Here is a 469,981-nt window from a genome sequence, read left to right as displayed (position 1 = left end):
GCACAGGGACACACACGCACGCGCCTCCCCCGCCCTCGCGCGCGCCGCCGGCCGCCGGGCTGCGCGTGCCGGGCGGCGTCGGGCGCTCCCCGGCGGCCCGAGGGACCTCGGCGGCAGCACGCGCGCGCGCCCGCCGGCCCGCACGCCCCGCCACCCGCCTTCGGCCGCCCGCGCGCCCCAGCGGCGACTGCTGCGGGGAGGCCGCGGGCGTCCGGCGCGCGCAGCCCCGCCCTCCCCGCGCCTCCGCGGCCGCGGCTGTGCACCTGCAGCCAATCGCGGCCCGCGAGGGGCGGGGCCGGCCGCGCGGCTCCCTAAGTTCCCGTGCTCGAGCGCCGCCCCGGCGCGTGGGCCGCTGTCAGGACGCCGGGCTCGCGCTCGCGCTCGCGCTCGCGCTCGCGCTCGCAGCCCGCGTGCCGCAGGCGGCCGGCTCGCCGCGGAGCAGCGCTGCGGTTGGCACCGGGATTGTGGGGGGATTGTGGGGCGCGGGGCGCGGGGCGCCGGCGGGCCCCGGGGGGGACGCGGCTCGTAGCCGGGAGCCCAGCTTTAACCTGTTGGGATCTTTAGCTTTGGCGGCTGATCTTTTTCACGCCGGAAGCCGTATTCTCAGGTCCTCAGCCCCGAAAAATGCAGCCGCCCGGCGCGGCGCCCGCAGCAGACCCAGCACTGGGAGTCAACCCAGGAAAGGAGCAGGCTTCCTTCTGTCCTAACTCCCTCCGCTGGCCTGGAAAACAGCCGCAAAGAGCGGAGGGGGGTGGGGGGGAGGGCAAATGCCTGTAGACTATCCGTCTTGGGCGTCTGAAGGTGGGGTTTCTTGACCGTCCACGCCACGTCGCTCCTACCCCAGCCCCAAGCACGTCCTGCAGGCGGGACTGACAGCCCACGTGAGAACGAGCGCCGCGCTGATGTGCGCCCTTCTCCCAGCCTGGGCAGTGACCCCGGCATTGGGTGAGGAACAGGGGGTCTAGGGATAGTTTGAGCCTTGGCTCCCCTGGGCTGCTCCCGGAAAATAGTGCCGCCCTAGTAGCGCCCACTTTGCAAAGCTTCTGCACCCTCTGGCCTGACCAGCATGAACGTCGTAGCCTTTGTCGCATTCTCCCGCACTCACCGAAGTGGCCGTCCATCTCCCCTTGGGCCAATATGCTCAGATTTCGGAGTGAAATCCGTAACTACGGTCCCTGTCCCTAGCACGCCTAGCACGGTGCCCTGCTTACAACAGGTTCTTAATAATTGTTCGTCAACAGTGACTTGAGGTTACATCTGGCATTATCTTACTGAAATGTTACAATTTTGGTGGCTCCAAAATCCATATAAATTCCACCTCTGGTTTGGAAGTTTCTGCCAAAGATTGTTATAAAACGTATGGTTTAGTACAGATATCCCTGTACTTCATGTATATCATACAAAGGAGGGACTATTCCTCTATCTTGAACGCTTTAAAAACAGAGTTTTGTATGATAAAGCTGTAGATTACTAATATCTGAGTTTGGAAAATTTTTTTAAGTCTCTTAAGATTATTAAGGCAAAGAGCGCTTTCTGCGTCTAAGTCTAATCATAGTAGAGAAGAAGATCTGTGAAGGAAAGAAATACGTTAACTTACTGCGATAAACATTCACATATATTTAGAGAAAACAACAGACTTCAAACTTCGTGTTTCACAATAATAAAAGCAAGAGAGCTTTCTACTTCAGTGCACTTGTTCCCAAACGTTTCTTGTCTTCTCTATGGTAACATGGAAGCTTTTAAAGAGATTTGCCATTCTAGAAGCTCCAATTTAGCTTGTTTGCTCTTGCTACACCAACAGTTTCAATTCAGAAGTAGCCATCAGGAAACAGATGCACTAGCTATGCAGGCAGTGTCTGCGAAGTATTTGCATTGGCAATGACAAATTCTGCTCAAGTTGAAATTTTTTTGTGGTTTAAACACAGATGAAAACTGCATAAGGAAAGGAATGGAAAGCCATCGATTACCAAGAAAATTCCTATGCTGATTTGTCCCCTGTAAGGAAGAAGACACACACACATCCTTAACATTTATCAAGACGACAAAACCTAGTGCTCGTGTCAAATGAGCAGAGCACAGAAGAGTGAAGTGTCATTATTCTCAAGATTGGCTTTCTAGCCTCAAGTACATTTTCAGGTTGTTTGTAGTATAAATTTATATTTACAGCTGAAAACTTAGTAAAACCCCATCTTACACGATTAGGTAATAAAGTTTTTTCAAATGCTATTTTTCGGGGGGATTCAGTTGACATCGGTACTTGCCGAAAAAGATTTCTTGTCAGGAAAGACCTTTCTTTTTGGTATGTACAGCGAGTCATTAAACTGCCACATGGGGGCCATATTTGATAACACTTTTTCTTAATTATCCTGAGCAATATGTCCAAAGTCTACTTCTTTATCTAGATGACAAGTCTGGAAATAATCAATTATATCTACTACAAAGTATAATACTATTATAAAGCCACATGAGTTTTCACACAACTTTTTCGACTATTTTTAGGCACCAGTTGCAGTTCTTTATTTCAATTATCCGAGCATTCGAACAAAGATTATTTAGAGATGCAAAACGACTCCCAATAAAAATAATGGAAATAGTTGATGCCTAATTTAAAATATAAGAATGCTGTAGAACCGAATGGGCAGACCATACTTATTCACCATTTTCCCAACTTCCTCTTTCTCTTCACCAAGGAAAACGATATTACAACTGTAACATATCCGCAAATCTAAATACCCTCAGATCTAAATGCCATAAGCAACAAAGATTATAAAACCATTGTTTATTTTCATCTCAAAGAAGTGGACTTTCTAAGCATGCCCAAACACAGGAGCCATACAGAAAAGATGGGTACATTTGAAGACACAGAATTTTTAAAAACTCCACAAAGCGAGAGAAGGGGATGTGAAGACAGAAGCAGAAGTTAGAGAGGAGAGAAGACACCAGACTGCCGGCTTTGAAAATGAAGGAAGAGGGCCAGGAGCCAAGGACCACTAGGGGCCCGTGGAAGCTGCAAAAGCAGCCCTCACAAATGCACTGAGTATTAGTGGAGACCAGTGGGCCCAATCAGGCATGGAAGCAAGAACACAGAAAAAATCTACAGGGGCAGCCCGAGGACATGGACTCTATGCTGCTAGCTCACTCGTGGGGCCACCTCAGCTATGCAGGGAGGATCAACTACTTTTCATTGTCATAAAGCCTTGATATCGACGGGGGCACAGTTCAAGACCGGAGCATGTTGAGGGGATGAGAGGCCATCCCAGAGTAGAAGATAGGGAATCAAAAAACTTAAAGTCCTTTGGCAGAATGAGCCAAAGGCAGACCAGGTTTTCCTTCTCAGAAAACATCAGAGGAAAGGCCCGACAGGAAGATAATGACTACCACCATTGTCTCAGGGTTTCCACATCCTGTCTAGGACCTTCTGCAAGAAAGCGAAGACTACTTTCACACGTGGCTTGTGAGACTCAGTCTCCTCCTTCTGTGGTCTTTGTACTGTTTTCATTTGCCTCACACACCCGTCCTCAAAAAAATTTATTGAATGAACAAAATAAATGAGCAAACGACAAAGTGAATAAATAGACAAGTTAAAAAGAACCAAATGTTGTCATAAATATCAGCATTTTTCTTAGCGTGGAGGTGCAGAGCTGGCAGTGAGATGGAGATTGGAAAGCATCCCTTTTTCTTTTAATCTCCCTAGGAAGGTCCTGAATAAACATATATCCCTCCCTGCAGGCAGACATACTGGCAGGTGTCCTTGGGCCCAGAATAGAAAGGTGGGGCAGAGCTCTGTTGCTGCTGCTGTAATTGGCATGCAGGCAAGTGCTCCCAGCTCCTATCCCAGCACATTAGAGATCTGAGGGGGTGGGTGCTAATAACCGATAATCAGCATTGCGTTTGCCAACAGCCAAAAGAAAAATGAACCTTTAATTGAGCGAGATTTGGCATCAATCAGTGATGTGACTTTAGTCAGGCAAAACCGACAGATTACTGAGTCAGACGTCCAACTGTGAGAATTGTTCTCTACTGGGGTGAAGAATGCAAAAATGTGGATAAATGGCATTTCTTACCAACCCAGGACCATAACTCACTGTGAAAAAAAGTAGTCTGTATTTGCTTTCAAATTTTTTTGGGTTCCTTTTTAAAGTCATGTTTTAGCAGAGTTTAATTTCTTTTGTAATTCCAAGCCTCTACACAGAAGTGTTTTATTATATTCTGATGATAGGATGATGTAGGAGGGGTCTGCAGTCAGCTCTGAACTATGAACCTTCCAAACTGAGTAGCCAGGGCTCGCCTCCGGGACAAGACCCCACATCAAAGGAAACCACTGGGATTAGAATCAAAACTGCACATGACTGGTGCTTTGGACTGACAGCTGGTTCACAAAAACAGGTACTGCAGACAAGTGCCAATGACCCTGCCTCCTACCAGCTTCAGGCAACCAGGCTGGTTCTCTCTTGCTCTGGGATATTACTTTCTTGGCCTATCTGGACACAGTTCTGCAGCTCAACACTTGTCACTTTTTCACAGTTTTGTATTCACCGTCCGGGGTTCATCAAAATTTCAATCAACTAGTCCTAGGTCTGCCCTCTGGAGTTATAAAGAAGTCTCCTCCCTCCTTCATATGATGGGTTTCAAATATTTGGCAACAGCCACCACAGACTATCTAAAAGAATCTCTCAGGCCAAACATCTCTAGTTTCTTCAAAATCTCCTTCTGGAATATGGCTTCCAGAACCCTCAGTCCTGGCCCCCTGCCCCTGGGCTTATTACATTTCTATTCGTGGTATAGTAAGAAAAAGAAAAAAAAAAGTCAATCCTGGATTAAAAAAGCTTATATTCAAATTCTGGAAGCTCCACAGTTTTCTCATCTGTAGTATGGGGATAATGTTACATTACAGATTTATATTGAAGATAAGTGAGATAATAAATGTAGCCACTTTGAGAACTCTAGAGCATGGACAAAGTATACATCAATGTTTGGGCACAATTTCTCAAAGTTGTAGTATCACTGGTACCCCAACTTGCATTTCTAGAAAGAGATCATTTGAGATGTGATCTGTTGTAAAGAGGATGTGGTGGGGGCATCTTCTCACTTATTCTAGTCTCTAGGTTATTCTTAATACAGTTCAAGTTTCATGAACTGGGTGGACATATCACATTGTTGGTCCTCATTGAGCTGGCAGTAAGCTAACTAAGAGCCACTCCACTGACTCTAGGTTTCTTAATTGTCTCAGACAAGGTCATAACAATGTTACACAGCACTTTGATGAAGAGAGCTGCTCCCCAAATAGAGGATCTCTTGTGCTAAATTAGACCAGTCTGGCATTCTTTCCCCAACTTAACCCTAGGAAATTTTTTTCTCGGGAGGGGATGTACGGAAATTTCTGCACCTTTCTCATTTGAAAAGATTTTTAAAAGATTCACGAGGCAGGTTTCTCCATAAACAAAACAAAAGAAAAATGAAAGACTGAGAAAACATACTTGAAAACGAACATTTCCTTTATATACACAGTACTCCCACAGATCAGTAAGCACTGTTTCAGTGGCACGAGGAAGGTGGAAACCAAACAAAGCAAAGCGCGAGAGAATGGGGTGGGGGTGGGAGGGAGTGGCATAGGGGATATTAAATAGAGGGATGTTGGTATTTTAACCCTATTGTTGTGTTGTTGCTTTTCACTAAAGTGACTTGAGTACATTTTAAAGCTGACAGAATGAATCCACTAGGAAGGAAAGGTTAGTAAAACAAGAGAGCGAAAAAGTGATCAGAAAAGAGAATGCAAAAAAGCAATGGGATCCAAGGCACAGATGGATAGACTGAGCTTTGGTTAAAGGCACCAATTCCAGTTGTCACCACAAGAAAGAATGAGAATGTTGGTGCTGATGTAAATAGTTTTGAACTTTTCTTGTTAGAAAGTCCAGGAAGTTCCCACCTGACAACTTCTGTATTATCTGCAAAATGAAAGACATCACCAGTTGAAAAATTGCAAAAGTCCTTCTAATTGTGAGTAGTAGAATAAGTTGGCTAATGATATTTAGGACTCCTGGTCAGTGTTTGAGGACCCATTTGAGTGTGATGATGGTGAACTCACATTGGGTCATATGATTTTCTTTGGTATTGTTGTTGTCTTAGACATCTTAGGCTGCCATAATGAAATACCATAGTCTTGGTGGCTTTAAATGGTAGAGATTTATTTTCTCAGAGTTCCAGGCTGGGAAGTCCAAAATCACAGGGCCAGCCGATTTAGTTCCTGGTGAGAACTCTCTTTCTGGCTTGTAGATGGCTTCCTGTGTATTCACATGATCTCTTCTTTGTGTGCAAAGGATAGGGTTCAGGGGTGGAAGAGAGAGAGCAAACTCTCTTGTGTCTTTTCTGGGAAGGGCACTAATCCCATCATCTGTGCATGCCCTAATGAGCTCATCTAACCCTAATTACTCCCCATAGGCTCCACCCCCAAATATTATCTCATTGAGGGTGAGGGCTTCAACGTATGGATTGGGATTGGGGAGGAACACAAGCATTCAGTCCAGAACAGTTAGAATGCTGGCATGCAGTTAATAAGGAAGATGTAGATTTCCAGAAAGACTGAGATTTTATGGGAGGGTAAAAGGAAAAGACAGATACATGGAAGTTTGTATTAACAAGACTATGACTCTAATGCTCTTTAAGTTGGATAAAGAGGGAAAGAAAAAAAGGAGGGAAGTGATAAGTTGAGGTAGAGAAGGACCAAAGGACTGGATGGTTTGTTGAGTTCAAAGAGCAAACTGGCTATGATTAAGGGAGCAAACTGGGAGAAGAGATTGGACATTGTGGTCAGAGAGTAGTAGGTTTAAACTGATAATTTTGGAATTATAGCGCTTATGGGCGATGACAAAAATCTAAGGTTTGTAATCATGGTATTGTGTGGCAGTGAAGGAATGTATGGGTAGGTCTAATGATGAGAGTATGTAAAAAGATTCAGAAGTCAGAGTGTTGAATGGCTTTTTATGTTGTTATGAAGTCACCCAGGATTTAGAATACACCATTAGCAGTTGTGTTATCTTACCTCCAATAATTTAAGGGGAGTAAGTGGAAGATTAGTAGATGACAGTGTTGTCAAATAGCCCAAACCTCAAGGATTGAGAGCAAATTTTGTTGGTTTGCTTGCTTTTTACAAGAGTGGAGAAATAATAGTCTAGGAGTGGCAGTAGAAACCAGGGAGGACCCTATTCTTCTGGCTCTAAGGTATGAAAGGAATGGAAATATTTCAAAACAAAACTAAACAAACTAAACAAAAATCTGTTTGAGAGTACAAGGGAAGCTGAGTCCTCAGGGGAAATCCAGGCTTCCTTTGAGGAAAGAGGGTGGAGAGACCAAAGAGCAAAAATTGAGAAGTCATCATGGAAGGTGTGGCAGATAAAGTCAACATCAAAGAAGTGCAAAATATGTTGGTACAAGAAGGTGTGGGGGCAGCCCGGGTGGCTCAGCGGTTTGGTGCAGCCTTCAGCCCAGGGCCTGATCCTGGAGACCCTGGATCGAGTCCCACATCAGGCTCCCTGCATGGACCCTGCTTCTCCTTCTGCCTGTGTCTCTGCCTCTCTGTGTGTGTGTGTCTCAAATAAATAAATAAATAAAATCTTAAAAAAAAAAAAAGAAGAAGGTGTGGATAGTGAGACTGGAATCACAGGCTGTGTTGAAGAGTACTTTGACAGGTGTCACAAAATTTTTTTTAAAGACCTACTTTTTGGGGACACCTGGGTGGCTCAATGGTTGAGCAGCTGCCTTGGGCTCAGCTCGTGATCCTGAGATTGAGTCCCACATAGGGCTCTCTGGAGGGAGCCTGCTTCTCCCTCTGCCTACGTCTCTGCCTCTCTCTGTATATCAATCATGAATAAATAAAATAAAAATGTTATTTAAAAAAAACTTACTTTTTGGGTTAATGGATGATCAAAACAAGGTAAGTTTGTTTTTATAGTTTCCTTAAGGAGGGAAATGTGGACCCTTAATTCAGATGGCTTTTTCTTCCTTTCCTTTCCTTTCCTTTCCTTTCCTTTCCTTTCCTTTCCTTTCCTTTCCTTTCCTTTCCTCTCCTCTCCTCTCCTCTCCTCTCCTCTCCTCCCCTTTCTTTTCCTTCCTCCCTCCCTTCCCCTTCCGCTTTCTTTTCTTTTTTCTTTTCTTTTCTTTTTTCTTTCTTTCTTTCTTTCTTTCTTTCTTTCTTTCTTTCTTTCTTTCTAGATTTTATTTATTTATTCATGAGAGAAAGAGAGAGAGAGAGAGGCAGAGACACAGGCAGAGGGAGAAGCAGGCTCTATGGAGGGAGCCCAACGCAGGACTCGATCCCAGGTCTCCAGGATCATGCCCTGGGCTGAAGGCGATGCTAAACCACTGAGCTACCTGGACTGCCCTCTTTCTTTCTTCCTTCCTTTCTTCTTTTCTTTCTTCCTTCCTTCCTTCCTTTCTTTCTTTCTTTCTTTCTTCTTTCCTTCCTTCCTTCCTTCCTTCCTTCCTTCCTTCCTTCCTTCCTTCCTTTCCTTCTTTCTTTTAAATCTTGGAGAGGGTTGTTAACAAATGGAAAGTTACAGACTCCAGACATTGCTTGGATTATATCAATTAATCTTTAGAACCATTCTCTGGAGTAAGCATTGTTATAGTCTCCCATTTACAAACAAGGAAACAAAGACTTAGAGAGGTTAAGAAACTTGCAGAAAGTCACACAGTAAGTCACAGAGCCAAGATTAATATCTTGATCTATTAAATGCAAAATGGATCTGTTAGATCCATGTTTTTTCATTTCACCATCCTTTTTTTTTTTAATTGTAGTATAGTTCACACAGAAAGTTACATTAGTTTCAGGATGCAACACAGTGATTTGACAAGTTTATATATTATGCTATGCTCACCACAAGTGTAGCTGCTGCCTATCACCAGGCAACACTGTTGCAATATCTTTGACTTACTCCCTATGCTGTGCCTTTTATCCCTGTGACTTACCCATTCCATAACTGGACACCTGTATCTCCCACTCCCTTTCACCCATTTTTCCCATCTCCCCTTTTCTCCTCTGGCAACCATCAGTTTGTTTTTTATATTTATGCAGGTATTTCTGCTTTTGTTCACATATAAGTAAAATTTATGGTATTTGTCTTTCTCTGTCTGACTTGTTTCACTTAGCATAATACTTTCTAGGTCTTCCACAAATGCCAGGATCTCATTCTTTCTCATGGGTAATATTCCATAATATCTATATATATCTCACATCTTTTTTATCCATTCATCTATCAATGGACACTTGAGTTCCTTCCATATCTTAGCTACTAAAAATAATACTGCAGTAAACATGAGGGTGCATGTATCTTTTTGAATTACTGTTCTCATTTTCTTTCGGTAAATACCTGGTAGTGGATTCACTAAAGCATGTGGTATTTCAGTTTCTAATTTCTTGAGGAACCTCCATGCTGTTTTTATCAGATCCGTTCTTTTCCCTAGCATATTTCACTACCTTTTTAAGTAGCTCCAGGTGAGGCTTAAACACAAAACCTCTGCTTTGCACACATCATGCTTAAGATCAGGAGTTCTATACGGTGACCAATTGTACCACTCATGGAATGTGGAGTCTCCAAAGTTGAGAGCACCAGAGCTCAAGCTTCCATAATGCTTTATAAGAAAAGTGGGATTAATTTCTTCATTGGAGCTAGCAAGAAAGTCACCTGATCAATTTAGGGAGAGTAGCAGTCTTTTCATCTCTCTCCTCCATCTCACTCTTCTTTTTGCACTGGAGCCTTAGCCTCATGTAGAACCACATTGAATCATTTTTCCCCAGAAGGAACTGTTGTCAGCATTCTCCAGCACAGTATTTTCAGTTTTTACCCACTCCTCTCCTCTTTGTGTTTCTAATAAGTATCATCAGCATTTTTCTACGTCACCTTAATAACAATAAAACTCTCTACAGTACCATAATAACAAGATAATATTCCATGGTGTACTTGTATCATAATTTATTCAATCAATCCAACATTGTTGAACTTCCAGCATTTTTCCAATTATGTGATTATACATAGCATTACCTCCGTAATATCTGCATATCCATGATTACTGCTTTAAGGGAAATTGTTGCATACACTTTTTGACTCAGAAAGTATTGTTGAGTCAAACAATATGAAAAATTTTAATGAATACAAATTCATTATATTATATTATAGCTTTATATTATATTATATATTATATATATATTATATATTATATATATAATAGCATTATATTATAAAATAGCTTTATGAGATATTAAAATATGATACTTTTCTCTAGAGATGTCTTACCAATTTACATTCCTACTAACAGCAGCACATAAGAGTATTTTTTTACAGCCTTTTCACTCTGGGAGCTATCATTCTTCTTGCTGTCTTTTTTTTTTAATAAAATAAGAAAAGAGCATTATCGTATTTATATTTTAATTTTGTATTAGTAGTGAAATTGCACATTTATGTCATATGCTTATTGGCCAGCTATATTTTGTCTTTGGGTTTTGCCTATTTGAGCACTTTGCCTGTATTTTCTAAAAGAGTATTAGTCTTTTTTATAACAGCCTATTATTATATTGATCTTATGTACATATAACAACTACTTTTTCTTGTTTGTAGTTGCCTTTTTTATAGTGCCCATTCAGTTATTATATAGAGAGACGTTGGAATGTTATATAAATGAACTTCATCAATCTTTTCCTTTATTGGCTTTTCCTTTGGTCATTTTAGAAAGGCCTTTGCCACTCCCAAGACTATACAGAGATTTCATGGTTGCTTGTTTATATCAGAAATAGTTCATGTAGGGGTGCCTGGGTGGCTCAGTTGGTTAAGCATCTGCCTTTGGCTCAGGTCATGGCTCAGGGTCCAGGGATCCAGCCCCGAGGTAGGCTCCCTGCTCACATGGAAGCTGCTTCTCCCTCTCCTCCCTGTTCCTGCTTTCTCTCCCTATTTCTATCTCTCAAATAAATAAATAAAATCTTTTAAAAAAGAAAAAATAAATAGTTCATCTATTAATCTCATTTTTAAAAGCATATTTCTGTAAAATTTATATGCACTATAGCTCCAGGAGGACAGATATCATGTTCCTTATGTTTAGCACCTGGTATATCTTTCTTACTATTCAATGAATATTTTTTTCAATTAAGAAAAAAGATTATCTATATATATGGGCTACATGAAGATATGATTAGCCATTTGTTCAATTCTACTTATTAAATGATCCATCTTTTATGGATCTTTTACTACTACTTAAAATATCCATCTTTTCCCTACTGATTTGAGATATTAAATTTATCATGTAATAAGCTTTAAATAGTAATTTGGACTTGGAATAAAGTTTTATGTTCTTCATAATAAATCCACAGAGACAATTAACATAAATATTTCACAGTAATTTTTTTCAAGATATCTCTCCAGGCATACAATAGTGATATATGTACTTAATTTTACCCAGATGCGCTCATGCAACATACAGTTGATGTATATTTTCACCGTCTATCACTATTTGTGCTTGTTTATAATGTTTTCTTTCTTTCAAATATTGCGTATTTTTTGCAGCCAAATATACATATTTTCATTTTTATGGTTTTTGAGTTTTCATGCTTAGAGAAGCTTGTTATGCTTAGATTATAAAAATGTTTACATATCTTTCTGTGGTTTATTTATTTATTTATTTATTTTGCATTTGTATATTTGATACTTACAGAATTTATCTTGGTGTAGGAATCAATTGGTGTAAAAGTCTAACTTTTCCAAATGGCCAATAGTTATCCAATAGTGGTATTAAATAATGCATTATTTTCCATTGATATGAAATGCTACCTTCATTAGGTACTAAATATTTGTATATATTTGAGTCCATTACTGGGTGGGTTTTCTATTCTGATCCATTGATTTATCATTTGTGAGTTAGTAGTACCAAACTAAATAAGTACTGAAGCTTTATAATTCTTCTAAATATATAGTAGGGCTAGTATCTCATAATTATTTTGTTCAGAATATTCTTCAGTAATTCTGGAATGCCTCTTCTTTCATATAAACATTAGACTCATTGTGACACATTTTCTCCTGCAAAAAGCCTATAGAAATTCTGATTAGAACTGCATTACATTTCTAGATTAGGTAAACAAAAAATGAACAACTTTATGATACTTACATTGTTCTAAGACCTATGGTATGTCTTTATTTCCTTGAATATTCTTTTGTTTCAGTTTGTGTAGTTTTGTAGTTTTTGTCATAGAGCTCTGGATTGGTATTATGATTTTTTTTCTTCCATTATGTATCTGAATAGGTATAATTTTTACATAGGGAAACTATTCATTTTTGCACAATACCTTTCTAAGTGTGCTTGTTGCTTTTAATAAGCTTTTAGTTGATTCTTTTAGTTTTCCAGGTAAACAATTATATATTTGAGTTTATTCATGTAGCACTCATAATATTGACAGGCACTTATTAGGTGTACAATAAGCATTACATGGAATTATTATGATTCTTATTATTTATCTTAGTAAGTTATCAGAAAGACTAAATTGTCCATGATGAAGTAAGCAGGTTTACATTTTTGGATCTTGGAAAAGTAATTCTAAATTTTATCTGTAAGTATAAACATGCAAATATAGCCAAGAATATCTGGTAAAAGAAAAGTAACAGAAGACTTGCTTTATGAGATATTAAAATATGTTGTAATGTATATAAAAACATAAAATAGCAAGACACTAGCTCAAAACAATAAAGATTAATAGTGAGGTTAGTGCAGTAACACAGAAATCCCTTTAACATCAAGAATTTATTTTCGTAGCTAAGAATATGTGAATACCAATTTTACAAATTCTACAAAATAATATTCTATAAGTTATCTGAGGAAACATATTCAAATGTAAGCTCTTAAAAAAATTAACTTGGGGATATTTTGGCAAAGCTAAACATCAGTGAGAAATGGGTTACTCACAAAGTTCTAAATAGTATTTTGGCCACAATGTCAAGGGTATCAAAAAGAATATTGCTTTGGGGCATCTGGGTGGCTCCGTGGTTGAGCATCTGCCTTTGGCTCAGGTCATGATCCCAGTGTCCTGGGATGGAGTTCCACATCCAGGTCCCCATGGGGAGCCTCCTTCCTCCTCTGCCTGTGTCTCTCTGCCTCTCTCTCTGTGTCTCTCATGAATGGATAAATAAAATCTCTAAAAAAAAGAATATTGCTTTAATCCTTCCTGCAGAGATACTAAATGAGACTTTTTCCCCTTAAACAATTTTCAAGAAAATTCTCCCTGAGAGATCTATAAAGTCAAGAGAATTAAAACACACTTTAGTGCCAGTTTGCTATACCCACAACTCAATTTTGCTTATGCATACTTTAAAAATGTTAAAATAACAATGATAATAATGATTGCCCCCCTAAATTTTCAGGGTCAATTTAATCATATATATTTACATATTTAATATGTATACTAGTTTATGATGACTAAAGTCTTCATGTGGTGTTTAAAAAATGCATCTTTCAACTAGTAAAGCTAGTGAAGTAGATTTAACTATGCCATCCTATGAATATAAGTAAAGAAAAGAAGAATGCTATGGTCATTATTGGAGTTTTTACCAAACTTATGTTTAATTTATTGTGGTTCATATAATTGATAATGAGGTTAATATCCTCTCAGATATTGGTTGGCAGAGTTTGGAAGCCAAAGCTTAGTGGTTATATTAATTTTCTATTGTTATATAATTACCACAAATATAGGGACTTAAAAATACCCATTTACTAATTCACTGTTCTATAGGTGGCTGAGTTCTCTGCTCAGAGTCTCAAAAGGCTGAAATTAAGGTGTGAGCTAAGCTATGTTCTTATCTGGAGGCCTTGGGTGAAATTTACCTATGAATTCATTCAGGTTGTTGGTAGAATCCAGTTCCTTGTTGTTGTTCCTGTTGTAAGGTCCCTATTTTCTTGCTGGCTGTTGGTTGGGGGTATTCTCAACTATCAGAAATAACTTTCTAATCCTTTTCATACCCCTTCCTCCATCTTCAAATCAGCTTTGAAACTCTCATTTTCTCTTCTGTTACCAGCCCAAGAAAACTCTGCTTCTAAAGGGCTCATGTGGGGGCACATGGGTGGCTCAGTGGGATGAGTGGGTCTGGCTCTTGGTTTCAGCTCAGGTCATGATCTCAACAGTCATGATCTCATGGGTTATGGGATGGAGCCCCACTATGGAGCCCCACATGGAGCCCTGCATGGAACCCCGCATCCGGTTCCATGCTCAGCAGAAGGTGTGCTTAAAGATTCTCTCCCTCTGCTCCTCCCTCAACTCACATTCTCTCTCTCTCTCTCAAATAAATGTTTAAAAAAATAAAAAAATAGGGGGACCTGGGTGGCCCAGTCAGTTAAGCATCTGACTCTTGATTTTGCCTCAGGTCATGATTTCAGGGTCCTGAGATTGAGCCTTGTGTCCATGCTCAGCAGGGAGTCTGCTGGAGATTCTCATCCCTCTCTCTCTGCCTTTCTTTCCCCCTGCTCTTTCTGTGTCTCTCAAATAAATAAATACATCTTTTTAAAAAATAAAATAAATAAATGAATAAGGAGCTTGTGTGATTTGGTTTAGCCCACCTAGCTTATCTCCCTATCCATGGTCAAATGATTAGTGACTTTAATTATATCTGCAAAATCCCTTTGGCCATGGAAAATAATGTAATCATATGTGTAAAGGCAGGGAGCTGAGATCATAAGGACCATTTTAGGTCTTTGCCTACTGCAGTGGTGAAAGAAACAATGCATTCCTTAAAGTCATTTATTTTGCTAAATGTTTGTTAACTTGGTGGTGTTGTCCTCCCCACTCCAAATCATTTCTATTGATATTCTTATAGGAATTTCGATACAGCTAACTTCAAAGAGACCATCAACCCACTGGGGGTCTCCGAGGCCTTCCCAAGGCTTGAGAAAACAACATTTGTCATTTTTATTCATTCAATACATATATTTTCAGTTGCTGCATTATTCAAGATCTCCCGGAGAAACAGAACCAATACTATGTGTATGTATGTAAAAAGATAGATATGGAGTGCCTGGGTGGCTCAGTCAGTTTAGTATTGGACTCTTGGTTTCAGGTCAGTTCATGATCTCAGGGTCATGAGATGAGCCCTACGTAGGCTCTGCACTCAGAGTTGAGTTTGCTTGAGATTCTTTCACATTTTTTTCCCTCATCTTCTGCTCCTCCCCCCTCACCCCACCCCCACTCACTTTCTCTAAAATAAATTTAAAACCTTAAAAAAAGATAGATGTAAGATGAGATTCATTATAGCAAGGAGGTCATGCAATTTTGGAGGCCAAGAAATCCCAGGATCTGTCATAGGCATGCTAGAGAACCAGAAAAATTAGTGGTGTGATTCAGTTCAAGTCGGAAGCCCTTGTTAAGTCTGACTCCAAAGGCCCAAGAATATAAGGGTTGATGGTGTAAGTCCTGTTCTGAGTCCAAAAGCCTGAGAATAGGAGACTGTGGATGCTTTTCTAATAGGTAATTCCCTTTTTCTCCCTTTTTATTCTGGTCAAGCCCTTAGCAGATTGGATGATGCTCACCCAAATCAGTGAGGGTAATCTTCTTTATGCAGCCTACTGATCCAATGCTAATCTCTTCCACAGATATCCTTACAGACGACACATCCAGAAATAGCGTTTTCGAACCTATTAAGGCATCCCTGAGCCTATTAAAGCTGATGTGTGAAATTAATCATTAAAGTTGCCCTTTTTATGGCAGACACTGTGCTAGGCTGTGGAGGTGCAAGCGAAATTATTGGTTTCTTTGAGTTTAAAGTTTAGATGAAAGAGAAAAAGAGAGGTGTTAATACAAACCAATGAAATAAACACATATAAACTTATGCAAATTAATGGTAAATGTTCCAAAGGAGAGAAAAACCACATAAAAGCAAAAACAGGACTCCAAGAGGTACTATTCTCATAGAATGTAACATCAATAGTGCTCCCGGAATTGAATGCCTGCAGGCATATCAAGAAAAAAATTAATAATAGAGCTCAGGTGTGAAGGAAGAATTAGGAATTACCTAGGAAAAGGGGGTTATGCTGGGAGAAAGAATGCAGGCAAGACTAAGAGCATGTACTAATGACCTGTGGCTGGGGGAAATACTCTGTGCCTGAGGTTAATGTACCCAGAACTCCTAGTGAAAGGAAGTTTTGTTTTTTGTTTTTTTTTTTTTAGGAGTGGATAAAGTGCATTTATTTTCTTTTATATGTGTTTTTCTTTAAAAAAAAAAAAAAAAGAAAGAAAGAAAAAAAAAAGCCTCCTCCTTTCCAGCACCCAATGTCCACTAGGTTTGGAGGTGTGGAGCCAGGCCCTAGGAAAAGGTATGGAAGTAGAAGGCAACAGCATTGGCAGTGTAGGTCATGGGGAGGGGGTGCCCAATGTGCCTGGCCCCAAGGCTGACCCCACCCAGGGCAGACAAGTGTCTACAGCTTCATCAGAGTGAAGCTGGAGAAGGAGTTCTGGGCCTGGATCTCTCAGCCCTGGGTCAACGCCAGAAGGAAACTTTTCCTCAGCGACTCCCAGCTCTTCCACACAGAGCCCACACGCAGGATGGGGAGGCCCAGCTCCCCCTGGAGAGGGTATTGTTGGACATAAGACTAGAAAGGAAGATAAGATTTGCTTTACACAGAGCCTCATGTTATGCATTTTGATCTTTATCTTAAGAGCACCGAGAAGTCCTGGAACTGTAGCAAAAGTCTGACAAGACCATATTTGAGTTCTGAAATGCTCACTTGGGCTGCCATGTAGAGAATGGTTGAAAGCAGCAAGTAAAAAGTGCTACTGCATTATGATTTGACAGCACTCAGAATGCAAGTCTTCATTAGAGTTTCCCTAATAACTTAAGATCATATGTGATTGAAAATTCTATTTCTCCCTTTAAAGCCTTACTAGGAAAAAAAAAAAAAAAACAAAGCCTTAGTAGGTCCTAATAACAGGTACTCATGTCATGCAATCTCATATACTGGGCCAAGCTGTACTTTGTAGGAGAAAAAGATAATAATACCCAAACACAAAGATCTCCACTGCTTTTGCAGTAATATACCTGCAGTGTTGCCTTAGATGGAAGGCTACATGTTGTTATTCTTCAGAGTTTTCTAAGCATCAACACAATGTATGAGATTGTTGTTGGAAAACCCCTTCTTTATAACATATAGGAATTTCCACTTGACATATGCCTCATCAAGGTTTGGTTGTTTGGGTCATTATCATCTTCTATTCAAAGAAATATTAGAGAACAGACAAAAGCATGATAATTTCTTGAGCAAAATGAATAACTTTTTTCTTCTTTTTAAAAATTTTTATCTTTTATTTTTAAAGATTATTTACTTATTTATTTGACACACAGAGAGAGAATACAAGCAAGAAAAGTGGGAGAGGGAGAAGTAGACTCCCCACTTGAGCAGGGAGCCCCAGGTGAGGCTCCATGCAAGGCTTGATCCCAGGACACTGGGATCATGACCTGAGCCAAAGGCAGACACTTAACCAACTCACCCACCCAGGCACCCCCCTTTAAAAAAAAAAAAAACAATTTCCTTTAGACTCCATTGTTAGGTGGGCAACCCTTCCCTTGAAGGCTATATATATTAGACCATTTGTCACTTTACATTCTGTCAGGAAGTTCAGAACCAATCATCAGTCTGAGGTATAGTAACCATGTAGATCACAGATTAAATGTTTGTGTCCTTTTATTAACTCACAGGCTGTACTCCACTGCTTTCTGATTTTCTACTTGTAGTTTTATGACAGACATGCTATGCCCATCCTGCTCTGATTCATAGGGAAAATCCAAACTGGTTCTAACCTGTGCTTAGGTATGGAGTGAGACTTTCTCCTGCCCACAGCCCCACACAGATGTCTATGCCCTCACCCTCAACAATCATATGATAGAAGTTTGTTCAGGGGAAATGGGTCTGCTAGGGTGGGATGGAGGGAGGAGGAAGCCGACCAGGTCCTTTGTTTGGTGGATGATGTCTGGTAGGTGGAGGTCCTCCTGAGAGACCATCCATTTCAATTCAGTCCCTTGATCCTCAGGATGTCTAGGCTTTTCCCTAACCCATCCCTACCCAGCCTCAAGGATGCTGGCTCACTCATTCTTTCCTCTTTATTTTTTATTTTATTTTAACTAGTGAATATTTTTTAAAGGCAATGCCTGAGTGTAGAATTGTCCTGGTTATGCTTCACAACCCCCTACTTAACTGAAATTTAGCAATCAGACCAGTGTCTTAAACCATTTCACAAAACCCCAGGCCAGCAGATCTAGATAATCTTATTTTACTAATTTTGTGGTTTTCAGTTTGCAGGGTTGGACAGAACACTAATTGATAGTTAGGATGGACTAAATAGACCATATAACATAAATCAACCCATACCTCATTCCCATGAGTTTGCACCCTGCTCTGCCTTGCCACATATACACATTCTCTACCTATATTTGTGAGGATTACCCAGAGAAACAGAACCAATAGTGTGTGTGTGTGTGTGTGTGTGTGTATGCTCTTATATATACATATGTATTGTATTTTATGTATATATGTACTATTGTGTTATATGTATATATAACGCTACATGTAAATATTTATAATACTATATAATCTCTATGTTATATATAAAATATTAAGTATATATAGTATATATACTATGGGAGCCACTTTCCAACCCAAAAACAGGGGAATATGAGATGAGAAGTCCCAGTTCAGAAGTGAGGCAGGAAAAAGAAAAGAGATGAATTCTTTTCTCCACCTTTTGTTCTCCTCAAGCCCTCTGTGGCTTAGATGATGCCTACTGATGTTGGGGAGTGAAATCTACTTTACTGAATCCATCAATTCAAGGGCTAATCTCATCCAAACATTTTCACTAGCAAACTCAGAAGTAATGTTAATCTGGGCACCCTATAGTCAGTCAAATTGATACAAAATTAACCATCACTCTACCAATCCTCCTTAACAATGTATGCAAATTTTCTTGTTAACTCTCAAAGGATACAGTGACTATGGATTACTGAGCTGTTTTCAGACAAATTCTATCTTCGCTAACCATGAAGCTGTGCAATAGCTCTTGGCTCTGTCCTTCATGAGCTCTAAATCACCTTGGGGAAATTACATTTCTATGTCCTTCGGTTTTCTGATCTCTGAAGTTTGTATAACAATGGCAGTACCTATTACACAGGGTTTGAAGGAGATTAAATGAAATACAAATGAAGCTCTTAAAACTGGGTGTATAGAAAATGTTTAACAAGTGTTAGCTATTAGCTATTATTTTTAATCGTTCTTCCTGGAAGAAGCAGCAGAACTTTAAGTCTGAATTCAGCTAGTATCTTCCAAAATTGTATTATGTGGCTTGACAAGGGCGTTGTGAATTTGACCTTAGTGCTATTTTCTTTCTTATTTTTCCTTCAGACAAAAGAAATTGTGCCAGTTCCAGATTGGACAGAAAATCTATCCTTCCTTGTCAGACATTTCCTCCTCTTCGTAGTTTTATAAAGTAGATTCTCTAATTTTCCAGGTTTGCTAATCGGGTATTCTAAATCATCTTTGTCCTTCTCTTCTATACACTCATGCTGTACAAGACTTCCAAGAACTCACAACCCAGAAGTCACAATAGTTCAGTAACAGCTCAGGATATGCTGACAGTTAAGATACTCATTATTCCAAGTAATAGAAGATACCACTGTATGATGTAAATAGCAGTCAGGTACATAAGTTTATAGGGCAGATGCTTCTTATTACTTTATCCCATCACTACAACATCAAAGTTTATGTTAAAATCTACTCTCCTTACAACATGTTATACTTACTTGAAGCAATAGCTGTAGAGATATAAATCATGCCTTCCATTTATTTACTATGAACATACTTAATAATGAGGCCAAGCACAAGGTCAATTGTTAGGCTCTCTCTCCGTGATCTCTTTGGTATTCTGAGGATCCTTCATGCCCACCAGTCAAGGAGATTTTGTAGATCTCCTTGTGATTTCTTTCTGTGATTTGTATTGAAAAATCATTTTCCCCAACATAAAATTAGATTAAATGTACTTTCCCCAATTTATAAACCTTGGAAATTCTGATACAACCACTTGCCTTTCTTCTCCTTCCTCCTTTGATCACTTTTACAATCTCTTTGGCAGTACTTTCAACATATATCAGAATCTGAACATTTCTCATTACCTCCGTTGCTGCTCCTCTGGGATCACTTGGGTTACACATAGCTTCCCAGTCAGCTTCCTGTTTCTGCCCTGGGCCTCCAACATTCTTGTTTCGATTTAGCAACCAGTGATGATTACGTTAGTCCTCTGCTCCAAACTCTCTGATGATTCTCTCTCACTCCAAGGATCTAATTATAGGTCGCTGTTAATTCTATGACATGGTATCCTCCTGCTAATGCCCCTTGGTCACTCTGTTCTGGCCACACTGGCTTCCTGCTGCTCCTTGAGCATTCTGGGCATGCCCTGGGGCCTTGGGCCTTTATAAGGCTGTACCCCAGATGAGAACAGGGCCCATTGTCTTTCTTCCTTCAGTCACCTACTCAGCAAGGAGTTCTCTATACCTTATTTGAACTACAAATCCCTTTCTGCTGAATTCCCTATATTTTTCCCACTGCTTTGTTTGTCTCTGTAGGGCCTATCACCATCTTAATACTATATATTCTCCACTCATCTATTTGTTCCTTTTCTATCTCTTCTCACTATGCCATGAAATTTCATCAGTGCAAAAATTTTCATGTTCTGTTCACTGATGTAGAACAGAATTTGACATTTGATAGTTGTTCAATTGTGACTTTTTGAATCAATGAGAACAGCCTCAGCTTTCTTTTCCTACTTTATCTCCTTTTTTTTCATTCACTCATCATTTATTGAGCACTTGTATTCTAGGTCTTATGCTGGCCTTACAAACATTAATAAGACAGTTTCTTCCCTCAAAAGTGCTCACAGACTAGTAGATGACAGAAACACATGAACCAGTCATTACAACCTACCAATGAATACTCTTATAATGAAACCTCATACAATGCATATTGGAACATCAAAGGGGGCATGATTCATTTTACTTGGGTGCCAGAGGTAGGAAAGAAAGAATTGCTGAGTAGGTGACAGAAGGACTTAACTGATTGGACTTTAGGAGGAAGAACGTTCCAAGCAGAGGGCAGCATAGGCAAAGTCTGGGGCAGCGAAGAACATGCAAATATTGGGGCTACAGTTGGTAAGGTACTACCGGAGTAGAGGGTCAAGAGAGAAGCCAGAATTCGGAAGCTCTTGTTGTCAAAGGAGCTTGGACTGTGATAGGTAGGCAGTTGAGAGTCATTGAAATGTTTTAGTCAGAAAAGTGCTGGGTCAGATTTGTTTTTCTATTAATGTTAAAAAGGTCACTCTGGTGCATATGGAATTTGAATGGGAGAGAGTGAGACCAGGGGCTGGGAGCAGGTGGATTATTTTAGGGTAACTCCTCATTTTTGCCTTCTTCATTTCTAGGCTTCTCCTTAACTCCATGGAGTGAACACACAGCCCAACCTTATTCATTCATTAAATCAGATGAAGCCCCTATTCTTGGCACAGGCTTTGAGGGATAATAGCAGTGGACAAGATACATTAATGAATCCTTAATGAACTTACAGAGTAGCAGGAGAGACAGGAAACAAGTCAATAACAAAAATAAAAGGCGAGACCAATAGTATAATTGTTGTAAATACCTAAACTGACTGACTTTTAACAGATTTCAGTTTGCTTTACTTTAGATTGCAACATTCTTCTTACTTAATAAAATTCACCTTGAGAAATATCATTATTTCATTTGATGCTTTGCAATGCAAGGTCATGCGTGAACTTTGAAATGCTATAAACTAGAAATGTTGTAAGCTACAGTACATAAATATTAGTCAAGTTTTCTTCTTTCATCACATGATAAGTTTATTTTTTGGTTTGGAAGACTTTATAAAGTAAAAAAATATTTTTAAAATAGATTTTATTTATTTGAAAGAGAGAGAGAGAGCACAAGCAGAGGGAGCAGAAGAGGGAGAGGGTGAAGGAGAAGCAGGCTCCTGCTGAGCAGGGAGCCCTATGTGGGGTTTGATCTCAGGACCCTGGGATCATGACCAGAGCCAAAGGCAGACTCTTAACTGACTAGGCCACCCAGGCAACCCTATAAAGTAAAAGAATTATTAGAGTATTTAGAATAGTTTGGTTAAAATGAGGAACAAGCGAGTAGAGGACATTAAATATTATCATGAACCCAAAGGATAGGAACAGAAGTCAAGTTTTTACAGGTTAATAAATAGAAGTAAAGCTTTCAAAGTTGGCAATTTCCCTTTTTAGGGCTAATATCTGATTGAAAGAAATTCAAGTTTTATTTCTGAGAGGAGAATATTTAAAATAAAGTTACTATAATGTAACTCAGATGTTTCTGGGCAATAAAATACAAAATGACAACAAGAAAGAAGAGAAATAGAAAATTTACTTGGAATAATTATGTTTGAAGCATCTGCTCTGTTCTCAAGAACCGTAATGAAGTTTTCCTACCGAACCTGGATATCAGATTGTCCTCTGATGGTTAAATTTTAAAATCTACATAGAATGACTCAGAATAAAAATATACCAAAATACCTTAAAACATATGTAAAGCTAGATATATTCAATAAATGTGAGAGGGTTAATACATATAAGGAAAAAAAGAGAAACAAGTAGTACCTAGCTTAAACAGCCCTGAAAGTCTCTTGTTTTTTTGAGTGTTGACAGAGCCCAAGGAAGACCCATTCATGTGAGGAGTGCCCTCACTCAAGATGCCTCTTTGCCCTAGGGACAGATGTCTCCACTGTGTACCTAGACACAAGATATGTGTGTTTCAATTACACCTAAATGTAATAATTTTCATGTATCCTCATTTACTGTCTCTGTAAGGGTTGACATACCTACAGGGAGACAGCTCAAATATAATCTTATGTTTTAATAACTCAGAACAAGTTTTAAAGGGTATATTTCTCCTAAAATATTTGTTACCTATGTTTTCCATAATATATGTTGTACTAAATTTAACTACAGAAAATAAATCTTGTTATATGGCAACACCTTATTTATTCTACCAATTATGAGTTTCTTAAAGCCAATAGCAATTTGCATTACTTTTTATCTGCCACAAAACCTGTGCCACAGAGTATAATGCCTTAACACAGAATCAAACATTTAAACAGAAAAACTGACACTAAATGGACTTTTAAAAATATATAAACTCTTTGTTTTAAATAATAATCCCTTATATTCTGATAAAACTTTATAAAATTTAAAAACTAAAAGCATGAGTTATTCTTTTAGTAAAATTTTATTTTAAAAAGGTGTCATATTTATAGAAATATATCATGTTTCTCATAGAATAATAGTATGTGCTTGTTTTTGAATTTTGGAAAGAATAATTCACATTTTCTTTTTCCAAATATTCAGGGCTTTTTTCTGTGCAAGTATTATTATACAATTGTAATTATATGCTAAAAACAATTCTCTATCCTATATTTTTTATTTATTCATACGGCAAACTCTTGCTGTGTTATTTCAGAGTCCTTTTATGTATGAAAGTGGTCATAAGCCATAATTTACTTTTATATCCCTATTGTAGGATAATTAGTTAATTTCCAGTACATTACATGCACTTCAAATAATACTATGACAATCATCTTTGTCGTAAAGCATTTTTGTATTTAGAATTACTTTTCTAAAACCATTATCTAGGAGTCTAGTTATAAGAACAGATGTTAATACTTGTAAGGTTTTTTTTTGTTTGTTTGTTTTTTTACGATTTTTTGTTTATTTGGGGGGGAAGGGCAGATAGATAGGGAGAGAGAGTTTTAAGCACTCTCTGTTGAGCATGGAGCCCAAGGTGGGGCTAGATCTCACAACCCCAATAGATCATGACCTGAGCCAAAATCAAGAGTTGGACTTAACCTACTATACCACCCAGGCACCCCATTTATAAGGTTCTTTTTTTTTTTAAAGATTTTATTTATTTATTCATAGAGACACACACACACGGAGAGAGAGAGAGAGAGAGAGAGAGAGAGAGAGAGAGAGAGAGAGGCAGGCTCCATGCAGTGAGCCCGACGTGGGACTCGATCCCGGGTCTCCAGGATCACACCCCGGGCTGCAGGCTGCGCTAAACCGCTGCGCCACCGGGGCTGCCGTAAGGTTCTTTTTTTAAGTCCAAATTGTTTTCTAAGAGGTTTACATTAATTTACAAATACAATGCCAATGCTAGGGTGCTTGGGTGGCACAGTTGGTTAAGTGGATGACTCTTGATTTCAGCTCAAATCATGATCTTGGGGTTGTGAGATGAAGAGAAATGTTTTAATGTTTGTCTGTGTTTTCTACCTTGGGCTCTGTGTTCAACGCAGTCTGCTTATCCCTCTCCCTCCTCCTCTGCCCCTCCCTCTGCTCTCTCTGTAATAAATAAAATATTAGAAAAAAAAACCAAAACAAACACAATAAAACACAATAAAAACACACAAAAATGATGTTTCACCACAGCTTGCCAATTAGATATTACTTAAAAAAATCTTTCCTTAGAGGACAGGCAAACACAAAACAACAACAGAAAGGCCAAGTTATTATTACTAAGTGCCAATTATTATTTTGCATTTGGGTTGAATATTTCAATATTTTAAAATGTCTAGTTAGGTGACAGCTGGGTGGCTCAACAGTTGAGTGCTTGCCTTCAGCCCAGGGCGTGATCCTGGAATCCTGGGATTGAGTCCCACATTGGGCTCCTGGCAGGGAGCCTGCTTCACTCTCTACCTATGTCTCTGCCTCTCTCTCTGTCTCTGTGTCTCTCATGAATAAACAAATAAAATCTTAAAAAAAAGTCTAGTTATGTTTAGCTAAGAGCCACATGCCATTTATCTTGACACTGCTATCTCAGCACTTTAAAGTCATTAATTTTCTTTGTATTTTTATAATGGTAAATTAAAAATAAACTCATTATTTGCTTACTCTGTGCTAGGGCTTGTACATACATTGTTTCATTTAATTCAAATAAAAACCCTATAAGAGACTGTTTTATCTCCATTTTGCAAATGTGGAAATCGAGATCTAGTAGGAATTCTCTACAATAGTATGCTCAATGGTCAGTGAAGATACTAATTTTTTTGTCTTTCGTGTCCACTATAAACATTTTCTCTAGTCTGGTTTGCCTTTTAATTATTTTTACCCACAGGTGTTTTATGTCTTTATTTTGTCAAATGTGTCAATACTTTCTTTTGTGACTTTTTCCCTATTAATTTTAAATTTACAAAGTTCTCTCTTCAGAGGTTTGATACATATCTAATTATATCTTCCAATTTGTCTGTGTTTTCTCTTTTATTTACTTTAAGGCACATGTCTAAAATAACCTTGGTAGGTGGTATAAGGTAAAAATCTAAATGGGTCTATTTTTACATAAATAGCCAATTGCTCAAATGCAATTTATTGAAAGATCCCTTCTTTACCATTACTTGTAATGCTTCTTTTACTAATACTATTTCCTAATATACAATTTGGAAAAGTTTATTTCTGATCACCATGCTGTTCTCTTCTGACTATTCAGTTTGTGTCAGTATCATCTCTTGAGACTATAAAGAAAATAAAGCATTGATTCCTTTTAAATGTTTCTTTGAAATTCTTTGACCTATGCAGATTTGGTTTTTTGTTTTGTATACATGTTTGTTTCAAATAAAAGAATCAAGACACAAGTTTTCATGAAGAAATCATTTTTGATTTATGATTACATAAAAAATGTTGCAGAGGTATAAATTAACCATGTTTAGTCATGCATATAATGAATCACCTATATTGGTGGGAATTATATAATTTGGAAACTTTTTAGATACTCTGGTATGATCTAGATTTGTGACCAGTATTAGGAGGAATACCTTGCTCTTTGCCACCACATACAAGTCTTTTGATTCCAAAGGAAATATATTATTTTAAAATTTTTTATAGCATGTAGCAGATGTTCCCTGAGATCTATGAATTCCATAACAACATTTGACAAATATTTATTGAGCAATTGCACCAAGTACTCTAGATATAAAGAGAAATGAGTTAATCCTTTCCCTCAAAGGAGCTCCTAATGCACTTGAAGGAAGGAAATAAAAAATTGAACTATAAATCTGGTGTTTTTTCAAGTAATCCTGACACAAGCAGGGCTATGATTATATTCATTTAAAGAAGGGGAAGTTAAATGCTGTATAATACCACACAGTGAGTGGTAGAACAAAAATTTGCATCCAGGATCCCATACAGAAATTTGAGTTCTAGAATCCATGTATTTAACCACCTCTCCATGGTTCCTCAGGTCCAGAACAACATCACATGTTTAAGAAACAGAATTAAGATTTTTCAGACAGCTAGTGTACTACTTAAGGGCATCTTTTTTTTTTTTTTGAGAACCCATATTTCCATGTTTGATTTTTTTTCCCTCTAAGTAAACCACATGAGTTAATACTAAATGTAGCTATATCAGACCTTGAGAAGATAAATATTTGAAGTGCATTGTTTTGTTGTTGGAAGGAGAACTTAAAATGGTCTCCATCATGGTGCCAAGGACAGCAATTCAGGTTCATAAAGATTTCAAGCCTGAACTAGTGATTGTTAAGTATTTTCAAGTTTCTTAAAGGTACAGTTAGGCCTAATCAAACTAATAAGCTGGAGTATATTTGAATGATTTGATGAGTGATTTTCAGAGCTATATCTGGATGACATGGCACTCAGGGTAGATAGCCTTGGGACATGGGAAGATTAGTAATTAAATCCAGAAAGGTGTTGTCACAGTCTCTGTGAGTGGAGTGTGTGGGAAGAATTTTTTGGTAATTGTTGCAGCCTGGGAGTGATGGCATGGAACTTAGTCTAGATGTCTGTCTGATTTGTACAATTCTATGTATTCCTTCATGTCTTCTTGAGTGTAGACTAAAAGAGTATCATGTATCATGATTCTAGGATGGTGAAGAAACACCAAAATCCTACTTTAATGGTTTTATGGTTTTTAAGTATTTTTTTCTTCCTACAATTAAGAAAGGGTGGATAAGAAACAAAATCCTGGAGAGTTAATCCCTAGTGGATGCAGATGTCAGCTTGATCAGGGTATCCTTCCTGGAGTCCTTCATCCACAATGCTAGGGCCATGCAGTGTTTGCAAGAAAGCATAAAGGAATTCTTAATCTATGTGGCAGTGAGAAAATCCTATTCTAAGAACCTCAATCTTAAAATTAATCTTCATGAAAATTTGCCTTATCGGTTCTGATGAAGCAGTTCAGACCAGGATATAAATTAAAAGTTAAACTTTTAAAAATAAAAAACCCTCTTCTTTCTAAATAAGTCTTCTCCATCAATAAGTTTACAGGATTTATGCAGTTATTTCCTTTAAAGGAAGCAAAGGAAATGTCTGGGAAAATGGGAATAGTTGGGAGAATGAGGAAAAACAGAATAGGAAGGCATGAATGCATATGTATTAAGATCTTTTTTTCCCTCCACATTTTGACATTCCGTAATTTTCAATAATGAGTTAGTGGAAGACAATGGCTTTACATAAACAGTATTCAGTGAATATTATCATGGTTACCACTTTCCAAACATGGTGTGTAACAAGGAACACTTCAGCCAAAAGCATAGATCTTTTCTCAAGGTAGATTACAGTTTCTATGATTTCTTAAAAGGAAAGTTAACAACAAACTATTCTACATTCAATGAAATGAGAACTTGTCCAGTTCTTTCCAGCTGAATTTCTATAGTTAGCTGGTTAGTGAATATCTTATCTTTCAGATATCTTAGAGCTTATAGAAGTGCTAAAACAATCTGTTTTAGTCATTGATCTAAGAGATAATACTCAGACACCATACAATTGGTATTTGAAATGTATTGTTTATAGAACATCATTTAGTTACAAAAGGAGCATACATGTCACTTAGTTTCTATTCCCAAAATTTACATACTACTTCAAACCCTAAAAATGGAAGATGTCCAAATCTAATGACAAAATATTAAAGAAGTATTAACATTTCCAAGTATAATTAAAACAACATGTATGTAAACCCCAAAATCAAATCTCCAGAGATCCAAGAATTTCAGACTTGATCTAACCAATTAAAAAAAAAATACTAGTGTATTATTTTCTTCCAAGTCTCAAGAAATAAGAATCGTTCTTAGAATTACAAATGAACGTAGTCATGTTGTTTCCCAGCAAAGACCTTGTAATACTGTTCTACTAATGTGGAATGAGTATTGAAAAAGAAGAGTACCCAGTATGATATAAGGGCAAAATGAGTGGAAGGAGCAATGTTATTAATTTAGTTATTCCTTCACTCAGCAAATATTTACAAAATGCACATTGTGCTTTATTTGCTGGGAAACAGAAGAACAAAACAGAGATAAACTTGCTTATAGAGCTCACATCTGAAAGGGAAAGACACATTTTGTAATGAGCAAAAATTGTAATCAGGATGTGAGAGAAATATAAAATGCCTATGAACTACTATCAAGGCGAACAAATCTAATCAGGAAGTATAGGGAACATTTCCTTGAGGAAGTGATCTTTACACTAAGTCAGAAGAATTTACATGTTAGCTAGGTGATGAACGGTGTGTGTGTATGCATGTGTTCATGCAAACACATGTTGGGCAGCTGGGAGGAGGGATAGTGTACAGAAAGACTGTGTCAGGAATCCAGGGAGAAGGAACATAGGGCACAGCAAAGCTCTAAGGAGGTGCCAGAAGGCCAGCATGGCTGGATCCTGAGGGAGCAAAGAGAATTAGCCTGAGTCTAGAGAGATGAGCAAAAGCCAGATCATAGAGGGCCTTCATAATTGAACCTGAGGGCAAAGGGAAACCATTGCAAGTTTTATCTGTTGGTTTAACATGGTCATATATGCATTTTTATAAGTTACTTTGGCTCCTGTGTGGGGAGTGGATTTGAAGAGATCTAAAATAGAATTGGAGAATTTAATCAGGAAGCTCTGATAGCAACCCAAGTAAGAAAGAATAGTGGTTACAATGGTTCGGGAAGTTTTTTGTCACCATTGAGAAGAAGCTGGATTTGGGGATTGAACAGAGAAAGCAGGGAGAAGGCGTTCCAGGGATGACTCCTGTCCATCCCCAGGTTTGTGACACAAAGTAAATGCTGCATATTGAGATGTGCTCACTAAAAGAGAAACCATCTTGGAGATGAGATAAAAAATTTAGAGCTTGACATGAAATCTGTTGAGCCACCCAGGTGGCAACTTCTACAGAATGAGCTTTAGAATTTGCAGTCTTTAACAGTAACAAAGATGATGGGAGAGGGTGAGGAAAACTTGATTACCAAACAGTAAGAAGGTTTGCCTTCGTCATATGCTGAAATTATAATATAGGTAATATAGTTGACTATGCGTGAGCACTATTTGATTTTGATGCAGAAATGCATAGTAATCAGTAAAATTAAAGGCACAAGGCTAGAAATGATAGTAGAATATTAATTGCAAACTCAATTGTCAGTTCTCAGAAAAGAGCACTGTAGTATGACTGGTCATTTAGAAGGAACACGATAACTACAAGGTCATGGCATGCATATCACACAACAGAGACAGGACAGTCAAATATTTGGCAGAATTATAGAGTATTTCACTGGGAAGGACCAATGCAAGGGAAACTAAAAGATAAGAATCAGATGTCATCAGTGTCTTATGAAAAGGTCACACATAAATTAAAAGTTTTACAATTTTTTTAATATTACCTCTATATGCAGCATTTACTTTGTGTCACAAACCTGGGGATGGACAGGAGTCATCCCTGGAACGCCTTCTCTCAGCTTTCTCTGTTCAATCCCCAAATCCAGCTTCTTCTCAATGGTGACAAAAAACTTCCCGAACCATTGTAACCACTATTCTTTTTTACTTAGGTTGCTATCAGAGCTTCCTGATTAAATTCTCCAATTCTATTTTAGATCTCTTCTAATCCATTCCTCACACAGGAGCCAAAGTAACTCCCCTCAATTTGTTAATATTTATGGTACTTTAATAGATCCTGTTATTAATAGTTAAAACAACAAAAATGCAACTTGTAACGAACGTTATTTTTTTTCATCTTTTTCTAAGTATTGAACAATAAAATAAACCTCAGGCCCCAAATTTTAGATAATTGAACTGCAGACACTATTAAGACAAATAAATAGAATGCACTCTGGAACCAGTAGCCCTTCTCCTGGGTCCTGAAGAATGATAATTAAAACAAGGTAGTCTGACTGATCAAAGGCAAAAAACAAAATTAAAAATGAGAGAAACTTTACTCAAATGTGAAGTAAAACAGCTAGATGATATGAATTCACCTGTCCTCCTAACATGTATCCCATACTAGCCAATCTGAAATCCTCACCATTAGAAGTCCCTCTAAATATTCTAACAGCAGACTCAATATCAGAAAACCTATGTTGTTGGTTTGGCCTTCTTTCTAACTGATTGTGTGGCCTTGGTCAAGTTTCTTAGCGTTTTAGAGACTCAGTGTAATGAAGGAACTGCAATTGATGACCTCTACATTCTCTTATAAACTGAAATATCCATGAATCTAGAAACACTGGAGCACGAGAAAACTGCAGTAGAAACCATTTTACAGAAATAACTTCAGAAATCCTCAAGGATTTCCAAGAGGTCACCTACTCATTCAAACCTTTCCTTAGCTCTAGCCTGTCTTGGCTCAAATGAGGTCACCCTACTTAAAATCGTTAACTTTCCCTGACTAGCACACCTGGTCTCCTTCCTCTGCTCTGTTTTCCCCCATAGTACTGTCCACATTTTAACCTACTAAGTCACTTATTTTGTTTTATGCTTTTGCCAATCTGCCTACACCCATCCCCATCATCAAATAAAGGTTCTACATGGGCAGGGAGTTTTGTTTGTTTGGTTCATGGATGCATGCCAGTCTAGAATAGCACATGGCATATAGCAGGTGCTCAAATACTAGTGTTGAATGAATGAATGAATTCCTAAATATAAATTTAAAATGAAGCATTCCTTAACTTGGGTTATAATTGTAAAAGCATATCTAACCAACCATGAATTGGTCTATTAGCACAATGTTCCTTACATATGGAAGTATATTTAAAATAGATTCATCCCGTGAAATAATACACACCTTTAAAAAACAAAGTAAGTGCACATCAGCTCACTGAACTGATTTGACCTTGCTCCCAGGAGAGAGTTCATTTAAGATTAGACAAGTTCCAAGTCAGTGAATCATAAAACAATTAAAGAACTAAAAAGGAAATAACTTTTTTTTTGGTGAACTCTGCAAATTCAAAAACTATTTAAAGACATGTTATTATTTTTATGTTAGGAATTCCTCAGTGTTGATGTGTGAGGGCAAAAGGTTTGGCTGTTAAGTAAGACAATGATTAAATAGATACGATATGCCAAGATTGATCTAACCAAGTAAGTATTGAACTTCAAAGGAATTTCCCTTTAGGAATAATCTTTAGGACAAATTTACCAAGCACACAAGAAAATTAGGCTCATTACATGGTAGCAGCATTTCATTTTTCAACTGAAACTTCTCTCAAGTAAGTCCCTCACTAATCTATTAATAATAACAATAATGAAGAGAACAATAGAAGTAAACATGCAGAACTTTCACATCCAGGTACTAAGCGAACTGCTCTATGCTCACGATCTCATTTTACAATTGAAGAATTTCATTCACAGTGAGAATAAATAGATTGTTCAATGGCACATGACCAGAACTTAAAACTGTTTAATGGTAAAGCCCATGTTCTTCACTACAATGCCAGGTTGTCTCGTTTCTAAAATAAATTTATCAGTAAATGACAGAATTTGCTACTATTGAGGACATTCAAAACATGTTTCTGTAGACTCTGAAAACAAATTTTTAAAAAGCTCACACTACTTTATTTCTTGGTAGGCATTGAAATTGGTTCCTAGCTTCCCTGGGTGTTGACATTGAAAAGGATAGTCGTCATTTTAAATGTAAAAGTTCAGTTTTGTTTGTAAAACAAAACAAAACAAATACAAAACAATTGCCCCATATGCTAAAATTACACTAATAGTTTTTACCCCCCAAAATACACACACACACACACACACACACACACACACACACACACGCACACTCCTTGACGGACTTTGTGCTGGTTTATCCATATCATCAGCATCTGGCAGAGTATCTGCCACATAATTAGTATTTGCTGTTTGCTCCCTAATCAACAGCAAACTCCACTGAGGGATGGATAACAAGAACCAGGATCCTGGACCCACTTCCTTATCCTCATCTGTGTGCTATATACCGTATTTCATTTCATTATTTTTCCATTGTAAAAATAAAATACTTCTAGTTTTTAAAGTTTTCCTTTAAATTCCAGTTAGTGTATAGTGTAATACTAGTTTCAGGTGTACAGCATAATGTTTCAGAACTCCCACACATCACTCGGGGCTCACCATGATGAGGGTTCTCTTAATCCCCATCACCTATTTCACCCATCTCTGCTCTCTCTTCGGTGATCATCATCTGTTTCCTGGTTTGCTTCCCTTTCTCTCTCTCTCTCTCTCTCTCTCTCTCTCTCTCTCTTCCCTTTGCTCATTTGTTTTAATATAGAAAATTGGAAAAACAGAAAAGTATAAAAGAAAAAACTGATCTAACTTCCACCACTTAAACCCCCCGACCCCACAAAAAAGCATTCTTCACATTTTCATATATTTCTTTCTAGGATTATAGCAGTTGATTTGCTTTAATTTAATAGTTAATATCATGCTGTTGCAATTTTCCCCTATCCTTTTCCTTGAATATTAACATATGTATTTTTGAATGTTATTGCAATCACTTTGGGAGCATATTTAATATTATACTTTCTTTAAGTGAACATATAATAATTTATTCAACCACACATGTTGTTATGTACTCAGGTCACTTCTCATTTTACACTGTTATGAAATAAAGCAGTGATGAACCTCCTTCTGGTTGTTTTTTTTTTTCAGTACTTTGGACTACTTCCTTAGGACGAGTTTTCTAAAACTGAATTAAGTCAGACACATTTAAGGTCTATATTGTCATATTATTTCCTTATTAATTTTTATAGTTGTCATTCCCTACCTATTTTACTTCACTTCTGTGAACACTTGGTAGTCTTATTTTTTTCAAAAAGTCTTTGCTGTTTTAATTTGCATTTTTTACAGTTAGTGTGAACATTTCACTCCATCGCTTTTTTTTTTTAATTTTTATTTATTTATGATAGTTACACACACAGAGAGAGAGAGAGAGAGAGAGAGAGAGAGGCAGAGACAAAGGCAGAGGGAGAAGAAGCAGGCTCCATGCACCGGGAGCCCGACGTGGGATTCGATCCTGGGCCTCCAGGATCGCGCCCTGGGCCAAAGGCAGGCGCCAAACCGCTGCGCCACCCAGGGATCCCACTCCATTGCTTTTTTTTCACCAGTGTGCTGATACCTTTTGGGTGCAAATTGCCTTTTTTTTTTGTGTGTCTTTTGCCCGGTTCTGTTTCAGCCTTTGAATTGTCTTATCAATTTATATGAGCTCTTATTATATTAAGAATGTAAACTACTAGTAAGAAGCTTTTGGTTTACAAAGCCTCAAAAAAAGCAGTTCTTAATCCAGTTAGGAAATGAATTACACAGAAAAGCAGTCAGATAAATTACTTTATGCTTAAGTAAAGGAATTGCTTTACACTTAAGAACAGCAACATTAAGGAGGGCATGTGATGTGATGAGCACTGGGTGTTATATGCAACTGATGAATTACTGAACACTACATATGAAACTAATGATGTACTATATGCTGACTAATTGAATTTAAATTAAAAAGGTATTTAAAAATATTAACTCATTGTGATATTTACAATGAATAACTATTTGGTTAGTTGTTGCCTTTAATGTGAATTTCTTCAAGATAATTTTTATATTCTTTTTAGTTTTATTTAAAACAACTACTTAAAATTATTTCCACATTGTTATTTTTTTTTTTAATGCTCATCACTGGCCCCTCTCTTCTAGTCATGACACTTTTGCTTTCAAGTTTTTCATTTTTATTACTGTCTTGGTAGCTCATGGGTCATCTTTGTTAGCGTATCTGAGTAAAAATCCTATTTACTCAATACCAAACACTTTTTAAGTCTCACTGGATTTACTTCTTACGAACACCTGAGTGGATTCTCTTATTGTTTCCATTTTCAGGAAGGAGAAGTCAAGGTTTTGAGAGGCTGAGTATCAGTCCAAAGCCACTCAGCTGATAAATGATAAGGTTAAAATTCACACCTCCTGAGCCCCGCTTCATTCTTACCTTTTCCTTCATCATACTCTTTTGTCCTCTCTTCCATTGATTCTGTAATTCATTAAACAACAACAACAACTCTTCTTGTGCTTTTATGGTAAATTTATTTTAAGAGAGTACAATGACTTACTCAGAGAGATGGTTTTCTAATGCAGTTTTAAAGCTGGTAGAGACTATAGAACTTTCAAAGGACCTTAATGATAACTTGGGCTGTTAGCCTGCTGATCTAAATCCTCAAAAACTGTCTCTGACATCAGACTAGCAACACTTAATACTTACAACATTTGTTGAATCTTTATTTTGTGTAAGTTGCTATATTGTTAAAATATTTTAAAAGTTCTAATCATAAATGACATTAATAAATATCGAATAAGAGCTACAAATAATGAGCAGCAGGATTAGGGAGGGGTAGAAATCACTTCTGGCTGGTGTAGACAGAAGGTTTCATAGAGGAGTAAAATTCAGGCTTCTATTTGCCATCGACTGACACATGACTAAATTATTTAATTTTACATCGATTTATTATCACCTGATCTCCATTTTAATGTTGCAACTTTGGCTAAATGATATTACCAGAAATAACTACTTTGGGGGATAAACAGAATCTGTTAAGTGTCTAGTGTTTCACTTTTTGCTGTTGTTTTAAAAGGGGCGGGGAGGGACACATTTTTTTTTTAAAGATTTATTTATTTATTTATTCATGAAAGACAAGAGAGAGCGGCAGAGACATAGGCAGAGAGAGAAGCAGTCTCCTCGCAGGGAGCCTGTTATAAGGCTCCATCCGAGGATTCCAGGATCACGACCTGAGCCAAAGGCACTGAGCCACCTAGGCATGGGGGGGGGGGGCGAAAGGGGGGGATCGTAAACAGCTTAGTACAGAGCCTGACTCAGGCTCTATCTCAGGACCCTGAGATCATGACTTGAGCTGAAATCAAGAGTCAGATTCCTAACTGGCTGAACCACCTAGGCACCCTTGTTTTTGTTTTTTTAAGTGCACGCGTGCATAGAAGCTATCTGAGGTAATCCAACGTGAGTTGACATACAGGCATTTAATGTCCCTGCCATTAAGACAATCCCATATCCTTCATACATAAAAGGCAATTACACCTAAATGGGTGGAGAATACTGTCACGCTTTATTGTTATTGCCATAACTGAGTCATTTGTCTTGATCTTTGAACTAGAAATTTCAGATATATTCTTCCTCTGACTCAGATCAATTAAGTTCATTGACATGAACTTGTATTTCTTCTTTCACAATATTGAACCTTCAGTTCAGACTCAGATTGGTGACATAGAGGAGCCAGGGGAAATAGGAGACATGAATTGTAAGAGAGATCAAGGAAAGAAACATGATTTACAACAAAAGAGGGATGGGAAGAAACTTCTAAAGAATTAAGAATTCCTGTCTTAGGAGAAGAAGGGAAAGTAGGTGAAAACATAATAGATAAATTTTAAGAGGGGCCTGAGAAAATAATAAAGAGTTGAAGGAGCTGGAATATGAATATTTATCTGAAAATACAACCGAGGAGCCTGCACTTCCTTTAAAGTATATTTTTAGTGAATGCTTGTTGATTGATAGAAACACATATAATGGATTTTCTATTCATGGCAAAATTCAAAATGGATTTGAACATTCCACGTTTAAGAAATATAAACATTTATTTACAACACATTTTCAGAAATCTAAAAGGAAAGAATTATAATTAAGATTTATTTGTGCATTGTTTAACAGGCTGTGAGATAAAGAGAACTAAATGAGATAAAGAGTAGCTAAAATACTGGTAGGGCCTTCCACATCTAATATCAAATATTTCAATGCACTAGGAGAAACTCAGCATTTACGGAACTTACATGTCAAGTACTCTTCACTTGAGTTGTTTGGTAGATCCTCACATACTAGTTTTGCTTGAGGTAGGGTAGAAAGGTATGTTTCTGAAGAGATTCATGCTATTTTGGGTTCGTGTTATTTTGGATGGAAAAAAAAACTGTTTCCGGGGAAATAAGGCCACTAGCCTGATGATAGTTTTTACGGAATCCCCACTATTAGAAAAGCATTATACTGACTCCTATACAAACAAGTAAGACACACAATCCCAGCCCATCTGGGACAGCAGAATGTCTACAAATAAAATAATCTACAATTTCCCTGAAGGCAGAATATAATATTTACATCATCCAACACTACAGTTTAGCACAATGTTTGGCATAAGCCAGGCACCTGGTAGATGTTTGTGGAATAAATATTCATTGAACTGGAGTCCAGATCTATGAAGAAACATCCCAATAAGTGTAATTGTTTTCAAATAATTAGAAAATAATTATAAATTTTAAGAAGCATATGAATTAGGAGCAATGTTCTATCTTAGAATCAAAGGCTTTTATATAATTTTACACTTAGTCTACACATTCCCGAGTCAAGCTGCTCATTTTTTTTCATTCATTTAACACATTTTTCATGAGCATTTACCATGATGAGCCAGACACTGTTTCTAGGTGCTTTAAGCAAAATAGGGTGACATTTGAGTAAACCTGAAAAAATGAGGAAATGAGTCATGCTGTATAGCTGCCTTAAGGGAAGTGAGTTTCTGGCAGAGGCAATGGTAAGTGCAAATGCCCCAAGGTGAGAGCATGCCTGGATGTTCAAAGAACAGAGGCTGATAAGGGGCCCCTGTGTGGGCCAGTCGGTTAGCAACTGCCTTTAGCTCAGGTCCTGGTCCCAGTGTCCTGGGATTGAGCATCTTGAGTCTGGCTCCCTGCTCAGTGTGCAGTCTGCTTCTTCATCTCCCTCTGCCCCACCGCCTGCTTGCAGTCTTCCTCTCTGTCTTAAATAAATAAAATAAATAAATAAATAAATAAATACATACATACATACATACATACATAAAATCTTTGGGGGGAAAAATACAGGTTGATGAGAGACACCTGACTGACTCAATCAGCTAAGCCTCCCACTCTTGGTTTCAGCTCAGAGGTTGTGATCTTGGGGTTGTGGGATCAGTCCCCAAAATGAGGTGGGGGGAATCTGCACTCAGTGCTCAGTGTGGCTTCCCCTCTTCCTCTCTCTCTCTCTTTCTGCCCCTCCCTGCACTGATGCACTATCTCTAAAATAAATAAATAAATCTTAACAAACAAACAACCGAGGCTGGTAAGACTGGAACAGAATGAGGGAAGAATAATAGGAGATGAGATTAGACATGAGAGGGGGCCAGATCATGTAGGGACTTATAGGCCATGGGAAGGATTTTGGATTTTACTCTGAGTAAGAGGCGAAACCATGGGATAGTGACAGAATTTGACTTGACTTAGTCTTAACAACAGAGCGGGGAGGAGAGGGTGGAGAGAGACTTTTTGGAATAAAGGTAGAAAGACCAGTTTTGAAGTTACTTCAGTATTTAACATTCGTGGTGACAGATGCTGGGGGGAGTGGCAATGCAGGTATGCAATGGTATTCACACCTGTCTTTCCTTTCTCTATTACCCTACCAAAAGTAGTAGAGAACACATAAATGCAGCTATATATATGAGTGCTGAAGTGTGCCACCGAAGCGCGAAAATCGATTGAGAAGGGATCTAATTATTAATTCATAGCAATTGCTGAGTGTTGGAGGCTGTTTCAGGCACTATACAAGACTTTTAAATACACAAATCATCTAATCATTCAATTACACCATACAATACCATGATTATCTCCTCTTTACCAAGACATAGACAGAAAAGTTAAGGAACCCATTCAAACTTGTGCAGCAAAAACAGCAGAAATGGTATTGAATCTGTTTTTCTGACTCTAAATCCCAAATTATTTAGTGGAGTCAGATACCAAAGATAGAAATTGTTGTAAATCAATTTACAGATTTACATGTGGAAAGAGTCCTATTTAGAGTGAAGAAAAAGAGCCAATCATCTGAGGCTGAAATGGAAGAAACATGTATGTATGTATTGGGGGTAAGGGAGAGAATAGAAAGAGGTGAGGTAGGTGAAGATGGTCACAGAGAGGTGATGTGTTGCAGTCCTTCAAAGTTGGGTGGAAACCCTTAAGATATGATACAGTTGCTGATAGGGAACCATTGCAGGCTTTCTAAGACAGTGTCATAGACAAAAATGTTTCATTGGATGCAAAAAAAAAACAGTGCAGTAGAATGTACTATAGCAATGCACTGTGGTATAGACTAGTGGTTAAGAGTGTAATTAGGAGGGCTGAACTGCTTTAAGGTCCTGGGTCCGCTGCTTACCAATTAGGTGACTTTGGGCAAATGATATAAACCTATTTATTCCCTGTAAAATGGGAGCAATTAATAACAGTCCCTACTTTATAGGATTCTTGTGAGGATTACACGAGTGAATCTCTTTCAAGTGCTTGGGCAGTTCTTGGTACCTGGCCAGCACTTAGGAAATGTTAGTTAGTATTATGAATCCCACAGGTGTGTGCAGGAACACAAATGTTGAGGGATGGGAGAGCAGAGACAAGTTGGTTAAAGGACTGCACGCCGGTGGACAGGAAGCTACAGAATTATGGGGAAGCACACTTCTAAAAGGAAAAGTAGCTGCCTGTATGAAGGTGTGTAAGTGAAGACTTGGGTTTCACTGGAAATGAATGAAGCTCTGGGAGGAACTGCCAAGTTCACCTGTTAGACATTACCAGGAGTAGTGGGCAGTAATGCCTGACAGGTGTCAAAATCTTTAAAGAAGTCAAGACTGTGGGGGGACACCTGGGTGGCTCAGAGGTTGAGCGTCTGCCTTCAGCTCAGGTCGTGATCTCAGGGTTCTAGGATTGAGTCCCGCATCAGACTTCCCGCAGGGAGCCTTCTTCTCCCTCTGCCTGTGTCTCTCATGAATAAATAAATAAAATCTTAAAAGAAAGCAAGACTGTGGCTTAGAAGTAGCTAGAACAGGCTGTTGTTTTAAGTCCACCATATCTTATATCCAAATTTTTAGACAGATAGATGCAATGGAATATTATTCAGCCATCAAAAAGAATGAAATCTTGCCATTTGCAGTGATGTGGATGGAATATATTATGCTAAGCGAAATAAGTCAGAGAAAGACAAATATCATATGGTTTCACTCATGTGGGATTTAAGAAAGATGACAGAAAACACAGGGGAAGGGAAGGAAAAATAAAGATAAAAGCAGAGAGGGAGGCAAACCATAAGAGTCTCTTTGCTATAGGAAACAGGCTTGCTGGAGGGGTGATGGGTAGGGAATGGACTAAGTGGGTGATGGACATTAAGGAGGGCACACATTGGGATGAGCACGGTGTTATATGCAACTGTGAATCACTAAATTCTACTCTTGAAGCTGATAATGCACTATATGTTAACTAAATTTAATTTAAACAAAATTTTTTTAAAAATTAAAAATTACAAAAAATTAAAAAACTCCACCTGTTTGGGCTATTCTAGTTCTTAAACAACATATGCCCTTGATAGAGATTTTCACTCGAAGCTCAAGCCTGTAGACATAGTATTACCATAATATTATACTTGAAAAAAAAAACCTGCATTGTTTTAGGGAGGATTTAAGGCCATTTTCATGGATACATAAAATGTAACAAGATCACATAAACCAAAGGTGGGACAAAGTAAAACAACAGTGGAAACAGCAGAGTCATGAATCAGATTAAAAATGGATGTGGCAAAAAAAAAAAAAAAGGATGTGGCGGGATCCCTGGGTGGCGCAGCGGTTTGGCGCCTGCCTTTGGCCCAGGGCGTGATCCTGGAGACCCGGGATCGAATCCCACGTCGGCTCCCGGTACATGGAGCCTGCTTCTCCCTCTGCCTGTGTCTCTGCCTCTCTCTCTCTCTGTGTGACTATCATAAATAAATAAAAATAAAAAAAAATGGATGTGGCAAAAAAAAATGGATGTGGCAAAGATGAAAGCTGTATACATTTGCCCCAGGTGGACCACAGGATTGATTATAGGCTTTTAACCAGTGAACCAATGCTGTTCACATGCATATCCAATCACAACAGAGAAAAAATTAGTGCCCTGTTAGAAAATCTAATTTACAGTTTGTAAAGAAACTTGATGGTATGGCTATGAAAAAAAATCAAGGCAGAGGATTTTTGGCAAAAGGTGAAGGATTTATGCAGACTAAAAAGAAACCAGAGTATAGAATAGAATATTTGGAGTAAAAGATGGAAAGAAAATTAGGGTTTTGAAGAATGACTTTCTCAAAGAAAGTAGAGAAAGTGCACTATGCACTTTAAAAGGTTTTTCTCCTTTTAAACTTTTGCAGCTAGTTGAGGGGCACATGCATATGTGAATGAAGACTAAAGATGACAAAAACATTTATTTCCCCTAGATTTATAAGAAGAAAAGCTCTGATATGAGTTAACACTGTCTTATGAATTTTTATTGTGAAGATTGCACTTTTCATCAACGTGAAAAAAACAGTGGACAAGAAAAAAATAGTAAATGGTAGTAGTAAATATGAAATTAAATTACAACTAAAGTAATATGCTAAAATACATGATACTTTTTTTAATTATCAGAACTAAAACATAAGAGTTGAGAAAGGCCTTGGGGAAGACATGGGCATTGATCTGATGGCTAAACTGTAAAGGTCACATACTTCTAAGTATTATTTTTACTCTGAAATGTCTGTTTCGATTTACATACTTAAAAATACCTCTCTTTCATTAATTTTCAAAAAAAGATGAACAGCTACACCTCAGAAACTGCCAAACACACTGAAGACTTGCAGAACATTTTCACCTGGCTTTTTTTTTACAGGTGCTGCTAGAAAGGAAAGTTTAACTTGTGTTAACTACAGAATGGGTGAGGTCGGACGTTGTTTCAGCAACTGTATTAGATGCAATGGCAAAGAAAATTTCCCTTATCTACTCAAGACCCATGGAAACAATTGGATATATATATATATATATTCCAAACTCTAAAGAAATGTTTATTTATACCCAGGGCTATGGCCGTTTATAACAGATGACTGATCCCTTAGGATATATATTTAGGAACACCATGAGCAGAGGCCAGACTTTTGCATTAACTTCAGTAACACAAGCTTCTTTAAGCCAAATACATCACATGCCACTATAATTGCTGTTTGACTTACTTTGCATGAAATTCTATGTGTAGGGGTTTTATTAACACATTTGCACTGAAGTGGGAGGCAGGGAAGCAATAGATTTTCCTTAGATCGCTCATGAAATTGTTGTGGTGGTGACATAGTAGAAAGGATGCATCCACTAGAAAAGCAGGATAAGCCTCCAAAGTCACCAGACAAGCTGGCCCCGCTTAGATGTGTGTATATACATATATATATGCCTATATGTGTACATATATGTGTGTGTGTGTACATATATATACGCATCTGTATATTTCCGCGGATATGGAGCTTTATGTGGACATGCAGAGACATGACTCTGAAATGTTAAAAGTCCCCAGTGATTCAGCTGTTATGCGTTTCTCTCCTGGCTCTTCTAAGGAGCAACAGAAAGGACGACATTCCTCCTGGAACTCCAACCTGTTTCGTAACTCGCCTTGCAATCAGCGTTCAGGCGAGCGGGGCCGGACAGGCCGGAACCCCGAGGCCGATTGGCTGGCGCAGGAGCATCAGGGTGTGGACCGCGCGCCCCGCCTCACTCCCCGGGACGCAGGAAACCCGGGCGCCTCCGAGCAGCGGCTCCTCCTGGCTCCGAGGAGCCGAGGCCGAGGCCGTTGTTCGTGCCCTCCGGGTCTTTCCTTTAAAGTCTGACTCTCTCTCATCTTCCCAAATTCCCTTCTCGCTGGAGGTTGCGAAGGAAAGCCCGAGGTAGGGCGCGCGATGCTGAGGGTAGACGGGGACAAGTTCGCAGGAAGGGTCGGGCTCCCCAGTCTCCCGCGCTTGGTCCCCGGGGGAGAAGGGCTTCGGAGAGGAGGGAGGCGGCGAGTCTCCTGGGCAAGTCCTCCGGGGCAGTGGGGTGAGAACTAGAGTCCCTCGGGGGGCTCGCGGAGCGCCCAGCTCGGTTTTCAGCGCTCGCCGCGCGCACTGAGCTTTGCTGTCCGGAGCGCGGAGAGCCGCGCGGCAGGTGCCCGAGCAGGTGCCCGAGCAGGTGCCCGAGCAGGCGCCCGCGGCAAGCATCAGCGCCCGAGAGGAGCCGGGCCTGAAGCCGCAGAGGCTGCGGGCAAAGTCCGGGATGCCCAGCCGCCCTCCAGCTGACCGTGTGGACTGTGACTTCCGCCCCCCGCGGGTCACCCATCTCATCGACGGCCTCTGTTTTATCCTCAGGTGACGATGGATCCTGAAGGAGGCCGTAAGGGGCGTGCAGAGAAGAACTCCTGGAAAACGGGCAAAAAAAGGTAGCCAGTTTGTTTCACTTTCATACCTCACATGGCTTGCGAAATTGGGGAGATGGATTTCTAGTCTCCAGCTCTGAAATAAATGAAGACATGATATTTTTAACCTCGAATGCAAGTGGTTCTTCTGCAGAGGTTCACCGGCTGAGTCGAGGACAGCGTTTACATCTTCCCACGGCCTTCGTGAGCTGCTTCCTCAGCCTTCCTGCCCCCTGCGCGCCCCGTGCTCACATCCTTTTCTGTGGTTTATGAGCTTTCTGCTTTATAAGCGATGTTGATCGCCCACGTACCCGAACATGTGCTGCTTGTGCTCTGCTCCGTGGTCTGGTCTCTAGCTTCTGGTTAAACATAAGCATTCTGGCCACATAAACATTGCATGTCTGTGGCATTGGCAGATGGGACAGAAGGCCAAAACCACATTTAAGTGCTAATGTTGTTTTTTTTTAAAGGCCAATAAAAACTGACCCTTGTAGAAGAAATTCTCAAGGAGAAGACGGCAGTACCAAAGAAGCTACTAGCATTGTGTGAAATTATTGGTAATGGAACGACACAGGGAATTTTTAAGTACATTTTAATCATGGTACAGTGTCTATACGGGGCATTTTAAACTTTGCTCAATAGGTTCATTGTTAGTTGCACATTGTAATAAAAATTATAAGATGACATAAGCTAATAAATATATTAATATTAGAAACCACGCTTTTCATTATAAAAGAAAAATGCAGATATGGACATCACGTGGGTTCTTAAAAATGTTAAATTTGAACTGACTTCAATATGACCTCATGATTTTTAAAGTAGCTTACTTTCTCTCTACCGAAGGGGACAGTAGCAATGAGTACACTTATTGCCAGATCTTGGTTTATGAATACCATTCCTCACTAAATGGAATCTGTACTCCATGGAGAAATGGCTAATTACAACCATGGATATTGGGGATGGGGCGGGGGAGGTACAAAATGAGCCTGGACCATCCTGTTGTTCAAAGAGAATTGTCAAAAAGAACACAGGAGCTGACTTCACTATGCTTAATTGTGGAATACTGTATACAGTATAGTCCCTGAATCTTTAATAAAATTCTGAAACGAAGAAGAAAACTGAAGAGGTGGGAGAGGTAGTGAGAATAAAGGAATATTCTTCACAGAAAAATGCCAGTTATCATATTGGAATCTGCATTGTTATAATTGATTCAGGCAAGGATTATTATGGATCTCAAACCACTCAGGCAAAAGTTCTAAGAATTATCCCAAATTTTTACTAATTGGAAAAAAGAAAGTGGGAATTTTCAGTGGAGAGATTTTTGCAGTTAACAATCATAACCAAGTGATGAGACCTGGCACCACTCATGGTGGAGTCTTGTGTTTGTGATATGACACCACCTGGGAAGTATGTTTGCAAAAAACATTTAGTCGGAATCCCATCAAGCTTCTAGACTAATGCTATCCAATAGAGATATAATGTGAACCACATTTGTAATTGTTAACTTTCTAGTAGCAACCTTAAAAAAAAAAAGTGAGAAGAAACCAGTGAAATTAATTTTGAAAGTATATCGTAAAGAACCCAGTATATCTAAAATATTATTTCTATATGTGATCAGAATTTGTTAATGACACAGTTTATGTTCTCATTTTTATGCAAAGTCCTCAAATCTGCTGTGTATTTTATACTTCCTGCACATCTCAACTTGGACTTATTTTGAAACTGACATTGATCCAAGATGCGGAATTTTCTACAAGATATCTTGTTACTACAAAAAGTCAGCGTGGGTGGAGGGGGCAGAAAGACTTCTGGATTTAGAAGAGACTTAAGAGACAAAACCATCTGATATAATGTGTGAACCTTGATTACATCTGAGTTCAAAATCAAAAAAGGAAAAATCTGTAGAAAATGTTCTTGGGAAATTTGAATGTAGATTGGATATTAGTTGATATAAAAATTGCTTTTAATTTTCTGAAATGTGAAAATGGTAGGAAAATACTTGAACTGCCATGATGTTTGCAACTTACTTTCAAATGCCTCAGCAAAATATTAACAATGATAATGTATACTTACTTCTATAGATAAAGAGCATATGGTAAAAATGTTAACAGTTCTTGAATCTAGGTGAATTTTGTGTGGGTAGGCATTATAAGTATTTCAATTTTTCTATTTGAAAGTTTTCATAATGAAAATTTTCATATACACAAAAAGAAAAAAGACTTCATGGAGTGGAAGGAAGATGTTGCTCTTTATTTTTTTTTAATTTTTATTTATTTATGATAGAGAGAGAGAGAGAGAGAGAGAGAGAGAGAGGCAGAGACATAGGCAGAGGGAGAAGAGCCCGACGTGGGATTCAATCCCGGGTCTCCAGGATCATGCCCTGGGCCAAAGACAGGCGCTAAACCGCTGCGCCACCCAGGGATCCCTTGCTCTTTATTTTTACACTTTTTTGGGATACCTTAAGGAGCTACATCCTTAATACATGAACACTTAGCGATATTGGAGTAAAAAGTACTGAGGGTATGTGGAAATAAATAGTGAAGAAATATGTTGCAGTCCACACATACCTTCATTTTATTATTGGTTTTTATGCATACAGCCTTTTTTTTAAACAAAAATTGTTTTTTTGGCAAGTAATTTTTTTTTGGCAAGTAATTCTTATTAAACTGTGCTCATCATCACTGATTTTAATCTGTTCTTAGTACAACTATAGATTTCTTTCCTAGTCTTATTGAGAAATAATTGACAAACAACACTATATAAGTTTAAGGTACTCAGCATAATGGTGTGACCTACATATATTGTGAAATTATTATCATATTATGTTTAGTTAACATCTATCATCTTATACACATGCAATAAAAAAAGCAAATTTTTTTTCTGCTTGTGATGAGAACTCAGGATGTACTCTAAACACATTTCATATGTATCATACAGCACTGTTAACTGTATGCATCATGTATGTTACACCCCTGGCACTGACTCCCTTATCTTTGTACCTTTGGATCAAGTTCCTCCAGTCTCCACCTCCCTCTCAGCCTGTGATAAGCACAAACCTCATCTCTTTTTCTGAGTTTTTTTTTTTTACAACTATAAGTTCTAAACTGGAATTATAAAGAAGCATGTGGCTTTGCTAATATATATAATGCTTGGATGATAGTATCATGTGGGATATATGTATTTCTAAAGGTCTGATAAGTGATTTGACTTTTGTAAATCCTGTGTTTCAAGCCAATAGGGATAAATTAATGATCTAGTAGGGATGAAAGATCAGTATAGAAATGCATTTCTGTATAATGCAGTATCTCAGAAGTCTGAGGTTGCACTGAATAAATAGCTTAGTGTTCAGGGGATAGACTTTTCCGTTTAAACTTGGCTTTGTTCCAGCTGTGTGACCTTGGACAAGTTCGTGAACTCTCTTCACCTGCAGTTTTCTCAGCTCTGACAGAAGGACAAAAACGTGCCTGCCTTGCAGAGATTGAGATAAGATTAAATAAGGTTGTGTATGGGAAGTGTTTACGTAGGCACATTTGGAACGTTATAAGTTTTCCAGAGTAGGAGCAGTTTTAGAGAATGAAAAAATAAATAAAAGGCTTCGAGCTAAAATTCAATTATATGTGATTGTGTTTTCCCTCTAATCCTGGTTCCAGAAATACTGAAACCAGGCTTTACTGGGAATAGGGTGGGGCTATCTCTGAAGTTATGTTTGTGTATTTTGTGTGTTTTCATGTCCATCTAACATTATTTTAAAGCCAAAAATGGGATAAGCTGTGGATTTTTTTTTAGAAGTCTCTTCAATTCTTTGACCTTGCACGGCGTAAAAAAACAAAGATGAATTTACTTTTGAACTTGAAAATCTGTATAAAAATAATGTGATTCTTCCTTGGAATAGTCTTACATTTGTACATATGAAAATAAAGATGCCAAGTCTGCTTTTGGTCTGTTTGCTTTCATGCTGTAGATGGCAGTTACACAGAGTGGAAAACAGCTTATAGTTAGAGTCATTTGAATCTGGGCTCAAAATAATAATTAGCCTTCTTCTTCCTGAGGACAGCTTTATGACGGTTTACAGACCATCTTTTTTGATCATAGCTTTTCTAGATTGAATTTATTGCTGTAATGGTACATTTAGGGCTCCAGACATCCTTTCAGAATTAGATTGGATTATAGAGAATGATTTAATTACTTTTCTTCTGAGGTTAGTTTATGCTCAGCATCTGATTGCCGCTACTCTCCATTTGTAGAGAGAATGATTAAGGATAATATGTAGGTAATACATAGAATATCAACTGCTAGAATTGCTTAGATGATAATTAAGAGAATTAACTCTGGAGAACATGAATGATTTTCTAATTACAGGTCTTCCTTAGCTTACGATGGGGTTATTTCCCCATAACTCCATCGTGAATTAAAAGTATCATAAGTTGAAAATGCCTTTAATACACCTAGCCTACTGAACATCATAGTTTAACATAGACTACCTTAAACATGCTCAGAACATTTACATTAGCCTGTAGTTGGGCAAAATCATCTAACGCAAAGCCTATTTTATAATAAAGTATTGAATATCTCATGTAATTTATTGAATACCCTACTGAAAAATAGAATGGTTGTATGGGTACAGAATGATTTTAAGTGTATGGGTTGTTTACTCTTGTGATTGCATGGCTGACTGGGAGCTATAGATTACTGCTGCTGCCCAGCGTCACTAGAGAGTACTGTACTGCATATTGCTAGCCCAGGGAAGACATCCAAATTCCATACTGGAAGCACGGTTGCTATTGAATGAATAACACTTTATTACCATCCTGAAGACAGACCATTATAAATCGGGGACCGACTTTAGAATAAAAACAGGAAGCTCTTTTTTTAAGCATTATTGTTAATAATTACAAAAGTTGTATGTCTGTGTATTCATCATAGAAAATTAAGAAATACCAAAGGCACAAAAAAGAAAATATTTTGATAGAAATCTCAGTACTTAGTGATAACCATATATACAGATTTCTAAGATAAAAACATTTTTAAACTTATAAATGGAGTCACACTGTTAACGTATATTTTTGCAGAGTAATATAGAAATGTTTATTTGTCCCATTTGTTATTAAATATAGGATCTATGTTAATTTTGTCATTTATAAATTTACATTTTTTAAAAAGTTTCGTGTAATCCTGTTGCTGTCTTTCAGTAAAAAAAATGAGAAGAAAGAAAAGAAACCAACTGTCAGCACGTTTGCAATGGTGAGTCTGAATTTATTCAGTGTTCAAAATGCTTTGGAAATTTGACTTCTTCTTACCTAGAAAAGAGATATTTCATCTGGTATAATATTTTCACAGAAAGTATATTACTGAAGAGGTAAAACAAATAGGTTTAATTTAGCTTGTTTTCAGCAGAATGCTGATCATAATTTGCCATGTATATTGAGCCTCAACAGCCACTCTTCTTGGCCTAGATTTTCATAGTCTGCTAATTATTTATGTGGCCAGTGGTCTGTTATCTATTCACTTCTTCCAGTGATGGTCTCAGCCATCTGGATAGAGGAAACCAGATAGAGTGAGGTTCTTACAGGACACAAAGTTCCTTGTCATCAGTGGCTCTCAAATTCTGGCAGATTTGAGGTCAAAGTCTCAGGCACCCAAAAAGCAGAAGTTAGCAATGCATTATTTATTACTATGGAACTTAGTACATGTAATTATTCCTCTGTTTTGAGTAACTGATAATCTCAAATTTGAAAACCATTTTATAATTCTTTATCTCATTTGCTGGTTGCTTGGTAGTTGCTTAGAAGTTTTTCTTCAATCAGACTTGGAATAAGACAGGGATTTTATAGGTGTGACTGGTTGCTGGTCTCTCTCTACCTGGGTCCTCCTTTTTTTCTTTCCTAAGAATCTAGAACACTCTTGTACCAATTAAGTCTGGCAGTGAGTGCATACTTTATAATTCAGTCAAAACACATCAGATAGTTTTTAAATGTCGGTTGTGGGGGAGGGATAGGCTATCTTCTAAAATTGATATTAGCAAATTGAATATAAAGATAGTAACAGGAAGGAAAAAAAAATAGTCGCCTAACTGGGGACTCTGTGGTTATCTTCCATGATCATCTTGTTGCACTAAAGTTGCTCTGGTTATGGTTTCTTTCACTTTTTGTCCTGTCTCTCCTCTCTTTGGAATGATTTGGGGATGAGACTAAATACATTCTGAGAATAGGTCATTCTCAGAAAGACTACCCAGATGGGTGCACCTGAGTGGCTCAGTCATTTGAGTATCCGACTCTTGATTTCGGCTCAGGTCATAGTCTCAGGGTCCGTCATGTGATTGAGCTCCACGTCAGACTCCCTACTCAGTGTGGAGTCTGGGATTCTCTCTCTCCCTCTCCCTCTGCCCTTCCCCCCGTTCATGTGTGCTCGCTATTTCTCTCTATCTCTCTAAAATAAATATTTAATAAAAAAGACTACTCAGGTGATCAAGGGACAGTTTTTGTTTTATGTTTTTCTTATTTATTAAAAGAAGCTTTTATGTTAAAGTAGTGTTTATTTCCAAGATTTAATTTTAATTTCAGTTTTGTCATTTTGAGACCAAAATATTTCTGTCTTTTGCAGTTTGGTTTTTATTACTTGTAGCTTATTTTTTTTTAAGTCTTATTTAGAAAATTTAATTTATGGGATTGCCTGGGTGGCTCAGCGGTTGAACATCTGCCTTCAGTTCAGGGTGCGATCCTGGAGTTCTGGGATCGAGTCCTGGATCAGGTTCCTGGCATGGAGCCTGCTTTTCCCCACTGCTTATGTCTCTGTGCCTCTCTCTCTGTGTCTCTCATGAATAAATAAATAAAATCTTAAAAAAAAGAATAGACAGAAGTAATAATATCAATACAATTTAAGCCACAAAAGAATAAAAATCTGGAGTTTAAATGTGAGGGAGTAATAATACATACATAAAGCATGTGTTGTTCTGAGTACTCTATACCAAAGTCATTTAATTGTTACAACTCCCTTTGAGGTAGATACTATTATTATTCTAATTTTATGGATAAAGAAACTGAGGCCAGACATATTAGCTTGTCCACTTGATAGGCAACAGGGCCAGGAAACCTGTGAAGGTTTGAATCTAAATCACAGTGCTCAGGATGGCATAGAAGGAATATATTCTAAACCTTTTGATGAAGAGCTGTACTATTTATGTGGCTTTTCCTCATGTCTTTTTCCTGAGGAGTTGACATAGAAAGCTGAACTGAACTCATATGTGAAAACTATAGACATGAGGACACATTCAGGACAGTTAACACTATAGTGCGATGTTGTCAGGTAAGACAAAAACTCGTGTGTTAGGACTCCCCATGAACACCAGGTTTGATGAGTCACTAGGAGGACTCCCAGGACTCAGCATATTGTCATACTCTTGATATTCATGGCTAAGCTTTATTACAGCAAAAGGAAAATCAACAAAGCAAAACCAACAAGGGAAAAAGGAAAAAGGGAGGCAGAGGTCCAGGAGAAACCAGGCATAAGCTCCCAGAGTCTTTGCCCAGTGGAGTCACACTTAACTCTTCCCAGCAATAAATTGTGACAATTCTGAAATGCTATCAGATAAGCTCATTAGAAACTCAGTACCCGAAATTTGTACTGAGGGCTGATTATGTAGGCATGACATATACCAGAATTCCAGACTCCTAGAAGGAAGGCAGTATTCAGCAAAAGCACATTATACAAAGTATAATTTGTACTTTTATCAATTAAGTGTTGTTAACCCACCCCAAGTCCAAGTTCTAGGTGCCCACCAAGGGCCAATCTTGAACATAGGTCTTGTGAAATAGCAAGTCTCAAGCTTACAAACGTTAACTTATTTCTACTATGAGACTTCTTAGCAGTCTTGAAAAAGTGATGAAAAACATAAGTGATATTCAGGATTTCTATGAGCATTTTAAAAAATATCAGATCTTATTTTAACAGAACAAGAAACATAAAAGTAAAATAAACTCTACAGGAAATAAGGAAATGGGACAGATGGAAATAAGGACAGGAAAAATGCAAGTGAGGCTGCACTTCCTACACAAAGCACTCCTGAAGGATTACACGCTCTTACTAGGAACGTGCTGCAGATTCAACTCTGAGCATTTTACTTCACCTATCTCGTTGAAAAATTAATTTTTTCATCAGACTCCCTGCAAGGAGCCTGCTTCTCCCTCTATGTCTCTGCCTCTCTCTGTGTGTCTCTTATGAATAAATAAATAAAATGTTTAAAAATAAAAAAAAATTTAAAGGAAAATTAATTTCTTTCAAAATAGATAATAGCTATTTTCTATCTAGTACTTCCTCTGTGCCAGGTACTTGTTAAACACAGTGATCCAATGACATAGGAGCTTGTGTTGTTCTTACACTAAATGATGAAACAGGAGAAGTTAAGCAATGCATTCAAAGTCACAGATTTACGTAGCTAGTAAGGGGGCAGGCCCAGGATTTGCCACAGACTACTTCCTCCAGAAGAAGATTTTATTCATTTATTTGAGGCAGAGACAGAAAGGGGGAGAGAGAGTGAGAGAGAGAGAAAGAGAAGGAGCAGGAGGGAGGGGCAGAGGGAGAAGGAGAAGCAGACCCCCTGCTGAGCCGGGAGCCCTATACAGGGCTGGATCCCAGGACCTTGGGACCATGACCTGAGCAGACCTTTCACCGACTGAGCCACCCGGGCACCCCTCCAGAGCTAAAGCTTCTAACAACTTGAATCATTTATGGTAGTTTATGATGGATCAGTTAAGCTTTTATCTGCCTGGAATCAAAGTTCTTTTTTGATGCTATTATCTTCTGGCCACCTGGTCATTCTAGGATCATTAAAGATTTTACCACCAGGTTCAGTGTCTCCCTTTCCATGCCAGAATTCTTACTATCTTGGGTAGCTTCTATGATGTTTTGGATAATGGCTCCCTGACCTTCACAGGTACAGTAATCTGTTTCTTCTATTCACCCCAGCCATCTGCTTGTATACTCACATCCTGAATTTTATTGTTATTTGAAACTTATTAAAATTGTTATTTGAAAGTGACCAGTTAAGCAGCAGCTTCAAGTAGTCAGCCATCTCCTTTCTTTTCAATCTGCTCACTATTCTCTCTGGATATTTGGCCTACTGACCCATCCCTTGCCCACCAGCCACTTCTCTTGCCCAAACTATAAATACCCTTTCACCTGTCATCTGTTACATAAAGGCCAAGCAAAATCACTGTCTGCTTCCTGTCTGCTTCTTCACCTGATTTTTGCTGTAATATCGCCCCCCCCCAACAGGGTGTATTTCCAGCTGAAATCCTACTCCTCTTCTTCTCACTGTGTCAAACCTCTACTCCTTTCATATTTCCCATTTCTCTCCTTCTCTCTTTTGTGGATGAGCTCTCCTTTTATTTCACAAACAGAATGGAAGCCACCTGACAAAAGTTCATCCTGCCCATTCTACAAGCCTATCTCTACCTGGATCAGATCCCTCCTCCTTCCCTCTGAATGTAACAGAGGAAGAATCTGGTTCTTAAAAGTAATCATTCATTAGGGACACCTGGATGTCTCAGTTGGTTAGCATTCCATCTCCTGATTTCAGCTCAGGTCATGATCTCAGGGTCATAAGATCAAGTCCCATGTCAGCCTCTGCACTGAGTGTGGAGCCTGCTTAAAATTCTCTCTCTCCCTCTTCCTCTGCCCCTACCCAGCCCACACATGTGCTCTCTCACACTCTCTCTTAAAAAAAAAATGTAATTCACTCATTTACCTTGACTCTCACATCCTCTGCCTTCTCAAGGACCTTATGTTACTACTGTTATTATCCTTTCTCTTTTGTATCTATGGTCTCTCCCTCTCTACTGGGTCTTTCCCATTGACATCTACATGTGAAGTGTCTTCAGTTTCAGTAACACCATCCTTCAAACCACCCCTCTCTCTTGCTTGCTTCACACACAGGAGCTGCCTTTACTTGTCTCAATTTTACTTTCTATTCCAGTTCTTAACATATTATAACTTGGCTTGTTTCCACCACTCATCAAATTCAGCAGACATGTCTTGATTCCATCTTGACTTTTAAGTAGTGCTTGACACGGTCTATCATACTCTTTCTTCCCTTTGCTTCCATGATGCTATAGTATGCTGATGTGGGTCTTATCTTTTTTTAAAAAAAAATTTTTAAAGATTTTATTTTCATTAGAGCATGAGCAGGGGGAGGGGCAGACAGAGAGAGAGAAACAGACTCCCCATTGAGTGGGGAGCCCAACATGGGGCTCAGTCCCAGGATCTCCAGATGATGACCTGAGTAAAAGTCAGATACTTTTTTTTTTAAGATTTTATTTATTTATTCTTGAGAGACACACAGAGAGAGGCAGAGACACAGACAGAGAGAGAAGCAGGCTCCTTGCAGAAAGCCTGATGTGGGACTCGATCCCTGAAATGGGATCACACCCTGAGCCAAAGGCAGATGCTCAACCACCAAGCCACCCAAGAATCCCAAAAGTCAGATACTTAACTGACTGAGCCACCCAGGTGCCCCTCTCTTGTCTCTTTTGTTCTTTTTTTTTTTTGTATATTTTTTATTGGAGTTTGATTTGCCAACATATAGTATAACACCCAGTGCTCAGCCCGTCAAGTGCCCCCCAATCTCTTCCATTCTTTTGTCATCTTTGTGAAGTTAGAGTTCCTTAACCCCTTATCCCAGTACTCAGTGATGGTGTTGGCATTTTTATACTTTCACACAGAAATTTCCAAATTGTCTTCATGCAAAATTTCTTTCTCATTTGAGTACTCTGTGTCCAGATCATCATGTGACTGAGTCCTTCCTGTCATTGATGTCTCAGCTCAGATGTTGTCTTCTCAGAGAGACAGTCCCTAACCAGCCAGTCGAAGCCAGCTGACCCTGCTTGGTCATTGTGGTCTAAGCTCTATGAGGGAAGCATCTACATTTCCTTTGTAGAAGGATCTCTACGTACCCTCACTAGGAATGATCTTGGGGTACCATGGGATATCTTGTTTCACCCATTAGGTATATCATCCACCAATGATCCCTTTCCTCAGGTTCTTGAAGTATTTGTTTCCTTTATTCTGTAGGATGTTGCCCATTTCAATTTCCTTCCTGTATTTTCACCAATAATCTCTGTGAGTGATGTACCTATAGACATGTGTAAGACTTCATTAAGTAGTCTACCCTTGATGTTGCATCCTTGTCTGGTGTCATTTTCTTGTTTTATGTTTTGGCCCAAGATCATCAAAAGGACAGTCAACGTGCTGTCTCTCTTGCTTCATTTTCACATTATTCTTAATATCAGTCACTTTTTTTCTCCTCATAGATGATCTTATCCAGCTCCCGTGACTTCTGCTCTTTATGCTAGTATCACAAAACTGTATTATAACTCTGAATTCGCTCCACATACTTCTTGGATAGCACTTCTAGGATAAGCAGTCAAATGGCACAAAATGAGGTTTCTCTGTGTCCCTTCCCTTCAAACTCTTGCCTCTTGTGGTTTGCCTTAGCTCAGCAAATAGTACTTCTTTGTCAATCAGCTTTATATTACTGCTTCTATACCTCATACCCCAGTCTTCTCTGAGCATACTGCTCTGCCTGCTGGCTTTTTTTTTTTTCTTTTTTTGGTTGAAATGCCTTTCCTTCTTGCTTCTAAACACATGCCAAATATTCAAAGCTGGAAGAAAGCAAAACCTTCTCTATGAAACTTTTCCACAAAGAAGGAAATGACCACTTGCTCAGTTTTATGTCTACTTTGTACACCATGTTGTCTTAACATGCAGTATATAGATTGCATATATTTTTTTGCTTTGCCTTCCTCCTTCTCTTTAAGGACTTTGAGGACAGGATGTATACATTTGGTATTTATCTGGCTTTTATTAGTTATTGGGTAGGTATTGAATAAATACTTACATTCATGGCCTGCTAGGTTTTGTTATGGCCAGTGATTAGTTTAGGAAGTAAAATATCCTGTGGGACATCGGGCTCCCGGTGCATGGAGCCTGCTTCTCCCTCTGCCTATGTCTCTGCCTCTCTCTCTCTCTCTCTGTGACTATCATAAATAATAAAATAAAATAAATAAAAATAAAATAAAATATCCTGTGGGAGTAGTGATGAGAGAAATCCTTGTATATCAACTATTTTCTCTTCTTATAGTGAGGAATTTGATATTTTGTCCATTTTAAAGGAGTCTCTAAGAGAGAATAAATGGCTTCTGCTAGTCTCTTCCACCTTATTTGTGTTTTATTAAGGGGGTGGATGAATGCTTAGTTAAGACAAAGTAAATAATGGCAAAATTTAGTCTGTGTTTCAATGAAATATGAAAAAATGCCAAAAGAACATAGTTTCCCGGTTTTAATTTATAAAGAGGAGGATGCTATAGATTATATGTCATTAACTCAAACTTAAGCTTACTTGATTTCATTTTTAAGAGCTAGAAATATTTATTTTTTAAAGAATATTTATTAGAGCGAGAGAGAGGCCTTTTGCTCTGCCCCTGTTGGGGTAGAGAGAGAATCTTTAGGCTGACTCCCTGCTGAGGGGCAGAGCCAGATGCAGGGTTCAGTCTTAAAACCCATGACATCATGACTTGAGCTAGATGCTTAACCAATCGAGCAGCCCGGGTGCCCCTAGAAAAAAATTTAAATGCAAATACCTCAGTATATATTAGATGTTCTTCTTAAAGGACGCACATTTTATTTTATTTTTTTTATTTTTATTTTTTTTTTAAAACCCAGGTTTTTTTTTTTTAAATTTTTATTTCTTTATGATAGTCACAGAGAGAGAGAGAGAGAGGCAGAGACACAGGCAGAGGGAGAAGCAGGCTCTATGCACGGGAGCCCGACGTGGGATTCGATCCCGGGTCTCCAGGATCGCGCCCTGGGCCAAAGGCAGGCGCTAAACCGCTGCGCCACCCAGGGATCCCTAGATGTTCTTCTTAAACCAAACTTGAATTTTTGCCAATTTTAAAAAACTGTTTATTTATTTGAGAGAGAGAGCATGTACACATGTGTGTGGGGGAAGAGGCAGAGGGTAAGAATCTTCAAGCAGACTCCTCCCTGAGCACAGAGCCTGATTTGCTGCTTAATCTCACCACCCTGAGATCATGACCTGAGCCAAAACAAAGAGTTGGATGCTTAACCAACTAAGTCACCTAGGTGCCCTGAATTTTTGCTAATTTTACAACTCAGCTCTACTAATTTTTTTTCTACTTCATGGATTGCCAGTCACTACTGCCAAGAACTATTCTGCTCTTTTTTCTCCACTTGTCAATTTAATACTTATTCCTACTCATTACTATTTTAAGTTCCTTTTTAACTAACTTTAGGATTAGCTTCTGTCTCTTTGTCTCTAAACCCTTTCTATTGATGTGTCTTTTATGTTGCTTGATTTTGGTCTTTGTTTTGGTTTGTGTTCCCTGCTTAGGCCTATGATTTTTTACCCACTTTCCTCCCTAGATTACAAACCTGCTGATTATACCTCATGCATCCACAGTACAGCCACCTGCATTGGGGTTTATCCACAAACCTCAACAGGGGGCTTCATCTTGTCTCTGTTTTTGTTTCTATTTTCTTTCATTTGGTTTTCTTTTGATCCTTAACTAAGTTCCTTGAATTATACAGAAGTATTGATTGCTTCTCAAGTGGACTGTCACAGAGCCCTGAGCTCATTCCCCTTTCTGTGTCTTCTTCTCATCACTTTCTTGATCCAGAGAAGTCTTTCTTTACTTTTGACTTGCCTATAATTAAAGAGATTATGCAGATCTACACAGGTCAGTCACTGTGGTCATAGTCTTTTCAGGAAATCCTTTTTTAGGAAGCATGCAAATAACTGGTTCTTCCTTTCATCTTCCTTCTTACTATTGAGGCCTAATTGCATTCAAACCATTTTACATCAATGCTAATTTCATTATGCCACAGCTATTTTACTCAAGCAACTTTCATAAAGCAACAAAGCATTTCCTCGATTATGTTCTCAGAAGGGCCTTTGGCAATCATGATTTTTCTGGGTTAAAAAAATCTTGAGATGAAAAGTGGTTTCTATTCTTGGAAATCAGAGCAACACATACATATTTCTATTGTTGTATCATTAAAGACTTTTACAATTTCCCAGAATGTCCCATTCCTCTCATCAAAACTCATATATAATAAAGAAGACAAACTGAATCCAATATGAAGTAGATCAGAACTCAATAGAAGAGTCAAATATTTTTAATTAGGCTATTATAATAGTTTAGGTTGGACCAGGATGGTAATAGTATTAGTCTGAGAAATTCTAGGATTTTGAATATATTTGAAAAGTAGAGCAAACTATCCATGAAACTGTGCGAATTTCCTATTCTTTACATTTTCTTTTTCTTTTTTTTTTTTTTTTTCCAGTTTCGCTATTCAAATTGGCTTGATAGGTTGTATATGTTGGTGGGGACAATGGCTGCCATCATCCATGGAGCTGCACTTCCTCTCATGATGCTGGTTTTTGGAGACATGACAGATAGCTTTGCAAATGCAGGAATTTCAAGAAACATAACTTTTCCAGTTATAATTAATGAAAGTAAGTATTATTTGTGGCACTGATCTTATTGGAAGTTTGAAGAAAAATCTGTTACTTAGAAGGATGTTTAGCCCTCATTAAATACATTAGTGTGTTTACTTCTGGGGGAAAAGGGAGGGGCCTGAGCTACAGTTAATATTGGTAATAAGTTTGAGAAGATAATAATCATAAGTATTAGAATCCACACTGGAGGTCTTGGCAAAGATATGCAGAAAAAGACAGAGTTCTGTGAAGTCAGAAGGATCCCAGGAAGTTTCAGGAAGAGGTAAAGGAACCACCTAATCTAGACCTTGAATAATAGGTAGAAATCAGTTATGAGATTTTCTGACGTAATGAATATGAGTGTAAGAGAAAAGACCAGGATGATTCTAAAATGTTTACCCTAAGAAACAGGATAAACTGGATGTAGTTACTATCAATTGAGATAAGGAGGATGAAGAGAGAATATTTTTGGGCAGTAAATACTAGAAACTTAATTTTAAGTATTGTCACAGGTTTGGCTCTTTGGAAACATACTAAAATGGAGAAATATGGCCAAGAGAAGTTGTGTGTGTGTGTGTATGTGTGTGTATGTGTGTGTTTTAGGATGGAAGAAAAATAATAGCTTGTTTGCATGCTAGTGGAAATGATCCAAAAGAGAGAAGAAAGTGATGCTTTGAGAGAGAGGGAAGAGATTTGAGTGAAGTCCTTGACAAAGGATGGAATATAATGCCCAAAAAGAAATACTTGCTTTAGGTAGGAGCACAGTAACATGTGGAAATAGAGAGATTTACTCTCTATTATATAAATTATAAATTTTATATAATAATTTTATATAAAATAATAATTTTATATAAAAATTTATATAATAATTATATTATAATTTATTATATAAATTATAAATCTCTATAAATTACTGTGTAAATTTATACACAGTAACATGTGGAAATAGAGAGATTTGAGTACCAGTGTCCAAAGCGGAGTTGATAAGGAGGTGAGAATTTGTGGAAGTTTTCTTGGGATTACTTCAATTTTCTCAGTGAAGTAGGAAGCAAGACATTTGACTAATAAAGAAAAGAGATGCAAAATAGTCCTCCAGGAGAGTGGGAATGGATTATTGAAATGATTTGGGTGTCACACACACTCTCACACTTACACTTGATTGAGGAGGGACTAGTTGATAGCTCTGAGCCCCCAAGTCACCTTTGGTCAAGCCTAGATTGTTTTATTTTATTTATCTCTTCATGAGAGACACAGAGAGAGAGGCCTAGATATAGGTGGAGGCCCCTGTGGGGAGCCTGATGCAAGACTCGATCCCAGAACCCTGGGATCATTCCCTGAGCCAAAGGCAGATTCTCAACCACTGAACCACCCAGGTGCCCCAAGCCTAGATTGATTTATATATTTATTTATTTATTTATTTATTTATTTATTTATTTATTTATTTATTTATTTATTTATTTATTTATGATAGTCACAGAGAAAGAGAGAGAGAGGCAGAGACACAGGCAGAGGGAGAAGCAGGCTCCATGCACCGGGAGCCCGACGTGGGATTCGATCCCAGGTCTCCAGGATCGCGCCCTGGGCCAAACGCAGGCGCCAAACCGCTGCGCCACCCAGGGATCCCGCCTAGATTGATTTAAACTAAACTTCTCAAAGACTTACAACCTGGTGGGTGCTCAAGTGGTAGAAATTTTGAAAATGCCTGTTGGAGAATACACTTGAGAATACATTGATACTCACATAGCTTTTTCAACTTCAGGTCTCTGATGAATGTTGTAAGTCCTTTCCCCCAAAGTATGCATCCTTTATGGATCCTTTGATACCTATCCATGGGTCCTAGGAACTCCTATGTAATTCTGAAGAACACATTGTTTACCTTGAGGCAGGCTTACTTCAATTCTGTGAATGCAGTTAAGAGTTGGGCTAGAGAATTTATGGTATGTGTGAAATTTAAGCATTTTTATGTTCCTTTATGGCATTCAGAAGGACCTACCAGAAGATGTACCACCTTGGAATGGCACCTTTGTTTTATACCATTCACCCAAAGGAAGTTCTTGGTGCTCGCTAAATTTATTGGTTCCCACTTATGCTGTATTTGGCAATATTCTTTGACGTTACTTCTCTTACTACTTCACAGTGGAAGAATCAAATCTTATAGTATTCTCTGGTAGCCCATGTGTACATTATGTGTACATCTGTGCCCATTCTTTAAAAAAAAAGATGTTATTTATTTGAGAGAGGGAGCATGCATGCAGGAGTGGGGAGAGGGGCAGAGTGAGAAGCAGATTGCCCACTAAGCAGGGAGCCTGATGAGGGGCTCCATCACAGGACCCTGAGATCACGATCTGAGCGAAAGGCAGGTGCTTAACTGACTGAGCCACATAAGAGCCCCCATCTGTGCTCATTCTAATTCTCAACTACTCAACTACTGCAGTGTCCAGTGGCCTTTTTAAAAAAAACTGCATTAACATTTTTTATGCCGTATCTCTATCACCCAGATATTATCTGTTACTTTATGAACAAAACAATTGATTTCTTTAAGTGGAAATACTAATCATTCCTATGCCTACCTCCTGTAGATATGATGAGATGGACAGTAATCTGACTTAGTTACCCACTAGCATGCATGATTTCCCAGATGGTGGTCCAGCTATGGAGACTAGCTCCCTCATAGGTGCATGTATTTGCCTGCTGATCCATCTTCCAGCCTGAATAATGCCTACATCACCACACCTCATGGGCTGGTCACTGGGATTTCCTCTTCATAGATGCCTGCATCATATAGTTGGAGTTGGAGTTCACATTGTGTTCTTTGCCCATCCTTCCCACTTAGTTCATTCTTCTGATCTTGGGAAAACTTCAAAGTGTGTTTCTGTCAAGTTCTTAGGAGGTATGACATTTAATGGTTAGAAAGCAGGCTCTAGATTTGGACTGCAGGGCTGTAAACCATCCCCCACCTTTATCATTTTTTAGTTTTGAGGTTTGGGGGGATTTCTTCATACTCTAATTTCCTTGTCTGTAAAAAAATTGACTAACAGTAGAACAACTTCATGGGGTGGTTGTGAGAATTAAATAGATTCGTCATTTAAGGCTCACAGAGCAGGGCCTGGTTATAAAAAAAGCACTCAACAAATGTTCGTTACAATTGTCATATTGTCAGTAAATTCATGCTTCCATGCTTCTCACAAATGAACCTACATAACTTGCAATGATGACATGGTTCTTTGTGTCATTTCATCTTTACAGAACTCTGTGATACTTACTCAATTTTTATTATTGTTTAAAGTTTGGGACATACCCAGAGTTAGTCCCTGTTATAGATATGGATAATTATCCCTTTTAGCAGCATTTCCTTAGTAACTGTGGACCACTAGCTATGCCTTTCTGGGAAGGCATGGGTCCTCATATAATGGCTCAGGAGCTAAATCTGGATTGTTGCCTCATTTTATACTGCTTGTGAGCTAAAGGATGATTTTTATATTCTTAAATCATGGGGGGAAAATCAAAAGAAGAATAATATTTTGTGACACATGATAATTATATAAAATTGAAATTGCAGCATCTATAAATAAGGTTTTAATAGAATACAGCCATGCCCATTCATTTGCATATTTTCTGTGGCTGCTTTCACACCACACTGGTGCAGGAGAATGTTGACAGAGACCATATGGTCCACAAAGCCTAAAATATTTATCTTCTGACTCTTTCCAGTAAAAGGCCATTCTCTGAGGTAGGGTATTGAATAGGGGGTTATTATCCTTAATTGTTCCATCAGTAAATTTACTTTAAACTGTTTCATGTGCCAGACACAGTAAATGTCCCAAATATTCATTCTCAACCCCTAAGAAACTTAGTGTAGTGGGAGGAATGGACACATGAATCAACAAATGTAGTCAGATATTAGTGCTGTGAAACAGAGATATACAAAATCCTTGAGAAAGGAGAGGAAGGGCACTTGACTCCATATATACAAATCATGGGAGGCTTCCAAGAAGAGGTGATAACCAGGTTTCGTCAGCATCAAACCTCCCATGCACAAAATAAACATGTTCTGTGTTACAAGCGAAATTCTTTTAAAATAAATACTAAGTAAAAAATAAGTTAATATCCTTCTCTCAACACCACCCCTTACTGCCACTGCCGTGCTATATATCCTATGTCTTTTCAAAAGCAGCATGCTTTGAAATTTCCAGATATCAGATTATTTTTTGGGACAGCCTCAAAGGTTTTAAGGTCCTAGATATGAGAGCAAATGAGTTCTCTGATGTTTCTGGAGGGAGAGCCAGTTTACTGAACTCCTAGCACCCCGACACTCTCTGACCTTTCTTCTTTTGCCCTCCCCCTGTAGAACTTTATTACCTCTCCATGAGGGTAGACTGGACAAGAAGTATTTCTTGTGTAGAGGAGATTTGGATTTGCTAAGGCTCTTCAAAGCCTGAGAGTTTTACACTAAACATTGGATTTTACTAGATAGCTCCAAAAACTGAGTGAGAAGATATTTCTCTGCTGCTATAATAAACCCCTATGAGTGGTCTTTATTTTATCCTGATGCCTTATCCTCATTATCAGATACTGGCCGTGGTCCTGCTCTTTTTTTTGTGGACCTGATTTCTTGACACCCTACTTTCATCCATCTTTATCTTGTTTTTAAAATTTGCTTTTACCCAAAAATCTCTGATGACTCTGGCCTAGGGAACTCTCTGGTCCTGCCATACAACTTTGGTGAAAAAACTTAAACACTGCTGAATTTCTGTAATGTTCTATGAGTTTGCATCTTCTTCATGAGACTAACAACTCTCTGGAAATGAGCCCAGATAGAGATGATTGTAATTTTAGACATGTTGTGTTGAAGGTGACAGGTTGGGTACAAGTGTAAATGACAGCCAGACAGTTGAAGAAATAAGACTGAATCTTGGCATTGAGAAAAGGACTAGAGAATTGGCAGTATTTGAGTGGAAGGGATGTTAAACCTCTTGGGATAGGATACAGAGGAATGTAGAAGGAGTAGGAGCCTTAAGCTTTGAGAAGAGACCCATTCATCTGCAATAACTAAAGCTAACGTTTATTGAGCATTCAAGATGTGTTGGGCACTGTTCTTAGTACATTATATGTATTGACTCTTTCCCCTCCTTTAGTGCACTAAGGTGGATACTATTATTATCTATACTTGACAGATTAGGAAAGAGATCCAGAAGGTTGAGTAAATCTAAGTTGCCTCCAGTTATAGAGTTGGTAATGAGGATTCAAACTCCTGTAGACTGGCCCCTAGCCCACACACTGAAGAAAAGAGGGACACCCAGAAAGGGAGACACTGAAGATAACATACTGATCCAGAAAGTAAGGAACATGGGGGATATTTGCCATATCTTATGATGGTTATCTCCCAGAGATACTCTTTAAATAACCACTTGATCATTTATTGTCTCTAATGCTTCCATTTATGGTACATCCATATGGATGGCTTTTTTCTTTTTCCATAACTGTATTATGGTTGTTTCTATTTAGTCTCCTACATATTATTGTGGGCCGAGGAATGGAGAATATGTGGGTCATTTAAAATTTGGTACAATTTCATAATTCAAACAAAAAGGGGAAAAGTGGAGCTTATTTTCATATTTATCATAATATTTATCATTTCTATTCCCTTGCTCTAAAACTCATGAGGAGTAAGAAAACTATTTGTAAAATTATCCTCAAAATAGTATCTTTATTTTGCTGCTTACACTATGAGTGTGTAAATCATGTACAGATCTTGAATGTGTGTTTCAAGACTTTGATATACACAAATAAAACATTGCTTTATATGCTCTTAAGGCCAGCAGTGTGTATGCTCCAAACTAGAATGTTAGATAATATTTAAATTCGAAGTACTTTATAAAAATTCCCATAATGGATCTGTTTTCTTTCATTTGCTCAAGGCTTTCCTCTGCCCCCAACTATTTCATTGGAAAAATTCTTAGAGGTAAATTTCAGGAAAATTGAGTATCAAATATCAACAACATATTTGGAAGTATGCTGTTCAGTGTGGTAGTTTTTAAAGTTTGTATTAAAATTAAGATGTGGCTAATTTTTCTAGAAAGCAGTATAACATAGCCAGATTTTTTTTTGTTATTATTAGGAGAATGCTTTTGCAAACCAAAAAGTAGATTACCTACAATGTCTTTTCTACAATATATTATAAAGACAGCATACATAGATAGTATTTACCTATTTTAGATACTTAAGAACGGGGTTGAGCTCAATGAAAGATTGAATCATGGGATTGTATAGATGAAAAGAACCTAGAAATTGGCCCAAACCTATAATTTTATAGATGTAGAAGACAAGGCCAAGGAAGTTAAAGCAATGTGACCACAATGGGATTGCTTGTCAGTTGGCAGAGCTGCCTTTTAGTCTGATATTTTGTCCACTCTACTGGTAGTGATTTCAAACTCTGCCTAAAATTGTGGCAAACAATTTTTCACTTGATCTTTTCTCTGCCTAAGATGCCATCCTGTAGATTTGCTTACAGGTATGTCAGGCAGGGCAGCCATGAGGTGTAGCTCTTCAGGCCAGGAGTGTGAAAACGGCGTACCTGAGGAGAATGTGGGTCCTGGAGTCCACCTGTTGGCTGCAGTAAGCCCAGCCTCATGGAGTGACAGATTCTAGCCTGGGCAAATGCCACAGGCATTGATCATCTAGGTAAAAGGCCCAAATTTCTCTTGCATGTGTTTTTATGGAGCTTCCTATGCAAGAAAACTGGAAGAATTGGACTCAGTGTTCTTAAGCTAGAATGCACCTTGTCAATCTTTTAACTCTGTGGTTTACTAACTCTTCTTTAATCACACTATCCAACTCTTCTGCCCCCAGCACTGTGTATATAATGTCTCTCATGGAACTTCAGGTCACATCTCTCCCAGTGGTTTTCTGTTGCTTGGAATAAATACAGATTCCTTATGTTGGCTCACGTGACCTTGCCCCTTATGCCCATCAATCTCATTGCTTATTATCTACTCAGGACAGCCCCACCTGCAATCTTCTCTCTGTGAGCACTCCCACCTCCTTCCTGGTGTTACAGAAACTACCCATTTCTCTGTAATGGCTTCTTATCATTCACTTCTCCCTCAGAAGGGCCTTTTGGCCCTAACCCACCTGAAAGTCACTATAGCATTGCTGCTTGTCTCAACAAGATTTACTACTCTAAAACTATCTTGTTGATTTATTGGATTGCTTGCTTTTTACAGCTTGTCAAATGGGAAGAAAGGCATGGGGAGAAAAGAGGAAGTTTCTGGCAAACGCTGTTGTAGACATTTTAGCAGTGGTGCCCTTCACAGAAGGTTTGGGCCTGAAAGTAAAAGTATTTCCTGCATGCACAGAAATCCAAGATTAGGAAAAAAATGCTTTCTCATTCTAGGTTGTACCCCAGTGTCTGGATTAGTGCATAATGTGAAGGCTCTGTGGAAGATGGTCTGAAAATCACCCTTATAATACTATCTCCTTTTACCATTTAGGAAATCACAAATGTATTTATGTCTCATACTTTTTATTCATACTGTTCTTAAGTGTTCAGTAGGTAAAATTATTAAACACTGAGGTATTTGGGGCAGATAAAAATGCAATGTAATGCGATTCATTAATGGTATGGAGTCTCTTCAGTCATGGTGGTGGGCTCTGTTCATTTGAAGTTTCTTTGAAGTCTTGCTTGGGTAGTAAGGTACTGGTTTACTGTATCTCCTTTTTAATCTTAAAATATTTGAGACACTTATATACAAAATAGAATGATTGGATGGAATATTTTGAGCAATGGTCTGCATTGCTGTGGTGACTGTGAACCACTTGTAAACCTTTGGGACAGGCGAGGTTATAGCAATTAGGGCAGGCTGTGTACTGAGTAGGTAAAGATTACTAAGTCCAGTTCTTCCAGGGCTCATACAGTGGGAGGAGAAGGAGGAGATAGGTATAAACCATCATACTTCTAGCATTGACTTAGTAAATTGAACCATGTGTCAATTATTCTAGAGTTCTATGACAAGATGAGTCACTCTACTAAGGGGTTAAGCCATTTGAGAGGAGGTCATATTTGAGCTCATTCATGAGGAGGAACCTTTAGCAGAAGAAAAAAATGTAGTAAAAGGCTTTCCAGGTAGAGAGAATAAAAGCCTAGAGGAGGAAAACTGACATCACTTCTCTACTGAATCTCTTCTCAGTATATGGAAAATATTTAGTAAAAAAAAAAAAAAGAAAAGAAAAAAAAAGAAAATATTTAGTGTAAAAGGTTGGAGCTCAGCCTCATGACATCTAATCAAAATACTTTGTCATACTCTGTGTCCTCTCCAGTCTCCAAGGGCAAAGGCTTCAGGAACACAGAGAAAAAACTTAGGCACTATTTTTTTCTTTTTACTCTGCAGCAGACCTCCCTCTAGACAGTGACTGTACAGTGCCTTAGTACTGAAAGGAGAAAGATGTAAGGGTAAAGAAAATGTTTGAAAAATCATTTGTTGACATTTCAAAAACATTATCCTGTCAGGGATGTATTGTGGCGAGATTGAAAAGGTGCTAATGTGATCTGTTATGGGACCTTGAACTTTATCCTGATGTGGTGACTGTCATTGAGGGCTATTAATAGAAGCAATATGACACACACTCTCTCTCTCTATATGTGTGTGTGTGTGTGTGTGTATAAACATACACAATATATATACATATATACATATATATACATATATGTGTTATATAAATATATATATGAGAGGGAAGAGGGGCAGAGGGGGAGAGAAAATCTTAAGCAGACTCCACACCCAGTGTGGAGCCTGATGTGAGGCTCAGTCCCACAACCCTGAGATCATGATGTGAGCTGAAACCATATGCTTAACCATCTGAGAGTCAGACACTTAACTGAGCCACCCAAGAGCCCCAATATGATTACATTTTTGTTTGCAAAAATAAAATCTTATGACAATGTGAAGACCTGAATGAGTAGAAAAACCAGTTAGGAGGTCTTAATAGAGTAGAGATTAGGGATGATGGGGCCCTGAACCAAAGCACTGACCCTGAGGAAAGAGAATATTTGAATAGCTCGAGTCCAGATATGGGAGTCCCTAAAGCTGTGGAAGTGGCTGAGGTCACCCTAAGAGTGTGCATGGCGTTCTGGGGAACATCAACTTGTAGGGCATGGGGGAACATGAGGAACCAGTGAATGACACTAAGAAGGATCACAGTGGTGGAAGAACCCGGAGAATGAGGTTCTAGAAGCCAGAGGAAGAGAAAGTGGTCAAGAATCTAAGCAAGTATTTTATTCAAACAAATGCTGCATTTAAATGTCTGGCTTTCTTGTACTCCTTATTTGGTTGATATTGTTGTGTGTATGTACACACACACACACATCTGTATGTTATATAGAGAGTTTTTGGGTTTTCCCACTGAAAAATAGTATTAATTTTTCGATACTATTCAAACGTTCTTCTTTATAACTACTGATGTGGGCAGTAACTCATGAGATCTATACACATAAAAAGTCACTGGACTCTATGATCTCTAAGGTCATTTCAGCTTGGAAGTTTTGATTTTGTGGGGCACCTATCTAACTCAGTAGATTGAATATCCCACTCCTGGTTCTGGCTTGGGTCATGGGATCCACCCCCATGTCACGTCAGGCTCTGCACTCAGTGGGGAGTCTGCTTGAAGATTCTCTCTCTGCCCCTCCCCCTACTCACATGCATGCTTGCTCTCTCCAAGATAAATGAATAAATCTTAAAAAAAAAAGTTTTGATTTTGTGAAGGCATGCCTAAGGATGAGAATTTTGTGAGGTCTTAGAGACAGTAAGAATCTCTGGGCCAGAGAGCTTTTAATTAATAAAAATTGATGGGAAGAAAGGAGAAGTTGGTTGGAGGGAGTCCAAAGAATGTAACAGTTTTATTTTATTGGTCAGTAGAGATTATCTCTGTCAGATGATTTGAGTCCTCCATTGTTATTCTGACTGGTACACTTTGACACTACTGAAGCAGAGGTAAAAGGTACTTGGTGCTAAAGTTAGTTTCTGATGACTGAATCTATGTGTGTATATACATGTACATATATATATACATATATACACACACACACGCATATTTTATGGTATTGTACGTGTGTGTATATACACACTATATATATACTTATATATATTATAAGTTTATATAAGTTAAAAATTTGAATTCACTCAGCCATTAGAAACGACAAATACCCACCATTTCTTCGACGTGGATGGAACTGGAGGGTATTATGCTGAGTGAAGTAAGTCAATCGGAGAAGGACAAACATTATATGGTCTCCTTCATTTGGGGAATATAAAACATAGTGAAAGGGAATAAAGGGAAAAGGAGAAAAAATGAGTGGGAAATATCAGAAAGGGAGACAGAACATGAGAGACTCCTAACTCTGGGAAACAAACTAGGGGTGGTAGAAAGGGAGGTGGGCGGGGGGTGGTAGGGGACTGAGAGACGGGCGCTGAGGAGGGCACTTGATGGGATGAGCACTGGGTGTTATTCTATATATATATATTATAATATGTATATATATTATAATATATATATAGTGACAGTTAATACCATTTAAAAACATTTCCTGGCTAGATAGATAAGATCGAAAATCCCTAATGAGAGATATTCTAAGACTCATGTGAAGAAAAATCCTCACCCAGCTAGCTATTTAATATTTTATCCCTGAAAATACAGAGCAGAAGCAATCTCATAACATTTAAAAAATCAATCTGGACACATTTATTATTGCACTGCCAAAGGTAACATGAAGCAACCAAGGTTCTCTGCTACATGCTTTGCTACGTCTCTGCATCTTTTTATTACTTCATTACTCTCTGTATTAGCCCTAAATGTAAATTCCCTGAGGGTTCTGTACTTGCTCACCCTCTTCTCCTTACCTGCCACCCTGTCCTCACAGCTAAGGGGAAATGGCTTTTTTTCTTTCTTGAATTTAGCTAGGGCCTCTAGCACATGACTCCTACATCTTTAGACCTGAACTCTCTCCAGAACTGGAGCACTATAGTCTAAATAGTTATAGGACATCTTCTGTTGAATGTTCCAGATACCACAGAATAAAAATCTTCAAAATGGAGCCAATAATCTCACATCTGACCAGACCTTCTCTCTCTCTCTCTCTCTCTCTTGCTTAATTATTTCCCACCATGATACCACCACTGTCCAGATGCTTAGACTTGGGGTCTTGATTCTTCCAGCAGTTGCTAGAACCTGGAACTTCTCCTTCATTAAATCTTATGGGTACTTTCCTTCTTTTCTATTCTCATTCTGACCCTCTGTGATTACAGAACTGCACTTCGCTTAGTCTCTCTCTAGTCTAGTTCATTTTATACATTGCTAGCAGCTCTATCTTCCTACACCAGACCTCTAATTGTGTCCTCGTGTCACTCACCACCGAGTGACTTCTAGTTTTATATCCTGGACCTACGGGGCCCAGCTGATCTTTCCAACCACATATCCACCCTCTCCCATCCACACAACACACTCACACCCCAGCCAAACAGGCTTACTCCCTCTTCAAACATGCCGTGAACTTTTATCCACGTTTCTCCCTTTGCCAGAAAAACATCTCCTCCCCTTTCTCATGCCTGTCAAAATCAGACTCGTCTGAACTAGGCCCTCTCATATTATGACATAATGTTTGAAATGACTATAGGATTTAAAGTATGCTTCCCCACTGATCCAGCAATCCGGATTATGATAGTTCATCCTATAAAAATATATACCATACATTCCTATATAATATATGTGTGTGGGTATGTTTAATGCAGCATTGCTGGTAACAGTAAAATATTGGAAACAACTGAAATAGATGCAAATTTGAAAAAATGGAGACACGCACTTATACACACACATTGACAGGAAATTGGCCATTGAATGTGGGATGTGATTTTTTTTTAAAGCAAGCATGTATGTGTATTTATGTGTGAGTAGGCATGCATATAGAAAAGAAATGAAAAAATATGCACCAAAATATTGAACAGTACTATGTGTGTGTGTGGGGGGGGGGGTTTGCAGTGGGCAGTGTTGAAGTTTTAATGTACCTTGTCTAAAAATGTCAACTTTTGCTAATACTGCATGATGAACTCAGTGGTGCTTATTATATAAATTCTTGTGTTTTATTTAAATAAAAATAAAAGCTGGAAAAATATTGTGAGACTCTAAATGCCAAGTGCTTTAGTGTCAAATATGCATTGGTATTTAATTATCAAGAAGAAGCCGTAGGAAAGTTTGCTCTGTGTCATCTTAGAGTGATATTTCATAAAATATTTTAATTCATCGATACCAATATTCCAGCTTACACACTGCTGCTTAACAAATGTGGGTTTTGGGATCCCTGGGTGGCACAGCGGTTTGGCGCCTGCCTTTGGCCCAGGGCACGATCCTGGAGACCCGGGATCGAATCCCACGTCAGGCTCCCGCTGCATGGAGTCTGCTTCTCCCTCTGCCTGTGTCTCTGCATCTCTCTCTCTCTCTCTCTCTCTCTCTCTCTCTCTCTCTGTGACTATCATAAATCAATAATAAATAAATAAATAAATAAATAAATGAGCTTAAAAAATGTGGGTTTCTTCTTGCAAATAAGCTTCCCAGAATTGGGGATCCCTGGGTGGCTTAGTGGTTTGGCCCCTTCCTTCGGCCCAGGGCGTGATCCTGGAGACCCGGGATTGAGTCCCACATCGGGCTCCCTGCATGGAGCTTGCTTCTCCCTCTGCCTGTGTCTGTGCCTCTCTCTCTCTCTCTCTCTCTCTCTCTCATGAATAAATAAATAAAATCTTAAAAAAAAAGCTTCCCAGAATTAAGTATGTGTGTGGCTGCTGATGACCAATAGTGAAGCATTTGAATGGATGCCATAGTGCTTACACATAAAACATAATTTTATGTGTAAAATATTAAGTGACACAAGTTTGACTAATTTTTATATGCTTATTCTTACTGGAGAACAAAGAGACATGATGGTATATGTTTGTTTTGTGGTGATCTAGGTATTATGAACAATACACAACATTGCATCAGCCATCTGGAGGAGGAAATGACCACGTAATTAAACATTTTCTTTACTATTTTCTGTATCTAATTATAGCAGTGTTTAAAATTTTACATTATTATGATAAAGATTCAGACTTTTAAGAATAATACCGTTGTTAGTTTTCGAGCAGGATACAATGTAAAATTTTTTATTTCTTACAAAAAGAATTTACTGCATGAGATGTACTCAAAGTTAAGCCTAGATTAGATTTATATATGCATTATAAATATACAATATCATATACTGGGAAATTAGAGGAGTTCGAAGTGGCTTTTTTAAATGTAATTAAATTAAGAATCACATATTTACAATGACTTTGTAATTATTAACTTGCTTCCTGGACTTTTTTTAGTCATGATATAATGAAACCAATCAATACAATTTTTTCTTTAACACAGCATCAAATTGTAAACAATGAAACAAAACATTCCAGAATAAATATAATCCTTCTGACCTTTATTTGCCCTGAAAAGCTTTTGTTAATGATTTATGTATCTTGAAGTTTGCTTCCCAAAACAGCTTGTAAGAGATGTCCAAAGGTACAAGTTGGTTAATCAGAAGGTAATGATTCCACATTACCCTGTAAATGTTGGATTTGAAGAAAATAGAGACTCTTGATCATATTTTGAATGATGAGAAGCAAATATTCCTATAGAGAGGTATTTTTTTATATTGAGAAAAATGAAACTGTCTTGTAATCATCTTATGAATGCTTAAATATAAATAGATTTTTTTGAATTTATGTGGACTGAGGCTTAAAATACGTTAACTCCTCAAGCATTCTATTTGTTAAGTGGGTTTTCTTTTGAGCTATTTCTTGCTATATCATTAACGCTTGGATAATAATTAATTACTGAATTACTTATTAACTAAAATTTAGTATTCTCATTACATGTTCCCAAATAAATATATTGTAATCACAAGGAATAGCTTGGGGAAAACATGTTTACCAAAATGCCTGTGGGATTGAACACTATGTTGTAAGCAGTAACATCCATGACTCTGGTTATTACATCATCACTTTATAGTTTCTGCATGGTTCCTACCAACCTTTTTATGGGAAGGTGGCAAGTAGTGAACTTGTAAAAATGGGAATATTAGAATCTCAGCTTTCATTTTAGAATGTTTGTCTTTAACCTAAAAATGAATTTGATTAGTAAGATGTAAGACTTGTTTCCTTTTTTTAAAAAAAATACAAAGAAACATAAATTCAGAGCAAAGAAACATAAATTCACTATTTCTAGATGATCACAGGTCTTGTTTTACAAGATAGTCATGCTTTTTACTGTCAGGGTTTAAACTGAAAGGAGTGCTATTTGATTCTGTAAGCATTTTAGGGTAACTCATGAATGGTAGTTGGGCAGACAATGTAAAAATACTTTTTATTTGGCTTCTATGTGCTGCCAGATTAATAGCCCCAAAGGGCAGGGCACCACTTCCATCTTTTGGTTCCACATTCTGACAAGTTTTGTTACTTCTTTCTATTCTCCAATATGCAGAAAGCACCTCAAAGTGCTCATTAACTGATCACGAGGCAATATAAGTACACAGGAAGACAGTGGTAGGTCTTAACTTGATGCTGTGATGCTTCAGGGCACCACACAAGTGTTTCACAGTAACTGGCATATACTCTGGAGCTTATGGCCCTGGCCATAAGTGCATGTTGTGCACTGCCACGTTACTATTCTTATCTGGATTTCACTACAGATAAGAATTTAGAAAACTGAGCTTTGGAAAGGTTAAGCAGCTTGCTCAGGATTATACAGCCGTTAAATGAAGAGCTGAGATTTGAGCCAAAGCAGAAACCACACTCCTCACCATCTCACTGTGTTGGCATAGACGTAGTTGGATGCTGACCACCAGTTCTGCTTGTTACCACCTCTTCTAATTTGTTAAGGATGGCAAGGTATCCAGGTGACTGAAAGCAAAAGTATGAGTCATTGGTTGGGGAAGGCTGCAGTGATGAGAAAGCCTTGTCTGTATAGTGTTCTTGTTGCTTTGCAGGTATGCCTATTATTACAGTGCGATCGGTGCTGCCGTGCTGGTGGCTGCTTACATCCAGGTTTCATTCTGGTGCCTGGCAGCAGGAAGACAGATACTCAAAATAAGAAAACAATTTTTTCATGCTATCATGCGACAGGAGATTGGCTGGTTTGACGTGCATGATGTTGGGGAGCTTAACACCCGGCTCACAGAGTAAGTATCTGGTTTTTTAAAAATCAATTAATTAATTATTTATTTTTAAAAAGATTTTATTTATTTATTTATTCATGAGAGACAGAGAGAGGAGGAGACATAGGCAGAGGGAGAAGTAGGCTCCCCACAGGGAGCCTGATGCAGGACTCGATCCCAGGACCCCGGGATCATGCCCTGAGCCAAAGGCAGATGCTCAACCACTGTGCTACCTAGGTGCCCCAGTACCTGGTTTCATAGTGAACTCAGACACGTTTCTTACTCTTACTTAAATGAAAAAGGATGTTATCAGATCTGCTTAGAGATACCAGCAGAGGACTCAGAAGTGATTATGAGACTACATTCCTTCTGAGCAGCCATGTCTTCTACATCCCTTGATTCTCACTGCCCCAGCAGGGCATGAGGAGACTTGCATGGCATGCAATGAGTGAGGTATACCTGCCAGACTCAGAAAGTCCTTGGGGAGTGGTGTGATAGAGCAACAACACAGTACTTTCTAAGGAAATTCCCAAGGAAAATCCTAGGTGTAAACAAATTGCCCCATCCTCAAAACAAAATGAAACAACTAACTGGATTCAGGAGAAAAGTTCTATGTTCACAGTTCTGATTGTTTATCTCTAACACTGTCTTTTAGCGATGTCTCCAAAATCAATGAAGGAATTGGCGACAAAATTGGAATGTTCTTTCAATCAATAACAACATTTTTCACCGGTTTTATAGTGGGGTTTACACGTGGTTGGAAGCTAACCCTTGTGATTTTGGCCATCAGCCCTGTTCTTGGACTTTCAGCCGCCATCTGGGCAAAGGTGGGTAAAGCATATAATTCTAGGTTTTATTTTACTTAATTTTAAAAAATATTTATTTATTCATGAGAGAGAGGCAGAGACACAGGTAGGGGGAGAAGCAGGCTCCATGCAGGGAGCCCGACGTGGGACTTGATCCTGGGTCTCCAGGATCATGCCCTGGGCTGAAGGCGGCGCTAAACCACTGAGCCACCTGGGCTGCCCTATTCTAGGTTTTAAACTGTCCCCACCTCATCCCCCATGGTATAAGGCTGTTTTTATCATATGAGGACCCATATCTATACTTGATACTTGGTTTTATTTTATTATTTATTTATTTATTTATTTACTTATTTAAATTTAAAATTAAAACAAATTTAAATTCAAATTGGTTAACACATAATGTACTATTGGTTTTAGGAGTACAATTTAGCGATTCATCACTTACATATAACACCCCATGCTTATCCCAATAAGTACCCTCCTTAATGTCCATCACCCATTTAGCCCAGCCCTACCCACCTCCCCTCCAGCAATCCATAGTTTGTTCTCTACAGTTAAGTCTCTTATGGTTTGCCTCCATTTTTATCTTATTTTTCTTTCCCTTTCCCTATGTTTATTTATTTTGTTTCTTAAATTCCACAAATGAGTGAAACCATATGAGATTTGTCTCTGACTGACTCATTTTTCTTAGCATAATACCCTCTCGTTCTATCTACATCATTGCAAATGGCAATATTTCATTCTTTTTGATGGCCAAGTAATACCATCGTGTGTGTGTGTACACATACACCAGTTCTTCTTTATCCATTCATTAGTAGATGGACATTTGTGTTCTTTATAATTTGGCTATTGTTGATAATGCTGCTATAAATATTGAGGTGCATGTGCCCCTTCAAATCAGAATTTTTGTATTCTTTGGATACATACCTAGTAATGCAGTTGGTAGATCATAGGGTAGTTCTATTTTTAACCTTTTGAGGAACGTCCAAACCATTTTCCAGAGTGGCTACACCAGTTTGCTTTCCTACCAATAGTACAAAAGTTTCCCCTTTCTTCATATCCTTGCCAACATCTATTGTTTCCCGAGTTGTTAATTTTAGCCATTCTGACTGGTGGGAGGTGGTATCCCACTGAGGTTTTGATTTGTATTTCCCTGATAATAAATGATGCTGAGTATTTTTTCGTGTGTCTGTTGGCCATGTGAAGGTCTTCTTTGGAGAGATGTCTGTTCGTATCTTCTCATTCTTAACTGGATTGTGTATTTTTGGGGTGTTGATTTTGATGAGTTCTTTATAGCCTCTGGATACTAGCCCATTTTCTGATAGATAATTTGTAACTGTTTTCTCCCATTCCTTTGGTTGCTTTTCAGTTTTGTTGATTTTTTTCCTTTCCTCCGCAGAAGTTTTATCTTGATATCTAGTAAGAAGTCACTGTGGCCGAGGTCAAAGAGGTTGCTGCCTGTTTTCTCCTCTAGGATTTTGATGGTTTTCTGTCTTACATTTAGATCTTTCATCCATTTTGAGTTTATTTTTATGTATGGTTTAAGAGAGTGGTCCTGTATCATTCTTCTTTATATGGCTGTCCAATTTTCCCAACACCATTTGTTGAGGAGACTATTTTTCCATTGAATATTCTTTCCTGCTTTGTCAAAGATTACTTGACCATGTAGTTGTGGGTCTGTTTCTGGGTTTCCTGTTCTGTTCCATTCATTGATCTATATGTCTGTTTTTGTGCCAATACCATACTGTCTTGATGACTACTGCTCTGTAATATAGATTGAAGTCTAGAATTTGATGCTTCCCACTTTGCTTTTTCCAACATTGCTTTGGCTATTCAGGGTCTTTTGTGGTTCCATACAAATTTTAGGATTGTTTGTTCTAGTTCTATGAAAAATGCTAGTGGTATTTTGACAGGGATTACATTAAGTATGTAGAATATCTAGGGTAGTATAGACATTTTAACAATATTTATTCTTCCAATCCATGAGCATAGAATTTTTTCCCATTTCTTTGTGTCTTCAATTTCTTTCATAAGTGTACTATCGCTTTCAGTATACAAGTGTTTTACCTCTTTGGCTAGGTTTATTCTTATATATCTTACAGTTTTTGGTGTGATTGTAAACAGGATAGATTCCTTGATTTCCCTTTCTACTGCTTCACTATTGGTATTTAGAAATGGAACAGATTTCTATATGTTGACTTTATATCCTACAACTTTGCTGAATTTGTGTATCAGTTCTACCAATTTTTTGGCGGAATCTTTTGAGTTTTCTACACAGAGTTCATGTCATCTACAAATATTGAAACTTTTACTTCTTCCTTGATGATTTGGATGCCTTTTATTTTGTTGTTGTTGTTGTGTACTTGCTGAGGCTAGGACTTCCAGTACTATGTTGAACAATCATGGCAAGAGTAGGTATCCCTTTCATGTTCCTGACCTTAGGAGGAAATCTCTTAGTTTTTACCCTTTGAGGATGATGTTAGCTGTGGGTCTTTCATATATGGCCTTTATGATGTTGAGGTATGTTCTTCTATCCCTACTATTCCAATACTCCTTCCACCCTACTCTCTCCTCTTCCTTTGAGATTTCAATGGTGACAAATGTTGGAATTTCTCCCATTGTTCCGCAGGTCCCTGAAGCTCTTCATTTGCTCTCTGTTTCAGAGCAAGTGAATTCCATTGTTCTATCCTAGGGACACCTATTCTGTTCTGTCACCACCACTCAGTGAGACTGAGACCTTCCTCCATGACCTCTAATTTTGCTGTTGGATCTTTCAGTTTTCTCATTTCATTTCATCCTGTTTTTATAACTTCCACTTCAATGTTAATAGTATAGTACCTATTTTTTTCTTTTATTTCAAGAGAATTTGTAATTGATTAGTGAAGCGTTTTATGGTGGCTGTTTCAAAATCCATGTTAAGTAATTCTAACATTTGATTTGTCTTAGTGTCAATTCATTGTTATTGTTGTTTTTCTCATTCAAGTTGTGATTTTCTTGGTTTTTTGGTTTCAAGTGACTTTTTATTGTATCCTGGACATTTTGTCCTTTATGTGAGGAGGATGGGTCCTATTTAAAGTCTTTAATTTTAGCAAGTCATTACCATGTGTGGGCTTAGCCTGAAATTCCTGGCCTTCTTTTGTGAGCTGGGGTTCCAGTGGCAGTGTCATATTCAGACCCTTTGCACATTATTTTGGTCAGTCAGCATGGTTTATATGGAGCTGCTAGTACTTTTCATGTATCTGTCACCTGGGAGAGTGCAAGTAGATTCTATGCCCTCTAGCTGCCTCAGTGTCTCTGGGTGGAAGGTGACAGGTGCCAGCACATTGGTCTGAAGATGCTTATTTGGAGCTTGCCATGACTGGGTCCCTTCTGTTCTTCCTTCTTGTCTCTGTTAGAGAGAAGAGCCTCAGGCTCACAGGGACAAAGAAGCTTCCCAGCTTGGGCCACATTTCTTTTTTAACTGGCCTGACAACCAGAGAACTTACAAAATTTGTTTGAAATCATACCAAAACTTAATGCAAGAGTGAGGATTAAAACCTAGGTCTCCAGCAATAAGCCTACTGCTCCATTTATTAAACAAATAGTATCTGAAGCAATGCATCATTATTAAAAGATGAACTGTTTCTAACTTATCTAGGACAGACATCCATACATATTAAACAGTTTTTCAATAAATACATGAAGAATTTGCCACCTGACTTGTTCTGGTAAACAGAAAAATCAATTAACACACAAGCTTTTGCCAAGTATTTCACCTAATAGAGAAATGCATTATCACCACCAAGAATATAATTTACACACTGTTACTCTCAGTAACAAATTAACAGAGTTCTCAGAACTTCAGTTTCTTCCTGTGCTAAATAAGATAATACCTATACTTCAGAAGGATAGTATGTACTTGTCTGATATAGTAGATGCTCCACAAATGGTAGTTATTATTTGTAATATAAAAATAATATCCACCCTCTAGGGTAAAATTTCTAAAACTTCTTAATATTTACCATCCGATTTGTTCTGTGTTTGGCTCAACTTTTGAATTTTTTTAAATTTATTTATGATAGTCACACAGAAAGAGAGAGAGGCAGAGACACAGGCAGAGGGAGAAGCAGGCTCCATGCACCGGGAGCCCGACGTGGGATTCGATCCCGGGTCTCCAGGATCGCGCCCTGGGCCAAAGGCAGGCGCCAAACCACTGCACCACCCAGGGATCCCTTGGCTCAACTTTTGTTGGCCTACCAACACCTATATGCTTTTGCCAAATGAATTTGTAGTGCTTTCTCTAAGTTGTGGTGAACTCAACAGAAATTACAAACTGGACCAACCTCTACCTGCTACCCACTCTTACATCAAATTGGTTTTAAATGAACACCACACGCAGCCTTGGAAGGGAAAATAAGTTTTACAAGATCATCAGAGTCCTGTGTGCAGAGTGGGGAGGGCCATTGATACAGCTTTGCCTTCATTAAAGTATATTAAATGATCTGAAATTGCATTTTTAAACAGATACTATCTTCATTTACTGATAAAGAACTCTTGGCCTATGCAAAAGCTGGAGCAGTAGCTGAAGAAGTCTTAGCAGCAATCAGAACTGTGATTGCCTTTGGAGGACAAAAGAAAGAACTTGAAAGGTTTGAGTCTTTTGTTTTAAGTTGCTAGTAATTTTAAATTCTATGTCATCTTAGATGCCCTTCAAGTTTATAGAGTTGAATATAATGGTATGTGTGTGGGGGTGTACTTTTAAATAGCTTTCTAGATATTCTACAGCATAGCTAATATTCTGGAAGAGTTGTAATTTTAGTTATAGTTTTCTTATATCTGTTAATTTAAAACATGTTCTAGAATGTCCTAGGTGGGTAGGGCGATAAAATATTTCTTAAGGCTGAAACATATTTTATATCTGACAATAATTTTTCCCCATCAAGTTAATTCTTGGTTCTCTAAGACTAAATGAGTATTTTGTATAAGATCTAGGGATACATTTTAAACTGTAGTTAGTGTCCCCCTCTTGCCCAGGCTCCTCATCAGTTGGGCTAGGCTCCATGATTTGGAAGATAAAAATATGACTAAAAAGCACATTTGTACAAAAGTTCAGAATCTTTATTATGTGTTGTTTAGTATTTTCTTGCAACTGTCCCATTTTATTAGATTTCTGAGAGTATAGATGGTAAATTTATTGCAATGTATTTATCAGATCCATTGATTGTTAAACAGTGGCAGACTTTATTGAATATATGTTATAATCTGATATTATAGTATTTTAATGTTATGACTATATGTATACTTGGAAGTTAGGAAATACTAAATTATATTGTTTGGAACATTATACATTGTTGGTAGAGCCATAAGGAAAACAGGGAATTTTTTTAAGTCAGCATGATAGTTACCCCTGGGAGAAATGAGGCATGAGTTATAAGAGTGAGACACATAGCAGAGGGCTTCTGTGGTTTTGGCAGTATTCTACGTCTTGACCTCAATTGTGCTGAGATGGGTGTTCACGGCATAATTATAATACTGGTACATAATTTTTATACTGTGCCTGTGTGTTTTGGGTATACTTTTGTTCATCTGATATATTTCATACCCACAAAGATGTCCTCTGAGAAAAATTTATGATGGCTAAGTTTAAAGGAGAGTAACACCTATGTTCTCTCTTAATTTTGGTAAGGTTTTTGCTTACCAAATAAGCAAAATGAGAAGTCTTAGTGATCCGGCAAGCATCCAATCAAATACAGTCCTTCCTCTTTGGCAATTAAATTCTTTCAGAGGGAGGGGAAGGGGAAGAATGTAGACAACTCTAAGTAACAAAATATCTAATATACCAGTTAGGTAAACAGTATTTGGAATATAAAGAGTCATAAGGGGTTACTATGACCCTAGAGTCATAGGGGTTACTATTTAGATGATTCAGAAGCTTTTTTTAAATAGTTAATTTTGAGCAAACAGAGAATGAAGTTTTGAAATCAGATTCTTTTCTAGTTTTTCTCAGTAGAAGGGTGGACCAGAGAAAGAATACGTCCACCAACATAGGGAGACAAATAAAGCTTTTCTGCTTCTGCCTAGTTTCTGAGCTGGAAAACATCTCCTTACAGAAATCAGAAATCTCAGGTCTCACCCTCAGGTGCACTTAGGGCTTGAATTTATAAAATTCTGTGAACGAAAGAGGGCTCTCTCCCCAAGACTGAGGATTTCATGTCCAGTGAAACCACTAGGGTGTCCAGTAGAAGAAATGAAAAATTGCTGAAAATTAATTAAATAAGCATCCAAATTAAGAAATTTTTTTAAAGATTTATTTATTTATTTATGATAGACATAGAGAGAGAGAGAGAGAGAGGCAGAGACACAGGAGAGAGAAGCAGGCTCCATGCCAGGAGCCCGACATGGGACTCGATCCCGGGACTCCAGGATCGCGCCCTGGGCCAAAGGAAGGCGCTAAACCGCTGCGCCACCCAGGGATCCCCAAATTAAGAAATTAAAAAAAGAACAATAAATGAAGTATAAGGAGGGAGTAAAAAATAGCAAAAATTAACTGAATAGAAAATAGATGTAAGAAAGCAGAGACTTGACAAATGCATAAAATTAATTCTTTGAAAAGACTAATAATCAAGTATTTTTGCAAATTTAATCAGGAATTTTAAAAAATAATAAATAAGGAAAAATTGCTACAGATAAAAAAAAACCTTCATTTTAAAAAAGTACAGCTTTATACCAATAAAATTTTAAAAACTAATGAACTAGACAATACCCTAGAAAAATATAAACCAGGGACACCTGGGTGACTCAGTGTTTGAGTGTCTGCATTTGGCTCAGGTAGTGATCCTGGGGTCCTGGGATCAAGTCTCACTCAGGCTCCTTATAGGGAACCTGCTTGTCTTCTGCCCATGTCTCTGCCTCTCTCTGTGTGTCTCTCATGAATAAATCTTTAAAAAATATATAGGCTAAAACTCTTACTTAGGAGGAAGAAAACTTGAGTGGACCTACAATCATTAAAGGGATTGAATCCAAAATTAAAAACTGCCACCTTCTGCCTTTATATACACAGTAAAACCCAGAGTTCAGATAATTTTACAGACAAGTTCTAACAAAACTTCAAGAGAAAGATAACCTTATCTTATAGAGATTGTTTCAGAGAGTGAAAAAAATATATATAGAAAGTCGAGAATTCACCATATAAGGCCAGTGTAACTTTGATGCCACAATTAGGCAGATATATGAGAAAGGAAAATTATAAAGCAGTTTCACCTAAAACCTAGATGTAGAAGGTCTATGTAAGTTATTAGCTAAACAAATCCATGTGAAAAATATCATCAGATTTAAAAAAAAAACAAACTGGAACTTACTAGCTTTATCTCATGAATACAAAGATGATCTAACATTAGGAAATCTATTAATATAATTAACCATATTAACAGATTGAAAGGAAGAAATGTTTTGTATTGGTTAATGAGGAAAATGGATTAATTATGTATAATTCATGACAAAAATTCAAAACTAAGAGTAAGAATTAATTTTCTTAATATAAAGTATATACCAGAGGTATATAGGAAACTTTAGATCAAGAGGATATTCAGGACCACAACATGCTGGCCTGATTTTCTTTCCAGGTTGGGCATTTCTTGAAAGTTCATTAATTCAACAGATTAGCCAGTGTCTACCACATGTATGTGCTGCACTCTGCGTTTTCAATAGAAAATTGGAAATAGAGGAACTTTTCCCTCTTAGGATCCTTAGTCCAAAGAGTAAGGTGGAGAAAAGGGGAAAGGAAGAGAGTAGAAAGGAAGATAAGAAAGAAATCACTGAAGAAATTAATGAAATAATCAACTTTTAAAACATACTATGAAACAATCAAGTGGTGTGCTGATAAGGGTGAGAAGGGAAATTTTACTTTAAATATGGCAGTCATGGAAAGCCTTGGCAGCCAGGGAAGGCGTCTTTGAGGAGGTTTCATCTAGGCTGAGACTTGAAGGGTGAGGAAAAGCCTGTCCTGGTGGGATTAGGGTAGGGACAGAAGAGTCTTCCAGATTTCCTGAGGTGGCAAGCTTAGGTATGTTCTAGAACATGCCATCAGGTCTGTGTGCCTAGAGCTCTGTTGAGTGATGGGAGATGGAGAAGAGAGGCTGTTGAAGGCAGTGTGGGCTGTAGAGGAGTTAAGATTTTACTCCAAGGGCACAGGCAAGCAGTTGAGGGTCTTAAACAAAGGAACAAATATCCCCCATTATATTTTAAGATAATTTCTCTGTAATTGGTTTGGTGAGTTGAGGGGAGCAGTTAAAAATTGGAGGCAGGGAGGCTGGTAGCAAGGCTGTTGTTGTAGCCTGAGAGGAAAGACCTGTGGTGGCCTGATGTAGACTGTGGGCAGGAGAGGGGAGACAAGTACCCAGATATCAGATGTCATTTGGAAGTACATTTGCTAAAATTATTCTTGGGCCTAATGTAATCCTTCAGTTTTCTTTGTAGTTCTTTCCCTTCCTTTCTCTGCTGTGCATGGACAACTAATGGTTTTAGTTTGACTTTCTATTCCAATTAATAGGTGCAAGAGGAAGCTGGCTCTCTTAGAATGGAAATTTAACCAGAATTTACAATGAATTCAATTCCATAGTGTAGGAATAGTTTTATTCTCCTTAATTTTAAAATGATATTTTTCTCACCTGTGTGTCTTACTTCTTAGTATTGATTTCTCTGCTTAGCTAAAAGTGTTTCTTGCTATTGTAAATGGCTGTTTACATCACTGATAAATATTTTCATAATATTTAAGAATTGTTTTCCAGGGGCAGCCCGGGTGGCCAGCGGTTTAGTGCCGCCTTCAGCCCAGGGCGTGATCCTGGAGACCCAGGATCGAGTACTGCATTGGGCCCCCTGCATGGAGCCTGCTTCTCCCTCTGCCTGTGTCTCTGCCTCTCTCTCTCTGTCTCTCATGAATAAATAAATAAAATCTTAAAAAAAAAAAAAAGAATTGTTTTCTAAACATCAGGGTTTTTGTTATGTATCCTTAATCCATTTTAAGAATGGTGACTTAAATGACCATTCTTATACTAAAGCTTTTAATGACTAGATGGTTTTCATATTGGGTTTGGTAGTGTGGTATTTTTAGTAAAACCCTAATCAAAAAACCTATGTAATTGTAGCATTGTTGATATCTCCTTCCTCCTTACCCTCTTTTTTTTTTTTTTTTTTTTCATTTATCTTTTCTGGTATCTGATTTTCTTCCTTGTTGTTGCTTCTTCCTATGAAAATGTTTCCTCTGGCTGCATGGTACAACAACATATCAGTGAAATGAGTTCTGCATTAGTCTCGGTAAGCAAGAACTGGTATAAAGGAAGTAACAAAAAAGGTGTGAGTCATGTGTAGTAACGTTCCTTCTTTGTAATCATGTATTGTTGACGCCTAGTAATACCTTTTGCCTCAGGTCAACTCAAAAAGTGGGAGACAGATAGATCAACCATTGAAACATGTTACTCAAAAATAATTTTTTTGCTCAAAGATTATTACTGGCAGTTAGGAATACACATTTTTGCAGAGAGAAACTATAATGGTATGTTACTATTTTATCATCATAAAGTTCTGTTTAAATTTGGTTTTTAGTGGATATGGAAGTTTCATTTGGCATTCTTTTAACTAGTAAAGTAGCCGGTTAAAGTCACGACGGCAAGAAAGAATGCATGCTTTTACCTGAGCGGGACTTGAATTTGTCTGTACATTCCAACTAAGGGAGTGAATCCTCCAAAGGAAATTAACATGATACTATCTCATGCTTTTATGGATCAAAGAACCTTAAAGTATGAATTTTATATGGAAGGAAGTTCTTCTAACAGTTATGAATGTTTTCTTTCTATAAGGCAATGTTCTAAGTTCCTAGGGAAATATGATTAAAAGGACAAAAATTTAAGACTCAATTATAATCAGTCTTATTTCCCTAATAATTTTACCATCATTCTATATTTACAAAGATTCTTAAGAAAAGAGACATGAGATAAGCTAATGGGGCCCATATTTTTAAAAAAGAAAAAAGAATCTTCCTTAACATTTCCTTAAACATTAAGAGATTTAAAGGATTTACTTGTACACTATCTAGCATTATATCTGCTTTTTATTATTAAATTTAAAAGGCATGAAGATTTTAAAGGGAAAACACAAATGTTTTCAGAGCCTCTGTTTTGTCTTGCCTATGAAACAATGCAAATTCTTGAAGTTTACTAAACATTATTTTACTTACTAAACTATTGTTAAGGCCAGAGAAGAAGCTTTAGAATACTTTCCCCCAAATTTTTAATCTCTGTGGATAAGTAAGCCTCAGTTTGCTCTTCTACAACAAGGGATTAAAATAGTACTAATACCATAGGGTCAATGTATGGACAAAATGAGAAAATACATGTAAAACACTGAACAGGGCTGGGCACATTCTAAGTCTTTAATAACCATCAGGCTATCTTGGTTCATTTCATATGATTTATGAATATATGTGATAGTTTTTTTACTTCTCATAGGTACAACAAAAATTTAGAAGAAGCTAAAAGAATTGGGATAAAGAAAGCTATCACGGCCAACATTTCTATTGGTGCTGCTTTCTTATTGATCTATGCATCATATGCTCTGGCTTTCTGGTATGGGACCTCCTTGGTCCTCTCCAGTGAATATTCTATTGGACAAGTACTCACTGTAAGTAATGTTATTTTAAGAAATGAATCTCTCGTGAAAATTCCAATGGAGTTGAGTGGTGTTGGCTTGAGTGATGATGGAGAATAGGTATTGAAGAACTATTGAATAATATGAAGAGCCATGTGTTACTAGATTAAAAAGTGGAAAGGAAATTAGATGTATTGAGCAACCAGTGGTGTCTTTTTTACAAGTCTCTTGCAGTTTGTCTTGCAGCCTAAATAATATTGACATTACAAATCTCTATAGCATGAAATCTTATTTGTTGAGATTATTTCTTTGTGGTTGGCCCAGTGCTAAGCATTTCATTTTTATTTTCTGATTTACTATTCACAACAACAAATGGCAAAATACCGTATTTAACTACTTTTCAATTTTTTTTGAATGATAGCTAGTCTACCTTGCAAAGTTATGGGAGTATTAATTGTTACTCTTCCTTAAAGAATATTCTATTTGGAGGTTCTCTGCCTTTTAGAACTTTGTACAAGCACAGAAAGCTTGCCATTTGATACTGTTCTCTTTTATTTAAAAATGGTGAAATAGTTCATAAACCAAGTCCAACCTATATCTTGATCTAATAAAGTGCATACTGTTAGAAGAGTCCTTGAATTCTTTTTTCACAGTCCAAGCACAAGTAATATTGTTGGTGACAGAGCATATTTTGTTAAGTCCCTTACAACAGTTCCCTTTCTCAGGAATAAGATTTTTTTTAATAAATTTATTTTTTATTGGTGTTCAATTTGCCAACATATAGAATAATACCCAATGCTCATCCCCTCAAGTGCCCCCCTCAGTGCCTGTCACCCAGTCACCCCCACCCCCCGCCCCCTTTCCCCACCCCCAGTTCATTTCCCAGAGTTAGGAGTCTCTCATGTTCTGTCTCCCTCCCTGATATTTCCCACTCATTTTTTCTCCTAGGAACAAGATTTGTAATGTAGATATAACAGTTGTGCTCATCCAAAATGTGCAAGGCTATTTAGTAAAAATGGCTTTTACCAAAAAAGCTTTTATTATGAGAGTAATGGTGTTAGTGAACCTAGGTTGTATAAGAAATGTATTCTACTTAATTATGATACAGATAAGCAGTCTAAAATCTTGTATCACTGATCCCAGAACTGTCTCACAAGCTGGAAAGCATGCAGAATATGAGTAAGACCATGGGATTGGAAATCAGGCTGACTTGGTTTAAATTCCATCTGTGCCACTTACTAACTGTATGATTTGGGGTGGCCACCTAGACTTTTCAAGTTTCTGCTACCTCTTTTGCCAATAGAGATGGCAGGGATAATTTGCCTTAACTTTGAGTATAGTTGTAGATCCTAACTGAGAAAATGAACGTAGAATCATTTAGCAAAATTTCTTCTATGTGAATTATTGGGTAATTGCTATGTGATTTTGAAAGGAATGAATGGTGATATTAGTTCTCTGCAACCCTAAAGAAAAACAGTTTAATTTGGTCAAAATGAAAAAATAAACCCCTTTTATCAGACCTCAAAGAAAACACAGTCTGGTAGGAGGAAAGAAGACAGCCTGATCAAGACTAATGTCCTAGATGTGTGCTTTATGATTTACAAAATATTTTTATATATACTGTTTCATTTGATACAACTCTAAGGTTGCCAGGTAAGGAAAACCCATAGAATCCTGCCTAGTTTTGCAGATGAAGAAATTGAAGCCTGGAGACTCTAGGAGAATTGCCTGAAGCCAGACAGCTAGTTAGTGCTTACTCAGAATTCGGACCTTGGTCTTCTGACACTCCTTTGGATATTTATTTCCCCTATGCCCTGCTGATGATCTGAACCAAAATAATTAAGTAAATATTTATAAATAATTAAATAAATATATATTCTATCCTATTCTGGTCCTGTGGAACTTGCACCATTGTTTCACTGAGCAAGTAAGACTCATTATGTATTGTAAATCAAAAAGGATTTAAACTTTTAAAGTGTTTTTAACACCAGGACTCATAACAAGCCACCTTAAAAATAATAATAACTTATAATAATAAAAATAACAACAACAACATTGGCTATATCAGAAGAAAGATGTATGAAAAAAAATTGTAATAAACACAAAGTAACTTGATGGTTTTCCTTCACATCCCTCAGGTCTTCTTTTGTGTATTAATTGGGGCTTTTAGTATTGGACAGGCATCCCCAAGCATTGAAGCATTTGCAAACGCAAGAGGAGCAGCTTATGAAATCTTCAAGATAATTGACAATGTAAGTCCAGGCTAGCCATTTCCCTCTAAAAGATTTCTAATTAAATGTCAGTTTCTTTATCACTTTATCCAATGCTCCACAAACATCACTAAAAATAGCTATTGTACCCTAGTGATCTTCTGAAATTTTATTCTGTTTAGAAACCAAGCATTGACAGCTATTCGAAGAGTGGACATAAACCAGATAACATTAAGGGAAATTTGGAATTCAAAAATGTTCACTTCAGTTACCCTTCTCGAAAAGAAGTTAAGGTACAGTGATACATGATTAATCAGTGATTCAACCATGTATTGGTTGAAAGTGTCTGATACTTGACTTTAGTGATTTAAAAAAAATGTATATTTAACCCTGGTTTTGACTTCATAGTCAATTCATAGTCTCGGAATCTGTGTACTATTATCCTTAAGTTTATTTCTCATTCGCTCTGTTAGATCTTAAAGGGTCTCAACCTGAAGGTTCAGAGTGGGCAGACAGTGGCGCTGGTTGGGAACAGTGGCTGCGGGAAGAGCACGACCGTGCAGCTGATGCAGAGGCTCTATGACCCCACAGATGGCATGGTGAGGTGGCTCCTGCTGAACTAGATGCTGCAGCCGTCAGCAGTAACCATTTGCACAGCTCACATTACAAATCTGCAAGGCATGCAAATCATGCTTACTTTTTATTTCAGGTCTGTATTGATGGACAGGACATTAGGACCATAAATGTAAGGCATCTTCGGGAAATTACTGGTGTGGTGAGTCAGGAGCCTGTGTTGTTTGCCACCACGATAGCTGAAAACATTCGCTATGGCCGCGAAAATGTCACCATGGATGAGATTGAGAAAGCTGTTAAGGAAGCCAATGCCTATGATTTTATCATGAAACTACCTAATGTAAGTCTTTCTTGATCTTTGCCGTGCTAGAAGTTCAAAGAATAAAATAGGATAGAATGCTGGCCTGCTGTATCAGGAGTTAGAAATCTAGGGGCGCCTAGGTTGCTCAGTCAGTTAAGTGTTTGGCTTTGGCTCAGGTCACAATCTCTGGGTTCTAGGATCAGGCCCCGCATCAGTCTCTCTGCTCAGTGGAGTCTGCTTCTCTCCCTGCTTCTCTTTCTGTGATCTCTCTGGCTCTTGCTCTCAAATAAATAACTAAAAATGTTTTAAAAATTAAAAAAAGAAGTTAGGAATCTACTGTAAATTATAGAAAACTCCTAAGAAGGGAAATCAAGATTATGTCAGATTTTAAAGCTCTAGCACCATCAGGTAATAGTAGGTATATTTGTAAAAATTGGGGTTGGTTATTGCTAAGTTTTAAGGAACTGGATTGTATTCCCTGTGGGTTGTTTATGGGATTACTTCCCATCTTAAAATGTAAGCTGAGATAGTTTGTTCTTTTGCTAAGACCCCCTCTTTATTTTCTGTGTTGTAGAAATTTGACACTCTGGTTGGAGAGAGAGGGGCCCAGCTGAGTGGTGGACAGAAACAGAGAATCGCCATCGCTCGGGCCCTGGTTCGCAACCCCAAGATTCTTCTGCTGGATGAGGCAACGTCAGCTCTGGACACTGAAAGTGAAGCAGTGGTTCAGGTGGCCCTGGATAAGGTCTGTGACCCTTGATTCAAACTGACCTGATTTATAAGCATAAGGAGAGCCCACCATTAATTCTTCTTGATATTATTTTTGAAAAAGGACATTTCTGATGACTTCTAAAGTGATCCCGTCAAGTATCAAAATCAAATCTGTAGTCCTCTTTGGATCTTTTCATTTAATTTCTATTTATTTCTCTGTTTTTTTTTAAGTAGAAATGAATAAACTTTCACTGAAAGATACTTGCAAATTTTTAAAATTAAACAATGAGAAATAGAGTTTCAAATGAAAATTGGTCATCATTGTGATCTTGAAACTTGGCTGTAGAGATGACCCTGTTATTTACATTTTCTGTTTTTGCTGTTGTCAACAAGAGGAAAATATAATTAAGGTTCACATTTTATCTCTAAGATGTTAAATACCTATTGAAGACCCTATGGGAAATAAGAAACCTCTTGTACTCAGGAAAGAGGCAGAGAACTGATGATGTTGGAAACTTATCTGGGCCATGAAATGTCCTTGACTATCAACAGAGCTTGACCTTCCTGCAATCCTTGAGTTCACGGGACTCATTCACCCAATCAGATTTGAGTGCTTACACTGTGCTAGGCATGGTTTGGTTGGTCCCTGGCATGTATTGGTAACCAAGCTAGGTCTGTGAGGACAAGGAATATGAAGACCTCTTTTTTAAAATTTATATTTGAATTCCAGTTAGTTAACATACAGTGTAATATAGGTGTAGAATTTAGTGATTCATCATTCACATACAACACTCAGTGCTCATCACAAGTACCCTCCCTAGTCCCTATCACCTATTTCCCCCATCCCCTCCTCCACCCTCCCCACTCTGGTAACCATCAGTTTGTGCTCAGTAGTTGAGTCTGTTTCTTGGTTTGCTTCTCTCTTTCTTTTTATTTTTCCTCTACTTATTTGTTTTGTTTCTTAAATTCCACATATGAGAGAAATCATATGGTATTTGTCTTTCTCTGACTTATTTCGCTTAGCAATAATTCTCTCTAGCTCCATCTACATCATTGCAAATGGCAAGATTTCATTCTTTTTGTGGCTGAGTGATATTCCATTGTATATATGTGCCACCTCTTCTTTATCCATTCATCTGTTGATGGACACTGGACTGTTTCCATACTTTGGCTATTGTAGATAATGCTGCTATAAAAATTGGGGGGCATGTATCCCTTTGAACTAGTATTTTTGTATCCTTTGGGTCAATACCTACTAGTGCAATTGCTGTTTTGTAGTGTGGTTCTATTTTTAACTTTTTGAGGAACCTCCATACTGTTTTCACAGTGGCTACATTCCCACCAACAGGGCACTAGAGTTCCTTTTTCTCTACATCCTCACCAACACCTGTTGTTCCTTGTGTTGTTGACTCTGATAGGCATGAGGTGATATTTCCCATAGTTTTGATTTGTATTTTTCTGTTGATGATTGATGTTGAGCAGCTTTTCATGTATCTGTTGGTCATCTGTATGTCTTCTTTGGAAAAATTTCTATTCATATCTTCTGCCCAGTTTTTATTAGATTTTTCCTTTTTGAGTGTTGAGTTTTATAAGTTTTTTTATATAATTTGGATACTAACCCTTTACCAGATATGTCATTTGCAAATATCTTCTCCCATTCCATAGGTCGCCTTTCAGTTTTGTTGATTATTTCCTTTGTTGTGCAGAAAGTTTTTATTTTGATAAAGTCCCAGTAGTTTGTTTTTGTTTTCCTTGCCTGAGGAGACATATCTAGAAAGAAATTGCTACACCCGATGTTAAAGAGGTTTACTACCTGTAGTGTTCCCCTCTAGGATTTTTATGGTTTCAAGTCTCACATTTAGGTCTTTAATCCATTTCAAATTTATTTTTGTGTTTCATGTAAGAAAATGGCCCAGTGTCATCATTTTTATGTTGCTATCCAGTTTTCCCAAAACCATTTGTTGGAGACTGTCTTTTTCCTGTGGGATATTCTTTCCTGCTTTGTCAAAGATTAATTGACCATATATCTGTGGCTTCATTTCTGAACTTCCTATTCTGTTCCATTGATCTATATGTCTACTTTGTGCAAGTACCATCTTGTTTTGATCACTACAGCCTTGTAATATAGTCTGAAGTCCGGGACTATAATACCTTCAGCTTTGCTTTTCTTTTTCAAGGTTGTTTGGTTATTCAGGGTCTTTTCTGATTCCATACAAATTTTAGGATTTGTTTGTGCTAGGTCTGTGAAAAATGCTTGTGTTATTTTAATAGGGATTGCATTAAATGGGTAGATGACTTTGGGTAGTATAGACATTATAACAATATTCGTCCAACCAGTAGCATGGAATGTTTTTCCATTTCTGTGTGTCATCTTCAGTTTCTTTCATCAGTGTTTTATAGTTTTCAGAGTGTGGGTCTTCCACCTCTTTGGTTAGGTTTATTCCTAGGTGTCTTATGGTTTCGGTATAATTATAAATTGGATTTATTCTTTGATTTCTTTCTGCTTCTTCATTATTGGTATAGAGAAGTGTAACAGATTTATGTACATTGATTTTGTATCCTGTGACTTTGCTGAATTCATGTTTCAGTTGTAGCAATTTTTTGGTGGAGTCTTTCAGATTTTCAACATAGAGGAATGTGTCATCTGTGAATAGTGAAAGTTTGACTTTTTTGCCTATTTGGATGCCTTTTATTTCTTTTTGTTGTCTGATTGCTGAGGCTAGGACTTCCAGTACTATATTAAATAACAGTGGTGAAAGTGGACATTTCTGGCTTGTTCCTGATGGTAGAAGAAATGTTCTTGGTTTTTCCCCACTGAGGATGATATTAGCTGTAGGTCTTTCGTATATGGCCTTTATGATGTTGAAGTATATTCCCTCTAAACCTACTTTGTTCAGGGTTTTTATCACAAATGTATCTTGTACTTTGTCATGCTTTTTCTGTGTCTGTTGAAATGAAATGAAATAAAATGATTCCTATCCTTTCTTTTGTTAATGTGTTGTATCAGGTTGACTGATTTGAGGATATTGAACGACTCTTGGAACCCAGGAATAAATCTCAGTTATCATGATGAATGATTTTTTTAATATATAGCTAGATTTGGTTTGCTAGTATTTTATTGAGAAGTTTTGCCTTCATGTTCATCAGGAATATTGGCCTATAGTTCTCTTTTTTTAGTGGAGTCTTTACCTAGTTTTAGTATCAGGATAATGCTGGCCTTATAGAATGAATTTTGAAATTTTCCTTCTTTTTCTATTTTTTTGGAATAGTTTGAGAAGAATTGGTATTAACTCTTCTTTAAATGTTTGGTAGAAAAAAAAATGTTTGGTAGAGATCACCTCTGAAGCCATCTGACCCTAAACTTTTGTTTTTTGGGAGTGTTTTGATTACTGATTCAATTTCTTTGCTGGTTATGAGTCTGTCCAAGTATTCTGTTTCTTCCAGTTTCAGTTGCAGTAGTTGATATATTTCTAGGAATTTATCCATTTCTTCCAGGTTATCCAATTTGTTGACATATAGTTTTTCATCATATTCTCTTATAATTATTTGCATTTCTGTGATGTTTGTTGTTATTTCTCCTGTGTCATTGGGGATTTTATTTATGTGTGTCCTTTCTCTTTTCTTTTTGATAAGTCTTGCTAAAGGTTTATCGATTTTATTAATTTTTTCAAAGAACCAGCTCCTGGTTTCATTGCCTGTTCAATTGTTTTGTTTTGTTTTGTTTTTTTAGTTTCTATAACATTTATTTCTGCTCTAGTCTTTGTTATTTCCTTCTTCTGCTCACTCTGGGCTTCATTTGTTCTTTTTCTAGCTTCTTTAGGTGTAAAGTTAGGTTGTTTATTGAGATTTTTTTCTTCTTGAGGTAGGCATGTATTGCTATATACTTTCCTCTTAAGACTGCTCTTGCTATCTCCCAGAGATTTTGGACTGTTTTGTTTTCATTTTCATTTGTTTCCATGTATTTTTAAATTCTTCTTTGATTTCCTGGTTGACCCATTCATTCTTTAGTAGCATGTTGTTTAATCTCCATGTATTTGTGGTCTTTCCAAGTTTTTTCTTGTGGTTGATTACTAGTTTCATTGTGCATGGTCAGAAAAAATGCACAGTATGATTTCAGTCTTTTTTGTATTTGTTGAGCCCTGTTTTGTTGCCTAATATGTGATCTGTTCTGGAGAATATCTCATGTGCATCTGAAAAGAGTATGTATTCTGCTGTTTTAGGATGGAATGTTCTGAATACGTCTGTTAAGTCCATCTGGTCCATTGTGTCATTCAAAGCCATTGTTTCCTTGTTGATTTTCTGCTTACATTATCTGTCCATTGCAGTGTGTGGGGTGCTAAAGTTCCCCTACTATTATTGTGTTATTATCAGTAAGAACTTTTATATTATGAATTGTTTTATATATTTGGTGCTCCCATGTTGGGTGCATAAATATTTATAGTTGTTATATCTTCTTGTTGGATTGGCTTCTTTATGATTATATAATGCCCTTATTTGTTTCTTTTTAAAGTCTTTGTTTTATTTATTTTTATTTTTTTAATTTTTATTTATTTGTGATAATCACAGAGGGGGGGGGGCAGAGACACAGGCAGAGGGAGAAGCAGGCTCCATGCCTCCATGCACTGGGAGCCCGATGTGGGATTCGATCCCGAGTCTCCAGGATCGCACCCTGGGCCAAAGGCAGGCGCGAAACCACTGTGCCACCCAGGGATCCCAAGTCTTTGTTTTAAAGTCTAGTTTATCTAAGTATTGCTACTCTTTCTTTTGACATTAATTTGCATGATAAATGTTCTCCACTCTCTCACTTTCAATCTGCAGGTGTCTTTAGGTCTAAAATAAGTCCCTTTAGAGAGCATAAAGATGAGTCTTATATTTTTATCCATTCTGACATCCTATGTCTTTTTATTGGAGCATTTAGTCCATTTACATTCAAAGTAATTATTAATAGATACATATTTATTGCCACTATATTACTTGTTTTGTCATTGTTTGTAGAGATTTTCTCTGATCCTTTTTTGTCTTTGTCACTTTTGGTCTCTCCTTTGCCCTCAAAAAGTCCCCTTTAGTATTTCTTGTAGGGTTGATTTAAATGGTCACAAACTCCTTTAGTTTTTGTTTGTCTGGGATACTCTTTTTTTTTTAAGATTTTATTTATTTACTCATGATAGACATAGAGAGAGAGAGAGAGAGAGAGGCAGAGACACAGGCAGAGGAAGAAGCAGGCTCCATGCCGGAGCCTGACGCGGGACTCGATCCCGGGACTCCAGGATCATGTCCTGGGCCAAAGGCAGGTGCTGAACTGCTGAGCCACCCATGGATCCCCTGGGATATTCTTTATCACTCCTCTATTCTTAATGGTAGCCATGCTGGATAGAGTATTCTTGGTTGTAGATTTTTCCCATTCAGCACCTGAATATATAATGCCACTCCCTTCTGGCTTGCTAAGTTTTTGTTGAAAGATCTCCAGCTAGCCTTATGGGTTTTCCCATAAGTTAAGGACTTCTTTTGTCTTGAGACAAAGATTTTTTTTTAATCACTATATTTTGCAAATTTAATTACAGTGTGTCTTTGTTTTGGCCTGCTTTTTTTTATTTTGGTGGGAGTTCTCTGTGCCTTCTGGATTTGGACATCTGTTTCCTTCCCATATTAGGGAAATTTTCCACTATTATTTCTTGAAATAAATTTTCTGCCCCCCCTTTCTGTCTCTCCTTCTTCTAAGACTCCTATAATATGAATGTTATTACATTTGATGGAATCACTGAGTTCCCTAAGTCTATTCTCATGTTCCATAATTCTTCTTTCTCTCTTTTGTTCAGCCTCATTATTTTCTATTAATTTGTCTTCTAGGCCACTAATTCATTCCTCTGCTTTTTCCAGCTTTCTGTTCACTGCATCCAATTTGGTTCCATCCTCATTTATTGCATTCTTCATCTCTGATTCTTTTTTAACTCTTTTATTTCTGTGGTAAGGTTCTCCCTGATGTCTTCTATTCTTTTGTCAAGCCCAGTGAGTATCCGTATGATTGTTGCTTTAAGTTCTCCAACATGCTTGTTACTTATATCTGTTTTACTTAGTTCTCTGGCTGTGGCTTTAACTTGTTCTTTAATTTGGATAAATTCCTCCATCTTGGCATTTTGTCTAAGTCTCTGCCTTCTTCTCTGTGTTACAAAAGCTATTTATTTCTCCTGCTTCCAGAAAATAATGGCTTTATGAAGAGGTCATATAGTTCCTAGGGACCTGGTACTTCAGGGAGTGTCTCTGGTGTGTGCTGCTTGCACTCTGCTGTTGTGTTGTGGCTGTTCTGTCCTTCAAGCGAGTCATCTGCAGAGGCTCTCCTTGCCTGTTGTGAGCAGTATTTGGTCTGAATGTGGTGAATTTTAACTAGGTGTGCTCTGATTTGCTTGTCAAATGATATCTGACAACAACTCCACCAGAACTGAGGCCCTGTAGAAGTCTCTGGTTGGAAGATGTGGAGCGGGCAGGGTGTTTGTGCTGGTCTTCTGGAGAAGGGGCTCACCATGCTGGGACTGAGGCAAACCTGACCTAGAATGGCAGTCCCACTAGAGCACAGGGGAGTGGGTCTTGGTTTAAGCAAGTTAGGCAGCTATTGTCTGAGCTAAGCTGCTTTCCTCAGGTTGCAGGCTCCGTGTTTATGAGGGAGGGAAATAGTGGCAGCCAGCACCTTTGTTCTCAAAGAAGTGTCTCCTGGAACACTGCCTCTCAGAGAAGTACTTCTAGAATAAAGAATAATCTTCCCACTGTTTGCCCAGACATTTTTCAAATTGCTGTTTCCACACTATCTGCCTTGGAGTTTTTTGCCTGCCTTCTCTCCAGTAATAGCACATTGCCCTCCTGGCTTTATCCCAGCCAAGCTGGCTGACCTTTATAGCTTCAGGCTTTCGAGATGTGGAGTGGGCAGGGTCTTGCGCTGGATTTCTGAGGAAGGAGTCCATCACACTGGGACTGAGGGAAGCTCTGCAGAGAAGGGCAGTCCCACCAGAGCACAGGAGCTTGATGTAAGTAAGTTAGGCAGCCTTCTGTATCAGCACTGCACTGTTCCTGCAGGTGGCTCTGTGTTTATGCTGAGATTAGGGGAGAGAAATGGTACTGGCCAGCTCCCCTGTTCCCAAAGTGGAGTCTCTGGGATATGCTTTAAGAAGAGTGCATAATCTCCCCCCAGGCATTTTTCAGATCACTATTTCTACACTATCCACCCCCAGGTTATTTGTCTGCCTTCTCTCCAGGACCAGCACAGTGCCCTCCAAGCTTTGTCCCAGCCAAGCCCATTGACCTTTAAAGCTCTAGGCTTTAAGCCCTAATGGTTGCAAGAACTTGCAAAATTCTGCCCATCTCCTTTTCCAAGCCAATGGCTTTGGGGAAACATTCTCCTTGCACATTCCCTGTGCTCGCTCTCTCTCTCTCTCTCTCTCTCTCTCTCTCTCTCTCTCATGCCCTTCTCCATAAACAAGGCTCCCTCCCCACTGCAGCTCCTGTGACCTTTTCCCCCTAAACCACATCTCCTCACTTCCTACCTTTGTCAGTGTGGCTCTTCTCTTTTCTTAGTTGTAGAATTTATTCTGTCAGTCTTCACGTCAATTTCTAGGATGATATGATAGTTATCTAGTTGTGTTTGTGTGAGGAGAGGAGCTTAGGATCCTCCTACTCCATTGCCTTCTTCCTCTTCAGAATGTAAAGACCTTTTAACCCAGAAGTGCCCTGTATAGAAGTATCACAGTAGAAGTCAAAGATGAACTCATATTTCTTCCAGCTCTCCCCTTCTCTAGTAACAAAACAATACTGGATGTTCCTTTAAACATCCTGTCAATGTGTTTAATGGATTATTGAGGGAGAGAAAAGCAGGTTACTAAAAATTGAATGAATCACAATAGAGGCAGATGGGATTGTGGCTGCTATTTCTCCCTTCATTTTGCTTATCTGTAATTATATGTCTGTGTTTTCTTATTATTCCACAATGGAAGTATGTATTAAATTATAAATAAAAATGATTTTTAAAAGTTGCATTAAAAATACTTATTCTTGGGGTGGCTGTCAGTTAAGCATCTGCCCTCAGCTCAGGTTATGATCCCAGGGTACTGGGATCGAGCCCTGTGTTGGGCTCCCTGCTCAGTGGGAAGCCTGCTCTTTCCCTCTCCCTCCACCATTCCCTCCACTTATGCTCTCTGGCTCTATCTCTCTGTCAAATAAACAAATAAAATCTTTTTTAAAAAATATGGTTATTCTTTAGGTGCACCTGAGTGGTTCAGTTGGTTAAGCATCTCAACTCTTGATTTCAGTTCGGGTCATGATCCCAGGGTTTTGAGATCAAGCTCTGTATAGGGCTCTGCACTGGGCATGGAGTGTATTTAAGATTCTCTCTCTCTCCCTCTCCCTCTCCCTCTCCCTCTGCCCCTCCAACCTGCCCCCCCAAATATATATATTAACTATTAAAAAATACTTTTCCTTTACAATGTAAATTTTGGAAGGATAATTCCACATGCTCCCTTTCCTTAAAGACATCCAAAGAACTGATCGATTATCTTCTCTACCTTCTAGTTGCTACCACCTAATTTTTCTATATGTATTGTTTTTTTCTTGTCAGTTTTCCACTTCTCTTTTTTATATTGATCTTAATACCTCTTGTCAGTTTGAAAATTTTATTTCTAGTTCCTGGAGAGAAATACAAAGTCACAAAAGTAATAAGCCCTGGGGAAAGTTATAGAGGTGAAAGAAATCTCTGACAAGTTCTGGTTCCATATTAAACTCTGTTAACCTCTGTTCCATATTAAAACAAAAATGACACTGGGTATTTAAAATCATTTGCATAGCTCTTCAGTCTTTTAATAACGCTTCTACCTAGGAACTAGTAATATATATATATAAAATCACAGCGTTTATAATTATATTATTTAGTTATCACAGCTACTCTAAGAAATGAGTATTAATATTATCTCCATTTTATGTGTGAACGAACTGAGCCTCACACAGGTTAAAAGATTTAGATAAAATTGCACAATTCATAAATGGCAGAACTAAGATTTGAGTTCAGATCAATGTGGCAGTAACAATGGACTTTGCTGCCTCACATTTATTGTCTATATTAATTATCCAGAAGTTCTGTGAGATGGGACACTATGAATCCCCAGACAGGTGCTATCTAGTCCGTACCAGTACCACACACTGGCCTGTGTCTGCTCTGATTGGCCAGTGCCTGGACTGTAGCATTTTTTATTTTGTATAAGCCCCTGATTATTATTATAAACTTGGGCTGATAGAGGTTAAATAAAATTCTTAGAAGCTTACTTAACATTAATAGGTAACTATAATATTTGTGTTAATATTTATTATAATAAAACATCATTTTAAGCCATTATCAATTGACTATACATTTATTAAGCCAGAGACTACCTTATATAGTTTAGATGGCTTTGCAATATTCAGAGCACTAGTGTTCAGTAAACATAAATTGGATGAACTTTTGCCTATAATTGTACCATTTTCAAAAACCTAATTTTTCTCTCTTTAGGCCAGAAAAGGTCGGACCACCATTGTGATAGCTCATCGTTTGTCTACAGTTCGTAATGCCGATGTCATCGCTGGTTTTGATGATGGAGTCATTGTGGAGAAAGGAAATCATGATGAACTCATGAAAGAGAAGGGCATTTACTTCAAACTTGTCACAATGCAGGTAATAGTCCAACTCCAGAATTTTCCTCAAGTATCTCAGGTATAAACTAATTTTGCACATTTAGTACTATAAATAAATGTTACTTTTTGTGTTGATTATCTTGATAAGTGAGAAGAATACTTGGGGAATTCAGACCATATTTTTCTTCTCATTTAAAAGGAAGGAAAATAAAGAAGGCTAATTAGAGAAAATTAAAAGTTTAAAAAGATTTAAAGGTAATCTATCCACTGTAGTAGCCACTAGCCTCATATGGCTATTGAGCACGTCAGTGGTAGTTATTCTGAACTGAAGTGTTTTAAGTAGAAAATGCATTCCAGATTCCAAAGATGTGGTACCAAAAAAAGAATATAAACTATCTCAGTATGTTTTTATATTGATTACATGTTGAAATGCTAATATTTTAGATCTATTAGGTTAAATAAAATACATAGTAAAAATGGATTGATCTCTTGCCTTTTTAAATGTGGCTACTGAGAAAATTTTAAATGACAAATATGGGTTTCTGTTGATAGCACTGGTCCAAAGCAAATATTATTGAGCCCAAACACCCACAAAAAGTCCTATGAGCGTAAGATACAAGGACAGGATGTCATATTATTTCAGCATATTCAGTGGTAATCCCCCTTCACTGGTTTTAATTTTCAAATATATCACATATTTACACACAACACCCCTGCCCAGAAGCTTAGCTTTATCCTTTCCTACAGTGATATAAATTACCACTTTCCTTGATAATTTTCATTTGTTTTCTGAGCCTAACCTGCTTATGTTTATTTCTTGTTTATTTTAGACAAGAGGAAATGAAATTGAGTTAGAAAATGCCACTGGTGAATCCAAAAGTGAAAGTGATGCCTTGGAAATGTCTCCAAAAGATTCAGGGTCCAGTTTAATAAAAAGAAGATCAACTCGCAGGAGTATACATGCACCACAAGGCCAAGACAGAAAGCTTGGTACAGAAGAGGACTTGGTATGGAGAGGATGTAGTTATGTCTTCAGTCCTCCTTCTGGGCTAGCCCTGGGGTGGCAGGAGTAGGAACAAGAGTTATTCAGAATCCTCCTGTCCTATCCCCCTAAATATTCCACACACCCAAATCTCAACATTTTAGACTCCGATTACCATTTATGAATGAGTATTTATAAAACAAGAATTTTAGAATTAGAATTTATAATGTAAAGAGATTTCTTTAAAAATTTATTTATTTGGGGGAGAGAGTGTGTGTATATGTGTGAGCAGGGGAAGGACAGTGGGAAAGGGAGAGGGAGAAGCAGACTCCCTTCTGAGATGGAGCCTGACATGGGGCTCGATCTCATGACCTGAGATGATGACCTGAGCCAAAATCGAGAGTTGGATGCTTAACTGACAGAGCCACCCAGGTGCCCCTATAATGTAAAGAGATTCTAATGAGTCTTCAAACATGGACAGTTCTATCCTTTTATCCCTACTTGTAAATACTCTTGTCATGTTCTAAATGTCAGGTAATTATTAAATGTTTATGGAAACATCATTGATTTCTTAAAATATAAAGGAACAATATAATAGAATCTGTCAGCACATTTTAAAAAATTAAATAGCCAGGGCATCTGGATGGCTCAGTGGTTGAGCGTCTGCCTTAGGCTCAGGTCGTGATCTCGGGGTCCTGGGATCAAATCTTGCATCAGGCTCACTGCATGAAGCCTGCTTCTCCCTCTGCCTGTGTGTCTGCCTCTCTCTCTGTGTTTCACATGAATAAATAAATAGAATCTTTTAAAAAATAAAATCAAATAAAAAAATTAAATAGCCATCAATTCATAAGAAAATAGGAATAAAACATCTTCATTTAAAAATTTTTGTACATATTGAAGGACTGTGCATCCTTAAATTGATTAAAAGTATCAGTTCTCCTTCTAACTAGCCTATTGTAATCTTTTGTTTTCCAGAATGAGAATGTACCTCCAGTTTCCTTCTGGAGGATTCTGAAGCTGAACTCAACTGAATGGCCTTATTTTGTGGTTGGTATATTTTGTGCTATTATAAACGGAGGCCTGCAACCAGCATTTTCAATAATATTTTCAAGGATTATAGGGGTAAGAATTTATGTTCATTTTTTGGATTTAATTGTGACTCCTAAAAAAATTGTGACTCCTGAGTAAACAATGAGCTGTTTTTATTCATAAGCCACAAAAAATATGTACCTTCCTATGAAACTCCACAATTTGAAGATGTAGGTCTGATAGGAAGGTGAATTTTTCAAGGCTTCCTATGTGCTTGTAGTTTGTGGCTGTCTTAGGGCCCAGGTCCCTGTTACAGGCCATAAACCTGCCTAGGTGAGCATCTCTTGCCTGCCGTCCCAGGGCTCTGAGTATACATCATGAAAAGTCATATCACTGGTATGCAGAGAGAGCTCTTGGTGTGCTTGTCAGGCTGACTTGAGACAGAGCTGTCCTGTGACGTACACACTTGTTAGGATGTGGGCAGGCCTCTCATGCTGCCTCTGCTGAGATGTCCATTCCACTTGTTAAGATGAAAACAAAAAGGAATGGCTTCTGAAAGGTTGACATATGGTGGTTGTGCCTGTTTTTAAATGATGGCATTTTTAGCAATAAAGCTACAACCCAGGCAGGAAAGCTCTCTGTTTAGCGGTTGGTGTTCAGATATCAAGCTGAGGATACCCTTGCCATAACTACTGAAAATATGACAGAGAAAGAAGTTGATCCCTACATGAAAGAGGCCAAACATTGACTTTTGATATACCAAAAAATATATAAATATTCAGGTCTACCCATGCTTGGCTAACTTCTTTCTGGTTTAGTATCCATATGTTTAATGTATTCAATAAATATTTTTGCAGTGACTGCTCTGTGCCACATACTGTTCCAGGCAGTAAAAACAAAACAAAACAAATACAAAACAAAACAAAACACCAAGAAGGAGACAAAATGTCTGATAGCATGGAGCATATGTTCTAGGACAGGGGTTAGCCGGCTTTTTCTATAAAGGGTAAAAGAGTAAAGAGTTTAGATTTTGAAGTCCATATGGTCTCTGCTGCAAACATTTAGCTCTACTGTTGTAGCACAAAAGCACCCATACAGTGCAGAAACAGATGAACATGGCACTATTCCATCAAAGCTTTATATAAACATTTAGCTGGTGGTCCACAGGGAACTCATCCCTGTTCTAACATTTGTTTATAGGCAGGGAGGTAGACAGTGGCACCATCAGGAAAAGAAAAAAAAAAAAGAAGTGGACTAGTTAGGAATGGGTTTGGCTGTATGTAACAAAAACTCAGCCTAAGGATTTTATATTTTCTTTGTTCTTCATGTAACAGTAAGTCTAGAAGCAAATGATCCAGCACATTGACTCCTAAATATTAGTTAGGCAACTAGTCATCTGCCTCATTGAAGGTTTGTAACACAGGGTTTAAGGTCGTGGGCTCTGAGTTAGATTCTTCAGGTTTATATCTTTGGGTCATCACTTGGCTGGCTGTTACCTTAGATGAGTTAATTACTTTCTCTGTGCCTCTGTGTAAGGTGGTGACAATAATAAACCTTAGGAGGTAACTGTGAGGATAAAGGAATAGTATATGTGAATTTGAATACGAGAATAATAGCTCTCACAGAATAAGAGCTCACAGATTGTTAGCTATTTTTTGGTTAAAATAACTAAGAAAAATCTCCTTTAAAAGGCCCTTTCCCCCCCTGTACAAAGGATAAAGTTTACTGGGTTGGGTTAGGAATGTAGTTCTGTTATAAGACCATTTTGGCACACTATGAAGGGAGTTGCTTGTTTTCTTTCCCTATGAAGTAGTTATTTGTGTTCTCTAAGCCCAAGACATCCTATTAGCGTTCTTCCCATCACTGGAAAGATCTCCAAGTATGGTACTAGGTCGGCTGGCTATCTAACTGGCCATCCTACAAAAAAGACTGGCTCATTGAAGCTCCTTTCTTGCCAAAGGCCTGGGCTGAGTGAATGACTACCTCTCTCTGGTTTACCAAAACAGCATCAGCAAATTTGTCTCCAGCTTGAAATGTCCAAATTGTAAAACAATAAATTGCCATACAATGTAGTTTCCCGCTCAAATAGGAGGACAGTCTTTTTTTTTTTTTTAGGAGGGCAGTCTTTATTCTTGTTTCTACTTTATATAGTTGATGTGGCCTCTATGGTACTCATTATTGCAAGAGAGAGTATGCACAGTGAAAGGAGTAGGTCCCTTTAGAAATGATAGACCCATTCTTGGCCCATAAGGAAGGCAGAGTACACACATTTTTAGGTTTGGCATTAGGGAAACCAGCCCTGACTTCCATTATGCTAAGCCTATCTTGACTCCCAAATATTGTGCTTGATGGGAAGTGGGTCAGACCCAGAAAGACTAAAGTCTTTGAACTGAAAACCTTTAAATATTTTCTTAACAGATCTTTACCCGAAATGAGGATCCTGAAACAAAACGACAGAATAGTAACATGTTTTCTGTATTGTTTCTAGTCCTTGGAATTATTTCTTTTATTACATTTTTCCTCCAGGTAAGTGTCTACATTTTTACTTTATCCATTTTGGGGAATGCATCCTTATTCAGCTGGAGAAGTTTCTAAACATCTATGTAATTTTCTCTATTAACTAGTCTACTGGGAACCAAGTTTCTTTGACCTATTTAAAACAAAAATGTTTTGATGCACCTGGGTGGCTCAGTTGATGAAGCATCCGACTCTCGATTTGGGCTCAGGGTCATGGGATAGAGCCCCGAGTCAGGTTCTGTGCTGGGCATGGAACCTGCTTAAGATTCTCTCTCTCTCTCCCTTTTCCTCTGCCCCTCCCTTGGCTCACACTGTGCTCTCTCTCTCTCAAAAATAAATAAATAAATAGAGAAATAGATAAGTAAATAAATAATATTAAAAAATAAAAATACTTTAAAACAAAGACATTTTGCTTCCACTGGAGCACTTACGTACCTTCTCTTCCCCACCAACACCTCCCCTAAATGAAACGTTAGTGAAATCAGAGGGAAGAGGGGGTTTGATCTAATACGATGATTGAAAATGAAAGCTGGGAGTCAAAAATGGAATTCAGAGGAACCCTGGCCAGAAGTTTGGATATAAGTACTGCCAGTCAGTTACAGTACTCAAAAATGTCTTGGTATGTCCTGAAACAACAAAAGCAAAACACTGTAAGCAAGTCACACTGATGTAAAAAAAAAAAAGTTTGAAGAGTTTATCATTTAACTTTTGCTAAAGGAAGAAGAAACTTTTTAATGATGGAAGAACGTCAGTCTTTAAACAGAAACTATAGACACATTTGTGAGGAGTCAGATTTTACAGCATGCAAATCATTTGGCTGGAAGAGAATTGCAAAGAAATTAAGTGTTCTAAAAGTCTAGTATGGTAAGGCAGTGTTGGTTTTGATGTTAGTCATGGTTTGAGTATGAGTTGCACCTGTTCCTAATTTTGTAGTTTAGGATGAAGAAATAATTTAAACTAAGCCTCAATTTCCTCATCTGTAAAGTAGGAATATCAGTACCTTCCTCTTGATGATTAAAATAATGTGACCAATGTCATGTGCCTTTTCCATGACTGGGGAGGAGTGTTGGAGCAGGGGCCAGGCAGCTGTCCAGCATCGTCTGGCGCACCCTTGGAGCCAAGCTGAGGAGCAGCCATGTGTTACTGCACCCTCTGCTGCCCTGGACACATGCGTCCCCACAGGCGAGGGAGCCAAGGTCACTGCCAAGGTCATTTTCTTGAGAGAAGATTACTGATAAGGACCATTCTCTCCTCAGCCCCAGCTGGGGAGCAAGGACATGAGACTCCTCTTTGACCAGCTCATGAAGAACAGTGAACACAGCTCAATTTATATGAAAGAAACATTTGCTTTCATATAAATTTAAGTGTACTTGAAGGATCAAAGACTTCAAAACCTCCCTTCCTGACACAAAGCCTATAAAAGAACACATGCCATAGACCCCACTTTTTCCCAGGGGCCTTGAAGCTTTGAATGTGCAGTGTTCCATAATCAGAAAGGGTAGTTTCCAAGATCTATAAAGAACTTATTAAACTCAACAGCAAAGAAACAACCAATCCAATCATGAAATGGGCAAAAGACATGAACAGAAATTTCACCAAAGAAGATATACACATGGCCAACAAGCACATGAGAAAATGCTCCGCATCACTGGCCATCAGGGAAATACAAATCAAAACCACAATGAGATACCACCTCACACCAGTGAGAATGGGGAAAATTAACAAGACAGGAAACCACAAATGTTGGAGAGGATGTGGAGAAAGGGGAACCCTCTTGCACTGTTGGTGGGAATGTGAACTGGTGCAGCCACTCTGGAAAACTGTGTGGAGGTTCCTCAAAGAGTTAAAAATAGAACTGCCCTATGACCTAGCAGTTGCACTGCTGGGGAGTTACCCCAGAGATACAAAAGCAGTGAAATGGCAGGACACCTGCACCCCAATGTTTATAGTAGCAATGTCCACAGTAGCTAAACTGTGGAAGGAGCCTCAGTGTCCCTTGAAAGATGAATGGATAAAGAGGATGTGGTCTATATATACAATGGAATATTACTCAGCCATTAGAAACGACAAATACCCACTATTTGCTTCAACGTGGATGGAACTGGAGGGTATTATACTGAGGGAATTAAGTCAGAGAAGGACAATCATCATATGGTTTCACTCATACGGGGAATATAAGAAATAGAAATGGGGGGATCCCTGGGTGGCGCAGCGGTTTGGCGCCTGCCTTTGGCCCAGGGCGCGATCCTGGAGACCCGGGATCAAATCCCACATCGGGCTCCCGGTGCATGGAGCCTGCTTCTCCCTCTGCCTATGTCTCTGCCTCTCTCTCTCTCTCTCTCTGTGTGTGACTATCATAAAAAAAAAAAAAGAAAGAAAGAAATAGAAATAGGGGAAAGGAGGGAAAATGAGTGGGAAAAATCAGAGAGGGAGACAGAACATGAGAGACTCCTAGTCTAGGAAATAAACAAGGGGTATTGGAAGGGGAGGTGGGCAGGGGGATGGGGTGACTGGGTGAACGGGGGGGGACTTGACAGGATGAGCACTGGGTATTATACTATATGTTGGCAAATCAAACTCCAATTAAAAAATATACAAAAAAGGGTGGTTTTCATATTCTAAGGCGGTCCTTACCTACAAGGAGCACCTGAATTCCTTTACAGAGGAACCATGCAACCATGATTGATGCTGCTGTTGGTATGTCTGCGATTATAGCTGGGGGAATTGTCATGACTGCTGATCTCAACATCAGTTTTAGAAGGCCCATCCTCTTTTCTTCAGTAGTGATAAACAGCCAACTTGATAAAGTTGAAGGAAGGAAATTGTTTCCTGTAACATTTGAAGTGTGGCAGAGAGGACTCTCTACTCGGAGGCAAAAGCTTATTGTAAAGCTAGATCCTGAAAAAAAGTTTGACATAAAAGAGCTTCTGATGCATTCTATACCAACCTTTTAGGCTCTTCCTCCAGAAGGAGCTGTTGTATCTAGCCACACTCCACTTACTTGCTGTTGGGTCCCCCAGAGGGTGAAGACTGCTAACACTGACCTTCCAGAACACATCTTCAGAATACAACTGCAGGAGCTGTTTCCACCCTCTAAACCTTTTATTTATTTATTTTTAAGATTTTTCTTATTTATTTATTAATAGAGACACAGAGAAAGAGAGGCAGAGACACAGGCAGAGGGAGAAGCAGGCTCCATGCAGGGAGCCCGACGCGGGACTCGATCCCGGTCTCCAGGATCCCGCGCCAGGCCGCAGGGCGCTAAACCGCTGCGCCACTGGGGCTGCCCCCTCTAAACCTTTTAACACAGAAGCACCCCCTGTGAGAGTGCCAGCAATTCTTTGTGTCTTCTTAGAAGTGTCTGGTTCTCATGAGTTTAAATGGACTCCTTGAGGTTTCATAAGCAATGGTGTCTACTCCATTGCAGACTGAAGAAAAAATTCATATTGAAACTTTTATTTTATTTATTTTTTTAATTAATTTTTATTGGTGTTCAATTTACCAACATACAGAATAACACCCTTTTACTACAAATTTAGAAATGCCAGAAAATCAAAGGAAGGAATAAATGTGTGTGTGTGTGTGTGTGTGTGTGTGCATGTTATAAAGCTAGCTTTTTTGTATCCAAACAAATCTTTTTGGCTACAGTAGGAAAGACAACTAGTTCCTATAGGAATGGATACCTCAAATCTAGATTCTAGGAATTAAAAAACTGTACCATTGAAAGAAAGGAAAAAGAAAAGAGAAAGGAAAAGAAAAAAATAAGGTGATCAAGTTCTCAGGCCAGTGTGAGTTAGAAGCAAACACTCAATTACTTACTAAATGAATGGATGTTAACCATATGTAATTTTTTAAGATAAAATTCTGAACAGATCTCTTTATTTAATGTTATAAGCATGTATTAATTTTTATAGAGACAATATTTTTCCTGACATTATAAGACGTACCAAAGAAAAAAACACTGAACTCTTTCATTACGAAGTACTTAAAACGTTATCCAGTAATTTGACCTAAGCATAATAGATGTAACACTTTCACTGTATGCACGGTTGCCATAGCAACTGTTAATGCCATAGAACTTAAAGATTCCTGAGTGTGAAATTGATTAAGAGGTTTTAAGGGCTGTAGGCTTTAACCTGGTCCCTTAAACTTTGGAGATTTGAATCGGTAAAGCAAAGGCAGTGAAAGCAGTACCTTTGTAACATGATGATGCTCGGGGAGACAGGAGCTTGACTTGCCTGGCAAAACGAAGTGAAAACAAAGGCTCTAAATGTTATCACCTTGGAAATGTAGAGATGGCACAGTGGCCAACACCCTTAGAATGCCCGGCCTCTCATTTAGAAACAAAAGGGGGAGCTCTGTAGGTGAAAAATTTTGGACGCTGGGTTCCCATTCCAGTTAGGATTCTCATAGACCTAGATTCGGGTTCCATCTCTAACACCTTACAGGTGTGTCCTCTGGCAACTTAGCAGCCTCCTTAAACCTCAGTGGCTTTTGTAAAGTGATGATTATATGGTTGTCATAGGATGGCATTCTTCCATCACTAAGAGAGTTGTCATATGTATATACATATATGTTTATGTAATTTATATAAACTATAGGTTCAGAATAAGCATGTAACAACAGCTAGGTCTCAACAAAAATAACAGTAATATTCCTGTAGTGAGTCAGATATTTCACATTTCGTTCAGTGTAGTAGCAGAAACCTTGATCTGGCCATTTCTAAGTATATTGTTTTAGTAATTTCGGGCTTTAATTCTATTAATATAGGGTTTCTCCCTTTCCTCCCTCTCCTAGATCAGTGTCTGTGTTAGCAGAGGGGTGCAGGTTGATGGTCTTTGGACATTATGTGGCTGCCTGCTGCCTGCTGGCACCTGGTAGGGCCTGAGGCCTTCAGTTACATGGTCCCACCTGGCTGTCCACCTTTATCAGAACCAGTTGGAAGAATTGGCTCTTTCTTCACTTGTGCTCTTTGCCTCCGTTTCTTCCCTCTCTCAGTAATCTCCACATGCTAGTTGGGGACACAGAGGAGATATAACTGCCCTTTCCACATTTCTGATCCTGCAGGGAATTGAACTGTTATTGGAGCTTCTCCTCTTCTGATGCACCACGGGCCATTTCTGCTCTACTTTCCCCATGCCATTGTGTGGCAGGCCTTATCCATAGACTGCCATTTCCTGGAGCTCCAGAAGATGGGGAAGCACTGCCTCCTCCTAGTCCTGTATCCCCACACCCATTGGGATGAAGGTTCTGTTGCCCTTTCTCCCCAGGTGTGACCCCACAAGGCCACAAACTCACACCAGACTCTATTTCTCAGAGTAACTCCTCCCTCCTCTCAGACACAGAAGGTTATATCCTTGGGGGGAAGGGGAGGGGCAATGTATAGCATTCTTTCTTGGTCAGCCTTCTTCCCCAGCCTATTTTGCTCCTGGACTTTGTTTTTTTTTAACTTGGAAACTAGGAATTTGATATCTTTGTTCCCTGCATCCTTTATGGCTAGGGTGGCTAAATATTTCTGTTTTCCCAGATTACACCTCAGGTCTTGGTATTTTAGTAAAAGCATCCTTCTGCATTTTCAAAGTGATATGTAATACAGCCACCCTGCTTCGAGTGCTCCTGTCTTGGAAACAACTTCAGTTTTCTGAATGATATACCCTGGTTCACTGGGAGAAGTAAGCAGGAATAGGAATAGGAACAAAGAAACACATTTACTAATAAATCCCTAATCAGCCTGCCAGTAACTATGGAATAGCAGTGATGATCTAAAAACTGGGCCACCCTGGCTATGCTGCCAATGTGGTACGTACCATAGTACATGGTCACTGGAACATAGCCAACCCTGACATCTGGCTTTCTGATTTTGTCCTCTTAGCAGGGACATCAGGTCTCCCTCGTTTCGTGTAATCAGTGGCTGCATCTCTGACAAGTCTCCTTTCTTGTGGTATGTTCTCATTCACAGGGCTTCACATTTGGCAAAGCTGGGGAGATCCTCACTAAGCGGCTTCGATACATGGTTTTCAGATCCATGCTGAGACAGGTATGTCTGTTGAGGATTGGGCCGTGCAGAACTCCCTGCTTGTGCCCATGGTCTCACGTAGTGGGAGTGCTGTCAGGTTACTCAGATCAAGCTCCCATGCTGGTCTCCCCTCAGATATGTGACTGGACAACCCCTCAGGTCTGGGTCAGAGGTCCTTCTGGCTGCTGTGGGTGGGACAGGGAATGGGATTCCCACAGAGAGTCCCCAGAGCAGATTCACCTCCAGCCTTTGTCTTGGCAATTGGAGGCAATGTAGGCGGTACCCCTCATCCCTTTCTCTCTTTCCTTCTTTCCCCTGGGAAACCCAAGACATTCATGTTTCTTCCCACCAAGAGATGCTCCCTACACCCTTTCTTTTCACAAATCAAAGTAGATCACCACTGCCCAATTTCTTTGCTGGGGTTAGACTGATACAGTAATCCAAGTCACAGTGTAACAAGCTGATAATGGCTTAATGGAATGTCTCTTAGATTTCATACCTTCAAAACTCTAACAACAGGCTCATGTGAATGTTTTCTAGGAAAAGCGGGAGGGAGCTTCTGGGAATGTAACCCAAAGCAGCCCAGTTCAAAGGCAAAGTTTCTTTAACAATCCTGGAAATTTTGTATATGACTTTATAACTCTCCATTTTAAAATCACTGGTCGCTTGCCAGTGAATAAAATGAGGCTCCAGAAGGATGCTCTGGAGTGCCAAGAGTGCCAAATGCTAGTTGAGAAGCTTCAGTTTGCTCCATTAGGATTTCTAGATGACGTTCACATTTTTCTGGCTGTCTTTGGTTCCTCAGTCCTCTCCCACCTGTGCCACCATTACTTAAAAAGAAGCATATTTATGGGAATTGCTAGTCAGTGACTGACAGAGCCAGGACTGAATTGAATGAGTAACAGAGCACTATTTGATGGGGGCCCTGTCCTAGGACTCTGAGTCAAACCGTATTTGTAACTGAGATTCCATTTAGGACCGAGGTTGATCTAGGTCCAGAGCCAAATTCCCCATTACCCTACCAGCCCCCAGGCCGACTCCTGGATACATTATACTTTGGAAGCTGAGGGGATGGTTTGTGTAATGACCTCTCCATAAATTATTAAGTCTGGTACATACATATGGAGGACCTTCTCTTTCAGAGCTGTAATACAAAGTATTGTCAGGCATTCAAACATTAGTAGTCCCTGTCTTCTTTTTTTTTTTTAATTTTTTTATTATTTATTTATGATAGTCATACAGAGAGAGAGAGAGAGAGAGAGAGAGGCAGAGACATAGGCAGAGGGAGAAGCAGGCTCCATGTACCGGAAGCCTGATGTGGGATTCGATCCTGGGTCTCCAGGATCGCGCCCTGGGCCAAAGGCAGGAGCCAAACCGCTGCACCACCCAGGGATCCCAGTCCCTATCTTCAAGGAAGTTACATGCCAGTGGAAGAAGAACTCAAACACACAGTTTTTTTTAATTTTTTTTAAAGATTTTATTTATTTATTCATAGAGACAGAGAGAGAGAGGCAGAGACACAGGCAGAGGGAGGAGCAGGCACCATACAGAGAGCCTGACGTGGGACACAATCCAAGGTCTCCAGGATCACGCCCTGGGCTGCAGGCGGCGCTAAACCGCTGCACCACCGGGGCTGCCCAAACACACAGTTTTAAAAGGCAAGGGGATACATACTAGAATAACTTATACACTTTCATTTTTCTTAAATATTTTGGGAAACCATGGTAGATATTGTTTTAATTGCAAATCACCAGTACAGATAACAGGACCACAGTTACTTTTATTACAGATATAAATTCATACTTTAAACTCAAAATCTTTTTAGTATTTATGTATTTAAAAAGGTAAATGGACAAATGGCCAACAGACACATGAAAAATTGCTCAACATCACTCAGCATCAGGGAAATACAAATCAAAACCACAATGAGATATGACCTCACACCAGTCAGAATGGCTAAAATTAACAAGTCAGGAAACAACAAACATTGGCAAGGATGTGGAGAAAGGGGAAGCCTCTTACACTGCTGGTGGGGATGCAAGCTGGTACAGCCACTCTGGGAAACTGTGTGGAGGTTCCTCAAAAAGCTAAAAATATAACTACCTTAGGATCCAGCAGTTTCACTACTGGGTATTTACCCAAAAGATGCAAGCATAGTGATCTGAAGGGACACCTGCACCCCAATGTTCATAGCAGCAATAGCCAAACTATGGAAAGAACCCAGATGTCCATTGACAGATGAATGAATAAAGATGTGGTATGTATATATCTCCAAAGGAATACTACTCAACCATCAAAAAAATGAAATCTTGTCATTTGCAACAAGGTGGAGGGAACTAGAGGGTATTATGCTGAGTGAAATAAGTCAATCAGAGAAGCCATTTAGTATATGATCTCACTCATATGTGAAATTTAAGAAACAAAACAAGGGATCATAGGGAAGGGAGGGAAAAAATAAAATGGGATGAAATCAGGGAGGGAGGCAAACCATAGGAGACTCTTAACTATAGGAAACAAATTGAGGGTTGCTGAGGGGAAGGGGGGATGTGGTAACTGGGTGATGGGCATTAAGGGGGGCATGTAATGTAATGAGCACTGGGTGTTGTATTCAACTGATGAATCCCTGAACTCTACCTCTGAAGTTAATAATATATGTTAATTAATTGAATTTAATTAAATTAAAAAATTTAAAAAATAGTAAATGGCTTTATAAAAAAAATCCTATTTTATGTTAAACTTAAATTTTCATCTAGATTTCTTTTGCTGATTTTTTTAAACCCATTTCATTTATTCTACCTTAAACTACAGTTATCCAAACTGCCTATTCAGCCTCTCTATTTGGATGTCTAGGTAGCATTTCATGCTCATTTCTAAAATTGAACTTTTGGTCTCCCCTCGCCATGGGGCTTACTTCTTACCTAGTCTTCCATCATATCTGTCGTGGCAGCTCCATTGTACCTGTTGTTCAGGCTAAGAACTTTAAGGTCATTTTTGACTCTTCTCTTTCCATGTCATGTTACAATAGCCTCCTAACTGGTCTCGCTGCCCCCATTCTTATTCAAATCCATTAGTTTCACCTCCAAGAGCCAGGGTAATCCTTCTGAAATAGAAGTTAAATCACATGCCTCTACCCAAAACCTGCTGGCAGCTACTCATATACCTTAGGGTAAAATCTGGAATCTTTACAGTTGCCTCTAAGGTCATAAATGATGTGGTCCCTGTCGCTCTCAGACCCATCTCCTACAGCTTCCCTCTTTTCCCACTGTACAGTCTGTACACAATGGCTTACTGCATAAGGATAAGAGAGGAAGGAGTAGGGGAGCCAAATGAGAGTGGAAATCTGTCCAAAAGAAGAGGCAACTTTTATAAATTCATACAAAGGTTTTTAAAGCCCTTAAAGCTTTCTTGAAAATGCATGGATAAAAAAAAAAAAAGAAAGAAAATGCATGGATAGATCAAGTATGCCTTTGCCTCAGGGCCTTTGCACAAGCTGTTTCCTCCTTCTCTCAGATATTCTCTTCCCTCACATCTCTGCTCAAATATCACATTAAAGAGGCCTTCTCTGTGCCTTTTTTTCACTTTTTCCCTCTTACTCTGCTCTATTTTTCTTCATAGCGTTTATTACCACCTGGCATAGTATGTATTTATTTACTTGTGGCATCCATTTCTAGAGTCTAAGCTTCATGAAAGCAGCAACTTTTTCTTTTTTGTTCACGGTTGTATAGATCCAACACTTAAAATCACATTTGGATCAAAGAAGGCAGAGAAGAAGAGAGGGAAAAAATTATCTTAACAAATGAAATTATTTATGTATTTGTTCCTTTCTCGTCTATTGAGTGTCAAATCCTGAGTGCTAAATGCAGGGATAGAAGTAATCACCAACCTGACCCTGTCCTTGCCCTCAAAACTAAGGGTCTTATAAATAAAGCTTTAAGACAATAAAGTCATTTTTTGTGCCACAGGATGTCAGCTGGTTTGATGACCCTAAAAACACCACTGGAGCATTGACAACCAGGCTTGCCAATGATGCGGCTCAAGTTAAAGGGGTATGTGCCTTCGTTCTGCTGGTGTTTGTCTTAATTGGCCATTTTGGATCTCAGCATGAAATTAATTTTCTCATTACAAGTGTTATCATCATCATTAAAATATTAGATAAATATGTCACACAACCAATCATGTGCCTTATAGCAAAAATGTTAACCATTTAAACATTATATACTGTATAGTATATGCATAATTTATAGGCTTTCTTTTGTTATTTACTAGTTAGTCATGCTTTAACAAGATATACATGGAAGGATAATTATTTAGAAAAAGAAGTATTTACCAGCAGCATATCATGTATCTTCAGTCTGTTTTGTGTTCAGTTAATCAACAGAATACTGTAATAGCTACTGAAAAAAAGAATGCATAAAGTTTCTGTATAAATGTTTAGAAGCACTGCAGTTGAGAGAAGAGGGAAAAAAATCTAAAATTAAGGTTGAGGGGCACATGGGTGGCTCAGTCGGTTAAGCATTGGACTCTTGATTTCGGCTCAGGTCATGCTATCAGGGTCGTGGATAGAGCCCCACTTTGGGCTCTGCACTGGGCAGGCATGGAGTCTGCTTAACATTCTCTCTCTCTCTCCCTCCTCTGTCTCCCCGCCCACCCTGTTCACGTGCATGTACTCTCTGTGTGTAAAAAAAAATAAAATAAAAACAGGTTGAAAAAAATAAGGGAAAAAAGAAAAAAAATGAGAAACACATTAAAAAATTAAAGCGGTGGTTAGAAGGAACAGCTTTATGATGTTATGAAGCTTAAATTTTACTACTTCATGACTCTCTTTAATTGGTATAACTAGAAACGAGGTCTTGATTTGTGGAGGAAGTGACAGTTTCTTCTTCAACTACAACTGCTGATGGCAAAAATCTACGAGATGATGTAGGATTTGAAAAAAAGCATATGATCTCTGCCATGTCCTTCCCTCCCTTGAACCTTACTAACCTATATCTTTTAGTCTTTCTCTAAGGTAGCTCTATATTAAAGTTTCTTCTATTTAATAAATGGGGCTTCTGTAAGAATAAATTAGGTGATCAATATGAAAGCACACAGAGTTTTAAAATTATAAGTCTTAGGAATTGTTTTCATATAGATTTCTTTACTCAAAGCAAACAAATCAACAAAAATTGAGGTTTGATTGAGTCGTATGGCACCTAGCAGAGCCAAATATACATTCCTTGTAATACCTTTGAACTTCTCAAAACAGACAACAACCCTGGCCTTATATGTCTACATGGTATGTCAGATTGTCATTAAGTGCTGTGGGAAATAAGTGGTAGCAGGATGTATAGATAGGGGCTTTCTAGTTGTCAGATAAGGAAGGCCTCAAAGATATGGTTGTGACACAAGAGGCCTGAGTGAGGGAAGGGTACTAACCCTGTAGATGTGTGGAGAGGAGTTTTCTAAACAGAAAGATCGGCAAGTACTAAGGCCCTGAGGCAGAAGCATTTCCATAACTGTTCCCAAAACAGTAAAGAGGATAGTAGGGTGGGAGTAAAGTAAGTGAAAGAAAGAGTCATAAGAATTGAGATCAGTATTATATCTGGAAATAGACAGGAAACCATTGCAGGGTTTCGAATACAGGAGTGATGTGATCTGAAATTTTTTAAGGCTGCTGTAGGACTAGGCTGAAGGAGGCAAAGGTGGAGGCAGGGTCTCTTTTGCCATAAATCAGGGGAGGGATGATAATGTTTTAGACTGGAAGACTGGGGTGGTCATACTGAAGGTGACAAAAAGTAATCAGATCCAGGACATAGTCTGAAGATTTAGCCAACAGAATCTGTTGGTTATACATAGGGTAGAAGATAATGGGGATTTAGAATGTCTCTACAATTTTTGACCTGCATCACTTAAGAAATGGAGTCACTTTTTAATGAAACTGGGAGCCTGTTGAAAGAACAGATTTGAGGGAGAATTGAGGGTTCTTTTTGGAGCGTGGTAAGTTTGAGATGCCCAGTGAGATGTCCAAGTGGAGATGTCAAGAAGGCAGAGAGATGTATAAGTCTGGAGTTGAACACAGAAGTCTGGTCTGGAAATAGACACTTGGAGATTTTTTTCAGTGCAGTGGTGGCCTAGAAACTATGAGACTGAGTGAGAGAGCTAAAGAAGTGTATGTAGGTAGAGAGCATAGCAAGTCCTGGGCCCTGAGGTCAGGGCTATGAGGATGGACCCATAGAGAAAACTGAGAGGGAGTCGGAGAGGGAGGAGAGCAGTGTCCTAGACACAACATGGAAAAAGCATTTTAAGGAGGAGCAGTCTAGGATATCAAACACGCCAATGAGCTTACAAGATGACCAAACATTTTATGGCACAGAGGTGCTTATGGTGCTGACAATAACTGTTTCCAGGGAGTGGTAGGAACAAACCTGTTGGGAGTGGAATCATGAGGAAGGAGAAAAGAGAGCTAACACAATTGGACAAATCATTAAAGGACTTTCTGCAGGACGCCTGGGTGGCTCAGCAGTTAGACGGCTGCCTTCCACCCAGGTGGTGATCCGGGGATTGAGCCTCACATCGGGTTCCCCGCAGGGAGCCTGCTTTTCCTTCTGTCTGTGTCTCTGCCTCTCTCTCTATGTCTCATGAATAAATAAACAAAATCTTATAAAAATGAATAAATAAAATAATAATAATAAATTGTATTGAGAATCAGCCAGTGAGCTTGGGGTCAATCCAATATTGCTCCCTCCCTTCAGAAGCCATTCTTGGGGACCATAATCAGTGTGGACAAATTGTGTACTTAAATTTCTGAAATCCAGTTTTTCCTAGTTGAGCTTTGCTGCCATAACTTTAGTAGGCCTTTCACAGAGACCTGGTCGTGTGCGCTGATATGCTTGCGTAGATACATTCGGCCAATAGCCCATTTGGTGTGGAGGCCACATCCTAGAGGAAACTCAGTTCTGGGTACCAGAACCATGAGCAGGTGTAGTGTGAGCATCATGCGCAGGTAGTTCTTCTCCCCTCCTCTGAGGTCCCTCTGGGGTTGTGGTCTGCCCTTAGCCCCCTTCCTTTCCTGTATCTGTCACGTGGGTGGTCAGCCCTCTCCCTCTACTGTTACTTGTGAGGTCCTCGGCCACTCACAGGAACTCCAGCAGTCCCTGGTTGCCTGCTGGTGTTGACCAGGTGCTTTTCACTTGCTTCTTCAAACCTGCACTCGCATGGCCCTCCTAGCACAGGCACCTGCGCACTGTGTGTGAGCCATCAAGTCAGAACTGTTTTCCAGAACTTCGAACAACAGCTAATAGAGAAGGACCAAGCCAGAGGAAGCAAGTAGGCTGTGAGTGTCATCACAAATTGAAAAGCGCAGTGTAGCTGTTATCACAAATCAGCAGAGACAGTGTAGTTGTATCCATTTTATACTACCAGCTGACCTGTTTATGATGGGGTGTATGTATGAGATGTGTAAATATGTATACATACACATATATACATGCATGTACATATATACACTCATATATACATGTATATACCCTTCCATCTGTCTATTTCATGGTGGGAAGTAGTGAAACTAATTTTTTATATCTAAAAATATCCAAACTAAGCAGTACTGTCAAAAATCATTCCACCCAAGGCAGGGCTAACTCAAGTTTGTGTGTATATAGTTAGTGATAATGTTTGTCTAGGTTTAATGGTTTTCATATTTAACTTCATTGTCAATGAAATATGTTCTCAGATGTATTTTTAAGTAAGCAACATAATTCTGCTAGAAATTAATCAGGAGAAAATATATCTCAATATTTTACCTGGGAAATGGTGAGCTTTTAAGTTTTATTTTGGTATTAGGACTAGAATTCTGCAGGGAAAAAAAAGCAAATGAGAGCCGCGGAGAGATCAAAAGCCACCGTGTAGTTAAAAAATGTTTTTCTGAGGAGAAGGTGGTTGAGGAAAAGATGATGTTATAAATGTTTCTAATTTCAGAAAGAGGTTCAAGAAATAGGCTTTTTTTTTCAGTATCACAAATGTTTTAAATTAGATTTCAAGCAATATGGTTATGTTTGGAGGAGGAAATAAATAGCAGAGCAGGGAGTAACAAGGCAGAATGGGCAGAAAAATGAGTAGAAGAGGAAGTGAGATATAATTACTTGAATGTGTGGTAGGGTGGAGAGGTAATGAGGGGTCTTGGTGGGTTTCAAGTGTTAGCCTATTTTTGTCTGACCCTGTTTCACGCTTGGGCTGTGATTTTTGGATTATTATCTTCTCTCAGCTGTACTTTTAAAAAAATATTTTATTTATTTATTCATGAGAGACACACAGAGAGAGGCAGAGACATAGGCAGAGGGAAAAGCAGGCTCCCTGCAAGGAGCCCAATGTGGGACTCGATCCCAGATCCCGGGATCAAGACCTGAGCTAAAGGCAGATAGATGTTCAACCACTGAGCCGCCCAGGTTCCCCTCAGCTCTACTTTTTTTTAAAATTTTTATTTATTTATGATAGTCACACACACACACACACACACACACAGAGAGAGAGAGAGAGAGAGAGAGAGGCAGAGACATAGGCAGAGGGAGAAGCAGGCTCCATGCACCGGGAGCCCGACGTGGGATTCGATCCCAGGTCTCCAGGATCGTTCCCTGGGCCAAAGGCAGGCGCCAAACCGCTGCGCCACCCAGGGATCCCAGCTCTACTTTTTTGAAATGAAAATTACCATGCTACTATTAATCTTTGCTGTCCCATTGACTGTGATCTTCAGAACTCTAGACTCATATTCCGCATGAGGAATAGATGTGGAACCGTGAGTGTTAGTCTTTGGGATAAAGAACAGTAATGTCCTAGAGTGGTTCACCTGCTGTGAGCTTGAGGGATGTTCTGAGGCTTCTCTCAGTCAGTAGCTGTGGGAAATGAGTTCTGGGTAGGACTTGTAGATTCTGAGAACAGGAGCAATCTACATCATCCCCATGCCACAGACTCTTTCTGGCTTGTAACCTTTGACTTTCAGATTGAAAATGTTCAATACAAAGAGCTGGCATTGAAATCCACTTCATTCTTTGGCTTAAGTCAAATTTGGTTAAGCATCCCTCTGATAGAAATCCAATGGCTGCATCAAATAAAAAGAAATGCTCCATTTTTCATGCTGTATGGTACAAATCTGGTATAGAATTTAATGTACAGAGGCTCCTGGTAGTTGCAATACCCTTGTCCCCTAATTACCTGCCTAGTGTTTATATCACATAGGTGTTGAATGATTGCAGAGGGTTGACACTGGAGTGATGGAGAAGGGGGAATATAAAGAATTCCATCCTAAAATTTAGGGCTGAGAGAAGTTTTGGTTATTAATCAACATATTTTCTCATTTTGAGGGTTGGGAGAAATTTGTCCAAAGTCACAGAGGAGATAGTGACCATTCTGGACTCTACTCCATCATAATCTTTACCTGAGTCTGGCTCCATGCATGCAGAGAGAACTTTGTGAGTAGAAAAAACATGGGCCGTTTCCAGATCTGGGGATCAGAGCAAGAATTTGGAATGGATTGAGGGCTTGGGTGTTTCTAAGGTGGGAAGTACAGTGTGGAGTAGTAGACTGAATTGACTTTATAGTTTGACTTTTGGCTTTAGAACTGGAAGTCACTGCATGCTACTGAAAGTCATGCTTTGGGCCCCCTCCAGCATTCAGACTAAAGGCTCTGATGCCCGCTTAATATCCTAACTTAAATTCCATAACTTTCAGCTCTGTGTAGTTTTTCCACATCAAATGAAGGTTAAATTAAACACAATAAGCATCTCAAATAGGCCAAGATATATTTGGATATTCTTAATGACAAATATTAGGTTCAACTTATGAGTAGCTATGCATCTAATATAGGAAATTGCCAACATTTCCTGTGTCACTGTTGGACTATTTTATCTTTTATTAATTTGAATAGATTGCTTTAGTGATCATAGTTTCATTGATTAATGAAAATCTTCTTTGTATTAAAAATTAAAAGAGATCCTTCCACCTTTTCCCATGTGATAGATAAATGACAAAGACCTGACTGGATGACAGGCACATGGAGGGTTAATCAAATTAAAACAGCCCACCAAGCAAGCCTAAAAAACCCCTAAACTTAGAAACTCTGGTGACAACCCTTTCGGGTCCCCTCCCTTTTCCGGAGCTTTGTGCCATCACCTTGTTTTACTGACTTAAAAAAAGAAAAGAAAAGAAAAGAAAAGAAAAGAAAAGAAAAGAAGAAGAAGAAGAAGAAGAAGAAGAAGAAGAAGAAGAAGAAGAAGAAGAAGAAGAAGAAGAATAGAGGTGTGACTAGGTGGCTCATTTGGTTAAGCATTTGACTCTTGATCTCAGCTCAGGTCTTGTGAGTTCAAGCCCTGCATTGAGCTCCACACTGGGCATGGATTTTTAAAAAATTTGAAGAGATACAAATATGTAATTTAGATCTGAATTATTGATCTTCTACTTTCAGTATTTACTCTGAAGTCTTCAGTATGTACTTTCAAGATTTACTCTGAAATCTTCATTTTAGAAACCAAATAAACTTATTAGTAAACCTTTTATTTTTATTTTGTAACTGAGAAGATAATTAATAGAATTTCATGAAGCTGAATTGTCATCATCCTGAAGAAAATCTAGGCATAGAGATTTTAAAGAGAATATGAAAGCATTTCTGTAATTTGTTCTTTTTTTTTTCTTGTAGGCTATAGGTTCCAGGCTTGCTGTCATTACCCAGAATATAGCAAATCTTGGGACAGGCATTATTATATCCTTAATCTATGGCTGGCAATTAACACTTTTACTCTTAGCAATTGTACCCATCATTGCAATAGCGGGAGTTGTTGAAATGAAAATGTTGTCTGGACAAGCACTGAAAGATAAGAAAGAACTAGAAGGAGCTGGGAAGGTGAGTCAACCAAATATCACTGCTGATCTAATAGAGCAAAATATTCTAATCAGTGTTGTTCTGTTACTCACTACTACTTACTATGCTTGGAGAACGGTGTTATAACTATTCCTCAAAGCAGTCTCACTTGACACTTGTTCAGCAGATTGGAAATGGAAGAAAAGGAGCAAAACAAATACTGAGGCTACAGACCAATGACTAATTTTATTAGGATTTTCTAGTTTCAAACCATTGTCTTTACACTCTTCCTCTACATCCTCTACCCCCCATCCCCGCAAGCAGGATGAAATCCATTCCTTTACTGAGGAGGGTTGCCCCATTTAATTACATATGATGTTATGATTAAGGGGATTAAAATATGGAAAAGTCCTAAAGGTATTTATTCTATAGGGGTTAAATTATTAGCACTCTTTCTTTTTTTATCATGCCTCCTGCTAGCATCTTAATTCTATTTAACTTTCCTACTACTGCTATTGCCGCTGCTACCACTACTTTTTTTTCTTTCTTCTCCTTCTCTTCTTGCATACTTGTCTATTTGTTGTTGTAGTTGTTGTTTTTTAAACAAATGCTTGTATGGCATTTACTGTGTTTCCTGGATAAAGCTTTACTTCCTCATTGTAACCTTGAAGGTAGGCTCTGTCATTAACTTTTTTTTCAGCTGAAGATGGGTAATGACCCCCGTGCTTTAGACTGATAAGCCTCAGAGTGGAGATCCAAAGCTGTGCCTCTGTGAAGACCCAGGGAAGTCTGCTAATGGCCAAACAAATCTGATATCACATAATTTTTGTCAATACAGAAATAGAAATTGTCAGAGTATGAGTGACCCCCAAAACTGAGTAGGGATACATTTATTAGTGGACCCTTCAAGGTTCCCAAGAGTCAGGGCACAGACCTAGGAAGCTCCTGTCAGGGAACCTGTTCTGTGACCAGTCACTTCATTTAATATTGTACTGTCTTGTTTTGTTCTTTTCCCACCTCTGGTGTTGGTTTTTCATATGAGAAGATAGAAAAATATAGGACAACATGGATAAAAAGAAAACGTAGTATCATCATTTCCTGAGGTGTTCAAAATGTACCAGAAAGGAGCCTTAGGTCATTTATTGGAAGAAAGTGATCAAGTTATAAGATATAATTATAAGGTAATTAATTGCACACCATAGGTTATCACCTTTGAAGTGGTGCATCAGATTTAAGACTCTTGGAGTTGTATCACATGGGGCAAAGGAAAGGGTGCCGATGCATGTGGTTATGTGTGAATGTGGCAGGTTCACTGAGCAAATGTTGTAGGTGAGATAAATGCTCTGATTCAGTGGTGGTTCACGAGACAGGCTAATGCAGGTAGGGAAAGTGGAGGTTGCAGCATCATCCAGTCCATGTAATTTTGAAAATCAACTCCCAAAGCTCATCATTCCCAGGTTACCATTTATTGAGTATTTATTATATGCCAGCATCACAGAGGAGCTCTGTATGCATTTTCTCATTTGATATTCTTAATAACTCTTTTGGATTATGCCTGTTAGATGACAAAACCTGAGGTTCAGAGAAGTCAGGTAACCTGCCCAAATCACACAGCAATAATCTAACTGATCTCCCTACTTCCACTCCTTCCTTTCTTGTCCACCTGCTTTCTATATTCCTCTCACAGAAGCCACACTGATCTCTTACAAACACAAATAAGATCATGCTAACCAGTAACCAACTTAAAACCCTCCAGTGGCTTCTGATCACACTTGGAATAAGATCAACTTTTTACCCTGGTTTATAAGATTCTTTATGACCCAGCCTCCCTAACAACTTCTGTGAACTCATCTTTCTCTACTTTCTCCCATGCCTACCCCTCTCTGGCTTCATGGGCTTCCTTTTTCAGTTCCTGGAACATTCCATGCTGGCTCCCTCTGATTTTTCATAGCTGGTTCCTTTACATTATTCAGGTCTCAGCATTAATATTTCTTCAGAGAGGCTTTTCTTAAAACTTGAAATAATTTGTGACACTTCTCAGAACTTGAGGTTTCTTTACTATTTCTTTGTTTATTGATTCATGGTCTGTCTTCCCTACTAAGACATAAGCTTCATGGGGACAGGACTATGTCTGTGGATTTGCCTTTAAGGGGACAGAGAGGCCCAGGATCCCAGAGCAGGATTTTGTGTTGTCAGCTTGCTCATGGCCCCTACCTTGCTTGTGCTCCATAGATTTCTGTCACATTATTATTGACTAATGAACATCTTAATAAAATAGATGATTTTTCCCTTTCAAAAAAAAAAGCCATAAGCAAACATCAGTTTATTTGGGGATAAAAAAAGAGGCACCAGGAGGGATTTTTTTTTCTTTCTAGAAAAAAATATATATGTTGCTTTCTTCAAAATTATTTAATTCATGATGGCTACTGAAGGAAAATCAATGCTATTTACTCTTTCCACATTAGAAACTCTCTTTCCTTGGAGTTTCTAGGTGACTCAGTCTGTTGAGCATCTGAGTCTTGGTTTGGGCTCAGGTGGTGATCTCATGGGTCATATGATCTATGGCTCATGAGATGGAACCACAAGTCGGGCTCTGTGCTGGGCAGGGAGTCAGATTGAGATTCTCTCTCTCCCTCTCCTTCTGCCCCTCCTCCTGCTCTCTCTCTCTCTCCCTGAAATAAGTAATAAATCTTATTTAAAGAAGTTCTCTCTGCTCATAGTGGTTACTGAGTCTCTATTTAAAACTCTTGGAGAACAAGAAGCTTTGAGGATACAGAGTACTAATTAAGCCTTTTCCTAATTGCTTCATTGTGAAGCAAGATAAAGATGATTGTGAAGTGATTACTGTATTGTTTTACTCACTACATGAGGTCTGTGACTCATAAACTCACTTGTAGTGGGCTGTTGACACTCTCTATGAAGTGACCACATTTATAGACCAGTCAGAAACAAAACACACTTCTTTTAGAAAATGGTGCACAGAAAATCTTTCCTAGAAACCACATTGAAATTTACAGTAAAATCTGTTTTTAGCAGACATTGTTATATGTTGAATTTCCTTACTAAAGCAAAAAAACCTTTCTGTTGGGAGCATTATCATTGAAAATATTTCTAACACGGGTCTGAACCAGGATTGTGTGGGAGTTTGGAGGTGAATTTGTTCTTCTAACTTTTTGTTTTCTGTACTTTTAGGATTTTCTAAAATGAATGTATATTATTTTCATAGTGTGTACAGATTTTTATGAAATATTTTAACATGAATTGAATCTGGATGTTTTTCTATCTTTGTCAGTAGTTTAGGGTAAATATAGTTTGATATTCTTGGCCTAATTGGGTCGGAGTGTAATATTTTTAACTTTACTTTTTTTAAGTATATATAATAAGTTTTTGTTTTTAAGTATATATAATATTGTTTTTCTTTTTTCTTTTTTGGTTTTTCTTCTAATAGCTCTTTGCATTACTCTTTAAAACTGACTTATGTTGTATCAAATATTTGTTTTTGTTTTTAAGTATATATAATATTGTTTTTCTTTTTTCTTTTTTGGTTTTTCTTCTAATAGCTCTTTGCATTACTCTTTAAAACTGACTTATGTTGTATCAAATATTTGCTTTTCCCTTTGAGGTTAGGTAATTTGTATAGGATTTAGTAAGGAATAAGTGAGGTTTCATGTTTATGATTTTTTAAGTTGTAAATCATTTAGCTCAGATTTTGATCTCAGTGTTATGAGATAGAGCCCCATGTCATGCTCCACATTGGGTGTGGAGTCTGCTTGAGATTCTCTCTTTCCCTCTACCCCTCTTTCCGCTCTTAAAAAAAAATCAGCTCTGACCAGTGTACAGGCCAGAGAAAGGAAGAAAATCTTCGTAGAAGTATGATTTCTCTTAGTTATTGATTTATAATTTATAATTTAGTCCCATGGCTGATACAGGCTGACATCTCATTTTGTACACTGGAATTTTTCATGTTTTCCAGAATCTTTTACCCAGAATCCAAAAGGATGTATTTGTACTAATCACAAAGACTTGTTGGAAATTGCATTCAGTTAAAAAATAACTGAGTGACAAAAACTTTCTGGAAAATACATTGATAATATGTGCCAGGTTCCTTAAAGAGTAGTTTATTCCCTTTGACCTAGTAATTTCACTTTTAAGAACTTCTCTTAAGAAAATAATTTACTTTCAACAGAAGTTTATGTGTAAGGATGTCTATCATAGTATTATTATTTTTAATAGGAAGAGAATGGAAAACCTTGTTCAACAATAAAGGAGTGCTTTACTGGCTAAGATATGTGGCCTGTTAAATAGCTCATTATTTAATGTATATTTAATGACCTTGGAAAATGCTCTTGATATTTGTTAAGGTAAAAAATACTGATGTAAAAGCCAAATAGAGACTTTGGTCCCAATTTTCTTAAGTACGTATATGCTTAGAAAAAAAAAACAATTTGTAAGCTAATATATAAAATATATCTATATGTAGTTTTCTATTAGTTTTTTTATCTTCTCAGTATTTTCCAAATATTCCTCAGTTGTCAAGAATGATAATTATAGAGAGAAAAACATAAACATCACATTTAAAATACATATAAAATAACTATAAACCTAAAATGCCATAGAAAAAAGATCACTGCGATGTAGATGTAAAATACTGAGCTCTCAGGTGAATTTTAGCCCTGTTTAAAAAAAAAAGGCCCTGTAAAGCTATGCGGCTTTAGCTAACTATCCTGTCTTTTTAAGATTTAGCTTCTCTCTCTATAAAGAGGAAATTGAATTAGCCAATCTTCCTTCCAGATCTAAAATTTGATTTAATAAATTAGTCTCCTTATTCTTGGTGAAGAAGCTCATAGGTCATAATAAATGAGTAATATATAATAATAAAATTAACTTTATTAATCTCTTTATGGACTTCATACTAATTACCACTATTCACTTTGTGCCTGGGGGCTCTTTGTTACAGATTGCTACAGAAGCCATCGAAAACTTCCGAACTGTTGTTTCTTTGACTCGGGAGCAGAAGTTTGAATACATGTATGCACAGAGTTTGCAAGTACCATACAGGTAATAACCACTGAAAAGTGGGAGGGGATTATGAGGAGGATTATCCATCACCAGATTCGTTGTCAGAAAGGTTACTTTGGCCAGAAGATGGGGAACAAGCAGAGAAGCTATTAGAAGGGAACCAACCAAGAAGCACTTGTAATTATCCAGGAGAGAAATCACAAGACCCTGACCTCTCCAAGGTAGAACCTGTAAGAGCAGTAACTGATGGGAAGCAGAGGGGAGAGGTTAGATAGAGAATGACTCTCTAATGCCAAGCTTGGGTAATGATCCTATTACTTGCTCTCAGTGGGGATGAGTTCTCTATGGAATATGAAATCAGATGTATCTGTGGGACCTGGGTGAGGAGGTGGTACTTCTTGAGGATGACTTTCCTTCCTCTCTTGAGGTTTTCTAGTGGAGAACTTTTGTATTTCCTTTAATGAACTTATCCAGTGAGGGTTCTAAAAAGTAAGCCCAACCTTTTTTTTTTTTTTTTTTTTTTTTTAGCCCAACCTCTTTGAATCTCAGTTTCTTATATGGTAAAAGGAGACAGCTGGATTTAATTGATGGATTTACAAACTTTTTTTTAAATAATAGTAGAGCCTTTTTTTCTGAAGATGTTTTCATTTGAAATACAATATATGAAACAGATAGAAACAGAGTTGACATGGTTGGAGCAGAGGTGGGAGGCCCAGTGCCTACTCACCAGCCTGATCCCTCTACATCACCCAGTTAATGTGGCTCAGAAAACCCACCAATGTTACACCTTGTGAAGCCTTCTCTAAATCCCCCAGAGAGTTCAGGGCTTCCTCCTTTCTTTCCCTAACATGGTATTCGTAGTGTTCCTTCATTGCATAATTATAGTCAACTTGACTGCTGGGTCCCCAAGGGCAAGAACACGACTGATTCTTCTGCATCATGCACCATGGTCCTTGCAGCTTGTAGATGTTGGGTGAATGTGTGTTGAATGAATGTTTACTCAAGAGTGCATATATTTTGTATGCCCAAAAGTGGGGAGAAAGGGAAGGCACTTGTATTTATATTAACCCCTAACCGGCTCTTCATGTTTTCCTCAGCTTATTTTAAGTTGCCCTAACACTTGGAGGTGTGGCTAATCCTCCATTAGGCAGTGTCCTAAATTTTCACAAGTAGAAAAATGAAGACCAAAGTTATGTTTTTGGAAACTGAACTCATTATTGCCCACCATGCCCCACTGCTGATTTAGCACAGGTTATGTTTTAAGAACTGAGAAATCAAAGTAAGTTTCGTAATGTCTTCTTTTCAGAAACTCTTTGAGGAAAGCACACATCTTCGGGGTCTCATTTTCTATCACCCAGGCAATGATGTATTTTTCCTATGCTGGCTGTTTCCGGTTTGGTGCCTACTTGGTGGCAAATGAGTTCATGAACTTTCAGGATGTTCTTTTGTGAGTATTGGGTACATCATAAATATTGTATGTTCTCTTGTAAATGTTGGCAATCGAACTCTAGAAATAAAACTGAGGTAAACATCTTCATGCCTGGATAGAAAACCTTACGGTAAGGTTCATGATTCTGGTTATCCCAAAGGTGGAATTTTTCCTGAGTCTCTGTGTAGTATCACTGAAGTAACCCCATTTCTTCTGGGGAATCAATGACTGGCCTCCTCCCCAGTGCTGACTCATACATTTGACCTTTCTGAATCTGTGGCTCAGTGGTGGCAGTGATTCAGTAAGGGGTTTCCAGGAGGTTTTGGCATTTGGGAAGAAACCTAACCCTGCACCAAGTGCCTGGCTCCTTTTATTTTTATTTTATTTTTATTTTTTAAAGATTTTATTTATTTATTCATGAGAGACACAGAGAGAAAGAGAGGCAGAGACACAGGCAGAGGGAGAAGCAGGCTCCATGCAAGGAGCACAACGTGGGACTCAATCCCAGGTCTCCAGGGTCACGCCCTGGGCTGAAGGCGACGCTAAACCGCTGAACCACCAGGCTGCCCGCCTGGCTCCTTTTAAAGAAGTCTCTGAACAGGGCAGCTAAAGGGCAGGTGTGCGACACTGAGTTTTGCAAGCCTTGGGAGATTCTAGGATAAATTTGCTTTCCTTGATACACAAAAAGACCGATTAGAAGGTAAGAGCTGAAGAAATTCAGAAATGATAAAGGAAAAGCTAGATTAGGAGGATTTCTGCTCCATATTGCTATGAACGCAAAAAAAAAATTATACTTCAGTCAGGGAAAGACAGACCTGAACTTAATTTTACTTCTGAAGTACTTAAATAAGCAGTTGGGTAGTGAAAAGTATGTATAATCTTTCTGAGCATCTAGACTTGGTGGTGAGTGAGAGTCTTCCCTTTGATAGCATACCATGATTAGTGATAGTAAAGTTTTACATTTAAATCAGAATTATTTAAGCCTGGTTAATATAAGGTGTTAGTGTAATATTTCTGTTCTATCTAGACATTCCCTTGTGTATGCATTATAGTTTGCTCAGGATGACCTCAACAGAGGATTTAAAATTTCCACTTAATATCTCTGACAAATGATACACAGGAGCTATTTTTGACTTGAGCCAAAAGATCAAAACCAGGCATCACTGGCATTGGGGTTTTGATTAGATAATTATTTGACATATTGCTTTACTTCAAGATAAGGCATTGAATTGATTAAAATTGCTGACACGTGGGCATTTAGACTGGGAAAATCAATCTTCCACATAAAGAAAAGGAGATACCTTTCTGAAAGTAGTCCATTTTTAAAAGATCTCACAGGAACGAATGATGGCAAGCCTGAGATGAACCATTTGTATAATTTATTTAGAGTCCAAAGGAGAGGATGTGATGGGCTCATAGTATTCTTCTGGGAAGGTTCCCAAATATTATCCTATTCCAGCCCCACTGTTTAACAAGGCATGTTGAAATAGCCAACTTATGGAAACAGCTCAAATGTCCATTGACTGATGCATGGATAAAGAAGGTGTGGCATATATGGAATATTACTCAGCCATAAAAAAGAATGAAATCTTGCCATTTGCAATGACATGGTTGGAGACAGAATAATGCTAGGCGAAAAAAAATTAGAGAAGACAATTGCCATATGATTTCACTCATCTGTAGAATTTAAGAAACAAAACATGAACATGGGGGAGGGGAAGAAAGGCAGACCAAGAAACAGACGCTTAACTATAGAGAACAAATTGATAGTTACCAGAAGGGGGAAGGGGAGGGGATGGTGGAAATAGGTGATGGGGATTAGGGAGGGCACTTGTGATGAGCTTTGAGTGTTGTATGGAAGTGTTGAATCACTATATATTCTACACTCAAAACTACTACTACACTATATGTTAACTCCCTGGAATTTAAATAAAAACTTGGAACTTAAAAATAATAATAAAAGTAAAAAATACATAAAAATAAAATAATAAAAAGGCATATTGAGAAATCTGTCCAGAGGAGGGCAGCTGGTGTGTTGAGAGAGAAAGGAGTTACCAATGAAGCAAAGGGCCTCTTTAACAACATTCCAGTTAAGGGCTGTATTATGTAAAAGGATGTACATTTTTCTTCTATTTGAAAAAGAACTTTTTAACAGTAGGCTTAGTCAAAGTTGCTACTTCCTGAAACAAAGGATGGAAGTCAACTTAGGAAAAGTGCCCAAGGAACAAATATTGAGAGCTGGACTTCTTGATAGCCTGTAGAACCCTTCCCAGCTTTAAGCCTCTATGATTCCCATGACATAGGTCATACATGTGGATGCATTTTGAGAGGAGCATATCTGTCTCTATAAGGAACTCACTCTGGGACACCTGGGTGGCTCAGCGGTTGAGCGCCTGCCTTCAGCCAAGGGCATGATCCTGGAGTCCCGGATCGAGTCCCACATAGGGCTCCCTGCACGGGGCCTGCTTCTTTCTCTGCCTATGTCTCTGCCTCTCTCTGTGTGTCTCTCATGAATAAATAAATAAACTCTTTAAAAAAAAAAGAAACTCACTCTTTGCTGTACAGCTCACATGTTTTCCAAGAATCCAATGTAATTTCAGCACTACTGCCTATATCTGTTATTTTTAATAGTTGACATGCAATGTTACATTAGTTTCAGGTGTGCAACATGATTCAGCTTCTTTATATATTATGCTATGCTCACAGCAAGTTCAACTATCATCCCTTACCATACAATGCTATTATAATATTGACTGGATTCCCTATGCTGTACCTTTTATTCTCATGACTTATTCATCCCATAACTGGAAACCCTTCACCCATTTTGCTCACCCTCCTCTCACCCACTTCCCCTCTGGCAACCATCAGTCTCTTCTCTGATTTATAGGTCGTCTTCTGCTTTTTGTTGTGCAGATCTCAGCTAGGCTCACTCATATTTGCAGGGGACTAAAAGCTAGTTGGCGGGGCCCACACAGCTTGCCTCCCTCTGTGCCTTGTCTGCTAGCAGGCTAGCTGGGCTTATGGTAGTGGCAGAGAGAGAAGCACACAGGCCCCTGAGTCATAGGCTTAGGACTGGCAACCATCACTACCACCACATCCTGTTGGCCAAAGCAAGTCACAGGCCAACCCAGATTCAAAGGTTAGGAAAACTAATTCTTCTTCTTAAAGGGGGAGCTGCAAAGTCACATTACTAGAAGGTGAGGATACAGAGACAGATGAAAAATGGGGCCATCTTACAATCTGTTACACTGAGGTGAACTTTATGAGGAAAAGTGTTTATTTGTTTTGTTTTATTTTTTAACTTCTGTTTTTAATTGAGGCAATGCTCTCTAGTTGTAGAACTGTCCGCTGTCTAGCATTATAATCTTAACTCTACGCATGCTTTGTCTTTGTTTTTGCAGGGTATTCTCAGCTATTGTCTTTGGTGCCATGGCAGTGGGGCAGGTCAGTTCATTTGCTCCTGACTATGCCAAAGCCAAAGTATCAGCAGCCCACGTCATCATGATCATTGAAAAAAGCCCTCTGATTGACAGCTACAGCCCTCACGGCCTCAAGCCAGTGAGTTTGATGTTTTGATGATATGATATATTCCTAACTGATAAGTACAAGTATTCTAAGAGGAAATTTAATAAAACTTGTGGCTTTTTTTTATTTGCTGGTAATAAAAAGAAACTTTCTGGATCATGAGATCATTTTAATAAATGCTACTGATGTACATTTACATCCCATACTTTTGTAGAACAAGGCTACAGGGAGATAGAAATACTGCCCAATTTATAAGCAAATCTTGTTAATTAGGTTTTATTATATGTAGGTCACTGTATTCTTGGGGAACATATTTGAGTTAGCTCATTTGTATTAACAATACGTGCTATAAAAACACTGACTCTTAGATCTTATTTACTGCACTCTGGCAGTTACAAATGCAGCCTAATTGTAATACAAGTTCACTGTCTTTTGACACCTGGTGGTAGAGGGGGTTTGCTATACAAAAGTTTGGGGACTGTAATAATCATTTTATTGGTACTGTTCTGATTTTAGAATATGTTGGAAGGAAATGTGACATTTAATGAGGTCGTGTTCAACTATCCCACTCGACCAGACATCCCCGTGCTCCAGGGGCTGAGCCTCGAGGTGAAGAAGGGCCAGACGCTGGCCCTCGTAGGTAGCAGTGGCTGTGGGAAGAGCACAGTGGTTCAGCTCCTAGAGCGCTTCTATGACCCCTTGGCTGGTTCAGTGGTGAGCACACTTTCTTACCTCATTTTAAGTTTTTCATCATGTAAATGCCTGGATGTATTTAATTCTTGACTATAAGCCACAGTTTTTCCAACCTTGAAATAACAGTCTCACGGAAATTCTGACTCCTAGATCAGGGCTCCAAGCTATGTCTGCTGCCAGAGGCAGCTTCTCAGGCCTCTCTCTCAAACTTCCCCTCCACCCTCCTTTGCCAGCAGCCTGTTATCATCTGTCTCCTGAGGCAGGGCTGGAAGGGGAAGTGGAGACTGAATGCAGGCTATCTAGGAGATCAAAGATGAAAGAAAGAATAACAAGAACAGCAGGTTGAGTGGGGAAGCAGAGTCCAGGGGAGGGGTTTGAGAAGGGGAAATCTGGAACATTTTTATGACAAAGGATAAGATAAAATCATTGAGAGGGTATTGAAACACCTCCTAAGGAAAGAAAACAACAACAACAGTGAGATCAACAGATTTGGGAAGCAGATAAAGAATATAGAGGGATTCCCTTTTCTTTCCTGAACTAAAAGAATAAATGGTCACATTTATTAATTTAGCACTCAATAGTCATTTACTGAGTGCCTGTCAGGGACTATCTTAGGTACTGGGGATGAGATAGGAGTCATGAAGGGAGCTGTGAAATGACTACAATGGAGAATAGGAAAAGAATCAAATTAGGAAGGAATAGAAATGTTTATTACATGGGTATTTAGTTATTGGTTGTTCTATGAGGTGCTATTAAAAAAAAATTGATGCCCCAGTTCCACGTGGAATCCACTTGAATTAATGACCATTGTGAAAATAGAACTTACAACCTGTAGTCCAGGGCTCTTTGAAAATTCAGTCATGCTGGGACAGCTAAGCATCTGCCTTCAGCTCAGGTCATGAACTCGAGGTCCTGGGATCAAGCCGCATATCTGGCTCCCTACTCACTGGGGAGTCTGCTTCTCTCTCTCTCCCCCTGCCCCTCCACCCTGCTTGTGTTCTCTCTCTTGCTTACTCTCTCTCAAATAAATAAAAAAAAATCTTTAAAAAAATTAAATTCAGTCATGCTTACTCATAGATATTTTTTATTGTATTCTACTCAGTCTGTTTCTTAACACCTACATAAGCTCTGTCCTTTATTTTTACTTTCTTGTTTTATATTTTCTGTTCTGATTTTATGCTTCAATTTTGCTATTAAAGTTTGAACAGAGGACTCTAAAGGTAGAGACAAAGGAAGCAATTACAGAAGGAAATGTTAGCTCTCAGACACTGATTATGGCCCCTAACAGGTGTTGAGTAAGCAGTGTATTAAATGTTGATCTTTAATGAATTATAGGTTATGTCTGCACTCAAAGACTCTAACTGAGGAGATGGGACATATACTTCCATGAGTTCTATAAAAGAAGGTAGACCTAGAGATGGCTCTTAAGGGATGAGTAGAGCTGGTTGCATGAGGGTAAGAGTGAACATGCAAGATATCATTTGATGCAAGAGATAATGTGAACTGTGGTTGATAAGTTATTTGCTCCCAATGTCCATATAACCTCTTTTTGTCTGAAATAGCAGATTTAATGAAAGTTGTGATTTTCATACTTTTAAATTATGACCCATTTAGGAAGAGCAAAAAAGAAAAAAAAACTCATGGCCTCCCCATTGTACTCATACTCACATGTGTTAGTTTAGTACTGCTACTAAAGAGAATTAGCCTACACCTTCCAGATTTTGCACAGTGCATCTCTCTGGTAGAACCATAATTACTTCCAGAACCAGAAGGGAGTCTGGGAAATAGTTTTTAGCCTTCTACTCCAGTCATATATGGAAGGGTATACACAGAATATGGAAATGAATGCTGAGTGCACAGGGCAAAAACCATCTCAAGACAACACTTAAAATGCATGGGAAACAAAGTGTTCTTATCTATTGTAGGAACACTATTGTCTGCTCCTGTACATTTGTGCTAGAGCTTTGAAGTCCTGCCAAGTGGTGCACAGTAGCCAAAATTCTTAGCCAAGTGTCCTCAAGAAACACTAATATGTGTGCCAAGTTTTGTTCATAAATATCAATGAGTAACCCTTAAGAACCCAGTTAGTAGGTGACTTATAATTAGTTCTCACTGTCATGTAAAATATGAGTGTGGATTTGAGCATGATTGCTCATAAGAACCGCAAAAGGATGTGATCCTATAGTCAGGAAATCCTCATGATCATCAGTGGGCCTTGAATTGTACTTTGTGAAATAGTGACCAGAGCTGTGATTCTCAAAATTATGTGTATCAGAAGGGCTTACAGAGCTACTAAAGAACACAGCCACCCTGGCTCATTCCAATCAGTCGGCCTATTAATTTTTACAATTTTCCTAGGTGATTCAGATGCCAACTATCATTTCAGAACCACTGAAATGATAAATTGGAAAGATGTAGATTAAATTGTGGAGAGTCTTGAAAAATGAAGCTACTGATTTGTACAGAGTGGGTACTTCAAGTTTTGTGGGGCCTGCAGGTTATACATTTTTAGAGACTTGACTTAAAAGAATACAAAGAAATTAGGTACAAAAGTGAATATTTACTTCTAATAAAACAAATCACAACAAAATATTGAAAACGTAAAGATTCAAGTCCCTTTTCTCATTTAATTACTTGAGAAAGAGAGAGACAGCATGAGCGAGTGAGCGAGCATGAGTGGAGGGAGGGGAAGCAGACCTTCCCCCTGAGCAGGGAGCCTGACAGGGGCTCCCTCCCAGGATCCCAGGATCTCAGAGCTGAAGGTAGACGCTTAACCAACTGAGGCACTCAGGTGCCCCTCAGGTCTCTTTCCTCCTTAGGCAGATACATAAAATCACCTAGAAGAGCTTCCTGACTGCAGGCTGTGCCCCCCCCTTTCCCCCCACTCAGAACACAGTTCAGCTGCCAGCAGTCACCTGCAATTCAGGACCCTTGAAGATGAACTTCATTAACATCACTGTTAAATCGCTTCTGGTCTGAGTCTTCTCCCATCTATCACATGCACCATCGGCAGAAGCCTGTGGTCATAGTCTGGTTATTACCTGGCAGGTGCTTGAGCTAAGTGGGGCCTTCCTCTGTGAGGGAGGATACAGAATATCTTTCAATGATAAGGTGCGTGTGTTACCAAAACCCACCCTGTAGTGTACACATTCAATCCCAGCTCCCCTAGTTACTGTGTGATCTTGTGCAAATTACTTACTTCTGCTCATCTTTTTAATCTGCAAAATGGAGATTAAAACCACGCCTACCCCAGGGGCACCTGGGTGACTCCGTTAGTTAAGCTCCTGGCTCTTGGTTTTGGCTCAGGTCAGGATCTCCTGGCTTGTGAGATGGAGCCCTACGGTCAGGTTCTGAGGTCAGCACGGAGTTGGCTTGGGTTTCTCTCCCTCTGCCCCTCTGCCCACTCACTACATACTCTCTCTCAAATAAATAAATAAATCTTAAAAAAGAAAGCAAAACCATACTACCTCACTAGGGCTGTTGTGAAGATCAAACAAGAAAATGCATGAGACATGCTTATCACAGGACTTACTGTCAGTGCTCACTAATTTATCTGTAATCATGATTTCAGAGTAAATACATATAACAGAGTAGTACCTATTTAACATATGATTGTGCTTATGAAGGAAGCAGCACATTTAACAATCTAGAATAGAGATAGCTGGCCATTTAACCTGATTTTACCTTATTATTACCAGTGTGTTTACTTTCCTAGTTAAGTTTTATGTAGGCCAGTATCTTTGGAACAGTGTTTTCTGAATCCTCAAAGTTCCTTGGTCTTCCCTCAGACCATCACTCATGCCTCAGCCCAAGAACCTCTGCACTGGTCTCTTTCACATTTGGGTTTCTAAACCTGTTTTCTCTACAGAGAGGATGCTTCAGCTAACACAGGTTTTAAGTATTTGCAATTCCACCATATCATGTGGGAATGATGAGGGCCAAGAGTGTTACCATATACAGCGTGATAGAGAAAAACTCCTTAAAACCTGATGGGATGACTCAAATTTGCCTAATTAGATTAGTTTGGCGATATCTGTTTCCCTCCCAGGAGCATAAGCTTAGAAAAAATTAAGCTACTCCTTTCCTGAAACTTCCATTTCTCAAGTACAGTGTTCCATTTAACAAGATCTGCTGTTTTGCCACATCTTTGTATGATTTTTACTGCCTCTCTCCACCCTCTACTTCCCACCTTCACTTAACACTCTAAGGATGCCTGCAACATAGATGCTGGAAGAGTCTCCATGGCAACTGGGCTCGGTACTAATAAGGTCATGGCTGTGTTTTCTATCCCTGCACTTGGCAGCTTCACAAACAGAAGCCGTGTTCCTGCAGCAAAGACTGTACCTTACCCCTGGCCAGCTGTCTCCCAGGGGCACCCAGCCAGGCACATGGGATCCAAAGAGTATATATAGCTCAGTAGACACTCACCAGCACGATGGGAAAAGCCTGCAGCTGAGTCACTTGCTTCTTTGGAGGGGATGAACTAGCTCTCTCACTTGAATACCAGAGTTCTCTTGCAAAGTAGATCTTTTGGGCAGACCTATGTGGATCAGAGCAAGGCTGTAAGGGGCACTGCCTAGGCTCTTGCACGGTAACCTAGAGAGCCAGGTCACTGGAGAAGAGGCAGTTTCTCCTTCCTACTCCTTTGGCCCAACATTGTAGATGTCTGTCCAACATTTCATCTGCTCAGCCTGCATCCATCCACTGTAGTTTCAGTTACAGCCACACAGAGTTAACCAATCTCTGACAGTCTTGAAGCACATGCTTGGTGCCCAGCACTGTGCTGAGTGGGGTCTAGATGAAATCTCATTCAATTCTAAATTCTATGAGTTTAGGAATTATTATCATAATTCAAATTTTATCCACAAAGTAGCTGTCAGAGAAATTAGCTCATTTTCCCAAGACCAACAACTACTTAGAGATACAGCAGCCACCTTCCCACACTCATTTCTATTCCGTTTAACTGCTACATCCCATTCTTCTAAAACCTGATTCTTAGAAATCTGACCTGCAGACCTCTCATGTGCTCACAGTAATTACTGATTTCTAATCTTAGCTAATTTTCCTGTGAAAAACTGATACATAAGAATAAGGATGCTAGCAAATTTAATGCCATAAAACAACACAAACTTACTATCCTACGAATTCTGGAAGTCAGATATCTAGAATAGATTTCATCAGGCCAAAATCAAAATGTCACCAGGGCTGTGTTCCCTCTGGAGGCTTGAGGGGACTGTTTTCTTTTTCTAACTCCTGGCCCCATCCTCAATCTTCAAAGGCAACAATGACTAAATGAGGCTTTGCCATATTGCACTGCTGTAAGTGTCCTGCCTCCGTTTTGCACAGCTAAGGACCCTCATGAGTACATTGGCCTGCCTGGATAATCCCAGATCATCTTCATATTTTGAGATCATCTGATGAACAACCTTACACCTTAATTCCCTTTTGCCATGTGACATTATATTCTCAGAGGTTTCATGAGTTAGAACGTGGATATCTTGGGGGGTGAGGGCATGATCCTACTTACCAGGGTTAAAGCAGAAGAAACGTGACAATTTATCAGAGCATACAATTATGACCTTGTTCAGTTAACTTTGACAATCCAAACTCAACAACAACAAAAATATTGTCCCATGGTAACCTGACAATTTTAGTGTATGAAATAATGACAGTGATTTTGCTAAGTTAAAAATGTGCTGGTCATGAGTCACCCATGAATTCTCGTTTTCAGCTAATTGATGGCAAAGAGATAAAGCACCTGAATGTCCAGTGGCTCCGAGCACATCTGGGCATCGTGTCTCAGGAGCCCATCCTGTTTGACTGCAGCATTGCTGAGAACATTGCCTATGGAGACAACAGCCGGGTCGTATCACATGAAGAGATCCTGCAGGCAGCCAAGGAGGCCAACATACACCACTTCATCGAGACACTCCCTGAGGTAAGTCTTTCTCCAAAATAGGAGCCCAGGAGCCTGTGGCAACCTCCCTGGCCTACACTTTGATTTCTAAAAGGCAGGTTTTCCAAACTTGAAGAGAAGTGAGCGACTAGAATACACACCTGTGCACAACATCTTGCCAAACTTCCTAAAAAAAAAAAAAAAAAAATCTTGCCAAACTTCCTAGGCCCATTTGATACTATGCTTACCTGACCACCTGACTGGCTCTTCCTGTGAGCAAGCCTGATGGAAAAGCATGTGGTTGCAGGAAGCCTTTCCCTCTGAGCCCAAGTACAGGCTCTGTAGCAGTAGGCATAGCCCCCTACCTTCATTCCTCTCCCGACCTTCCTTCTGCCTCTTTGCTGCTCTCTGCCAAGCTGCAAGCCTACCTCTGTGTTGGGCCAGGCTGGGGAGCTGAACCCATGTCAAAAAGAAGGCTCTTCCTGAATAGAGCTGAGCCCTGGGAATAACTGTGGTATCATGTAATCCCTCATCTTTGCACATTTCTTGGCCTCCAAGCTCTTATAGGATTGATTGCCGAAACCTTCCTTGGGGGTCTCTGAGCTATTGTCCTTGGATGCCCTCTGAATTCTTCCCAGGAAGTTAAGTAAAAGGAACCCTACCCTCCCTAAAGCCCTCCCTTTATATCCTGTGTTTTGAACTCACCTTGAACTGGCTTGTCTACACCATGTCTCATCACCACTAGTTACTTATAAGGAAGCACCCCTAAAGAATAAAGCTCAGTAGCCTCAAACCAGTAGGGAAGGCAATTTCCTTATGTGTAAGGATGGCAATACCAACTGGCCCTAACTCTTTCCCAAACTTCCTTTTTCTGAGGCTCTTCTTCTGATAACTGCAGCCCCCATATCACAGACCCCCAGGAAGAGGATTGTCCCTTTCCCCTCCTTTCAACCTTCTTGCCCAGCTGTGGATAACCGGTCTTTCCCAAGGCTAGAAAACTTGAAAGACATAGCTTCAATCCCCTTTACTAATGATCTCAAAATATGGGCATGAACCATCACATTAGAACCAGCTAAATCAGAAGCGTCGGAGGTAGAGTCTAGCAATCTGTGTTTCAATAGCCCAGATACCAGGCTACAGTTTGAGAACCACTGGTCTGGAGGTTAACAGAGACAAACACAGAGAATAAATATTAACTAGCTCATTAAATATACTCCTCTGGCATTCATTTGTCTACCACAAGGACCCAGCCCTTCTGGGCTCCTGGTCTCTGTCACACAAAGCACACCTATAGACATCATGATTCTTTTCCTCGATGTCTAGATGTGGAAACAGAAGGCAGAGCCCATTGAGTCCTATTCTCTGCCCAAGGACCCACTTCTTTACCTGAGCAATTCCTACTAGGATTTCCCTCACCCCAAAGGAGGCTAGTCTGGTGACCCACTTCCTTCAACAGCCCTGCCTTTACCTGCTGCAACAGGATCAGATTGTCTCAGGAATCCCTACACTTATGTGGAACACTAGTCAGTGTTCCCGCCTTCTGAGGGACCTGCAGCCCCGGGGCGGGCGGGGGGCGGGGGTGGGGTGGGGAACCAGTGGAAAGCATCTGCTGGAAACTCAGGTGGGATCCTCAGACTTTGCCTGCAGTTAGACATCTCGGTCCGAGTGCCACTGAACTAGGGTGACAGATATAGCAAATAAAAATAGCCAATCCTATATAGAACATGAATTTTTAAGTCAAACCCTGATTGTCAGAATCAGATATACTTCCAATCTGGCAAGGGCCTGAAAATTATGATAGTCTTGTTTTCTAGGTTGCATATGCTGTCGTGTCTTGTTCCTGCTCTCCTCTACATAACCTTTTAACTCGTGTATCATCCTGTTGAGTAGTAAATGACAATTGTCTACTGTGGGAAACAATATGTGAAGAACTTTGGGAGAACGCTAAAATAAAAAAAATTAAAAAGATATTTTAGCCTTTAAAGTTAAGTATCAGAATGGAATTCATTAGCAGCCATTAAAATTATTGAAATGTTAGACATAGTTTTATAAAAGCAGGTACCAGAAGATTAGCATCCCAAGAATTTCTTCCCTTCCTGACTTTCGTGCAGAGAGCACCACCTGCTGGTTATAAGTAAAATGAACTTCATTTATTTTTTGCATTGCCTGTTTGAAGTCTGATTTCATTCCTGGAACCAATCTTTGTCCCAAATATAATGAAACCAGGAGCCTGGAAGAGACTAACACTGTAACGGTAGTCTTCCTCATAAAGATATTGACTTGTTTACACTGAAATAGGCCTCTTATGCCCAAATGTATATTTTCTCCCTTTTTTCTTCTTTTTTTTTTCAATTTTTAGAAAAAAATTGTTTTGTTTTTTTTTTTATTTGAGAGAGAGCGAGAGTGAGCACAGGAGAGCAGGGGCAGAGGGAGAGAGAGAATCAGACTCCCCACTGAGCAGGAAGCCAGACATGGGGATCAGTCCCAGGACCCTGGGATCATGACCTGAGCTAAAGGCAGACAGTTAACCGACTGAGCAACCAGGCGCCCTCCAAATGTCTGTTTTCAAGAAGAGAAGTCAAACCTGCCATGCAGAGCTAGTTTTTTGATGTTTAATCCTCTGTGAACCCATTCTTAGCTTCTGAACCTAAACTTTTTTGTGTTTATGGATGTGATTATCCTGTTTTCTGTGAGCACACTCTTTTTTTAGGTTATCAGTTCTCCATTTCAATAACAAAACCCTATTCACAGAAATACAACACCAGAGTAGGAGACAAAGGAACCCAGCTCTCTGGTGGCCAGAAACAGCGCATTGCCATAGCTCGCGCTCTTGTTAGACAGCCTCATATTTTGCTTTTGGATGAAGCTACATCAGCTCTGGATACAGAAAGTGAAAAGGTAAGAATTTAAATTGGATTCAGCATGCTTGAATCGGTTGTCCTTCAAAGGTTTAAATAAATGCTTCGGTCTTTCACGGAAGAGAACAAAATTCAGTCCAGATATGTTGATTGTTACTTACGTCAGTGTTCAACAGAATGTAGACCCTTTCTGTAGCTGTTATTCAAGAGAACTAAGACAAAATAAGGGAAATTAGTCTTATAGCACTTACACTCCAAAAAATAGCCCGGATTACCTTATATTGACCAAAGATGCTGTGTTAAGGAGGTCACTTTCCCATTCTACTGGTGGTATCTCCTCAGCAACTATATATAAAAAAACCAGGAGCTTAATATACTGTAAAAGATGACTGTACCCTAAGATAAATATTAGTAATCATTTTCAGTTTGAGCAAAAAGTTCACTATTCGAGTATCTGAAAGACAAATTAATTCTGAGCTATACCCTGTCTTAAAAATACCAAATTCAAGGAGGCTGTGTTCAGCTTGTGCTCACTTTCCCTGAATTTGCTGTAAAGCTGGACTGAAGGGTGGCTCTGGAGGTGTTGTGTGGGTGGGCACAGCAGTAAATGTTTTTAAATGATTGAACAGACTGTGTTTATTGTCATAACTTTGAGAACAGATGACCTCTGCCTCAGAATTAATCCAGACTACGATTCACTTATCTCCTGTTATGACAGATTCCTTGCTTTGTCAATTCTGTTGTATTTCACTGATACCATCCTTAAAGAAGGGAGGATGATTATGAGCCTTATTATGGAGGAGGAAAGGAGAGGACTGTTTTTATCAGAATTAATTTATGTGGTTATTGGTCAGGTTGTCCAAGAAGCCCTGGACAAAGCCAGAGAAGGCCGCACTTGCATTGTGATCGCCCACCGCCTGTCCACCATCCAGAATGCAGATTTAATAGTGGTGTTTCAGAATGGCAAAGTCAAGGAGCATGGCACACATCAACAGCTGCTGGCTCAGAAAGGCATCTATTTTTCCATGGTCAGTGTCCAGGCTGGAGCAAAGCGCTAGTGAACTGTGGCCATATGAGCTGTTAAATATTTTCTAATATTTGTGTTAAAACATGGCATTTAATCAAAGTTAAAAGGTGAGCACTTACTGGAAAAACCATGTAGAACTACCTGTTTAACATTTCTTGCTGCAACTGAAGATCATTCCACCAAGTTCAGAGTCTTCAGATTTTATAATTAAAGGAACCAAAAGAAACATTATCAAATGGAATAAAATACTGGTGTTAACTGCATTATAAAATTATAGAGTAATTCAAAGTAGATTTTGTTAATAAATTGTATAATTTTTGTTTATATTTTATTTGTAACTTACTGCTTTGCTGAAAGATTATAGAAGTGGTAATAAGTACTGAATGTTTGAATAAAGTGCTAGCTATAATAAAACTAAACTTTTATATGAGAGTCATCTTGTCTAAAATGCCTATAAGTATATCATCTCTCAAATAAAATATTAAAGATTACTAATGTATTTTTTTAAAAAAGCCTTCTTTAAAAACTCCCATTAATTTTTGTGAAAATGGTTAAATAGTGTAAATAATTCCCATTGTATATGTTTTTTCACAGTGGGTCCTAAGGAACCACTGGCCCTCATTCTCTGTGGACTTGATCCCACTGGTTCTTGTGTTTCTACATTATGATGGCTTTCAAACCAACTACACATATCAATGCAGAATTTTAGGGGTGGGAGGGTGGCACAGGATACACAGGGTACAGCATATACTCTGCTATATGTCAAATATTTTGCGTTGCTCTTATAAAGGGCTCTTACAGGATCTTAATATTTCTGCACTTTAAAAAATATAATAACTCCTTTTCTGTTTTGATAATGAATCACTTTTCCCAATAATTGGTCTCTTCCAAAGCTGACCCTTCTAGTGGCAGATGTATGCGAATGAAAAAAGAAAATACCACAAAGAATGATACTCAGACTACAAACAAATAAATAAGCCCAAAAGCACTACAAACAAGATTGAAAGACACAAGCTAGAGTTGTATTTGTCATATTTATTGTAAACAATTGATATCCTTACTATCTAAAGAATTTTAAAAAGAAAAAAAAATGCTACCACCACCAAAGAAGAAGGGGCAAAGGACATGATCAGGTAGTTCCCAAGGAAGAAATACATTAGAAAAATAAAGAAGTGCACAATCTCAATAATGAAAGAAATGTAGATTAAAAGAAAATACCCTGGAAGAGTAATAGCAGCCTCATGGTGAAATAAGATGTCCTGTGTTTTTGTCCTTACCCCTACCCCAACAACAATAATTTAGCAGCCATCCACAGACAGAAGTGCCTCTGTGGGAGCTGTGGGATCTAGCACCAGAAGCCAAGGGTCCTGAGGGAAATCTCACCCACCTGTGTGTCACATAATAGGCAGAAAGACCTTGGTCCTGGCTATGGATGGTGGCCTGTGAACTGGCTCCAGGCCCTCTCAGTCCCAGTTCTAGAAAACACTGTGGTAAACAGTCACCCATGGATGACACAGCCTTTGTAGAAGTCCAGGAGTTCAGAGAAGAAGTTCCAGAAAAAAAGAGCAAAAAGAATACTAGCTTGAATGCATTGGAGAAGGTAAGAGGAATAGCTTGACTTGTCCCACTCCTCTATCATGGCAACACAGCTGAAGGCCCAGGAGAGAGCTTAGCCCCTGACTTCTGTTGTGGAGGGAAGTGAAAACAGGAAGGAGTGCCTGGCTTCCCCAGCTGTGCAGAATGCTGCCAAAAAGGTTTATTTTCCTCTTCTAGAGGACTGGATTTTGAGATGCATGACTTTGAGAGGATGTGGGAAGAAACTGGGAAAGCAGCAGATTGGACTCTTGAGAAGGCGTTGAAGATACATGGATCCTACCAACTGTGTCGTGGACTCTATCAAGAAACTTGGCTGCAAGCCACAGGGAAAACCTTGCCTGCAAATTCCCCCAACTGGCCCATGGAGCACCCCAGCACTCAGTGTTCTTACTGATATACACATAGCCTCTGCCCAGTCCTGTGGTAGTTTTTTGTACAAGTTCCCAAAGGTGGCAGCAAGAGCAGTGGCAAGAGCAAAAGACTTGGCAGACAGCTAGTGAGCACACACAGAAGGCTGGCCCAAGTCTGCAGGCCAGGGGAAGGCCACAGACTTGAGCTTTATTGCTACCTTTGGTAAAACAAAAGGAAGGCAATCACTACATGGCCTGGTATAGAGTCAAGAGAAGGCACATAAGCTTAAGGTCTCTTCCAATAACGGGATCAAGAAGTGTGGGTCACTTTTATTCATAGAGGGTCAGATGAAACCTTCAAGTTACTAGCATAGCTGATGGGAGATATTTCTCTCCTGAAGCCACTGAATAGACTGGAGGTGACTGCTACTTCACATGGGAAGACAGGCAAAACTTCACGGAACATGAAAAAATCAAGGAAGCATGACACAATAATAATTTTACAGTAACTGACTCCATGACATGGAGCTCTATGTTTTATCTGGTAAAGAATTCAAAATAGCTGTTTTAAGGAGACTTGATGAACTTCAAAACAACACAGAAAGACAATTCAACAAAACCAGGAACACAGTACAAGAGCAAGATGAGAAGTTTAACAAAGAGAAAATTTAAAGGAACAGAAATTCTGGAACTGAAGAATACAGTGAATGAGATGAAAAATGTAGTAGAGATCATTAGCAGAAGAATAGGTCAGTCAGAAGAAAGAGTCTGTGAGACAGAAGACAACAGCATTGAATAATTCAGTCAGAGGAGAACAAACAAAAAAGAATGGAAAAGAGTGAGGAAAGCCTGTGATCCATGGAATACCATTGAAAGAGCCGGTTTCTGAATTATTGGAGTTCCGGAAGGAGAGGAGAAGTAGAAGGGGGCAGAAAACTTCTTTAAAGAAATAACGGCTGAGAACATCCCAAGCCTGGGAAGAAATTGGATATTCAAGTTTGCAAAGCTCATGGGTCATCACATAAAATCAATTTAGATCCCCTTTAAAACATATTATAATAAAACTGTCAAAAATCAAATACAAAAATGCTTAAAAGTAGTAAGAGAAAAAAAAAGTTTGTAATTTGTAAGGGGCCCCTATAAGGCTGTCATTGGGTTTCTTAGCAGGAGAGACTACACTAATACATTCCAAGTGCTGGAAAAAAAAATCCCTGCCAACCAAAAATAAACTGTCTGGCAAAGTTCTTCAGAAATGAAGGAGAGAGACTTTCCCAGACAAAAGCTGAAGGAATTTATCACCAATAGAACTGCCTTATAGGAAATGCTGAAAGGAGTTTTTCAAGCTGAAATACACAATACTAATTAGTAACATGAGAACATATAAAAATATACAACATACTGGTAAAGGTAAGTATGTAGTTAAATTCATAATACTATAGTACTATAATATGGTGGTGTGTTAACTGCTTAACTCTAGTATAAAGGTTAAAGGACAATAGTGTTAACTATGTGGCTGTAATAATTTTAATGAGTACACAATATAAAAAAGGCAACTTGTGACATCAAAAACATGAAAAGGGGAAGTAAAAGGTTAATGTTTTTTGTATGCTATTTTTTTATGTTTTGTAAAATACACTGTTATACCTTTAAGATGTTTTATGTGAGCCTCATGGTAACTACAGGGCAAAAACCTATAGTAGATTCACAAAAGACAAAAAGAAAAAATCAAGACCCACCACTATGGAAAATCATCAAGTCACACAGAAAGGTAGCAAGAGAGGAAAAAGAAACAAGGGAACTTACAATACAGCCAGAAACCGTAAGATGGCATCATAAGTCCTCAGTGCAAATTGATTGAATTCCCTAATCAAAAGGAATAGAGTGGCTGGATGGATAACAAATCAAGACCTAATTATACACTGCCTATAAGAGACTCACATCAGCTTTAAGGATACACATAGGCTAAAAGTGAAGGGATGGAAAAAGATATTCCATGCAAGTTGAAACCAAAAGAGAGCAGGGGTAGCTTATTCTTAATAAGACAAAATAGTCTCTAGGCCAAAAATGGTAACAAAACAAAGGTCATTAAATAATGTTAAAGGGGTCACTTTATTAAGAGGGTATAATAATTTTTTAAAAAATATTTTATTTATTTATTCATGAGAAACACAGGAGAGAGAGAGAGAGAGAGGCAGAGATACAGGCAGAGGGAGAAGCAGGCCCCATGCAGGGAGCCCGACAAGGGACTCAATTCCGGGTCTCCAGGATCACGCCCTGGGCTGAAGGTGGTGCTAAACCGCTGAGCCACCTGGGCTGCCCAAAAGGGTATAATAATTGTAAAAATATATGCATCCAACAACAGAGCATCTAATATATTAAACCAATAGTAAGAGATATGAAGGGAAAAGTAGACAACAATACAGTAATAGTAGACTTCAGACAATACTGTTGACTCCACTTTCAATGATGGATAGATAATGAAGACAGAAAATCAACAAAGAAATGTTGGACTGGACTATACACCAAATGGATTAACAGATATGTGGAGAACATTCCATCCAATAACAACAGAATATACACTTTTCTCAAGCACACATAGAACATTCTCCAGTATAGATCATGTGATAGGTTCCAAGTTATAGCAAATTTTAAAAAGAATGAAATCAGGGCAGCCCGAGTGGCTCAGCGGTTTAGCGCTGCCTTCAGCCAAGGGCCTGATCCTGGAGACCCGGGATCAAGTCCCATGTCAGGCTCCCTGCATGGAGCCTGCTTCTCCCTCTGCCTGTGTCCGTGCCTCTCTCTCTCTCTCTCATGAGTAAATAAATAAAATCTTAAAAAAAAAATGAAATCATACCAAGTATCTTTCCAACCACAATAATTTGGAATTTGAAATCAGTAACAAGAGGAAAGCTGGAAAATTCATAATAATCTGGAAATTAAACAACATGCTCCTCAGCAATCAATAAGTTAAAGAAGAAATCAAAGTAGAGACATATCTTGAAACAAAAAAACAAAAAACAAAAAAGGCCTTGAAACAAAAATGGACACATCATACCAAACCTAGGAGATACAGCAAAGGTAGTTCTAAAAGGAAATTTATAAATATAAATACCTAAGAAAGAACTAAACCTAATTTTACACCTTTAGGAACTGGAAAAAGGAAAACAAACCAAGCCCAAAGTTAGCAGGAAGATGGAAATAACAAAGATCAAAACATAAAATGAAATGGAGACCAGAAAAACATAGAAATGATCAATGAAACTAAGAGTTATTTTTTGAAAAGAAACAAACTTGACAAAACTTTTGTTAGACTAAGAAAAACAGAAGACTCAAAATCAGAAATAAAACAGGAAGCATTACAACTGGTACCACAGAAATACAAATGTTTATGAGAGATTACTATGAAGAGATTACATGCCATCCTAGAAGAAATGGATACATTTCTAGAGACGTATAGCCCACCAAGACTGAACTGTGAAGAAATAGAAAATCTGAATAGACCAATAACAAGGAGATTGAATCACTAATTGAAAACCAACAAAGAAAAGCCCACGACAAAATGGTTTCACTGGTGAATTCTACATAGAAGAATTAGCACTATTCCTTCTCAAATTCTTCCAAAAGATTTAAGAAGAGGAAGCACTTCAGCACTCATTTTACCAGGCCACCATTGCCCTGATAACAAAGCCAGATAAGAATACTGCAAGACATCTAAAATTAATATGTATGTTAATTATACTGGAATTTAAAAAATAAAATTGAATGAACGAATGAATGAAAGAAAACACTATGCAAATGAATAAATCGTACACTAAAGTAATAGAATGAAGGCTAAAAATCTTATGATCCTCTTAATATGTGCAGAAAAAGAATTTGACAAAATGCAACATATTTTCATGATAAAAATTCTCAACGAATTATATATAGAGGAACATACTTCAACATAATAAAGGCCATGTATGACAAGCCCACAGCTAACATCATACCTAATGGTGAAAGATTGAAAGTTTTTCCTCTAAGATCAGGAAAAAGAAAAGGGTTAACTCTTACCACTCCTATTCAATATACTACTGAAGTCCTAGCCAAAGCAATTGGGCCAAAAAAGAAAAAAAAAATCAGAAAGGAAGAAGTAAAATTGTCTTGGTTTGTAAATAATAGGATCTTATAAATACTAAAAGCCCCACCAAAAAATTTTCTTTTTCTCTGGCTTATTCCACTTTGCAAAATGCCCTCTAGTTCATCCATGTCATCATAAATGGCAAAATTACCTTGTTTTATAGCTGAATACTATTCCATTGTATATATGTATATACACAACATTTTCTTTATCCTTTCATCCATTGATGGACATGTGGGTTTCTATATCTTGACCACTGTGATCATCCTGCAGTCAACACAGGAGTGCTGATTTCATTTTCTTCAGCTATATTCCCAGAAGTAGGATTGCTGAATCATATGGTATTTCTATTTTTAAATTTTTGAAGAACCTCCATATTGTTTTCTCTGTTAAACCACCAGATTTGTGGTGATTTGTTTCAGTAGCCTCAGGAAACTGATAAAAGCCTCAAATCAGAGAAGCTAAGCAAGGTGCTTTTATTTAAAAAACAAAACAACACGGGTAATGAGTCTGAGTTGGGCTGGTGAGAACAGAGAATAGATGACTCTGAGACACATCCATAATCTATCTGAGAAAGGTAAAAGAAAAACTGACTTGAAAAATGCTGTGAGTTTGATGAGGATGAGGAACTCTTTTAGAAGGAAGATGATTTGTTCTTTTGGCTTTGAGGTGACATCATAGCAGAAGGCGTTCAGAAGTTTGGCCCTCAGGGTACTAACCAAACACAGATGGGTCCCAAAGTGTACTGTTTGCTGGATTCCACTCTTTTATTTTCCTAGCTCCATGCTAGGATTCTCCAGCTATATCCAACTCTAAACAATGACGCCCTTCTCTTTGCTTCACCAGAATCAGGTTCTGAATTTAGACCAAAATGTGTTTCAGTCTGTTTCTTGACACACAAAGTAGCTATTTGTTCCCAGATCTCTGTGATAAGAAGTCTTTGTGATTCATTTTTTCTTACTCACATCTCTGTCTCAGATGCCTGCTCCCAGTTTGTGAACATTTTGAGAAAATGACTGTCTTTGTATCCCTTGATTCTTGCATTTGGCAAAGTCCTTGATATCTAGTAGAGGTTTCATGAGTACCTGCTGTTTTGCCAAGTTTTTGATTTAGTGTGTGCTTTCCTCTCTGGGTCAGTTTTGTTTTATCACAAGTTAACATCTGAAAGTTCTGGGGCAGCCCAGGTGGCTCAGCGGTTTAGCGCCACCTTCGGCCCAGGGCCTGATCCTGGAAACCCCGGGAATTGAGTCCCATGTCAGGCTCCCTGCATGGAGCCTGCTTCTCCCTCTGCCTGTGTCTCTGCATCTTTCTCTCTCTCCCTCTCTCTCTCTCTCTCTCTCTTTCTGTCTCTCATGAATAAATAAATAAATCAAAATCTTTAAAAAATTCCTTTCTTTAAAAAAAATCTGAAAGTTCTTTGTTAATGTATATTAAGAGAATTTTTATCTAAGGCCATATAATTTTATATAAAAAATAGGGAAGTGACCATTACCAAAAAAATCTAAAATCCAGCCTTTTCTGCTTTGCAGAATAAAAGGCAACCCTTATGGGATTTATGTCCATAATTTTGGAAAAGAAAAAAATTTTTTGTTGTTTTTAAGAAATTGGAGTAGTCTGGTAATAGTGTGGTACCGATGTCAATGGCCTCGGTTTGATTTTGTCCTATAGTGACTATATGCCATCATTTGAGGAAGCTGGATGAGGGATCCACACCACTCTACAGTTTTTTTCAACTTCCTGTGAGTCTATATTTCACAACAAAAAATTAAAAAAAGAAATAGACTCAGTTAAACTTAAGAATTTGTTGCTTCTGAAATGATAGTTCTGGCTGAAATCTGAAACAAAGAGGAATTACCAAGGAAGTAGTAGAAATGGGGAGACAGGACATAGGGGAGGAGGGAGAGATTTCAAGTAGAGGAAATAGCCTGTTCAAAGAGAATTTGATGTACAGAAAGAAGGACGTTGTGGTTGGAGCTGGCTAAATGAAGTAGAAAGTGGCATGAGGCACTGTGGTGGGGTATGCACAGTTGCCTGCTTTCCTCTGGGAGCCCTCTCTGACAAGATGGAGTTTGGGAGTGTTGGAAGCTGAGGACCAGATCCTGAGATATGATGACCATCCCCCAACTCAGACCCCAGCCACCATGCTGTAAGGAGAAGCCTCAGACACATGGGAAGGCCACATTACTTGACTCAACTGATCCTCTAGCCCACAGCCTGCATGAAGTGCTAACCATGTGAGTGAGTATCTCAGACATCCAGCCCAGTTGAGTGTTCGGGTACAGACCCAGCCAGCATCTGACTGCACCATCATGAGATGAGAACCACCTAGCTGAGCCTACTAAATTCAGAGTTTTGGGGCGCCTGAATGGCTCAGTCAGTTAAGTGTCCAACTCTTGATCTCAGCTCAGGTCTTGATCTCAGGGTTGTGAGTTCAAGCCTCACATTGGGCTCTACACTATGTGGAGCCTACTTTAAAAAAAAGTAAAAAATAAAAACCACTATTTTAGGCCAATTGATGGCTAACAAGCAATGACTTTTCCAGAGCCTATAAAGGATTTTCACTTACTCTCTCTTAATCTTTAAAAGTGTCCCTCAAAATTTCAGTGTCTTGGTGGATACCTAGTTCACCCGTGTACTCCAACACTTCTATCAATGTCTAGCACATTGAAAGTCCTCAACAAAAGTATATGTTAATGAAAAAATATCTTTGCTCTTTAAAAAAGACTAAACAAAAAATTTTCAGGGAGCACCTTCTGCAACTGTAGTCCTTTGTTCCACTTGGAACTTCTCACAGCAAGGTGAAAGACCTCTGCCCTTGGAGTCTGGAGAAATCAGAATAGCAAAGAGAAAAGCAGGAATGTTTCCAGATATGTGCAAAAGGCAAAGGTACATGATGAAATATTTTGACTCTTTCAAAAGAGCCAGTTTTGGTCATAAGGAAAAGTGACCTTGGAGCTGGAAACTAATGTTTTCGCTTTCTTCACTGGTCAGCCACACGGAAATGTGTTCCCTCTCATTGATTGTATGGAGAAGCACCTAGTCTCTCCAGCTGGAAAGATCTGGGTTTCTCTTTTAACTGCCAGTTTGTTAACATGTATGATTCTTGGGCAAGTTACTTATTTTTCACTAAGCCTTTATTTCCTCTTTGGCAATTAAGGGATTTCCATAGCTCCTTACTGGATTACTTGAGCATGAAATATCATAATGAAGGATTTAGGACAATACTCCGTATGTAGACTATAAGCAAAAAAAATAATGTTGGTTGCCTTCACTTCGTATTTTCCTTGCTCTTCAAGGCTACCAGTTCTCTTACGTGAAAAGGAAGTTGTGTTTGTATTTATTCCTTTGACAATTATGTGAAGTGCTTGGACTAGATACTGGGGGCAAAATAATAAGATGAGGAGACCACAGTTTGAGAGACAAGAAATTAGGTTAGGGGTGCCTGGGTGGCTCAGTGGTTGAGCATCTGCCTTCGGCTCAGGTCATGATCCCAGGGTCCTGGGATCGAGTCCCACATCAGGCTCCCCATATGAGTCTGTTTTTCCCTCTGCCTATGTGTCTGCCTCTCTCTGTGTCTCTCATAAATAAATAAATAAAATCTATTTAAAAAAGAGATTAGGTTAGTAATATGTATTGGTGTCATGATGCAAGACTTCTTGAGGAATCAAGAAGAGAGTGATCACTCCTCCTGGGAGTGTTCGAGCCTTAAAAATTCTGCCTGGAGAACTGAGTATCTATCTACCTGACAGATGGACAGTAGGGAAGGGGGTGTGGCTGCAAAGAGCAGTGTAGAACAGCCCCTACGGCTGGAATGGGCAGTGACTCACGGTGGTCAGTTTCCGGTGCTGTGTGTTGGAAGGAGTGAGTGGTGGCCGTCCGAGGGATAAGTCTGGGAAGTGAGGTAGGGACCAGGTGTGAAAGCATGGTGTGCCAGAATAGACTGATTTGTATTCTTGCCGTGGTCAATTTGAAATGGCGAGAGTATTGAGATATGCCTTATTTTAGGGGGTTCACATTCCTACAAATGTGCAGTGAGATTTCATAAAATGAACCACATCGAAGAGATGAGCACTGGGTGTTATGCTATATGTTGGCAAGTTGAACTCCAAAAAAAATATACAAAATAAATAAAATGAACCACATCTTACCTTTTTGATTTCCATTATAAAGATGAAAATATATACCTTACAACTTCCATAAGTGAAGAAAGAAAAGACTACACTTTAGAAACCTACCTTGCATCTCCAAAGCATGTGGGTAGCCAGCAAGAGAGCTGCTGTGCCCATAACGTTTCATTCACAAGCATCAGGGAGGCACAACTCCTAGCATCTTACACAGGAAATCACACCATTCTGTTTGAGGAGGAAGGGAAAGGGCACGGTTAAGAGAAAGGAGGACTTTTTAAAATTTCTGTTTTAGTCAAAAGATAGAGAAAGCTTAAACAGTACTACCAAAGTCATAACTCTAATATTTTATTTCTATAATCAAACCAGTTTTCAGCTGAGGCTTCCCTAATTCAATCAGAATTGGTATGTGGCAAATTTTTTCATTTCCAAAAAAGTTCATTGTCCTTCCTCAATTCTCTTATGCAAAACATGTCTATCAGTGTGGGCATTGACCCCATGACTCCCATCCTTTAGAGTTTAAATAGATGACTCATCTGGGACTTATCCGTGGATTTTCTCCATTGCTTTGGTAAAGAGCCAGTTTCAGCCAAGCTAGAGCTGAGACTATCAGAATTTTTTGAAAAAATGCATGGCTGTAATAATCTACCTCCCTAAAGTAAAAAATGGTATAAAATTCTTTGGGTTCAGACAGCCCAGGTCCAGAATATGTACACAGACAACACCTGGAGAGAAATATCCCAAAATGGAAGTTGTTAGGATAAAGTGAAAAACTAGTTCAGGGTGTTTCTTCTATGAGAACAAATATGTAAAAGGATCTTTAAGAACATTGGATGAGGGACAGCTGGGTTGCTGAGTGACTGAGTGTCTGCCTTTGTGATCCCAGGGTCCTGGGATCGAGTCCCGCATGGGGTTCCCCACAGGGTGCCTGCTTTTCCCTCTGCCTGTGTCTCTCCTCTCTTTCTATGTCTCCCATGAATAAATAAATAAAACCTTAAAAAAAAAGGAAAATTAAGAACGTTGTATCATGAGATGTTTCACAACACTTAGCATTCGTGAAAATCTTGCATATATACCTTAGTTCTGAAAGCAATTCATTGAATAGCTAAATTTTTTATTATGGGATGTTATTGGCTATTAACAGATGAAATTAAATCAAGTACATTTTAAATTCTCAAAATTTGCATTTATACCAGACAGGTTACTTTAGCCAACAATTTTTTCTATTAGCATTACATATCAAGGCCAAAGTCTTAAGTTAGCTATGCAAATTCTCTGCACCAAAACTCCCATATACTTTGTACAACTTTTGATGTTTATATTTCTCTCTGTATTTTAGTCATTTGCTCATTTTTCACTCTGTTTGTAGTTATTTTTGCATACCTGAGGGCTGTGTCTCTATCTTCATGTCTGTGTCTTGGCTGTGCTTAATGCCGTGTCCTGACACAGTAGATGACCACTTCAGAAGGATTGCATGAATCATAGATAATCAGGGCCAGAAAATGGCAGAATTCAAATATCTTTACCTACTTTCCAGAGGCTTCCTTCTTGAGACATGTACCAAATATCTTCCCTTTGTTCTTCCGTATTTACGCTCCATCCTTCTCTCTGTACTACTCTCTGCCCTGGGAGACTGACTTCTGTGAGCTCAGCTGAAGGGGAGCCTGGGGGCACTTGGAGGGCCTCACTGCCCTTCTCAAAGCAGTTTTCCCTGCATGACACTTAATATGAGTTCTGGCAACAGCTACCCCCCCTACGATGCTGGCCTGGGGAAGGCAACGCCTCCCATTTTTGTGGCCCCAAGGTCTCCACTATCTGTTATGATATATCCCCTATACCCTATGTTCTGCCCATATCTTTATTACTAGGTCCTTCATTAAATCTTCCCTGAATATCCTAATTTGTTTTTTAATATTTTATTTATGTATTCATGAGAGACACACACACAGAGAGGCAGAGACACAGGCAGAAGGAGAAGCAGGCTTCCGGCAGGGAGCCTGATGTTGACCTCGATCCTGGGACCCTGGGATCACGCCCTGAGCCACAGAAAGACGCTCAACCACTGAGGCACCCATGTGCCCTGAATATCCTAATTTTGAACGTACCATTCCTGCCTTGCTGAGACATCAACTGATAAAAGTCTATATTATTGAAAAAGGTACCATTCTTGACCAGTACAATGATTGCTCTCTAAAAGCTGTCTTGATAGCCTCTGTAAGTCTAAATTTCCACTTCATTTTTAGTCTCTCAGTAGGTAAAATCCCGTATGTACTCCACCACATCCTTATCTGCCTCTCACCTCAGCCAAATTAAGATCACACCATCTTTCTTCCAGGGCTCCACTCTTCACTCCCATCTGTTCTGCATTGCTTCCCTGCTCTTGGAACTTTGAGAATAACTTTCTTAGAAGCAGTTTTACGTGTAAGGCTAAAGAGAGTATAAATGCTTTCAGTGGGTATTGTGAGATAGGGGTGTGGGGAGGAAACAAGGGTAAACAAAGCTAGGTGATTTTTTTTACCCCAAAACTTCTCGATCTTCAATGTGCATTGTGATCCTCTGAGCGAGCAGTGTGGTAAGCAGCATTTCTCAAACTTATTTGACCATGAACACTTGTTATCTAAGGGACCCTTGTTGCCTACTAAGTACTTGCTGGCAATCCCCAGTTCGCAGTCTGCAAAACTTGGCTCTAGGGGGATGCTTCTAATTCCACCCCTCTCTTCTTCCATAAATATATATTAAATAAATGGACAAATATTGACAAAATTGGTCAGAGCTCTAAGAGAAAGGAAGTGGAAGACAGCGTTCTACAATCTTTCTTTTTTTTTTAAGATTTTATTTATTTATTCATGAGACACACACACACAGACAGTGACATAGACAGAGGGGAGCCTGATGCAGGACTGGATCCCCAGGCCCCAGGATCACGACCTGAGCAGACATTCAAACACTGAGCCGCCCAGGCACCCCACCCCTTAGCTTTTTTTAAAAAAAATATTTTATTTATTTATTTGAGAGAGAGAGAGTGAGAGAGCACAAGCAGGTGGGGAGGGGCAGAGGGGGAAGCGGACTCTCCACTGAGCAGGGAGCCCACACAGCGCTAAGGTCAGCCCAAGGGACTTGATTCCAGGACTTCAGGATCATGACTAGGGCCAAAGGCAGATGCTTAACTAACTGAGTCAACCAGGTGCTCTGACAAACCCCTTCCTTTTAATTCCATGGTGTCTGCTCTGTCATGATCTTCTAAGATGGTGGGAGTTGGGAGGTGGCCAGCACTTCCTGCAAGATCAGTCTGAGGTACTGATTGATGGTAACTGGTCATTGATTCAGAGATCTTCTTCAAGCCTTAAGCCTAGATTAATTGCAGATGCAGATTCTATTCTGGGCTTTCTGCCTTGATCCTGAACTAGTGAGGGACGGAAAACAAGTGGACAAGAAGGCAGAAAGTAGGATTTATCAGGTACTTACAATGTGCCAGCTACTATATTTGTGTTGTCTCCTTTCCTGGAGAAGCTCACAGTCTAGGAAGCTCACAGGAAGGAAAGATGTAAAAATAAGTATAATGAATGCAGCACAACATAATGCAAAACATGACATAAGGCTGTATGAATGAAGAGCTTGAACTCTGGTTTCTTTAATATTGCCTCATTATTGTGCCATGTTATCATCTCTAATTATTGGCATTTGACTTCCTATTTTATTGCTGAATAAGCCTGAGGCCAGACTGAGATATGTCCACCTACTCTCATGTCTTACGTAGAAAAACGTACAGATTTTTATAAGTAGACATATTGGACTAGATGTTACTAAGAGGATGCAGGGGGGAAATGAGCAGCTAAGTTAGAGAAAGCTTTTTAGCAAGTACTTCACATCTCTTCAATTGATGAACAAATACAAATACTGGCTAATTTGATTTTAGGATCTTCTTTCTTTGCCTCTGTGTTTTATTAGAGAAAACAGATTTAGAAAATTAGGCAGCAAGTTAAAAGAAGATGGAGTAGATGTATTTTTTCCTATTCCTCCTGCTAAGTCCAACTAAAAACACTGAACATGGTACATGAGACAAACATAAGAAGGCTCTGAAAAAGGCAAACCAGCTAAGGACATTTGAATCCAAAGAATGACATGGTGATGAATTTCCCATTTTGTTTTGCTTTGTGTCATTTTTGCCCCCTTATGTCCCAGGCTTGGAGGAGAAGAATATGAAATGCCAGTATGCACAGACAAAAAGGAGCCCTAATAAAAGCCTGTTCTCTCCAGCAAAGGACCAGGAAAGGGTCAGCCTAGCAAGACAGAAATTGTTTAGACAGTAGCTACTCTAGCCAAACAACATAGGAAAAAACTGTGGTATCATTCAGACCCACACCTGAAAAGCTAAGTGGCAAGCTTCAGCTCCCATCCTTGCTAGGTTGTAAGAAGACACCCCAATTTCACTGTCTGCCCCAGCCATGTCAAGGAGGAGTAAATAAAAAGCCAACTTTTCTTCCTCACCTAATAGAAATGAAGCATTCTCTTCCCTTTCCCTCCAGGGTGGTGTCAGAAGGGATTCAGTAGGGTTAAGACTTCAACCACCACACAGGGATACCAAGGCCTCCTCGCCATCCTCCTTCCTCCCACTCCCATCCCTATGCACCCCCACCCCACCCCAGATGCCAGTGGAGACCATGTGGAGAACTCTTACAATGCACTTCTCCTCCCAGCCAGGAAGGTAGGAGTGGAGGCTAGTAGGAAGTCAAAACTTCCACCTCTGCCCAGCAGTAACAAGGACCGCCTCCCACCTCAGTGTGAATGGAGTCCAAGTGAAGAACCTGGACTTCTCTCTCCACTTACAGGAATGAGGCAGTAATGTATCCCTTTTTCAGCTGAAGCGATGTCTAAAAATCAAGGAAAACAGTAGGCTTATGTAAGATCTAGAGTTTTATAACGTCATATTTCCAATATCCACATTTCAACTGAGTTACACTCAACAGACCAAGAACTGGAAGGATATCAAACTAAATATGGGAAATCTCTATACCTTCTACTTAATTTTGCTGTGAACCTAAAGCTGCTCTTTAAAAAGTAAATACAAAAAAGAAAGCTAAATACACAGAAAAATGTTGAAGACAGCCATGGAAAAATGACACATCATTATAGGGAAAAATGATTTGAATGGCACTGGATCTCTCATAAGAAACTACGAGGCTCAGAAGAAAGTGGCACAACCTTTTTTAAGTGCTGAAGGAAAAGCAACCTCAACCCAGAATTCCAAATTCAGTGAAATGACCCTTTAGGAAGGAAGAGAAAATGAAGACATTTTATTTGAAGGACACTTAAGCAGATATGTCACTAGCCCACCCACCTTAAAAGAAGGGTTAAAAGAAGTTCTCTAAACAAAAGAGAGGGCAGCCCGGGTGGCCCAGAGGTTTAGCACCGCCTTCAGCCCAGGGCGTGATACTGGAGACCCGGGATAGAGTCCCGCATCGGGCTCCCTACAGGGAGCCTGCTTCTCCTTCTACCTGTGTCTCTGCCTCTCTCTCTGTGTCTCTCATAAATAAATAAATAAAACCTTTAAAAAAACAAACAGAAGAGAAATAATAAAAGAGGGAACCTTGGAATATCGGGAAGAAAGAATGTCATAAGCAAAATATTGCTAATACAATAACCTGTCTCCTATTGTGTTTTCTAAATGTTTTTGATGGTTGAAGCAAGATTTTATTTAAAAAATTAACCACACAGCCCGATGTGGTTTTAAATGTAAGTAGAGGAATATAGAAGACCATTAGATTATAAATAGGAGAGGGTAAATGGGTGTAATGGAAATGACATTTCTACATTTCACTCGAGCAAGTAAAATGGCAGCAACAATAGACTGCGATAAGGTATGTGTATGTGCTGTGTGATACTCAGAACAATGGGAGTTTAAAAAGCGTTCAGGCAACCCCCAATCTCTTCCAGAAAATAGAAGTGGAGAGAATGCTTCCCAATTCATTTTATGAAACTAGTACTACCTTGATACTAAAACCAGAGACAGATGGAAGGAAGGATGAGGAGGGCGGAAGGGAGGAAAGGAGGCTATAGACCAATATTTCTCATGAATATCAAACCAAAAATGCAATATATTACTACTGGGGCGGGTACAGGGGATTTCTCTATGTTATTCTTACAACTGCATGTGAATCTATAAGTATCTCAAAATAAAAAGTTAAAAAAGAAAACCATAGCAAAGGAGTGGGTGAAGACAATCTTAGATTCCATCTAATATTAGTAGAGTTCTGAAATTGATTTATACATGATTGCAAACCCAAGTTCATTTTGCTCTGATAGATTTCTGAACATTTTACAACACCCTTTAAATAGCTGAAGAACCCTTAGGATGCCACAATTTTAAGGCTAGGACATAGTACTGTGAGTGACTGAAGACTAATATCAAATACAAACTTGATATTACTGTTCCTTTTTGTTATATTATTTATGGACACTTCAATATTAGCAAATATCTGAATCTGTAGCAAAGTAAAGTACAATCTTTTGAAAAGGTACACTTTTGTAATAACCTTAGGAGTAAGTCAACATAAATGACCTAAAGCATAGTAACCCTATGTCATGCTTATTCATTTCATCTCCAGTCTTGGCACCCTGTAGCCATTCCTGTCCACTCATTCCCATAACCCTCACAGAGCACAAGAATTCCATTAGGCAATGTGACCTTGGAACTCTCAACGTGCCATTACTCTATGCTGACAGAAATGATATGACACTGTGATTCATGGCAAACTCTTCCCAACTGCTTCTCAAAGGCTGGTCACGGTACCTTTGCAAGTCGGCCCTGGTTTGAGAGGGTGTAAGGAAGAGTTAATCAGGAAAGAATCGGTACTACCCTCATCTTCATCATCGTATGAATGCCTTCCAATGTGCTGAGCCAAATTAGTTAGATGAATTTTATAATGAACAAAAGAAGACTGAGATCAAAAGCAAATTTTTTAAAGAAGAAACCTAGGTCAAAAATGGAGAGGAATTTTTGTTTTGTTTCTCAAGCAATGAAAAAGTTAAAAAAATTTTTTTGGAGAAAAGTGCAAGATGTAGCATAGTTTGGAGAAGGTAAAGACAGGAGAAATCAGTTCATAAACTTTGAGAAGAATATGGAAAAGTTAGGCAGAGGTTGAAAAGTACTAGTGACAGACAGTTTGGAAACAGTGCTGCTAAATGTAGCCACATGAAAATACAGTAGTTGAAGATAGTATCTAAGCATCTTCAGGGATGAATGGTCAAGGTTGTTAGCCACCAATACAGTGTAGTGACAGAAAGACCACAAAGCAAATTATCGTCAAACTAGAAGTCAACTGGAGAAGGAGCTGAGTCCATATAGTGGAGAAGGAGCTGAGTCCATATAGTCTCTTCAGAGAAATCTGTTGCAAATTAATTTATATTTAAGTAGAAAATAAAATAATATATTATTGTATTATCTAAATATTACATATTATCATATTTCATATGTACTTTAACATATGTTGGTAGATGGCATTTGTTCCTTACCTACAGGAAACTATAGGAAACTTTTCTTTTTAGGTTTTTATTTATTTATTCATTTGAGACACACACACACACACACACACACACACAGGCAGAGGCAGAGACACAGGCAGAGGGAGAAGCAGGCTCCATGCAGGGAGCCCAATGTGGGACTCGATCCGGGGTCTCCAGGATCAGGCCCTGGGCTGAAGGCAGGCGCTAAACTGCTGAGCCACCCAGGCTGCCCGGAAACTCTTTTTTATAATTTTTTATGCCATATATGTCATTTAAAATACTGACTTATTCAATACACATTTAATGAACCTTCTATTGCTGTGGAGACTAGAACTTTAGATAGGCATGGCCTCTGCCTGGCAGTAGTCTTCCCCAGGGATACTGAACAGAATACTGGAGTCACAAGGCCAGGGTTAGACTCTTAATGCCACTGTGTCCTAGCCACGTGGAAATTCACCTACTCTTTAGCAATCCCAGTTTCTCCACCTTTAAATTAAGAATAGCTTCTCACTTGCTTACCTTAATTAAATGTGCTTCTTTTTTTGATAATCAAATGGGATAATACATGTGTGGGACAGGCTCTGTTCTTTATAAAGCACCCTGTATTTCTGCATGATTTTTGAACTGGTTTATTCCCAGTCCACTGTAGAGCAGGAACCATGCCCTATTTTCTTTATATCCTCAAATGCTCGAGTAGGGTCTGGCACATAGTAAGCATAGGCAGGAAATGTTGGGTATCGCAGTGAAGAATATTGACTCACATGGGTCTCACTACTGAGGTAACAATAAATAACAAGGATAATCTATAAGTTGTATAGTATACTAGAAGTGATAAATGCTGTGAGAATAAAAATCAAAATAGATGGGAACTGAAAGTCCTGATGATATAGAATGCAGTTTTTAAAGGGGAGATCAAGATTGATGTCATTGAGAAGTTGGTATTTGAGAAGAGACATGTAGAAGTTAAAGGTTTTGGTCATGTGAATATTGAAGGGAAGAAAATTGGGGGCAGAGGAAATAATATGTTCCACAGTTGGTGGAACTCTATTGTTTGAGGAAAATCAAAGAAGCCAGTGTGGCTGGGATGGAATGAGGCAGGGAGAGGAAACTGAGATCAGAGAGACCATGGAGAGGGTGAGCCATTGCAGGCACAGCTCTGAGTGCATCGGAGGCCCCTGGGGAATTGTGAGAAGAGGGACATGATCTGACTTGTTTCAAAAGAATAGCTTGAGCGGCTGCTTTGAGAATGGACAAAGGCAGAAGAGGGGGCAACCACAGCAGCAGAGAGATTGTTAAGAAGCTATTGTAGTGTGGTGCCCGGGTGGCTCAGTCGGTGAAGCATCTGCCTTGGGCTCAGGTCATGATCTTGGTCCTGGGACTGAGCCTCCCACATTGGGCTCCCCGCTCAGCAGGGAGTCTGCTTGTTCCACTCCCTCTGCCTCTCCCCCAACTCGTTCTCCCTCCCTTCCTTCCTTCCTCTCTCTTCCTCTGTCTCTCTCTGGCTCAAATAAATGAATAAAATCTTTTTTTTTTTTTTAAGGGGGATGCCTGAGTGGCTCAGCAGCTGAATGTCTGAATGTCTGCCTTTAGCCCAGGGCATGATCCTGGAGTACCGGGGTCGAGTCCCACATCAGGCTTCGTGCATGGAGCCTGCTTCTCCCTCTGCCTATGTCTCTGCCCCTCTCTCTCTCTCTCTGTGTGTCTCTCATGAATAAATAAACAAAATCTTTTTTAAAAAAAGAAGCTACTGTAGTAATTCAGGTGAGAGACGATAGCACCTGTATCATGGTGGTAGAACTGGAGGAAGAGAAGTGGTAAGATTCTAGAAAGGTTTTGAAGGTAGAGTCCATAGGACTTACTGACAGATGGAGTATGGAATGTGGAAGACAAAGGAGCATGCAAAATGACTCCAATGTTTTGGCTGAGCAACTGAATGGCTGGAACTGCCAACTGAGAAGGAGCCTGTTTTCTTCTCAGCTTGAAGAAAAGATCAAGAGTCAAGGTTGGAGATGTTAGATATTCCAACAGAGATGTCAAAGATACAGGCATATGTATGAGTCAGGAATTCAGGAGGGAGCTCTAGGCTAGAAATAATAATTTAGAAATTGTTGGATACAGGTGGTATTTAAAGCCATGAGAGGGACCCCTGGGTGGCTCAATGGTTAAGCATCTGCCTTCAGCTCAGGGCATGATTCTGGGGTCCTGGGATCAAGTCCCAAATTAAGCTTCCCTCAGGGAGCTTGCTTCTCCCTCTGCTTGTGTCTCTGCCTCTCTCTCTCTGTGTCTTTCATGAATAAAAATAATAATAATAAAGCCATGAGACTGGCTGAGATTAGAGAAGGAGCAAGAATAAACAAAAAAGAAGTCCAAGGAGGAAGCCTTGGAATACTCCAGCAGTAGTTTAAAAGTTGAGAGACGAGGAAGACAAGGATGCCTGGGTGGCTCAGTTGGTTGAGTGGCCAACTCTTGGCTCAGGTCATGATCTCGGGGGTATGAGATCAAGCCCTGCATTGCGCTCTGCACTTAGTGGGGAGCCTGCTTCAGATTCCCTTCCTCTCCCTTCAGCTCACACACACACTCTCTCTCAAATAAATAAATAAATAAATAAACAAATAAAATCTTTTAAAAAGAAAAAAAGATGAAGACAAAGGAAATTGAGAGTGACCAGTAAAGCATCACAAAATCCAATAAATATGTGGCATCCTGGGATCCAAGTGAAGAAAGTATTATGGAAAAGAAAATGATAAACTTGTTAATTGCTTAAATTTGTGAAGTAAGATAAAGACAAAGAATTGACCTTTGGGTTTAGCAGCATAGAGGTTATCAGTCACCCTCAAAAGAGCAGTGTTCATAGTGTAAAAGAGTCAAACTTCTATTTAGAATGGGTTTAAGGGAAAACAGGATGGCAGGAAATGAAGGCAATGATAGAAATAATTATTTAAAGAAGTCTAGCTGCAGAGAGGAGAGAAATGTGACAACAATTGGAAGGAGAAGTGGGGTCAAGAGAGATTTTTTTAAGATGGAAAAAAAATAACAGCGACATGTGTGCCAACAAGAATGATCCAGCTAGGATGGGAAAGTTGATGATACCAGAAGGAAAATGATTCTTAGGGGGGACAGGATCTATAGTATAAAACTACAAACAAGAACTGGTGGCAAATATGGGTGTGGATTTTGTTTCGTGGCAAGACCAGCCAGATGGTTTTGTGTTCTTCTTCAGCCATGTTCTGTAGCATGGTGTAGCCTTGCAGTAGTTGGATAATTTAAATTAGCCAGGATCATGGTTTTACCAAGTGAGATCGATAAAAAGAGAGGCAAGGGAGTTGCAGATATTTACAAGATGGGTTACGAAGGAAGAGAGTACATCAAGGAAGTCAGGAACAGTAAAAAGATGGTGGTGGGATCAATGGTTGGCGGTGTTTAACCATCTGATACACCTGACACATCTTCTCCATCCCCACTTCCCTGCCCCTGTTAACATGGTGGCTAAAAACCTCGTCTGGATTAGAGTTCTAGCTCTGTCAGTTATGAGATCTTGATTCTGTTCCACTTTAATTTTGTTTAGCCCTGTCCAAAACACATTGCCTTAATTGCTATGGTTTCATAGTAAAAGTCTTGATATTCAGTAAGGCAAATCCCCAAATAATTTATCAAAAAAAAAAAAAAAGGCAGAATACATTTTCAAAAAAAAAAAAAAGTGAGGAAATACCTAAGTGTTCTTCAGGTTGAAGGAAAATGACCAGGATCATGACTCTGAGATGTAGGAAGAAATAAAGAGCAAGAAAAGGACAAATACATAGATAAATGTCAGTGAACGTTGACTCTATAAAGTAATAACATTCTCATTAAGGGCCATAAATGGATAGAGAAAATTAAAGTATTTGACAACAATAGTGTACAAGTCAGAGGTAGACAAATGAAGTTTGAGAGCCATAAAATTTTTGCATGTTGTAGAAGAGGAAAAGGTAGCAATTGTTAATTGAAGATACTTGTTATAATCCTTAGAAAGGGTTTCACTTTCAATAGATAATAAGAGAATATATCCTTAATGAGCTAAGATAAATGAAACCAAAATAATAAAAATATTCAATAGATCCAAAAGAAGGTAAAAATGAACATTAAAGAAGAAAGATAAAATAAGTGGGACAAATGGAAAAGGTAAGATAGCTGAGTGGTGGAAAGACAATTCTGTATCAGTGAGAACAAAGGAGAGAAGTATCTCAAAATCCTACCTCAAAGAGAAAGTTAAGATTTCTTACCGCCTGAGTGTCATTGAGAGCGTCATCCAGTTTATCGTGGCGGCTTAAATATGGGCTTTGAATGAGTGAATAACTGGATGGATGCACAAGTAGGGTTGCTTCATTGTTATCAAAAACATAAAAGGAGCCCTTGGGATTGGCTCTGATACAGGCAAACACAGAAACACAGTTATGTTGGCATGGCTTATCTCTCCACAAACTCCCACTTGTCCTAGGTTCTCACTTCTGATCTGAGACACGGAAAACCCACGATAAGCACCTTTTCAGGAACAGGGCTGTGAGTTGACTTAGGCAAACACATCTCATTACTGGGTGTGTTTTGTTTCTTTGTTTCATGGTTTTAGCTCAGCAGCTTGCTACTTGCTTCAAGTGTCTGCCGTTTTACTTCACCAAGATTCTTGCACAGAAACTGAAGAGGCTATCATCCTTGTTGTCTACTGACTTATAACGTCCCCGGTTACTACCAGGCCTTCTTTCAAACTAAGCAATTCCAATGACTTTAGTCCAAGAGTATTTTAAAACCGTGATCTGACCACCTGTTAGCCTTCTAAAGACAAGGACTTCTGGTTGATTCAAGAAAGAGAATCCTCATGGTGATGGTAGACTAGATAAAGGAGAACAAATATTTTGAAGGAAAAGTAACTCATGTAAGTTCATTTCTATCACCTAATTCGAGAATATGCCATAGTTTCAATCAACTCCCAGCATGTTCTTCAAGGCATCCTGTGATCGGCCAAGGCAACAGGTACCAGGCAGAGCAGGACGGAGAGTGGTACATTTGCGAGTGAGGACCAGAGCAGCTGCCTCCACTTGTCCTTCCTCATCAACTTCTTCTGATCTTTTAACCATAATACTAGTTTATTAGGTGCTTCCTATGTGCTGGGCACTCGGCATACATCATTTCTAATTCTAATAACTCCCCTGTCTTATAAGGATTCAGGGATTGAATCAAGAATAAAACAGCTCAAGGCCAGGCAGCTAGTACACGGCAGAGGTGAGATTCATAGGAGTGTCTACCCAACAACTCAGTTCCTGTGATAACTGGCACTGCTTTAAGGTTCTCGGGGAACCCAAGAAAGTCATGGGATGACTTTGGTACTAAGAAGGCACAGCAGAAGGAAGGACCAGCAGGTAATCTGGCTATCTGATCAGGAGGAAAGCAGGCCATATTTGTTGAGCATATGCTATGTTTTAGGTATGATACTAGATCCTTACTTTCTTGATTCACTTATTCCTGGCAGTAACCTGGAAAGGGAGTTGCCTTTATCCTGTTACTTACATAGGAGGAAACTGAAGCCCAGAGAAGTGAGCAGGGTTCACCTCACAGCGCTTACAGGATGTGAAGCTCTGGGTTTCAATGCCACTGGCTTCAAAGCCTTCATGATATATAGCTCCCTGTTTTAGATCTTTTCTTTTCAGGAAGAAAAGGAATCAGGGACGAGGGCAGCCCGGTGGCTCAGCGGTTCAGCGCCGCCTTCAGCCCAGGGCGTGATCCTGGAGACCCAGGTTCAAGTCCCACATGGGGCTCCCTGCATGGAGCCTGCTTCTCCCTCTGCCTGTGTCTCTGCCTCTCTCTCTTTCTGTGTCTCTCATGAATAAATAAATCTTAAAAAAAAGAATGGACGAGAACGCCATACAGGGCACTGGGGTAGGCGCTCTCTGTAGAGACAACTTAGTGTAGGGAGAAGTCTGAGCTCAGAGCAGGGAGGCAGCGGAGGGCCCAGGAGACTGGATTCTGGCCTCTCTGATGCAGCCTCAGGCAGGATCCAGCGTCTCTGGCATCAATTTATTTTTGTAAAAAAAAAAAAAAAAAAAAAAAGAAGAAGAAGAAGGATTTTAATTAGGAGATCCCTAACAGCCTTTCCAGCCCTAAAGTCCTGTGCCCCTCAGTAGTAAAAGGGCACCAACAGCGTGCCTCTTTTGCAAGGAGCCTAACGTGGTGATGTGGTGATTCGGGGCGGCCTCCGGAGGTGGTTGGGGTCCGGGGCCCCAGCACCAGACCTGGGGACGCCCCCTGATGGTCGAGGGTCCGGAAACAGCCCCCAGCATGGGTGTCAGAGGAAAGCTGAGCGTGCAGAGTGTGGCAGTCCCTCCTGGGGGCTCCGGTGGCCCGCCAGGCGAGGCCCTCCGAGCGCGCAGGACGCCTGGCCGGTCGCGGGCTCAGCGGCGGGGGCGGTTCGCCCGGGGCGGTGTGGGCGGCGGGGGCGGCGGGGGCGGCGGGGGCGGGCGCTCGGGCACCCCTCCCCGGCGGCGGCAGGGCGGCCCGCGGCGCCCCTCACCCCCTCCCGCGCGGGGCGGCGGAGGGAGCCGGCGGCGGAGGCGTCTCCGGGCGCGCGCGTGCTGGGCGGGGGAGGCTCCCGCGGGCAAAGTCCGCGCGCGGCTGCTCCGACACGCGGCCCCAGGTCCCAGGTGAGTCGCGCGCAGCCCCGCGGCCGTGTGCGCCCGGCTCGCACCCCTCGGTTGCGGGAGGTGAGGAGGCTGGTTGCAGCCCCGACCTGAGGCTGTTGGTCTCTCCCCAGGAGGACATGGATCTCGAGGCGGGAAGGAACGGAGCGGCGCGGCGCCCCAGGAGGGCGGAGGGCGACCCTGGACTAGGCGGCAGGTACCTCGCCCGCAGGCCCCGCGTTCACACGCTCTCCAGCGAGGCTTCAGGAGGGGGCCAAGGGCTGCTGATGCCTGGGTCTCGGAGGCTTCACTGGAGGGTCCTGTCTAAGGTTCCGACTTTCCTCAAGGAGTGTCACTGAGGCTCCTTTTGGAACGGATTTGGAAGAAGAAGCTGCCTTTAAAAATGCCACTTCCCCCAACGCTGTGCGCGGTGATTCGATGAACGTCTGTGCCCTGTAACATTCCTCGCATTATTAAACTCAGAACTCTTACAGGTTTTACAGCATCACCCGAGTTTTCGTGCTATAGAGCATCAGACACCTGCTGTTGATGGTTGCCCTTTTGAAGACTAGTGAAGCAGAAAAACAGCAGCAACCGCGGAAGCCCTCCTCCCCCAGTTAATTCCTCGTCCTCCTGTGTCATCCCCTCCCCCACCCACACCCCTCTCGCAGCACCTCCCTGGTGGGCATTTCTCCCTTTGGGGCAGTGAGGTGGGGAGGAGGGCCTTGGGCAGCCTCCTCCTTCTGTAACCTGCGCTCCCGAATCAGTGTTTGTTCAGATGCAAGGGGAAAACCTCCACGCTTCGCTTGCTTGCTCCTCGCTCTCTGTGGCTGTGCTCTTGGGTTCTCAGGGGCCCTTGGTAGCCGCACTTCACAGGCCTTGGTAGGGGCAGAAGTGACCAGGCAACAGTGTGTGATTTTTGTTTCCTCTTTCAGTGTGGGAATAGTGAATCATTTTCGCCTTTAGCCACACATAGTTTCTGAGGCTGTTCCGGTCTCTGAGTTCATGCCAGGCCATCCAGAACTAATTGACCTATGTCATCAAGTAATCACCCAGAGGGACACATTTGTCAGGTTCTGTAGTGTGTCCTCAAGCTGCAAGGGGCCTGAGTAACCAACTGAAAATATGCCTGTCTCATGTTTAAACTAAATAATTATTTTAGTCTGTTAACTTCTTCATACAGTGATACTGCCTTATTCCTTCTAAAGATGGGCAATATTCATTCATAGAAAATTTAGTTTGCCAAATAGAATTAGAAAACAAATGGATGGTATTATTTCTACCAGAAAAAAAAAAAGTGGTTTTCATCAGCTGGGACTGACTGCAAATCTATAAATAGATGGCATTTTTATGAAGGCTATTTATGTATTGCACTGGCTGAACATTTGATGAGTGCACAAAGGAGCTATCCCTGCAAAAGATGCAGTAATCCTCCAGAACCCAAAGGAGTTCTCAGAAGTGAAGTCCACAGCCTTGTATTGGAAACACTAGAGAACAGTTCAGAACAGAAATACAGAAAGTTAATAGTAGGTTAAGACCATAGGATTATGAGATTACATGTTGAGACTAATTTTTATTTTTTTAAAAAAGCACATGAAGCTTATTCATTCCAAGGAAGTCAAGGTCACTTCAGTTATTTGGGGCAAATGGCAAGTTAGTTATATGCTAGTTTCGTTCATACTGCTATATTGCCTATAGCACCTTCTTTTGAACATATTTAGTGGCACATGTCTGTCCTTTGATTTTAACAAATGTTCTAAATAATTTGGGGTCAAGTCTTATGAGCAAAACTTCATCACATACCTAAACTAAATAATTAACAAATGAAGCTAAATAAGAGCATTTAGGATTGAAAAATTCTCTACCCTCGTGGAGTTTACATTATTGTATGGAGGACAGACATAAATAATACTGCAAAATAAGTAAGCTACAGCAAATGTTAGAAGATGATGAATACTATGGAAAATATTAAGGCTAAGGAAATCAGGAGTGCAAGGAGGAAGTAGTTTGCAATTTTCAATAGGTGGTTAAGATAGGTCCTAATAGGAAGACAGTATTTGAGCAAAGACTGGAAAAGCATAAGAGGAGAGAGCTGTGTGGGTGCCTGAGGGGACAGCATTCCTAGCAGAGGTATCTGACAATATAAAGACCCTGCTATGGAGATGTGTTTGGTGTGCTCCCAGAACAGTAACAGCAGAGAGGTCAGGGTGGCTTGAAGCAAAGCAAACAGGAATAGGAGTAAGAAATGTGGTCAGAGAGATAACAAGGAGACCGATCATATACGGGCCAAAATCCAATGTAAGAATTTTGGCTTTTACTCTGAGAAAAATGGGAGCCATTGTAGGCTTTTGAGCAGAGGAGTAGCATAATATGACTTGAGCTTGTACATGATTGTATGGGTGCTGTGTTGAAGGTAAACTGAAGTTGGCATAATTGACAATACAGAGACTAGGCAGGTATTCTCCCAGGCTCTTGGGATAGCAGTAAAAGTGATGAGTAGTGGTTGAATTCTAGATATATTGTGAATGTTGAGTCAACACGATTTCCTGACACCACTCCTACAGTCCTTCAGAACAGTAGACTTTACCCTATTTTTAGAACAATATATATATTTTTAGCAACAGAATAATTTAATTGTTTGGCAGATATTAACCTATGTATTTTCTTTCTGTGTGTGAGCTCTGCAAGGAAGGCAACCATCTCTCGTTAATCCAGATATCCTTGTAGTACCTTGGACAGTTACCCGGTGATGGCCTTGCGATATTTGTTAAATTAGATAATTTGGACAATTTGTAGGTACCACTGTTTCATATTTGAAAATATTATAGCAGTTGGATGTGATAACTACTCAAGTTTATATTCAGTTGGCTATGAAACATTTGGTAACAGTTTTAAATTCAAACAAGTATGTTTCTTTACAGCTACCAAGACAAGAAAAAAATGAAGAGAACGAAGCTGATTGGATCATTAACTTTGGTAAGCTGTGAAATATTAAATATGAATAATTCTTGTTTTCATTCAAATCTGGTGTCTTGAAACAATAGTTATGGAGTCAGTACTTTAAGATTGTCTTAGGTTGACGTCTTGTAGTCAATGGACCACATTCTCAAAGTGGATGATAAAAGAGGTAGGGGATAGGCGAGCAGAGTAGAGCAGAGCTAGGACTTGTATTCATTGCACCTCACAAAATAACCAATCTCAGGAAAACACATCTTTATATTTATTTCTCTCTCACACACACACATACACACACTACCACCATCACACCCTCCACTCACCCAATTTTGCTTAAAATAAGCTTTCATATAAAGAAAGTGATTATTAATTACAGAAATTTGGAAATAAGACATCTATGTTCACATTTGACTTCCAAGTAAATTGACTAAATATGGAAAAACTATTAGAGATTCTGACTATGTTTGACACAATCGTAAGTCGATTCTGACTATATACCACAATCTGCTGGTACAAGCCAAGCCAACATATTTTTTTTGGAAGAAATCTAATCTGTTTTTCATTTGTAATATGCCTCAGAGAGGTGGCCCAAGAAGATGTTTGCCTACTTTGAGTAAGTACGATTGATTTTGAACTATGACAGCCATTATTCTGTAGCAAAGAAGTTGGTATTAATTGGCACGTCAGCTGAAATATCCAGCTTTGTAAGTAAATGGATGAAAAGACACCAAAACATCCTCAGTCTCAAGTATTGCTGCACATTTCTCATGTCACCACGCCACCACATTTCATTCTCTTCTCCCTTATTGTGTGTTTATTTGAAAGTGTCAGAGTTAAAAAATCAATGCTTTAGAGAATAAATTTTAAAACTAAATCTGGTTGGAATGCACATATTTTGAATCTGCTTCCTATAGCAAATAAGACACCACAAACCTTGAGACAGAAACTTAATATGTTTAATCTGAACTTAAAAGTTAAAATTTAAATTGAATTGAAATATAATCTTTTTTTTAAAAAAAGAAATATAATCTTTTATGCTTCTGAATAGATATTTTTAGTCCTGAGATGGGTTCAGGACAAACCTGTTTCTAACAAGAATTAGAAATTCATTGTTTTGTTGAAAATCATTTAAAACAAATTTAAATTTGCTTAGGATATTGCTGTGAAATTCTTATATTTTTAAATTTAAGCTTGGAGACAATGAAATTTTATTTAAGTAGCATGAAAAGCACTTAACATGATCCTCAATTTTATGTAAATGTTCACTATTGAGAACATGACATACTGACCTGATCCTGTGCTTGTATCTGTGGCCAGTAGACCCAAGTGCTCTATCTCCCTTCCCTCAGAGCCACTGAACCCTGGGAACACGAGTCCATTTTGTAGCAATTTTAGGGACACTTCTCCATTAGCTCTTGACTTTACCCACTCCCCTTGTTCTGCTCCAAGCTCTACCTGGCTTCTGACTCTTTGTCTCTTTTGGTGCACTTGCTTGACCTGTATGTTTGAGGATGGAATTTGGCCTCTCCATACTGAACTTCTGGAACTCTGTGAGAACAGTTTGCACACCCCTCCTTCCCACCCAGTGTGTCTGACCTCAGACTGCCCTAGCCTGTTGCCTCTGTTTGACTCACCCTCACTTCTCAAAGATCCCACTCTGCCAAACCTGACTCATCACTCAGTCTCCTGATGACTATGTCTCATCCCCCAAAGGGGGCAGGGTGAGGGAAATGGGTAGAAGGAAAAAATTTAAAAGAGGGGACAGGGTGACGGTGGGGTGGGGGTGGGCAATGGCTGGCTCAGTTGGTTAAGTGTCTGCCTTTGGCTCAAATCATGATCTCAGGATCCTGGAATGGAGCCCTGTATCAGGCTCCCTGCTCTGTGGGGAGTCTGCTTCTACTTCTCCAGCTTTGCTCCCTCTCCCTCCCCCTCTCTCTGACTCAAATAAAAAAAAATATTTTAAAAAAAGGAATAAATAAAAAAAGGGGACAGATGCAAAGGACAGAGGGGAAGGTATAGAAATGGAAATATAAGAGAAGATAGATGTAATCTAGAAGGCAGAAGAAGAAAGAAGACAGAGAGAGCCATAGAATGATCAATCAAAAACGTGAAGAAAAAGTGAGAAGTTAGGGCTAAAAAGACAGTGAGGGACAAAGCCTTTGGAATACTGTGACATTGATTGGCTGGTTAGTTCTTGGGTACTGTATGTGTCACTGTAACAACTGGTGTCAGCCTTCTAAGTGCTAGTACTAAGTACACTCTACATTGATAGTACTAAGTCCAAGACAGTTGGTGTGGCCCACCAGGCCGTTTTTACCTCTTTCTAATCTTATCTTCCACACTGTGCGCTTCAGGACTTCCACTGCATGGAGTTACCTGAGTGCTGCATGTGGTCTCTAGGCACCTTGCTGTGCTAAGCCGAAACACCTCCACTTTATCAGGACTCTGCATTTCTTCTTCAGCGACTTCTCCCTTATCTTCCAGATTCTGCAGTGAGCATTTTCTCCTTAAGTATGTCTTCCCTAAAGTACACATGTAGGCACTCCATAATGTTTTTTCATTTCGCGTCTGAGCTGCCTTTTCAAAGCTAACTTAAACCTCTTAAAGGGAACCTATCCATAAGACTCAGGGGATCTGTTTCCTCCCTATTTGTAATTCTCCCTCTGAAATATTTTGAATGTTGTTTTAAAGGATGTGATGTGTAGGTGCATGTGTGTGTACTCACTGTTTACTCCAAGCTGTTTTTAACTCTAAGTAGCTCTAGAAGATCCAACAGTATTTCTTAATAGAACTAAACTTTAATCCTCTCTGGTTATATTGATGTCATTCAACCAAAGAAGATACTGATGAAATGGAATCAGATTGATTTCTTCACAGAATATAAAATAAATAGAATCACAATATTAATCTGTCAATAATTTGGGTTGAAATCCTCCTTCTTCCCTATTACATTTATCTGCAACTACTGACCTTAAATAAAAAGTACTGACCTTAAATAAAGAGTACTGACCTTAGGGGCGCCTGGGTAGTACAGTCGGTTAAGTATCTGACTATTGGTTTCCGCTCAGGTCATGACTTCAGGGTCCTGGGATTGAGCCCAACATCCAACTCCACACTCAGTGGAGAGTCTGCTTGAGGATTCTCTCTCTCCCTCTACCTCTTCCCACTGCTCACTCTCACTTGCTTGCTCTCTGTCTTTAAACTAAATAGGGTGGCTATTTGCTCAATGGTTGAGCATCTGTCTTTGGCTCAGGGTGTTGATCCCTGGGTCCTGGGATCTAGTTCCAAGCCAGGCTCCCCACAGGGAGCCTGCTTCTCCCTCTGCCTATGTCTCTGCCTCTCTCTGTGTCTTTCATGAATAAATAAATAAAATCTTAAAAAAATAAATAGATAAATCTTTTTTAAAAAGTACTGACATTAAATAAAAATCCAAAAAACATATAGTTTTGGGGAAGGAAAAATTCTTTCCTATGAAGTATTTTTTTATTTCCTTTTTTTTATTTTTTTAGTTTAGATATTCTGACTGGCAGGATAAATTATTGATGTCCCTGGGCACTATCATGGCCATAGCTCATGGATCAGGTCTCCCCCTCATGATGATCGTTTTTGGACAAATGACTGACAAATTTGTGGATACTGCAGGAAACTTCTCCTTTCCAGGTAAGCATTTGTCTATTTTTTTTAAACATCCATTGTACTCTTTAAACTGGATGAAAGATTAGAAGTTGATTTTGCTATTCCTCATCTACTTGTTTAATGGTTTGCGCTTCTAGATGTCTCCAGATATCATAAGAAGTTATAAAATTATCAGAAAATTCCTCACTCATTTATATTTCAACAAATAGGTATATTTGTTTGACTTTTAAGACAGAATGAGGAAATATACAGGAAGCTCTGCATCTAAATAAAACAGGGAAGTCCCTCTACTTGAGGACGGTGGAACCATACTTGAATATGTCTGTGCAATGTCCATCTCTTTGGTGATGACTAACACATCTGAAAAGACCCCAGTTAGCATGGCAGTACTTCTCAGCTATCCTCAGCTTGTAAATCTGTTTCTTGTTTTCTTTCTATTTTGCCTCCTTCCACCCCTTTTGTTAAAAGTATATTCATTTTCTGTGTCTAATTTGTGGATCAACCAGGTTGACTGGAACTTGGTATAACACTTCATTAAAGAGTCGGTGTTTTCAGTATGAGAATGATTGTGTTTTAAAACTCACACAGAGGAGTGTAATTACTGAAGAGCCAGAGGAGTCCCATAACTTAATGTCCTCTGTAAGAGGGTCTGTGGCAAGAGCACTGGAGTCAGGTTCCGGTGGACAGTTATGTTCATATTAGTCAGATTAAACACAGAAGGGAAGATTTTGGTGCTTTCTACCAGACCTGATGGCCTAGTTCCTCCCAAGAGACCTTGTGGGTATAAGGCTGGAGAAGATGAAGTGAAGTTTTATTGGTACACAGATGGTGAAATATAAGGGAAAAAAACTGATAAAGGAAAGGCAGCCTACAGAGCAGATATTTGAGAAAAAGTGGACTCTATCATTTAGATCAATAAGGGTTTTCAATGTCTACTGATTGAGAGCTACATGTTTGGTTAGCATTGTAGAGCTTAAGTGTAATTACCTAAGAGAGTATGATTGCTTGATTCAGCAATAGGGTCTGTTTACATAAATATTAATATCTTTTAGAAATCCAGTAAATGTGCCTTTTATTTCAAAATGATTTTTATCTATTTGAGAGAGAGAGAGAGAGAGAGAGAGAGAGAGAGAGAGAGAGAGAGAGAGATCAGGTGTGGGGAGGGAGAGAAACAAGCAGACTCTGCACTGAATGCGAGCCTGAAGCAGGGCTTGCTCTCATGACCCTGAGATCATGACCTGAGCTGAAATCAGGAATAAAATTAACTGACTGAGCCACCCAGGTGTCTTGTCTTTTGAATAATTAAAACAAGATCCTACAAAAACACAGTTTATGTTCTAATACTATTGTTTCTGAGAAGAACCTCTTTCTTATAAAATAATAATAATGGTAATTTATCACATTTATTATCTGGTAGGTCCTATTTCACTTAACCTTCATAAAACCAATCCTACACAGCAGGTAATATTATCCTCTGTGACATATGAGGAACCTGAGGCTTGGAGAGGATAAAGACCTTGTCCTGAGTTACACAGCTGGTGGGGGTCAGGACAGAGTTCAAACCCAGGCCTTTCTGCTATCCAAACAATGCTCAGGACTATAGACATTATACTCCCAATGTAAATGATTATGTTTTCTCTTAAAAACAAAAATGAGGGGAGGGGCGCCTGCGTGGTGCAGTCCGTTGTGTCTGCCTTCAGCTCAGATAGAGCCTGGTGTCAGGTACCCTGCTCAAGGGGGAACCTGCCTCTGCCCCTCCCCCTGCTTGTGTGCTCTTTTCCTTTCTCACTTGCTTGCTCTCTTAAATAAATAAATAACATCTTTTAAAAAACACAAAAAAAATGGGTTTGGAAGATTTAAATAGATTACTTTGCTTGACCAGTGACCAAAATTTTATCACAAATACTATAAAGGTAAAATTGGAGCAAGATAGGATAATTTAAAAGTCTTTAAGGGAATAAGAGGCAGGGATTTTCTATTTGTTTTCCTTTTACTTCTTAGAAGATCTTTAGCTCTATTAGGTGTTTATATATATTTGGCAGGATAATCCATATTTGGACATGTCAATCAAAAATTAATTTCAATTTAGGGTTAAAAAATAGATTAAGGGATGAATGGCTAAACAAAAGGAAGGCAATCCTAACATGCTACGACATGCATAAACCTTGAATAAGTCAGTCACAAAAGAGACAAATACTGTATGACTCCACTTATATAAAGTATCTGAAGTAGTCAAATTCACAGAAGTAGAAAGTAGAATAGAGGCTGCCAGGGCTGGGGGGAGGCGAAAATAGGAAGTTGTTGTTTGATGGGCATAGAGTTTCAGTTTTACAAGATGAAAAAGTTCTGGAGATTGTACAACAGTGTGACTATACTTAACACTACTGAACTGTACACTTTAAAGTGGTTAAGATGGTAAATGTTATTTTTCAACTAAAATTTTTTTAATTAGGTTAAATAATGTCACACACTTAGCACAGAAGAGCTAGCGTTTGGACCAATTTTATGAGTCTTGTTTTTTTTACTAACACCAAAATAATTCCACACGTTTCTTATTTGGAACAGTGTGTTTCTAATTATGCAACCAAATAGCTTTGAAACTGGGCATGGCAGATGAGTGTCATGTTCTGTGTGCCCAGGGCCAAATCCAAGGTCTCTCTGGGGAATGGCATGAACAAGTCACTTACAAACCTGTGATTGCTGGATCAATAAACTCACCAGATGCCAACTCAGTTTCTGTAACCTCCAGATGAAATTACCATTGGTTTTCTATAGCTACATTTGTCATTAGGCCTATAGGCTTAGAGGATTTGTGATGGGAAGTCCCTCAAATGTTACTAATTTCCAATGTCCACTCTTTAGTAGTTTGTAAAGATAATATTGTCATACCTCTTTGGAGAAGGAAATCTTTAAATTTCCTACTCAGTCTAAAACCAGAGAGCTCACTGGTATGTAAAGAATTGTAGAGTTTAGCAAAAAGCATGAAAGTTGAGAGAATATCAGGTACTTAGCTGTACTTAGCCCGAGCAGAGCTCACTTGCTCATCTTGTAGAGATGATGCTTATTCAAAGTCTGTTTTTTAGAATTGTTAGGCTCTTGGACAGCTACACTTAATGGGAGCCAAATAGGGGATGTTAAAAGAAAAAAAAAAGGTTTAAATTCCAAGAGGGTTTGACAGTAAATGATTGTGAACAGAGCACATCCTTGTCAACACCATAAAGCAACTTGGTGGCAAAGTTTGTTCTCTCACAATGAAACAGTTGTACAGAAACTATGCACATTCTACATCTAAAACTTCAAGGACAGACTCAGAGGAGACATTTTTTTTTATGCAGAGTATCAGGAACTTGATCTATTTCGTGTCAAGTCTATGTGACTGTAATATCTAGAAAATTCTGTAGAGAGATCAATACACCCTGCATGCCTTTGCATTGCTACATGATTGAGAGGAAGAGCCATATTGGAGACCCTGGTTACCTTAACTAACTACATGTACGGCCTGTGTTACCTGAACAAACACTCTTTATTTTGTGCTGTACATTTCCATGAGATAAGAGAAGTTCTAGGTGGAATTAAGGAAAGCAGACATTGGTCTGAGACTTAAAAATGACAGTCAGGACTCTCTGTGTCATGAATCCCTAGGTAATACCTAAGATAGGCAGTTACTTAGGCCCTTCACTTACCAGCTGTATGACCTTGGGCAAGTTACTTAACCTTTGTAATTCTTACTGTGCTTATCTTTAAAAAGTGATCGAAGACTTACTGATAGAATTAAATGAGATGATTTATGTAAAGCATCTGGAATGTAGTAAATGATCAATAAATATTGGGGAGAATTAGCTGTAAAAACTTGGAAATGAAACAACCACTCTAAAATTCTGTTTCTTCATCCATAAAAGGAATGGATTTTATGGAAGCTCTCTAAAATGAAGAGGCAGCTTCAAGAATTCTCCATTTCCGTGTTCTGGGAAGCATTCAGGTAGACCAGAATGAGACTTCTCCATCCTAGCACATTAGAATCAAGTGAGGATACTTTTTAGAAATGTGATTCTCTAGACTCAGCCGAAAGTTCTGATTTAACTGTTCTTGCATGGGAGCCTGGGCAGGTGTATTTTTTCAAGCTCTACATGTGAGTCTAACAGGCAAAATAGCATTGAGAACCCCTGAACCAGATAACTTAGTGATTGTTTATGAGACTGAGCTATAATAAGTAGCATCTGAGAAGACCAGGCCTTGGCCCTTTCAAATCTAGAGTCCCATAGATTTCTAGGCCTAGAATTCCAGATCTAGGACCCCATAAGATGTCCAGATCTAGAGTCCCATGAGATTTCCTGATCTAGAACTCCAAATCTAGAGTCCCATGATTTTTCTGAGAACACATCTGACTTATGTTAGTCCTTGGGCAGTAGAAGCTCTCCTAGGAGCCCCTGGGTTACTAACTCAGACCTGGATTGCCATTCTTTGCTTGGACTCTGAGGAAGGAGCATTTCAGATTTTCAATGTCCGTAGATTCTTATTTCCTAGGAGGAAGGATCAGTCTGAGTTATAATCATTGAGAGAATTGAAACATTTGAGGTAGGCATTGAAGGAGAGCAAAATTCGTTTCAGATTCTGCCTGATTTTTAAGTTCTGAGGGAAAACTAGCACTGTACACATATATGTCGAGTTTTCTCAAGATTTGAACAATGATTTCCACCATTACCAAGGTTTAGGGAGCTTGTCTGCCTCTAATTCCAAATACCGTTCCCATTTGGCATCTCAAAGCTACCATATTTAAGAACTCAGGGAAGAATTGAGCATATACAACTGACCTGATAAAAACAGAAGTAAAATAGGATCTGATAGCTGATGGAGAGCTAGATTAATAAGTGGAAACACTCTACTGTGAACATCAGCAGAAGTTACATTTTTGAGGGAGAAATTATTCCACAGGCAGGGCCACCTGCTGGGTAATTAATCCTGACAGTAGTTTAAGTCTTAAATACATCTCGACCTTAGCCCTCTTTAGAAGAAGATAAAGAAGATACTCCACAACCATAATACATGACTACTGGGTTATCTACATGTGATAAGTGAACAAAGACTAACTTCTGTCCTAGCATCATAGTAAATGGGAATTACCTATGCTGGTATGTTTTCTCAACAAATGCTGTGGTGATATTTTGTCCTATTATTTTGACATGGGCTGTTTCCTTTATATTTTTTCACTTTGTGTTTTTTTATTTTTAAAAAATATTTTATTTATTTATTTGAGAGAGAGGGTGAGCATGAGTGGGAGGAGGGGCCAAAGGGAAAGGGAGGAGCAGACTCCTCGCTGAGTGGGTTGCCTTATGCAGTGCGGGTGAAGGGGGGCTCCATCCCAGGACCCCAGAATCATTACCTGATTCAAAGGTAGATCTGTAACTGAGCCACCCATGTGCCCCTTTGTGTTTTTTAAAAAGTGAAAAGAAGTCATTACCACATGTAACAATTAGTGTAGTATGAAGCTAGAAGCTCTATGTATAGTGTTAGGACCCTCAGCCTACTTGCTGTGTGACTTTGGAGAAGTTACTTTATCACTCTGTGCCTCAATTTCCTCATCTGTGAAATGAGGATTTTTTTTAAAAAAAAACGTATTTTATTTATTTATTCATGAGAGACACAGAGAGAGAGTCAGAGACACAGGCAAAGGGAAAAGCAGACTCCACACAGGGAGCCCGATACCGGACTCGATCCTGGGACCCTAGGATCATGCCCTGGGACGAAGGCAGGTACTAAACCACTGAGCCACCCAGAGATCCCCAGAAATGGGGATTCTTAAAACAGTCCTACCTCATAGGGTTGTGATAAAAATCAAATGAATGAATACATGTAAGTTGTTAGAACAGAACCTGGCAGATAATAAATACTAAATTCATGCTAGCTTTTATTGAAACAGGAATGACACATAGGCATTTTTATCAAATTAGTTCAAATTAATAAACAATATATTTCCTTCCAATAAATACTGCTTTAAAAATACCAGAATACAGTTTTGCCAGCAGATAGGATGTGGAATGCACTTGATGACAAATTGTCAGTGATCCACTGTTTCATCTTTAAATAACTCACTTATCTTCCTTGTCTCTAATCTTCTCTCCTTTACAATGCATGTAAGTCAGACTTTCTATTCCTCATGTTAAAAGGAAGCATGTAGGGAAAACACACATATATTAAAATAAAATGAACAGAAACAATTATCTGTAAAGTGCTTTTAACCATAAGAAAAGCGCCTCTTACATCTTGTATTTCTATTGAGACTATTACCATTTCTTTTTTCCTCCTCTGCCTTGTATATGCTCTGTATGCCCTCCATCAGCTCATCTCTGCTGCCTTAGGAAGCTGCTTTGCTAAAGGCCTGAGACTGCCAGGGTCAGGGATGAACCTAGGGGGGCTGTCTCTCTCCATCCTGGACCTGGATGTTCTCCACCTAAACCCTTGGACTTTTTATTTGAGTAAAGTGAAAAGGATTCATTGAGGTTGAAAGGAAAAAAAGATTCTTAAAACCTAGTAACACCTATTAATAGTTCAGCCTTTCAAAAATGTCTTATTTTTGTTTTGTTTTGTTTTTGTTTAGTGAATTTTTCATTATCAATGCTAAATCCAGGCAGAATTCTGGAAGAAGAAATGACTAGGTAATTGACTAATACATATATATATATATATGTGTGTGTGTGTAGGTATTATACATATAAATATACATATTTTATATGTAAATATTTATGATGTACTTTTAGAAATGTTTTATTTGAGAATAATTGCAAACTTACAGAGAATTATAAGAATATACAAAGATCTCTGTATACTCTTAACCTTTTATTATATTCTTTGAACCATTGTTATCATTTTTTTAAGATTTATTTATTTTAGAGGGGGGGGTGGGGAGAGAGAGCATGAGCAGGGTATGGGCAGAGGGAGAGGGAGGGGGAGAGAGAGAATTTCAAGTAGACTCCGCGCTGAGCATGAAGCCTGACTGGGGCTCCATCCCAGGACCCTGAGATCGTGACCTGAGCCTAAACTGAGTCCGCAGCCTAATGGACTGAGCCACCCCGGGGCCCCTGACCTATTCCTATCACTTACACCTACCTCCCTCACCTTTGGCATCTGAAGTAACTATCATACATCATCATGGCCCTTTACTCATAAATACTCAATATGTTGCCTCAGCATAGGATACTCTCTTCATAACCACAGCACAGTTATCAATTTCAGTAAATTTTATATTGATACAGTACTTTGATCTAATCTACCATCTGTATTCCAATTTTGTCAGTTGATCCAATAATATGCTTTGTGGCATTTCCCCTTCCTTCAGCCTTCTTAATAGAAATCTCAAAAGCCTGTAACATAATGTATGTATGTTTACTTATCAATTAATGTTGCTGATTTAAACAAGCTCTATCTGTATGCTCCTGCAGGCCTTGGTAAAGTTATATAAAATGTCTTTGAAAGTATCAAAACTGAATAAGGATACAGACTTTGCTCTAATTTACCTAAGGCATTACTCAAAGTTAGTTTGAATTTATGACATTTTTAGCATACTATTAAATTTTTTTTAATTCTGCTGAAGAAAAAGAGGATTTGTTTGGTTTTTGTGTGTGTGAGGGGGTTCTTTCTATAAACAATACAAGGAAATTTACTCTAAGAACTGTTTCACATGCTTGATCTTATTCCTATGCTTGTAATATGTGAATAGTAATGAACTTTTTCAATACAATAAGATATGCAAGTCTAGGATCTTAATTATGAAAGAAGAATCACAATGTATGTACAAATGGTCATTATCAGTTTTTAGATGATTCATTAACACCATTATTTTTTGCAGTTAACCACAAAAAAAGTACCTGTCTTCTTTGGCTAATAATTCAAGTAAATGGATTTGCCATCAGATCCTCTTATAATTTAAAAAGAGAAAAAAATTTTAATGGGTATTTGTTGGGATGTCCTACACAATCTGAAAATTCTTCCTGAAAGAGATGAATAAAGAACAATATTTAAAAGAAACTTTCTAATTATTTCCAGGTATGCATATTATTACTCAGGGTTAGGTGCTGGAGTTCTCGTTGCTGCCTATATACAAGTTTCATTTTGGACTCTGGCAGCCGGCCGACAGATCAGGAAAATTAGACAGGAGTTTTTTCATGCTATTCTACGACAAGAAATAGGCTGGTTTGATGTCAATGACACCACTGAACTTAATACACGGTTAACAGAGTAAGTGTATCATTTATGTCATACTTTTGTAATGAAATTAACCACTAACTATATGAAAATTTGTCATGGTTAGATTTTAAATTTAAAAAACTACTAAATGAAACATTTGATATGTATTGGGAATAGATCATCCGACAGCCATTTCTAGCGTTTACAGCCTGTGCCACCATGTATTTTCCTTATCTGTTAGTTTTTTTCTCCTCAGTGATTTAGTTGGTTAATTTGAAACTGAGCTCACATCTTATATTTGTTTACCTCTCTGTGGAGCTTAGTACAGGTCCTAACTATGATCCTGATGTTACATTCAATTAAGATGGTTGAATGAACGAGTAAATGTGTGAATGAAGGCACAGTGAGATTTGTCTTAGTAATTGTTGGCTCTTCACTTATTTAACAAATATTTGAGGGCCTATTTATTATACACGATTCTAGATGTTTATGATATACCAGTGAACAAGACAAAGATCTCTGTCCCCAAGTTGTTTACTTTCTAGCAGGGGGAAATAGATGACAAACTTTTTCTTACCGGAGTTCCTGGCAAGAGTAGTGAGCAAATGAAATAAAAAAAAAATCAGAGAAGGTCAAGGCATTTAGGACCTGGTTGACCTCGCTAAGGACTTCAGCTTTGACTTGCAGTGAAATGGGCAGCCACTTGAAGTTTTGATCTGAGAAGTAACACGTTCAGACTTCCATTTTCAAAGGATCACACAGGCTGCTGTATTGAGAATAGAGTGGGTTGAGAGTAGGGCCAAGGGTAGAAGCCAGTAGCCCTTCCCTATGACTGTTGCAATGCACTTCCTAACTCCTACTTTTAAACCAACTGACCACATTCAAAATGTTAATGCTTCTTGAATAGAATTGACTAATTTAATAGCATCAACTTTAATGATACGAACTTCTTAGAAGCATGAACTGAACCTGAATTTCTTCCTTTGTACAGTATTTAGGTGGGGTAAAGTACCATTCAAGAGGCTAAGACTATGAACGAGGCTTGCAGTAGTGTGAATGAGTTTTACCTGTGTGTTTGTCAGATGTCTACTTCTGCTTTCTAACTGAAGACCTCCTGCCTGTAACCACTTAGGTGTGATCTTTTTTAGTGACATCTCCAAAATCAGTGAAGGAATTGGTGACAAGGTTGGAATGTTCTTTCAAGCAGTAGCCACGTTTTTTGCAGGATTCATAGTAGGGTTCGTTAGAGGATGGAAGCTCACCCTTGTGATAATGGCCATCAGCCCTATTCTGGGACTCTCTGCAGCTGTTTGGGCAAAGGTGTGTGAAACGGGAACATTTTCACATGTGTTAGCCGGCACATACGAGAGTTATTTTCAACATGCAGGGTTCTGGTTCTTACAGTTGTGCAGATCTGTGTTACATGTCAGTTGAAACCACATTTAAAAGCATGTTGTGAATGCTGTAATAAAGAAATTTATTTTTAAGATGATTTAAAATGTCAGCTATTACCTCAATTGTAGATGTTTTTGCACTGCTATTATTTCTGTGGGTAAATCTTCTGGCATAGTACTTTAAACTACTTAAATGGTTATATCCTTATTTAAGGAAACACGATTTTAAAACAACATTTTTCTGAACGATTGAATGAATATAAATTAATGAATCCAAATTAAGTTTGGATTTGTTTTATTTACTTTTAATTGTTACCAGTGACAGTTAAGTGGCACTCTGCCAATTTTGCCTTGCAATAAAATATATATAACCTGTTCTACTTCAGACAATGCTGAAGAATTGAGAAATTTGACTGACAATTCTTGCTCTTTTGGAGGTTGATGATTTGCTTAGGAACTTACTTGTACTCATTTTATTTCAATTATTCCTTTACCTGTTTCCTGTAACATCTAGTTTAGCCATCTTATGATTAAGTAGAATGTCCATGAGTAGATCTGGAAGTACTGTTTCCATAGTCATTAAAATTGTGATACAATAAAGAAAGAAGAGTGACTTTCCAAAGCAATCAGGCTTTATTTTAGTTTATTTAGCAATTAGCAGAGAAAAAAAAAACACAGTAGATGTGGCACTTGACATTATTCCTCCAGACACTATTCAAAAAATTATATTTTCTGTTCCTAATCTAGAGCATATATCATCAGAGTGGATCAGATCCAGCCTTTGTAGGGGCAGGGGTGGAAGGAGCCTCTGGATCTTGGACACTGACTGCTTCATGACTTCATGACTTCAGTGTTTGGGAGAGGATAGGGCTTGGGAAGAAAAAAGCAAGTTAAAGAGTTGACCAGACTGCCTTTTTTATCCCCCCCCCAATACAAAATTCATGAATGTTTCTTCTCTGTCCAGATACTCTCGGCATTTAGTGACAAAGAACTAGCTGCATATGCCAAAGCAGGAGCTGTGGCGGAAGAGGCTCTGGGGGCCATCAGGACCGTGATAGCCTTTGGAGGCCAGAACAAAGAACTGAAGAGGTCAGGAAGGTTCTTTGTCCACTGGTTCAAAGAACCTACTTTTGCTTTCCCACATTTGCTTTTTGTTGCTCATTCTTTTGTGGTGTGTGTTTACCAATTTCCTTTTCTTAATATTAACCCCTCCCCCCCCAAATATAGGGACCCCTTCCTGATTCTGAAGTTTAATGTCATCTTCTTCTTTTTTAAAGCTTTTATTTATTTGTTTGTTTATGAGAGACATGGAGAAAGGGAGAGGGAAAAGCAGGCTCCCTGCGGGGAGCCTGATGCGAGACTTGATCCCGAGACTCAATCCCAGGACCCTGGGATCATGACCTGAACCAAAGGCAGACACTCAACCACTGAGCCACCTAGGTGCCCCTTAATATCAGCTTCTAAAGCAGAACTCTTACCCCTTTTATGTTCCATGGCCTCCTTTGACAGTTTGATGAAGCTGATGGACTCCCTCCTTAGAATAATAATTTTAAATGCACAAGACAAAATACAGATGATTACAAAAGAAACCGATTATAATGAAACACAATTTTCAAAATATTTTTAAATTGTGACATAGTAAATATCTGATTTTGTTAACATATTAAACAATAAGAGCAAACTGTGGGTTCAATAACTACTGTAACTCTGAAGTAGAAATGCACTTAAAAGATGTTTGAAGATAATTGTTTCAATTGTAACATGATATAAAAATGATCTGGATAAGGGATCTCTAATGGCAACAAAGTCATAGTTACTGCTAACTCCATAGTGGTTTGTTGCCTGTGCTGATAATCTGAGGAAATGCTACATTTCAGGTACAGGTACCGGTTAGTGGAAAAAAAATATATTTTTCCATGTTCAAATTCCTTGACCATGGATCGCTTGACCGAGTAGCCCTGCTCTAAAGGAACCTGATAGACAGAAACTGAAATGTCAGAACAAAGCCCCCAGAAAAAGGCTATTCTGCTTTTCTTTAATGTCCCCAACCACTTTTCTTTAAATAACATGCCCTAACAGTGGACGTATGATCCGGCATCGAGTCTTCTCTCTCACCATTTGGAGGGACTCCTGACACCTGCAACTTCTTGCAAGAGAAATTCTCTGGAAACTCGCCCTCATTAGGAGCAAAGTTCCCCCCATTCCCTCCATGTTCTCTTCCTGTCCTTCTATTCCTCCAGCCCCTTGCAAGCCCACCTCATTCCTGGTTCTCTAATCTCTTCTTTTTTCTCTCTCACTGCTGCTTTCTGCACACAGTAGCCCACACAGAGCACACAAACTCTCACTGGGACCTCAGGATGTGAGTGTAACCACTTCGGTTCCATTAGCGGCAGGAAGTAAGCTGCCTGAGTGAAGGTAATTACAGCGTGTGCTCGTCACCGTCACCGGAGCCTGGTGTCACCCTGGGGCTGACCTGAATCTCCCGGGGCCACCCGACACTAATCACAGCGCGGCAAGCGGCCGGCCGGCACCTCCCCGGGGACACGAGGAAGGCACACACACACACCCAGGAGTTGGCTGCTTTAAGTAATTAAACAAAGAAACGTTTCGGTGGCAACTACATTATAAAAAAAAAAAAAGAAAATGAATGCATTCACAGTGTCTCATTTGGTTACACTGAAAAAAAAAAAAGATTTGGTTTTGGTTAGAAAGACACTATTTTTATGACATTTTCCCCACAGATATTTTCCTCATTTTAGCTGTAATGTATTTTTTTTTCTGATTTCAGGAAGCCAAAGTTAGATTTTACACACTTTCTGTATCTAGCATGGAAAGGCAGATTTAATGTAGACTGATGTAAAAAACGAAAATTGTAATTTACCAGACCTATTGTAGACATTTATACCTTTGTATCAAATCCTAGAAACCAGGAATATGAATTTTAATTACTACTCAAAAACACCATAGAATGTGCACTATTCAGAGGTTTGAATTCTAAAACTGTAATAGTAATAATAGGAATAGGAATTACCAGGTTTTGCCAACAGTGTGCCAGGTACTACTCTCTATAATTATCTCTCAGTATCAGAATTATCCTGCAAGGTAGGCATTATTAACTCTGCTTTATAGTTAATGTAACTAAAATCTAGAAAAATTGAGTAAGAACCCTGTAAGTAGTAACCATTTTATTACCTTGTACCCTGGCCTGACAGTCAAAGATCAGCCTAACCAAAAACCAGAACAAAACAAAAAGCAAAGGCACACGTTTAAGTACAAGAATGTGTAATTCCCATGCCTCATCCAATGGGGCAATCGAGGGAGATTGTCTTCTTCTCTAGAGAAGAAAAATTGAGTTGTGTAAAGAAGCTAACTAGTTTGAACACCCCAAAAGGTATTTATATTTTAGGGCCATTCTTCATTGGCTTGGTTTCTCTTCTTCCGCCTGAACCTTGACTGGTGGTGCTGGCCGTGAAGGTGATAGTGAAGGTTTTGCATATCCCAGGAGTGAAGCTCCATTCTGGGACAGCTATAGGAACACTGGTTAGACTGGTAGGGACCAGGGCACATGAGTCCAAGCCAATAAAGAGAAGGCTCAGATGGGCTCTAGTCTTGGCTGGTCCTGGACTGGCTCAGTTCCCAGGGAGCTGGGTCTCAGCAGGAGCTTCTTACTTTATTAGCTTTGTTCCTTAAATTTCCAACTATACAGGAGGCAAGTATGGCTATGATTATGGACTGTTTTCTTGATACAATTTTTTCCTCTCATTTTTGATAGGTATGAGAAATATCTAGAACATGCCAAAAAGATGGGAATTAAAAAAGCTATTTCCGCAAACATCTCCATGGGCATCGCCTTCCTGTTAATATATGCATCATATGCGCTGGCCTTCTGGTATGGATCCACTTTAGTTATATCAAAAGAATATACTATTGGAAATGCAATGACAGTAAGTAGTCTTTCTAATATTCGTGAAGAAACCAAACATATTGTTTATCCATCTACCTTGTGTTTTCTTTCATACTCTTCCTTTTAAAGAATGAGTCTGATTATAGGCTTTTCTTCTTTTGGTGAATCTTTGCTCTATCCCATGGGCAGAACTGGCCTTCTGGAATACACAAGGCACAATTATGAGTCGGGGGCAGAAAAGTAGCATGTAGTTAGACCACATACAATATATAAAAGCTATATAATACATAAAGAAAGTAAAAATTGAATGAATTTATCAATGAACAAATATGGATTTGAGGCATCCCCTTTCTGCCACTGAGTTTCATTATATAAGAAAGTAAACATTATTATAGATGGTACATAGTATGAGAGAAATTTACATAATATAAAATATCAGCTATCCAAAATATAAGAAGGATGAATATAGTTTTAGTTTATGATCCTAAAAATAATATATACTAGTAGTTATACAGTTATACAGAATTTTAAAAATTACAATTGACTTAGAATTACTTAGAATCTAATAATCCATATCTCTGTTTTCTTTAGTTTAAAATGTTTTTAAATTAAATTCAATTAAATAATCAATGTATATTTAATGATAACTTTTGGTGTAGATCCCCCAGATAATGTTATATATATATTTTTTTCTTTCAAAACTGGGATTATATTATACATATCTTTTCATAAAGATTTCTTTTTAAAAGATTTGCTTATTTATTTATTTTTTTATTCATGAGAGACCCAGAGAGAGAGAGGCAAAGACACAGGCAGAGGGAGAAGCAGGCTCCATGTAGGGAGCCTGATGTGAGACTCGATCCCAGGACTCCAGGATCATGCCCTGGGCTGAAGGCCGGCACCAAACCGCTGAGCCACCCAGGCATCCCAAGATTTACTTATTTGGTAGAGAGAGAGCATACAAGCAGAAGGGAGGGCAGAAGGAAAGGGAGAGAATCCTCAAGCCCACTCCCCACTAAGCATGTCACCTGATGGGCTCGATCCCAGGATCCAAAGATCACGACCTAAGCTGAAATCAAGAGTTGAGTGCTTAACTGACTAAGCCACCCAGACACCTGTCCAACCTTTTTTATAGACCAGCAATTTTTTTTACCATTTTTATGTGTCAGTGATGATCAAACAACATATAACCGTTCCAAGTCCAATTTTTTATTTTTTTGAAGTTTGTTTGTTTCTTTATTCATTCATTCATAAGAGACACAGAGAGAAAGAGAGGCAGAGACACAGGCAGAGGGAGAAGCAGGCTCACAGGGAGCCCGATGTGGGATTCGATCCCGGGACTCCAGGGTCATCATGCCCTGGGCTGAAGGCAGCACTAAACTGCTAAGCCATCCAGGCTGCTCAAGTCCAATTTTTTAAAACCTACATGTTCCTATTTTTCTAAACAGAGGATACTGACCCATTTGGTGATGAATGAGTGTCATTATGAAAATAAAGCATTTCAAAATGTTTTCCAGGGTGGTATCTTCAGATTCCATTAGGTGCTGCGGAGTGTTTGCCAGATGAGCTTTTATAATTGTGGAGTTAATTTTTTCTCTTTCTTTCTTTCTTTCTTTCTTTCTTTCTTTCTTTCTTTCTTTCTTTCCTCTTTCTTTCTTTCTTTCTTTCTTTCTTTCTTTCTTTCTTTCTTTCTTTCTTTTCTTTCTTTCTTCTTTCTTTCTTTTCTCATTTTGGCCTCCTTTCTGGTGGTCAGCTCAGAAGCTCTCCACCTTCTCCACATCTTCATTTTCTAAATTTTGTAAAGGCGGGATCCCTGGGTGGCGCAGCAGTTTGGCGCCTGCCTTTGGCCCAGGGCGCGATCCTGGAGACCCGGGATCGAGTCCCACATCTGGCTCTCGGTGCATGGAGGCTGCTTCTCCCTCTGCCTGTGTCTCTGCCTCTCTCTCTCTCTCTCTCTCTCTCTCTCTCTCTGTGTGTGTGACTATCATAAATAAATAAAAAAATTAAAAAAATAAATAAATTTTGTAAAGGTGAGAGAATCCTGACTCCTCTCTCTGGTCCAGTCTCCTCTTTTGTACCATGTGGACAGTGATATCACCCTGGCAGGGCTGGAGAGTGAGAGCCATGATGCAGAGAACCCAGCTACACTCTCTGCATAAAAGTAGAGAGCTCTGATGCATGAACTTTGTAACATCTATTTTGTTAGAGACATTTTGGCTTCCTTATTGGTTCTTATCTGTATTGCAGACTGGATAGATATTTGTGGGATATTTGAATTCTGGGTATGTGACATTTTATTATTACTGTCTTCAGAGAAAAGTTAAGGTGTATGTAGAAGTTTCATCATGCCCAAAGAGAGAGGAGTAATTTCTCTGTTTGATTTCTTCGGTTAAGTTATACTAATAATATATATTCCTGGAGCTATATCCTTGGCTTTTCTATATTAAAGGGAAATGTGTTAATCTCTCTGTGCTATAGTATAGAATAATCGTGTGGGGGATCGCTGGGTGGCGCAGCGGTTTGGCGCCTGCCTTTGGCCCAGGGCGCGATCCTGAAGACCCGGGATCGAATCCCATATCGGGCTCCCGGTGCATGGAGCCTGCTTCTCTCTCCCTTTGCCTATGTCTCTGCCTCTCTCTCTCTCTCTCTGTGACTATCATAAATAAAAAAAATAAAAAAAAAGAATAATCGTGTGAAGGAATTATTAATCAAGGCACACAGGTAGGATTTAGCTATTTATAATGTGGGATCTGTTACTTTTTATATTAAAAATCTTATCAAAATATGTATGTAAAGTACTGTTTTTTTTTTTAGGGAAAGTCCATGGGACCGAAATCTACCATGTTTCATCTTGAACATTCTGTGTAGTTCTATGCTTAGTAGACAAAGTCAGCAAGGACTGAATAATAATACAAATGAGAAATGTTTCCCTCTAGTGGCATCAGCTTTAGAGTCAAGGAAGTAGGTATAAAAAAACCTTTCTGACTCTGTAAGTGCAGGAAAAGGACAACAGATAGTTGGGCAAGCTAGACAAGGAAATATTTGTGAGGTTGAAGAAGCCCATTGTGCAATGAAAAGCTATATTAACCTTATAGATTTTGCCCTTTTGCAAAAAAAAAAAAAAAAAAAACAATTTAAGGGATAAACCTAAACTCCATCCTTAGTGTAGCATGTGTTTCAAAGCAGTCCTATTTGAGATAAAAACAGGCACAGAATGGGGCTTATAACTTCTCCTTGTGTTCTTTTGCTCAGGTCTTTTTTTCAATCCTGATTGGAGCCTTCAGTGTGGGACAGGCTGCTCCATGTATTGACTCTTTTGCCAATGCAAGAGGAGCCGCCTATGCAATCTTCAACATTATTGACAGTGTGAGTCGTTTATTATTTCCATGTCAAAAAAATTCCTTGAGGCTTGCACACTTAAATCTGGCTTTAGGTTAAAAATTATGTGAAAGTTAACTATGTGAAAATAAGGGACCTCTTAGTAATGAGTGAAACAAAGTGCCTCATTAATATTTCTAAAAGTTCATTTTGAAATAATTTAATAACATTGATCTTGCTTTGGAAACGTACATCTGCACCAATGTGTTTATTATTAGAGTTCAGAGCAAAGATGTTTGCTCTTCCAAGCTTTTCTCCCTTGCTCTTCCATGTTGTAACTAGATGAGGAATATTATGATTTCTGTACACAGGCTGAGTAGATGGAAAAATTATTGTTGGGACCCATATCAACAGTATATTTTGCTGCAGGTTGCCCCCTTTGAAGAAAAAAATCACTGCATGATTCATATGACTTTGAATCATCAACGTGGAATGAGTTTTACTAACTGCAGTGAAATAAAGAATATAGTTTTCACATACTGAAGCACATCATCACATTTACATAAATAAAATGCAAACTAGGTGCCTGAAGTTTGGTCAAGTAATCCAAGCAGATCCTCCTGTTTCATTGACCTGAATCAGGAGAAAATTATTCAGCTTCTAAATATATTTACAGTTTACATTTCTCCCAAATTAGTTGGCCATGACAAATTGTTCCATCTTCACAATCCAAATCCATTTCCTTTGTTGTTTAGGGATAAGTTTATTTTCACTAAATGCTTGAATACCTGGTTATCTCAATCCTACTAGTATGTCTGGTTATTGCACTTGTAGGAAGCATGGGTATCTGACCATTTGGAAAATGTATGGGAATATGCCAAAAACTTAAAGTGAGATATCCTGGGAAATGATATTAATATATCCCTAGGTACTTTTCAGAAAACGTCTATTTTCTGTGAAGGAATATTTCTTTACACACACACACACACACACACACACACACACACATACACACACACATTCACATACAATCTACAACTAGGTTCTGTTTCATGGGAAGGAAGTTGTGCCATTCAAGGTCCTCTTTTTGGAATTTGCTAAATCATATTCCTTAAAAGTGCAGTTGGTTGTCCTATGATGGAATAGTCATTGAATTTTGTTTTATTTAGAATCCTAAAATTGACAGTTTTTCAGAGAGAGGACACAAACCTGACAGCATCAAAGGGAATTTGGAGTTCATTGATGTTCATTTTTCTTATCCAGCTCGAGCTGATGTCAAGGTACTGTCACTGATGTTTTTATAAGAATTCCTAACTCTGATTGTTTAATCATCATAAAGACTCTGAGGTCTGTTATTTTGATATTTGTATTTTTTTTTCCTGTGGCAGGTTTTATTTCCTTATTTGCTACTTTCTTCTATTTAAAACTGAATCAAATTAGTCCCCTTTCAACACATGGGTGGCTCAGGGGTTGAGCATCTGCCTTTGGCTCAGGGAGTGATCCTGGGGTCCTGGGATGGAGTCCCACATCAGACTCAATGCAAGGAGTCTCCTTCTCCCTCTGCCTATGGCTCTGTCTCTCTCTGTGTCTCTCATGAATGAATAAATAAATAAATAAAATATTTTAAAAAATTAGTCCCCTTCCAGGATTTTGTCGTGAAGAGTGTTCTCTTTCTCTCTTTTCCCTCACAGATCTTGAAGGGTCTCAACCTGAAGGTTCAGAGCGGGCAGACGGTGGCGCTGGTTGGGAACAGTGGCTGTGGGAAAAGTACAACCGTGCAGCTGATGCAGAGGCTCTATGACCCTGATGAGGGTATGGTAAGTGGTCAGAACCAAGTTCGCAAAGTGGTCAGCTGGCTACCAATTAGCCCTGCAAAATTGGTTTTTTTTTAGTAGAAAATTTGCATGTGAATCTAATTTTGGTAAAAAAAAAAGGTTATAGAATTACAATGCCTCTAGATAATGCGCTCAAACACTTGGACTGAGCCCCTGGGTGGCTCAGTGGTTGAGCCTTCAGCTCAGAGCGTGATCCCGGGGTACTGGGATAGAGTCCCACATCGGGATCCCCACAGGGAGCCTGCTTCTCTCTCTACCTGTATCTTTACCTCTGTCTCTGTGTCTCTCATGAATAAATAAATACAATCTAAAAACAAAAACAAAACCCCCACTTAGACTGGTTTAAAAAATATACAAGATAATAAAAGCCAAAAAAGATAGATGACACTTTCTTGTGTTCTAACTAAGCATTTCCTAACTTACTAAATCAACTGTAAGACACTCATCCAGACAACTGAGACTGTTATTTTTAAGGAATTATTAGGTTTGGTAAAAAATTTTCCACATAGCAATTTTTGAGAACCTGATAATCAAGGTCACAAGAAATCTCAGGACAGGAATTAAATTCATCAAAGACAGTTGAGTTTTCTTAAGTGTTGGAATATCTGAAGGAGAAAATGGGATAGTTTCTTTAAAAAACTTCTGAAGACTTGAAAGACATTATTAGCCTAGGGTATATTCTTTGCCTTTAAAAAATTTTCTTATGGGGCATGTGGGTGGCTCATTCAGCGCAGCACCCGGCTCTTGCTCTCCACTGAGGGCTTGATCTCAGGGTCGTGAGATTGGCCCCACATTGGGCTCGACACTAGGCATGTAGTCTACTTAAAAAATAGATGAATAAAATGTTAAAAAATTTTTCTTATAAACTGAAAATTAAAGAAAAGTTGTAAGCAGGAAACACATATAGTCTTTACTCAGATTTACTGTTTCTATTTTGACCCTTTTACTTTATTGTCTTCTCTCTCTCTCCACATATATAATAAGTACACATGCACATGCACGCACACACACACACACACGAAGGCAGATTTTTTTCTGAACCTTTGAATCGAAGTTAAGGACATCATGTCCCTTGACTCTTACGTACTTCAGAATGTATTTTCTAAGAAGAAGGACATTCTCTTGCAAAACAGTTATCAATTATCAGTAAATTCAATTTTAATACGATACCAGCCCATGGTATGTATTCAAATTTCCTCAGTTGTGCCAACTTTAGGACATTGAGCTTACCTGATACTAAAATACATAATAATTCAACAATTTTGAAAACAGAAGATTACAAGTTACAAAGAAAGGCAAAAAATGTTAAAAGGCATTTGAGATAGAACACAGATTGCAGGAGTGAATACAGAGCTAGGTACATGAATTATTTATTTAATTAACAATAAAATACACATTTTGGAAAAATCTGATATTAGAGGGGAACATAATCCTATCCTCATTTACTAAAGCAAACTCTAGATTGGTCCAACTGTAAACATTTTTATTTATCTTTAAAAAAGAACCTAATAAAATACTAACCATTAACAATATGCATTTGAAAATATAGTATTTTTAAAATTATTATTGGAGTAGGAGTGCCTGGCTGACTCAGCCAGTGGAACATGTGACTCTTGATCTTGGGATCATGAGTTCAAGCTCCACATTGGGTGTAAAGCCCAGTTAAAAATTTTTTTAAAGCTTTTTTTTTAATAAAAAATAAGATAATTATTGGAGTAATACATATTTTTTAAATATACAAGTCAACAGGGAAAAAGTCTTCAGAAATTCTATAACTCAGAGATATTCACTGTTCACATCATGATTTAGCAATTTGCTTACTAAAATAATAAAAGAAATGTCCAGAGGTACAGTTTATTCATTTAATTTTTCCTTAAACTTCTCTATAATAAAACATAGTAAAGCTGCAATAAATAGAAACATGGTTTGTGATATATATGGAAAAACTATTATATTTAGTATTTGAGCTATTAATATGAATCTGTAATAGGATACGAACATGAAAATCTTTTGAGAATAAGTATGCATCTGTAAAAAGTTTCAAGAAATGTCCAGCCTCATTTATAAATATACATAAAACAGAGCAAATATAAGGTACTAGTTTGCACTTATTAATTAGAAAAAACAAATTAAAATGATAAAACTCAGAGCTAGTAAACTGCAAAAGCAGATACATTTACATATTTTTGCTGACACTGTAAATTTTTAAAATCTTTTTAGAATGTTTATTCAGCCTTTGTTCAGCAAATAAGAAATGCCCAATATCACCAGTTATTGTAAAGATAAGCAGTTGTTATTAGAGAAATAAAAAGAACTCATACTCTTCTATCTGGTGACTCTACTTCTACAGATTGTCTTTCATTGTTCCTTGAAAGAAGTCAAATATCTAGCAGGTGGAAAACGCTGAAGTAAATTATGGCATATTACATTTAGTAAGACATCATAATGCCATCAAAATTATATGTAGATAAGTAGACATTCTTATTCAAATTTAAATAGTGGTAAGCAAAAAATAATAGTACGCTAAAAATATATAACCTAGTACCAGTTATGGAAAATAATCCACCCATGAAAAAACTGTATGTGTAAGATAATAAATATGCTCTTTATTTTTATTCTTGCACATTACTGTTTGTTTCTAATTCTCATCTCCAACCATTTCTAGCCATGAAAATAAGTTAAATTGGTGGAGGGGGAGGAGGGTGGGGGGTGGGGGTGAATGGGTGACAGGCACTGAGGGGGACACTTGACGGGATGAGCACTGGGTGTTACTCTGTATGTTGGTAAACTGAACACCAATAAAAATTAATTTATTAAAAAAAAGAAAATAAGTTAAATAAGTTAATAAGTTAAACATTAAATGTTAGCTAAGACTTTGTGTAACAAATTAAAGCGTCTTGATGCTTTAGATGTCAGATGGTTTAAAATATCTCATGGAAATATTTCTTTCTTTCAGATTAACATTGATGGGCAGGATATTAAGACCTTTAATGTAAGGTATCTCAGGGAAATAATTGGAGTGGTGAGTCAGGAGCCAGTGCTGTTTTCTACCACAATTGCTGAAAATATTCGCTATGGCCGTGGAAATGTCACCATGGATGAGATAAAGAAAGCTGTCAAAGAAGCCAATGCCTATGAGTTTATCATGAAACTACCACAGGTAAAGTCTCTGTTAATGTAGTTGTCCTTGAAATTCGACTTTGACTTGAGGCAAGTGAGTTCTTTCTTCAAAGCTTAACCTAATAATGTTTGAGAGGCAAGGTTGTTCAACTTTGCTTAGGCAAGTCCCTTGCATTATTCAGTTGGAGGTGTAAGGAGTACATACAGCCTGGGACATGAATCCTATAAAATTTTATAGAGTATATGTTGGTCATTTTTTATTGATTTTACTATAACGTAGGACCCATTACCATAGTCAATATGAAGCTCCATGTTGTCTTCGTGAATTTCTAAACTCCATAGCCTTTTCTACTAGAGATACATCAGGAGGTCCTCCATGTTTTCTGTCATAGAAATTTGACACCCTGGTTGGAGAGAGAGGGGCCCAGCTGAGTGGCGGACAGAAACAGAGAATTGCCATTGCTCGGGCCCTGGTCCGCAACCCTAAGATCCTCCTGCTGGATGAAGCCACGTCAGCCCTGGACACTGAAAGTGAAGCAGAGGTACAGGCGGCCCTGGATAAGGTCAGTCAACCTGAAACACCTGCGGGACCAGCAAACTGAAGCTTTACTGGAAATTCTTGCTAATCCTTTGTGACTCTAGGTTGAAAAACATACACATGAGAGCAAGTGAAGCTCTCTCCTGGGGCTGTAATGATTTCCCCTTTCTGTCAGGCCACATTGCAAAGAGAGGTAGATGGCCTATTCTGTAACTGGCTTGCTTTGACCCAAGTGCACTGGTGCCAAATCAGGCCTAGGTAATGAGCCACTTAGCTTCGTTTACTTCTTGCACAGAGGCTATTTCTTTGATCAGAAGTGGCTGTGTTAAAATGTACAAAGAAAAATCTGGTTACCCAGAAACTGGTCCAGATAAAAAAGAGCTCAAAATACTTGCCTTATTTTGTAGGTAGGCAATACCACTATCTTTATTCATGAAGGTGAAAGGAAGTAAGGTTCAGTTTGTGTGTTTGTCTAAGCACATAAGAAACACATTTTAAGGATGCCAGTTTATGTGTCCAGCTCAGGTATTTCTAAACCTCTCACTGTCATTTTTAAAAGCTGAAGCTTCACAGGGAGCACCTTATGTTGGGACTTTTGTGATCAGTGCTGATATCATCAGTACTGATAACCCAGTATAATAACCAGAGTCAGATGACACCACATAAATGGGTCTCAAAAACACAAATATCACAAACATATTTGGTCTGAGAAGGTTTAGTAATCAAATGTACAAGTTACTTGACAACTTCTATCCAAAATACCTCTTGCGATTTTGGATGTAAACTGTATGAATTTTATTTTCTCAGGAAAATTTATACTTGAATCCTAAGTAAACACTGTGTGTTATAAACTGTAATCAGTGCTGCCCAGTTTATCAGATTAATATTTTGTCTTATCTTATATAATTTAATCTAGTAATGATTAATGAGATGATAGTTATTACTCACAAATTCTTACATTGAATTATATTGCTTTCATGTATGTTAAGTCTCAATTATTAAGGAACCAAAGTATATATACAGGAAACTGGCATTTGGTTGGTTAATCAGGCATGACTTAAAGCAGGAAATTATTTTTTAAAGCACATAAATTAAAACTTAAAAATTACCTTACATGGGCATTCATGTGTTGACATAGACTTTTTAAGGAAAAGTCAGGTAGGATAAGAAAGATATTTATGGGGGGAAAAGTCCCATTCATCACTAGAGCCCAGGTCCCAATACTTTCTAGGATACAAATATTCAGTATATTAGCCCTTTCTGTGATAAGAGAACAGAATCAGTGGACTAGTAATTTTTTGTTATATGGATCCTACCAGAAAAATTGTGGACTTGCAAGTTTTAATTCATAGTTAGACAAGTTACTTCATTCAATCTTAGTAATTTGTGTCCCCTAGGATTATGATCTTTTGATAAACTTTTAGGTTTTAAAAATAGCTGATGAATCACTTATAATTCTTTTTTAATTCCCAAGAAAAGCCCTTAGCAGCTTGGGGAGGAGTTAAGAGCACAGGCTTTGATGCTAGACAGGCTGAGGTTGGAGTCCTGGCTCTGTCCCTTTCTAGCTGCATGATCTTGGGCAAATTAACTAACCTCTCTCTAAGCCTGAGATCTTGTAGAAGTAACTGGAGAGAGAGGAAGAAATAATGTCATAGGGTAATTGAAAAGATTAAATGGTACTACATGTAAAGTTATTAGCACATGCCTTGCACATGGGAAATGATAATGTTAGCTGGTGCTGTTATTATGGTGACTGCCATTACCATGATTTTTTATTAATTGTGCTACTTGCTGAATTGATTACCTATTCTGTATAATAAACCATCCCAAATTCAGACTTAAAACAATAATTCTGTGGATTGGCTGGGTGGATTTTCTGTTGTTTTCACCTAAGCATATGCAGGATTGACTTAGCTAAAATAGTCCAAAATGGCCTTCCTCTCAGGCTGGCTATTGACTGGGCATCTCATGTGGCTTCTCATACTTATACTAATACTTGTACAGTAGGCTAGCCTGGCTGCCTTATGTGGCCTTCTTAGGACATTGTATCCAGAAACAGAAGCTAGAAGACATCTATCTAGAGGCTTAGACTCCAGGACTTCCAAAGTGTCAGTTTCATCACAATCTGTTGATCACAGCAAGCCACAAGGCAGCCCAGACTGAAGGAGTGAGGAGATAGATTCCACCTCTTGATGGGTGAGCTGGAAAGAATCTGTGACCATATTTAACCATCCACAGTACACTCTCCCACAATTACTTACCCTTCTGCCATGTACAAAATAAATTCCCCTCTTCTCAATACTCTCAAAATTCTCATGCAGCTATGACATCAGGTTCAAAGTCCAGTACCTGAAGATCTGTATGGGATCCAGATATGGATAGGTTTTTCATGTTATGCTCATCTTGATCCAGAGATCTGTGAACTCAAGAGACAAATTGTCTTCCACACATATACCCAACATGTAATGTTGATGCAAGAATAAGATAATAATAGTCACTCCCATTGAAAAATTAGAACTGGAAGCACATAGCAGTTACTGGTCCATTCTGAAATGCAGTCAGGTGTGTAGCCAATTACTCCAGGGAAAGGGAATGTTCCTTGATTAAGGCCCAGGCCTACCCCAACAGTGGAATGTTCTCTTTGGCTTTAGGCTCCACACTTAGATCCTTCTTCTGAGAAGTACTTCCTGAAAAGGGAATAAATAAGAAATGGCTTGTGAATGCAGCTGAGTAGCTTTCTCAGCATCTTTCTGCCCATAAAATTTGGGACCTACAGGCCTCTTTACATATTGAATTTTCTCAATCTCTTTCAGTCCAAGCTGGTAGACCCTCCTAAAAACTATGAGTTTGTTTGAAATACAACCATGGCTCACTCAAGCCCCAAAACCTACATCTATAATTTTTTTCAAAATGAACCTCTTTCTACTTTGGGCTGTATGTGAAACTGCCATGAGAAAATCTTTAATTAAGAGTCTCCAAAGTCCTTTTAGGTAGCTGCAGGCGTCTACTAGAATCTGCCTTAAATCTCTGAGAGATTTTTTTAAGGTTTTATTTATTTATTTGAAAGAGAGAGAGAGCATGAGCAGAGGAAGGGGCAGAGGAAGAAGCAGGCTTCCCACTGAGCAGGGAGCCCAATATGGGGCTCAATTCCAGGACCACAAGATCATGACTGATCTGAAGGCAGATGCTTAACTGATTGAGCCACTCAGGCACCCCTCTCTGAGAGATTTTAACAAAAAAATCTTATATTCACACACTGATTTGATCTTTGGCTTCATTTCACTGGACTACTAACAATTCATTCTTCAAAAAAGCAGGTACTGGGTCTTCTTTTTTTTTTTTATCAAGGTAAAAGTAAAAACACCAATTTATTGTGATAGTTACAAGCAGTAAAGTCAAACATCACATGTTAATTGTAAATATCATTTTTCCCAGTTTCTTTTTTTTAATAATAAATTTATTTTTTATTGGTGTTCAATTTACCAACATACAGAATAACACCCAGTGCTCATCCCGTCAAGTGCCCCCCTCAGTGCCCGTCACCCACTCACCCCCACCCCCCGCCCTCCTCCCCTTCCACCACCCCTAGTTCATTTCCCAGAGTTAGGAATCTTCATGTTCTGTCTCCCTCTCTGATATTTCCCACACATTTCTTCTCCCTTCCCTTATATTCCCCTTCACTATTATTTATATTCCCCAAATGAGTGAGAACATACACTGTTTGTCCTTCTCCGATTGACTTACTTCACTCAGCATAATACCCTCCAGTTCCATCCACGTCAAAGCAAATGGTGGGTATTTGTCATTTCTAATGGCTGAGTAATATTCCATTGTATACATAAACCACATCTTCTTTATCCATTCATCTTTCGATGGGCACCGAGGCTCCTTCCACAGTTTGGCTATTGTGGACATGGCTGCTGTAAATATCAGGGTGCAGGTGTCCCGGCGTTTCATTGCATCTGAATCTTTGGGGTAAATCCCTAACAGTGCAATTGCTGGGTCGTAGGGCAGGTCTATTTTTAACTCTTTGAGGAACCTCCACACAGTTTTCCAGAGTGGCTGCACCAGCTCACATTCCCACCAACAGTGTAAGAGGTTCCCCTTTCTCCGCATCCTCTCCAACATTTGTGGTTTCCTGCCTTGTTAATTTTCCCCATTCTCACTGGTGTGAGGTGGTATCTCATTGTGGTTTTGATTTGTATTTCCCTGATGGCAAGTGATGCAGAGCATTTTCTCATGTGCATGTTGGCCATGTCTATGTCTTCTTCTGTGAAATTTCTCTTCATGTCTTTTGCCCATTTCATGATTGGATTGTTTGTTTCTTTGGTGTTGAGTTTAATAAGTTCTTTATAGATCTTGGAAACTAGCCCTTTATCTGATAGGTCATTTGCAAATATCTTCTCCCATTCTGTAGGTTGTCTTTTAGGTTTGTTGACTGTATCCTTTGCTGTGCAAAAGCTTCTTATCTTGATGATGTCCCAATAGTTCATTTTTGCTTTTGTTTCTTTTGCCTTCGTGGATGTATCTTGCAAGAAGTTACTGTGGCCGAGTTCAAAAAGGGTGTTGCCTGTGTTCTCCTCTAGGATTTTGATGGAGTCTTGTCTCACATTTAGATCTTTCATCTCTTTTATCTTTGTGTATGGTGCAAGAGAGTGGTCCAGTTTCATTCTTCTGCATGTGGATGTCCAATTTTCCCAGCACCATTTATTGAAGAGACTGTCTTTCTTCCAGTGGATAGTCTTTCCTCCTTTATCGAATATTAGTTGACCATAAAGTTCAGGGTCCACTTCTGGGTTCTCTATTCTGTTCCACTGATCTATGTGTCTGTTTTTGTGCCAGGTACTGGGTCTTCTATGTTTGGTCTAAATTCAACTTGCAAACCAAATAGCTCCTTCTGAAGCTCACCATACAGCCAGTGGAATCCCATTGGCACGTTCAACATTCTATTTGGAGATCTCTGGAATCTTCTTAGCCAGATGTACAAGTTCACTAGATACAATACCTTTCTTTCAAGTGACCATAGGACACTTTCTTTTCCAGTTATTAGAAGATCACATAAGTCTCTTTCCAAGAGCCAGTAGCAATGTCTTTACTTTTCTTCCAGTTTTCACTAACAAGATTTCTGCATTTAAGGCAAAACTTAGTGAGATGGCTGGTGGTGTCCCTCTGTTGGTTTTGCCTAGTCTCCCTTAGGAAGCTCTTTTCAGCTCAGGGTCTGCTGGCCTGGAATGTTCAAGATGGCCTCACTCTTGTGCCTGGCAGTTGGTAATGGGTGTTTCCTGAGGCAGCTCAGTTTTGCCCATGAGGCTTCCCATCTTACGTCAGATTAGACAAGCTTCCTTTACTGTGGATTCAAGATAGCAAACACACAACTGTAAGGCCTCTTGAAGCCTAGGTTCTGGAAATTGCACAATTCCTTCACATTCTTTAGGTCAAAACACGTCACAGGGCCTCCTCAGATTTGAGGAGATGGAGAAATAGACCACCTCCGGGAGGGAGTGTTTGTGCTTGTGTTTAATGTACCATAGTCATTATAGTTTATAATCTACCCAATCGACTGTATACTTTGCAAGATAACTGAGCTAATATATTTTGCAGACAATAAATCATATCTTTAAAAGGCAAATCCTTTGTTACTGCACTTTCCTCAGTGATACTAGTCAGTCACTTGGGCCAGTCACTAACCAACTATATTTTAACAATGACAAGTTGAATTTTGTAATTTATTATTGTTCCTCTGAGGAGCATAAGGATGTAACACTATTATATCTATTTTTGTCCTTCCTTGATTACCTATCCTGCAAGAAGAATATTTTTTATGGATCTTTTATACATTTATCAGTTCCTCGTGTGTGGCACCAACTTATTGTAGTTAATTTTTTTAATTTTTATTTATTTATGATAGTCACAGAGAGAGAGAGAGAGAGGCAGAGACACAGGCAGAGAGAGAAGCAGGCAGAGAGAGAAGCAGGCTCCATGCACCGGGAGCCCGACGTGGGATTCAATCCCGGGTCTCCAGGATCGCGCTCTGGGCCAAAGGCAGGTGCCAAACCGCTGCGCCACCCAGGGATCCCTGTAGTTATTTATGTATGTGCCTTCTATATTCTAGAAAGAATAAATCCTCTAGGAGACAGAATTAATAAATGCTTCATATTTAAATCTTTTTTTAAAGTAAGCTCTATGGGATGCCTGGCTGGCTCAGCAGTTGATTGCCTGCGTTGGGCCCAGGGTGTGATCCTGGAGTTCCAGGATTGAGCCCCACATCAGGCTCCCTGCATGGAGCCTGCTTCTCCCTCTGCCTGTGTCTCTGCCTCTCTCTCTCTCTCTCTGAATCTCATGAATAAATAAATAAAATCTTTAAAAAATAAAATAAAATAAGCTCTATGCCCAACATGGGATTCAAACTCACTACACTGAGATCAAGAACCACATGCTCTCCTGAGCCAGCTAAGTGCCTCTATGTTTATATCTTTTTAACAGTTAATCAGGGCTTTGCATATAGTAGATCCTAAATAAATATTTACTGAATAGATTACCATGGTTCAGTTCATTGAAATGATACATCTATACATTAAAAATTTTTAAGGACCATATGAGTTGATGACTCAATAGATAGTGACTATTTATCAAAACAAACAATAGGTTTTTCCATATAAGGTCTTAAAGAATACAAATACAGATTTGCTATTTTGATTTTTTTTTTAAAAATCAATAAACACAAAGATTCATGCCTATATGACTCTCCTCCTACTCATAGCGTTACCATACTGGAGGGGCAAGAGAAAAATAAAAATTAGCCTCCATGTGATTTTACCAAATGATTCCAAAGGTTTCACTTTATACCCACCCCCCTGTTTTCCCTCAGAAGTTCCAGAAAGGCTAATGGATTAGTACTCTCTTTGTTTGAACTTGCCTTTCATCCCTGCACACCCAAAGTTAGCAGAAGGTTCAAATTTCTTAACATTTGGCGTCCTTGAATCTAGGATATTTATCTGCCAATGCTTTTTCATCATTGGAGCATCTGAGAGCTCTGAAAAAAAACTCTTTGTGTCAAATCTCTAATCTGGCCAGAATTTCTTGGTTAAGGGTGACAGTTTCTAACGTTTAAACTCACCAGTACATCCTTTATTTCTTCTAGCACGTCAATCATTTACTCACAAATCTGACTGTAATTCCTCTGGGCTTTTTTTTTTTATATTGACATAGTATCAACCTATGATTATCATAATATAACACAGTGACTGTTAGCAATTTACTCATCACTATTAGTATCACGAATAAGATTAGAATTATCAAATTATTTCCTACGTGCCTTATCATACTTAGACAAAGCCATGGAACTTCCACATCGGTTAATATTTATGCATGCTTCTTTGGGGCCTGTGTACTAAAAATTGAACAGTCTGAAATGTTATCCAATATAGCAATGCTCTAGACTCTGTCTTCTTCTATGTTTTAACTCTCTTATACTTACTTAAACACAGTCGATGATGGTAATATTAATGTAAGGACTGATGGAGAAAGACCACATTACTTTTTTTCAGGTGGTTACACAGTTGACTTCATACCATTTATCATACGATCCATCTTCTCCTACTGATAGATAATGCCAGATTTATCATGTGCTAATTCTTCAATGTTTTATATCTATTTCTGGACTCTCTATCTTGCTTTATTGATCAAGTCACCTATTCACTGATCGCTTCCCTTGGATTTTACTATTTTAATTGCTATCTTAAGTAGCTTTTTATGGTGTAATATCTGGGGGAAGCACTCTTTGCTCACTAACTTCTTTTTCAGAAATTTCATGGCTGTTCTTTGTTTAAAAAATTGAGATATAATTCATTTACCATGAAGTTCACCCTTTTGAAATGTACAATCAATTCACTGATTTTTAGTATATTGACAAGATTTTGCAACAGTCACCACAGTCTAATTGCAGAAGATTTTCGTCATCCCCATGAAAATCTTTTACCCATTAGCAGTCACTCCCCCATTCTATGCTCAGCCCAGCCCTTGGCAACCACACATCTACTTTCTGTCTCTACCAGTTTTGCCTATTTTGGAAATTTCATATAAATGGAATCATACAATGCATGGTTTTCTGTAACTGGTTTCTTTCATTTCAGTGTTTTCAAAGTCCATCTATATTCAAGCATGCATCAGAATATCATTCCTTCTTATGGCCCAGTAATATTCCATTGTATGTGGGATCCCTGGGTGGCGCAGCGGTTTGGCGCCTGCCTTTGGCCCAGGGCGCGATCCTGGAGACCCGGGATCGAATCCCATGTCGGGCTCCCGGTGCATGGAGCCTGCTTCTCCCTCTGCCTATGTCTCTGCCTCTCTCTCTTTCTCTCTCTGTGACTATCATAAATAAATAAAAATTAAAAAAAATATTCCATTGTATGGATCTACTTCATTTTGTTTATCCTTTGATTAACTGATGAATATGTGGATTGTTCCCACTTTTTGGCTATTATTAATCTCAGCTGTCATTTTTAATTTGTATTTTTAACTACTTAGGTGAATTAAGCAATACTCTAATAACCATCCTAATGACATGTTTTATTGCCTCAGAGGAGGAGTGGTCTTAAGAAGCTATAGTCTAACAGAGCTAATGAGTATCAAAAAGAATAACCTTTCTTAATGATATAACGTGAATAATTCGATGAGCATTTTCCAGGATTTCAATGCCCATTGATAAATCCACCAAGCCAACATGTGAGCTCACAGAACTACTTAATGGGGTGATTTGTAGATTTTAGCATGCATAAAACTCACCGGGGGCACTTGTTAAAAAGCAAAGTTATTGGCCCCACTCTGGAGATAGTTATGCAGATGGTCTTTGGACTATAATTTAAACCATTCTGACCCCAAAGTACATTTTCATCTAAACTCCCTGCATGCAGGCCATGAGAATTACAATTGAAATCAGGCACCTCAAAAGAAACCCTACAGAAGTGCCCTGGAGAAGGCTGCATTTGGCAACAATTCTACTAACATGTGGTTGCTAAAGCTCTAGCCTGCCATGTAACTGAGAAGGAGGGCTCCTCAGAGGAGTATGAAAACACTTGAGAAGAGTCAGACCTTTTCTTGTTCTTAGGTAAGCCTATACTACCATGAGCCTTCAAAATTATTCATCCTCATACTAGAGGGGTTGGCCTTCTTTTCTGGTCCAGAACTCAAGTCTCACTGTAGCCTTCCATAGATGAGGATGTCTGTGTGCCCTGTTCACAAAGGGGGAAGCTAAGCTCATCAACTGCAAACACATGCGACCAATTGCTGAACCGTGCATGCTACTGGCAAGTGCATCAGCATTGTAACCCTGTTGCATCACACCTGTCCTCCCTTTTAGGCCAGAGAAGGCCGGACCACCATCATAATAGCCCATCGACTGTCCACTATCCGAAATGCAGATGTCATTGCTGGGTTTGAGGATGGCGTCATTGTGGAGCAAGGAAACCACAGGGAGCTGATGAAGAAGGAGGGGGTGTACTTCAAGCTTGTTAACATGCAGGTATGTGCTCCCAGAATTTTTCTTTCTGCTTCTCAACATTCAGTATTCAGTATTCTTTATACTCTTAAAACATCAGGCAGCTAATGCCATGCTGAGAAAAATAAAACTTCAGGACTATGCCAAAAATGGGCATCTGAGACTTGAATTCAGAAATAGACAAGAATCCTGAAAGAAATGTGAGAGAGGAAGGTAAGAAAGATGTCAAAAACATTTTGAATCTATTCCTCACCACAGAGATCCTTAATTACCTGTGTTCAAACTAGCAGGTTCTTCCCACCCACAGATTAGGGACCATCAGAGAAGTGGCAGGAGTAAGAGGGCACTGCTAGGATCTCCAGCAGTTGGAGAGGTCCTATGTGATTTCCAAATGCTTCCTAGATTATCCTAACAAAACCAGTAGCAAGATTCATGACTCTAGGAAGTGAGTAGTGTGGTCTTCTCTTTAAAAAAAAAATCATTCATTCTAGTTCCTAAAACAGGTAATATTGATGATAATCATCGGTTTGTATTACTGTTGTATTATGCTTACTTGTGCAACTTTGCAAAATAACCTAGAAATATTTTTTCTAGAAACATGATTCTTATATCAAAACAAATGCATATACTTCTATAAATATAACTGTAACTAGTATGTACATGGATATTGTTGGTTTTTATCTTAACATTTCAGATATATATCACCCAGATTGCTAACATGAACTGGTACTCAGCAGTCCATTATATTAATGTGTAATAAATTGCTTAGTTGTTTCTCTAAAGTTGGATACTGGATTTATTTCCAGTATTTCTCTAAGATTTTAATTATTTATTTTTAAAGATTTTATTTATTTATTCATGAGAGACAGAGAGAGAGAGAGAGAGGCAGAGACCTAGGTAGAGGAAGAAGCAGGCTCCTGCGGGGAGCCCGATGTGGGACTCCATCCCAGGACCCCAGGGTCACAACCTGGGCCAAAGGCCGAGGCTCAACCACTGAGCCACCCACGTGCCCCTATGTATGTATGTATGTATGTATGTATTTGAGAGAATGAGAAAGTGCATGAGCACTTTGAGGGGCAGAGGGAGGGACAGAGAATCTCAAGCAGACTCCCTGCTGAGCAGGGAGCCACAGGCAGGCTGGATCCCAAGACCCTGAGATCATGACCTGAGCTGAAATCAAAAGTTGGGACACTTAACTGACTGAGCCACTCAGTGCCCCTATTCCTCTATTCTAAATACAGATTTCCTTCACTGTCCAAAAGTAGAATGCTCCTATAAAACCTTTCATAAGCCAAATGGATAAAGCAAAAAAGCAATTACCATTAACTTACATGGAAAAAAATTGTGAGCATTCCCACAGCCAGAAAATAACCTCTTATGTTTTTCTGATACCTTAGGACACATCTTGCTAACAGGTACACAAAACAAATGGAGATAAAGCACGGATGCTCATAGTTCACACAGTTCAGAGCTCTGGCGGCCTGGTGCTGAGATGCAGAGTACAGCCTAGGGAAAGAGCTTGGCCCACTGTGCTGCCAGGCGAGGAGTGTGCTGCCCCTCTGGCAGCTGGCTGCAGAACAAATGTTGAATACTGTTTTCACTTTTCACCTTTTTCACCAGCACAAAAATCCTCCTCAGATTTCTTTTTGTTAGTGAAAACAGGTATTCATGTAGGTCTTTTGTAAAATTGAAGCAGTGTAATGCGAACTTTCAGAAAGCGGGGAATACCTATATTGCCCCTTGGAAATGTGGTTCCAAAAATGTTGAGTCAAAATTTGGCTTTGTTTTCTGACAGGTAACTTCTCTGAGCCTTAGTTTCTGCATTTAAAATACTAAATCTACCATGCAAGCTTGTTAAAAGGTGAAGAAATAGCACCTGAATATACTTTAAAAACACTTTTTAAAAAATATGTGAGTTGTTTTAATAAAACTTATTTTTTAAAAGGAAGCACTGGACACAAAATGATAAATAATAATGACCGAAATTTACAAACTCCCTGAAGTGAAACTACCAAATGAAATGATGGAAAGTCTTGTAACTCTTGCTTCAATTTGCCAGAGCATATTTTCCAGCAGGAGGGGAATAATTATAGTGTTATTACTAAATGCTTCTATATGGCCGAGGCATCACAGGGTCTTTATCATTTTCCTGGTGTAAAAAAATAAGTATGGGGCACCTGGGTGGCTCAGTTGATTAAGCAGCTTGCTTTCGGCTCACATCATGATTTCAGGGTCCTGGGATTGAGTCCAGCATCCCTGCTCAGTAGGGAGTCTGTTTCTCCCTCTTCTCTCTGCCTGCCACCCCATCTCCACCCCCATCATGCTCACTCTCTCACAGGCACTCTCTCTTTAAAAAATAATGTTCCTTTAATTTAGTTTTAGTTTTCATTTTATTAATGGTTCCTAATGCTGTATGGTTTTGCCTGTGAAGACATGTTAGATCCACAAGTGAGGCAACTACTTTCTCCCCTGGCTGGCCACTTCTGTGCCCCGGGAGGAATGACCTTTCATACCCACCCACAGTTAGGCTGGGAGGCTGCCAAGGGGTGAAGGACAGCTCTGATCCTTCTATATTGTATTCCATAGCCTTTCTTTCCTAGGAAAAGTCATACAATTAAAGATTGAACAGTGTCCTGTGATAGAAGATGCTTGTCACCAGCTAAACAGTGGTTTCAGCAAGTCCTAGTTTTCTGGCATCTTCACTTGTTCAGTGAGCAGGGTGTACCCTAAGATGACCACATCAGTGGTCACTGATGTTTCACTAATGTTTCCACGAGTTCTGGCATTCTTTAATGCTTAGTCCCCTAAACTTCTCTATCCTGGCACTCTCACATCTCTCACTTCTGGGTTAGACTTTGCTGTCCCACGACCCTGAGATCATGACCAGATCAGAAATCAAGAATCAGATGCTTAACTGAGGCACCAGGTGCCTCCTGCTTTGTTCTTTTAATTTTGCTTTGTAGTTTTTTTGGCTACCATAACAAAAGCTTTAAAATCATGCGTAATTATATTATCATTTTATTTCCCTTTATGTCTTCAGGATTTGGAGTTGTTCTTAGAAAGGATATTCACCCATGTTTTCTTTCAACATTTATTGTTTTACTTTAAAAAAAAGATTTTATTTATTTATGAGAGACACAGAGAGAGAGAGAGGCAGAGACATACGCAGAGGGAGAAGCAGGCTCCATGCAGGGAGCCCGATGCGGGACTCGATCCCGGGACTCCAGGATCACGCCCTGGGCTGATGGCAGGCGCCAAACTGCTGAGCCACCCAGGGATCCCCTATTGTTTTACTTTTTATAATTAAATATTTGAGGCAGCTGTGGTATATTTGGTGTAAGAAATAAAGGCTATTGATTTTAAATCTATACTTTTCATCACCTGGTGAAAGTGGCCATCTCAACTTTGGAGCTCAGTGACCTCAGTACCCACCAAATGAGGGCTTTAAATTAAGGCATAGAAAAAAATATCACAGGAGAGAGGGATTGTTCATTTGTCACAGAAGGCTAAAATCAGAGTGTACTCATTGGGAGAATTGTCCATTGAGATGGACCCTTTGATAGCATGGAGATGACAAAAGGAAAAGAAAAGGCATTCACAAGAGGTGGTCCAGTTTGATTTGCCATGAGCTAGAATTTGGGGGAGCCAACCTTGAGTGTACAGTGGGGACCTGTGCAAGATTTTTGAGCTGGGATGTGATTTGAGTAGAACTGTCCTTGAGGAAACTGGTAGCAGTGTGGGGAATCGATGAAAGTGAGGATGCAAGGATGAGGTAGAAGACTAAGGCTTAGGTTGGTTTGGGTGGGGAGATGGTATAATACAGTTCCAGTTTGAAGCAAGAAAGGAAGTCCCTCATGCAGAACACATCACTGCAGTGTGGTTTGAGGCACATGGGTGAGGTTTTGTCAGGGACTGAAAGCACAGATGGAAAGCTAGTATCAGATAATATGCAGAGCTCTAGAGAGGCTACTGTAGGTGCTTTAAGGTGCTAGTTAGAGGATTGGTTATGGGGACAGGACCTAAAGAGGAGCAAGCACAAGACAATACGGCAATAACTCAGGTCCTAGATAAACCACTAAGAGGTGGACTTGAACATGAGGAAGCCAACTGAGAACCAGACTCAAAGTTCCTCACCAGGCATTGAACTAAAGGTCAGAAAGTTACCCTTCGCCTTGCCCCTTTAAGGAGAGAATTCATCCCAATGCAGGCAAGGAGGCTTAGCCTGCAGGTGGGGTCACCTGGGGTGAGGTGAGTCTGAGCCGGATACAAGGAGGAAAATGAATACACCCAGCCGGTGGAGGAAAGCAGTTTAATTGCCTCCCATGGAGAGTGACCAGCTTTTCCTTGATTGTAGCTTTAAAAATGAGTCCTTGCTAATACTTCTATTTGGTGGTGGTCATGACTGGCTCCCTGCATTCTCACATGTAGAGAAAACTCCTATGTATCTGCTAGATGATGAAAAATTTGCCTTTTAATTTTTAGGAATTTTTAGAGCATAAAATATTTTATGCTTTAATTTTTATATTGTTCAAATGGAATATATCCTTCCTGTCCTTTTAAAACCTTTAACACAACTTCTCTGGACTGAAACACTTGACACTTTTCGAACTAATCTTGATTGAGAAGCTTTTAGGGAATCTGCAAGTCACGATACATGTAATATTCAAAATGGCTTTATGGTTCTAAGCTTGGAGGTTATATCTGATTGGAAACACACACACACACACACACACACACACGCACAACTTAACATTTTCTCTTCTTTCAGACCTCAGGAAACCAAACCCAATCAGGAGAATTTGATGTTGAACTAAATAATGAAAAGGCTGTTGGGGATAAGGCTCCAAATGGCTGGAAATCTCGCATATTTAGGAATTCTACACAGAAAAGCCTTAGGAATTCACGAAAGTATCAGAATGGCCTTGATGTCGAAAGCAAAGAACTTGTAAGTTGTTTTTTTCTCTTAAATTAAAGCTTTTATGGTATAGTTTTGCTGTTGAAATTCTTACCCTTGAAAGTATATTGCAGGCACAAGTGATTCCTACTATAAATGGTACCCTTCCTGGAAAAAAGGAAATTTCAACTTTTAAGTGCATTTTGATGAAGAACTGAAATCAATTCCAATTAAAAATGGATTTCTAGTGGGGGAAAAAATAGACTCAGAAACATAGTCTTTGTGTTTAGTTGCTTAAAAGTAGATAGTCCATTCATTTTTGAGATCCAAGACAAAGCTAGAAAAGAGGCCCTAATATGTACATTCTATTAGGAAGAATTACCTCTGATGGTATGTGCTGAAAAAGCCAGAATAACATCAGTTAAAACACATTAAGAGGTTTCATTTCTCTTTCACCTAAAAAAGCCTTAGTAGTGAGAAACCCAACGCTTGCATGGTGGTGACTCCACAGGTCCCTTAGATTCGGGCTCCTTTTGTTCTTCACCGTGCTCGCAGGTGACTTCCATCCTCAGGGGTCTAAAAGGCTCCTGAAGCTCCAGCCATAATATTCACATTCCAAGCAGCAGGAAGAAACAGAGAGATGTTCTAGTAATTCCATACAATACTTTTACTTACATGTCATTGGCCATAATTTAATCCCAGGGCCATCTCTAGCTACAAAGGAGGATAAAAAATTTAATCTTTTTATTGTATGCATTGCCTCTCTGAATTAGATTGGAATTCTCGTAGTAAGAAGAAGGGGGGGGGAATGTCCAGAAATAGTGAAATTGTATGTTCTTTAACACTTCCCTCTTGAAGACTTATGATGTCATTAGATCAAGTTAACAGAAACTTTTATAATGGAGAAGGAATCCATTCTAAGAAAAGGTATTTTCTTAGTTCAAGAAATTGTTTGAAAATACATTTGGATGTTACTTGATAAAGGTGACTAATTTTAACTCTTGTGTTGGCCTACAGAAACTAATCCTACAGAGAATTCATTGCTTCTGCATTTCTCTGCCCACAATATTATTTACTGCAGAAATTACAAGGGCTCTCTTAGAGGTCTTAATCTTAGTATATTTATGGAAAGAAGAGTAATAATTATACTATTGTGAAGTTGCTTTATCTTAAGATAAACAATTCCCACCTATCCCACCCCCCTTTGGATCTGGAAGTATCCACTTTTTATTTTCTCTTTTACCTTTAGAGCTACACTGCTACAACTGTACAGTCTGGTATTTCCAGATACCAAAGGAGCGCTTCCCTTGTGTCCTGTTTCATAGAGACCCAAACATGATCTATTAACAGCCATAAGGCTATGGGATTTTCATAGGCACATTTTGTATCTAGTTTAATTTTAAAGGAGAATATTCTGACTGTACGGGTAATTTGTATGACCTAAATCCTTCAAGTTTGAGCAGACATTGAGTTTGACATTTGCTGAGACTCTGGTCAATGTGCCAAGTATTGGGATAGTTTCTTGGAATATAAAGACCTATAGTCTTCACCTTTAAAAGCAAAATTCATGTATTAGAAAAGGAGGCATGTAAATACACGAGAAAAAAGATCACAAAACAAGCTAAGCTTTGAAATAGGAGAAGCCTTCCACAGAACAGTAATAGCAGAAAATGGGCATAATTAATTTGGTTTTGTGAATTGGGGCCATGTCACAGAAAAAGGCAGCATTGGACAGGGTCCTGGGGGTGAGGCGACTAGGCCCATCTTCTCAGGTTAATAATGTATCCCACATTTGTAAGGACCTTCTCCATCTATTCATGGGTATTGTCTCACTTGAACCCTACATCATCCTTGAGTTGAGCTGGGACCTTAATGCTAGAGCCTGTTGTGCCCAAGTCCAGCATCACCTCCCTTTGCTGAGGCTGGAATAGAGATAGGCTGATCACACCATGGACACTGCTTCTTGGGTGAACAACTCTCACTCAGCTTATGCCGTGTAATCAATGGACATTGTTAGTATTTTATAATAGATGGTCTCACTCTTCAGTAGTTTGAAGTAGACGTGTCATTCTCTGCACCTAGTCTGCAAGTCCCTTGAGGGCAATGCTGTCTTTGTCTACAAATTCTGCTAACTGTCGTTTCCTCACCACTTTCTCCTGATACGTATGTATTTGTGTGTGTGTGTGTGTGTGTGTGTGTGTTCTAGGATGAAAATGTGCCATCAGTGTCTTTTCTGAAGGTCTTGAAATTGAATAAAACAGAATGGCCGTACTTTGTGATAGGCACCATGTGCGCCATTGCCAATGGGGCGCTTCAGCCAGCGTTTTCCATCATATTCTCAGAAATGATAGCGGTAAGTGTGAACACCTCGTTTAGTAGCTTGAATTAAATCAGTTCTCATGCCAGCTTCACTGCTCAGTACATTTTGGAGTAAAGCAGCCTCAAGTGAAAGAGAACCGAAGTTTTTAATGCCCTTTTTGAGGAAGGCTATGAGGCAAAAGGAAAAGAAGTCTTTCAACCCATTCCAAGTTATGATATTAAGGATATTATATGTTAAAAAAATCACTGATGGAGGCATTTAATTAGGTCTCTTCACTGGGGTGAAACTGGTGAAATTGGTCACTGTGAGGCAATGACCCCCTTCACACTCATGGAGAAGAGATAGAGGCTCACAGTAGGGTGGGGTAAAGGAAGGGACAGGCTCATGTCACAGCATCACAGCCTCAGAGAGGCCAGGCACCAGGCACAGGCCAGCCTGCCACTTCCCAGCTGTGCAACCTTGGCTGGATGCTGTCCCTCCTTGTACCTCATTCCTTCATCCTTAAAATAAATGCACCTCACAGGATGGCTGAGGATGGAAAGAGATTACATAGAAAACGATGAGGTGGAGCTTTTAAGAGTGTCTGCTTTGAAGTGAGTATTCAAAAAGCAATAGCAAGTATATCATTGTTTTAGCAGTCCTTCCAAGGCCTGGGGAGTCTGAAACCTAGAAAACTCTTACTCTCCAGTTGTTAAGTTCAGTGGGGGATATTTATAGGAAGTCATCAGAAACAGCTAAGGCTCCATAAAACCCACCATTTATATAGTGTAATCTTAGCCTCTAACATTGTGGAAGAGACTTCCTTGGTTTTTTGTTTTGTTTTGTTTTAGATTTTATTTATTTATTCATGAGAGACACAAAGAGACAGGCAGAGACACAGGCAGAGGGAGAAGCAGGCTCCATGCAGGGAGCCCAATGTGGGACTAGATCTCAGGACCTCAGGATCATGGGATCACAACCTGAGCCAAAGGCAGATGCTCAACCACTGAGCCACTCAGGTGTCCCGAGACTTTCTTGTTAAGATGAATTACTCTCCATCATGTTACGAATTTATGGCACTTAGAACATTGGCTGTTGGTCTACAATTAAGAGCACAAGCCAAAAAAAGGGATAAATTAGGAAGTACTCTCCAAACATTTTAAAATGATAAAACAAAGCAGTTCCTGTCTCTCTTGCAATTCAAGAGTTGTGTGGATTGTATTTATATTTTGAGGCCTCTACCTATGTGCCAGATGCTGCTCTAGGCACTGGAGATAGGGCCAAGATAAACCCAGCCTTGCCCTCAGAGCAGTTTATTTTCTACTGGGACACACAGAGAACACACACAAAAAAAACCCAAATACATAATGCGTCAAGGGATGGCAAGTGTTTGAAAAGCAGGACCTGACAAGGGTAGCAGGAGAGCTGGAGCTGGAGGTGCTGTTTGAGGTTGGTTGGTAGGGAGCAGAGCAGAGCTCTGTGGAGGGACAGGGTGCAGGGCTAGGGCCTGGTGGGAAGAAGCTGGGGCAGAGGGAGCAGCAAGTGCTGGGTCAAGGGAGCAACCACACCCATTCCACACGCAAAACTGCAACCCATGTTAATAATCACATATTACTCAAGTTCATAAAGACAGGAAGTAGAATAGGGATTCCCAGAGGGCTGGGAAGGGGGGATGGGCAGAGTTACTGTTCATTAGGTACAGAGTTTCAGTTTGACATGAAGAAAAAGTTCTGGACACCGGTAGTGGTGAAGGTTGTGCAACACCTTGAATGAACTTCATGCCACTGCATTGCATACTTAACAGGGGTTACAATGGTAAATTTTTTGTTGCATATATATTTTACAATACAAAATCTCCCACATGATCAGAGCCTGGTTTTTCAAGGTGTGATGGTCAAGCCATTATGGGAAAAGTAAAGAGGATCATGTAATCCAAGTAGGCATTTTATTTTTATTTTATTTTTTTTAAAGATTTAATTTATTTATTTATTTATTTATTTATTTATTTATTTATTTATTTGATAGAGAGAGAGGCAGAGACATGGGAGGAGGGAGAAGCAGGCTCCATGCCAGGAGCCCGATGCACTCCAGGATTGTGCCCTGGGCCAAAGGCAGGCGCTAAACCACTGAGCCACCCAGGAATCCCCCCAAGTAGGCATTTTAAATGTTCTTTTCAGGATCCTTGGGTGGCCCAGTGGTTGAGCATCTGCCTTTGGCCCAGGGCGTGATCCTGGAGACCCGGGATCGAGTCCCACGTCAGGCTCCCTGCATGGGGCCTGCTTCTCCCTCTGCCTGTGCCTCTGCATCTCTCTCTCTCTCTCTCTCTCTCTCTCTGTGTGTGTGTCTCATGAATAAATAAAATATTTAAACAATAAAAATAAAAAAATAAATGTTCTTTTCTAGGTTTTTGGACCAGGTGACGATGAAGTGAAGCAGCAGAAATGCAACATGTTTTCATTGCTTTTCTTAGGTCTGGGAATTATTTCCTTTTTTACTTTCTTCCTTCAGGTAGGTTCCTATGATTTCATCTTCTCGAGTCCACATTCTATTAGAGAATATATATTATCTATTGGCTAGATTTTCATTATCTATTAATACACGTTATTAGTTTATCAAAACCTAATGGAGCTTCCAAATCTTAGATTGAAATGAATTGCAAATGCAGTCTGTGAGGCTCTTTCAGAGAGCAGTGTCCTTAGTGGAAATAATTGTGACTTCCTTGTGCGCTAAATTATGTTACGTTCCAGGTTTGCCCATGGCAAACATTCATTACAGAGGAGAAAAGGGACTTGAATCTGTAGGAAAACATAAGTACCATGTAACCTGGGAAAAAAGTCCAACAGGATTCTCTCTTCTATTGTTACTCTTTATACAATACACAATATCAGGTAACTTCTCTGATCTTTTCCTCCTTAATGGAGGAATTCTGTGAAAGAACATGCATAATATTGCATTTAAGTATTGTAGACCTGGCCAGAAGAACTCTTCAGCCTTGCTCTGTCTGTACCGTTCTACCTAGACTCTTATTAAATATCTTTTGTCTCTGTAGCAGAGACCATTAAGACCACTGGGCCTAACATAGACCATTAAGTCAATACAATGAGGTATCCTAGTCACATGCAGCACACTTGTCTTTTGTCATTGTGGAACCATTGGTAAAAGCAAGCCAGGCTTTTTATTTAGAATTACTAGTAGCAACTCAGTGACCCATCCAGCCACAGGCCCTGGTGTGTTAGGGAGTAGAGCTGGTTTTATAAATGTGTTTTTGGAGGCTGTGAGAATGGGGATGATGCACAGAACTGCGGTGCCCACACTGGCCTTGAGTGCCTGCAGGCTGAAGGAGGAGACCAGAGTAGCAGTCCAGTCTCAGACACTGGGGCTGACTCGTTCCCAGACACCGATCACCAATCCTCCTGGCTTAATCAAGACTCCTAATGCATCCTCCCCACAACACACTCTATACACCTACATCCCCACTGTGTGTGCCAGGAGGCTCTCATCCATCCCCAGACCCCCCAGAAGCAGGCCCAGCTGTGGACATCCGGGCTGCTCTTCAGTTGTTCCATGGTGTAATTCAGAAAGAGAGAAGATTTCTGGCAGGGATGCTTAGGAAGAAAGAATAGTCTAATTGTTCCCCAATCTGAGAGTAGGTGGAGCTGTGACAGTCAACCAGCAAACTCATTTGAAACTTGATTCTATACACATCCTCCTTTCCTCTACACTGCACTCTGCACTACAAGAGCCAAAACGTCTTCCTGCACAGAGTTTTGTTACTTCTGTTTTCAACTGTTGAAAGTATCAGGAACACACTGAAAGTTGTAATTATATATGATAGTGTTCTTACTAAGATGTTGTCCTTGAAAGTTTGGAAAAGAAAATATATTTAGAATGTTCCAGAAGCCAGAACTGGACATTTGTAAGGTTTTTGGTGTTAGGATTCTTTTGCATGCTAATGATTTGGTAGTACAGGAATTTGAAGTTGGGACTTTGAATTAGGCTTGGGTCATAGAGTTTTGCTCTCTGAATAGTGGATTAATATATAAATAATGTAAAAATCAATGTGAATATACCTACTTGGGTCAGAATACTGATGATCAAAAGGGACAATCTTTTTTTTTTTTTCCTCTTTCAACCAGGGCTTCACTTTTGGGAAAGCTGGTGAGATCCTCACCACAAGGCTTCGATCATTGGCTTTCAGAGCAATGCTAAGACAGGTAGGTGTGTGCACTTGAGAAGTCCCCCTGTTCAGATTTCTTTCATTCAGAGCCTCTTTCTGTTGTTCTGGTGTACTATAGTTTGTATCTCTACCCATCTGCCCTGTCCATGTGTTCATGCAGGGACTGATCAGGGCCCTGCAAATTGTCCTGGTCTTGGAATATCCAAAGACTTCTCAGGGATTTCATGGGACATTTCATGGGTTTAATTTAGGTAGCTTTTTTGGGCTTATTTTGCAACTATCTCTGTTCACGTGGGTACTGTCATTTCACGGACCTGCAGCTCTTCTCTGGATTCTATGCAGGCCCTTGGAAGGCATTTGAGACTCCAGGTCTTCAGGCCACCTTTAAACAAAGGGAAAGCTGGTTGGTAATATTCATGATTAACTATGTTAACTAAACAGCTTCCCAAATGTTGGTAACTGAGTTTTGGTGTTGTCTTATTTGAGCTGTTTTTCTATTAACTCACTTGTTAATTCACTCAGTCATTACCAACTATGTGCCAGTGTGCTGGTAGCTGGGGCTATAAAATGAATGATACGCCCTCTTGAGAAGTCCAGTCTAGTGCAGGACATGTGGGATTATGTGCAGATTTCAATTCTCTGCGTTTATAGAGGAGGCTTACAAGAAGGCCAGAATATCATCCATGCACTTGACAGGAGTTTATTAAATTCCTGTTCACTAAAGAGCCCATGGAAGTTATCCTGTTTTGAGCAGGTCTGAGTTTACAAGCTTTTTTCCAGTACCTTTTAAGTGTTACTGTGTAGGGAAAATTATTTCATGTGAAGCTAGCAGATGCTATGGATGAGTAGCATTAAGATAATTTTTAATATACACCTTTTCAATTCTTGTTTTAAAAACAACAACAACAAAACCAAACATGGTGAGGAACCAGGGCTGATTTTCTCATGCCTAGAATTTATGAGAGTTGTGTCGAGCACAACTCCAGCCCCTTTATGATGGGCATCAACCCGTCAGGGAAGTGGTGTCTGTAGTGCATGTTGTAAGGATTGGGTGATGGAATGCTCACCTGTGCCCACTACTCAGGTCCAGCTGGCAAGGAGCACAGCTGCAATCTAAAGAAGCCTTACCCTACCCCTAGCCCCCAGATCAGTCATGCTATCTCTACCACAGCAGAGCAGCCTGGACCTCAAGGGTGCAAGCTCATGGCAGGGACCGGGTTTCTGTGCTGTGTGTCACCTCTCCCTTAACTCCAGGGCCAAGTTAGGGGTGGGTATTTCCAGCGGTCAAACGTTGGGGGTTTCATCTACATTTTTTTGCTCATCTTAATTTTGAACTAATTTGAAGGTGTGTTTTGTGCCACAGGACATGAGCTGGTTTGACGATCATAAAAACAGTACTGGTGCGCTTTCTACAAGACTTGCAACTGATGCCTCCCAGGTCCAAGGAGTATGTAGACTTCATTCTACTATTTAATGTGGGGGTTTTCTTTGAAGATTTTATTTACCCATTTGAGAGACAGAAAGGGGAGGGGGAAGTTTGGAGGGGAAAGGAGCAAAGGGAGAGGGCAAGCAGACTCTCCATAAAGCTCTGAGCCTTCCCTCTGAGGGGCTCGGGCTTGATCCCACAACCCTGTGATCATGACCTGAGCCTAAATCAAGAGTTGGATGCTTTAACCAGTTGAGCCACCAAAGTACTCCTTCAATGTGGTTTTGAATTAATATATGGCGTAGCTACATCAGTTAAGTTGCTTTCAGGGGGAAATGAAAGAAAACTCACACTGACCTAAACAATAAAAAGGAAGGTTGGACTTCAGGGTTGATTGATTCACAAGTGCCCCCTCTGTGCCTCTTAAGTGGCTTCTTCCTACTGCTCCTTCCCTCATGGCCCCAGGATGGCTGCCGGCAGCAAATAGAATGGTCCAGTGAGAGAGCACCCACCTGTACCTCAACCACCAAACAACCACCTTCCCTTAAATCTAATTTAGGCTAATTTGGGTCATCTGCCCAACCTGCAGCAGATTCCTGTCTCTGGAGACAGCCATGCTCTCCTTGGCTGAGGTCCCCGCCCTTGGAACTGAGGGCTGTTACTTTAAAGCCTCCTGCTTCCACACAACCCAGAAGCAGAAGCAGTGGTAGGAGAGTCACCTGCAGTGTCCAGGACACCAGTCCTCCTTTTCTGAGCCATATAAACAGTAACGGATCTGAATCTATGCTTTGTGGGGGTTGGTTTCTTAGGATGGATACACTTTGAGCAGATGATCTCTTGGAGTGTGTAAATTTCTCTCTATCCATTTGCAGCAAAGGGTTCTTAAAATGACCAGAGTGTACTAGGGTGAGTTTTCTCTTTGAATGTTGCCTTTGTGCAAAAGTACCTGTGGGTGCAAGAGGATGTGCATCCTCTTCCCAAAGCAGAGCAGCTGATGACCTGCTTTTGTGAGCTGAATGAGAATTGAAGGGCCAAGCACAGAAAAACCTGCAGAGCCTCACGAGTGAGGCACAGGTATCTTGGGTTGATTGCTATGAAAGGGGGCAAATGTAAGCCGGACCCAGAACCCTCTCCTCATTCTGCCCAAGAAGCCTGAGACTGCAGCTTATGGATTTACAACTTAAAACATGGCTCCCTCTTTGCTTTTGCTCTTGCAGGCCACTGGGATGAGGTTGGCTTTAATTGCCCAGAACACAGCTAACCTCGGAACTGGTATTATCATATCATTTATCTACGGTTGGCAGCTGACCCTTCTGCTGTTAGTGGTTGTGCCAGTCATTGCTGTATCGGGAATTGTTGAAATGAAAATGTTGGCTGGAAATGCCAAGAGAGATAAAAAAGAACTGGAAACTGCTGGAAAGGTGGGTCAAAGAAGGCTTCAGTGAGTATACATATTGTTTTTAGACATGCGTTTGTTTGATTAATTCCAAAATGCATGCCTTGTTAGGTTAATATGCTCGCTACAACCGATAACTGTCAACACTGCATAGAATATTTACTGCGATAACAATGTCTATAACAGTGGAGTAATTAATGTAAGGCTCTTAGCCTCTCAAAAAGCACTTCAGGTGTGGTTTTTTATAATTTCTGAATATCTGAAGTCCATTTAACCTTCCCCTTAATAATCCAATGTCACTGTTAAGACCAATACACGCCTATTTTACAGAAGTCGTCCTTAGGGCCCAGAGTATAAGTAGATTGTTTAATTGCTGGTACTTAGGCTGTGATTTCTACAGCTAAGGTGGGTAGCCACCAGATGGCAGTAAATGCTTCGATTTGTGGTTGTAACTATCCTGGCAATTGAGCAAACATTTACTTGGGCCCTACTGTGTATGCCCATTATCCTGTGAAGTATATGCACTGACACCTGCCACTCTCACGGTAATCCCATGAGGCAGGTTCTAATGTTACCCCATTTTATAAATGAGGAACTTGAAAACCTAGATAAAGGTGTGGCTAGGGTTTAAGTCCTGGTCTAATTTCAAAGCTCTTTACTCTGTAGTCTGTGGTATGTATTGAGCCTAAATCTACATAGAAACATTTTCCTTGCATGCACCTGCATTTAAATATTTAAATGTAGATTACAGCCAGGAATATTTTTACTTACTTGTATGTTATCCTTAACTGACACATCAGGAGGTGAAGCAGACAATATAAACCGTGATAAAGTTTCTGCAGCACTGCACTTGACAGGGCCCTTGCACACGTTCTGGCAACGAGCCTTCACCATGGTTGTGTAAGGTGGGGCAGGTAGTGTGGACACCTCACATGGAAGAGAGCATTCCGAGGTTTTGTGACTTGCTCCAGATGTGTGTCATGTTAGGAGTGAGATGAAAATTCCGTCCAAGCGTGTTTGCACTAAACCAGTTATGTCCAGTGAAACCATTTCCCCTTGTCTCCCAACCCACATGGGCCACAGTTCAGTGCAATGTTGGTGTCACCCCATGGTGTGCCTCAGAATGCTTGCTTCTGGTGTGCACCCTGCCTTCTGCCCGGGAGCCAGAGATCTGCAGGCCACATTGTGGTTCTGGGACTTCTGAAGCCCTGGGTGTTCACAGTGCTTGAAGATCCTCATGGCCGATGGCTGCGTGTACATGAGGGCATCATTTCCTGGTCTTCTGTTTGGCACAACTAAATGCTGAGAAAACACTGTAGCTTTTATTTCCTCTCTCCCCCAACCCTGGTTCTTCCACATTTCAGAAGGGAAACTTGTCAGTAGATAGAAGATCACGTTTTCTTAGACCAGTTACAGGAAAGAAAACATTGTGAATCCAGTTAAGATAATAGTCTTGACTCTATTAAAATGACAACACTAAAAGGCATCAGAATTTTGGCAGGAACAGGGCAGTTGAAATGAGTTTATAGCAAATGAAACCTAGCCTCTTGGATTATTAGTTTTGGTCTAGCTCATCATGGTGTATGATACAGAAGATCCTCAACTTCTCTGGTCTCCACTTCACACTTGAATGAAATGGGAAATTGTATAAGATAATGTCCTGAGTTCCTTCCAGCTAATATTCTCATTCTGGGAATCCATGTATAATTCAGAGTGACCAAAATCATATTTATTTATTTATTTATTTTATTTTTTATTTTTTTATATATTTTTAATTTTTATTTATTTATGATAGAGAGAGAGAGAGGCAGAGACACAGGCAGAGGGAGAAGCAGGCTCCATGCACCGGGAGCCCGACGTGGGATTCGATCCCGGGTCTCCAGGATCGCGCCCTGGGCCAAAGGCAGGCGCCAAACCGCTGCGCCACCCAGGGATCCCCCAAAATTATTTTTAATAGCCACTTTAACCTGATGAGGTTTTTTAAAAAAAATAGTGTGAAGGATTTAAAAATTTTGATGTTAATTGTTAGCAGTCATAATTCAATTGTGTTTACTGTCAACTCCTGATGTAACACGGAATGAGGATTAGAAAGGACTTGGAATACCCTCTACCTCATCACTGCTCTTTGTTTTTTTTTTTTTTTTTTTCTTTTTTCTTTTCAAAAGGAAAGCTCTTACTAACCTGGTTGCAGGTAAACCATGGTTAAAGTGCATCAGGATTTGAGATATGTTCGCAGTTTTATGTTTCATAAAGGGCTTTACAGTGAGGATGTTGACTTCTTGGCTGGTAAGGAGGTAGGGATAGGCTGCATTTAACCCTCCTGATTCATGCCTTGCATAATGACTGAGACAACAGCCCTGCTAAACCAGGATAGGCCTCGGAGCAATTCATCCATGACCAGAAAATCATGAGTTGAGTGTGAGTTCATTAACAACCAGCTTCTCCCTGTGTAAATCACAAAGCAGGGGAAGCAAGAAAGCATAATGGCTTAAGAACATGGACTTGACCTCAGATAGCCTGATAGAGGATCCTTGCCTACTTATCTCTAGAACTTGAGGGAAGTCATTTAACTTCTCTGTGTCTCAGTTCCTTAATCTGTGAAAACAGGATAGTGTTTACCTAACAGGGTTGTGTAAGGCTAAGTGGGTGCTTGACAGTTAAAGTAATACTTGGCACATAGTAAAAGCTCACTAAGTATTCTCTGTTCTGGCTATCATTGCTGTTAGAATTTTCATTTGTAATTAAAGTTTATACAGCCTAAGGTATCAAATCTCTTGCCTTCATCTGGTTACAGAAGCTGAGAACTGAGGTAAAAGTTTTAAAGCTGATAAAACAAAAACGTAAAACTAAAACCTGATGCTCTTTGTGTTCATGGTTGAGGTAAGTCAGCTGTAGAACTAGGCTTTAAGCTGAACAGCTAAGTGACCACTAACATTAGTCAGGGGTGGTTTGGCTGGAAGAGTCAGAAAACTGCTCTGGCTGGTTTGGGCAAAAAGGAATTTGAGGCAAGGATGCACAGAAGTTCAGGGAATACACATGGATTATATTGCTGTAAAGTCACAGGCTCTCTGAGAGCCACGGACTCTGCTGGGTTGGAGTCTCTCTACACCTGTGTTCTGTTCCTCACCTGCTGAGCATTCAGACCAGCTGCCTCCACATACCCAGTGTGGCTCCCCAAATGGAGACCTTCCCCTCGGAATCTACACAACCTCCCAATTCATGTAGTGACCTCCAAGTCCAGGCCACTGATAGTCCAGGGTCTATTCCTGGGTTAAGTGGGGACTTAAGGCAGGGTCATGTTGACAGTTGGGATCTTTGTGCTGGTTGTGATTGACTGGCCCCTCTAAGGAGGGATTTGTGCAAAGAGGAAATGCCTGGTACCTCCAGTGGGCCCACAGAAATCACCTAGCTTGATGCTCTCTTGGGACCCTACCCTGAAAAAAGCAAAGCCACAAAAGGCTGTGACTGAAGCCAGTCAAGTAACTGACTGGTTGCAGGGCTGGGATAAAATCAGGTTTCTGGTGTCTAGACCACCATGCCTGCTCTAAGCTTCTCAGTCTCCCCAGGCATATGAAGACGTGCCCACCATATTTGGTACAACCAGATGTGCTTTTAAGATGGGCAACTCTGTCACAGAGCTCATCTTGAAGAACAAGTTATGCCTTTGCTTTCAAACTGAAAGGATTAAAAATCCGTCAATATAATCTTCAGGATTCTTCTGATAGAGCCCTAAGGTTTCTAATTTTCATTATCCAGAAGTAAAAGCCCTATTTCTAATCAAGATCTGTTCTATGTTACAGATTGCAACAGAAGCAATAGAAAATATTAGGACAGTTGTGTCCTTAGCCCGGGAAAGAAAATTTGAATCAATGTATGTTGAAAAGTTATACGGAGCTTACAGGTAATGAACTAAACTATTGTTTAAGACCCTAGTGCGTTCCTGAGGTTTAATAATTGTTCCTAAAAGAAAATAAAAATTCCGCTCAAAGAAAAATTCTGTGACTGTAAGGATGACATGTTTTCAATATCTCACTGAAAATAAGTAGCTATTTGATGCGATTAGGCTGTAGGATTGGATTGTTACATCTCTTGTGAAAACAACAGAGAGGGTCTCCAAGACCTGAAGGTGCAGAGGACTGTACCAGTGTATGCTCCTCAGGGCAGACAGTGTAAACAACCTATCTGGGTGATGGAGGAGAAGTACTTCAGGGAATTCTTCGAACTTTGATTTTCTTGGAATTGTGTAGACTGAACTAAGGATGAGACTTACTATTTAGTTAGAGTATTCCATTTGTTCTCTGGATGAGGACCAGATCCAATCTACTCTTGGAACATACACATAGTCTCTTTCACTGGTTCATATTTGAGCACTTTAAGAAACTTCCAGCAGCTCTGTGTGTCACTTGCTTCCAAGCAAGTTTTTATAAATGAATATTTTTTTAACACTAAGAAAATTGAACACAGCTTAGAATATAGCTTTGTAGACTAGAACAGTAGCTTGAATACTTACAAATTTGAAAGGGGAAAATTAAAAATTGCATTTTATTCTAGCTCCTTAATTATACTTCATGAAATTACGTTCTTTTCTCTCCATTTGATGTTTGACATGTAAATATATATGTTCCATTACCTAAAACTTATGGTCAGTTTGAACTTCAAGGGAATTAAGGAAGAGCCAATTTTTAATTTGATAATAATTTAATGATTGAAGAGCATTGCAAATTAATTTTAAGTAGTGTATGACCACGCTCACAGCATGTAAATTAAAATATCCAAATCAGTAGTAGTTTGATATTTGCCAGTCTTTCCAAATGCCTTCCTTCTAACCTGGGAGTAAACAAATAACTGTTCTTTTAGAGGATTTAGAATACAAAGTATAATAAAGTAGCTATACTAATAAAGGGTAGCATGTAATGGTACAAAACAAATTGTATTGGAAATGGTGGGATCTAGCCCAGGGTGGATCTTCTGATGTGTGTCTGTATAAACCTCAGTGACCCTGCTTTTGCGAATCTGAAACATGAATTGTGACATAAGACTGTGACTAGTCACAGAAGACAAGATAATACTCAAGAAATCCCATTCAGACAATTCTTTGACATCCTCCTAACTTTGACATCCTCCATGTTTTTGATTCAACAGACACATTTATATCATAGAAGTTGATTCATATCAACATGTAGTAATATCAACAACTATCAATTGAACCAGTAATATGCAGTACTGTTCTAGACATTTATATTGTTTCTTTAGTTCTAAAAAGAATTCTGTATCCTATTGGTTATCCCCATTATACAAATTAGAAAATTGATACATAGGTTGCATATGTGACAACTTCTCTAACAGAACTAGGGGCAGAATATAAACCCAGTCAACTACACTTAGAAGCTGTGCTGAGAGAGGCCAAAGAGATGATTCTGAATATACTAACTTGCCTTTCAGGAATTCTGTGCGGAAGGCACACATCTATGGAATTACTTTTAGTATTTCACAAGCATTTATGTATTTTTCCTATGCCGGTTGTTTTCGATTTGGTGCCTATCTCATTGTGAATGGACATATGCGCTTTAGAGATGTTATTCTGTAAGTAACTTTAAAAATATAAGATTATTCTATATGGTTTTAGTAGGTCTATGCAAAATTTGGGAGTAGGGCAGAAAAAACTCACTTGTTCTAAAAGAAATTCAGAGAGTTGAATCTGCCACAGAAATCTGATCTTGATAATACTCCAAGCACAGTTGAATCATCCAAGTGGACTAAAATTGACCAAGCTCATAAAAATGATCATAAACCGGAACTGTAGTAATAGAGCTCCAGGATAGCAAACCTTCTGGTTGCACAATGTAGGCAGAAATAAATCATAAGGAGAAAATTGCTGGTTCCCATGGACTCAAACGAGAGAGTTAAATAGCTTGCTGTTTATCTGCAACCAAACGATGGTATTGATATAGGGTTGGGAATGCTTCACTAAAATCCGGCAAAGGCTTGTTCCCCTGCCCAGGCCTGGAATGACCCTGCCAACGTTTTGCCTTGTAGCCTCTCCTTTTTTCTTGGTTTCCAAGGCTAGCCAGTAGTCTTTCTAATTGATGCATTTGTCTTTTCAAAATATGCTAAATACATTCAATTAGGTTGTGCTCTTGTCTTGCCAAAGGGAAGCCATTCTTTTGAAAATCACTTGGCCTATTTCTGCTCTGGTGGGATGATTCTTAAAGTAGTAGTGAACAGCCTTTTTTTTTTTTTGAACAGGGTCAAGACAAAGTATTTTCATCCAAAATTAAAGTAACTATGAAAAAAGTATGTACAATCTTGGTATCATTCAGGATCCCAGCAGGAAACAAATGCCCCTTCGGATGGGGTAACTAAGAGGGTTCCTAAAGGGCTTGTTTGTGTACAGAGGTGTGAGAAGTGTTAAGGGAAGCGGTACCCAAGAAGGCTGTTAACTAACTACCCAGCAGTTCCCAGCGAGGAACCACTCAGATCTTCTGCCTAAAGTGCAAGAGGAGGGAAGGATGTTCAGAACCCAGCATAGGGGGCTTCTGTGGTCCTTGGTGGAGGGAGGCCAATCACACTGTCTAAGAAGAAAGAAGCCAAGGAAACAAATGCCCTCACCTCATGCTCCTCCTGCCCTCCCTTCCCCTGCTGGCGCCTTTCATTGACAAACCCCATCAGAAGCCAGGGGACAAGAAAAGCCTTTTGATGCAGTCCATGAAGGTCAGCCTCCCAGGCAGGGAGTGGGATGGTGTCAGATAGAGGTGAGCAGAGAACAGAAAGTGGTTTTAGAGGGATAAGTGGCAATATCCAGCTCTGGCAGTTAGGTCTAGGAGAGCATCACTGAGGAAATTGGCCCTGCTTTTTTTGTTTTGTTTCTACCATCAAAAAATTAAATTCTGGATAATTGCAAGACATTTTAATCTTTTATGCTAACACTAGATTATAGGCTAGATGAGAAAACTCAGGCAATCACATGTGGGTTGTTCATCAGTATTTTAAAATTTAATTTTTGGTAGCCAACCTTAACAAGTATGTAAAGGGAGAGCCTTACTATACCTACCATTCCTGCTCCTGTGTATTTAGAACACATTTTAATCCCTCAGATTTAGAAGTTTGGAAACGAAAAATTTAAGTTCTCCAGTATTACTAGATAAAAAAAATTTATTTCCCTCCTCTTGTCCTAGGGGAGCTTGGGTATCAGAAGTGAATAGGTTTGCGGAGATGTAGATCCCAGAATCTGAAGCCCTTCCTAAAAAATGTTATAATTTATTTCTGTTCTTCAAAGAGCATATCACTGGACAATAGAACTTTAGCTTAGGACAATTGTTTTCTCCAGGTACTGCCAACAATTACCTTAATAATAAGAGAAAAACTAGTTCTAAGAAAGGCTTATTTTCCCTCATAAAATTTCTTTAACTGCAGTGATTGACACTGTTTGTGTAGGCGCATAGAAGTGAACTCGAAGTGAGGGCCAGCGAATGAATAGGAAACCTCACTCCTTGTCCAATGGTGATGAAATCCCTCCGGCACTGTGTGCTTCAGTTCTCTAGAGTCCAAAAAGGATAGAACTCATGACTAAAATTACTTGAGGTCACAAGTCAAATTCAGTTACAAGCCACTTCCTGAAAGAGAACTGTGGGAAGTTACATTAGCTCTGGCCTGTCCTCTAGATTTCCTTTGTTAGTGGGAAGTTCATGGAAATGTGTTAGTAGTTTCGGCAGGGGGTGGAGGGAAAAAAGAACATTGACACCGGTAAGCACTATGTCTTTGGACTTTGAAACATCAGAGAGCTAATTATAGAAGCTAAGTTTTTAATTCCCCTACTTTTGTCCAGGGTGTTTTCAGCAATCGTGTTTGGTGCAGTGGCTCTCGGACATGCCAGTTCCTTTGCGCCAGACTATGCTAAAGCCAAGCTGTCTGCCGCCCACTTGTTCATGCTGCTTGAAAGACAACCTCTGATTGACAGCTACAGTGAAGAAGGCCTGAGGCCTGTGAGTTCTCTGCTGTCTGGTGAATGCTTGCTTGATGTCTCCTAAAGGTTTGCCATCTGCTAGATTATACCACAGGAAAAATTTGTAATGACGGCACTGACCTTTATTTAGCTTACTCTGTGGTATTTACAGGGCTACTATTTGGCCAACATTTTTTTTTTTTTTTAGTTATTTATTCATGAGAGACCTAGAGAGGTAGAGACATAGGCAGAGGAAGAAGCAGGCTCCCTGTGGGGAGCCTGATGCAGGACTCCATCCTAAGACCCTGGCATCACGACCTGAGCCAAAGGCAGACGCTCAGCCACTGAGCCACCCAGGTGCCCCTTGGCCAACATTCTTAACTTTCTGAAATTTCACAGGGGTTTTTGAGGATTCTGAAGTTGAGCACATCAAAAGTAAAGAAAAGGGTGAGTGGCTGGCTTAGTTAGTGGAGCATGTGACTCTTGATCTTGGGGTCATGAATTCAAGCCCTGCACTGGGCATAGAGCTTACTTCAGTTTTTTGTTTTGTTTTGTTTTTTAATTTAAAACCTTCTTATCAAACAAAAGTCATAATAAACTTTAAAAATTCCAGATATACTAGAACTGAGTAATTTCCATGAGAAATGTTCATTATTTCTGCATGAAGGTAGATGTAACTCTGTAGGTAAATGCAAATTGCATCCTGGCTTTAATCACATTTTGTAGTGCCGGAGTTACAACTGCTGAGAAGACTTACCTTAATCACATTAAGACTAATAAGCCTATACCACCTTCAAAGTGAAATCTAGACCCAAGTAAGTTTTGTGTTTTGTTTTGTTTTAATGACACAGGCTGCTGCCCATATTAATGCATGAGCAGCAGTATAGGTAATCAGGAGTTAGACAGTTTTGGGGGGCTTTACCATGGATTTTGTATGCTGAGGAAATTACTGTGCCCGTGAATGAGATAAGGAGGCAGCCAGAGTTGGAGAAAGGGCTGCCCACTGAGACCTCAGGTAGGCACTGTGCCAGATTCCCCAGCTTTTGAGCCTTTGGCCACTGGCTTGGCTCTAGCTTCAGAACCATCATTTGGGAAAGCTAAATATTTTTCTAAATGAACTGGATATGGAATTTAGGTAACAACTCTTTGTTTTTTTTTTTTTTGTTTGTTTTGTTTTTGTGTTTTTTATAAATTTATTTTTTATTGGTTCAATTTGCCAACATATAGAATAACACCCAGTGCTCATCCCATCAAGTGCCCCCCTCAGTGCCCGTCACGCAGTCACCCCGTCACCCCCACCCCTCACCCACCTCCCCTTCCACTTCCCCTAGTTCGTTTTCCAGAGTTAGGAGTCTCTCATGTCCTGTCTCCCTTTCTGATATTTCCCACTCATTTTTTCTCCTTTCCCCTTTATTACGTTTCACTATTTTTTATATTCCCCAAATGAATGAGACCATATAATGCTTGTCCTTCTCCAATTGACTTACTTCACTCAGCATAATACCCTCCAGTTCCATCCACATTGAAGCAAATGATGGGTATCTGTCATTTCTAATGGCTGAGGAATATTCCATTGTATACATAAACCACATCTTCTTTATCCATTCATCTATCGATGGACACCGAGGCTCCTTCCAGTTTGGCTATTGTGGACATTGCTGCTAGAAACATCGGGGTGCAGGTGTCCTGGCGTTTCATTGCATCTGTATCTTTGGGGTAAATCCCCAGCACTGCAATTGCTGGGTCGTAGGGCAGGTCTATTTTTAACTCTTTGAGGAACCTCCACACAGTTTTCCAGAGTGGCTGCACCAGTTCACATTCCCACCAACAGTGCAGGAGGGTTCCCTTTTCTCCGCATCCTCTCCAACATTTGTGGTTTCCTGCCTTGTTAATTTTCCCCATTCTCACTGGTGTGAGGTGGTATCTCATTGTGGTTTTGATTTGTATTTCCCTGATGGCAAGTGATGCAGAGCATTTTCTCATGTGTGTGTTGGCCATGTCTATGTCTTCCTCTGTGAGATTTCTCTCCATCTTTTGCCCATTTCATGATTGGATTGTTTGTCTCGTTGCTGTCGAGTTAGATTAAGTTCTTTATAGATCTTGGAAACTAGCCCTTTATCTGATATGTCATTTGCAAATATCTTCTCCCATTCTGTAGGTTGTCTTTTGGTTTTGTTGACTGTATCCTTTGCTGTGCAAAAGCTTCTTATCTTGATGAAGTCCCAATAGTTCATTTTGCTTTTGTTTCTTTTGCCTTAGTGGATGTATCTTGCAAGAAGTTACTGTGGCCGAGTTCAAAAAGGGTGTTGCCTGTGTTCTCCTCTAGGATTTTGATGGACTCTTGTCTCACATTTAGATCTTTCATCCGTTTTGAGTTTATCTTTGTGTATGGTGCAAGAGAGTGGTCTAGTTTCATTCTTTTGCATGTGGATGTCCAATTTTCCCAGCACCATTTTTGAAGAGACTGTCTTTTTTCCAGTGGATCGTCTTTCCTCCTTTGTCGAATATTAGTTGACCATGCGGTTGAGGGTCCACTTCTGGATTCTCTATTCTGTTCCACTGATCTATGTGTCTGTTTTTGGGCCAGTACCACACTGTCTTGATGACCACAGCTTTGTAGTACAACCTGAAATCTGGCATTGTGATGCCCCAAGCTATGGTTTTCTTTTTTAATATTCCCCTGGCTATTCGGGGTCTTTTCTGATTCCACACAAATCTTAAAATAATTTGTTCCAACTCTCTGAAGAAAGTCCATGGTATTTTGATAGGGATTGTGTTAAACATGTAAATTGCCCTGGGTAACATGGAGATTTTCACAATATTAATTCTTCAAATCCATGAGCATGGAATATTTTTCCATCTCTTTGTGTCTTCCTCAATTTCTTTCAGAAGTGTTCTATAGTTTTTAGGGTATAGATCCTTTACCTCTTTGGTTAGGTTTATTCCTAGGTATCTTATGCTTTTGGGTGCAATTGTAAATGGGATTGACTCCTTAATTTCTCTTTCTTCAGTCTCATTGTTAGTGTATAGAAATGCCACTGACTTATGGGCATTGATTTTGTATCCTGCCACACTGCTGAATTGCTGTATGAGTTCTAGCAATCTTGGGGTGGAGTTGTTTGGTTTTTCTATGTACAGTATCATGTCATCTGCGAGGAGGGAGAGTTTGACTTCTTTGCCAATTTGAATGCCTTTTATTTCTTTTTGTTGTCTGATTGCTGAGGCTAGGACTTCTAGTACTATTTTGAATAGCAGTGGAGAGAGTGTGTTGTTCCTGTCTTAGGAGAAAGGCTCTCAGTGCTTCCCCATTGAGAATGATATTTGCTGTGGGCTTTTCGTAGATGGCTTTTAAGATGTTGAGGAATGTTCCCTCTATCCCTACACTCTGAAGAGTTTTGATCAGGAATGGATGCTGTATTTTGTCAAATGCTTTCTCTGCATCTAATGAGAGGATCATATGGTTCTTGGTTTTTCTCTTGCTGATATGATGAATCACATTGTTTGTTCTACGAGTGTTGAACCAGCCTTGCATCCCGGGGATAAATCCTACTTGGTCATGGTGAATAATTTTCTTAATGTATTGTTGTATCCTATTGGCTAGTATCTTGTTGAGAATTTTTGCATCCATGTTCATCAGGGATATTGGTCTGTAATTCTCCTTTTTGGTGGGGTCTTTGTCTGGTTTTGGAATTAAGGTGATGCTGGCCTCATAGAATGAATTTGGAAGTACTCCATCTCTTTCTATCTTTCCGAACAGCTTTAGTAGAATAGGTATGGTTTCTTCTTTAAACGTTTGATAGAATTCCCCTGGGAAGCCATCTGGCCCTGGACTCTTGTGTCTTGGGAGGTTTTTGATGACTGCTTCAATTTCCTCCCTGGTTATTGGCCTGTTCAGGTTTTCTATTTCTTCCAGTTCCAGTTTTGGTAGTTTGTGGTTTTCCAGAAATGCATCCATTTCTTCTAGATTGCCTAATTTATTGGCATATAGCTGCTCATAATATGTTTTTAAAATCATTTGTATTTCCTTGGTGTTGGTAGTGATCTCTCCTTTCCAGTAACAACTCTTTGTGATATGACTCTGTCTAATCTAACTTTTACCCCCATCTCCTATCTTCATTTTATATAACAAAGCTTGCTTTCAGTATTAACTGGTGCCAACACTTAGACTGAATAGGAATTTTCTGTTCCTCTCTTACCATCTTTGGTAAAACTTCTGTGAAATACTTCTTATTCCAATAATTATCAGACCAATTATAATAGCAACATTAACTTTTTTTTTTTTAGGATAAATTTGAAGGAAATGTGACATTTAATGAAGTCATGTTCAACTATCCCACGCGGCCAAAAGTGCCCGTGCTCCAGGGGCTGAGTCTTAAGGTGAAGAAGGGCCAGACACTGGCCCTGGTCGGCAGCAGTGGCTGTGGGAAGAGCACAGTGGTCCAGCTCCTAGAGCGCTTCTATGACCCAATCGCTGGAACAGTGGTAAGCACACTTGCTTAAGTTAGTACCTTATTTAAGGCTTTATTTAAAGTGGCTACTAAACCAGTATTTTTTAAAGATTTTATTTATTTATTTGACAGAAAGAGAGAGAGAGAGAGTGAGCAAGCAAGCAGAAGCAGGGAAAGTGGGAATGAGAGGGGGAGAAGCAGGCTCCCTGCTCAGCAGGTACACAATCCCAGGGTCCTGGGATCATGACCTGAGCCGAAGGCAGATGCTTAAGTGACTGAGCCACCCAGATGTGCCCCATAAACTATTATTCTTATACTAGAAAAACATTGGAAAAATTAAGGCCTATAATCCTGTTTGATGCAATGACCACATTCTAAAAAACCCAAACTGGTACCCATACTCAGGCAAATACATGGGGACAGTAGTTCAGAACATCTAGAGTATAGTTCAGAAAATACTGAATATGAAGCTAACCTCCACCCTGCCGTGGGCCTTTAGAGCCAACCTGATCCTCCTAAGTAAATATTCACTTCCCGGTTTGTAAAGGCAAGCTACGAATTCTGGCCAGAATTTTAGGCAGACACCTGGGACAGGCTAATACCTTCTTAATCCCTCCCTGCTCCTTCTGCCTAGCCTCAACTCTTGAACCCTGAACTCAAGGCTCTTTGACTTTACCCTCGTCTCTGGCCCTTTTATACTTAGCTTTCATCAGTGATTTTCAGATATCTAGCTCCTGGCTTTCTTCCATGAGTGAACACTTGCTCTTACTGATAATGCCTGCATCTCCCATTGCCTTGCCCTAGGCACCCACTGACCAAGCCCTAGGAGTCCATCCTCATTGAGATGGTCACCAGAATGTTAACCCTTGTGTAATTAACTCTTTTTGGGAAATCTTATCCTTCCGCTATTGAAACTACTCTATAGGTATTATTATAGACAAACCAGCTTGTCAGCACTCTGTGCTAATACTATGGTAGAATTTCTTTCTTTGAGAGAGAGTAATTGAACTTGTTTCTATTCCTTCACCCAGAAGGAAGCTGAATTCTCAGTTGATATATCACAAGACTCCTCTAGAAGAAACATGCCTCCTGCTTAAACAACAAAAATAATCAAAACCACCATCAGTAAAACTATGCTTTCAAAGATACTGTCCTTTGAGCTTGTTCACTTTCCATTGAACTCTTTTCCTCAGTGCTGTCAAAGAGAAATGGGAGAAGTTTAAAGCTAATACTTCTTGGGGAAGGGGGTGGTGGAGGGGATAGTGATAGAGGAAGGACAATAAGTAACCAACTTTGAGAATCTGGGGTCATGCTAACAATCAGCATTTATATTCTGGTCTGCCAAGAGGAGGGGAATAAAGTCAAGTTGAAAGGTTGGAGTCATTCTGGGCACTGTAGATATGAGTAGGATACCTAATTGCAAACGTTTTAGAGGCAGGAGAAGGAGGGTAGATAAAGACAAAGAGGAATGTGGAAAGACAGGGCCAAATGTGCTACTGTTTTGCCAGTGAGATAAAGGATGGTCTAATCACCATAAAAATCATTTTGTTGGCCTCCAACACTGTAATAATTGCTTAGAGGTTGTGAAGCTTGGTATTTCCCAAACAATGATACCCACATGTCGCAATGTTCCAAATGGTTAATCTGTTCATTTAGGATTTAGTTGTTTTTTTTTTTTTAAGACCTTCTTACAGTTTGTGGACTTTGGTTTTCAGCTCTTAGATGGTCAAGAAGCAAAGAAACTTAACATCCAGTGGCTCAGAGCCCACCTTGGAATTGTGTCCCAGGAGCCTGTCCTGTTTGACTGCAGCATTGCTGAGAATATTGCCTACGGAGACAATAGTCGGGCTGTATCACAGGATGAAATTGTGAATGCAGCCAAAGCAGCCAACATACATCCTTTCATCGAGACCTTACCCCATGTGAGTTAACTGTAATTTATTAGGAAGAAATAACAATCAACTACAAACTAATTTCATCCTCAAAAACAATTTCCAAAGTTATATACCAACAAAATCTTATAAGAAGACTTGTCTATGTAGTGGCACCAGGACCTTGAAGAAAACACTGAACTGCATGAAACCAAGTTTTCCCTATTGCCAAATGAGAATATCAGGCATCATGTTTAGAGCTTACAAATGTAGTGAGAGGCCAATGAGGTGGTATTAATTGTAAGCACCATTTATCTCTGGTTGCAAACTGGTGGTTGTGGGCAGCATTCAGATCTCAGTCACATTTGATTTATCCATTATGGTACTTGTGTTTTTAACTATTTTATTTTGAGATAGTTAAACTTTCACATGCAGCTGTAAAGAACAGAGATTGTATGTCCCCTTCACCTAGTTTCCTGGTGCCATCTTGCCAAATGGTAGTACAATACCACCACCAGGATACTGACCTTGATCAGATTACTGAACTTGATCTGATTACTGATCTTATTCACATCTCCAGTTTTACTTGTAGTCATTTGCATATATAGTTCTTTGCAGTGTTATTGCATGTGTAGACTCGTACCCATCACCAGTCAGGATACGGAATGTTTCCCTTACCACTCAGATCCCTCATCTTGCCCTGCTACAATACACCCCTCTCCCTTTGTCCTCATTCCACCCAACCTCTGGCAACTACTAAGTGTTCTCCATTTCAGTAACTTTCTACTTGAAGATGTTATTATTAAGCACACATACAGCATATGACCTTTTGAGGTTAGCTTTTTCCACTTACCATAATTCCCTGAAGTTTTTTTTTCTTAAAAGATCTTATTTACTTCTTCATGAGAGACAGAGAGAGAGAGAGAGAAGCAGAGACATAGGCAGAGGGAGAAGCAGGCTCCCTGTGGGGAGCCTGATATGAGACTTGATCCCAGGATCCCGGGATCACAACCTGAGCCAAAGCAGACCTCCAACTACTGAGCCACCCAGGCATCCCTGAAATTCTTGTTTCTATAGTTGGCTCTTTTTTACTTCTTTAGTGGTATTATTTTTAGTAGGATGACTAAGATTGGATGATATGGATGTACCATTATTTGGGTAACCACTCACCTTTTGAAGTGTATCTAGGCTATTTCTAGTTTTTTGGCTGTTAAAAGTAAAGCTGCTGTAAACATTTGTGTACAGGTTTTATTTTTTTAATATTTTATTTGAGAGTGAGAGAGCACATGTGATATAGAGCATGAACAAGGGAGAGGGATAGAGGGAGGAAAGTAGACTCCCCACTGAGCAGGGAGCCTAATGCCGGGCTTGATCCCAGGGCTCTGGGATCATGAGCTGAGCTAAAGGCAGATGCTTAATGGACTGAGCCACCAGGTGCCCTGTGTATAGGTTTTAGTGTGAACCTGAGTTCTTATTTCTCTGGGATAAATACCCACAAGTGCAATTGCTCTGGGCCTTGTGGTAATTGAAGAATGGCTGTGCCATCTTACATTCCCACCAGTAGGTATGAATGACACTTTCTCTGCCTTTTTCCCAGCATTTGCTATTGTCATTCAGACAGACGTGCAGTAAAGTTCATTGTTGTGGATTTCTTAATGGCAAATGATGTTGGTATTTTTAGAGAGCTCAAGCTTGTATGAGCAGGGGCAGGGCAGGGTAGAGGGAGCGGGAGAGAGAATCTGAAGCAGTATCCATGTTCTGCTTGTTTTTTGTCCATTTTCTGATTTTTCTCTATAATGTTGAGTTTTGATATATATATATAGATATAGATATAGATATAGATAGATAGATAGATAGATAGATAGATAGATAGATAGATTGGTCCTTTGTTAGATATATAGTTTGCAAATACTTTGTCTCAGTTGATAGCTTGTTTTTTTATCCTTTAACCGGGTCATATGCAGAGCCAAACTTTTTAATTTTGATAAGGTTCAATATAACAGAATTTATTAACTGCAGTTACAACATAGAGTCTAAAGAGTGCAGTAACCTCCTTATCATGGTAATTAATTGTTCTCTTCTGAAGATCTACTGTGTTGTCTAATTGAACAATAATTCAAGTAGAGCGTCCCAGAAAAAAACCACTTGGACTCCCGCTTTGGAGTCTAGCTGGTGGCTCCGAGCCCTGCCAGGGGCCCCGACTCGGCCTGCCTCGGCGTCCCCTGAGAGGCCTGAATTCTCGCAGCTTCATTACCACTGGGCTGGAAACATCCTTGGGTTGAGTGTTTTGTTTGGGAGTTATTTCACGAGGGCCTTTTGAACAGTAGTGTCCCAATGAAGTACTAGATATTATTTATGTAAGAATGAGCTTTTTTTTTTTTAAACAATATCCTTTCAAAATTTCTAACTACTTTGTAACTGCATGACTTAACCTGGTGATAAAAGCAGTTATTAAAAGTCTACCTCCCCCCCCCCACAAAAAAAATCTCTTTTGAGAGATTTTGATTTTATTGTTTCTATGGTTCTTCAGCTGGGCACTTGTACATAAAAACATTCAGGTTTCCCTCTTAAAACACTACTTTTAATTTTCACAAAAATGTTGCACAGAATTCGTCTTGCATAGGTAACTTCGGCCTACAACTTGAATACTTATAATCCAAAATATTAACATTCTTCATATAGGGAGAAACAAGCACTACTCGTGGTTTAAAATAACAGAAATCTGTCATAACTCAGTATCATAATTGTAAGAATTTGAATATATTCTAAATCAAATCATATCCCATGGAATTTTACCACACGCAATAAAGCCTGACATATCCTTTTATAGATTGTACTTTTGGTATCAAATATAAGAACTCATTGCCTAGCCCTAGCTCCTAAAGAATTTCTCCATTTCTTTTTCCTTAAAGTTTTATGATTTTACATTTTAGTCCCTGATCCATTCTAAGTTCATTTTTTTGTGCAAGGTTTTTATTTCTTGTTTTATTTTATTCCTTTGGTGGGGGCATATACTCTCCAATTTCCATGGTCCCTAACTCTCCCTTGTTAGCTTCTTATAGCTGCTATGTCTGTAGCCAAAGTGCAGTGAAGTTAATATGGATTTGAAAAATAAGGAAAAGTTCAGTGAAATTTTTTCTTTAGTAGTTGGTAAAGGTTAGTAGTCCAGCAAAGATTATTTGAAACTGCTAAAAGTGATGGCAGGGATCATTGATCTTGTGGTATTCATTTAGCATCTAAGGTTCCACTGAATCAGGAAATGAATCTTAACTTGTACTGCTGTATTCTGCTGTAATTAGCAGTCACACATTCAACCCCCCTTCATGTTGGGTAGCCTTACCCTTAACAGGGAGTCATTGACCTCAGTCAAGGATAGGATTTGATTAATAGGAAAACTTAAAGGCTTCTGCTCTTTACTTATATTAGACTTTAGCAGGCTGATTCACATTACTGCATAAGTCCTATGGTAGTTTTTTGGGCTTCTATTCATTCTATACTTTTTTGGCCTAGAATGTTCTTTCTTGTGATCCTGTTTCTCAAATTCTGTACAAAGGTATCTTTTCTTTTTTTTTAATAATAAATTTATTTTTTATTGCTGTTCAATTTGTCAACACACAGAATAACACCCAGTGCTCATCCCGTCAAGTGCCCCCCTCAGTGCCCGCCACCCATTAACCCCCACCCCCTTCCCTCCTCCCCTTCCACCACACCTAGTTCGTTTCCCAGAGTTAGGAGTCTTCATGTTCTGTCTCCCTTTCTGATATTTCCTACCCATTTCGTCTCCCTTCCCTTCTATTCCCTTTCACTATTATTTATATTCCCCAAATAAATGAGAACATAAAATGTCCTTCTCCGATTATTTATTTATTTCACTCAGCATAATACCCTCCAGTTCCATCCACATTGAAGCAAATGGTGGGTATTTGTCGTTTCTAATGGCTGAGCAATATTCCATTGTATACATAAACCACATCTTCTTTACCCATTCATCTTTCGATGGACACCGAGGCTCCTTCCACAGTTTGGCTGTTGTGGACATTGCTGCTATAAACATCGGGGTGCAGGTGTCCCGGCGTTTCATTGCATCTGTATCTTTGGGGTAAATCCCCAGCAGTGCAATTGCTGGGTCGTAGGACAGATCTATTTTTAACTCTTTGAGGAACCTCCACACAGTTTTCCAGAGTGGCTGCACCAGTTCACATTCCCACCAACAGTGTAAGAGGGTTCCCTTTTCTCCGCATCCTCTCCAACATTTGTGGTTTCCTGCTTTGTTAATCTTCCCCATTCTCACTGGTGTGAGGTGGTATCTCATTGTGGTTTTGATTTGTATTTCCCTGATGGCAAGTGATGCAGAGCATTTTCTCATGTGCGTGTTGGCCATGTCTATGTCTTCCTCTGTGAGATTTCTGTTCATGTCTTTTGCCCATTTCATGATTGGATTGTTTGTTTCTTTGCTGTTGAGTTTAATAAGTTCTTTATAGATCTTGGAAACTAGCAAAGGTATCTTTTCTTTCGTGCATTTCTCCTTTGTTTCTACCTTATCTCCATAATTTCTCTTTGCTTCTTCTGATCTTTCATAGCATGTTGAATATACTACTAATTTGGTACCTACTGGACCTTACGTTGAATGTTGTACATCCAGTTTTCCTCCTTGAATTATAAATTTCTTCAGGGCAGGAATTTTTGTATTTCTCCATTTTTGTATTTCTTACAGTTTTTGGTGTAACAGCTATTCAGTACTTATGAAGGAATGAGTTTAATGAAAGAGAATAAACTAGGTTCCATGTAGGTCCTATGATTATCTCAATTAAATTATTTCTACCTAATCTTTTTAGGATGCCAAAGATCAATTGGCATCATGAGAATGATAGGAATTCCAGAATTCAGTGCTCAAATTTCTGTTGCAGAATACCACTAAGAACTAAGTTTGATTCTGAAAATGATTATTGTATTACCTGGAAAAAATATTAAATAGATCACTATGTAGCTGTTATAGTAACTTTTGTTTCTAAATGCTTTTTCCTATATAAGTAGAACTGTCAAATATTAATAAATACACATTTATTCAGTATACCATTAGTCCTATACCAAGTCATCAGGACTTGTTTAACCTACCTAATGGCTAACTTGCAGAAATATGAAACAAGAGTGGGAGATAAGGGAACTCAGCTCTCAGGAGGTCAAAAACAGAGGATTGCTATCGCTCGAGCCCTCATCAGACAACCTCAAATCCTATTGTTGGATGAAGCTACATCAGCTCTGGATACTGAAAGTGAAAAGGTGGGGTCTTTCCACTCTTGTTCCATTTAATTTGTGCAACAGAAGTTTTTTGGTAGTGTCAACCATGAAAAAAATTGAAATTTGCTGTTTATTTTGGAGTTAAACTTTTCCTATTCTAGTATTTTCCAAATTTTGTAAAATGATATTACTAATTTCATAAACTAATAAAAGCATTCAGAAGAAAGCTGCATACCTCCATATTTTTAGCACATTAACTAATAATGAAAACTAGAAAATAAAATAACAAAAGGGAACTAGTAAGATGGATTGTGGACAGAAAATTTAGATACTTGTGATTTAGTGTGAGAATTCATTTTTATAATAGGAGCTAACTGTAGACTATAATGCTATTTATGTAAACACATGCAAAATAAAAGGTAACATTTTTTTCTGTGATGATTTATCTTTAGATTGTCCAAGAAGCCCTGGACAAAGCACGAGAAGGCCGGACCTGTATCGTGATCGCCCACCGCCTGTCCACCATCCAGAATGCAGACATAATAGTGGTGTTTCAGAATGGCAAAGTCAAGGAGTATGGCACACATCAACAGCTGCTGGCTCAGAAAGGCATCTATTTTTCCATGGTCAGTGTCCAGACTGGGACACAGAACTTAGGAACTCTTGCTATATCTTAAAAATAAATACAAAATAAAACTTTTTTTCTGACTTAAACTAGAAAGCATCTTTTACAAATCATCAAAAACTACAGGTTTATCTTATTCTATATCAATGTAGAATATCCCATTTGGTGTTGATATGATAGCATCTGAAATTTAAGAGTAAAAAGTGATACCTGTCTTGAGGTATAAAAACAGCAGCCTACCTCTTGAATTGGAAATGTAAAGAGAAAGGAAAGTTGAGATATATTAAAGCTGTAGAACTAACAAATCAGAGACAGGTAAACTTCTTCTGGTCCTGAAATAGTTGGGTAGATGACAGATTGGTGGGGAGTAATTTTCACAAGAACAAAGGAAAACTATATTGTTTCATTGCCTACTCTTTCCCTTGCTGACTTTTCAAAATATTTTTTGGGGAATGGAGGTTTTTTGTTTTGTTTTGTTTGTTTTCATTTGTTTTTATTCAAGTTCGATTTGCCAACATATAGTATAATGCCCAGTGCTCATCTCGTCAAGTGCCCTCCTCAGTGCCTGTCACCCAGTTACCCCAATCCCCCACCCACCTCCCCTTCCACAACCCTTTGTTTGTTTCCCAGTTAGGAGTCTCTCATGGTTTGTCTCCCTCTCTAATTTTTCTCACTCAGCTCCCGTCCTTTCTCTTATAATCCCTTTCACTATTTCTTTTATTCCCTATATGAGTGAAACCATATGATGATTGTCCTTCTCCGACTGACTTATTTCACTCAGCATAATACCCTCCAGTTCCATCCACATTGAAGCAAATGGTGGGTATTTGTCCTTTCTGATGGCTGAGTAATATTCCATTGTATACATAGACCACATCTTCTTTATCCATTCAGCTGTCAAAGGACATCAAGGCTTCTTCCACAGTTTGGCTGTTGTGGATATTGCTGCTATGAACATTGGGGTGTAAGTGTTTCGGTCTTTCACTGCATCTGTATCTTTGGGGTAAATACCCAGTAGAGCAATTGCTGTGTCCTGGGGTAGCTCTATTTTTAACTCTTTGAGGAACCTCCACACAGTTTTCCAGAGTGGCTGCACCAGTTCACATTCCCATCAACAGTGCAAGAGGGTTCCCCTTTCTCACATTCTCTCCAACATTTGTTGTTTCCTGTCTTAATTTTCACCATTCTCACTGATATGAGGTGGTATCTCATTGTGTGTGTGTGTGTGTTTTTAAAGATTTTACTTATTTATTCATGAGAGACACTGAGAAAGGCAGAGACACAGGCAGAAGGAGAAGCAGGCTCCATGCAGGGAGCCCATTGTGGGACTCGATCCTGGGAGATGGGACCACACCTGGAGCCACCCAGGTGCCCCCTCATTGTAGTTTTGATTTGTATTTCCCTGATGGCAAGTGATGTGGAGTATTTTCTCATGTGCTTGTTGGTCATGTCTATGTCTTCTTTGGAGAAATTTCTGTTCATCTGCCCACTTCATGATTTGATTTTTTATTTCTTGGGTGTTGAGTTTGATAAGATTTTTTATAGATCTTGGATACTAGCGCTTTATCTGAGATGTCATTTGCAAATATCTTCTCCCATTCTGTGGTTGTCTTTTAGTTTTGTTGACTGTTTCTTTTGCTGTGCAGAAGCTTTTTATCCTGATTAAGTCCCAGCAGTTCATTTTTGCTTTTGTTTCCTTTGCCTTCATAGATGTATCTTGCAAGAAGTTGCTGTGGCCAAGTTCAAAAAAGGTTATTGCCTGTGTTCTCCTCTAGGATTTTGATGGATTCTTGTCTCACATTTAGATCTTTCATCCATTTTGAGTTTATCTTTGTGTATGGTGCAAGAGAGTGGTCCAGTTTCATTCTTCTGCACGTGACTGTCCAATTTTTCAAGCACCATTTATTAAAGAGACTGTCCTTTTTTCCAGTGGATAGTCTTTCCTGCTTTGTCGAATATTAGTTGACCATAGAGTTGAGGGCCCATTTCTGGGTTCTCTATTCTGTTCCATTGATCTATGTGTCTGTTTTTGGGTCAGTACCACACTGTCTTGATGATCACAGCTTTATAATACAGCCTGAAATCTGGCATTGTGATGCTCCCTGGCATTGGTTTTCTTTTTCAATACTGCCCTGGCTATTCAGCGTCTTTTCTGATTCCATACAAATATTATTTGTTCCAACTCTGTGAAGAAAGATCATGGTATTTTGATAGGGATTGCATTAAATGCGTAAATGGCCCTGGGTAGCATAGACATGTTCATAATATTCTTCCAATCCATGAGCATGGAATATTTTTCCATATCTTTGTGTCTTCCTCATTTTCTTTCAGAAGTGGTCTGTAGTTTTTAGGGTATAAAAACCCTAAACCTCTTTAGTTAGGTTTATTCCTAGGTATCTTATGCTTTTGGTTGTAATTATAAATGGGTCTGACTCCTTAATTTCCCTTTCTTCAGTCTCATTGTTAGTGTATAGAAATGCCACTGGTTTCTTGGCATTGATTTTGTATCCTGCCATGCTACCAAATTGCTGTATGAGTTCTAGCAGTCTTGGGGTGGAGTTGTTTGGTTTTTCTATGTACAGTATCATGTCATCTGCGAGGAGGGAGAGTTTGACTTCTTTGCCAATTTGAATGCCTTTTATTTCTTTTTGTTGTCTGATTGCTGAGGCTAGGACTTCTAGTACTATGTTGAATAGTAGTGGTTAGAGTAGACATCCCTGTTGTGTTCCTGATCTTAGGGGGAAGGCTCTAGGTTTTTTTCCATTGAGAATGATAGTTGGTGTGGGTTTTTCATAAGTGGCTTTTAAGATGCTGAGGAATGTTCCCTCTATCCCAACACTCTGAAGAGTTTTGACCAGGAATGGATGCTGTATGTTGTCAAATGCTTTCTCTGCTTCTGTTGAGAGGATCGTATGGTTCTGTTTTTTCTTTTATTGATATAATCTATCATGTTGTTTTATGAGTGTTAAACCAACCCTGCATCCTGGGGATAAATCCCACTTGGTCATGGTGAATAATCCTCATAATGTACTGTTGGATCCTGTTGGCTAGTATCTTGTTGAGAATTTTTGCATCTGAGTTCGTCAGGGATATTGGTCTATAATTCTCCTTTTAGATGGAGTATTTGTCTGGTTTTGGAATCAAAATAATGCTGGCCTCATAAAACAAGTTTGGAAGTATTCCCTCCCTATCTTTCAAAACAGCTTTAGTAGAATAGTGTATTATTTCTTTAAATGTTTGATAGAATTCCCCTGGGAAGCCATCTGGCCCTGAACTTTAGTGTCTTGGGAGGTTTTTGATGACTGCTTCAATATCCTCGCTGGTTATTGGCCTGTTCAGGTTTTCTGTTTCTTCCTGCTCCAGTTTTGGTAATTTGTGGTTTTCCAGAAATACGTCCATTTCATCTAGATTGCCTAATTTGTTGGCATATAGCTGCTCATAATACATTTTTTAAATCATTTGTATTTCTTTGATATTGGTTGTGATCTCTCCTCTTTCATTCATGATTTTATTAATTTGAGTCCTTTTTCATTTTAGTAAGGCTGGCTAGGGGTTTTCTATCCTATTAATTCAAAGAACCAGCTCCTGGTTTTGTTGGTCTGTTTTACAGTTCTTCTAGTCACTATTTCATTGAGTTCTGCTCAAATCTTAGCTCTTCTCTTCTGCTTGGTGTAGGTTTTACTTGCTGTCCTTTCTCCAGTTCCTTTAGGTGCGAGGTTAGCTTGTTTATTGGTGTTTCCAATTTTTTGAGGGAGGCTTGTATTGCGATGTGTTTCCCTCTTAGGATCGCTTTTGCTATATGCCAAAGATTTTGAATTGTTGTATCTTCATTTTCATTAGTTTCCATGAATCTTTTTAATTCTTCTCTAAGTTCCTGGTTGACCCATTCATCTATTAGTAGGATACTCTTTAACCAACATGTGTTTGAGTTTCTTCCAAATATCTTCTTGTGATTGAGTTCTAGTTTCAAAGCATTGTGGTCTGAAAATATGCAGGGCGCAATCCCAATCTTTTGGTATCAGTTGAGACCTGATTTGTGAACCAGTATGTGATCTATTCTGGAGAAAGTTCCATATGCACTTGAGAAGAATCTGTATTCAGTTGTGTTCAGATGGAAAGTTCTGTATATATCTGTGAAATCTATTTGGTCCAATGTATCTTTTAAGGCCCTGTTTCTTTGGTGATGTTCTGCTTAAATCTGTCATTTGCTGAAACTGTCATGTTGAAGTGTCCTACTATTAGTGTATTATTATCTAAGTATGTCTTTACTTTGGCTATTAATTGATTTACTTGGCCGCTCCCACATTAGGGGCACAAATATTCATGATTGTTAGGTCTTCTTGTTGGATAGATCCTTTAAGTAAGATATAGTGTCCTTCTTCATCTCTTACTATAGTCTTTGGGATAAGCTTTAATTTATCTGATATGAGGATTGTTACTCCAGCTTTATTTTGAGGGCCATTTGAATGGTAAATGGTTCTCCACCTCTTCATTTTTAGGCTGGAGGTGTCTTTACGTCTAAAATCAGTCTCTTGTAGATTCACATTCAGAGTAACTATTGAAAGATATGAGTGCAGTATCATTGTATTATTCAGTCCCTGTTTTTGTGAATTATTTCTTTGGGCTTCCTCTCTCTTTTACAGGGTCCCCCTTAATATTTTTTGCAGAGCTGGCTTTGTGGTCATATTCTTTCAGTTTCTGCCTATCCTGGAAGCTCTTTATCTCTCCTTCCATTCTGAATGAGAGCCTTGCTGGATAAAGTATTCTTGGCTGCATGTTCTTCTCATTTAGGACCCTGAATATATCCTGCCATCCCTTTCTGGCCTGCCAGCTGTTTGTGGAGAGGTCTGCTGTTAATCTGCATTTTCTCCCCATATAAGTTAAGAATCTCGTCTCTCTTTTTTTTTTAAAATGTTTATTTATTTATGATAGAGAGAGAGAGAGAGAGAGGCAGAGACACAGGCAGAGGGAGAAGCAGGCTCCATGCACCGGGAGCCCGACATGGGATTCAATCCGGGGTCTCCAGGATCGCGCCCCGGGGCCAAAGGCAGGCGCCAAACCGCTGCGCCACCCAGGGATCCCAAGAATCTCGTCTCTCAAGTTGCTTTAAGAATTTTCTCTTTATCTTTGAAATTTGCAAGTTTGAGGTGTTGAATGGTTTTTATTGATTTTTTTTTTTTTTGAAAGGGGTCCTTTCTATTTCTTGGATCTGAATGCCTGTTTCCTTCCCCAGATTAGGGAAGTTCTCAGCTATGATTTGTTAAAATATACTTTGTGATCCTCTCTCTCTCTGTCTCTTCTGAATTGCAATTTGATGTATATTCTTCCTTCTCAAGCTATCCTTTGTTTCCCTAAGCCTTTCCTTGTGAGCTCTTAATTTTTTTTCCTCAGCTTTTCTCCTTACCATCAACTTGTCTTCTGTGTCATTCACTCTCTTCCACCTCATTAACCCTAGCAGTTAGATCATCCAGTTTGGATTGCATCTTGGTTAAAGTATTTTTAATTTCGGCCTGATTAGAGACTTCGTTACTGCAGAATTGAGATCTAGAGTCCTTTATGCTTTTTAACTTTAGAATTGTACTTTAGAATTGAATTTCTGACATCCTATTGCAATCCAAACTCTGTAACTCTGTGGCAGAGAGTACTGTTTCCATTTCTATCTTTTGTGGTGAGTTCTTCTAGTCATTTTGCTTAGTGCAGACTGGCTGTATGAGCGAGCTGAATAAAAAATATCAACCACAACCTAAGTAAAATACACCCTAGATGATTCCAAAGAGGTCAGAGACCAGAGAATAAAGAAAAAGTATAAAATAAAAGGACCACTTAAAGTGAAAATTTTATACAAAGTAGGTCCAAAATTAAAAGCAAAAACAAGAACAAAGAGGAAAAAGGAAAAAAAAAGGGGGGGGGGAGTGGATGGTGTGTAGTGGTGAGAAAGTGGTAGTTGGAGAGAGAATGCGTCTACCTGAGGGGGCTAGAGGGAGATCCTCTGGTTCTGAGTGTATTTGTTCGTATGTTAGAAGATGCTCAATCTTAATTTTATATAAGCCAAGCAATACTATAAATCCTACAATGACCACAAAACAAAAATAGAAGGGGTATAGAACTGAGAAATGGGAAGGAAGAGGGAATCTCACAGAATGACCAACACTGATGTCTACTTGGTTCTATGGGTGGTGTGTTGGTCATGTTTTAGAAGGTACTGACTTCCCCATTGTAAAACAAAAAACGAGGCAGGAAAAAAAAAAAAAAACTATTTCATGTATCTACCAAAATTAAATTTGGGAAATACGTTGAAGGGAATCCAGAAGTGAAAAATGTATCTAAGGACATGTAATGTAGAAATATGGAAAGCTAAAAAGGAAAAAACTTTTAAAATGAGTGGTTAAAAATATTGTTAGATAGATGGGAAAGAGAAAAACATTGGAAATTTTTCAGTCTGGGAATAAAAAATGAGTCATAATGGGGGAAGGGGGGGCAAGGGGCGGTGCACCTCTAGTTCGATATACGTTTTCCCTGATTGGAGCTTTCCGGTGCTTGCTTGGTCAGTAAACTTGACTCTTCCCCTGTTCTTATAGCAGTTCTTCTGGGGGAGGGTCTTGCTGTGTCATTCTCACGGTGTCTGTGCCTGAGGGCGATGCCCCGGTGCTGGGCTCTGTGTGTGCTGTTTATCCGGTGAGGACTCTGTGGTCCCTGGTGCCCCTCCTCCCTCCCAGGCACAGGTTGTAAACAAAGAGGAAAAAAAACACTGGCGCGGACAGATTTTTCCTGTTCTGGAGTCGAGCTCCCGTGAGTGAATACCGCAGTCTCTCAGTCCGCACTTGCTAGATGCTCCTGGGGGCAGGCCGGGGGCATGATCTGACAGATTGCAGGGCGTCAGCAGGCAGGAGAGTTCTTGCTGTCCTGTTGCCCTCCCTGTTCCGGCGCTGTCCAGGGTGATGTGCAGGTTCTGGCTTTGTCTGCTTCGGTGCCCTGGGATCTGGGGCCCAGCGCGCTGGACCATACTCCAGGGAAACTGCTCTCCTGAAGGGAACCGGGTACAAGCCACCTCCGTCCAAAAAAAAATTGGCCCACCTGACTAGCTTCTCCCAAATGCTCGGAGGGCTGCAATGCTCCAAGCCTTTACTGATATCAGATATTACCACACGTTTTTCGAAATGGAACCATGTGTACAGTAAACTAAATTTCAGATTAACCAAGAGAAGACTGGGACAAGGAGTACATTACCTCAGTGACTCAAAAGCTCTGGAAATTCAACTCTATAGCACGGGTAGAGGCCCAGAAATCCCTAAAAAGCATTCAGGTATTTCTTAACTTCAGCAGGTCAGAGAAACATGTTAAAGTATCACGAGAACAGGTTTCTCTTAGTAAGTGACCACTTTCAAATACCCAAGTCCTTAGACCTTATTCAAGAACAACCAACCGGGCAGCCTCGTGGCTCAGACGGTGTAGTGCTGCCTTCAGCCCAGGCCTGACCCTGGAGACCCGGATTGAGTCCCACACCGGCTTCCTGCATGGACCTGCTTCTTCCTCTGCCTGTGTGTGTGTGTGTGTGTTTTGTCTCATGAATAAAATAAAATCTTTAAAAGAAAAAAACCAACCAACCCAAATAGCTAAAAGCCATGGCAGTGGAGTCCAATAAATTGTACCTAGTGATTGCATTAAACGTGAAAGATTGCACCTGGGTAACATTGACATTTTCCACAATATTAAATTCTTGCAATCCATAGAGCATGAAATGTGTGAGAAATATCAGAAAGGGAGACAGAACATAAAGACTTCTAACTCTGGGGGGAAAAAAAAAAAATGAACTGGATGTGGAGGGGATGAGGGGTGGTGGGGGTGAATTTAACGGCACTGAGGGTACACTTGACGGGATGAGCCACTGGGTGATATTCTGTATTGTTGGTAAATTGAACACCAAGAAAAATTAATAAAAAAAAATTGTACTAGTGAGAAAAAAAGTCCACACCATAGAATAGGGAAGAAGAAACTGAACTGTCAGAGTATCAACTGCCAAAGAAGCCAACTCAGTGTTTTCCAAGAAACAATAAACTGTCTTATTCAAATGCATGATGTGAAAAATTTAAATTATACAACCAGTAAATACACTGTGATCTTGAGATGGAAAACATTGCTACAAAAGTGACCCCCAGTAGAGTTCACATAAAAATGTGTCTCACTTATTTTTACACTTAAAAAATGAATTGGCTGTTTACACTATCAATAGATGACACTTTTCCCTATGCTTGAAATCTAGAATTTTCCATTGCAATTTTTCACCAATAAAATGCAAAATAATTTCCTGTGACTTCAGAGCCTAGGCCTGAAGAGGCCTTGCAGATGCTACTGTTCTTTCTTGGAACACTCCCACTGCCAAGTACATAAATCAAGGCACTGAAGAATCGGAGAGCACATGGAGAGAGTTTCAGGCACCAAGTCTCCAGGCAGCAGGTAAGGTCACCTTCATGGCCTTCACCTATCATCTTGCTGAGCGCAGCTGTAGAAATAAACTACAGCAAGACTAGAACTATCCAACCAGATACAATCAACTGACACCCTCATGAGAAACAATACACTGAGTTAAGACAGTAAGTTTTAGGTGGTTTTTTTACACAGCAATACGTAACTTAGATCAGAAAGCATAAGGTCAAATGAGAGTGGATTAGTTAATCCAAACACCAAACAAGAGGCTATATGATTGAGAGCTTTATTTTAAATTTTGAATAGCAGGAAAAAAAATCTGTAAAATCTTGAGAATTTGATTCAACATTCAATCTTAAAGTCACTAATTCTAATTTTAAATATAAGTGCTTTAATTTTATATTCACAAAACTAATTACAATATACTCGAATTTTGTTAAGGCTTTTCTGTGTGTGTATGTGTGTGTGTGTGTGTGTGTGTGTCAGAGAGTATAAACCTTCCTCTAATTCTTCTGTCCAACAGAATCTCTACTTTCAAATGACCACTTAATTGTAGTGGTCTTTCCCATCAAACATAGTAGGCTTGTATTCCTGTGGTGCATGTGGAAGGCAGTGATTTCAGGGAAGTTAACATCTACTCATGTATTCCATTCCTTTTGGCAAATAGGAAATGTTAGAGTGCCTGACAGACCCTATAATGATGTTCAGAGAGAGCATTTTATAACCTATATGGGCAACTAACAAAAATGTAAGTTAGAGTAAGACTTGCATTATTAAAATTTAGAGATTTGCATTATTGAGGCTTATCTTCAACTTTTTCATAGTTCTACATTTAATATCTGTACTGCTACTGCATCAGAGGAAGTTTAAAATTCATACTTTAATCTTCTATGTGAGAATAAACTTAGCATGATTCTACTAATTTCTAGATTTAATAGGTTTCCTTTAGGGTCAATATCCCTTTCTATCTCACATCACCAACCCACTCTCCACACCCAGTTTAATATTTTTGTAAATGCTTAATAAATGATTAGTCTCTAAAGATGAGCAGTGTTCATTAGCTGCATCATATCATGCAAAGCATGAAAAACCAGCAGAACTAGCTTTTCTGCATCAGTCTCTGGACATGATTTCCAAGTTGAACAGATCACAAGAAACCTGTGAAGCACAAAGAAAAAAATGAGAAAGTACTATGCAAAAATCACAACACAAAGAGGCTCCAAAGTGATGATGAATACAGCCATGACCTTTATTCCATCTAGCTATTCATATATCAAGTGTGAATTCTTATTGACATTAGGTACATGTAACTGGACACAACTGAAGGTAAATTCTATGTATACATAATGCTAGGAATACCTAATGTACTGTGTGACTTAAGGACAAAAGAGAAAAAAAAATTAGAGCTCAAGAGCGCTCTGGAGTAAGGTCTCACTATGTTCAACCAATCCACCCACCTCTTCCTGAAAAAAACCAAACAAACCCCCTTCCTAAAACATAGTGAGCTCGAGGGTGAATTCATGCAATGTTTGCAATGAAACTTGAACTATTTTTTCAGGAATATAGCACTTAAAGACAGTTTAAAAAAGAAAAAAAATCAGAGAAAGGATAAGAGGAGAGAAAAGCTATTTCTAGAAAAGCCAGACAGAAACTCTCTTGGGAAAAGTCATGCCTTCCACCATCTCCTTCTAGAGGCTCCTGATAAAAAAAAAAAAAAAAAAAAAAAATCCCCTATCTGGCAGTACTAACCCTCTTGAAACTAGCATTCCTCTTTCCAGACACTCACATTTCCATAGCAAACCATGCATTAAGCATAAATTGGAATCAAAATGCTGCTGGTACAATGCAAAGCTTCTGGATAATCATGTAATGTTCACATCATTAAAAAAGAAAATTAAAACTTCAACATGTACTTTTCGATTAAGCAGATGCAATAAAAACATGCTCTGGCCTAGTGCTTAATGATGAAACTTATGTTTGACTGGTTATATTTGCTGAAACATATCCACAAACCTACAGAAAGTTCTGCCTTGTTTTCATCTAGTGATTCATCATCACTCATCATTCTCCAGCTACACTGGAATATTTAGCCATGTAAATATATTTCTTTGCAATGATTAACAATTGCTATTTAAGTACTGACATTTTAAAACATTCAGTGATCTTTCTAAATTATAGAAAGGAAGCTTTCCTACATGCATAACTTATAAAAGAATGTATACAGATGCCAATGAAGAGAAAATTTGCTTTGTAAGCATTCAACAAGTTATGTTATTTTTGCCTATAAAACTGGCCAACAATGACTTATAATGCCTAGAGTTGTGATGTGATGAAATGAAAAGGAATATATCGTTACATTACATTACGTTAGTTGTAATGATGAAAAACTGAAAATAGTAGGGAAGTAGTTACATAAAAATTATAGAAATCCATAAGACATTATTTAACTTTGAAAACATCTCAAAGCATATTTAACAGCAGTGGAAATTGCTTGAAATAATGTTAAATGGAAATGAATTTCCCAAAAAGGACACTAAAATATTTACAATGTGATCTAAATTTACAGAAATTATACACTATATGCATTATAGACTAGAAACATAATAACAGACTTGTGTCTTGTAATGGAAATGTAGATGATTCTGTTCTTACATTTTTTTTCATTTTTTACAAACTTTTTATGAGCATGTAGTACATTTAAAATGTTATTTAAAAAACAAACCAATATTCATTTAACAATGAATGAAAAACGCTTTCCGTATAGTTTCCATGTATGTCATTTGAAAACTATTTAATATGTATTCATAGTAATGACTTACAAATGTGTAGCTCTAGCTCTGACCTCTTTTGTGAGATTCATAATTATATAACCATATGCCTACTGACAAATCCTCTCATATACGAATACATTTTTTATTAAATATCAAAGTCAACATGTAAAACAAGATTCTTAATTCTATCCTAACATACCCCAACCACATTTCTCCAATTTTTACCATTCCAATAAAAGTTACCATCAAAAATTACCAATTCATCAGTAAGTCACCTTCAAAATAGCTCTCAAATCCCTCCACTTCTCTCCACCTTCATTATCCATTCCTTTGTTCAACTTATCATTTGTGTTTATTGATTTCCCTCATCTCATTCTTGCTCATATTACTGTTCATCTTACTTGCACTCCGTGTAACAGCCAACAGTCCTTTATACATACAAATAAAGCATGTGTACCTTTCATGCTTAAAAACCGGTAAAATGCTTCCCATTATCCTTAGAAGAAAATCTCAACTCCTTACCATGTTACAAAGCCCTATTATCAACCGACCACCCCAACCAAATCAATGTATCCAGAAGTAATATTTTTAAAGCTCCCTAGGTGATTCTACTGTGCACTCAGAGTTGAGAATGCTGTCCTACCAGATGTAGTTCCTCTCTACCTCTCCTCAACAACTTCTTCTACCGCCTCTGCCCACTGCAACTTCATTGCTAATTTATAGCTATATTGCCTTTTTCTGTCCTTATAAATGTCAGGCTCTTTCCTAACTGAGGACCATATAATTATTTTCAACGAGAAAGCCACTGTGAAAATATTTATTAAATTCAACTTATTTGCTAGGCATTGTTACAGAGCTGGAGATAAAACAAACAAATCAAAAACCCTGTTCTTATGGGTCTGTATTCTCGGAAGGAAAGAAAGATTAATATACAAATAATGTACGCCCACTGGGTGGTTATGAGTGTTACAAAGAAAATATAGTGGGGGGGTGCTATTTTAGATTATCAGAGGAGGCCTCCCAGATGAGAGCAAATTTTTAAGCAAATACCTATATGAAGTAAAGGAGTGATCCTTGCATATATTTCAAGGAAGAGTACAAGGCAGAGGGAATCATAACTGCAAATGCCATGAAGTGGGAGCTTTCTTGCTATATTCAAAGTATAAGAAGACAAGAAGAATGGCTGGAGTAGAGTGAAACAGGAGTAGAGTTCTAGAAGGTAAGGTCAGAGCTATAACTGAGAGCCTGATCATGCAGGATCTCACAGGAGAACTTCAAATATTACTGTGAGTGAAATAAACTCTTGAGACATTTTGAGTGGAAGGGCATTTTTAAAAGGGCATCAAGAGCTGTTGCGTAGACAATGTTCTGCAGGGAAGGAAAGGGTGAAGTAAGAAGACCACAGGAGAACCTGTTGCAAAAACCTAAGTGGGAGAAGGTGGTGGCTCAATGTGGGGGTAGCACTGGAGATAGCAGACAACAGATCAGAGTCTAGAGAGCTATATTCTTGGCTGTTCATGTGAGTAATTCCTTCTCCTCCTTTACATCTCGGCTTCACTGGCCCTCTCGAACCACACTAAATGAAGCAGAGCTCCATTTCACTCCCCAGCTGCCAGTTTGTCTACTACCACATCAACTTGTTTATTTCCCTCATAGCATTCATCATTAGTTATCTTCCTTATTTGTTTGCTTTTGGCTCTCTTTCCCGAGTAGAAAATAAAATCTGTAAAAGGGAAATCTTGTCTGTCTTATGTCCTTAGCACCTAAAATACAAGTTCTCACTATATACTTCCTGAATGAATGAATGAATGAATGAAAGTTCTGCTCCAGGATCAGGACTTCTTCTAAAGTCAGAGAGCTGAGGTGTGTCTGGCTGGAACTCCTGTCACTGCACACAATACAATATCCATATTTGTCTGGAAGTATGTAAGAATGCTTACTTATCTTCTGTGTCTGATGATTTTAGACCTTTGACACTTTATTATGAAAAAAAGATCTATGTTTAATCTTTGTAATTTACTCTTTAATTTGTGCACTAATATACATGAACTGAATATAATGGGAATAGATCATTTAGGACTTAGATGCTAACAAATACACGTACCTATGGTATAACAGACTATGCACAGAGGACACTTGACATAGATACAGATGATAAAATTTTGAAAAATAACACTGACTATAAACTCTTTTAAAAAGTTAAAGTAAAAAAAAAAGTTAAAGTATAAAAATATATTACACACTGAAATATGTCATACATATTATCTTTTCAATTTTTCCCATTCTGAGGCCTCCACGCTTATTGTCTTATTCACATAGTGCTAAATGTAGCCACATCATTTTTTTAAAGCTCATATTCTCAAAGACCTCTGAGAAGAGATGGCCAGACTGTGTGAATGAGGGCTTTTTAAGCCTTTCTACCAATATCATATTACCTTGTTCTCCAACTACCAGATTATAGTATTTTCTTTCTCATTCTTTCCACAAACCTCATACAACACAAATGAAATGCATCTGAATTGGTAAGACATTCTTTTTTTTTTAATATAAATTACTTTACCTAGTCTATTATCTTGGACACTTCAGTACTATCTATGACTACATGAACCACCACATATTTATAATCAAATTTTATCAGAACTTAGTATAAAACACCTTGAGTGGAACTAATATGTTAATATATGTACTGAGTTTTGAGGATGATGATGGTATGTCACTGAACCTTAAATGGTGTTCTGCACGAAATGCCTAAAGTGTCCCAAAACACGACAGAGAAACTGGTAAAAATAATTATGTTGCAAGTGACAAAGAATCACAGCACAAGGAAGACATTCCTCTAATAGTACAGTAAGAATGAGAAGAGCAGCTTTACCTGTCATCTCTGATATGGTAGAAAAATCCATAGCCATTGTGGACCATGGGAGCCACCACTCCAAGCAAGTTTAAATAACCAATCAGACTTGTTGAGAGAACAAAGTTTCCACCTCCTCCACTGTGTGGCATAAAGAAAAGATATTTTACCAGGCTTACAGAAATTTATATTCCTTCTGAAGAGCTTTTAACCTTCAGAAAAAAGGATCTGACTGATCAAGTTAGAAAACACTACATTATATTACCTTTTGGAGAAAAGTGGGTCTGTAAATAGCTCTGGAACAGGAAGACCTTCCTCTTTTGCTATGAGTAAAAGACCTAGAAGATGACGGTCAAATCCTGCAATGAAAGCCCAAGAATGAAGGTAGAAAAAAATTTTCAACATGAGAAATTATTTTTAAGTCAGAATAATTCCAAAATAAGTACCTTTTCCAGATGAACAATCTTTCATCATTTTATTATGTTTTGTAAAAGCTTGTAACATCTTTTGTTGTCGTTCAAGGAGCTGTGTTTTAAAAAAAAAAAAAAATCAAGACATACTTCAATAAACTATACAGAAGCCAAATTTTAAAACCCCTGAATTCAACATAATCAGGATCTGGGTAACCTGAGAGAAAAGATTTCCAGAAAGACACTGAGACTCATGCTTCTATATATTTTCCTTATTTCTTCTACTGCCTTTTCTTTCCTATATTGTCCTTCACCTTGGTTATTTCTTTCACAGAAAAGGAAAATAGGAACTTGTGGGCAGCACTGAAATGATATTAAAGTGTTAACGACAGAAGCAACTAAGATTTCAAAACTGACACAGAGCTGTTCAAAAATGATAATGAAACAGTTCTATGACATTAAAATAAATTAACATATACATAACCGTGTTTATCAAAACTAAAGAAAAATATCAAAACAGCGGTGGGAAGGAGCTAACAAATTGTCTAAATTCTTCCAAAAAGAAAAAGAAAAAAAGTATAGGAGTGCCTGGCTGGTTTGGTTGGTAGGGAATTTGATTCCTGATAGGGTTAACAAAAAAAAGAAGCATCTAACAGAACTGTTCTGGTTCTAATACATGAAAATAAGCATCTGTGATTTCAAAAACTTTCAATGACATCACGAAAAGCTTCCTTTTAAGGCACTTTGGGACAGTTTGCACTTTACTGGTAGATCAGTAACAGTAAAATATTCATGGTATTAAAGATACTTTGCCTAAAAAGTGACACAAATGGGTTTCTTCTCAGGTCTTTCCTGTTTCATATTCTTCCCAAATATATACTTCACTGGTAAATGAATGAATGCTTTGAAAACCTGAGGAAAAAATATCTGATTTTACTGATCTAGGGGAATTTAAGCAGAAAAGTTAGCTATTCAAGGACTAAGGTTCCTTTAAACAAATAAATAATTACTGTGAGTTTTTTTTCCTTTCAAATACTCACACTAGTAGAAGGATCCTGCATGGATTGGCACCACCTCAATGCTTCTACTGTACATGATCGCATAGTCTCTGTACGGCCATGATAAAAATACCTCGTCATAGCAGTTTCATAGCAGCTGCCAGGACTACAAGAAAACATGAAAATAGGAGGCAAGATGGCAGGAAAGCAGGAGTCCTTTATTCATCTGATCCCCTTAAGTTAGCTGGATAACTATCAAATCATTCTGAACAACTATAAATTCAACTTGAGATGTAAGGAAAGAACAGCTGGAACTCTTTAAGCAGAAAAGTGACCATTTTTCTCAAGGTAGGATTGCAGAGGAAAAAAGGAGGTGATATATCAGAAGATAAATGGCAGGGGAGCAGAGGAGGGCAGCTTTTGTAAGTCACTTGGGGAAACTGACACAGCCCAGGAGCTCAAAATTGGGACCTCTAGAAATCTGCTCCTGTGAGAGACTTCCCTGCCTGAAAGGGGCTCAATGAAGCAGGGCAGAATCACAAGTGGGACAGTGGGACCTCAATATTTCCAGAGGCATAGAGGGAAGAGAGGTACCTGAGCCAGTAGAGTTCCCTAACATTAGAGTGGGGAAATGGGGGCAGTCCTGATGGCCCAGCAGTTTGGCACCTCCTGCAGTCCAGGGTGTGATCCTGGAGACCCGGGATCGAGTCCCACGTCAGGCTCCCTGCATGGAGCCTGCTTCTCCCTCTGCCTGTGTCTCTGCCTCTCTCTCTATCTCTCTGTCATGAATAAATAAATAAAAAAAAAAGAGTGGGGAAATGGGTTTAACTCAGTAAGCCTGGGAGGAGACTCAGCTTGTTTTGCCATAAACCGGAACCAAGGTGGATCCAATGAGGGCTCTCTGTGTTGGGTCCCTGCAGAGGACTGAACATGGCAACCTTCTGCCTTCCTCTGAGAAAGGTGGAGTGGATGCTCACTAGACAGGATGAATGCTCTCTGTTCCAGGGCTCTGCAGCAGGCAGAAGCGGGTGACCCTCTGCTTCCTCTGGGAGTGGGAGCACACACAAGCAGGCAGAGGCTCTCCCTGCCGGAACCCTACAAATTGCACAAATCAGTCCTTTCGCCTACCCCCAGGAGAATGATTGGGCAGGCACCATAGGAGTCTGCAGAGTTTGGCACACTTCAGGATCTCTCAGCTTGGGGGCTGGAGATCTGGGTGGGACATTTTTGTTTTCGCCCTCTAAAGAGGTATGGAAAGACTCCAGGGAACCAAAGCCTTACACAGCAAACAGCTTACACTTAGCATGCCTTCTGGCAAGAGGCGGTACATCTCTGCTCAGGAATAGACACCTGAGAATCAGCACAATAGGCCCCTCCCTCAGAAGACCAGCTGGAAGAACAGGGAAACAGCAGGTTTACTGACCAAGAAGCACTGGAAAACTCCAGGACTGGGGAAAATAGTATACAGAACTTGAAGTTTTATTTTCTTATGATTTATCTTTCAGTTCAAAATTTTCCAATTTTTAAAAAATTTTTTGTTTCAACTAGTTTCTTATTTTATTAACTCTGTGTTTTTAGGTCTTTTCTTTTTTAACTTATTATTTGCAATTACGTGTTATGGATATATTCTTCATCTTTGGCTTCATTTAATGTATTCAATTTTATGTTTATGTGTGTGTATATATACACACAATATATAATTTTTGTGTATAAACATATACACAAAACAGAAAATGTGTGTGTATATGTATATATATATACACACATACATATGTGTGTTACTTTTTTAAAAAATAATTTTGAATTTAGTATCTTTTAACAAACAGACCAAAATACACCAAGTGGATCACCTTGTTTTGTCCATGCTATGAGATTATATTCTCTCTGCCCCTACCCTTCTTCCTCTGGCCATTCTCTCCCTTTCCCTCCCCCATCCTTTTTTGGGGGCTTTTTCTTTGTCTTCATCTTGTTTCTTTTATTTTCTAGTTCCTGACCTCTTCAGAGTTATCTAGTGTGTATTTTGCTTGGGTCATGGTTGATGTTTTTGACTCTGCCCACTCGTACAGTGATTCTTTACTTAACAAAATGACTTCAAGTAGGAATTCAAAGCAAAAGAAAGAACCAGATATATTCATGTCTGCCACAGATCTAATGGATAACGATTTAAGTAAGATGTCAGAGATGGAGTTCAGGAGAACAATTACAAAGTTATTAATTGGTCTTGAAAAAAGCATAAATGACTCAAGAGAATCTCTTAGAAATGAGATCTAATCAGGCAGAAATAAAAAATACTCCAAGATGAAGTCTAAACTGGATGCTTTAACAGCTGGGGTAAATGAGACAGGAGAGAGAATAAGTGGCATAGAAGACAAGTTGATGGAAAGGAAGGAAGTTGAGGAGAAAAGAGAAAAATTAAGAGCCCAGTAGGAGAGGCTCTGAGATAACAATAGTTTGAAAAAAAAAATAATATCAGTATTATTGGAATTCCTGAGGGCATACAGATAAAGACAGAGAAGACCAGAAGTTATATTTGAACAAATCATAGCTGAGAATTTCCCTAATCTGAGAGAGGAAACAGGCATTCATAGCCAAAAGGTAGACAGGACCCTTCCCAAAATCAATAAAAACAGATCAAACCCCGACATACAACAGTGAAGCTTGTAAATTTCAGGGATAAAGAGAAAATCCTGAAAACAGCCCGAGACAAGAGATTCCTAATATAAAAAGGAAGAAATATTAGATTAATAGCAGACCTATCCAAGAGACCTGGCAGGCCAGAAAGAACTAGTATGATATATTCAGAATACTAAATGAGAAAAACACACAGCCAAGAATACTTTATCCAGCAAGGCTGTCACTCAAAATGGAAGAAGAGACACAGAGCTTCCAGGGCAGACAGAAACTGAAAGAATATGTGGCCACCAAGTCAGTTCTGCAAGAAATATTAAGGGGGATCCTGTAAGCAAAGAGGGAGTCCAAGGAAATAGAGTCAATCTGCAGAAACAGGGACTGTACAAGTAATACAATGGCCCTAAATTCGTATCTTTCAATAGTTACTCTGAATGTGAATGGGCTAAACGCTCCAGTCAAAAGACACAGGATTTCAGATTGGATAAAAAAGCAACACCCATCCATATGCTGTCTACAAGAGACTCATTTTAAACCTAGATACCTTCACACTGAAAATGAGGGGGTGGAGAACCATGCAAATGGACCCCAAAAGGAAGCCGGGGTAGCAATCCTCATATCAGACAAATCAGATTTTAAACCAAAGACTGGGAGGAGGGGCAAGATGGCGGAAGAGTAGGGTCCCCAAATCACCTGTCCCCAACAAATTACCTAGATAACCTTCAAATCATCCTGAAAATCTACGAATTCGGCCTGAGATTTAAAGAGAGACCAGCTGGAATGCTACAGTGAGAGGAGTTCACGCTTCTATCAAGGTAGGAAGACGGGGGGAAAAGAAATAAAGAAACAAAAGGCCTCCGAGGGGGAGGGGCCCCGCGAGGAGCCGGGCTGAGGCCGGGGCGAGTGTCCCCAGGACAGGAGAGCCCCGTCCCGGAGAAGCAGGAGCTGCACCAACCTTCCCGGACGGGCGGAAAGGGGCTCTCAGGGAGTTGGAGCAGGACCCAGGAGGGCGGGGATGCCCTCGGGCTCCCGGGGACACTAACAGACACCTGCAAGCGCAGGGGAGTGCTCCAAGCTCCCTAAGGGCTGCAGCACGCACCGGAGCAGTTCGGAGGGGCTCAGGAGCGGCTCCAGGGAGGGAGCTGCGGGGCGGGAGCGCAAATCCAACAACGCAGGCCCCGGAGCACAGGGCGCCGGGACACAGCCCAGGATCCGGCCTCCCCCCAGGACAGGCAGAGGCCGGGAGGGCCCAGGACAGCAAGGACGCTCCTGCCCCGAGCTGAGCAGATCAGCGGCCCCGCCCCGGAGCCTCCAGGCCCTGCAGACGGAGAGCCCAGAGCCCCGAGCCCCCCGAGCCCCGTAGTTCCTGCGGAGGCTGAATCCAGGCTTCCAGAGTTGCCATAGCAACTGCGGCTGATCCTCCTGAGACCTCACGAGGTAAACAACCCCCGCTGAGACCTGCAGCAGGCAGGGGCAGAGCAGCTCCCCCAAGTGCTAACACCTGAAAATCAGCGCAACAGGCCCCTCCCCCAGAAGACCAGCTGGACGGACCAGTTCCAGGGGAAGTCAAAGGACTTAAAGTCTACAGAAATACTCCCCCGTGTTTTTTTTTTCTTTTTTTCTTTTTTCTTGTCTTTTTGATTTCTGATTGCTTCCCCCACCCCCTTTTTTTTCACCTTTCTTTTTCTTTCCCTTTTTCTTCTCTTCTTTCCTTTTTCTTTTCTTTTTCTTTTTTCTTTTTCTCTTTTCTTTCCTTCTCTCTTTCTCTCCTTTTCCCAATACAACTTGTTTTTGGCCACTCCGCACTGAGCAAAATGACTAGAAGGAAAACCTCACCTCAAAACAAAGAATCAGAAACAGCCCTCTCTCCCACAGAGCTACAAAATCTGGATTACAATTCAATGTCAGAAAGCCAATTCAGAAGCACTATTCTACAGCTACTGGTGGCTCTAGAAAAGAGCATTAAGGACTCACGAGACTTCATGACTGCAGAATTTAGATCCAATCAGGCAGAAATTAAAAATCAACTGAATGAGATGCAATCCAAACTAGAAGTCCTAACGACGAGGGTTAACGAGGTGGAAGAACGAGTGAGTGACATAGAAGACAAGTTAATGGCAAAGAGGGAAACTGAGGAAAAAAGAGACAAACAATTAAAGGACCATGAAGACAGATTAAGGGAATTAAATGACACCCTAAGGAAGAAAAACCTACGTTTAATTGGGGTTCCCGAGGGCGCCGAAAGGGACAGAGGGCCAGAATATGTATTTGAACAAATCCTAGCTGAAAACTTTCCCAATCTGGGAAGGGAAACAGGCATTCAGATCCAGGAAATAGAGAGATCCCCCCCTAAAATCAATAAAAACCGTTCAACACCTCGACATCTAATAGTGAAGCTTGCAAATTCCAAAGATAAAGAGAAGATCCTTAAAGCAGCAAGAGACAAGAAGTCCCTGACTTTCATGGGGAGGAATATTAGGGTAACAGCAGACCTCTCCACAGAGACCTGGCAGGCCAGAAAGGGCTGGCAGGATATATTCAGGGTCCTAAATGAGAAGAACATGCAACCAAGAATACTTTATCCAGCAAGGCTCTCATTCAAAATGGAAGGAGAGATAAAGAGCTTCCAAGACAGGCAGGAACTGAAAGAATATGTGACCTCCAAACCAGCTCTGCAAGAAATTTTAAGGGGGACTCTTAAAATTCCCCTTTAAGAAGAAGTTCAGTGGAACAATCCACAAAAACAAGGACTAAATAGATATCATGATGACACTAAACTCATATCTGTCAATAGTAACTCTGAACGTGAACGGGCTTAATGACCCCATCAAAAGGCGCAGGGTTTCAGACTGGATAAAAAAGCAGGACCCATCTATTTGCTGTCTACAAGAGACTCATTTTAGACAGAAGGACACCTACAACCTGAAAATAAAAGGTTGGAGAACCATTTACCATTCAAATGGTTCTCAAAAGAAAGCAGGGGTAGCCATCCTTATATCAGATAAACTAAAATTCACTCCGAAGACAGTAGTGAGAGACGAAGAGGGACACTATATCATACTTAAAGGATCTATCCAACAAGAGGACTTAACAATCCTCAATATATATGCCCCGAATGTGGGAGCTGCCAAATACTTAAACGAATTATTAACCAAAGTAAAGAAATACTTAGATAATAATACACTTATACTTGGTGACTTCAATCTAGCTCTCTCTACCCTTGATAGGTCTTCTAAACACAACATCTCCAAAGAAACGAGAGCTTTAAATGATACACTGGACCAGATAGATTTCACAGATATCTACAGAACTTTACATCCAAACTCAACTGAATACACATTCTTCTCAAGTGCACATGGAACTTTTTCCAGAATAGACCACATACTGGGTCACAAATCGGGTCTGAACCGATACCAAAAGATTGGGATCGTCCCCTGCATATTCTCAGACCATAACGCCTTGAAATTAGAACTCAATCACCAGAAGAAGTTTGGAAGGACCTCAAACACGTGGAGGTTAAGGACCATCCTGCTAAAAGATAAAAGGGTCAACCAGGAAATTAAGGAAGAATTAAAAAGATTCATGGAAACTAATGAGAATGAAGATACAACTGTTCAAAATCTTTGGGATGCAGCAAAAGCAGTCCTGAGGGGGAAATACATCGCAATACAAGCATCCATTCAAAAACTGGAAAGAACTCAAATACAAAAGCTAACCTTACACATAAAGGAGCTAGAGAAGAAGCAGCAAATCGACCCGACGCCCAGCAGAAGAAGAGAGTTAATTAAAATTCGAGCAGAAATCAACGAAATTGAGACCAGAAGAACTGTGGAACAGATCAATAGAACCAGGAGTTGGTTCTTTGAAAGAATTAATAAGATAGATAAACCATTAGCCAACCTTATTAAAAAGAAGAGAGAGAAGACTCAAATTAATAAAATCATGAATGAGAAAGGAGAGATCACTACCAACACCAAGGAAATACAAACGATTTTAAAAACATATTATGAGCAGCTCTACGCCAATAAATTAGGCAATCTAGAAGAAATGGACGCATTCCTGGAAAGCCACAAACTACCAAAACTGGAGCAGGAAGAAATAGAAAACCTGAACAGGCCAATAACCAGGGAGGAAATTGAAGCAGTCATCAAAAACCTCCCAAGACACAAGAGTCCAGGGCCAGATGGCTTCCCAGGGGAATTCTATCAAACGTTTAAAGAAGAAATCATACCTATTCTACTAAAGCTGTTTGGAAAGATAGAAAGAGATGGAGTACTTCCAAATTCATTCTATGAGGCCAGCATCACCTTAATTCCAAAACCAGACAAAGACCCCACCAAAAAGGAGAATTACAGACCAATATCCCTGATGAACATGGATGCAAAAATTCTCAACAAGATACTAGCCAATAGGATCCAACAACACATTAAGAAAATTATTCACCATGACCAAGTAGGATTTATCCCCGGGACACAAGGCTGGTTCAACACTCGTAAAACAATCAATGTGATTCATCATATCAGCAAGAGAAAAACCAAGAACCATATGATCCTCTCATTAGATGCAGAGAAAGCATTTGACAAAATACAGCATCCATTCCTGATCAAAACTCTTCAGAGTGTAGGGATAGAGGGAACTTTCCTCGATATCTTGAAAGCCATCTACGAAAAGCCCACAGCAAATATCATTCTCAATGGGGAAGCACTGGGAGCCTTTCCCCTAAGATCAGGAACCAGACAGGGATGTCCACTCTCACCACTGCTATTCAACATAGTATTGGAAATCCTAGCCTCAGCAATCAGACAACAAAAAGACATTAAAGGCATTCAAATTGGCAAAGAAGAAGTCAAACTCTCCCTCTTCGCCGATGACATGATACTCTACATAGAAAACCCAAAAGCCTCCACCCCAAGATTGCTAGAACTCATACAGCAATTTGGTAGCGTGGCAGGATACAAAATCAATGCCCAGAAATCAATGGCATTCCTATACACTAACAATGAGACTGAAGAAAGAGAAATTAAGGAGTCAATCCCATTTACAATTGCACCCAAAAGCATAAGATACCTAGGAATAAACCTAACCAAAGAGGTAAAGGATCTATACCCTAAAAACTATAGAACACTTCTGAAAGAAATTGAGGAAGACACAAAGAGATGGAAAAATATTCCATGCTCATGGATTGGCAGAATTAATATTGTGAAAATGTCAATGCTACCCAGGGCAATTTACACGTTCAGTGCAATCCCTATCAAAATACCATGGACTTTCTTCAGAGAGTTAGAACAAATTATTTTAAGATTTGTGTGGAATCAGAAAAGACCCCGAATAGCCAGGGGAATTTTAAAAAAGAAAACCATAGCTGGGGGCATCACAATGCCAGATTTCAGGTTGTACTACAAAGCTGTGGTCATCAAGACAGTGTGGTACTGGCACAAAAACAGACACATAGACCAATGGAACAGAATAGAGAACCCAGAAATGGACCCTGAACTTTATGGTCAACTAATATTCGACAAAGGAGGAAAGACGATCCACTGGAAGAAAGACAGTCTCTTCAATAAATGGTGCTGGGAAAATTGGTCATCCACATGCAGAAGAATGAAACTAGACCACTCTCTTGCACCATACACAAAGATAAACTCAAAATGGATGAAAGATTTAAATGTGAGACAAGACTCCATCAAAATCCTAGAGGAGAATACAGGCAACACCCTTTTTGAACTTGGCCACAGTAACTTCTTGCAAGATACATCCACGAAAACAAAAGAAACAAAAGCAAAAATGAACTATTGGGACTTCATCAAGATAAGAAGCTTTTGCACAGCAAAGGATACAGTCAACAAAACTCAAAGACAACCTACAGAATGGGAGAAGATATTTGCAAATAACATATCAGATAAAGGGCTAGTTTCCAAAATCTATAAAGAACTTCTTAAACTCAACACCAAAGAAACAAACAATCCAATCATGAAATGGGCAAAAGACATGAAGAGAAATCTCACAGAGGAAGACATAGACATGGCCAACATGCACATGAGAAAATGCTCTGCATCACTTGCCATCAGGGAAATACAAATCAAAACCACAATGAGATACCACCTCACACCAGTGAGAATGGGGAAAATTAATAAGGCAGGAAACAACAAATGTTGCAGAGGATGCGGAGAAAAGGGAACCCTCTTACACTGTTGGTGGGAATGTGAACTGGTGCAGCCACTCTGGAAAACTGTGTGGAGGTTCCTCAAAGAATTAAAAATAGACCTGCCCTACGACCCAGCAATTGCACTGTTAGGGATTTACCCCGAAGATTCAGATGCAATGAAACGCCGGGGCACCTGCACCCCGATGTTTCTAGCAGCCATGTCCACAATAGCCAAACTGTGGAAGGAGCCTCGGTGCCCATCGAAAGATGAATGGATAAAGAAGGTGTGGTTTATGTATACAATGGAATATTACTCAGCCATTAGAAACGACAAATACCCACCATTTGCTTCAACGTGGATGGAACTGGAGGGTATTATGCTGAGTGAAGTAAGTCAATCGGAGAAGGACAAACAGTGTATGTTCTCACTCATTTGGGGAATATGAATAATAGTGAAGGGGAATATAAGGGAAGGGAGAAGAAATGTGTGGGAGATATCAGAAAGGGACACAGAACATAAAGACTTCTAACTCTGGGAAATGAACTAGGGGTGGTGGAAGGGGAGGAGGGCGGGGGGTGGGGGTGAATGGGTGACGGGCACGGAGGGGGACACTTGACGGGATGAGCACTGGGTGTTATTCTGTATGTTGGTAAATTGAACACCAATAAAAATTAATTTATAAATAAATAAATAAATAAATAAATAAATAAATAAATAAATAAACCAAAGACTGTAGTTAAGTAAGAGATGAAGAGGGACAATATATCATACTTAAAGGGTCTATCTAACAAGAAGATCTAACAATTATAAATATTTATGCTACTAATTTAGAAGTAGTAAATTATATCAACCAATTAATAACCAAAGTAAAGAAACACATAGATAATAACACATTAATAGTTGGAGACCTCAATATCCCATTCAAAGCAAGGGATAGATAATCTAAGTAGATCGACAAAGAAACAAGAGCTTTGACACACTATACCAGATGGACTTCAATATACAGAACATCCCATCCTACAACAGAATATACATTCTTCTCAAGTGCACATGGAACTCTCTCCAGAATAGACCCCATACTGATCACAAATCAGGTCTCAACCGGTACCAAACGACTGGGATAATTCCCTGCATATTTTCAGACCACAATGTTTTGAAGCTTGAACTCAACCACAAGAGGAAATTTGGAAGGAACTCAAACACTTGGAGGTTAGAGAGCATCCTACTAAAGAATGACTGGGTCAACCATGAATTTAGAGAAGAATTAAAAAGATTGGTGAAAAACTAAAGAAAAGGAAAGCACAACTGTTCAAAACCTTTGGGATACAGCAAAGACAGTCCTAAGAGGGAAGTACATTTCAATACAAGCCTCTCTCAAAAAACCAGAAAAATCTCAAATACACATGCTAAACTTACACCTAAAGGACTGGAGAAAGAAAAGCAAATAAAGCCTAAACCAAGCAGGAGAAGAAAAGTAAGAACAATTAGAGAAGAAATCAATGAAATAGAAACCAGAACAGTAGACTAGATCAATTAAAACTAGGAGCTGGTTCTTTGAAAGAATTAATAAAACAGATAAACCCCTAACCAGACTTAATAAAAAGAAAAGAGAAAGTCCCAAATTAATAAAATCATGAATGAAAAATCATGATCAAAACCAAGGAAATACAAATGATTTTAAGAACGTATTATGGGCAACTATATGCCAACAAATTAGGCAATATGGAGGAAATGGATGCATTCCTGGAAACTTAGAAACTATCAAAACTGAAACAGGAAGAAATAGGAAACCTGAACAGACCCATTACCAGCAAGGAAATTGAAGCAGTCATCAAAAACCTCCCAAGAATCCAAGGCCAGATAGCTTCTCAGGGGAATTCTACTAGATATTTAAAGAAAAAGTAATAACTATTCTACTGACACTATTTCAAAAAATAGAAATGGAAGGAAAACTTCCAAACTCTTTCTATGAGGCCAGCATTACCTTGATACCAAAACCAAAGACCCCACCAAAAAGGAGAATCACAGACCAATATACCTGATGAATATATATGCAAAAATTCTCACCAAGGTATTAGTCAATAGGACCCAACAGTACATTAAAAGCATTATTCACCTTGACCAAGTGGGATTTATTCCTAGCTGCAAGGGTGGTTCAACATCTGCAAATCAATCAATGTGATACATTACATTAATAAAAGAAAGGACAAGAACTATATTATCCTTTCAATAAATGCTTTAAAAGTATCTGACAAAGTACAGCATCCTTTCTTGATTAAAACTCTCTACAATGCAGGGATAGAGGGAACATACCTCAATATCATAAAAGCCATCTATGAAAATCCCACAGCAAATACCATTCTCACTGGGGAAAAACTGAGAGCTTTTTCCCAAAGGTCAGGAACAGGAAAGAGATGTCCAGTCTCACCACTGTTGTTCAACACAGTACTAGAACTCATAGCCTCAGCAATCAGACAACGAAAAGAAAGAAAAGGCATCCAAACTGGCAAAGAAGTCAAACTCTCACTCTTCACAGAAATATGACACTGTATATGGAGAACTCAAAAAAGATTCTACCTCAAACTTGTTAGAACTCATACAGGAATTCAGTAAAGTGGCAGGATACAAAATCAATGCACAGAAATCAGTGGCATTTCTATACACTAACAATGAGACTAAAGAAAGAGAAACTAAGGAGTCAATCCCATTTACAATTGCACTCAAAACCGTAAGATACCCAGGAATAAACCTAACCAAAGATCTGTACTCTAAAAACTAAAGAACTGAGGGGGGCACTTGACGGGATGAGCATTGGGTGTTATTCTGTATGTTGGCAAATTGAACACCAATAAAAAATAAATTTATTATAAAAAAATAAAAATAAAAAAATAAAATAAAAACTAAAGAACACTTATGAAAGAAATTGAAGACACAAAGAGATGGAAAAACATTTCATGCTCATGGACTGGAAGAATAAATATTGTAAAAATGTCTGTGCTGCCCAGGGCAATTTACACGTTCAATGCAATCCCTATAAAAAAAAACCATGGACTTTCTTCACAGAGTTGGAAAAAATAATCCTAAGAGCTGTATGGAACCAGAAAAGACCCTGAATAGCCAGGGGAATGTAGAAAAAGAAAACCAAAGCTGGGGGCATAACAATGCCTGACTTCCAGCTCTATTACAAAGCTGTGATCATCAAGACAGCATGGTACTGGCACAAAAACAGACACATAGATCAATGGGACAGAAGAATGGGACAGAGAACCCAGAAATGGACCCTCAACTCTATGGTCAACTTATCTTTGACAATGCAGGAAAGAATATCCAATAGAAAAAAAGACCATCTCTTCAACAAATGGTGTTGGGAGAACTGGACAGCCACATGCAAGAAGAATGAAACTAGACCATTCTCTTACACCATAAACAAAGATAAACTCAAAATAGATGAAAGATCTAAGTGTGAGACAGGAGAACACAGGCCCTTCATCCTCTATGACCTCAGCTACAGCAACTTCTTGCTAGACACATCTCTAAAGGCAAGGGAGGGGCCTTGGTGACTTAATGGCTGAGCATCTGCCTTTGGCTCAGGGTGTGATCCCAGGGTTCTGGAATTGAGTCCTGCATCGGGCTTTCCACAGGGAGCCTGCTTCATCTTCTGCCTATATCTCTGCCTCTCTGTGTCTCTCATGAATAAATAAATAAAATCTAAAAAAAAAAAAAGGACAAGGGAAACAAAGGCAAAAATGAACTACTGGGACTTCATCAAAGTCCTGCACAGCAAAGGAAACAATTGACAAAACTAAAAGACAATATACGGAATGGGGAAAGCTATTTGCGAATGACATATCAAATAAAGGACTAGTATCCAAGATCTATAAAGAACTTATCAAACCCAACACCCAAAAACCAAGCAATCCAATCATGAAATGGGGAGAAGACATAAGATGCATTTCTCCAGAGAAGACCTACACATGCCAACAAGCACATGAAAAAAATGCTCCACATTACTTGTCATGAGGGAAATACGAATCAAAACTACAATGAGATACCACTTTACAGTCAGAATGACTAAAATGAACAAGTTAGGAAACAACAATGTTGGCGAGGATGTGGAGAAAGGGGAGCCCTCTTACACTGTTGGTAGTTCTAAAAATAGAACTACCCTATGATCCAACAGTTGTACTACTGGTAATTTACCCCATAGATACAGATGTAGTGAAATGATGGGTAACTTGTACCTCAATGTTCATAGCAGCTATGTCCACAATAGCCAAACTGGAAGGAGCCGAGATGTCTTTCAACAGATGAAAGGAAAACTAAGATGTATATATATACAATGGAGTGTGTATGTGTATACACACACACACACACACACACACACACACACACACATATATATATAATAGAATATTACTTACCTACCACTGATATCGATACCTACCACTGATATCGAAGTAGATGGAAATGGAGGGGATTATGCTGAGTGAAATAAGTCAATCAGGGAAAGACAATTATATGGTTTCATTGATGATTCATTCTACTCATATGTAGAATATAAGAAACAGTGCAAGGGACCACAAAGGAAGAAGGGGAAACTGACTAGGGAAAAATTATAGAAGAAGACAAATGATGAGACAATCTGAACTCTGGGAAAGAAACTGAGAGTTGCAGAAAGGGAGGTGGGTGAGGGAATGGGATAACTGGGTGACAGGCATTAAGGAGGGTACGTGATGTGATATCCACTGGGTGTTATACGTTATGTTGGCAAACTGAATTTAAATAAAGAAGAAAAAAATGAAAAGAATGTGTCATAAGAAAGAAAATGCTAAAATATTATTACAAAGAAAGCTTACCTAATAAAGCTGGCTTTGGTCAGAAACTAAGTTCTACAACTACAGACCGTAGCTGTGACTTTCAATAACAAAGAGACTACTTCCAGGATCAAAGAGTAAAAAAAGTACTCTGATAAACAGGGCTGGTACAATATGGGCTGTTTCAAAGGCTTGGCTGTGGTCAGGTTATGTTCAGCAGTACATCTCTGGTAGGTGGCCTCTAAGATGCACCTTCACTGATCTCTGCCTCCTGGTAGTAATACTCTGGTGTAACGCCTCAGTTTGAGTCTGAGATGCACCTTGTGATTTGCTTCTCATGAAAAGAACAGGACAAAAGTGAAGGGATGTCATTTCTGAAACTAGATCTCACTTACTTTCACTTTCTTGTTAGGAGGAAAACCAGCTGCCACACTGCTCTATAGAGAGGTCCAGCTGGTGAGAAACTGAGGTAAGCCTCTGGAAAATAGCCTGGAAGGAACTGATCTCTGCTAATAATCACAAGTGAGCTTGGAAGCAGATCCTCCTCTGAGGGGTATCTTCAAGTGAGAAAAGAATTGAATGACACTCTGACTACAATCTCAGGAGACCTGATGTCAGAAGCACCTAGCTAGCCTGCACCTGGGTGTGACAGGAAATATGAAATATGAAACTATGAAATAGCATTTGTTGTTTTATGCCAGTAAGTTTGTGGTAACTGTTACACAGCAATAGATAATACAGAGCCCTTGGCCTTTAGTTCCTTCATATACAACATGAATGACTACAGAATTAAGTAAAAGCATTCTCTAAAAAGTTCCCCAGAGTGAAGACTGTTTTCCTGGGTTGAAGAATGATACAACAATTTTAGATGTACAGCTCTCTTACTTATGTAACATTCTTTTTCCTGGTGGTTGGAATTCATAGTTAAAAAGATCAAATGGAGTGAGAGGATAAGATGTGAACACAGGCATTAAGAAGGCTCAAACAGAATTACTAAACCTCTTCTGCCTGGTGTTTCTATAATGCTGTCTCCCTGAGCTGGAATAGTATTAAAGTATAAGTAAAAATTTAACACTAACATTCTTTAGAAAAATAAAAGCAGTAAGTAAAAATATCACTGCTCTGTAATCTCTAATAAAAATAATAGATCTTGGTTATGATTATCAATGACTACTAAAACTATTAAGTAAAAAACTAAGGGAGGAAACTTTATAATGGATATTGGCTAACAAATCCACTCTTAATCTCAACAAGATGAAACAGAAAACAAATGACATTATTTGATTTTCTGTTGTAAAAAATAATAAAAATAACTGATTCTTATTCTCAAGTCTCTAGATCTAACTTCCAGTTTATAGGAAACATGGGAGACAGAGCAACATGTTTAACAGTTATTTTTCTTTGGCTTTAAAAGGCAAATGCATAAAACAGTAATATAATCTTGTATCGATGGACACACAATATATAAAGATGTAATATGTGACAAAATACAGAGGGTACAGAAATGTACAGAAGCAGAATTTTACATGCTACTAAAACTAAGCTGTTATTATTCAAATGAGGTTATTATAAATATTAATTGTACTCTCCCAAGTAACCATGAATAAAATAAAGAATGTAAATAAAAAGAAGGGAATTAAAATGGTACAGTATAAAAAAATAAGCGAATACAAAAAAAGATAGTGGAAGAATTTAGAAACAAAACTCAAATAACATGCAAAATATAGCTAGTGGCAGAGTAAATATCTTTTTATCAGTAATTATTTTAAATGTAAATATGCTAAATTATCCAATCAAAGGCAGAGATTGACAGAATGGATAAGAAACTCATAATCTATCTATATGCTATCTATAAGAGGTTCACTGTAGATACAAAGACATTAAGAGGTTAAACATAAAAGGATGAAAAAAGATATTCCATAAAAATAGTAAGTAAAGAGAGTTGGAGTGGCTATTATTATCAAACAAAACAGATTTTAGGTCAAAAGAGTTAAAAGAGGCAAAAAAGAACAAATTACATGCTGATAAAAGGTTTAATTGATTAAGAAGACAAAACAATTATAAATATATATGCACCAAAAAAGAGCCCTAAAACATATGAAGCAAATACTGGCAGAATTAAAGAGAGAACCAGACAGTTATTCAACTACAATTGGAAACTTCAATATCCAACTTTCAATAATGGAGATAGTCCAGGTAGACAGAAAATCAGCAAGGAAACAGAGGACTTGAACAGCAATATAAAAAGCCAGACCTAACAGGCATATATAAAACATGTCATTTCATAAAAATAGAATACAAATTCTTCTCACATGCACACACAACACTCTCCAGAAACAACCATATAATAAGCCACAAAACAAGTCTCAATGTGGCTCAACAGTTTAGCGCTGCCTTCAGCCCAGGGCCTGATCCTGGAGACCCGGGATTGAGTCCCATGTCAGGCTACCTGCATGGAGCCTGCTTCTCCCTCTGCCTGTGTCTCTGCCCCTCTCTTTCTCTGTGTCTCTCATGAATTTTAAAAAAAAAAAAATATTGAAATAATACAAAGTATCTTCTTTTTTTTTTTCAAAGCATCTTTTTCAATGACAATGGAATGAAGCCAGAAATCAGTAAAAGAACACCTAGAAGATTCACAAATGTAAAGAAATCCAATGACACACAACCAACTGGTCAAGGGAGAAATCACAAGAGAAATTAGAAAATGCCTTGAGATGAATGAAAATGAAAACACAACCTACCAAAACTTAACGGATGAAAAGTGTTCAAAGGGAAATTTATAGCTGTAAACATCTTTGTTCGGAAAAAAAATAAAAAGAAAAAAGTGCAAAATAAACCCAAAGCTAGCAAAAAGAAGAGAATAATTAAGACTAGAGATGAAGTACAGAAATTAAAAATAGAGAAAGTTAACTAAACTTGGTTCTTTGAAAAGATCAACAAAACTGACATTTAACTACAATGATTAAGAAAAAACAGAAAGAAGGGGATCCCTGGGTGGCGCAGCGGTTTGGCGCCTGCCTTTGGCCCAGGGCGCGATCCTGGAGACCCGGGATCGAATCCCACGTCAGGCTCCTGGTGCATGGAGCCTGCTTCTCCCTCTGCCTGTGTCTCTGCCTCTCTCTCTCTCTCTGTGTGTGTGTGTGACTATCATAAATAAATTAAAAAAAAAGAAAAAACAGAAAGAAAACTCCAATTACTAAAATTAGTTATGAAAGAGAGGACATTACTGCCAACTTTACAGAAATAAAAAGGATTATAAGAGAATACTATGAAGAGCTATATACCAATAAACTGGGTAATGTATACAAAATGGATATTCCAAAAAACACACAAACTACGAATTGTGACTCAAGAATAAAACAGAGATCTGATTGGATCTACTACCAGACAGGAAATGAATCAGTAATCAAAAACCTCCCAACAAACAGAATTCCCGGACCAGATAACTTACTGGCAAATTCTAACACTTGAATTAACACCAATTCTTTTCAAATTCCTCCAAAAAACTGAAAAGGAAGGAACATTTCCTAGCTCATAAACGAGGCTAACATTACCCTGTATATGAAATACAAAGACACAACATTTTTCCAAAGAAGACATTCAGATGACCAACAGACATATGAAAAGATGCTCATCACTCATCATTGGGGAAATACTAATCAAAACGACAGCAAGATACCATCTCACACCTGTCAGAATGGCTAACATCAACAACACAATAAACCGCATGTGTTGGTGAGGATGAGGAGAAAGGGAAACCCTCTTGCACTAGTGGTGGGAATGCAAACTGGTAGAGCCACTCTGGAAAACAATATGGAGGTTCCTCAAAAAGTTAAAAATAGAACTACCCTATGATCCAGCAAACAACTGGGTATTTAACCAAAGGATACAAACAATGATTCGAAGAGGCATGTACACCCCAATGTTTATAGCAGCATTATCTACACAAACCAAGTTATGGAAACAGACCAAATGTCCACTGACTGATGAATGGATAAAGAAGAAATGGGGTGTATATATTACTCAGCCATAAAAAGGAATGGAACCTTACCATTTGCAATGACACAGATGAGGCTAGAGAGTAAGCAAAGTTAAGTCAGTCAGAGAAAGACAAATACCATATGATTTCACTCATATGTAGAATTTAAGAAACAAAACAAGCAAAAGCGGGATAAAAAAGGAGCAGGCAAACCAAGAAATAGGCTCTAACCTATTGGATCAGATGGTGATCAAAGAGGAGGTACATGGGAGATGGATCAAATAGGTGATGGGGATTAAGGAGTGCACTCTTTGTGATGAGCACCAGGTGTTGTATGGAAGTGTTGAATCACTAAATTGATTCTGAAACTAATGTTACACTGTGTTAACTAACTGGAATTTAAATAAAAATGTTAAAAAAGGGTTATTACAAGACACAATAGACTCATATCCTTTTATAAATATAGATGGAAAAATCTTCTAATTACTAGCAAACCGAATTCAGCAGCATATTAAAGGGACAATACACCATGGCCAAGTGGGATATAGCTAGGAATGTAAGGGTGGTTCAACAAATGAAAATCAATCAATATAATATACCTTATTAATAGAATGAAAGATAATTGCTACAGGATAATTGAGACAGAAAAGCATTTGACAAAATCCAACACTCTCCCATAATAAAAACACTCAATCTACTAGGCATAAAAAGAAACTTCCTCAACATAATAAAGGACATTTTTAAAAAACTCACAGCTATCATCATATTCAATAGCGAAAGAATAAAAAATGTCCACCTAAAATAAGGAATATAACAAGGATAATTCAATATACTACTGGGTTTTACAGCCAAAAGAAGTAAAAGGCATTCAAATTGGAAAGAAAAAAAGCAAAACTATTCACAGATGATCTGATCTCAAATCCATAAAAAACTATTAGAGCTAATAAATTCAACAAAGTTTAAAGGTACAAAACCAACATGCAAAAATCAGCTGCATTTCCATACATCTGAAATGAATGACCTGAAAAGAAAATTAAGAAAACAATTCCATTTACAATAGCATCAAAAAGAATAAAATACTCAAGATTAAACTAACCAAAGAAGAAATATTATATGCAGGAAACTACAAAACACTGCTTAAAATAATTTTAGAAAATATAAATAAATGGAATAGGACTCTATGTTCATGGATTGGAGACTTATAATTAAGGTGACAATGCTATAGGTTCAAAACTCCAACATTTCTGCAAAAATGGAAAAACTAATCCTAAAATTCATATGGAATTTCAAGAATAGCCAAAACAATCTTGAAAAGAACAAAGGTGAAAGATACCTTTGTTTCCAAAACTTACTACAAAGCTACAATAATCATGATAGTATGGTACTGACACAAGAAGAGACACAGAGAACAATGAATAGAAAGTCCAGAAATAAACCCTTACATCTATAATTAATTGATTTTAAACAAGAACATCAAGAACGTTCAATGAATAGTCTCTTCAAAAAATAATGCTGGGAAAACTGGATATCCACTTGCAAAAGAATGAAGTTGGACCCTTACCACACACAATACACAAAAATTAATTCAAATAGCATCAAAGAGAGGTGCCTGGGTGGCCTGGTTGGTTCTGACACACACACACAGTTACTATGTCAGACTCTTGATTTCAGCTCAGGGCATGATTTCCAAGGCATGAGATTCAGCCCTGCATTGGGCTCCACACTGGACATGGAGCCTACTTAAGATTCTCTCTCCTCCTCTGCCCCTCCTCCTCCCCCATTTGCACTCTTTCTCTCTCTCTCTAAAAAAGAGTGAGAGAGAAAAGCATAAAAGACATAAAAAGCTAGAACAGTAAAACTCCAGAAGGTAGTATAAGGGTAAAACTTCATGACCATAGATTTAGCAATGACTTCTTGAATATGACAACTAAAGCACAGGCAACAAGTGAAAATGAAATAAACTGGACTTCAAAATTAAAAAACATTGTGCTCAAAGGATACCACCAAGAGAGTGAAGAGAAAACCCACAGAATGGAGGAAATACTTGCTAATCTCATATATGATAAGAGTTTCATATCCACAATACATAAAGAACGCTTACAATTCAACAACAAAATGACAACCTAATTACCAAAAGCACAAAGGACTTTTATAGACAGTATGACAAAGAAGATATACAAGTGGCCAATGAATATATGAAAAGATACACAACCTCATTAGTCAATAGAGAAACACAAAAACCACAATAAGATACTACTTCACAACTGATTGTTAACTTTTTTTTAAAAAGATTTTATTTATTTATTTATTTATTTATTTATTTATTTATTTATTTATGAGAGAGAGAGAGACAGACAGACAGACACAGGCAGAGGGAGAAGCAGGCTCTATGCAGGGAGCCTGATGTGGGACTCGATCCCAGGTCTCCAGGATCACACCCTGGGCTGAAGGCAGCGCTAAACCACTGAGCCACCTGGGCTGCCCTCGTTACAACTTTTTTAATGAAGAAAATAAGCGTTGGCAAGGATGTAGAACAACTGTAACATCTGTATACTCCTGGTGGGAATGTAAAATGGTATAGCTATGGTGGAAAATAGTTTGGCAAATGCTTAAAGAGTGAAAAAGAATTACACAACATGGTGTGTGATTTAATTTCTATACCCATTCCTAGGTATAGAAATTAAAACAGGGACTCAGATACTTGTATGTGAATGTTTACAATAGCATCATTCACAATAGCCAAAAGGCGGAAACAAGTCTCTATCAACAGATGAATGGATAAATAAAATGTAGTATACCCATATGGTGGAATATTTAGCCATCAAAAAGAATGAAGTTGTGATTCTACAACATGGATGAACTTTGGAAACACTATCCTAAGTTAAATATGCCAGAGACAAAAAGACAAATATTGTGTGATCTCACCTAGGTGAAATATCTAGAACAAGCAAGACAAGTGAAAGTAGATTAGAGATTACAAGGGGCTGAGGCAAAAGGAGGAATGAGAAATTATTGCTTAATAGGTATAGTTTCTCTTGGGGACAATGAAAAAATCTTGCAAATAGTTGTAATGGTGCACAACTTTGAGAATGTAACTGACGCTGCTAGATTATACACTTAAAAGTGGCTCAAATGGCCAAGTTTTCTTTTACATATATTTTACCACAATAAAAAAAAGATAATCAACTGTTTAATGCAAATAATAACAGTGTATTGTGAGGCTTATTACATATGTAGAGGTATCATATACAACAGCAAAAAAAATAGGAAAAACAAAAGAGAAGCATTCTGTTTTAAGATTCTTATGTTACACTTCAAATGGAAAATGTTATTTGATGGTAGACTCTAGTAAGTTAAAGGTGTATTTTATAAATCCTAGTGCAACTACTAAAAACAAAACAAAACCAAAAAAAGAGTACACCTGACAATGGAGATAAAATGGAACAATTAAAAAAAACACTATGAATTCAAAAGAAGATAAAAAAGAAGAAAAATCTGATATGATAGAAAGAAAAGAAATAGCAATATGGAAGACTTAAACCCAACCTATTAATTATTATATTAAATGCTAATGACCTAACTATCCCATTTAAAGACACATATTCTCAGATTAGATATTTCAAAAGCAAGGAGATTCTACTTCTGCTTGGGATGTAGAAAGTCATAACATACCATCTCTCCTATCCTAAAAATTAGTAAAGACTGGATAATCTATAAAATCATGAACCCATCAGGAAACTGAGGCTATAAGAAAACCAAGTGATATAAATTCCAAGTAACAGTAAAACCCCTCCTAGAAGACAGCAGACACTTCAGAGGATGAAAAACAAGACTACAAATGTCACACATCGGGGCACCTGGGTGGCTCAGTGGTTGAGCGTCTGCCTTCAGCTCAGGTCATGATCCTGGGGTCCTGGGATTGAGTTCTGCATCAGACTCCCCACAGGGAGCCTGCTTCTCCCTCTGCCTATGTTTCTGTGTCTCTCATGAATAAATAAAAAAAATCTTTAAAAAAATAAAAGTGTCACACATCAAAACTCTAATACACTGATGATGGAAATCCAAATTAGGGCATGATGTTACTTGGGGGAAAAAGTCAGGAAAAACACTGGGGAGTTAGGATGGAATAGCTATGGTAAAGATTTGTTCTTGGACTATAAGATTCTGAAAATGGAAAATAGTAAATGAATGCTCCTCACCATCCAGTAAGTCTATAATAGGCCAGCTGAAGTGCAAGTTGAATAAATGTATCAGGGTGAAGCATCTTCTTCTTGGTTAGCTTTTTGCCAAAAGATGTAAAGGGATACACCACAATCTGCAGATCAGATGCCTAACAAAAAAAAATTAAATGGGAAAAGTGAAAAACCAGCTAAGAAGAATATCCCAAAGATAACCAAATCGTCATTTGCATTAACCATTAGATATAAAAAAAACTTAAAGGCATTAAAGCTGTAATTTAACATGTTTTATGTTGCTGGGGTGCCTGTGTGGCTCAGTTAAGCACTGGACTCTTAATTTCAGCCCAGGTCATGATCTCAGGGTCGTAAGATGGAGCCCCGTATCAGTCTGTGCTCAGTCGGGAGAGTGTGCTTGAGATTCTTACTCCCTCTCTCCCTCTGCCCCTCCTTCCACCTGCCCTTGCTCATGCTCTAAAATAAATCTTTAAAAATAAATAAAATGTTTTATGGTGGGCATGCTTGGATAATAGCCAAAGTTTTAGATGTGGTAGTTAAAAGACAAACCATTACTACCTAAGAAAAAAAATGTTTAAAAATCTACCTGCTTGAGATATTGGGCTTTAGCTTGATTAATGTCGTTTAGTATTTTATCATCCACAGTGAAAACAAGCTCCTCTGGAAGTGATATATCCCGTACTTTTTCTGAACCCTGAAAATAGGGAAAATACTTAAAAATATTAAAGAACTATTAGAAAAAAAAAGATGAAATACTTTTTCTAACATACCTTCCATCTTCCTTCATTCTCAAAAATCTTCTTATCAACATAATGGTTTATGTTCACAATAACCATTCCATCAAGAGGAGCATGCTAAAATGAAAATACACAAGATTTTGAGTACCTTATGTCAACTCATACAACTTGACCCAATATTTTATTTTCTATTTCCCTCCTCTTCAATCTTAAAAAATACTAAAGTGCAGAATTCAAATGCCTCACCTAATGATAAGATACAGATATCCTATAGCATAGGAAGTGACTGCTGTATTTTATTTGCTGCAAAAGAAAAAATACTTAAAGTTGGAAGCACCTAATCAGAGATCTTGAGGTAATGGGGAGAGGTATAAAGCAAACATGGACAATGTAGAGAAAATAACTGCTATTTAAACTGGAAATGAAAGGAGGTGTATGTGTGCAGTTCTAAGAAGTTCTGAAATTTTAAGAGCACTTTGAAAAAAGCAAAGGAGGATGACAGACTTTCTGAAGGCTAAACTGAGCATGGATATGAACTTTACTGGTAAAGACACAGGCCACTAGGTGAGTATTTAAAAGCATAATCAGTTTGTGTTCATGTCTACAAGAATGTTCAGATGCAGCAGAAATAATTTTCAATGTTTAAGGAATGCTGGAAAAATGGGCTGAGTTACAGAAGCATTACAGGTTTGACAGCTATACTGAGAGAGAAATCTCAACTAGTGAATTTTTCCTTCATTATTCTGGAGAACAAACTTTTTGCCTTTTTTCTCCATGTCCTTTGATGACAATTACATCAGACAGTTTTTTTCCTCTGTGCTACTGCTATCACTTTATGTTAGATAGTTACCATTTATGAACTGAATATGGCACTTCCAGCCTTGGAGAGAAAGAAAGGAGGCTTATGATATGACCACACTTGGGCTCACTTTCAGAGGAGTAACATTACAGAGATCTGTTGCCTTATGACACAACACAGGAGGGCCTGACAGTATAGTATGAAGACTGTTACCAACTAGATAGCAGCCACAATATCAAGAAAGACTCTGGAGGGAGGTCAGAAGATGCATGAGCAACTCATTCCACTCGTCCTTTGACATAATAATGAGACTCACAGGTCACTGACAAACCTGTTTTCTAACCACATCTTACAAACTTTACAAAGAATTTACACAGATATCATATATGGCTTCACTTGATACAATAATGTTACTTACTAACACTTTTACTAGACCCAGTAGAAAGAGCAAGACTGAAGGATTAAAGTCTCTCTGACTGGTAATTCTACCCACCCAACTCAGGGTGGAAAAGCTAATCATTGATTTTAAAAAATGTTAGGAAATATGAAAACTTCATATGCCTTCCTGATGCTTTATTTGTTCATAAAGTTTTAGCTTCCTTTTTTTATTTCTATGGAGACAATATATATAACATATTTTTTAGGAATGATGGCTTCAATTCTGCATTCAAACTCTATCATTTCCCAGTTATGCAACTGTTGAAGTTACTTAATTCTTTAAGTAAACTGCCTCATTCATTAGTAGGGATAATAATCATATAGTTGTGTGAAAAAATGATTTTAATTAGGCTTATAAAGTGCTTACTACAGAACCTGGACTACAGCAATAATGAGTAACTGCTGTTATTATTTAACTGTTTATTACATGCTTCCTATGGTTCCTTCACAAAGCCCTATAATAAAGCCTAGATAGAGAAGACAAAATAGTTGATCCCAGGATTTTAAATCCCAAGAGGGAAATGTAATAACTACTATAATCACAAAAGTTGTATTTAAGCATCAATGGAATAGAGTAACAGCATGGCTCCACATTTAGAATAGACCAACTTTTATAGTATACAGCTGACCCTTGAACAACATTGACCTCCCATGCAATAAAAAATCTACATATAACTTTTTACTCCGCAGAACAAACTTAATTATTAATTGCCTACTGTTAACCAGAACAGAAACATTTGCCAGTAATATAAACAATTAACATGTTTTGTGTTCTAAGTACTATGTAATGTATTCTTACAATAAAGAAAATAAAATGTTATTAAGAAAATCATAAGGAAGGGAAAAGACATTTGCTACACAGTACAATAGTAGAATAAGGCACCACACATCTCATCCCCACCCAAAGTTAGCAAAGTCACCCAGGAATGCAGGAAACCTCCTTCCAAGTAGAGTTCAGGGAAAGGCAGAGAACAAGGGAAGGTACAGCATTGTTAGCTTTCTCTCTAGGTTGCTTGCTCCACCTGACCCCTTCACATGGTTCTAACTCAATTTCTGCTTGTGGGAAATGCTGGCAAGTTGCTCTCAGCAGTATTAGTTCTCCGCCTCAGAGAACTTTCAGCACCTTAGACAGCGCTCCTTCCTGCCATGTCCTCTGCAGCCCACATTACTACTACCTGGTGCTATCCTGCCCCAAGTGTTCTCCCAGACCCCCGGGGAGCCAGCTAGGGGGTGCAGATTATCATTCTGTGGTCTTTGGCCAACTGTGGACAATGACTGGTCTTGTCACTTTACTGAGAATCCCTCTCCAGAGTTGGTTTCTTTGTACCTTTTAGTTGAAGATCTCAGTGAATCAAACTGCACAGATAGTGGGGTAAAGAATGCCACAAGCAGGTGAGAGCCTGCTGTTCCAGCCTTCCCAGTATCTCTCCATCACCTTCCCTTCACTTTTAGTCATTTGGCAACTTCTACCCTATTCTTCAATCACAGTATAAAATATGGATTTATGAAAAAAAATTCACGTATTTAAGTGGACCCACACAGTTCAAACTCATGTTGTTCAAAGGTCAACTGTATACACTTTACTAATGATGTTTTACATAGGTTATATTGCTTTTTCTATAATCATCTTAGGTTATGAGGGAAACCTACACATGATTCTAAAAGCAGATTATCAAGGGGAAATAATCAGATCAATTTTATAAATAAACAGGTGTTAATACATACACATAAAACATGTCCATACACTTACTACAAGAAAGATCTCAGTTGCACTAAGATATGTGTTCATTCTGGGACCAATATTCTTTATTTAGAGATAAAAAAGATCATTATTTTCATCCTAAATTTGAACAGAAAGAGTTTAGTGCTATTAGTAAAAATATGAGTAGCATAATGTGGTTTTTGGGGGTTTGAGAATTGGAAGTGAGGAAGGCAAGTTAAATGATGAGTTCTTGATGATAACAATTTAATCTATGTAACAATATAATATCCAGTTTGAACATACAATGAAACAAAATGAGAATAAGAGGTAAAAACTAAAAAAGAATAACTGTTCCATCAAGTGATGAATAAAGAAGATGTGGTATACATATACAATGAAATATTACTCAGCTATAAGAAATTAAATTTCTGCCATTTGCAAAATATGGATGGATCTAGAGAGTATAACACTAAGCAAAATGAGTCAGAAAAAGACAAATACCATATGGCTTCACTCATAAGTGGAATTTAACAAGCAAAATGAGCAAAGGGTAGAAAAAAGAGATCAAGAAACAGACTCTTAACTATAGAAAACTGATGGTTACTAGAAGGGAGGTAAGTGGGAGATGAATGAAATAGGTAATGCGGATTAAGAAATGCACTTGTGATGAGCACTAGGTGAAATATGGAAGTGTTGAATCACTATATTGTATACTGGAAACTAATATTACACTGTATGTTAACTGACTGGAATTCAAACAAAAACTGGAAAAAAAAAAAGACTAACTGCAAACTATCTATATAAAAACAGTCAATGAAAGTATTAAACCAGGCAAGAGAACATGCACAGGAGGGTAAAGTGAGATGAACATTAAGGTCAGAATCAGTAGATTCTGTTAAGATGGAGGCAGTGTCGAAATATGTATGAAGAGGGTAATCGACTGCAACAGACAGGTCAAAGAGAAATATAGGAAAACAACAGGAAGTACTCAGCTACTTTACAAAGGATTCTTTCCAGGAAATGAGGATATAAACCAGATTGAGAAAGTCAAGAAAAATAAAAGAACTCAAGAGAAGAAAACTGAAGTAATTACAAGAAATGTTTTGTCAACAATGGACTCCAAGGAAGAGGAAAGACGACAAATCTTTAAAGGGACTCAATGCCAAACTTTTACTCTGATGAGCTACTATAATAGACATCTAGTTTTATTACCTGCTAGTCAACCAATTCTCCTTCTGAGATTTATTTTTTTGTAGACAACCACCGCACATCTATGGTGGTTCAAATGATATTAGTTCTACCCCCTAGATTACAAAGTTTAACATGTGACCCAGGCCAGATGAATCAGAGCACCTGACTCCTCAGAATGGGCACATGATAGGCAAAGGCCTATCAAACCACAGAGCATTATTCTCAGGACTTCTGCTGGAACTACTGGGGGTGGGAGGGAAAGCGGTGGTGTAAGCTACCCATTTGCATAGGGAACACTCATCTATGAAGGGAGCTATGAAGACATGAAATTGTGTGTTCAACAATCACGTGGGATAATCTACCTAAACACAAAGTCAAATATAGGAAAGCAGTGCCAAAAAATGGAGAGAGAAATTTCTAATAGCATTTGGACACTGGAAGTCAGTCTTCCCCAAATTTAGCTGTACCCCTAGGTCAATGAATATTTTCTTAAACTAATGCCAGTATAATTTAGGTTTCCATCCCCTAAAACTTAATAAATACCAATTAATATAACTATTGATCCCAGATCAATATAACAGATCTTCCTAGTATTGTACAGTCAATAAATGCTTCTGGAAGTCACTAAAAACAAACATACCGCATGCTACTTTATTGGAATTATATATTTTACAAAAGGTCTTAGGATGAGATTATAATTGTATATAGCAACTTCTGACTTCCATTGATGTTTTAAAATTTTCTTGGTTCATAGACTTCTTGAATATCCATCAGAAAATGGCAAGGTAGAGTTAATAAAGATGACACAGAAGTTTTTTCTTTTTTTTTTTTTTAAATTAAGAAGGTAAAAAATGGTAAAAACACCAGACACTTTAACATGTAGGGTAAATAAATGTTCCAAAGATCGTGTGCCACTTTAGGAGAATAGTTTAAAAATTACAGGGTAAATCTAGGAATATATCCACATACATCCCACATATCTTTCTCTGCACACAGAATACAAACATAATGCTGTATTTTTAAAAATAGGTTGTAATACTCAATAAGCAGGTAACAGTGGTAAAAGAGCTTCATAATTTTTTTAAAAATCTGTAATCATGTGGCACCTGAGTGGCTCAGTTGGTTGAGCATCTGCTTTCGGCTCAAATCATGATCCCAGGATTCTGGGATGGAGCCAGCATTGGGCTCCCTACTCAGCAGGGAGCCAATTCTCCCTCTGTCCCTCCCCCGATGCTCTCTCTCATTCTACCTTCTCTCTCAATTAAAATCATAAAAAATAAAAATATATTTTAAAAAATAATAAATCCATGACTACATAAAATACATTCAAATTCTACTATGCAGATACAAACCATTAAGCCATATTACAAATGAAAATAGGGGGGATCCCTGGATGGCTTAGCGGTTTAGTGCCTGCTTTCAGCCCAGGGCATTAACCTGGAGTCCCGGGATCGAGTCCCACGTCGGGCTCCCTGCATGGGGACTGCTTCTCCCTCTGCCTGTGTCTCTGCCTCTCTCTCTCTGTGTCTCTCATGAATAAATAAATAAAATCTTAAAAAAAAAAACAAATGAAAATAACTTGTCCTATACTCTGTTTTCACTGAGAATTTGTAACTAAATCTTTTAGTATATGCCACAGAGCTACGTAAGTATTTATATAGTAAATAGCCTATTTACTATATAAATAGCCTAACCATTGTAGTCACTAAAAACAAACATACCTCATGCTACTTTATTGGAATTATATATTTTACAAAAGGTCTTAGGATGAGATTATAATTGTATATTGCAACCTCTGACTTCCATTGATTTTTTAAAATTTTCTTGGTTCATAGACTAACTATTGTAGCTATTGCCAGCATAGCCTAACTATTGTAATTTATTGCCTCTAAATTAACCTAAACAATTGAAAGGAAAAATAACTTCTGTATGTTTACTTACATCACAACTAGAGCCAAATACTCCATTGGAAAAGGAAACCAAGTTATAAGATTTATCTCCCCAGCGTACAGTTGGATCTCCTGTAAGAGTCTGTGCGGTTACCTAAAATAAATGTAATATTTTAAAAACAAGAAAATTTTAATATTAAAAGGTTTTCTTAAGTGTATACATACATACATACATAGCTAAAACGTGTTTAAGGTGTGTGTGTGTGTGTGTGTGTGTATAGGTATGTGTATATGTGTGTGTGTGTGTGTGTGTGTATGTATACCTATACCTACACACATATATGTTTGGTGCCACTTTTCCTCTTCAAGTAAACCAAATTTATTTTTTTAATAAATTAATTTTTATTGGTGTTCAATTTACCAACATACAGAATAACACCCAGTGCTCATCCCGTCAAGTGTCCCCCTCCGTGCCCGTCACCCATTCACCCCCACCCCCCGCCCTCCTCCCCTTCCACCACCCCTAGTTCATTTCCCAGAGTTAGAAGTCTTTATGTTCTGTGTCCCTTTCTGATATCTCCCACACACTTCTTCTCCCTTCCCTTATATTCCCCTTCACTATTATTCATATTCCCCAAATGAGTGAGAACATACACTGTTTGTCCTTCTCCGATTGACTTACTTCACTCAGCATAATACCCTCCAGTTCCATCCACGTTGAAGCAAATGGTGGGTATTTGTCGTTTCTAATGGCTGAGTAATATTCCATTGTATACATAAACCACATCTTCTTTATCCATTCATCTTTCGATGGGCACCGAGGCTCCTTCCACAGTTTGGCTATTGTGGACATGGCTGCTAGAAACATCGGGGTGCAGGTGCCCCGGCGTTTCATTGCATCTGAATCTTCGGGGTAAATCCCTAACAGTGCAATTGCTGGGTCGTAGGGCAGGTCTATTTTTAATTCTTTGAGGAACCTCCACACAGTTTTCCAGAGTGGCTGCACCAGTTCACATTCCCACCAACAGTGTAAGAGGGTTCCCTTTTCTCTGCATCCTCTCCAGCATTTGTGGTTTCCTGCCTTATTAATTTTCCCCATTCTCACTGGTGTGAGGTGGTATCTCATTGTGGTTTTGATTTGTATTTCCCTGATGGCAAGTGATGCAGAGCATTTTCTCATGTGCATGTTGGCCATGTCTATGTCTTCCTCTGTGAGATTTCTCTTCATGTCTTTTGCCCATTTCATAATTGGATTGTTTGTTTCTTTGGTGTTGAGTTTAATAAGTTCTTTATAGATTTTGGAAACTAGCCCTTTATCTGATATGTTATTTGCAAATATCTTCTCCCATTCTGTAGGTTGTCTTTGAGTTTTGTTGACTGTATCCTTTGCTGTGCAAAAGCTTCTTATCTTGATGAAGTCCCAATAGTTCATTTTTGCTTTTGTTTCTTTTGTTTTCGTGGATGTATCTTGCAAGAAGTTACTGTGGCCAAGTTCAAAAAGGGTGTTGCCTGTATTCTCCTCTAGGATTTTGATGGAGTCTTGTCTCACATTTAAATCTTTCATCCATTTTGAGTTTATCTTTGTGTATGGTGCAAGAGAGTGGTCTAGTTTCATTCTTCTGCATGTGGATGACCAATTTTCCCAGCACCATTTATTGAAGAGACTGTCTTTCTTCCAGTGGATCGTCTTTCCTCCTTTGTCGAATATTAGTTGACCATAAAGTTCAGGGTCCATTTCTGGGTTCTCTATTCTGTTCCATTGGTCTATGTGTCTGTTTTTGTGCCAGTACCACACTGTCTTGATGACCACAGCTTTGTAGTACAACCTGAAATCTGGCATTGTGATGCCCCCAGCTATGGTTTTCTTTTTTAAAATCCCCCTGGCTATTCGGGGTCTTTTCTGATTCCACACAAATCTTAAAATAATTTGTTCTAACTCTCTGAAGAAAGTCCATGGTATTTTGATAGGGATTGCACTGAACGTGTAAATTGCCCTGGGTAGCATTGACATTTTCACAATATTAATTCTGCCAATCCATGAGCATGGAATATTTTTCCATCTCTTTGTGTCTTCCTCAATTTCTTTCAGAAGTGTTCTATAGTTTTTAGGGTATAGATCCTTTACCTCTTTGGTTAGGTTTATTCCTAGGTATCTTATGCTTTTGGGTGCAATTGTAAATGGGATTGACTCCTTAATTTCTCTTTCTTCAGTCTCATTGTTAGTGTATAGGAATGCCATTGATTTCTGGGCATTGATTTTGTATCCTGCCACGCTACCAAATTGCTGTATGAGTTCTAGCAATCTTGGGGTGGAGGCTTTTGGGTTTTCTATGTAGAGTATCATGTCATCGGCGAAGAGGGAGAGTTTGACTTCTTCTTTGCCAATTTGAATGCCTTTAATGTCTTTTTGTTGTCTGATTGCTGAGGCTAGGATTTCCAATACTATGTTGAATAGCAGTGGTGAGAGTGGACATCCCTGTCTGGTTCCTGATCTTAGGGGAAAGGCTCCCAGTGCTTCCCCATTGAGAATGATATTTGCTGTGGGCTTTTCGTAGATGGCTTTCAAGATATCGAGGAAAGTTCCCTCTATCCCTACACTCTGAAGAGTTTTGATCAGAAATGGATGCTGTATTTTGTCAAATGCTTTCTCTGCATCTAATGAGAGGATCATATGGTTCTTGGTTTTTCTCTTGCTGATATGATGAATCACATTGATTGTTTTACGAGTGTTGAACCAGCCTTGTGTCCCGGGGATAAATCCTACTTGGTCATGGTGAATAATTTTCTTAATGTGTTGTTGGATCCTATTGGCTAGTATCTTGTTGAGAATTTTTGCATCCATGTTCATCAGGGATATTGCTCTGTAATTCTCCTTTTTGGTGGGGTCTTTGTCTGGTTTTGGAATTAAGGTGATGCTGGCCTCATAGAATGAATTTGGAAGTACTCCATCTCTTTCTATCTTTCCAAACAGCTTTAGTAGAATAGGTATGATTTCTTCTTTAAACGTTTGATAGAATTCCCCTGGGAAGCCATCTGGCCCTGGACTCTTGTGTCTTGGGAGGTTTTTGATGACTGCTTCAATTTCCTCCCTGGTTATTGGCCTGTTCAGGTTTTCTATTTCTTCCTGCTCCAGTTTTGGTAGTTTGTGGCTTTCCAGGAATGCGTCCATTTCTTCTAGATTGCCTAATTTATTGGCGTAGAGCTGCTCATAATATGTTTTTAAAATCGTTTGTATTTCCTTGGTGTTGGTAGTGATCTCTCCTTTCTCATTCATGATTTTATTAATTTGAGTCTTCTCTCTCTTCTTTTTAATAAGGTTGGCTAATGGTTTATCTATCTTATTAATTCTTTCAAAGAACCAACTCCTGGTTCTATTGATCTGTTCCACAGTTCTTCTGGTCTCAATTTCGTTGATTTCTGCTCGAATTTTAATTAACTCTCTTCTTCTGCTGGGCGTCGGGTCGATTTGCTGCTTCTTCTCTAGCTCCTTTATGTGTAAGGTTAGCTTTTGTATTTGAGTTCTTTCCAGTTTTTGAATGGATGCTTGTATTGCGATGTATTTCCCCCTCAGGACTGCTTTTGCTGCATCCCAAAGATTTTGAACAGTTGTATCTTCATTCTCATTAGTTTCCATGAATCTTTTTAATTCTTCCTTAATTTCCTGGTTGACCCTTTTATCTTTTAGCAGGATGGTCCTTAACCTCCACGTGTTTGAGGTCCTTCCAAACTTCTTCTGGTGATTGAGTTCTAATTTCAAGGCGTTATGGTCTGAGAATATGCAGGGGACGATCCCAATCTTTTGGTATCGGTTCAGACCCGATTTGTGACCCAGTATGTGGTCTATTCTGGAAAAAGTTCCATGTGCACTTGAGAAGAATGTGTATTCAGTTGAGTTTGGATGTAAAGTTCTGTAGATATCTGTGAAATCTATCTGGTCCAGTGTATCATTTAAAGCTCTCGTTTCTTTGGAGATGTTGTGTTTAGAAGACCTATCAAGGGTAGAGAGAGCTAGATTGAAGTCACCAAGTATAAGTGTATTATTATCTAAGTATTTCTTTACTTTGGTTAATAATTCGTTTAAGTATTTGGCAGCTCCCACATTCGGGGCATATATATTGAGGATTGTTAAGTCCTCTTGTTGGATAGATCCTTTAAGTATGATATAGTGTCCCTCTTCGTCTCTCACTACTGTCTTCGGAGTGAATTTTAGTTTATCTGATATAAGGATGGCTACCCCTGCTTTCTTTTGAGAACCATTTGAATGGTAAATGGTTCTCCAACCTTTTATTTTCAGGTTGTAGGTGTCCTTCTGTCTAAAATGAGTCTCTTGTAGACAGCAAATAGATGGGTCCTGCTTTTTTATCCAGTCTGAAACCCTGCGCCTTTTGATGGGGTCATTAAGCCCATTCACGTTCAGAGTTACTATTGACAGATAAGAGTTTAGTGTCATCATGATATCTATTTAGTCCTTGTTTTTGTGGATTGTTCCACTGAACTTCTTCTTAAAGGGGAATTTTAAGAGTCCCCCTTAAAATTTCTTGCAGAGCTGGTTTGGAGGTCACATATTCTTTCAGTTCCTGCCTGTCTTGGAAGCTCTTTATCTCTCCTTCCATTTTGAATGAGAGCCTTGCTGGATAAAGTATTCTTGGTTGCATGTTCTTCTCATTTAGGACCCTGAATATATCCTGCCAGCCCTTTCTGGCCTGCCAGGTCTCTGTGGAGAGGTCTGCTGTTACCCTAATATTCCTCCCCATGAAAGTCAGGGACTTCTTGTCTCTTGCTGCTTTAAGGATCTTCTCTTTATCTTTGGAATTTGCAAGCTTCACTATTAGATGTCGAGGTGTTGAACGGTTTTTATTGATTTTAGGGGGGGATCTCTCTATTTCCTGGATCTGAATGCCTGTTTCCCTTCCCAGATTGGGAAAGTTTTCAGCTAGGATTTGTTCAAATACATATTCTGGCCCTCTGTCCCTTTCGGCGCCCTCGGGAACCCCAATTAAACGTAGGTTTTTCTTCCTTAGGGTGTCATTTAATTCTCTTAATCTGTCTTCATGGTCCTTTAATTGTTTGTCTCTTTTTTCCTCAGTTTCCCTCTTTGCCATTAACTTGTCTTCTATGTCACTCACTCGTTCTTCCACCTCGTTAACCCTCGTCGTTAGGACTTCTAGTTTGGATTGCATCTCATTCAATTGATTTTTAAATTCTGCCTGATTGGATCTAAATTCTGCAGTCATGAAGTCTCGTGAGTCCTTAATGCTCTTTTCTAGAGTCACCAGTAGCTGTAGAATAGTGCTTCTGAATTGGCTTTCTGACATTGAAGTGTAATCCAGATTTTGTAACTCTGTGGGAGAGAGGGCTGTTTCTGATTCTTTCTTTTGAGGTGAGGTTTTCCTTCTAGTCATTTTGCTCAGTGCAGAGTGGCCAAAAACAAGTTGTATTGGAACACGGGGGAGTATCACTGGTCCGTCCAGCTGGTCTTCTGGGGGAGGGGCCTGCTGTGCTGATTTTCAGGTGTTAGCACTTGGGGGAGCTGCTCTGCCCCTGCCTACTGCAGGGCTCAGCGGGGGTTGTTTACCCCGTCAGGCCCCAGGAGGAACAGTCGCAGTTGCTATGGCAACTCTGGAAGCCTGGATTCAGCCTCCGCAGGAACTACGGGGCTCGGGGCTCTCGGCTCTCTGTCTGCAGGGCCTGGAGGCTCCGGGGCGGGGCCGCTGATCTGCTCAGCTCGGGGCAGGAGCGTCCTTGCTGTCCTGGGCCCTCCCGGCCTCTGCCTGTCCTGGGGGGAGGCCGGATCCTGGGCTGTGTCCCGGCGCCCTGTGCTCCGGGGCCTGCGTTGTTGGATTTGCGCTCCCGCCCCGCAGCTCCCTCCCTGGAGCCGCTCCTGAGCCCCTCCGAACTGCTCCGGTGCGTGCTGCAGCCCTTAGGGAGCTTGGAGCACTCCCCTGCGCTCGCAGGTGTCTGTTAGTGTCCCCGGGAGCCCGAGGGCATCCCCGCCCTCCTGGGTCCTGCTCCAACTCCCTGCGAGCCCCTTTCCGCCTGTCCGGGAAGGTTGGTGCAGCTCCTGCTTCTCCGGGACGGGGCTCTCCTGTCCTGGGGACACTCGCCCCGGCCTCAGTCCGGCTCCTCGCGGGGCCCCTCCCCCTCGGAGGCCTTTTGTTTCTTTATTTCTTTCCCCCGTCTTCCTACCTTGATAGAAGCGTGAATTCCTCTCACTGTAGCATTCCAGCTGGTCTCTCTTTACATCTCAGGCCGAATTCGTAGATTTTCAGGATGATTTGAAGGTTATCTAGGTAATTTGTTGGGGACAGGTGATTTGGGGACCCTACTCTTCCGCCATCTTGCCCCTCCTCCCCCAAATTTAATAAAATGGTAATTATACTAAAAAGATAATACTAATTCCAGCCCTGGGGAACCCTGGTGGCTCAGCGGTTTAGCACCTACCTTCGGCCCAGGGCATGATCCTGGAGTCCCGGGATTGAGTCCTACATCAGGCTCCCTGCATGGAGCCTGCTTCTCCCTCTGCCTGTGTCTCTGCCTCTCTCTCTCTCTGTGTGTCTCTCATGAATAAATAAATAAAATATTTTTTAAAAATACTAATTCCAGCCCTGTCTTTAAGTATTTCTCAAAATCTCAAGAAATCCTACCAGAAAAACGCTGGTACAATACTCATGAAAGAACTTACAAAGGAAAAAACAAAGCCCTTGCAACATGAAGAGTCTAAGAAGCTATGGTAAGTTTAGTCATTAGAATCTAGTTATAAAGAAAATATTTTAAGAATTCAAATCCCGCAAAGCCTGTTTTTCACACAGTAGGCTCTGTTCCATTAGTGAGTAATGAAATCGATTTAGTGTATCACGGTAAACATTCATTACAAAAAGAAAAGAACAAAAGAGAATATAAATATTATAATCTATCACAGATAGTAAAAGTAATAACTATTTTGTGAAACTTCTGAAGTGATGTATATGTTTGTAATGGGTTGCAATCTAAATGCAAGTCTAACTAGATTCTACCAGTAAAAGTTCAAACAACACTACATTAAAATACATTCTTCCTCAAGAAGTTTGGTGAGTCTCCTAAAAAAATTCAGCTGAAGTTATATAAAGGAAAGTTATTTCTACCTACAAGATTTTTCAATCCTGCATTATTTCTATCCTCTAATATTGATGAATGAATTATGAAATAATTTAAGTGTTTTCAAAAGACTAAGAGACTTCTACAAATATGACTACTTTTTATTATTTCCCAGGAAATATTATTACAAGGGGAAGTACAAAGTAAGGCCACATTTACTCTTAAACTCATTAAAGTATGTCTGTCAATAAAAATAAACATGAAAATAAATTACAAGAGTGCTGTAACTCTTAGGACAGACCCTACTAACTAAGGTATCAAGCAAGACACACTGGTGTGAGTGACAGGAAGATTCTCATGCCACCTTTGGCTTGATAAGCTCATCTAGTCCAGTGTTTTATGCAAGTTTTCTACACATACAAACAATGGCCATACATCTTTAAACAATGTTCAAGATATATCTAAATTACCTAAATAATGAGGCAAATTTACAAAGGATTCTTTATGTATAAGCTTTAATTTGGTACATATATATGTCAGCTAAGAAAAAATTTTAAGAGCCTGCATGTAACAAAAATCTTATCATCTTCAGTATACACATGAGTCTTCCAGAATAATTTGAGAGAAATACAATAGCAAGATAGTTAAGTACCTGAGAATAATTTCCTGGTGTTACATGTGGACTGCTATCCTCTATGGAATATACCAGTACACTGCTCTGAATTTTTTCTAACATAGTCAAGTTCTCTGGATCAAGACTAATTAAATATTCACGCGCCTAATGGATAAAGAAAGATTAAATGTTACAAATTAAATACATCCAGAAGATCTCAAAACAGTTTTTTAGAGAAAAGTTTCATTAAGAAAAGTATAAACTGCTATCTGAAAATAGAGCATTGCTATGAAACATTTCATAAGCCAAAATGGTATAAAGCAAAGAAGCAATTACTATTAATTTATATGGAAAAATGTTTGAACATTTCCAGGCCCAAAAAATAACCTCCCTTAGGCTTTACTGATAAAGTAGGACACATCTTGGTAAAGGATGCACAAAAAAAGTGAGATAAAGCACAGAGGCTCAGAGACACAGATGTTCAAAAGCTTGATGCTGAGATACTGAGCATTAGCTCCTGAGAGTAGCATTGAGTACCACTCTTGCTCACAGAGCATGCAGTGAAAAACAAATGCTGAACACTATTTTTGCTTTTTGCCTTTTTTCATAAAAGCAAAAATCTTCTTTGGGTTTCTTTCAATGAGCAAAACCAAGTACTAGTGTAGGCCCTTTGTGAAAGTGGCATAATGTAAACTTTCAAAGTGGGGGATACCTGTACAGTTAATAATGCTATATTACATATTTGAAAATTGCTAATAGAACACATCTTAAAAGTGATCACAAGAAAGAAAATGTGTAATCATGCGAGATGACTGATGTTAACAAGATTTATTGTGATCATTTTGCAATATATATATATATACAAATATCTAATCATGTTGTACACCTGAAACTAATATAATGTTATGTCAATTATATCTCAATTAAAAAAAAAAAAGAGGGGCATCTGGGTGGCTTAGTTGGTTGAGTGTCCAAACCCTGATTTCAGCTCCGGTCATGACCTCAGATTCATGGGATCAAGCACTGCATCAATCTCTGTAAGCAGTCTGCTTGAGATGCTCTCTCTTCTTCTCCCCTCTACACCACCCCCTGCTCGTACATGCCCTCTAAATAAATAAACTAATTAAATAAAGTCTTAAATGAAACTATATAACCTTAGCCCATTGAGTTCGCTCCTCACTAGTCAATGCTGCTATCCCAGGTCCATCAGGTTCACTATGGCACTTCTTGTGAATGTATGCCAATTGCCTTAGGGAAGATTAAAGAAAGTATTTAAAAAGAGCATAGGCAAGATCACTAGTTACTTTCAGTCTTTAACAGGTCATAATGTTTATCAGTACTTATATAAATCTTTTGATATATTACCCAAAGAAAGGGATTATAATCTCAACAGCAATTGGATTTCCCACACCACATCTTTTTTTTAAAAAGAAGTATGTTGCCTATTAATGCAAATGTATTTTTGACAATTACTTAAGTAAATAAATTGGATACTTGGCTAGTATTATTTATACTTTCAAAATGTACCTGTACTTCTGGAGTCCAAGTAAATATCTCTTACACAGTAAATACTCCATGCAATAGAGAACATGAAAAATATTCTGATAAATAATATTACAAATATTATGCATATCTTATCTAACTAAAAAATATATGCATATATATTTAACATAGGAATTACTCTATATCTGATTAATACTCTTGTGTAACCTCAAAAACGGAGTTACTATAGTCAGTTTTAAATGTTTCGAACTTTACTGTTGTTACTTACTTATGATCTTTATATGTTAAAGACTCTATTAGATAAAAACAAATTATTTCCTCCAAAACTACTCTATTCTCCCAGTCTGATGAGTTTCATGTGTCTTTAAACATATGACAGGTAAATAACAGGGTTCTCCAATAAAGAAATACATACTCATCAGAAAAAAATCCACAGAGGCTTAGCAAAGCAACAAAAGCACAGACAACACAAAGAAAAACAGACAAGTGAGATTATATCAAACCAAAAGAGTTAACACAGTTAACAAAATTAAACAACCTACAGAATATGAGAAAGTATTTACAAGCCATATATCTGATAAGAGGTTAACATCCAAAATATATAAGGAACCCCTACAACTCAATAGCAAGAAAATCCAAATAAACAGATTAAAAAGTAGGCAATGGAACTAAACAAATTCTTCAAAGAACACATAAAAATGGCCAACAAGTAAAAGATAAAATATTCAACATGACTAATCACAGAAATGTAAGTTAAAACCACAAAAATCTATCACCTCACAGCTATTTGGATAGTTATTATAAGAAAGATAAGAGGGGATGCTGGGTGGCTCAGCGGTTAGGCGCCTGCCTTAGCCCAGGGTGTCATCCTGGAGTCCCGGGATCAAGTCCCACATCAGGCTTCCTGCATGGAGCCTGCTTCTCCCTCTGCCTGTGTCTCTGCCTCTCTCTCTCTCTCTCTCTCTCTCTCTCTCTCTCTCTCTCTGTGTGTGTGTGTGTGTCTCATGAATAAATAAATAAAATCTTAAGAAAGATAAGAAATAAGAGCTGGTGAGGATGTGGAGAAAAAAACTCTTGTGCACTGTTGGTGGCAATGTAAATTGGTGCAGATACTAAGGAAACTAGTATGCAGGATCCTCAAGAAATTAAAAATAGAACTACTTTATGATCCAAGAATCCCATTCTGAGTATATATCCAAAGGAACTGAAATCAGGACTCTAAAGAGACATTTGCACCCCCATGTTCACTGTGGCATTATTCACAAAAGCCAAAAGGTAGAAGCAACAAACCTATCTGTTGACAGACGAATGAATAAACAAAATGTTTTATACACACACACACACAGGATGGAAAAGAATATTATACACCCTTAAAAGGAGAAGGAAATTTTCACAGCTATTTCGATGGTTATTATCAGAAAGAGAATGGGAAATTAGGAGAGCTAACCTTGTGGTGATATGTGAACAGAGACATATGGCATGACAGAGAATGCTTTTTCAAAAATGGAAAAGACATAAAATGGCACTCCAAATAGAAAGCATGAGTACATGCAAAGATTACATATAATATGAAGTGTTTTAACAATTGTTAACACAGGGATCCCTAGATGGCTCAGCGGTTTAGTGCCTGCCTTCAGCCTAGGGCATAGTCCTGGAGTCCCGGGATGGAGTCCCACATCAGGCTCCCTGCATGGAGCCTGCTTCTCTCTCTGCCTGTGTCTCTGCCTCTCTGTGTGTCTCTCATGAATAAATAAAATCTTAAAAAAAATTGCTAACACAGATGATGCTCCAAAATAGAAGAGGAGTAGCAGACATTAGTTTTCTTTGGTTGCAAACATTCAACTAGACAGCCATTAAATTATTCTAAAAACCTGTGAACTCAACCCAAGATCTAGAAAAGAATTGCTGCAATTCTAAAATAGAAAACAACCACTTCCTGCAAGATAGAAGGTGCAGAGCAGTGAATCCAAGGTGATCTATGGGAAGATACAACACAAGGGGAGGGAGCCCCCACAGCCAGTTACTAGAAAGTGATAGAGCAGCAGAGCAAAATCAGAACTGTCAGAGCAGCTCCCCTGAGGATGGCCCTGCCTGAAAGGCGCTCAAGTGGCGAAGCAGGTCAGAATCCTGGTGGGACAGCGTGGTCTCAGGATCTCTGGGGTCACAGGAAGACTGGGGGTGCCTGAGTGCTGCAGAGTTCCCAGGCACCCACCCAGGGAAGCTGGCTGCCATCAGCGAGCCCACAGCTGGGCTTTCAGCTTGGGCTTGCCATAAAGCATGAACCACGGCACCTTCTGGCAACTGCTCTCCAAAGCAGGGGCCCAGCAAGTGGCAGAACCACGGCGATACCTCCCGACCTGCCCCCAGGAGGAGTGGCACAGGTGCACGCCACAGGGTCCGCACAATTTACTGAATGGAACCTGGGTCACGTGCCTAACACAGAACCGCTCAGTCACAGCCTAGGTGAGCACAGAGGGTAGACGGAACCCAGGGAGACAGGACCGACTGACGCCTTTTCCCTGAGGGAGCACTGAGCAGTGGGGCCCTGAGCTTTAGGCTCCAGGGCTGGAGACTGGGAGGCCCCCGGGTTCACTCTCATCCTCTAAAGCAGTGCAGGAAGCTTTCAGGGAACAAAAGCCTCAGAGAGCAATTCTGTGTGGCCCCTGGCAAGGGCGGTGCAGTTCTGCCCTGGGCAAAGATAACCTGAGAATCAGGGCAATAGGCCCCTCCCCCTGAAGACAGCAAGAACTCTGAGCTAAGACCAAGTCTGGGGATCACTGACAACTGCAAAACTCCAGTGCTAGGGAAAACAGTACACAGAGTTCTCGGATTTTTCCCTGTAATTCTTTACCCTTTACATTTTAATTTTTGGTCTCTCTTTCCTTTTAAACTAAATTCTTATGTTTATCAACTCCTTTTTTTTGGGGGGGGGTCTTTTTTACCTTTCATTTTTACGGTTACATTCTATCATTTCATCGTATTTCATTTTATTTTTGGAGACATACGGTTTTCTTTCTTTATAATTTTGGGATGTAGTTCCTTCTAACAAACAGACCAAAATACACCCAAAATCTAGTGTATGGCGCTGTTCTCTTCACCTATCTAAATGCTGTCTTTTTTTTTTTTAATTTTCATTTTTACAGTTACATTCTATCCTTTCATTGCTTTTAATTTTATTTTCATACATCGATACGTCTTTCTTTCTTTACAACTAGATCTTTGGGATCTAGTTTTTCTAACAGAGCAAAATACACACAGGATCCAGTGTGTTCCTCTGTTCTGCTCACCGGTCTGATTACATTCTCTTTTTCAAAAATAGTTATTATTTTTTTTTTTTTGCTTTTTATTTTATTTTATTTTATTTTTTTGGTTTCGGGTCTCTTCTGATTTCTTTACTGTATATTTCTCCAAGGTCATTGTTGCTATTTTAATACTTTGCCCTCTCGTTGATCTATTCTTGTCTAGACAGAATGACAAGATGGAAAACCCATCTCAAAAAAGAGAACAAGAGGCAGTACTGACTGCCAGGGACCTAATCAGTATGGATATAAATGTCAGAACTAGAGTTCAGAATAACAATTATGAAGATACTAGCTGGGCTTGAAAACAACAGAGAGGACGTGAGAGAATCCCTTTTTGGAGAAATAAAAGAACTACAATCTCATCGAGTCAAAAATCAAAAAGACTATTAATGAGATGCAATCAAATGGAGGCTCTAACTGTTAGGATAAATGAAGAAGAACAGAGAATCAGTGATATAAAGGACAAAATGATGGAGAATAAAGAACCTGAGAAAAAAAGAGAGAAACAAATACTGGATCACAAGGGGAGAATCTGAGAGATAGCCTTGACCATAAAGCAAAAGCACATTAGAATAATTGGGGTCTCAGAAGAAGAGGAAAGAGATGAGGGGCAGAAGGTATATTGGAGCAAATTAAATCAGAGAACTTCCCTAATATGGGGAAGGAAGCAGGTGTTCAAGTCCAGGAGGCACAGAGAAACCCCCGCAAATCATTAAAACTAGGTCAGCACCTTGACGTATAATAGTGAAGCTTGCAAATTTCAGAGACAAAAAGAAAATCCTGAAAGCAGCTCAGGACAAGTCCATAATCTACAAGGGTAGAAACATTAGACTGGCCGCAGACCTATCCCCAGACACCTGGCAGGCCAGAAAGGACTGTCATGATATTTTCAGGGTGCTAAATGAGAAAAATATGCAGCCAAGAATACTCTGTCTAGCAGGGCTGTCATTCAAAATAGAAGGAGAGAGAAAGGGCTTCCAGGACCAACAGAATCGAAAAGAGTTTGTGATCATGAATCCAGCCCTGCAAGAAACATTAAAGGGCATCCCTTAAGTGATCCCAAGAGAGCCCAAACCAACACAGAGCAGAAAGGAACAGAGACAATCCACAGAAAGAGTGACTTTACAGGCAATCCAATTCCCTAAATTCCCTTCTTTCGATTGTTACTCTGAATGTAAGTGGGCTCAATGCCCCAGTCAAAAGACACAGGGTATCAGATTAGATTAACAAGCAAGACCCATCAATATGCTGTCTGTAAGAGACTCATTTTAGACCCAAAGATACCTCCAGGTGGAAAATGAGGGCATGGCAAACCATTTGTTATGCTAATGGGCATCAAAAGAACGCTGGGGTGGCAGTCCTTATATCAGACAGATTAGATTTTAAACCAAAGACAGTAATAAGAGATCATACTTAAAGGGTCTATCCAACAAGATGATCTAACAATTGTAAATATGTCTGCCCCTAACATGGGAGCAGCCAATTAAATAAACCAACTAAAAACAAAACTCAACACATCGACAATAATACAACAATAGTAGGAGACCTTAACACCCCACTCTTCATCTAAGCAGAAGTTCAACAAGGAAATAAGGGCTTTGAATGATGCACTGGACCAGGTGGACCTCACACATATATTCAGAGCATTCCATCCAAAAACAACAGAATACACATTTTTCACGAGTGCACATGGAACATTCTCGAGAAGAGATCACATACTGGGTCACAAATCAGGTCTCAACTGATAAAAAAAGACTGGGATCTGCATGTTTGCAGACCACATGCTTTGAAACTGGAACTCAATCACAATAGGAAATTTGGAAAGAACTCAAATACATGGAGGCTAAAGAGCATCCTACCAATGAATGAATGGGTCAACCAGGAAATTAAAGAAAAATTTTAAAAATTCATGGAAACAAATGAAAATGAAAACAGAACTCTTCCAAACTCTTGGGATGCAGCAAAGGTGGTTCTCAGAGGGGAGTCTATAGCAATACAAGTCTTTCTCAAGAAACAAGAAAGATCACAATACACAACCTAACCTTACACCTAAAGAAGCTGGAGAAAGAACAGCAATTAAGACTAACCCAGAGAGAGAATTACTAACAATTAGAGTAGAAATCAATGAAACAGAAACCAAAAGAACAGAACAGATCAATGAACCAGGAGCTGGTTCTTTCAAAGAATTAATAAGATCGACAAACTCCTGACCAGACTTATCAAAAAGAAAAAAGACTCAAATAAATAAAATGATGAATAAAAGAAGAGCGATCACAACCAATACCTAGAAATACAATTATAAGAACATATTATGAGAAACTATATGCCAACAATATCCATTTAATTGCCGATTCATGCAGATTATCATGGCAGGATTAATCATATTTTAAAAATTCTTTGGAAAGGAAAGCTTAAGACTGGTTTTTCTTACTCCTTGAAGCTGATGAGGCATAGATTGGTAAGTTCCTTGTTGCTCTTCTCAAAATTTCTTGTTGTCTTTCTTGGCTGAATGCCTTTTCATAACCCTCCTTTTCAGAACTGGACAAGTAGAATGCTGTGAAGGGGGATCCCAAAACCATAAGATACTTAGGAAACAACCTAATGAAATAGGCAAAGGATCAGCACTCAGAAAACTAGAACAATCATGAAAGAAATTGAGGCAGACACAAAGAAATGGAAAAATGTTCCATGCTCATGGACTGGAAGAACAAATGTTAAAATGTCTATGCTACCTAGAGTAATTTATACCTTCAATGCAATCTCTGTCAAAATACCACGGACTTTCTTCAGAGTTGGAACAAAAAACCCTAAGATCTGTATGGAACTAGAAAAGACCCCAAGTAGCCAAACAAACATTAAAAAAGAAAACCAAAGCTGGTAGCATCACAATTCTGGACTTCAAGCTCTATTACAAATTTGTAATCATCAAGAGAGTGGGGTACTGGCACAAAAATAGACCCACAGGTCAATGGAACAGAATAGAGAACCCAGAAGTGGACCCTCAATTCTATGGTCAACTAATCTTCAACAAAGCAGAAAAGAATATCTAATGGAAAAAAGACCATCTCTTCAACAAAGGGTGTTGGGAACACTGGACAGCCACATGCAGAAGAATGAAACTGGACCATTTTTTTACACCATACACAAAAATAGAGCCAAATTGGACGAAAGACCTAAATGTGAGACAGGAATCCATCAAAATGCTAGAGAAGAACACAGGCAACAACCTCTGTGACCTTGCTAGACACATCTCCAAAGGCAAGGGAAATAAACGCAAAAATGAACTACGGGGACTTCATCAAGATAAAAGGCTTTTGCACAGCAAAGGAAACAGCCAACAAAACTAAAGGCAAACTACAGAATGGGAGAAGATATTTGCAAATGTCTTATCAGCAAAAGGCTGGTATCCAAAATCTATCAAAAACTAATCAAACTCAACATCCAATGAACAAATAATCCCACCTTGAAATGGACAGAAGACACAAACAGGCATTTCTCATAAAAAGACGTACAAATGGCCAAAGACACATGAAAAAATGCTCTACATCACTCGGCATCAGGGAAACACAAATCAAAACCACACTGGGATACCACTACTTTATAGTCAGAATGGCTAAAATGAACAAGTTAGGGAATGACAAATGCTGGTGAGGAGGAGGAGAAAGGGAACTCTCTTACACTGTTGGTGGGAATGCAAGCTGGTACAGCTAGTCTGGTAAACTGTCTGGAGGTTCCTCAAAAAGTTGAAAATAGAGCTATTCTATGACCCAGTAGGGTCATAGGTATTTACCCCAAAAGATATAATGGAGTGCTCCGAAGGGAAGGGGCACCTGCACTCCAATGTTTAGAGCAGCTATGTCCACAATAGCCAAACTATGGAAAGAACCAAGATGTCCATCAGCAGATAAATAGATAAATAAGACGTGGTATGTATGTATGTATGTATGTGTGTGTGTTTATGTATGTATACATAAACACACACACACACACACATATAATGGAATACTACCCAGACATCAAAAAAATGAATCCTGCCATTTGCAAGAACATGGATGGAACCAGAGGATATTATGCTAAGTGAAATAAGTCAATCAGAGAAAGATGATCTCAGTCATATGTGGAATTTAAGAAACAAAACACAGGATCATGGGGGAAGCAAGGCAAAAATAAAACAAGATGAAATCAAAGAGGGAAACATAAGAGACTCAATCATAGGAAACTGAGGATTGTTGGAGAGGAGGAAGGTGTGGTGATGGGGTAACTGAGTGATGGACATTAAAGGAGGGCATGTGATATAATGAACATTGGGTATTATATAAGAATAATGAATCACTGAACTCTACCTCTGAAACTAATAATATACTATATTAATTAATTGAATTTAAATTAAAAATATATTGAAAAATAAAACCTTGTTCACACCCTCAAAAAATAAGTTTTAAACTAAGGAAACCAGTTTTATAAATAAAATATTAGGTAATGATTGAAATTATGATGAAATTATATACATTTGAAATATTTCCTTTTTTGTGTAGCTCTACATAGGTAATTATAACACCATATTTTATCTGTCTGCTGCAGCATTTGTCAATCTTGACTTTTTCAAGAAAAATGAAGGAAGTTTAATTTGCATAACGGGAGACAAATGTAAGATCTCTTTCCTGCTACTGTCATACACTTTTATTTCTATTTTTATGAATGAATAAAACATTAAATGAGATATTGTTGAAATTGGTTTGCCTTTAAGCAGCTGAGGTAACACTAAATAAGTTACTGCCATACTGTAAAAAAAAAAAAAAAATGAATTGCTATCACAGAAATGGGATAGGAATAGAAGATGCACAAGGAGGAAGAGCCAGACACAAGGCTAAAAAGACAGGCAAAGGTCAAATTTAGACCACTGCTAAGGAACTGGGACTTTATTCTAGACCACAAAGAACCATTTAAGAACTTTAACCAAAGGTGAAATAACCATCAAATTTAAATTTTAAATCCATAGACTGATAGTCACAGGTTATGTATTTAACTATATACTAGGTATAAAAAAAATATTCTTTTTTACAAATTTTTATGTGCATATAATTTCATTACAACAGATACGGAAGTATAGAATATATCAAACTAGTAAAAGTGATTAATTCTGGGGCAAAAAATGGAAATGATAATATTTGTAATTATTTTTCCTTTTCTAATATATATCTAGTACAAATAAAAATTAATTCAAACTAAAAATAAAATAATAGATTTTTTTTAAATCAGCACACATAAAATTCTTATTTTTTAGCTTGTTATCATCTTATAAACAGGCAATTCTAAACATTTATTTTTTTTAACTCATGCAGAAGTTTAACACCTCAAGACTCAAGAAAGTAGTTTGAAAACCTGTAAATCTCTGGTGGGGTGATCAAACACCCTTCCTGTATTGTATCAAAGACAAAAACTCGGCCACGACAAAGCACTGTAAGGTGAGATGGAGAATGTCCTTCGCTCTCTGGAAAAAGAAACAAAAACACAAACTAAATCTCTCAAAATTAAACAAGAGTAAAACTGCATAATTACATCCAATAGAAGAAAATAATCCTTGCCCCAATACTTCATATACTCATCAAACATATATCAATAATAAGGTGAAGGACTTTCAATCATGATATAAATATACACTCTTGAAAATGTCCATGTGAAACATCCAAAAACCTGTGGAGTTTCAAGGATTTGTACACCTTGGGATTTGTATAAATCCCAAACTACTGCAAGGCTTTCTAGTTTATTTATGGATAGGAATGACAAGGGAAAAAGGTAGCAAGGTATCCTGGAGAAGAACTCTCTGGGTTTATTTCAATGTTGATTGCTCATCAGATAATTGCAGTAGTAACTAGCTATGATTTCTAAATAAAATAGTTTTCAGTTGAGAAAGGGCATTGTTTGCCTGAGTAGTAAGGAGAATGCCTTTTGCCAAATCTAGCTTTACTTAAGGTTCTAATGATACCTGAGAAGCCACAGATAACTGATTCTATGATTCTTTGGGCATGCCTTAACTCCCCAAAAACTACTTCTGTACTGTAAATCTCAGACTATTCTGATTTAGCCTACTTTTTCACTTATTATTCCCTTTAACACAGGGCTTCTTATATGATCCCTGCTCTTATCCCTTCCATCTAAGAAAAAAGAAAAAGACAGAGAAGACATATACTACCAATGGAAGGAAATTTACTGGTTGATATTATGTACAAGGAACTATAGTAAATGTTTCATACACATTATCTCATGGAATCCATCAACTATCAAGGAAACACTATCTCCTGATAGCACTTTTTTTCTCTTATATCCTATTTCCTCAAGTCCTAGTAGGTGAGGTATGTATTTTCCTTGTTCTTCATGGCTACTTCCAAAATATTTCTTCCCTCTTCTCCTTCAAAAACCGCTGTATCTTTCTACATTTAATACTATATCCTTTTTGCTGTCATTTACTGACCACATCCTATTCAAAATCTAGGGCTGGAAAAGAAAAAAGAAAGTAAGACTGATGACAAAATAATCAACAGATGTTGGAAGGGTGGCATGACACAAGGGCATTACCTCAGGATGGGCCTATGTGGGGATATTTTAACACAAGGCTAAATGCAGTTAAGGAGTAAACCATAGAAATATCTGCAGGAAGAGAGTTTTAGGCAGAGGAAACAGCAAGTGCCAAGGCATTAAGACAAAATGAGATAGTTTGCTTTAAAAAAAAAAAAAGTCAGTACACTCATAGTAGAGACAGAAAAGGTTAGAATGGTAGACAAGCTTGGGCCAGCCTATACTGGCCACAGAAAGCATTTTCAATTTTAAATATGATGGGAAGGAAGCCTATGGAGGGTTTTAAGCAGGAGATTAATAATGCAATCTCATTAGTACTTTAAAAAGGTCACTCACACTGCTATATGGAGAAGAGATCATAAAAGGGAAGAGAATATACAGCAAGATCAGTTGGGAAGTAACTAAAGTAGTCCAGGTCAGAATGCTCTAAATGAAAAGTGACGGTGGCTTTAACTGGGGTGTGACACTTGAAGGAGACAAGAGGTCAATTTTTTTTTTTTTTTAAGATGAGAGATAATACAGGTCCCACAGAGGTGGGACCCAGTGCACCATACAGATGAGCTATCTTTACGAGTCAGAGCAGTTCATCCGTTTAAACAAGGGAAGACAAAGTATATGAACATACAACAATGTCTTGCAAGGGGGTTGCAGGATGAGAAAATATTTGAATGAGTATGTTTTCTATGACTGTTGTAACAAATTACCACTAATAACACAAATTTATTATCTTACAGGTCTGGGGACCAGAAGTCTGAAATGCATCTCAGTGGGCTAAAATGAAAGTGTCAACATGGCTGTGTTCCTTCTAGAAGCATTAAGTAGGAATCAATGTCCTTTGCTTTTCCAGCTTCTAGAAGCTGCCCACATTCCTGGATTCAGGGCTCTCTTCCTCCATTTCAAAGCCATCAACGGAGGATCACAACTTTTTATCAATTTGCTGCCATCAATTTAGTTTTCTCTTCTGCCTCTCTTTTCACTTAAAAGAACTCTTGTGATTCCTTTGTACCCACATGAATAATCCAGAATAATCTTCCCATGTCTAGGTCAACTGATTAATGACCTTAATTTCATCTGCAACCTTAACTCCCCTTTACTACGTAACCTAATACATTCAACAGGTTCCAAGGATTAGGAAACAACCATCTCTGGGGAGCTGGGGAGGCATTATTTTGCCTAACAGATAGGAGAGTAAATTTAATGATGGAAAGAGCTTTACATTTGATGAGAATAAGAGTTCATTAGCTGAGACTAAGGAAGGAGAAAGGTATGAAACAGTCTCTCTGGAAGGGAGAGAATAACCTGACAAAATAATATGACAAAGTCATGCTATGGATCCACTTGAGGTTTGTGAAGATTAAATGAGGTTTTCTGGTTTTCTCAGGCCAAGTAAATTGCTAGGGTAGGTATCTTTAATGTGTTGAGGTAAGACAGAAGATTAAAATTTAACAGTAATGAGGTGTGGGTAGAGTCGTGAGGGAGTCAATGGGCAAAAGTTTGAATGTGTATGCAAAGGAGGGATTACAGTGGAGAAGGACAGAGGTACAGACTGAGGGTAGAGGAGGGAGGAATGGAATTGTGAAGAACTGTAGCATAACTCAATTTAAGCACAATGTGGTCAAAGAAATATCTAAGGTAGACTTCAAAAGGAAAGGAGTTGTGAAGAAAAGGTAGAGAGCAGAATGAGATGCTTATAATTTCTATGTCAGAGGAGATGAGAGTTTCTTAATAACAAGTTCTAAGGCATGAGCGCAAGAGTGTGTGCTTGAGGAGGTACGGAGGTACAGATTACTAGAGGGAAAAAGTGAAGGAAAGGAGAGGTCATGGATCAACTACACCTGGAAGCTAAAGTCATCAAAAGGTGAATGAGGTAGTAATGGAAAGAAGGATAGTGGGACTGATGATAAAGCAATGGGGGGGGATATTAAATCCTACCTCTGAAACTAATAATACAGTATATGTTAATTAAATATGAATTTAAATTAAAAATTTTTTTACAAAGTAAAGGTCACTACCACAACGACAAGCAGTGGTGACATAACCTGATAGCTTTCCTTCTTTTAAGAGCTCAAACTCTAATAAAGAAGGAAAAGGGACAAGGGCGACCGGAAATAAAAAGGACACCAATATCTCTTACATACCATCTAGTACCAAAGCATGAGAAAAAATATACCCACCTGAGATGGTTATAGGGAATGCAGTAAGCTCAAAGAATAACCAAGTTCAGCAACAGTACCGTTCAGAAGGAAACAGGTACTTTCAAAGAAAAGGTTGAGGATATAAAGGGTTTTGCTGACCATGAGCTCCAAAAAGTACATTAGAAGACACTGGGAAAGGGAGGGAGGGTGGATCACATTTGTAGGAAACTTGGATCAAATCAAGCTATGCACAAATCCCTGAACCCAGATGTTAACAGACTACCTGAGAGGTTTGAACTGCTTGAGCAAAATGAGGTAAACAGGGTAAAAGAAATGACTGAATTAGCCTTAATAGTCTCTTAAGGGGTAAGTAAAAATAAAAATAGTTCTAACTATTGCGCCTCCTTAATGACACTATCCTCTTAGCCATAACAACTTACATGCTCCCTTCACATGCATAATCTCTTCGATTTTCTCTGTATCAAAGATAGATTCCATGGCCCAGCATTTTAATTTTTCTTGTAAAGCCCTTAAATTCTTCACTCTCTCCCTCTCCATCTGATTGCTGCTGAAGGAAAAAAACACAACATACCATCTAATCTCACTTTAAATTCATAAACAAACCATTTCAAATGGGCACTCAACACTGATCAGCTACCCTACATTCCCATAATACATTTGCTTCTCCCACTTTCCAAAATGACTGTCTTCTATTTTTTTTTAAGATTTTATTTAATTTTAAAGAAAGAGAGAGAGAGACCTGAGGGAGAGGCAGAGGGAGAGAGAGAACACCAAGCAGCTTCCATGCTGAGTGCAGAGCCAAACATGGGGCTCCATCCTATAACCCTGAGATGATGACCTGAGTGGAAACCAAGAGTCAGACGCGTAATCAACTGAGCCACCCAGGCAGCCTCCCAAAATGCCTAGTATTTTAAACCTTCCCCTTTCTTCTCAAATTTTCTACCCACCTAATGACCTCAGTTTTCATTTCACCAAGGAAAACACAAGGCATACATAGACGTCCTCACCTTCCCACAACAAAACTGGCCAATCTGTTTGCATCTCGATGCACACTTTTTGCATTCCTTCTCATCGTTGCTCCCAAAGACCAATTCTACTCTTGACTCTCTCGGCTCTTATCTTTTCAATGACTTTGGTTTTTCAATGACTTTTCAATGACTTCATTCTTTTCCCTGCTTTCTTTCTCTCCCATGTCATTCCTATTTTATAATATCACTAATTTTTTTAAAAAAAATAATTGAATATCTCCCACTGCACATGAAAACTTTCTGTAAGCTTTATTTATCAGTACTTATTTGGTTTGCTTTCATTTTCTCCAGTTGAGCTCCCTTACCCAACTTCCACTAAGACTGCTCTTGTCAGGGAAGATTCTGTCCCCATTATGTCAATAAATACAATAGTCACTCAATTTGTATCTCATCTGGCCTCTGGAGCATTCGATACACTTCCTTCTCTTGGCTTCTGGGAGGCCACTGCCCCTTTCTTTCTTCCCATCTGGGTCTTTTTTTGCTGTGTTCTCCTCTTCAGACTACCAAATACCCTATTTAATTGTGGTAATAATCAGTACAGCTTCTCCTGATAATCTTCACCTATATGTGTTACAAAAGTAACTTTAGCCACTCTTGGAGCCTTAAAAATGTTTTTGATGCCTACTAATGGTGATTCCTAAATCTTTACATGTAGTACTGAAATCTTTCCCAAACTCCAAACTTTGTATCTAACTACCTACTTGCATTTCCACTTTGATGTCTAAAAGGCATCTTAAATTCAACATGGCCTCAGGGACCTCCTAATTTCCTCCCTAAATATTTCCTCCCAAATTTTCCCCTCATGAACCAACACACCTATCTTATCATTACTCAAGCCAAATATCCTGAAGTCATCTCTGATTCCCCCTTTTCTCTCACATCTCACAACCAATCTATAAATAATTCTACTAAACTCAAATCCAAAATATACCCAGAATCTAACAACTTTTTACCAGCATCATGCTATCACCCTAGTTACAAGTCATTATTATGGCTCTCTTGGACTACTAAAACAATTTTCTAACTGATCTCCCTGCTTCTACTCTGATCTGTTTTCTAAAAATCTTATTCCTCAAACAGTGGTAGAATCATCTTTTGAAAACACAAATCTGATCACGTCACTTTCTTTCTCAAAACTATCTACTCGCATTTTAAATAAAAGCCAAAAACCTTAGTTGGCTTCCAAAGTACTATACAATCCAGCCTCTAATCAACACTCTAATCGTCCACTCTGCCTCCTGCTTACTCTGCCCCCATCCATATTCCCCTGTGAACATTCCAAGTTTATTCATGCCTACAGGATTCCTTCCTCAACACATGAAACAAAAAACTGAACTAGATAAAAACAAAAAGCAAAAAAACTGCTGGATCATCATATCATTCAGATCCTTAGAAAGGCTTTCTCTGATTACCTACTCTAAAATAGCCACCCAGTTACTCATGTTATTTGAATTCTCTATATAGTATTTATTACTGTTATTTTTTTGTTTAGTTATTCCCTCAGCTTTATCCCTATCTACACCTCTTAAGACACTTCACATGGTCTTAAGTATAAGAATATACTAGCCATGACAGCTTAAAGGACTACATTAAGAGACACGTTATTAGTGAATCTGCATTTTACACATTATAACTTAAAGGATTACCTTATCTAAGGACCTATGAAGTGATAAAGATTGAACTGAAAACCAAGTCTACTGATATTAGATCCTGATAGGCATATTTTTCTCTTTGCTACTGCTATTCTCCGTTTTCTCCTGCTCATCTTTTCTATTCATATTTGGGCATTTAGCAAACTTTATGCCATAAATACCCACATCCTTCACTTGTAATATCAAGATAAATATGAGTGAGTTTGAGGACACTAAATATCTCAAACATCTAATGAGGTTTATGAAGAGGAGTTGAGTTCTACATGAAAGTAAACTCATTCTTCCCACACTACAAGCAAAATTGGTTGTAGAAATTTTACTTTTAAATGAAATTTCAGGTAAGAAAAATATCCTTTCATAATTACATTCCACAGTAACTATAAACTATATTATTAAAATTCTAAAAAGAAAAAGATCCTGAAACAACCGGAAACCAGCACTTAAAACAGAATTTTCCATTTCAAGATACGCTGGTACACCAAGCAGAATTGGCCATTAAACTGGCAGTAGAAACAAACACTTTGATTAGTCTATCTGAACTCATATGTCTTCAAGAAGACTGATACCAGGCTCTCACCTTAGACTGCTCAAGGTGGAAGGGAGGGCATACTCACAAAGAAAAATGGGGCATGATAAACACAGACAAGCATAATCAAAAGGAGAATTCAAATATGGAGAGGTCAGAGACAGATCCAAATCATATGCTCCAGATTTCCTAATACCGATTAATTTAATTAATTAATTAATTAATTAATTTAAACCCTCAAATGACACAACTTAGGCTTCAGGTTTTATATATAACAATATAAGGTACAGTTTATAAAATCCATTCCCATAAATTATTTCTGACAAATCACAATGACTAAAAGGTTCACAGAAAGCCTCTGATTAGTCAAAATCCAGTAAAGAAATATTTGAAATAGTATGTTCCATAGTGGCATAGTAGAAACTGCAGCAAAACCACCCAAATCCCAATGCCTTTATCAGAAAAAAGCACTCAGGTTTTCCACTTACCAGTCCTAAAATAACTTTTAATTGAATCTCTAGAAATCCCTGGAATCCTGCAGGTAGAAAACAGCATTCGGAACTGATTCATATCTAGAGGAGTATTTCCACTTTTATCAACTGGTACTTTTTCTCTATTAAAACAAACAAAAAGTATTTTGATCAACAAGTCATTATAAAACTTATAAACCAAGTAGTCACAACTGTAGTATACTCAAACAAGTAAATAAGTTTTCTCAATATTTTGCCACCTGAAACTTAGGTAAATCTGTTACAAAATTCACACAACTGTCCTTACTTTCTTAGTAGCTGCCAGTAGTTCAAGTTATGCCAAAGATATATACTTCCTCTTTCCAAATGAGTGCCTTCCTTCGGAGGCCAGTAGTGTTCAAAGTAAAGTCCAGGACCAGCAAAATTGACATTTAGTTGTGATGGTAAACGAACATTCAGATAGGCAAAATTCAGCCACCATTCTTCCAGCTAAAAGAAATTAAGAACATCAACCTAATGAAACTTGAATGTGTAACTGCAGGAAGAAAAAAAAAAAGCTGTTATTTGTTCTTTTCTCTTTACTGCTAACACTTAACATGTTTTCTTACCCATATCCAATTGTACACGGGCAACAGATTTTATTATAATTAATTTTACCTCAGTAAGTTTGTTTTAAAAACAAAAAAATAAAACATTTTCTTGTTTTAAAATCAACTTATATTTTGAGAAATGCTTTTGTGATCATTTCTTTCTTCTGAAATTGTAGGATCTCAATACTATTCAGTTTAACTACATTACCAAAAACAGGCAACAAGAAAGCACTGAAAAGGCATCTTTTCAGACAAAAAATTGGAGTCACAAATACCAAAGTACTTAGGTTTGTTTTCTCAGAGCACCTAGGTACAATATATATAAAACAAACCTTCACTTCATTGTAAAAAATATTAGGGCATTTGCAATTTTCCTTTTCCAAGAGAAAACTAAAATACTAAATCAGAAATATAAAACCTTTTCAGTACACTTAAAACTAACCTAGATTTTTCACAGACAGTGCTGTGTCCCTCTTTCACAATATGCAATTGAATTTCAAGCATAAGTAAGCAGATCTCATCAAATTATCTGGAGTTATTTCTTAAGAAACTGATGTTATAAACTATAATCAATTATTCAGAAAAATAAATAAGCAAAAAGGACACAGACTTCTTTCCCTTTACCCTGATTTAATTAAAAAATCGCTCAAGATTGAGAATAAAAGAATCTGGAAGTATAAAATTTTATTATTCCATTATAGGTATCAATGACTAATGAAAAGATCAGCTTACTTTTTATTTCTAAAGCTTAAAGATAATTACAATCATTATTTCTAGATTAAAGCAATGTTTTTTAAATATGAAAACTTACCCTCTGGTTCATATTACAGAAGTAGTTAGGCTGAAGAAATCAAAGATTCCTTGTAGAAAATTATTGCTTGCCTCAGTAATTATTATACCAACATCTCCCCTTCAATCTATCTAACTGAAAGATGTAATACTGATAACCATTCTTCAATTTTGTAATGGTCCTTTCTCTCCCATACGATGTTTAAATATTTGTATGCCACCTATGTGATAAGTCTATTTTTAGTGTCTGGAGGTTTTTTAGGCTAGGCTTACCTGAACAAAATGTTTCTCACAAGCAAGGTCTACAGATCACTTTTACCAGAACCACATGGGACAGTTGTTAAAACAAGGGTTTCTGGGCCCCCATTCAGAATCACTGGTCCTAGGAAATCTGTATTTTGACAAGACAGGATCTCACACATAACACTCAAAACTCCCTGGAGCTAAACAATTCATTAGTTCTTTTGGATGACTGTGACAATGACTGCAAGGATATTTACACTAATAATTTTAAAATGAAAGCTACTGACATTTTTATTTTTCATTCTTTAAATATCATCAATTTTCTAATTATAAGTACAATAACATAAATACCCAATTTCTTTTTCCTTTTGCCCTTTCCAGTAATTTCTGGTGCAGTTTCATTCCAATACCATCTTGAAATTTTTGAACAATTCCTTCAGTTTTTTTATATTCTTCTTTATTTGCAAACGGCTTTACTATAAGGAAAAAATATGCATTTAAATATTTAGACATCAAGTAGCACAAACTTATCTCCATCATTACACAAATACTGAGATTCAATTATGTATGCCTTAATTATCACAGCAGTCCAATAAATTGTAATAGATTTTACAACATGAAAATGATTGAAAAGCAACACTGCAAAATGCTGTAAAAAATTAAACAGTGGATACTGTGTAATCTGATAAACATTTTCTGAAAAATTATTTTAAAATCATTCTGGATAATGAAATTAAAATGATAAAGACAGGACTATCACCTAGGTATTGGTCCAACAGAAAAGTAAATCCTGTTTAGCCATGAATAAAATTAAGGCTTCTTTCCACTAATGTTCAGAGCCTTGAACATCATGTATGTAAATGCAATATATATGTAAATTTAAGTATAAAGCCTGCCCAGAGCCAATAATGGTTTCTTCCCAAAAAAAAAAAAAAAAACAAACAAAAAACAAGGGTGGGGAGAGAGTCCCTAGTCCATGAAAATGAAAATCTATTGTTTAATATCTTCCTTCTGTTTTGTCTCTTCAAAGTACTATCTTTTTCTTTTAGAGATTTATTTATTTAGAGCAAGAATGAGAGAGCACAAGCAGCAGGAGCCACAGAGGGAGGGAGAGAGAAGCAGGCTCCCTGAGATCATGACCTGAGCCAAAGGCAGACACTTAACCAACTGAGACATCCAGGTGCCCCCCTTCAACATACTATCTTAAAGTCAATTTAAATAGCTATATTTAGAAAAAGTACAAGCAAAATGAATAATCAAAAGAGTGAATAATCAGTAAATTTAAAAAAAGAAACTAGAATTCCCAGATAAAAATAAATGAAGAAAAAGAAAAAAAGAAAAAAAATATCAGATGACTTTCAGTTAAACAAAGTGAACTAAATGCATACATTTATCTCTAATACTTCTAGAAGCTTACTAAAATGACAGTAATTAAAAAGGCATAAATCTAGAAGAACAAAGAATATGAATGTAGACGGCAGCAGACTAGTTAAGCTACCATTTCACAAATTAGAAATCAGATGAGAAAATGGTGACTGAATCTGTAGAAAGAAGAAAGTTAATATCTAAAACCTGGAGAGTGGAAGGTACCTACCCTACCAGGTAGGGTAAGGTGCACACCAAGAAGTCAGCCAGTTTCTGCAGTAGAACCCCAAAAAGGTTCAAGAATTCAAGGTAAATGGACTTCCACAGGGGGCAAAGAGACTGAAAACAGGTTGCTTATAAGTGTTCAGAAGGAGCATACAACCACCCCATCTACACCCACCCCTGCAAATCTTTCTCCATTCTGGATAGCCAGGCAATTTCCTACCAATGCCAGGAGAAACTAGAGGTCTAATCTTAAGGAGAAATTAAACCAGCAAGCAAGCAGTATACACAGATCCTAATCCATACTGAAAAAAAGACTCTTATTAAAGTGTACACCCAGAACAATGAGCCCTCCAGCCTCCTTCCCCTCCTTAGCTGCCAAAACACTAGACATCAGGCTCATGCCTTCTAAACAAAAGAGGATTCTTCTCTGGGGAAACAGATCAGTCTAAGTGAAAGTATTACTGATATCTGGGCATGGCAAGTGGAACTGCTAGATCTCAGAAACAAGGTTCACTAGAAGGCCCACTGGGAAAGCCCCTATCCATGCACACAGAGCTCTCAATCAGCTTTTTAGGGCATAAGTCTTTTTTTTTTTTTTTTAAGATTTTATTTATTCATGAGAGACACAGAGAGAGAGGCATGGACACAGGCAGAGAGAGACACAGTCAGGCTTCAGGGAGCCTGATGCGGACCTTGATCCCAGGACCCGGGATCACACTCTGAGCCAAAGGCAGCTGCTCAACCAATGAGTCACCCAGGCATCTCTTAGAACCTAACTCTCAAAAATGAATGACAAATGATTGTCAGATACTTGAGAAAAGCCTCTCACATGACAATCAAAGAGCAGAATAAGCAGAAATAGGATTGGTGGTACAAAAGAGTAAACAGATTAGAAGGAAAGGCACTAATAATGAGGGAAATAATTTTTTAATTAAAAGCTCAGTCCAGAATGCTCCAGATCCAATAAATATGATTCCAGAAAGAGAAGGCAAAAGGAAGAGAACACTATCCAAGAAACAATATTTTTAAAATGTCCTAGAACTGAATAACATGAATTTTTAAACTTAAAAGAACCTACTGTATATTCAGAGAAATAAATGAAAAAATCTATACACTAAGGAACATCAAGAAATTCAGATGGTAGGAATGAAGAAAAAGGTTTCCAAACATATCCAGAATGTAAAAAACAAGTCACAAAGGATCGAACAAAGGGGCATCTCAGGATGAACTCCTCAGGAGGAACAATACCTTCAAAACTCTTAAGAAAACTCATTTCCAATCCAGAAGACTCTATACCCAGCCATACAACCAAGTATGAGGGAAGAATAAATGTTTAGGTTTTACATTCTTTCCTCCCCAGAAACTTTTATCAAGCAGCTACTAAAGATGTACTTCACAAATACAGGTGAAAAGACAAATAAAAAGAAAGACAACCAGGAAATCCAAGATTCCAAGGGGAGAGGGGTAAAAAGAACTGTCAGAGACAGGGAAGGAAAGCTCCAGGATTAGCAGTGGTCCAGCCAACTCAAGAAAAGTACACACTACTTGGAGCAAGAGGGAAGAGGGCCCCAGGAGGGATGTTCCCAAGAAATGAAAATGAAAGAATAGCTTATGTATATAAAGTATGTATATGTACATATGTATGTATCATATATAATGTATATAATGTAGTCAGGGACTTTCAGTATACTGAAGTATTTGGGAGTGAATTCTTAAGGATACAAAGCAAAGTAAGCAAATATCAAATGAGCAAAACAAAACAAACACGCAAAGAGGCAACCAAAGTACACTGAATGGTTCTCTTGTGAATAACTGCATAACAATAAACCCTAAATGGTTGAGTAAATTAACTCTGGTACATATTGATTTAAATCAAGTGAAACCTGGAATTAAATCAGGTGAATACTAATTTAATCCCAAATGGTGATTTTGTACAACTATACTGAAAGAATGAAAAGGAAAATATCATTATGATGGATTGCCTATACGTTGAGTGTGAACAGGGGGAAGCTTAAAGGTGTGAAAGACCTAATCCTCATCTTTTTAGGAACAAATTTATAATATCTACAATTTACAAAACCCTAAGAAATAGTAGTATTAAAGTGTTACTTTAAATCCAGAGATAAACAATACAAACAAAAGATAAACTACTTGAAAATATTTGCCTGAGGGAGTGGGATTGGGGTGGCAGTACTGAATAAGGCAGAGGCCTACTACTTTTATAATTACAAACTTAATAGTACTATGTGGTTTTTTAAACTACAGAAAAAATTACTTGAGAAATAAAGACAGAAAAGTTCTGGACATTTTAAAATGTTTTTTGTTTGTTTTTTGTTTGGGCGAGGAGTGGCAGAGGGAGATAGAGAATCTTAAGCAGGCTCCATAACCAGCTCGGAGCCCAGTGCAAGGCTCTATCTCAAGACTCTGAGATCCTGACCTGAGCCCAAATCAAGAGTTGGATTCTTAACTGACTGAGCCAGCCAGGTGCCCCAAGTTCTGGACATTTTAAGGATATTTTAATTATCAAGAGCCTAAAGGAAAAAGCAATTAGACCCTCATCAACTTCTAATAATTTCATAGTTTTCTATGTTGCTAATAATATTAACATATACTAAAAGATTACAAACATACCTGATTCAAGGTATTTTTTTAATGATTCTTCAAGTGAAGGAACAGGCAGAGATGGAAGAGAATCCTGGTACTGAAATGTTCGTTCTTCAGCTGATTTAGCCAACTGATTTTCCATGATGCGATCACAACAGGAAAACTAAAGAAAAAGCCCTCAGAGTTTTAATCTCATAAATATTCTTATATATGCCAGCTCCAATTCACTAAATCATTATTTAGGGACCCCAGTATATCCAGAATTTGGTACTAGTTCTTAAGGAATTCAAGGAATTCATAAACTTGTCAGAGAAAATAACCTGGGGAAAAAAAAGAAAAGAAAAAGAGTGTAGTCTCCAAGTGCTGGAACTCAAGGAGTCATGAGTGGGAATAGCGTAATTATGATTTATTGAGTGCTTAGTATTTGTTGAGTAGTACAACAAGTGTTATAGAAGATATTTATCTAATCTTCGTATTATCTCTGCCTCTTGGTATTCACCTCCATTTTATATGAAGAAATCAAACCTCAAGAGATTTAGCAACTTGCCGGAGGTCAAACCCACAACTCTGATCACAATCTTCACCCTACACAAAAGCTAGGTGAGAGTGAGGAAACTCCCAGTAGGTCTAAATGGGTAGGTAGAATTCAGATGTGTAGAAAAGTATGAAAGCGGAAAGAGAGAACTCTCAAGAGTAAAGTATGAAGAGCAGTATAAGACTCATCCAGCTGTAGAATATCACAGAATACATAAATCACATGACAAGCTGCTGTAGCCTACTTATGCAGGTTTGAGGCTTACACAGAATGGTTTCAAGTATCCCGAAGCAATCTAAAACATTTGCCACAAATTTATTTTCTTCAGAGAAATCAAACTAACCCAAAATGTGAATGAGGGATACAAATGATGAACAGAAAATGAGATTTCTCAAAGACGTCTTTAAAAACTAAGTTATATATTATAATGGCAACCGAGAAATCAAGGAACATTAATAGGAATTATCTATCCTTGCAAATACCACTTTTTAAATTAAAATAGCAAAGTCAGGCAACCTGGGTGGCTCAGCGGTTTAGCGCTGCCTTCAGCCCAGGACGTGATCCTGGAGACCCCGGGATCCAGTCCCACGTAGGGCTCCCTGCGTGGAGCCTGCTTCTCCCTCTGCCTGTGTCTCTGCCTCTCCCTCTCTCTCTCTCTCTCTCTTTCTCTGTCTCTCTGTGTGTGTGTGTGTGTCTCATGAATAAATAAATAAAATCTTTAAAAAAAATAGCAAAGTCAAACAAAATATTTCACTCACAGGTTACAGAATAAAACTTTACCAAAAGCAAGGGTAGTGGTAAAGATTATCAGCCAATTTGTTTTCCCCTTTTTTCTTAACAAAATCCTGACTTTCAACTGATGTAAAGCCACACAGTTTTATCTTTCCTACCCTGCCCTGGACCTCACTCGGTATGACTCTGTAATGTGTCACCTCCGGGTCATGCCCCCATAAAGGACTAGCTACATGTATCCCCCTGTGCTTTCTCTCCTTCACACTGCCTAACAGGACCACCTGAAGCAGCACCTTGCAACTGTTTATGGAAGCTATGTATGGCGGTTGTCAGAATCTTCCTACTAGTCCTAGCCTCCTCCATCTAGAAGTATGAAAAAAACACTTTTATTCACGTTATTGTATTTTGGGCTTTGTTAGGGTATAAGAGTTTAACCTACATCACTGTTATATATTTTTTTTAATTTTATAAATTAATTTTTATTGGTGTTCAATTTACCAACATACAGAATAACACCCAGTGCTCATCCCGTCAAGTGTACCCCTCAGTGCCCGTCACCCATTCACCCCCACCCCCCGCCCTCCTCCCCCTCCACCACCCCTAGTTCATTTCCCAGAGTTAGAAGTCTTTATGTTCTGTCTCCCTTTCTGATATTTCTCACACATTTCTTCTCCCTTCCCTTATATTCCCTTTCACTATTATTCATATTCCCCAAATGAATGAGAACATACACTGTTTGTCCTTCTCCGGTTACTGTGGCCAAGTTCAAAAAGGGTGTTGCCTGAGTTCTCCTCTGGGATTTTGATGGAATCTTGTCTCACATTTAGATCTTTCATCTATTTTGAGTTTATCTTTGTGTATGGTGCAAGAGAGTGGTCCAGTTTCATTCTTCTGCATGTGGATGTCCAATTTTCCCAGCACCATTTATTGAAGAGACTGTCTTTCTTCCAGTGGATCGTCTTTCCTCCTTTATCGTATATTAGTTGAGCATAAAGTTCAGGGTCCACTTCTGGGTTCTCTGTTCTGTTCCACTGATCTATGTGTCTGTTTTTGTGCCAGTACCACACTGTCTTGATGACCACAGCTTTGTAGTACAACCTGAAATCTGGCATTGTGATGCCCCCAGCTATGGTTTTCTTTTTTTAAAATTCCCCTGGCTGTTTGGGGTCTTTTCTGATTCCACACAAATCTTAAAATAATTTGTTCTAAGTCTCTGAAGAAAGTCCATGGTATTTTGATAGGGATTGCATTATACGTGTAAATTGCCCTGGGTAACATTGACATTTTCACAATATTAATTCTGCCAATCCATGAGCATGGAATATTTTTCCATCTCTTTGTGTCTTCCTCAATTTCTTTCAGAAGTGTTCTATAGTTTTTAGGGTATATTTTGAGAACCATTTGAATGGTAGATGGTTCTCCAACCTTTTATTTTCAGGTTGTAGGTGTCTTCTGTCTAAAATGAGTCTCTTGTAGACAGCAAATAGATGGGTCCTGCTTTTTTATCCAGTCTGAAACCCTGCGCCTTTTGATGGGGTCATTAAGCCCATTCACGTTCAGAGTTACTATTGACAGATATGAGTTTAGTGTCATCATGATATCTGTTTAGTCCTTGTTTTTGTGGATTGTTCCACTGAACTTCTTCTTAAAGGGGAGTTTTAAGAGTCCCCCTTAAAATTTCTTGCAGAGCTGGTTTGGAGGTCACATATTCTTTCAGTTCCTGCCTGTCTTGGAAGCTCTTTATCTCTCCTTCCATTTTGAATGAGAGCCTTGCTTGATAAAGTATTCTTGGTTGCATGTTCTTCTCATTTAGGACCCTGAATATATCCTGCCAGCCCTTTCTGGCCTGCCACGTCTCTGTGGAGAGGTCTGCTGTTACCCTAATATTCCTCCCCATGAAAGTCAGGGACTTCTTGTCTCTTGCTGCTTTAAGGATCTTCTCTTTATCTTTGGAATTTGCAAGCTTCACTATTAGATGTCGAGGTGTTGAACGGTTTTTATTGATTTTAGGGGGGGATCTCTCTATTTCCTGGATCTGAATGCCTGTTTCCCTTCCCAGATTGGGAAAGTTTTCAGCTAGGATTTGTTCAAATACATATTCTGGCCCTCTGTCCCTTTCGGCGCCCTCGGGAACCCCAATTAAACGTAGGTTTTTCTTCCTCAGACTGTCATTTATTTGCCTTAATCTGTCTTCATGGTCCCTTAATTGATTGTCTCTTTTTTCCTCAGTTTCCCTCTTTGCCATTAACTTGTCTTCTATGTCACTCACTCGTTCTTCCACCTCGTTAACCCTCGTCGTTAGGACTTCTAGTTTGGATTGCATCTCATTCAATTGATTTTTAATTTCTGCCTGATTGGATCTAAATTCTGCAGTCATGAAGTCTCGTGAGTCCTTAATGCTGTTTTCTAGAGCCACCAGTAGCTGTAGAATAGTGCTTCTGAATTGGCTTTCTGACATTGAATTGTAATCCAGATTTTGTAACTCTGTGGGAGAGAGGGCTGTTTCTGATTCTTTCTTTTGAGGTGAAGTTTTCCTTCTAGTCATTTTGCTCAGTGCAGAGTGGCGAAAAACAAGTTGTATTGGAACACGGGGGAGTATCACTGGTCCGTCCAGCTGGTCTTCTGGGGGAGGGGCCTGTTGTGCTGATTCTCAGGTGTTAGCACTTGGGGGAGCTGCTCTGCCCCTGCCTGCTGCTGGGCTCAGCGGGGGTTGTTTACCCCGTGGGGCCCCAGGAGGAACAGCAGCAGTTGCTATGGCAACTCTGGAAGCCTGGATTTAGCCTCCGCAGGAACTACGGGGCTCGGGCTCTCGGTTCTCTGTCCACAGGGCCTGGAGGCTCCGGGGCGGGGCCGCTGATCTGCTCAGCTCGGGGCAGGAGCGTCCTTGCTGTCCTGGGCCCTCCCGGCCTTTGCCGGTCCCGGGGAAGGCCGGATCCTGGGCTGTGTCCCGGCGCCCTGTGCTCCGGGGCCTGCGCTGTTGGATTCGCGCTCCCGCCCTGCAGCCCCCTCCGTGGAGCCGCTCCCGAGCCCCTCCGAGCTGCTCCGGTCGGTCCCGCCGTGCGCGCTGCAGCCCTTAGGGAGCTCGGAGCACTCTCCAGGGGCGCAGGTGTCTGTTAGTGTCCCCGGGAGCCCGAGGGCATCCCCGCTCTCCTGGGTCCTGCTCCAACTCCCTGCGAGCCCCTTTCCGCCCGCCCGGGAAGGTTGGTGCAGCTCCTGCTTCTCCGGGACGGGGCTCTCCTGTCCTGGGGACACTCGCCCCGGCCTCAGCCCGGCTCCTCGCGGGGCCCCTCCCCCTCGGAGGCCTTTTGTTCCTTTATTTCTTTTTCCCCGTCTTCCTACCTTGATAGAAGCGCGGACTCTTCTCACTGTAGCGTTCCAGCTGGTCTCTCTTTACATCTCAGGCCGAATTCGTAAATTTTCAGGATGGTTTGAAGGTTATCTAGGTAATTTGGTGGGGACAGGCGATTTGGGGACCCTGCTCTTCCGCCATCTTGCCCCTCCCCCTACATCACTGTTATAAAGAGATAGCCCAAAAATAAGGTACAACATATCCAATGACTTGGGCTATACTTTATCTTGACATTCCACAAATATTAGCTTTAGACCTAATAGAAATGTAGATACGGTTCCAAATACCAACTCCACCAGAAGTTGGCTGTAGATGACTCAGGGAAATTAAAAGCACGAAAAGGACTGAAGGCACTGTCTGGCTATGAAGATACAGGTGGCCCTACAGAACTGAGAAAGCCTGCAGCTGGAACCCAGTGAGGAAATGGGAACAATTCCATCCTACAATTCCAAGAAAATGAATTCTGCCAACAACCTCAAAAGCCTAGAGGTGGATTCTTCTCCAGAGTCTCCAGCAACTGCAGAACTCCAGAAACCTTTATTTCAGCTTTGTGAGATGCTAAGCGGAGTACCCAGCTAAACCTACCTGGACTTCGGATCTACAGAAGCTTTGAGATAACCAATTTGTGATTTTTTTTTTTGAACTGTTTAGTCTGTGATAAATTGTTAAGTCAGGAATAAGAATCTAAATACACATGCATAGAAGAGATATGCTGTTCGTTGTGTATCTTCCTGTTACCTAACTGATTCAACAAAACTGATGCCAAGACTACCAATCCCATACCTACTAGTCTTAACTCATCAAAAGGTACACACTGAAAATATGAACTACCAGACTCCTTCAGGGCTGAGTGTTCAAAACTCTCAACCGCGAACATTAAATACTTCCAAAAGAACCTACATAGGCATTAATAAAATGATGATACTGGAATTAATTATAGTAGGCTTCCTCAAGGTAAGAAAATGTAAACCCCAAGCGGAAAAGAGAACCAAAAATTAAAAAAAAAAAAAAAAAACCAACAACAACCAACCAACCATACTGTCACCTACCGGTACACCCAGATGAGCAGTTGAGGACCGCCAGGAGCCTGCTGCAACAACTCTGCTTTGAGAACGCAAAGAGGTTTGAACCAGGCTGGCGACTGCGGGAAGGAAAACAAGCATCACAACTGCGCGGGGGGGGGGGGGGGGGGGGGGGAGACATTTTTTAACAAAAACTGGTGAAGGAACGTGGAGCACAAACCAACCTCGGGACCGGGAAGCCGCAAGTCTTAAACCGTTGGGAATCACAGCCAACAGACGCAAACAGTTCATCTGCTAAACAGCTGGCTCATAATTACTCCAGGGTTAACCGGGTTTCGGGCAAGCACACTCTCATTAGACAAAGTGCCTCCCAAGGGCGGGTCCCAGGGCAAGGAGTGGGGGCGCAGAGCGCCAAGTGAGCTCGCACTCCTCCCACCACACACCGAGAGCGGCTCGGCACACTCACGAGGCCACCAAGGGAGAGGACTCTACCTCAGCAGCACTAGGGGTCAGCCCAGGGGCCCAGCCTCAGGGGTACGGCTCCCGCCCGCTGGAAGACGCCTGACGACACCACGCTCCCGCCGGGTCCCGGCACTCCCACCGTCCTACGCTATTTTAACTTCATTCTACGCCACTTAACTTTCCCCCACCATCACTGAGAGCTCGGGGAGGAAGGGAGCGCTGCCCGGTGGAGCCCGCGGGTCCTCACCGCTGACGCTTCGCCTACTCCGCCGCAGCCCACCGCCGCACAGGCAGGCTTCTCCGCCGCAGCCGAGGAGCGGGAATTGGACGGAAAGCCGCGAGGGTCCCGCCCCGCAGTCACCCGGGAACGAAGATTGGACGGAAAGCCGCGAGGGTCCCGCCCCGCAGTCACCCGGGAACGAAGATTGGACGGAAAGCCGCGAGGGCCCCGCCCCGCAGTCACCCGGGAACGAAGATTGGATGGAAAGCCGCGAGGGCCCCGCCCACTACTTGAAGCCGGGGGGACGGGCTGGGCCTGAGCTCAGGGAGGACCGAGCCCTGCCTCCCGTGGGCGTCCTCTTCGGGGAGGTCGATTCTGGGCTGCGCCCCTGGGAGACGCTTCCCGGACGCCCGAGGAAAGGCCCAGTTCCTGCTGCGCAGCAGTTAACTGCTTGCTGCACGCGCAGCGCAGCGCAGCGCCGGGCCGGGGAGAGCGCCGAGGCTCGGGTCCCGCCGTGCTCCACCCACGCGCGTACGCTTAACTCTGTGGGACCGATCCAGGAACTGATGGCTCGGGCTCGTTTTCACCCGATTTGTGCAAGACTCGGCACTCTGTTTCCCTTCCTCTTCTAGCCCCGGCTCCGGCTCATTAGCCACTCCTCCCCCTTACCTGTGAGAGTTTTTTTGCAGCCCCCAAGCAAGATTTTACACCAATGCCTCGAAAGGAATTTAGTTCGCCCTGTGTCTTGGCAAGAGAGCGGTGGCCTCAGAGATGTCTATTTAATCCCTTTCCCTTTATGCCGCTGAGACTGAAGTTGGCCCCGTGTAGATAGTGCGGGAGCGCTCTGCAGCATCCCTGGCTTCCCGCCCTTCTACAGTCCTTCTTGATGCCCACGTTCCGTGAAGCCGCGAGGGATGCTCACCCCACAAGCGTGGGGTTGATCTGGTGTCTTTTACTATAGCGCCAAAAAAATGGGAGTTTCTGACCGAGTGGAGCTACACAAGTTCAAGACGATCATAATCTAATTAGTTTCGCAGGCTAAAGCAAAATATACTGTTTCAGTTTTCATTTTAAATACATTGTTTCCTTTTTATGGACGAAAAGACCTATAGTTTACTCTGGCTCTGAACCAGACGCCATTCATAAAGAACCAGATTTCAGATAAACATGTCATTTACAGGTCCCAGCCCTTTATCTGTCTTCCCTAACTCCCTTGTTAGTTAAATCTGAACAGAATTGAAGCCCTGCACAGCTGAATATGCACTTGGTGTGACTATTGATCAGTTTCCTAAAAAAACCATTAATGCGTTTGATTACAGTACAGCAGCTCTCTTGTTGAAGGTGTTGCATAATACATGACAGACACACTTTTTTTTAAAGATTTTATTTATTTATTCATGAGAGAGAGAGAGAGAGAGAGGCAGAGACACAGGCAGAGGGAGAAGCAGGCTCCACGCAGGGAGCCGACACGGGACTCGACACACTCGACACACCCCGGGGCCGAAGGCGGCGCTAACCGCTGGGCCACCTGGGCTGCCCGACAGACACACTTTTCTAAGAAGAGTTCTGAATTCTGAAATATGCCAGGCCAAGGTTTCAGATACGGAATTGTAAATTTGTAGTAGTTATTTCTGAAGCTGCAATAAAGAACATTTCTCATAGTATGGAAATGTGTCCTGGGTAATGTTAAAATTCGCTTACAAGATAGTATTCTTAATAATTTTTTTTAATTTTTAATTTTTATTTATTTATGACAGTCACACAGATAGAGAGAGAGAGAGAGGCAGAGACACAGGCAGAGGGAGAAGCAGGCTCCATGCACCGGGAGCCTGATGTGGGATTCGATCCCGGGTCTCCAGGATCGCGCCCTGGGCCAAAGGCAGGCGCCAAACCGCTGCGCCACCCAGGGATCCCAAGATAGTATTCTTAAACAGAATAATAAAATACTGCTCAAAAGCCTTCACTGAATTTTTCTTCTTCCTAATGGGTTTTGGCACCTCTTAAAAAGTTTGTACATGTCTAATGCCCATTGGTGGCATAGAATTTAGGATCTCTTATCTTCACTGTCTTTATCCTACTCTTAATATTGATTTAAAGGGAAGCAAAACATTTCTGTAAAGATTCCTGGATTCTTGAAAGGGGAAAAAAAATGTGGGCTCATTGAAAATTACAGGAACAGAGACTTGAGTGTGCAGGGGGAAAAAATGCAATCTTTTAAAACATGTTTACTGGCAATTGTATATACCCATAATCCTAAAAAACACATAAGTGATTTTTCTTCAAAATGTATAATATATATTTTAATGGCAGATTCCAAATTATGTTCTGCTCAGATTAAACTTGAATTACTTTGCATTTTCTAGAATGATGTGGGCAATATACTGGCTGATGAGGAAGATGCTTCAGTTACATAACGTACATCGATAACAAGAAGTCTCAAGAGTTAAAACTGATCACGAATCAAAATATTTTTCTGGGGCATCCTGGGTGGCTCAGCGGTTTAGTGCGGCCTTCAGCCCAGGACATGATCCTGGAGGCCCGGGGTGTGTCGAGTCCCACATCGGGCTCCCTGCATGGAGCCTGCTTCTCCCTCTGCCTGTGTCTCTGCCTCTCTCTCTGTGTCTCTCATGAATAAATAAATAAATAAAATCTTAAAAAAATATATTTTTCTGGAGAAAAACTTTTAAGTACTATAAGTGGTGATAATAAGTTTCTTTTTTTAAGTTGCCATAAAAGAGCTTTCATATTTAGTCCTACATAGCTCTTTCTCACTATACTACGAATAGAAAAAGCCCTTATAGACAAGTCTGGGTAAGTTCCATAATAAAAAATGTAAAACTACTAGAAGATTGCATGTCCATCTGCATATGTAGTTTACTGCTAAGACTTGAAACTCTCAGGAGATAGGGAACTGAAGGGACTCCATTTTAGAAAAACTCCATCTCTACTGTTTCTCTGCTAGGCTCCATTTACTCATGTTCTATATTTCATCTTTCATCTGAGTAAAACCAAAGAAGCTATGTTCCCTCTCCAAGGAAGAAGCAAGAGAGTTGATCATTCTCTGAGTTTTGTCCTAGGCTCCCATCCACCTGATGACATATTAAGAACAAATCTCAGTGGACACTGGCGCCAGTACCCCCTACCTTCCATAATTTATAGGATAACTCCTATTGTTCACCGGATACTCATCTTTACTTGGACCCTAAACTGGATTCCTGAAGGAATCCATGCCCTGGACTCTTTTCCAATATAAAACCCTAATCCCAAGCAATGGAGAAATTTCCTTCCCCTTTTCTGAGCCTCCCAGATGCTCCATGTGCTATATGCTATCACTTTTGCTATTCATTAAACTGCTTTCACGTCTCTGGCTTATGTTTGATTTCTATCCTGCACAAAGCCAAGGACCCCATTTGGGTCTTCAGATAGGGCTTGCCTACGTCACTAAGAAGTAATGCAGTAATGTATACATAGCTCTAATCTATGGAATAGATCTTTATTTTCACCCCAATGTGTAAAGTGAACATATTGAAAAAATACTTGTGTGATCTTTTCTTGTTTCTAATGGAGAGGACGATAAAAAGGTTGTCATTTTGGGAAGGACCCAGCAGCAAACTGAAGCTTGCTAGATGCAAAAAGACCAACCACAGGCTAAAAATTAGCTCCGCTACCAACAACAGATAAACACACAGGGGCCTCTTTTTAGCGCTGATCATTGTTTGGGGATTGCCTTTGATGATGTTCACTCTATATAAAAATTTACCACTGAAATCCTGGGGAAGAGTTAAGATAACTATGATGTTTTTATATCTCATATAAAATTCCTTATTACTAAACAGACATAACATTTTTTAAAAAGTAACAGCCTTATCAAGATATAATTTACATACCATAGTTTGCCCATTTGAAGCATATAAATCAATGGTTTTCACTAAATTTGCAGGGTTATGCAGTCACCATAATCTAATTTTAGAACATTTTTATCAGTCCCAAAAAGAACACTGGTGAGCAGTCGTTCCTCACCAACCCCCGATTTCTACCTCCCCAGACCTATGCAACCATTAATCTACTTTCTGTCTCTAGACTTGCCTATTCTAGACACTTCATATGAATAGAATCATACCATAGGTATTTTGTGACTGTCTTCTTTCACTCAGCATAATGTTTTCAAGATCTATCCATGTCGTAGCATATATCTGTACTTTATTTCTTTTTATGACTAAATGATGTTGTATGGATATACCACATTTTATTTATCAATTCATCAGTTGATAGGCAATTGGATCGTTTCTGTCTCTTAGTTATTAAAATAAGCTGCTATAAATGTTCATGTACAAGTTTTTATGTGAGCATACGTTTTCATACCTAGGAGCAGAATTGGTGGGTCATATGCTAACTCTATGTTTAACATTTTTAGAAACTGCCACGCAGCTTCTCACCACAGTGACTGCACCATTTTACATTCCCATCATCAACGATGAATAAAGATTCCAGTTTCTCCACACTGTAAAAACACTAGCAACATAACAGTAATAACTTGTTATTGTATGTCCTTTTGATTATAGCAATCCCAGGAGATGTGAAGTATTAGCTCATTATGGTTTTAATTTGCATTTCTGTGAAGACTAATGATGTTAAGCATCTTTTCCTGTGCTTATTGACCAGTTGTGTGTCTTTGGAGAAATATCTATTCAGAGTTTTTACTCATTTCTTAACGGGGTTGTCTTTTTGTTGTTAAATTCCTTATACATTCTGGATACAAATATCATCAGATAAACAATTTGCAAATATTTTTCTCACCTCCTATGAATTGTCTTTTCTCTTTCTTGATAGTGTTCTTTGAACCACAAATGTTTTTAATTTTAATAATAATGTCCTAATCAGTCTTCTCTTTTATCACTTGTAATTTTGATGGTGTAGCTAAGAAATCATTACCTAAGCTAAGATCATAAAGATATACTCTGATGTTTTCTTCTAAGAGTCTTATCATTTTTGCTCTTACATCTATTACCTATGATCCACTTTAAGTTAACTTTTTATGTGTGGCCTAAAGAAGGGATCCAAATTTATCCTCTTGCATTTGGAAATCCAGTTGTCCTAAATCAGTTGTTGAAAAGATTATTCTTTCCCAGTCACACTGGCTTGGCTCCTTTCTCAAAAGTCAATGGAATATAAATTTTAGGGCTTATTTCTGCACTCAACTCTCTTTGATTCATCTATATGTCTGTTCTATGCCAGTACCACACTGTCTTGATTATTACAGTTAAAATATGGAAGTCTGTGTTTTCCAACTTTGTCGGTCTTTTTTTAAGACTGCTTTGGGTATTTTGGATTTCCTTTGTTTCCAAGGGCAGAACATTTTGCAAGATAGCTAGGGACATCAGAATAGTGTTTGATTTGATATGTAAATATTGATTTTTCATCTAGATTATGCTTCTGAGAAACCAAATCTAGTCAGTGACCTGGAAATACCATTGTTCTTGGTTCTTTCCAGTATTAGGCAGTGACATCTTCATTTACACAGTTGTTATGAAGAAAAAGCTATTTACAAATGGGAAATTCAATGTGAATATTTATTAGTAACACTAGATTTAAAATTTATATAAGGCATAATAATCATGTTAATGAGTATATAGAGGATTTTTTTCCTCCAGATAAGAGAATAAGAGAAACAACAAGAAAATAAAATAATAGAAATAATGTATATATGTCCACAAAAGGAAACCAGTCTTATTCCATTTAGTTTTTAAATAACTATAGTTTACCAATAAAAAATGCTATGGTCAGCCCTCTAGAAAAACATCAGTGAGAGCTAATCACCAGGCCATATGCTTCAAGGCAAATAGTAGTATCAAGAATCTAACTCTGAAAGTCACTTGAGGGCAGCCTGGGGGCTCAGTGGTTTGGCGCCTACCGTCAACCCTGGGCATGATCCTTAAGACCCAAGATCGAGTCCCACATCGGGCTCCCTGTATGAAGCCTTCTTCTCCCTCTGCCTGTGTCTCTGCCTCTCGTTCTCTCTGTGTCTCTCATGAATTAAAAAAAAAAAAAAAACTTTAAAAAAGGAAAAAAAAAGTCATTTGAGAAACTAGTTATCATGGAATTATGGGTGAGCTACCTGATTATGTTTCATCATGTTTACTGACATTTGAACCTGAACTTGTTTTAGTTTTAGAAATATTTTTCCATTTTCAGTTGTGTTTTTATAATTAACTATTAAATGTTCTACTAATGATACAAAAATTGTCTATCAATCAACATTAAGTGCTTAGAGGGGAATGTCAGATTTTGAGAGTGACTTTTCATTTGTTACCTTTTGGTAATAAACTAAATATTTTGTCTTTTTAAATTTGCATTCCATATTATTTTATACCTCATATTCTGATACATGCCTTATAATATACTTTGCCTATTAAAAATACATGTATATTTTCTCTGAAGTATATTGAAGGTATTGCATATTTAAAATAATTCTGGGTATTTAACCATTGTTCTGCACTTCTTTTTTCCTCTACCCTTCAGTTATTAGAAAGGATACCATATATCAAACAGGGGGAACTTCATTATGGATATATATAGAAGGGAAGGTGTCATGTTATTTTGTATTTTTTCTTCACAGTACCTTTAACAATTTGCAACTCCTCTGAGCTCTTGTTTTTTTAATTGTATTTTGTTTTCTTGCTTGCTTCTTGTCTATTATGCTTGTAACTAAAATTAGACACTAACACTTAAAATTACTATTTGAAAGTTTTATAATAAGGATTTTTATGTTAACCATGAGATGAGATGAAGTCACCTGTTATGTCATACTTTCTTGTGATTATGGAACCTAAAAAATGGGAAGCACAAATATTTGGAATTAATGTTTAGTATTTACCAAGATGCCTGATATTTATAAAGATCTGAAATGTTGCACAATCTGAAGTACCCTCGGTAATGCCAAAGAAATATGAAATTATGTTCTACACACTTAAGATCAAGCACCAGTTATTGTACTTTATTCTTAACAATCTGTATATTACAAAGCACAGGCAAGCAAAGCATGGAGTGATGTTTGTCCTACCATCTTTAATATCAAGAAGCTGAGGAAAGATTTCCACTTCTACTCCAAATATCAAACTTATCTTCTCCCCTATCATAGCATCCTTTTGCCACTATGTCAAGTTTATGTAAACATATTAACCTATAAGCCACTTGAGATATACATGGTATATAAGTAAGATCTCTATTGTAGTGAAATTAATTAAACACAAATCCTTTTCCTTACCCTCTTTCCAGTTGCTGGAAACGACTGCGTACTTTTCAAACACAAATTCGTAAGGTTACTATGCTCCTTTGGAGAAGTAATTTCACATTTTATTAGAGCCAGGCAGAACCATCTGAACCTTGTCTAACGACCACTGATTTCTCCTGTACTGATAGTCCTTGTCTACTTTACTTCAGTTCTTGAAAATGTCCCATCTCAGCTAGTATTTTTGTGGTTTCCTTTAAGCTTTCTCTTTCTCTGAATTCACGGGACCTCTAGAACAATCCTTGTCTTTTTTGTTTTTATTTCTGTCTTGTTATACTTTGGGAGAATACCACCTCATGTGAGCCTAAATCTCTCAGGACACATGTGATGTGTAGTCAGGTTCCTCTCACTTGTCTCAAAGGCACTGTGTTGATGTTGAGTGGTCTTGAAATATTCAGAGCCATGTTCAGGAAATATTTGGGTGTACAAATCTGGAGCTCAAGAGGAAGTTTATATGAGGCTGCAAAGAAAATATAACTATCCTATGAAATTTCAGGAAGGAAGAAATAGTAGTGAGCTTTTTTTTAAAAGAGAGAACTTCAGTGTCTACAACTCTCCCTGTGTCTCCTTATCATGTATCTTGGGTTCTTCAGTGTGGTAACCAACATGCTGAGTTCTCCACCTAAAATGAGGACATTCCTTTTTCAGTTCAATGAGGACAAACTTAAATTTTCAAAAGGTATATAAACAAGAATTTTAACACAAAGAGTGTAGAAATCACATTGCAGAACACAAACTTATCCTAACAACTAAAGTCTAGCCATAAAGTGTCTTAGCTAGTACTACCTGGTAGCTGTCTCACACAATCTAAAGCAATAATTTTCAAAATGGGGTGATTTTGCCCCCCGAAATATTTTTGGAAATACTTCCGATGATCATAACTGTAAGTGGAGATGTTATTGACATTTAGTCGGTAGAGACCAGAGATGCTGCTAAACATCTTACAGAAATAATTATCTGGCCTAAAATGTCAATAGTGTTGAGGTTAAGAAGCCCTGGTCTAAGTGACTATGTAAAAAGAAGGAGGTTCAACCATGCTGTGACTGCCTAAGTTAGTACAGCTGGCTTTCTCTACATCCCCAGTTCTCTTCAATTACTTAGGTACCCTAACAGAAAAACATGGCAGACTTTCATCCCCAGTTTTTAAAAGGCAATAATGTAAAAACTCCCTTAAAGAAGTCAAATAAGTCATTATTCAGCATGTACTGAATGTGTAAAATTCTGCAGGGAACTATACATGAAGTTTTTAAAGCATCATCTTCACTAGTTTTAAGTTAGTGTTTTGACTTCAGCTTTGTTGAAGGCCCTCTCAAGGAGCAATCACATGAAATTTGAAGTATGCTATAAAAATGTTAAGAATGTCATTTATTGCATCACTTACGATATCTCCTATTATGTCCCACATTAAAACTTTCTCTTAGGTTTGAGTTCAGGACAAGTTTTGGTAATGAAATTTAAGTAACTGGATTTCCTTTAAGCTATAGGTAGCAGGAAACAGCAAAATGTTGATCACAGAGTGTCCTTTGTCCTACATACATATTTTTTAACTTTTTGTTAAAAGCACTTTCAAATCCTGTGTAATAAGAGAGAAGGGTTGGAAGGAAAAAAAACAAGAGAGAGAAAAAGTGTATGTAGTTAAAAGATGCAGAAACAAATGTCCATGTGAAAATAACTGGAGAATATGGTGTGTCTTTTATTTTTTTAATTTATGATAGTCACAGAGAGAGAGAGAGAGGCAGAGGGAAAAGCAGGCTCCATGCACCGGGAGCCCGACATGGGATTCGATTCCGGGTCTCCAGGATCACGCCCTGGGCCAAAGGCAGGAGCCAAACTGCTGCGCCACCCAGGGATCCCCCTGCCACAGCATTTTAAAACATAGGTGAGATTATCACGAGCTCTAACTTGGAGAAAATTTGGGATAGACTGGTCACACAGGAAATGTATCAGTTGGTAAGGAGGAAGGAAGATTGGCTTTCATTCTGAAAGTAGTAACAGTAGAGTGTTGGACAAGTATGTGAGGGAGGATGAGGCAGCCAGTGGAGATGAAAGAGTCACATTAGGTATGCATAGAGAGAGAGAGATGGATAAATGATCCTAATTAATGAAGAGCCTTGAATGCTACAGAGGGAAAAAAAATGCAAAATTTGAAAGCAGGAACTACAACCTTCTACTTTAAATTTAAGAGACCGAGGCCCCAATGGTACAATTTCCCCCTTCACTGCCACAGGTCTAGAGGGCAGATTCCCTTACTCACTTTCTGCTATACCCCATTGCCTTTCAAGATCTTTCTTGACACTAGAGAGCCATTGTTGTAGGCTTCTAAGCTAGAACGTGTCTTAGAGACACGTTGCTACACTCTACACTCTTAGAGAGTGTAGCAAAGTGAGTGGCAAGCTTTCAAGAGGTAGAACCAAAAACAAGGCTTTCATTTTCAAAAAGGAATTCACTACTGAAGGAAAAGAGAGAGAGTGCACGAGAAAGCAATAGTGAGCGAGCTTGCTGCTTAGGAAGTACTCCCAGTGCCCACTAAGTTATTGTTATAGTTCCTGCACTGCAAGAGACAAGAACATAAAAGTGAGTATTTATCAGGATATGGATCTTTCTAAGAAGTGTTATGAATGTTATGGTCTGTGTCCTTTGAGCTATCTCACCTGACTTGAAAGACAGCTGGCTTCCATTCAACTTCATATTCAGGACTTAAGCAAATTAGATAAAATGGATTTACACAAAGACAAACTATGAGTTTTCTTAGGAGCAACCTCTCCAATACATTTCGTAGAAGATTCTCTTAAGTAGCAATCTTTGCACTGTGTGGAATATGAAATTCCATATCACTACTTTCCAAGAAAATGAAAGGCACTGAAAGCTGCCTTTTTCTACATTTTGGAGAGTTAGTTTTGTGAATGAGCTTAAATACTATAAATTTAATCCTTATGTTTGTTATTCGATACAAAATATTTTTGAGGAAACATTCCATTTAATCAGGTACTAAAAGAAGAAAGTAGGAACTCTTCCTCAGTAAGAGCTTTTCTACTGAGAAATAGAAATTCAACAACTTGATGAAGTTTTTATGGCAAAATTTCAAATGACCTGCTCTTGGACTTGAATCGATATTTTTCCAAAGAAGACACACTGATGGCCAATAGACACGTGAAAAGATGCTCAACATCACTCATCATCAGGGAAATGCAGATCAAAACCATAATGAGATATCATCTCACACCTGTCAGAATGGCTAGAATCAGAAGACATATATCATAAATATAACATAAATAACAAGTGTTGATGAGAATGTGGAGAAAAAGGAACTCTCCTGTACTGTTGGTGTGAATGTGAATTGGTATAACCACTGTGGATAAGAGTATGGAGGTTCCTCAAAAAATTAATAGAAATACCGGAGGAGGGGCAAGATGGCGGAAGAGTAGGGTCCCCAAATCACCTGTCCCCAACAAATTACCTAGATAACCTTCAAACCATCCTGAAAATCTACGAATTCGGCCTGAGATTTAAAGAGAGACCAGCTGGAATGCTACAGTGAGAAGAGTCCGCGCTTCTATCAAGGCAGGAAGACGGGGAAAAAGAAATAAAGGAACAAAAGGCCTCCGAGGGGGAGGGGCCCCGCGAGGAGCCGGGCTGAGGCCGGGGCGAGTGTCCCCAGGACAGGAGAGCCCCGTCCCGGAGGAGCAGGAGCTGCACCAACCTTCCCGGGCGGAAAGGGGCTCGCAGGGAGTTGGAGCAGGACCCAGGAGGGCGGGGATGCCCTCGGGCTCCCGGGGACACTAACAGACACCTGCGCCCCGGGAGAGTGCTCCGAGCTCCCTAAGGGCTGCAGCGCGCACGGCGGGACCGACCGGAGCAGTTCGGAGGGGCTCGGGCGGCAGCTCCGCGGAGGGGGCTGCGGGGCGGGAGCGCAAATCCAACAGCGCAGGCCCCGGAGCACAGGGCGCCGGGACACAGCCCAGGATCCGGCCTCCCCCGGGACAGGCAGAGGCCGGGAGGGCCCAGGACAGCAAGGACGCTCCTGCCCCGAACTGAGCAGATCAGCGGCCCCGCCCCGGAGCCTCCAGGCCCTGCAGATGGAAAGCCTAGAGCCCCGAGCCCCGTAGTTCCTGCGGAGGCTGAATCCAGGCTTCCACAGTTGCCATAGCAACTGCAACTGTTCCTCCTGTGACCTCACGGGGTAAACAACCCCCGCTGAGCCCTGCAGCAGGCAGGGGCAGAGCAGCTCCCCCAAGTGCTAACACCTGAAAATCAGCGCAACAGGCCCCTCCCCCAGAAGACCAGCTGGACGGACCAGTTCCAGGGGAAGTCAAGGGACTTAAAGTCTACAGAAATACTCCCCCGTGTTTTTTTTTTTCTTCTTCTTTTTCTTTTCTTTTTGATTTCTGATTGCTTCCCCCACCCCCTTTTTTTTCACCTTTCTTTCTTTTTCTTTCCCTTTTTCTTCTCTTCTTTCCTCTTTCTTTTCTTTTTCTTTTTTCTTTTTCTCTTTTCTTTCCTTCTCTCTTTCTCTCCTTTTCCCAATACAACTTGTTTTTGGCCACTCCGCACTGAGCAAAATGACTAGAAGGAAAACCTCACCTCAAAAGAAAGAATCAGAAACAGCCCTCTCTCCCACAGAGCTACAAAATCTGGATTACAATTCAATGTCAGAAAGCCAATTCAGAAGCACTATTATACAGCTACTGGTGGCTCTAGAAAAAAGCATTAAGGACTCACGAGACTTCATGACTGCAGAATTTAGATCCAATCAGGCAGAAATTAAAAATCAACTGAATGAGATGCAATCCAAACTAGAAGTCCTAACGACGAGGGTTAACGAGGTGGAAGAACGAGTGAGTGACATAGAAGACAAGTTAATGGCAAAGAGGGAAACTGAGGAAAAAAGAGACAAACAATTAAAGGACCATGAAGACAGATTAAGGGAAATAAATGACACTCTAAGGAAGAAAAACCTACGTTTAATTGGGGTTCCCGAGGGCGCCGAAAGGGACAGAGGGCCAGAATATGTATTTGAACAAATCCTAGCTGAAAACTTTCCCAATCTGGGAAGGGAAACAGGCATTCAGATCCAGGAAATAGAGAGATCCCCCCCTAAAATCAATAAAAACCGTTCAACACCTCGACATCTAATAGTGAAGCTTGCAAATTCCAAAGATAAAGAGAAGATCCTTAAAGCAGCAAGAGACAAGAAGTCCCTGACTTTCATGGGGAGGAATATTAGGGTAACAGCAGACCTCTCCACAGAGACCTGGCAGGCCAGAAAGGGCTGGCAGGATATATTCAGGGTCCTAAATGAGAAGAACATGCAACCAAGAATACTTTATCCAGCAAGGCTCTCATTCAAAATGGAAGGAGAGATAAAGAGCTTCCAAGACAGGCAGGAACTGAAAGAATATGTGACCTCCAAACCAGCTCTGCAAGAAATTTTAAGGGGGACTCTTAAAATTCCCCTTTAAGAAGAAGTTCAGTGGAACAATCCACAAAAACAAGGACTAAATAGATATCATGATGACACTAAACTCATATCTGTCAATAGTAACTCTGAACGTGAACGGGCTTAATGACCCCATCAAAAGGCGCAGGGTTTCAGACTGGATAAAAAAGCAGGACCCATCTATTTGCTGTCTACAAGAGACTCATTTTAGACAGAAGGACACCTACAACCTGAAAATAAAAGGTTGGAGAACCATTTACCATTCAAATGGTTCTCAAAAGAAAGCAGGGGTAGCCATCCTTATATCAGATAAACTAAAATTCACTCCGAAGACAGTAGTGAGAGACGAAGAGGGACACTATATCATACTTAAAGGATCTATCCAACAAGAGGACTTAACAATCCTCAATATATATGCCCCGAATGTGGGAGCTGCCAAATACTTAAACGAATTATTAACCAAAGTAAAGAAATACTTAGATAATAATACACTTATACTTGGTGACTTCAATCTAGCTCTCTCTACCCTTGATAGGTCTTCTAAACACAACATCTCCAAAGAAACGAGAGCTTTAAATGATACACTGGACCAGATAGATTTCACAGATATCTACAGAACTTTACATCCAAACTCAACTGAATACACATTCTTCTCAAGTGCACATGGAACTTTTTCCAGAATAGACCACATACTGGGTCACAAATCGGGTCTGAACCGATATCAAAAGATTGGGATCGTCCCCTGCATATTCTCAGACCATAACGCCTTGAAATTAGAACTCAATCACAAGAAGAAGTTTGGAAGGACCTCAAACACGTGGAGGTTAAGGACCATCCTGCTAAAAGATAAAAGGGTCAACCAGGAAATTAAGGAAGAATTAAAAAGATTCATGGAAACTAATGAGAATGAAGATACAACTGTTCAAAATCTTTGGGATGCAGCAAAAGCAGTCCTGAGGGGGAAATACATCGCAATACAAGCATCCATTCAAAAACTGGAAAGAACTCAAATACAAAAGCTAACCTTACACATAAAGGAGCTAGAGAAGAAGCAGCAAATCGACCCGACGCCCAGCAGAAGAAGAGAGTTAATTAAAATTCGAGCAGAACTCAACGAAATTGAGACCAGAAGAACTGTGGAACAGATCAATAGAACCAGGAGTTGGTTCTTTGAAAGAATTAATAAGATAGATAAACCATTAGCCAACCTTATTAAAAAGAAGAGAGAGAAGACTCAAATTAATAAAATCATGAATGAGAAAGGAGAGATCACTACCAACACCAAGGAAATACAAACGATTTTAAAAACATATTATGAACAGCTCTACGCCAATAAATTAGGCAATCTAGAAGAAATGGACGCATTCCTGGAAAGCCACAAACTACCAAAACTGGAGCAGGAAGAAATAGAAAACCTGAACAGGCCAATAACCAGGGAGGAAATTGAAGCAGTCATCAAAAACCTCCCAAGACACAAGAGTCCAGGGCCAGATGGCTTCCCAGGGGAATTCTATCAAACGTTTAAAGAAGAAATCATACCTATTCTACTAAAGCTGTTTGGAAAGATAGAAAGAGATGGAGTACTTCCAAACTCATTCTATGAGGCCAGCATCACCTTAATTCCAAAACCAGACAAAGACCCCACCAAAAAGGAGAATTACAGACCAATATCCCTGATGAACATGGATGCAAAAATTCTCAACAAGATACTAGCCAATAGGATCCAACAACACATTAAGAAAATTATTCACCATGACCAAGTAGGATTTATCCCCGGGATGCAAGGCTGGTTCAACACTCGTAAAACAATCAATGTGATTCATCATATCAGCAAGAGAAAAACCAAGAACCATATGATCCTCTCATTAGATGCAGAGAAAGCATTTGACAAAATACAGCATCCATTCCTGATCAAAACTCTTCAGAGTGTAGGGATAGAGGGAACTTTCCTCGATATCTTAAAAGCCATCTACGAAAAGCCCACAGCAAATATCATTCTCAATGGGGAAGCACTGGGAGCCTTTCCCCTAAGATCAGGAACCAGACAGGGATGTCCACTCTCACCACTGCTATTCAACATAGTATTGGAAGTCCTAGCCTCAGCAATCAGACAACAAAAAGACATTAAAGGCATTCAAATTGGCAAAGAAGAAGTCAAACTCTCCCTCTTCGCCGATGACATGATACTCTACATAGAAAACCCAAAAGCCTCCACCCCAAGATTGCTAGAACTCATACAGCAATTTGGTAGCGTGGCAGGATACAAAATCAATGCCCAGAAATCAATGGCATTCCTATACACTAACAATGAGACTGAAGAAAGAGAAATTAAGGAGTCAATCCCATTTACAATTGCACCCAAAAGCATAAGATACCTAGGAATAAACCTAACCAAAGAGGTAAAGGATCTATACCCTAAAAACTATAGAACACTTCTGAAAGAAATTGAGGAAGACACAAAGAGATGGAAAAATATTCCATGCTCATGGATTGGCAGAATTAATATTGTGAAAATGTCAATGCTACCCAGGGCAATTTACACGTTCAGTGCAATCCCTATCAAAATACCATGGACTTTTTTCAGAGACTTAGAACAAATTATTTTAAGATTTGTGTGGAATCAGAAAAGACCCCGAATAGCCAGGGGAATTTTAAAAAAGAAAACCATAGCTGGGGGCATCACAATGCCAGATTTCAGGTTGTACTACAAAGCTGTGGTCATCAAGACAGTGTGGTACTGGCACAAAAACAGACACATAGACCAATGGAACAGAATAGAGAATCCAGAAATGGACCCTGAACTTTATGGTCAACTAATATTCGACAAAGGAGGAAAGACGATCCACTGGAAGAAAGACAGTCTCTTCAATAAATGGTGCTGGGAAAATTGGTCATCCACATGCAGAAGAATGAAACTAGACCACTCTCTTGCACCATACACAAAGATAAACTCAAAATGGATGAAAGATTTAAATGTGAGACAAGACTCCATCAAAATCCTAGAGGAGAACACAGGCAACACCCTTTTTGAACTTGGCCACAGTAACTTCTTGCAAGATACATCCACGAAAACAAAAGAAACAAAAGCAAAAATGAACTATTGGGACTTCATCAAGATAAGAAGCTTTTGCACAGCAAAGGATACAGTCAACAAAACTCAAAGACAACCTACAGAATGGGAGAAGATATTTGCAAATAACATATCAGATAAAGGGCTAGTTTCCAAAATCTATAAAGAACTTCTTAAACTCAACACCAAAGAAACAAACAATCCAATCATGAAATGGGCAAAAGACATGAAGAGAAATCTCACAGAGGAAGACATAGACATGGCCAACATGCACATGAGAAAATGCTCTGCATCACTTGCCATCAGGGAAATACAAATCAAAACCACAATGAGATACCACCTCACACCAGTGAGAATGGGGAAAATTAATAAGGCAGGAAACAACAAATGTTGCAGAGGATGCGGAGAAAAGGGAACCCTCTTACACTGTTGGTGGGAATGTGAACTGGTGCAGCCACTCTGGAAAACTGTGTGGAGGTTCCTCAAAGAATTAAAAATAGACCTGCCCTACGACCCAGCAATTGCACTGTTAGGGATTTACCCCGAAGATTCAGATGCAATGAAACGCCGGGGCACCTGCACCCCGATGTTTCTAGCAGCCATGTCCACAATAGCCAAACTGTGGAAGGAGCCTCGGTGCCCATCGAAAGATGAATGGATAAAGAAGATGTGGTTTATGTATACAATGGAATATTACTCAGCCATTAGAAACAACAAATACCCACCATTTGCTTCAACGTGGATGGAACTGGAGGGTATTATGCTGAGTGAAGTAAGTCAATCGGAGAAGGACAAACAGTGTATGTTCTCACTCATTTGGGGAATATGAATAATAGTGAAGGGGAATATAAGGGAAGGGAGAAGAAATGTGTGGGAGATATCAGAAAGGGACACAGAACATAAAGACTTCTAACTCTGGGAAATGAACTAGGGGTGGTGGAAGGGGAGGAGGGCGGGGGGTGGGGGTGAATGGGTGACGGGCACGGAGGGGGACACTTGACGGGATGAGCACTGGGTGTTATTCTGTATGTTGGTAAATTGAACACCAATAAAAATTAATTTATAAAAATAAATAATAAATAATTAATTAATTAATTAATAGAAATACCATATGATCCATTAATTTGACTATTGGATATTTATCAAAAAAAAACACACAAACAAAAAAGGGATAAAGGAGACGAATGCACACACATACACACACACACACACACACACACACACGCACGCATACTGGAATACTACTCAGCCATAAAAAAAGAATGAAATTTTGCCATTTGTGACAAACATGAATGGACTTAGATAGGACGAAAGATACAGCATAGGGAAAAGAGTCAGTGATATTGTAATAAGCATTGTATGGTGACAGGTGGTAGCTATACTTGTGGTGAGCACAGCATAACATGTAGACTTGTGGACTCACTATTTTGCACACCTGAAATTAATGTAACACTGTGCGTCAACCATATTTCAATGAAAAAAAAAGAGGAAAGGAGGAAAAAATGACCTGCTTTTATATCAGTAAACATAAAATAGCTTTGGAGCACTAAGATTAAAGGTACTTTAATATATTTTTAAAAGCTTAAAGATACTCTATCATATTAGTGTTTACACAGTAGTATATCAACTTTTATTCAGAGTTGTCTTCTTGCTTTATGGTGGCAAATATATTTCATCTATAGTACGAAGGATGCCTGAGGGGTTTCCTGTGTCTCTTCCTGATTCTGAGATTCATCCTGGTGGACAAAACTATTTAGATTTTTGGACCATGATTTTTCCAGAAAGATTTTACTAATGAGAATAAAATATTCTTATTTTTAAGATTGTATTTATTTATTTGAGAAAGAGAGCAAGCAGGGTGGGTGGGGAGGAGGAACAGAGGGAGAGGGACAAGCAGACTCTCAATGGAGCTCAGAGCAGAGCTCCTCCCAGAGCTCCATCCTGCAGCCCTGAGATCCTGACCTGAGCTGAAATCCAGCATCCATTGCTTAACCAACTGAATCACTCAGGCTCCCTGACAATATAATATTCTTGAATAAATGATGAATCTTTATAAACAGATTTCAGAATAGTCTTGGAGAGCCTCAAGACTATAGCAGGACCATTGTAATCCAGATAAAGTGGGATGAGGCAGAGTGGTATAGTTGGAGCATTCCTGAGAAGGTTTAGAAACCTACCTCTGTATCTGATATGTGTTCTCAATCATGCGAGGATTAATCACACAAGCTCCAGGTAGGCTTCAGAGTTCTCTAGGATATAAAATGATTGCTCTTTGAGCTCCATCTTCCATACTTACTTTATAGTTCTGAGAAACTCCTGGTGAACTTTGCCAGGTATCCCAAAGCTGGGCTTATCATCACCATGGCTCCTACTGGGCAGAAGTCTCATGGGGAACTGGAATTGTCATAGTATGAGTATGATTTATGATCCCACTGCAGGAAACTTATAGGAGCCCTTAGAACACAAAACAGGTTCCATCATTTTGGAGCTGCTGTCCACTCTTTCTTACACTCAATTCCTGTAGGAAAATTTTCTTTCTCCTCTTGTTCTCTTACCTTGTCACCATCACCATCAACCCAGGCTGACTGCACACTTGTTTCCTAGCAAATCTTTTTCACTGCCTACCGTTTCTGTAGTCATTGTGAACCCTTTTCAGGTACAGTTTCACCCTAAATCCCTGCATTACTAAAGCTGCTTGAAGGGGTCCGTTCATGGGACTGGGCAATTTGATACATTTGTTGACACTGGCCACCTCATACTGCAGCTTTCTTCTTAGCATTCCAAATGTTGTTTACTCCGCTTTGGTGTGTATAATGTTCACTTCCTTTTCTTTGTGTTTTGTACACATTGACATGTGATTAGCTAAAGAGGGAAAAAGCTATACAAATAAGCATTTAGTGAGCACTGCTCCTTGTCTAACATTCTGTTCAGTACAGATAGAAATCAACAAGTCAATTCTGTATTTTCCCAATTTCTGTATCCACAGTTATGACAGTTCATATAAGGTAGGAATCCTCAGGTGTTTTTTGGCTATATTTTATGGTTGAAGCACATACATTGTAAAAAAATAATCATAGGCTGCCAAGTGTGTAACATCTACCAAAGTATATTTGCCATTCTGTTTGTATAAACATAAATGCTGAATTTTGCATGTTTTCATTACTTATTCAATTCTGGCTTAATGCTATTCCTTGTATTAATGTTTCCTTTCAAATAAAAATCCATACATAGGTTGTATGTCATTTTATTAGACATATTTTGTATGTCTTTCATTCAGTGCCATGCTAAAATGGGTGCTTCATAAAATTTTATGTGAGAAAAAAATAATGGATTAGAGTTATCTCTGGGTTGTAAAAGTAGAAATTCTTTTTCTTTTTTTTAGAAATTATTTGTCTTTGCACTCTTCTGCATTTTTCAATTGGCTTAACATAAATAATTTGTTTATATAGTCACATGTATGCATGCAAACATACATACCTATATATCTGTATGTTTATCTATATCTAGTGATTTATTTTTATGGGATCTTAGGATATCATACAGTCCTGTGTCCTGCCTTCAGAAATATTATGTGCCATTATCCTTATAAGAGGTCAGTCATCAGGAGCCTAGAAATATTAAGTGGCTTATCAAGAATTATGCAAGTAGGAAATAATGGAGGAGGGACCAGAGCCAAGATTTTTCTAGCTACTAGTTTTATATTTTTCCTGTTAAAATGTGCATAACAGGTGGAAGTATGGAACCACCTTTCCTCTGGCATTATACATATGTATTACCTGCTTTATGTTAAATCTCTGATATTCTGAATTTAAAGTGAACAATACAAGTGTGTATGTGTGTGTGTGTGTGTATCTATGGTTCTTAATCACTGAAAATTTTGTTCTTTTTTTTTTTTAGAAAGAGAAATTAAGCAATCTGATTTTATTTTTTTTTAATTTTTATTTACTTAGGATAGTCACAGAGAGCGAGAGAGGCAGAGACACAGGCAGAGGGAGAAGCAGGCTCCATGCACCGGGAGCCCGATGTGGGATTCGATCCCGGGTCTCCAGGATCGCGCCCTGGGCCAAAGGCAGGCGCCAAACCGCTGCGCCACCCAGGGATCCCTTTTGTTCTTTTTTTAATCTAAGAGTGCCTTATATAGTAAAATACACATATCAGATTCTCAATAATAATGACTTGAAGAAAATATAACAGAATATTAACAGTGGTTGCTTTTGGGTTGTGGGTGAATGTTTTCCTTCTCATTTATATTTTCCCATCTTTTTCTTATTTTATATAATAACTACTTAATACTTTATTATTAATCAAAACTGATATCTTGCTAAGAAGGCAATTGATATTCTTGAATTCATGTTTTATTCCTCAGATAGGAAGGAAGCTTTATTTTACTTAACAAGGACATGTATTCATGGTAAATATTTAACACTGTAAGTGGGTAGGTTTTTTTAAAAAAATATTCTATCATAGGTTCTTTTAATAATCTATTGGAAGTTATGAAACATCCCCTCAGAGAAATACACATACACATATACAAACAAAATGTTAACAATTTCTGGAGGTTCACAGATGCCCTGAAGCTTGTTCATATATATACTCTCTCAACCTTGTTAAAAGTGTGGGCTATAATTTTCATCAGAACACCTGGTTGGCTCAGTAAGTTAAGCAACAAAAATAGGAAAGAAGCAACTTAGAGCTCTTAAAGAAAAATAATATGGTAACTTTAGAGATTTTGAATATGAAAGGAATACGTGAGACCAGAGATAGTTATTTAATTAATGGAAATCTCCAAAACATCAAGAGAGATTTTTAAAATCAGTCAAACATAAAAGAAATATATTTTGAGGATGTCATACATAGTATGGTGAATATTGTTAATAATACTGTGTCATTTATTTAACATTTGCTAAGACAGTAGATTTTAAGTGTCTCAACACACACACAAAATAACTATGTGAGGTGATGGATGTACTAATTAACTTGATTGTGGTAATCATTCATAAGGTATCCAAATATTAAATCATGCCGTATACCCTAAAAATGTATGATTTATTTGTCGATTATACTTCAATAAAGCCAGAAAAAAATAAACACAACCATTGGTGAATAGTTTTGCTGAACTTAGAATCCACGTTGGAATAAGCTTTCATTTCAAAAGGAAGCTTAAACATAAAAATAAAGGCAGTCAAGCCATTTTTCCAAAGATGCTTCTGAATGAATATAGAAATCCTATTTCTATGAAAACAGAGTACTACACCTAATGGACATTTATATTCCAAAGGGGAATCATAACTTAATGGTTGCTTTTAAATAATTAACAAGAGCATTGAATTTAAAATGAACCTGTGGGGATCCCTGGGTGGCGCAGCGGTTTGGCGCCTGCCTTTGGCCCAGGGCGCGATCCTGGAGACCTGGGATCGAATCCCACGTCGGGCTCCCGGTGCATGGAGCTTGCTTCTCCCTCTGCCTGTGTCTCGGCCTCTCTCTCTCTCTCTCTGTGACTATCATAAATAAATAAAAATTAAAAAAATAAATAAATAAATAAAATGAACCTGTGTAAAACAGAGTCTTCAAATACATTTAATCTAACAGGGAAAAATGTTCATATAAATACCAACCTGAGCAGCCATTATGGTATAGCTGCAGAACAGAACAAAAGGAATTACCATTACCATTAGCCTAGTTAATTATGTGAGATCAAAATCTCGTTCTATACTTCCCTTAACTTGGTAGCTTCAACAGCCTTTCCAAAATCAGAGTCAATAATTAGGTGAAAGTAGAAATAGATTATTTGAATAACCCACTATCTACCCCTAGTTTTTTCTATTATCAACAGAGATTAACAATACAATCCTCCTCTCTGGATTTTCTCACTTGTGAAGATAAACTTGTGAAGTCTGCAGCAGCTCTTCCTACCCACAGGTCCTGTCCCTGTGCTTTAATAAAACCACCATTTTGCACCAAAAAAAAAAAAAAAAAAAAAAACTTGTGAAGTCTGAGAAACTAGGGGTAGATAGTGGGTTATTCAAAAATAATCTATTTTTGCTTTTATCTAATTGCTGACCATAATTTTGCAAATATATTAAATATTAGTGATATCTGATGGCATGATAATCACCACCACCTTTATCTTCAAATGTCAGTGGGATTAAATAGTGTCTCAAGCCTATTGGTATCACCTAAAAGCAGAAACAGGAGAAAAAAATAAGAGGAAAAAGAAATGCAATTGAAAAAGAGATAGTCACATGAAAGGAAGAGATGAGAAAATTGAAAATGAGTGAATGAGAATGCCAGCCAGCACTTGCCTTAAATGTTACTGAATGAAAAATGCATGGAGTATTTAAAAAATGTATTGAGTAACATGAAAAAACGGATAGGTCAAAAAACACCATAAAGAATCTTACTATCACAATGACCCACATTAGGTAAATATTTTAATCAGAGAATAAGATGTGAATAAATTTTAGGGGTATTTTAAATAAAAACAGGTATTTCAGTACCGAAAATAATTAGGGATCATTTTCAAACGGCAATCATATGTCTGTAAGTATATCTTACCAAAATCTAATTTGCAAATTTACAAACTTTCTTTGAATGGACATGAACATTGTTATCTGAGATGCTTTTAAAGTAGTAGTGTGGGATCCCTGGATGGCTTAGCGGTTTAGTGCCTGCCTTCAGCCCAGGGCGTGGTCCTGGAGTCCCGGGATCAAGTCACACATCAGGTTCCCTGCATGGAGCCTGCTTCTCTCTCTGCCTGTGTCTCTGCCTCTCTCTGACTCTCATGAATAAATAAATAAAATATTTAAAAAATAAAAATAAAAAATAAAGTAGTAGTGTAACATTAATAGAAGACTGTAAAGCTGCACTGTATCTTGGTGTTAGCATTTACTGATTAATCCTTTAATCAGTATATGCCAGAAAAGGAATGTGATCTAAGAACCATTTGCAGAAGACATTTACCACATTGTTAATGATATTGCTAGTTCTCTGATGCCAATACCTCAGGAAAAGCTTTTCCTTATTTTGGCCACAAGTTAAAAAATAAAAGAACATAGATTTTGTAATGAAACCTTTTGGAGTTCTTGATACACATGCATCTAAAGCCATTGATTTTTACATTTGTTTAATGTATTTTTAATTGGTTAAATTTCATCTTTAATAAATTAAATGTTGTATCTATATTCTCACGAAAAGATCAAGAGAATCTGTTAAGCAGTAACTATAAGTACTATAAATCCCATGTGGCTGTGCTGACACATTCTTCTAAGGATCGAGTAAATCTTGTTTCATAGGGCAATAAGTGCACCACTGGCTCTAAACTAGTATACCTAGCACATTTTAATCCCTCAATGAGTGCTTAGAAAATGAATGTTTAAAAGTCAATTGAGAATAAACAATTCCAAGCAATGGAATGCTACTGAGCTACACAAGCAAATGAACTATTGATATATGCAACGTGTATGAATCTTAAAAATAATTATGCTGAGAGAATGGTTCAAGATGATGGCATAGGAAGATCCTGAATTCACCTTCTCCCATGGACACACCAAATTTACAGCTACATATGGATTAATTCCCTCTGAAAAATGACCTGAAAACTAGCTGAAGAACTCCACACGGCAAAGGCTGAAAGAGTCACAGAGTTATGGTTAGGAGAGGTAGAAAAGCAATCTTACCAAAAACCCACCCTTGGCATGACAACTCACAGTTCAGGGTGGATCTCACAAATACAGAATTTTTCCCTGAGAAGCAAAGGGTTCATACTCCACATCAGGCACCTCAGCCTTTGGGACCTACATTAGAAAGATGAGCTCCCAAAACATCTGGCTCTGAATACCAATGGGGCTTGTGTCTGGGGTCCAGGTCTCTAACCAAGGACCAGAAGAGGGGCATATCAGCTATACAGAAACTTATAGACAAAAATAACAGAAAAGAGGGGTACCTGGGTGGCTCAGTCAGCTAAATGTCTGCCTTTGGCTCAGCTCATGATCCCAGAGTCCTGGGATCAAGCCCCACATCAGACTCCCTGCTCAACTTTTCTCTCCCTCCCTCAGCCCCTCCCCCTGCTCATATGCTCACTCTCTTTCTCTCACAAATAAATAAGTAAAATCTTAAAAACCAAGAGAAAAAAAAAAAAGAACAGAAAACAGGACACCTGGGAGGCTCAGTCAGTTAAGCATCTGACTTCAGTTCCATACCTAAAAGGCTATGAGAAATGAAAAGTCTGCTAATAAAGGACTTGCTCACAGACTCACTCTGGATCCAGCACAAAAGCAGTTTGAAAAGCATTTCCATACGTGAAGGAGATTAATTAGCTTATTTTCAAAAGTTTGCTTGAGACCCAGGGGTCTGGTAGGATTTTCTCCAGAAAGGAGACATTAGTGAGCCATTTTTGTGTGCTCATCCACTTTGCTTGCACCAGCAGGCTTGTTCCACCTCACATTCTCCCATGACCCCAAGGTAGCTGGCATGTTTGCCCTACCTCCCCAACACTCCAATAGACCTATTGCAGCAAAGGGGGTCACCTTACCCATGCACTGTCCATGGCACCACTGTAGCAGAGAGGGACATGTAGTCCATGCAGGCAATACCTTTCAAACACCTAGCTCTGGTGGCTCTCTGCTTGTGCTGTTCAACTCCATAGGACCGAAACAAGTGGAGAAATGGTTCTTGTCAAGTTACCAACTCCAGACAGTAAACTGAAACAAACCACCAGTTTTCATGTGACAAAGAACTAGTTACATGTCCTGGAACTTCTTCCTTAAGGGCAAGCTTCAGGCTTACCACATACCTAGAGTGTGGAGAAGTTCTCAGGGAATATAAACCAGGGAATACCAGTTTATCACTTTCTTTTGGCCTTGCTACAGCTCACTCGTACTTCCCAAAAAAGGAATTTATACCTTACCTAGAGCCCCAGTTTTACAGCTATCACCAAGAGGACGCACAGTCCTCCTGACCTGGAGGCCAGTAGGGGTTATGCTTGCCGTCCCACAGGGCTATATGTATTTGTATATACTTTAAAAGCTCCTGCTTGAGGGTGTGGCTTCAAATCAGCTTGAAACTAAGTACAGACTGAACCTCTACCCTTTGGAGCACTGACTGGGTTTTGCACAATCTCAACTACTGGGACCTACCAAGAATAAGTAAAGCTGCTTGGACAATCACAAAGATTTAAAAAACAACCAAGAGGTAGGGCAAAGTTGAAAGGTAAGTTTCATCACCTATACCAGGCTACTCCTATAAGACTAGGGGAGGTTGTAGTGTGTCTAATACATAGAAACAAATGCAGAGAGAAAAGCAAAATGAGGAAACAAAGGTATATGTTTCAAACAAAAGAACAAGATAAAACCCCAGAAAAAAAAGGCTTAATGAAATGAAGATAAGTAATTTACCTGATAAAGAGTTCAAAGTAAGGGTCAAAGTGCTTGCCACATTTGCAAAAAGAAAAAACATAGTAAGAGGAGCGCCTGGGTGGATAAGTTGGTTAATCGTCTGACTTTGGCTCAGATCATGATCTCAGGGTCATGGCATAGAGTCCTGTGTCAGGCTCCTCCACTCAGTGAGAAGTCTGCTTGTCCCTCCTCTTCTGCCCCTTTCCTGCTTGGGCTCACACTTGCTCTGTCTCTTAAATAAATAAATAAAATATTTTTCTTAAAAAAAAAGAATGAACACAGAAAGAACTTCAACAGAGAGTTAGAAATTATAAGTCTCAAACAGAAGTCACTGAACTGAAGAATTCAATTGCTGAAAAATACACTAGAGTGGTTCAAGAGTACACCAGATGAGACAGAAGAATGGATCAGTGACTTGGAAAACAGGGCAATGGAACTCACCCAAACAGAGCAGCAAAAACAAAAAAGAATTTAAAGAAGTAAAGATGGCTTAAGAGACCCATAGGACAGCATCAAGCAGAATGACATTAGCAATATGGGGATCTTAGAAGGAAAAGAGAGAAAAGGGGGCATACAATGTACTTGAGGAAATAATGGATTCAAATTTCTTTAACCTGGGAGAAGAAACAGATATCCAGATCCAGGAAGCACAAAAGTTGCAAATACAATGAATCCAAAGAGGACCATGCCAAGCAAATTAAAATTAAAGTGTAAAAGGATAATGAATATTAAAAGCAGCAAGAGAAGAACAACTTGTTACACAGAAGGGAGCCCTCATGAGGCTACCAGTTGGTTTTTCGGCAGAAACTTTGCAGGCCATCAGAGTGTTCAAAGTGCTGAAAGGATAAAACTTCTAACTAGTAAAATCCTTCACTCTAACCAAAGGACCAGGAGAGGGACAAATCAGCTATACAGAAACTTTTAGACAAAAGTAACAGAACACAGGGCACCTGGGTGGCTCAATCAGTTAAGTGTCTGACTTCAGCTCAGGTCATGATCTCAAGGTCTTGGGATGGAGCCCAAGTTGGGCTCCATGCTCAACAGGGAGTCTGCTTCTCCCACTCTATTCCCCTCTGCCTCTTTACACACCCATGCTCACATGCTGTTCATAACTGGAATTGCTAGGTCTTATAGTAACACCATGTTTAACATTTTGAGGAATTGCCAAACTGTGAAAACACATGTGAAAATTAATACACATGCAGTGGAATTTGTACCAATTCACTTGGAAATCTACAATATTGGTAATATCAAAATACGTATTTATCTTTTCAGTGGTAATAACCTTGTGTGTCACTTTGTTCCTTTCTGGTTTTGCTTTTTTGGCAAAATATTTGGAAAACAAACAAAGATTTCCCTTCTATTTTGAAATATCCCCCCGGAAGTCAAACTTTGATATCTGACTTGGATGTGAACTGGGTGAGTTGAAATTAATTTAATCCAAGTAAATAATCTTTGATTTTTTAAAAAGATTTTATTTATTTATTTGAAAGAGAGAGCTAGAGAGCACGAGAGAGCACAAGCAGGGGTTGGGGAGAGGGAGAAGCAGACTCCCCACTGAGCAGGGATCCTGACTCAGGGCTCTATCCCAGGACTCTGGGATCATGACCGGAGCCAAAGGCAGACACTTAACCCACTGAGGCACCCAGGCTCCCCAGTAATCTTGATTTTATAAAATAATTTAAGATATGTAAATAAATTGTACTTGGTAAATCAAGTGCAGCTAAAATGAATTCCTATATAGGTTCATCTTCAAATTGCCTACATACACACACACACACACACACACACACAAAATTGCCTACACACACCCATTTGAGCTTTAGGGCCACTTTTGGGGTATGGGAGCAGATTTACTGGTATGAGCAGAGTTGTCAAAGAAAAGTACCTACCTAATTCCAATTACAAAATAAATATCATTAGAGGGCAAATAGATAAAGAAGATATGGTGTGTGCATGCACTCATCCCACCACCCACACAATGAATTATTATGCAGCCATAAAAAGAATGAGATCTTGCCTTTCGCCACAACAAAGATGGGCCTAGATGGTATTATGCTAAGTGAAATAAGTCAGACTGAGAAAGACAAGTACCATATGATTTCACTCATATGTGGAATTAAAAAAAAAACAAATTCGTTAAAGAACAGACCCATAAGTACAGAAAGCAAACTGATGATGATTGCCAGAGGGGAAAAGGGGGGGATGGGCAACATGGGGAAGGGGAGAGGGGGATATGGCTTTCAGTTATGGAATGAATAAGTTATGGGAATAAAAGGCACAGCACAGGGAACATGGTCAATGATACTGTAATTGTGATTTATGGTGACAGATGGTGGCTACACTTACGGTGAGCACAGCATAACACATAGACTTGTGAAATCACTACGTTATACACCCAAAACTAATGTAACATTGTGTGTCAACTGTTGAGGAGAACCAAGACAAGAAAAATGTAGTTTAAATTAGATCTTACAGCTTGCAGCTCACTGATAGATACCTGAAACATGCAGAATGGGACATTCCTCAAGAAGTTCATGGTTGCCTTAATGCCTTAATGTTGTATTTCATCATAGACTAAAAGTCGCTTTATCTTGACAAATAGCTGAGTCTTCAAAGTCCTGTAAGACCCTGCTTTCAGCATACAGAAATCCCTTGGAAACCTATGTTATCTCTACCTGCCCTCCCTCCACAAAACTTTAAATATATAATCAGTCACCCCTCCTACTGGCAGGTACAGCTCTTTCTGCCCATGGGTCCTGTCCCCGTGGTTTAATAAAACCACTTTTCTGCACCAAAAACGTCTCAAGAATTCTTTCTTAGCCCTTTGCTCACGAATTCAAAACTTCCAAATTTCATCATCAACTACACTCAAATAAAGTATGTAAAAATGCAACAAGAGAAAATGTTAAACACATATTTAAATGTTAAATATACATATGTTAAATATATACACATATTTGAAGCAATTGGATAACCATGGACCAAAAAAAGACAAAGAAAGAATCTTGGCCAAATCTCCCACCTTATTCAAAAATGAACTCAAAATGGATAATGGATAATAGATTTAAATGTAAAATATAAAACTTCTAGGGAAAAAAAAGGAGAAAACTTCAGGATCTAAGACTTGGTGAAGACTGCTTAGACATGAAAATAGGATTCAAAAAAGGAAAATCTGATAAATTGAACTTGATTAAAATGAAACTGTTTCTCTGGAAAAGACTGTTAAGAAGATGAAAGGTAAGTACAAACTGGGTAAAAAAATTTGCAAATCCCATAGCTGACAACTGACTGTATTTATAATATATAAAGAAAGAACTCTCCAGGCTCAGGAGTAAAAAAGTCAAGAAATTCAATTAGAAAATGGACAAATGCACGTAATTAAGAACTATTTCACTGAAGAGGATATATAGATGTCAAACAAAAACATGAAAATAAGTTCAGCATCTCTAAACCATTGAGGAAATGCAAAAATTACAACCACAATGAGATGCCACTACTCACCTATTAGAATAGTCAAAATTTTAAAAATTGGTAATACCCACTAATGGTGAGATAGTGGAGAAATTGGGACTTCTTACACATTACTGGTGGCAATGGAAACATGGTACAACCACTCTGGAAAAGGTTTGGAAAATTCTTGAGAACACCTATAACCTATACTTCACATGCAACCCAATAATTGCACTCCTGGGTATTCATCGCAGAGAAGGGGAAACTCATGTTCATGCAAAAACCCGAATGTGAATGTTCACAGCAGTCTTATTTGTAATATCCTTAAATGTCAACAACCAAAATGTTTCTTGATAGGTGAATGGCTAAATAAACTCTGGTATATCTGAACTTTGTAATACCACTCGACGATAAAAAGGAATTAACTTTCTGGGTTCTCTACTCTGTTCCATTGATCTAATGTGTCTGTTTTTGTGCCAGTACCATGCTGACATGATGGAAAGAGCCCGGATGTGCATTGACAGATGAATGGATAAAAAAGATGTAATACACACACACACACACACACTCACACACAATGAAATATTACTCAACCATTAAAATAATGAAATCTTGCCATTTCCAATGATGTGGATGGAACTAGAGACTATAATGCTAAGTGAAATAAGTCAATCCGAGAAAGACAAATGCCATGCAATTTCACTCATATGTGGAATTTAAGACACAGAACAGGTAAACATAGGGGAAGGGAAGGAAAAAAATATAAAAATAGAGAGGGAGGTAAACCATAAGAGACTCTTTACTGTAGGAAACAAACTAAGAGTTGCTGGAGGGGAGGTTGGTAGGGGATGGGGTTATTGAGTGATGGGCATTAAGAAGGGCACTTTAAGAAATGAGCACTGGATGTTGTATACAATTGATGAATCACTGCACTCCACCTCTGAAATTAATAATATAGTATATGTTAATTAAATTGAACTTAAATTTTTATTTTTATTTATTTTATTTATTTATGATAGAGAGAGAGAGAAAGAGGCAGAGACACAGGCAGAGGGAGAAGCAGGCTCCATGCATCGGGAGCCCAACGTGGGATTCGATCCCAGGTCGCCAGGATCGCGCCCTGGGCCAAAGGCAGGCGCTAAACCGCTGCGCCACCCAGGGATCCCTGAACTTAAATTTTTAAAAAAAATTTTAAAAAGGAAATGTCTTTCAACATACAACTTGGAAAGGTATCAGCAGCATCTTGCCGAGTGAAATAAGCCAGTCTGGCAAGTATGATTCCATTTATGCAACATTCTTGAAATGACAAAGTTGTAGAGTGGGAAAACAGATTAGTGGTTGCCAGGGGTAGCTGTGGTGGGGAAAGGGAGGAGAACAGATATAATTATAAAAGGTTAGCACCAGGGCATTCTTTGTCGTGTTGAATACTCCTACACTTTCATTACAGCTATGGTTATGACAACTTACACAAACTTAATAAAATAACACAGAACTATATATACACATTGTTCAAAGGTCAATTTTCTGGGTTTTATATGTATTATAGTTATGTTAAATGGCATCATTGGGGAAAGCTAGGGGAAGAATGTAGTGGAAACTCTCTATACTACTTTTGCAACTTCATGTGTAATTATTTCCAACTAGAAGTTTTGTTTTTTTTTAAGTCATACCTTAACAATAAAAGTTTAATTCTATTTTAAGTTTGTATAAACTATTCACTTATATACTAATGCAGTAGTATATAGAAGTAAAACAAACAAACACACAAAAACAGGCTAGAGGGCTTCTCTGGTGAATTCTAGCAAAAATTAAAGGAAAAAAATAATATCTATTTTATCCAAACTTTTACAGAAAAAGATAAAACATAGTATCTCATTTTATCAGACTAGCAGAACCTTAATACCAAAATCCCACAAGGACATTACTAGAAATTAAAATTTTAGGTCAATGTACTAATGAACATAAATGGAAAAATCTTAGACAATGTGTTAGCAAACCAAACCCAATAACATATAAAACAGATAATACATTGTGACCCAAATCTAAACATTGCAAATTGATAATAGGTTGTTTTTCTTTTAATCTTCCCCTTCATTTCTGCCCCTTCCTACTTTTTTCCCCTCTAAGGTTTAGAGAAATGTGCTTATGTTCTCCACCACAAGGGAATTTTCTAGACTTCTATTCACTTGATTTGTATTTATGGGTTTTTTATATGATCAGTACAGAAATCAGGAATACATTCACAGAAAACCTTATAAAAACTATATACAAAACAAAACAGAAGTAGGGCTGAAGATGAATCATGACAAAGATGGTGGTGTGAAGTCAAGATAACAAACTGGATCTCTCTACCCTCCCCCCCTCCATTTTTGTAATCCTCACACTTCAAGGTTTTTAAATAAAATCTATTAAAAAAATGGATCATGGACCTAAATGCAAAATATAAAAATACAATTTTCTTAAGAGGAGAAAATTTGGGGGATGTAGAATGAAGCAGAAAGTTCTGAGACTAGATACAAAGACATGACCCATAAAAGGAAAAATTGATAAATTGGACTGAGTTAAACTTTTGTTCTTCCAAAGACCCTCATAAAAGGATTCTAAGAGCAGCCAAGAGTGGGTGACAATATTTGCAAGCCTATACCTGTCAAAGGACTTACATCTAGAATATATAAAGAACTAGAATATATAAAGACCTTTCAAAACTCAACAGTAAAAAAATAGTCCAATTGGAAAGTGGACAAAAAACATGAAACATGACATATGTCACTGAAGAGGATCTACAGATAAGTACAAGAAAAAAATGTCAATTTTATTAGCTATTAGCAAAATCAAAATCAAACCACAATAATATAATACTATACACCCATGAGAATTGTTAAGATAAAAATTAGTAAGAGTATCAAATGCTGATCAGACCAGGGAGAAGCCTGAACACTTAAATGTTGCTGGAGGAAATGTAAAATGGTATAGCTATTTTGCAAGACAGTTTGGCAGTTTCCTAATAAAAACTGAAAATGCAGCTTCTATGCATTCCAGCAATTGCCCTCCTGGCATTCATTCCAGAAAAAAAAAATCTTATGTCCACACAGAAACTGTGCATTAATGTCTATTCATAAGAGCCAAAACTAGAAACAACTCAGATGTCCTTCAATGGATGAAGAGTTAAACTCTGGATGGTGTCTGGATGGTGCTGATTGTCATAAAGCCTGTCCCACAAGGGTTATTAACATATGCTTTTGTATATATAACATTCTAGAAAGGACAAAATGACAAAAACAGAAAACAGATTAGTGGCTGCCAGGGGTTAAATGAGGAGGAGAGGTAGTGAGAGGGAACTAGGGGTAGCTATGAAAGGGTAATCTGAGAAATCCTTGGAGTGATGGAAATGTTCTTTATCTTGACTATATTTATGTCAAAATCCTGCTTGTAATATTGTACATTATTTTTTGTAATATCTTCCCATTAGGGAAAACTGGGTAAGTAGACACGGGATCATTCTGCATCATTTCTTTCTAGTGGATAGAAATCTACATATCTCAAAATAAAAGTTTTAATTTTAAAACCCTCATTTTAGTTGGGGAGGGAGCTTTTGATTTGGAACTTATAATTTTAGTCTGATGGATTAAAGTAGTCTTAGAAAAATGATGTAGTATGATAAATGCATTGTTCTTTATTCCTTAAATGGAATTGTTCTTTGAAATCTCTACCAGTGAGCAAGATTCCACACCTTTTTTAATTAGTAAGTCATTATGTGGCTTCTCTTGCCTAATATCTTGTGCTCACTATACTCTATAAAATGGAGCCTTGTGACAAACAAAATTCTTTAACACGGTTGGCCTTTGACCTTTCAAAACTTTTTAACCAAATGGTTCTTTTTCAGTCCTGAGAAAGGTAATCTGAGGTGAGTCGAGTAACCACACTCAGGCCTTGAAGAGCTTAAGAGGCTCTGTTTTTGCCAGTAACTACTTTGGCGGCCTGGGCTATGCTCTAGGCGCAGCTCAGGGGTGTCTCAGCAATGCTGGGTCTTGACTGGCCTCAAAAACTGCCTTAATTTTCTTTTAAATTTCCTTTCATTGGGGATCCCTGGGTGGCGCAGCGGTTTGGCGCCTGCCTTTGGCCCAGGGCGCGATCCTGGAGACCCGGGATCGAGTCCCACGTCGGGCTCCCGGTACATGGAGCCTGCTTCTCCCTCTGCCTGTGTCTCTGTCTCTCTCTGTGTGACTATCATGAATAAATAAATAAAATCTTTAAAAAAATAAATAAATAAATAAATTTCCTTTCATTGTATTAATATAAAAGTTTTAAATCATGAAAATTTTTTCATTAAAAAGTATATTAGATTCTATATTTTTCTATCATTTTTGGCCCAGAGTTATAAGGAAACTTGTCAATACTTCCTTTGATATATCTGCAAAAGTTATAAATTTCTTAATTTTTAGAATTCCAAATAGTAAATTCACTTGAATTCCATATCATAAGTTTATTTTAATTTGCCAATATGAATCTAGTGGATTTACAGCCTGAATATATATTGTTTAAATTTAACCTTTCTGCCAAAAAAGGTGGTTTTCTATGTATCTATTTTTCTCATCAAAATCTTATTTAAAAACCTTAAAAGTTTACACAATTAAAGAATGCATCAGTACAGTGCAAATACCACTGTCATCCACAATCAACGTCTCTAGACTCCAGAATGAGAAGTATATGAATGAGATGCCTCATACAATGTAGAACTTCCATAAAGTTCTATTTTAGGTAATAAGGTGTTTCAAGTCTATAAGGCATTTGGAAGAAGATTCAAGAAGTCATTCATCACCAGGTTCAGATTCTAGAAGAAAGTTAGAACAAACTCTAGAACAAATCTAGAAAAATAGATCCAATTTATTAAATAAGCCTTTTAAACCGTCCTACTAGATTACTATAAAATACCAAGCAATAAAAGCCAAGTGTATATCTGTATTATGATTCTACATAAAGGAGGGAAGAAGCAAAGGGATGGAAATAAGCCAAAATGTTGGAGGTGGTTAATCTGGAATGGTAGATTTAGGAAGGTTTTGTTTGTTTCTTTGTTTGCATTATCTCTTTAAAATTTTTAGACTTTCTACTGAGGTGTTTCTTTTATTTTCAGGGGAAAAAGTAATAATAAAAAAAAAAAACACCTGATGAAAAAAATTATTTTCTCAGTGTCCGTGACTGTCTTAATCCCGCCTCTTCTCATGAAAATCAAGAAGTTGGTTGAGGTAAGTTTAAATATACTGAATGAGAACTACCAAAGTTTCAATAAAACCCAAAGCCACCAAAGAACTAATAATCTAATACAGCACAATCTACACATATTATGTCCCTGGCTCCCAGTGAGCTTACAGGTCTGCCTAGAGGTAAGATAGAGAGTTTGCAGAGACAAGAGTAATTAGATACCAGATGGACCTTGAGCCTAGTTAGGCCCATTCAAGTCAAGCTCTCTAGCTGCCATCCCCATCTCTCCACCATAGTTCCAGCTCAGAACACCTGCTATCTGGTTAATTTCTTACATAGGCTCGTGTCTACCCACTTGAGTTCTACCCATTTCCTTGCCTCCTCCCACTGATTCTTTTTATCTTCCTTTTACATTCTCAAGCCACAAAGATCTAATTTCCAAGAGATCTCCCTAGAAATTTAGCTCTTTCCTAAAATGCTGCCATCTCTTCACTGTAACTGAAGACCTGAAGTTTGTCCCTTGATAAAGATTTCTCTGCTTAGTATCAGGTGGAGTCTGCTCATTCCCACATCCCCATCTCTAGACTAGTCTTGGCTCTGTCTTGTGCCTCATTCAATCCACTGTTCTACAACCTTCCTTCAAAAATTCTCTCCCTCATTGAGCTTCACAATTCTTTACCTCACCTTTAAGTATGTTCACTTGAATTTCAGGAACCCACACAATAGGTCACAATCTATTATTTACCACCCTGAAATATTCCTTTAAAATTTTCAAGTTAAGAAGGTAAATTGTATGTGATGTATATTTTATGGTAAGTAAAACATATCTTTGTCATAAATTCCCTTTCCTGCCACAGCCTCTTGCTGATGCTGATACCACTTTTGCGCTCTCTTCCACTAAATCTTTTTTGTTGGCATGATAAGGCTTACAGCCTGCTGACTTCTCCCTTTTCCCTCAGTTTATCTATAATTCCCAGGAAAAATGGAGATCATCAAGTCTTGAATTCCCTCAACTCTTTACTATAGAGGAAGGAAGTGTCTGTCCTTTAGCAGTTTTCACCTTTGTTACTATCTCCCTTCTGCTCAGAGAACTTACTCAAATAGCTTATGTGCTCAGTCTCCCTTATCTTTAATCTCTGGATTTTTTTTTGCCTCATTTATACAAATCACTCATTTCCTGCACATACTAAAACACAAACCAAACATCCTCTGTGGATCATGCATCCCCCTGAATTGATTTCTCTTTTCACCTGTAAATCTTGGGAAAGCACAGACTACCTTCCACTTCTGTCCTGCTCACCTCCCATGTACTCCATGGTGTTTCTACAATTATCCATGCAAGTGCCTCTCCAGAACCTCTATCATATGTGCCCAGGTTAGTGAAACTCAACGACCTCTTTCCCTTCTCCACCCTCATCTTCCTTCATCTTTGAAGGAGACACTGCTGGCTGGCCACAGTGGGTCCCCTTCTTGGTGCTTTATAGACAGAGACTACACCATGTAGAGTTGTCACACACAAGGTCATCCTTATTTGTACGAATAAGGAGATCATGGGGAACCATTTCCAAAGCTGTGATTCCTCAAGCAAGGGAAAGAAGACTCCTTTTATTAGAGCTTGGGATGAATATTCAGAGGGGAATTTTAATATTGTAGTGAGGCTGAGACACTTTCTGATTCATTTGTGCAGGTGTCTTCCTCAAAACTTTCTTTTTCTCTTCTAGCAGTTCATGTCAGTTGGTTTCTTAAAGTAGGATTGACTTTTAGGTAGAAGGTTCTAGGAGTTCTGTTCCTAAAAGCTAAGATTAGCTTAGAAGGTTCTACTGGAATTTCCTGAGTTTAGGGGATCAGATGCCAGTGACAACACTGTCCACCATCTTCCCTCCAATCTTGCCACCTTGACTTCTATGATGCCACTTTCTCCTGTGTAATCCCTCTCCCTTTAAAATTTTCACTTAAGCACCATTTTGGTGGACTTGCGACTCCATTCTCCATCTTCATGGTCAAATTGTGACTGTGAATTGCGACTCCTCTCACAAATTCCTGTCATTCAACATCTGCAATGTCTCTTGAATCTATCCATTCCTCACCATTCACTGCAATGAACTTGGTGCAGACTCTTCCCTTGTTATATGCCCCATCCACTGCCTTCCCCCCTCACCACCATTTCTGTCCAACCGCCTCCACCATTCCCAGAGCTATCTGTTTAAAACCAAAATCTGATCAAATCACTGTCCTGGAAAAGAAGATGAGTGATTCTTCCAGTGATTCCAAGATAATATTCAAGCTTCACAGTGGTTCTTAACTGCTTTCACTCATTAACCACCCCTGTACCTTACACTCTGCTGGATTCTAAGCCTGATGAACTTCTTGCACTTCAAAGCCAGATCTCATACTACTTCCTCTAAATTATGTTTCTATCATCCCCCCCTTTACTTCTCTCTTTCTCTTTCACTGTCCTTGACCTGATATAACTGTGTACAGAGTTCTTTGGGAATACATAAATGGCCAGTTTATTACCTTCTTCATGGTAAATAATCTCACACATTTCAATGTCACAAATAGAGTTGCCAGGTAAAATACAGTATTCCTAGTTAAATCTGAATTTTAGGTGAACAACAAAATTTTTTTTCATATAAGTATATCATGCAATATTTGGGACATATTATATTATAAAACATCAAATTTAACTGGGTATAATTTATAGTAAAAATAACTTACTGTTTATCTGAAATTCAGATTGAACTGAGTATCCTGTATTTCTATTTGCTACTCTGTCAATTTTAGTTACCAACCAAGTTGAAGTGTAGGTAAATGATGACAGTTTCACAGGTGATAAAATAGAATGAAGCTCAGAGAGACAGTTTCCCCAAAGTCAGCTGCCTGAAAAAGACGGCAAGAGACATGATTTGAACCTGAATTTGATTCAAGGGGTAGATTTGAATTACCCCTTCAGTTTCAATAACCAAGGGCAATGGCAAGAAAGTGAGAGGGAAATGATAGATGGCAGAAACTGCAGACCTGAGGTGGGGGCTAGCTGCTTCTCCCTCTAGCACAGGGAGAACCAGCTCTGTATTTGACTTTGTTTTTTTTTTTTATAAATTAATTTTTATTGGTGTTCAATTTACCAACATACAGAATAACACCCAGTGCTCATCCCGTCAAGTGTACCCCTCAGTGCCCGTCACCCATTCACCCCCACCCCCCGCCCTCCTCCCCCTCCACCACCCCTAGTTCATTTCCCAGAGTTAGAAGTCTTTATGTTCTGTCTCCCTTTCTGATATTTCTCACACATTTCTTCTCCCTTCCCTTATATTCCCTTTCACTATTATTTATATTACCCAAATGAATGAGAACATACACTGTTTGTCCTTCTCCGGTTGCTGTGGCCAAATTCAAAAAGGGTGTTGCCTGAGTTCTCCTCTGGGATTTTGATGGAATCTTGTCTCACATTTAGATCTTTCATCTATTTTGAGTTTATCTTTGTGTATGGTGCAAGAGAGTGGTCCAGTTTCATTCTTCTGCATGCGGATGTCCAATTTTCCCAGCACCATTTATTGAAGAGACTTTCTTCCAGTGAATCGTCTTTCCTCCTTTATCGTATATTAGTTGACCATAAAGTTCAGGGTCCACTTCTGGGTTCTCTGTTCTGTTCCATTGATCTATGTGTCTGTTTTTGTGCCAGTACCACACTGTCTTGATGAACACAGCTTTGTAGTACAACCTGAAATCTGGCATTGTGATGCCCCCAGATATGGTTTTCTTTTTTAAAATTCCCCTGGCTGTTTGGGGTCTTTTCTGATTCCACACAAATCTTAAAATAATTTGTTCTAAGTCTCTGAAGAAAGTCCATGGTATTTTGATAGGGATTGCATTATACGTGTAAATTGCCCTGGGTAACATTGACATTTTCACAATATTAATTCTGCCAATCTATGAGCATGGAATATTTTTCCATCTCTTTGTGTCTTCCTCAATTTCTTTCAGAAGTGTTCTATAGTTTTTAGGGTATATTTTGAGAACCATTTGAATGGTAAATGGTTCTCCAACCTTTTATTTTCAGGTTGTAGGTGTCCTTCTGTCTAAAATGAGTCTCTTGTAGACAGCAAATAGATGGGTCCTGCTTTTTTATCCAGTCTGAAACCCTGCGCCTTTTGATGGGGTCATTCAGCCCATTCACGTTCAGAGTTACTATTGACAGATATGAGTTTAGTGTCATCATGATATCTATTTAGTCCTTGTTTTTGTGGATTGTTCCACTGAACTTCTTCTTAAAGGGGAATTTTAAGAGTCCCCCTTAAAATTTCTTGCAGAGCTGGTTTGGAGGTCACATATTCTTTCAGTTCCTGCCTGTCTTGGAAGCTCTTTATCTCTCCTTCCATTTTGAATGAGAGCCTTGCTGGATAAAGTATTCTTGGTTGCATGTTCTTCTCATTTAGGACCCTGAATACATCCTGCCAGCCCTTTCTGGCCTGCCACGTCTCTGTGGAGAGGTCTGCTGTTACCCTAATATTCCTCCCCATGAAAGTCAGGGACTTCTTGTCTCTTGCTGCTTTAAGGATCTTCTCTTTATCTTTGGAATTTGCAAGCTTCACTATTAGATGTCGAGGTGTTGAACGGTTTTTATTGATTTTAGGGGGGGATCTCTCTATTTCCTGGATCTGAATGCCTGTTTCCCTTCCCAGATTGGGAAAGTTTTCAGCTAGGATTTGTTCAAATACATATTCTGGCCCTCTGGCCCTTTCGGCGCCCTCGGGAACCCCAATTAAACGTAGGTTTTTCTTCCTTAGACTGTCATTTATTTGCCTTAATCTGTCTTCATGGTCCCTTAATTGATTGTCTCTTTTTTCCTCAGTTTCCCTCTTTGCCATTAACTTGTCTTCTATGTCACTCACTCGTTCTTCCACCTCGTTAACCCTCGTCGTTAGGACTTCTAGTTTGGATTGCATCTCATTCAATTGATTTTTAATTTCTGCCTGATTGGATCTAAATTCTGCAGTCATGAAGTCTCGTGAGTCCTTAATGCTTTTTTCTAGAGCCACCAGTAGCTGTAGAATAGTGCTTCTGAATTGGCTTTCTGACATTGAAGTGTAATCCAGATTTTGTAACTCTGTGGGAGAGAGGGCTGTTTCTGATTCTTTCTTTTGAGGTGAGGTTTTCCTTCTAGTCATTTTGCTCAGTGCAGAGTGGCCAAAAACAAGTTGTATTGGAACACGGGGGAGTATCACTGGTCCGTCCAGCTGGTCTTCTGGGGGAGGGGCCTGCTGTGCTGATTTTCAGGTGTTAGCACTTGGGGGAGCTGCTCTGCCCCTGCCTGCTGCAGGGCTCAGCGGGGGTTGTTTACCCCGTCAGGCCCCAGGAGGAACAGTCGCAGTTGCTATGGCAACTCTGGAAGCCTGGATTCAGCCTCCGCAGGAACTACGGGGCTCGGGGGGCTCGGGGCTCTCGGCTCTCCGTCTGCAGGGCCTGGAGGCTCCGGGGCGGGGCCGCTGATCTGCTCAGCTCGGGGCAGGAGCGTCCTTGCTGTCCTGGGCCCTCCCGGCCTCTGCCTGTCCCGGGGGAGGCCGGATCCTGGGCTGTGTCCCGGCGCCCTGTGCCCCGGGGCCTGCGCTGTGGGATTCGCGCTCCCGCCCCGCAGCCCCCTCCGCGAGCCGCCGCCCGAGCCCCTCCAAGCTGCTCCGGCCCCGCCGTGCGCGCTGCAGCCCTTAGGGAGCTCGGAGCACTCTCCTGCGCTCGCAGGTGTCTGTTAGTGTCCCCGGGAGCCCGAGGGCATCCCCGCCCTCCTGGGTCCTGCTCCAACTCCCTGCGAGCCCCTTTCCGCCCGGGAAGGTTGGTGCAGCTCCTGCTCCTCCGGGACGGGGCTCTCCTGTCCTGGGGACACTCGCCCCGGCCTCAGCCCGGCTCCTCGCGGGGCCCCTCCCCCTCGGAGGCCTTTTGTTTCTTTATTTCTTTTTCCCCGTCTTCCTACCTTGATAGAAGCGCGGACTCTTCTCACTGTAGCGTTCCAGCTGGTCTCTCTTTACATCTCAGGCCGAATTCGTAAATTTTCAGGATGGTTTGAAGGTTATCTAGGTAATTTGGTGGGGACAGGTGATTTGGGGACCCTGCTCTTCCGCCATCTTGCCCCTCCCCCCCTGTATTTGACTTTGTGTTTCTTCATTTTGTTTGCTGAACTTGCTGAGACCTGCCTGGCATAACAGTTGTCTTCCAGACATATCACTGTGCTATATGATATCCTATAAATCATATCCTATAAATAGCCCAAGCTCTACCAAGTTTCAACACCTGGCGGACCACCTCTACCCAAATTTCCTGATAAGGTAGGAAGAAGGAGTTAAATTCCAGAACCCTTAACTGGGCTAGCTGGCTGCTGAGACAAATCCCATAGGGCTTGATAGTATGAACACTAACATGAAAACTTGCTCCCATTCATTAATCCTTGATAGTTTTAACAATAACATAAAGAGCAGCTATTCTGTGCATTCTTTGTGAATCTTTTACATGCATCACCTTGTGTAATCAACAGCCTTAGGCAGAAAATACTGTTTTCCTCAAGGAGGCAAGTAACTTGCTGGAGGCCCTTGGTCAGAGCCAAAATTCCGGACTAATTGGTTTGCCCAAAATTTGTGATACACAGCTCTCTCCCTCCCCAAGTGCCAGGAAACTAAACTTGGAGATGGTGGCTGTTGCTCCTCACAACTATTCCAATTTCAATAGAAAACACAGGAAGGTCAAGGATGGAAATGAGCCCCTCTCTGCATTTATTGTCCCTACTTCTCAAGAGGATGCCTGAGTAGAAACAATCCCTACCCGCTTCACTGCCCCTCCTCCATTCTTTCCTAATTAATCTTTTGTGCCATAACTCGTGTTAGGGGCTTCTTTTCTAAAACTGTCCACCAGTTTCCAAAGTGCCCCACCTGCAGAATAAGATCTGTGTCTCTAATGGGACCCAGGATGAATGAATAGGGTCTGATTATTTAGATTTTTAATTCAGTGAGCAAAGCAATTGCCATTTACTCTTCAGCAAGTTCTGCAGCTATTGCAACTCCTTGGCAATTAAAGTACAAGATGAAACATGTTCTGTCCTGCCAAGAACTTCAGGAGGAGGGTACCTAACTCTAAGCCAAATCAAGAAATAAACTTTGAACATTGTATTAAGAGTGTAAAAAGAATGAAACTAGATTCACCCTCTTATATAAGAAGTTTAAAAGTTTTAATCATAAGAGAGCCATGAAAAGGACAGTGTTCAAAGATAATTACTGATACTAACATAACACTTCCGCAAATTCATAACAATATGTTTTGAGGAAGGATTTAGAAATAACCTCTTCAGTTTATGTATGTTTAAAAAGTGTCAGGGAATCCTTATTAGAAATGCTGATCTAGACCCTTGCTACTCAGTTTAGTCCAGAAACCAGTAGCTCTAGTACCTGGGAGCTTATTAGGTTCTCAGGCCCAATCCCAGAATTACTGAATTAGAATCTGCATTTTCACAAGATATGCTAATGATTTCTTTTCTTTTCTTTTTAAGATTTTATTTGCTTATTTGAGAGAGCAAGACAGAGAGAGTACACTCACACAAGCCGGGTAAGAGGCAGAAGAGGAAGAAACAGACTCTCCACTGAGCAGGGAGCCCAATGCAGGACTCAATCTCAGGACCCTGGAATCATGACCTAAGCCAAAGGCAGATGTTTACCAGACCAAGCCACCCGGTGCCCTTACAAGATCTCTGGATGATTTCTATGCAATAATCTAGACAGGTAAATGGAAATAGCAGCTGGCCTGGCAGTGGTGTTTGTTCCTGGGTGAGGCATGTGGGTAGGAGGAGGGATGAAGCCCAAAGTGATCCCCAGGTTGGAAGGGTTCAGATTGGGAGAAGTATTGGGCAGGCAAGACAAGCAGGTGGCATATGTGTGTATATATACACACAGTTGGCCCTTGAATATCATGGGGCTTGAAATGCATGAAGAAGTCCACATATATGCAGCTTTTGCCAACAAATATAGTATAGTAAATATATTACAGCACTATAAATGTACTTTCTCTTGACTGATTTCATTAGTAACATTTTCTTTTCTCTAGCTTACTTTATTATGAAGAATGCAGTATATTAAAGCATATACAAAATACATGTTATGGCTTCATATTATCAGTAAGGCTTCCAGTCAACTATAGGCTATTATTAATAATTACGTTTTGGGGGAGTCAAAAGTTATATATGTGGATTTTCAACTGTGCAGGGGGTCAGTGCCCAAAATCCCTACATTGCTCAAAGGTCAACTGTATATTTCTTCTTGTTTCAGTTTTGGTAGTTTATAAGTTTGCAGGAATGCATCCATTTCTTCCGTATTGTCTACTTTGTTGGCATACATACAACATAATGCTCATAATACATTCTTATAATTGTATTTATTTGGTATTGGTTGTGATCTCTCTTCTTTGATTCATGATTTTATTTATTTGGGTCTTTTTTCTTTTTGATAAGTCTGGTCAAGGGTTTGTCAATCTTACTAATTCTTTGAAAGAACCAACTCCTATTCATTGATCTGTTCTACTGTTCTTTTGTTTCTGTTTCATTGATTTCTGCTCTAATTGTTAGTAATTCTCTTCTCCTGCTGGGTTTAATTGCCGTTCCTTCTCCAGCTCCTTTAGGTGTAAGGTTAGGTTGTGTATTGTGATCTTTCTTGTTTCTTGAGAAAGGCTTGTATTGCTATAGACTCCCCTCTGAGAACCACCTTTGCTGCATCCCAAGAGTTTGGAAGAGTTCTGTTTTCATTTTCATTTGTTTCCATGAATTTTTAAAATTTTTCTTTAATTTCCTGGTTGACCCATTCATTCATTGGTAGGATGCTCTTTAGCCTCCATGTATTTGAGTTCTTTCCAAATTTCCTATTGTGATTGAGTTCCAGTTTCAAAGCATGTGGTCTGCAAACATGCAGATCCCAGTCTTTTTTTATCAGTTGAGACCTGATTTGTGACCCAGTATGTGATCTCTTCTCGAGAATGTTCCATGTGCACTCGTGAAAAATGTGTATTCTGTTGTTTTTGGATGGAATGCTCTGAATATATGTGTGAGGTCCACCTGGTCCAGTGCATCATTCAAAGCCCTTATTTCCTTGTTGAACTTCTGCTTAGATGAAGAGTGGGGTGTTAAGGTCTCCTACTATTGTTGTATTATTGTCGATGTGTTGAGTTTTGTTTTTAGTTGGTTTATTTAATTGGCTGCTCCCATGTTAGGGGCAGACATATTTACAATTGTTAGATCATCTTGTTGGATAGACCCTTTAAGTATGATCTCTTATTACTGTCTTTGGTTTAAAATCTAATCTGTCTGATATAAGGACTGCCACCCCAGCGTTCTTTTGATGCCCATTAGCATAACAAATGGTTTGCCATGCCCTCATTTTCCACCTGGAGGTATCTTTGGGTCTAAAATGAGTCTCTTACAGACAGCATATTGATGGGTCTTGCTTGTTAATCTAATCTGATACCCTGTGTCTTTTGACTGGGGCATTGAGCCCACTTACATTCAGAGTAACAATCGAAAGAAGGGAATTTAGGGAATTGGATTGCCTGTAAAGTCACTCTTTCTGTGGATTGTCTCTGTTCCTTTCTGCTCTGTGTTGGTTTGGGCTCTCTTGGGATCACTTAAGGGATGCCCTTTAATGTTTCTTGCAGGGCTGGATTCATGATCACAAACTCTTTTCGATTCTGTTGGTCCTGGAAGCCCTTTCTCTCTCCTTCTATTTTGAATGACAGCCCTGCTAGACAGAGTATTCTTGGCTGCATATTTTTCTCATTTAGCACCCTGAAAATATCATGACAGTCCTTTCTGGCCTGCCAGGTGTCTGGGGATAGGTCTGCGGCGTCTAATGTTTCTACCCTTGTAGATTATGGACTTGTCCTGAGCTGCTTTCAGGATTTTCTTTTTGTCTCTGAAATTTGCAAGCTTCACTATTATACGTCAAGGTGCTGACCTAGTTTTAATGATTTGCGGGGGTTTCTCTGTGCCTCCTGGACTTGAACACCTGCTTCCTTCCCCATATTAGGGAAGTTCTCTGATTTAATTTGCTCCAATATACCTTCTGCCCCTCATCTCTTTCCTCTTCTTCTGAGACCCCAATTATTCTAATGTGCTTTTGCTTTATGGTCAAGGCTATCTCTCAGATTCTCCCCTTGTGATCCAGTATTTGTTTCTCTCTTTTTTTCTCAGGTTCTTTATTCTCCATCATTTTGTCCTTTATATCACTGATTCTCTGTTCTTCTTCATTTATCCTAACAGTTAGAGCCTCCATTTGATTGCATCTCATTAATAGTCTTTTTGATTTTTGACTCGATGAGATTGTAGTTCTTTTATTTCTCCAAAAAGGGATTCTCTCACGTCCTCTCTGTTGTTTTCAAGCCCAGCTAGTATCTTCATAATTGTTATTCTGAACTCTAGTTCTGACATTTATATCCATACTGATTAGGTCCCTGGCAGTCAGTACTGCCTCTTGTTCTCTTTTTTGAGATGGGTTTTCCATCTTGTCATTCTGTCTAGACAAGAATAGATCAACGAGAGGGCAAAGTATTAAAATAGCAACAATGACCTTGGAGAAATATACAGTAAAGAAATCAGAAGAGACCCGAAACCAAAAAAATAAAATAAAATAAAAAGCAAAAAAAAAATAATAATAACTATTTTTGAAAAAGAGAATGTAATCAGACCGGTGAGCAGAACAGAGGAACACACTGGATCCTGTGTGTATTTTGCTCTGTTAGAAAAACTAGATCCCAAAGATCTAGTTGTAAAGAAAGAAAGACGTATCGATGTATGAAAATAAAATTAAAAGCAATGAAAGGATAGAATGTAACTGTAAAAATGAAAATTAAAAAAAAAAAAGACAGCATTTAGATAGGTGAAGAGAACAGCGCCATACACTAGATTTTGGGTGTATTTTGGTCTGTTTGTTAGAAGGAACTACATCCCAAAATTATAAAGAAAGAAAACCGTATGTCTCCAAAAATAAAATGAAATACGATGAAATGATAGAATGTAACCGTAAAAATGAAAGGTAAAAAAGACCCCCCCCCAAAAAAAGGAGTTGATAAACATAAGAATTTAGTTTAAAAGGAAAGAGAGACCAAAAATTAAAATGTAAAGGGTAAAGAATTACAGGGAAAAATCCGAGAACTCTGTGTACTGTTTTCCCTAGCACTGGAGTTTTGCAGTTGTCAGTGATCCCCAGACTTGGTCTTAGCTCAGAGTTCTTGCTGTCTTCAGGGGGAGGGGCCTATTGCCCTGATTCTCAGGTTATCTTTGCCCAGGGCAGAACTGCACCGCCCTTGCCAGGGGCCACACAGAATTGCTCTCTGAGGCTTTTGTTCCCTGAAAGCTTCCTGCACTGCTTTAGAGGATGAGAGTGAACCCGGGGGCCTCCCAGTCTCCAGCCCTGGAGCCTAAAGCTCAGGGCCCCACTGCTCAGTGCTCCCTCAGGGAAAAGGCGTCAGTCGGTCCTGTCTCCCTGGGTTCCGTCTACCCTCTGTGCTCACCTAGGCTGTGACTGAGCGGTTCTGTGTTAGGCACGTGACCCAGGTTCCATTCAGTAAATTGTGCGGACCCTGTGGCGTGCACCTGTGCCACTCCTCCTGGGGGCAGGTCGGGAGGTATCGCCGTGGTTCTGCCACTTGCTGGGCCCCTGCTTTGGAGAGCAGTTGCCAGAAGGTGCCGTGGTTCATGCTTTATGGCAAGCCCAAGCTGAAAGCCCAGCTGTGGGCTCGCTGATGGCAGCCAGCTTCCCTGGGTGGGTGCCTGGGAACTCTGCAGCACTCAGGCACCCCCAGTCTTCCTGTGACCCCAGAGATCCTGAGACCACGCTGTCCCACCAGGATTCTGACCTGCTTCGCCACTTGAGCGCCTTTCAGGCAGGGCCATCCTCAGGGGAGCTGCTCTGACAGTTCTGATTTTGCTCTGCTGCTCTATCACTTTTTAGTAACTGGCTGTGGGGGCTCCCTCCCCTTGTGTTGTATCTTCCCATAGATCACCTTGGATTCACTGCTCTGCACCTTCTATCTTGCAGGAAGTGGTTGTTTTCTATTTTAGAATTGCAGCAATTCTTTTCTAGATCTTGGGTTGAGTTCACAGGTTTTTAGAATAATTTAATGGCTGTCTAGTTGAATGTTTGCAACCAAAGAAAACTAATGTCTGCTACTCCTCTTCTATTTTGGAACATCATCTGTGTTAGCAATTTTTTTCCACACCTTCTGTGTAGGCAGTATTCTCTCTGTGTGTCTCTGTCTCTTCACACGGTGTTTTTTTATAAGATCATCAGTCATATTGGATTAGGAGCCCATCCTCATGGGGCAGTGTGACCTGATCTTAACTGCCAACAATGGTATTTGCATGTAAGGTCCCATTCAGAGGTGCTGGAGTGGGGGGCTGTTAAGATATCAACACAGAAATTTGGAGCGAGTGGGGAGGATACAATTCAATCCATAACATCCAGAAAATATTTTCTCTCCTAATTTCTCCTCCAAAAAGTAAAAGCTGTCCATGAGACCTATGTCCATGAGAGATATGCATGTACGTATTTCATGCTTCCAGAACAGGTATGCCAACAGGTCATGCTGGTGAAAGTTCTGAGAAGCCAACCAGGACACAAACCGGCTGAGGAGGAAAAGCTGGAGAGCAGCAAGAATTCTTCCTGTCCCAGCATTGTGAGCTGGAACACACCATCATCAGCCAAGTCCCTGGGGTTCCTTCAGACCAGATGACTCAGTCGAATAAATTACACAGTGGGGATGAGAATGGATCCAGGGTTTGTGGCCGCTCCCTTTGCTTAGCGGCCATTTGCTTGATGATTGAAATTTATCTGAAGAAACAGAGACCAAGCTCTTTGAGGTGGGGATACAGGAGGAAATCCCCTCAGTGAAGGGCTCTCCACCCCTTAATGCTATCCCATAGGACTCTTGGGTAGGGCTCTAGTTAGTAAGCACTTCGGCCGATTGATTTCCTGTGGTATGAATTTCTTTGAAGATCTCCCTAATCTTTCTTTTTTTTTTTTTTTTAGTTTATTTATGATAGTCACAGAGAGAGAGAGGCAGAGACACAGGCAGAGGGAGAAGCAGGCTCCATGCACCAGGAGCCCGACGTGGGATTCGATCCAGGGTCTCCAGGACCACTGCGCCACCCAGGGATCCGTCCCTAACCTTTCAAAGAAAGCATTTATATGTCCTCACGGGACAGTCTTGTTGAGCTGGAAATCTTGTTGACTCAGAGAGAGAAGCCTGAGTCACCCGTTTTGTCCCTGGCTCTGTTGGAGAAAGAACATTATCCAGTTAGATGGACTGTTTAATAATGAGTGGGGAAACATGCAGCTAGTGGTGACCCAATGGGGAACTGGGAGCAGTGGGGAAACCCATCTGATCCAGCAGTGTGCGCAATCTGAGATAGACTTCTGCTTGCCTGGCTACATTATGGGAAATGCGGGGAGGGGTGGGCATCTGAGGTACAAGGTGAGTCTGGCTTCTAGTCAGTTCCCACCATTTCCTGGAGCCTTTATTTGGTAAAAGAGTGGGGAATGGCTCTCTAGAGAGGAGCTGGGTTTTTTTTTTTTTTTTTTTTCCACTAATGAAAGGAAATAAGGCTTCTTCTGAGCATTTCCTGGGATCCCCAAATTTTAAGCTTAACAAGTATTTCCAAGGTGAGAAAAAAAATACTAACCTTTGGGAAATGGTTTTCAGGTTCATGTCTGGGCAAGAATTCATCAAATCAGTGCCTCATTTATTAAAGAACAATAGCCCCCACCCCACCCACCAAAACAAACAAAAGAAGGAGTAAAAACTTCCAAGCGCTTCAGTCTTGATTTCCAGGGCACATTAAGTCCCCACTTGTAGATTCCAAGTAGAGGACTTAGGACAAGACAAATATCTTTTGGTAGTTCTGGGTGTTGGACAGAAGGTAATGTAGGATATATTTTAGCCTGATCATCTAGGAAATGCCAATAAATGTGCTATGGCTTTAGGAGTTCTCCTTATATATTCTTATACATCAGATGTTCTAATTTCCAAGTCACATCTCACACAACTATAAAACTTGGCTGCTGGAAGGGCTTTTAGCAAGCACTTCTGGTTTTCTTATTTTGCAAACGAAAAAACAACAACCACAACACGACAACCTCAAAGAGGAGAAGCTAGGGCCCAGAGTCCGCCCGGAATTAGTGGCTGCCTCTAGAGCAAAGGTACCCAAACTGTGAAGTGCTTCAGAGTCACCAGCAGAGCTTGTTAAAACACTGATCTTGGGCACACACACCACCACCACCATCACCACCACCCCCCACCCCCGCTGGAGTTTCTGGGGCTGGAGAATTTGCACTCCAGGCAGTGCTGATGCAGGAGGTCTGCAGGGGGCCTAGGTTAAGGACCACCAGTCCAAAGATTGAAAATGAGAAGAAAAGGCAAGTGGAAGTGCCAAGGAACTAAAGGGTTCCTTGTGGGTTTTTTATTGTGTTGGAAGAGCTCTTTGGGTTACATAGACAGAAACTAACACAGATTAACTGAATTAATAAAAGCCTCTTATGAAAATATAGAATATTGAATGAATTTTAGATATTGTAAGACTATAGACAGACATTTTTTAAAAGCAGAGAATGTCAATTCAAAGCAAGACTGCACTGGAAAGACGGGTACTGCAACCCCGCCAGGCTTTCAGGTGACCAGAGTGCAGTTTAGAGCTGAAAGGTCATTCAGAATGCAGTGAGTAACCTGGGTAGCACCTTGCCTCTAGAAGCTGAAGAAAATTTTTGCTCTCATGAAATGTAAACTTAGCTGTACAATGGAACCATCAAAGGAGCTTTAAAAAATAAAACAAAACAAAAACAACTGAAGTCTGAGTCCCATTGCCAGAGATTGTGAAATAATTGATTTGCCGAGTGTACAGAACATCGGTATTTTTGAAAGGCTGCCAGGTGATTCTAATTTGCTTCGCCTCTGAGTCACCATTGTCTTTGCTTCTGGAGGCCTTTGAAGGAGACAGTCTACTTCCTCATCTTCCACTCTGTGGAACAGGTAAGCTGCTTATTATTCAAGGTCTCTGCTACCTGTCCTCTGGCACCACCGCTTGTCTATCTGTTACTGCCACTGCCAACTGCCTGACTCTCTCCTGAATCTTGGTTTCACATCTGAAAAAGACAATATCTAACTAGTCACTTTTTATCCCAATTGAACAAAACTTTCACACAAGGCTAGTTCTTAGCCAGTGCCCTCCCACAGCTCCATCGGCTAGCTGTGCTGACGATGGTGGGTCATGAAGGGTAAAGCATGGTGACTCCATGGAAAAGAATCCTTTAGAATGAGACAGTCGGGGGATCCCTGGGTGGCTCAGCGGTTTAGTGCCTGCCTTCCGCCCAGGGCGTGATCCTGGAGTCCGGGAAGCGAGTCCCGTGTCGGGCTCCCTGCATGGAGCCTGCTTCTCCCTGTACCTGTGTCTCTGCACCCCCTCTCTCCCTCTTCTCTCTCTAGGTCTATCATGAATAAGTAAATAAAATCTTAAAAAAAAGAGAGAGAGAGAGTCGGTGTAGGATTGTCAGATTGCACAAACGAAAATATGGAATGCCCACTTAAATGTGAATTTCAAACAAATAATAATTTTTAAATATATGCATGTCTCCTGCAATATTTGGTTCATGCTTATACTTAAAACTACTTTTAGGGACATCTGAGTGGCTCAGTCAGTTAAGTGTCTGCCTTTGGCTCAGGTCATGATCCCAGCGTCCTGGGATTGAGCCCCACACCGGGCTCCCTGCTCAGGAAGGAGTCTGCTTCTCTCTCTCTCTCTGCCCCTCCCCACCCCACCCCTACCTCGTGCTCTCTCACTCAAATAAATAAATAAAATTTTAAAATAAAGTACTTATACCCACATATTACATGAGTGATAGGTATACTAAAAATTTCCTCCTTGTCTAAAATTCGAATTTAATGGGATATATTGTCTTTTATCTGGCAACTCTAAAGAGGTGGGAAGGGCAGCCCGGGTGGCTCAGGGGTTTAGCGCCGCCTTCGGCCCAGGATGTGATCCTGGAGACCCAGGATCGAGTCCCACGTCGGGCTCCATGCATGGAGCCTGCTTCTCCCTCTGCCTGTGTCTCTGCCTCTATCTCTCTCTGCGTCTCTCGTGAATAAATAAATAAAATCTTAAAAAAACAAATAAATAAAGAGGTGGGAATACCTTTGATCCCATGTTTTGGCCTACCCAATATCTCCAGTGGTATGTGTGCCAATGTTTCATGTCCGGCTTGCTAGAGGAAAACAGGCCAAACACCTGAACATCTTGACTGTGAGTATTTGCTAATTTGCCTTGTGTTAAGACTCTCACTGTTACTGATTTCACGCTGCCAAGGTGATGTCACTAAACTGGAAGCTGGAAGAGACATGCAATAGCACATCGTTATGCAATGTGCATCCACCATAGAGGCATGATATACTATATAGCCTCAAGAGTACATGGTAGAGTGTACTAAAATGGCTCAGAAGTGGCAAGTTTTGAATATTTATTTAATATCTTTGTTTTAAATATAATGCATCCAGTTGTAAGCTTTTGAACTTTAATTTTTAATAATGGCTGGGTTTAACAACTAGTTCATGAAATTCCTGAGAATTTAACATTTTGCTCGTGCAAGCTGGCAGGAGCCGACCGTAGCTCACCACTAAAAGTCAAGCATATTTCAGGAAGAAAACAGTTTGCTAAACCCAAATTGCTGCTTCAGAAGCACAAAGGAACTTAGAGTGGATTAAAAGAATAATATGCCACTTACTTTGTAGTGCTTTATGTTTTTTTATTTGAACTGTCATAAATTATGGTAGAAAATAGTAATACCTGAAACACATCCCTAAAACAACAAAAAAATTTTATTTCAGCACATTGTAAGGTATTAATAACTTAAAAGGAAAATGGTCCTAAAGTGGTTTTGCAAAAATGATTCACAGTTGAATAAATCCAATGTATTTTGATATACTTTAACAAACTTTCTGCCATATCTGTTAGTAACCATACTTTTTATTATAAAGAGTTAAATGATGTGAGCATAATTTGTACTGCCACTGATTTTCCAGAACAGCTAAAATCTCTGGCCATACAAAGGTAATTTCAGTTGTGTAGTTTGTTATTTTGCACTTATTTTGAACCATTTTAGGGGAATTTTAAAACTAAAAGTGTAGTACTTGTGTAGTTTGTTATTTTGCATTGTTTTGAACCAATTTAGGGGAATTATAAAGCTAAAAATGCAGTACTTGGCACTACCTGTGGACTGTGAAGATATAAAGCACCAGGGATTCCTATTATAGTGAAGATTGTTCTTGTGATATTTGGAAAACAACTCAGTGCTAGACAGAAAATGAACAATTTACTTTTTAAAAAAAGATGTTACTTATTTATTTGAGAGAGAGAGAGAGAGCATGAACTGGGGTAGAAGCCGAGGGAGAAGGAGAAGAAGGCTCCCTACTGAGCAGACAGTCCAATGCAGGGCTTGATCTTGGAACCCTGAGATCATGACCTGAGCTGAAGGCAGATGCTTAACCAACTGAGCCACCCAGGTGGCCCACAAATTGCTTTCTATAATAAAAATTGACACTAAAAATTATTTCAAATTATACAGCCATCTAAAGTTCTTATGTAACTTGAAGTGGCAAACAACTCATTATGTCACCAAAGAGTAGTGAGCTATACCGTGCATACAGTCACTGTATAGTAGGTATACAGGAATTGTTTTTGTACTCTAGCTACCCAGGAACCCCGTAGGAAAGAAACAATTTAGGAGTGCCCAATATTTAGTACTAAGATTTGCAGTTCAGAGAAGCATGCTGATTTCCTAATCAATCTTAAAATTTTTTTCCTTTGTTATATTTCCTTTCTGATTTAATACATCATTTTTTCCAATATTTTTAAAATAATGTATATGAAAGGAACAGGGAAATACACATAATTGTTTGACCTGACATTGGTTTCACCAAAGAAAATAAACAAAGTTAAAATATATCCAGGTCTTTCACAGTTAAATTTCCTGAAGTACAGCCTGTTTACAGTTACTTATGTTTAATATTCAATTCACTAACAAGTTTAGTTTTTCTTAAAAGATTCCATTCGACTTAATTTCTTTTTTTTTTTAAATTTATTTATTATTTATGATAGTCACAGAGAGAGAGAGAGAGGCAGAGACACAGGCAGAGGGAGAAGCAGGCTCCATGCACCGGGAGCCCGATGTGGGATTCGATCCCGGGTCTCCAGGATCGCGCCCCGGGCCAAAGGCAGGCGCCAAACCGCTGCGCCACCCAGGTATCCCTCGACTTAATTTCAAACTCAGGATATGGAGTTCATCTTGATTTTCCATTTATAAGTGAAATAATTTTGCATATCCTAATAAAACTCAAGTATTCTTTAACCAAAGTTCCCCTAACAGTTTAAACTCCCCTGGACAAATAACCTATTTATAAACTTATTCAATAAGTTACCTTAAACCAGTGGTTCTTAAACTTCTGGGAAGTTCACTAAAACACAAATCAGTGACCCCACCTTATAATTTCTGACAAAGAAGACCTATGGTGGGGCCCCAGGATATGTATATCTAACACATTTCCAGATGTTGATGCTCCTGGTCTGGAGACCATGCTTTGAGAACCACTATCTTAATCCTCTAAACCAACAAATACAGATGTCGAGTATCTGATTTTCTTGAATACTTCAAATATCTAATGAAGCAGCCAACTGGGACATATAAGCAAGATCTTTCTTAGTATTCAGCTGTTATAAGTTAGGTTCTCACCAACATCCAAATCCAGCTTATAAACTTGATCAAATTATTCTACATGCTAAATCACAATAGAAAGTATAATTCCACATTTCAAGTAAAAAATCACATGGCTAATATATCAGATTCTCGAAAAAGTCAGAATACAGATGCCTTAAATGATAAGATATGCAAGGTTCATGTCAGTAAGAACAAAGTTTATAAACAGAGTTCTCATCTCTGGTGGCCTGAGGTTTCTAGAGTCAAGATTTTGGACCATAAAATAATTACTGGTGTGAAGGGAAGACACAGAAACAAAACCATTAAGAAAAGAAAGTTAGTTGTACTTGCACATTTTTTTGAAGGAGTCAGATTTTAAAAGAACTGCTTCATCAAATTAAAACAACAACTCAGCATTTTAAGAAAAAAAAGTTGCCAAGATTGGTCTGTTCATGCCCGAAAAGGAGCATTCCCCACCTCCCTCCATGTGATTATTGCATCTGCAAGAGCCATCGATATTTATAGACGTCAGTTACACAAATGTCTGGGTCAAATCTAGTCTGGCTAGAAAGTTGATTTCAGGGACGCCTGGGTGGTTCCGCGGTTTAGCGCCGCCTTCCGCCCAGTACATGATCTTGGAGTTGCAGGATCGAGTCCCACGTCAGGCTCCCTGCATGGAGCCAGCTTCTCCCTCTGCCTGTGTCTCTGCCTCTCTCTCTCTCTCTCTCTCTCGAATAAATAAATATAATCTTTTGGGGAAAAAAAGGAAGTTGATTTCATCTAGTGCTAAAGAGGGCACCTTTTAAGAAATGACGCTATAAGATAGCATTTCGTATGAGATTGCATTTTTGATTTGCTTTTTTCTCTAACTATGGTATGTGATACACCAGCAGGACAAGAGTCCAGTGGGTGTCCTTCACTTGTTGAATTAATTAGGTACCAAGGGACACCTGGGTGGCTCAGTGGTTGAGCCTCTGCCTTCAGCTCAGGGCGGGATCTCAGGGTCTTAGGATCGAGTCTCACATTAGGCTTCCTGCAGGGAGCCTACTTCTGCCTCTGCCTATGTCTCTTCTCTGCCTCTCTTTCTGTGTCCTCATGAATAAATAAGTAAAATAAAAAAAAATTGGGTACCAGGTTGAGTGTACCTGAGCTGAACATAGCATGCTCTTTTTTATAATTGGATATGGCCAACAAGGTAAATGAGGGACCCCCAACCCACATTTCAGCTAGGACTTACTTACACGATTGTACAACATCATGGATCCCCTGAGCACTTTCCATTTTTAATTATATTAAGATCGTATTCTGCTCTTTTTCTTTTTTATCTCCTGATTTTATGTGATAGACTCTGGAACTCTGTTTTTCAGACTGTTGCTAATTTCCTTCACCAAGGATTCAACTAATCTCTTCATTGCTGGTTGGTTCTATATTCTTTTCCTGTTATCTTGACTCAGATCATTTATTGGCAGTCCTAATATGCAAAATCAATAATCAAAAGTCCATAGTTTTACTGAAAAACTAAACCACAAAGAAAATGATTCAACATAGCTACAGAAAAATGATAATCTTATTTTACCTCTTAGAAACAATTGCTTCATTTTATAACATGATTTAGGAGTATTCTTTTTTTAAAAGATTTTATTTATTTATTCATGAGAGAGACAGAAAGAGAGAGAGAGGCAGAGACACAGGCAGAGAGAGAAGCAGGCCTCATGCAGGGAGCCTGACGTGGGACTCGATTCTAGGTCTTCAGGATCACACCCTGGGCCGATTGCAGCGCTAAACTGCTGAGCCACCCAGGCTGCCCCACAATTTAGAAGTATTCTTTTTTTAATTTTTTTTTTAATTTTTATTTATTTATGATAGTCACACAGAGAGAGAGAGAGAGAGAGGCAGAGACACAGGCAGAGCGAGAAGCAGGCTCCATGCACTGGGAGCCCGACGTGGGATTCGATCGCGGTCTCCAGGATCGCGCCCTGGGCCAAAGGCAGGCGCTAAACCGCTGCGCCACCCAGGGACCCTCTTTTTTTAAAAAAAATTATTTATTTATGATAGTCACACAGAGAGAGAGAGAGAGAGAGGCAGAGACACAGGCAGAGGGAGAAGCAGGCTCCATGCACCGGGAGCCCGACGTGGGATTCGATCCAGGGTCTCGAGGATCGCGCCCTGGGCCAAAGGCAGGCACCAAACCGCTGTGCCACCCATGGATCCCTAGAAGTATTCTTAATAAATCCATGTAAAAACACAAGATTAAAAGTTTAAAATATTTCAAATGCCTTGGTGCTCTGATGTTCACCTGACATTTTTCTTAGAAAAACTTTGTATTCTAGAAGAATCATTATTATATTAAATCGCATTAATTTATATCATTAATTAAATTATTATACTAAATCATTAAATCATTATATTAAATTACAAGTATTACAAGTATTTACAATAGCATTTCTAATACACTAGAAAAACTTAATACTTAGCATACAAATGTGTTGCTCAACAGTGAAGAAGGTAACTGTGTAACCATTTTGACAGTAAACATTAAAAAAAAAGGAAAAAAACCCCTCTTGCTCAGCTATTAATTAGCAAAGAAAATGGAAAACTAAAAAAAAAAAAAAAAAAAAACCCACAAACTTTTTATCAAAAATAGGAGGCAGTAGACAAAACTTACCAGGCAGATTAAAGTTGTATTTTTTCTGAGGCAACGGCTGAATATATAGAAAAGTAATAGAAGACGGTTGCAACGGCATTGCATTCTACCAGATATAAGTCATGATGAACTCCACTCCTGGGCCAGGACATAAGGCACTGTTTTTAGATGATTTACAACATAATTAGCTATCACTCACTGTTTTTTTAGAGAATTGAGAACAGAAGACAATGCCAAGTAATTTCTTATGGTTGATTAAAATTAAAGAAATCAGAACGCTCCTGAAATTCAAGGAAAAGTCCCTTCCTCAGTTTACCAACAAAGAATGAACCTTTGGGGTTGAAGTTTCCATGAATGCAAGCACATCCCTCTGCAAAGGTATTAACAATAATCACAGACACGTATGAGTTGATGTACTAATTTGGCGAGAAATAATGTGTCCCACTTTCTCATACTGGAGTTGGTTCCCAGAAATAAGAATAAGGTCTAAGGAGCTACATTTGTAACTTGTGGAGTTGAAGAAAAGATTTCAGAAAAGGTTCTCTGGTTTAAAACTTGAGGAAAATGAACTGACATTATTCGGTTTGGGTTTTGTAAGTAATATTGATAGTATGAGTGAAAAGGCAAAATTGGAAGCTATTGAACTGTGATATAATGCAATACTGAAAACCGAATCTATGGTAACTATATCTGAAACAAACCACCTTCCTAACTACAGAAGTCGTAGATTCTTTTCATGTTCAAAAGTACCTATATTTGTGAATTACTATTTTTCATTTTAAGTACAGCCAACTTTTATTTCCTTTTTTTTTAAGATTTTATTTATTCATGACAGACACAGAGAGAGAGAGGCAGAGACAGAGGCAGAGGGAGAAGTAGGCTTCATGCAGGGAGCCTGACGGACTCGATCCCGGGTCTCCAGGATCACACCCTGGGCTGAAGGCAGCGCTAAACCACTGGGCCACTGGGGCTGCCCCCAAATTTATTTCCAATTGAAGACTCCATGGGAAAAAGTCTACAATAAGCACAAGACTGAGACTCACAGGTAGAAACAGAAGAAAAAAGTAACAGATACTCAGTTCCAAATTAAGGAAATATGTAGTGAATGATGAGGTCACATAATAACGAAGATACTTCTATTTTTTCACAACCACGTTGAAAATAGCTTCACACCAATGCATGCATGGCGGGTCACATCTGTAAAGACATAAGCATATGTCCCATGTGTTTCTTGTTGCCATTGCTCTTTCTCATTTCTGCTTCTTCCTTCTTCCCACCCCCATCTCAGTAGAACTAACTTACTTTAGAAGCACACTTAGAAAACAAACTTTCCATGTCCAGAAACTAGATGAGACTGAGGAAGGGGATAGGAGAGTGAAGAGAGACCAGGACAAAGGAGTAGAGGGAGAGTGGAGAACCTGAGTCCTGGAAGGTGAGGGAGGAAGGAGCCTCCAACACAAGTGCCAAGGAGGGTGTCTGGGTGGCTCAGTCAAAGGTCTGCCTTTGGCTCAGGTAATGATCCCAGGGTCCTGAGATTGAGTCCTGCACTGGACTCCCTGCTCTTCCGGGAGTCTGCTTCTCCCTCTGCCTTCCCCACAGCTCATGATCTCTCTCTCTCTCTCTCAAATAAATATTAAAAACCAAACAAGTGCCAGGGAACCATGTGGAAGGAACTGCCCAGCCATGACTGAGTGAGCACCACCAGCAGCCCTCCTACTGGGCCAACCACCTCCCAGTGGTACCTGCTGAGGACTGAATGTTTGTGTCTTCCTTAAATTGATATTGTAGAAATCCTAACTAACCCCCCAGTGTGATGGCATTTGGAGCGTGGGGACTTCAGGAGGTAATTAGGTCATGAGAGTGACTTAATTGAATGAGATGACTGAGATGACTGCCTTCATTAAAGGGACCTAGAGAGCCCCCTTGTCCTCTCTCTGCTGCGTGAGGACACAAGAAGTCCATAGTCTGCAACCTGGAAGATGGTCTTCCCCAGAACCCAGCCATGATGGCACCCTAATCTCGAATTTCTACCTTTCAAAACTGAGGAAAATAAAATTCACTTGTTTATAAGCCACCCAGTCTTTGGTGCAGTTTTCCTTTATTGCCTCATGTTAATAATTACTGCTCTTCATGGTATTTGCTGTGTGCCTGATACTGTGCTATGCATATTACATACATGAATTAATTACATGTGATTATGTACATTTTATGTGAACCTTCACCTCAGTTCTCTCATTTTATCTCCATTTTACAGATGATGAAAAGAAAGATGAGAGATACTGAGAAACTTGATGAAGTTAAAACAATTTTCACCTTCTAGGATCTACTTTTTAAATCTTCTATCCCCTATAGTTATCAACTGCACATACTAGGCCTCTAGAAACTAGTAGTGAAACTGAACCAACTGGATGGGAGTAGCCATGTATAGCGCTTGTTTTCTTTCTTTTTTTTTTAATATTTTTTTTAATTTTTTTTTTTTTTATTTATGATAGTCACAGAGAGAGAGAGAGAGGCAGAGACACAGGCAGAGGGAGAAGCAGGCTCCATGCACTGGGAGCCCGATGTGGGATTCGATCCCGGGTCTCCAGGATCCGCCCTGGGCCAAAGGCAGGCGCCAAACCGCTGCGCCACCCAGGGATCCCTAGCGCTTGTTTTCTAAAGAAGAGCATTGTTTAGAGTATCAAAATTGTGAGCCTCCTTAGGCGTGTTGTAGAGCTGTTAAAGAAGTAACTCCGCAAGTTTTGTGAGTGGAAATATAATATTCAAGTCACATTCTGCTTTAAAAGGTTGTAACAAATACAAACAAAATAAAAATAAATGTTCAGAGCTGTAGGATGTTGACACTGGGTCTATCTGGCTCCAAAGGCCCTTTACCCAGTATAGTAGTCTTCTTGACCCATGTCACCAAGATTTGATCCACATAGGGCAAGCCCAGTGGATCTTGAATCAACCTTAGCTTCCTGAAATCTTCACCTGTCTTCTCTGAGAAGTTTCCATACTTTCCAAGTGTAACTTGTCCACCTGAGCTCTTGACTGCATTTCTTGTTACTTCCTGTATTAATCACATTCTGGTTTTCTTATATCTTATTATTCTTTCTCAGATTCCTTCCTATTAGACTTACACACGTTTCAGTTTCTCCTGACAAAAATACCCCCTTCCCTTCCTGCTCTTCCTCAAAGCTTATCTCTGCCCTTCGATTCATTTCTCATGTAGTTTGGCTTTCCCCACCTTTTAATACAAATATCATTTTAAAGTACTTTAGCAAATGGGGTGCCTGGGTGGCTCAGTAGGCTGGGCAACTGTCTTGGGCTCAGGTCATGATCTTGGGGTCCTGGTATGGAGCCCCACGTTGGGTTTCCTGCTCAGCGGGGAGTCTGCTTCTCCCTCTGCCTGTCTCCCTGTTTGTTCTTTCTTTCTCTCTCTCTCTCTCTCTCTCCCTGAAGTGAATAAAATCTTAAAAAAAAAAGCCTAGAGCAAAAATTTAGTCTAATGCCTCTCTATTTTCTACATGCCTAGCATATAAATAGCAACTACCATGATAAACTAAGGCTTATTAAGCTACTTTTAGATGGCAAGTGTGGTACATGACATAGACATTATCATTTCATAGGCCTTTGATAAACTTCCTATATTTTTAGCTAGGTGTCTCTCACCTACTGTTCAGCACCTGCCACTCACTCTCATGTGATTTTGTCAACTGAAATGGAACTGTCTTTTGCCTCTAGTAGGTCATCCGATACCTGGAAAAAAATATATTTCCCAAAATCTGTTTCTGCCCTTATTTATAGCTTTTACCATGGGGTCTGTATATTCCAGTTCCAGCATGTATTGCGTGATTCCAAATATCCTTTTGCCTATTTCTGAGTATTGTGATCCCTGGATGAATAAAGAAAGTACCTGGTTCATCTAATACACTCATGCAACAAATATTCACTTGAGAGTATGAGTTAGGCATTATAATAGGCACTCAGACATCAAGGTAAGTAAGACAGGTATGTTTCAAAGAAGGATTTTACACAAAAGCAAAATGATGGGGGTGGCAGTAGGAAAAATGGGAAAAGCACAATGGCTGCCCTCACAAAGCAGCACCCATGAATGGCCCACCTTGAATTTCTGAAATGGAAAGCAAGACGGTGGAGAAAAATTAAAGGCATAAAACAGGTTGCTTTCCAGTTGTGCTTTTGTTCATTCCTAGCAGGGTTAATAAAGTTGGATCCCTGGTCTGAGAATGGCCTTCTTTGTTGGCGTGGGTGTGAGTCTTTCTCCTCCATTTCTTTATTGGCTTGGCTCTACAGATCAGTAGAGGAAGGATGGGATACCTGTAAGGGGTAAAATAATTAGATCTCTATTGCACATCAAACACAAACATATTTCAGATAGATTAAAGATCTAAATGTGAAAAACAAAACTTCAAAACATCTAGAATGAAATTTTGGAGAGAATTTGCAGGACCTCGAATAGAAAAATGCCTTTTTAAAATAAGACATAAAACAAATCACAAAGTAAAATGTTCATCAATTGTGTCAAAATGAAAACATCTGTGCATCAGAGGATGCCTTTCAAAAAGTGAAAAGACAAACCATGGATTGGGAGAAGACATTCATAGCATCTACGACAAAAAAGAATTGGCATCCAGAATTTATCAGAGAACTTCTACAAATCAATAAGGAAAGGTTCAAACAAGCTGCTAGTAAAATGAGCGAAGGATCTGAACAGGCAAGTCGCTAAAGAGAAAATGCAAGGCAAATAAACATTTAAAAAGATGCTCAGTCTGACTAGTAATCAGGAAAATATAAATTAATACTAGATACAATTTCCAACCCAAAATGTTGACAAACATTTAAACACCAGACAATACTGAACACTGTAGGAACGTGGAGCTATGGTAACTCCTGCACAGCTGGTGGGAGCATAAGCCTGTGCCGCCCTTGGGAAAGCCATTTGGCTGTATGTATTATGTTCATATGTTCCTGCTTTTGGTGTATACCAAAGAAACTCCCACATGCAGTACAAAATTTAAGACAACCTAAATTTCTGTTAATAGGAAAGTACACAAATGAATCGTGGTATATCTTCAAACAACAGCTAAATGAATGAGATGAGCTCCATGTATTGATATAGATAAATCTTAAAAACACAGGTTAAGGGAAAAGAAGAGCTGCAGAATTACAAAAGTATGCATAAATATTGTAAACTCCTGGGCAGAGATGGAAATGAAATGGGGCAGGGTTACAAGTGGGGCTTCCATGCTATTTGTTAAATATGCAGCAAACACGATCAAGTGTTGGCAAAGCTTAGGGGCAGTATGTATGTAAAGTGTTAAGTATTACCTTTAAGAAAAAAAATAAAGAAAAAAAAATAAAGTGTTAAGTATTACCTTTAAGAAAAATAATAAAGTATTACCTTTAAGAAAAAAAATGGGCTTTTTCACTTATGAGCTCTGTCCTTAGGTGAGTTCCTTAACTTCTTGGAGCTTTCACTGCTCTGCATTCGTAATTTATGTACTGATACTGGTCATTTTTTTAATTCATTAATTAACATATAATGTAATATTGGTTTCAGAGGTAGAGGTCAGTGATTCACCAGTCTTATATAACACCCAAGTGCTCATTACATCACATGCTGTCCTTAATGCCCATCACCCAATAACCCCCCCTTCCCCTCTAGCAACCCTCAGTTTGGTTTCTATGATTAAGAGCCTCTTATGGTTTGTCTCCTTCTCAGATTTCATCTTGTTTTATTTTTTCCTCTCTTCCTCTATGAGCCTCTGTTTTGTTTCTTAAATTCCACATGTCAGTGAGATCATTTGGTAATTGCCTTTCTCTGCTTGATTTATTTTGCTTAGTATAATACCTTCTTGTTTCATCCACTTCCTAGCAAATGACAAGATTTCATTTTTGATGGCTGAGTAATATTCCATTGATGGCTGAGTAATATTATATATATATATATATATATATATATATATATATATATATATATATATTCTGGGGGTCCAACGCCTCCGTTTCTTTGAGCTCCTGTTCATGGCTATTTGTTTCCTTATTAGCGTTGGGATTGTTGATAGTGAGTTCAGATTTCTTGGAACTTTATCTGTGGGAATTCTCAGAGGACTGACTTTAGAGGTTTTCCTCCAGAAAGAATATATATTTTCCAGAGTTTGCAGGCTCTACAAACCCAGGGACACTTTAAATTTTCACCCTGAGGGCTTTTCTTTTTTCCAGAATACCCCAATAGTTCTATGTGGGGGCCAAACTCTATTGTGAGGGCATTTTGTGGTCATAATTTCTTCTTGTTGTTTTATCTTCACCTGATACCAAGGTTTGAGACAACCCATTTTCCTTGTTGCTCCATGAAAAGCTCATTATTTCTACTTTACATTCACCCTGAGGATGTAGCCTTTTGGCACCCAGCATAAATGTGGAGGAAGGTCTTAACTATTCTCTTCACCTGGTGTTGATTTTTGGTTTTGGGCTCTGTCCCTGAATCCATAGTTATCATTAAGAATGGAAATGCAAGTGCATCTGGGCTTAGTTAAAATCTTCAAGTTGAAAGCCAGTTTCAGTTCTTTGCCTGCTCTGATTTTTACTTTCACATAGTTTTTTGCCTCAGAGAATTCCTTTCTTTCTTGCCAACTCTTCAATGTACTTATTTTATTTTTAAAAGATTTTATTTGAGAGAGACAGAGAGAGAGAACACAAGAAGGGGGAGCAGCCCAGGGAGAGGGAGAGCAGACTTCCTTTTGAACTGGGAGGCCAATATGGGGCTTGATCCCAGGACCCTGAGATCATGACCTGAGCCCAAGGCAGACGACCATCCAACTGAGCCACCCAGGTGCCCCTCTTCAATGCATTTTAAAAGATTTTCTCCCTTAATTTAATCCAGCATTAAAAAAAATTAGTGAGGTATTCCTGAAGATACTTCATCCATGATATTGCTGGAAAATGAACGTGTGTGTTCTTTCATTTTTTAACTAATTTTTTTTACCTTTTTTTTAAAAAAATGCTTATTTATCTGAGAGAAAGAAAGCACAAGTGGGAAGGACAGAGGGAGAGGAAAAGAGAGTCTCAAGCAGACTCCTTGCTGAGCTTGGAGCCTCACATGGGGCTCTATTTCATGACCCTGAATCACCACTTGAGCCAAACCAAGAGATGGACGCTTAGCCAACTGCACCACCTGGTGCCCCTGTGTGTTCTTTTAAAAAGATTACATGAAATTATACCTGGGATTTGCATTAAAATAATTCCATCGCTCCTCAAAACCATACAAGATTGGCAAAACTGGGTGACAGGCACAAGGGGATTTGTTATACTATTTCTTCTACTTTTATATTTGTTTTAAAATGTCCTTAACAAACACTTTTTAAGAGACAGAAAAAAGGAGAATCCAGAGGTTTGATCACAAAAGGATTCCCTTTTCTGTTTCCCTAAAGGGCTCTCTAACCTGGACTACTTTATAGCCACCAGCCACAGTGGTGAACCCTTTTACTCTCAGTACATATACAAATGTAAATATTTGAAAATAAAAATTATACTTTTACCAGGAAATATTTTTTATTGTCTTTATTTGCCCCACATGAATATCTTCCCCATGGCCCAGTCAGGAGGTGTTAATATCTCCACGTGCAGAAGAGGACGCAGAAGCTTGGGCAGGTTCCTTTTTGTTTGTTCGTTATTCACGAGAGACATAAAGAGAGAAGCAGAGACACAGGCAGAGTGAGAGGCAGGCTCCCAGCAGGAAGCCCGATTGGGGGACTCGATCCTGGATCCCCAGGATCACACCCTGAGTCAGACGCAGACGCTCAACCACTGAGCCACCCAGGTGTCCTGCTTAGGTAGGTTCATACTAACTTGCTGATCATCATATTCCACCAGTGGTGAATCTACTAACAAAACTCAGTGACCAAAAATCGTTGTGTGTCTGGCTGGCTGCAAAGCTCAGGACTCTAACCACTGCAGTAGATTGCCTCCCACCACTTGCACTGAACTGAAAAGAAAAAACCAGAGGCATAAGCTCCTCCCCGACTTGGAACGTTTCAGTGTTCCTTCCTCCCACTGTCTGCACCTGACCGGATCCATTCCTCACCTCCTCCGCCTTCCAGGCCTCTGTCGCCAGCTTCCTGCTGGGGTCTTCCTATTGGCCATTCCTTGCCACCTGCTCTTGGAGCCGGAACATGTTTAAGGCCCTCGCTCATCCCCAGTTACTTGTAAGGCCTTGAATATATAATAGCCTTCTACTGAGTTTCTGTCTTCCAGTCTCATATCTCACACAGGTTGCTTGCACTTAAACCCTGCTTTTGTGTGGACTCTGTTCTAAAGCCTTCAAATCTTCCTAAGCTGTAGGGCTGGAATGACAAACATGGGTCACAAAAGAGCCCCGCCCTGCCCCTGTGGTCCCTCATCCTAATCAGGGCACACAGTGCTCACACCCCACAGCAGTCTTCTCTCTCAACCTGGTGCTTCTGGAAACCCCAACTCATCAGGTGCAGAGGAGACACCCTCTGGTGCTGTGACCCAGAGCCCTGAGGGTAGACTGCGCTCCCCACTAAAGGTTTCATTCTTCGGGTGAAATCTCTGTGGATACTTGTGTGAGCCCTCTGTTCTAGCCCAGCTGCTCTACTCACCACCCCGGGGGCACATGGCTTTTTCTCACCTTGGCTTTTGTTCTTTCCTTATGCTGTTTTCCAAACTTTGCTTCCCATGTCCTCTGTTCTACCAACCTAACTGTCTTCCCTGCCAGGTCCAGTTCAGATTCTAACTCCTCTTTTTTTTTTTTTTAATTGATGTACAGTTGACATACAATGTTATGTTGGTTTCAGGTGTACAACGTAGTGATTTAACAAGTCTGACAACTCCGTAGGTTATGCAGAGCTCACCACAATAAGTCTGGTCACCATCTGTCACCGTGCAAGGTTATTACAATATAATAAACTTTATTCCCTCTGCTGTACTTTTTATACCTGTGACTTATTTATTTTATAACTGGAAGTTTGTGCCTCTTAGTCTCCTTTATCTATTTCACTCATCCCCCCACCGGCTCCTTTCTGGTAACCACCAGTTTGTTCTTTATCTTTATGAGCCTTGCTTCTGTTTGTTTGTTTTGTTTTTTAGATTCCACATAAAAGTGGAATAGTATGTATTTGTAATGGAGCCCAATTTCGTTGGTTCCATGCACAGCAAAGCCACTGAGTATGTAGGAAGGAAAGGGTTTATTATAGAGATAGCTGAATGAGAAGATGGGAGGCTGGCTCAGATTGGTTTCCTGAACTAAGATTAGAATCATGTGTTTCATAATCAAAGGGTTGGAATTACATACATATTGATGAAAGAGGTGGATAAATTTATGACTATTTGTGAGGAAAGATAGAGCATGTGCATTGGGCAAACATCGATGTAAAATGCATCCCATGTTCACTTTGGGGTGGACACTTAATATTAAAATGAGGCAAAATTCACCTTCTGACATGCAGAGGTCATCTTAGGACAAGGAGAGAGCTATTGGTACACTCCAAGAGCCTATAGAAACTGGTGGTCTTGGGCTCATTAATGTAGGGTAAGGAATGCAAGACCATGTTTGTTCTTGGATGGAACCCTATCAGTGACCTTCTAGTGGATTTGTTAGTGGAACCTGAAAAGAAACAGTAGCTGATGAGGGAGAAACAGATTTCCAAAAAATAAGCTTGAAATTTCCTGTTAGTTTCAACCTCATTAACTCTATGGGGTCTGGTTTCATTTGTCTGACTTATTTCACTTAGCACAATACGTCCATCCTTGTTGTTGCAAATGGCAAGATATCATTTCTTTTTTAAAGGCTAATATTCCATGGTATATATATATACCACATCTTCTTTATCCATTCATCAGTCATTGAGCAAGTAGGTTGGTTCTATATCTTGGCTATTGTAAATAATGCTGCAATAAATGTAAGACTGTATATATCTTTTCAAATTAATGTCTTCATTTTCCCAGGGTAGATACCCAGCACTGAAATTACTGGATTGCATGGTATTCCCATTTTTATTTTTTCAAGAATCCTCCAATTCTGCTGTCCGTAGTGGCTACACCAATTTATATTTCCACCAACAGAGCATGAGGGTTCCTTTTTCTCTACATCCTCACCAACACTTATTATTTCTTATATTTTTGATACTAGCCATTCTGACAGATGTGAGGTGAAATCTCACTGTGGCTTTGATTTGTACTTCCTTGATGATGGGTGATGTTGAGCATCTTTTCATGTGTCTGTTGGCTATTTGTATATCTTCTTCAGAAATGTTTATTTCAGGTCCTCTGCCCATTTTTAATTGGATTATTTGGGGGAGGGTTTTGGTGTTGAATTGTATTAGTTCTTTGCATATCTTTATGTTAACCCCTTATCAGATACATCATTTGCAAATATGTTTTCCCATTCATTAGGTTACCTTTTTATGTTGTTGATGATTTCCTTTGCTGTACAAAGGCTTTTTAGTTTGAGGTAGCCCCAATAGTTTATGTTTGCTTATGTTACCCTTGCCTGAGGAGACATATCTAGAAAAATATTGTCAAGGCTGACAACGTCCAAGAGATTACTACTTATGTTTTCTTTTAAGGGTTTTATGGTTTCAGGTCTCATATTTAGGTCTTTAATCCATTTTGAGCTTATTTTTGTGTATGCTATAAGAAAGTGGCCCAGTTTCATTCTTTTACATGTAGCTGTCCAGTTTTCCCAGCACCATTTATCGAAGAGACTGTTTTTCTTCATTGTACATTCTTGCCTCCTTTGTCATAGATTAATTGACCATATAAGGGTAGATATATTTCTGGACTGTCTATTCTGTTTCGATGATCTAGACGTCTATTTTTGTTCTGGTACCAGACTGTTTTGGTTACTACAGCTTTGTTGTATAGCTTGAAATCAGATTCTAACCTCTATACAGTCTCCTTCAATTGCCCCAACTGGACATGCCAACGCCCATGGTTTTTTTTTTTAATTATTTTTAAAGATTTTATTTATTCATGAGAGACACAGAGCGAGAGGCAGAGACATAGGCAGAGGGAGAAGTGGGACTTGATCCCAGGACTCGGGGATTACAACCTGAGCCGAAGGCAGATGCTCAACCACTGAGCCACCCAGGTGCCCCGCCGTCACCCACTTTAAACCCTTCTCCCTTGTCTGGCCCATCTCTCACCTGACAGTGACCACTTAGGAGTCTTACCATGTCTCTCTGTTTCTGTCCCTTTATCTCTTACGCTGTATAGCTCATAGGCTGATGTTAGAAACATAATCTGTTCTTAATTTCCCAGGCAATTACGAAAGTACGGAGAGGCTGCGGCATTTATGCAAGTTGGCACAGTAAGTGACAGAAGGACTGAGTACAGAATGTCAGTTTCTGGATGCCCCTTCAGTATCATTCCTCTCACACTATACTGCTTCCTTCACCAACTAAATGCTAACTTCCTTGTAGGAAGAGAATGTATTTTGTATTTTGTATACATATTCATTCCCACCGTCCCCATAAACCCACAAAACCTTACCCCTGTTTCACACCCAGTCATCATTTTATAGATATTTGTTGGTAATACAAAGACAGTCCCATTGGAACTGCAGTGTTTGTGTAGTCTCAGATATGAAAACAATCCTTTTTCTTTGAGAAGGGGAATATTTCAACATATAGCTACCAGAGTGAAGCGCAGCGGTTTAGCGCCACCTGCAGCCCGGGGTGTGATCCTGGGGACCGGGGATCGAGTCCCACGTCAGGCTGCCTGCATGGAGCCTGCTTCTCCCTCTGCCTGTGTCTCTGCCTCTCTCTATAAATAAATAAATAAATAAATAAATAAATAAATAAATAAATAAATAAACAAAATCTATCTTTAAAAAAAAGTAATGAAAAAGAAATGCATGTAAACACTCTTACAAAGTCAGTTCTCAGGAGCACAAAGAAAGGATACTGCCTCCCTTTGCCCAAGGCCATTTTGAGAGAGTAGAGAGGAGATCGATAATGTCTTTCTTTTTCTGACTGCCAGATAATTTTGCTCAAAAATTCACTGCAGAGATTAGATGTAGTGACCATGATCTCTAGTTTGGCTAAAATGCATTGGGACCAATTATGTGCAAACTTGTGCTCAACCAGAGAAGAAGAGCAAAAAGTGAGAGCCTCATAGCTTAATTGGGACAGGCACGTGTAAAAGTAACTCTACATCAAGATACACCATTGGGGCGCCTGAGTGGCTCAGTCAGTTGAGTGGCCAACTCTTGGTTCCAGCTCTGGTCTTGATCTCAGGGTTATGAGATAGAGCTCTGTGGCAGGCTCCGTGCTGGGTGTGGAGCCTACTTAAGATTCTCTGTCTCTCTTTCCCTCCCTTTCACCGCCTCCCACTCTCTCTCTCTCCCTTTCTCTCAAATAAATAACTAAATCTTAAAAAGAGAGAGACACACACACACAGAGAGAGAGAGAGAGAGAGAGAGAGAGACTGTCAAGGTGCCCAACTGGAGGGTCAAATATTAACAGCCACTAAGCATTTGAAAAATTATTCTACTTTACTAGTAATCACAGACAGCAAATTTACATAATAATAAATACTATTTTCCTTGATCAAACTGGCAAAGCTTTCCTTTGCCAATAAGTCATAATATCCAGTGTTGACTAGAGTTTGGGGTAATGGGCTCTCAAACACTGTAATAGATTCTTTGCGGTGATAATTTAGCAAAATTTTTAAAACATTAAAAATGTACATACTTCATCTAGCAATTCTATTTCCACAAGTAGACTTAAGTAAATCTATTTTCCAAATATGTTACTATAAATATCCTCACTGTGTCAGTATTTGGACTTACTAATACTGAAAAACTGGACACAATCCAAATAATGATAATAGTTAACATTTAACTGAGTATTTACTATGTTCTAGACACTTGCTTGAACACTTTATACAGCTTAATTCATGCAGACCTCATAAAAACAATATGGGGGAGATACTATTATGATTATCATCCCCATTTTACAGATGGAGTACTGAGGCACACAGAACTTAAGTAATCTGGTCATCTGCCCAATAACTGAGAGTCAGGATTTAGCCTCAGCTGTCTAGCTCTAGTGTCCATGCTCTTAACCATTCCACTCCACCTCCTGCCTGATCTGAACAGCCAATAATCACAAAATGGTTAAGACTAGTAATGTTCCACATGTGTGCATGTGAGGGGATGGGAGAGAGAGAGAGAGAGAGAGAGAGAGAGAGAGAGAAGAAGAAGAAGAAGAAGAGAAGGAAGGAGGAGGAGGAGAGGGAGGGAGAGGGAGGGGGAGGAGAAAAGACAAAGGAAGAAAGAGAGGGTATATGAATTATAGCACATGTATACAAATACCATGCAATAACTAAAAATGCTGATGCATAATTCTGTAGGCATACCTTGTTTTATTAATAGCAGATATTGCATTTTTTTAACAAATTAAAGTTTTGTGGCAATCTTGCTTCAAGCAAGTCTATTAGCACCATTTTTCTTTTTAACAACTTTATTTATTTATTCTTGAAAGACACACACACACACACAGAGGCAGAGACACAGGCAGAGGGAGAAGCAGGCTCCATGCAGGGAACACAATGCGGGACTCGATCCCAGGACTCCAGGATCATGCCCTGAGCTGAAGGCAGATGTTTAACTGCTGAGCCACCCAGGTGTCCCAGGCACCATTTTTCCAACAGCATTTGCTCACTTTGTGTCTCTGCATCACATTTTTGTAACTCTTACACTATTTCAAACTTTTTAAGTATTATTTTTGTTATGGTGATCTGCAATCAGTGATTACACCTTGCTGAAATCTCAGATGATGATTAGCATTTTTTAGCAAGAAAATATTTAATTAAGATATGCACTTTTTAAAGACAATGCTGTTGCACAATTAATAGACTATATAGTAGAGTATAAACATAAAATTTATATGTACTGTAAAATTGAAACATTCATTAGACTCAATTTATTGTGATACTTGCTTTCTTGCAGTGGTCTGGGACTGAACACACAGTATCTTTGAAGTCTGCCTGTACTGAGTTGTATTCTAGAACACTGTCTTTCAAATTCTTTTGGCATGTCCTATATTAAGAAATAAACCCTTGGGTCACCTGAGTGGTGCAGTCAGTGGTTGTGGGACTCTTGGTTTCGGCTCAGGTTATGATCTCAGGGTTGTGAGATTGAGCCCTGAGTCGGGTTCCAGATGAAGTGCAGAGTCTGCTTGAGTTCTTCTCTCCCTCTCCTGGGGCCCCTCCCCCTCCCTCTCTCTCTCAAACCAATAAATCAATATTTAAAAAAAGAAACATTGTGCATTACAACCATGCCCATCTATGACAGGTTGAGGGCTTCCTATGTCATGCCAGTTCCTAAATTTTTGGAGTTTCATATACACTGTGTTACACATATATATACACACATCTGAAATAGAAGTTTCATGCAAACAGTACTCAGTCTTATTAAGTGTGATGCAGTCTTATATTTTCTCTTCTATTCTATTCTATTCTATTTCATTCTTAAAATTCTGGTTGTCGGTCTCTAGTTGATTTCATCATCCTAAATTAATGTATGCATAATTTGAAACCGATTCTGGAAGAAAACCATGGTGCTTGTAATACCGGAAGTTTCCACAAGAAGGCACCACAATTCTAGCCACACACATTTTTAGATTAAAGGCTCCAGGCACCAGGGTACTGGGGATGGGGAGAAGGCAGGGATGTTGTCTTCTGCAGGACACAATTAAATGGACCAGGTGCAAAGCACCTGGCCAAAGGACAGCTCCCCCCTTGACCATGAATCTATCCAAAGGTGTGACGCAAAAATCCTGCTCCTGTGGAAACTATCGGGGTGTCAGTCACATGCATCTGACATGGAAACTGCAGAGATTTAAGTGATTAGCAGAATAAAGGTGAAAATCCATGAGATAATGAGAAGCTGGAGGGTAATAGTGGGTCGGTAATAAGCCAAAGGTTCAGTAAGTTCAAGTTATGTCTGGAAGGTGAAATTGAACAAGAAGATTGAAGAAGCTTAAAAAGATACCTAGAGTAGGGAAGCCTGCCCGGGGGAAGGGGAGATAGCATCATAGCATCAATAGACACAGAGGGCAGTCACATGGACGGTGGAACCCCAGAGGGAGGATCCCACACTCCTGCTGTGGGCGATTCTAGAACTTCCAACTCTGAGAGGCCCCGTCACACACTTGAATTCCCTTTCTAGAAGTCTCCTGGATCCCGTATTCCTGAGTGCCAGGGATCCTTACAGCAAACTCTTCCTCTGTTTGTGGACCCAGCAGCTGTCAAGTCTCTTATTTCTACAAAGGAGACTAATTGCAAAAAAAAAAACAAAAACAAAATGAAAGATGTTCCCAGCATAGTAAGTTAAAAAAAGAATATCACTTCAGAGTATTTCCTTATAATGTAATTTTGTTTTAAAATGTATAAAATAAAATCTGGAAGGGTATACATCAGGATATTAACCAGTCATAGCTGAATGATGAGTTGTGAGCATACTATTTTTTGCACAAGTTTTTTTTTCTAAAATAATCACATACTAATTGTTTTAAGTTTAGTGCTCATTAAAAAGAAAGAAGGAATTTTTAAAAACCAAGATATTTTTAAAGATAACAGCACAGAGTTGCTGAGTGTCTTCCAAAGGATACTGTGATTTGGTCTGAGTCCCAGAGGCCTTTCAGGGTGCAGGTGTCTTGGGACCTTTCCTCATAGAGGCCACTGTGAGTAAAGTCTGAGAGGCTAGTCCTGCTAGGGAATACTGGGAGAATGGTGGAACGCTGATTGTAGCTGAAGCAGAGATAACCCCCTGCTCTCAAAGGACACAAACATTTGAGTATGTTTGGTAGAAATTATTTTATATTTTTTGGAATTCTAAAAATTATGCCCTTTTGGTATACATTCAAAGTGATATTATTTATATGTAAGTGATAAAGAATAATAATTAAACAAGAAAAATATATCTGTTATCCCATTTAAAAATAGAACATGGTTAATATCTTTGAGACCCTCGTATACCTCTCCCTGAATCCATCAAGCTCCTGCAGTTTCAAAAGCAACCATTCTTCTGAATTTTGTGTTTAATGTGTCCCTTATGGTTTTATTGCAAATGTATGCATCCTTAAGAATAGTAACAGCTAGGGGTGCCTGGGTAGTGCAGTTGGTTGAGCGCCTGACTCTTGGTTTCACCTCAGGTCATGATCTCGGGGTCATGATCTCAGGGTCATGAGATCAAGCCCTGAATGGAGCTCTGTACTTAGCGAGGAGTCTGCATAAGATTCTCTCTCTCCCTCTGCCTCTCCCACTTGTGTTCACTCTTACACTCTTTCTTTCTAAAATAAATAATTAAATCTTTAAAAAAAAGACAGTAATAGTTAACATTCTTTGCATGCTTGCTCTTTGTAAGACATTGTTCTAAAATTTTCACTTATTTTAACTCTAATCCTCACAACCACCACAAAGGGTAAACATTAACATCCCAATTCAGCAGTTGACTGAACTGAGGCACAGAGAGGTTAAGTGACCTGCTCAAAGTCACACAGCTAGTAAGTGGCAGGCCCTGGTTTCAAACCTCAGCAGTTTGCTCTAGCTTCTGTACCCTTAACTACTTAGTCCACCGACTCCTAACAATATATTGTCATTCTCCTTATTTTTTAATTATATACACATAGAATCCTACTGTGTTAGCTCTATTTGTTTTTTTTTATTTTTTCTTTATTTATTTATGATAGTCACAGAGAGAGAGGCAGAGATATAGGCAGAGGGAGAAGCAGGCTCCATGCACTGGGAGCCCAACATGGGATTCGATCCCGGGTCTCCAGGATCGCGCCCTGGGCCAAAGGCAGGTGCTAAACCGCTGCGCCACCCAGGGATCCCTGTTAGCTCTGTTTGTCTGGAAGCACACTCTGAGATGTGGGTTCTAGTGAGAGTGGGTTACTTGGGAGGCAACCCAATGTCCAGGGGCAGGAGAAGATGGATGTCTTAGTTCAAGCAGAGAGCAAATTTGTCCTCTACCTGCCTCTTTTTTCTGTTCAGGTCCTCAAAAGATTGGATGATGCCTACCAGCATTGGTGAGGACCATCTTTTTGGCTCAGTCTATCATTCAAATACTAATCTCTTTCAGAGACATTCTCCTAGACACACCCAGAAGTCTTTTACCAGCTATCTGGGCATTCCTTAGTTCAGTGAAGTTGACACATAAAATTAATCATCATGGCCACAAAAACCCGGTAAGGGAATGGAAAACTGAAACAATGAGGGAAATCCAACAAAGAAGTCACCACTGTGCCAACCATATCTTAGTCATACTGTGGAGCCAGAGTAGAAAATACACTAAAGATTTATCCCGCCCAAGGGCTGAGGGAACCACAGTATGAATATAGTAACTCCTGGCAATCATGGGTTGAGGCCTGCCTCTAGAGGGTGTTAATTCCTGAGCCTGCCATGTGTGTAGACAGCAAGCTTTGCAGAGAAATCCCCTGGCAGAGGGTTGAAATTACTGACATAGAGGTTGGATTGACCTTGGCTGTAATGGTAAGGCCTAAGGGGTTATAAGCAGGACACTTCCAGTATCTTGTTACATACTCTATGAGCTTTTTTTTTTTTTTTTTGGCTTGCTGTTCACTGCTGTAGTTGTGAAATTCATCCATGCTGGCATGCTGGTACATGTAAATTGGGGTTCATTCATTTTCACTGCTATATTCAATTCTATGACTATATTCCATTTATTTATCCTTTATTTTTTTAATCCCTTCTTTTGCTAATAGACATTTGGGCTATTTCTACTTTTTTGTTATCAGAAATAATGTTACTTTCTTTTGCACATCTCTTATTGCATATGTCAAGAGTTTCTCCTCTATACCCATTTTTAGAATTGTTGGGGTAGAAAATATCTGCATCTTAACCTTTAGTATGTAATGAGGACAGTAGTTTTTCCAGTAGAATTATCAGCAGCAGAATCTCAGGTTTCCTGAAGTTTCAAATCTTTGCTCAAAATGATATTGTTATACTCTTAATTTTTGCCAGTCTGGTGGGTATAAAGTGAAGGGTGGATATACATACACACACATGCATTTTTAAAATTTAAAAGTCATGTGGATTCAAGTTCAATTTTAGTCTCTGTCATTGTAATTTAAATTGTCGAAGAAGAAAGATTGAGAATAACACTTGGAGTTGTGACTATAAATCAATGAACTAGTTTTGCTTGCATAACTTGTATGATGGTTCGTTTTATGTGTCAGCTTGACTGGATCATTCAGATATTTGGCTACACATTATTTCTACATGTGTCTGTGAGGGCATTTCCAGATGACATTAGTGTTTGAATCAGTGGACTCAGTTAAGCAATTTGCCTTCAATGTGGTAGGCGTCATCCAATCTGTTGAGGCTGGAAGAGAAAGAAAAAGGAGAGGAAGGAAGAATTTGGTCCGTCCTGAGTACTTGAGCTGGGACATTAATGTTCTTCTGCCCTTGGCACTCCTGGTGCCTAGGCCTTCAGATCTAGATTGGAATCCATATCATTGGCTTTCCCTGTTCTCACAGTTTTAGACTGGGACTGATTTATATCACCAGCTTTATTGGGTCTTCAGCTTGCAGATGGCAGACCATGGGACTTCTCAACCTTTATAATTGCATGAGTCTATGTTTTATAATAAATATAAATATTTATATTGCCTTTGGTTCAGGTCCTGATCTCAGAGTCCTGGGATGGAGACCTGCGTTGGGCTCCATGCTCAGAAGGGAGCCTGCTTTTCCCTCTCCCCACCCCATCTGCCCCACTCTTTCTTTCTTTCTCATTCTCAAATAAATAAATAAAATATTTAAAAAATAAATTCACTGTCGTTATTTTACAGGTAGGTCTCATACCATACAGCTGATAGCCTTCTCTGTCTGTACTCTTAATGGTTTTCTTAAGATCTTTTTAGCTTTGGAACAAGTGGATCTTCTAGAGGACTTAATATAGGAGAGAGCTTTGTCAAAATTAATAAATCTTTGCAATATCTCTAGTGAAGGAGGTAGCAGTTCCCAGTATTAGTTTCATAGGACTGCTAAAACAAATTAGTACAAATTGGGTGGCTTAAAACAACAGAAATTAATCCTCTCACAATTCTGGAGCCCAGAAGTCCAAACCAAGGTATCAGTAGGGGTGTTTCCTTCTGGAGGCTCTGAGGGAGAATTCCTTCCATTCTCTTTTCTACTTTCTAGGAGCTGCCAGCAACCCTTGGCATTCCTTCACTCTGACTCGGTCTTCACATGGCCATCTTCTCTTATAAAGGCATTGGACTTAGGCCCCAACTTAATCCAGGATGCTCTCATTTGGAGATTCTTACCTGAATTACACCTGCAAAGACCCTTTGTCCAAATAAGGTCACAGTTGCAGATTTTTGGGTAAACATATATTTTGGGAGTCCACAATTCAATCTGCTAACAGAGGCAACAAAAGACATAGTTGAGAGGACAGCTAATTACATTAGATATTCAGAGGTTCTGCTCATATCTCTCTTTTAGTGGGTGGGGTGGAAAAACACCATGCTGGGTATCAGAGATGAGATTTCTTCATTTGTGTATTCTGAGAGTTAATAGCTTTTCCCTAAATAAAGGATCAGTAACAGATGTCTGATCTCACCGCAGGGATTGTCAAGGAAGCCAGCCAACAGGAGGTAGTGTTAATATTTCCACCAGGGAGAATATAAATGACTCTCTAAGAAGGAAAATATGTGTGCTGTTGGGTGGACAGGTTGCAAAAGAATTTCTTTATCTTGCTTGTTATTTATTTAGTTTTTTCCCCTGATCTTAATATCTTTCTTTAAAAAAAGAAAAAAGAAGAAGCCCCCCCCCCCCAGTTGTTCCCTGGAAAATAAACCTATTCTGTAACTTCTGTAACATTCCATGTATTTTATCGAAAAAGTCAGAAGAATGAAAACATGTGAACTTTTTAATTCTTTTTTAAAAACTTTTCTCTATTTTTACAGTGAAATAGTTAATTCAGTAAATTTCCCATAGTTAGCAAGAAACAGCATAGCTATTTTAAATAATATCATTTACTTCTTCAGATGTTTATTGTTCACTCTGAACCTGAATTTATTTTTCTTTAAAGATTTATTTTTATTTATTTGAGAAAGAGAGAGAGAGAGAACCCGCAATATGGGGAAGGGGCAGAGGGAGAGGGAGAGAATTCTCAAGCAGATTCCCTACTGAGTGTGGAGCCCTGGCATGGGGTTCCATCTCATGACCATGAGATCACTACCTGAACCAAAACCAAAAATTGGACCCTCAACTGACTAAGCCACTCAGGCATCCTTGAACCTGAATTTCTAAGCAATAAAATCATATATTCCTGCCTAGGTGCCCTTAAAAAATGAAAGTGACATTATTCTAAGAAAAGAAGTGTGATTACCCCACTGTTATGTCTGCTTAGACAACACCCTATGTATTACAGGACAGGTGCCAATAGCAAGGCTAGCAGGTTTAGACTAGAGTGTGTGGTGCTATGCATACACTACTAAAAATATCTAAGGATCACAGGGAAAATACCTTTGTGAAAAAGATCTTACCCCTTCCAAAAAAAGGCCCAAAGGATCCAAAGTCACTATGTGAAAAGTTAATATAACTGTACTGTGAACTATATTACATTTATATTTTTCTCTTTCTCCCCTTTAACTTTTGACCTTCCTCTCTTAAGCTCAAAGAGTCACATGATTTTTGTGCTGAAAACCCTCAAAAAGTTATTCTATTGTTCTCATTTCACAGTGAGGAAATGGAAAATCTTAAGGTTAAATAAATAAGTGAATGTGACACAGTTCATGACAAAGCCTCCGCCTGGCACACACTTCTGCAGCTAAATGACTGAACTTTAAACAATTCATTCAAAATCATTATCAGGAAGATTCTAGATATCAAATGAAATAATTAAAAAAGTTAATTGTCATTCCCATCAGTTTTTTTTCTAAGTTTTCTTAAGAGATATATTACAGTTCAAAATCTGAAGAATACTGTCTTGCATCTTTATTTTCAAATATCTAATTCATAGAATTAAAAACAATGCACACACATACATACACATACAAAATTTGAAATCCAGAAGTTACTGTAGTTACAGTAATAAAGTGCCTAGGTGCTCAAAATTCTATTTATTCCTATTTAAGGGGGTTAGCTTAAATTGGCATGTTGTTTAATTCAATTTCTCTATGCAAATTTTGCATTTCTCATTGAGAGTAGTGTTTCAGTTGTGGGCAATAGGCAATTGCTTCAGATTTTATCCACTTTAGTATCAGTACTAAATTCATTATTAAAACCCCTAAAAATTACTTTTTATAAGTTGTGTCTCATTCCAGCAAATAACACTTCAGAGTATAAGAATCAATTTCCCCCAGGATATCTCATTTAAATTCTCAGACAACAGCCCTAAGGGGGAATTTATTCTCCTTAACGTTTTTTAGCACATATAAAACTGAGCCTCTGAGATTTGCTTATAGTCACAGTTCTGTATTATACATCAGTCTTATTTAGAGAACTCCAAATAAAGTGTCTGTAGGTAATAGTATTATACCAATGCTAATTTTCTTAGGTTTGAATAAATAAATGTACCATAGTTGCATAAAATGTTAACAATGGGGAAAACCAGATGAAGTGTATACTGGAACTCTGTACTATCGGTGTAGCTTTTTGGTAAATCTCAAAGTATTGCAAAACTTTGATTTTTAAAAATAGATCCTCTATTCTCAGAGTTTAGTAGCATTTTAGATCTGGCAGGGGAGAATATGACCTTTTCATTTACAGATAAGGAAACTGGTGCCCAAGCTGACTTTCCTAAACTCAAACCAGACAGGCTCCCAATTACCAAGCTGGCTCTTTCACAATACCTGCCTGATTTGCAGGGCACATGTAGAAATTGCATACTTCGATTCTAAAAATTTTGTCAGCAAGTTCACAGGTCCTACTTCCTCTTGGAGGCACTTGCAGAAGGATATGTACAATCTGTTGCAATGCCTAAATTCATTATATTTGTGAATCGATCTTCCAATGACATGACTATTCAAACTATGTGCACCTGCAAAGGCCCCCAGCAGTTCTTACCATCTGGTCTGGTGATGTAGGAAGACACTTGCTTCCTTACTGTTTCTGGTTGCTCGTCATTGGTACTGCAGCTTTTTGTCGACTGACTTCTTTTTTCCCATTTATCTTTCTTCTTGTGTCCACTGAGTGAGGATGTAAAAGTGGCACTCATGAGAATTCTTCTGTGTGTACTTCTCCCCACCCCTAGTTTTAAGATGTGTACTTCTCCCCACCCCTAGTGTTTAAGAGACATCTACCAATTAAGGGTGCCTGGGTAGCTCAGTCAGTTAACCATCTGACTCATGATTTCAGCTCAGGTCAGGATCTCAGTGTTGTGGGATTGAGCCTCGCGGTGTACTCCATGCTCAGCAGAGTCTGGTTGTCCCTCTCCTTCTGCTCCTCCCCTGCCTGTGCTCTCAAACAAACAAACAAATAAATAAGTAAACAAATAAATAAGTAAATAAATAAATAAAAATCTTATATAAAAAAAGAGAGAGACATCTCAGTTTAATAAGATTCAGACACAAATTACCTGGTATGCAGTCTTCTCATTTTTGATCTCTGGGATCAAGGAGAAGCACACTTCTTTGAAATTTGGTTCTGTGATCCTACCTAGCTGAAGCTACTTAGTATTTTCCTCTTCCCAGCAAAGTTTGTGTGTGCATACCTGCTTCCTTCCTTTTGCAAGCCACCTCACTGAACAGGTGTTGGAATACGAATTTTTCTTTCAAGACTGTTCTCACCGCCTGGACTGTGAACACAGCTTCTGTCCTCACCCTCTCCTGACCCAAGGACTGTTGACCTTGGCTATTGAAGGATCATGTGATGCTAGTAAGCATATACTAAGAGCATATACTAAAGAGAAAGAATAACTGTATGGAAGCACAAATGCATTATTGCCAGTTTTCCTATGTTCTGGCAAAAGCATGGAACCAAAAAGAGAGGAAGATTTAAAAATAACAACTCTGCTTTTATATTTTTCTTTTTTCTTTAAGATTTTATTCATTTCTTAAAGTAATCTCCACCCCCAAAGTGAAGCTCGGACTCATGACCCTGAGATCAAGAGTCACGTGCTACACCGACAGAGCCAGCCAGATTTCATGTTCTTCATGTTTTTACAGTTTTCATGTTTCCTCCCAGTCTTAGTTCACATGCATAGATATGTTAAGCAAGTATACTATATTCTACTTTATATTTTTTCCCTTTAACATTAAATCAGGTGCATTTTTTTTCATTTTGCTATAGTTGTCATTATGTTCATTTTAGTAGATGCATACTATGCATAATTTCCAGAATGTTAACTATGTGTCATTGTTTAAAATATGTTCTTTAATTCCCACAAAACCTTACAGGGGAAGTATTGTTTTGCTCATTTCATCTTACTTACAAAAGTAAAGACGGGCTCAGAGTGGTTAAGTAACTCGCTCAGATTCATGCATCTAGGGAGAGGGTAATAAGTCAGGATTCAAACCAAGGTGTGTGGACTTCAAAGTCTATGCTACTGACTTGTCTGTCCATCTACCAGTGGTTCTCTGGCTGTACACAAGAATCACATGGGAGCTTAAGAAATATTACTGCCTCATATTAGAGATTTGATGTAACTGGCCTGGGGTACGACCCCAGGCATCAGGTTATGCAACACTCCATGTATTTTAATGTCCAGATACTGCTCTCTGTGATAGCTTTATTGTAGAGACAACAGAAGAGGAGAAACACAAGTAAATCATAAATGAAATGAATGAGTTATTTAACTTCAAAAACGGCTTCATAAGTTTTATGTCTTCTGCCCAATTATGGTCATCTACATATGTGAGTCTCGGAGTCATTAGCATACAGATATAAAGTGAAGCCATGGCTGTAATTAAGCTGGCTCTTGCAAAGCATGTAGTGAGAAGGGAAAAAGAAGAACAGAGCCCAGGGGATAGTATTTAAGAGCTGTGTAGAAAAAGAGCAGAAGAGCTATAATACAGGTTATTGCCAGGATTTTTCAATGCTAAGGGCTGTCAAGTGGCCATGTAGGAGAAGGCCTGAAAACCCGTGGAATCAGCACCAAGTCCTCATGGGAACGTTCATGGGAGAACATGGGGGAGCAGTATGGGTAAGGCAGATTTCAGTGATTGAGGCAAATGTGGGAGGTAAGGAAGTGGAAACAATCAAATGGACCTTTTTTTACTGAAATTTTGGCTTTAAAAATGTATCGGTGTGTGTTCAGCTGTAAGCATGAACAAATGCTTGAACAAATACCCAAATAAAAGTGACTTCTACAATAGAGACCCTCTCACTCTACATACACACACACCAGATAACAAGAAGCCCGAGGAGGGCAGTTCATAGATTTAGACTCTAGTTGGCTTCTCTGGGATACTCGTGGCCACCATTTATGGTCATGAGATGGCAGATGCATCTTCAAATATGATATCCTCACATGACAACATCAAAGGGATAGGTCTCCTCTTATGCTTCTCCTTTTATTAGGGAGGAAACCTACAAGGGATTTTCAGCAAGTGAACATCTGGCATTTCTGTCCTTTATATTGGGAGGTAGGTTCTGCTTTCAAAGAAGTAGGGGAAGAGAAGGATGGTTACATGGGTGACCACAGAGTTCCACAGAGAGTATGAAGAGAGTATGGTAGCCAGAGGTAAACATGGACTCTGGCTTGTTTGTTTTAATATGGTTGAAGCTGGGCATGTTTAAATGCTTTTCATAGAAAAAAATTGATCATAATAGAGGGGCCCCCATGATTGTGGGATACATGGGAAGTAAAACATGAAAGATGGATGGTGTCTCTTTCATTCTAATTGGAGAGAAGGAGAAATGAAGAGGGTGGTTATAGTACATGTGTTGGTTTGCTGGAGTTGAGCGGACCTCCAATGATGGCTTTGGTTTCTTTCCTGTGACATGAGTGGCTGAGTTATCTGTCAAGGGCGGGGGGGGGGGGGGACACAGACAATGCAAAAGAGAGTTGCCCAGGTAACACAGGATTTCCAGCTAGTTTTAGGGGCGCAGTTGAGGTTGGCTGCCTTGAATTTAAAATTATTCTAATTAGGGGCATTCATGATTCCCCCCCCCCCCAGCTGCTCTAGACACCTGGCCACGGGTGTTGAGATGACAGAACGGTGACTATCTCAGGGGACTTTCTGCACAGGTATGGTAAAATAAATGGGACAAGGGAACTGAAGACATTGTTGAAAGAGCAATTTTACTGATAGCACACACAACCTGAAAGGAGAGAAAGTGAAAACAGGGGAATAGATCCACTGGGAGAAATTCAAGAAACCAAAGGATCAGAGATGCTGAAGTGGCCAAGCAACTGATATAGAATGAGTAAAGTGGAAGGATTGGAGGATAAGGCTTAGTAAACCTCCAGTTATATTAGAACGAGTGGCTTAAGTACAATGAAGATCAAGAAATGAAAAGCTATCAGTATTGGAAAGCTCATCTATATGGCCTGAGGCCCAATTTGTAAACATAAAAGTGGACGATAGAAGTGGTTTTCAAACTTCAATAGGCATGTGACTCTTCTGGGAATCTTATTAAAATTCAGGTTATGACTCAGTAGATCTGGGATGAAGATTGAAGTTCTGTGGTTATAATGAGTCCAGGTGATGCCAATTTGTTGGTCCAGGACCCACACTTTGAGTGAAGAGACGCTAGATAACCCCATCATGGTCTTCTATACATACTCCCTTCTTTATTTAAAGAATCCTCTATCCCACTTTGCAGAAGGGGGTGGACCCTAGTAGATACCTGTTGTACCTGGCCCCACCTGTTGACTGGTTGGGGGTAGAGGACCTAAGGCAGGTGAAAACCACCCATAATCTGAACTCAGGTGATTGGAATTTTTCATGGGATTCTGAACTAACAAAACAGAGACTAAGCCTGCAAACCAGTAGTGGGCAATGGCTCTATATGATCTATTTTCCCAAGTTCAGCCGCAAAACAATCTTAGGCCATAGGTCACTTGAAATTTTGGGGAGTGATAATCATGAAGAAACCGGTTCTTAGGAAAAAAAGAATGGATCAGAGGCATAGAAAAGTAGTGAGACAAAAGAATAAGAAGCTTGAGAGTAAGTGGGTCATTATATCCAATTCAATCTTCCTCCTCAAATAGGCCCTACACAAATACCTGGCCTCTTTGGCTTGCCTTCTTGACTTTTATCCTCACAGTGGCTAAATCATACTTTTCTTCAGGGTCTTGATTTAGAAGGCTCCTTGAGGAAGCTTTCCCTGTCAACCGAAGCTGGTAGGTGCTCTCCTGGTTTTTCCTATAGCACTCACTGGTGTCCATTTGGATATTTGTCAGGTGTCTTGTACATTCTCTACCAGTTTTTTTTAAGTAAAAACAGGTTGAATTTAGATATTCTAGGTCCATTTATTAACATAATCTTCACTTTTTAAAAAAATATTTTATTTATTCATGAGAGACACACAGAGAGAAGCAGAGACACAGGCAAAGGGAGAAGCAGGCTCAATGCAGGGAGTCCGATGTGGGACTTGATGCCCGGATCCCAGGTTCACATCCTGAGCCAAAGGCAGATGCTCAACTGCTGAGCCACTCAGGCATCCCCTCACTTTTTATATAAGAAGGAGCTCAAGAGAGGTTAGGTGACTTGCCCAAGATCACAAATCTTATGGGTGGTGCCATTAGGGTTTGAGGGAAGATATGATCTACTTCAAAACTTGTGCTCTTAGCCACTGTATCTTGTCTGTCTCTTTCTTGATTACCTTTATTCCCTGTCTGGTGGTTGACTGGTACAGAGCAGGCTCCCAAAGGTATTTGTTAAATGAATGTGGCTGAATGTGAATGAAGTTATTTGTTAAACCCATCAATCTTTTTTTTTTTTTTAAGCCCATCAATCTTCTATCAGAACTGGGTGCAGGACTGTGTAGCATTCCCATGAAAACAAAAAATCCTGCACAAGATCATGTATGAAATACATAACTGGGAGACCAGATATGCACCATACCTGACTCTATTCAGTGCTGCAAATTACAAATCGATAGATTTGTGGTTCTTAGTCCATCTCCTGTTCTAATCCCTTGACCTGAACCACCAAAAGACCACCTGGAATCCTTGCTTGGGAATGCTTCATGGCTACAGCGTTCCAACACGGGTTCTCCCTGCATAGGAACATTTTCAGAGCTTTCTTTATTTTTTTTCTTAAGATTTATTTATTCATGAGAGACACACACACACACACAGAGGCAGAGACACAGGCAGAGGGAGAAGCAGGCTCCATGCAGGGAGCCCGACGCGGGACTGGATCCTGGGTCTCCAGGATCACACCCCAGGCTGAAGGCGGCGCTAGACCGCTGAGCCCCGGGGCTGCCCTAGAGCTTTCTTTAATCTCGGAGCCGCAGTGTCCAGCGAACCTAGCCGGGTTGCGTTTGTTCCCTAATATTTATGACTTCGGATGCGGTGGCACTTATGTTGCCTATTAGGCCTGTCCACGTCCAGTTGTCTGTGCTCTTAACACCCGTTACAGAGGTTGACACACGGAGTGCTCTCTGTGGCGGCAAACATGCTGCGTCCGCACATTCACGAACAGCAAAGAGGTACCTGCACGCGTCACGTCCCGATTGTTTCTTTACATGCCACAGGATCCCTATCAAAACAAGACAGAAACAAACATACGAACAATCCTAAACCAAACACATCAGTGCCCCCCGTTGCATTCCAGTCGTGCAAAGACTAGGCTGGTTAATATAGGCTGGCTGTTTTAAAGAGGTTTCAGCCTCACGCAGAGCTGGCCTCAGAGGTGCTCTTTACCCACGTGGCTCGCGCAGACGCTACTCACTAAGAGGCTGAGCAACGTGCAGCCGGGAGATTGACCGCCGCACCAGGAATTGGCCGGCACCTCCAGAAACCAAGCTCCGCAACCCGGGCGGCGCCGGGGCGGGCGGGGTAGGCGGGCGGGGTAGGCGGGCGGGGTAGGCTGCCGGGGCGGTGACGTCGCCGGGGCGGGCCAAGGCGGTTCGCGACGGAGGCCGCGGGTCCCGGCCGGGGCGGGGGGGGGGGGGCCGCTGAGCGCCGGGGAGGGGGGGGCCGCTGAGCGCCGGGGCCGCAGCCCGCGCCCGGCCCGCGGGCCCCTCCGCCAGCCCCGAGGCTGCTTCTCCGCGCGTCTCGGCCGCACCGCAGAGCCTTCGGCACAGAGTCCTGGCGGGGGTGAGCCCGGGAGAGGCGGGCCCCGCGCGGCCGGGACGCCCCAGCTGCAGGGCGGCAGGGGGCGCCGGGTTCGGCCTGCGGGCGCGGGGCGGCTCCCGGGGGCGGGCCAATCTGTGCGGGACGGAGGCGGGATCTTCTCTTCCGCCGGCGCCGCGGGGGCAGGCGCTCCAGCCGCGGCTCCTGCGGAGAGAGGCGGGGAGAGGCGGAGAGAGGCGGGGAGAGCCGGGGGCTGCGCGTGGCGCGCCGGGCGCTGCGGCAGATGACGGGAGGTCCGAGGTGCCGGCCGCGGCCGCGACCTGCAGCTGCAGCGCTCGGGGAGAGGCCGGCGCCGCGCTCGGCTTGGGCAACTTCACTTTTCCCGCCGCCGGCGAGTTGGAGGGGCGGAGAGGTGCGGAGGGCTCGGAGAGGGGCTCGGCCCGAATTCTTTCCTGGAGCCCCCCCCCCCCCGCCTCCCCACGAGCATGGGGGTGTTGGTGCTCTGCAGAACACCGAGAAAGCTTGGGGAGTAGCGAGCAACGCAGGGCGGCGGCGGCGGGTGCGACCCCGAGTGCCGCGGGCCGCGGGCCGAGATTTGGGGAGGCGGGGGCGGCGCGGGCGGCGCGGGCGGGGCGTCCGAGGGGAGTCGGCCACGCGGTGTCTGTTTCCTCTCACTTCCTGCAGCAGTTGCTGGCGATGAGGAGGGCAGCGCGCCTCGGGCGCAGCGGCCGCGCTCCCCGAGCCTGAGCGCGCACGCCGCCGCCGCCGCCGCCGCGGGGACGCCCCGAAGCACCGGGCCGCGGGCCGTGAGCTCTCGGCGACTGCGCGGCGGGGGGGTCGCGGCCCGACCCTTCGGGAGGTGATGCCGGCTCAGTCCTGAGTGGCCCGGGAGAGCGAGGAGACCCCAAAATGGAGGACTTTTCTACCAGGACCTATGGCACCAGCGGCTTGGACAACAGACCTTTGTTCGGAGAGACGTCGGCCAAGGTGAGTGCGGACCTGGACTCCGGGTTGGGGACGTGTGTGTGCCCGTGTGTCCGCCCCCCCGGCCCCCCGAGCCCTGGCTGCGGCCCCTGAAGGCACTTGCAGGGAGGGCGAGCTGGTCCTCCACCGGCTTTCCTCTGCACCTGTTTGCCCTGCCCCTCGGCACTTTCTGTGGGATAGGGTGGGCCCCGGGGCCCTGAAGGCGGGGATGGAGAAACGTCAGGAAAGTTCTGGGCTGTTGGAGGCCCTTCCGGGGAGTACAGAAGCCCTTCTCCGGAGGGGAGGTGGAGCCGGAGTGCTCATCTTCAAGAGGCTTCAGGTGTGCAGCTAGAGCTTCTGCGAGAACCAGCCCCAGAGAGGTGCTTCTGCTGAGTATTTATCCAGAGCCTTGGAGGGTTTGCGGCCGAGGCAGCCAGAGAGAGAGAAAGAGGCTTGTCGGGAGGCTTTCTTGATGGTGCTCCATTCCGGGAAGGGATCAAAGGGTCCCGGGACCCAAACAAGCTGGAGTACCTTGTTTTAGCCTTTTAAAAAGCATCATGCCTTCTTACAGGCTTTATCATGTGATGTTCCGGGCCGGTACTTGGAGAGAGCTCTTTTCCTGTCTTCCGCTCTAACTCTGAGTCATTTTGGCAATATTAGCTTGCGTTTTTTACACCTAGAAGGAGGTATTGGTGACCTCTGACCCCTGACAAAGTCCCTCTTTTTTTTTCTTCTTTTTTTAAGATTTATTTATTTGTTTTAGAGAGAGAACGAGAGTGTGCAAGCAGGAGGGGCAGAGGGAGAAAGGTGACAGAGTCCTTTCAGGCCTCTCAAAAGTAGGGCACAACCGGAGTCCGGAATGTAACTGAGTTTTTCAGCTTTGGTGGGGACATCTAAGAGAAAGGATAGGAAACTTGTACACCTGGCAGGGGGGTGCATAGCCCTGAATTAGGAAGCTGCCAGCCTTCTACCTTTAATCTCTCTGTGGGTGTTCCTCTATTTTTTTTTTTTTTTTTTAAGAGTATCTGAACAAGAAAAGGTTTCAAGCTTGATCTCTAGGAAGATTCACCTTGTTTATTTCGTGGCTTTGCATAATCCCAGCTCACACTGGATATGGTTTGAAAGCATGGTTCTACTTCATTAGATGTTCCTATTTCTACTATGATTGAATATCATGGGATAGGCCTTGGGGCTCCAAGGAGCACAGTTGGGTGGGCGAGATCTGTAAACAAATGTGGTGCATTGGCTGTGTGCTATGACTGGGCCATAGACGGGGTGTGTTGGGGTACCTAGGAGAAACTGATGACTTTCATTGGGGAAGTTTGGGGAAGATCTTGCATGGCTTTTCCATTCAGAATTTCTGGTAGCCTTGGGCTTGCACAGATGAATGCCCCTAAATTGGGGTTTAACAAGAAGAGGATTTAGGGCCTGGAGAGTGGCAGCAGCTTGTTCCTTGAAGGTGTTGGACTCAGGTACCTGACTGTCCTGTTGTCCCAGGAACTCAGAGGTTCAGTGTCTCCCTCAAAAGGCATCATATGCAGATTGGGGTTCCGGGTCATGTAGACTTGTACCTCCTTTAAACCCGGCAGCCCCTTAATAGTGAGGTAGATGACTTGATAATCGGCTTGATTTATAAGGCACTGAAAAGTACTGATGTTTTCCGACTTGCTTGGGCCTAAACAGTGATTGTAAGTTTCCTATTGCCTGTGGTCAGTTTGAAACCCATCCAAGAACTTGACTGCTGGCAATGTTTCTCTCTTTGTTGCATCCTTATTAGTCCAAGAGTTTATAGGCTGGGTATTATGTAGGCAACTTCGGGCATGATAACAGTGGGTTCAGCTGCTCAGAGATGAAGAATGAAGATCAATTCCAGGTACCAGAATTACTCCCTGTAGCTCCCTCCATGAGGCTGAAAGAATGATGGACAGAAATTAGAACTGAGAAAGGAAAGAGACTGTTGGTCTGAGGATGGGAGAAAACCTCATGTGTCTTATATATATTTATTAAAGATTTTATTTAAGAGGAGGAGGAGAGAGCGAGCGAGCGAACAATCGAGTGAACGTGAGCGTGCACGTGAGGGAGCCAGCTCATGCGTGAGCAGAGGGAAGGAGAAGCAGACTCCCCACTGAGTTAGGAGCTAGGCATGGGGCTTGATCTCAGGACCCTGAGATCATGACCTGAGATCAAGGCAGATGCTTAACCGACTGAGCCACCCAGGCACCCCCATCATGTGTCTTATAAATTGAGATGTCAAGTGTGAAGGAGAGACCTAGGTCTTTAATGACAGTGAATGATTTTTTTTTGGAGGATTTGAAGTGGACAGGGCACAGGAAGCAGGCAGAAGAAGTTGCAGTGGAGCAGCTATTCTTGTGGAGAACAGTCTCTGCCAGAGCAGGGCAGATTCCTGGGGACCCCGAGAAACCCTTCACTGGCCTCTGTGTGCATGTATTCCCAGCTTGCTCTCTTCCAGATGCCAGGAAACTGGACACAAAAGCTGCTTAACCGTGAAACTTTGTATTAAGGAGCTACCATTTCTGAGGAGAAAATCCAGAAAGGGGAAAGCCCACTTCCTGTCATAGTCTGTTAGATTCTCTGAACTTTCAGGAATCTTGTTTGCCATATAACAACCGTTGACCATCTATTTTATTTTATTTTTATCTTTTTTTAACCTCTCAATGTAAATTTAGAAAAGACCAGAACTTCAGGTCTAGTGTCTAACTCTAAGGCAGAGATGACTAAGAGCCCACAGAGCAGTAAAGAGTCTCCAGGGAGGTGGTTTTTCCTCACTGCTAGGCAGCAGCATGCTAGGCATTCAGGCTTTCCCTTGGTTGGTCATCCAGTTCCTTTGTGAGGTGGGCATTGTGACTTCTGTTGTATCACTAAGGAAGCTAATCCACAGAGGAGGCTACTTGTTCACTCACACTAGTAGCTCTTCCCTGGTAATGTTCTAACAAGTCCCTTTCATGACGAGGATAGTAAATACTGAATGGTGCAGTCTGTATTACATGCTTAGAAAAGCACTGGAGACATTCATGTACCAGTTACCCCTTCCCAGGAAATGGGTGAAAGGGTTCATCCAAAGTTGTGGAGTGAGTGAGAGATACTAGAATTCACTAGAAGACAGAATCCAGTGGGCCTTGAGCAGCTTCCTCGTGGGCAGGTCTTTGAAGTCACTTTTGACTTGACTTCACGGGATGCTCCTGTTTCTTTCATCTACCAAACTCTAAACATAGACTTCAGCATGAGACTTAGGAATACCTCTCACTCACATAGAGTGGTGGAGGGAACGGCAAAGTGAGACAGACCATTCTGTACTTACATAAATATCTAAGGGATAATAGACAAGAAAGGAAACCTATCCGTCATTCCTTTGGAATTACATATTGCTAGGTGGGCTAGCTGATGAATCCTGGTCACAATGTTTTCAGCTGTTTTTATCCATCCCCAGAGTCTGGCATGCAGTTTTGTACATTCTTTAGAGTGAAAAACCAGTGTGGCGCAGTTGCTAAGATGAATAGATCAGTTGCTGAGATGGCCTATCTGCCGAGATGGAGCATAAACCTGTGCTCTAGCTTAGCATTTTCTAAAGGAGCCTTGTCCAGTAGAAATATAATGTGACCCACATGTGATTTTAAATGTCCTAGTAACCCATAAAAAAGTATAAACAGGTAAAATTAATACATTTTACTTAATTACCTATCAAAAATAACATTTGAATGTATAATTAACATAAAAAGCAGAGACATTATTACATTTCTGGGCTAACTAAGCCTTCGACCTCCAACATGTATTTTTTTCCTCCGAGCCCATGTCCGTTCTGAGCACGTTCCAGGTGCTGGGTAACCACAGACTGCTAGTACTAACCTTACTGGACAACACAGTTCTGAAGTTGAGGAGTTCGTAGCTAGGTGTTCCTGTAGTCCTTTTCACAGAATATTATTCTCTGTGGGGCTTCTCAGAACTTTTAATATGCTGGTTTTCCCTGGGACTCTGGTTGGAGAGGATAGGTAAGCCCTACTGATAGACTCTTGGTAACTTAGCCTTCTGGGACTGGCGCGATGAGTTACAGAGTTCTTACCTCCCCCATGGGAGCATCGGTGACACCCAATTTCTATAGAACACCTTCTGGGAAATGTTACTGTAGGAAGTCTCTTCCTGGAGAAATTCTCCCTCTCTTGCCTGTGGCTGCCTTTTAAAGTTTGCTTTAGGACCACACATAGTTGGGGCCATCTTACTAAGTATCAGAGGGGCCCTAAGTTAACTTCAGGGCTTGAATCCATCTTCTTTTGGTTTGCTGGCTGCCTGCCCCATCATCGGAAATCTGTTTCATCCAGTCCAGATGGATGAACCTAGATGGGAGGGAGAAGATGGTTCTCTCTGGGGAGAAAGCAAACCAGCTCCCATAGCAAGCACAGACGGGAAAGGAGACACCACCCGTGGTGGAATGTAGTGTAAACTGCTTTCTGGACCAGCCTGTTCTGTTGATGGGTCACTGATTCCAAAAATGAGTGATTCATCTTCTAAGGCAGGTGGTGATCATGGTGACCTCTCCATTCATACGTGGATGTGCTAGAAGAGAGTGAGTGACTTTGGTGAAGGTGTGTATACTGAACTCAGATGATATGGGGAGAATGGGGTCTGTGCAGGGGCTAAGTTACTGGGCCCCAAGGCTCAGATCTTTTGGTTCCAAAGGCAAAGGGCTCATGTACGAGAAAGTATTTTTCCTGCCTCCTTCCTTCCTTCTTCCTATAAATAAAACAAATAAGATGGGAGGGCCAAAAAGGTCTTTTTATGACCTGCATTCCAATTAAAGCAATTCCAGCTTAGAGGATTTAGCTTCTGCAAATGATGGTGTAAAATGTGAGGGCTACTTTGTGCTTTTTGTAGGGGGGGTGGTGGTTTAAGAGTTACTGCTTAATTAATAACAGAGCTGTGATGAAGATTATTAGGTCTGGCTGCCAACCCCCCACTGCCTAGAACTCCAAAGCCTTTACTCTGAGGGATGCAAGCTTCTAGCTTCTTTCCTCTTGATACAGCTTTAGGGTGATCCTCTGAACCCAAGTTTTGTCTCTCTCCAAGGGGAGCTAATAGCCCAAGGTACCAGATCAGCTGTCCCCTTGCCTCTCATCCTGCCTGACAAACCACTTTGAGTCGAGATTTCTTGTGCTGGAGATAGTTGAGGATGGTCCATGCCATGCCTTTTTTCTTTATTAGTCTAATAAGTTTGCTGTCTTCCATCCCCAGACCAGAGGACTGGGGATCTCTGCAGGTTGGGTTCAGGCATTTATAATTTTAGAAAGCACCTCCAAGGATGCTGGTGTAGAGAGAGGGCTGAAATCCCTTGATCTTTTACCCATGCTGTGTGGAAGCCCAGTGCAGGCTGGCACCTCTCCACCTCTTTCCTTTAAGCTGCCTCCTGCTCTTGGCCAATGCTGTTTACCTTTCTGTAGTGTTCTTGCTGAACCCTGAAATCAGACTCGTGATGTGCAGTAAGCCAGTCTCTGAGTCACCGGGTTTGAAGCAGAGAAAGTTGTATTAAGGGCAGCCCAACAAGGCAGGGAAGAAGTTGCCAAATCAGAGTTACCCTGTTGAGCCTAGGAATGGCTGATACGATTAGCAGAGTATGTGGCAGTTGGAACAGGACCTGGATGGACCTTGAAACTTCTCAAGGGGTTCTCGAAACTTCTCGAGGGTATTTGCTATCCTCTGCATCCTGGTCAGCTCCTTGAGGGTAGGAGCCAGTTGCCTCATTTCTCCAACCTTTCTGGCAGTGGGCACAATGGCCAGTCTTGATGTTAAGTATATTAAGATGTGAGAACTAAGCATCACCAAAAAGGTAACCTACATTCTTCAGACATGTTGGGTGACAGCAGGAGAGGGGGCTGGTGTTCAGAAGCCTGGAACACTGGATACCAAACCAGGAAAGGGTGCTTCAGGCTCTCCTGCAGCAATGGCCTCCTGTGATTTCTCCTTGCTGCACTTCAGCAAAGGGGCAGGTATTACGCCTAATACAGTTTTATACAAAAAAACTTAAACCAGGCCTTTTGGGTTGACTTCCCAGAAGCTCTCTGGTCCACTGACTAGTCCTCTCCATAGACGGGATCTTTGCAGGTCTGAGGTGGTAGGTTAGGTCTGCAGAAATGAGTCCTTTTTTTTCCCCTTAGGGTCAGCCTATGGGTCATGTATATGTATAATTAGACTTTTTTGAGCAGCTTTAGGATTAAGTGGGTTGACAGACTTGAGTGTCCCTGTAGGAATGATGGAATGCATTTAAAATTGGGACTTAGGGGGATCCCTGGGTGGCGCAGCGGTTTGGCGCCTGCCTTTGGCCCAGGGCACGATCCTGGAGACCCAGGATCGAAACCCACGTCGGGCTCCCGGTGCATGGAGCCTGCTTCTCCCTCTGCCTGTGTCCCTGCCTCTCTCTCTCTCTCTCTCTCTCTCTCTCTCTCTGTGTGTGTGTGACTATCATAAAAAAAATTAAAAAATAAAAACATTAAAATTGGGACTTAGAAATTGGGGCCAGGGTATGGGCTCCCCCTCTATTCCCACTCATGTCTGAGGACCCAACGTCTCATTGGCAGGATGCCTCATTAGATGGAGAAATAATACTACCATATTAGCAGCCATTTACCAACTCTGGTAAATGTCACTCTGTTCTAGGGGCTTTACATATATTCTCTTACAAATCCTTACAGCAGCCCCACATGTTCGACTATTGTACAAATATGGCAATTTAGGCTTAAAAGTTGAAAGACTTCTCTAAGGCTGGCATATGGCAGGAGAATAATTCCGTCTCATCACAGTCTCCTAACCTTGTAATCTTGCACTGTGCCTCTCATGCTGGAGGTCACACTCTTTTCTGTTTGGGATCCTAGGGATTATTTTGCCCCTTAAACTTATGTAGGAGGTTTATTTTTCTATTTTCGCTGTGATCTGATTTCCATAAGTAGTGCTTTAATGAAATTAATATATTCAACTTCATCTATCTACGAGAAAGAGAATCTGGTGTCCTACAATGTACAAAAGATGTACAAAAATATTCACAAATGAAAGCTGCTTCAAAATGTGAATGAAATAAGAGAAATTGAAAATGTGCACATACTTTCTCTAAACTGAGATGAGGGGGGGAATTGGTGTCCAGATGGACACGCAGCAGTGGTGGTCACGGCACATTTGAGAGAGCTCTCTGGGTGTGAGGGTTGTATAGTGTGGGTGTGCCTGTATCCTCGTGACTACTTGCTCATGAGGCCTCTGCTCCTTACGCTGTTCTAAGTCTGGTGTTTCTTTGGGAGGTCTCAGAAGAGACGCACCTATGATCAAGTTTACTCTTTCCTGTGTGTTGCCAGTGATGTAGGATGTCCCCTGGCTTTCTACCCTGTGCGTGCTGTCCTTAGGTTTGCCCCAGATAACAGTGTGAGAGGAGGCTCCTACTTCGAGCTGTATAGTTAACCTAGTGGCAAGGCATGAGATTTCCTGCTTCAGCTGGGCTCCAACCTCCCCCATTTTACATCTCGATAGGTTTACTTTTATTTATTTATTTTTAAAAAAATTTTTGAGAGAGTGAGAGATCACAAGCAGGAGGATGGGGCAGAGGGAACAGACTCCACACTGAGCAGGGTGCCCTGATGTGGGACTGGATCCTAGGACCCCAGGATCATCATGACTTCAGCCAAAAGAAGACACTTAACTGCCTAAGCTACCCACCTGCCCCTCTTGGTAGGTTTATTCCTGTAGGGCTGCCTCTTGAGACCTCTTATGCCACTTCCAGAGTTTTCCTGACAAGAAGTTTTCCACTGAGATTTGGAAGAAATAAAAGGAAAATCCTTTCTTAGAATTGGCCATTTATATATAGTATTGGAAATGTTAAGTTTGAGAAATGCAAAAAATTTTGATACAAAATTGTAGGGTGTGGCTCAAAGGTCTGAATCACTCAGTTCAGTTAACAATGGTAGGAAGTGGTGCCCTTTAGACGTCTCCTACGCGCTAAACAGACTATTGTCTCTTTGCCTCACCAGAAAATAATCATGGTCTTCAGTGACCTGAAGCTCTTGTGGGTTGTGGAGGGTAAGTTCTGGATTTAAAATGGGTCTGTGGCCTTTAATGAAAGGATGAGCAAAGTTCTGGGAGCCTGAAGAAAGAGAAAATTCTACTCAGGGCACCAGATCAGTGGGCTTTTGCATCTTAGACCTTGAAGCCAGGAGTAAGATTTTTGACAGAGGAGGTGACTGGGGATCCCCAATGGGAGGTCTCGCTTGTGTCAAGGGGTGGGAACAGGAAGGTGCAGGAAATAGTGAAGGAACTCTGAGTACCACTATGCCTGCACTCGAGAACTAGCTGGGAATGGGCTGGGTGGAGAGGCTTGAATCCTGTGCTAGGGAGTAGGAGTTGCTTCTGGAGGAAGATAGAAAGGCATTAAACGAATCCTTTTTCTTCCTTGTTCCTTCCTTGCTGAGCTTGAGCTTCAGCCATCCTGGCCTTTTTTTTTTTTTTTTTTTTAAATCCATTTCCCGATACTCACACTTCAAGCTTCAGGACCTTTGTACTCGCTGCGGTGGCTTGTTGGCAATACCCTTCTCCCAGATTCTTGCACGTCTCATTCCTCTTCCATTCCTTAGGTCACATCCTCAGAAAGGATTATTAGACCTCTTTTTTAAAAATAGCCTCCCATATCCACCCTGGCCATTCTTCCAACCTTCCTCACACTTGGCATGTAAAAGGAATGGAGAATGAATGCCTGACATCAAAGTGGGAGGCAGTGTGGATGGAAGGCTCTTGTGATGTTGCAGGGACTTGAGCTTTTCAGGCTGGAAATGGACTCCATGAGGGAGAGATTCAATGTAGAGATGAAGAAGATGGAGACAGTTAATTGGGCCATGGAAGGTGCAGGATGGGCAGAGAAGCAGGTCACCTTTTGGTCTTCTTTGGGCTGGAAGGAATGGAAACAGGAGGGTGGAGGAGGAGGAGTTTTCCTCTTTTTCGTGGCATCTTTTTTTGAGGATATCTGCAAGAGTGGGACCAGGAAGCTGAGTTGAGCCATCTCAAACCACTTTCTGTAGAGACGCAGGGACCATCAACTCAAAATGAAAGGCCATGGAAATACAGTGAAGGCTCAGTTGAAAACAGGAATTTGCAGCCAACTCTGTTAGCCCGTCTTTCAGCTAATGTTTGGGCACCTAATATATGCTGAGCACTGTGCTCCCCACTCCTCCCCATGCAGTGGCACTTTTGGGCCACATAATCAAAAACCCACAAAAGGAGATTATCTCTGCTCTCGGCAGTGGCGGCTCCCTCAGCCACATGGCTTGGCTTTGTCTGAAAGAGAGAAAGGTGGTGCCAATGGGTGATGCAGGCTGGTGCCAGGGTGCTCAGCTGGGAGGGGGGAAGGATGGGGCTGGACAGCAGCCATGCAGCCATGTGTTGTGAATGGCTCACAGTCTGACTGTGAACTAGGAAGATGTGGCCCTCCGGCTCCCAGACCTTATGGTATAGAGAGGGAGACAGACAAGTAACCCACAGGTGAGGTCAGGACAGTGGGAAGGCTTTACAGCAAGGCTTAGCACTGGAGCATAGACGTGGTTGAGGGTTTGGGGCAGGAAGGGGGGAGTCAGGACTGGGTTTTCAGAGCCTCAAGAGTACAGGAACAGATCCGAACGGGAGTTGTCTATGCACTGCTGAAACTGCTGAACTCATGGTCTGAGACTGGTAGGGAGGCCCTCAAGTTAGAGCTTTGGTGTAACAGGGAATGATCGAGTCAGTGGATGTGGGTAAAGATCAGATGCAGGGGCAGTAGGGCACAACATGGCAAGGATACTGATTGGGCAAAAGCAGGTACAGAAATGATTGAGGAACTGAGAAGAAGAGGGGGAACAAGTGGACCAGATGTTGCCAGAGACATAGATTTTAAAGAGGATGCTTTAGTCCATTTGGGCTGCCACAACAAAATACCATGGACTGAGTACTAGGTGATTTTATAAACCACAAACAGGTCTTTCTCGGAGTTGTGCAGGCTGGAAGTCTGAGGTCAGGGATGACAGCATGATTGGATGGGGTCCTTTGCCAGGTTGTAGCTTGTGTGTGTACCCTCATGTGGCAGAAGCAGTGAGAGAGATCTCTGGAGCCTCTCATAGGGGCACCAGTCCCATTTCTGAGGGCTCTACCCTTGTGGCCAAATGATGTCCCAAAGACCCTACCTCCTAATATTGTCACCTTGGGCAGTAGGATGTTCACCCGAGAAATTAGGAAGACACATTCAGACCCACAGCACAGGGCATTACTAAAGCTAACTCCATCTGGCCCAGGGAGTAGGGAATGCCCTGCATCCTACTCTTCAGCCATGAACCTGGGATGAGCTCATGGGTGACATGGGCTCTACTGGGGACAGTGTTCAAAGACAGACAACAAGGCAATCCAGACTGTGGAACTCTGCAGTGCACAAAGCCTGTTGGCTCTCATGGAACAGGTTTCTGGGGGTGGGATGGCTCACAGGACTTGAAAGTGTGGGTGTGAGGACTGATGGAGAACATTGAGCGGGAAGGTGTGGGTCTGCTGGGCTACCTGCGATGTTGTCTGAGGTGAAGGATTTTATGGAGCCACAAAACTATAGAGGCAATGCCAAAAATGGAATTATCAATTTTACCCCAACCCTCGCCTGCTCTGTTTCCCTTCAGAAAGAGGAGGGGAAAGTTTCTGTGGCTTTGTCCATCCAGGGGCTTTGTCCATCCAAGTGGTCTGCACAGAGCTTTCTGCTTTCCTTTGTTTCTCCCTGGGGATGCTGAGCAGCACTGATGAAAGATGAATTCCTCAGTAGGAGGCCTTGCTCCCATGCCTCTGAAACCAGTGCTTGGTTCTGCTCTAGCAGAAAGTGAGAAATTGGGCTTATATTCAGGTAGGGAAACCTGGCCCCTGGTTTATTAGATATTTCTATGGAATTAATGGAACCTCTAGCCTGGGAGACACCAGTAGGGTGTTGGACCTTCGTGGCTGGCAAAAACATGAACTTTTAGGCAGCAGGACCAGGCCATGGCTTCTGCTGTGCTGCGGTGTGTCCATCCCAGAACAGTGAGGCCACATGCTTTTCTGCCTGGGAGCTGAGATTTCTGGAGAGCGAGGCTTCCAGCCTCTGTTGGTGAGAGGCCTTCTAAGGGAAATGCCATTGGCCACTCCGGTTTATGATTCTCCATGTTAACCAGTGTTTACAGTGTCAACAGTGTGCCAGGCTGCAGCGAAGGAAGACAAGTAGGGTGCCTGCCTTGCTGTAAACTTCCAGTCCTAATGCAGGAGATGGGAAATACATTTTATTTTGATGCAGTAAGCATAAAGTGTGGGCAGTGTGATGTTAGTGTCTTGAGATGAGAGCATCTCATCCTGAGAGGAAGGTGCCAGAGGATAGTGTCCAGAAAGGATTTACAGTGGATTTGATGTTTGACTTGAGTTCTGAAGGGTGAGCATTCAAATTGGGAGTGTGGCATGTTAGCCATCCCACCTCCCGCCCCACAGCTCACTCTTTTGAGACCATTATGCCTGTTTTTTTCTTATGGGTCAATATAAGAGACTGTGTGTGAAGTAGCTGCTGTGTTTTCTGTGTCCCTGTGTCCCCCAGACCCATGCAACAAACTGACATCCAGAAGTTTGCCTCTTTGAATGATCCAGTGTGCTTAAATTAGCAAGCAGTCTTAAACCCTGTTGCACTTCCCACAAGCACTCTTGGTTGTCAACACTCTTAGGACTAACATTTGAGCTTAAATCAGAAAAGTTTTCTTGAGTTAACTTTTCTGTGTCCTTCCTCTCATTCCACTTCCCAAACTGCTCTAGAAATTCTGCTTTGCTCTTTTTGGTTGTTGCTTAAATGAATTAGGGTTTTACTGCAGTAGTACAAGCCCTTAAATTCATTTTGGAAGTAAGCAAAAAATAAATTGCTTTGGAAATGGAATACTTGTTAGCGTTCCAAACAGCCTAGAACCAGGATGATTCCAGGCTGCTGAGGGTAAATGCCAGTTTTTTGTTTGGGATGCTGCCAGTTTTCTCCCAGAGCTATCATGAAATAGCTGAGCCTTTGACAGGAGTTTGGGGTTCTCTGACTTGTATTAAAGATGCTGGCTCATGACCGACAAGGCAAGATTGGGGGCTTCTCTGCTTTTTTGATTGCTGGGGAGTAGGCCTTCTTTGGCCAAAGTGCAGTTTGGAGCTGACCATCCAGAACCATTAATTGTTAAAGCAAAGGGTCCAGATACCAGGAAGCCAAGTCCTCTTGTATGACAGACCCAAACGTGTTAAGGGTTGTTTTTAAAGTCCCATGATTAGCCAGTGGCAGAACCGAGATGAGAAACTTGGTCTCTTCAGTCTAATATCAGGATCCATATATATTACTAGTCTAAGGATTCTTAGACCTTTTGGCTTGGATTTTTCAGAGAGCATTGGATAGAGTTGGCCATTACCTGGTTGTATGACCTTGGGTGTTTCACTGACCCTAGTTACCCACTGGCAAATGGAGATCATGTATTTCTACCTTGCTTCAAGGGTTACCTTCTATCATCCCAGGTACAGACCAGTGGCATGTATGTCCATCATTTTCTCCTTTCCCATTTGAAAGAAGATGAAGACCTGAATGCTCTGGGCTCAGGCTGATGTGAGGCCCTTTGCTCAGCTTTAATGAAGCTGGCTCAACTATTGGCTATCTCCATTTGCCATGCTTTTTTTCTCTTTGGGGTCTTGGTTAAGGTCCTGAGGGACTACCCTCTCTTCTTTTTGTTCATCTGCCAGTCCTCTTTCAGCTTTGTCTTACATTCTCTACCTGACAAAGGTATCTCCCTTCCTTTCTCCTTAGTGCCCTCTGGAGCTCTGAACAGTGTCAACTCCTGCAGGTTAGACAGTTTTATTCATTATTGTATTTGCATCTGGAATATAGTAATTTTCTTCATTTTATTGAGCTGTAATTGAGATCTTTAAGTGAATAAATGACTTGCAAGGTAATATATGCAGAATCTCTCTCAGGACTGTACTATATATTTCTATGTTCAGGTTCTAGAATGTCCTAATTGCTTATCCTATCCTCTCTGCACATGCACATAAGGATCAAGGATGATTATGATCCTGTTGAACTTTTGTGGGGAGTGAAAATAAAACACAGTATAGTGTCTAAAGGTCTGGGAGGAGAGAAGTTTTGGTCGGCAGAAATAGGAATAATGAAACTGGGGAGGAGACAGTTTCTATGAGAAATTGGTATTCATATTAGTTTGAAAACTGCCCTTTGAAATGCTATTTAATTATTTGCTTTTGTTGCTCTATCTTAGGAGACTGGGAACTGGGAGAGATGCTAAAGCCCTGAAAAGTAATCTCTGGGCCCAGGCAACAGTCTTTTATTATTTAAACTTTTCAGTAATCAGAATGGTTTAGTTTGGACTTGTTGGTAGAGTGGTGCTTCTCAGATTTTAATGTACAAATCATCTGAAGAGCTTGTTAAAATGCAGATTGATTCAGTAGGTCCTGGGGCAAGGTCCATGATTCTACATTCCTCATGGGCTCTCACTTGAGCTGATGCTGCTACATTGCAGACCACACTTTCCATAGCACACTTTTAGAAGAGGCTAAAAGTGGGAGGTCTTACTAAGTCAACTATGCTCTTTCTTTGGCCTGGATTCATGGTTACTTGGTTACAGAAGGCCTGAAGCCAAGTCCTTGTCTTGGAGAATTCTCAGAAAACCCTGTGAGAAACACTTGACCATATCCTAAATGGTTCATCCCATCTTGAGAGTCCCAGGGGGGCTGCATTATGATAGAATAACTGATACTCATGAAGATGACTTGGGATTCTATTCCATGAACTGTCTAGAAGGCAAACAAGGAGTCTTCATTAAAGTTTAGATACATTATCACGAAAGATTAAAACCAGTTAGGCATACACAAGTTAAGTTTAACGTGAAAAAATCAGGAACTCTTCATTCCTGAAAGACACCGCACTGTAGTTCTTTGTGAATGATCTTTTGAGGAGCCACCTGCCATTTGATGTGTTTGTTTAGACCAGATGTAGCATGCTAGGTTGTGCTTCCAGTGAGAAGTGTAAATGAGATCTGCTCTCTTGGAGCTGAATCCTGTTTCTGTCATTTGACTGATACTTGAGACCTTGGGCAAATTGTTTCTCAGAGCGTCTTTTGCCACCTGTAAAATAGTCCTAGTACCATTTCATCCCGAATTTTTTTTTAAAAGAAGATATGCAAAAAAAATAAAAAATAAAAAAATAAAAGAAGATATGCAAACACTCTTGGCATAGTTACTATCCCTTCACTATTACTACTTTTTCTCCTGCTCTCATCCTAGTTGGCATCTTGCTGTGCTGTTTGGAGATAAGTGATTCCTCTTGGCTACCTCACCTGAACCTCTTCACTGTCTTCTATCTATTGGTAAGAGAGCTGTGGTGAGGTCTGCAGACCTTTGTAAACTTTTGCAAATCCCTGAACTCCTAGAAAAGCAAGCAGATATTCTCCAAATAGATCAGAGTTCAGTTAAACCTTTTTCACAAGGTAAAAATAATGGGGCTCCCGTTAATATACTGACGGTCTATATGACTTCGGTTAGGGCACACACTAATGTGTGGAAATAAGTTATTAGTGATCAGTGTGATTTACCCTTGGGTCTCTCCCCTCAGAAATGGTCATAATTTCAGACTCTGGGGTTTGCTGGGCAGGCTTCTCTAGCTGAGGCCATGAAAAGATCTATTCTGAGTCCTTCTAGGTTAGTAAGGGTGTGGCTGGTTTTGTTACCTTTGCCCTGTATAACATGTGAATTGCAGTGGCCTTGGTCTGGAGAGAGTGGTTTGTCCTTGGTTAGATCACACACATCCAATTTAATACTTGGCTTTCCATTACTCTTTCTCCCAGTTTTGCCTGCCTCTTAACTTTGGATTCTTAGCTTTAAATATGGACGACTCAGAAATGGGTATTTGGATGCTGCTCTGTGTTTGTTCCTTCCTGTGCCCTTTCATACATGAGATTTTGTTTATTGGCTACTCCTGTTCCATATCCTGCTGTTCCTTGCACAGATGCTACCAAAATAATCTTTATAAAACTTGATTTCTTAGTTTTGACTCCTCAAAAATAAGACTACTTGGTAATCTCAGTGGTGGCCTGTAAGTGTTCTTAATTAGAACTCTGTTCTGTAAACTCAACCAAATTTATATATTACAAGTGTATTACATGTTACTACTTTATACTAGTTATGTGTAAATAAAATCTTGAGTTCCTACAGCTGAAGCTTTATCTAACCAGTGACCTTGATTTAGGAGTCCTGTTACAAAGTTGCTTCTCACTGTAGGACTTTGGGCAAATAATTTAACCACACTCACTGGACCTAAATGTATATTAATCAACGTAAGGATTGAATTAGATCAGAAGTTGTTTTTTTTTTTTTAAGATTTTTTTTTTTTTAACTCATGAGAGACACAGAGAGAGGCAGAGACACAGGCAGAGGGAGAAGCAGACTCGATGCAGGAAGCCCGACGGTGGGACTCAATGCCGGGCCTCCAAGGATCATGCCCTGGACTGACGGTGGCGCTAAACCGCTGAGCCACCCGGGCTGCCCAGATGAGAAGTTTTCTAAACCATTCTATGGAATTGTTTGGAGTGGGGATGGGAATGACAAGGCTCAGTAGGTGGGACCCCAGGCTCTGCATTCCGTCTAATGATTCTTTGATTATTGAAGGCTTTTGCTATTAAAGGAGTTGGAAAAGCACTGCCTAGATAGTCTGAGATTGCCTCCAGTTCTGCCATTATGTGATCCCTTCCAGCAGTAGCATCTACTTTTACATTACATTAGACTAGGATACCTGTAATACAAGTAGGCCCAAAGTCAGGGCACTCCGCATCATCTGCAGTCAGTTCCTGTTGTCACCGAGGCCCTGGGCTGGCCATTCCAGTGCCCTTGTCCTTTTGCTTCTGTTCAAACTGTTCCCAGCAGCACATGGAATATAAGCATCCTTTCCCTGATATTCAGTCCTTTCCAGTCTTCAAAAGACTGGAGTGTAAAAACATCCTCTCCTTTCAGGAAACCTTTCCTCATGAGTGGTCCGGGTCTTCCCAGAGTATCTTCTCCACTCTAGTGGCTCAGTATGCTTGGCCTTTTGGCAGTTCTGTGTATGTGTGTAAAGCTCAGAGGGGCGGGACCTTAGTTTCTTAATTCTAAATCGCCCCAGTGGCTAGCATTGTGCCTGAAAGTGCTGTGGATCCATCACAGGGCTCAAAAACTCTTTTCTCTTTCAGGATCGAATCATCAATTTAGTTGTTGGCAGCTTAACATCCTTATTGATTCTAGTAAGTATCTTTATTTTGTGTCTCACCCAGGCTCTTAGCCAAAGTTTTGAAAGCCTCAGTATTGTGGTTCAGTTTAACACTCAGAAAAAAATATTTAAAAGGCCAGTACGTGAACACGTGAAGTATTCTAGTCATAGCCTAGTATTGTTTTATAACTGCTTGAAGAAAACTGCATTTGGCAACAGGAATAGATAAATTTCTACCTTCACCCCCCAGATAAGTATATGAAATAGCACATGGCAAGTAAGTAGTTTCTCGGTGTTTGCCATGTTTGTCTAATAAATCTGTAACTTGTCAGTGGCACCAGCAATTCTCCTCTGTATATACCCCACAACTCCCCATTTCTGCTAATACCTTCTTCTTTTTTTTTTTTGTTCCTAAAGCCTATTATCCTTTGGTTTAAAAAGATTATTTAGTCATGTAGTCATTCTTCATCCTATATAATGTAGCTTGTTGCTACTGCTGTAAAATGAAAACAAAGCTATAGTTCCCACAGTGTGAAAATGGCATTTTTGTACCACAATTTTATTAAATCTGAGAATTTTAGTGAAGTTCCATTGATTTTTTTTAAATTTTTTTAAATTTATGATAGAGAGAGAGAGAGGCAGAGACATAGGCAGAGGGAGAAGCAGGCTCCATGCACCAGGAGCCCGACGTGGGATTCGATCCCGGGTCTCCAGGATCGCGCCCTGGGCCAAAGGCAGGTGCCAAACTGCTGCGCCACCCAGGGATCCCGGATTTCTTAATGAAAAGAATTCTTTTATCACAGAATGCTTTTCTGTGGTAGAAGCAGAACTCCAGTTATTAGAAACCGATCTCTCAGTTATTTTCCAAAATGTTCAGCAAAAACCTTTTTGGTTTTAATTTTTGTCGGCATATTCAAAGTAATGTTAACAAAGTTTAGAACTTTACCCCGTGTAATCCTTAATCCTGAGAATGACATTTAAATGCTTTGTAATCTTTTTGTCAAGGGGTTGTTTTGAGCTTAGCTATGTTTATGAGCTATGATGTTTTCTGTCTCCTTTGTTAGAGGAAAAGGATAGAAAAAGGAAGTATTAAAAGAAGTAACATACTGGAACAGATTTAGAAATCCTTCACTAAATATTAACTTTGCAGAAGGCAACCTGGGGGGAAAGATACTGTTTTACAGTGTGAAGTGGTTTGTTTGTTTGTTTGTTTATTTATTTATTTATTTATTTTTTATTTACTCATGACAGTCACAGAGAGAGAGAGGCAGAGACACAGGCAGAGGGAGAAGCAGGCTCCATGCACCGGGAGCCCGATGTGGGATTCGATCCCGGGTCTCCAGGATCGCGCCCCGGGCCAAACACAGGCGCCAAACCGCTGCGCCACCCAGGGATCCCGTGTGAAGTGTTTTTTAATAGGACATTGCTTAAATTCTAGTCTAACAGAGTGTCAGAATTACTCATAAGGTCTGACACAATTTCTTTTCATACAGGTAACACTGATCAGTGCTTTTGTTTTCCCTCAACTACCTCCAAAACCGCTGAATATATTTTTTGCTGTCTGCATCTCTTTGAGTAGTATTACTGCCTGCATACTTGTGAGTACTATTTAGAATTTAAATTGAGTATCCTTGAGAGCTGAAAGCTGCAGTGGCTATTTAGGACAGATTCCCAGCCTTGGCTCTGTAAGAAAGGGTAGGTCTAATTACCCACCCGCACCTTGCCACAAGGATGTCAGAAATCTCAGTATTAATTGACAGATTTTTGTTTTTGGAATCAGGAGTTGTTAACTGTAAAGGGTAACTGTTCCTTTGAAAGATTTAAAAAAAAAAAAAAAGGAAGGGGGAAAATAGTTAGGACTGGGATGGTCAAAGCTTTGGTTTAATTTACCTAATTCATATTCCTTCAAGGACTTACTTAGAGGCCCAACAGGATTTGCCAGATGCCATTACTGCTCTAAAGGGAAGAGATACAGCATTCTGGATTAATTTCTAATTACAGAATTAGTCTATTTTAATCTCTATGCGTATCTCCCCAAATGAAAGTAATTAACACCAAGAATCTCCTGGGAAATCTTCAACTGCAGCTGTATCCTTGTCACAAGAATGTACAATTTTACTGTAAAGATGCTTTTCTTTCATATAAAGAAAGATGGTGATATATCCTCACTTAGATATTCGCCAGTTGTTCAGTCATTCATTAGCTGGCTGTTGTTTTATTTCCCTTGAGGAGCAGTAGAACCAAAACTATAAACCCTTAAAAGTAATAGTTTTGACTCACATAGGGCTTAAATCTCCATTGCAATGTGTTTATCTAATTAACTTATCCTGCTCTACTCTTATGATATTAGGAAGACTTGTCCCATCCACTTCTAGAGCCTTTGGAACAAAGCTACCAGAAAATGACTTTCTCACTCCCAGCCTAAAGCCAGGAGTGACTAACCTGATTTAGTTTTGTATAAAAACTTTTCTTGTATTGGCAATCTGACTCTGTAATATGAACTTAAAAGTTGTTATCCCTTCCAGAACCTAAGAGAGCTGTACCTTTTTACTCAAATATATTTAAAATAGATCTACGAGGTATAAATTCTTGGATGGCTTGTTAGTAATTGGATGACTACTGGTTTGAAGAGAATAAAGGTAGCTGAGAAAGCAGGAATAAGTATGATCTTGGATGTGGAAACTCAGTACTACTAGAACTATAAAGAGAAAAATTACATTCTGGTTGTGGTAGTTTGAGAAATGTAGATTAACGTAAAGACTGTCTCACTTAGGGGGAAAAGTATATATGGATGAAATTGGTCACAGTTGAAAAGAATTAGTTCTATTTAGAAATTTTTATACCAGGTCCAGTGACTACTACTTTAACTCTTATTTAATTCTTCTTCTTTTAGATCTACTGGTATCGACAAGGAGACTTAGAACCGAAATTTAGAAATCTAATTTACTATATCTTATTTTCTATCATCATGTTATGTATATGTGCAAACCTATACTTCCATGACGTGGGGAGGTGAGGCTGCTAAAGGAGAAATACTTACCAGGTGTCTTCAAAGCTATCCATTAGGACTGTGAACAAGAGCTGGGTAAGCTTCTGAAGAATCTCCTGAACAAGTCTGATACATGATTTTCATGTTAATTGTAAATCTAAAATACCCTCTTGCAGGGGAGACCTCGATTGCTTTGCTTTTTCTTTAAGGAGGTGTTGTTGCACTTAAACATTCCAACCCTTAAAGCTCAAATGGCACAAGCAATTTTCACTTTTGAAATTAAAATTTTTTATACTGTAAGTGCATGGCGAAAGGCTATGTAACAATCTTGCATTTTAAGACAAATATTCTTTTATTTCTGTTAAACTGAATATACAATTGTTCCCTAGGCAACCAACTTTTGCTTATAACTACAATTTAATTTCACATTAACAAAACACAGATGGTGAAAAGACAACTTTGATTGTGAAGATCTAATTACAATAATAAATAAAATAATTTATACATGGGCTTTTTTTTTTCCCCCCTGTGACTTTTCTGTAGGGGTCCTGTTCATTAAAGCCCTAGCGGCTAATTTTGGCTTCACCTTCTCTAATACAGGAATGGCTCCTGATTTCTTTCCTTTGATAACAGAAGCAAATTTTGTTTCTTTAAATTGCCTGAGAGGGAGAAGTTATGTCACCCCACCAGCTAACGCACTAAAGTGAAGGGCAGACTCTGATACCTTCCCCAACTATTTCTTGGGTAATTTGTATAGCAAAACATGTAAGAAAGAGTCATGGTAGAGGGTAGGCAACCTTACTTTTCCCATTTAGTTTAATTTTATTTCAAAGTGCTAACTTTGTAAACCGACCATAGTGGGTTCTGAAGGGGTGAAAACTCTACTTAGCTTCTGGTGAGCTGTATTCCATATTCCCTTTAAAAGTAATAAAAAACCTGTAGTGAATTTTCTTAATTCTTATAATGCTTCTCTGTGTACCCAGCCTGAATCAGCTCCCACTGCCAGCAATGGGTAAACCAACAGTAACCGCCACACAATCCCCTCCTCGATCTCTGTATGTGTATGCTAGTAACCTCTCAAACTAAAGATACTTATAACATTTTTGAGGGTCACTGGTAAGCTCTACACCATGTTGATGGGATGTTTCTAGAACAGGCCAACTTGAGATGGGATAGAGCCATGTCTGATCTTAAGAGAGATGAACATTACTGCTTTTAAAACACAGTTAAGCTTTGGTGATTGTAAACTTTTCTCAGTAGCTGAAGTGAATGAAATTCCCTGCTGACAGTTAACATGAACCACAGGGATGGACGCAGTTAAGACGTCCATACTCAATTCACCTACCCACAAGACTCCTAAGACTAGACCTCAGATGGTATATTTAAAGGAGGTAAAAAGTCATAGCAGCAACACTGTATGTGGCTTATGCACTGTAGCTGTTTAAAAGCCAAAGGAATGGTGAATTTAAGCCTCTTGCGAGTTGCTCCTATTTCTTTGGAGATGTTGTAATTAACAGTGTGGCTTCTTTGCCTGAGCTACCTGTCTCTTTTTAAGAATTACCTAATGACAGTTGACCAAATCCTCAACATCCTTTGAGTCTTCTGAAACAGGACTGCCCAAAGATGATCCAATGATATTTGATTCTTCTCGATGATGTTGGAGTATGGGATCTGTAAGGAGTTAAGTGTAAAGTTAGTTTAACATATATGTACTCTAATCCATGTCAAGAATGTACAGTAAGTACTCTACCAAAATTTAACAAGATGACTACTGTTGGATCCAGGAGCCTGATTTTCCCCTTAAGATTTATCAGGCACATGACACAGTTATGTTACAGTACCTGTTAGTGTTGTCAAAGGCAAGACAGATTCAGTATCTATAACATCCGATGCCTGGATAAAGCCATGTGGTGAAGGAACAATAAGTATGGTTTCATCATCAATGGTTGTTTGATCAACTTGTTCTTCTATGGTAGGAGACTCTAGATCCTAAACAGCAATTAAAAAAAAAGGGGGGGGGGAGGGTTCGGACTCCTATTTTAGTTTTCCTTAAGATTCCAAACACATTTAGGTTTAAAAGGACTTAGTATTCAAACACTGTCCCATTTTATAAAGACAAGAAAATTAAAGCCTAAAAATGGACAAATAGAACTTAAGCAATTCAGTTACAGGTCCCCTGAACATAGAAGAAATAATGCTGCTACACTGGGGTAAGTAAGGTTGCTAAGCTGCATCATGGAGACTTACTACTAAGCACTCTCTTAAAAATGTTCTAGCAATTCTCAATTTATTGGAAGGGTAGGTAGGGGGAAAGGTTTTAGTACTAAGGCTAAGCACTGCTATCTCATACTTGTGAGGTCACAGGTAGGGTTTACATTTGATTTTTTGTCTACTGAGAGAAGGTAGGTAATGGAGGACACCACCCCTGTCCCCCTAAATCATTTCTAGGCTTTTTCCAAAGTGAAGGTTTAAGGCTGAGGGTGAGAACCCAGAGGCCATTCCCTTAATTGCAACTTACCTCAGTAATGTAAGCACGGGCTAAAGGAGAAGATGACTCCTCCTCTTGTTTAAGGTCGCTGTCAGAGATTTCTTCTGTTCTGACCATAACATTATTCATCAGTTCTGTGCTATTTTGGTCACTGAATTTGGATACATGGCCATCATTAAATGATGGCTCTACAGTTATCTTAGGCTGATGAATTTCATCTGGGAAAGTGTCTGCTTCTAGGGCATCTGGAGGCTCAGGAAAATCAGATGAGTGAATATCACTATCTACTGTCAGTTCTGCTTGGGATATGGAAGAAGTGATATCCTCAGTGGCAACAGTCTGAATGATGACTCTCGGTGTGTGACACTGTACTGTGACGTTATCACTTGTGTTCAACAAATGTTCTGGCTATAAAATGTTAAAGAAAATGATCAGTGGCAAAATGAGAAAGTCCCTACCAGACTTGAGTTACAGGTGACAGATCCATTTATAGGTGGTCCCCCTCTCCTCCCCCCCTCCCCCATCCGTTCACCTCTGGAACTGCAGTGTTCTTAACTGCTGTTTTTCTAGACCCCCCCTCCCCTATCATTTCCATTTCATGTATGGAGACCCATGGGATAAGGGTTATACCCCATGAAGATAAACTGATGGTGTAAAATTACGTTCCTGAGATAACAGAGGTAGGAAAAATTATTTAAATAAATGGACTCTATTAGTTCTGGCTCCTAGACTTTGTATCAATTAATTGTGGTCCCTAACAGATCTTCAAATACTTAAACAGTACATAATCCGTTTTCCCCCTAGATTGTTACTAAAGGCACATAAATTCTATCATAGAATTAAGTGTCACCAGAAGCTTTTTGTTTTTATCAGCTAGTCTTCTCTACAGAAACTAGGAAAAAAAAAAAATCAAGGAATTGATGTAACATACAGACAAAGCATGAACAATGATCTGTTCGGGAGAAGCAGGAGCAGCAGCAGTCAGGGTTACTGTGGGACTAGCTGTCAGAGTGAGGGGAAGGCCTTGGCTTGAGCTTGTTTGAAGTAGGTAGGTACCTGGAGTGCCAGTGGGCTGTAAATGGAAAGACTAAAGGAAAAAAATTAATATCAACACAGGTGCGCAACAAACTACTGAGTAAGTATGCTTACTTATTAAGTGTAGCTTTATATCCAAAAAGGGGACTCCAACTTTCTAGCCACAAATGTACTTCCCAATTCCAAAGGTGCCGTCACGTAACAAAATAAAGGGTAGTATAACATTCTTGACATGTTCTACGTCCTTATTTGTCTTGGAAATTTAACAGAGGCAAGGCCAGACCTTGGATCCTGCTCTTTGATGCGCCCATGTATGTCTATGGTCTGGTCTTAGCTTTTTATTCCAAGGCATCAAGACATGGTTGCATGAGCCACTGGGTCCAGTGCAGTAACCTACACACCCAGTCTTCCTTTACTGTCTATCTAGCATAGGCAGAACTGGCAGTCTCCTTTCTTTTTAAAAGTTTCACATTTTCGAAAAGGTACCACAGGAGAGTTTACTTACTTGAACCATTTTTTTTTCATAGTATAGTTTTAGGAAATTTTTTTATATTGAGAAATGTACAGATAGGAATTCTTTTTCATTCAGAATACTAATGGCTATTTGAAAAGCTGGTTAACTCATAAGTTTATCTCAAAGTGTTTTACAGAACTACAATAAAACTATACACCAATAAGTCTTTCACAGCCATAAGCTTCTATATGATAATTTGAGTTCAGTTTATTGAGTTCAGTTTATGCTACTCGTTGCCCCGTCCCCCCAAGGGACTTTCCCCCAAGGGAAAGTATTTGCACTTAAAACAAAGGGTGATGTTAAAGTCCTAGAGCCTGTGGTCTTATGTACTGAAGTTACAGCAGCTCTCCTGGTACCAGGCTCAATGAATCCATGTTTCCTCCTAAAGGAGGCCTAATCACTAACTCTCAGGGAAGGGGTTGTGAGCATTACAAATTACAAAAAAATGGTGCCTGGCACATAGTAGGACTCAATTTTTTTCCTCCCCATAAAAGTAAAAGCTGATTGTTTACAAACACAGCTTTTAGTGAATTACATGTAGTCAGACAGTAAATACTTGACATATAGATGCATTCTATTAAATGGAGTAATGCTCACGATTTTTTGAAACTGAGGCACTACTAATCTTCCTTTACTAATAAATTAGGATAGAAGTCTCTATCTGTGACCAAAATAAGTAAAAACCTGAACACAGACTCTAAATATATATAAACATATTATCTGGCCAGGGGGAGGAGGGGAAGTGGCCAAATAAAGGTTTCTACCTGTGGCAAATGGTTATTACACATCCCTATTTTGGAGACCACAGGATTAGGAAGTGGAAGCTTAGATTAAAAGTTGCTAGTGGAAGTTCCAAAGTTGTTCTAAAAGAGAACCTTTTGCCATGTTGGACATCCTCATGAGATCTGGCTGTGCAAAGGATAACATCCCTATGTTCTTCACAGCAAATAAACCTTGACATAATTGAAATAAAACCTACTTTAGATTTTCTTCCTAAAAAAATGAACTAATTCTGGGTATTACCTATTTAAGAAAACAGGACAAGCACTGGGACTTAAAAGTTTTTCTATGACACCCAAAACAAACTCCATTCAGATTAGCAATTTTGGTCCCTTTCTCCCCAAAACCTCTTAGCATAGGCAACCATTAAATCTGTTTTTTTTCTATATAGATTTGCCTACTTGAGACATTTCAAATAAATGGGAATCAAACAGTAGATGGTATTTTGTGGCTAGTTTCACTTAGCATAAGATTTTCAGAGTTCACTCTTGGAATATGTATTAGTACTCTGTTCCTTTTTACTGTTGAATAATTGTATGGCTACAACACATTTTATTAACCCATTTGTCAGTGGACCGACAAGTGGGTTGCCACTTTTTGATTATTAGGAATAGAAACGTTCATATACAAGTTTATGCAAACTTACTTTCATTTCTCTTAGGTATACCTTGGATTAGAATTGGTGGCTGCAATGTTAACTATACTGTTTAACCATTTTAGGAACTGTAAGATTTTTTGTAAAGTGGTTACACCTCATAGAACTGGGACTTTTATATTCTATATCCCCAGGGCCAGTACACTAAATTTGATTATATATGTTATTTGTTTATGACTAAATACAAGTCCATAGCATGCACTTTACTCATTAAACCCTGTCACTTTCATATATAAAAAGCACATTTATTGCTTTAAGCCTATACAAAGAGTGAAGTACAAAAGTGAAAGTCTTATTTATGTTATCTTTTAACCACATGGCGTCAAAAACATGGACATAGTTGCACTTAATGCCAATGTTTTTATTTCCTTTGTTCATATGATAACAGCGCTAAAACCAATCCTTTTTCTTATGCATAAAATGACCAATTTCTATTTTGTGAAGTGTTACTCACTGGAAGAATCTCAAATGCCTGTAGTGTTCCACTGTTTAGTGTTATTGTTTCCGAGTCAACGGTAGCAGCAGGGGACTCTGATGAAGCTGTGGTAGGAACAATGATAATAATAATAAAATACAGTCTCAAACTGAGTAATTTGCCTGGAAACCTGAAGTCATTTAAATTTCTTAGAAGAAATCTAATGGATTTACCTGGGATGGCATAGATCAGGGGTTGGCAAACTATGGCTTACATCCAAATCCAACCCACAACCAGTTTTTGTAAATAAGGTATTATAGGAACACAACCATACCTATTTATTTTCCACAGTTGCTTTTGCACTGTAAGGGCAGAGTTGACTAGCTGCTATAGATACAATATGTGCTAACCCCTGGTATAGATCACATAATATTTCTAATATTAGGAAGTAAGAAGAATACACTAAGGCTAACTTACAAGTCAATAGCAACTTGGTAAAAAAATAAAAAATAAAATAAATCCTGGGCATTCTGGTCAGCAGTACAGATGACTGAAATGGTCCCTGAACATGAGGCTTCAGTTCTACCAGTATTACTCTTGAGCAATATAAAACTGAAAAAACAGCTTGCTCTGAACCTACTAATGTTCAGAGACTTATCTGTCCTGTTTACTTCATGTAGTTGTTGGGAGGAACCACAAACATGGAATGTAAGAACACATTTGGGAGACTGATCGGTGCTTTAAAGATCACAAAGTATCATCTCTTTATAGGTGGGTCAGTTGAGGCTTTAGTGTTGGTTACACCTGACCAACATTATAAGGAACTAAGACTAGACAAAATGCGATCTCCTGGTGCTTTCATTTGCACCTGTATATGAATCCATGTGAAAAATGATTTGGAATTAACTTTTAATGTGCAGTGTTTATGATAATTCTAAGTTGGAAAAGAAATGAGACACCTTTCGAAAGACATATACTTGATTCATGTTAGTATTTCTCTATTTGATGATTCCTAAGATCATACTTAGAATAATTTAAAGTGATTCCAGATAAATAACCTTTGTCATGGTTAAGCAAACTATGGGCAGGGACAAATGTGGCTCAGGACTAAGAATGGTTTTTACACTTTTAAAAGATTGATTAAAAACTAGAAAATTCCACAAAGACCTATGGGCTGCAAAGTCTAACATGTTTGTTTATTATTCTGGCTCTAAAGCTTGCTAGTCCCTGACTCCTACCAACATAAAGGAAGAAACAAACATGAAATTTTAGCCTGAATGTAAAGAATAACTGATACAATGTAAAACTCTTACTAACATTTCTTGCTGGAAGAAATAAAATCATTCTACATCTTAAAAAAAGGCTATCCTAAGGTACCAATTCTAAAATGTCTGCATTCCCACAAAGTATAGTAACCCAACAGCCAGGGAAAGTTCTAACAATCTCTGTGCACAATCTATAACCAACAGTAGCTCTCACATTTATGGCGGATCAGTAATTTCAGGTTCTTTTGCAGTTCTTCAGGCTATAAAGTTAAATAAGAGCTAAAGAAATTCTTCATGTTTTATTAGATTGGTAGGAAGCTAAAGCAAATAACCAAACTTAAATTAGAACTTTAAAGACAGGCATGATTACTCTTAAAGGTCTCCAAGGAAACTTTGACAGTCACTGGATATGTGGATAGTGTGTCACCACCACCACGAGAGCAGTGATTCTCAAAATGGTGTCATACTGGTCACTTGAAAATCCAGAGGGTGTTTTTATTTGCCATAATGAGGAAGTACTACTGGCATTTTGTGGGTGAGGCAAGGGACAGTGACCATGCTGCAATGTGTAGGACAGCCCACAATGAATTGTCTCACTCAAAATGCCAATAATCCCCTGACTGAGAATAACACACAGCAATTGATATGCTCTTGGCAATCACCTTTCCATAGGCATAGTGTTTAAGTAGACAAAAGAAACGATAAAGTGAAGAATCGTATGGTTCTGAGAATTTTATTTTCATTCCTTTTCTGTTATGGAAAAAAAAAAGTAGAAATATCAACTTGGCTTACTTAGATCTTAGGAAATAAACTTCCCCTCCCTTTTGGGTTCTCATAATCTCATTAAACACAAAAATATCAGAGGCTAAGGAAAAAAAGGATAAACAGGATACTTTCCACAGGAAACTGGTTCTTTACTTCCTGAAGAAAATCTCATTCAAACCCATTTCTTCTACACACAACCTCAAAGCCACCCCCAATTTGAGTGTCTGGTGAATTACTACAAAATGATGTGCCGCCTTATGAACTCTTATTTCTTTGCTCAACTGATTATATTTTAGGTAGCAGTCTATTAATCATTCATTCTTTGTAACATCTAAAAGTAAGATTTAAAATGGTTTATGATGACTGGGCAGTCCTTCCTGTCACACACTCTTTTGTGCAAATATTAATTGAGCTAACAAATATAAAATGCCTTAGACTGCCTTTGTTAACTTCCACAAATTTCTGTCAACATTCTAGAAGAATGAAAGGTATTAGAACCGTTACCAAATCATACAGGTCCAACAGCCAGGAGTCTTAAATGAACACTTACAGACATGGGTGATCTGGACTGGAATCTGCAAGGCTGTCATGGGGCTTGGAGAGATGGCTGTATTGTCTTCCAAGCGGGCGACTCTGATCTGAACATGCTGTACACTGGAATTGGAATTACTGTTTGGAACTCCAGATCCTGATTTATTCTCCAAAAGCGTTGGGTTGTTTTTTTGATTCTCATGTAACTGTTTAAGACCTTTTATTAAGACTGAAGGGAGATGGGTAGACAAAAAGAACATTGATTCTCCGACAGACCACCATCTAAGCAGCAAGGCAGGTGGGGGTAAGGAGGGAAAGTATTTGGAATAAATAATTGTACACTGCATGTGAGATCTCAGCAAAATAACAATAAAAATATTTTAAAGCTATAACCTGTCTGGATATTTTTAGAAACATTATCACATAAAAAATTTTTTAAATAACATAATGTTTTCTTGCCATCTAAGATGCATTAAAAAAGTAGCCATTGTGAGGAACATGAAAATAAGACCTTCACTATGTCCTAGGCCTTCAGGATAAAATTTGGGAAGAATATTGTTAATGCAAAATAGCTTATTTCTCTTTTTAAGTGAACAGTGTACTTCCCCCTCCACATACACAAAGTATTCAAGGAGAATGGACTATTTTAGCTACTGCAAAGGCATCAACAGTTGGCTGTGAGTTTAACTCACAACTCCAGAGTAGCAGCTCATCTTTTCCAAACAGTAATTATGCAACCACCTTGACTTCTTGTACAGGAAAGTCAAATCTAGACTTGCCCCCCTCCACTAGTCATGATAAACTACCAATCCTCTCAGGTGATAACTGCAATCTGGGTGGGTTCATGTGACATTGGTATTCATTCACTCTTCTGGTTTTAATATTCGATTTACAACTGTATTTTTTTTTAAATCTTATTTTCATTAAGCCAGAGTTCTTCAGCGTTTAATTTTCCTTTGGAAAAAAGAAGTTGGAGCATTCTACTAAGGGGAATGAATTTGACTGCCTTAATTAAAGGGATTGTACAACTTCGTTTCATGCCTAGTACAAAGCAGGCAATGAAGGGTTAAGCATGCTGTGCCTCACTTTTAAGACAAACCCAACTTAAGATCTTATATAATAAATTACAAATTTATAGTCTTTGTACTATAAAACCACCAAATAACAAACCCAGTAAAGATACGTGACATTATTCAACACATAAAAGTTGATTTAAACCTAAAGTTTCAGAAATAGAGCTTTGTACACAATATGTAAAATTGTTTTCTTCTTCACAGTTTATAGAAGAAGAATGTGTGCAAATGTGTATACTTTCGTCTTAGGTGCTTTCAATATTACCCATCACCCCCAGCTCTTCTCAAGCGTAGACAAAACAGTTACCCAAAGAGAATGAAGATCTACTAAGATTCCTATCTCTATAGCTGAGGCAAAGGGCTTTGAACCTTTAAGCAATTCCTGAGGAGTAAATATGGTAAGACAAGGGTAGGACTTTAAGGAGCAAATAATACATTACCAGGGAATGAAACATCCTTATGATTTGCAATTTGTCTTTTGATGGTCCACCATTTACTGCGAAGCCACTGTGGTGAGCGGACACTGCTCCATCCCTCTGCTAACAGATCCCAGTTTATGTCATTTTCATCAGCTACATCAAGCTCTGCTATCCTACAGGTTACAAAACAAACGTCTGTTAGATGTTAATTTATTTCTCTGGAAGAACCCTCCTCTGATGACATGCCCTGGCAACAGAGGGGATGGTAGCCTATGTCATGGGGACGCTGCTGCTAGTTGCATGGGAGAGGATTCTAGGAGTGCAGAACTGCTCCCAGAGCTAATAGCGAGGACATAGCACTAGCAAGAGCCTTTTGTTAATGGTACAAGCAACGGGCCAAACCGTAAATGGCCAGAAGCAGATGAAGCTCTGTCAAGGAAAGGGAGTAGCTAAAGGTTAGAACAGGGTAAGAACAGGATTAAGTGTATAGTGTTCTGCAATGTTTTATAGTGTGTTACAGCAAGTTATTGCCTAAATCTGAGCTTTTCCATTTCTATAATCAACAAAAATGTTTAGAAGTGAGCTCCTTTGCAGATGACTAGTGAAAAAGTATACTAAAAACAAAACCTGAGCAGCCCAGGTGGCTCAGCGGTTTAGCGTCGCCTTCAGCCCAGGGCTTGATCCTGGAGACCCAGGACTGAGTCCCATGTCAGGCTCTCTGCATGGAGCCTGCTTCTCCCTCTGCCTATGTCTCTCTCTGTCTTTTGCTCTCTCTCTCTCAGTCTCTCACGAATAAATAAATAAAATCTTTTAAAAAATAAAAATAAAAACAAAAAATAAAAACAAAACCCAAAATAAAATTAAAAAGACAAAAATATTCCAGCAGCAACCAAAACAAAAAACAGCAACGTAATAGTACAACTAAATCTGGGGTATTAATGATCTATTTGTTTTCCAGCTTCAACTGTCATGATTTTGATTTTCAGGAGGGAGTAGCTTTTACTACTTCAGTGCCTCAAACATTTTCTTGCTGCTTTTTTGCCCATTTGAGTCTCTGAGTCTTAATGGTTAAACCAACTATCTTAAAAAAACAGGCTTAGGATTATGATCTTAAAGCTATTTCGGGATATGTGCGAAATGGAAGTTTCTGATTGGGTCCAATGTGAAGGTGTGTGGGTCACTGTACACTGGGCCCCCTCCTTGGCAATCTTAGCACAACAGCCCAAGATTGAAGGGCATGGAGACTGAAGAGCCCTCTTCCCTGCAACTTGGCCCTCTAGGCTAGCATGGAGGCACATTGGTGGGACAGTGGCAGGCTGTAGTACCACTGTGCCATACCTGTTCTGTGGATATACAGAGGACTTCAGTCTCCACGCCTTCAATCTGGTACTTTGCACGAGTACTAAATCCACTAAAAAGGAACAAACACAAAACAAACAAAGAAAAAACTCAATATGAAATGCATAGGATCTAAAAGATCCTCTGTGGATCCTTTCCCTATGGAAAGGATGCTTCTCAGACATTAGGCATCTAGGGAAACCAAAAGGGGAAATAACCTGTAGCCATGAAGCAGTTTTTGTTCATTAAAATATTTAGGACACAAACCTGAGGATGAGATTGATTTCATCTTCCTTGGTCCATTCAGTACCTCCACTCTGTTTCCAGTTCAGGTAGTTGAGCCATTTAGAACGACACTGTTTTTCTGAACGGGTACCCACTCGTTCTGCCACAGCTGCCCACGACACGCCCTGTGTCACTATGTCACCAGGTTCAGTGCTTGTCAATTCATGAACCACTTCTGCAAGTCTCTTTTCCTCATCTTCTGTCCACTTCCCTGAAAGAAGGAAGTCATCTAGACTACTACTGCTACCTTTTGTTTTTGTTTTTGTTTTTTTTAAAAAATCAGATTCAGCCCTGTATTTCCAAGGACTTATGGGAAGTACACAAAAGCACCAAAAGTATTTCTGAATGACTGTGGGGTGGTAAATTGCACATATCTACTAAGACAGTTGCATTTGAGTAGCCCAGTAAGGTTCTTGGTACAAAAGAAAATACAGAATCCTAAAAGAAAACACTGACTGACTCCGGAGAGAAAAACTACCCAGTACATACCTAGGAAGAATTATGTGCTGTCAGGTTGTACTAATCCTAAGTGGGAAGAGCTTCAGGGATGGCTTGACGGGACACAGAAACTCACAATCACAATTTTTCCTGCCTTGCCCAAGATTCCCTGCTCTGCAGAAGTGGGGTAAGTTCAATAGAGATCCTTCATTACAGGAATGAATGATGAGAGGCAAGTGGAATGACTCCCATGGGCTCCTACCCACTTTAGTAAAAATGAAAACCAGGTTTATACCATCTCCTTTCCCCATTATCCCAACTCTAAGATACTGTGATCAAACAGAAGTCTGAGACTGGTGTTCACACATGATTTTATTCCAGGTTTTCCTGAAGCCATAAACCAGTCATGACACCAAATGATCCTCTTGTTTTTTCCTTAAGGAACTCGAGCAGAGAAACAGGAAAGACCAAACTTTTTTTAACTCCTTCTACTTGTTTCCATTTTGTGACTAGCAGCTAAAAGCATCTAGAAAATTTCAGAAGAGCTGTGTGCTTACATCAGGGATTCATTTATTGAACAAATATTTACTGAATGTCCATTATGTGCTAGGCACAGTTGTGGATACCAATATTCAAGGCAAAGTCCTGCTCTCCTATTTTAGCAGGGCAGTACAAGGGGTTCTGTATTCACAGTGCCTAATATAAAACTCTGGGGTCCCATCCTAAATCTAGAGCTCCTTCCTATTCCTGCTTCATTGATTAAGCTGTCATGAATCATGGAATGACAGAATTGGTGGAATTTATGTTTTCAATGTCTTGCAGGTCATAGTGCTGGTGAAATGGTTAAGAGGGAAATACTCCCGGTTCCACGTTAGCAGGGTAGGGAAGAGAAAAAAGAAAATACATACCCTGGAAGCATAAGCTTACCTTGAGAACTATTTTTCTTATTCAAAGACTGAGCACAGATTGTGGCTCCTTTAGAGAATTTTAGGGCTAAAAGGAAACTATGAGATCACCTCTTCTAACCTCTTTATTTGAGAGGAAATTGAGGCTCAGAAAGGTTATGTCAGAGTTAGTGCCAGAGCCTCAATACTGTTGCTGGTCACAAAGGTTAGGCTTAATAGTATCATTAGTATGTTTATAAATATTAAACATTAAATAGGTATTTGTGGTCTGGACTAGAGACTAAAACACTAATGACAAGCTTTGTTGTATGGAAAAATATACTTACTTGTTTGAAATAAGCAAAACAGCCACAGCATTGGAAGATAACTTATGTTGGGATCTGCCTGAACTCAAGTTTTTTATAAACATGAGTTGATAAGCTGTTGTTAACAGAAGCTCAACAGTTAGATGGGCTTAAATTAAAACTACTTCCTGGATATAAGCCTTAGTGATAAGTGCTCTCCCCACTGGCGCAGTTTTGAATTGCTACAAAATGGAAATGGGCTACACCTGAAACCTCTGAAAATGAGGAGCTGTGTCCCTGTAAACAATGTTACTTTACACAAATGCAGAAAAATGAATGATTACTTGGGTCTATAAAGTGTGAAGAAAAAGGAAGACTAGAAAATAAAATGTGAGCTTGAGTGAATGATAAATGTCTTTCCAGAACAGAAAAGAAAGCAGTTAAGTGCAGGGGTGGGAGGCTCCAGTGAGACAGGAGCAGCCCCCAGCAGCACTCACAGTACCTGTGTTGCAAGTATCCTTCATCAGTCGGCACCGATCTTTGACGGAAGACGCGCTTCTTCCTAGCGCCGCCCCTATTGTTGCCCAGTCATTGCCATGCTTTATCCGGAGCCTAAAACAAGAGTCTGCCAATCAGCATTGGGTTCAACTGTTTTCTCCCTTTTAATTTCATCATTTATTCTTCATTCTTCTTCTTCCCATTTGACTGGTTTGGAAGTTGTGGGCAGCAATACTTTGAGAGCCAAAGTTTGAAAGTGTGGCCTTTTTGGGGGTCCACAGTTGTCTGTGGGTGAAAAAAAAACAGGCAGCAATTGCCTTTTTCCTGGGTCAGAGAAGAAATAAGTAACTTGGATATGTGTTCAAAAAAGACCAAATTTCCCCTCAGGTTACTGACATAATTTCCCAGGCAATCCCCAGATTGTACCCTTTTGAGTACTCCTAACAAGCTCTTCTCAGACAACTGAAAAAGTTTCCCAAGCTGCTACCATCATAAAGAGGATCAACTTTCAATTTTTTTCCACGACCCATACAATCCATTAACCCATACTTTATGGCCCCACTCAACCAAGCAAAATTTTTTCCTGTAAAATAGTTTTTAAGGTAGAGTCCACCCAGACATTAAGTGAAACATTTGCCAAGTCGCAGTTCTAAAACTAAGATGTAGAACCCTGGTTTTGATCTTGCTATGTAAGTTTCTGAGATTTAGTCTTCAGGCCACTAAGCATGGCCATCTAATCTGTTCTGTAACTCTATTAGTGGTCTGAGGACACATTTGGCAACTCACAATAGTAGAAGACTAAATTTATGGGCATGGCTACTCTGTGCAGGTATGGATCTGAATAGTTCTTTTTATGGTCAATCATGCTTAATAAAATCTCTTGACATTTTCAAAGTAAAAGTTTAAAAAACGAAGATACTAAAAAAGTTAAAACCCAACTATCAGAATTCATGGAAAGAAAAAAATTTTAAACTTACTCCTTGAGCTTTTCAATTTCTTCAGGTGTATATCTAGAAATTTAAAGACATTTTTAAAAAGATCAATTAAAACAAAGAATACTAAAAAACCTTAATAAAAATCAGAATTTCACTTAGGAAGCCAAATACTAAGTCACTTAGCATTATTGATAATATTTTTAAAATAACCAATTCTAAAGTAAATTACTGAAAATTAAAACTGATGCTTTTATTTTCTCTTTTTTAAAAACAAACATTTAGCTATAATAAAAGTGAGCAATGTACATTTTTCTCTAGGAAAATTCAACATTTAAAGCATACTTGCTTCTATTCTTAGTCTTCCTTTATTTCAAAACTGGTTTCAGACCCTCTAATATCATAGCTATTCTGAAAGACTTATGAATGACACTTATGTAAACCAGAGCTAAAATGCAAATCTATGGTAAATTCTCACAAGGCACCAAAAAATTTAAAACTTCTCTTTATTTCCCCTACCCATGCATGGATATATATCTGCCATATTCTTGCTCCAATATAAAGGCTCTTTTTCTTTAGTTGACAAGTACTCAATACAGTCAATGCAATGTTCTTTTTAGAAAGCATGATCTTATAAGCTACACTATGACTACCTAAAATTCCCAAAGATAAATTAAAACTATGTCAGTAACACTACAGAATCATTGCATTGAAAAAGATGATGCCTTCCCAATCAATATTACCTATAACAGAAATCCACGCATTATATTCAGAAATTTAGTTATTTTTCACTCTGGTTTTATTTAAAAAAAAAAAGTCACTAACCTAGGAAATGCTATAGTATAAAGAAATACATGCTTTAACCAAAAAATGAATAGGAACAATATTACTAATGAATTTAAGAGGGTTTTTTTCCATACACTAAATCTTTAACCACTATAATTTTTTTATAATGTTACTTTATTATAAAGCAGACTTTGATGTATGAAGACAGCTAAGTCTAAAATCTGACATATATAAGGTGATTGAGATACTAATTTCTAAAAGGCCTTGTTATAATGAGATTTCCATATTTATAACATGGACCTGGAGAAAAAAACATTAACACAACAAACAGTAATTTATAACTGTCTCCAATTAAAGTTCTGATCATAACTATATTTTACAAATGATTACTCCTTAAATATTTCCCCTAATTACATGAAAACATGCAGCATTACAGGTTTTCATACTTTCCCACATGGTTTCTGTCATCATACATGCGAAGCACTCTTCTATAAACTGCAAACAAAGGCCGGTTCAGACCCCATGCTATAGTCCTGTAGAAATCTTTTCTTTCGTCTTTTGACATCTCAAAGATGATTTCTGTAGCATCTTTTATTCCGCGTGCCTAAATGGGTTACATTTCTTTGATTTAGGGATTTCTGGTAAAATGCATTTGGATATACTATGCTTTCTAAAAGTTGTTTTTTAATGTTCAAGATCATCAATGGCATTTAGAAAAATAATGTATTGCTAATTCATTAATAAGTCAAATATAAACTTTAAAATGTTTCAAGAGATAACAAAGTGATACTTAAATGTTCCAAAAATGAATTGTATTAAATTCAATAAAGTCAAGTTGTGTCAACCCCTTTCAAAATTATAAAAAGTTAATATTTAAAGAAAGTAGAAAAGAATCATAAGAACAAAATTAATGGACCTAGGAATCAAATAACAGAAATGACAAGCAAAGCTAAATAACGGTTCTCTGAAAAAACTCATTAGGACTAATAAAATATGAAAAGACAGACTATGGCAAGACTAAAAGACAAAACAATATTGGAAATGAAAAAATGGAGCCTAAGTAGAGATGTTAAAGAGATTAGAGAACTGAACATTATGAAAATTCTATGGCAAAAAAAATTGAAAAGTTACATAAAATGAATAAACTCCTAGAAAAAGTCAACTTACCAAAACAGAATCAGGAAGAGATAGAAAATCTAATAAGCACAGACCACCAAGAAAATTTAATCAGTTATTAATAATTTTCTCACAATGGAAATACCAGATCCACATGACTTCACAGGTAAATCCTACTAAACAATCAAGAGAAACAGAATTCTGATTTTAAACTATTCTAGGGTATAGAAAAACAGGGGGGACATTTCCTCTTTCATTTTATTAGGCTAGCATAATCTCAATAGCAAAATCAGACAAGACTGTTTCAGAGAAGAATTTTTAGGCAAACTCATTGAGTAACACAGATCCCCAGTCCCTAAAATATCGAGCACACTGAACTCAGCAATGTATAAAAAGGTTAGCAGTCAATATGAAAAGTGAACTTATTATAGGAATTCTGTGTTAATTTCAGAAAAATTACTAATTATTATTATAGTATTATTAAATTTATGGAAAATGTTAATCTCTATAGATGTGGAAAGAGCATTCATAACAGAGCATTCATATGGGATTACACTCCTATCAAGTTTGGATTTACTGATAATCTGATAAAAGAAAATATATAAAAAGTATAGACTGAAAAGGAAAAATCACAGATGTTACGTATGTAGAAACTTAAACAATATTTAGCGAGTCTACTGGTTACAAAATCAATATAAAAGTGATTTGCATCTCTCTCTATACAAAGATCATAAAAAAGTTTAAAAGTCCCCATTTACAGTAACATCAAAATTAAAAGCAACAGGACTAAATCTAAGGCAAGTCCTTTTTGGAGGAAAACAAACTATCAAAAGGAATCAAGGAGGAACCCACTACAATGGAAGGTATATAATGTTCTCAGTCGGAAGATGGAATACTGTATAGATGTTAATTACCCTCAAATTGATGTACAGATTCAGTGCAGCCCCAATAAAAATGCCAACAGTTTTCCATTCTCTGCAACTTGATTCTAAATTTGTAATGGAAAAGCTAAGGGACAAAATCAACCAAGACATTCATAAATAAAGAGACTTGCCCCATCAGATGCTATGACTTCTGAAGACTGTGCTATCTATACTAGTGCAAGTATCAACAAACAGAACCTGGGAACAAATTAGAAAACCTAGAAACAAATCTGCGGAAGCTTGATTTGGGACAGAATGGACACTGCAGACTGGGAGAAGACTGACACTCCATAGCAATGCTAGGACAACTGTCTTCTGTATAAAAAAAAAAACTCCAACAACAGTGAAACCCTATCTCAAAGCTATAGGAAAAAAAAATCAACAGGAAAGGTAAAACTCTAAAACTTTTATGTGACAACATGTGGGGGAGTATCTTTATGCCCTTGAGGCAGAAGAGGATTTCTTAAATAACCATGCAAAATATAAAAGGAAAAAATGGTGATTTTGATACTGAAATGAGGAATCTTTTTTCATCAAATGACCCCCACAGAGAGGGAAAAGATAGGCCACTGAATTGGGACAAAATACCTGTCCTACAAATAAACAAAAGGCCATTAGTATCCAGCATACATTAAGAGTGTCTAGAAAATGAAAAAGATAACCCCAGAGAAAAACTGATTAAAAACACATATAGGAATTTCAAAGAGAAAACATAAAAAGTGGACACTAAACATATACGATTATGTAATCAGAGGAATACAAATTAAATCCAAAATAAAATACCATTCACATCCATCAGATTTGTACAATATAAAAAAAAACTAAAAAGACCCCAAATGACCATTAACTGCACATGGGTTACTACAGTATATATACTAGCATAATGAAATAGAGCTAAAAAAAGTCAACAGGGTATGGATCACAAAACCACAATAAATAACAGAAGCCAAATAAAGAAATGAAATTACATTGATATGCATTTTATCCATTCTCTTGAATGTATAAAAAAACCCTTCACAGTAAAAAGTTTCTAAATTTTTTTTTAGTAATTTTTTTTTTTTTTTAGTAATCTCTATACCCAATGTGGAGTTCGAACTTAAGACCCTGAGATCAAGAGTCACACACTCTACTGACTAAGCTGGCAAGGTGCCCCAAGTTTCTAATTTTAGAATCTAAAATTCTCTTATGCCAGTTCTGCAAATAATTAAACGTAACATTTACAAGCCTAATACATGAAAGACACTGTGTTGCAGGATAACCATATAGTGAGATGAAAAGATTCTTCTGCTATTTTTTTAAACAGCAGCACATAATAAAAACCATGGTCAAATATAAAACAAAATATCTTTTGCCAAGATCAGTACATCTTTTTGGACATTTCCTATTTCTGCCAATCCATTCATCATTCTCCCATTCATTTCCTGAATCCTTCTTTTCCTTCTTCCCCAACATCCAGTCACCAGGTGTCCTTAGAGAGACTACCTGCTTATCTACCCTTTCCCTGCCAATTCTTCCACCACTGTCGTTTAAAGTCTTTAACTACTCTTATCTGGTCAAGTGAAATGATCCTCTACAAGGTCTCAAATTTCAGTCGCATTCCCACTCTTTAATCAGAGTTGAAGGGGTCCTTGGAAACCATCCACTCCAATTCTCCAGACAACAAATCAGCTTAATTCCCAAAGTTCTGTGTTCTTACCATTCGTTACTGCCTTATCTAAACCTGCAGCATTTTTCAAGTTTTAACTAAAGTGTATGTGACCAGTGGATAACGTTAATACACTTCTGAATACCTTTTTCAGTGGTCATTGTATCTGTGTTTCTCTTTAAAAAAATTAGTTTGGTGAGAAGGATCTTTATTCATTAACAAAGAACTAAAGGGTTATTGTTTTTTTTAAGATTTTATTTATTTATTTGGCAGAGAGAGCAAGCATAAGCAGGGGAAGCAGCAGAGGGAGAGGAAGAAATAGGCTCCCCAGCGAAGGCCTCAATCCCTGGGATCATGCCCTGACCCAAAGGCAGACGCTTAACCCGACAGCCACCCAGGTGCCCTAGAACTGAAGTTTTTAATTTACTCTTTATAATTTACAGAGCTTCACTTGGGAAGAATGCAGGTTAAAATTAAGCTTAAGAATGTGGACATTCTAGGCAGCAATGTATGTATAATAGTTAAAAATTATATAAACCACCTAAGTATCAAACAATAGGAGGATGGCTAAATAAATACTGTACACCTCCCATTCCCAAACAATGCTACGGTCTGTTTTTCAAACATGCACTAACTCCTTTAAGGGAATGATAAGCAAATCATTGGAAATATTTCCTTGAGAAGAGCACAGACCTACTCCACCAATCCCTCACTCAACTAAGTTACCCGTTTTTCTCATTTCCTATAGGACTGGACTTCACAGTCAAGTTTCCAAAGGCTAATTATTCAGTTCAAGTTAAAGGGGCTAACTTAATGTGCTCTGGGTTTCATTTCTGACTCCTTGGTGCTCAGCATTTGCTCATGCTGTTCCCTCCGGCCCCACGCTAGCAAAGTTCTATTCCTGTAAGACTCCACTCAAATCCTGTTCTTCCAATATTTTCCATAACTGTCCTAACCCTAAGAACATATTCTTCCTTCTCCAATCTCATGCAGAATTCACAGCATGTATCACTCAAGGGTACAAACAAAGCCTTGTATTATTTTTTACTTGCTTTCAACATTCCCAAATCAACTGCTGGTTTTTAAAAAGGCAATGCCATGGGTTATGGCAATTCACATCTCCAGTACTTCAAAAACACTATGTTCGAGAGACATTTAATGAAAAGAATGACTTAGCTAACAGCAAATAGGCCTCAATATGAAAATGAACTATTCATTTTTTTTTTTAAAAGAGGAAGACTCTCATGTCATAAGTTCACTCAAAGAAGATGTGTATATTAGGCTTCAGACAATATAAGCTTAAACTCTTTTATAGGCTGCTTGAAAAGACAGGGCTTTAAGATTCTGAAAAGCTTTTAGGATTTTGTCTAAACTTCAGGTGTTTCCTAAAGCAGGAGAGCTATTGTAAACTAAGAATTCAAAATTTATTTTAAAATATACTATAATCATACACCTTACAATTATGAAGCTATAACATACATATTAGCCAATCATCCATTACAGAAATTACTGCAAAGCTCCTAATAAGTACATACAATGATGCTGTGATGATTTTTGCAATTGGCAATGAAAAATTCATGAAACAAAAAAATATGCCATAAAATACCTTTAAATAGCGTTCAATATTGTTCATCAAAATATCAATTTCTTCCTTAGACCACATCCCCTGTTTCCATTTATGTCCTTTAAAGAAAAACAGATAATGTTATAGAAAATGTTATCCCTCAAGAGGAATAAGATACTAAAGTTTGCTAAGTGATTAAATAAATTATCTGAGGGAATAAAATGTATCTAATTTCTTGTTTATCTGAAATCTGAAAGATCCCAGGGAGTTATTTTTGCAACCTCTTTTAAGTATTTTAATTGTCTGTAACCTCTTTTATTCTAAGGCCCTGTGCCCAATGTGAGGCTTGAACTCATGACCCTGAGATCAACAGTCAAATGCTCTACTGACTGAGTCAGCCAGGGGCCCTGTAACCCCTTGTTTTTAAGAATACATTTGATCCTGGGACACCTGGGAGGCTCAGTCAGTTAAGTGTCCAACTCTTGCTTTCAGGTCAGGTCATAATCTCTGGGTCATGAGATCGAGCCCTGCATCAGGCTCTGCGCTCAGACCAGAGTTGGCTTGAGATTTGGTCTCTCCCTCTCTCTTTGCCCTTCCCTCCCCTCTCACTCTTTCCTCTTCTCTAAAATAAAAAAAAAAAAAAAAAAAAAAAAAAAAAAAAACAAAAAAAAAACGGATACAATTGATTCTATTAAATAAAGACAATAATTAGTAAAAGACCGAAAAACTATTACTTCTTCTCAGTTGTATGTCTTATTCTTTGAGCAATAGAGCCATGCTAAAAAGACATGAAAATTAAAGAACCAAATCATGCTCAAAACTGTCTGAAAAATTATCAATGGAAATAATATATTTTATGGGCAAGAGAACACACAAAAGATCCTAGGACAAGGTAAAAATAATACGTTGGATATCAAGTGAATTATATATTCAAAATGAGTATTTACTATGCAGTGGTTGAAAACAATCAATTTACTTACTTTTGCTTCCTTTTCTTACTTCAGAGTGGTGTACACACAACCCCCACTTTCTTATAACAGCTCCCTACCAATCCTTATGAACTCCATAGCTCTATAAACACTTTAATCTTCTAAGCTGCTTATCAGGCCAAAGTTAGATCTCTGAAAAGACTTGACTTCCCACTCAAGTCTTTGTGCAGTAATTATACTTTCTTTTAAATGCTACCACTGTGCATCTGTTTATAATTTACTGCATCTCAGAGAAGTTATGATCAATTATTAAAAAATTAATGTTGGTTTCATGGTCTCATTCAGAGCCAAAGTTAAACAATTACAAAAACTCAATTATTGTAACTACTCAATCACAATTATGAAATCATCAAAATCCTGATGACTATAAGTTCTTTTTATCTCCATTTATTCCCAATGGACACTAGAATTTAAAATATATTTTACCTTTGTTAGTCAGAGAATCCTTATCTTCTTTAGTTGTAAACCATGCTTGGCTAACTGCTGAAACTTCCTCATTACCCAAGGGGGATATTTCATCTAGTTGTTCATTCTGTAGAATCTTGAAGAAGTAAAGGTAAAAAAAGAAAAAAAAGTATACGTTGATTTAATACAACCTGATTCATTTTCTTTGCGATACTAAACATTATAAAACTCTAATATAGTAATATAATACGGAATTCATTTGCTTTAGATATAGTAAAAACAATTTCAATTTATAGAAAAACAAATATTTTTTTGTTTTTATTATGGTAATTTGAAAACAAAACTGCCTAACAAAATATGGCCTTTGTTTAATAACTCCGTAGTAGTGGCCTGAATTTATAGAATAACTAAGATTCCATTAGGTACTTAAACCAATATAAGATACCTAAAGCCATACGTATATTTAGATATGTAAAATGAGCTCATACATACAATAAAATGGAAATGCTTTGATTGAATATCATGACTGTTCATGTCCTCATAGGTAGTTTGCTGACTAAATATATAATCATCTGTAATGTAATCTCTTGGCTAAATTTAAAGGATTAACAGGCCAAATCAAAAGACACTACAAAATCAAGGTCTGCTTATTTTTTTTTTGACTTTATTTTCACTAATCTCTAAAACTGGTTCCTAACCCCATCAATGTACCTTCCTATCAAAGAACTATATGGTATTCCTTTTTTTATTATTAATGTAGCTAAAGCAGTCTTTCTCAAGAAATGTAGAGTTAAAAACTAACAGCTTTTTGAGATATAATTCACATACCATAAAACTCACCCTTTAAAGTATACAATTCAGTGGCTTTCAGTACATGTATGCAATTATCACACCAGGTATATTTTCAATTACAGACATACCTAATCTAACGAATTCTGTAGGAACTAAAGCCGCTTAAGAGAGCTGGTGCCTTGGGTTAGATATAGCTATAGCGTGAATCAGGAAGATGTGGCAACCGTGACACCATTTCAGGGATAAGTCCATCTATCATAGGCAAACCAGGAGGAGAGTCACACGCTAGTGGCCACTCAATGAAGTTCAATTTCAGTTGACTAGATCAACTATGCTATGTCACTGTCCAGAGGGAAGTCCTAACAGACACTGGACTATTTATTGAATAGGCAGAAATTGAATTTCTAATTTCAAGAGGAACTGAAATTATCCTACTTGGAAAGAGAGAAGCTGTCAGTGAACATGAGAAATGCCACATTTCCACTGTCACCTATGTTATTTTTATATCTGGGAGTAATGAGTATCTTGTATTCAAGAGAGTGCTATTCTTAATTAAATCCATGTGCAAAAGGCTAGTCACTGGAACAAGTATGAAAAGTTTTGTAATCCTGTGTTTATGTGTCATACGTTTTACACATTTATATATATATATAGATAGATAGATTTTTTTTTTAAAAATCAAGAGGCTGCCTTTATAAAGGTGAAAATGGAGAAGACTAGACAAATAATATCTAAGGCCTCTCATATTCTGAAGATCCCAATGGTCTAAGATTTGACACACAGAGGTTATTCTTCAAGGGTGATACAGATTGCTGTGAAAGACTTTGATAAAAATAATACCCACTGTTAAGAAATGTAATGTAGAAAATATTCTCCTGAGATGACCTTCTCTTATATGTTAATCACCTGGTTAAAAGAATAAAATCACTATTTCCCAAAGTGAGTCTAGAATATACAGCTCACTCTCTGAACCTTTTTTAGTTTCTAATTACTTTTCAAGCATCCCCCATTGCTGAAATGGAACTAGTACATCAACTGCTACAATATGCGAAATAATTACATCTGCTTTGACACAGAGCACAGCGAAAAGCAGACTAGTTCTGAACTCTGAACTATGCTTCCACTCACGAACTCACGACCTAATGGTGTTCTTGTGAAACAGCTATTAGAAATTATTAAATGTTCTTCATTCACTAACCTGGTAATAACAAACCAAGAGGCCAACAGCAAATTATTAACTCATTAACTCTAAAGAAATAACCCAAACAAAACCACCCTATAATTTGTCTAACACTGATACTGCCCAGTCTTTTAACAAGTTGTAAACCAAATCACACACGTATATATACACAGCTATTTTTACTAGAATTGAAGTGAGATTTCAATTCTTCAAAACAGAATTGAAGTGAGACTATACATTCTTTGAATTGGAATGAATCTGACAAGCCCCATTTTGAAGAATGTGTTCTATGGCTTCAGAGGACTTGGAAAAAATTCCTTCCAAATCACCCACTGAAATCCAAGAGCAGATTATGAGGATCTCTAGCCAGGCTCAATACTGTTTGAAGCACATGAAAGACTTACTCCTCTAAAAATGCTGTCATTCTGGAATCACTGTAAAGCTTCCTGTTGAAAAAGGTTCACAGTGCACCCACCTGAGATGTCCTTAGTCTTTGATGTTATATATCACCTTACACTTAACTGAACTCTTACACTTAACTGGAGGGTCATTGTGATACTTCACATAAGAAAAATAATGACATAATGTCTCTGGTATCTACTTCAAAAATATTTTTTTAAATAAAGAAATGAAGCAAAAGGACAAGATACTAAAAAAGAAAGGCACAATCAGCCAGACATAAACTTAAAAGTAAAATAGATTTAAGCTCCAGGCTATCAAAGAGAGCAAAGAATTCTAATTACGTTTGGCAGAAATGACTCATATGAGACAAAGAAGTTCACAGAAAAGGAAAGCAGTTAAGTCCTACTTGCTATTCAACCTCTTAACTCAGGGTAAAATGTATCTTAGTCCTATAGGCACCAAAAGGGACTACGACTGTTGTTTAAAATCTATGTGAGATGAGTACTTTCCCTTTATATTAGAACAGAGAACATATGTGGCCTTTCTAAATCAGTTACTAGACATTAACTGTTGGGTTAACACTTAAAAGGCTTTATATCAATATCTTATATAATTGTTAAGATAAACTTAAGGTTATTGAATAGCTCAAGTGAGATTATTCCATGTAGTTGATGAATGCATGTGCACCATCTGTTTCAACAGATGTGAACCACTCTACAGGGAATGCATTTTCAAACTATCTTTGTCTACTATTTTGAGATTCATGTAAGCAGGGACTGGAAATATGAATGAAATAATAAATCTTACCTCAATTCTGTCTTGTCAGACAAATTATGTTCTCATCATTTTATCACCTAAAGTATGTGTTAAGGATAATCCTCTTGTAGTCAGTAAAAAGACTCACTATACCTGAATCTGTGTCACAGTTCCCTCAGTAATCTCATCATCTGCCACCTCTGTGGTTGCAGTCATGGTCACCTCAAAGCTCTGATCATTTTCTGAAACTTAAAGAAAAAAAGAACAATTCAACTCCAGAATATACAAGTTTTAATTATTAAAAAAAAAAAAAAATCCATGGGAAAAAAATATGTGACCATCTCATTTCCTAACACATTCCTTGCCAATTAAGCCCACATATATACATTTAACAAATACACATATATTTAACAAAAATTTATTGTGTGCCTAATCACACACACCAAGTGTGTAATTTTTTTGGTAATGGGTAATGGGAAGACAGCAGTAAGCAAATGAAACAAAATCTTGACTTCATGGTGCTTCTATTCTAGTAAGGAAGACACAAAATGAACATATTATGTCAAATGTTGATAACTAATGAGAAAAAAATAAGGCAGAAAAGAGAATGTATTGGATGTGGGGACTGAAATTTTAGATAGCAGGCCAGGAAAAGTAAACAAGAGCTAGACGCAAGTGAGAAAAGGAGCTAGTTACATAGGTATCTTAAAGAGGAGCACTTCATGCAGAGGGAAAGCCAAGGGCAAAGACTGAGATAGAGGCACACCTGGACGGTTCAAAGGAATGGCAAGGAAGACAGAGTGGCTACAGAAGACTGAACAGGAACATAAAGATGTCGTGTGGAGACTTGAAGGGCAATGTAAAGACTTTGGCTTTAATGCTCAAATGGGAAACTACTGGAAGACGCAGAGTTACATAATCTGACTTTTATTTTAATAGGCTCGCTCTGGCTCCTAAGCAGACAACAACCTGAAGGGCAAGAGGGGCTGCAGGGAAATCAGTTAAGAGGCTAATTCAGTAATCCAGGTAAGAGAAGTCAGTGACTTGTACAAGGGCTGAAGCAAGTGGAGGTGATGAGTAGTTCAAATTGTGGATATATTTTGATTTGGGAACCAAAAGGATTTGTGGATAAACCAAATACGAAAGGAACTGAAAAGTCAAGGATGTTATTAAAGTTTCAAAAATCTGAGCTATTGGATGAATGTATCTTCCATTAACGAAATGGGGAAGAGCATAGAAGAATCAAATTTTAGAATTTAAGAAGTTTCAGGAGCTTGGATTTAAACATACTAGTTTGAGATTAAACATCTAGAATTAAGATGAAGTCTGGAATGGAATAAATCTGGGCATCATTACCTGAGATAGGTTTAAAACCATGAATTCTAGGGAGAGAAAGAAAACAAAACAGAAGCAACTTAAGAACTGAGTCCTGGACTACTGCAATTTAGAGCCTGGGGAGATGTGAACAGTATAAGAGACTCAAAAGGCACACATATTAAGGTAGAAAAAAACTAGAGGAAAGTGTTCCTTAGAAATCAAATGACAAAATGTTGCAGAGTGATAAATATTGTCAAAAAGTGTGGACAGATCAAGTAAATATGACAAAGACTAAGACAAACAATAACCACCACTGGCCGTAGCAGCATGATAGTCTCAGTAGACCTGGGAAGAACAGTTTTGGTGAATTGTTAGAGGTGAAACCCTGACTGGAGTGGGTTTAAGGAAGAATGAAAGAAGAAATGGAGGTAAGTGATCAATTCTTTCAAAGTATTCTGCTCTAAAGGAAGGAGAGCAGTTAGATGGGAGCCTAAAGTGGGCAAATGGGAGTTTTTATTTTAAAGAAGATATTATAGTATGTTAGTAACTCCTATGGGAATGATCCAGTAGAGAATAAAAAACTGATGATTCAGAGGAGACAGGAAAGAAATGCGGCAATGATGTCCTTGAGTAGGTAAAAGGGATGCAATCTAGTAAAGCAAAGGGCCGGCCTTAGCAGAAAAGAGAGAATGTACGAACATAGCTACATGCGGATATGTATTTGTTGTAGGGGAATTTTGCAGGAACTTGTTCTACTTCAATTTTCTCAGTAAGTAGAAACAAGGTTATCTGCTGAGAGGAACAAAGGTGGAGAAAATACTAGAAGTTTCAGGAGTTTATGACAGTCATCACTGAGTGGGAGAAAAACCATCCATTTGGTAAGTGTGGCATAGCTGGCAGGCAACAGTATGAGCCCACTTCAAGTTAATGATCATGAGTTTAAAGTAAGATCACTCAGCTTGCTTGTGCTGTTTTTCAATTAGCTGTGCCAGTATAGACATAAATAGGCAGACAGATTTAACCAGGGTTGTGGTTTTACTAAAGGACAATGAAAAAAGGATTTGAGGGTAAATGCAAGAGTGATTATAATGATTAACCATGAAACAAACTGGGTAGAGAAACAAAAGATACAAGTGGAAAAGAACAATGCAAAAGTGGTCAGATCAGTGGGTCCTAGTGGGGCAAAGGACTATAAGCAATAAAGAGTATTAGAAGAAATAACCTGGAAACATAGGAAGTAGTGCTGGAAGTAGATCACAAATAGATTCCCTGGAAAGATAGGAAGTAGATCACAATTAATAGTGTTGGAAGTAGATCTCATTAATAAGTAACAGCAAAGGAGGTAATGGGAGTAATAAACAAGGTAGTGTGGATAACAAAAGGTAGAAGAGGTTAAGATATTGCAATAATTATCTAAATGAATAATTACCAAGAGTTCTAACTGTGACTAGGGAATGGAGTAAATATGGTGGTAGATAATCACAGTAAGAAGTGTTAAGTGATGTAGAATGACTGACATAAGAGTTAAGAGGATTTTTAAGGATCAAATTTTTACCAGTTTTAAAAGAATGTAAACTTGGATATTAGAATTAAAACTGAAATTAATAACTATCTTTAAAAACTAATATTTACTTCCCTAAAGTTCAGCAAACAATGACTTGCCCATTCAATCAGTGCTAAATGATGGTGACAAACACAGCATTTTATGTTTTTATATGACTTTTTTAATGGAGAAGTTTCCCTAAACTTGTTTGTGATTTTATCAACACACTTTTAACAAATCTAGGAACAATACTTCAAGTCCACTTTTCATAAATTTAGTCTCACTGTAAATATTAGGCTCCAGAACGTCCTCCATACGTCATGATGCTGACCTGATTTCAAGCAATTCAGATGCTTTTATGTCAGCACATCCATATCATCCTGCCCACTTAAGCTAAGTAGTGTGTGAAGGATTCAGCCTAACACCATAAAATAGAACAAAATATCAACTGTAGTTTGATCAAGGTACTCAACTCTAACCAAATGAATTAACCAGCCATAATTTATGTAAAAATAATCCCTCACAAATTCTGGCTTAGTAAAATAAGTATTTTCATTTTATTTTATATCCTGGGGATGTAATGTACAGCACTGTGACTATAGTTAATAATACTCTAGGGTATATTTGGAAATTTTTAAGAGTAATCTTTAAAGTTCTTATCACAAGAAAAAACTGTAACTATGTGTGGTAACAGATGTTAACTAGACTTATGTTCATTTCACAACATGTATGTATACTAAATTACTATTGTGCACCTAAGACTAACATAATGTTACAGGTTAATGATGTCTGAATTAAAAAAACTTCCAGCTTAGAAAATGTCCATATAGGATTATATCTGTACAGACAGGCCAATCAAATTTTAAGACTGGATCACAACCTAATGATAGTCAAATTAGGAGTTTTAAAAATCATGAATCATCACTAGAAGGAAAGATCATTTAATTGGAAATACATTATGTTTGTATATGTCACTAGGAGCAATGTGGCATTAATATGAACCACTGTTCAATAAAGTCTCACAGTAAACTGATATAAAATGGTTTTTCTGTTCAACTGAATAAGCAAACTCTACATAAAAAGTACACATCTACTTGTAAAGACAAGGTTTTGCTATGATGAAAACCTAATCTTACTTTTATCCAATTGGATGAAGATGTGATTTTGCTTGATCCTGGGTACAAAATGAAAGTTCTCAAGAACCAGAATGCCTGGTATGACCTTAGACAAGTTCTCATACCTCTCCATGCCTTAGTTTCCTCATTAAAAACAGGAATCATAACATCTACTCTAGAGCATTCTTTCTCAATGAGGGCCAAAAATGCTTCTGGGTGAGGTGTGGGTGAAAAAAAAAATTCTCTTTATTGACAAAACAACACATACAATACAGTACATTAAAAAAACAACAGTATATCTGTGATATTACAATTTCAAGGGGGAGAACATGATCAAGAGAAAATGTCTCAAAAAGCTTGGGGTAGGAAGGATGACAGTAATTTTTTAAAAAGCTGAGAAGATTAAAATAGGCAATATATGTAAAAGCATTTAGAGTCATTAAGTGTTTTAGTTAGGAAGGTTTTTGTGACTAATGAAGAGGAAAATAATGAACCTAAGTCTACCTTGAAATGCCAATTATGATCTCTCCCAAGCTACAATGTGATTTCAAAAGGGAACTCTGTTCTTAATACATAGTGACTTACGTGGAAGTGCAACAACTGATATGCAAGGAGTAGAATCATCAATACTTTGATCATCCTCAGAAGACAGACAAAGCCTTTTATGTGGAGGTTCAGTACTATCTTCTGAGTCTATTTCATCAGCTTCTAATGAAACAAACAAACAAACAAAAACTCAAAATCTTCAAACCAATGAGAAAACCCAAAATCTTCAACAAGTAACTATAAAACAATTTTCTTATCAATTTGCTCAGTTAACCCAATTGTGCAAGTAGGGCTTCAACGACACTGTCTTCTATATCCCCAGGACAGTATCTCAGCTCCTATTCTGGTAACAAGAATTAGGAGAACAGAGGGGCTACTTTTTAAATATCATATTTCGGTGCTACTAACTACCTATCTTTCCAAATATTTCACAAGTAAAGATAGGCGTTGGTAATTTAAATCATTCACTAATAATCACTGAATGCCTACTATGTGCTAAGTGCTGGGAAGAGAACAATGACAGATACCTTTGCTTATCAAGGAGAGCTCACAGGGTGGTAGAGGAGATGACTAAAGCAACAATCTCAAAATGGTGCTGTTAAGAGCTGTGCAGGTGGAATGAAGAGACTGTTCCATGAGCAGAGGGGAGAGACATCTAATTTTGTCTACTGGTAAAGGAAGGCTTCCTGGAGAAGGTGTCTTGAATTGAAAAGAACTTGAATGAATAGAAGCTAGGGGTAATGATAATACTGGCACTAGGAATAATTATTTGCAGTGACAGTGAGGTATGAAAAGCTTAAGGTATGTAAGTAAGGAAAACAAGACAGCTATGAATTGCTGGGACACAGATATATGAAATGTGGAAGGAAGTGAGGCTGGAAGGAAAGCAGAGATGATGGGAGGCCATCACTGTACTCTAAAAACCATGGGAAACTTGAAAAAACAAACCTTCCTACACTACTGAGTATCATGAGCAAGGTCATCAGCAGTTTGAAAGATGAATTCAAGTTGGGAGACTCATTAGGCTAGTGGGGCCTCCCAGGTGAGAAATGAGACTCTGAACTAAGAAAGTGGGATTGAGACAGAGTAAGCAATGGATTCAAGAAACAAAATACTATCAACAAATTTTCATGATAGAATGAAAGTAGGAGATGAGAAAAGAGTTTATTCCTACCCACATTTATGATCTGCATTGCTAAGTAATGAAATTGACAGAGAAACAAAACTAGTCTGGGAATTTTGTGAAGAATTCAGTTAGGAACATGTGAAATTTAAGGTGCCTATGAGAAACACAAAGAATTCAGAAAATAAGACAGAAGTTTGAATCATTTTAATAGTAGGTGATAGTTAAAATCACAAGTTTGAATAAAATAACCAGAAATTAAGTACTGAATGGGAAAAGGAGATAAAGCCTAGGTTGAGGAAAGATAAACTTACAGCAAAATACATAATAAATATAAATAATAAATAGGTAGAGAAGTGACAACAAAATCACAAGCCTGTTGAATCTTAATTGATTATATAGGTAATCACATTAAATCTTATTCAGTCATGTAAAATCCTTTAACAGACTGGAGCAAAAAAAAAAAAAAAACTGACAGGACTACTACATTTCCTAATGTACATTGCTGGCACCAACTGATATCAAAGAGGAAGTATATTACAGTTAATCCATCATCATCTTTATAGGCTCAAGAGATTCTACTTATCCATGAAAGTAGCTATGAGATTAATCAAAGTTCAAACACCTGACAAATTTTAAAAATACAAAGGTATATTTAAAAAATAAAAATATAAATTTAAGTTAACTCATGATCCAAAGAGATAACCCCCTTTTCTACTGTCCTAGCCTAAACTGTCTATCTGGGTAACAGGGATCAAAGGTGACAAAATCCAGAAATATAGAAAGATCCACAGTTGTATGACAGAAAGTTCTCCTACCATTCTGAGGGCAATGAAGAATGAGGTTCCCGTCTGTGTCCTGAGTCAAAGTCACAGAATTCACAGTTTCTACTGTTACTGTGTCAGAATCCTCTTCAACTGTGCTCATACTCAAATCTAGATGACAGGTTTCAGATTTAAAACATTATTTCCAAATATGAACATAAAGTAGCCCCCAACTTATCCCTCTTCCCCACAAAAAAACCCATAATTTAAATTTGATTCAGCATTCTTTATGTGAAATTGCAATGACAGTTCAGACTGCAAAAACTGTTTTTTAAAAGGTTATACCCATTATTTAGAATGAGATGTAATAATCTACAAAAATCCGACTTCTCTAATTAAAAACCTATGGGATTAAGATTTAGTTTTACCACATCCAATGAAAAAGATTGCTCCAAGTTGTCTTATCAATATTATTGCTCCAAAAACACTTTTTACAAGTGTTTAAGCTCTATTATTATCTGAAAACTAAGAACACTATGGAATCATCTTCACCATGTTTTTTTCCAAAATATTAAAGCGTATATAACCATCACTCCAAACTGCTTTTAATGGATATGGAGGTAGGCCTTCTTTTGAAATAGAGAAGTGATTTTGTTTAAAGCGCCCTTACCTGATATTTTACACATATATCTAATTTTCCTCTTGTTCAGACAAACTGAATGATCAGAGTCTCACAATACAATACCTTCTGGCTGATGGGAGGAAATGTACTGAATTAAAATCAAGGGCCTGATTAAAGTCTTCGAGGTTCTTTTTATAATATTCAATGAAGTTCTTCCCTCAGTACTCAATTTCAGTCTTGTCCACATACTTTTTATCAACTAAAATGAAGGCCATAAGCTTTAATGTGTACTGATCACTTAATATATATTTGGCTCCTATATACAACATATTAGTCTGTTCATATAATTACCATTTATTCAAGTGTATCTTCCCTTGCCAGAAAAACTTAAGATATGTCAACATTTACATGATGAAGATCCAATGATTCACTCAGGTTTTCTAAACAAATTACTGTTTTAAAAGGACATTGTTCATTTTACAATAATAAAGATGACATTCCCCAAATTAAAGATAAATAGAAATCATGGTCTAGTTATCACTAAAATTTGCAAAAAACAAGGTATGGTCCTTGGAACAAAGGCAGGCTTACCTAGAAAATAGATGGATCAGGTATAGCCCTTCCCACAGAATCAAGTCGCCTTTCCTTAGATACCAGCATCACTTTCATGTTATCCAGATTACTTCTCTCCCATATTCCTACCTCTGCAACACTCTGAAAAAGTAACAGCATTATACAATACGGCTTAAATAAGAACAAACAACTGTGTTCTATCGGTATGTTCATGACACTTTAGCCACAAGCATCTGTGATGTCTTAACTAAAAAACCAGAATTTTTTTCTAAATAGACCTTCAGAAGTCAGCCTCTAAGTTTTCCCCAATGAAAGGCAGAAAATGATGAGGTCCTATACCTAGTAAATTAGTTTATAGGCAGTTTCTCAACCCAAGTTGTCCTTCAACAGGTAAATATTCTCAGAAAAAAAGAGCTTCAACTATGCTACTGGTTCTATGAACTGTAGATCCAAGTATGTGTAATATCACCCAGGATGTACAGTGCCAAATACTACCAGTAACTACATTTTTTTCTTTATAATAATTTACCACACCTTTTTTTATACACAATACTGTGTTTCATCTTAAAGTATTAAAAACTATTATCATATGTGAATAATCTTGCCTGTGGATCTGTGGAAGAAAGAAACCCTAAACAACTAAGCCAGAAAAGGTAAATTATAAGCAAGCTCTTGAATCCAAGGTGAGCCCTACAAAATCTGAAATGATTTTTAAAGTTTCTTTCAATAAACTTCTCATTATCATCCCAAAGGGTCAACCAAATAATCAAGGAGTACAGCACGATTTGAAATTTATTTACTATTATTTTTAATAGTTATTTTTTTATTTTTAAAATATTTTATTTATTTATTCATGAGAGACAGGCAGAGACACAGGCAGAGGGAGAAGCAGGCTCCATGCAGGGAGCCCGACGTGGGACCCGATCTCGGGACCCCAGGATTACAACCTGAGCTGAAGGCGGTGCTAAACCGCTGAGCCACCCAGGTTGCCCGTGATTTGAGATTTAAAGGGTATTTCAGCAATAGCTAACAATTGAAATTTCCATTTTAGCAGTGTTCTAATTAGAACTCCTCTCTCCAGGATGGTTATATTTTGAGAATTGCTATACATAAATAAGTCTGCAGTGCCTGGGTGGCTCAGCGGTTAAGCATCTGCCTTTGGCTCAGGGCGTGATCCTGGAGTCCCAGGATCCAGTCCTCATGGGACTCCCTGCGTGGAACCTGCTTCTCCCTCTGCCTATGTCTCTGCCTCTCTCTGTGTGTGTCTCTCATGAATAAATAATAATAAAAAATAATAAAAAAGTAAAAAAAGGTACAGATCCTGCTAGAGAAACCTCTAGTCAGCTATTAGATTTCACATTGTTCTTATTTCTGAATCCATTAAGTTTTCTTAAAAAGCTGGTAATATTTTTGTGCAGAAGATAGAGAAATTCAATGTTAAAAAAATCATCCTTAAACTTATCAAAAGTAGAGTTCACTCTCTTTGGTGTGTGTGCGTTTGTAAAAGTGTATAAACAAGCAACTATTAACCTCCTTTTTACAGTTTATTCATATTAAAGGTATGATGAAACCAAGCTAGGTATCTAAATGAAGATTTTCTGTATCACTTAAAACTTACATCACATAAAAAAACATGACCTTATTTAACTGCCCTATCACTGGTCATTTGTGTTGTTCCTAATTTTTCATTTCCTTAAAACATAATGAAACATTTATATACTCTATTTCCTTAAACAATATTAATGGAAATTATTAAAGGGATATGACAAAATTTAGAACTCCTGAGTCACACTGAGACAGAAATTGTAAGGGACCCCATAAAAAAAAAAAGCTGTTTTTTTTTTTTCTTTGTTCCTTTTCCTGCTTCTGTTTTTGCTAGGACCCACACCCCACCTTAGACATGCATTAATGTATGTCCTCCTTGTAAAGGTCAAGGAGTTAATGATTTCTTTGAAGTCTTCCAGCACAACTGATAACATCTAAGGAGTGACCATGTGAGGTCCTCATGGAAGTTCTTCTCCCAAGACCATGGACTCCAAACACCCAGACGCCAAGACCCTGGGCTCCAGGGCATCAGTGACTTAAGGACACCTGAACACTAGTTCCTGGATGCCTGAGAAGACATGTACACCAAACCACTGTCCTTAATTATAACTCTGGACCAGCAAACAAAGATGAGACTTATGCCCCTTTGAGTATCCCAGATGTTTCATCTGTATCTGCTCTCTTCTATATTCATCAACTCTGCTCTCACTTCTTGCTGGCTGGAGTTTGATTTCCATCCTGCGGGAAGCCAAGAACTGCCTTGGCTGGTCCTGTGGGACCCCTTCTGTATCCTTGGACCTGGTCTGCCTGCATCAATACTGCATTCTGTTTTCTGGAAAGGCTGTTTGAATTTATACCCAAACCACCGAGATAGAAACTTTATCCTTGGCAACCTTTCTTTTATTAAAAAGAAAGCACAAAGCAAAAAACAGCACAAGAGTTCACTGGATAGGTGCAAAGCAGTCACTAGTTTAGCATTTTAATCAGTGTCATTAGGATTCAAATTAATCTAAAGTTTTAGAAAAAAATAAAGGTAGATTTAAGATAACATGGAGATATGAGATAATATAAGAAAAAAGAAGTCTGAAATAGCTAGCTGAAATAAAGTATTTCATTCTTAACAACCTGTACTGGTTACAGGTGATCCTATGCAACATACTAGCTTTAAATCAGAAATCTAGGTTCATTCTCAAAAATTTGGCAATTCATGTTTGAGATTAGTAAATGGTTCTAAGGCGGTTTGCAAATTAAGCATATTTGTTCAGTCAAGAAATATTTATCACATATCTACTATATATGCACTCTCTAGGCACTGGGATATGGTGGCCACTTTTTTTTTTTTTTTAAGTGTCTCTTTAGATATGCTCTCGACTCACTTTCCCATCCCAGGGCTCTCCCACATCCCACTGTAGTTGGGAGCTAGGAGGTCAGTGTATTTATTAATATTTAAGAAACTAATCTGGTTTTATTTTCAATTTATTTTAAATAGGTGACGCATTTACATGGTTCAAAATTCAAAAGATAAAAGTGGTTATACAGTGAAGTTTACTTCCTCCTCCAGTTCCCTAGTCACCTGGTCCCCCTCCTTCTTTAGGTAAACTGTTATCAATTTCTCAGGCTCCCTCAGGGGGGAAAAAAAAAAATCTCAGGCTCCCTTCCAATGATTTTATGCCTATGTAAGTCAATATAGCCCTTCCTGCTACAGTCTCTTTACAGAAATAGTATTATAATACTAACAATGAACAGTACCTTAATGGCTACTTTTTAGTACCTCAGCAGCAAGATGAGACACCAGTATAAGCTAGCCAACTGATTAATAATAGCAGAATCCCTAAAGTGGGACCTGCTTTGGCCTGTTGAAGGGGGGGAAAAAAAAACCCAGCAGCCAGCATGGCAGAGGCTTTCCATAAAGAGGAAGAGTAGCTGAATATAAGGTTGGAGATAAAGACAGGGGTAGATCTCACAAGGCCTTATAAATCCTTGGATGGTGTTCAGCTGGGGAATATAATTTACATTTTTAAAAAAATCATTAGACTGCAGTATGGAGAATAGGTAAGTTATGAAGACAAATGGTGGTCCCAGAAATGATTCTTGTTTGGACTGTCAAAGGAGGCTGAACAAAGGATACATTCTGGAGACAGTGTTGACAGACTTGCTGAATGAAGGGATCATGGAGATTAAGAGAAGGGTAACTATCTTAAGCTGAACCCTAGGCTTTTTGCTTGAACAGCTGATTTGAGTTTGGTAACACTTAGATATATTTTATTATGTGTTTTTATTACTATTAGTATAAATAATGTTATAAGGCATTCAAATGAGGGTTTCACATTGACAGTTGGAAGCTGGAATTCAACAGATTAGACACATCAAGACAAACTTGAGTTAGTGGCCTGCAAATAATTTTTTTAAAGATTTGTTTATTTGCAGGTGGGGGGTACAGGGAAAGGGAAAAGGAGAGGAAATCTCAAGCAGACTCTGACCTGGGTGTGGAATCAGAGAGGCTCGATTTCATGTCATGAGCCAAAACCAAACCAACGGACGCTTAACTGATAGCACCACCCAGGGCGCCCTGGCAAATAATTTTTAAACTTAAGATCACCCAGAGAGGTTAGATAAGACAACCTAGATTTCAGTTCTAGAGCACCCTTTAACAGGTGGAAATCAAGCTATACATAAAGTTAACTGAAAAGGACTAGCTAATGATAGAGAAGGAAAACTGTGAAGTGTTAAAAGACAAAGAGTGTTTTTCAAGTAGTCATCCATGTTAAATACTGCAGAAAAGATGGAGAGGTGACTAATTGATCTGTCTATATGGAGAACATTGGCAGCCTTAATAAAAATAGTCTGAGGTATAGTGGGAACAGAAGCCCTGCTGGACTATGTGGAGAACTGAAAGTTGGGAGACAAAACAACAGGTCTTTCATGAGGTTTAGCTTTCACAGCAAGTGAGCAAATACTAGCTACTTTAACGTCTCAAGAGCTGTTATTTAGAAAAGCACAGCTGTATACTGATAGGACTATTAGAGTGCCTGAAAAATGCTGGTGAATAAAACTTATGACAGTAAGGTATAAAGCTGAGTGTTACGGTGCCTCCCATTGTAATTCATTATGAAACTATGCTTAATTTCTAGACCTATTCCTTATTTGGCTTACAGGGGAAATGTGTCAGAAAGATACATCAACTTTTTATCTTCTACCTTCAACTATTTAGTTTTCTTTTTGAGGTCTTCCCTTCCTTCACGGTCAAGGGTTACGCTGTATGAACTATATTTATACCAACTAGAAGGGAGAAGAAAGAAATTTTAACAGCCATTTTACCTAGTGAAATGGCATTTTAGCATGTTTCTATCCATCATCTGGTAAATATCTTACACAGCAACAATATGCCAATAAAATGAAGAAAAGAACATGTGAAATGTGGTATAAAACATTTATAATGGATTATTTATATTCATGTTTAAGTGAGAAATGTGTTTGTCTTCATTTAGAGCTCCAAATGAACAAGAACCCTATTTAACGTAGAACAAAAGGACAATTCTGGATCTGGTATTTAATACAGAATTAAAAAAAATGAATCCTTCACCCTACTTCACTCCAATACTGATGTAAAGTTCTTATTCAATGGCATTACTTTAGACTGGTATTTCCATCAACTGAATCTATATACAGGCAAGGCTCATTTTATTACACTTCATAGATACTGAGGTTTTTAAGATTTTATTATTTGTTCATGAGAGACACAGAGAGGCAGAGAGAAGCAGGTTCCCTCGGGGGAGCCTGATGTGGTACTCAATCCCAAGACCCTGGGATCACGACCTGAGCCAAAGGCAGAGGCTCAACTACTGAGCCATCCAGGTGTCCCTCACCCACATTTTAAAAAAAAGATTTACTTTTTAATACAACAAAGGATTATGGCAACTGCACATTAAGCAAATCTATTGGCACTACCAACAGCATTTGCTTACTTCGTGTCTACATCACATTTTGGTAATTCTCAAACTATTTTCAACTTTTTCATTATTACAGCTGACTCTTGAGCAATGTAAGTTTGAAATGCATGTGTTTACTTACATGTGGACTTTTAAAAATATAGTAAAGGTATTTTAATTTTTCTCTAATTTATTATTGTAAGAGTATAGTATATAACACATAAACAATTATATGTGTTTGTTAATGGTAAGGCTTCTGGTCAACAGTAGGCTTTTAGTAGTTTTTGGCAAGTCAAAAGTTATACAGGGATTTTCCACCACCCAGGGGGCCATCTCCCTTAAGCTCCCCAAAACTGTGTTGGGTGTAGTGATCTGTGATTAGGATTTAAGACTAGATGAAAACTCAGATAACATTTTGTAGCACATTGGTTCTGACATGCTCTTGCATGCTTTTAAATGAACTAAAGTATAAACATAATTTTTGTATGCACTGGGACACCAAAAAATTCATTTGACATGTTTTATTGCAATCTTTGCTTTATTGCAGTGGTCTGGGACTGAACCGCTGCAGTTATCTCTAAAGTATGCCTTTAATTGTTCTAATTTTCCAAATGAAGTGTCAAGTTTATCTTCCAAAAACTACAACTAGGAAAAGTAGCATTTCTTCCTACTGTGGGAACTAGTTTTGCAGATAAATTTGTATCTGTTTCTGAACAGTCCAAGTGTGGGAGGGTATATTTTAGTGGAGATCATGAAAAGCACAGGAGCCAAAAGTTGCTGACTCTACATGCTTGGAATTGGGACTCTACATCAAAAGATGTGATGAGACTAAACATTCAGTATTATAAGATACTTTTGTTAGGGAAAATCAAGCAAGCTACAGAACTTTAACACTAGAATTTTATTGAATGAGTTGACCGAAAAACAGATACAAGGTTTCTGGTGTAATTCAACTAATAAGGCAATAAGGCCACATTTAATTTTTAAATGTCTTTACTTAAACCAATCTAAGACAAATTATTCATATATTCCTCTAACATTTTGTGACAATCTTCCAAACAATGTCACACCTTTTATAACTTTTTCTGCACTTACTTTATTAGAGTATTTCCCAGTATCTCTACTTATTCTTCTACTTCATTTTTAATGGGTACATAGTATCTAAATATATCTAACCATTATCCTGTAAAGCGAACATTTTTGAGGTTGTGCTATTATAAAAACCCCATATTGACACCACCAAACCCATCATTGCATACAACTAATGCCTTAGGAAATGCTTATAAGTGGATTTGTTAACATGTAACTAAAAATTTAAAGATAGGTTTTAAGATATTTTGAAAGAATAAGACTCTTTGCTAATTAGAAAGTCTTAGTGGAAGAGATTAAGTAACAAATGGCTACATCCTGAACATGGGTACTCAAGACTGCTGGCAGAATAGAAAGCTGCAGAATATTGATTTTATCCAAGATAGGGATAGGGACATTTTACACTGAGGCTGAATGCTTTGGACTGTGGTTCCAAGTTCCTGGGGATTTGCTCTTTTGTACACTTTGTGAATAAGTTTGAGAAGCAAAGTTATAAATGAATATAAAGTATACCAAAATAACTAATGATTGTAATACCTTAGTTTTAAGGTAGCAAAATATGACTACACACCACATCAATAAAGTTGTTTGTGGAGTTTATTGTAAAAGGCTTTAGTTGCTTAAGACTGATTTCAATTACCAACTATTTTTTTAAAGATTTTATTTATGGGGGGGGGGGGGGGAGGCGCACACAAGCCAGGAAGAGGCAGAAGCAGACTCCTCGTAGCACAGGGAGCCTGACACAGGCCCGATCCTGGGATCATGATCTGAGCCAAAGCCAGAGTCTTAACCAGTTGAGCCATTCAGTAGCCCCCAATTACAAACTATTGAAAAACAATGTTATTATCAAAGACGATTACTTGTTAGTATGGTTCAAGGTGCAGAATTTTGTACCTAGTTTGGCAATAAAATCATATTGCTGATCTGAAAGAAAGAATATTTTTCACATAGTACATGGTTTCAGAACGTATGATGAGCATTTGGCTACATTTATATATGGAAATACATCAAATTATCATCATAGTCCTCCGATTTACATTAAAGTTGATTTTTAAAGGACACTTGACAGATACTAATATACAAATAGACAGTAAATAAACATAATGAGCATTTCTTTTGCTACATAACATGTGATGATAAAGTGTTGACAACTCAGTGCTTGGAGAATGGCCTGATAACAGTGTACATAACCAAAATGACAGTTTAAAAAAAAATTAAAAAATTGTTCATAAAGGGCTGTCCAATGTGCTGTTTCCTGAGAACATCTTTCTGGAATTCAGTCATGGATTGGGGTGTCTTTCCACAAACTTGAAGCAGCAGACATGATAAACAGGTTCCTTCTTTTATTTATCTTTATGGAATCAAAGCAAAACCAAAACCTATTCATGATTTCTATTACAAGAATTTTCTTCACAAAAGGAAAAAAAGGGGGGAGGGAATTCAGATATGAAAGCAAACAAACGCCACATACATTTAATAAATCTATACATTTAATACACTTAGCAATAAGTTCATCACTTTCTCAGGTCATTTCCTATCATTTGAGGATAGAAGAGACTTTGCAACTGAAATTGCAAAGCATTTAGAGGTACACCATTTCTTAGTTAACCATTTATATGGAAAAAAACTGCTCAAGATTAGGGCAGTAAAACTGATTATTAAAAATAAAACTCCATTTTGAGAAGATAAACACCCCTTGTTAAATAAGTAGCCTCTAAGACATAAGAGAAAGTACAACTCTTATTAAACCATTGTTGTTCTAAAGTTTTGCTGTCCCTACAACAGATATAGAAGTGTGTTCGATATGATCTAAGACCTCAATACTTTTAAAACACACATCCCAGTCCTCCTAAATTTTTAACATCTATGTACAGGTTGTAAATCCCTAGGGATGCTCGTGTTTCACATTAGTGTATTCATCCTCACTTGTGTTAACTTAAGCCAATGAACTTAATGGAGCATGACAAAAGCAACTGTTTATAATAATGTGAAGTTACTGTCAGGACATACAATCTTATTACAACATTAATAAAATAAGGTCTGTTGATGGAGAGATAAATGAAGTGAATAAAAAAAGGAAAGCTTTTGTTGTCTGTATTTCAATACCAACGAGCAATATCTAACCTTACAAATATGCTTATCTCTCCTGTTGCCTTGGGGTAAAAGGAGATAAACTAGCCCCATCTTTAAAAAAAACAACAACAAAAACCAAAAAACCCGGGGTGGTGGGGGAGGGGGGGTGGGAGGGACCCTGTAAAAAGAAGAGAACTTAAAGAATCAAGAGGACATCTGCCTTCTTTTGATATAATTCTCCATTAGTAATCATTTCTCAGTCATATTCTGCTTTCAAAAATCAAAGCCTAACTCCAGAATGTGACTGCTTCCCCTCAAAGTATTTCTAAAACCTGAACATTTTAAGAAAAATATTTACACAGTACATATTTAATCATCTAACTGCTCAAAGTATGAACTTAAAAGTTCTAAGCAAGTATGCAATGCCCAGTACTTACTGATTAACTGTAGATGAAGAAAGGGCAATAGCATTTTGGCTCCATCATCTAGCTCAACTGCAATCAATTAAAGAGATTCACGCAGAAAATGCAGATTCTAGATCAGTCCCAAAAAGCATATTTTGGGGTGAGCCTATCAACTAAAATAGTAAAAAAAAAAAAAAAAAAAAAAAAAAAATTAGCTTTTTGGTGGCACAGAAGTATATGGAAATAAAAATGACATAATATTATCACAAAACATAAAATTTATTTTTTTGTCCCTTGTGAATGAAAAGACAACAGTTCTCGGACAGCCTGACAATTCTAAGATTAAAGGACTGAATTTTACTTTTTCCCTAAATCTTAACTAAATTTCTGAATCTTAACCTAATAAGGTTAAGACCTCTCACTATATCACCATAGGAAAATGCCAAGTTTTTGGTATATCCTCACCATCAAAGAATCTTTATATGTTAAAGTGGTGGTAATTACTCACATTACTAAAAAATAAATCAGTAATACTAAAAAGATTATTAGAAACAACAAATTTAAAGCCGGCTCAGAAAAGGAATCTTAATGGGAAAACACACACACACACACACACACACACACACACACACACACACACACACGGAAACCTTTAACTGAAAACGAAAACAGAAAAAAACAAAAAAATCCGTTCCGTAAAACTTTCAACACAATGGAAGAATATTTTCTTAGTTGGACTGGAGGTTAAAAGCTACAAACGGTTCATGGTCTTGCACGAATTAAAAGTGAAGACATGATTAGGAAAAGCTACAAAATTTCGAGATGGTATTATCCTAGGCTTCAAGCACTGCATATTCGAGGGTCACCCTAGATCCTATGTGTTTTGTCGGATGTCCCAACCAGCAGCCTCGCCTGTCAGGAGCAACACGGCGATGAATCAAGTGACAAGAAAAGCAAACACACACTGAAACGTTATTTCCAAATTCAAACATGGAGAGGGAGTGGGAGTCCTGACTTACATACATGTCATGCAATTATCACGCTCTCCTTACCTTCACCGAGTATTTTTATTATTAAAAAAACAAAACACACATGCTGTCTCATTCAACTGCAGAGAACGGCACTTGGCCACCTCCACTCTCCAATCTACGCCGGGGAGAGGGTCAGAACAAAGTCTATTTTAGAGGACAAGAAGATCTAAAAAAAAAAAAATTTTAAGACTTCCGCAGAACTCAGTATTTTTAAAATAGGACAATTACTGCTTTTGCAGACGCATTTTAGAACTGTTCTTCGCCCGACTAGGACACTCTCTCCCCGCAGTCAGTCCTGTCCGTCCTTTTCAAGAGAGGCTGACCGAGATACTGCGGCCAGCACCCCCGACTGCCTCCGCAGGGGCCTTCAATAGCAGAGCTGGGACGAATCCCAAAGGATGGAAGAGTCTAAGACGCAAACAAGGTAAAAGAAAAAAAAAGGGGGGGGGGAGGAGGACGAGACCCGCCCAACTCTCTCCAGCCCACCTCTCCGTCACTGGACCGCATAAACCCTAAAAGGTAACAAAACAAAACAAAGCAAAAAAAAAGGAACACCACGAGAGAGCAAGTAAGGCTCCTCACTCTCCGCATTCTCAGGCCCAATTCTCCGCCGAAGCTCCCGGCCCACCCCACCCCCAGGGGTCCCGGCGCCATTTAGCTCCTCCGAAGCCGCCGCCATTTTCCGCCCCCGCCGGATCGCCGCTGCGCCTCGGCGGCCGCTCGCTCCCGCACTCTGTAGCCAGAGTCACCGCCGCGGGCCGGGCCCCGAGAGGGAGGCCCTGGCCTGAGCGTGCGGGGACGGCAGCCTCCGCGTCAGGAAGGCCCAGCTCCGACCCCGCCCGCGGTGCCCGGGCGCCCACAGCCTGCGCCGATCGGCGGGAGCAAGCTGGCAGCAAGGGGGCCGGACAGGCTCCACTGGGCGGAGCGGCCCTGGCGGCGGTTGGGACCTGAAGGTTCCATCGCACTTACTTCCTGTTTTGGGTCCGGGCACTTGGGAAGAACCAGGATGGAGGCTCCAAAAAATACCAGGATGGAGGAAGCAGCCACGGGCAAGAGTGGCTGCAGCTGGAGTGAGCGAGCGCGACGAGCCACCGGAAACGGAGCTACGGCCGCGCCCCGCCCCCGGCCCCCGCACGCTCCCCCTCCCTCTCTCCTCTCCCTGGGGACCGCTCGGCGCGTTGGTTGCTCGCGTCACTTCCGGCCAAGTCCGCGCGCGGAGAAGAAGTCCCGGGGTGTCGGCGCGTCGGTGCCCTTCTCTGGCAGTCGCCTGGGGTCCGCTCTTCTCTCTCACTGTGAGATCGCGGTGCCGACATTGGCTCTGCTGATGTTTGAAGGAGGAGGCCCACCTTTGTCGGGTGTGACTGTGGTCTGTCCCTCTGGCTCCGGAGCATTTGGACCCCCTGGCAGAGTCTCGTAAATTCCCGGGCTCCAGAGCCAGCCGGGTGTGGAAGGGATGAGAGCCGTGTCTGGAGGGGAAAGAAAGCCGGGCATTGTGTGGCCCTTCACGCTTAGGCTGCACTCCGGTGGGCGCTTGAAGGGAGGCGTGAACCTCTCTGAGCGTGGGATGCGGCTCGGGTCAAACCTCCTCCGCGGGTCGGGCGGGTGCTGCTCCAGCGCGCTGCCCGTCTTAGAGCTCCGCTTCTCGAGGCCGGCCGCTCTTCAGTTACGGGCGAGGCTTTTAGAAAGGACCAATATTTGGGACCATCCCCTAGGCCAGTCTTTCAGAAGCTCCGTGAGACCCTGGCAGAGACTTGGGCTTTTTGTTTGTTTGTTTAAGATTCTACTTGTTCATGAGAGACATAGGCAGAGGGAGAGGCAGGCTCCCTGCGGGGAGCCGGATGCGGGACTCGATCCTGGGATCCGGGTGATGCTCAACCACTGAGCCACCTATGTGCCTCTGTTTCAGGGCCTTGAAAATCTTGTGGTGGAGTGGTACGAGTCTGTTAACAACCCTATGATTCCGATCTCATTTTACTTGTCTATAAAACTAGATTTATCGTAGTCTTCTTTCTGTACTGGGACGACAGGAGTTTAAAAGTTAGACTTGACCGATGTTCTTGCTTCCAGCAACTGTGTAGACTCACACTACGTTGTCACAAGGGGAATGTAGTCAGCCTCAGTCGTAAAGGTCAAATAAAGGCTATGGAGAACGTAAATATGTACTCCTAAATTGGTCTTAAGTAACTAATGAGGTTAATAGTGCTTAATAATCACCGCCCCCCCCTCCCAATTATCTTAGCTTGTTTTGGTTTTTCTATGCAGTTGTTTCCTTTGACTACAAAGTATTGTTGACTTTGTGGAAGGGACAGTAATTCATCAAGGAAACTGTGGGGTGGTGGTAAAAAACATACTGAAATGGGGTTTAGAAACATAAATATTTACATTTTACATCAAATGTACATAGTTTTCAGCAGTAGTCCACATTACCGTGCTATTCTTTGGGGTAAAAGAATTTCTCAGTCATAAACGTTGGGTTTCACAAAATGAGATACTGTTATATGCCTATTAGCATGACTAAAATAAAAACCACAGATAACACCAAATTCTTGTGATGATATGGGACAGGAACTCTCATTAATTGCTAGTAGGAACGCAAAAAGTCATAGTCATTTTGAGAGGCAGTTTGGCAGTTTCTTACAGAACTAAACAATTTTACTGTACGATCCAACAGTTGCTCCTTGATATTTATGCAATGAGTTGAAAAGTTACATCCACATAAAAAGCCTCAAACTTGTAAGACACCAAGATGTACTTCAGTAGGTGAAAGGATAAATTGTGGTACATCTGTACAATACATTATTATCTAATGCTAAGAAGAAAGGAGCTGTGAAAGACATGAAGGAAGCTTAAATGCATATAACTAAGTAAAATAGGTCTGAGAAAGTTACATACTGTGTGATTCAAGCTATATGACATTCTGGAAAGGGCAAAACAGTAGACAGTAAAAAAAAGATCAGTAGTTGCCAAGGCTTGGGGCTGGAGAGAGGAATAGATGGAGCAGAGGATATTTAAGGCAGTGAAATAATTCTCTGATACTAACATGGTAGAAAACATACAAGTGCTTCTACATTTATCAAAACCCACAAAATGTACAGCACCAATAATGAACCCTAATGTGAACTGTGGTCTTTGGATGATGATGATGTGTCGTTGTTGGTTTATCGTTTGTAACAAATGTACCACTCTGGGTGACAATAATGGAGGAGACTACGCATGTATAGAGCAACTAGTACATGGGAAGTCTGTATCTTTCTCTCAGTTTTGCTGTGCATCTTAAACTACTCTTTAAAAAAAGTCTGCTTGAAAAAGAATGAAAGGGTGAAATAAGCCTCTGGATTTGGACAATATAGCCAGCAGTTTTTGAGTGCTTATGTGTCAAATGCTTTACATGTATGAAACTCATTTAATGTTCACAAATGCCAGATGCATCACTATAGTTACTACCAACGAATCCTATTTTAGACAACCAAAAAATGAAAAGATGTCCAAGCGCACACAGCAAAGAAGTGACAGAGTCAGAATTGAAGCCTCAGCCCCTGAGCCTATGCTCTGAACTATTACTCTTTTGCATTTCACAAAGTACACATTGGCAACAGTCTTTTTATAATGAAAGCAAGTTATTTCAACCAGTTTCCAGTCTTTACTCAACTGGAAGATGGACATGTTTGACCAATTTTCAAAATAAATAAGTGCTAAGCAGCATTTTATTACATCAGCTTTATTACCAGTATGTGATACTCTATATCCTATTTGGGTATTACATATATCATTCAATTTTTAAATGGGTACAGGAGTATGCATCTTGGCGTTATTGCTTAGTAGTAGGTATAGTAATTCACTGCTCAACTTCATTTGCCTTCAAATTATGGGAATAATCTAATCTACCTCCCAAAATACTGTAGACATGCTTTGCACAGAGCCTAATGTGTAGTAATAAGCACCTAAACTAGAAAAGCAATTACTCTCAGAGTAGTTCTAATGAAATAATTACATATGTAAAATTGTTAACATTAACATTTATGAGGAAGTAGTCCCTAATTAGCTGCATTTCTCATAAAGCACAAGCATATAGGATTCTTTTTCACCAAGGCATAACAGTGTAGCATCTAAATTATAGTCTGACTGTCTGTTATCCCCTGCAAAATTTTGCAGCCTGCACTCTGCTGCACTCTGCTGCACTCTGCTGTTAATTCCCTGAAAAAAATCAAGCCCATCCTTATAATTCTCCCTTTCTGGATGAGTTTCTTTCATAACCACCTTTTCAAAAGTCAGTTGGTATTTACTTGGGGAAGACAAATGTATTTTAATATTTAATACATAATTCTAAAAGCAAATTCATCATTTATGATAAAAACAAGTTAATATAGAAGGAATGTACCTCAACATAGTAAAGACCATATGTGACAAGCCTATAGCTATCCATAGCGGTGAAAAGCCAAAAGCTTTTTCTCTGAGATCAAGAATAAGACTGAGGGCAGCCCAGGTGGCTCAGCGGTTTAGCGCTGCCTTCCACCCAGGGCCTGATCCTGGAGACCCGGGATCGAGTTCCACCTCGGGCTCCTTGCATGGAGCCTGCTTCTCCTTCTGCCTGTGTCTCTGTCTCTGTCTCTCTCTCGCTCTCTGTCTCTGTCTCTCGTGAATAAATAAAATTAAAAAAAAAGAATAAGACTGAAATACCCACTCTTCCCACTTTTTTTTCAACCTAGTATTTGAAGCCCTAGCCACAGCAATTAGGCAAGAATAGGAAGTAAAAGGCATCCATATTGGAAAGGAAGAAGTAAAACTATCTGCAGATAACATGGTATTATATGTATAAAATCCTAAAGACTGTCAAAAAACTTTTAGAATTAATAAATTAATTCACTGGGCAGCCCTGGTGGCGCAGCGGTTTAGCGCCGCCTGCAGCCCCGGGGTGTGATCCTGGAGATCCGGGATCGAGTCCCACGTCAAGCTCCCTGCATGGAGCCTGCTTCTCTCTCTCTCCCTCTCTCTCTCTGTCTCTATGAACAAATAAATAAAATCTTAAAAAAATAAATCAGTAAAATTGCAGAATACAAATCAATACATAAAAACTGGTTGCATCTCTATACACCAATAACAAAGTATCAGAAAGAGAAATTAAGAAAACAATACCATTTACAACTGTATTAAAAAAGAATAAGATATGTAAAAATACATTTAACCAAGCAGGTGAAAGACCTGCGTGTTGATAACTATGAAGCATTAATGAAGGAACATGAAAAAGACAAATAAATGGAAAAATATTCTATGCTTATGAGTTGGAGGGATTAATATTATTAGTGTCCACACTACTGAAAGCAATATACAGATTCAACGAAATTCCTTAAAAATTCTGATGGCATTTTTCACTGAAATAAAAGAATTCTAACATTTGTGTGGAATCACAAAAGACCTCACATATCCAAAGCATTCTTGAGAAAAAGGAACAAAGCTGGAGACATCATGTTCTTTGATTTCAAATTGTATTATAAAGCTATATTAAAACAGTATAGTACTGGCATTAAAAACAGACACATAGATCAAGAGAACAAATAGCCCAGAAGTAAACCCATACTTATGTGGTCAATTAATTTATGACAAAGGAGCCAAGAATATACGTAATGATGAAAGGATGGACTCATCAATAAGTGGTACTGGGAAAACTGGGCAGCCACATACAAAAGAATGAAATGCCCACTATCTTACATCATATATAAAAATTACCTAAATCACATTAAATACTTGGGCATAAGACTTGAAACCATAAAACTCCTGCAAGAAAACATAAGCAGTAGTCTCCCTGACAGAGATGTTGGTGGTGATTTTTTGAACCTGACACCAAAAGCAAAAACAACAGAAGCAAAAATAAACTGGTCTACCTCAAACTCTAAAAAGCTTCTGTACAGCAAAGGAAACCATGAACAAAATGAAGAGGCAACCTGCTGACTTGAAGAACATATTTGCAAGTCATATACCTGATTAGGGAGTAATAACCAAAATATGTAAAGAACTCATACAATTCAGAAAAAAAACCAAAACAAAACGGACAGCCCTGGTGTCTTAGAGGTTTAGCGCCGCCTTCAGCCCTGGGTGTGATCCTGGAGGCTCGGGATCGAGTCCTACGTCGGGCTCCCTGCATGGAGCCTGCTTCTCTCTCTCTCTCTCTCTCATAAATAAATAAAATATTTAAAAAGAAAATAGCAAAAAAACCAATCTGATTTAAAAATGGGCAGATGATTTGAATAGACATTTTCCAAGGCAAACACAGATGATCAACATCACTAATCAAGGAAATGCAAATCAAAACCACAAAGAGATATCACTTCACACCTGTTAGAATGGATATTATCAAAAATAAATAAGCATTGATGAGAATGTTGAGAAAAGGGAACCCTCATGCTGTTGAGAATGTAAATTGGTGTAACCACTATGGAAAACAGTGTGGGTATTCCTCAATAAATTCTTTCAAAAAATAAAATAGCCATATAATCCTGCAATTCCACTTCT

At 39.2% G+C, this 469,981-nt stretch overlaps 5 protein-coding genes across 19 annotated transcripts; 3 read left to right on the top strand and 2 right to left on the bottom strand.

Moving 5' to 3' along the window:
* Positions 1–41,892: 41,892 nt before the first annotated feature.
* Positions 41,893–139,389, top strand: ABCB1 (ATP binding cassette subfamily B member 1). Of its 2 annotated transcripts, XM_055307614.1 has the most exons (28): positions 41,893–42,044; positions 42,501–42,571; positions 47,737–47,788; positions 56,903–57,074; positions 70,049–70,103; positions 72,097–72,288; positions 72,920–73,091; positions 77,574–77,698; positions 83,552–83,723; positions 85,829–85,942; positions 86,083–86,193; positions 86,374–86,499; positions 86,610–86,813; positions 87,349–87,519; positions 97,009–97,170; positions 97,961–98,137; positions 99,088–99,234; positions 101,560–101,667; positions 107,618–107,695; positions 111,637–111,720; positions 118,338–118,541; positions 123,457–123,557; positions 124,825–124,965; positions 128,349–128,505; positions 128,989–129,186; positions 134,897–135,103; positions 137,813–137,959; positions 138,774–139,389. In XM_055307614.1, the coding sequence occupies exons 2-28, from the start codon at positions 42,507–42,509 to the stop codon at positions 138,975–138,977; spliced, it is 3,846 nt and encodes a 1,281-aa protein (XP_055163589.1). In that variant the 5' UTR covers positions 41,893–42,044; positions 42,501–42,506; the 3' UTR covers positions 138,978–139,389. The 2 variants fall into 2 exon arrangements, with proteins under 2 accessions (XP_055163589.1, XP_055163590.1); XM_055307615.1 differs by lacking the exons at positions 41,893–42,044; positions 42,501–42,571; positions 47,737–47,788 and adding an exon at positions 51,412–51,476.
* Positions 139,390–163,240: 23,851 nt separating this feature from the next.
* ABCB4 (ATP binding cassette subfamily B member 4) lies at positions 163,241–236,106 on the top strand. 6 transcript variants are annotated; one of them, XM_055307606.1, is made up of 28 exons: positions 163,241–163,304; positions 163,415–163,497; positions 166,202–166,256; positions 169,745–169,895; positions 176,467–176,524; positions 177,912–178,103; positions 179,201–179,372; positions 180,411–180,535; positions 183,219–183,390; positions 186,603–186,716; positions 187,838–187,948; positions 188,360–188,485; positions 191,460–191,663; positions 192,016–192,186; positions 201,520–201,681; positions 206,426–206,602; positions 208,758–208,904; positions 211,254–211,358; positions 212,987–213,064; positions 214,391–214,474; positions 215,671–215,874; positions 219,650–219,750; positions 221,292–221,432; positions 223,675–223,831; positions 228,076–228,273; positions 229,955–230,161; positions 235,244–235,390; positions 235,801–236,106. In XM_055307606.1, exons 2-28 carry the CDS (start codon positions 163,421–163,423, stop codon positions 236,023–236,025), a joined length of 3,861 nt encoding a protein of 1,286 aa, XP_055163581.1. In that variant the 5' UTR covers positions 163,241–163,304; positions 163,415–163,420; the 3' UTR covers positions 236,026–236,106. The 6 variants fall into 6 exon arrangements, with proteins under 6 accessions (XP_055163581.1, XP_055163583.1, XP_055163582.1 ...); XM_055307608.1 differs by lacking the exons at positions 163,241–163,304; positions 223,675–223,831; positions 228,076–228,273; ... (1 more) ...; positions 235,244–235,390; positions 235,801–236,106 and adding an exon at positions 222,096–222,549 and having other exon boundaries at positions 163,322–163,497; XM_055307607.1 differs by lacking the exons at positions 163,241–163,304; positions 163,415–163,497; positions 166,202–166,256; ... (1 more) ...; positions 176,467–176,524; positions 179,201–179,372 and having other exon boundaries at positions 178,041–178,103; positions 235,801–236,095.
* An 8,563-nt stretch (positions 236,107–244,669) lies between these two features.
* CROT (carnitine O-octanoyltransferase) lies at positions 244,670–317,072 on the bottom strand. Of its 2 annotated transcripts, none has more exons than XM_055307456.1 (18): positions 317,007–317,072; positions 316,325–316,416; positions 310,687–310,822; positions 306,817–306,941; positions 305,151–305,332; positions 304,862–304,986; positions 297,818–297,926; positions 288,785–288,878; positions 287,670–287,795; positions 279,996–280,097; positions 273,958–274,041; positions 273,774–273,881; positions 273,194–273,324; positions 251,470–251,593; positions 250,466–250,544; positions 250,285–250,378; positions 250,041–250,160; positions 244,670–245,555 (listed from the first exon to the last, which is right to left on the bottom strand). In XM_055307456.1, the coding sequence occupies exons 3-18, from the start codon at positions 310,799–310,801 to the stop codon at positions 245,435–245,437; spliced, it is 1,839 nt and encodes a 612-aa protein (XP_055163431.1). In that variant the 5' UTR covers positions 310,802–310,822; positions 316,325–316,416; positions 317,007–317,072; the 3' UTR covers positions 244,670–245,434. The 2 variants fall into 2 exon arrangements, with proteins under 2 accessions (XP_055163431.1, XP_055163430.1); XM_055307455.1 differs by lacking the exon at positions 317,007–317,072 and adding an exon at positions 316,522–316,629.
* Positions 317,073–400,289: 83,217 nt separating this feature from the next.
* On the top strand, positions 400,290–421,126 carry TMEM243 (transmembrane protein 243). Of its 3 annotated transcripts, none has more exons than XM_055307379.1 (5): positions 400,290–400,424; positions 401,085–401,387; positions 417,617–417,667; positions 419,127–419,231; positions 420,527–421,126. In XM_055307379.1, the coding sequence occupies exons 2-5, from the start codon at positions 401,310–401,312 to the stop codon at positions 420,647–420,649; spliced, it is 357 nt and encodes a 118-aa protein (XP_055163354.1). In that variant the 5' UTR covers positions 400,290–400,424; positions 401,085–401,309; the 3' UTR covers positions 420,650–421,126. The 3 variants fall into 3 exon arrangements, with proteins under 3 accessions (XP_055163354.1, XP_055163356.1, XP_055163353.1); XM_055307381.1 differs by lacking the exon at positions 400,290–400,424 and adding an exon at positions 400,637–400,812 and having other exon boundaries at positions 401,088–401,387; XM_055307378.1 differs by lacking the exon at positions 400,290–400,424 and adding an exon at positions 400,637–400,812.
* DMTF1 (cyclin D binding myb like transcription factor 1) lies at positions 420,951–464,567 on the bottom strand. 6 transcript variants are annotated; one of them, XM_055307372.1, is made up of 19 exons: positions 464,444–464,567; positions 462,477–462,616; positions 453,422–453,544; positions 452,263–452,379; positions 450,361–450,483; positions 445,954–446,048; positions 442,692–442,806; positions 441,319–441,395; positions 436,475–436,632; positions 435,288–435,320; positions 434,315–434,424; positions 432,168–432,396; positions 430,584–430,735; positions 429,090–429,299; positions 426,549–426,634; positions 424,042–424,197; positions 423,141–423,518; positions 422,464–422,611; positions 420,951–422,293 (listed from the first exon to the last, which is right to left on the bottom strand). In XM_055307372.1, the coding sequence occupies exons 4-19, from the start codon at positions 452,369–452,371 to the stop codon at positions 422,184–422,186; spliced, it is 2,289 nt and encodes a 762-aa protein (XP_055163347.1). In that variant the 5' UTR covers positions 452,372–452,379; positions 453,422–453,544; positions 462,477–462,616; positions 464,444–464,567; the 3' UTR covers positions 420,951–422,183. The 6 variants fall into 6 exon arrangements, with proteins under 6 accessions (XP_055163347.1, XP_055163348.1, XP_055163349.1 ...); XM_055307373.1 differs by lacking the exon at positions 464,444–464,567 and adding an exon at positions 463,496–464,426; XM_055307374.1 differs by lacking the exon at positions 464,444–464,567 and adding an exon at positions 463,703–464,426.
* Between the last annotated feature and the right edge of the window lie 5,414 nt (positions 464,568–469,981).

The sequence above is a fragment of the Nyctereutes procyonoides genome, unplaced genomic scaffold (assembly GCF_905146905.1).
Source record: "Nyctereutes procyonoides isolate TBG_1078 unplaced genomic scaffold, NYPRO_anot_genome, whole genome shotgun sequence".
NCBI lineage: Eukaryota > Metazoa > Chordata > Mammalia > Carnivora > Canidae > Nyctereutes > Nyctereutes procyonoides.
Note: the sequence above shows the minus strand (reverse complement) of the source record. Positions and strands in the feature narration are given on the sequence as shown.

Bases quoted from the DNA above. Each gene is read 5' to 3' on its own strand.
- ABCB1 (XM_055307614.1), top strand. From the start codon at position 42,507: ATGGATCCTGAAGGAGGCCGTAAGGGGCGTGCAGAGAAGAACTCCTGG. The intron at 73,092-77,573 runs GTGGGTAAAGCA...ATTTTTAAACAG, and splicing joins CAGCCGCCATCTGGGCAAAG to ATACTATCTTCATTTACTGA. The intron at 77,699-83,551 runs GTTTGAGTCTTT...TACTTCTCATAG, and splicing joins CAAAAGAAAGAACTTGAAAG to GTACAACAAAAATTTAGAAG.
- ABCB4 (XM_055307606.1), top strand. From the start codon at position 163,421: ATGGATCTCGAGGCGGGAAGGAACGGAGCGGCGCGGCGCCCCAGGAGG. The intron at 179,373-180,410 runs GTGTGTGAAACG...TTCTCTGTCCAG, and splicing joins CTGCAGCTGTTTGGGCAAAG to ATACTCTCGGCATTTAGTGA. The intron at 180,536-183,218 runs GTCAGGAAGGTT...CATTTTTGATAG, and splicing joins CAGAACAAAGAACTGAAGAG to GTATGAGAAATATCTAGAAC.
- CROT (XM_055307455.1), bottom strand. From the start codon at position 316,588: ATGAACTGTTTGCGTCTGTTGGCTGTGATTCCCAACGGTTTAAGACTT. The intron at 288,879-297,817 runs GTTTTCAAACTA...ATCTTCCCTAAG, and splicing joins ACCCCACCAGAGATTTACAG to GCAATTGGCATACATTCACA. The intron at 273,325-273,773 runs GTAGATTTTTAA...TTTTTTTGTTAG, and splicing joins AAGCCCAATATCTCAAGCAG to GCATCTGATCTGCAGATTGT.
- TMEM243 (XM_055307379.1), top strand. From the start codon at position 401,310: ATGGAGGACTTTTCTACCAGGACCTATGGCACCAGCGGCTTGGACAAC. The intron at 417,668-419,126 runs GTAAGTATCTTT...CTTTTCATACAG, and splicing joins TAACATCCTTATTGATTCTA to GTAACACTGATCAGTGCTTT. The intron at 419,232-420,526 runs GTGAGTACTATT...TTCTTCTTTTAG, and splicing joins GTATTACTGCCTGCATACTT to ATCTACTGGTATCGACAAGG.
- DMTF1 (XM_055307372.1), bottom strand. From the start codon at position 452,371: ATGAGCACAGTTGAAGAGGATTCTGACACAGTAACAGTAGAAACTGTG. The intron at 441,396-442,691 runs GTAAAATATATT...TTTTCTTTAAAG, and splicing joins GGATTCTCTGACTAACAAAG to GACATAAATGGAAACAGGGG. The intron at 426,635-429,089 runs GTAAGTGTTCAT...TTCCTACCACAG, and splicing joins AGTCCAGATCACCCATGTCT to CTTCATCAGAGTCCCCTGCT.